This window comes from Polyodon spathula, chromosome 4 (genome assembly GCF_017654505.1).
Source record: "Polyodon spathula isolate WHYD16114869_AA chromosome 4, ASM1765450v1, whole genome shotgun sequence".
NCBI classification, from domain to species: domain Eukaryota; kingdom Metazoa; phylum Chordata; class Actinopteri; order Acipenseriformes; family Polyodontidae; genus Polyodon; species Polyodon spathula.
In genome coordinates this window covers 43,864,728-44,367,490 of record NC_054537.1, presented here as the reverse complement: position 1 = coordinate 44,367,490, position 502,763 = coordinate 43,864,728, and the positions used below count along the sequence as shown (strand labels likewise).

The 502,763-nt window shown below is 38.3% G+C and overlaps 6 protein-coding genes and 1 long non-coding RNA gene across 14 annotated transcripts; 3 read left to right on the top strand and 4 right to left on the bottom strand.

The window, feature by feature from the left end:
- Positions 1 to 15,752: 15,752 nt before the first annotated feature.
- LOC121314568 (lanC-like protein 2) lies at positions 15,753 to 67,818 on the top strand. Its single transcript, XM_041247982.1, has 10 exons — positions 15,753 to 15,865; positions 17,082 to 17,297; positions 34,890 to 35,007; positions 39,300 to 39,507; positions 39,861 to 40,008; positions 50,236 to 50,382; positions 51,767 to 51,949; positions 53,537 to 53,713; positions 56,670 to 56,742; positions 66,290 to 67,818. Exons 2-10 carry the CDS (start codon positions 17,133 to 17,135, stop codon positions 66,364 to 66,366), a joined length of 1,296 nt encoding a protein of 431 aa, XP_041103916.1. The 5' UTR covers positions 15,753 to 15,865; positions 17,082 to 17,132; the 3' UTR covers positions 66,367 to 67,818.
- A 10,850-nt stretch (positions 67,819 to 78,668) lies between these two features.
- On the bottom strand, positions 78,669 to 177,599 carry vopp1 (VOPP1 WW domain binding protein). Of its 2 annotated transcripts, none has more exons than XM_041247979.1 (5): positions 177,115 to 177,599; positions 145,562 to 145,620; positions 104,471 to 104,548; positions 92,508 to 92,644; positions 78,669 to 79,159 (listed from the first exon to the last, which is right to left on the bottom strand). In XM_041247979.1, the coding sequence occupies exons 1-5, from the start codon at positions 177,163 to 177,165 to the stop codon at positions 78,972 to 78,974; spliced, it is 513 nt and encodes a 170-aa protein (XP_041103913.1). In that variant the 5' UTR covers positions 177,166 to 177,599; the 3' UTR covers positions 78,669 to 78,971. The 2 variants fall into 2 exon arrangements, with proteins under 2 accessions (XP_041103913.1, XP_041103915.1); XM_041247981.1 differs by having other exon boundaries at positions 78,669 to 79,156.
- Positions 101,461 to 106,481, top strand: LOC121314567. Its single transcript, XR_005950120.1, has 3 exons — positions 101,461 to 102,478; positions 105,743 to 105,832; positions 106,286 to 106,481. It is a non-coding gene; the product is annotated as an uncharacterized LOC121314567 (long non-coding RNA).
- A 13,257-nt stretch (positions 177,600 to 190,856) lies between the features above and the next one.
- On the bottom strand, positions 190,857 to 235,109 carry blvra (biliverdin reductase A). 4 transcript variants are annotated; one of them, XM_041247975.1, is made up of 7 exons: positions 235,008 to 235,109; positions 218,166 to 218,293; positions 211,512 to 211,631; positions 211,007 to 211,104; positions 209,880 to 209,987; positions 195,272 to 195,440; positions 190,857 to 191,318 (listed from the first exon to the last, which is right to left on the bottom strand). In XM_041247975.1, exons 2-7 carry the CDS (start codon positions 218,282 to 218,284, stop codon positions 191,045 to 191,047), a joined length of 888 nt encoding a protein of 295 aa, XP_041103909.1. In that variant the 5' UTR covers positions 218,285 to 218,293; positions 235,008 to 235,109; the 3' UTR covers positions 190,857 to 191,044. The 4 variants fall into 4 exon arrangements, with proteins under 4 accessions (XP_041103909.1, XP_041103912.1, XP_041103910.1 ...); XM_041247978.1 differs by having other exon boundaries at positions 218,166 to 218,290; positions 235,008 to 235,101; XM_041247976.1 differs by lacking the exon at positions 235,008 to 235,109 and adding an exon at positions 219,209 to 219,329.
- Positions 235,110 to 239,553: 4,444 nt separating this feature from the next.
- On the top strand, positions 239,554 to 259,784 carry LOC121314564 (cytochrome c oxidase assembly factor 1 homolog). 4 transcript variants are annotated; one of them, XM_041247974.1, is made up of 5 exons: positions 239,554 to 239,797; positions 254,740 to 254,847; positions 255,400 to 255,551; positions 256,153 to 256,229; positions 258,032 to 259,784. In XM_041247974.1, exons 2-5 carry the CDS (start codon positions 254,754 to 254,756, stop codon positions 258,156 to 258,158), a joined length of 450 nt encoding a protein of 149 aa, XP_041103908.1. In that variant the 5' UTR covers positions 239,554 to 239,797; positions 254,740 to 254,753; the 3' UTR covers positions 258,159 to 259,784. The 4 variants fall into 4 exon arrangements, with proteins under 4 accessions (XP_041103908.1, XP_041103905.1, XP_041103907.1 ...); XM_041247971.1 differs by having other exon boundaries at positions 254,737 to 254,847; XM_041247973.1 differs by lacking the exon at positions 239,554 to 239,797 and adding an exon at positions 245,443 to 245,492 and having other exon boundaries at positions 258,032 to 259,783.
- A 4,823-nt stretch (positions 259,785 to 264,607) lies between these two features.
- LOC121314563 (serine/threonine-protein kinase 17A-like) lies at positions 264,608 to 299,344 on the bottom strand. The gene is made up of 7 exons (XM_041247969.1): positions 298,870 to 299,344; positions 277,188 to 277,400; positions 267,254 to 267,398; positions 266,394 to 266,520; positions 265,742 to 265,790; positions 265,474 to 265,653; positions 264,608 to 265,068 (listed from the first exon to the last, which is right to left on the bottom strand). The coding sequence occupies exons 1-7, from the start codon at positions 299,043 to 299,045 to the stop codon at positions 264,759 to 264,761; spliced, it is 1,200 nt and encodes a 399-aa protein (XP_041103903.1). The 5' UTR covers positions 299,046 to 299,344; the 3' UTR covers positions 264,608 to 264,758.
- A 4,094-nt stretch (positions 299,345 to 303,438) lies between these two features.
- Positions 303,439 to 448,863, bottom strand: hecw1b (HECT, C2 and WW domain containing E3 ubiquitin protein ligase 1b). Its single transcript, XM_041247968.1, has 28 exons — positions 448,803 to 448,863; positions 442,914 to 443,238; positions 433,670 to 433,777; positions 428,954 to 429,048; positions 398,849 to 398,924; positions 385,119 to 385,288; positions 368,250 to 368,392; positions 366,870 to 366,970; positions 364,521 to 365,867; positions 363,506 to 363,607; positions 360,826 to 360,976; positions 356,182 to 356,300; positions 355,851 to 355,972; positions 354,773 to 354,958; positions 351,472 to 351,606; positions 346,009 to 346,114; positions 339,163 to 339,259; positions 338,108 to 338,191; positions 336,346 to 336,455; positions 334,847 to 334,967; positions 333,200 to 333,313; positions 332,371 to 332,523; positions 330,500 to 330,598; positions 329,864 to 329,993; positions 325,938 to 326,084; positions 325,254 to 325,368; positions 324,388 to 324,586; positions 303,439 to 306,614 (listed from the first exon to the last, which is right to left on the bottom strand). Exons 1-28 carry the CDS (start codon positions 448,827 to 448,829, stop codon positions 306,503 to 306,505), a joined length of 4,794 nt encoding a protein of 1,597 aa, XP_041103902.1. The 5' UTR covers positions 448,830 to 448,863; the 3' UTR covers positions 303,439 to 306,502.
- Positions 448,864 to 502,763: the final 53,900 nt, after the last annotated feature.

Below are 502,763 nucleotides of genomic sequence, written 5' to 3'. Positions count from 1 at the left end.
ACAAGCAATTAGTGAGGTTCAGAACAAATATAGTATTATACATCCCCATGTGTTGCTACAACTGTTTAAATAATGTAACTAATTTCTCTTTTCATTGTTAACATCCTGCAACTTTTTACACTTGTAACTTTAAAGACTGTTTGAAAGCTTTTTTCAAAATGGCCACTCTAGAGCACTTGGGTTTGAGATCGGTCATTGCAGGAAGAGCGATAAAAAAATACAAACATAACAAGTGCTCTGGCTTTTCTCTTCAGTACCACATCAAGGGACAATAATCCTTACGCTATCAGTGCACTAGCTTGGACATTTTGAAAAGAGCTTGAAACAGAGTTTAAAAGTTATAAGTGTAAAAAGTTGTCAGGATGTGTGACCAAATGACTGTAGTGGTGACGTCAGACCCGGAAGAACAACACACAAGACAGAGGTGTACAGTTTTGGTAAAGCTGAGCGCTTGCTTGCGCTCAGCATTTAATAAATGAACAAACAGAAAACAAAGATGCTGAACAAAACAGAACACGACACTTGAGCCAAAATAAACAGACAAACAAAAAGTACTAACACTAAACAGGCAGACAAATGAGTGGACGAACACTAAACAAGTACCGTGCTGGCACTTCCAGCATGCTGTAGCAATTGTTATTATTTTAAATAAACTCCTCTCACTCTCTTACCCATTCTCCACTCCTGAACAAACAACCCTGAGTGAGTAAAAACATGCTGCTTTTATGCAGCTGTACCAAGACTTAATTGCTAATCAATCATTCAATTGGAGTCTCGGTACAGCTGTGCATGAATTAATGAAGTGCAATTCCCCGTGCTCACATAGTATTACATTTTACCTGCATGTGAAGTGATGGGCAATCCTTGTGCCTAAATACAAATTACACTATATAACACTTGTGCTCAAAACCTATATTTATATCCTGTGTATTTTTTACATAAACACCAACATTAACACACTACATACAGCATAAAACATTAATAAACATAAAGGGGCGGGAAACTCCGCCACACATGCCCCCCCCTTATGCGAATGGCCTTAAAAGGCCACCTCCCCCCTCAGTCCCCAAACTCCTGGTTTATAGTCCTGGAACAGGAGCAGTAACGGGCCAAAGGTGGCGGCCATGGTGGGAGGTCCTCCTCCCATTCTAACAGCTGTAGCGGCCAAGGCAATCCTGGCAACCGCATGGCTGTCTGTGGGGGCGGTCTTCGGACCCCCCCCCCCCCCCCCTCCCTTCTCTGTAGCCGGCAGCTCCCTCTTATGGCGCTCTGGCCACCAAATTCCCTGCTTCAAAAGTGCTGTGGAGGAAAATGGTCTCCTGACCAATCCCCCCTTCTTCATAGCCAGCAGCTCCCCCTTGTTGGACTCCGGCCACAGTATTTCCTTTGGAAAAGCAGAGCTGACAGCAACCCCAGGCGACAGCGTAGCAGCAGCGGACCCCCGGGAGGCGACGGCAGCAGCTGCAGACCCTCGGGAGGCGATGGCAGCAGCAGCGGATCCTCGGGAGGGGAGCCCTTGGCCATAGAGGCGACAGAGGGAGCTCCACTTCTCCCACGTACCCTGTAACCGGTAGCTCTCTGGGCAATGCGGAGCAGCAGGCAACCCCGAGCGATGCGGAGCGAGGCGGGCATCCTGGGGCAGTAGAGACAGAACCAGCAGGTACTCACCCTCTGCTGGTGGAGGAGGGAGCTGCAAGCAGTCCTCCCATGGCGGTAGAGGCGGAACCAACAGGAATTTACCCTCTGCTGGTGAAGGTGCTGGAGGCAGAGGCAGCTCCTGCTGCTCTGCTTCTAGTGGTGGAAGCGGTGGAGGTGGGAGCGGTGTGTAGTCTCCTGGCGACGAAGGTGGGAGCAGCGTGTAGTCTCCCCCGTTGCAGGGGACTGGTGCGGCTCTCCCTTTAATCCCAGGAAAGTGGTGCTTGTGTCTGTGCTGTGTTGTGCAAGGAAGATAGTGCTCAGGGTGTAGTGCTGGCTCTGTGGCGGCAGCTCCTGGTTCTCTTCCCCGCGTGGTAGGGACGGAGGCAGAGGCAGCTCCTGCTCCTCTCCTCGTGAGGGTGGTGGTGCAACCAGCAGGTATTTTGCCTCTGCTGGTGGTGGAGGAACCAGCAGGCATTCTCCCTCTGCTGGTGGTGGTGGGAGCGACAGGTAGTCCTCCAGCAGGCCCTTTTCCCCCTCTGTTCTCATCTGGGCTGTGGACATTCGTTCTCCTGTTCCTCAGGCTGTGGAGGGGAAACCAGCAGGCATTTGGGCTCCTCTGTCTCTGGCAAAGCACCATTCCTCACCTTTCAGACAGGTGAGGCAGACATCCAGTGTTAAATAAAGATGCTGAACAAAACAGAACACGACACTTGAGCCAAAATAAACAGACACTAAACAGACAGACAAACAAGTGGACGAACACTAAACAAGTACTGTGCTGGCACTTCCAGCACGCTGTAACAATTATTATTAGTTTAACTAAACTTCTCTCTCTCTCTCTCTCTCTCTCTCTCTCTCTCTCTCTCTCTCTCTCTCTCTCTCTCTCCCTCTCTCTCTTTCTCTCTCACCCATTCTCCACTCCCGAACACACAACCCCGAGTCAGTAAAAACACGTTGCTTTTATGCAGCTGTACCAAGACTTGATTGCTAATCAATCATTCAATTGGAGTCTCGGTACAACTGCACGTGAATTAATGATGTGCAATTCTCCATGCTCACATATTATTACATTTGACCTGCATATGAAGTGCTGTGCAATCCTTGTGTCTAAATACAAATTACACTTTATAACACTCGTGCTCATAACCCATATTTATATCCAGGATATTTTATACATGAACACCAACACTAACACACTACATACAACATAAAACACTAATAAACACAAAGGTGAAGGACACTCTGCCACAGGATGTTAACAATGAAAAGAAAATTTACAGGTACATTATTTAAACAGTTGTAGAAAGTAATGCTATTTTTTTCTGAACCCCCTACTTACTCTTTAAGAGCGATGTCAGTCATCACTATAATATTACTTCCTTACAGAAGGGTAAAAAACAAAAACAGGGGAACCCATTATTCCAGACACTCATTTATAGTTGTAACTATTTCTGTCTGGCTACATTCTAGTCTGCCTCTATAATTACTACTGTTATACTGTCAGATTTGTATGTCTCTATATTTTTTGTAAACATGTTTGTTTTTTGGTATTCTGTTACACTTCAACAATTTAAATCGCAATTAAGAACACTATTCTTGAACAAACACAATTATAAACATAGAAATTGAATCCACAAAAAGCTGCATACATATTGTCAAATGCACAGAGCCATTAAAATGAATAGATGGAGCCATTAAGTTGATGTCTGGCACTATTTCAGTCTTTCATAGTTAAACCATCAAACCAAACAAGCTGGGAATAGCAGTTATATTGTTTTGTGTTTCATTCTTTATGCTGATTTATTTATATTCATGTATTTTGGAAAACATTTCATCATATGACTTAACTTCCTGATCAATGACACTGTACTGCTCCTTACTCTAATATCTGTTCTGAACAGCAGGTCATTTTCAACAACAAAATGTCTGCCTGACATTAGAGAAATGCAAATAAGGCCAATTAGCCCCAGTTACAATAACAGATGACTTTCTTTTATCCAAGCTCCACAAATGCTAATCTTTTGTACTTAGCTAATTTCAGACAGAATGAAAACCTGCTCATTTTGGTCCCGGGGGGACTGGTGTAATATGTGCTTTTTTTTTGTTATTATTATTCACAGAACGAAGGCTGGTGTGAAGCTGCTTTCAAATGCTGCGGGGGAATTGACAGGAATGGTAGTTCCTCGCGCCAAGTTATCAGCAAGAACTGCCTTCATGGTCCTGGCACAGCAAAACTTTTTAATTTGTAGTTCATAGTTGGGCAGTATCGAAAATACATGCAATTAAAATATGTATTTTGTAATTTAAAAATAATCCAAAATACATTGTCCACACCACCTGCAGACACCAAAAGATTCCATCAACTAATGCTTCAGGTTGCTGAAGAGCTGTGTATTGTATCAGAATCTTCTAGGGAGAACCCCTTGAAGAGGAAGAATATGACTTCTTTGTTTTTATGGATAGCAAAGATGTTTCCCAGATAAGTACTCCCTCAACAGCAAGCAAAACGCTGAGCTAAATATCTTTCATTTTCTTGAAGGCCCAAGGAAGGATGTGGCATCTTTAGAGCAATACACTTTCATAAAGAAGCTGTTTATATGCTTTAATACCATTCTTCCTTCCTCTGCTCCTGTTGAGCGTCTGTTCTCTTTTGCTGGCTTGATTTTCAGCCCCCAAAGAAATTGACTGTTGGGTGACCTCTTCCAGAAGCTTGTTTTGCTGAAGGAGAACTGATAGAGAACAATACAGTGCCACATATCAGTCTAGTACATCAATGTGTACTGAAAACTATACTAATGTTAGACATTAAATAAATACTGTTTGAATATTCAAAGATTATTGCTTGCTATAGAATTACTCCCTCTACCTCGCCACAAAAAAAAGTCTTTCTGGTGTTGAAAATTGTTATTTATTTTAAAACTGAATAAAAATAAAGGTACTTGGAACAGTAATTGTCTCTGAAGAGTCCTTTATGAAAATGCTAAAAATCCCACATATTTCCTAAGAGCAACTTTGAAGGGTTACACTTATAACAGCCATCCAAAAGCATTCCAAAATGTTCAGGTACAGGCCTTATTATCTAAAATATCGATTCTTGGGGGGATGAACTATATATTTAAAAAACAATCTGTTTTGTTTATTAAATATATTTTGTAATTTCAAATTGAATTTTCCAAATGCAATTGTAGTATTCTGCCCAACCCTCGTGTAGTTCCTACCACACTCAGGTGAAATGTAGAAAAAAAAAAGTCAATACCTGTCATACAGTAAGAGAAATAAGTTGTCAAAGTAAGGTAAAAATATTTTGCTCCTCTTTCTCCTGTTTTTTTTGCAGATTTGTGCAGACCCCAGGCGCATTTACCCATGCCTATGTATATTACAGGACATTCGAGTTTAATGACAATTAACATGTTTTGTCAACATGGAAATATACTAAGAAACGCATGTATTTTTCGACGTCTGTATGATTTATATTAAACGATTTATTGATATTTTAAAAGGGACTCGTCGTACGCAAACAGAAAATAACACTTTTCTGAAGACCTACAGGACATCCAAGTTTAATGACAATTAACTTATTTTGTCAACATGGAAATATACTAGGAAACACACTTATTGTGACGTCTATATCACTTATATTAAATTATTTATTTCTGTTTTAAAATTGAACATTTGCATGCAAAAAATATATTTTTTATACAAATATTTAAGAAAGGTCTGGCATGTGTGGGATTTGATGAAACTGTGGCCTTTAGTTTGCAAGCGTGTTGTATTACTATCAGTGCTACACGATTAGTTGAGAAAACAAGCGGTATTTTGAAAGATAAAGTCAGTGAGCTGAGAATTCTCAGGACTTTGGAGATTTTTCAAGTCATCGCCATCGCCATCATCATCACCATCATTCTAGAATTCTGATCTTGAGCTCTGAAAAGTGTTGCTTTCCTGTCAGTATAAAGCTGACTGTGGTCCCTATTGGCTCAAGGAAGTACGATTCCTCTCGATACTGGTTGATGAGAGTAACCCTATTTGTGGTCCCCACTGAACAAACAGGAACATTAATTTCTAAGAATAAGCTATGATGAAGGATAGCCTACGTATGTGTTAAAAGTAAAACATAACTAAATAAATACATTAATAAATATTGAAATAAAATGCATACATAAATCAATACATATACATATATTTATTTCTAAATCTATCTTGATATTTATTTATTTATTTTTCAACTAACTTGTGGTCAAGGTTGCCCCAATTGTTTTTACTAACTTGACTTGTGTTTTTGATGCAAGTTTGATCCGCTTTTATTGTGCCTGAAAAACACAAGCCAAGTTAGTAGAAACAATTGGGGCAACCTTGGCCCCCACTGGTTTTACAGTTGTGCCTGTTTGCTTTGTGCTGGGCAAGGCTGCCCCAATGGTTTCTGGAAACTTGGCTTGTGTTTTTGATATCTCCACTTTAAATGGCTGGGCACGTGTGATAACTTGCCATTTTTTCACATTTCCAATGTGTTTTTGTTTCAGATTTAGACACGAGGTAGATAATGTGTCATTATGAGTTAGAACTTTCAAATTATTTGCATATTTAACTGTACTCATGGCTACCCAAAGTGCTTGTGCAACTGAGTAAGAGTCTGCTCTTCAGTTCAAGTTGCCAGTCATAAATATATGTAACATAGGCTGGATCAGATAACATGTTTTTTTTTTTTTTAATATAGAAGTAAGACCTAGCATCGTGTAGTGATTTATCACTTTGGACTAAGTTTTTTGCTAGGAATGCACTTCTGTGCACTAGATGGCATGTGACTTTACTAATATAAAGACAATTTGCCTAATCTAGCCTACATTACAGATGTCTATGACAAGCAACTAGAACAGCGTTCCTGAACTCGTATTACAAAGGACCTTAACAGACTATTTTAGTAATTGCAATACTTACAATCACTCAGAATGATTTTACAAGTCATACAAATGTAAGGGGACAAGAAGTTATTACCTCTTAAAGTGGCAATATGTCACTGTGGCAGGGTAGAAAAGCCCTACACATAAAGAGGGGGCGGGGCAAAGCCCTGCTTGTAAATACATGCATTGTTTGGTGTTTATTGGTGATGGGAGAATGTATTTAAAGAATGCATTGCTTGGGAACGGGTGAATTTGTGTGTATTTTAAAAATGTATGGTGTTGTGTTTATTTAAGACGAGTATGTTTTGATATGATTTGAAAGCATTTTGTATTTATTTAAAATGCGATCTTTTGTTATTGTGTGACAGCATCGATGGGGTTGAAGCCCCTTCCCACAGAACTCGTGTAGAATGTGACCATCTTGGAAATGGATTAACTGAGTGGAGCTTTTGTTGCTCTGGGTGGGTGTTCAGAGGAGAGAACGAGAGCGAGCGGAAGCACCAGCAAGGTATGTGTTTGTGTTCGAGATTTGTTTTGTTTAAATCTTTTATTTTTGCTCTGTGAGCGGTGTTTTTTTTTTGTTTGTTAAAATATTTTATTTATTTTTTGTTTAATAAAAATGTCGCCGCTGAGCGCCTTTCACCCGAGTACCTGCCTGAGTTGTCTCTGTCAACTGTCTGGTCTGGGAACCTCACACTCAGCTACCCTGTCACAGTTACCATAAAGAAATGGTGTATATACAAAATAATTGCTCTGTTTTGGGTTGACAGCTGCACGTGCCAATCAGATTCCAAAAGGTAATTGAGCTTTAATGGTTTTATTCTGAAATATTGATGGCCTAGCTAGATGATTGATTTTACATTTTACAGTTGCTCTAAAAGGTGTTTAGAATTGCTAAAGGTGCAAGACTACGAAATTCCTAAGAAATTGTATGCGCATTTTATCTGTATTTTACACATTGATGTTGGATTGTTTCATTATATATGTAGGTCAGTGCATAGCTAAACCAGTATGGATACTCTACATTTTCAATCATACATAATCCCTGTGTGGCACAATAATGCATCTGTCCTGGACAGAGGGCCCTCTTCACAACATTTTAAGGACTGTTTTTAGGAAAGTGTTTTTTTAAGATAGTTTATTAATTTGCTCAAATTAAACAGTGCTTTCAAAAATGAAAATAACTTCATAAACTGAAAATGCAATTATTTGAATAAAAATGAGCTTTAACAAAATAGGCCTTAACAATTGATTCCTTGAAACAGTCCTTAAGGTTATATAGAACAGAAGCCAGACAGTCCCCTTTAGAGGTAATATTCAACTCTGCGTCATTTTCCTTTCCCACAGTTAAAGCAGTTGGCACAACATGTGTCTAATATCCTAAGTGGACTAAGTGGCACTCTGTCAATACATATTCTAAAAAGTTGCACTTCAGAGACTTTTATAAAATGAATTAAATGCAAAACAAATAAAGCATTGAACTGCACAGTGATGCATCTTGCAGTGAAAATTGTACTGAATCTTATAAATGGAAGGGCGAATTCATTTGTAATACCTTTGGGACTACACCATTAACATTTGTATTTGATCAAGCGACATTAAAGACAGCTGGTACTGCAATCCACAGACAGTGAGTTGGACGTGAGGATACATAGTGGTAAAGGTCAGAGATTTTAAATGGCTCTGGTCCAAGACGTGAAAGGCATTATAATTACAATCCCTTGCCAACCTTTTAAATGAGATTTATCATGATTTATAAAACGTGAAATATAGTCTCACCAATCTGGACATTTATTCAATTTCATTATGATCTACACTTGCTTAACTATGCAGGTATCTGATATTGCAAACATGCTTCAAAAGAAAACAGGGCACATTTCAACTAACCTTTAGCCTTTATTAGATTTTTTTTAAAAAGGATTACAAGGTTTATTCAGTTATATAAAGATATCAACAACAGGGAGAGCAGACCAACCAAGAACCCTTCAACCAGTTATCTTGTTTGAAAGGAGTGTGAAAGAAAAAAAAATATGCTGGTACTGTAGATTAGATAGCATATCTAAATGTATATTAAAGGATTGTGCTAAATAAAGCAAGTTTAAGGTGTGTATAGAGCAATGACCAACACAGCATAGTATAATACAGAATACTTCAGTAAGAGAGCAAGGGGACTACAACTGAACTGTAATACATGTGTGTATAAAAATGCCCTTATAAAAATGTACCATTTGTACAGTATTTCTTCAGTTTATTTAGCCAATGTTTTTTTTTTTTTCCCAATGTATTTTTAAATTTGCCTTACCTTTGCTTTACAATGCTTATCTATGCTTTATTACATGTTGCTATGTATATAGTCTTGGAGACTTTTATAAAGGCACAGATATTAAAAGTATTTGTCTGTTTATTTGTTATGAAGATCTATTAACAGCCATTAACAGATTACTTTAATTAATCACCCTTACAATATTGGCTTTTGACTATTGAAGTAATTTGTTGTTCCTTCTCTAGACTCTTAATTCATTATAATGTAACATATCTTATACAAACCTCAGTTTAACAACATACAGAAGAAATACAAATGAAAATTATTTTTGTAAAAGGTTTTTCATTTTACAGACCTCAACCCAGCTTATTTGAGCAGAGTGTTAGTATTTATCTTTATTGATTTTCTTAAAATCACATGGTCTTTTTCTATATGTAGCAACTCGTTTTTAATTTTTCTGAAGAGATGTATCTGCAAAAGTATAATACATGATGCAGTTAAACTGAAGACTGTTCTTATGAAGCTGTATGGAGTTATTGTTACTGAAAATATTGCTGTACAACAATGGAAGGATTATCCTTACGTTTAACTGCCATCGATGTAAGTAAATAAAACGTATTATTTCTGAAGTTTGAAAAGTCTATATGCCTGGAATTATTCTATATGAAATAAGAAGTTGAACTGGATGATACATCGTAAAGCCTACCACTCCCTCCTCTTCAATTTTCACTCTGCTCTGGAACTAGCCAAACAGAATAATTCCTAGCAATCATTACTGCTCTGGCCCCCATCTCCCAGCTCTTCTCACCCCTCAATAAGTTACTCCATCCCTCTTCCTCATCCCAATCTCTTTCCCTCCCAACTCTCACTGCTACTGATCTCTCTGAATACATTACTGCCAAAATCAATACTATTTGTCTACACCTCCTGACACTTCCCCAGACAAGCCCCACCTCCAGCTCCCCATCCCACCTCCTCCTGCTCCTAATGTCCTCTAGTGCTTTCCTCCCTACATCCTTACCTGAACTCTCCTCCATTACTGCCAAGGCCCCCCCCAGCCTCATCCCCCCTGGGCCCTCTCCCTCTCTCCCGCATCCCCCCACTGCTCCCTCTTATCCTCCTTACCTAGTCTCCCTCTTTAACGCCTCTCTCTCCACTACCCACACTGCACAGTTTCCACTCTTCCCTCAAAACGCATCTCCTCCCTGCCCTTTCTACTGATACTTCTGGCCCCTGACCTCCTGTTTTGACCCTGCTTGCCTGACCCTGACCCAGCCTCTGGCCCTCTGCTTTCATTTAAACAACTAATCTGTCTCCCACCCTGGCCAAATAAACTGACATTCTTTTTTTCATCCATTTTTCTTGATTGTACCGTTTTGATTAAACTTGTAAAGTGCCTTGGCTAAAGCCGCTATAAAAATGTAAATAAATAAATGAATAAAATAAGTGCAAAAGAAACGTATTACAAACTCTGAAGGGGTACATTGTTAATTAAGAAGCCACCACACATTCCAGATTTTATTCATTTGTCCTGGTGATATATTTCGAGCTTTTAACACATCTTCATGTAAATTTCAGTTTTCGCTTTCGAGCATCCTCATCACCATGGTAAGTACCAGGCTGAGGTCTTTGTGTGCCATTCATTTTCTTTTAGAATGTGTAACCTACACACGCTGACTCAAACACGCTATTTATTGTGAGAGGTGTGTAATTCTCCACCGCTAATTGTGGTGAGTGGCATTTAAATTGTTTGATTGCGGAATCGCCTGCTTTACCTAATTAGTCTTATAAGATTTTTTTTTTTTTAATTTTTTTAATTTTTATTTTGATGATGAGTGCCGCCATACTGAACACAAACATTACGTGGCTTTTTGCAGTCAGTTTTTCCCCCTTTATAAATTTGGGCCTGAGTGTTGTACATATCTTCCCTGTGGAACTAGCACCAGATGTTTTTCTAAGGTCTACACCTTGCCTCTGTGGGTACACATTGCCCTTGTGTTTATTTTGTATTTGTGGTGTCTTATTATTATTTAAATATACTGTTTTGTGGTTGTTTTAAACCAGGTTTTATTATTATTGTTTGACAGCATGGCTGTGGTTAAAATTCCCCATCCAGCTAAAACTTGTGAGAATGTGTGGTCAGCAGCTAATGATTTATTGACAAATTGGCTGTCGACCACGATATAAAAACCAGCAGCTTTTGCTGACCAGGGTTGGGTGTTCAGAGGAGGAATGAAGCAAAAGAACTGAAAATATAGAAAACAATTGCTACTCGTGCTGGATTTACACCAGCATGATAGTTGTTGGATTATTGTAAGTATTGTTTTGGCCATTGTGTCGCTTTTGTTTTGTTTTGTCTAATTATCTACTTGACCTATTAAATACGCGCTTAGCGCTTCGACCTGCAGTACTTGTCTGTCTCTTCTTGATGTGACTTCACCACCAAGCCATCCTGTCACAATCTGTCATATTTTTTACAATCACATACTGTGGCTGTAATGTGATTTGTACTTGTAGCCATGCCAGGTACATATGTTACTGATATACTTTGTTGCCACCTTTTTTTCTCCACTCCACTTCACATGTTTTTTTTTTAATGAATTTTGGAGCTCATGAAGTCCATTGCTCATAAGGTTTGTTCTGGAGGGGGTACTGGAGCTGATCAATATCCATCGAATTTTTTAATCATTCTTTTTAGACTGTCTGCAAATATGCCTAGTGGTACTAACAAATTGTGTAGTTTGGGTCTAGGCATAGCAGACTCCTAAATAAATGACATCACCTAGCCCCCTTTTTACATTTCACCTAACTATCACTTATTTTATCACTTATTTTATCATTTCACCTAACACACTTATTTTATTCATGTTTTAAAACTTGAACCAGTAAATATGTAACAACAGTTGAGATTGACTGTCTCATTTAGGTCACCTTGGAAACAACAGAAATGATACTGTTATGGTATACAATATCTCCTTTTCACCTCATTTAACATTGCCATTAGTTTGGCATGGTTCTTAGTCTGGATGAATTACCACCTGCAAAGTGCTATTTGTTGTGTTGCCAGGCAATCATACACACCAGTACAATGCCTTTAAAATTCATAATTGAATTGAATGATAACATTTTGCAAGGCAATGCCTTTGTTGCCTTATTATTTGTCTTTACATGTACATCAGAGTAAACAGACAGATGAACCACAGAGCTGAATGTTATTTCAAGGTCAGTAACAGAGCTTCATGCCAAAGCACCTGAATCCCATCCTTCCTGGATATTGTCAATATTCTGTGAACAAAATACTGAGATAGTTTGTCTAAAAATGACAGATTCAAAAAATGGACTGAAGATTTGCAACATGAAGATATTATTGAACAAGTTATTGTCATTTAATTAAACTTGCTGTAACTTTTAAATACAAAATCTAATGTCTTAGCACTGGACTGTCCAGTTGGATACTGGACAATTTGCATATAAATTATTTTTATATTTATGTATGTCCTTTTATGACCAAGTACATGGGAAGTACATGGGAAATTAGTTCATTAGCAAAAAAACCCTTACAATTTGCATTAATTGTCTTTGAATAACTTTAAATGCATGCACCGTAGTTACATGGTAATTAAGTTGTACAAAATACCTTAGCAACACCCAAATGTAATTTCTTATTACCACACACTCATTTGTGTAATTACCTTGTTATTTTAATAAACTGGGTGATATATTGCAATATATAAATTAATATAATAACTAAAACAAATAATCAATTAATTTGAACTTTAACAGTTGTATACAATATATTACAGTTCAGTTTCTGTGTATATTAAAATAAAATCTCCTCTCTCAAGCTATAACATATAACATTAATATAAATATCGACAATAGTCATTTTTATGTGTATTTTAAATGGTGTATTAAAAAAAAAAAAAACAGTTATTACAGAATCATGTTCAAAATTAATAAATTAATGAATGTCTGTACTGCCCTTATGTTTGGAATAGCCTCCAAAGAAGGTTCAGGTGCTTAGTAAAAAATTCTCCACAGCATCATCTGAAAATTGCCAATTTTATGGCAATGTACATGTTTCAGTTGAAAATGTTATGAATGGTGTGACAAGGTAGCTGAGTGGATATAGGTGCAGAGGTGATGCAGTGCAGGAATGACCCCTTGGTAAACGAGTGCAACTGTCTCTTCCATCTGCGGCTGCTACGTCGTTTCCCTTCCGGGTCAATACGTTCTTGCAACTGAGTCTTGCCTTCTTCTAGACTGACCGACTTCCCAACCCTGGGAAAGAACTGCCAGGCCAGCCTGTCCAAAGAACTCTGTTCTCGCTGCTTAGCACCCTCACAGGTAGGGAGGGAGATTTACAACTAAGGTTCATTGTATTTCTGTCACAATGGGCAATAATTGTTCTCTTATCTGCCTATTTCAGAGACTGCAGGCAAGCATGATTTAAATCGTCCAGTCTGCTATCTTTTATTGATCTCAAGAAAGTCAATGTGGAACTAGCGCCAAGTGTTTTTCAAAGATCTTTCCATGCAATGACCAGGCCTAACCCCCTGAAATCTCTGTTAGAAGACTTTTTGTGTGGAAAGACACACCTAGAAATTTAACATTTCAGTAATAACAATCCCTTTTAATTCAGCTTTTCAACAGCAACAAGAGTATTCAAATATAAAAATGAATACTCTGAGTAATGAAATAATCGAATGGCATGATATTCTTTTACATTGTTATTTTTTTATTTGGAAACTGTTACGTTTCTGAACGGTGGACCCACCCCTAATCACATACGCAACCAGAATGTTCCTAAAAAGAGCCCTTTGCCCGTGCCTCCCTGTTGTTTTTTTTTTTTTTTGGTCCCCCACCCCCTGCCTCCACCTTGCAGTGTGCCTTGTCCATGGTGCCTCCTGCTGCCCACTGACTATAGCTGTCATAAATCATCATGTCACAGTTCAGCCAGGTAACGGGGAGGGGGTTACACTGTCAATAACTGTTAATAATCATCACATAAATAACACTTCATCACCACATGGGGAAGGTGGCCCAGAGTGCCACTGGCACGAATGTCATTAATCAATAATCATTACATCATAATCAGCCAGTACACGGGGTCAAACGCAATCAAGATTTGGTCAAATCAATATTTGGTGGATGTCTCCTTTCTGAATGGAGAAATTTAATCTTGATTTGCCCCAGCTTTAGACTTCACCAATGAAGCCCATTTTATGTTAATTTATAGTGTACCCTCCTCTCTTCTTGGGACGCTCTTATGATAGAAACTGATGTAAAGCTCCCAGCTATATTAAATAACATCAATATTTCATTATGGTATTAACCTTCTCAACACACTAAAAGTCTGCTTCAGAAGGACAGTACTTATTCAGATGAAGTGAACAACGTAATGTACATACTTTAGAAAAAACAAAATCAAACAGAACATCTATTGTTAATATGCCACAGCATTCACGATAGCTATTTGTATTTACAGAAAAGTGCAGGTCCCATGCATTTTTATGGTTTGGTATTTTACAGATTAAACATAAGCATCCCTTGAAAAAAAATCAAGAGAACCATAATTGCACTGCTGAAGGATCTAGCCAAAATATTGCCTATAAATTGATTTGTTAGAGAAGTTTTACCTCCTAATCTATAATGGTGTTTTGAAACAATGGTATATGTCTATTTGAGTGTATCTCTGTCACATTTTTTTTTTTTAATTTAGCAGTCGACAATTATTTTTTTTTGTATTTTCTTCCAATTTAGAATCTCCAGTTACTTTTAGGCTCACCACTACCACCCCCGCGCTGACTCGAGAGCAGCGAAGACGAACACACGCTGTCCTCCGAAGCGTGTGCAGTCAGCCAATGGCTTCTTTTCCACACACTGCAGGCCCATCATACAGCTACCTCAGAGCTACAGCTTCGGAGGACAACGCAGTGCTGGGTTGCTGGTGCGTGGTGAGCTGAGGACACTGGCCAGCCTAAACCCCCATCCCCGGGCGGCATCTGTCACATTTTTTATAAGCAAATACTGTGGCTGTAATGTGATTTGTATTTGTACTTGTAGCCATGCCAGGTATTTATTTTACTGATATACTTGTTTGCTGTTGCCACCCTTTCTTCTCTACTCCACTTATTACTGTATGTACTGCAATATTAAGAATTTTATTACTACTTTGATGCAGGATATATTCACTAATGTTCAATTATTTCCTGTCCGTTTAAAGGGGTTGGGTAATTAATGCTTTGATTTAGCCAGCTCAGCTCTACCTTCAGTGCATGTTGCAATAGATTGCTTTTTCCATTTTAGATGTGTGTAGGATGTGTTGCACAGTGACTTTAAAACTACTAGTGTCTGCTCATTTTACAATATTTAGCAATCCTGGTTTTAAAGGAAACGTCATAAATTCAGAATCAAGCTCCATTTAATGATGTTTAATTTATTAAATTAAAAAAAGAGCAATGCACACTAGGTGCTGTTCACATATTCACTTCAAAGTCATAAATTACATTTAGTCAAATATGTATAAAAAAAATAAGCAAAACACAGTCTTAGCACAATGCCAGCCCAGACAGTGGCACTGAAACAAATTTTAAAATGGGGGTACTGAAAGCCATTTAACAAAACTGTAACCCCTGTATATAATGGAAGCCATGCAATGCCAGGGGGTGCGGTAGCAGCACCCCTATTTCCAGCGCCCTTGAGCCCAGAAGGAACTTTTTGCACTTGCTTTTACTCTTAAACATCACGGTAACAATATAGTAAAGTTATTTTTAATCCATTAGTGTTCATTTAATCAGTAGAGCAGAAGCACCACCATCTGCTCTCTGTAGCTGTGACTGGAATTTTGACAAGATCGGTGGAAGTCAGCGGTGCTAGTGCGGGTAGTGTAGTGGCTGCAGCCCTCTTCCGGTAGGTTTGTCAATAGCTAGGATTTACGAATTTCAGGACTAATATCGTACTGTTAGAGGAAAACCCGGGACCTGGAAAAAAGAGGCTATTTTTGTTTGTTTGTTTTTCTTAGAAAACATATAATTTGATACTGAAGAGGGATTCTTAGTTGAAGGTATGACTTGTTTCAATCAGACTGGACGTGAATGAGAAATTAATTTAAGCGAATGGGTTTTGTTGGAAAGCTGTGAGCTACAAATTCTGGTCTCCACAGAGCTTTTGTTTCTACGTTGATTCTGTCGGTACGTTTGGAAACCAAGACACATTTTTGTTTTTGAAGAGGCTTGTTTATCCTGCAGTGGGGAGGCAGCTGTGGTTGTATTTTGTAGATTTCTTGCTAAGAGAATTATAAAAGGAAGCTGCTCTTTGCATTTGGCTATACTGCAATATGTGCAATAACATTTAAATAAATTGCAAATTTGTTAAACGTTTTTTTTTTTTTAGTTTTTTTTTTTTTTAGTGTGGTATGAGAACGTGCTTGTATCCTTAGAACAGTAGATGAATTATAGCCTATCTGTGTGTACACGATATATGTATTATTGTAACCAGAATTTGATTATCTATCGCAACCGAGTTGTTGCGGTGTTAGCTTGTTGCAGTCATTCATAATGTATGTATGTATCTGAATTGGCCTGTGTGCATTTCTGCTAAGTCCTTGATTTGTCTGTGAAATTAGTTAAGGAAAAGGTTTAAGGGATACGAATACGGTACTTGTCACACTTCGTTAACTTAAAAGCCAGTGCAGATGTTGGAATTGTATACTGTGTGGTTTTTAATGAATTTGTTTCCCTTTGTGTAAATACTGAAAGTCGTCTAATTTTTTAGTGAAAATGCTGCAGTTGATATAATGTTATTAGAGTAGACCTACGGGTGGTGTGAAAATGCATTAATTCATTAATTCCCACCAGTGAATGAGTTATTGTACAAAGTATAGGCAATTCCTATGCATAAAAAAACAAAAAAAGAAAAAGAAAAACAAAACAAAACTAACAAAAAAATAAACTCTCAGCATGTTCTTCCATAGCAAATACTACCACTACTACTACTACTACTAATAATAATAATAATAATAATAATGTGAGGATAGTTGAAGAGTGCGCTTATTTTTTTCTCGCCATTACATAGCCCTAAAATAATAATAATTTTTAAAAAATTAATCTGTTTGTATTTATTTATTTTTAATCTTGGAGGTATTGTCTGTGCAGCTTCATTTTTGTCTTCTATCCAAATATTAACTTCCACGGCGTTGCACTCAAAACCATAGACTTGACTTGTATGTGTCGAGCTAGATTTGTTAATTTGCAAACGCTTTTGTTTCTGCGCCTCAATAGTCTCCTGTAAAGTGATCCTTATAGTTTTGTCCGTGGCGCGTTTCCGTGGCGATGGGAGACAGCATGTCGAAGCGGATGAAGCTGGTGACAGGTCCTGAATCGGAGATGGAGGAACGGTCTTTTTTGAATCCACATCCAGACTGGGACCAGGGCGCTTTCACAGCTGGTACTGCTGGTTCCGAAAGCGACAGTGAACACTTTGATTCAAACGGCAAGGTAAGTGTAAATGATGTTTATGTTTCAATTTATTGTGACGCACTAGTATACAACGAAAGCAATGGGTTATGGAAATACTAGGGCTTGTTTTGTAAACACAGTCCATCAGCTGGCCCTTATAGACTTGACGTTTTTCAAATATGACTGCTATAATTCTATAGTAAGGTACAAACTTGGGTGTATTAAAGTTCTTTAGAAGAGTGCAAAGTCACTTTAAGTAGGGCATTTAAATGCACCCAAAATACAACCTTAGAAGTTAGATAAGCAAACATCTTCATGCTAAAGTCAGTTCTGATATATTTTTGTCACATACATATTATATACCGTATTACTTCAATCGGGCGCCGCGGCGTTTATTTTAAATTGATCAAAATGACTGCGGCTCTTAAACGAGGGAGGCGATTATACGAGTGCGGTCTTTATTAATAATACTATGCTTTACAAACGCTGCAATGTTTTATTACATGATTTAAGGCATTTTAGAAGCGGCGCCGTGAGAGACTCTGATCAGCAGCACTATACTCTTGTGTGTTTTTGGTGCTGAACACAGTACATTTACTGACAGTTAATAAGAGCCTATTAGGTGGGAGTTGGGAGGGCAGGGGCGTACTGTACCCGCGAATCAGGAGTGTGTATTCGTTGTTAAGGGGCGGGACAATGATGGTGTGGCAGTTAAGTCCAACAATGTGCGTAGATGTTTTTCTGTACAAAAAAAAAAAAAAAAAAAAAACCTCAGAATATCAGTTTGATTTCTGTAAAAACTCAATAAATCCTACTTGGTTATTTTTTTCTGACTGCAACATGTTTGTTTGTAACTTCTGTGCAAGAGAAACTGAAACTAAATCTTCTCATAGGTAGTAAGCACATTGTTTTTGAGTGAGTATGGGAAATACAATTGAACTGAAAACAAAACAACAAAACCACCGATAACTTCAGAAGGACTGCTGTTCTGTACGTAGTTTATCTTGGATTTCCTTTCAAAACTACCATAACATAAAACGTGCTTACTATGTGTGCGTACATTCGTTTGTAATTTACGTGCTAGATTGAGGCTCCGTCAATTCGGGGGCGTTACATGTACATAGTCAGTGTTGGGGGTTTATTTGTTTATTGTGTGTTTTTTTAGTAGGGGGAGAAAAAAATACCTCCATGTTTCTTTATTGATTTCGACGTTTATTTGAGGGCGGACTCTATGATAAAGCTGATATACGACTGCGGCGTCAATACGAAGGCGTCATTAATACGAGGGAGGCGCCAAATTGAAGTAATACGGTATATGTACAATAACAATTGATGCACATTTCCGTAACTGTAGGCATGGTTGATGTTCATAACCAATGCTTCTCGTTGGTTGGTCAATGTCTGTGGCCTGTGTTGACCTTTTTTTTTTTTTTTTTTTTTTTTTTTTTTTTTTAAATAACAGTTGTTATTACAACACACACTGAAACTGAAAATTTAACTATTAAGTAACCCTGTAAGTGGAGCTCGTAAGAGTTCGTCAACCCGCTGTTGCACCCATTACTGCTACTGTAAGCTGGCAACTTCAGATGGTCAGTGTTGTGGAAACGCGATGTAGATTTAAATTCATTCACTGTGATCTGTGACGTGAAGTCCTGTGTGTTGCAAATAGGTATGGCCACTTTTTCATAGGACTATGGGGCATTCTGATAAAGGAACTCTTACTTTTCTACAGCAGTAACAGGTCGTTAGCTTTTTTGCTGATATATACACAAAAGAAAGTTTACAAACGAGAGGAGGCCATTCGGCCCATCTTGCTGGTTTGGTTGTTAGTAGCTTATTGATCCCAGAATCTCATCAAGCAGCTTCTTGAAGGATCCCAGGGTGTCAGCTTCAACAACATTACTGGGGAGTTGATTCCAGACCCTCACGATTCTCTGTGTAAAAAAGTGTCTCCTATTTTCTGTTCTGAATGCCCCTTTGTCTAATTTCCATTTGTGACCCCTGGTCCTTGTTTCTTTTTTCAGGCTGAAAAAGTCCCTTGGGTCGACACTGTCAATACCTTTTCGAATTTTGAATGCTTGAATTAGGTCGCCACGTAGTCTTCTTTGTTCAAGACTGAACAGATTCAATTCTTTTAGCCTGTCTGCATATGACATGCCTTTTAAGCCCGGAATAATTCTGGTCGCTCTTCTTTGCACTCTTTCTAGAGCAGCAATATCTTTTTTATAGCGAGGTGACCAGAACTGCACACAATATTCAAGATGAGGTCTTACTAGTGCATTGTACAGTCTTTTTCTAGGTCTTTTTCATAGATTCCTTCTCCAATTTCAGTATCTCCCATATGATATTTATAATGTACATTTTTATTTCCTGCGTGCAGTACCTTACACTTTTCTCTATTAAATGTCATTTGCCATGTGTCTGCCCAGTTCTGAATCTTGTCTAGATCATTTTGAATGACCTTTGCTGCTGCAACAGTGTTTGCCACTCCTCCTACTTTTGTGTCGTCTGCAAATTTAACAAGTTTGCTTACTATACCAGAATCTAAATCATTAATGTAGATTAGGAATAGCAGAGGACCTAATACTGATCCCTGTGGTACACCACTGGTTACCACACTCCATTCTGAGGTTTTTCCTCTAATCAGTACTTTCTGTTTTCTACATGTTAACCACTCCCTAATCCATGTACATGTGTTTCCTTGAATCCCAACTGCGTTCAGTTTGAGAATTAATCTTTTGTGCGGGACTTTGTCAAAAGCTTTCTGGAAATCTAAATAAACCATGTCATATGCTTTGCAGTTATCCATTATCGATGTTGCATCCTCAAAAAAATCAAGCAAGTTAGTTAGACACGATCTCCCTTTCCTAAAACCATGTTGACTGTCTCCCAGGACCCTGTTACCATATAGGTAATTTTCCATTTTGGATCTTATTATGGTTTCCATAAGTTTGCACATAATAGAAGTCAGGCTTACTGGTCTGTAGTTACCTGGTTCAGTTTTGTTTCCCTTTTTGTGGATCGGTATTACGTTTGCAATTTTCCAGTCTGTCGGTACCACCCCTGTGTCAAGAGACTGCTGCATGATCTTGGTTAGCGGTTTGTAAATTACTTCTTTCATTTCTTTGAGTACTACTGGGAGGATCTCATCCGGCCCAGGGGATTTGTTTATTTTAAGAGCTCCTAGTCCCTTTAACACTTCTGCCTCAGTTATGCTAAAGTTATTTAAAACTGGATAGGAACTGGATGACATGTGGGGCATGTTGTCAGTATCTTCCTTTGTAAAAACTTGTGAAAAGTAATCATTTAATATATTTGCTATTTTTTTTTCTTCATCTACGATTTTGCCATTTGTATCTCTTAAACATTTAATCTCCTCTTTGAATGTTCGCTTGCTGTTGTAATATTGGAAAAACATTTTGGAATTGGTTTTAGCTCCCTTAGCAATGTTCATTTCTAGTTCTCTCTTGGCCTTTCTAACTTCCTTTTTGACTTGCGTTTGCAGTTCTGTGTACTCTCTGCGTACTTTCTTTTTGGTCCTTTTTTAATGCTCTGTAAAGTGCCTTTTTTCACTGAATATTTTTTTTAATTGATCTATTAAACCATTTTGGCAATTTAGTTTTACATTTAGATTTGTCTACTTTAGGGATATAATTGTTTTGCACCTCTAGTACTACATTTTTGAAGAACAACCATCCTTCTTCTGTGGGTGTTTTCTCTATTTTACTCCAATCTACTTCTGTTAGTCTCTGTTTCATACCTTCATAGTTTGCTTTTCTAAAATTGTAAACCTTAGCTTTAGTCATTACTTTTGGGGATTTAAAAAACTCTTCAAATGAGACCAGGTTGTGGTCTGAGTTTGCCAGTGGTTCTCTGACCTCTATTTTAGTTATTCTATCTTCGTTATTTGAAAAGACTAAATCAAGTCTACTAGACTACTTCTCCACTCGCTGCCGCTTCCACTCACTGTCGCTGGGAAGACTGCCTCGTTTAACTGCGTTGTTCTGCTGTGCTGTTGGCTCCTACCCTCGCCCGTGTCTCAGAACGGCGCTGAATTTGAATCAGCTGCTCCGAGTTTCAGCTTGTTTGTTATCAGAAAAACATACGCGGCTGTTTGACTTTGAGCTGCTGCTGTGTTTCCCCAATGTCCTCTGTTTTCTGATTAAAGCAATTCAAGATACAATTTCTCCTTGCTGCTTCTAAACTGCTCTGTACTTTTCCACGCCTGTACTTCTTCCATTCACTGCCGCTTCCACTCGCTGTCGCTGGGAAGACTGTTTAAACAATACAGGGTAGAGCAGAAGACATGATACCATTGTACCTGTACACATTTAAAAGGTATGGCAGGAACTGTTGAGATGAATTTATAAATGTTCAGCATCAGATCACACAGATGCGCAGGGGGTGGGTCCAGTGGCAGCAGACAGGCAGACTGAAGAACAGACAGCGAGTGCAACGGCAACTAAACATCTTTTAACCCCATACTCTTTTAAGAGATACCAAAATCTTTGTGAAAAGCTCAAAGTTTAATATATTTTTTAAACTATTTTCAAAATGGGATAGGAAAACTCCGTAGTTCAGGGAGAAGGAACAGAGCGATCAGAATGGCGAAATTTTGAAATTATTTGAATACTTACTTTTGCTTTTGCCGAGCCATGGTGATATGCTGTAATATCAACACCCCCATGTGACCTGTTTTGACCAATCAGGATAGAGTATTTAAAATACCCATTTTATAAAGACGATATATTTAACATTTTGATCAGGGTTTATTTATTTTTTGGTACTTGTACATACTATTGTAACACGTGCAATTTTCTTGTGTGCTGTACTTCTTCACTAACAAAACAAATATATATTTTTAAAAATGAAATAATATCCTGGCCCCTTCTCCAATTATGTCTGGCTCAGGTAATTAAGTGATTACTGTACTTTAAAAAAAAAAAAAAAAAAAAAAACGGGTTATACAGCCCATGCCTGCCAGGAGGTAAAGGTCTCATTCCCTCAGCTATCCCAACTGTAGTTATGCTCCCCTGATACAACTTTGTTACACTTTTTTTTTACCAAAAACACTGCGTCAGGTTTTAGTTTTGTACATTTGCAAGTAACAATTACTACAGGTACTGAAAACTGTGATGAAGAGCTTTCCACCAGATCAATGGATCTGCTTCACTGTCAGCCAAAGGAGTATGCACCTTTGGGGTGGGGGGGAGCGTGATCGAGTCGTGGTCCCAGTGTGCTTGTGAATGTTGTCCAATAACATATCTTGTTATGTCTAAATGTTACATGTTTTCACAGGGTTTTGTGATATAAAAGGGCAGCTTGTACGCTGCTGTGGGCTTTGTTGTGGTGTGCTGACCTTTCAGTAAAACCTGAATGAGATCTTGCTGCGGTCGTCTGCCTCTCTTTTGTTTACCCTGGAATGCTACAAGATTTTACACATCATGGTAATTTGCTCAGTATCAGTTGATTTGAATCTGAAAAAAACCCATACCACAGAAGATGAGCATTTCTTAGGTATAATCTTATTTGAATGAAATTAAGTTAAAACTTTGCCACTTTGCTCTCTTTCACTTTTGCCTCTCGCAGCCATTGTGAAGTGACTATAACTGGCAACGACGACGTGAAGATCTGGACTCCCTAAGTTTATACATAATGGGGAGAGTTCATCGAATGTAGTTTAAACTGATTCTTTTAAAAGTTTAAAGTGATCTGATTGAATGAAGGGGTGCGTGTTGTATAAAGTAATAGTTTTGTAATTCAAAATTGAAATAACAAAATGTAATAAAAATAATACAATTCTGTACTTTTAGACCTCCCTATGAAGTTCAAACTAATCAGTCCAATGTGCACGGGGACACAAACTGAGAAGGGAAAAAAATTGAAACACATCTTCAGAATAGACATTTTAGGTTTAATTTTTCTTTTAGACACATCATAATGTTTAGTTTGTTTTTTTTCGCTCAGTTTGCGCCAATGTTGGCGATTAAAAAAAAAAAAAAAAAAAAAAAAAAGTATTTTTTTAAATTAAGAAAAATTCTAATTTATTTGATTTAAATCATTTTTTTTTTAAAAATGTAATTAATTTTTTAATTTTATTTAGGTACCACAAAATGTTCGTGTCAACTGACAACTGAGGAAGTCAGCACCTCGGGTCACTTTTTTAACAAAGACTCTTATTCACTGCCAAACATTAACTACTTTAGATGTGTAATGGCTGCAGTATAGGGCACTGACCTTAAGTTTAGGGTTTTGGTGTTGGGAGAGGATTATTCAGATGGTGAGTTTCTACTGGACCACCTGTAATTAGGGATGCAATGGTTATTATTTTCCCAAATCAAAGCTGAACCGAAACCGATATGCATAAAATTCCAAACCAAACCAATACCGAAACAAAATGATGCAGTGCTTTAATTGCTTTACATTTTCAAGGACAAGACTTTCAACAACAATGTATGTTGGCTTACAGTTAGGAGATCTGATGTTGATATCAGCTTGATATCAGAAAGCGGTGGGAATTGTGACAGAGATTGAATGACGCTTAGTGTTAGATATCCCTCCCAACCTGAGAGCGTGCTAGATAAAGGGAGCAGAGTACCCTGTTCTAAAAGGCATTACACTTGGGTAGGTGGAAGTCAGCCGGCTGGAAAAGGGACTGAGCTATATTCCCAAAGTCAATGACCCGAATGGGAAACGGCATGGCATCCGTGGATTGGAGAAGCGGATGTGCTGGTTAACCAAGGGGTCATGAGCAGGGGTATAAAATAGGGGTGTAGGAAAGTAATCTGTTCCTTTGTAAATGGTTAGCATACAACCTAAAAGAAGACCCTGCATCTGTAAAGAAATGTGAGTGTTTTGTTAGTCTGTCTTGCAACACTCTGTTTGTGTTGTCTATTCAAGAATACTAACACGATCTGGAGCTGCAGCAACAGCCCAGCATCAAACCCGGACACCAGCACTTCACTTTTCACGGAGAACAGTCTTTTCATCACAAGCACTTAATTCACGAACTGTAGGAACTGTGTCTGTGTCTTTGTGTTTTGTGTGGGTGATAAAAACTAGACTTTTGGTTGCGGGTCAAGCCCGTGGGATTTTACAAACTGAAGTGATACATGCCGCTGTATTTCGCTTCCATCATTTATTATTTACAGGTGTTTGCCTTAGGGCTCTGGACATTGTTATTATTATCAATAAACACCCCTGCACCTGAAAGTAATTGTCTGTGTGTTTTGCACCTGCACGGCACTGCACTCACTTGTATCCACTCACCAGTTTGTCACAGAATGCATACTGAGGACATTCTGTGCAGTAGTTTGTTACATTGCTAATACCCTAAAAGCAGATCTATTCTTCTAGATTTTTAAACGAACACATTTTCAAGCAAAGACAGTTAAAGAAGTACTTCCTTGAATTGGGTCTGTGTTGTCCTGCTACAGTAGAAAACATGCAAACCAAACACGATGCAGTTGAGAACCCGAAAGAGACGAACCCGATAGATGATGGTATCTGCCATCAAAATGTAATGTGCGTTGTTTTGTTAATTGTATAGTGTGTGTGTGTGTGTGTATATATATATATATATATATATATATATATATATATATATATATATATATATATATATATATATATATACACACACACACACACACTATACAATTAACAAAACATATATATATATAGGGAGTACCAATATGTAAAATGTAGCTGATTCAAAAAGAGACAAATACTTTATTACTGTAGTTATTTGTGAGGCTCCTGTCCAAGTAGTGGTTTATTTTTTAAAGATTCTGAATTCTTCTAAAGTGCTTACGTAGCATTACAGTTGGCTGCTACAGTACACGGTTGATGAATGTTTTGAGTTAGTACAAATGACCGCCGATTATAAAACATTTTTAAAACAATGCTAAAAGTGTCTGGAAATTGAATTCTGTTTGAAATATGCAGGTCTTAAGAGGCCACTGGCTGAAGGACCTAACTTATCACAGAACTGTTATTTGCATTAATCTCTAGATGGGCAATTACCGTGGACTTCATATACAGTTATTCACTGTCTACTGTCTTAACTTTGCTTTTGATAGACAAAAGAAAAGTGTGTGCCAGTCATCCCCTGATGACTGATGCAGTTGAGGGGGGCATGTGTATGTCACACTTTAAAGTTTGGCATGACAGCTTGTATTTTTGTGATGAAACTGGCTAAGGGCCTTCTTTTATATTGAGGATATTTGTATGTCACACATTTTAACATAGTTAACATAACTGCTTATTTAATTGTAAAAAAATAAATAAAAATTGATGCCATTACTAATAAGAAAAAAATCAGCGGTAGTCTTCATTTTAGTGTGCCGAATTAATGTTTTTAGTTTGGCTTTAAATTAAAGGCTTTAACATAAATGGTAAAAGAAAATACAAGTCATAAAAGTGATAGCATAATTGTTGAATTGTACTGTAAATCACTGTATTTAAATACTGTGAAAATCTGTATAACATCTTAAGGGTCTATTCACACTAGCATTTATTCGTTGTGTTTTCTAGGGCAAAAATTAGAATTGAATACAGTGCTCCTTGCTATAACGCGGGTCTCGGGCGACACACAATATGAGCATTATAACCAAAGAGCGTTATAAACTGGGGAGTTGGGGTGTGCCGCGAGACACACAACAACACACATCTGACTAAAATACAAAATCAAATAACTCTCTATAATGATTTCCATTACATGAGAGTAGATGTTGAACTTCATGCTGATCTGAACTCTGCTTTCGCCAAGATAAGCACCAACTAAGACGTAGCTTTGCAGTAAACTAATGTGATCCATCTGCATCTCCATCCATTTGCGTTGTTTTCCATCTGATGATGTAGATATCCATCTGTCTGGTGTTGATTGCTGAAGTGTAATGCTGGCTCCAGGGATCAGCTCATTTTGCCTCCCCAGCGCATCAGCACACACAACGGCTGCGATGCTGGCTCCAGGGATCAAACCAGTGCGGTCTCCCCAGCGCATCAGCATGACAACTGTCTGGTTTGAGCTAAGTAGGGTACATCTCTAGGGACCTCAAGAGAGCTCAACAGTGATTCTGGCGTCCCAGCATCACCCCCCCTTCATCCCCCACTCAGCTCAGCCCAGCCCAGCTTACTTACCTGTACATCAGCGTTGCTTTCTTTCTATTGTTCTTGAGATCCCCATCCAGAATATTTCCGTCTCAACCACAGCCAGTTGCTGCTCCTTTCTGTTGCTTCAGATAAATTCTTCACCGACGCAACGCTTGGCCACTGAGCCTGACGTCTCTGAGAAACCGGGTTGTAGAGTGTGCCACAAATCCTCAACAACCCACCTCCACTGGGTAAACTCGGACTCTTCATCCTCGATGTTCCGCTTCAGCAGCTAGTTGAGCATACCAAAGTTTCTTCCTCCCATACGCTTCTTCCACAGCATCCTCCCATGGCACTGTTAACTCTACCAGATGAACAACGCGTGCTGATCCAGACCACAAGACAATGTCTGGTTGAAGGTTAGTAGTGGCAATCTCAGGTGGAAAAATAAGCTGTTGCCCAACATCTGCCAGCATATTCCAGTTTCTAGCAGCTTTCAGTTGTCCTGGACGAGGCTTACTTTTAACACCTTTTCTTGGTGGTTGCTCTCCTGGACGGAGGAATATTGTCTTATGTGTGTAATGCTTTGACGGAACTGGTGGCAACTTATTGGTCAGGTTACGCTTGTCCTCCAATGCTAAGGCCAGACATCACAGCACCTGGTCATGGCGCCAAGTAAACCGCCCTTGGCTAAGACCCACCTTACATCCTGTCAAAATGTGCCTTAATGTTCCAGGTGATGAACACAGAGGATCAGAGGGATCCTCACCCACCCAGAGGGTTAGGTTCTGTGTTTAGGTTCTGAGAACATCATATGCTGATCTGATGAGGAAACTGATCCTGCTCTGTTCCATTGTCCACAGGTCTTGCCAGCCGATCTTGCGTTGTTCCACGCTCTTCCATTTCATCCATTCTCCCTGCTTGACCTGGGAAATGGCCTTTACACACCTGATCCTCTCCTCCTGCTTTTGCACCTCATTGACTACCAGCTTCCTCCGTTGAGCTGGGGTTGCCTTGTGCCATGTAGTATGAGCTGAACTGAGGCCAAAAGCTCATTTTCCATGCTGAACTTGCCCCATAATATCTCCGATTCAAAGGGCAGCCTTACCATCTTCCACAGCTTTCTTTGCTATTTTCTTCCAGTTTTCAACACAAGTGCTGCCCCCTTACGCATTTGTCGCGTGAATCTACCAATCTGTATGTGTTTCCTCCAAATTTCTCTCCAACTCAAACTTAGATGATTTTAGTGTGCCATTTTTTCACTGGTGAGTATCTTCTTTAGTTCTCTCACGCTCTTTCTTTTTGTAGCGTTTCCATAGGCGCTCAGCTCTGCTCAATGTTGCAAGCTTATCTTTTATGACCCTGTGGAAGGGGTGTGGGTAATTCACTGACCAGGAGACAGACAGGTGTACTTGGAAACACCACACAGGTGCCCAGTTTTATTTTAGACCGGTTCTTATTTTTCTCCGGCAGAGGGCACTGTTGACCGTGGGCTGCCTATCAACGATGATAGACAGCACCACGGAAATACCACAGCTGGTACACAAACAGCAAATGCACTTGCAGGTGCTCAAAGAAATAATAATGAAAACAGAAGGCGAAAAGAACAAGGGAAAACAAAACAGTAACAAAACTACAAATAAAAGGTGCTGCACTCGGCAGCGTTATCCCGGTCGCCGCTACCCGCACGACCCGGATCACCGTCCTACTCTATCGGCTATCTAGCCTGCTCTTTCACAATACGCCGGGGTCTGCCCAAGGATTCCCCGCTCTCTCTCTCTGTCTGTGAATCTTTATTTCTCTCCCGGCTGATTCCCGGTCCCGAATCAAAGCTTCTGCACTCTTAGCGCGTCTAAGTGGGCAGACCTGAGGAAACAGCAGAGCGTTATTTTATAGGACCAACAATCACCCAAGACCCACCTCCCAGCCATTCAGAGAGGGGGAAAGTCCACACACCCACTTTCCCACCTCCCCGTGTCACTGCCATGACTCACAGGCGGTTGTTGGGCGACTGCCGCCCTCTTCCTGCAGCCCGTGAACACGCCAGCAGAGTCAGTACAGATCTCTCCCTGTTACAGACCCTTTGTAACAGATGGAGTACCTCCTTCTGACTTTGTTCTGCTTTTCTCCATTGCTTTCTTAACTGCCTCCGTTCTCTAACTAAGCATTCAATTTCCTGCTACCAGCTATACTTTCCTGGAATAGTTTGTACTTTTTCCTTCCTTTTTTCAATTCCAAACCTCTTGCTTCCATATGCGTAGATGATGTACCCAAATTTATCTAGCTTCTATTCAACTGTTCCATTTAACCTTTCCAAAGTAAAACAGAGATCCGTGTTTACTGTGTCCCATGCAGTTTTCTCACAAGCTCTTGGCCATTTAACTCCAGGCTTGTGCCCATTGAGGTTCTTTTCTCTCTTACGCTGGTTCGTCTGACTGGGTTTGCAAGGATCATTAGGTTCATCACTAGTTGTATCCACGCAAGTCCTCCTCACGTCTATGACAGGGGTGCTGATATCCTGAGAACTGTGGCTTGCTTCCTGTCGCTGGATTTCATTCGACTGACTTGACTGACTTTGTAAGAAGTACTGATCAGTGCGAGGCCCTTGTCCCTTCTCCCTCAAGCTTTTCATTCTCCCTTGATGAATCTTCAAACCCCTGACCATTGTCGCCTTGCTTCAGCCGCAGACTCAAACCTGGAGTTCCATGCCTTTGCTAACTGCAGATCTTGAGCTAGTACTTGTGAAGTACTCTCCATTCTCATATCTGTTTCTGTTCCTAAGTCCTTAACCGTATTATCCAATGTTGAGTCATCTTCCTCCCCCGCTCTCTCAGACTCTAGGGGTATTTTTCTCTTTAATTAACTAGAAGCCTTGGGCGGGTGTCACCAGCATCCTGTTTACCTTTGAAAACAAAGAGCTGGATACTGCCGACCAGGGTAGCTAACCCTTGCCAGCCCCAATGGGGTCTCTTTTTTTCCTCCTGTCAGCTGTCTCTCCATGCTGTCACGAGGTCTTTCCCTTGTTGCCAGCTGCGCTATTCACAGCAGTCACTGGATGTGACCAGATCTTCGTGATTTCCATTACATGAGAGTAGATGTTGAACTTCATGCTGATTTGAACTCTGCTCTCTCCAGGATAAGCGCCAACTAAGATGTAGCTTTGCAGTAAACTAATGTATATCGTGAAGCAAAAATGTAACCTTCCGTGAATTAACCATGTATCATGTTAATGCACCATGTAATCAATGCTATGTTTTTTACAAATAAAAAAAGCGACAGTAGGGATGCTAAATTCCGTGTTAAGTTAATAAATGTTTTAGCTTAAATATATAGTTTAATCGTTAAAGTAGAAACATTCTGAAAAAAACGCTGTGTAAGGGTGATAGTATGCGTCCCCCTCTGTGCATTCTCGACAGTAGGAGAAAACTGGAAGACTGCCGTCTTGGGGGAAGTGCATAGCTGCAAGAGCGCTGAGCATTTTAAAATAACAGCCTTCTATAAATTTCCGCATATATGTTTACACATAGGTCTTTTACATCAGGTTTTCTACTGTCCTTAAACGCACACCAGTACCTGTTAATCCATTTGTGTATCTCAAGCACAACAGAGAAACGCATTAATAGTAAAATTGGTTTAATTTATGTTTTTTTTTTCTTCTGTGAAACCACTAAATGGGCTTGTGGCAGGGCAAAAGCCCTGCACGTGTAACTACTGTATTGTTTTATAGGTATAGTTTAAATAAAATATTAAATGCCAGTGTGTACTAGATATGGCGGGTTTTTGCAATTGTAAATAAAGTTGAAAAGTTTTGAATTTCAACTGATGATCATTAAGCCCAGCCACATGGTATAAAAAAGGAGCTGGAAAGCCAGCTCCTTTGGTCTAGTTTCAGCAGTCTAGACCAAAAGAACTGGCTAGGGATTAATTTAGGGGATTTTGATGTGTCAGAGAAGGTTCCAGAGCAGGACCTCCCTTTTAGTGGGAGCAGCGCTAAGCCAGTGTTTGGCAAACTTTTGTTTTTGGCTGTTTTCTCCCTGTGTTTTGTTTTAGAGTTACTATTTTGATTACACTCTGTATGTCCTCCTGCACTAGGGCTATCATTGCTGGTACCCTAGTGGCAGCCACCTGTCACTGCAACTGTGTGTATTTGAAATAAAACCTGGACACCCGAGAGGCATTGTCAACTGCATCCCCCTGTGTCTGCCGAAGCGACTCATCTTTATTAATTTAAATACAGTTACTCCTCATAATGATTATAATAGTGTGTCCAGCAAAACCCTTTATTTTTACCTTTAATAAAGATTATTTGCTTATTAACATGTTGCTATCTCGTTTGCATGTGAAAAATGAAGGCTTGGCCTATTTAAAAGCCCATTAAGTTATTTGACAGAAAATAATAAGAACTAAATTAAGCCCTATATGTAAATAAATGTATAAAAACAGTGAAGCAATGTGAAACAATAATAGCATTGGCGGTAGGATAATGGCCTGTTTTGATTAGTGGGCGAGCAATAATTGCATTATTACAGAAATGATATGCAGTCTAATTATTCAAACAGTGCTAAAATCCAAATAATCAATATATAAATTACTAATAGCAATAGTTTGTACTTATCTGACTGGCAGCAACAGAAAACAAAGAAGACCAAAAAATAAACATAAAATGGAAGTATTTCTGTTTAAAAAAAATAAATTAATAAAAAAAAAAAACACAGCCTTCTGTAATCTGGCTCAACAAAAGACAGTAAAGTTGAATCCGGTATCCTCCACAATTGAAATTGGTGGCATGCCGTTTGCGATCATCTCCACCTCCTCCACGCTAGATCCAGCTTCAGTAGAAGCAGACTAGCCATGTGACCAAAAGAATGCTGGACATTGGGAGGTGAATATCCAATGACAATGATGCCAAATGAGATGTCTGTGTTAAGTGCCAGTGCAGTTTTTCTTCAGTTCAGATACTGTATCAAAAGGGAGAGACAGAAATGGAAGTTAGAGTGAGAAGTTGTTTATAGTTTGAACAACACCGGTACTGTATTTACTGTAGTACTATTGCATGAATCAATAGTATAGGGAATTGACATGCTGTAGGAGTGTTCTATCCGAGGTGCGTTATAACCGGGAGCCTTATAGCGAGGGAGCACTGTACTACTTTTCACTTGAGCATAATTGCTGTGGAAAAATATGCGAAATAAGCTGCGAAAAAAAATCGAAACAGGTTAGATTTTTAGACGAGAAACACAGCAATCAACACCCTGTCTTGCTAAATTTGGATATAATATAGGCAATATGGGGTGCACTCTGCCGTATGGTTATTGCTCCAAAGAAGAGAAAGATTGATCTACAAAAATGTGTATGTACGTGTATAGCATATCCTGGGTGCTAATAAAAAGGGAGCATGAGAGAGCAACTGGGAGACTGTGAGTGTCAGGTCAGCCGCTGTATTGTTTAAACAAATTAGAAGTACAGATAGGACTACCAAACGCAGTCATTTCGATGCATTGTGATTTTTTTGTATGTGTATTTTTTTTATTTCTCACAGATACCTTGTTACCGACGACTCCTTCACAACCGTAGCATACAGCTATAGGATGGGTATCTCAACTGTGTGTGGAACCAAAAACTTGTAGTCAAAACAGTGTGTTTATTTTAACATGTCAATATAGTGCTTACCTGGAATTCTGATTTTCTCATAATTCCTCATTTCTGTTTGTATTCTTTATCAAAATATTTCTTGTACTGCTTATCATAAAGAACAGGATATTCTGCACTGCTGGAATCAGACTTTCCGCCATCTTGCCTGTGATATTTGACATGCAAGTCGGAATACAACAATAGCAGAGAAATGCCAGGCGTGAAAAACGCAGCGAATAAACACTGTAAGCCCTTAAAGCCTATATTCGGGTCTTTGCGGGTTCAAAATAACCAGAGCTACCCTGTAACTATATGAATAAATTTAGAAATAGTTAGGAATCTAAAGATGTGTCATGGTTGCTATTGTAAAGGGTCATGGGTACTAATATTGTTTCAGATGTTTCTTAATGTGTCAAGCTAGAGAGCCAGTGAGACCACAACAACTCCATGTTAGGACAAGTTACAAGATTAGAGACAACAGAACTGTATTCTGGTCTGCCACCTTTTGGTCATTAAATTAGACCACCCCTACCTGGACTTGCTTCATGTTAGCAAAGATGTGTGCAATGGGTGCAATTAAAAATAGTTTAGTTAAACACTGAGCAAGATTATATTTGAGAATCATCAGGTGTGCACAAATGAAATTGTGGCTATATATAAAAATAAAAAACAACTAAATATTGGATTCATAGTATTCACTAGCAGCACTACTTATCCTAGTTTTCTCCTGTAAAAGCTGACAGCAGCCTACCCAGTTCCTCTGTGTTCAGCATTGTACAGTCATGCTTCATTTCCTTAGACCCAGGTGCAATGGGGTTTAACACTAGAACTGCCTGATTTTCAAACTACGTAGAACCGCCACGTGGGTCACTTTGACCCATACAATTTTAAAATGAAAGACATACCGTCGGATACAACTGAAAAGTTATATTCATGAACATCATATCTAACATTTGCATTGCAGAAACACCGTATTTAAATGGAAAATTAAACATAAAAGGCTTTATTTTTAAAATGAGCACATATATAGCATGACTACAAACAGTGAAAAAATATAATAAAATACACATTTCAAAAGAAACGGGTATGTACATATGCCAATATACAGGTGTAAATGGGTATATGTACACACAAAACTATAGAACGGAAATCATTGTTTCTAATACTACATAAAAATAAAATATAACACTACTTAAGGTATGATGGCTGCATTGAACTCTATGGATGAGCGTACGCGTCTGCCAGCTGACTGTGCCTGCATCCAGGAGCTGTGTTGTAAACACAGACGTAGTTCCATTGAACACTATTGTGTAAACACATGTAAACTGGTACATACAAACCTGCTATATATATATATATATATATATATATATATATATATATATATATATATATATATATATATAACATACGTTTCCTATTATGCACATAAGTTGTTATCCTACCTGTCATTTCAGTTTGCTCTATGCATCTGAGTGCAGCTTGCCGTATTCCAGTCAAAATGACTACTTTCAAGATTAAATATTTCCTTCTGATATATTCCTAGTTGCATTTCTGGAACAAAACAAAGGATGGTTGTCTCCCAGGTACATTGAAAAATAAGCAACTATGCTTTCACTGAGTTGGCATCTTGACAAATCCACAGTCATAGCAATCTCTGTCTACAAACAAAGAAAGGCTTGAAATAAAAAAAAAAAAATGTGTGCTAGGAGGAGGGGGCGTGTCTTGTTTGCTGCATTTACCAAAAAAATATATAATGTTACGTTATATTAAAAAAAGACATATATTGTAATGCCTGGGTCACATTGACCCTTGTGGCGGATCTAGATAGAACTGTTTATAACTTTATCATTTTTGCAATTCTGGCTATCAAACGGCATCAAGATATTTAATTCATATATTTAGGAAAAGTCAAAAACGGGCATACACGTATGATTTACAACGGAAAAGTAATTAACAGTTTAATTGCAAAATGGGTCAAACTGACCCACATGGTGGTTCTAGTGTTAAAAAGGACATGCTGCAGCTGTTTAGTCTGCCTCTGAATCACGTGACAGACAATAAGATGGGCTGTCAATCCCAGGCTCAGAAAGTCAGACATTTTAAACTGCTGGTTTCTGGAACAGATACACATTTAAACCAATTTTGTCCAATGCATGTATAATGTTAGGTACTTTATCTTGTGTCACTGTGTATTGTGTCACAGTTTATCACCCGAGTCTTATTTCCGTCCTGCTGTCTGCTCTGTATAGCAATACAAATACAAAAAATGACAATACTATTCATATTCTAATACATCAGATTTAACTTAATATGTTACTGAACAAGCTGAAGGGTTTAATACACAACACATGACTTTACTAGCTTTTTGTATTATTGTATTTATTCTTGCAATATCTTTTTCAACATATTCGCGATTGTTTTGATATTTTTATTAAAGTATCCCTGGTCGTAAATCCAGTTATTTTCATTTCACATCAGGTCTTCCCGTTAAAGTGTCTTCAGAATTCATAGCATCAGTAATTTCATTCCAACCTTGTCAATCACAAACATTTCACTGGTTTCCGACTCCTCTCCCAAATGTCACTGGAGAGCCAAATTACGTGTGCACTGTGTAGCTGCAGGAAGTACTAGTTACTGCAGTACTGTATGAAGTGTTATTGAGCACTCTTTGCAGTACTGTGTGAAGTGCTATTGAGCTCTCTTATTGCAGTTCTGTATGAAGTGCTATTGAGCACCCTTATTTTATTGTGATCGCCATAAGGTTGCTGATTTGTGTTGCAGTCAATGCATACTCTACAAGCAGGGTAGAACATACTAGATTCTTACTGAATTTTTGAGTAGTGGGGCAGGTGCTCAGTAAACCCTCAGTGATGGCTAGCAGTTGAAAATGCTTTCTCTTTTTAGATCAGCGATGGCTTCAGGAATAAGGTTAACAAGAAGATCAATGACCTGCTACAGCAAATGGAGGAGGGCCTGAAGATGGCCGACCCACACGACTTCTCTGCTTACACAGGATGGACAGGTGAGTGAGTGTTCGCTGGATCTGGTACATTTTTTGTTAACTAGATAATATATCTAATTTCCCCACTGCTGTGGCTGGAAATATTTCCTTGTGCTGCCTTTTGAAGCCTCCCTGTTCTTGTAATTCTGCTGTCACTTCTGGCCACGTCATATCTACAATGTATAATAATCTCACTTGACCTGTGACCTGTCATGGCTTCTATGTAGTGGTGATGTGCCTTTTTGGTTTTACCCTGTCAAAACATCATGGTGCTGATGTAAGGATAGATGCAGTGCAAGTAATTGTAGCTGCAAAATCCAAATTGCCTAGTGGCCAGGCAATTATTTTGCACTGCGGCCTATATAAGCTTAAGAGCAATGCAAATTACTCAACACAGACAAATAATGAGCAGCAATCATGATAACGAGGGTCGCAATGAATGGCTGCACTTTAAGTCCAGAACACACTGCCCAATGCGATCGTCGCATCTCAATGGAGGAGGTCGCGTCACAAAAAAATGTTTGTGAGGGGGCATCACATACTGCCTGATAGAATCCAGAGATGCACAATTTGTGAGGTTTTCCTGATGTTTCACCTGCCCTGGATGAATAAAATACAGCGACAATGGGGCAAATCAATTGGCTGTGGCAGTACTAATATCTCTAATTTTGACTAGAAGGCAACAGGATGGTGAAAACACACTCTCTTATACACACACACACACACACACACACACACACACACACACATATATAGTAACACAGCAAGGAGGTGGTTAATATCCTCCCTGCCAAAAATCTAATTGTTTAATTATTTTATTAGTTAATTATCACCTGTACCTGGCTATTGTAAATTATAGCCAGGTGCAGGGTATTTTAAGAAAACAGCCAGTCCCTTCAGGGCTGCTGCTGTGTGAAGGAGACCAACTGAAATGGTGCTCAATCCTACCAAAAAAAAGGTAACTGTGTTTCTTTTTTGTTTTGTGAAACACTGTTTTCCAGCTGGGAAACAGCTTAGCTGTCTGGCTTACTAGAACTAGGTTCCTGACGTGTGCAGTCAGCGCTCTAAAAGCGGAGTTAGGTTTTTGGTTTGTTTTGATTTATTTTGTAAACATTAAAATGTGCGTAAGTACTTTTCTTGCAATTCCTGTGTTAGGGTCGTGTTTTGAAGGGAAAAGAGCCCGAGAGAGCCTGTGTGGTAAGCGTCTCCTTCACATATGGTGTCAGAAGCACCCTTCTGACTCAAAACACGGAAAATGGATTTGAAGGACTTAATTGAACAAATAAATAAAAACACTGCTGCTCAAATAGAGTAGAACAAGAAATGGAGACTGGAGAGGGGGCTGCCGGAACGAGAGATGAACAGACTGAAGCAGCTGTGAAGCCTGTGAAAGAAGCCCCATGGTCTCCTGAGAGGAGGAGTGCTTCCTGGAGCCAGAGGAAGTGGAGCCAGTGCATTCTCTGGAACCAGGGGCTTCAAACAAGGGAGGAGGTGAGATCTCTACTGCCAACACAGCCTCAACCTAAATCCCTGAGAATAAGTCCGTTGCAAAGCAGTGCAGTCCAGTAATCTGTGCTCCTGAACACCTGGTAAGAGTGCCTGGACCTCCAGCCATTGGACCTGAAGATCAGTCCGGAGCACCACAAAGCACAGTCTCTTACCTGGTCCCCTTCTTCGCTCACCCTGAAGCCCCAGATGTCGTGGCGCAATCGGAAACTAGATTTTTGCCATAGTGTTCTTGTTTCTGTCCGACTGAGTAACCTGTTTTTACCTTTCAAAACATTAAAGTGGCCTACGATTATGTGGCTATAATGTGCAGTTTTTATTCTTCTTTCAAAAATAGCATAAATATTTTTCATGTATCATTTAAACTTTTTTTTTTTTTTTAAATTCACAACTTTTTTTTATTTTTCAATCGTAGTCTACTGCATAGTAGTAGTTACAGCATGTGAGCTGTATTGTATTACTTGTAGTTAAAATAATATAGGCTACTTTCTGATTACTAGAAAAAGCTATAATATTAACGTGCATCATCTCACATTTTAAATATTATAATAAATTTTACTGTGATTATGTGATTGTGGAGTTTTGTGTTTGTTGTTGTTGTTTCGATATATATATATATATATATATATATATATATATGGTTGTTGTACCATTAAAAGAACTTACACTTGATCACACGTGTCACTGCTGTTCCATAGTCAAGGAATATACAACATAAACGTTTTTTTCCACTCATCGCAAGTAAAACTGGACATGTACTGTGTCCCACATTTTATATTTGAAAACCTACATACTATATGAAAATCTACCTATGGGAAACTGAAGCCATAAAAAAGGATTATTGTAAAATTGTGGAACTTTGGATTTTTTTCTAAGACCTTGAAATAAAAAAGATTGAATATCTCAAAACTGTTTGGAATACGCATTACTGTTCTTCGTCTGAACGATTTATTTATTTAACCCAACTTGTTATGCTACGTTCCTGCTCGCCATGTCATCACAAGCGAATCTTTTTCCTTTGTGGCTCAACTATTTTTCCCAAAAGGCTTTGAAAAATGTGCTTGTGTAAGACTGTCCATCATTCACCGTGTGCTGGTAGATGAGTCAATACAGACTGTTTAGTTTAATTTCATTTTGCCCAAATGAAAGCTCTTTAGCATGATCACGTAATATATGCATGCCACAAACGGGGACATCAGCGGACGGCGCTGCTTGTGAAAAACAAACAAACAAACAAACAAAAACAAAAAAAAACCCACGTGGCATCCAAACGAAAAATATTTTATAAAGAAATTGTACAGACCAATTACCAGAATCATGTTCCGAAAGATGCAGCCCAAGGAATACCAGTCACCCTAGTCACAGGGAGATGAAGCAGTTGTGGTTTCAAACATAACCCCTGGTCCCAAAAGAACATTTTCACAGACTGCAAGCCAGAAACACACAGCTTCAAAATCACAGCTAAGTTGTTTTCCCCGTTGTTTGCTATTTCTTTAAAATGTGTTGAAATATATTTTGGAAACTAATAAAAACTGGATTCGAAGAAATAAAATCCTAAACACATTTATTATTTTAAAATGAAGGATTTGTCTCACTATGATTTATTGAATTTTAATGTCAGAATTGCTGCAATATTTTACTGTCAGTAGTTACAGATGAAAACATGGTAAAAAAAAAACATGTTTTTTTAAACACAGTAGTGGCTGTACAATCCTACTAATATTATTAATCATATCAGTACAATCTTGCGTACAAGCTGTCCCTTTATACCTCAAAACCCTGTGAAAACATGTAACATTTAGACATAACAAGACACGTTATTGGACAACATTCACAAGCACACTGGGACCACGACTCATTCACGTTGCGAATATAACGCTTTTTACCATCGTTTTTTTGCGGGAAAATGGTAGCAAAAAAACACCCTCCTACCGCACCAGTGTTCAAACGGCCTCCCTGCAAGCTCTTCCTACAACCCTGAGAGAGAGAGAGAGAGAGAGAGAGAGAGAGAGAGAGAGAGAGAGAGAGAGTTTTCCAGTTTGTATATCTGCCTTTACAACATTATGACATTAGCATACGGAAATGAATAAAGAAAAAAACGTGACAGAAACTTTTATGGAAATAGGAAGCATACAGTAGTTTTTCAGATTCTGCGTTGAAATTACAGTTGCTTTTGCAGATTGTACAATGTTTTCCAGAAACTCTTGCTGTCTTCACATTTGGTACAGATCTGCATTTTTGATTTTCTTAGTATAGCACTTTATATTACTGGTGGCTTTATTTACTTGATGTTGGAGAGGCTATTGGACTTAAAATCCTGCTAAACCAACAGTTGCTGCAGTGCAAGGAGAAAGCAGTGAAAGACAGTGCCTGTTTACTGATCACGCAGCCCTGTAATTTCTGCCACACTAACCACAAATGTCACCACCAGGCACTGATGAGAAAGGAGTTGTATAGGTCATATTCATTTAACTTTGGGACTTCTTGAAGAAATGTAACTTCCATATAATGTATTTAAAAGTTATGTCAAACCATTGTGCCACATGTTAGTTTTACAAATTATATATATATATATAATATATATATATATATATATATATATATATATATATATATATATATATATATTGTATATATATATGTGTGTGTGTGTGTGTGTGTGTATATATATATATATATATATATATATATATATATATATATATATATATATATATATATATATATATATAATGTCACTGCAAGCCATTAAACCTGTTTGTTACATTGTTGCATGTTTTGGCTTATTTCTCCTGTTCTGATCCCAGGTATAGCCCTGCTGTACCTGCAGCTTTACCAGGTGAACAACGAGCCGGCCCATTTGCAGAGAGCCCTTGACTACGTGAAGAGGACCTTGCGCAACCTGAACGGCAGGAGAGTCACCTTCCTGTGTGGCGATGCGGGTCCGCTGGCTGTGGGGGCTGTGGTCCACCATAAACTGAAGAATGAAACTGAGAAAAAAGAATGCATTACAAAGTAGGCACAACAGCACAACTTGGGTAATGTTATATCTTTCAAGTGCTAAGATTCAATTCCTAGCCCAGACTGACCATGTATTGCAAAACCAAGTGTGTAGACTTGCATTTCTGCTTGAGAATGAAGTTCTGGGACTTCATTTTACCCAGAAATTCCTTTTTACAGACTACCACCCATGAGCTCACAGCATACATGTTATTATGTCTGAGAATAAATTAAGTTATTCTCAAATACTATATCTTTGTGAACTTTTTATTGCAATTAACTTAAATGAATGATATAGAAGTGACTGTTTAGAATTATCCAAACACTCCTTCTGTCATTGTTTAACTCATGTTCTTTCTGCCTCTAAGGCTTCTACAGCTGCACAGAACAGTGGTGGGCTCTAACTCCGATCTCCCCGATGAGCTGCTTTATGGCCGGGCTGGTTACCTTTACGCACTGCTGTATGTGAACAAAGAGATCGGGCCTGAAACCGTACCCGAGTCCAACATCAAAGAGGTGGGAGAGCGCAGCTGCAAGCTCTGAGGTTAACATTTCAGCACTGTGGGCTTTTTAATACCTGGACAAACACGGGAGATTTTGTAACATAGATGGATACATTGTAAACCATTTTTCTTTGTGTTCTCCAGTTAGCATCTTTAAGACCTAGGATGTCTTTATTATCACAGGTACCTGTGATGTTTCAAAAATAGTGTGCTCTGTTATAAATTGGGTTAGTTTTGCTAGAACTATAAGTCAGTTCCCTCCACAAGGGCTCAGTCGGATTTAGGTCCTAAGATTAATCAGTACAGTGCTAATTGGCAGCCCTACCTAAATGCTTTTTTTTTCTATTGCTATATAAAATAAAAGGTAAGTGTTAAAAAAGAAATTTAAACAAATAAATAATGAATTAATAACATTTACACATGACTTTGAGAAAAATAAATGTGTAAGCAACACCTAAACCGATGTTAAAGGACACACTGATAATTAAAATGGTATAATCTGTCAAGCTATTTATATTCCAGGTTTCATGGGTTGTATTAGCTAATGTATGGCCAATAAAAATGAGGTATACTTCAGCAACACTGAATGCAGTGGATTTAAACTTCGTTTTTACACACCTGAACTTGTATATTATACCTTACTACCAGAATAAGTTATACAACGATTTAGTACAATAATGGGGTGGAGTGTTTTTTTATTGCAAAGATTCACATTCTCGATTCAAAATTGTGTGGAAATAAAATATGGCACAGTTATAGGCCTGCAACATAGAGCAAATGAAGTCGGTTAAACAAAATGATGAACCCATTTATAAGGATGTGAAAAGCTAAGAATAATTTGAATGAACAGTATTTTCCAGGGCAGTAGTTCAGTGTTTTGGGATTGCTGGTATATATAGAGTACTGCATGGGGTAGTGTGTGGCATGAGCATTTTTATTACTGCCAGTTCTAAGGTTCTGTGCTGCTTGTTGTGGGGGGGTTTACTCCACACAGTTTATGTCAGTGAGTTATATAGACAAGAGTGCACTGCATAACTAATTGTATTAAAAATGATAACTTGAACAAAATGGAAAATAAGGTTTGCATTATGTGAGACAGTACAGAGAAAACCAAAATTGCAGTGGTCTGTACTAGGAGTTACAACATGACTGTGAACAAAGTGAACTGTTTAAACGTGAAACTTTAAAACAGCAAGTTTCCTGTGGTTTTTCAGTGTCGTGGAGCTCAATTTTGTGTGCCAGTTCTGTGTTGTGTTTTTTTTTTTTTTTTTTTTTTTTTGCAGTCAGGTTTCCGTGGCAATTTTGTTTTTTTCAAGTAGGCTGAAAAAAGGTTAGTGGGCGTGCTAATTACACGGTTTAACATTTTTTATATACAACTGTTTTGTAGCTTGTTCCAAAGGTGTTTGAGCTTGGTAGTATTTCTGTGTACCTTTTTTGTGAGAAGTGGCTTACCTTTAGTCAAAATCATGGTGTATTAAAAAGCATCTTTGTAAGTGGATGGGAGATTTTTGGGGTGGCTGATTTATAGATACTTATGTAGACTCCCTCATGGAAAATGTAGTTCAGCCTGAGGATTGAATACACAGCCTGTTGCTGAGGTGGTTTTGATGTGGAAACATGGGTTTCTCTTGAATTTACCGGATGATTCACTGGACATGAAGGGCTCTGGAGGGTTTTCTCTATCAAGTACACACTAGAGAATTGTGGCGATATGTTGCGGTTTAACAGCTTGCGCTGAGATAGCGATTTTGAAGCCTGGTGTCTGAACACAGCTGGTCAATAGTAGTACAGTTGAACTGATATTTTCAGCAAAATAATTTTATTATTATTACATTCTTGTTGTTGTTGTTGTTAAGCATACATAATCACTATATTATTATTATTATTATTATTATTATTATTTATTATTATTATTATTATTATTACCTTGTATTACTACCGATGTTCTGCAAATCTATTTTTCTACTTTATAGTAAACGCTGTTAAAGACTGTGACACATCAGATAATGGGTGAGTGTTTGAACCTTCTCTGACCTAATTTACTTATGGATAGTTATACACAGAACAAGGTCGTGTGCCATGGCAAGACGCAAGACTTTTATTTATTTTTTCTTTTAAAAACAGTCCGGTAAACAGATATGGCTCATAATCTTCAAAACTATGAGCTTGGTAATATTGGCATGTGTCACATAGAATACAAACTTGTAGCTGGCTTTGTTGTACAGATTTGTGCCACAGAACAATTTAGTGAAAAAATTTATTTATCATAAAAGCAAACAAACAAACCAGAAAAAGCTATAGCTTAAATGATGTCACATGATCAAGTGTGAATGCGGGACCTTTTTTGTGTCATTTTTAAAAGCCAGCAAAAGTGCACATTTTTCATTGAAATGCTGGATATGTAGGCTGCATGTATGCTCCGGTTTATTTTTGCTTATTAATAAACCTATTTTTATGCAACTTGCATAATCGGAAAGAAAATATCTTGGTGCTGCTAAATGCACCACCTGCAAGACTACTGGGAATACATGAACTTGTTTTTAGGCGTGACGTGATTTGAGGCGTGGGTTTGACGTGTTTTCAAGGGTATAACCTTGCTTCTGATTGGTCAGTCGCGAGACAAAAAAACAAAAAAAATAGAAACAGGTTCTATTTTAGCAACGCAGAATTTTCTCAAAGTACCGTCACTCGCTGCTGGTGTGGATTCTTCCATTTGACTGCAGTGACTTCTAAATTATTTGCTCGCATCCAAAGTGGGTGCAGCTTAAATCTCATGGCAATGTGTTTATGTATTAATTCATGTATTTATTTATTTTTTAGTGAGAATGTTATGGGTAAAGAATGTTGCCCTCCCAAAAAAAAATAAAAAACCCTCACGATATGAAACCAGGCTCACCCTGCTGCAGCAGTGTTCCAGTTACCCATCATGGGACAAGATGTTAGATGAGGAAAAATAGCTGTAAAATGTTATACAGTGTTTAAGAAAATAAGTATATAGTAGAAATAAAAAAATAAAAATAAAAATGGTTTATCTTTTCAGAATTAGATGCAGAATAGCCACCCAAATGACTTCAGACTATATTGTAAGAACACATACTTTTTGTCAGATGCATGATTTCCATGAGTAGATGTTAAAACTTCATGCTGATTTGAACTCGGCTCTCGCCAAGATAAGCACCAACTAAGACGTAGTTTTACAGTAAACTAATGTGATCCATATGTGTCTCCATCCATTTGCATTTCCTTCCAAATAATGATGTAGATATCCTTCTGTCTGGTGTTAATGGCTGAAGTGTAATGCTGGCTCCAGGGATCAGCTTATTTGCCTCCCTGGCGTATCAGCACACACAACGGCTGTGATGCTGGCTCCGGGGATCAACCACAGTGCGGTCTCCCCAGCGCATCAGCATGACAACCGTCTGGATTGAGCTAAGTAGGGTACATCTCTGGGGTCTTCAAGTGGGCACCTTCCATCCTCAGTGTTTCGTCGACTAGCCCACGACACCTCAAGAGGGCTCAACGGTGATTCTGGCGTCCCAGAATCGCCCCCCTCCGTCCCCCACTCAACTCAGCCCAGCTTACTTACCTGTACATCAGCGTTTCTTTCTTTCTATTGTGCTTGAGATCCCCAGCCAGAATCTTTCCGTCTCAACCACAGCCAGTTGCTGCTCCTCTCTGCTGCTTCACATAAGTTCTTCACTGTGCGACGCAACTCTTGGCCACTGACTCTGACGTCTCTGAGAAACCGGGTTGTAGAGTGTGCCACAAATCCTCGACAACCCACTTCCACTGGGTAAACCCGGACTCTCCATCATCGCTGTTCCACTTCAGTGGCTAGTTGAGCATACCGCAGTTTCTTCCTCTCGTACGCCTCATCTACAGCATCTAAAGCACTGTGAGCTTTTCATGCAGCCATTGCAGCCTCATGAGAAATAGGAATTCCCAAAGCAGAAGACATCAAACAGCAAAGCTGGGTCATTTAGGGGGGAATGGCTTTCATAGTTTTCTTGGTTGTTTTAGTCATCAGTTGATGATGGAGCCTAGTGTAAATATCACATGTAATTTAGTAGAAACACAGTAAAAACAAATGCAGAGAAATTAAACAGGTTATACACAAATCCTGTTTAAATCTGGGGTCCAGCAGTTACGAAACTGAAAGAACCTCAAGAAAAATCAGAATTCCACAAAGCAGCAGTAACAGTTGGCAATGATTTTGTATCTGTGATGCAACAAACTAAAACACCTGTATATCAGCAGTTTCATTCAGGTTGTAGAGAAAGAGTGGGGGGGGGGGGGGGGGGGGGGGGGGGGGGGACAACAGGCAGAAGCTATTTTTATATTTTAATAACTCCCAAGTATTGCTTATTGTAGTTGTACGCTTAGTATGTTACTTAAGTATACTTGCAAATGTGTGCTAAACTGCACTGAAAGTAAATTTTCCTTAAAGTATGTTACCAAATAGTAAAGTCCAAAACATGTTGCCTGTATGGCACACCCACTGTTTATATAATTACCAGTATTTCCATTCCTGGGGGCTACCTCCAGATCAGTCTACCAAATATCTCAATATAGTTCACGATTAATGCAAGTAGAGGTGCAACACCACAATGATAGACTGTAGATCAAACTTCCATTCTTTTATTATTGTTTCAAAAGAACAAAGCTAAAAACAGAGCAACGTTTTGGCCAGATGGCTTTCTTCAACAACAGAAACAGCACACACCATTAAAATACATTAGCACATGACGTCAGTTAGTTAGTTGGTGATTCAGTCATTCCAGATAAACAATTCAAGTAGTCATCATGATGTTTGTACAGTACTATTGAATTACAATACAGATATTTGAAAACTTATATTTATCATACATTTCAATAATACATTATTTTCCAAACATACTCAAAAATATTTGTGGCTGCACATACCACAAAAAATATTGTGATCAACAATTAAGTCATTTTATTACCAAGCACAAGTATCTAATAGTTTATCTATCAAGGAGAAAGCAGCTTAAGTCATATTCTTCATTGAGTCCCATAGGACTCATGCTATCCAGTGTAAAAATCCAGAAAGCTTCTCAGCATAACAACAATTGTTGTCTGTTACCCCCTCTAGTGGGCATCCTGTGTTTTTTCTGTAACCTTGAATCTTAACATAGATGCTGTATGTTTAGCTTCCTTTAAAATGTTTTGCTACCTGGGAATCCTGTCTAATTGCACTCTTATGCTCAAATGCAGGTTTTAACAGGTCTTGTAGTTTCACCAACATATGCAAGTCTGCATGGACATTTTATCAAGTAAACCACATAATCAGAGACACAGGAAATGTAGTCCTTAATATAGTATATTCCATCCAGAATATGGATAGTGGAAGGTCTTGGATCTGGCCAAAACGTTGCTCTATTTTTAACTTTTTTTTTTCCCCACTGGGGTGGTGCTCGGCCAGTTGTGCACCACCCCTGGTCACGGTTGGTAATGACATAGCCTGGATTCGAACCTGCAATCTCCATGCTAAAGTGCCTTTACTGGATACGCCACTTGGGAGCCCCCTACTTTGTTCTTTTTAAACACTAAATAATAAAGAATGTTATTATGGTGTTGCACCTCCTACTTTCATCAATCTTAAAGTATGTTATACATTTGTTGAGGTGGGGTGGGCTCACGGGGAACCTTTTGTGTATCGAACAATTGTGTATTGAAGAATTTAGTGAACCAGTCAAGCTACAAGGCTTGATCCACCCCTGCTAATTACTAATTGATTGTGTCCAGTGTTAAATAAATGCAAAGTCCTACAAGTTATATTTTACTTTTGTGTGTGTCTTTTGTGTGATGGGGAGGGGGCAAGTAGAATTTTTCTGGCATTTTTTCAAAAATTCCACCCCCTTGATGCATTAATTTACCAGCTTTCAATGCAGTTATACCTGCAGACATTTGTATGATTACATACACTTGACATCTGCTGTATGTGCTCTCAGCTGTAGTTTAAATGCATCCCCTGCTTGATGTTGGTAAAATAGGGCTTACATAAATACTTATGTTTTGTGGACCTGATACTTTCAGCTTTTGTTAGCAGCTCTTTTGTAGGAAATCTTGGTAGGAAATTTGTATGTCACTGTAACAAAGTGCCCGCCCCTGTGTATATTATCTGTTATGTGTTGCGTGTGGTATGTTTAAATGTTGGTGTATAGACATTGGTACATGGGATATAAACGGGTCTGTGTAACACGAGTGTTTAAAAATGTATATGTGTATTTAGGCACGAGGATTGCACAGCACTTCACGTGCAAGTAAAATGTAGTAATATGTGAGCACGGGGAATTGCACTTTATTAATTCACATGCTGGGATTCAAGTGAATAATTAATTGGTAATTGAATCCCAGCACAATAGTATATATAGATGCACGTTGTCACATACTGGGGTGGGGTGTTCGGTGAGCGGAGAACGGGATTGGAGACGGAGGAAATAAGTAAAGTAATAATAATAACAAAAAGTATCCGCTCACCGTGTTTGTCAGTGTCTGTCCGTGCACCGTTTTGTTAAGTTTAGTCTGTTTTCGTTTGTCTATTTATTTTGGCGTAGAGTGCCGTGTCCTGTGTTTTTCGTGTTTGTTAAACCTTTTATTTTGTATTAAACCGGCGCCAACAGGCGTCTTCATCACTTCATTTCATCCGTCCTGTGTTTTGTGTATTGCATTACTTTCCTGGTTCTGACGCCGCCCACTTCGGCCGTCTCTGTGACACGTGGTGTCCTGCGTGGGATTTAACAGCGCCTCCAAGCGTCAGACCAGGAGAGGTTTTTTTTTGTGTGGGAGAAAAAAAAAAAAAAAAAAAAAAAAAAAAAAAAGGGGGCGTCTTTGGATTACAAAAAAAAAAAAAAAGAAAGAAATGGGGAGAAGCAGGAAAGACGATAAAGAGGTGAGGGACAGGGAGGAGGAGTGCCGCCTAAGGGCCAGACATCCCCGGCGATGTAACCAGTCCTTGCCGGGGTGCCTCCTCTGCAACCAGGACCATCTCTTTGCCAATTGTCCCTTCCGCTGCCCCTACCAGGAGGGAGAGGAGGAACTGCCGCAGGAGAGGAAGGTGAGGAGGTGGCAGAGAAGGGGAAAGGGGAAGAGGAAGGCAGAGGTCCCACCGCTGTCTCCACAGCCGCACCAGTCCCCTGCAAGGGAGGAAGAGCCGCACCAGTCCCCTGCAAGTGAGGGAGAGCCGCACCAGTCCCCTGTATCAAGGGGAGACTACACACCGCTCCCACCTCCACCACCAGGAGACTACACGCCGCTCCTACCTCCATGGGCAGGAGCAGAGCAGCAGGAGCTGCCTCTGCCTGCCGCCACCTCCACCGGCAGGCGCAGAGCAGCAGGAGCTGCCTCTGCCTCCGCCACCTCCACCGGCAGGGGGAGAGCAGCAGGAGCTGCCTCTGCCTCCGCCACCTCCACCGGCAGGGGGAGAGCAGCAGGAGCTGCCTCTGCCTCCGCCACCTCCACCGGCAGGGGGAGAGCAGCAGGAGCTGCCTCTGCCTCCGCCACCTCCACCGGCAGGGGGAGAGCAGCAGGAGCTGCCTCTGCCTCCGCCACCTCCACCGGCAGGAGCAGAGCAGCAGGAGCTGCCTCTGCCTCCGCCACCTCCACCGGCAGGAGCAGAGCAGCAGGAGCTGCCTCTGCCTCCGCCACCTCCACCGGCAGGGGGAGAGCAGCAGGAGCTGCCTCTGCCTCCGCCACCTCCACCGGCAGGGGGAGAGCAGCAGGAGCTGCCTCTGCCTCCGCCACCTCCACCGGCAGGGGGAGAGCAGCAGGAGCTGCCTCTGCCTCCGCCACCTCCACCGGCAGGGGCAGAGCAGCAGGAGCTGCCTCTGCCTCCGCCACCAGCAGAGGGTGAATGCCTGCTGGGTCCCTGTCCACCAGCAGAGGGTGAATGCCTGCTGGGTCCCTGTCCACCAGCAGAGGGTGAATGCCTGCTGGTATCACTTCCCCCACCAGCAGAGGGTGAATGCCTGCTGGTATCACTTCCCCCACCAGCAGAGGGTGAATGCCTGCTGGGTCCCTGTCCACCAGCAGAGGGTGAATGCCTGCTGGGTCCCTGTCCACCAGCAGAGGGTGAATGCCTGCTGGTATCACTTCCCCCACCAGCAGAGGGTGAATGCCTGCTGGGTCCTTCCCCCACCAGCAGAGGGTGAATGCCTGCTGGGTCCCTGTCCACCAGCAGAGGGTGAATGCCTGCTGGGTCCCTGTCCACCAGCAGAGGGTGAATGCCTGCTGGTATCACTTCCCCCACCAGCAGAGGGTGAATGCCTGCTGGTATCACTTCCCCCACCATCACGAGGAGAGGAGCTGGAGCTTCCTCTGCCTCCACCTCCATCAGGGGGAGAGGAGCAGGAGCTGCCTCTCCCTGCACCAGAAGGACCAGGACTAGATGCTGGCGGTCCTCAGCAGCCCTTGCATAGGCTGCTGAGGGAAGCACGGGGAAGAACCTCCCGGCTGCAGTGGCCGAAAAGAGGGCCAACACCCGCACCCCAGCTTGTCCTGACTGCCAGCCTCGCTTCGCCCAAGGATGCCAGCCTCGCTTCGCCCAAGGATGCCAGCCTCGCTTCGCCCAAGGATGCCAGCCTCGCTTCGCCCAAGGATGCCAGCCTCGCTTCGCCCAAGGATGCCAGCCTCGCTTCGCCCAAGGATGCCAGCCTCGCTTCGCCCAAGGATGCCTCTGCATCGCCTGGGGTTGCCCGCCGCTCTGCATCGCCTGGGGTTGCCCGCCGCTCTGCATCGCCTGGGGTTGCCCGCCGCTCTGCATCGCCTGGGGTTGCCCGCCGCTCTGCATCGCCTGGGGTTGCCCGCCGCTCTGCATCGCCTGGGGTTGCCCGCCGCTCTGCATCGCCTGGGGTTGCCCGCCGCTCTGCATCGCCTGGGGTTGCCCGCCTGGCCTGGGGTTGCCCGCCGCTCTGCATCGCCTGGGGTTGCCCGCCGCTCCGCATCACAGCCGGAAGTACTGTGGCCGGAACCCCACGAAGGGGAGCTGCCGGCCACGAAGAAGGGGGAGGAGGTCTGGAGACCGCCAACCCCAGCAGCAGTTTCGCTGCCGGAGGAGGGGGCAGCAGGAGGTCTGGAGACCGCCAACCCCAGCAGCAGTTTCTCCGCCGGAGATCGTGGGGGAGGTCCGGAGACCTGCTCCCTCTGCAGTTTCTTCCCTGCAGGAAGAACGGTGGTTGAAGCCCCACCAAGGGGAGCTGCCGGCGCCGAAGGAGGGGGAAGGTCAGGAGACCACACCCCAAGCAGCCTTTCCGCTGCTAGGACTACCCTGGCAGGAGAATGCTACCCTGCTGACAGCATTACGACCTGTGGGCCCCTGGAAGCCTCTGGTCCTGGCCAAGGACTTTGGGCGGGACTTTTGGGCTTTTAAGGGGGGAGGTGGCCATTGAGGCCATGTGTGCTTTGCACAGGAGGGGGTATATGTAACAAAGTGCCCGCCCCTGTGTATATTATCTGTTATGTGTTGCGTGTGGTGTGTTTAAATGTTGGTGTATAGACATTGGTACACGGGATATAAACGGGTCTGTGTAACACGAGTGTTTAAAAATGTATATGTGTATTTAGGCACGAGGATTGCACAGCACTTCACGTGCAAGTAAAATGTAGTAATATGTGAGCACGGGGAATTGCACTTTATTAATTCACGTGCTGGGATTCAAGTGAATAATTAATTGGTAATTGAATCCCAGCACAATAGTATATATAGATGCACGTTGTCACATACTGGGGTTGGGTGTTCGGTGAGCGGAGAACGGGATTGGAGACGGAGGAAATAAGTAAAGTAATAATAATAACAAAGTATCCGCTCACCGTGTTTGTCAGTGTCTGTCCGTGCACCGTTTTGTTAAGTTCAGTCTGTTTTTGTTTGTCTATTTATTTTGGCGTAGAGTGCCGTGTCCTGTGTTTTTCGTGTTTGTTAAACCTTTTATTTTGTATTAAACCGGCGCCAACAGGCGTCTTCATCACTTCATTTCATCCGTCCTGTGTTTTGTGTATTGCCTTACCTTTCCTGGTTCTGACGCCGCCCACTTCGGCCGTCTCTGTGACAGTCACAAACGTAGCTTGTTTTTCTTCTTTTTCAAAGTCATCAGTCCCCATCTGAATTAAGTAATGAGCAATACAGTACATTGTCCTATTTGAGGATTTCTGAGAAACCCTGCGTTTTATCGCCTAAGATTTTATTGTATGTGAATTTAAAATGCATATAAATACTTTTTTTTAGGTTGTTGATGCTATCCTTGAATCGGGGAAGAAGCTGTCCAAAGAAGAACGAAAAACAGAACGGTGCCCCCTTTTGTATGAGTGGCATCGGAAGCAGTATGTGGGAGCAGCCCATGGCCTGGCAGGGATCTACTGCATGCTCATGCAGGTAAAGAAAGATTTCAGGGTGCTGACAATCAGGCAGCGCGCACATAGTTTTATACAACCTGTGTAGAGAATAAATGTGTGTGATGATAAATAATATTATTTTCAGACATGGGTCGGTAATGTTTTTATACTCAAACCAATTGCTTTGGTGGCCTTAGAGTGTAGCCTGAACAGGAATCGCAACTAGTCTCCGGATTGAATGACATGTAGAATTCAAACAACTAGATGCAGATGGCATGGGGCTCTCTTCTCTAACAAAGCCAGGAGGCTTTGAATACATTTAATGAACACACTGCAAACAAGTTAATGAACAAACAGCACAATCAGCATTAAGACTGGTAGGCCACTCTGCACTTCATAATTAATACAACTTTTTTTTTTTTTTTTTTTTAAACTTTCATTAATACATTTTTGGACGTAACTGAAACGTACTGAAATCTTAATTAAAAAATAAAAAGTTACCAGTCCTTTTTATTCTTTTACATATTTAAAATATATAATGCACACATTTCACAAAACATGTTTGCTTTTGAGTATGAAGAACCTGAATTGAACAACAGCTCCATGTGAGTAGAAGATTCTTTGGTCAAAATGTAAATATTTTGTTGCTTGGGACTTGGATTTGAAATGAGCTCAGGAATGTTATGTAACTTTGGTCACAGACACTTTCATGTTTGAGAGGTTTTTGTTGGGTTTGCTGATAATATGTTAATGTTTGGGGGGGGGGGGGGACTTTACATGTAGAAGTGACTAAAGCAAGGATGAAATAAACATGACAAGAAAAAAATGTTGAACAACTGAAAACTGCAAACTTATCTCCTTTATTATGTTTGAAAAATAAAATAAATTAATATGTATATATGTATAAATATGCCCAAAGGATTTCCATCACCTAGAATTTTAACATAATTAATTAAAAAAAAAAAAAAAAAAAAAAAAAAAAAAATATATAAATATATATAAATATATATATATATATATATATATATATATATATATATATATATATATATATGTATAATTTAGAAACTACAAAATGATATTGCAAAAGTCTGCAGGAAGCCATGAACTAGTACAATATTTCATATTAGATTCTTCTGTTTTTTCTATCAGTTTTTCGTAAACTATATAGAAAACAATAAAGCAGTATGTAATTCAATATGTTAGTGTAACATTATTCAGCAGGTTTTAAACTTTATGAAGCAGAATTAGTTCATTCTGTAGGATGATGCTGGCCTTTTGGCCGTAGCTGTATTTTCAATTATCCATGCCAACAACACCCTTTTAAAAAAAAAGAAAGGTTTACTTACAATGAAACTTAACATTGTAAAAAGAAATTGAGATTCACCTTTTGTATCTTACAGTGTTTATTTTGATCTTTTCAGCCAAGTGCAAAGTTGAATCAAGAAGTCCTGACAGAGCTGGTTAAACCAAGTATTGACTATGTACGCCACAAAAAGTTCAGATCTGGAAACTACCCATCATCCCTCAGCAACGAGATGGACCGATTAGTGCACTGGTGTCACGGGGCTCCTGGAGTTATACACATGCTTATACAAGCTTACAAGGTTAGTGGAGAGCTCTCTGGAGCCCTAGGCTCTACATGTAACCCTTTAAGGACCGGGATCGTATTAACGTGATCTTAGGTGGGCTTGTAGGACCGTGTGACAGGATGACAGAGGGCTGAGGCTCAGAGACAGAGTAAAGGCAAAAATAAAGTTCTTTATTAAAAATAATCAAAATGAACTTACAAAGTAAACGGTCAGGTTCCAGGTCTTTTAAAACAAGGCACTCCTTTAATCCAAACACAAAACTCTCCAACACAAAAGCAAACTCCCCAAACCTCTCCCCTGGCTTTTATCCCCTGTGGCTGGAGCCCAATTAATCAATAATTACTAATTATTCAATTAGAGCTCCAGCCACATTCTCACATGTTTTCCTGGGAGGGAGAAATTTAACCCCCTCCCTGCCAGTTCCAAACATATTCATAGAGACGAGGAGTTCCCCGTCACAGACCGCGATCATGTAAACACAGTAAAAAAATGAAAAAAAATAAAAACTTTGTTTTGATGACTTACCGGGCCACAGTACTTTGCAGTACAGGCCTCAAACACACATCAATGGATAGGGGAGGGACTGACGTTCACTTACTGATAGTTTTTTTTCATGTGATGTCACTGAGAGGGACATTTACTGGGTAAAGGGTGGAGACAGTTTACAGCAGCCCAGCATAGACTTTGTCTTTCCTTATTACTGATGATAATGATACGAGTAACTATTATTTTGGGAAAATAAATCGAGAGTAGTATCCATTATTGCTCATAAAGACCCTGAGAATAAACGTGTATTATGTCATGGCAATCACTCAGGTGAAACAGTGTCTTGTAATTTGCTCAAACATCAATATTTTTCAACAAAACTGAAATTGAACTTGCTTACTGACATTCATGAACATGAATTTACTGTTATTTTTTAGTGTTAGCAGAACATTTTGACATGTTAATAAACTTTTAGCAAGCTACATTTATTACATTAAAATATCCTTTAAAAGACATTATTTATGTACATCACAAGTTCAGTTCCAGTCAGCTCTCTTAATTATACTTAAGGTGTAATGCTTTTCACAGTGCTTTTATCAGCCCGGGTAGCATTTTCGGTCCACCCTTTTGTGATTGAAAAACAAATATTAAAAACTAAGTCTCTTACATCCTAATATTCAGTTGGTAATTAAACAAAGAAACAAAATCCTTTATAAAAGAAACAGGGAATTCACAGTGACATCTAGTGGCATCATATTACATAAATGTTACTCGAAAGATGACATTTGTGCTTGAAATATCATTGGTGATATCAATAATAGTAATATTGGGGCTTAGGCGATGGTGTTTGAGTAAAATGTCAATATAGCTTAAGCTTACATTCTATTTTGAATTAAATTAGATAAATGCACAATTTCTCAGAATTTTTACAAAAAAATATAAATTTTCTTAAAATGTGACTTAAAATGAATACAAAATTACATGCATGTAAACAACCTAACTTCATTAAAAAAAACAAAAAAAAAACAACATTTTAATTAAGCTAAATTATTAAGATTAATAACTGACTGTTAGGAATAGGTAGTCATACCACTGCACATGTGATGACATTCCCAGGTGTTTAAAGAGGAGAAGTACCTGAAGGATGCAGTGGAATGCAGTGAGGTGATCTGGCAGAGGGGATTGCTGAGAAAAGGCTATGGAATCTGTCACGGGACAGCAGGAAACGGCTACTCCTTCCTGTCGATGTACAGCCTAACTCAGGATAAGAAGTACCTGTACAGAGCCTGCAAGGTAGGCTGTTTTGCTGTCGTGGTTTATGAACCACCAGAAACTCTTGAAGGATTTACAGACTTCAGTCCAGTTGGGTGTACATGATTCCTTATGTAATACATAGTAAATGATAATTTCCTATAAGCTTTTGTGTTTTACGGCCTTATTATACATGGTGACATGAGGTCTGTGTATAAGATTGCCCCTGTGTTAATGACAAAATTGTACCACCAGCACATGAATACAACAGAACAAACAACAATAGCCTGTGGATTTCAAATTTTATCCGCAAAAGATGAGAAATGTGTGGAAGAGCAGAATAATGTGTCTTGTCTCTTCAGTGAAATCATCCAACCCTCCAAACAAATTTTCTACTCCAGTTCCTAGTAATAATGTATGTAATAATTAATTGTTAAAAAATAAAGCATCTTTTTTGTATTCTGTTCTACAATGTTATTCTCAACACTAGATCAAAGTACTACAGCCTCACTGTGCACAGTTGGGTGTACATCAGGCCTATCATCATCAGAGCTATTGTCTTCAAAGACATGTTATTACAGTGGTTTGCAGAAGTATTCACCCCCCTGTAAAGTTTTCACATTTTGTTGGCACCTGAGCATACTCCACGACACTTTCAAATTAGACTTTACATGTAGAATCTACACAAACTACTCCACATTGATAAAGTAAAAAAAATGCATATAGAATATAAATTAGTAAGCTTTACAGAGAAAAACAGATTAATCTCAGTTGCATTCAACCCCTTTGCTACTGCAGCCCTAAATCAGCTCAGGTGCAAATGATTTGTTTGAAAGGTCATAATTTGTGAAATGTTTTCAGCCTGTGTGTTCTCAAAGTGGTTTAACTTATAGATAATTTCCCTCAGGTATATAAAGACTTTTAAGCTGCAACTCACATAGTGATCCAACAAAGCAACCATGAAAACCAAGGAGCTTTCTAAACAAGCCAGGTATAAAGAGGTAGAGTGGCAGTCCATCATTAAGAAGTGGAAGATGCATCATACCACCCAGACACTACCCAGATCAGGTCGCCATCCCAAACTGAGCAGCCGGGCAAGCAGCAACAATGACCTTGAGAGATCTGCAAAGTTCTGTGTCTGAGATGGGAGTCAGTGTTCACACATCAACAATAAGCCGGTCCCTACACAAAGCTGGCCTGTATGAACAGGTGGCAAGAAAGAAGCCATTACTCAAAAAGCCTAATCTTAAAGCACGTATGGAGTGCGAAAAAGCATGCAGACGATCCTGCAGACATGTGGAACAAGGTTTTGTGGTCAGACAAGACAAAAATTTAACTTTTCGGTCTAAATTCCAAGCGTTACATCTGGCGCAAGCCCAACACTGCACATCACCCAGTCAACACCATCCCAACTGTCAAGCATGGTGGTGGCAGCATCATGTTATGTGGATTCTTCTCTTCAGCAGAGACTGGGAAGCTTGTCAGGATAGAGGGGAGAATGGATGGTGAAAACAGGAAAAACAGGAAAACCTGTTTGAGTCAGGCAAGACTGAAACTGGGGAGAAAATTCACATTTCAGCAGGACAATGACCCGAAGCACAAAGCCAAAGCCACACTGGAGTGGTTGAACAAGAAGAGAGTTAATGTTCTTGAGTGGCCCAGTCAAAGACTTGACTTGAATCCAATCGAAAATTTATGGCAAGACTTGAAGATTGCAGTCCATCGACAATCTCCACCAAACTTATCAGAACTGGAGCAATTTTCCTGTGAAGAATGAGCAAAAACTTCACCATCCTACTGTGCAAAGCTAATAGAGACCTATCCAAAAAGACTCATAGCAGTAATTGCTGCAAAAGGTGCTTCTACCAAGTACTGATTTAAGGGGCTGAACACTTATGCAACCAGTAAATTTCATTTTGTACATTTTCTTTGCATGTTTTGCTGACATTTAACCTCCTCCTCATATAACAGTGTTCAATTTAACCACTACAGCTTTGAATAAAAAAAAAGTTTGTTTGAAAAACTGCATAAGTTTTATTTGTAATTCAACAAAATATGAACTTTGCAGGGTCGGTGAATACTTTTGCAAACCACTGAAGCTTTTTTCATATTTGTTAATGATACAACAAAATACTACATTATAAATGCATAAAAGGAAAAAACAACAATATCTCAACTGACAACTGATTTAGTCCTACTTGCTACTTCCAACAGCTATTGTTGTCAGACAGGGCTGATTTACAAAGATCAAATAAGCCTTAACTAAATCTGTTGGTCTTTAGCTCCTACTGTATGTATAACGTACAGTGTGTTAAGGCTGTACAAGCTAGTGTCATGTATGAACGTCTTGGACTTCCACAATAGTTACTAAAGCTAATCAGTGTTTAAGTGCAAACTAAGACCAGGTTTGTGTGAGAAAATAAGTAAATTGTTGAGTTCACTGTGTGCCTAAATCTGCTGTTTGACCTTTTATCAGTCTATTTTAAAAACACTGAGTCAGAACATGATGATTGGCAGAGCAGCCACTTCAAACAATCACAGCAGCAATCCTATTACTGCCTTTGCAGTGCACCAGGACTGCTGACTTTCATTAATCCCAACGTGCAGTCTCTCCAAAGAAAACCAACAAGAAGCCAGGGAGAACAATCAGATAGGTTTCAGCCATCATGCGTCACCATTGTATGCCCTAATTGCTCTGGCAGATTACCTTGGAGGTATTACAATTAAAAAACTAAGAAAGAGCATATCTGATAGAAGAGGAATACACATGCATATCCTAAGCTCAGTTTCAATACCACACCACAAAGAAATTATTATTTATAAGGGTAAATTCTACCATCAAAGTATTTCGAAAAATGTAGTCATATGTATGCATCAGTTTTAATGTATAAAATATGTTATTTGAATTGTAGAAAAGAATAGAGCTTCATTCAAACACATAGAACACCCAGTGTCTAGTGGTACATCCTTAGACTTCATGCTTGTTTTTGTTTTCTAGTTTGCGGAGTGGTGTTTAGATTATGGGACCCATGGGTGCCGTATTCCAGATAGACCGTATTCTCTCTTTGAAGGTAAGATTTCATCATGTATGAATAGCTTGTGAAAGGTTATTATCTCAAATGTTCAAAATAGTTCTCCCTGGTCTAATTTGGTTTTAAAAAAACAGCAGTCTAACTGGCAACAAACTGATTATTTGCAAAGGTTTTAATCTGTTTTTGTGTTTTGAAGGAATACAAAATCATCTCAATTTAAAACTATTTTATCAAAGTTGATGTTGTTCATTTTTTCTTTAATAGGAAATTATAACCAGTGGTGTTTACCAGGGTTTAGGTTAACTGTACCCACTGGTGCTTATGGATGTAATGTAACCACTTAGAATGCCTAGTAATGTAATTTAATATAAGATTGCTAGCAGAAACTAGTTAGAAATCATAAAAAAAAAAAAATTAAAAAAAAGATATCCGGTAAGTTTAACAATTTTTTGGGTATAGTTACAAATTTTGCAAACGACAACTTCTGAATGTTTTATTAAAACAGAAATTCATTGTTTTTAACCACATGAACAATCTTAGTGATCTTTCTCTAGACTGTTTTGAATAAAAACACATTCCAGGATAGTTGTTATGGTTAAAAAAATAAATAAATGCAGGAACACATTGCCTTTTAAACTTTTTATGATGTCACTGCTTGTGTCTGTGATATCATGACAGAATCTGGGATTCTTAGCATTGGTATACTTTAGGATACAAAGCAGACGGGTTTAAGGAATTAGTGCCAAAAGTGAACTCTAGCCTTTCCTGTCCAGCAACTTGCACCTCTCCTCTATCAGCAGCCCCACTGATGAGATGGATGCCCTGTGTGGTCGGTACAAAGTGCGTTCCTATTTGCCAGCTAGCTTCATGGGCTACAGAAACGGCCTGGCTAGATGTAAGTTTGCTGAATTTGATGAGGCCGGGCAGCTTAGGTTCCTGTGGGACTCAGCCCCATACCTTCCACTTCCTACTGGCCTATTCGAGGACCCACCAGAAATTAACTGAAGATGTTAGTCGTTGGAGTACCTTTCCAGCATAAACACAGAGGAGAACACCTGCGATTCAAGATCAGAGTCCCTCAATAGCACCGTGGAAGCGGTGGTGGAAGATACTGAATTTGATTATCGGGATGTCAGATTCATCTGGTCCCACTCCAGCAAAGAATAGGTAGGCAATGAGAGCCATTATAAGTGTACTGGCTGTCTTCAATACTACTAGAGCCTGGTGTCTCTGCAAGTACACTTGGAGCAGAGCTGGAGACGGGTTCAGCTGCAGCGTTTTCTACTGGAAGTTGGAGGACCTGTAATGAAAGTCAGGAGAGTGTTCATGTAGAAACTCCAAAGATACAGGTCAGCTCAGAGTCCCTCGTCAACAGTCTGGAGGTGGTGCTGGAAGATCCTGAATCTGGGGTCGGTTTTTCAAAACTTTGGTAATCTGATTTCCTTGCTTTGATCTGGATTATGATGTGAAATTGGGTTTTTAAATGTTGCAATTGGATTTTTCAGAATTTAAAGAGGATTACTTTGATCCAAAATACTAGGATTATTGTGTTCAGAAAGGAGACATCCACTTGGTAGTAACAAAATAACAATTGTAAATTGATTGCGAAAGATATGCCTAATGGGTACAAGAACAATTGGCAAATAGTTATACCGACATGAACGTGATAGCCGACAGATATACAATTTGTCAAGGCACCGACAAAAGGGGAGGCATGCCTTGATTTAGTCTTTTCAGATACCGAAGATAGAATAACTAAAACAGAGGTCAGAGAACCACTGGCAAACTCAGACCACAACATGGTCTCATTTGAAGTGTTTTTTAAAACCCCAAAAGTAATGACTAAAGCTAAGGTTTACAATTTTAGAAAAGCAAACTATGAAGGTATGAAACAGAGACTAACAGAAGTAGATTGGAGTAAAATAGAGAAAACACCCACAGAAGAAGGATGGTTGTTCTTCAAAAATGTAGTACTAGAGGTGCAAAACAATTATATCCCTAAAGTAGACAAATCTAACTGTAAAACTAAATTGCCAAAATGGTTTAATAGATCAATTAAAAAAAATATTCAGTGAAAAAAGGCAGTTTACAGAGCATTAAAAAAAGGACCAAAAAGAAAGTACGCAGAAAGAGTACATAGAACTACAAACGCAAGTCAAAAAGGAAGTTAGAAAGGCCAAGAGAGAACTAGAAATGAACATTGCTAAGGGAGCTAAAACCAATTCCAAAATGTTTTTCCAATATTACAACAGCAAGCGAACATTCAAAGAGGAGATTAAATGTTTAAGAGATACAAATGGCAAAATCGTAGATGAAGAAAAAAAAATAGCAAATATATTAAATGATTACTTTTCACAAGTTTGTACAAAGGAAGATACTGACAACATGCCCCACATGTCATCCAGTTCCTATCCAGTTTTAAATAACTTTAGCATAACTGAGGCAGAAGTGTTAAAGGGACTAGGAGCTCTTAAAATAAACAAATCCCCTGGGCCGGATGAGATCCTCCCAGTAGTACTCAAAGAAATGAAAGAAGTAATTTACAAACCGCTAACCAAGATCATGCAGCAGTCTCTTGACACAGGGGTGGTACCGACAGACTGGAAAATTGCAAACGTAATACCGATCCACAAAAAGGGAAACAAAACTGAACCAGGTAACTACAGACCAGTAAGCCTGACTTCTATTATATGCAAACTTATGGAAACTATAATAAGATCCAAAATGGAAAATTACCTATATGGTAACAGGGTCCTGGGAGACAGTCAACATGGTTTTAGGAAAGGGAGATCGTGTCTAACTAACTTGCTTGATTTTTTTTGAGGATGCAACATCATTAATGGATAATTGCAAAGCATATGACATGGTTTATTTAGATTTCCAGGAAGCTTTTGACAAAGTCCCGCACAAAAGATTAATTCTCAAACTGAACGCAGTTGGGATTCAAGGAAACACATGTACATGGATTAGGGAGTGGTTAACATGTAGAAAACAGAAAGTACTTATTAGAGGAAAAACCTCAGAATGGAGTGTGGTAACCAGTGGTGTACCACAGGGATCAGTATTTAGGTCCTCTGCTATTCCTAATCTACATTAATGATTTAGATTCTGGTATAGTAAGCAAACTTGTTAAATTTGCAAACGACACAAAAGTAGGAGGAGTGGCAAATATTGTTGCAGCAGCAAAGGTCATTCAAAATGATCTAGACAAGATTCAGAACTGGGCAGACACATGGCAAATGACATTTAATAGAGAAAAGTGTAAGGTACTGCACGCAGGAAATAAAAATGTACATTATAAATATCATATGGGAGATACTGAAATTGGAGAAGGAATCTATGAAAAAGACCTAGGAGTTTTTGTTGACTCAGAAATGTCTTCATCTAGACAATGTGGGGAAGCTATAAAAAAGGCTAACAAGATGCTCGGATACATTGTGAAAAGTGTTGAATTTAAATCAAGGGAAGTAATGTTAAAACTGTACAATGCACTAGTAAGACCTCGTCTTGAATATTGTGTGCAGTTCTGGTCACCTCGCTATAAGAAAGATATTGCTGCTCTAGAAAGAGTGCAAAGAAGAGCGACCAGAATTATTCCGGGCTTGAAAGGCATGTCATATGCAGACAGGCTAAAAGAATTGAATCTGTTCAGTCTTGAACAAAGAAGACTACGTGGCGACCTAATTCAAGCATTCAAAATTCTAAAAGGTATTGACAGTGTCGACCCAAGGGACTTTTTCAGCCTGAAAAAAGAAACAAGGACCAGGGGTCACAAATGGAGATTAGACAAAGGGGCATTCAGAACAGAAAATAGGAGGCACTTTTTTACACAGAGAATTGTGAGGGTCTGGAATCAACTCCCCAGTAATGTTGTTGAAGCTGACACCCTGGGATCCTTCAAGAAGCTGCTTGATGAGATTTTGGCCGAATGGGCCGAATGGCCTCCTCTTGTTTGTAAACTTTCTTATGTTCTTATAATGCAATCATATTTATACTTTGGCCCATGGCCTTATCCATCGGAGCTCGATAACTGCCCCTATGCTGGTCGAGCTAAGATGAATGCAATATAGTGATTAAGAATGTCTCGTCCGGTGGGCAGGACAAGTGGCACTTGGGCCACCTTCCTCCTAGTCAAGGCACACTGCAAGGTGGAGGCAGGGGAGGAGGAGGACCAAACAAAAAAACAACATGGGTTTGTGGGCCGAGTCACCTATTTAACTAGTTAAACTGTTATGTGATTGATAGCTGGAGCCTCCTACTGGAGGTGGATTTAGCTTTTAAATGATCATAGAGCATTGATATTTTTTTTTGAATTGTCATAGCAAACACACACTATATAGAGTGTTATAATATTTACATATTTATTTAAGTTTTGTATTTGTGCAAGTAAAAAGTAAAACACATATTTAGTGGTATAGCTTTAATAAGAAAAAAATATATATATTTTTTTATGCAGATGATGTTCAACAGTTTGTTTATTTTTAAATGCATGTTTGTGTGCTATGTAGAAATAAAGATGTGGGGGAAATTACATATTTATTTCATATTACATATATTAATGTGTACATCAAAATAAATGGTCAAATATTTAATGGAGGATCCTTCTAGAAGTAGTTCTTTACAATGGCATCCCTCACTGCCAATCTACCAAGACGGTCCTCCACCCCCCATAGCAGAAGATTCATTAGCCTTTCCGTCTAGATCTGGTACCCATGACAGTTCACAGGAAAATGTACATTCAGGTGTAAGAAAGAGGCGCATGTATTGCACTACATCAACAAGAGAAGGCGACAGTCAGTATGACTTCTGGCAGAGGAGAACAGTCGACAAAACTGAGACAAGTTGAGTGAAAACTTCACTTGTGCCTTCTTAACCCTTACATTACATTTATTTTCACACACACTGTTTATTTTACACACGCTGTTTAAAATATGTATTTTTTCCAAATAAAACCGGTTTAAAGGGCATTGCAATGCTAAGCGACATCAGTACTGTATCTCTTGCCAAGCTCGACCCCGTGTTTACTGTATTTTTCACATACCTCTTTATAGATGTGCATACTGATAAATCCTCTCCTGATCACTCGTTTTATCACCAAAATCCTCAATAATGCGATCCAAGTCAATATTTTATTACTATAACATCTCCAAAAGCTCTGCAAATGTTTCTGATATTCTTTGAGCGCTGGATGCAGAAGCAGCTACCTCCTTTGTTTATGTCTGCTTATCTCTGTATGATGCAGCTGCTAGGGTTATTGCTCACACGCCCCTTTTTGTTTTTTGTTTTTTTTTCTGGTTTCACTCGGCCTTTGAATGGTTTTCTCAGCTTTTTCCCGGAGAAAAAACGACTTGAGACCTGTGCTTTACGTCTTTTCGATGATGTCGGACAGGGTCCGACATTAGACTGAAAAGGGAAAATCGGAATGTCGGACCTGGTCAGACATTGGACCGCAAAGGGTTAAAAGTGATTTGTGTTAAAATAATGTAAAACAAAATAAATAAGTATATTTATAAATAAGTATATTACTCATTCTCACCATGATCTTATTAGTTAAATTAGGTTATATCATAAATAATGGCATCTTAAAAAACATAAAACTATAAACTATTAAGAACCAGCATACTTCAAAAAACAGGATTTCATAATCATGATTATTTGTTACCTGGATAAATGTAATGCAGCGGTAAAATATTCTAAAAAAGTGATTACAATGATCCAGATAAAAGTAATCTCAATCACAAAATATAGGATTACAAAATACGGATCACTTCGATCCAGATTAAAAGTTTTGAAAAACCAGCCCAAGATGCCAGATTCATCTGGTCCCAGTCCAACAAATAATGGGTAGGCAATGAGAGCCATTATAAGTGTGCTGGCTGTCTTCGGCCCTGTCCACACTACATAACCGATCTCGAGAATCATTCCTTATTTTCATTAATCCAGCTCAAAACGTCCAAACTAAAGTGCCGTTTCATATTTAGTCGGGCATTATGCGTACAAACACTATTAAAATAGTTTGGTTACAGTTCCTAGCAGCGCAATGGATTGTGGGACTGTGAAACTTAATACGATAGTATCCCACCATGCACTGTGTTTACAACCTTGCTAATATGGAGCCTGTGCCCACGGAAGATGTAGTGCTTCTTAGGATGAACATTATGGCTTTGTTTCTTAAAAACGCTTTTTACATTTTATCATTCGTCTTGAACTCTGAAGTTCATCGTTCTAGATATCAGTGTGCCTTGATTTTGGCTTCTGATCACGTTGCTCCATGATTTACCATTTTACAACAAGCCTCAGCAGTATTGATATTCGTTTTCAGCTCTTTCAGGCACCTGTTCTGAGTACTGTATTTGTAATGTCTAAATGCAAAAACATATCAGAAAGCATTTTGGGATATTGGAAGATGCTCAGAAATGTAGTTAGGTATTACAGTGTCCACACTTCTGACAAACCACACTACCTGATACAATCTTTTAGAACCGGACTCAAGACTACCCCTGAGGTGGTCTGCAGTCCTGTTCTCGAGTATGGTAGTAAACACAGCGTAGTGTAGATGCTAACCGCACTTTTAAGACAGTTTAAAGGCAACTTAACACGGTTTAAAGGCATAGTGTGGACCGGACCTGGCATCTCTGCAAGTACACTTGAAGCAGGGCTGGAGACAGTTTCAGCTGCAGGGTTTTGTACTGGAAGTTGAAGGCCATGTAGGAAAATAATCTCTGTAATGAAAACCAGGAGATTGTCCGAGTAGAAACGCCAAAGGTACGGGTCAGCTGCCAGACTGAGGAAACTTACCACTTAAACAAGAGGGCTGCCAGGAAACGCAGTCGTGGTGGAGGTGCAGGCAAAACCAGAGAGAAGAACACAGAGGACACATATGAATAGTCATTTTCTATTATGTTGTGGGACTTTAAATTTCAACTTTAAAACTGAGAGTACGATATATGACAAGACTTCCAAAATATGTCTTAATTTTAAGTTATTTATTAGTTTGACTTGTAATAAAACATATATACAGTACTGTGCAAAAGTTTTAGGCAGGTGTGAAAAAATGCTGTAAAGTAAGAATGCTTTCAAATAGACATGATAATAGTTTATATTTATCAATTAACAAAATACAAAGTGAGTGAACAGAAGAAAAGTCTACATCAAATCAATATTTGGTGTGACCACCCTTTGCCATTAAAACAGCATCAATTCTTCTAGGTACACTTGCACACAGTTTTTGAAGGAACTTGGCAGGTAGGTTGGCCCAGACATCTCGGAGAACTAACCACAGTTCTTCTGTGGATTTAGGCAGCCTCAGTTGCTTCTCTCTCTTCATGTAATCCTAGACAGACTCGGTGATGTTGAGATCAGGGCTTTGTGGGGGCCATACCATCACTTCCAGGACTCCGTGTTTTTCTTTACGCTGAAGATGGTTCTTAATGACTTTCGCTGTATGTTTGGGGTCGTTGTCATGCTGCAGAATAAATTTGGGGCCAATCAGATGCCTCCCTGATGGTATTGCATGATGGATAAGTATCTGCCTGTACTTCTCAGCATTGAGGAGACCATTAATTCTGACCAAATCCCCAACTCCATTTGCAGAAATGCAGCCCCAAACTTGCAAGGAGCCTCCACCATGCTTCACTGTTGCCTGCAGACACTCACGTGTACCGCTGTCCAGCCCTTCGGCGAATAAACTGCCTTCTGCTACAGCCAAATATTTCAAATTTTGACTCATCAGTCCAGAGCACCTGCTGCCATTTTTCTGCACCGCAATTCCTGTGTTTTCGTGCATAGTTGAGTCGCTTGGCCTTGTTTCCACGTCGGAGGTATGGGTTTTTGGCCGCAAGTCTTCCATGAAGGCCACTTCAGACCAGACTTCTCCGGACAGTAGATGGGTGTACCGGGGTCCCACTGTTTTCTACCAATTCTGAACTGATGGCACTGCTGGACATCTTCTGATTGTGACCACTGCGTCTAAGGCCCTCAGCATTGCCCGTTTCTTTGTGCTTCTTCAAAAGAGCTTGAACAGCACATCTGGAAACCCCTGTCTGCCTTGAAATTTCTGCCTGGGAGAGACCTTGCTGATGCAGGATGACTACCTTGTGTCTTGTTGCTGTGCTTAGTCTTGCCATGGTGTATGACTTTTGACAGTAAACTGTCTTCAGCAACCTCACCTTGTTAGCTGAGTTTGGCTGTTCCTCACCCAGTTTTATTCCTCCTACACAGCTGTTTCTGTTTCAGTTAATTTTCAACATACATATTGAATTGATGATCATTAGCACCTGTTTGGTATAATTGTTTAATCATACACCTGACTATATGCCTACAAAATCCCTGACTTTGTGCAAGTGTACCTAGAAGAATTGATGCTGTTTTGAAGGCAAAGGGTGGTCACACCAAATATGGATTTGATGTAGATTTTTCTTCTGTTCACTCACTTAGCATTTTGTTAATTGATAAATATAAACTATTAACTTGTCTATTTTTGAAAGCATTCTTACTTTACAGCATTTTTTCACACCTGCGTAAAACTTTTGCACAGTAGTGTGTGTGTGTGTATGTGTGTGTATGTGTATATATATATATATATATATATATATATATATATATATATATATATATATATATATATATAAATTCGAGATTCTAAAAAAATTCGAGATTCGACATTGGTGCATTGGTGAATTGTATAATATATACAATTCAAGAGCACCAAGTATGCACTGTGTGAAATTATTGCTACTTTTATTTTATCTTGGATAATGTGGATTACTCCATTCTAGCAGGATCCCCCTAATTTAACATGTTGAGAATATTAATATATTATACCTTCCTGTGAAAACAACAAGAACATTTTTTTTGGAATCTTACATAAACTATTTATTTCCTGCATAAAGTTACTCATCTGTAATAATGGGGGAGTTTCCATGTGGGTTCTAATTTTCCTCGAGACTTTGTGCTTGAGCCAAATGAAAAATAGCCCTATACATTTCGGTTTTCCATTGGCTCAGTTTATTTTGCTCAAAGACCCTCTTTTCACCCGACATACAAATGAAGGCGGTCAATATGCAAATTAGGCAATGTGTAGTGTTCAGAATTTAAAGAGGAGAACAAAATTCCAGGATTATTGTGATCCTGCCACGGAGGTGGATTTAGGTGGACAGCTCGGGAAAATGTGGTTTCTATGCACAGAGAACAGATACATGAGAGAATCTCACCTGGAAATCCATGGTTGTCAGGTGACATCTTGTGCCTGTTTAAAGCACAGTGTTAAGCTCATGTAATAAATCTGTGATTTGTAAATGCCTCTTGCCTGGATGTTTAATAATATATTTTACTGCTCTTGCCCAGAAATAATTAACCCGGAGGTATATATAATGACTGCGTCCAACTCAGCTATTGCAGATCACCATGACTGAAAACCAGCGGAGACATAGGATTATAGAGATCTGTGCCAGACACCTTCCATGTATGCTCCAAGGCTGTCTGGATAAACCAATGGCTGGTTTACTAAGGAGGATGCTAAGAAATGGTTGCCTTCAATATAATTTTTTTTTTTTTTTTTTTTATGATAATACTTATTATTTTGCAGGTATGGCTGGAGCTGTTCATTATCTTTCTGACCTGTTAAACCCAGAAAGATCTCGCTTCCCAGCATTTGAACTTTGACCAGTGGAAGAACAAATGTTTTACCCAAAGGGCGGTTAGACAGCTTAGTGCCTCAGATGCCAACTACTAGAACAAAACTATGAGCTCATCCCAAGGACCACAAGCATGGACATGGACGTACGACGAAGCCTTCTAGCTATAAATCTTAGCAGTAATAAGCCCATGTAACTCGGAAATAAAAACTAAGTATCTGCATGCTTCTAATGCTGTTGTCAGTGGATGTAGTGTCTGTGTTCCTGTTTGTAGCAAATGTCTTAATTTGTGAGATCCACTCTTTTCATTGTTGTCTTTTGTGCATGGAGAAAGCAGAACTTAATTGTTGGGATGTGCCATTGTGAAGATGCAATACAAATTTCAGTCTATATGTTAAGAAAATATGTAGTATGTTAGTCTGTATTAGTACAGACAGTTTTGTTTTCAGTTTAATTGAGTATCAAGATTGTGAAAATAAACAGGTGTGTTTATAGAAATAATGGGTAGGGGGTCAGCATATATCTATTTTTTATTATTGTTTTATGTTTTTATTTAAAGTAGATAGAATCTAAGTGACTGTAGTTGATCATTTGATCTTTAAAACACATTATATCCCACCCCCGAGATTGATGAATAGCAGAAATGGCATCTTTCACCATCAGTCAAAGATGACAAGATATTCAGGTACAGTATTATTGCAACACAACCTTGGTGGAAGTCAAGATAACCCCATTCAAAAAAGCTACTCACAGTATTAAGTACTGGTAAGTGGTCACTATTAAAGATGCTGTGTGCAAGCTACTATAGCTGCTGCAGGCCTTGCTGTTAATTGGGATGACCAGTGGAAAATGTTTTCTGTAGGACAGTTGATATCTGATTTCTTAAACATTGCTTTAAAAAGTCTATTTGTCCTTCCTGATTTAAGCTATATTTTCCAGGATTCTTAACATACTGGAACAGTTCTGGATTTCTGATACTGTTACTTTATATGTTTGAATTCATTCTGTTCCAAAGTTTGTTATCAAAGGTTTGAACAGCCACACTGTACAGTGGTTGCATGGTATTACTTATGCAAGTTGTTAGCAGAGGTGAAGATCAGTAGGTTAGTTTTTGGGTCTTCTAAATGTAATGTGGCTGTTGTTTTGAGATGTGTTTGGGTGCATTGAATGTGTGCACGTTTTGAAAGGGCTAACATAATTTGACCATATTTTAGACTACAAATCTGGAAAGATTTAGGCTAATTGGAGAATGGATCAGAGCTACAGTAATTTATTGTGTACTTTTTAAATCTTCTATCTGAAAACAGTGAATTAAAACATATTAGACAGGGTTAAAACGTTCTTCCAGGCACCATCTAACCTAATCAAAAAAATAAATCTTAATTGTATTGTCTTCGTGTTGAATAGGGGTGGGTATTGGGACTGAGGATCTGTATTGCAATATATTGCAATACTGAAGGCAATGTTGTGATATGTTGTGATATATTGCGATACATAATGGAATTCAATGCCGAATGATGCTGATGTTGAATTTTGCTACCAAAATAAATCTACATATATAAACTGGCTTTTTTGTAATTTTTATGGAATTGAAACTATTACAATGTAATGTGATAAATTGATCTCTCATGAAATACCCAGTTACTAATTTTGGTTGGATTCTGTGAAGTACGTGCATGTGCTTCCAATTTGAAAAATAGAAAAACGGTGCTAGTTTAAAAACTAGTTAAAATTCTCTTAACACATTGATTTTAAATGGTATTTTAAAATTTTTATTATAAATAATATATTTATTTTCATTTTATTTTAAACATGTTTTTCAAAAATGAATCCTATGACTATGACCATAAACATGGGTGGAAAGCAGCTTTATATATCAGTCAGTGCAAAAACCCAGGGTTTGGAATAAAATGTCTGACCTTTCGTTTTACATTTTACAAGATTTTACATGTATTACAAAAGCATAAGTAAGTGCTAGACATTTATTATTTTTTTAAGAAAATACTGTAATTTTATAAACCTATTTATATATCTGCTTTGCATGTTTTTTTTTTTTTTTTTTTTTTCACAACTTACAGAACCAAAACCACTGTGTTTTTATCTGATAAGATCAAATGCGGTAGGTCCAGGGGTAAAACAAAGATATTCAGAATATAGTGTAACATTTAATTGTCCAGAACTGTCAGCATATAGCATTTAAAAATAAATGTAAAAACTATTTAAAATTGGCACTTAAATTGGTGACAAATAAAAAGTAACTGAGTGTTTGTGAAATTCATAATTTTATTGGCTGCAGAGCTCCAGAAAAAAGAACGGGGGCAGGGGGGAGGATGTGATATACTATACAGGGCATTGTGGCGATCAAAGTTCTGTGCTGGAGATGACCTCATAATTGAAAGGAATAGAAAAAAACATGCATAATGAAAATAGTCTAAAAATAACCAAACCACCAAAGACAACATTCACCTGCTAGATGTTTTCAAAACTAGCCAAATTTGGCTTGAAAACTGGCAGCACTGATCAAAGGAGAAAACCTAAAAGTCAGATGCGACACACATGCATTGCCTATTAAATATTACTTCAAGTTCAATGTACAAATAAAACATGAATTTGTGTCATTTGTTTTACAAAAATCAATATTGTAATTGGCGATCCGGTACTTTATGATGTAGAACTACACCACTGCATATAAGGTTGGTGGTACCACCAGCATATTTTACTACAGCCTTGCATAAACAACATACTGCATTGTTTGATGCTCTGCAGCCATCCTTTTTAGATTATTTTTATTAGGAAATGGTTCCATACATATGACTTTGCTTTGAAGAATTTAAACAACTCAAAATCTCTTGTGCTTCTGCCATATTTGTGTTAGCACTGCTCGCATTACGAATTCTCTCAGGAAGGGATTATCTTGCAAGATAATAGTCGACATTTTCCAGTAGACGTTTCCCTGATCCAGCTGAACCACAAATAGCAGTTATTGTATTCCCTGATGAATATCACATACTCTTGAGTAGCATTAATCAAAGCAGTTGTACAGAACTTCATTTTCTGAAGTGATCAAAGTTTCTCGGGTTAGCATTTTAATATGCCAGGCTGTAAGTTTAGCTTACTCCTTATAATTTTTTTTTAGGTAAACTGAATTTTGATTTCTCCTAACATTGGTCTGTTAACATTTATATGGCTATCCTATTTATTTATTTATTTTTAAATTATTATTTTTTTTTTTTTTTTTTTTTTACATCTTACACTGGTAAAACTTTGAATAGTCCTAGATTTATGTCATCATCCAAATGTGTTCTTGGAGTGCTTGAGCGTAGCCATTTGTCATTTTACTTTCCATTTCCTAGTGCTTGCACTTTAGAATAGGGTGCTGAATCAGGAATCCTTAGGTTTAGACAAAAAAGCAATTGCATTTTGAAATTGCAATGAAAAAAAAAAAGCTGTAACTTTTTCTAAGGCACTGTAGCAGGGCAATTGCCCTGTACAGGGGAAATTAGTGTTGTTGTAATTTATATGTGGAAATGGTTGTTTTTTGTGCTTTTTGGAGTTGTTGTGTTTGATTAAATTACTAAATTATTATAGCAGGTGGGCGGGTCTCGACTGAGTATCTGTCAACATAACAGCATCCGGTGGAGTTCGTTGTGGGCGACTACATTGCCATGCTACAAAGAGGGCCGCTGCGTACACTCAAGAGGAGAGTGTCCACTCTGCAGGAACTACAGCCATGCAACCCTTAAACTGCAACGCGGTGCTTGTGAAGGCAGTGCCCAGCTAAGGCCATAGGAAGCAGCAGGAGTCATAAGAATACTGGCTCATAAGTAGGTTAGTTTAGCGGCTATTGACCCAAGTAAGCTGTCAGGACATTAAAAAATAAATAAATAAACTCCTATTTATTTTCGTGAAGTAGCTGGAATCACTTGATTTTCTAGGTATGGTATCTGAAGCATAATTAAGAAGTACAGAGAAACATCATTTGTAATTGACAAACCCAGGACTGGAAGACCCAAAAAGCTGTCTAACAGGGATGAGCAATACTAGAAGGTAATATCCTTAAGGAATAGAAAGAAGACAAGCATTGAATTGACAACAGAACTTGAAATCATCAGTATGAAGGTCACTCTTGAAATCAGGACTTAAAGGATGTGTTGCAGTAAGAACACCTCTGTTGAAAGAGGAACAAGACTAAAAGGCTAAAATATGCACAAGAACACAGACTTTGGACTATGGAACAATGGTGAAAGGTGCTTTGGACTGTTGATGGATGGACAATGACACTTGTGGAATGTTTAATAAAAACTTCTTTAATGGAATCTTCTGGTGTGCTGCCCTGGTGTGTTCTCCCAGGTACAAGTTGAGAAATTAATTCCTGTATGATTTAAAGCGAATAATATGTTAATACAAATATTAAAACAATTATGATCATGTTTAAATGAACATTCATTGAAGAAATTTCAAAGGTAAGAAATAAAACAATGAAATGATATAAAACCAACAAGAAACAACTTGCATGAAGGAGCAGTTCAGTCAATGTTCTCAGTACTTTCTTGCTTGTTTTATATTGTGGAAATAAGCTGTAACACAGTCCAGGGTGAAAGCAGTGGTGGCTAATATACCAAACAATACGATCCATTTTGGTGGATCTCAACTGGTTCCGCGATCCACCAGTAAGCTTTACTGCAAGCAATCATATCTGGATTCCAGAAACGATTCTGCAGTTTTCTGGAACTGAAGACTGATGCTAATGAGTCAATTTTGGCAACAATTACACATCCGTTTTTTAAGATGTGCTGGCTACCACACTTTTTCTGGAGACCAGATAATTCCACCAACTAATGCTTCAGGCTGCTGAAGAACTGGGTCTTGTATCAGAATCTTCTAGTGGGAGAAGATTACTTCTTTGTTTTTATGGATAGCAAAAGATGTTTCCCAGATAAGTACTCCCTCAATCCTTCATTTATTTTGAAGACCCAAGGAAGGATGTTGCATCTTTAGAGCAATACCCTTTCAAAAAGAAGCTGTTTACATGCTTTAATACCATTCTTCCTTCCTCTGCTCCTGTTGAGCGTCTCTTCTCTTGCTGGCTTGATTTTCAGCCCCCAAAGAAATTGACTGTTGGGTGACCTCTTCCAGAAACTTGTTTTGCTGAAGGAGAACTATACAGTGTCACACATCAGTCTAGTACATCAATGTGTACTGAAAACTACACTAATGTTAGACATTAGATAAATATGGTTTGAATATTCTAAGATTTTTGCTTGCTATAGAATTACTCCCCCTTTATCCTTTATCAAAATGCTAAAACCCCACATATTTCCTAAAGAGCAACTTTGAACAGCCATCCAAAAGCATTCCAAAATGTTCAGGTTCAGGCCTTATCTAAAATATCGATTTTGTTTGGGGTGATGAACGTACATGTTTTGTTTATTAAATGCATTTTGTAATTTCAGATTGTATTTTGCATTGAAAAATACAGTGATTCCAAAGTAATTTGTATTTTGTATTTTGATATATTGTTTTCTGAGTATTTTGTATTTTTCCTGAGTATTTCCTGAGACATGTTTTTGGTCAAACACATTTTAATACTAAGCAGCAAAAATGTTGGTTCTCAATAATTTAAACAACATGGAATCGTCCTTTTGACTGTGTTACAATAAGCTATTACTGAGGTTTCTTTCATACTTATTAAATATTAAATTTTTCATTCTTTTTGAAAATGTATGATTGTGTATTTCATAGCTCGTTTTATTCTAGTGCCGCTCTAAATCCCTCGGTGTGAAGAATTTCACTGCTTGAAACAGGGAAACTATCAGTACAAATTAAGCGTTTGATATCGAGATAAATGTCTGATATACTTGACTGGCATTTCAAAACTGGCTGATAGCTTTCAACACTGTCTTATGACCGCAGTATAAAATTGCACATCAAAATAAATCGCAAGACAAATGATAAATTATTTCTGTTTATGTCATAACCGATATACAAAATAATGCATGTATTGTATTTCTCTTTCACTAATACTTGCAAATATATTGCAAGTACATGTACGAAGAAAACCTATAATATAAAGTAGCCAGTGATTAAATGTAAACTTTGCAAACTAGGTAGCCTAAAGTTAACCTATTATTAAATAATAATATGAAAATGAAAAACATGTTAAACATGTTATTAATATTACAACAACGTGTTTCTGATGTTTACCACATATACTGTAGCTTTTAATAAAGATCTTGACAACATTAAGTGTAAAACAATTTACTGAACACATTGGAAACATCTGAATAAAAGTAGAGACAGAAAGTCGACGGCTTAACCTTGCCTTTAAGCTCCAAGATTTGCGCATGCGTAGAAAGGCTCAAAAAGGCAAATGCTAACTTATTTCCTGTGACAACGGTATTTAGGTCACTTAAAATAGACCATGTAATGTAGAGTGTCCAGATCTGAGGCTTGGTGGTCCAGTGTGGTTCGAGAAAGGGGCCCGTTACCAGGAAGTTCCAAGTTCAATCCCAGCTCAGCCACTGATTCACTGTGTGTGACCCTTTGCAAGTCATTTAACCTTCTTGTGCTCCGTCCTTTGGAGAAAAGTGTGTACTGAGTAACAGCATTAATGAAAGACATCTGAAAAGACAATTATGTTATTCCTGATTAAGAAGACACCCACACGCGTTTGCATTTTAAGGGATTTTGTTTATTTAATCTCAAAATAAGAAAGTGTATTTAAACTGGGTTTCTTACTGCAACATGATACTGTACCACACCACTGAATTAACATCGAATGAATTCTCAACTAATGCATCAGAATCTTAAACCCTTTCCAGTTGCATTTACAATTGCATAGATCATACAGATAGAATAAAGGATAGCAACCTGTTCCATGTACAATAAATTAAAGAAAAACAGCAATAATCATGGGTGAAAGTGGCACTGATCATTTTGACTGAAACTCCTGTGGCAAAACCAATCTTGCCTGCCTAGGCCCCCCTGAAGCTGTGCACATGCTCTCCGGTGCATTCTGAGCCACTTTGGACCACTTTATGAAGCAAATTTGAACTTGACTTTCACACAAAAAGAAGTTCAGAAATCAACCTGATAAATCACACATGAAGCTAGTTAACAAACGTAGTTTTCTAAATGTTAGTGATCAAACCTTTTACATGTATACCCAATTCACAAATTCATTTTATAAAACCTCAATCAGATGTCATAAATACAGAGTTCATACATACATTTCAAGGACCAGTTAATTTAACTATAATAGCAACAATCTAATTTATACTCACTTATATGTCTAGATAAGCTCTGGACCAGTAAACTTTCTCATTCAATAACACTTAGTCAGTTTTGGTACTATAGGCAAGTGTTTCATTCCAAAAGCAGTACAACAATTCAGTGTTTTAATCAATGTCAGAACCAATAGTCTAAGAATGTTGTGTCTCAATCAAGCATAGGCACCTGACTTTGTTAAAAAGTAGCTGGCAAACTGAAGTCCTAACTGCTGAGCATAGAAAGGCAAATGTATTTTTTTTTTTTTTTTAATTTACAATTAAGAAGCTCTAAGAAACTAAGCAAAATTGTGCAAGTGTTTCAGCATAAAATGTACAGTATGTACTCACTGAGCACGCATTAATTACAAATACATGCAAGTACAGTACAACCTCAGAGTTACGAACCCCTTGGGAATGGAGTTTGTTCGTAATTTTGAAATGCTTGTAACTCTGAAAATTAGTTTTTAATGGTTTTAATAAATGTGTACACCTACTATCTACACCCTCATTCTGAATAATAACACAAGGATACAGCACAGTAATGCAATACTCATATTGCTATGGTTATAAAGTCTTTAATACAGTACTATAAATGGAAAAAGCCTAAATTGAATTTACCAATGAAATAGTAACTGTAGTAAAAACACAGATTTAAACATCCAGGAAAACCCGGGTTAATGTTGTGCTTGTTTTTAAACAAAATGCATTCGCGCAGCTTGCTCAGTCATTCAGCCTCTGGCTTGAAAAAAAAAAAAAAACAGTGCTTTGTTTAAAACTACAATGTTCCCAGTAAAGTTGCCCATACTTTCATTGAAATCTGCCTCACCTTTCTGAATGCATTTATTGAGACAGTAATTTTGCCTTCTCCATGACCAGCACACCGCTTATGTAGCCAGCCTATCTGGTTGCATTGCACGCGTGATTGAGTGATTGCATACTTCCGGTTGAAAGTGGGGGTTCAGTAGACCAGTCAGTTTGTAAATCTGGGGTTTTACTGTAGAACCAAATGGCATCTCTGCACAGTGTTACACTTAGAATTCCCACCTGTAGTTTTTTAAAGAAAGGTGTTTGCGGCAGAGCACAGCTCTGCCCTTTAGAAATTGGCAGGGATGGGGTTAAATTCCCCTACCTGCCTGGGTTTATTATGTTCAGGTGGCTGGGGTTGATTAGATGATGATTAAAAGCTGAGGAAGCACCACAAACACTAAACACTTGTGGTCACTCCAGTGAAGGGGTCCCACCTTGGAAACCTTAATTTTGTAAGTTTTTTTTTTTTTTTTTTTTTTATTGCTTTATTTGTGTTTAAATCCCTTTATTTTTGCCCTTGTGCACTTTTATTTTGTGTTATTTATAATAAAATTAGTATTTTCCTTGAACTGCAGTCTGTCTCTGGGCCTCTATCCACTCGCCAGCCTGCCACATTTGGTGTCAAAAATAAAGGGATTTAAACACAAATAAAGCAGTACAAAAAAACAAAACTTACAAAATTAAGGTTTCCAGGTTGGGCAATGCCTTCACTGGATTCACAAATCACAAAAACCCACAAACACCAACCTGCTTCCTCAGCTCCCTCCTCCTAATAGGAAGCAGAGGCCTCCTTTTATGTCAGGTGGCTGGGCGCTGATTGATCGTTAATTAAGTTAATCATTTAATCAACCCCAGCCACCTGATCATAATAAAGCCAGGCAGGTAGGGGAATTTAACCCCATCCCTGCCAATTTCTAAAGGGCAGAGCTGTGCTCTGCCACAGTGTTTAACAGAGAAAAGCAAGTACTGTTCTTTTAGTAAGGCAGTTCAAAATACTTTCATGCCAGAAGCACTGGTTTACTATTTAAAAAAAAAAAAAAAAGACTTCATTCTAAAGCAAATGTAAATACTTTGTTTTATTCAGCAAAAAAAAAAAAAAGTTTCAACACTATAAGCTTAGCTGCAGGAAGGATCAGTCAAGAGTTTGCCTTTGTTCTTTGCCTTTATTCTTACGGTGCATATAGTAAGTATTCACCCCCTTGGACGGTTTCAGTTTGTTGTGTTACAACCTGAAATCTTGATGCATTTAAATTTGATTTTTTTTCCTTTGATTTACACAACCTACTTTGAAGAGGCAATATAATTTTTATTGTGAAACAACAGGTAATGAAAAATAAAGAAATAAAATAACTGAAATGTCTTGGTTAGATAAGTATTCACCCCCCTGAGTCAATACTTGGTAGAACCACCTTTGGCAGCAATTACAGCTGTGAGTCTTTTGGGGTAAGTCTCTACCAGGTATGCACATTTGGATCATACAATATTCGCCCATTTTTCTTGGCAAAATTTTTCAAGCTCTGTCAAGTTGGATGGGGATCGTTGGTGGAAAGCAATCTTCAAGTCTTGCCACAGATTCTTAATCGGATTCAAGTCAGGGCTTTGACTGGGCCACTCTAGGACATTCACGTTCTTGTTTTTAAGCCACTGCAGTGTCACTTTGGCTATGTGCTTGGGGTCATTGTCCTGCTGAAAGGTGAATCTCTGTCCCAGTCTTAAGTGTTTTGCAGACTGAAGCAGGTTTTCCTCAAGGATTTGCCTGCATTTAGCGTCATCCATTTTGCCCTCTACCCTGACAAGCTTCCCAGTCCCTGCCGCTGAAAAGCATCCCCATAGCATGAAGCTGCCACCACCATGCTTCACAGTAGGGATGGTGTTACCTGTGTGATGTGCTGTGTTGGGTTTGCGCCAGACACAATGCTTTATAATTAGGCCAAATAGTTCAATTTTTGTTTCATCGGACCACATAATCTTTTGCCACATCTTTTCATTCTCCCACATGCCTTTTTGCAAATTCCAAGTTGGATTTTACATGAAATGCCTTCCTTCTTGTCACTCTTCCATACAGGCCAGATTTGTGGAGTATCTGAGCTGTTGTTGACACATGGACAGTTTCTCCCATCTCAGCCATGGAACGCTGTAGGTTTTTCACAGTTGTAATTGGTCTCTTGGTGGCTTATCTGACCTTCCCTTCTTACCCAGCTGCTCAGTTTGGGAGGACGACCTGCTCTAAGCAGATTCTGGGTGGTGCAGTATACCTTCAACTTCTTAATGATCGACTTGACTGGGCTCCAAGGGATATTAAATGTCTTTCAAATCTTTTTATATCCCTCCCCTGATCTGTGCTTTTCCATAACTTTATCCCAGAGTTGTTTTGAAATGCTCCTTCATGTTAGTATCTTTGCTTTGAATGCACTACCCAACTGTGGGACCTTACAGAGACAGGTATATTTAATCTGAAATCATGTTAACCACAGATGGACTCCATTTAATTTATTGTGTGAATTCTGAAGGCAATTGGTTGCACCTGAGCTTATTTAGGAATGCCATAGCAAAGGGGGTGAATACTTATCTAATGAAGATTTTTCACATTTTTATTTTTAATTGATTTGTTTTTTCACTCCCCCTATTTTTCCACACATTGAAAGTGTTCAGTAGATTGTGTAAATCAAAGGAAAAAAAATCCCATTCAAATGCATCAAGATTTCAGGTTGTAACACAACATCTAAGGGGGGGGGGAATACTTCCTATAAGCACTGTACTTGAAAAATATGGTCCATTGAGTTAGACGGCAAAGTTTGCCCATAATAAAATAATTTTAAACATTACTGTAACTGCTGCTTGAGTAACCAAGTAATTTCTTGTGACCTGGCAGGCAACCGACCAGACCACAGGGGTCGCTTGTGCGCGATGAGCCGAGGTCACCTTGGCCGACCTACATTCAGGCTATAGGGCACACCCTTCACTCCATGTGGAGTACCTTTACCGATTTTAAAATACTTATATTTTTCTACTTTAATGAAATATTCTGGCAAGTTTTGCACTTGCTTTGGATCTGGTACATTATTTTATGTCTTTAACAAGGTCTGACAGTGATCAATACTACAAGGAGAGTAGTATAAGCAACAATATTTTAATTACCTTAGGATTTCAAGTATATGCCTTAAAAGTAAGATGACACTGGCTGCGACAAAATACATGTACTTTTCAAGGATGTTGACTAAATGTATGTGTGTTTCGACTATATAATATATCCATTCATTACTGGAATCAACTACAAGAAATAGGAAAACTACTTGGTCCCAAGTTGTAAAATAAAACACAAAAATACAGCTGTAAAATAATTATTATTCAACCTTCTCAGTCCTCTTTAAACTGTGTGTTTAAAAGATACTTCTCATATTTTAGCACCACAGCAGCGGTATCCCTAAATATAACAGAACAAAGTTAGTTTTACCCTAGTTAAGTGATACTCTGTTAAGTTCATCAACAGTAGTCTATAAAAATAAATCATAACTATCAGGACAGCACTATTTTCCTTTTTTGTTTGACCTTATCAGCTGTTGCTGAAATTTTCAGCAGGCAAGCAGAAGAAGGATGTTTTCATTTTAACAAAATCAAACCATAATCACACATTGTGCTTCCTGGTCTTACTTCCCTCTGTGATGCAGGTAAACAAGTGTAGGTATTCTGTTTTTTGCTTGAGTATTCAAATAATTTGAGTAAAAGCTGCAGCACTATAACAATGTATGGTGTCAGCTGCCAATGGCAAATCACTCTCTATATTATTATGTTATTCCTGTTGATAGATATGTTCTCCCTGCATGAAGTCTCATGTTATGCTATCTTTCCTAGGTTCCTATGTTTTTTTTTATATATATATATTTGTATTCTTGCCAAGAGATACAGTAATGTCCCTACACAATATTTATCCAGTCAACCAGTGTATTATATTAGACAAATCATTACCAGTGTGAATCCAAAAGTTGCCATTGGGCTACTACTGAGGCAGGTATTATCCTATTTACATGGATTCAGTTTCCCACATATAAACCATTACCAAAAATACAAGCAGGATAAATAAGAAAGCTGAAGGTGAATAGCAGCTTTCAATTACAGAAAGGCAGTTTCAATAAGTTATATATATATATATATATTTCGTCTGTGACATATATATATATATATATATATATATTATATATATATATATATATATATATATATATATATATATATATATATATATAGGGAATTAAAACAAAAAATTCGGAAAACAATACAGCTTCCATGGTAGGGAGGTTCAAACTTTGGAAACATGAGAAGTTCAACAGCAAATTGAACCTTGCTGTGTGATGTCATTCCGTCATTATTCCACCAAGGATATTCAGCAGCCTCACATCAATCCATACATATGATTCAGATTCAACTGTGGATGTATTTTCTTCTCAGACACTAACTTGATCATTTCACCCTCCCAGAATAAAAACAGACTGCATCTTAGAAGTATATTACCATTGAAAACAAAAGAAGGTAGAGTAAGTGTATAAGAGTTATTGGCTCCTTATTTCGCTGAAGATTTGACCACTTGCTCGTATGGAGGAGGCGGCTGGTTGCAGTAGGATGGAGGGGGTGGGTAGGACGCGTTGAGATGTGGGGAACGGGGCTGCACCTGGAAGGGCGGAGCAATGGGATTCACCACAGGTCCTCCAAGGTTACCATAGTGCTGCATGTCTGGCTGCTGGGAACCTGCTAGAGACAGGAACGGAATACTTATGTCATTGAGAATTAGGACTCTAAACTTAGGACAATTTATTATTAGTATATATTCTAGTTAGTACATTTTAAAAATACGTTTTACTAACAATGTCAAGAATTAGAAAATATAATACTCCCATTTTGTTTTCCAGCTGAAAGATGTATCAAATATTATTTTTATGCTATTGCAGGTAATCTCAATGTAACTGGCTATGGATAGCACTCAAATTGCATTATGCTCATCATTTTTAATGAACACCATAATTAAGTAGTAAAGGGTATCAAGTGTTAGCTTATAGCATAGTTGAGTTTATTGGACAGCAAGTTGCATGGTTTGATGGTAATGCAACTGCATGCTGGATAATTCCTCCTTGTCATTGCACATTCACTTCTATTTGCTGTATTTGTACTAAATTATCTTGACTTATAATTTGCCCTTCGTTGCCTGGCTCTGCCTGCTCTGGGGTTATTCTAGTTAATTTCATGCAGGCGTTTACTGGTTTGCAGAATTAGCTGTTAGAAACCTATAGTTTCAATTTAATTTAACTTTTTAGTTAAAGAAACACATTGAAAATATGTATATAAACCTATATTATATTGTATTATAAACTGAGTACCAATCTTGCAGTTTTTCATACAGCATGCATGCAGTAGTAGTTCACATTTAGAATATCATTACAGAAACTATTTTGTCTACATCTATGTTTCATGGCAGCAATACCTCTGACGAATGACCTTGTACATTACTCATATTACATTACTAAAAAAAATAGGTTAAAAAGGCAAAAAGCCACTGTAATAGGGAGTGCTACATTTTTACAGGGTTATGCTAAAATGTATACATGGCCACTGTTGAATCAAACACATGAAGTATTGTATAGCTATTTTAATGGAACCACCTTTTTAACAAATCTATTTTCTTTAGTAGCAGGCTGTTTTGCTGGTGACTTGCCCACGGTTTGCTTAATTACAGTATTTTGTGCGTGAATTAATCAGAAACAGGTAATGGTAGTTAATCGTAATTGCAGTTTACTGAGGTATAAATAATTAGCCATTCACTGAGGTTGCATACAAACTGACAAAACACATATTATTACTGTAACTACTAGGGAATTGGGTGGCATCAGTACAAACTACACAGAAAACAACAAAGTGAACTAAATTGTTGCCGATCTTCATAAACTGAAATGCCTATATTTAAATGCAAGAAGCATTGCTAAAATTAGTAGCCATAGTCAACGTAGTTAACTATGACATTATAGTGATAACAGAATCCTGGTACACTCCAAACAATGGAGACAAGTTTAACATGGAAGGATACAGGTTAGGAAAGATAGACATGACTTAGAATGGGAAGTAAAGGTAACACCAATGAATCAATCTGGATTAAATTAAATGAAAACAACTCTAAAGTTTTAATAGCGGGATTCTGTTATAGGCCCCCAAGTTCTGATGAATTATTAAACAAAAAACTTATATGCAAGCATCAAAAAAATAAGTAAGGAAGGGGACACTCTAATTGTGGGAGACTTCAACTTCCCAAACATAAACTGGGATCACATGACCTCAGACAACAATTCAGACATGGGAATGATAGAGCTAGTGCAAGATTGTTTCTTATCACAAATGGTGAATGCCCCGACTAGCTACAATTCATGTCTAGACTTGGTATTAACATACAATGAAGCAAGGATACACAACTTACAGGTAATATAACCACTAGAAATAAGTAACCATAATATGATAGAGTTTGTGGCAAATAAATCAAGGGCAGTACATAAATCAAAAACAATGGTTTTTAATTTCAGGAGAGCAGATTACAAAAGAATGCAACAAGAGCTTCTAAACACAGACTGGGATAGAATACTAACAGATAATGAAGCTGAAAACAATTGGATTACATTTAGGGATATAATGTTAGAAATGCAGGAAATTTATCCCAAAAATGACAAAAAGTAAACTTAAGAAAAAGAGCACGATGGGTCAATCGATTTATTAAGGTGGGTATTAAAAATAAAATAAAATGATATCTTTCTATTAAATCAAAGGGAACAGCCTCACAAATACAATAAAGAGGCCTGTAGAGACCTAAAAAAACAGACCAGGAGAGCAAAAAGGGAATTAGTGAGACAAGTAGCAATAGATAGTAAACTTAATCCAAAAGGGTTTTTTCAATGTTAATGCTAATAGGAAATTAAAAGAGGAAATCAGTAGTGACTAAAAAAATACAAAATCACAGATGTACTTCATCAATACTTTGTATAAGTATTTACAAAGAAGGATTTATACAATATACCAAAGTTAACAGAATGTACACAAACATCATTACCAGAGGTTGTTATAAAAGAGTATGAAGTACTAAAGGAGCTAGCAGCCCTTAAAATAACCAAATCCTCAGGGCCCGATGGAATCTGTCCAGGAGTCCTCAGGGAAACTAGAGAACAGATTTTTAAACCAAAATGTTATATATTCAACAAATCTATAACTAAAGGAGCCACCCCACTGGAATGGAAAATTGGCAATGTTGTTCCTGTATTTAAGAAAAGAGATTAATTTGACCCTGGGAACTATAGACCAATACGTTTAACATCAATCCTATGTAAAATGATGGAAACTACAATAAGTACCAAAATGGAGGAATAATTATATAGTAACAACATTATAGGAGACAGCCAACATGGCTTTAGGAAGGAAGTAATTTACTAGATTTCTTTCAGAAGGTGACTACTAGAGTGGACAAGGATAGTACGTAAGACATAATCTACTAAGATTTTCGAAAAGCATTTGACAAAGAACCACATGAAAGACTATAAGTAAAGTTTAAATCAGTAGGAATAAACGGTAGCAGCATGGATTCATAACTGGTTACAAGATAGAAAGCAGAGACTTATGGAGGCCAAGCATCAAACTGGAGTAACGTAACAAGTGGGCTACCACAGGGATCACTATTGGGACCATGGCTATTCTTAATCTATATAAATGAGCTGGACCAAAACATAATCAGTAAACTATGCATATTTGCAGAAGACACAAAACTGGGAGGGGTAGCCAACTCCCAATAAGCAATTTTAATAACACAAAGAGACTTAGACAAGACTCAAGCTTGGGCTGACACATGGCAGATTAAATTTAATGTGAATAATTGTAAAAACATGAGAGGCAAGTATAACATGAACAGTAACGAAAAAGAGGAGGCTATGTATGAAAAGGACTTGAGGTAGTAGTGGATGAATCTCATTAGTCAAATAGAGAAACTATAAAAAAAGGCAAATAGAATGTTAGGTTGACAGTTGAATTCAAATCTAGAGAAGTTATATTAAAATGATACAGTGCACTGTGTAGGAACAATTCAATAATTGGTCATTTAATGTTTATCTGGGTTGATTAGTTCTCATTAATAATATTTAATTGATGTGTTACAACGATCGAGGATTTACTATGAACACACATACACGCGCAGACACAAGGAAAGTTTAACACTAGTATTTTATTAAGTACACAAATATTAAACAGAAATGAAATAAGTAAACCTCTTAGTTTCTAAGCACAAAACACAAATCAAACTCTCACTGCACTCATGCTGGCTAGCAGGCAATTGAAATATAACACTGCCTGTCTCCTCACATACAAAGCAGCAACTCAGCAGCTCAAGCAAGCTGTGACATAGCTGGTAGTAGCTGGTTGCTCACATACACACCCGCCCACATACGAGCACAGCCTCAACTGAGATGATGCAGACAATTTTACAATATATCACTGCTGCAGGGTGGTAGAGAGCCCTGCACATTATTAAAAAGGGGGCAGGGCAAAGCCCTGATATAAAATGTTTTTATATGTGGAGGACGAGATAGGTGCCGTCTGCCACATTATTGTTTTGATGTAGTATTTATTTAAGAACAAGGTACTCGCCGCCCCTGTGCATATTTTGTATTTACTTTTTGTTTTATGATTTATTGTATTTATAGATGACGGCGAAGCGCCGTGTGTTTTTGTTTATTTAAATGTGTTCTGGTAGAGGCGAGGCTGGCAGATTGTGTTCTGGCAGTAATTAAAAACCTTGTGCAGAAGATGGCCATCTCCCGAATTAATTGGTTGATTAATTTGTCGCGAATTGGGAGATGGTCACCTGCATAAAACCCTGTAGTTTTCCCTGCTCGGGGTTGAAGTTTGGAGGAGTGAACGAGGGAGCAAGGAGAAAACAAAACAAAACTAAAAACTTAAAGGATCCGTGAAGGCTACTTCCCAGCCGGACCTTAAGGGTTGTTTTGTGTTTCAGATTAGTTTTATTTAAAACCTTTATTTGCACTCTGTGAGCAGTGTTTCTGTTTAAATATTTTATTTTTGGTCTTCAATCGTTTTTTGCCCTGCAGTACTGCCTCTGTTTTGCTTCCTGCATTCTGGCCTGATGTCACCACACAAGCCATCCTGTCACAATCACATTAAGCTTATTAATGGTATATACAGTAGAACAATGATATGGCAAGTTTACTTTTAATGAAATTCTTCATATAACAATATGAGGTAGATTACTTATAGTTACTTCATCAAGTTTCACTAAAAGTTATTTCACTAAACAATTAATCGTACAATTCTATGTAAATGTGTTACAGTTAATTTATTTAGTTCCATGAAAGGAAAATGCAACTGGAATTATACTGAACGGTTCCTGAAGCTTAGACTTTTGGTCCTCTGGTTTCAATAGGTGAAGTGTCCAGGACAAAAGGCTCTCCTCTCAGCAACGAAGTCTTCAATTCTACATTGGTTCAAACTCTGCAACAAAGCATTTTCTTTTCAGGGCTTCTGCGTTGGCGTGAATGCAGCAAATTTGAAGGGCAATGCTTACCAGGGTTATGATAATAACCTAACGTTCCTTTTCAAGTAAGAAATGTAACCATTACCTAATGGGATAGAATACTCAAGCCCTTGCAAGTTTGGCAGATGTGATAAAAAGGAAGATAACTGCCTTTAGCATTCTGGCCAAGGACCAATGAAGATCCATGGCACATAGTCCATAGTATGGGAGGACCCTCATTCAGTGTATATGCTGCAAGGTTACCAGAAGTCCGAGAGGCAAGGCCTCTTATAGAGTGGCCAGTGACCTTTTCTGGTGGGGGCAGGTTGACTAAATCATATGCAATCCTGACCATGTCTGCAATCCACCTTGACAGCCAATGTTTAGGCAGGGCATGTCTGTGGAACAGACATGTAGCAAATAAACAATTGCTCTGATTGCCGCCAACTTTGGCTGCAGTGAGAATAGTATGCCAGTGCCCTAACCGGACACGGCGTATGGAACTTCCTCTCCCTGTCAGACTGGATAAGAGGTGGATGGAAGGCCTCCAATTCCACTGACTGGTTTATCTGAAAAGCAGGATTAGTGCAGAGAGTAACCTCAGTTCTAGCCTTTGCAAAAAACAAACAGGTATTCACTGTTGAGAATGCTTGCGTTTCACCTACCTGTTTAGCAGAGGTAATAGCAAGCAGAAAAGCTAATGACATGAATTTCAGCTTTGCTGAATGTAGGGGCTCAAATAGCGGTTTTGTAAGCGCATTCAACACTACATTAAGTCACCAGTGAGGGACAAGGTACTTTCTAGGAGGTCTTAACCTCCGAGCACCCTTCAAAAAATGTGCTCCTGGGAAGACTGAGTCAATTTTAATATGGCAAGATGACATTGCTGCCAGGTAGAACTTAAGCGTGGATGGAATTTCCCTTAATCAAAAAAGTCTTGCATTACCATACTGGGAAGCATCTCTTTGGCTTTGTCAGATAACCCGAGGTGGCTCCAATGTCTTTGTTCAGGGGCCAGACCCACAGATGCAGAGCTGTTGGATCTGGATGTCAGAGTCACCTGTGCCTTGCTCAGTAGGTCACAGCGCTTTGTGATGGTGGTCCAATATGAAAGGCACTATATAAAAATTATTATTATTATTATTATTATTTATTATTATTATTATTATTATTATTATTATTATATTATTATTATTATCTCATCGGAAAAATTGCTGCAGGGCCAGATGAACTGCCCGGAGCTCCAAAACATTTATGTGGAGATCCTTCCATGGGGGTTCCCGCACTCCCTGTACCCCCAAGCCTTTCCAGTGCCCCAACCTAGGTTGGAAGCATCTGTAGTCACCATCTCTCTCCTCGTGATACAACCCAGGGCTGTGCCCAAGCGCAGATGACCTGGTTCTTTCCACCACGAGAGAGCCTCCATACAGTCAAGAGACACTGTGAGTAAGTGGTGGCATTCTAAGACAGGGTACCGGACCTTGTGCTTGAACCAGGCTTGGTGAGGGCACATGCATTAGAGCCCTAAGGGGAGGATCTGTGATGTTGCTGCCATCAGGCCCAGAAGTCTCTGTAAGGTCAGTATCCTCACCACTACGTTGGGCTGAAACAGCTCCAAGCAGACACTTAGCCTCTGGATTCTGTCTTCCGACAGATTGGCGATCATGTTTCCAGAATTGAGGCTTACGCTGAGATAGACAACCCTTTTGAGAGCATGTTAGCTGGCTTTTCAACTGGTTCACCGTGATGGCTAATTGTTGGAGGTGGTTGTGACCAGTACCGTGTGTAACACGGCCTGTCCTGGTGACTTGGCACATATCAGCTAGTCGTCCAGTTATTTCATCACTATGATGCCTTTTAGTTTCAGAGCGGTCAATATAGTTTCCATGCACTTTGAAAAAGTGCGAGGGGTTAGCGAGAGGGTGAACGGCAATACACAAAACTCGTACATGGTGCCTTGAAAGGCGAACCACAAGTACTTTCCGTGGCCGAGTCTTATAGGAGTGTGAAAGTATGCATCCTTGAGGTCCACTGTAGTGAACCAGTCGCCTGACCTTATTGGCTGCAACAGCTGCTGCATTGTCAGCATCTTGATCCTTTGTACCTTCAAGTACAGATTGAGCTGACTGAGGTCAAGGCAAATATTTTGAATTGCAGTGGCTTATAATATTACAAATGTAAAGATTAGAGGACTAAAAATCACTGGATAACACTAAGCTTAAGCGTTAACTGGCGATTCACCTATAAATGTGGGTCTCAACAACAAATGGGAGGTAGCCCCTTTGTCAGGAATTATAGGTTATTAAACCAGGTTGTTAAAGTGAAGGTTGAACAGACACATTCTGAGCTGAATAATCAAACCCAAGCATAGAGGCCATAACCATTATGCGCCCACCTGCTATCTGATACTTGAATCTCACTGAACCATTCAGTGAATGCCAGCAAGCATCAACTGTAGGAATAACAATGCTTTTAGGGCATATTGCCATTAAACATATACCCCATTGGGACTATTAGTCTAAAATTGACAATTCAGAACACAAACTCTAAACCAGCCCATCAAGCCTGTTCACTGAACCTTGGTTATTTGGTCTGTTTACAATGCTAACAAAACAACTACATGGCAAAGACAAATCCTCTCTGAGGGAGTCGGACATAAATCAAAACCGAAAGAAAGAAAAGAGTTAGTAAACGTGCCCAAGCTGGCCATAGTCAATTACTGGCTGCTGTAGGGCCTTGAGAGGCAAGTTAACTGGTAAATGACCGTGTGTCTTTAGTTGGACACAGTGTAAAAATTAAGTAAACCATAACCTACAACTACATACACTGTATTTAAAATTGCATAGTATAACACATGCTCATGCATCATTTAATCAAATTCAGACAAATATACAGGTCAGAACAAAGGACTGCCATACAAGTAGTTCCAACACAATTAGTCAAGCTAAAAATTGAATCATGACTTATATACAGTATGTGCAGATGAGTGTTATCACAATATCTCTGTAGGAAGTAATTGTTCATTTGATGAGTTGTTTGCTAATGCCCTCAACTACTCAAATGATGAAACACACAGGGTCAGTATAGATATGACAAGAAAAGGTGATATGCTCCCAAAGAAGGTAATCCAGCCAGCATAATTGTGTACACATACCCCTCCTCTTTTAGGTGAGGTGAAACTACAAACTACAGTGCTCCCCCTTTATAAAGCTGTTGTGGGGAGTCATAGTATGAGACTGCACTATTTGTGTTCCGCCTTATAACGAGAATACTAGTGTTAGTGTAATGGCATTATGGGGCAAACGGGAGCCATGACTGTACCGCCTTATAACTTGTTCCACAGAATAAAGGGCTGTCTTATAAAGGGGGAACAATGTACTTCATCAATGTTTCTAACTCATGTTGCTAATTCTGATTCATTTCTTTCTTTTAATACAGTGCTACAAAATTTTGTTTTAATCAAGTAGTAAATTAAAGCTATCACAGAATGGGCTTATGTTTTTAAGATGGTTTAACTGATACACAGTGGCTTGCGAAAGTATTGACCCCCCCCCCCCCCCCCCCCCCTTGGCATTTTTCCTATTTTGTTGCCTTACAACCTGGAATTAAAATGGATTTTTGGGGGGTTTGCATCGTTTGATTTACACAACATGCCTAAGGAAATAAGACAAAAAAACAGAAAACTTGAGCGTGGATAAGTATTCAACCCCCCCCCCCCAAAGTCAATACTTTGTAGAGCCACCTTTTGCAGCAATTACAGCTTCAAGTCTCTTGGGGTATGTATCTATAAGCTTGGCACATGTAGCCACTGGGATTTTTGCCCATTCTTCAAGGCAAAACTGCTCCAGCTCCTTCAAGTTGGATGGGTTCCCCTGGTGTACAGCAGTCTTTAAGTCATACCACAGATTCTCAATTGGATTGAGGTCTGGGCTTTGACTAGGCCATTCCAAGACATTTAAATGTTTCCCCTTAAACCACTCGAGTGTTGCTTTAGCAGTATGCTTAGGGTCATTGTCCTGCTGGAAGGTGAACCTCCGTCCCAGTCTCAAATCTCTGGAAGACTGAAACAGGTTTCCCTCAAGAATTTCCCTGTATTTAGAGCTATCCATCATTCCTTCAATTCTGACCAGTTTCTCAGTCCCTGCCGATGAAAAACATCCCCACAGCATGATGCTGCCACCACCATGCTTTACTGTGGGGATGGTGTTCTCGGGGTGATGAGAGGTGTTGGGTTTGCGCCAGACATAGCGTTTTCCTTGATGGCCAAAAAGCTCAATTTTAGTCTCATCTGACCAGAGTACCTTCTTCCATATGTTTGGGGAGTCTCCCACATGCCTTTTGGCGAACACCAAACGTGTTTGCTTATTTTTTTCTTTAAGCAATGGCTTTCTGGCCACTCTTCCGTAAAGCCCAGCTCTGTGGAGTGTACGGCTTAAAGTGGTCCTATGGAAGATACTCCAATCTCCGCTGTGGAGCTTTGCAGCTCCTTCAGGGTTATCTTTGGTCTCTTTGTTGCCTCTCTGATTAATGCCCTCCTTGCCTGGTCCGTGAATTTTGGTAGGCGGCCCTCTCTTGCCAGGTTTGTTGTGGTGCCATATTCTTTCCATTTTTTAATAATCTGTACTATCTGTACTTCTCCACAACTTTGTCCCTGACCTGTTTGGAGAGCTCCTTGGTCTTAATGGTGCCGCTTGCTTGGTGGTTCCCCTTGCTTAGTGGTGCTGCAGACTCTGGGGCCTTTCAGAACAGGTGTATATATACTGAGATCACGTGACAGATCATGTGACACTTAGATTGCACACAAGTGGACTTTATTTAACTAATTATGTGACTTCTGAAGGTAATTGGTTGCACCTTATTTAGAGGCTTAATAGCAAAGGGGGTGAATACATATGCACGCACCACTTTTCCGTTATTTATTTTTTTTAATTTTTTGAAACAAGTTATTTTTTTCATTTCACTTCACCAATTTGGACTATTTTGTGTATGTCCATTATATGAAATCCAAATAAAAATCAATTTTCAACAAAATAAGAAAAATGCCAAGGGGGGTCAATACTTTCGCAAGCCACTATAGTCCCATTCTGTCACTGCAGTGTGTACGATTTTAAAGCTTGTACAATTTTACAATTCTCTTTAGATATCACTGGGTAGCTTTCAACCTCTGTGGTCTCACACACCAGCAAATGGCCCTGTCTGTTAAGAAACAGGATAAGATCTGGCTCCTTTGTAGCTCAAAAGACCCTTTTGGGGTTGGTGCCTGCTTCTACCTCATAGACAAGATAACAAACTGGTTTATTTTATGATATAGAGAGCGGTTGTTACCTTGGGCTGAATGCCCTTGATTATGTATGTAGCTAATTAAAATACTGATTACAATCACAGTCTCACGCCTGGGCCGGCTTGATCTTCAAAGACTTCATCTGGGCGAACACAAGGAGGGGGGCTGGTTTTGTACTGTATTTATACCACTGTATTTCTGAATTAAGGCTCTCTCTCTCTCTCTCTCTCTCTCTGTCTCTCTCATTATCCAAATGGATATTAGAAAGTTTTTCGGTCGATACAGAGTCCTGCAGGGCTAAACCTACAGTATTGTATTGTTTTGTTTTGAAGATTTGTCCTTGCTGTTCATATGTGGTTACGTTCTGTACTGTGTATCACTGCATTTCCTTTTGTGTCAGAATTAAATTGTTTTTGTTGAAAATCACATCAAGAGGACTGGAATTATTATTTGTGAGAAATAAATCTAATCTTTTCAATCTTACATGTGCTTTTATCACTGTAATTTACTTTTCGCTACATTGTTTTGCATTATTATGAATGTAATATATTTTGTAATATATCTTTTAAAATGGGTTATTCAATATCGATAACTGTTCAAAAATGAACATAGATTTTAAAAGATTGGTACACTTTTTAAAATGTTGAAATATTGGTATATTGGACTTTCTGTTATATTTAAAATGGCTGCATTAGCGTCCAATTGTAATTTTTTAACAGTTATGAAATCAGGAAACCCTTACCCCTTACATTTCAAAAATGATCTGTGTTGAAAAAAAAAGAAAATGAACAAATTCACTTATTTCAAGTGGAATGACTCAAAAAGGACTGATCATGTTGGACTTTAAAGTAATGTATCCTTCAAATTTAAGACACCCTCAATTTGAGGGAAAAATCAATCTGCATCTACAATTATACAACCTCAATTATACATATGTAGGCAGTTTGAGGCCGTCTGCTATCACACAGAGCATTAGAGTTATGTGCTACTTCTCATTTCAAGTCGTGATTATTCACACCTGTTTTTCTCCCAATTTGTGAAATGTGGTGGTCTGATCAGCATTTCTGATTTCACGGATGATTCGACACTGGGCAGTAACATTTTGGTACATCTTTTCATATAGCCTGCAACCAAAATGTTTGGGTTTCAAAAATGTTTGGTATGATTTGGAAAATGGCTTTTTGAGACCTCAGATTATATTTATCTTATATTAAGTTTGTCCATGTTTGACTGAGGAAAAATACATTTCACAATATATTTTGGAGCCTGGTCTTGTAATAATGTGAACCTTTCTTTGACTAGTTCAGGCTTTCTGCTCCTCAGATAGTCTCAACTGGAAAAAAACCTTTAGAGTTCCCACTGTTGAGGTCAGAAACAAACCCACACAAACTCTCCTGATCTGCTCTTGTTATTGACTGGCTCTTTGGAAATTAATAATAAGAAGCATTCCTTTCCATCATCTTAATCTATTCTCCATTAGTAATGTAGCTGATTTGTAGCTGTTTTTATGTTTCCATTATCACCCATCTTACAAAATGCCCCTGCAATCATTAGAGACAGGATTATACGACTTAGGGCTGCTTTATGAATGAAGACATGTGGCATTAAGTGACAGCCTTTTTGACAGAACATATTTTCCCAGTTGGTGGGCTCTCGTCAAAAGAAGCTGCAGGTTTTTTTTTTTTTTTTTTTTTTTTTTTTTTGTCATTGTAGCTGTCTGCATTTATTTTTCCCTGTCTGTTGAAATTGTGGATTACGTTTATTTGCTTCATTTCCTTTTAATTAATGAAGTGCTACTTGCTTATTAAAATCTGAAATAAGTTTTTTTTGACAGACAGAGATAAAATGTGGTGGTCTATCAAGCCAATTTTTTAATTCCTCACTCAAACTACTATAGGCTAAAGAGGATATTGTATTCTCACAAGGTCATTATGTCAAAAGTAGTTTAATTTCGAAATGGTTAATTTACTCCTGACTTGGTATACTCAGTAGGCTGTTATAGGTATTTATAAGGTATTTATTACCAATGAATAGGCCAAATGCATCTAATTAAATCATAATTTGCATAATTATACAACAATTCTCAGAAACCCACTGCGATAGTTCATGAAAAAAACAAAAAAAAAAACTCTTGTTAAGTAACACGAGGAAAAGGCATCTTTTAATTAACAATTGCCTGTATAAAAGTTGATAAAAGTTGATTTGCTAAATGTACTTACATCTCAAATAGTTTGGCTAGAAAGACATATGCTTTGGACTGTGTGATCGACTGCATTGTCCTTTTATGCTAGTTGTTTAGTGTTTTTAAGAGGCTATGAGGTATTAGGAAGCGAGTCTCTTCACTGTAAAGAGTAGACCACTGTGCCGCAACCTGTCAAACATGTCGGGGGGCATTGTCCAGTAATACTTAGGTATAGGGGCCGATTAATATAATCAGAGATACTGCTTTATAATTACAGTAAATACTATAATCTGTTTTTTTAATAAGAAATTTGTTTTGCATTCAGTAAAGATCCAAACAAAATTTGTAGTCTATGTTTTGTAACAGTAACAAAATTGCATTTTATAGTGCATTCGGTAATAGATAAATGTCCCTGTTACAGCCACTCTTTATCTGACATTTTTTCTAGGGAACACTGAGATCCCACTGAGATTATATACTTTTCTATTTAGAGTTTCCAATTATTTTACTGCAGTTTTACTCCCTAATTTACAATGTCCAGTTATGTTCCCTTACCAAAGCAACTCCCCACAACCCTGGGAAACTGAAGGTCAGTGGGCGTCCTCCTCCGATCAAATCGCCTCTTCACACCAAGGAGTCCAACAGCAGATGTTGGTGAGATACTGCTCCAGTTCACCTGGTCCCAGTCCCCAGAAGTGCCTCCCCAACCCACTGGAGTGCCAGGGCTAATGCTCCTCTCAGATCCCTATCCAAGATTGGCAATTGGGCACATCCAGGATGAGTGCCTGTTCCCTCTGACACACCAAGTGGTTGTGCCTTTATCAGGTGAGCCATTCAGGGATCGCTGTCAGTGGGAATTCTAATATCTTACACAATTTAATTAGTATGGCATTTACTGAATCCACTGAAATACTCTTACTTTAAAAGTGAAATTTCTCAGTGTGTAGATTCATAAAAACAGCACTGTGAAATTGTTTCTGTGACCAGGGCTAGCACAGCCTATCGACGTGTTATGCCAGACACTTTTATCTCTGCATGTTGTGAGAGACTTGATATTATAACTCTGAAAGAGCAATGTCTCACTTACCCGACATGGTGTTCATAGGCTGTCTGGTGAAAGACACATTTAATGAAGGCTCATCTGTTAGATGGGAAGGGTATATTCGCCTCCGAATGAAGAAACCAGCACCACAACAGAACATCACCCCGATCATGAGCAGCAACCTGAGCAATGCAAATTTAGAAAACCATGTTACTGTTACTTTTACACATTTCTAATTAGTCTTCAGAACTGCTTCCATTATTCCATCTAACTGCATTGTCATCTCTTCTGTAGGGTCTGAAAGTAAAACACAAGCAACACAATGTTTGTGGTCACTTTTCCAGCTGCAACATTATTGTGATCCATGATTAAACAGAGTATGTTGCCTGTCTAGTACCAAAGGTACATGTACATCACTATTACAGTTATCAGCTACGTTTTAATAAGAATTAGATTGTTAAGACATCCAATGGAATTCTTTAAATTAGTTTTTGATGGTGCAGATCCAAGAACAAGTGGTAAAGTAGTTCCAAATAACTGGAATAGCTAAATTAGCTATTATATTAAACAAAAAAAAAAAGGTACCGTAATACGGAAAGGGTCTCAGCGGATGCAATGCATGAGACTATGGGAAGGATTTTAAAAAGGTTGTAAATGATAACTCCAGTGTTAGTCAAGAAATCGTATGTAGCCTTGATTTTGGCATGTTCAAGCAGTCGTTATGCCTATTTCATTATTAAATAATCATCCGAATGTGATTTCTGAAATGATGTTGATTTCCAAAATAATGTTAATATCTTAACGAGCAGTGCTTTTTGCGACTATTTCTTTTATTTGCATTGGAAGTAAATAAAATCTGTGTTAATTGTCATCATTTATCAGATGTTAATTTACACTTGTAAAATGAGGGTTTTAATTAATGAAACAGTATATAATTCACCGTGAAATAGACTGCGGCTGACGATACAGAGAGAGAGTGTGTACAGGACCAGAGTTAATTTCTTACAGCCAACCTAAATAATTCAACATTTGTAGTTTTGAAAATATTTTAGCCTTTTCTATACCTGTGGTTATGAATGAGATTTATTCACTTGTTTTAAACATTTGTAACCTTACGGAATGTTTGTTGTATTGCTAAAATGATATACCGTTATTTGCATCCAGTGAAATGTTACTACCAAGAAATTATCAATGCAACTGTAGCCTATTTTAGTTCTGCATATGCACATTATATGCCAGCTGACCTCTACTGTAGATTTTATTTAAATTATATAACTGAAATATTGGTATAGAAAATTGCATATTAGATATTGCAATAGTTTCTTTAGGTGATTGTGGATTTGCAATGCGTCCTTGGCTTTTAACACCTGTGTCTAATCCACACAAGAATGAAGAACAGGCATACAAAGGCACACAGACCCACTAGGAACGGGATCGAGATCATTGACAAGGAATTTGCCTAAATGTATTTAATGTTGTCAGACTCTCCCCACACTTTATGTACAAGGTACACTTTCACCTTCACATATTTGTATGCATATAACGTGTTCTGTGGCTACTTCTAATCACGTTGAGTTTATTTACCATGGAGGTAAGCAAAGAGTACCAGAACAAATGCATGATTAGAGGAATTCACCAAACAATTAACTGTAAACAAACAGTGTATTGGGTAGGGAGTTATCGTAATTTTCAAAGCTTAATAAATTTATAATGAAGAGTTACATACATGGTATACATGTATAATATAGCTGACAACTATAAACACAAATGGTACTTAAAATGTATTTATTTATAGCCTACAATCGTACATACTATAAAATAGACTAAAGTATTACATTCCAACCAATATATATAGATGGTTTATAGTAGTCCTTTTCTTTTTAACCAAAAAAAGACTGCAAAATGCATATTATAGTAAGTTGTGGCAAAATATCCCCCCAAAAGAGGGTAAATCAGAAGAGTTTAATTTGTATTTATTTATTTATTTATTTATTTTTAATCTGTGCTGTCCGATTTCAGCATTTTGTATGTGATGTGTTCTAAATAAATATCCATTCTGCATGACAAAATGACTTTTTACAAATTATACACATAATACATATTCTCATTATTTTTTATTTCCATTTGGCTGCTGCTCGCACGTGGGAGAGCTGCCTCCCTAGCCGTTGAGACAGGAAGCTATGTAGGTGACCTGCGACAATTAAACTTTTTAACAAGAAATGCATTCATTAACAACCTCATCAACTCAATATCAAAGCATTAACAGATTGATTTAATTAACACATTTCATTTGAAAATCACTTGCTACTAAAGCTCTCTTTACAAAAAGCACGAGTTCGATACAATAAGACTGGTCTATGAAAATACTGCCCTACATGTAAGTGGATTCCCAAAGCTTTTACTGCTGGTACTCACTGGTACTCTGTACCAGGACTTATTTTTATGCTGGTGTCCTGGGGGAAAAGTGGATCGCAGTCTAAAATTTAAAGGAGAGGTTCCATTGTTTCTAAGGTTTACGCATAGATCGCTATACTAGTGCTACGCCTGGGGAATTAGTAGATCCGATATATTAACAAAAAATAAATTTTTAATGGATTTTGTAACTATAAATTTACATAAATCAGTAGATCGGATGTATTTGACAGTATAATGATAGATAAGAGAATGCTGTAATATACATCCTAATAATAAAGATAACATGATTAAACAAATGACACAAAAACATGATACTTTTTCAACATTTATTTATCCACAAATGAGTTAGCAATCAATATCCATGTGTGAAAAAATATGTAAACCTCTAGATTCAGTAACTGGTGGCACCCCCTTGAAAGCAATTACTTCAACTAAGCATTTCCTGTAACTGTTGGTCAGTCTCTTACATCGGTTTTGAGGAATTTTGGCCCATTCCTCCTTACAGAACTGCTTCAACTGGGTGACATTTGAGGGCTTCCTTGCATGGACAGCTCGCTTCAGGTCCTCGTCCAACATTTCAATGGCGTTTAGGTCCGAACTTTGACTTGGCCATTCTAAAATGCGGAATTTCTTCTTCTGCAGCCATTCTTTTGTAGATCTGCTTGTATGTTTAGGATCATTGTCTTGCTGCATGACCCACTTTTGGTTGAGCTTCAGCTCACGGACAGATGTCCTGACATTCTCCTCTAGAATCTTCTGATACAATGCAGAATTCATGGTTGCGTCAATGATGGCAAGCCTTCCAGGTCCTGAGGCAGCAAAGCAGCCCCAAATCATCACACTCCCACCACCATGCTTGACGGTTGGGATGAGGGTCTTCTGTTCGAATGTAATGTTTGGTTTTTGCCAAACATAACGTTTCTCATTGAGGCCAAAAAGTTCTACCTTTGACTCATCTGTCCAGAGAACATTGTTCCAGAAGTCTTGTGGATCATCTATGTGCTTTTTGACGAACGTCAGACAGGCAGCAATGTTCTTTTTTCCTGGCTATCCTTCCATGAACACTATTCTTGAACTTTCTCTGTCTGACAGTGGATTGGTGGAGCTCCAGATCCTTAGAAACGGTTTTATAACCCTTTCTAGACTGATGAGCATCAATAACTGTTTTTCTGTGGTCCTCAGAGAATTCTTTTGATCGTGGCATGACGTGTTTCCACACACCTGTATGGTGAAGACCAAAGTTTCTGATCTTTATATAGGATGGGGCCTCCCAAACTCACCCCTGAAGATCTACCTAATTATTTAAACACCTGATTCTAATTATCCCCTTAATTGAGCTGATAAAACTAGGGGTTCACTTACTTTTTCACATATCCTGAATCTTAATTACTCATTATTTGTCTAAGTCATACATCATTTTGTTTCAAAAGACATGGAATTGGTTACTATAAACCCTAGTGAATATTTAAGGAATGACTGGTTTTGATTCAAGAAGACTAAAATGGTAAAACTGTGGAATTAGCATAATTATCATTGGGGTTCACAAACTTTTGCTTGGAACTGTATATTAATTGTTCCAATTCAGGTTTTAGAAATCACTCTGCACCCTTCTTATTTTGCCCCTTTTGAAAATCATGATGTATAACTTAAACAGTTGCCTATTCATAATACTCCAACATGAGTAATTTTAGCGATTCCGTGGATTTCCGCTTTTTCTGACCGTCTAGGCCATTTTCTAGAATCGTGTAAATCTGGAGACAAATTGCAGATTGTGCTTTTTAAAAATTTTATTTATTTATTTATTTTCAATCGACCATGCTACGGTTTACCACTTACACAGAGCGTATTATGTACCCATTTGTTACGTGATGGTTGATTGGCTGCTGCAAAATTATTCAGCCTACCACAAGGCTTCTTTGTGTATCCTTCTCTTTGCGCTCGCAATTTCATGATTTGACAATGCTGAGGCTGTTTGTAGAGCTTGACCAAGAAAACTGGTTGAACTGGAAGTGGCTAGACACAGAAACAGATGAGTTTTTGTTGGGAAGTATGTTCGGAAGCTGCACAGTGCGGGCAAGGTGTACTGCCTTCTTTGTTAAAGCACGGCAGTTGAGTAAAACAAGCTTTAGATCACCTCAAAACACCGAAACACAAAAACAAAAAGGCCGAAAAGCTGTAAATCAACACAACCAATTACAAACTCCCATTATTAAGTTATACTTTTATTTAATTTTATCTACTTAATTATTCATATTAAATGATGTGTACCGGTAACCTGTTTTTTTTTTTTGTCTGTTTTTACAACAATGTACTGAAATTACTGGGTGTCTAATTTTCGACTATATGCAAACAGTTACAGTAGATATTTAACACATTTTTATGCAAATATGCTCCATTTCTTCTATTATTAACCACTCAGATCATAATACACCCATATTAACTTTAAAAATTGCCCACTCTCATGCCTGAATACTGCAGGCGCACAATATTTATGCAGAGTGTTCATCATTCTAACTATTCATTTTTTAGTTCTCTACTGTACCTTTATTTTTGCGATGTTTTCAGTAAACTACTTTACTTATGAATTGTTGAATGTTTTTACTATACAAGAGCCCAAGCCTAAACACTACTTATTTTCACTACTTTTTTTCAGTGCCCTTAAGAACGTAGTCAACACGGATAGGACCAGCTGGGATTCAGGTCACATAATTCTTAGTATTTTGTCTGGCTACAGGATGTCAAGGCACTGATCAACTGGTTGCTCTCCCTTCTGTTTAATGTTTTTAAGAGAACCGAGGATCATCTTACAGCAGCCAAGCCCAGATGACCAGACTGATGCTATTGAAGTTTCTTCGCCTGCGAGTATTCTTGTGGAAATGGAAACAAAAAAATAGTTTTTGGTATGGCAAGAAGTGAAAAAAAAAACTCCCAAAGAAACATTCAAAGAAACATTCAAAGTGACTTCTGGGACTTAAATTAACATTCTGAAAGATTTTTTTGACTCCTTCTAACTTAATTGTGCCATTTTCTTGTTATGAAACTTATCATGGTGGTAAATATTTTTTTTTGTGAATATGGCCCAAAGTACCCCACCAAACAGCAAAAGAAACAGTTTTATTTCACTTTGTCTTCGCTATTTTTTTGGTTACTTGAAAAACAAAAATCTTACACTAAACTACCACATATAAAAAAGCTGTGTTTTAAAATAAATTACACTTACTGAATTTCAATTATTTTCAAATATTTTAGGTCTAGCTGCAGAACAATTAGAAAAGGCCAGGAGCAAACAGAAAAGAGACCACGACAGGAGAAGAAATGTTGAGCAGTTTAGTTTTAGTGCTGATGATGTGGTCATGTAGCAGAACATGATCCGAAAGGTATAATATATCACAAAACTTCAGATTTTTAAAGGACTGTGGCAAAGTGGTATGCAGTGCAGGTGTGATGCGGTGATCAATGAAAGACAGACAACGAGAATTCAGGTGCAATGGTATTTATTTATAATCTAAAGTCACTTGATAACTGCAAATAATAATGAATGGTAGTACACAACAAAGTGTACTACACAATAGAAACACAGTATAAACACACACAAAACACAACATGGTCACAAGTCCAGCTAACGTACAAGTGGTGAAATATAATTTATTAGGTGAACAACAGTGCAGTGTTGTCCAGGTTTGTGCTGGACTTTAGTGACAGCTCCTGGTACGTGTTTAGCCATCTAACAATAACAAACAAGCATTAATTAGGCACGACAAAAACAAACAAACACTCGGTATAATTCACGGTCCTTTGGGTACATCCGTAACCATAGCAAAGGAACGCTTTGATACGTCCCCTTAAGTACCGTCAATCACACTCCCTTGGTTAGCGAGTGCAATTGCTTTAGCCAATCAGCGATCACCACATCACTTCCCATGTGGGTCGATGATTTAGTCTACCGTGGCTCTGCCCCCTTTCCAGACGGCCGACTTTCCCTGGAATGAACTGTCAGACCTTCAAGTCTGGGGCATGCTGTTCTTTTCCACAGTGCCCTCACAGGTCAGGAGGGAGACTTATAACCAATGTCATTTTCTCTCTGTCACAAGGACCTGTAAGGATAATGATTTGATTTTTGTCCCCAGCTGTAGAACAAATAGCATCTGATGAAGGTTCTCTAGCAATTTCTTAATACCGTTAATGCAGCCATTGCGTTTCATTCTTAAAGGGCACATTGTGAGGTAATCAAAGATAAAACAAATAACAGATCCACTTCAGTAAATTCCTGCTTAGTTGGTATTATTTACATTCACAACTATGTTTGACAATGTCCTTCCTGACTCTCTTCCTTTCAAAAAAAGAATTTGATCTATTGCTGAAAGTGACTGCTTTCTAGTGCCTTCTGTTTCAGTGGTGCAGGATTCCATTCTGGCTCGGCACATACCACCTAAGTACAGGGAAGACTGGGACATGGTCCAAGATAAATTTTAACACAGCAGGTGGCTTGCTACTCCTGCTATTGACAGTGCACTGTATTTAATAAGTATATAATTTCCTGAGGTGTCATTCTAAAAGTCATCATTACTGTAAACCAATGTGATTTGGGAGGCATGATGTGGGCCCCCCCCCCCCCCCCCTTAATTCCTTCTTACCAATACCACCTGTTAACCCCTTGCAGTCCTATGTCAGAGCAGGTCCAACATTACAATTTTCCCTTTCCAGTCCGATGTTGGACCCTGTCTGATATCATCAAAAAGACGTAAAGTAGAGGTCTCTAGTCATTTTTTTTCCCCGAAAAAAGCCAAGAAAACCTTTCAATGGCCGAATGAAACCGAAAAAAAATTTAAAAAATTGGCCCCATGCACTACAGAGATAACACGGACATAACAGAGGAAATAGCTGCTTCTGCACCGACTCAAAGAATATCACAGACATTTACAGAGGTTTTATTTGATGTTATAGTAATAAAATAATGACTTGGATGGAGGAGTTAGGAGAGTACTTATCAGTATGCACGTCTATAAAGAGGTATGTGAAAAATACAGTGACAAGGGGTGTCCTTTTGAGATTAAATGCCTTTTAAACCAGTTTTACTCTGAACAAATATATAAAATAAACAGCATGCGTGAAAATAAATTGGACCTGACCCGTCTGAATAAATGGACTACACAGTCCTGCAAGAATACGGATTAATCATGTAAATCTAATTCAATTTATATTTGAAAATGCTATTTTTCTTTCTCTGCAGAATCAGATTTTCAAATGGTGACTGCATTCTCTTCCTGGACAATCTCCGATAAATACGCTACCGCCACAGCATGCTCCATGTACTGTGCCACAGCACGCTCCCGTCGACCAGCCATACAGGCTTCTGAAGATATTATTCCCTCTGTATGTACTACCCTTACACCCATTTAGTTACAAAAGCTACTGAGAAAAGCTTCTTGCCGAGGGTAAACATCCGCCATGACAGCAGCATCTGTTGCTCCCACCGAACCCTGCAGTCTAGCAAAAAGACAAGGTTCTTGCCGAACTGTCAAGGAAAGGGTTGAAGTCAGACCTGGAAGAGACACACACAATACTGGCATATGGAAGCGCTGATGCACACGTTTAATAATTAAATAAAGAGTGAACAAAACACTTCAAAACAAAACAGCACAGTGGCCAAAATAGCCATAGAACAAAACAAACAAGTATCGTGCTGGTGTATGACCTGCACACGTAGCAATTGTTATTTCTCTTTACTCATGAACCAACCTTGTTCAGCCAAAGCTGCAGGTTATTTATACATGTGACTGTCTCCAGATAAGTAATAAATTGATCAATCTGGAGAGTTTAGCATGGATGGGGAATGTCAACCCCATCCATGCTGTAAAATAATTATCAATAAAACATTGTGTTTTAACACACTAAACCATAAATTTTAAATAATGATAATAGAAAATACACACAGAGGTGTATGCCGTTACTGCAGTCAATGGAAATACTGGCAGAAGAAGTCTGGCTCCCCCGGACATATAGCCAGCCAGAAATGCTGACAGCAAGGCGGCACACTCCAGCCCTGGCAACACAACCAGTTGCCCCAGCACTAATCGAGTGGTGACGAACAGGCATCCCCGGGCGCTGCGGGCTTTGTGTCCCCGGGCAGTACAGGCTGGGTAACCCCGGGCGATGTGGGCATGGCGTCCCGGGTCAGTACAGACTTGCGGGAAGCTAGAGCAGTGGGTAGTCTCCCTCTCATGGGCGCTGGACACTCGGGCTTCCGAGTGTAATTTATTCTGGAGCTCGCACTGGCTTTTTAACACTGTATAGTGTCTGGCTCTGCATCAGCGAGGTACCAACCTTGGTCCTAGAGGCAGGTGAGGAATTGTCCCGGTCCGTCTGCAGGCGAATCCATTCCCCGTCGACTCCACCTCACCCCAATTAAAGGTCTCCATGATTATTATTATTTGTTTATTTAGCAGACGGCTTTATCCAAGACGCCTTACAGAGACTAGAGTGTGTGAACTATGCATCAGCTGCAGAGTCACTTACAATAACATCTGACTCGAACGACGCAGCACATGGAGGTTAAGTGACTTGCTCAGGGTCACACAGTGAGCCAGGATTTGAACCGGGGACCTCCTGGTTACAAGCTCTTTTCTTTAACCAGCAGACCACACAGCCTCCTAGAAATTAACTGAAAGGTATGACCAAAATAGCGTGAGAAAAAGGTGAGACTTATTTTTATTTTTCCAAACCCAGCCCATATTTTAACTAAACATTCCAGCTTCCCGCTAATATCCTGTTGCAGCTAATTCCGGAAATGGTGAAATTAAATTTGTGAATTTAAAAAGTGCAGTTTGTGATTTATCATTGAGTAGAAAGACAATGTGGACAGTCCACACTAATTTACATTGATAATCCTGTTTTATAGCATGATCCTCATTTTACAGTAAATTGGACCTCTGCACTGCGATAATGAGATGCACAGGAGCAAAGGTGCCAACGAAGGAAGTGATTGCTCGAGTTAAAAAAAGGCTTTTGAAAATAGTATTTTGGTGCAAAGCTATGAAAAGTGGGGCAGTGCAAAATTAGCTTACAAGCAATTACAATTCAAATTGTTTATGTTCAGAACACAATATGAACTAACTTTTAAAGCCCTTCATGCTCTTGCCCTAAATTACATATTAATATTCAATATAAACTATCCATATTCAGTATAAACCCTCTATACTACACTTATATAGTTTAAAATTACCCAGATCTTCACATTCAAATGACAATATTTGAGTCCCAATGTAATTTTTCCTATTGAAAACCACCTTTGGATATATCTTTCACTCAGTATTCTACACAGTTGTCTCCTTCTGACAGCTTTAATCAACTGCAAAGATTCATGTCTTAAAATTAGCCTCCATCAAGTATTGAGTTACCAGATCTTTTATTACCAGTAATACATTTTAATTGTGTTTCATTAATTGAAAAAATAAATATTAACTATTTTGTATGCATTGCCCTGCACTTATCTATTTATATATTGAGCTTTTGTGTATTATTAGTTCTTTTCAGCATCGCAAGACACTTCTTCCGGGACCCTCACCAGCTGCTTTCCCCCCCCCCACAACCAAACAAATCAGGTAGGATGCTCCAGACAGAGCGTCTGGCCAAACAAGTACTGCCACTGGCTTGTGGGGCGCATGCAGAAGTCAGTAACTGGCATTTCTTGACTAAACTCGGAAATCGGAGTCCAGTTCAAAACAACAACAAAAATCAGAAATTATTTTCAGACATTTTAAAGTTATTAAAAAACACATTTCGGCGGCACTATTGTTTGAACTACCAAAGCACAGCTCTGTTCTGAATTTCAACAGCACACCACTAGATTGAATGTAAACAAAGACACGTTTGAAACTAGTCCCGTATGCATGTTATTCCACTCATGGCACTTTGCTTATTTTATTCCATTTATTTGAAAAAATGAAAATGTATGTCAGTCTAAATATACCCACACTTGTGGTATAAGTACACCATAAGCAGAGGGGGATAGAGAGTCTGATTACTTAAAACAATGGATGAGGGATGTAAAGAACTGAAAATAAAAGGGCAGTAACACATAACCTACTCATTTTTAGAGTTTCAGAAATTTGAATTTTTACAGTTGGGATTTTACAGACTTCCAGCTATGGCCAAAAGTTTTTGTAATCATGTTATCAAATAAACTACAAAATAGCCATAATAGTAGTACAATATTTCATGTTAGATTTCAAAATATCACATTTAAATTTGACAGTTTTTTTTGTTAAGTATATGGAAAACTATAAAGCAGCATGTTATTCATGTTAACTCAACATTATTCGACTTTATGAAGCAAAATGTGTTAATGCAAAACGTTTGGCCATAGTCGTATATGTCCCTAGAAGTTAGAATCTCCACTCAAGGGGACCCAAAAAGTTGGCAAGTAAAGCTGGCTGAAGAAGCTTCAAACTGTAGACTATAGTCATTACAGTATCTACAAATTCCACTGTTGTTTAAATACCAATGTTATGAGTCTTTGCTGCCTGTAAACTGTAAAATATGGCTCTATTTTTTATGGTTTTAAAACCCAACTGTTAAGATCAATTGAATAGATCATGAAATCATTTTATCATTTAAAAAAAGTGGTCATGTAGAAAATGCAGGGTGTCTCGAGAAAACAAAGAAAACATGCTCACGTGTCTCCACAGACACAAGTGCCCTGCATATCGAAGCTTTTATGACTGCCAGGGAGGGGTTTTGTGGCAGGGTTTTCTAATTTTTTCATGTTCATGTTCATGTCTGTCTAATTATACTCATTTGTTGTTATTAAACGTATAACACGTACCGGGAGCTGTCGTGTAAGGCCAGCACCAACCCGGACAACACTTCACCACTGTGCACTAATAAATTGTATTTCACCACTTGCATGTTAGCACTCACTCTGGACTTGTGATCGTGTGTGTGTGTGTGTGTGTGTGTGACTTTGTGTGTTAGTTTTTTTAGTTTTTAGTTATTCTGCCATTAATGTAATTTGCACCCCTTCCACCTGTTAGAAAACAGCAGAAAAGTGTTTCATTTTATGACGGAAACAATGTTCGGGCTAAGAGTCAGGTTGAAACACACACAGATCTAGACAGCAAGTTTTGGAAGGCACTTTTGATATTGAGGGTCAAGAAAGGTGAATGATTTGATGGATTAATTAAGTGGCAGCTGCCCAGACACCCAGATAGAAAAACAAAAGGAAGATATTGACCTTTCTTTAATCTGTGAGGGATTTCTAAAAGCCTGCAAAAAAACACAGTTTTTACAGTCATTTTATTTAATGCGCGTCGATTGTCTGTTCAACTGCTCGATCTAACAAATAAAAGAGCCTGTCACAAAACTGCCAATAGAGAGTTGGCTGTAATTGCCAGCCAGGGCGGCACTTCTTTGATGTGGCTGCAAGTTTGCCAAATGTTTTTGTATGTGATCGTTCTTAAAAGATTATTCTTCATCACAGTAGACCAACTGTCTTCTTCACTGTGGCTAAAACTGACTTCAAACAGAAAAAATGCAGCTTTTATAGAGAACACAACAAACAAATAAGTCATCACTCACAGCATTCCACAACTTACCAGAAGTACCATAATCTCTGGATGGAGAGGGCCCTTACACAGCACCGTGTACCACAACAGTCCTCAAAGGAACGGCATCTGAAACAATAATTATATCATTCATAGGTTATACAAACCTGTCAACATTTTACAAATAAAGACATTGAAAAAAGAACCTCCTTTTATTGTAGCTTTTTTTTTTTTTTTTAACCTTTTTACCTTTTAACATAAACAGATGCACAGTAAAAGGAGTGTTTTATAAAAGCCAACATGTAAAAATCTACTGTTGAAACCATGTATAAAACACATGCCTGTCAAACACCCTTCTTAATTATGTGTTGGCAAATAGAGAATAACAAATTGTATTAATTTGAATGCAAACGAAATAAATTTAATCACATTTTCTAAGTAGTAAGTAGTGGCATTCTGAAAAAATATAGCGTTACATGTCCCTACAACAGCTACAACTCTTTAAATTACATGCCTGTCATTTTTCTTTTCATTGTTAACATCCTGACAACTTTTTATACATAAAACTTTAAGGTCTTTCTCAAAGGTTTTTGTGTTTTGTTTTTTGCTTTTTTTTTTTTAACGCTCTTCTTGCAGTGATTGAGAGGGCAGCTCTCAAACCCCAGTAAACCAGAGTGGACATTTTAAAAAGCGCTTTGAAACAGTGTTGAAAGCGTAAAAAGCTGTAGCAACACGTGCACTGTAACAAAAAACAGTTAAAAATACAGTAAAAGTACACTAAATAAAGAAGGGTTTTTTCCGTTTTTTGATTTCACAGTTTTTTTTTTTTTTTTTTTTTTTACCGTAATTTATAGTTACGTACAACAATACGTTAAACTGAAGCCACACCCTTTGTAACTTGGAGAAAAAAAAGCAGGTGCCGTTTTTTCTTCTTGCATAAACCGTTTCAGCAACAGGTAAATTAATTCATTGTATTATGTATTTTATTTTTTAAGAATCATTTTTATTTATTTTTACTTCACAATACTTTAACCTTTTTTTTTTTCTTCTTCTCTCTCGCGGATTATAGCCAATAGGCATGTATCTGGTGATGTTAGCAAACTTAAAATATCGACAATACTTTTTTAACCTTTTTTTTTTTTTTTTTTGGTTCGTGGATTATCCGATGACATTATAATAAGAATATTTTAAGAAGGATAATTATAATGGATATCTTTGTAGTTTATATTTAAAAAAAAAATCAGTATTCGTATGCTTAACAAGATTAGATACGTTTGCTGGAACTTTTTTTTCAATCAAATATTAACATATTTTTTGTTATAGAGTCCTGACAGTGCTGCTAAGGGAAATACATAGGGTGCCAAAAATTAAACACGTCTGAAGACTCAAGCTACACAGAATTCCTACAGGATGGTAAGTAGGACTCGTATATTACAACAATCAGGGATAGTGATATGATTCCCACTAAATATCAGTTTAACTTGTATTAATTGTGCAGATGAAGTAGAAAACAAAAGGTTGCAGCTCGGAGTATTTTCCATGTGCAAACTGCCCACTCCATAGGAAATTAATTAGATGGGCAGTTTGCCCACCGTTTGCACACATGGAAAATACTATAGCTCGTGGATTTAAAAAAAAAAAAAAAAAAAATTAAAACGTTGTATATTTTCATGATTGATAAAGTTTTTGAAATACACTCTGCCTACGCATCCCCTTGTTCATAAACAGTTAAACATTTCCACAATAAAGGCTTAATGTTTCAGGTGCTCAGCACCCATTTACAAAATAAACAAATCACATGACTTCTACATACAAAAAAACAGAATTTTTAAAAAGTAATTATTATAAATAATTATTTATTTACAGATTCTGAAGGTGACAGCCCCGTTCCCACCACAAAATGAAAAACCAAAGTACAAAAAGAAGACATTTTTATTGAAGTGCTGGAATTGCAAAAGGGAAATCTTTTGTTGGAAAGGGAAAAACTCGATTTGGAAATGAAAATGCCAAAATTAAAAATAGACCAATTAGGGCAGAGTCAATAAAAGGGAAGGGCTTGATACAGGGGTCCTATTATTATTATTATTATTATTATTATTATTATTATTATTATTATTATAAAGTAATATATAATCACTTCAACATGATATATAATTACTAAATTGATGTATTTTGAAAAACATATTTACAGTATAATCGTAAAATCTTAACTTCTGAAGCTTAGACTAGTCATTTTTGTATTACTTTAGTATAAATACATGTTAATTTGGATTCATATGTTGTTTTTTTCTGACTTTATGTGAACGAAAAGACACACATTTGCCCGTTTTCCCATTGGAAATAGTGATATTTGGAAATAGCACTGTCCTGGTCACAAAAGCAAAGTTTGTGGGGAATAATAGCCATTTTCTATACTTTTGAGGCATAAGCAATTAGGAAATAACACTTACTACCCAGGAACAAAAATTGTGTTACATAGTGTATATTATTATTATTATTATTATTATTATTATTATTATTATTATTATTATTATTATTATTATTATTATTATTATTATTATTTATTTTTTTTCTTAGCAGACACCCTTATCTAGGGCGACTTACAGTTGTTACAAAATATCACGTTACACAATATCACATTATGAAACATCACTTTACAGATAAGAGCAGATGTAAAGTACAGTAAAATCAGTATAAAGTCAGAGCAGTAAAAGTATAGTAAAAATATTTGCTTATAAGAGTACATTCCATTAAGAGTATGTAATAAGTACAGTAAATGGATAATAACAATTTCAAATAAGAGCAATTACAAAAAAAAAAACATGAATACAGATACCTTTAGGAGGTTCCCTCACCAGAGTAACATGGGGGAGAATAATATTTCACTGAAATAAGAATCACATCCAATACCTTTTTATCTGTTGTTATATTGGACTATTGCACTTTATTTAATAAATCTGCTTTTTTTTAATTTTAATGCAGATATCCTAATAATGTATCACCAGCAAGAAAAGTGAGATGTGAGATAATGTTGCTTGTGCTGGTAAGAGTTAAAAAAATAAAAACCTTTATTAGCACTCCTTTAAGAGGGCATTAGAAATGCTGATATACTGGCGAGAGGTAAGAAAATGGAATGTAAAACCTTGCTAACACTCCTCTAAAGGGCAGTGATGATGATGCTAGTCTTGTTTATAACTTTTTTAATCTTGGAGACAGAGGGGATAATTAGGTTTTATTTATTCATGAGCCGAAACCATCTGTAATACTGGCAATTCTTCAGTGACCATTCAGAGGTTTTAATGATATGTCATTATTATCTCAGCTGCCAAGTGCTCAATCCTGCATTATTTTGGCTCTTTTGAACAAAATGGTAGCTGTCCCCTCCCGAGCTGGTATTGAGATCAGTTGTTCTAGCCAAACAGATCTAATTATATGTTCTATAGTAATTTTCCTAAAAAAAATCTTTACACAATGTACATTAAAGGCAGTTGTTTTTGTTTTCTTGCTCTCAGTTAATTATTCATTAGCTTTTAGTGTGGGCTGCAACAGCCCCAGCCTGCAATACAGTCTAAAAGAAGCACTAAAAATGAATGACTTGTTTCGTATGGGTTAGGTTTCAGTTATAGGGCTTATCCATGTATTATAACACAAATACAACAGAAACTCAAACATTCAACTTGACGATTAGTATTGGCTCTACACATCTGCAGGAATGTTTTTATTAAAATAAAACCCAAAACATCAAAACTCCTGTAGCAGGATAGCATCACAGCCCAAGCTGTTACCGGCAAGAAAGAGACTCAGAAGCTGAAATCCTGCAGTTCAGGCACTAAAGAGCACGTTTATTACTCCCCCAGGGGACAAAACAAGAATAAACAAACACATATGGCACGAGGGCCAAAATAAAAAGTCAAACCCAAAACTTACAAGCGCCAGGCTGAGCTACCCTTCACTGGCTTTCCTTCTCCAAACACCCCTCTCAAACAAAGCATCTCTCCTTGCTTTTAAACATGTGGCCAATCCCCAATCAGCATCAATTGGTAACACTTATTTCAAGGTACAGTGGTTATGTTGCATTGTTTTACTTCATATAATTTAAATAACTTTTCAGCAATAGTAAGAGTTCAGATTTTACAAACACCTCCCATCCCAATTAGAGCTGATAATAGTGGTTTTACTGTGCTGGAAACTGATTCATATTGAAAACAATATCTTTATTTTTCTGAAATATTCTAAATTCAATAGTATTCCATTAAATGGTGGACATTATTCTTTGTCCCTCTTCATGTTTATTGTCTTTTTTCACTTTAATAACAACCACTGCTTAGACTAATGTTCTGTTCTGATGAAGAGAAAGGCAAACAGCTATTCATAATAATATCATTGTTTCACACAAAGTCAAAATGCCATGCAAGCTGAATAGATTCTGGTCCAGCCCAATACAGGATGGGTTTTCTTCCCTAAAGTATTATGCAGTGTCTTCTCCTCAGATTCTGACAAACACAGTTGATTGCTCCAGCTCTTCACAATGAATTCAAGCCTACTACTTATTCATTACACCCCAAAACATGTCTTTTAATTTGCATTGAGTTTGTTCATGTGACCCATAACATCAACAGGGAAGGTGAAATCAGCGATCCAGTCCACATCGTTCAGTTGAGAGAAATCTGCATCCTTTCCTTTAATTTTCAAGAACTGATCAATCTCTGTACTCAGATCCCACACTCTTTTTAAAACTTTACCCAAACTAAGCCATCTAACATTCATGTGGTACACAACATCTTTGAGCTCTGACTTGGACTTCTCCAGCAGAGAGATAAATAGCCTGTGGTTTAGTGCTCTCGCTTTAATAAAGTTAACCAGTTTTATAACTGTATCCACGACATTTCCTAGTTTCAGAACATTTTTACAGAGGACCTCTTGGTGAAGAATGCAATGCAGAAAAATTAATTTCTGGTCTGGGTTTGTTTCTGTCACTTGGTCTGATAATCATTTCAACAACCCAACAACTCCCGTCAGTGGTCACACTCACCTGTTTCATCCACCCCAATTCTAATTTAGAAATGCACTGATTTACTGCTTCCAGCAGGTCCTTTCCAGTTGTAGTATCTTTCAGTGACTGCATCAATGCAAATTCTTCTGTAAGCTCAAAATTGTCAGTAATGACTGAATAAAAATCAACAACTGGGCTTTGTCTTTCACATCACAACTCTCGTAAAGTGCCAGTGCGAAGTAAGAAAAATCATTTACCTTGCTTTTCAGCTGTTCCAGGTTATCCAAGATGTCTTTGTCACACCTCCCCTCACCACACTTCGCCTTGACAATGAAATGTTCTTGAACTGCTTTTTCTTATCTGGTCACAATATTGCAGCAGACTCAACTAAATACTGCTTGATAATCTCCCTTAGAGAATGGTTTTGAGCAATTTTGATTACGTAGCTCATTCTCGTAATTCCATCTTGCGCTGCGTATAGCTTTGTGAAACAACTTTGTTCTTTTTGCATTCGAGCAACCTTGCTCGCTGTCTTTTCTTTCTCATTAGAATAGAAGTTTGAATATTTGGACGCATGCTTGCCCTTGAAATGTCGTTTTAGGTTGTATTCTTTAAATACGGCCACACTCTCTTTGCAGTGTAAGCAAACAACTTTCAATGCCACCGTAAAGAAGTATTTTGAGGTCCATTGTTTGTTAAATATGCAGCATTCTGCATCATCTTTCCTCCTCTTTGATAAACTAATTTTGAATTATTCTGACCTGGGGACAGGCTTGCTCTTGATACTAAGAACCACCTCAAATGTCTTGTGAAACCACCTCAAATGTCTTGTGAAACTCTACAACAGAGTAAGAGATGCTGAAATCACAGGTGCTGATAAGGATCCCGAAGCACATTTCCACGGCATTGCATTTGCAGAGCTGGTGACCTACATGGAACACTTCCGCAAGGAAGAATGTGTTTCCCCAGTCTTCCAGCTAGCTGATCTGGCACAAATGTACAAGGCCCATCTTGAACAGCTGTTGAGGGCCGGATTCACACAACAAGACTGAAAATCAGATTACTATCTGTGTTTCCGATCTAAGACACATTCACAGGGGAGAGGTGTACTTCTCTCATTTGATGATGACATTGGAGGTGCTCTTAGGAAGACCTGTGACCATGATAGCGATGCAATGCATTTGATATGAGCAGCACAAGTCGTGTGCATAGAAATGTTTAACAGAAAATTCATATTTGATGGGCCATTCAAGCAAGGATCCCAGCAAGATGCCGTACCACCATCCCTGTTTGCACTGGATCACACTCACTCCTCCAGATGGCTACCAGTACACACTCGTGACATGATGGTACTTTCTGAGAAGCATCCAGAGGTCCTGGCAGAAATCAATGCAGGGAAGTTTGTCGTTCACAAAACAAGTAAGTTTTCATCAATGGCAATTGAACAGTTTCATAAACAGAATAATACGACAGTGAAAGGAGGAGCGGTTGGACTGACTGACAGACAATCCTGGGGCACGAGACGTTGGATGGTGGCTTGTCCAGAAGTTGCAAGAATGATCACAGAATTTGAGGACTGGACATTGTGATCACACAGTTGTTACATTGAACATCCCCATCATGAACAGCATTGCAGGGTACAAGCTGCATTCCTGAAAAATGTCAGATCATTAACTGCGGTGGTTGAAGAGACAGGAAATCCATTTCTTGAAGAAACCCAGAAGAGCTCATGGTCCTTGACACCAGGGATATTATTGACATATCTGTGACTGAAGCCCTTGGTGAGGAACAGTACAACAAATTTATTGAGGAAAAGCTTATTCAGTCTACAAAGCCTATCACAGATGTATTGCCCAAGAACAAGTTATCACTGTTCAGTCGTCCATCTGTGAAGTCACCTTTAAAGCAAAAGATGCAAATTAACCCTTAGAGGTCCATTTATTCAGTGCTTGTCAGCCACGTCAGGTCCAATTTATTTTCACATGCGCTGTTTAAAATATTTCTTTCAGAGTAAAACAGGTTTAAAAGGCACTGCATGGCAAAAGGACATCAGTACTGCATCTCCAGCCAAGCCACACCCCTTGTTTGCATTTTTCACAAACCTCTTTATAGACATACTGATAAATCCTCTCCTGATCTCTCTTTTTGTCACCAAATTCCTCAATAATGCGATCCAAGTCATTATTTTATTACTATAACATCTCAAAAAGCTCTGCAAATGTCCGTGATATTCTTTTAGCGCTGGATGCGGAAGCAGCTATCTTCTTTGTTTATGTTCATGTTATCTCTGTAGTGCAGGGGCCATGTGTACTGCTCAGATCAGCACCCCCCCTTTTTTTTTTGCTTTATTAAAGGTTTTCTCGGCTTTTTCAAGAGAAAAAATGACTAGAGACCTGTGCTTTACGTCTTTTTGATGATGTTGAACAGCATCCAACATCGGACTGGAAATAGACAATCGTAACATTGGACCTGATCCGACATAGGACCGCAAAGGGTTAAAGAATAACTGCAATCTCTTCTCGCATCTGTATATCTTCTGTCAAACAAGAGATGGAGATCTGGATCAGTTCTTTGCCAACGAAAACCAGGCCGCTCCACCCAAACTTTGGCTTGGTACAAAGGCAGACCTCTTTCGCTGCCTTGAATCAGAAGAAAGTCAATCAACAAACACCCCTGTTGTCAATGGAAAATTCTTGGATGGTGCTGCTCTGGTCCAGATGCTCAATCCTGGAACAGCAAGGACTTTTCAAGACTATGCAGATATGGTGTTTACACCGTATGTATCATCTCAGCTACAGACAGCTGGGTACATCCCAGAGAGCTTGAAAAGCACAATCAGGCAGAAAAGAGGCAAGAGTGTTCGATGGCAAGTGGTCCCCACTACAGTAATCCCCAAAAACTGGAAAGACTTCCTACGTGTTGATGACAACAAAACTGAACTCTTCAGCTTCCTGTCCAAACAAGTGACAATACTTCCAACTGAGGGAGACAAAGCCGTCTCTGCAACTGTTGCAAGGGATGTCACAAACCTGGCCCCCTGCCCCCACGAGGAAGCAGACACCCGCCTCCTGCTACATGTGTTAGATGCTGTACAGAAAGGGTGCAGGAAAGCATATGTGTGGTGTTGGTAATCGCCACGTTCAAACAGATCAAGCCTGATGAGCTGTTGGTGGCACTTGACACTAGATCAAATTTCCGGTATATACCTGCCCATGAACTGGCTTCTGCGATGGATTCCAGGATTTCTGCCACTCCATGCATTCACAGGGTGTGACACTGTCTCTGTGTTCGGCGGAAGAGGCAAGAAGACTGCCTGGGACACATGAAAAGGTTTTCCAGAGCCTACCGAGGCATTTGAAGACCTCCTACTAATGCAAACTGACATCAGTAAATCTACGATGTCAGTACTGGAGTGGTTTGTGGTGTTGCTCTGTGACTGCACGAGTGACACCATGGAGGTCAATGATGTCAGGAAGCAGCTATTAACACAGAAGTCACGGAACCTGGAGAACAAGTCAAAGCCAGCTACCAAGCCAACTGCTGGAAACAGGCCCTAACTCCCGACCCTAAGAATCCAAGGCCGTCAGACTGGGGCTGGAGGAAGGATACCGCCGGGTGGCAACCACCGTGGACCACCCTTCCAGAAGCATCACAATCGTGCTATGAACTCATTCACTGTGGGTGTAGGAAGGGATGCACTGGCAATGCAAATGTGTCAAGGCTGCCCTCAAGTGCACTGCCCTCTGCTCCTGTTCTGGAGAATGTAGCACTAACCTAATTCTCAGATCATTACTCAGACCTCCCAATTCCTTAGATCTAATAGGTATCAATGTGACATCTACTGTACACGTAGACACCAAATTTCTAATAAACTGTTTTATTTGTGGCATTCATTACAAGTTCTCAATCGGACAGCACATTTGAGCCCTGACTGAGGTCACTGACCTCTCAGTGAATTCGCATGTGAAATATTGTTCCAGGACACAGAAGTACACATAAAACTATGTAATTTAGGAAGTTATGATGTTTTATGACACACAGTGCGAAAATAGCAAATAACTGTTGTCTGAGGTGATTGACCTCTCAAGGTCATCAGAAGTCAAATCTGAGATGTCTCTACATTTGAAAATAAACCTTAGGGTATGTAGAAACACTGTAGAAAATGTCATGCTTTTATCATAAAGTGCACAATACTTTTTATATATGATCAGCTGTACTATAAGGCTTACAATTATATATTTTCTTTGTTTGTTTAATTTGTAATTGTTTTACTTTGTTTTGTTTTTTATTTTTTTTATTCATTTTCCAATTTTGTCCCAATCTGGAATGTCCAATTATTATTCATCCTGGCTCGCCGCTGCAACCCCTGAACTAACTAATAAGAGATGAAGATGAGCACTCGCGTCCTCCGAAACAAGTGTCGTCAGCCATCTGTTTTTTTTTGCTCTGCAAGCCCGCCGTGCAGCCATCCCAAAACTTACAGCGTCGGAGGACCACACAGTCCTGAATTGCATACAGGCAGGCCTGCAGGTGGTCGCTGGTGTGCAGTGAGCAAAGGACTCTCCAGCCAACCTAAACCCTCCCCGCACGTGCAGCGATTGGCCAGTTTTGTGCCACCCCCTGGGAACTCCCGTTCACGGTCATCAGTGGCATAGGTTGGATTCAAACCGGCGATAGGTTTGAATCCATATATAGGGCTGTGACAAAGAGAGAATGGATTCTTGTTTCAGATCTCCCTCCCGACCAGTGAGGATGCTAGGGAGGAGGAGCTGTCACCCCCAGGGGAGGTGGAAGCCGCAGTGCGCAACGTCATGAACCAGTCGGGAAGTGCAGTGGCAATCAGGTATTGGTTGATGGTGGTTACCCTCGCTGACCAATCAAGACTAGACGGAGCATACAAATGGGGGCATGGCCCAGGGTTCTGTTCCTTCTGGCAAGGTACTGTGTCTGTGAGAGAGAGAGAGAGAGAGAGAGAGAGAGAGAGAGAGAGAGAGAAACCGAGAAAGAGAGAAACGAGCAGGGAGTTGAAAGACGGGACATCTTTGTTGTGGGCTCACCTGCTAACCCATCTCCTTTTTGTATTTTAGAGCACTAACGGGATGCTCCGGGAATACTTCGGAGGAGCGACAACCCGGACGTGCCAGACAGGTCCTTGTTATTGGTACTAGGTAATTCAGATACATTAGCCTCATCACACAATGACAAGGGTGGAGCTGTGTGTCATTTGATAGATGGGCTGTCATGTCACTGTAGAGACAATCTTTGAGGCAGGACAGCAATACTTCCTATTGATCTTGGTGCCTGGGTAGTGGGGTAGTTACAGTGGCTCTCAAAAGTATTCACCCCCCCTTGGACTTTTCCACATTTTATTGTGTTACAATATGGAATCAATATGGATTTAATTAGGAGTTTTTGTCATTGATCAACACAAAAAAAGTCCATAAAGTGAAAAATAAAATCTACAAATTGTTCTAAATGAATTACAAATACAAAACAGAGAATAACTGATTGCATAAGTATTCACCCCCTTGAGTTAATATTTGGTAGAGGCACCTTTGGCAGCAATTACAGCCACGAGCTTTGCACATCTAGAAGCTGCAATTTTTGCCCATTCTTCTTTGCAAAATTGCTCAAGCTCTGTCAAGTTGGATGGGGACCTTTGGTGACCAGCAATTTTCAACTCTTTCCACAGATTTTCAATTGGATTGAGGTCCAGCTTTGACTGGGTCACTCCAGGACATTGACTTTTTTGTTTTTAAGCCACCCCAGTGTGGCTTTGGCTGTATGGTTGCGGTCATTGTCCTGCTGGAAGATGAATCTTCTCCCAAGTCCCATGTCTCTTGCAGACTTCAGCAGGTTTTCCTCGAGGATTTCTCTGTACTTTGCTGCATCCATTTTGCCCTCTATCTTCACAAGCTTTCCAGGCCCTGACGCAGAGAAGCATCCCCATAGCATGATGCTGCCACCACCATGCTTCACGGTAGGGATGCTGTTCTGAGGATGATGTGAGGTGTTAGGGTTGCACCAAACATAGCACTTAGCGTTGAGGCCAAAAAGCTCTATTTTGGTCTCATCAGACCATATAATCTTCATCCACTTGGTCTCAGAGTCTCCCATATTCCTTCTGGCAAAATCTAGCCAAGATTTGATGCGTTTTTTTCAACAATGGTTTTCTTTTTGCCACTCTCCCATAAAGGCCAGTTTTGTGAAGCACCCAGGCTGTTGTTGCCATATGCACAGTGTCTCCCAGCTCAGCCGTGGAAGACTAACTCCTTTAGAGTTGCCATAGGCCTCTTCGTGGCCTCCCTGACTAGTGCCCTTCTCGCCTATACTCAGTTTTTGAGGACGGCCTGTTCTAGACAGATTTACAGTTGTTCCATATACAATCTGTTTCTTAATAATGGAATTTACTGTGCTCAAGGGATATTCAATGCCTTAGAAATGTTCTAATATCCTACACCTGATTGGTGCTTTTGAAGAACCTTATTCCAGATTTGCTTTGAATGTTCCTTCATCTTCATGATGTAGTTTTTGTTAGGAAGAGTACTAACCAACTGTGGGACCTCCTAGAGACAGGTGTATTTAACCTGAAATCATGTGAAACACCTTAATTACACACAGGTGGACTCACAATTGGTTGCACCAGAGCTTATTTAGGTGTGTCATAGCAAAGGGGGTGAATACTTATGTAATCAATTATTTTCTGTTTTATATTTGTAATTAATTTAGAACAATTTGTAGATTTTATTTTTCACTTTGACACTTTGAGGTTGAAGCTTCTCTTCGTGCACTCGTACTCTTTGTAAATCACGGCCACTATTTGTGAGAGGCTCTGATTCTGTAGATTTCTTTTTTTTTTTTTACCTACACTTAAAACACACAAATTAAATTGATTGATTGATAGTTGGATTTCAATTCAACTTGTAGGACTTGAGAGGTAAATAAGATTTAGGTGCATTCACTCAAAAAACATTTATTTTTTATTATTCTGGTGAAATTCTGGACAGATCGAGCTCTGGTAGTAACTGAGCGTGATAACAAGATTACCAATGTGTTTCATTAATTTTCCTCTCATCGCCAGCATTCCTATCTTTTATCACAACCAGGAATGTTTTTTCTAGTAGTCCATCAAATAAAAAAGTAATTGCAATAGTTATAGCACCTATCTCCTCTCCTTTGACATTTTTACAGAAGAGCAACAGTAGATTCCTGGTGAAATGTAGAGTTTTCAGATAAATATGTTTCAAAATGATGTTCGAAATAAGGTCCTCCCAGAAGTGAAATACAGGAGTGGTTCTCAAACTTCTTAATATAAGGTTAATATATATTGCGCCTTGGGACACTTCTTTTTAAATTGAAGTTATTATTATTATTATTATTATTATTATTATTATTATTATTATTATTATTGGTTAAGATGTGCACATTCGTTTAAAAAAAAAAAAAACTTCTCATGCCCCCCAGGATACATTCTGCACCCCTTGTGAGGAGTGCGCCCCCCAGTTTGAGAACCACTGAAATATGGTACCAGCTGTAAAGTGACCTACGCAAATACAGGAGCTTTGAGTGCAAGGCTGTGCTGTGTATTACCTGGGATTTGTTGTTTGGTCACCAAACCTGGATTACAAAATTAAATCACTTTCTGATTAGATTATCACTGTCTGTCTTTTCAGTGCGCAGCGCATCACTCCTACACCTGTACCCTGCGAACCACTTTGCCACACACTCCTGCTTTAGTATTTTTGGTGTCCTCCTTTTTTGTGCAGGTTTTTCATTCCCCTCAAATAAGCAATTTGGACAGTTTTCAAAACATTTTTTGCCTTATTTTTTAAAATGCACACTTTTATTGTTATTATAAAAAACAAATATTATTTTAAAAGAACTTAAATAACAAAATAACAATGTGTTTACAATTGTAGTATTATAATAATATCAATCACAAAATAAAATACTGTTTTTTTCCAATTGCAGCACTATATAAGTATCAGACTTGTAGGACTCGAGTCCGGGACTCGGACTCGAGTCACATTTTTCATGACTCGGACTTGAATCACGGCTGCAAAAGACCTGAAGTCGAGAAGGGGTCAACCTTGTGTGACTCAGACTCGAACATTCTGACTTCATGACTCTGAGATATTAACGACAAGAAGATGCTGGTTAGAGGCGCTAATCCTGTTTGGTTTTAAGCAGGGGATTTTTCTCCCTGATTACACGCTTTAAAAGCATCAAATCCTTTGTCTGTTATCTTCATGTTGACTTAATTATCCATTAATTATCCAAATATCATTATGTATGAAAATGCAATTACATGCCAGCTGGGACATGCACAAGAAATGGCTCTCAGTAATCTCCCTGCAAGCTGCCAGGATGAAGAGAGTTCTTGAGGACTGCAATCAGATACATGTACTAGGAGCAGCTTGCTAAAGGGTATTTCACACATGGCAATTCTGCTGTTTCTGCCAAATGCCTACATGTTTTCCAATATTACTGGAGAGACCAACCCCTTCTAAACGTTTGTCAACATGCACTTACTGAACTCAAGCTCAGCCCTTACCATCTGTTTGTTGTGATGCTGTGATGATTTTGCAATAGCCTACAGCCATGCAACATTTTGTATACATTTTTTTAATGGACCATCCTTCTTACCTGTCACATGGTAAAAGTGGTGGTACAATCTACAAATAGAATCTTCAACCCTCTTCCAAAAAGAAATCAGTATAGGGTATAGCTCTATAGTACTACTATAATTCGGTTAATGTGACCTAGTGCTACACCAATTTAAACAATGTCCATAGTTAAGCTAGTGCATGCTTATGCCAGCTCTGTATAAGCACAACTTGTTTTCACCTTGTGGCAGATGATGGCTTTGTGGTGACGTCAGACCAGGAAATAAATTCACAACAGCCAACTGGGGTATGAAAAGCGATGCGGCGTGTTTATTAAAAAATAAAAGGTTTAAACAAAACAAAAGGCTTTCACAAAGCAAAAGGCATGAGGGCCAAAACAAATAGACAAACAAATAATAATTAGAACAAGTATCGTGCTAGTTGTTCCTGCATGAGTAGAAATTGTTTTATTGTGTCGGTTCTTACTTGTCGCTTTCCTCCTCTGGACACCCCTCCTCCCGTGCAGCCAAAGCTGCAGCTCTTTATATTATGGCCGAGGGATTAAAGGCTATTAATTATCTTATTACCCCTCAGCCATAGTCTGCACGAGTTTAATAAATATGCATGACTGTCAGCGAATTCAATAACTACTAGCCGCCAGTCACACAATCTTGTGAGGTATTTAAAAACAACAACAAATAATGGCAAATGAGTTCTTGCCCGTCCTTTAAAACATATAAAATACAAAATAATACATAATATGCACAGGAGTGGGGAGTACCATGTTACAGACCTGCACAGCTTTCCAATGGGTAATGTATTTAATAGGCAAGAAGGAAAATGCCACAGTGAGCACTGTCAGGTTTAATGAAAATAGCCAACATCTTTATTACATTTTCTTTTTTTTTATCTATTGATAGCTGGAAATATCCAGGTTATGATCTTATTTTAACTTTTGGATGAAAAACACCGCGATCACCACCCTGTCCTGCTAAATTTGGATATAATCTGAAGGCAATATGGATTGAGTGCAAACTGCCATATGGTTATTGCTCCGAAGAAGAAGAGAAAAATCTACACAAATGCGTATGCATGTGTATAGCATATCCTACAAATTCTGTTGTACTTATTTAAGTAGTTATGATATTCAAGAGGTTATCATATATATATATTTATATATATATATATATACCCCAATAGGGGGTGGGGTGGTGTGCATGGGGCACCCTGATCCCAGGGTACCAATAAAAAAAAGCATTTGAGAGCGACTGGGAGACTGTGAGTGTCAGACTGGCCGCTGTACTGGTAACAAATAATCTCAAATGATGTTATTGGCAACAAAAACATGGTTTAAACAAGATCAGAAGTACAGCTGGACTACCTAACGCAATCATTTTGATACATTCTGATGGTTTATTTTATTTATTTTTCTCTCACAGATACCTTGTTACCGGTCAGTACTTCACAACCATAGCATACAGCTATAGGATGGGGTATCTCAACTGTGCGTGGAATATATTGAATAATGGGCAGTGGTATCTCACGGCATGCACTTCCTAGAAGCTACATCCAGACATTTTAAGAAAAGTAGTCAAAACAGTTTATTTTAACATACCAATAGTGCTTACTTTCCAATTTCCTCATATTTCCCCATATTTTCTTTGTATTCTTTAATCGAGAGATTTATTGTGGTGCTTATCATAAAGAACAGGATATTCTGCACTGCTAGTATCAGACTTTCCCCCATCTTGCCTGCAGCGTGCCCTCTAAACTTTTTAGATACTGAGAAACTTGTCGTATTGACTGAGAAAGGGTAAATTATCAGTGAGAAACCTTAGGCCAGGCATTAACCCTTTTAATATATTTTTGTTGCATTATACAATTTTGAAACTATTCACAAGTATCTCAACAATTTACTTTAAATTTAAACAAGACATTTATTGTGGCTATGCCAATATCTGATCCTATGCAGCACTGTCGGTTTTTATCATAGATATAGACTGCATGCTTAACTAGTGGCCTGCATAAAATTGCTTTATACTACTGCATAAAACACTGGCGTCTGCACTGCCTTCAATTGTAACCATCTTTAGGGCTACTGATTGTTCCAACCTTGGAAATACCAAATTCTGTTTTTCAAAAATGGCCAATTCCATTTGTTCCCACTTTTTATCAACGTATTAATAATTAAATATGGCATTTGAACATAAATATAATGTTACTAGTTAAAATAAGTACGTTCAATAAATATTAGCACTTTTTTTTTTCAATCAGACTCTTGTTGCTGTAATAGTAAGTAAAGCTCTTGAAGACACTTCATACCTGTCAAATTGTTTATAGACATCATTTGACTCATTGCTGGCATTAAAATAAGCAGGAAAATATAAGAATTATATAACAACAATTCAGAAAACCAAATGTCAGGCACAGTTGTGAGAATCATATTTAATCTTCCACTAACACAGGTGATAAAGGTGTTTTAAAAAGACCTGTTCAGCTTGTTGTTGGCATTTACAATAAAAATAAAACAATAAAAAAATATGAAACAGTTTAGTAACAGTCCAGCAATGTCATGTGAGAGTAAGCCTATGTATAGTACTCCAATTAAGTTTAGTGTTTTACTGGCATTATAATAACCAGGTTAAAAAATGTATCACTGATAAAGGCATGTTGACTGAGTCCTTGCTCTAAAACAGGTTCACTGCTATGTATTATTACCTGTAATTTAAATAGCATATCTTTTAATGTAAACACATCATTCATCCTCTCAATTGTTTCTTTCCTAATTCTGCAGTGTTATTTGAAAGATTTAAAAAGAAGCGTGTCTCCAGAAAGAAAGTCTTTATGAAACCAGCGGTGTGTAGTGTAGTGACTACATCCTTTACATAGTAAAGTGACCAATTTCCTTTAAGGATTGTATAGCTAGAAAAATAGTTTTAGGTTGAATCGAAAAATAGGTTTAAAATTGCTAATAATACCTTGACTAAAGGCAGGTAGCGGGAAAGAAATAAACTAAACAATAATGAAATACGCAATTAATTTACCTTACTGCGGGAAAGCTCCGCCTTGAGCGCAGTACCTTAGATCTTTTTCATGATAGAAGCATGCAGCGAAACATTGCTTTTTTTTCTTCGTTGGTGCAGCCGTCATGTTGAATTTCAGCAGAGACATGGAGTGATGTCACATGATGAATAAACTCGCAAAATAAAGAAAATTGAAAAACATTTTTACCAGTTTCAAAACTCTTGAGATGGGTTCTGAAATGGTCGTTTTTTAAAAGGGAAATAAAACAAAAACGTCAAAGTGTGAGTACTGTGATTTTTATTTATGTTTACAATGTTTATTTAAAAAAAACTGTAAAGTTCATGAGCAGCACTCTCTACAGAGGCAGAATCGCCAGACGCCAGCTTTGCCCCCCCTATACTAGATTCGCATGTGCCCTAGAGCTCTGCACTAATGTGACGTGCATTTTTACAGAGGGAAATCAGAGAATCAGCTGCAAGACAGACACAAATACGCTTATGTTAATGCTTTCGAAGAATGGTCTCAAAATAATATACTTACCTCAAGAGGCTTGATTGAGGTTGATATTTATGATAACAACTTCCGAAAGTTAATAAACTGAGTGCGAAGGGTGTTGTCAGTTACTGCGAAAACTGCACGCATTTTAGCCTTAGAGGGAACGCTGCTTGCCTGTGATATTTCACGTGCAAGCCTAAATACAAAAATAGCAGCGAAACACCTGGCGTAAAAAACGCAGCAATAAACGCTATAGTGTGATTAGCCCTTAAGAGATTCCCCTTTGGAGAGTTGTTGACAGTTAAATGACAACTAAATTATTAAAAATAACATTTTGGCTGTATGCAGATGCAACTGCAGTTATATGTGATAACACTAATGTTTACTGTCACATAATATATGAATATGTCTACTGTTTAAGACACAGGGGTATTGATTCCCAGCACTTGTGTAAATATAATTTCTTCACTTCGAAATTATTGGTGCATGTAACACAACTGCTCTTGAATTGGGGTTCCTTACCCATGTACTGTACTGTACACTGAGCAACCTGGCCCTTCAGGGCAGTAATCTAGGAAGCACTACTCCAGGTGGATCGTAAATAACTTAAATTGGATTCATTTTGTTTAAAGGAAATATTAAAGATGATGCTGTTTTTATGTTTAGCAAATGAAAGCAGGTTTTATTTTATTAAAGTAAATAGATTAATATTTTAAATATTAAAAACCTGACACATATATTGTGAAAGGGTAGCATCACATCCAAGCTGCAGTTTAAAGAGCTGTTGCACACTTTTATTTAAATAATAAGGGAACAAAATAAAGGTTTAAACAAAACAATACAACTCAAACACTCAACCTTCAGCTATGACAATGTATTCACTTAGCTTTCTCCTACTGTTCCAGCTGGGCATTTGCATTCGCATTCGCATTCGCCTTTATCTGACTCTGACTCTGACTCTGACTCTGAATCTGACTCTGACTCTGAATCTGGAACAAATGATTTGGTTCCTTTTTTTATACCATGTGGCTGGGGCTTGATTGACCATCAATTAGTTAATCAAGACCCAGTCACACAGTAATAAACTGTATTTAAACAATACACAACCAAAACACACTATGTATATACTGAGCGTCAAACGAAATGTATCACTTTTTTTTTTTTTTTAAAAGGTATATAAAATGATGGACATTGACAAAATGTTTTTGGTTTCTTTTTAATCACTCTGTCATTCATCCTTGACCACGACACACTTGAGTGACTACGATTGAAGCATATGCACTTAATCACCTAATTAGTGAAACAGTTGATTGAGCACTGGATATGGAATTGATTTCAGCTGTTGAATTGCAAGCTTGAATGAAAGCAATAAAGGAAATCACAGAAAAAAAAAAAAACAATATGCCACGTCTGTCAAGAGAGCAGCGCCTTCGTGCAATCGACATGTGGAGGCTGGATTAGGGCAACTTACTGTGGCTCACAGGGTGCAATTTCAAATCTGGTGAGACGGTATAACCAGACACACTCTGTCAATGACAGACCATGAACTAGGAGACCATGACCCTAACCCAAGATCGACAGATCATTATGCAGTTATGTCAATTGTTATTCAGCACAATAAAAAGTCACTGCACCTGCTCTAAAACATAGTTTGCCATTTTTTTATCACAATTTGTGAATTTTATCCAAATATAACTGATACGTTTCTTTTGATGCTCAAATATAAGTGATCCATTTATTTTGTTGCCAGTATATGTAGGGCTTCTGTCCTGCCACACATACGTTACTGTGTTGGTACGCTAAACAGTTCATAAACAAAAAGAATGTTATCACTAACCACTGAGCTGACACACACAGAATTGTGAGGAACAAATAAAATCCAGCAAATTTTTCAATTTAGGGGCATTTAACCTCAGAAAGAGGTTAGGCCTCATGAGCGTCATTGATAATGCTCCCTAGTGCAACAAAGTAAAGGTGATCCTTGCCCTCCACGGAGAGATAATTTTACTGTAAAAGAACAGAGAGGTTCATTCATGCCCTAGATACATGGTGTGGATTTGTGTCAACATTTTCTTCTGTTCACATATTTTCCAAAATGTCAAAATGTGCATTCCAAATAACTGCAGCATTTAATGTCAACACAAACGCTGCAGTTATGGTCCTGCACAACATATAAACTATAGAAAGGCTGAGTAACAAATCCATCTATAAACAGTTAAAAAGGTAATCCTTTTATGTTTTTATTTCTTTACAGATGGGCAAGCTTGCATTTACTGTAAAAATATATTTTTCTGTATTATATAAAGGATAGTCAAGGAGTGGTGCTAGGTTACCATGGAGATATTTACCAGTACATGTGGCAACAATATACACATGGCCAAAAATTAATCTAAAGTATTTAAACTTATTATAAACTCATGATTTGAGGTAATATGCTTGAAAAATAATGTGTATAGGATGGTTGATTCCAGCTGAGTAGTATGCCAGCAATGACAGAATAAACTAGATAAAATATCATAGCCAATTGCCTGCAATCAGCTATCCTATTTTATGTAAATTAATGTGGTTTATTTTGTAGAAATCTGTTTTGATTAACTGTAACCTAGCAACCTCATAGGGTTCGCATACCCCTTTCATACACAAATGCTGCTAATGAGCCGCCTCAGAGAAGCTGAAGATTATTTAAAATATCCATTCACACAGCATGAAATTGTGCAATCTATACCAGTATAATACCCTCATAATCCTTGCACACAGCCAAAGTGATCATGCGAGTACAACTTTCAAACTTGTTAGTCAACAGATTGTTATCATGGCAGCGCTTGTATCCATGTTTACACATCAATAGGCAATTCGCCAATAAATTACAGCATCATGCACCATCCCTTCTATTTATGAATTCACCTCCTCGTCAGCCTGTAAAGTTAACAATTCCTTTACTTGTTCCTTATAAAATATGACGGCTCTGTGACGGTTTAGGCAATTCACACAGACCAAAATGCCACATCAGTGCTGGTTCATAGCCGTTCAGCCGTCATAACTTGTCTGTGTGAAAGGGACTATTGATTGGTAGTGGTTGGGGAAAAAAAGTTTATATGAAAATAAATAATGTTAAAAGAATGTTATAGTAATTATGATTTTTAGCCAATAAGTTTATCAGTTACTTCTAATTTCTCCTCTAAACCAACCATTTCACACAATATGAAACCTTAAAGTTAACATTGTTTGTAATGTTTAGTTTTCTTGCTTGTGTAAATGTATAATATATATTTTTTAAATGACTGGTGCAACATTCAGCAGCATTGGAAACAATCAGCTGGTTGCTCGCAACATGACCTATTGTAAAATGTGCAGCAGTAAACCTGCACATATTCCCTATTCAGCATGTGGATGCTCAATGTAGCGTAACAGGTATTTTAATTTTGCATTGCAAATCACCATGCTAAATGACTTGCTAAAGCAATAGAATGATTTTGCATTCAGTAATGAGATGCGCTTAATGTCTGTTACTTGTAATTGTAGAATATATTCTTTTGTATTTCTTAGACCAATGCAAAAGCAGCCTTGATAGTGCTGAGTTTGTGACGATGCAATCTCCTCACTCATCTTCTTTTTTTTTTTTTTTTAAACAGGAAGATAACGTTTAAAACATGCTTTTACAGAACCAAATTAGTGATCCACACCAAGATTGTCAGAAATGGTTCAGGATTCAGTGCTGTAACAAAGGAATACTTTAATATGTAAACACTAGATGTAAAGTCCATACTTGAATCAACATTGCTTTTAGTGATTGATGTTACTACATAAATGCTGCAAAGATGCTATGGAAATAAATTTTTTAAATGTCCTTAGCATCTTTGCAGCATTTATGTTTATATATCTTTTAAAGCAAAGTTTTCAAAATATAAAAAAAAAGTTATTGATTAAATTTACCGTTTTCTCGTTGTTTCAGTCTAAAAGGACCACCACCAGCACGCAAAGTATTTATTCAGCAATAATACATTTTAAAATCAACAAGAACCAACTCCAAACAATAATGTATTACTCTTATTCCTGTTTCTTGACAGTTTTATAATATTGTTGGGGACATCATTTGTACCAGCTTCAGGTGTTCTGTGTAATGTTAAAAAGCCTTAGCTGGATTTTAATATGTATGGTCTCCTCAATACTGAATCACAGTTACTGGATTTTCAATGCCATGAAAATGGTACCTCACTATATTGTCTAAAATCTCAAATGCTGCCAGATGCATGTAATTTAAAGGTCACTTACTGTCAGGGAAACATGTTCACATCTTTGATAAGCTGCTGTTCCCTTGACTTTTGACTGCAGGGAATAAAACTGGCTGAGCATTGCTCTTCAAAAGAGGCTGCACCAAGCTGACAATGGATGAAGATAACCAAAGCTTCATTTTCAACAGTTAACACTAAAGCTGAGGTGATGCATCGATTTATCAATGCATTTTATCATTTGACAACTATCGATAATCAAGCTTGTCCATCATTTTTGTGTAAAGGGTTTAAGCAAAGGAAGGTTTACATTTTTTATTAAATTTGGAATCGGCAATTATTTTTTGCATTAAGCGCAGGTCAGGTCCTAATCTCCTAATCTGCATGTGATTGAGCTTACCTTCTCCCCCCTGCCCTGCCCTCTGTGAGTGTTTACTGAGGGGACTGGAGCTGTGCAGGAGTCTTCAAAGTAACAGTTAAGAGCGTTGTGCTATAATTACAAATGCTGTATCGACCGAGCTACAATACCTTACGATGTTTGGCAATTATTTTCTAAAGTAAGAGGACAAGAAAGTAAAAGTAATGTTTGTTATACCCCAGTAACACAACTAATCTGTGCGAACATTTAAAGAGGTGGCACCCTACAAAACTTCAAACAAAAACTACATTTATTCATCTGAACTACCCTGGAGTAAAAATGAAGAAAAACAACGTCAAGATCAACCAACGTCAGTCCCTAATGAGCAGGTATTCAGTAATGCTGGGCAGATTGTAAGTAAATGCCAGTCATCACTTAAATTAAAACAAAATGTGGACACTATCATGTTCCTTAACACAATTCAAACATAAGCCATAGACAACAGTCTTATTACTAAACTGCTGTGGACAGTGATAACTTTTTTAAAACATATTTTCTTTCTGTTGATTGGTTTTTACTCTCACTTGTTATGGATTTAAACAACTTTGTTTTCTTGTGGATACTGTTTTGACTCCCAAATGGTACAAATCAATTTAAGAATGTAATATATATTTTTAATTACTATGTGCATAAACAGATGTAATCAATTTAATATGCATAACAGTCTTTAAAGCGTTACTAGCAATGTTTCACAGTAATCCACCACTTAACATGTATTACTGCGTTGTGTTTTTTTTTTTGGGGGGGGGGGATACCCTTTCATTGCATCGATAAATTGATGCATCTGCTTTTTTGGAGAATTATATATTGATAGTGAAAGATTAGGCATCGCCCTAGCCTTTTTTAACACCTTTCCCACCTGTTTCTAAGAATGACCAATTGAAAAGCATCACAGTTTGCACCCATGTCTTGTTAAATGGGTTCAGCTCCGAGTTTAGATCCACATTTCGTGCTGCAATGGAAGCTGCTTGAATGATGTAATAGAGATCTTAGATACAATGCTAATGATAAGCGGAATTGGTTTCCCTAACTGTACTCTCTTGTTTAAATACATAGTTCTAATTCATACTTGGACAGTGTATCTTTGTTCTTTTATCTTAGCAAGCGTGTTACAATTATGGAGTTTTTGGAGTCCTGTATTTTTAGGTAAGGTATGGAAATTTCATTTGCATTTTAGCTTCAGATTAGCAGAGACGATAGCAGATTACATCTTAAATTTGACTACAGTTCTCAGAGCTGACTAAGTGGCAAATACTGTACTTCCACAATAGATACTGTACCTTGGTCACCTACCATATACTGTAACTGTGTCAGAAAAAACAAGCCCATAAGGTCAGAATTCTTTAAGATAAATATTTACTAAAATGGCAAGTGGAGAATACAACTATTTTCATGCAGGCTCAGTCCAGGATTGTAACAGCAAAAAACAAAAGGATGAACCTTGATATCCTACTTTAATTTATTTATTGGATAATCAAATAAAACACAAAGGCTAAAAATAATGACGGCAACAATGGCAAGAATTTAAAACATCCTTGGTCCTAAATTCTGCAGATTTCTCACCAAAATACACTAAGCTTGTCATGTTCAGCATTGATGCTTTTCAGGGCTACCTTTCCTAAAGCATTCCAGCTCTCATACTGACAGCACACTCCTTGCACAGGACTTCAGACTATCAGAATCATCTCCCTTGGGACCGCATGCAGAGACTGGCAACTGTCTCAGCTATCTTAGCAAGCTCCATGTTTCGTCACATAAGCAGTTTCTTGATCATGCTTTAATCTCATGCTTGTTTACTTTAACTTAATCTATCCCTGGAGATCATGCATAGACATTGTCATTGCAGCAAGATATTTGAGCCGGCAAACATTATAATGCCAAAAGGTAATCGGATGAATTGCTGCCTTTACGGTTTGCTTTCCTGTCCTGACTTACAAGAAAATGAGTTCCCACAAAATGTATGGACAAGAAGTTCTGTTAATTGCTAATGGGATATGAAGCTCATTGCTGGTAGGTCGCTGGTCCTGTTTCAGCCAAGACCAATTCTGGTCTTCTGATGGCTTTTTGATGAAATATAAATTCCAACTTAGTTCATTGTAATATCACAATTAAGATTGAAGTAAATTGGCACCAACTGACAACCTAGTTGCCAAGGACACGCAGAGGGCTAGATAGGCATGAGGGCTAGATAGGCGTGAAGACTGAACATTTAGCTTTGACTTTGACCTATAATCTGCAGTGTTCTACAATCTGTTCACTTTTATAATAAAACATGAGTCCTGGGTGGCAGTTCATTGCATTCTTCCAATATCCGTGCCCTGTTGCTGACTGTTCAGATTCCCTACAGGTAGTTTTAGCTGCAGGCACACCAGCTTCCTCCCCTCTTGAGGGCTTTCTTCCCTCTGTAAACTACTCAGACATGCTCTGACTCCCGCTACCTCCGGCAACAGCAAACGATACCTTAACTCAGGAAAGGGGATTTTGCTGCACAGCTTGTCTGCCTCCCCTCCCACCTCCCCTAAACCTTCAACTAACAAATACATCTCCCAGAACACAATGCCATCAGTTACTAGGAAACTGTGTCATAGAGTGGACTTGCGACCAAGGGAGGTAATAGGAATGATGCAGATGACCAAGATGTAACAACGAACAGTGAAGTTTACTGATGACACACAAAAGTTCCAGAGACTGGACAGTGTAAACAGTTCAGTTTCAGTGCACCACAAAAAAAAAAAGAAAGAAAAAAATCCAAAACAAAAATAGCAATTTCCAAAACAAATGAAACAGGGTGTATAGCAAAACAGCACTCGCAAATATAATGACAAGCTCAGTCCACTTCCACGTTCTTTAACTGAAGCACTTTATCTACTCACAACAGCAAAAATAAATAAATAAATAAATAAAAATAAATAAATAAGCAGCTCACAATTCTTAACAAGAGCTCTTTGGTACAGAGAACAGCAATAAGTAACCAAAAGGCTTAAACTCTCCCCCCAGACTAAACATAGGATGGACTTCACCCACATTAAACTCCACCTTTCAGGAGAAATCACCACTACTTATAACAGGTAGACATGACTAACATTGGGCGTGCTTTCATATAGAAAGCTGCTAGCGTCCCTACTATCAACGCTTCCATGCAACAGGCCACCAGCATGAACACACGATGGCGAGTCATAAGTGACTCTGTATATAAGTCACAGTTCACAGCCTACCTCTGTAAAGAGCTTTGTGATGGTGGTCCACTGTGAAAGGTACTATATAAAAATAAAAATATTATTGTATCACCATCAAAACTACAATCATATCCAAATGCAATCAAAAGTTAGACTTAAACATATGAATATATATTATAGTAATCATATAATTCTGGCTATACATATGATTGATTTATTTGGCATATGATTTAAGGTTTAGACAATGTTCAACTTTGATTCAATTCAGTGTTATCATATATCGGTGCAAATTTTGTTGAAAGTAAATACCTTTTTTTATTAAAGTTACAAAAATAAGATTAAGAAAATAAGATAGGACTAGGTCCAACATTACAATTTTCCCTTTCCTGTCCAATGTTGACCCTGTCCGACATCATCAAAAAGACGTAAAGCACAGGTCTCTAGTCGTTTCTTCTCCGGAAAAAGCTTTTCCTTATTCTGTATACTTCTTCATTTATTTTATGATTTGATGATGTTGGAAGTTACTCTCAGACCCAAAACTCTGCTAATTATAATTATATCATCATTAATTCCAACATTTCCCCTTTTCAGTAACACTGCATTTTATGTCCCTTAAAGAAATACAATCTACAAAGTGTTTGAAGTGGGAGTGTGAAATAAAATTATTTTAAACCTTGAACTCTTCAGCCCAGACATTAAGCCAGTAAAACTATATTCTAGTTAAAAAGATACTCTCAATGCTTACCTTCACATCTTCCACAATGGCAGCATTGACATTTCAGTGCCATACGCGTCACAACCAGTCTGCAGACTGGCATCAAACTAAATGCCTTTTACACTGCTCCCTTAACTCTGAATACAAAATTATGAAAGTTCCCAAACTTAAAAAAATCATAGCCATTTAAAACTTATGATATTGCTCTTTGTAATGCAGTTACAAATGAATCTTAGCAATAAGTCTGTATTCTAATGTTGTCAAGAGCACATATTGGGGCATGGTTTTATGAAAGGCTTTATTTTCTACTGGACACTGTGCTCCCATTGATCTTTATTTCAGCTGTTCTATTATTACTCATTAAATGGGCAGAAACAATTGGATTCTGATTGGGTGAGACCTTCTGTCTAGCTGTTAAATAATTGGTGATAACACAACAGTGCAGAACTTTCTCTGAAGAAGCCTCATCACAGTAAACAAAATCAGTACACCAACTATAACTGTACGCCTGGGTTAACAAAATCACTTCAGCCAGTCAGTATGACAGCTATCCCTGAGATTAACTACAAAAGTTCTGTAGTTGAAAACACTAAAAAAGAAAAGAAAATGTCAACATCTCACCATACTGAGGTAAAGGAAGCAGATTTAGACAAGAATACAACTGAGGGAAACACCACACGCCAGACAAAATGGGCTATGAAAGTTTTCTGTGACTGGCTTACTGAAAAAAACATTGACATTGATTTACAAACAAAACATTGCAGCAGCAGCAGCTCCTCCGTCTGCTAGACAAAACCCAGACATACATGTTGAAACGATGAATGGCAACACCCAGTTCAATATCTTCAAAGCCTAAACAAGAAACTGTTATCAAAGCTCCAAAAAAGAAAATATTATACAAAATGGTTTTATAACACTCCTAGACCCATTGATTGAAGACACTCGACTTCGCCTCGTGCTTCACAATGCACCAGGGGCGTGGTGATGTCTTTGCTAACACACACACTGGGCCCTATTCTGATGAAATGAGGGCAATCGCAAACACAGTGGTTAAAGTCAATCGTGTCTGCCCTACATTTAGTGTTTAGTGGCACACTGACAGCGGCTGCCAATCAATCCTGAGTAGGTTGGGGAATCTGATATCCAATCAGGGCCAGGCTGCAATCCCTTTAAGAGACAGAATGCGCTTGCATCACTGCAAGGCTCCAATTTTGAATATAGAAGTGGTTGTCATGTCAAGTGGCAGTAGAACTGAGCAAGAAAAAACAGCGCAAGTCAGAATAGCAAGTGGTAGGTAGTGTACAAGGTACATTATTTCATGGCATTGACATTACTACATGTAAAGTGTAAAATACTTTCTACCCTCTGGTGTCAGAGATGGCTGCATGGGTGCTGTCTCAGCTAAAATTTGCCAGAAGGCATGTGGGAGACTCTGAGACCAAGTGAAAGAAGATTCTATGGTCTGATGAGACCAAAATAGAGCTTTTTGGCTTCAATGCTAACCGCTACGTAAGTCTAACACCGCACATCATGGTGGCAATATCATGCTATGGGGGTGCTTCTCTGCGTCAGGGCCTGGAAAGCTTGTGAAGATAGAGGGCAAAATGGATGCAGCAAAATACAGAGAAATCCTGGAGGAAAACCTGCTGAAGTCTGTAAGAGACATGGGACTTGGGAGAAGATTCATCTTCCAGCAGGACAATGACCCCAAACATACAGCCAAAGCAGCACTGGAGTGGCTTCAAAACAAAAAGGTCAATGTCCTGTAGAGGCCCAGTCAAAGCCCAGACCTCAATCCAACTGAGGATCTGTGGAAAGAGTTGAAAATTGCTGTTCCTCAAAGGTGCCTATCCAACTTGACGGACCTTGAGCAATTTTGCAAAGAAGAATGGGCAAAAATTGCAGTGTCCAGATGTGCAAAGCTGGTAGAGAGATATTTAAATAGACTCATGGCTGTAATTGCTGCCAAAGGTGCCTCTACCAAATATTGACTCAAGGGGGTGAATACTTATGCAATCAATTATTTTCTGTTTTGTATTTGTAATTAATTTAGAACAATTTGTAGATTTTATTTTTCACTTTGACACTATGGACTTTCTTTGTGTTGATCAGTGGCAAAAACTCCTCATTAAATCCATTTTGATTCCATGTTGTAACACAATAAAATGCGGAAAAGTCCAAGGGGGGGGGGAATACTTTTGAGAGCCACTATATAGCATTTGTTTTGTTTCTATTTATTTGCTTTTACCTCCTTACTCTCCTGTTCTTTACTCTTCTAAACTCTCTCTTCTAAATGTCAACACTGGTGACCAATGGACTAACTGGCTAACAATTAACTTATTATTATTTTGCATGAGTTAACCAAGGATGCGTGACTGTCAGCTAATTATATACTTAGTAACTGATCAGTCACGATTTCCCACGAGGTAATTACAATATAAATAATACACATTTTAAATCATACATAATACAATAAAATAGGCTTCTCGCAGGTCATACATAATAACTAATAATAATAATACAAAAAATACATATTATGCACATCCCTGACCTGTCTACCAGTAGCAGCAACTGATTCATGACATAATAAATGGCACACCAAGGCTTAGCAATGCCATTATCCCTTAATTAACACACAGCACATGGGTCTAAAATAGCCACTCCAGTATTGAAAAATGAAAGTATTAAACTGTAAGGGGTCATTGATGGGTCCTGCTTTCACATTCTTTTTCTAACTAGGATTTAATTGTTTGGCATAACAAATGCTAGGCCTAAAATTATGTACCCCAAAATGGCAAGCTACAAGATGATGTAACTGTGCAGCTGTTCCCTGTTAAAGGGGAATTAACCTGTATAATCATCAGTCTTGTTAGCTAAAAGTACACTAATTGCCTCAGACCTAAAAAAAAACCACTCTGTTATTCTCCCAAATAATACCTTACACAATAATAGTTAAATATGAACTAGCACAGTAAACTGCAAAATATGCTACAGTTGTCACTATAAAAAAAGTGTATTGCTAAACTTTTGATGTTGCTATGGTTATTCCACACACAACTGCCTAATGACTGCCACATATAAAAGAACCAAGTCATGGACACCTTATTAATATACTATTTGAAAAACATACATTGAAAAAAGTATCCCATTGTGTTGTGTACCTGAAAAAATGCATTTTTCTGTAACGGCCTTGTGACAGGATAGCGTCACGGCCCAAGCTGTTATCGGTAGGAAGAGATACTCAGAGACAAGGACGCTGCAGTTTAAGTGCTAGAGTGCACATTTAATAAACAAAACAACAAACAAACAGGAACAAAATAAACAATGGCACGAGGGCCAAAAGCAAAAGTTCAAACAAAAAAAGAATGAACACTCTACGAAGAGGCTGGCTGGTGGTGACGTCAGGCCAGGAAGAGACTAGCACACACAGAGACAATACTGCAGTTGACAGCTACCAGCATGCACAAATAGAACAGTTATACATGGTTCCTGAGTTATAGCCATTACAGTTTTTGGGGGTCACAGCCGGAGGTCAAAGTTCAAAATAAAGGTTTTACATCAAGCACACACAATGTTTCACTTATTCATTATATAAAGGCAGTTGAGCACAAACACAACAGTTATGCACAAAAATAACAGTTCTATGTGACATCTTTCCAAAGTTATATATTAGTAATAAAAACAATAGCATAAATATACAGATATAATGCACTAGCTGTGCCGTATATAAAGTTGATCAGTTGAAAGCTGTAGGAGATGCATTTAGAAAAACATGTCAGAAATGATAATAATAATAATAATAATAATAATAATAATAATGACAACACAGACAATGAGCTTTTTAGTTTCTCTTTTACTCACGTCTCATTTCGCCTCTGAACACACGAACCCCTTTTTCACCAAAGATCACCCTATTTATACATCTGTGGCTGGCTACCTCCCCCCTTAAAATCCCAAAAGTTTCTGGGGTCCTACTGGACCAAGAAGGGAGCCACCAAGGGGCCCATGGGCAGCAATGTGCGGCAATGTGCCAGTAGCAATGCTGTCAGCAGAAATGCTGACAGCTCCAACACAGGTTCCTCCAGCCTAGATGATTCTGCAAGTGGATATGCTGCAAAAGTGACAGCGGCTACAAAAGACGTTCACCGGTATACGGATAATGCTGTGTCGCGTTACGACAGTCTCCTTCACGACTGCGGGCTCCCCTCAGCGCTGGACACTCCGGCAGCAGCGGCAGTGCTACATTCTCCGGCAGATCAACTATTGCTGGTGGAGGTGGTCTCCTCACCCTCCCCCCTTCTCTGTAGCCGGCGGCTCCATTCTCAGGTTTATATTAATAGAACAGTTATCAAACATTGGTGGCTTCATAAATAGCTGTCTAGAAAAATATCATCCTAGAGGGCTAATAACAGCGTTTATTCGCTGTTTTTTATGCCCAACGTTTTTGTATTCTGACTTAAATGTCAAACGCAACGTTTTTCACAACCATTTGCACACCAAATATCACAGGCAAAATGGGGGAAAGTCTGATTCTAGCAGTGCAGAATATCCTGTTCTTTATGATAAGCAGCACAGGAAATATCTTGATAAAGAATACAAACAGAAATGATGGGAAAATATAAATGAGAAAATCAGAATTCCAGGTAAGCACTATGTTTGGTATGTTAAATAAATGTACTGTTTTGACTGCAGGTTTTCATCAAATGTCCAGGTAGTTTCTAGAAAGTGCATGTCATGAGATAGCGTGTCCCATTATTAAATATAGACTGAACTACAAAACAAATCACATATCACGTATTTAAAGGAAGGGTTTGTTGGTGAAGACTAAAAGTGAAGAGAATTCAGTGAAGAGTAAAAGACATCGTATCTATCTAGGTATAAAGTAAATTCATGTTTAATTTATTTTTATCTCCAGGAGATCGATCGCACCTTTCAAAGTTTTTTTTTTTTTTTTTTTCCCCATTCTTTAACAAATGGCTGTATTTAATTAAATGAGTTTTTAGCAAAAAATAAATATATATATAATTTCAAAAAATGCAATTTTCATTATAATTTGTGCGGTTGAAATTCACAAACACTTACTTTTTGCTTCAAAAATGTAGTTCCTATCATATTGTAAACAAGTAAGTGTTTATGTAGGCACCCTTAAACTAAAAGTTACCCTAGTAAATTAGTAGTGATTTTTGCAGTTTTCCAATAGTAATCATGTGCATTTGCCATGTTTTTAATATGCTGTATCTTAACTCACTGCCTCGCAGTAAGTAAGTAATGCATTTGTATGCTGTGACGGGGAAGTCCCTCCCACCGCCTATTGAAGAGGGACATCCTCACAGTAACATATCACCATTTTCTCTCTCACTCCATGGAGACAGGTCACAGATTGCATTTGCTTTCTTGTACCAAATTTGGCTGATTTGTTTGTTTTTTGTTTGTTCAAATTTATTTAATTCCATGGTAAAATCACACTCTCAAGCGTTATTAAGAGTGCTCTAGCCAATTCTCGTGGGGAGCTGCTGTGGTGCTCCTGCGAGTGTGATACTCCTTCAACAGGAGATCGACAATCTTCAACAGAAGAACGCTATACGCTTGGTAAGTCCAAGCGATGCCCTCAGCAGCTTTTATTCCAGGTACTTCCTGGTGCCCAAAAGGGACGACGGTTTCAGACCAATTCTGGACCTCAGTGTCCTCAACTTGTTCCTCAAACAGAGGAAGTTCAACATGTTGACAGCACAGCGAATCATCCAGTCCGTCCAACCGGGCGACTGGTTCACATCGATTGACCTGCAAGATGCCAATTTCACTTCCCTATCTGTCCTGTGCACAGAAAATATCTTGGCTTCACCTTTCAAGGCAACGCATATGAATTCTGCGTGCTGCCATTTGGCCTCTTGCTGGTGCCCCGCACATTTTCAAAGTGCATGGATGCAGCACTGACTCCACTCAGGCTGCAGGGTGTTCGGATCCTAAACTATCTGGACGATTGGTTAATTTGCACGCATTCCAAAGCATGCGCAGAGGCACACACGAAACATGTCATAAATCATGTGACGAAGTAAGGGCTCTCGATACATCAAAAGAAGAGGAACTTCGTAGCGTCTCAGTCCATAGTGTTCCTGGGGATCAAACTGAACTCTGTGAGCATGCATGCCTCACTGTCCGAAGACAGGATTCGGTCATTGGAGGTCACACTCTCCCTACTCAGAGAGGACGCTCTCCTACGGTCGTTGGGGCTGATGGCAGCCTCCTCGAGAATCCTTCCACTAGGGCTGTTGAGAATGCGCTCGCTTCAATCCTGGGTAAACATGCTCAAGGTTCACCCGGTCCGAGATCGGTACAGACAATGCCGGAAGACACTGAAGTGGTGGCTCCGCCCCGGCAATCTGCGTTTCGGATCTCCCCTCGGATCCCCCCACAGAAGGGAAGTGATCACTACAGACACCTCCAGTATGGGCTGGGAGAGGTCTGGAATGGGAGAGGAATAACAGGCCAGTGGAAGGAACGTAGGCAGCAAGTGCACATAAATGCCCAAGAGCTGCAAGCAGTGAGCCTGGTGTTATCCTATTTTAGCCAGCAGTTAGCATACAAACATGTGCTGGTCCGGACGGACAACACCACAGTGGTAGCCTGTGCTAACCGGGCCTTCACCACGCAGTACATAGACTCCTGGCCTGGACGCACAGAAACTTGCGTTCCTTCAGGGCAGTTCACCTTCCCGGTATGGACAACAAGGCAGCAGACCTCCTGTTCAGAAGAGCTCCAGACAGCTCGGAGTGTAGGCTGCATCCTCAAGTGGTGAAACACATTTGGGAGAAGTTTTGATCAGCACGAGTCGACCTCTTTGCCACAGCCAAGTCCACACATTGCCCCCTATGGTTCTCCATGGAGAGACACAGGGGCGACCTAGGAGCAGACGCTCTAGCTCACCCCTGGCTAAAGGGGCTATTGTATGTATTCCCTCCACTACCATTATTACCCCTGACACTAGAGAGGATCAGGGTGGAGAGAGCACAGGTTCTGCTGGTTGCACCCAGATGGCTGAGACACCCCTGGTTTGCTCTCCTCTCCAACATGTTGTCGGATCAGCTGTGTCAGCTCCCGCTGCGCAAAGACCTCCTGAGCCAAGCGGAGGGGCTATTATGGCAACCGAACCCAGCTAGTTCCAACTCTGGGTCTGGCTGTTGAACGGAGCCGTCTATTCAGACGAGGATTGCCAGATGCAGTGTAGAAACACTAGAGCCTGCTAGGGCGCTGAGCAATAGAGCCCAGTACTCATATAAATGGAAAGTTTTCCAAGATTGGTGCCTTGCCGAAGGTGACCTGTGACCTGCCCTATTGAGATAACATTACCCTTCTTACAACACTTGTTTGACGCAGGAAAATCAGCGTCCACTTTGAAGGTATACCTGGCAGCAATATCAGTGTAACACGACTAAAGTGTCCAATGGGACACATTTCCTGGCAGTGCAATTTCTTAAAGGGGCTCGGAGGCTTCATCCTTCCATGAAGAGTATGGTCTCCAAATGTGATCTAGAACTGGTACTGCGGACCCTTATGGGTCCCCTATTCAAGCCCATGGCGTCAGCAGAACTGAGCCCTGTTTCATTGAAGGTGGCATTTTTAATAGCCATTACATCTGCCAGATGAGTAATTGAGCTTCATGCGCTGTCCATTGATGACACATGCATGGCTATTACCAGAAATGACTCGTGGGTAACATTAAGAACAAATCCATCCTTTTTGCCAAAGGTGGTATCCTCATTCCATATTAACCAACTAGTGGTTTTGGAAACTTTCAGATCTCCCCCACAATTGAAAGAGAATGTTTGGTTATTACCACAACCCTGATTCCCTGAAAGAGAATGACAACCATTACGCTTTGAGGTCGTGTCCCCAGCTGACCTCTGATTTCGAAAAAAATGGCGATATGTTATTGCAAGGACATCCCTCTTCAGCAGGAGGTGGGAGGGACTTCCTCCTCACAGCAGGGCCCGGATAGGGCAGCTTTTTTATATATGCTCAGTGATTAGCGGTCAGAGAGGGCTCTTTCCCTAACGTTAGGGTTCAGTAAACAACTCAGCGTGAGCAGGTGAAACGTGATTTTATTTATTTTGCATGCATGTTTGTTTTAAATCCACGATAACAGTAAGCTAATTTGATTGTCATGCAATATATGTAATACATATATTAATGAATTAATTTAAGTTAATACTGTTTTAATATATATATATATATATATATATATATATATATATATATATATATATATATATATATACACACACACACACACACAGTACTGTGCAAAAGTTTTAGTCAGGTGTGAAAAAATGCCGTAAAGTAAGAATGCTTTCAAAAATAGACATGTTAATAGATTATATTTATCATTTAACTAAATGCAAAGTGAATGAAAAACAATAAAATCTGAATCAAATCAATATTTGGTGTGACCACCTTTGCCTTCAAAACAGCATCAGTTCTTCTAGGTACACTTGCACAAAGTCAGGGATTTTGTAGGCATATAGTCAGGTGTATGATTAAACAATTATACCAAACAGGTGCTAATGATCATCAATTCAATATGTAGGTTGAAACACAATCATTAACTGAAACAGAAACAGCTGTGTAGGAGGAATAAAACTGGGTGAGGAACAGCCAAACTCAGCTAACAAGGTGAGGTTGCTGAAGACAGTTTACTGTCAAAAGTCATACACCATGGCAAGACTGAGCACAGCAACAAGACACAAGGTAGTTATACTGCATCAGTAAGGTCTCTCCCAGGCAGAAATTTCAAGGCAGACAGGGGTTTCCAGATGTGCTGTCCAAGCTCTTTTGAAGAAGCACAAAGAAACGGGCAACGTTGAGGACGGTAGACGCAGTGGTCGGCCAAGGAAACTTACTGCAGCAGATGAAAGACACATCATGCTTACTTCCCTTCGCAATCGGAAGATGTCCAGCAATGCCATCAGCTCAGAATTGGCAGAAAACAGTGGGACCCTGGTACACCCATCTATTGTCCGGAGAAGTCTGATCAGAAGTGGCCTTCGGAAGCCAAAAAGCCACATCTCCGACGTGGAAATAAGGCCAAGTGACTCAACTATGCACGAAAACACAGAAACTGGGGTGCAGAGGAATGGCAGCAGGTGCTCTGGACTGATGAGTCAAAATTTGAAATATTTGGCTGTAGCAGAAGGCAGTTTGTTTGCCGAAGGGCTGGAGAGCGGTACACGAATGAGTGTCTGCAGGCAACAGTGAAGCATGGTGGAGGTTCCTTGCAAGTTTGGGGCTGCATTTCTGCAAATGGAGTTGGGGATTTGGTCAGAATTAATGGTCTCCTCAATGCTGAGAAGTACAGACAGATACTTATCCATCATGCAATACCATCAGGGAGGCATCTGATTGGCCCCAAATTTATTCTGCAGCATGACAACGACCCCAAACATACAGCAAAAGTCATTAAGAACTATCTTCAGCGTAATGAAGAACAAGGAGTCCTGGAAGTGATGGTATGGCCCCCACAGAGCCCTGACCTCACCATCATCGAGTCTGTCTGGGATTATATGAAGAGAGAGAAGCAACTGAGGCTGCCTAAATCCACAGAAGAACTGTGGTTAGTTCTCCAAGATGTTTGGGCCAACCTACCTGCCGAGTTCCTTCAAAAACTGTGTGCAAGTGTACCTAGAAGAACTGATGCTGTTTTGAAGGCAAAGTGTGGTCACACCAAATATTGACTTGATGTAGATTTTTCTTCTGTTCACTCACTTTTCATTTTGTTAATTGATAAATATAAACTATTAACATGTCTATTAACAGATCTATAACATGTATATATATATATAATATATATATATATATCTATAAATATATATATATATGATATATATATATATATATATATATATAGATATTGAAACTTTAAGAAAAAAAATAATTTTCACTCATGTATCCCCAGGTATCATTGAGGGACAATTAAAAACTATTTTACTAATGGTAAAATATAAATTTATCATTATGCGTGTAGTTAAATTAGCGTGCTATTTTACGTACTAATAGTGTAAATCGTGCATTTATCACGTAAAAATTAAATTAAACCACCCAACAAATTTTAATATGTGTTAAGCATTTTTAATATAGTGCTCTAAGCATTTAGAAATTTAACTTTGCCTTACTACCCTTTGTAAACAGGGTAGTAAGGTAAAGATAACAACTATGATTACATGATAAAAAATAGATAACAAAAAATAATCTATTATATTAATAAATGTAACAGTATGTCATATTAAAAGGATGTGATTTATGTCTGTCATACATTAGCAATTTTCTCATAAAATGTAGCTTTTAATAAAGATTGAGCCAACATTTTTAAAGTTTAAAACAGTTTACTATATTTTGCAATTTTATGATAAGTAATTTAAAACAAAAATGCCGATATACAGGGTGTTCATTGATTAAAGTTCACAGACAGAAAATGCCAGCTGGTGTCGTGAACCCTCCCTTTAATTTCAGAAACTCACTCATGCGTTGTAAAGGTGGTGTCACTTTTTTCACAGTCTACCAATTTCCTGTGACTTCGGTATTAAAATGTGACACCTTTCAGTTCATTAAAACAGACCCGAAGTTGGCTGTCCAAGAATGTTACAGTTTTATCATTCAACCTGCTTAGTTTCATTTCTGTGCCATGAGTGTATACCCTACTTTTCAAACTGCCATTAGGCCTTCCTTTTGCCCTAATTAAAATAAATCAAGTTACATCCAGTAGATGTTTTCAAGTGTGAAGGACTCAAGTCAACATGACATCATAAGTCAGCTGTTCACCACTGATGTATCCAGCTCTTCTTTATCATCATTGTCATTTGACTCATAACATTATAGTGCTTTACAGTTTAGTTGTTTTATAAGAAAGGTTATAAAACATACTGAAGCTACTACAAATAAAAATGCAGCCCTTTGCAATAAATAAATAAATACATAAACAAATCAACAAAGCCCTTCGCAAAGCACAGAAAGATATTTTTTTCATGCTTTATACTTTTATTATCTTCGTGTTTGGTCATTGGATAGCCGATTACTTTAAGCCTAGACTTTTATGTCCCTTAGTAATAAGATGTACATTAGCCTTCAGTAACCTCTGTCATGGTTACCTAGGTGCCCAGGTGTTAAATCTATAAGAAAATAACAATGCAGAATCAATATAGGTCAATACGGACAAAAATTAAAAAGGCATAGGGGCATGCGATATACTGCCAAATTCAGACACCGAGCTAAATAATCTGTTATACAATGACATTAGAAATGCATGTAAAAAAGGAACCATATTAATGGGGGAGTTCAACTTCCCCGGTATAAAATGGGAAAACCTGGTGGGGAGCATGACAGACAAAACTGAAATGGTAGAAATGACAAATGATTGCTTCCTAACACAATTTGTCAAGGCACCGACTAGAGGGGAGGCATGCCTTGATTCAGTCTTTACAAATAACGAAGACAGAATAACTACAACAGAGGTCAGAGAACCATTGGCAAACTCATATCACAACATGGTCTCATTTGAAGTAATGACTAAAGCTAAAGTTTACAATTTTAAAAAGGCAAACTATGAATGAAGCAGAGACTAACAGAAGTAAACTGGAGCAAAACAGAGAACACATCCACAAAAAAGGATGGCTATTTAAAAAAAAAAAAAAATCTTGTATTAGAGGCTCAAAACAATTATATCCCTAAAGTAGACAAATCTAAATGTAAAACTAAATTGCCAAAATGGTTTAATAGATCAATTAAAAAAAATATTCAGCGAAAAAAGGCACTTTACAGAGAATTATAAAAGGACCAAAAAGAAAGTACACAGAAAGAGTACACAGAACTGCAAACGCAAGTCAAAAAGGAAGTTAGAAAGGCCAAGAGAGAGATAGAAATGAGCATTGCTAAGGGGGCTAAAACCAATTCCAAAACATTACAACAGCAAGAGAACATTCAAAGAGGAGATAAAATGTCTAAGAGATACAAATGGCAAAATCATAGACAAAGAGAAAAAATAGCTAATATATTAAATTATTACTTTTCACAAGTTTTTACAAAGGAGGCTGTCGACCTGTTTCTATCCAGTTATAAATAACTTTAGCATAACAGAGGCAAAAGTGTTAAAGAACTAGGAGCTCTTAAAATAAATACATACTCTGGGCCGGATAAGATACTCCCAGTAAAATGAAAGAAGTTATTTACAAGCCGCTTACCAAGATCATGCAACAGTCTCTTGCCACAGGGGCTGTAGCGACAGACTGGAGAATTGCAAATATAATACTGATCCACAAAAAGGGAGACAAAACCAAACCAAGTAACTACAGACCATTAAGCCTGACTTCTATTATATGTAAACTTATGGAAACCATAATAAGCTCCAAAATTGAACATTACCTATATGGTAACAGTATCCTGGCAGACAGTCAACATGGTTTTAGATTGTGTCTAACTAACCTGCTTGATTTTTTTAAGGATGCAACATCGACAATGAATAATTGCAAAGCATATGACATGGTCTATTTAGATTTCCAGAAAGCTTTTGACAAAGTTCCCCATAAAAGATGATCAAACTGAACACAGTAGGGATTCAAAGAAATTCATGCACATGGATTAGGGAGTGGTTAACATGTAGAAAACAGAAAGTACTGATTAGAGGGGAAACCTCAAAATGGAGCATGGTAACCACAGGGATCAGTACTAGATTCTTTGCTATTCCTAGTCTACATTAATGACTTAGATTCTGGTATAGTAAGCAGACTTGTTAAATTTGCAGATGACACAAAAATAGGAGGAGTGGCAAAAGCCATTGCAGCAGCAAAGATCATTCAAAATGATCTAGACAGCATTCAGAACTGGGCAGACACATGGCAAATGACATTTAACCCTTTGCAGTCCATTTATTTAGCGCTTATCAGGTGCACCAGGTCCAATTTATTTTCACATGCGCTGTTTATTTTACATGCGCTCTTAAAAAAAAAAAAAAAAAAAAAAAATCAGCGTAAAACATCTCCAGCCAAGCCCCACCCCTTGTTCGCTGTATTTTTCACATACCCCTTTATAGATGCAAATGTCTGTGATATTTTGTGAATGCTGGATGCTGAAGCAGCTATCTCCTTTGATAATGTGTCTATGTGTTATCTCTGTGGTGCAGGGGCTATCTGTATAGCTCAGATATGCCCCCTTTTTAAGCCCCTATCAGTCTCACTCGGCCATTGAAAGTTTTTCTGCTTTTTCCGAAGAAAAAACGACTAGAGACCTGTGCTTGATGTCTTTTTGATGATGTCGGACAGGAAAGGGTTAATAGAGAAAAGTGTAAGGTACTGCACGCAGGCAAAAAAAAATGTACGCCATAAATACCATATGGGAGATACTGAAATTGAAGAAGGAATTCGTGCCCGCTAAGCCAGGCCATCGTGCCCGCGGCAGCTGTTCATAAATTATGGGTCGTGAACACATTTCTGGTGGGTCGTAGCGTGGGGAAAATAAATAAAGCTTTAAATATGTTTTCCAGCAAAAGCGTCACAGCAGTCTGTTGACAGTGCTGCTCGCTTATACTGTGCTTGTATGTACTCTGCGATACGATCAACCAATTGAATATCTGCATTTTCTCTGCATTAGCCCAATCATAAGTTAGCTGGGTGGGACATAAACTGTGTCTGTTTCAGTTGCAGGTACTGAAAACAGGAGAGTCAAATATCTGCCAAGTGTTATACAGCTGTCTAATCATAAGGAAGCAGAGGCCGTTCATAGTATTCTGCATGAAAATTGAAGGCGAGTGAGTAGCCAATGGGAAAGTGAAAGATCCGACAGCTGTCCAATCGTTCGTGAGCAGAGACGGGTGTTAATATGTTAGTACACTGAATTTTGCAGAATTATTGAGAAATATAATACATTTCAGTATTTATAATTTAACTTTCTCTCTATATATTTCTTAATTTCACCAGACAAGGGAAAACGTAGTCAGTTTAGTTACAAATCCACTTTCTCTGAATAATTGTACTGGAATTGAGCAATCTTTAAAACAGAGCAGTGTTGACAAATTTGCCAAATTGAAACAAAGCGAGACACTATATATCCTCTTTTATTTTATATATATATATATATATATATATATATATATATATATATATATATATATATATATATATATATATATATAAATGTACTGTACTAAACATTTTGACTGGATAATTTTGACATCATTACCCTAAATGCTGGTATTTTAGCTCCGTTGATAGACTACCATAAGGATCAGAATTGTTGAAGCTACGGTTCTGTAGGAAAGCTGTACGGTCTGGAAAAGATGTAGCTGAACATTTCCAAAGCTCTTCAGCAGTGGCAGGTGGGCAAAAAAAAAAAGGGGAGGCAGAAAAAAGACAGAGGGCTTGGGGTCCCCTTAAGCCTCCTGCAACAGAAGAGTCTTATTATTGTGGTCTGACTGACAATTCACAGTTTTACCACAATTCAAGGCAGTTAAACACATTTTCTCCACAAGCCAGCAGAGAAAAGAAAACAGTAGCCCTTCACAGTTTATTCTAATAAACTTAACTGTTACACACTGCCGGTGTAAGTTTAATATAACATTTAGATTTCAAGACCACATCACTTTAACATACTTTGTATAAAATATTTTCTAAACAAAGGTGTTAGGGCAAGAGAAAAAGAAGAGAAAAATCCTACTGGCTTAATGACCAACAAAATAATTCTATCTGTTCTGTACATATGATTGAAACGTATCTATATAATAAAAAGGAAGCAATTCAGCCAAACTTTCTATTCTGGAGCAATGTGTATTAGAATTTGAAGAAACAGTACTTTTTAAATTTACAATTTTAAAAAAGCATTATATTTAAATGAATGAATCTATCTGCATTTGCTACGTCCTTCCATTCACTCTCATCAGTATTAGCATCCAACATATTTGGTGATTGGCTAAAACAGGCAAAAGGGGAGGGGAGACAATGCACCTTTCAGCTATTTTTAAGAAACGGAAATACATGATTAGCTAGTAGACATGCTAATCATAACTACAGAGGACACAAGAGCACACCTGCCTGCTCCGAACGCACAATGGACTAAGTGGAAAATCTGGATCGGATGGCTGCCTCCATGGAAAAGCTATATATTTATTGTTCAATATTGCATTTAAATAAATAATTAATACATAAATATCTGCTCCTCAGCAACACCTAAGCCTAGTCATGACCAAGGTTTGGAACAATATGTCATCATACAGCCTGAGAAAATGTGTACCACTTCCAATAGCCACTAGCTAACATCTGCATTGTGACATTTCGCTGCTATAATATATTACAAGTACATGCATGATATTTATTTTTTAAAGACATGTCTTGAATTGTAATGCTAATTAGCCTTTTTATTCTTGATAAAACTACATCAAAAGTGATTACTTCTTTCTAGTCATTTTAAAGGGAGACTGGGTTTATTTTACAAGGAATCAGTCATACTTACATAAAATATGTAGGATAGCCCCCCTCAAAATACCAGCAGTACTTCTTGGCTTCTATGCCCTGCAAGGGAAAGAGAATAAAGAAATCATTCTCTGTATGTTAATTATGCAGATCGTGTTTAAGTAACAGTGCAGAGTATTGACCTCTTTTCTGTACAGCCAATACCACCCAAGAGCCAAAACCTTGCCATCTCTCCAGAGTCTCATTTTCCAGACTTTTGTTAGAATAGATCTCAAGATTACTGAAACCATGGATACTGGGTATTAAAACAATCTTTGACAAGGACAATTAAAAACACCTGTCACCTGCAGCGCACCCTTTTGTGTAAATGGGTTGACCTTTAGTTGACTGATCCTTTCTTTATGCAAATTCAGTCCCGCATGTGTTCTGTATTATATTAAAAACTAAAGGGTTGTAATCAGCCTATACTCTGCTGGGAATCCACATCTAGATTTTGTAGTCCACCTGGAATTTTTTTATGTAAACTCGACTAACCATGGAGAGGTAACTCAGGCAATCCAGGTTTTATTCCATAATGCTGTAAAATGCTCTAAAAAGATAATCAGTGGGGTCTATTAGCAGGATATAGGTTAAATATCTACCCCTAAATCTAAATCTAGGATAAATCTACCCCCAAGATTCCATGTCTAAAGAACAGATGCCATTAAGGTCTAAGAAGCGATTATACCACTTATAAAACATCCGTTTCAAAGTTAATTATCATTTGGGGACTAAAATACTTTGTAAATTAAAAAAAAACAAAAACAAGAAACTTGTATTGTGTATATATCCGCAGTGTTATATAGTCCCAAAGAACATAACCTTTAATTTGTATTCAATAATTTGTTTCACGTATTTAAAATAAACTGCACATTTCCATTTATTGTGCAGTTCTGTCTTAAAAAAGTAGCTTCTGAAAAATGGAGGGTGGAGCACATGATGATGTGGATGGTCTAGGCAGAGTTTCAAATGAAACTGAGGAAGGTGGTGGAGCAGCACCAGGGGTTGCCAGACCATGTGTCCTTGTTATATGCAAGGCACACATCCATTCGAATTTCAAAAGATGTTTCTGTCAGTTGGCGGACACCCTTGCACCCATGTCGTGCAGGTTAAGCTGAAGATCAAAACAGACCTTGTGTACCAATCTGACCGCAGTGTCTGGTGATTCAGATTCCCTCAGGTGCTTTAAATCCAGGTCAGTAATGTATGGATGGTGATTGGCCTTGTCTTTCCTGGCTTTTCTGAAAATTTTCATGGCTCTCAGGAAGACATTTTTCTAAACTCACTGCCAACAGAGATGTTAAAACTTCTGCTGTTAAAAAAGTTCATTTAGTCCAGCTCTCAGCGTTATGAAACTGGAAACTGAATTATACTGGCTGCCAGCTGAACTTGCACTGCTACAAAATTCTGGACTTGTTTCCTTAAAACTAGTGTTCTTTTTTTTTGAGCCAGTCTTTAAATACATTAATAATCCATGTCGTTTTTTTTTTTTATTTTTTATTTAATTTAGCTGTGCCTCATTTACCCTTTTGTGTCGACTATTGACTGTTACTGTAGAACTTGCTTTTTTTTCAGGTGGACTACTGCCACCACTGAGAATGTTTGTGCTGTATCAGGTCTCTGGAGTTTCATCTCCAAATATATTGAAGAAAATCGGTGGGAAGTCACTCATTTTGTGGCAGTGGTATTACAACAAATAAATAAAATGTCAGTTTGTCTTAGAATTTTGTGATGGAATTTATAATATGGCAGCTCATTAGTATGCAAGCTGTGCGTATACACTTTTTTCCCAGCACGGTCATGTAATGCTGGTAAACCAACAAGAGGTTGTTATTTTTCCAGGCTGTCAACAATATATAAGGTATATATATATATATATACAGTGACTTGCAAAAAGTATTCAGACCCCCCTGACCAAACGTTTTCATAGTCTGGGGACGGTTTCTTTCATATTACTAATGTGTACCATGTGCCTGACCGTTAAGAAAGAGTATAATGAAGTAATACAAATGGTACATTGAAATTTCGTTCTGTTTGATATTTTATTTTTAAACACTGAAACTCAGAATCAATTATTGTAAGGTGACATTGGTTTTATGTTGGGAAATATTTTTAAGAAAAATAAAAAACTGAAATATCTTGCTTGCATAAGTATTCAACCCCTGTGCTGTGGAAGCTCCCAGTTTGCACCGATGAAAGAAATTGCCCTCATGAGGACACAATTACCTTACATTGGCCTCCACCTGTGAACCATTAAAGTTTCTGTCACATTTTCTGTATAAAAACCCCACTGTTGAAGGATCATTGGTAAGGCTGTGAATCTGAAGGAAAATGAAAACCAAAGAGCATTCTACAGAAGTTAGAGATAAAGTAATACAAATGCATAGATTAGGGAAAGGGTACAAAATAATATCCAAGTGTTTGGATATCCCAGTGAGCACAGTTGGATCAATAATCAAGAAATGGAAGCTGCATCACACCACCCAGGCACTTCCAAGAAAAGGCTGTCCCTCAAAACTCAGCGCTCAAACAAGGAGGAGACTTGTGAGAAGCCACAGAGAGGCCAAAAATCACTTTGAAGGAGCTACAGAGTTCAGTGACTGGGAGTGGAGTAATGGTGCACCAGTCAACCATATCAAGAGCTCTGCATAACACTGGCCTGTATGGGAGGGTGGCAAGAAAGAAGCAGTTACTCAAAAAGTACCATCTGAAAGCATGTCTGGAGTTTGCCAGAAAGCATGAGAGTGACCCAGCTGCGATGTGGGAAAAGGTTTTGTGGTCAGATGAGACCAAGATAGAGCTTTTTGGCCAAAACTCAAAGCACTATGTGTGGCGCAAACCTAACACTGCCCATGCCTCAAGACACACCATCCCTACAGTGAAGTACGGTGGTGGCAGCATCATACTTTGGGGATGCTTCTCATCAGCAGGGACTGGGTATCTTGTTACAATTGAAGGAAGAATGGATGGAGCAAAATACAGGAAAATACTGCAAGAGATTCAGTCTGCTAAAAAAATTAAGCTTGGGAGGAAATTCACTTTTCAGCAGGACAATGATCCCAAGCACAAGGCCAAAGCAACATTGGAGTGGCTCAAGAACAAAAAGGTGAATGTCCTACAGTGGCCCAGTCAAAGTCCTGATCTCAATCCCATTGAGAATCTGTGGCACTATTTGAAAATTGAGGTCCACAAGCGTCGTCCAACCAACCTGAACAACCTGGAGCAAATCTGTCAAGAAGAATGGGCCGAAATCACTCTGACACTGTGTGCAAAGCTGGTACATACTTACCCCAAAAAACTTAAAGCTGTTATTGCTGCGAAAGGTGGCTCTACCAAATATTTATGTGTGGGGGTTGAATACTTATGCAAGCAAGCTATTTCAGTTTTTTATTTTTCTTAAAAATATTTCCCAACATAAAACCAATGTCACCTTACAATAATTGATTTTGAGTTTAAGTGTTTTAAAATAAAATATCAAACAGAACGAAATTTCAATGTATCATTTGTAATTCAGTAATATGAGAGAATTGGTCAGGGGTTTGAATACTTTTGCAAGGCACTATATATATATATATATATATATATATATATATATATATATATATTTTTAAATTACATGTCATTTAGGCTGCTTGCCTCCAATGGCGGTGCATTAGTAGCGATGTGAGAATGAGGAGTAAGCGGTGTGTGAGGAGCGGCGTGTGTAGAGCAAGCTGCTGCGTTCGGACTGTTCTAAGTAAATAAGTCTGCCTAATTAGAACCAGGCCTGTTAACAAAGTATAGAGTGTTTCAGGACTGTGTTGCTTTGTGAAGCGGTCTGTGTTACTGCTGGGTGGCGATGCAGATCTCAAGATTAAATATTTTCTCGAAATGCACTGCAGCACAGATGTTATTTTTTTTATATTACATGGATTTAAAAACTATGATTAAATACCGTATTTACTCAAATTGAAGTCACCCCAAATTCAAGTCGCACCCCCAAATACAAAGACCAAAAAAAAAAAAAAAAACGTTGAATGCAAGTCGCATTTAACCCTTAATGAAAAAAACAAAACAATAATTAACGCTTACTTTTTAATTTCTAGGTGCCAGCAGGGACCACTGTATTAACGTAGATTAAAGTATCAGAGTATGTCCCTGTGGCAGAGCGGGGCTCTGCCCTTTTTGAATTGGCAGGGATGGACTTGGTTTCCCCTACCTGCCTGGGTTTGTTGTGTTCGGGTGGCTGGGGTTGATTGGTTGATTGGGTTGATTGGCGGTCGGTCGGCGCCCAGCCACCTGGCGTGGGGGAGGGGGGGGCCTCTGCTTCTCATTTGGAGGAGGGAGTTGAGGAAGCAGGTTGGTGGTTTGTTGTGGTATTTTTTAAAGTTTGAAAGTTTTGAATCCAGTGAAGGCATTGCCCAGCCTGGAAACCTTTATTTTTGTGAATTTTGTTTTTTGTTTTATTTGTGTTTAAAGATTTTTTGTTTTGCCCTTGTGCACCTGTATTTTTGTTTATTTATAATAAAATTAGTTTTTTTTTTTAACTGCAGACTGTTTCTGGGCCTCTATCCACTCGCCAGCCTGCCACATTTGGTGTGAGAAGCGGGATAGCGCCACCTAGAGACTCAGAGCAGTATTTTTTTTTGAATTTTTGAGATAATTTTTTATTTTTTTTTTAAATGGGAAAGAATAGCAGACAGCAGCAAAGGCAGGAAAAGCAGCAGCAGCTGAAGAAATGTAAGCTGCTGCAGCCACCGCTGGAGGATCCGGCCAGCCTCTTCCCCTGGTGTTCCTGGTGCGGGAAGGAGGACCATCATTGGCGGTCCTGCCCAGATGTGCCACCGGTAAACTGGTGTGGCCGGTGTGAGGAGGACGGCCACAATTGGGCAGGATGCCCCTACAACCATGCCCAGGAAGAGGTGCAGTATTCACCCTGGGCATCAGGGGCCACCCCACCACCTCCAGCACCACCACCTTCACCACCGTCCCAGGAGATCTGGGACTGGTTGATGCACCCTGAGGCAGACGTCGTCCACGATCTCCCCATAGTTATCAACACGCTGTGGCGTCGAGATGGGGAGAGGTGGGAACAGTGGGAGGAACAACACCACCCGACGTCCTTCCCAGAGGTTGCCCTCATGGTGGTTAATTACCTGGCGGTAGACATGGGAGATGCCCCAGTCACTCCAATAAAGAGGGTGGAGCCGCCTTCCCGAGAGCCAGAGAGGGGTGAGCTGCCTTTCCCAGAGCCAGAGAGGTAGAAGGAGCCACCACCGTCCCCAGAGCCAGAGAGGGAGGAGGTGCCGTCGTCCCCAGAGCCAGATAGGGGTGAGCCGCTTTCCCGAGAGCCAGAGAGGGGTGAGGAGCTGCCGTCACTCCCAGAGCCAGAGAGGGGTGAGGAGCTGCCGTCGCTCCCAGAGCCAGAGAGGGAGGAGGAGCTGCCGTTGTCCCCAGAACCCGAGAGGGAGGAGGAGCTGCCGTCGTCCCCAGAGCCCGAGAGGGAGGAGGAGCTGCCGTCGTCCCCAGAGTCTGAGAGGGAGGAGGAGCTGCCATTGTCCCCAGAGCCCGAGAGGGAGGAGCCGCCGATCCCAGAGCCCGAGAGGGAGGAGCCGCCGCTCCCAGAACCCGAGAGGGAGGAGCCGCCGCTCCCAGAGCCCAGAGGGGAGGAGCCGCCACTCTCAGAGCCCAGAGGGGAGGAGCCACCGCTGCCAGAGCCAGAGAGGGAGGAGCCGCCGCTCTCAGAGCCCAGAGGGGAGGAGCCGACACTCTTAGAGCCCAGAGGGGAGAAGCTATGGCCCAAGGATGCCTGCCTTGCACCGCCCAAGGATGCCTGCCTTACACTGCCCAGGGATGACACGCCCTCTCCGCTCAGGGATGACTCATTTGGATCGCCTGGGGTTGCCTGCTGCTCCGCATCGCCTGGGGTTGCCTGCTGCTCCGCATCACCTGGGGTTGCCTGCTGCTCCGCATCGCTTGGGACTGCTGGTGTCTCCTTTTTGTTTTCTAGGGTTGCCGAGGATCCGCCACCATCGCCGCCTCCGCCACCAGAGGGAGCCGGGCCGCCGTCGCCGCCTCCGCCACCAGAGGGAGCCGGACCGCCATCGCCGTACTACCTTGGAGATCCGGGGCCCCCTCAACCAAAGAAGGCTTGGGGGCTCCGACATCAACCCCGCCCACCACCACCCACCATAACAACCCACCCAAGGGACATAATTGGACTCTTGGGGGGAGGGGGGTGGGGGGGAAGGGGGGAGTTGGCCGATTGCAGCCGGTGTACGTTGTACATGGGGGGAGGTGTGTGGCAGAGTGGGGCTCTGCCCTTTTTGAATTGGCGGGGATGGGGTTGGTTTCCCCTACCTGCCTGGGTTTGTTGTGTTCGGGTGGCTGGGGTTGATTGGTTGTTTGGGTTGATTGGCGGTTGGTCGGCACCCAGCCACCTGGCGTGGGGGGGGGCCTCTGCTTCTCATTTGGAGGAGGGAGTTGAGGAAGCAGGTTGGTGGTTTGTTGTGGTATTTTTTAAAGTTTGAAAGTTTTGAATCCATTGAAGGCATTGCCCAGCCTGGAAACCTTTATTTTTGTGAATTTTGTTTTTTTGTTTTATTTGTGTTTAAAGATTTTTTTTGTTTTGCACCTTGTGCACCTGTATTTTTGTTTATTTATAATAAAATTAGTTTTTATTATAGACAGAGAGTAGGCTTCCACAACACTACAGAGTCCCAGGTTCATACTCAATGAAATATTTTTTTTGTTATACAGAAAATTGTATTTGCCAGGTGTGTGGATTACACTGATCATAGCTAGATTCACACTTTGGCCCATACTATGACCTTCTCTGTCAATTCAGATGAGTTTGAGCAAAAAAGTCCATATGTCACCTATTTCACATTACAATCTGATTTATATTTTATTAAACTACACTATATATATATTCTATATATATATATGTGCTGTAACTGTAAGAAATTTACAATCATAAAGCTTGTTTTGATTTTGAATCTTGACATCTGTGACATCACTAGGGGAAAACAGGAACCATAAACCATACACACGCATGCATATGTCTATGGCATAAACAAAACGCTCATACATACAGGCCTATTTCGTGATGGTCCAACAATGTCAAAAATACATTTCACCTCAGACAGGCGCAAGGGAAGGCATTGCATGAAAACAAAGTACTGTATTCTGTGAAAGTAAAATCAACGAGCTTGTCAGTGCACAATGCAATGATCACTTCATACAACACGGAACATGCAGACTAAAGCTTTTGTTTGTTGGTTTCTGGCAGGTACAAATTACATTTTTTCTCTTTTGTAAGACACTGGTACACAAGTTCACAATCTCACGCAGCCCTTTACAAAGACAGCTGTTCACAAAGACAATCATCAAGTAAGTGGCCATTGATTAATTTCCTCTGACAACAGCGGAACCATTTAGAAACTTTTTTTTTTTTTTTTTTTTTTTTAGCCTTAATTAAACAATTCTGTATTTTTATATACAAAATACTGTTTTAAATAGCTGTATCTATAAGACACTTCATACAAAAAATGATTACCAGAGGTTTTTTTTTTTACCCTGTGCACTAGTGTTCAATACTGCTAGGCTATCCACTGCGCATAATCAGTTTTCTGCGTGCTGCATTTGCTTTTTCAGACGTCAGATATTGTTATTATTATCATTATTATTATTATTACTATTATTAGTCGTAGTAGTGATCATAGTCATAGTATAGAATATGCCGTTATCAAATAAAATCTGTGGCCCAAAACTACCCAAAGAAAATAAGCACAGCCTTCATATTGCTGACTTAATAAAAAACAGTAACGTCAGAGTGCTATAAACCAGTATTGCATGTTCAAGATTTCTGATGCAGAAAACAAAAGAATTAATCCGCTCATCCAGATTTTTTAGGTAAGCTTTCAATATTCAATTTTATCTTTAAGGTAATGTTCATATGCACATTACTGGGTAAGGGCGTCTGCCAAGAAATAATAATAATAATAATAATAATAATAATAATAATAATAATAATAATAATAATAATAATAATAATTAGGTGCAGTTCACAAGGAGGTTTGCCCTATTTAATTTCACTAAATCGGGGAAAGCATAAGTGTGTATTTCACGAATTAAGTTGAAGAGCTATACGTGACCATGCAAGTCATCTCGGCCCTGTAATATAAACAATGCTTTATTATTTGAGTGGATGGGAAACAGTAAACATAATTTGCAAGATATAAATGATACAACAAACCAACACTTTTATTTTTTTTATTTTTATTTTGCCATAAATGAACAGCTAGCCAGGGTTAAATGTATACAAGAATTCAGACCTGAAGACAAGGGGGCGTGTTGCTCGCATTCCTCATGCCAGTGTGGTTATTTTCTCCTGCTGGAGGTTCAAAACAGTTTGGAATCGGGCCTCAAACCGCTTATTCTTCCTCCTCACAGTTTCTTTCATTGCACACCACACTCCCGCTGTCCTTATTGTAATACAGACTACTGAAAACATCTGAGAAATTCGTAATGATCACTTTCACAGTCTGAAGCCATGTATATATATATCTCTTATCTGTTCCGGTATGTGTTCCCCTAGTGACATCATGCCAACTTCGTTCATCATCAGTACTTGTCGGTATTTTCCTAAATTATTGATAGTTTTACGTCTTTCAGTGCTCTAAAATTTATCATGGAGATTAAATTTCTTGCTTATTATGAAAGTAAGTACGACCCCAAAGCCAAAAAATTATTTTCTATATAAGATATGGACTTTAACACCTAGCTAACACTGATGCTCGAAAAACTTTTATTAGCCTACAAAAAAAATGTAAACATACAAGAAAACCAAATTTTGACTTTGTCTTATCTCGATCTTACCTCTAACCGGTAAAAAACCCGCTGCTGTGGAAACTACTCTTTCTCCTTGCGTTGATGTCTCCTAGCAACATTGCTGTTGGGGTGAGGACTTTCTTCAGAAGCTCTGATCACTGTCCAGCTGGGGATCAGGATTGTTGTTTAATAAAGAGCTACATTTCTTTGAGCAACTTGCCTTGGCTTTTCTTTACAGACTCGGTAGGTGGTGTCTTTTTAAACAATACAATACTATTCTGTTTACATGCATTACAAAAACATGGCAGTAAGCAGCCTATGGCAAGGTACGTTCTATTCTGAGTAGTACTGATAGAGATCTTGAACAACATATTTCATCATATTTTTTTAAATCTCGCAGTTTATGATGTCACTGAAACCCTCGATTAAATGTTTGCTCGTAATGCACAGCAACCCATATATTATTCAATATATCTAAGAAAAATAGGTAAAATGAAGATAGAACAGAATGCATTGTACAGAAGACGTTTACATTTAACAAAAGCAATGTTATTTTGATTCATGTACCTTTGCATGTATAGACGTTATCCTTGGGTACTCTCTGCTGCAGCAAACCACAATTCAACTCCTGCTACTTATTTTTTTGTTTCATATTGGGGAGTACAATAAAGTATTACAGTAGTGTAATCCATACAATATTCCCCAAGTTTTTCAATTTTTTATCCTCCCTCCCTATCCGCCCTCTCCTTCCCTCCCCACCCACCCTCTCTCCTCCCTCCCACGGAGCATCACCTCTCCCTCCCTCCCAAGTGGCTATACTTCCCCTGTCTCAGGTCTCAGCTAGTGTGAATTCAGGGAGATAATTCAGACCGAGTCTAACAAAGATTTAATGAGGATAGCAGCATCCTGCCAAGCCTGCACCGTCCCCTCCCGGGCACCATGGATTCGAGCAGTAGAGAGCTGCAGGTAAATAATATCCAAGTGCAAGGTTCCATTGGTGCTGAGAAAGGGAGTGGGGAAGCCATCAGCACAACACTATCAACTTTTTTGCTGTGTACCAGTTTACACAATAGTGTTCAATGGAACTGCGTCTGTGTTTACAACACAGCTCCTGGATGCAGGCACAGTCCCGTACGCTCCTCCATAGAGCACAATGCAGCCATCATACCAGAAGTAGTGTTATATTTTCATTTTAGGTAGTATTAGAAACAATGATTTAGGTTGTATAGTTTTGTGTGTATATATACCCATTTACACCTGTACAAAGTTATATGTGCATACCTGTTTCTTTTGAAATGTGTATTTTATTTTATTTTTTCACTGGTTGTAGTTGTGCTGTATATGTGCTCGTTTTAAAAATAAAGCCTTTAATGTTTAATTTTGCATTTAAATATGGTGTTTCTGCGATGCAAATGTTAGACATGATGTTCATGAATAAACTTTTTCAGTTGTATCCTTTCATTTTCATAAAGAAGCAGTTTAAAAATGTATGGGTCAAAGTGACCCACGTGGAGGTTCTAGGTAGTTTGAAAATCCAGCAGTTCTAGTGTTAATGAAACCAGTTTGGTCATGATGTATTAACGTCAAGTGGATCTCAAGGCGACATGATAGCTCCTTGAAGTATAATTTGGCGTCTGAATAAATAAGAGATAGGGGACAATTTCTCAAGTAGAGCGTAGGGTTTTTATCTTTTTTTTCAGTAATAGGGAAATGACAGCTGTGTTTACACCTCTATGGAAAGAGCCTCTCTCGATACGGTCTGCATCATGTCTAATAAAAAAGGGACCCAACTGGTCCCAAAAAGTCAAGAAAAACTCAGTTGGGATGCCATCGATACCGGGGCACTTGCCTTTATTCATGTCCCAGAGTGTCTCTTCTAATCCTATCAGTGACAGCGGGGCTGCAAGGTGTCGGATAGACGTGGAAGCTGGAGATTCTGAAGGAAACGCAAACAATTGTCTCTGTCATATAAAGCTGGGAGCAGAAGGAGCAAAGCTCAACGTTTAATTGGGAGGGGTCAGATAGCATATCCCCATATGGACTTAATAGTAATGTTAGCAAAATGCTAATTTGTGCGTAGTCTCAGCGTGAGTAAATGAGAGGGTCTACTACCATTAAAATAATAGTTTTAATATAATAGTGTCCTATGCCCTATGTCTTAATAGTAGGTTAAGTTATTTTCTGAACAAATTAATTTTGAACGATGTGGAATCAGTGAGAGCATTTTGATGGGCATGTTCCAGAAAAGCCATTTTGGTCTCCAGCTTTGAGATTTCTCTAGTCATGACTTATTAAGCTTGGATCCCACAATATGCGAGGACCGTCAACAGAGCAGCGGTTAAAAGTAAGGAATTCCCCTAGTTTAGACTGAAAAGACATGCGGAAGGAGTTACTCTGCAATAGTGAGATATTAAAGCATCCACTAGGGGCACGAGTCAGGGTGTCAGTCAGAATTACTCTACAAAGGTTTGCACGGTGGTCAGAGAGGCTCATGGGTAGAAGCTTGGCAGTCTTTACTTCAGAGAAGAGAGACTGCGTTGCAAGGATATAATCAATCCTGGAGAATGATTTATGTCAGTTAAAAAAAAGAGTACTCCCTAGCCAAGGGATTAATCACACGCCAAATGTCAACAACACCTGTATCTGAGACGAGTTTTAACTCCCGCTATTTATTTGAACAATGTCCCATGACTCTCGCAATACTAGAGATCTTGTTAAGAAGATGCAACAAATATTTAAATTAGTATATTGCGTCTCTTTTCATATTTTCTCTTCGTACATACCACAAAATGTATACTTTGCAAATTGCTGTATGTTTGCACTGCGATTGGCCCATCTTAGTACCACCTTAGGGTTTGATATGACTGTATTGAAAAAGTGGAATACCAGCGCTGTATAATGAATATGAATTTAAAGACAAACATCTTTAGGTATCGGATATGCAGTTGTGAATGTGAGTGCCAATACAGTACTGTGCATTCCACTGTTCGGTCTATGGTAAAATTTTGACAAAACTTGATATGGAACTATTTTAAAAGAAGGTCTGCTTGGGACGTTTCCAGTAATGTAAGCACTGCTATGACTGGCTATAGGTGGGCACACAGGGCAGACTCAAGTATTGTGATTGGATGCATCCAGCCAGGGGAGTGATCAAGTACAGTAGAGGTTCTGAATCACATATTCGTACAATAGGTGTTATGTAGTGATGGAAACACTAATTAAACAGTTAAGTCAAGTTGAAAAATTCTCATTGCATTTTTAGTGCCTACACTGGGTGAGCTGGTAAAACCTGACATTTTTAGCCTAATGCTAAATGAAGCGTGCAGAAAATGATTTGATAATTACTTATTTAAACCATGACTGAAAGTGCAGTTGTTTAGAAATGCATGCAGGAATAAAGAACAAAATGCTCTTAATAGCATCCGAGTGGAGCAGTGCAATTCTTTCCCTTCACTTCAATTTAACTTAACACTGATTGCATTGAGCTTTTCTCTATACCAGTAAATGCCTCTGCCAAGTTTGTTTGGAGAATCCTTGTTTTTTATCCATAATCTGTGCTTCCTGTTTTCAGGACAATCATATGACTGTGACACTGTTGGAGCTACCTGCTTCTGTAATATAACAATACAACTCAGTACACCTCAAAACAGTTGTAAACATTTCTAAAATAAATAAAAAAAAACACAAATCTGTTATCTTTAATTAATAACCCAGCGTGTTTTCTTTTACCATGTTCACAAATGTTTGCTATAATTATTGCTATAATTATATCCGTAGACCCTCAGCTCAGAATAACCCTAACCAAGCTGTGTTTCCTAGTACAACATGCTTCAATGAAACTCACTCCCCTTTGTTCTCAATAGTATATCCTTAGTTCTCAGGAGTATGTGCCTGCCAACAGGTATTCATGGATCATGTCACAACCCCTAACAGCGAAACTGAGGGCAAAACAAAATATTCTAATGCCATATTGCAAAAAATATAGACTTGCACTAAAAAAAACAACATCCTTGTCTTTTTTTGCAAGTCACGCTACTCTATACAAAAGTACAATCAATACTACAGTACACACATGTACTGTACACAGTACCGCTGAATTATGATACTCTCAATAACTGGTACTAAAGAAAATTTTGCAAGTTTAATCACTATTGGCAACTCTCACTATACATGTACAAGTGACACAGGGAGGGATAAAAAATGTTTTATAAACATTTTTTTGTTATACATAGAATAAACAGGAAATACAAATACTGCCATTTCCTGCATATGCCTATAAATAGTGGTTCTGGATTTAGGGTTCAAAATGCAGTACTGGTATAAATTGCTCAACATTTAGAAGACTGGTTGTGAGGCAAATTTTAACAAGTACCTATTTTCCATATACCACTCTGCTTTTCAACAGCTTTCCTATTTCTGCAACACATTTTTAAAAGTGACATAACATTTAGAATGCTGAAACAGCATAAAAAAAACACAACAGAAAGTAACACATACTTCGACTGTGAATACAAAATTGACATGCCTACTGTATTCATGTCCCCAGATTCTGATGCTCTCATTAACATCATATATAACAAATGGATAAGGGTTTCTGAAAATATAAGTAAACATGTAGGTCAGCTTACAGTAAGTACGTATGGGTGCCTCAGTGACATGCTGTATAGACAAACAGACAGACAGGCGCCTCCAGAACTGTATATACCTGTCAGCAAGAACAGACATCTCATAAATATTTAGTACAATTAATCAGTATTTACTTCTCTTTCTATAGCTAGAAGCCCTGATTCTGATTCCATCTGTCCCATTGACTAGAGTTTATAATAGTAATGATTATTCCTATTAAATACAACACATACTGTTTTCTAATGACAATAACTGACAATAATGAAACAAACCAAGATAAATAGCATATTCTTTTCGGATTGTATTTGTTATATGACTTCTACAGTAAAGCTAATGATAGATAGTATTACTATGTTTCTAGTAATCATAAAAATGAATCATATTTATATAATTTATGCATTAAATATTAGTCTTCATAAAGATTTTATAAAGCACTGCCTGAAGCTGTGGTACATTTAGAAGCTTAGGCTGAAACTCGGGAGACGGATTACAGAATGATTGTTCTGTCATTAGGATTATTGAATAATTGTTCTCTCATCAGATCACTTCCTCGTATGTTGTTTAAATCTCAAGTAAACTCACACATGCGTTGCCGTCGCAATCCCAGTTGTAATCCTGAAACTGGGCTACATGCTAGAGGTTGTGTCTTGTACAATAAGTAACACTATACACTATACACAGGGTCACTTTCATTTTTCACGTTTTCTTTAAAAGCACAGAGAAGTTAACAGTTTTAATATCTACAGCAACATAGATTTGTTTATGTCTGGGTCATTACCTGAGTTTCGACTGTAATACCCTCGACAGTGGTCATTGCCTGAGTTTGGTTTATAACAGCAGTAATACCTGAGTTTCACCATGTAAACATGAACCAGTACCTTATTAGGTATCAGTCATTCTGATATCTATTCAACCAAACAGCAGAATATTGCTAGTATACTCAGAGGTTTCTTCCCACAAGGGGGAGGGGTTCGTCTCTGTTGAGCGGTGAGATTAGTCCATAATTATAGATATATATATATATATATATATATATATATATATATATATATATACACACACACACACACACACTGTATATATATATATATATATATATATATATATATATATATATATATATATATATATATATATATATATACACTGTATATATATATATATATATATATATATATATATAGTGAGCAGGGAGAGAGTTAAATTCGTCTCTCCCAAAAAAACATGTGCGTATGCACGTTTTGTTTAATTGTGTAATTATTATTTTATTGTTAATTATCCGCTGCACCTGGTAGTTATTGTAAATTAGAACCAGGTGCAGGGTTTTTAAAGGGTGCAGTCAGTCCGCACTGAGTGGCTGAGTAGAAGGAAGCAGGAGGTGTAGCCAGCTGCTGAGCCTGTGTGTTCCTTTTGTTTTGGTAAACTGTGTGTTTTTAGCCGGTAAACAGCTTAGCTGTACAGTTTATTTAGACAAGGTTTCTGAAAAGTGTATAGTCAGTGCTTTATTTTGTTTGTTTATTTTTGTTTATTAAAAAATAGCACATCTGCTCTTTAAACTCCATTTTCTGTGTGCTGGGTCTCATTTTAAAGGGGCAACTCAGTGAGTGATGTCCTGTTTACATTATACCTTTGGAGGGTTTGGGTCTACTTTTTTTATTCCTCCACTTAAGTAGAGTTGGTGGATCCGCTCAGTCTTCGGCTTTTGGGGGGAAGGACGTGGCCTTGTCATGGTTCACCCTGCTGACCTGGCATCGCCAGACCCATTCCTCTTTCAGAGGGTGGGGGCTGCTTCTTCTCCCCTCAACAGGCAGGACCAGCAGCAAATAGCCCATAATCACTTCTCACCATACACATACACAGTCATGATCCTGACATTGAATAAATGTGGATGTTTCTTCTGAACATATTTTTTTTACTTTTATATGTGTATGTCATAAGTGTTGTAAGTGTGTATGAGCACACATACCGAAGATAGTAGGCCTTTACTTTTTGAGTGGACCGGTTCAAAATGATATTGTCAATTTATCGAAGACTCTAGGCTCCACAATTTTTACTACGGGACCTATAATATATTTTTTCATGATATGTTAGGATATATGTTGTTCTTAGTAAAGTAACGTTAAACATTAGACATAAGACACAAACTGTCTTCTATGAATTGACCTTAAATTAATTAGTTTTTATTTTACCTTAAAATTATATTTCTATTTGACTGGACAGCTACATTTTCAGTCGAGATTTGTTTCAGTCTTTCTGAGGGGTTCCTGAACATATTGAACTTATTTTATTATACCAAAAAAATAAGGGTATAAATATTAGTATTGGGTTACTTTGCTGAGTTATCTTTCCTCAACCTGTATGCAGGTCTACAATGTTGAAAGATTTGATTGGTGAAATGGGTAACATAAAGTTGTACTGATAACCATCACAGAGGGCTTCTTTTTTCTAACTACCTTTGTCTTTCAATTGTATATCATTCCCTAGGATAGTACCCCCAGGGTTAGTTTACTGAACACCTTATTTGCATCACAAAAACACAATACAAATACAGTCGAAAGAGGTCTGCTAAATATCAGGTTTCTATCCTATTACAACTACTGTAACCAGAAATTGCTCACAGTGGATGCATAGAACAAGCAAATGCAGGGACATAGTTTTAAAATGAACACATGTCCTAATCCTTGTTGGAGGCTTGTGCATATTTTACTACTTAGATTTGGGATCTTTATAAACGTAACAGTGGCACAATCCCTACTTTAGAGCTAATAACGTTTTCAAAAAACAAGTCTCCTTCTTTGTTACTGTAACTTGCATCCCTAATGTGGCCCTTTGTTTATACAGGAGAGAGTTAATTATCCAAACTAATTGGGACCATTACTGGTTGTCTAATCGATTTGTATGGATAATCGAACAGGTATTAATAACAATTACTGTACCTTTTAATAATGTATAGAATAAAGTTAACACACACAAGTACCTATTGATGATGTCTAGCTAGTAACATGTTCTACCCCATTAAGCATGCACAATTACAAAATTTGAAAATCATCAAAGAATACATGTTTTAATTTGCTTAACTGCAACAATTTAAGCACACAATGCTCCATCTAAGGTTTTGGTGGTAACTGAATAATTCTGTAACTTTCATTTGCTTCCGTCTGCTCGTCTTTTTTTTGGCAGCAAATCTCATAGCTGTTTTAGCAACAGAAGCTGTGTGCTCAATACACCACACGTAATTCATCACCTGATTGCAGGTGTGTTCAGTTCATTAGACAGTACGGTTGATCAAAGATCAGATAATTGACTCTCTACTGTACAACTAATTTGGTCTTTCTATCTCCAGCAGTTATACTGGCCCATCAGTCTATCAACTGGAATTTGGAAACGTATCATTCAAGCAAACTGTTGCTCAGGCATGTTAAAGTTCATAAAGAAATACAGGCTATTGGAAGCAGAATCTATATATATATATATATATATATATATATATATATATATATATATATATATATATATATATACATACCGTAGTACTTCAAGGTGGCGCCGCCCTTGTATTAAAGATGCCCTCGTATTGACACCGCAGTCATATATCAGCTTTATAATAGAGGCCACCCTCGAATAAACGCTGCTATCAATAAAGAAACATGAAGGTATTTTTTTTCTTCCCCTACTAAAAAAAAAACACACACAGTAAACAAATAAAAGCGCAACACTGACTATGTACATGTAACGCCCCCGAAGAGACGGGAGCCTCAATCTAGCATATAATTTACAAACTAATGTACACATACATAGTAAGCAAGTTTAATTTTATGGTACAGTTCTGAAAGAAAATTCAAGACAAACTACGTACAGAACAACTGTCCTTCTGAAGTTATCTGTGGTTTTGTTTTGTTTTCAGTTCAATTGTAATTCCCATACTCAATCTCAATAAAGAGCCATTTTGTTTAATGCATGGTGCATAACAGCCACAATTTGTTTTAAAGTGTAACTCTGAGACATTCAAATTTTTGAAATAATAATACAAATATATGCTCTATTATTAGAATGCTAATTTAAGGGCCTATCTGTGCATGTACGTAATACTACAAAATGACCACGTTTTGTAGGAAAAACTTAGTAATAGACTGTGTCATTACAGTTTTCTCTGTTAAAGTGTGCATTGTTTCAATTGACAGCCGTAAGAAAACGGGGAAGAAAAAATATCACTGACCTAAAGAAATATTCCTTTTGGTATGCTCCAGGGCATTCCTCATATAAAGGACCATTACTGAGTGTGACACAGATGCTGGTTCCATGGCCCAACAGTGTGCCTGTGGAAATGCAATGTTATTGACTCAGCCCCCTGCCCTCAAGTTCAAGTGAAGAGAAAGCAGTGAGCTCTTGAATGGAGAGTACTTTCAATACTGATGACTATGGCATGTTGGCCCTTAGGAAGAAAGGGACAGTATCTGTTCCATACATTTACAGGTTTTTCATTTTGATTGCACTTACACACATATTATAAATTAGTCACACCAACCTTATCCATGCATCATGGAAAGCTTACACAGGTAGCACCTCCATTTGTGCTACAGCTACAGGAAGCCTTGTTTGCAAATTAGACTGTTATAAAACAGTGCCTTGGTATGCTACTTAAAAACTATAATAAACCAAGTCAAGCAGACAAACGTTTCAGCTGGTGCCGTCATCGGTGTACTAAAACACAAGCCTATTTTTAAAAGGAAGCGCCATTCCTATTCCCTTGGGAACGATCCCCAGCATCATACACTGGTTATGTGAAACGCCAAGCTGACAAAGCTTCTACTGAGCTGTCTGTACTGCAAGCAATGGCCAACCAGAGATAAGACAGTACGAGTTAAGTGAGTTAAGTAGTACTGCTGAGACTGCTTCTCAAAAGCCTAAAACTACTTCATTAGAAAACGCTTCAGACAATTCAAACGTTATCTGAATCTGACTAAAATTGCACATTTTCTGCAACAATATAAAGAAAATAATTGACTGTTTTTGTATGCATTCTAATCAAATCCCTGATATAAAATACAGTGGTGACCTACAGGGAAGATTCCACCATTGATTGTTGAAACTGTATCTATTAGCATATTTCCCATGAGGAGCTATGAGAGACACATGTTTTTCTCTGAAGTTGCTCTACCCTTGCTTAGTGGAATTGTGCATCATTAGGAATTGCACTTAAACTACAGACATACAAAAAGGGATTACCTACATGCATCTCTTCATTGCAAGCACACCTGCTGCTTCATTGGCCACACTTCTTTAACATAAGAATATATATTTCCTGAAAACCGCTATCTCATCGAAACCCACCCATTGCATTAACATCATCTCTTAAGTTTAAGCAACTTAAAATGTACTTTCAATTTAAAAAACCCAATACAATAACCATACAAATAGTTAGGAGTGAATAATACTGTCAATTAACAAAGCATAACATGTCCCTCTGATGTTTACACATTTTAGTCACTGATGATGAATCACCTGGCTTCAATACATAACTGTGTTCATAATTTTTGCAAGCAAAAATCCACAACATGTACACATTCTTCCACTAAGGCCGCTAATTTGTAATGTATTTATGCATGTGTTTTTAGTTTAATGACTCACAGTCCACTGGGAAGAATAGCTTCAGCTACAGGTCCTACACAAATGCACCTGGCTAATATGTACTGTACTAACATATTACAATTCTTATACACCTTTTTAGCAAGAAAAACTAGTTCAGTATGCCTCTTTCATACTCATACGCGTTTAAATGCTGTTTTCAGAAGGGGAATTTTAATAGAGAAAATAGAGGTCGCAATGCATTTTCACTGCTAGTTTTTTTGCCACCTAATTATACATCTTTATTTTCAACACGGGCAGGTTCATTTCTTCTACTCGCAAAGCCTTTTGTGACTTCTGCTTATTTGAAACCGCAATTGATTTTTCCAGTTCCTTAACAAGCCAATTAGTAACATTTCAATAGTCTAGACTTTCATTTAAGTGGAAAACAACGAGGCACTGCACATGTCATCGTAACAATAGGAAAAAACGGAATGAAAAATACACTCTTAGCCACTCAAGTTGAGCTTTTGCTCAATGATATTTTAGCACTTCAAACTGTTCTTTTCTGAAAAAGGTCTGGAGCCGCTTCTAAATATAATATACGGAAGGATATAACCGAAAAAATAAATGCAACCCCTTCCATAAAAAGGTCAAATAAAGAAGCTAAAAACAGATTCTGGGACCTAAAGTGCAGAATAGCAGTTGTGATGTATAGTTTACCCTCTAGTCTCTGTAAATCACTTTGGATAAAAGCATCAAGCATAAAATAATAATAATAATAATAATAATAATAATAATAATAATAATAATAATAATAATAATACAGTGTGCTTATAGAAAAAAATGCTTAATTTATTTCAATATCACAATGTATTCTCTGCTGCAATATTAATTTTCATATTCTTTCTATGCAATATCTGAATGTTTGTATGTTTATGAAAAATCACAACGAAAATGTTATATATTAACATGCGTTTGTTACATATGTTTTCTAATGGTCATGTGTTAATTATGTATTTAATATAGGCCTATTGTATAATTAGCCAGCCTCCACTTATAAGTGCCTGTTCAAATTTTCTGAACAAGATACTGTTCTCGACGATACATGAGTCGTAGCATGAGCCTGGGTACTTAGCAACTACTGTATATCCGTGATAATACATTGAGCATCACATATAACTTGCATGGTGAAAGAAGGATGATGTTTTCTGTTTCGGGAAGCAATTTCATTCCTTGAATCTGGGGATATTGCAAGATGTGTGCAACCTTTTACACCTAGCGTGTTTGGGAAGCCAGAGAACTGATAACAATTGTGTTTTGTTCTATTTTGTTACACATCCCAAACTGGAAATATTATATACTCCCTTGCCCTACGGAAAAGTGCATCTGTGACATCAGTCAGTATCTTTGACATAGAAGTCTGGCAGGTGCCTGATCTGTCCCCAGCTGTTGTCTGGATGGCACCTGTAGCATACAGGTATAGCCTGACGGCGGGCTGTTTGTGATTCTAAATCCAGCTCACACAGCTGTGTTATAATGCTTATAGTCAATCTGTATCTACGCATAACTTGTTTAGGAGTTAGATCTAGAAAAGTCTGACGGGGATGAAATATTCTGGATTTAGTGTAGGGTCATTTTTTTTCCTTCTCCCTTCCCTCTCATGCTGCAGTCGGAGAATTGGAAGGGCTTCGGTGTCCTTCATTGTCGATTACAGTTCAGTAGCCCTGTCGCAGTTTAAATAAGACACGAGAGGGGTGTGGCAGAGTGGTGAGTGGATACAGGTGAGTGCAGTACAGAGCGGTTTAATCACACAGACAACTGCTTTCAGGTGCAAGTGTGTTTTATTAATAAATGACAATGTCCAGCACCCGAAGGCAAACACCTGTAAATAATAAATGTTGGAGTGATACAGCGGCGTGTATCACTCGTATTTGTAATCCCTGGGTTTGACCCGCAACCAAAAGTCCAGGTTTTACACACACCCACACTAAACACAAAACACAAACACAAACACAAGACAGCGAGTGAAATTAGGTGTTAGTGGTGATTACAGTACTCTGTAAAATGCTGGGGTGAAAAGTTATGTCCGGGTTAATGCTGGCTTGCGCTACAGCTCCGGATCGTGTTGGTAGTCTACAAAGACAAACAAGAGTTACAGCCGACACTTAACACAAAACACTCACGGTTTCTAGTGCAGCATGGTTTTCTTTCAAGGTCAAATCCAACCATTTACAAAGGAACAGGTAACTTTGCTACGCCCCTATTTTATACCCTCGATCATGACCCCTTGGTTAACGAATGCATCCACTCCTTCAATCCGTGGATGCCACGCCATTTCCCATTCGGGTCTTTGAGTTTGGGTACCATAGCTCAGTCCCTTTTGTAGCTATCTACCCACAGGAATAAAGTGTCATGCCTTTTAGTTCAGGGTATTCTGTTCCCTTTATCTAGTACCCTTTCAGGTCAGGATGGAGATTTAACACCAAGCGTCATCCGATCTCTGTCACAAGGGGTCGTTTCTTAATTAGTGAGTGTATTTTGGTGTATAAAGTGGGCACATCAGTGTTTTGCCCCTTTTGAAAGTAAGATGTTAATTACAAAATAGAACTAATTAAGGACTTCAATTGCTTAACAGGCTGTAATGTGAATGCATTTTCATAAAGCACACACCCCGAAATGCCATAGCGCGACTGACTTATAGGACTTTTGAAAATACTGTTTGCCACCTATCTGGTGTCGCAAATGTGTTTTGCGATCTGTTTTTCACTTTGCCCCTTCTGAAAATCAGGCTGTATGTTTCATTGCATCCAGCACATATTTCTGGTGCAGTTAGTCTGGACTCCATAGTGATTTGTAGGATCCTTATCTTATCCTTTATTTGGAGTGATTTCACCCTTGCAAGGGAAGTATAGAAGCTGGTCATGTGCTGAAAGCAGTTTGTCACAATGAAATAAACAGGTTTCTGTAGATATTACTGTTATAGCTTGTAACTGCGATTGCACAATGTGACAAAGTGCTCGCCCCTGTGTATATTATCTGTTATGTTGCGTGTGGTTTGTTAAATGTTGGTGTATAGTCATTGGTACACGGGATATAAACGGGTCTGTGTAACACGAGTGTTTGAAATGTATATTTGTATTTAGGCATGGGATTGTACATCACTTCACGTACATTTAAAGTAGTTAATATGTGAGCACGAGGTTGCACATAATTAATTCACGTGCTGGGATTCAAGTGAATAATTAATTAGTAATTGAATCCCAGCGCAACAGTATATATAGATGCACATTTTACTCACTCGCGGTTGGGTGTTCGGTGAGTGGAGAATGGAAGAGAGAGTAGGAGAGTGGTAATAACAATTGCTATTGCATGCTAGTGGGACCAGCACGATACTTGTTTATTTAAAAACTCACCGTGATTTGTCTGTGTAGTTCGTTTTGTTTGTCTTTTTATTTTGGCATAGAGTGCCATGTCCTGTTTTCGTGTTTGTTAAACCTTTATTTACAATAAACCGGCGCAAGCAAGCGCCATCATCATTTCAATTCATCTGTTCTGTCTTTGTGTATTTCATTTCTTTCCTGGTTCTGACGCCGCCCACTTCAGCCGTCTCTGTGACAACAATTATTTTACGAAATAAGTAATACTGTTCACAGCTCTCACTGCATCACCCTTTGGTACCCAACTGTTGTCTACTCCCTTCACTTTTTTTTAAAACTTAAAGTACAACTGTATAGTATTAGGGTGTTATATGCAGCATTCTCTCTAAGGCTATAATGTGCACATTTTTTGCAGTAATTGGCAACAACCTTCGCACTCAGTTTACTGACTATCGCAAGTTATTATCATAAATATCAACCTCAATCGAGACTCCAGCCTCTTGAGGTAAACGTATTATTTTGAGACCATTCTTACAAAGCATTAACATAACCATATTTGTGTCTGTGTTGCAGCTGATTCTCTGATTTCCCTCTGTGAAAATGCACGTCACATTAGTACAGAGCTCGCTCGGGCACCAGCGAATCTACTGGTACAGGGCAGGCGAAGCAGGCGTGAGGCGATTCTGCCTCTAGAGAGTGCTGCTCAGTGCTGCTCATGAACTTTACAGTTTTTAATTTGTTGTATAATTAAATGCTAAAATCAGTGAAGCATAATTTTTCTGCATTATTTAGTATACAGTGCCTATAGAAATTCTACACCTCCTTTCAAAACCTTCACCTGACAATGTCCCAAAGCATACGGCTAGTCCTCTGGAATTCTTGAAGAAACCAGAAAAGCCTTTACAACCACCAGATCTCAATCCAATAGAAATGCTTTGGACTAATCTGATTGCTTATCCAATCTGTCTGAGCTGAAGGAAATACACAAGATAGAATGGGCAAAGATTTCCCTAACAAGATGTAAATATTGGTTAAAGTATCCTATCATAAATGTCTGAAATCCATAACAAAAGCAAATGGAGGACATGTGATATACAGGGCCTACAGAAAGTCTACATCCCATTTCAAAATGTTCACCTTTTGTTGCCTTATAGCCTGGAATTAAAATGCAGATGTTTTTTTTTTTTCATTTATCTGCACATCCTACCCCACAACTTAAAAAAATATTCTAGATATTTGTAGAAAAGTAATTAAAAATAAAAACAGAAATAGCTTGGTTGGATAAGTGGCCACCCCCCTTGTAATAGCAATCCTAAATTAGTTTAGGTGTAACCAATCGCCTGCAAAATCACATACAAAGTTAAGTGGCCTCCACCTGTGTTAAATTGTAGTGATTCACATGATTTCAGGATAAATTCAGCTGTTCCTGTAGGTTACCTCTGCTGGGTAGTGCATTTCAAAGCAAAGACTCAACCATGAGCACCAAGGTGCTTTCAAAAGAACTCTGGGTGTAAAAAATATCAAAGGACTTGAATATCCCTTGGAGCACGGTCAAGACGATTATTAAGGAAGGTGTATGGCACCACCAAGACCCTGCCCAGATCAGGCCGTCCCTCCAAACTGGATGAACAAGCAAGAAGGAGACTGATAAGAGAGGCTACCAAGAGTCCAATGGCAACTTTGCAAGAGCTACAGGCTTTTATGGCCAAGACTGGTCAAAGTGTGCATGTGACAACAATATTCCAAGCACTCCACAAATCTGGCCTGTATCGTAGGGTGGCAAGAAGGAAGCCATTATTCAAGAAAGCCCACCTTGAATCATGTTTGAAGTATGCAAAAAAACACTCTATAGACATGTGGCAAAAAGTTTTGTGGTGTGACGAAACTAAAATGGAACTTTTTGGCCTAACGTTATGCTTGGCGCAAAACCAACACAACACATCACCCAAAGAACACCATCCCTACTGTGAAGCATTGTGGTGGCAGTGTCATGTTATGGGGATGTTCTTCATCGGCAGGGATGGGGGCACTTGTTAGGATAGAAGGGAAAATGAATGGAGCAAAGTACAGAGAAGTCCTTGAGGAAAACCTGCTGCCCTCTGCAAGAAAGCTGAAACTGGGACGAAAGTTCACCTTTCAGCATGACAACAACCCAAAGCACACAGTCGAAGCTACACTGGAGTGGCTAAGGGACAAAAAGGTAAATGTCCTTGAGTGGCCCAGTCAGAGCCCCGACCTAAATCCAATTAAAATTTGTGGCATGACTTGAAGATTGCTGTCCATCAACGCTCCCCAAGGAACTCGACAGAGCTTGAACAGTTTTGTAAAGAAGAATGGTCAAATATTGCCAAATCTATGTGTGCAAAGTTGGTAGAGACCTATCCCAACAGACTAACAGCTGTAATTGCTGCCAAAGGTGATTCCACTAAGTATTAACTCAGGGGGGATGGAGACTTATCCAATTATGACCTTTCAGTTTTGGATTTTTAATATATATAATTTTTTTTTCTCAATAAAAACTTTGTTCCCCTTAACAGTGTGGAGTCTGGTGTGTAGATAAGTGGAAAAAATCCTCATTTAAGTCCATGAAACTCTGGGGCACTGACACAACAAAATGAGAAACACGTTCAAAGGTGTGTAAACTTTCTATAGGCACTGTAAATACTCCGGTAAACATAAGTAAAAATCACAATAATCACACTTTGACGATTTTTGTTTTATTTCCCTTTTAAAAAACAACTTTTCAGAACTCATCTCAAGCATTTTGAAACTGGTAAAAATGTAATCAGCACATTAGTCGAAAATACACATTTAAGTGTATAGTAATTGAAGAAGACGTACCATGTCCGTTATTTATTTTTTGCAAGTTTTTTCATCATGTGACTTCACTCCCTGTCTCTGCTGAAACTCAACATGGCGGCTGCACCAACGAAGAAATGTTTCAGTAAGACAGAGCTAAAAGAAATCTGATTATCTATATGAGGATGGTGCAATAGTATTCTTAAAGTTTTTCTTTAATTTGCGTGATCGTGCACAAATCAATACCATTAAATCTCACAATGCCAGCCGTAAACACGTAGAGAATAAGAAAGCAAATAAGACGGCAACAATGGCAAAGCACTGCATTCTAAGACCTAAGGTACTGCGCTCAAGACAGAGTTTTCCTGAAGTAAGCTAAATGAATTGCATATTCCATTATTGTTTAGTTTATTTCTTTCCCGCTACCTGCCTTTAATGAAGCTATAATTGGCAATTTTAAACCATGGCCATTTCTTAATTGAATTATATTTTCAGCACAGAGAATCTGCTTAAGTGAATGGCAGTGAATGAATGATGATGATAGCGATTGCAATTGCAGATGATTTTTGACTGTGAAGGGCGCTCAGGGCCCAAGTGAAATATATATTTGGCTGGAGGTTTCATCCACGGGTGCCCAACGGCTACCTGCGCGAGGCCGGCTGGAAATACATAAACAGATACATGCATCCCAGTGCCGCAGAGAGGATGTGGCTATGAGCCACCTCCCCCCAGGACGAGGCATGCTGCGAGGTGGTTGCTGGGGAGGATGGAGGCCGAAACAAAAAGAAGCGACAAGAATGAATAGTACACAGAGATTTTATGCGCTTGCTGATGATGTATTGGTTCTGGGTGGTTTCTCCTTCCAGAAAAGCAACCAAGTTTACAATTCTGACGACAAAGAATTGAACTCAACTATTTTCTAGCTATACAATCCTTAAAGGCACAGGGTTCTCACCAGCGCTGTTGAGCGTTATGGTTATGGTACATTGTTACCTGGAAAAATGACGCTGTAGTCAGGCCGCTGCGCTGTGTTTTCAGTTTGCGTAACGGCCAAAAAATAATAATAATCCTGTCAATGGGTGCTTGTGACAGCATGTTCTTTAGTTTGGTGCATGTAATGTATGCGACACGGAGATGAGATTGAACTTCACTGAACTTTATTAGCACATTCCCCCCTGTTGACGGATGAGACTAGATCCTGGGTGTGCCCCTGATACACCGTTGCAGATCTTTATTATTATACCATAACTATGTTCCCTCTAAGACTTTCATTTAGTTAGCAACTGTGGCTAAATAACTTAACATTTTTTAGCCACACTGGAAAAACTATAGCCACTTAACAATACTATAAACAAGTTATAAACATACTGTTTCAGCAAGGCAAAAAGGCTGTATTTTATTTGAAAACACATAGATATTTAAATGCCAGACCTTACCATTTATAATACACATAAATATTATATTTAATTTGCACTATAACTCTGATTCATATTTAATAAATGACAAACTTAGTCCCACGTGAAACAACATCATTACATATTTCCTAAATACTGAATAGGTTTGCAGAGATATATATGTACTGCATAATCCTTTACATTATTTTGACTGTAATGTGGCTTTCTTTCGACTACAGAACGGTAAAGCAAAATTGTGCCAGTAGACAGTGCTATTAGTGGATGTTAATGTTAGTGCCTTCCTGACCAACCGCATCTCAAGTTACACAAGACTGTACTAATGTGATTAATAATCTTAGTAGGATTGTACAGCCACTACTGTTTAAAAAAACATGTTCTTTCACCTGTAACTACTGACAGTAATACTGTACCGATTCTGACATTAAAACTCAATAAATCATGGTGAGACGAATCCTTCTTTTTAAAAAAATAAATGTATTTATTATTTTATTAAATTATTCCTCTTTCGAATCCACTCTGTTACTATTTCCAAAATATATTTTAACACATTTTAAAGAGATAGCTAAGAACAGAAGAAAAAAAACCTAGCTGTGATCTTCAAGCGGCGTGTTTTTGGTTGCCGTCTGTGAAAATGTTCTTTTGGGACCAGAGGGTATGTTTGAAACCATGACTGCTTCACCTCCCTGTGACTAGTATCACAGTCATATATTAGTTGTGTGCATGGGTGACTGGTATTCCTTGGGATGCATCTTTCGGAACATGATTCTGGTCATTTTTTCCCGTTTGTATGCCATGTGTTTTTGGTTTTTTTTGTTTCACAAGTAATCAAACTAAACAGTCTGTATTGTTTCATCTACCAGCACACGGTGAATGTGCTGGCAGTCTTACACAAGTACATTTTTCAAAACCTTTGCCATTGTGACGAACTTCAGGAAAAATTGTTGAGCCACAAACAAAAATGTTTCGCTTGTAGCGAAGTGGCGAGTGGCTAGTGGGAACGTAGCATAACAAGCTGGGTTAAATAAATAAATCCTTCAGACGAAGAATAGCAATGTGTATTCCAAATAGTTTTGCAATCTTTTTTATTTCAAGGTCTTTAGAAAAAAAGGCAAAGTTCCACAATTTTACAATAATCCTTTTGTATGGCTTCAGTTTCCCATAGATAGATTTTCATATAGTATGTAAGTTTTAAAATATAAAATGTGGAACACAGTACATGTCTAGTTTTGCTTGCAATGAGTGGAAAAACATTTGTTGTATATTCCTTAACAATGGAACAACAGTGACAAATGGGTTTTTCACTTATTCTTGCAAGCACACGTGTGATCAAGTGTAGTTCTTTTAATGGTGCAACAGCCTATATATCGAAACAACGACAACAAAAGCAAAACTCCACAATCACATGATCACAGTAAATTTATTAGAATAACTAAAATGTGAAATGATGCACATTATTAGTATAGCTTTCTCAGGTTAGCAGGTTTCTCAGTTGGACAGAAACGATAACACTATGGCAAAAATCTAGTTTCCACTCCGTGGAATGGCGTCCATGCGTTGCTAGGGAGTACGTCATCCTATGACACAGACTCTGCATCTACCTACTGACAACCATAGACACAGAATATTATCCTGACAACTACTTCCACAAAGCGTAAGTATGTGCCGCCCCTGCACCCCACTCCTCCCACCACCATGCTGTGAAAAATTCCTAGTGAGAACCCCAAGGAAATTGATCACGTTACTGTGTACAGGATATAGTCACTACACTACACACCACTGTTTTCATAAAGACATTCTGTCTGGAGACACGCCTCTTAAAATCTTGCAAATAACACTGCAAAATTAGGAAATAAACAACTGATAGGATAGCGCTTACATTAAAAGGGGCGCTATTTAAATTACAATCGGATGATACACAGCAGTGATCCTGTTTTAGTGCAACGAGTCAGTCAGTTATTATTATAATGCCAGCAAAATGCTAAACTTAATGTGTCATGTACTGTACGTAGGGTTACTCTCACATGGCATTGCTGACTGTTACTAAGCTGTTTCATATTTTTTTATTGTTATTGTAAATGCCAGCAATAAGCTAAACCGGTCTTTTCAAAACACCTTTATTTGTAGACTGAACTACAGTGTTAGTGGAAGACTAAATATAAATATGATTCTCACAACTGTGCTGGACATTTGGTTTGCTGAACTGTTGTTATATAATTCTTAGGTGTTCCTGCTTATTTTAATGCCAGCAGTGAATCAAGTGATGTCTATAAACATTATGACAGGTTTGAAGTGTCTTCGGGTGCTTTAGCAACATTATATTTATGTTCAAATGCCATATTTAATTATTAATATGTTGATTAAAAAAGTGTGAACAAACGGAATTGGCCATTTTTGAAAAACGGAATGTGGTATTCCCAACAATGGAACAGTTAGTAGCCCTAAAGATGGTTACAGGCATGCAGACTCCAGTGTTTTATGCAGTGGTATAAAGCAATTTTATGCAGGCCACCAGTAAGCATGCAGTCTATATCTATGGTAGCAACCGACAGGGCTGCATAGGATCAGAGGATGTTTCAAAATCAGAGGCAGAGTCACAATAAATGTCTTGTTAAAATTTAAAGTAAATTGTAAAATTGTTGAGCTACTTGTGCTAGAATATTGTTTCAAAATTGTACAATGTAACAAAAATATATTAAAAGGGTTAATGCATAGTCAAAGGTTTCTCACTGATAATTTACCCTTTCTCAGTCACAATGACAAGTTTATCAGTATCTAAAAAGCTTAGAGAGAACGCTGGTGGTATGTAACAAGGTAGGCGTGAACCAGCAACGTCACACACCACAAGTGTCTTAACCACTATGCAAAAGTGCCAGGCTCGTCTGCATTCATGGTAATGGAGCTTTGAACCTCATCTCAACGACGGGGCAGAATCCGCAATGGCAATGCATCACGCAACACTGCTCATTACATGCACTTCATTTTTTGCCAGCAATACAACTTTTAAACAGCCTTAATATTTTAATGTTGAAAAAGGAACCCTTTTTACATTGCTCACAATCAGAACGAATGCTTTTTTAAAACTGCCATTAAATAATTCCAGATAATCAGAAAATGATATAAACTTTGCCTCTATATATATATATATATATATATATATATATATATATATATATATATATATATATATATATATATCGTATATAGCAAGAACTCTTTTGAAAATTTTCAGGAAATTAGATGTTAATCCTTGTGGATTAGTGTAACGCAGGTGTTAATATACTGATACGGGCAGACTCTTCACATTAAATCACTCATAGCCCCGACTGTCCACAATGATCCTACACCCAAATGGCAGGGCTACGGGAGGCGTTTTTAGCATATGCATAAAACATGCATGAACAGGAAGCCACAAAGTATCCACTTGCGTATATACAGTAGTATCGATCCACACTTAGTATAACTCTAATCATACAGCTAGACAATGCACAGCTCACATGTGTGACAACAGAAGACTTAAGACAATGGAACATTTGAGGAATGTGCACATTGGGGTGGTGTTGACACCAATGGCTACATTTACAATGAAAATAGAGGTAGAACGTTATGAATGTAGCGCTATTATTCCTGAAAAAAAATAATAATAATTTGACACCATCCTTTTTAACTGTAACATGGGTTTACAACTAACGTCTAACTACCGCTGCACTGTGTGTCATTTTATGGTAATTAATGGTGTGCTGTGCTAATATTTTGGAAGACAATGATAAAATGAACCCTGCTGTAAATTAAACGTGGATTGTATTAAAAAAAAAAAAAATGGTGTTTACAACATATTTGTAATATGTTAGAATGATATTTAAATAAATAAATAAATTCTAAATGTACTTTACTAATCCTGTCCATCCGGGTCAACAACGGGTATAGCTGGGTTGTTCTTTTTTTTTTTTTTCCAGGAATAATTAAATGTTCCGCTACTATTAATTGCACTGAAGTTTACTTTTTGCACTATGCACTTTCAATATGTGTTTGACGCGGTTATTCCTCACGATCAATGTTACCAGCAGTGTCAGTAGATTCAGCATGCTTGCAGTTAAGTTTTCTAGGTAACGCAGAACCCTATAAAGTTATATGACCTCAATATGTCAGCCAGGTTACGAAAGTATATTGATTTTAAATTATATTTCAGCTCAACACCAATCTACAGAAATCTCTGTAGTGAATAACATATTTTACACATAACAATTAACAAAATTCCACTTATGTAAATATGATCATTCCTTTTTTTCCAGGCTGTTGTTAAACAGCTGCTAACCGGCTGGTGTAGCCATATGTACATGCTTACCTCGACAAAAGGAAAAGTGCATTCTGCAGTTAATATAGTTTATAATGTTTATTTATTTATTTATTTATATTAATTTTTTAAAGAAATAAATATGTTTTGATGGATTGGACTGCATTAAATGACCTGTGCTAGTTTAGCTTAGGGCCGTTTTATGAATATCAAATTTGATTTAAAAATATAAAAATATTCTTTAAATAACTCCTGAGTTAGAGCTTTGTGAACACATCACTGCATATTTTAGTATCGACTGCATTACCGGTCGAAAAAAAAGAAAAAAAAGTACGCGTTTATTTCCGTTCATTATAACTCACTGTTGACTATATATTAAAGCAATGTTAATGTATCTCTCTGTCTAGGATATGGTTACATACATACAATTGTAACAACTGATTGTTACGAAAGGTTATCAGTAGGTCGGCGACTGTAATCGTCCTTAACAGACCATCAAGTGAAACATCTGTCAGACGAGAGCATTTCTGTTATCCCTGCTTAACGATTGTGAATATAAAAATGCACTAGTTTACATATTGTATCATAACTGCTCGCTGTTTCATTTCTAGTATATCTACTATTTTAGTTTTTGTTTTATACAAAATAAGAATCCATTTTTACTCACCTCTAAAAATATACAAATAATGAAGATTAAGACAGGCTGACGATTCTTCATTTTCTCCTCTTCAAGTGAACAACTCCGGTTACAAAGAAGAAATAATAAATGCAACAATCTTAAAATAGTCTCACTTTCATTTCGTAAAAAAATACAATGTATAGTATTTAAAAAATAAGTGGTTCCTTTAGCTATACTAGCAAGTCATATTTCACGCTGGGGATTCTGTGAGAGACTCTTTCTTGATTCCCGTCAATGTTCCGTTTACTTTCGGTAATTATTGGAAGCACATAATATTTTAAGGTGGCGATCAGACCATTTCCTCCTTATTTTGAAAATAAAACCCCTTTTGTCCAAAAAACAAAGAAATTAAGCTGTGCTGTTTACTAATCCACGCCCCTTGTCTATAAATAATCTCCAAAAATGGAAAACAGCCTTCAGATCTGATGTAGGTAACGACAGTGTTTGGGAGCAAGTCTGAGTTAAACCCAGCTCTTCAGGCACCTCCTCCCGCTATCTTTCCAATGTGGCCAAATTCTACTGGAGCATCATATCTCATATCTATGTGGCAGGAGTTTTAAAACCGCACAATTTGCCATTTAACAAAGCCAGCCAAGCGTCAGAAATGTCATACAGAAATCATTGATTAAAAAGTGATAATAACGATCGAGTTTACAATGTACTGTTCCATTTCTTCAAAGGATGGGTACTTTGTATGTTTTTTGTTTGTTTGTTTGTTTTTTTTTTAACATAAGTCCATATTTTAAAAATATAAATTCTGTAGATATTTACTGTTTTAGTATAACAAAATAAGTAATTAAAAAGGCAACCATCCTTTTATTTAATTTTTATTTTAGCCATACCTACAAGAACATGCCTATTTAACTCTGGGTGGCCAAGCAATTGTAAATAAAAGTAATTTCACAGTTACACCACTGCAAATAATTTTGTAATTATCTTTATTTTGCTAGATTATTATTTTTGTAATAATAAAAGGTTAAGGTTAGAGTATTAAACAAGTATTACTATATATGATAACCATTTTCAGATTGGTTACACAGTAGGATGTAAAAGGACACAACCTGCTAAGTACTTACTCCAGTGCAGAATTTCGTTTCTAAAGTTAAAAGCTTTGCAACATCACCAATTTGTTTTTCCATTCAGATGGTGCAAAAACAGTTTTATGACTTTGGCACATGGAGTGACAACGTGGCAAGTAGCTTGCAAGGGGAGAAGGAAGTCTGTCCTTAAAGATAAGACTACCTTTGGGAAAGTTTTATTACACCAGAGTAGCTGTTATTTATAGCGTGCTAATATAATGTGGATATCGTATTGGCTCTGTGTTGAGGGCTGAAGTGTAATGCTGGCTCCAGGGGCCAGACAATTCCTGCCTCCCTGCCACATCAGCAGAAACAATTGAGGCAATGCTGGCTCCAGGGGTCAACCAAAGTGAGGCCTCCCTAGCACCTCAACATGGCAACCATCTGGAATGGGCTGGGTGGAGCACTACACAGGGATGTCATCTGGGCAACTCCCATATTCTGTGTTTTGTTCTTTAACCCACACCTCAGGAAGGCTCGACAGTGATGCTGGCATCTCAGCACCACCCCCCTCCACCCCCCACCCCCCCACCCAACACAATCCAGGTTAGTCACCTTAGTCAGTAGATCCACTTCTTTTCATTTAACTTTCTCCATCACCCCTTTTGAGGTCCTCACTCAGCCTCTTTCCATCTCAATCAGAGCTAGTTGCTACTTCTCGCTGCCTCCTCGGATAGAGACTTCATTATATGCTGCAACGCCTGTCAACTAGATGTGATATTTCTGAGATGCCAGGTCATGGTGTGCATGACAAATCCCTGAGACCCCCTCTACTGGATAAACCTGGACTCTCCACCCCCGCTGCTCCACCTGTAGAACATATTTACAGCAAAGTATAGGCTGTCTGGATTGGAAATTACAAATGCATGTGATTTGTTTGAGAAAAAATTAAGGCACGAAACAAGAGTATGTCACTGACTACATCATTACAAGCGCTAACTACATTAAGGTTTTATACTAGTGGCAGTTTTCAGGAAGTGCTTTGTGATTGTCATGACATAAGTAAAGGCATCGTGTCACAATGCATGTGGAAAGTGTCTAGTGCTTTCTGTGACCACATTGCACAATACATAACATTTCCTACAGAATGTGAAAGGAAGGTTATAAACTACTTTTATGAATTATGTGGCCTACTGTAAGTACTAAGGGCAGTAGATGTCTGTCAAATAACCATCCAATCTCCTTCCATGGATGAACACTTGTATGTCTGCAGGAAATGGTTTCATTCTTTAAATGTGCAGGTCATCTCAGATGCCAACATGTATGTGCTGGACGCTGTTATTCGGTTCCCTGGCAGCACACACGACCGCTTCATCTGGGTGAACTCCACCATTTCAGAACGATTTGCCAGTGGTTAAATAAGCAGTTGTTGGGTCTTGGGAGGCAGTTGGTAAGTTGCTTTTATTTCATCTCAACCGCTAGGCATGATTTTATGCTGTTATCTTGTTACAGTACTGCATTTAGGATTTATTTATGTGCCTGTTTTTCTTTATTCACAATTATGTACATCTTTTTAACCATGTAAGTGAATATAGAATGTGTATGTTATAGAAATCAAACTGTTTACTAACATAATGAAAGATGAAGTTGTTTTTGATTAATAAACCACTGTAATCTCATTTACAATATACATAGAAAGCAACGGTACATATCATGCCCACAGCCCACAAGAATAAATAGTTTTTCTTTGATTTCACTGGTATTTTAAAAAAAAAAAAAAAATTTAACATAACATTGTGTGGTGAAGCTAGGTTTCGTCACTTTTAGAAATGGCTGCCTGAGAGTAAAAACTACATGTCCCAGCAGCCTCCGCGGCAGAGACAGGATGGGCAGGGACTCCTGGGTATATAAGGAAGCAATCTGAGAGAGTTAGGGCAGATCGTGGGAGGTTGCCGCAAGGAACAGACTCTAGATCACTTGTGTTAATACTGGAAATACTTGACTATAGACTCAAGCTGTGTTTGTTTGTTTGTTTCTCTGTGTAGTGAGTAATAAAGAAGAAAGTCAGGTCCAAAAAAGGGCTAGGCATGTTATTTAGATTTGTTTGTTTATTTTTGTGTAACTAATAAACTTACCTGGACCATACCGCCCTCCCTTCCAGAAACTCCTGTCTGGACCTCCGGTTTTTGGACACACCCACTTACCTGTCTGTCACAATTGCTATTTGCACTAATTAGTCAAATCACCGACAAATATACCAACATGATTTGGTTGTGTTTTTATGTATCCCCTACAGCCTTGGCTGTTCACACCAGTGTTCGCCCTTCCAGCAGAGCTGAGGAACTCTACAATTCAGCTCACAAGAAAGTAAGATGTGTCGTCGAAAGATACTTTGGCATCTTAAAGATCAGATTTCAATGCCTTCACAAATCAGGAGGGTGTCTACTTTATAGGCATGAAAGAGCAATCAGAATAATAGGTGTGTGTCTAATTCTGCACATTGTCTGTATGTCAAAGAACATCCCCTTACCTGAGATAGAAAAGATGCCAGACAGCAATGATGATGATGATGAAGACAATGAAAATTACACTTTGCTGGGCATAAACATTGGACCCATTAGATTTTTGTCTGTTTGCTTTATTATTATTATTATTATTATTATTATTATTATTATTATTATTATTATTATTATATAGTTCTAGCCGTAGTCATGTTGTTGCTTTTGTCTTTCAATTCGAAAATAGCCATCAACTAATGGGTATCGCTGTCAGGTGATAGGATTATGCTGAGCTTAATATAAAAGCTGCCTTTAGGCCTCCGTAGCTCTGATGTCAGCGACCCGCCCCTCGGGTGACGATTGACTATGCAGAGCGTAGGAAGCTCAGCCTCTTTTGCTTTCAGCCTTTGATCCAGATTGAACGTAACTATATCGTTGTTCTTCCAACACTCTTAATTTATTTAATTTAGTGTTTGTACCCTCCGTTGCCTTAACTGTGCATGGGAAGCTGGCAGCTGCCCCTTCCCCGGGTTTATTTCACTGAATCTGTAGTTTTACATTCGCTGAGCGAAGGCCGCAAAATCACCGGTCTTGGTTGGTTTAGGCGCCAGCTTTTAGCTCTCGTATTCGACGTGCCGGCTGGCACTGCCCCTTAAGCACTCAGCTGGTTGCTTACTATCGAGCTACTAGCTCTTTTCAGCTTGCTGACTCTTCAAGCCTGTCTCTTTATTATTATTACAGCCTTTATTGTTAATTAGTGTGATATTTACTTGTAATTAACTTTTTGTTTTCTTTCTTTCAGGAAAGAAACACAAGGTGTGTGTGTGTTGGCCCTGGGCCTACCTAGCAGCGGTCTTTATTAGACCTTAGCCTGCTCCAGACACCAGCTGCACACTGCACTCTAAATTTTAGTCAGGTTTTCTGAGGGATTATTTCCCAAGTGTATCTCACCAAATACTCGCAGCGACACGTGCACCCCGTGCATACCCGTGCCCCATGCACATCCGTGCCTGTGCACTTATCTGCGCACCCCTATGCTTGTGCACTCACCCGTGCACATCTGTGCCCCGTGCACTACTGTGCATACTGTGCACATCCGTGCCCGTGCACTTATCGTGCACCCTGTGCGCATATGTGCTCCACCTGTGCCCCATGCATACCTGTGCCCATGCACTCCACCGTGCAACCTAAGCACGTGCACTGCCATGCACACTATGCCAGGCTTCCACGAATGCGGCTCTTGCAGCCGGAACTGCCCCCAGAGGACCCGCATGAGTTTTGTGTCTCATGCCTCGGACCAGAACATGATGCCTCGGCCTTCTGCACGATCTGTGGGAAGTTCCAGAGGCGGGTCCTCAAGGCTAGAGCCAACAGGGCAGTGGGAGTGGGATTTCCTTCCAGCAGGGGATCCCACTCTGAGTCTGTCCCCCCTTCAGGGGAAACAACAGCTCTCTGGGTCACCCTCCCCGTCTCTCGGACGACGCTCTCGCAGGCCTGCTAGGACGATGGGGCAGCGTCGGCGCTCTCCCCATCAGAGGTAGGCTCACCTCCCAAGAAGCGAGTGTGCTCCAGGTCCCCTAGGGACCAGCCAAGCGGGATCTCAGCCCTCACGGACCAGATTGGCCTCCCCTCGTGGCGCCTTGATATGGTGCTGGAAGCCCTTACAAAAGCCACTCCACACTGTGGATCTGAAGCTCATGTCTCTAAAGACTGCATTTTTGCTGGCTATTGCTTCAGCAAAATGTGTGGGCGAGCTGCACGTACTTTTAGTGCACCCTTCTTGCACTTGCTTCGCTGGAGACTGGTCTAGAGACTACATGCGACCAAACTTGGCATTTTTGCATAAGTTAATATCCCCGTTCCACGTGAATCAATCTGTAGAGTTGATGTAAAGTAAGAATGCTTTCAAAAATAGACATGTTAATAGTTTCTATTTATCAACTAACAAAATGCAAAGTGAGTGAACAGAAGAAAAATCTACATCAAATCAATTTTTGGTGTGAGAGACCTTGCTGATGCAGTATAACTACCTTGTGTCTTGTTGCTGTGCTCAGTCTTGCCATGGTGTATGACTTTTGACAGTAAACTGTCTTCAGCAACCTCACCTTGTTAGCTGAGTTTGGCTGTTCCTCACCCAGTTTTATTCCTCCTACACAGCTGTTTCTGTTTCAGTTAATGATTGTGTTTCAACCAACATATTGAATTGATGATCATTAGCACCTGTTTGGTATAATTGTTTAATCATACACCTGACTATATGCCTACAAAATCCCTGACTGTGCAAGTGTACCTAGAAGAATTGATGCTGTTTTGAAGGCAAAGAGTGGTCACACCAAATATGGATTTGATGTAGATTTTTCTTCTGTTCATTCACTTTGCATTTAGTTAATTGATAAATATAATCTATTAACATGTCTATTTTTGAAAGCATTCTTACTTTACAGCATTTTTTCACACCTGCCTAAAACTTTTGCACAGTACTGTAAGTGCAGTCCGTCTCTCCTATATAGATAGTCCTTGTTGTAGAATGTGGTCCAATATTCAAGGAAGGTGAAGCCTTCCTGTGTGCACCACGATTTCAGCCGTGCATTTAGATTATTTATTTTCAGCTGTCCGTATGGTCCCATGCAAGGTGACGGCAGTATCCCGGAGAATTCCACAGTTTTGGTCTTGTCTTTTAATTTCCTTCCTAGCTCTCTGAATTTGTTTTGCAGGGATCTTGGTCTGTCTCTTCCACTGTTGTTTGTACCGATGTGGACAACTACTACTGGGTTGTCTCCAGCCTGTCCACATTCTCAGTGATGTGCGTGACAAAAACTCCTGGAAGGCAGCACACTGCTGTTGTAAGGGGGTCCAGACTGCGCACTGAACTTGCTGTGTTTCTGAATATATGTTTATGTTCTCAAAACAATACTGTTCAACAGGGAAGCAAGAGTTAATCTACTGTATGAAAAAAAGTTCCAAAAGATTATATCTTTCCATTTAACTTGACTGGCATGTACAATTGGCATATGCCTTGTGGTATTCCTGAGAAGGTCACTACGCAAAGTTTCACAGTTAATAGCCAGTGCTACTTTGCATAGCAGCATAGCACAAGTTTAAAATAGGTGAAACATGTTTTAATGGCATAACTACAGTATTCTCCTACAGAAAAAAAGGAAAATAAAATAAATAGAGGAGATTCACGAGTGCGTCATCTATTGTCTGATTAAAACTCATACCCTACATTTGTTTTCCCTTTGTGCTAAAAGTAATACTTAAGCATACGCCGATATGGCTATTCATACTGTATTTATATCAAATGCTATGGTGTATTTCTAAAGACGTCTGAATACATTTTAATACAGTTAGCTAGTTATTTACATAGCCTACTACTGTATTTATTTGAATATACATCAATCAGTAGCCTAGTATCTCTGGTCATTTATATTGCAGGCTTTCATTTCAGTACTGTAATGCACAGTCAGTAGCAATTAAGGGGATTCTCAAATATTTTGTAAAGAAATTGACACAGGGATTTCAAGTCACTGATTTGACACAACATAGGATAACTGAAGAACAGTTAAACGCAGTACATTGTGTGTAAGTAGTATGAAACGTTTTTATGTTATACATGATGGTGTGACAGGTGAAATAAGGGGGGTTATGGTTGGGGGATAAAATAAGAATTGGTTCTCCAACACCCCACCCCAAAACACTGGGGAATCCTCCTCTCACAGCTGCTGAACAGGATAGCTTGCCTGGCTCACCTCCTTCATATGGAATAGGGGATCTTTCTGACTAGAGCTAAGAGGGAATCCCCTTTGAGAGGGGCAAATGACAGCAGTTTGATTTGTGCGTCTGCTGTGAATGTGGATGTCTTCATCTGATAACACCTCATACCGTGATGACATTCGTCAAAGCCGCAACGTTAGTGCCAAATGTATAACATGTAGCCTCTAGGTAAAATACTTACATTCGGTGTATGGCTAGTATATACTAGTTAGTGTAGATGTCTGCCTGACTGCAGACAATGCCCCCCCGCCCCTCCCCAGCTTATGTTGATATTAGGTAACTTACTTAAAGCTGTTATTGCAGCGAAAGGTGGCTCTACCAAATATTAATGTGTGGGGGTTGAATACTTATGCAAGCAAGATATTTCAGTTTTTTATTTTTCTTAAAAATATTTCCCAACATAAAACCAATGTCACCTTAGAATAACTGATTTCGAGTTTCAGTGTTTTAAAATAAAATATCGAACAGAACGAAATTTAAATGTACCATTTGTAATTAAGTAATATGAGAGAATTGGTCAGGGGTCTGAATACTTTAGCAAGGCACTGATTCATTATGAAGTGGGCTTTTATGGAGGAAGTGACTCAGGCTTTGCACCGGAAAGGATTACATCAATGATCTCTGGGAAAGAGATCAGTTTGTTTCTCCTGACCAAGCAGCAGTTCATCATACAAGGTAAGAAAGTAAGCATTTCTGATTGATTTGCGACCATTCTATATTAACTTTTAATGCTAGTTTACTGACTTAGTTATTTGACTGGTTAACCTCTCTTGATATTACAACTGGAAAGCATATTTTGTTTTATAATTTAATATTTATTTTCTATTTTGTTCATAGTTATTTTGATATATTTGAAAAATTGAATAATGGAATTATACAGTATAATTTCATAAGAAATATGAAACTTGTGAAGAACTAAACCCGTACTTTTATATTCAAATATGAATCGCATAATGGAGGCATCGTCCTGTATATTAAGAAATCAATATTAACTATTATGTTTGTATATCACCAACGTAGTGGGGGCTGGCCTAGGATATTGAAGTGTTAATGTTAAATATTATATCTTCATAAATATGCACCACAATCTGTGGATAGGTTAGCAAATTGTTTTTTGTATTTAAATATCCCTAATCGGGAGAACACTGACACAGAAGAGAGGAAGTTGGAAAAGAAAGTAAACTGAGACAAAGGCAGCCAATTATTTTTTGAAAACTGACAAAAACCATGCCAGTGCAACAAGCAAACACAATACTGCAAATTGTGTAGCCAATACCTCTCACTACTGCAAAACAAATAACTTTCCATGTGGCTTTCTATTCCCACAATCATAATGAATACTAACTAGTCATTTTTCATACAGAACATTTGAAGATAAACATTTCAAAGTACAATAAACAGGTTTACATTTAAACAAAAGCATAACAAAATCTTTATCTGCACAGTCATTTGCATGAGCACACTTCCTTGTCGCTTTACTCTTGCTCGAAATTCTATTACTCTTTATCTTCACATGAAGAAAAGTGCATTTTAAGTACATTGATTAATGATTATATATATCACACCCACACTGAGGGTAATTGAAGAATAGGCTTGTAGCAGCAGTTTTACTGCTCTGTAATTACATTTCTCTTCCATTTTCTACATTTATCTTCTTTCTGCTTTCCATAGGACATGTGACTGCAGCTACAGTGCTATAATCTGCATCTACTGCACATTTATAAATTGCAGTTGAACTACACTACAGTTCCTTGCCCCAGCTGAATGGACTTTCACAGCAGTTAAATAGATTGAAGATGTTCCTGTTACGGGTCTTTTTTCATCACTCCACAAGGACTGGCTCTGCTAGGTCATGTTATATCAGTACATACCTAATCAGTGGTATGTTCGAGTGTTGTAGTACAATATTGTGTATCTAACTGCTGTAGATTAGTTTAATGGTCCATAACAATTTAGAAAATAGGTAGTTTTATATTTTTACCTACAGCCTTTTGAAATATTTACAACATATTTTAGCAGTTTACAATATACTGTACATCTTATATGAAACCTTAATACCCTCTAATACAGGGTCTATTGTAACTAACATGTAAATAGTTAAATGTGGCCTCTTTAGTGCATTCCTATACTCTACATTATACTCCTTAAGAAATGACCTTCATCCCAGTGGTATGAAACAATATACACTGGTTATTGTTATGAGTCAACTATTTTACCATATTGGGCCACTATTCAATATTGGTACAGCTAATTTTGCTGCTTTGCTGTTACTGTTGCTAATGGCCTTGTTAAGTTTTCTTAAGGTACATGGTGGAAGCATAGACAATTGTAGTACAGCATAGTAGTTGGTAAAGAAAATACTAAGCCATGGTATAGCACAGCAACTGGTATACATAATTACTCTTTGTAGTCATTTGAGTGTTGGTACTGTACTGTATGTCCACTCTATATCAACTTCCACTGTGGATAATGATAATGTAATCACAGATGACTTGTCCTCATCATGCTTCTAGACAATTTTTGGAGCCACTGTAGGTAGTTTTACTAAACTGATTTTCTGTCATAGTCATGGAAAGCTCCCTTGACCTAAATTTCTAATTTTCATCACTCATTGAAAACCGGTCTGGATCCTGTGTTGATTGGGTGACCAGCTGTTAATACATAAGTGCTTACGTCGCTCCTGGGCCTGACAAAGATAAGAATGAGTGAGAAATACCGGCTCAACTTGATTAGAGGTAGTCACCGAACACTAAACATGCATGACAGCTCTGTATATTGCATTACTAAAATCCAAACATGTCTGAAGTTACTACAAGATTATCTTCATGAACAAATGCAATCATATTAATTCTGTACATTTTAAGCAACGAAAAAAAATAGATTACCAAGGCTTTGTTTGTCCATTCATGTATAAATAAAAGCAATACTGGTAGCTGTTCCCACAAAATTTTGAAAGTGGAGGGAAATGTTTTCACTGATCATGGCTTTAGCACTGGAACGATAGGCTGGGCTAGTTCACTCTTGGAGAATTCCTAAAAGACAGAGGGGCCCTTGCTGGCAAATGTAATTCAGAATAATACCCTGGTTGTCATAGCAATAACATCAGAGAATAAAACAACATTCTGGGCCAGACGTATCATTTTATTGCAGCCATAATGAGGATGGGAAAGATATCTGAATTAAATATTTTCAAAGTGAATAAAAGCATAATACTATGCTTAATAAGAAACACATATAATTGCACTGTAAACCTGTTTTAATAGATGCCTGTTTGGAAGATTGTTGTTGAAAATATTATCGAATTGAATTTTCTTTTTCCTCTGTCTAACTTCACTTGCACCAAATACATTTCACCCTCTATATGCTGAACTAGCCCACATGAGCTAACTGGCCATTCTTACTTTGCAAATACGCGAGAGAAAGTGTTAGCCATGCACTCATCCTCTTGTGCATTTTGAAAGGGTTAACTGTTTATTTCCCAAAGATTCCCCAAAAGTTAGCACAACACAGTGGAATATAAATCAGAAAATAAAAATATCGGTAAAGAAGGGAAAACTGGAGACGAAAACTTTTTTTTTTCTTCACCACAACTCCGGGTAAGTGTTAACTACATTATTGAATGAACAGTTGTGTTATATGTGTTTTGGGAACCATAACACTATAACTATAAATTAATATGGAACAGGCAACCTTTCAAGTAATGACATCAAACTCACAAAATGATCTAAAATGCTTGAAATTTCTTATCTGAAGCCATTTTTTAAATATTTACTTATGTTGTCATATAATATGTAGTTTAAGGGCTTCTTCCAGCGTTTTTTCATAAATACAGAAGTTGATTAGACTTGCTGTCCTATGGAGTTTCCACTGGAGACAGGGATGGACAAGACTGGAGGGATCTGAGAGGCTCTGCAACACTCATGTGAATTCACATCCTACACAAAGCCAGTTATTCAACCTAGGAACACCAAGAGCATGTTCTTGATAGCAGCATCCCAGGAAACACGCTCTACTGAATACTTACTTGAATAATGTTTGATTGAAAGCAAAACAATGGGTATAGACAAACAATCCACTTTAAAGAATGATCGATTTGATCGGGATAAGTGCAGATTGATTTTACAGCAATAACAAGGATTTTTCAAACAGCCCATATCCATTCTAGTTACATAATTAGTTAATTATCTTAAAATAAGGAAATCTGAGGGAAAACTTTGCATAAAAAGACTCCTATTGTAAAACAAATGTTTGTTATAGTTGCTTTTAATATCAGGTTGCTGAAGGTATGCTTTTTAGGAGCTTTTCAAACACAGACTAGAATGTAATTGTTAGAAAAAGGACAGCACAGTTCCTCCTCTGGAAAAGGTTTGACTCCCTTAAGTAAGTACTCTCTGCAACTGGTCCATCATGTGTTTACTCGAATGCCAGCCTTTTAGTTTCAGCTTGATCAGAGTAACACAGCAAGAGATATGAAGACACTGTTTAGAAGGCTTTACAGTACAAAGCATGACAGATCACTGCAAAATTCAAGGTGGCAAGTTATGGTCAGCAATTTTAACAATAACACTGGAGTGGTGCACTTGATCTATTTTAAGTGAGTGGCAATGTAAAGATAAATTACTGTCCCTTGACCCAGTCTGACAGCCCAATATTTAATTAGGTTGGTTGCTTATCATTGTAACATGTGTTCCCTTTTATGCTTAAAAAAACCCAACAACAACAACAAAAAAAAAAAACACTTTTACCTAAGATCAGAGCAACGAGCTGTATGCAGTTCCTGAGACACCATGCACAATATTATATTAGTGCAAAAGATAAATATACTACAGTACTGATTTTTGCCAGGAAGAACAATTAAAAAGGGTCCATTATTCTATAATTTGTACAATTTCCTTATTGTCCTTTTTGGATCTATTTCAACTAACAATATAGTGCATCACTCCACTGTCATTGTGAAATGACATGTACACTATTAATATCATGCTGTACCCTTTGTCCCAATACTTTTTGGCAATGTATATTAAATACATACTGTATTCAAAATAGAAGATCCCACAGACTTGCCAGGGGGAAAACAAATAAATCAACTTTTTGCATGAACAAACATGGATAATCCATTTATTCAAAACAGCAAAAACCAAATGGCCTACAGCAAAATATGATTTGTGAGAATATTGTGCTAATAAATCACCCAAAATGAGACACTAGCCTAGATCAAACATCTTTATTGGAATGATTTGGCATCTTTAGGTTTCAATCGGAATATTTTCCCAACTGGAACATGATGCAAATGTGTAGTATATAAAACCTAGTCTTCATTTGTGGTCACTTTACAAGTTTGATCACACATTACTTCTCACCCACAAAGAGAATGCATCCTTAAACAAGCTATGAAGCTGCAGTCTTTTTTTTAGCACATCAAGCATGTGAGTTTTATGTATATACTAGGCCATAAGAAGGTGTGGCACTGTTGTTTGTAGAGTCATTAAAACCAGACCAAATTAAAGCAAGTCTGTGTGTGATTATATAATGTGTGTCTACTAATATTTATTTTATAAGCAAAGTCAAATTCAGATCTTCTGCACATACTTTTGACCTGCAATGGGTCAAACATTGGGTCAACATTGCCTCATGTGATGGAAGTTTTATAATTCAAACTCCATAAGACAGAGACTCAGTAGGACAAGCAAATTTGACCAAATAAGTTTAATGGTTTGCAAACCCGAGAACACTCTCAACACACGCAGGTGTTAGGAAACCGAGCAATGTTCTGCCTACGTAGAGCCAATAAGCATAATATTTACCTTGTAACCTACAGTTATTGCTAGCCAATCAAAGAAGCTTAACTCAATATTAGTGGATCGTGACAGCTTGGAAGATTAAGATGAGACCAATCATAACAACTTATTTAAATTGCTAGCACCCTAAAATAAATGTAAGTCGGTGACATTTCTGTGAAGTCCCACGGAAACAACTTGTGGTTGCTAAAGAAATAGAACTTCCTCTTTCTAGCTAGTAGTCAGTACCTTTCCATCCCTTATAAGGGCCACCTATCTTTCAGAAAGAAATAGGAAGTATCTTCACAAACAACTACCAATAATAACACATTATTATTATATTATACCTAAATCTTATAACCCGTAATAGCATTTAAACCTGAGCACGGAAACCCTAAACAATCATAGCAGTAGCAACATTAAAGTGGCCCATCAAATTATCATATAACTAATATCATAACTACTTATAATTAACTTATTATGGCTTAAGCGAGCATGTCTTGTTCCTCCTGGCACCATGACAATCTTTGTCTTGTCACATAGGCTTTCTTGCAGTTACTTTAAAGCATGACTATATATGGGCATTTTTGGTTTACCTTAAACCCTCTTCACTTAGCAATAACAAAATGTGTGGTGAAGGCTGAAAGAGGAAGAGAAACGTCTAGACTATAGCAGTTTATTTACTAAATAAACTTCAAACTTCTTATTACATTGGTATAATCCCTTTTTAAGTCACACAGGCTAAACAAACACATGAACAAACAGCTCAGAGGTTAGTACAGAAATTGCATGAGATGTAATTTTCCCACCACACTCACTCGTGTCTTCTGTAAGATAGACTTTCTGCTCTCTAGAAGTTGTTCTGGGCAGGCTTCTGGCACAGCTCCTTGATCCTGTCAGCCAATTCCAGACAGTGGAGGATGCGCCTACGTTCCACCTGAAGCTGTTCTGAGTTGACCTGTCCCAGAAGTTTCTCACCAAACCAATTGAGGTCCTGCATGAAGAGACCCACCGGTTCCTGTGGACCATTGGGAATGTGGTCAAGGGTTCCAGAATCAAATCGGAAGTTAATGTTTTTCACACGGCCTAATCCCGGGGCTCTTTCCTCAATCCAGGTCAGCGGCCTACGAGAAACCATTAAGACAATTTGGTAAAAACAAAGAAAAGAACCACACTGCATACTGTAAGGTTTTCAATATTGTTAAAGGGGGGGGGGGGGGGGGGGGGGGGGGATAAACACATAGGATAAACCACATAGGATAAACAGATTGTACACAATCTGTTTATCCTATGTGATCACCCCAACAGAAGGCCTACAGAAGGCCTTCAGAAGGCATGAAATACCTTGAAGCAATTTCACAGGGGTGTAGCTAGCCAGTGGAGATGCCATTAGACAGTTAACTGCCCAGATTGGCAGCTCCTTAGCATTCAGCTGTAAAGGCTGCCAAATGATCTGTAGGTCTTGGCCTATTGCTAATAGCTGATACTTTTTTGTCCATAACTAAGAGAGAGCCAGGTTTGGCTTAGCATTATAAAGTCTGCTGTGTGCCTTCCATGCATGGCAGGTTTTGGTGGTGAATTTTGCACGGTTTACATATGGTGAGGCTTCTAAAATATTATGAGACTTGGGGGCTCATTCACCAAAAGGCTTCTATACTTTAAGGCATGCCTTCTCGTAGGATAATGTGCGCGCTATTGAAAGCCTTGTTTATCAACCTAGATAAGCTGCACCTTAAAGTATAAGGCACACGTTAACACACACACCTTAAAATAAGTTGTAAGATTGATTAGCATCTGCTGAATATGCCTAATGCATTGTAATGCATTGAAATGCTGTGGAAACATAGCACCTACAAAAAGCTGCCTTTCAGCAAGAAGTTTATCTTTCTGATCATGGAGGCATTCCTTGCTAACAGAGAAAGGCAGAATTTTGAAAAGGAGAGAAGAAGAAAGGGGTTTGGTCAGATACAATATAGGAAACAACGAAGGCGAGTGTCAATTAAGTTTATATATTTTAAAAGTACAATTTTACAAAACTATTAACTGGTGTTTTACATAAATACAAATATAGAATGTCACTGCAATTTAGGGCACGTGCCGATCACGGTTATTCATTTAGTATGCTTCTAATGTTAGTAGTCTAGCTGTCCTAAGCTTCACTAAAGTTTACAAGTTTAATAGCTCATAAAGCATACTATCCTTCGTCATTGGAAACAAAATTTCCTTTAAATTATTGCCATTTTAAGTGATTCACGTTATTTATATGTTTTTTTCTCCTCTCTCTCTGTGTGTGTGTGTGTGTGTGTGTGTGTGTGTGTGTGTGTGTGTGTGTGTGTGTGTGTGTGTGTGTGTGTGTGTGTGTGTGTGTGTGTGTGTGTGTGTGTGGTCTTAAATGTTGTGAACCAAGCTGTGGTAGTGACAGCTAGGTGCTACAGGTCCCAGAGGAAGAATGAGTTCAGTTCATGTTACTGTTCAAGTTCATTGCTTTCCTTCTTGGCCTATTTTATTATCTACTGTGGTTGCAGATTTTCTAACTAACCCGATTTAATAACGTACATTTTCTTTTAATTTTATCAGCTTGTGTTAACTTTTTTTTTCTTTTATTTTAACCACGATATTAATAAATAATAATTCTGTTCACTGGCCTGGGATATTTCTGCTTGTGAATCACATGTTAAATTGTTGTACCTCTAGATGACCTTGCAGACAGATAAGAAGCCCTCCATTCTAAAGAACTTCATCTGTTCTTGTGCTGCTGGCAATGCTTCATGTAACCATCTGGCTCCTCTGCTTTTTCAATTTGGGGGAGGGGGAGGGTTTAGGTCGGCCAATGTGTCCTCGGCTCCCCGCACCCCAGCGACCCCTGTAGTCGGGCCGGGCGCCTGCGGGCTTGCCTGTAAGCTGCCCAGAGCTGTGCTGTCCTCCGACGCTGTAGCTCTGAGGTAGCTCCATGGTGGATTTGCAGTGTGAAAAAAAGTGGTCGGCTGACGGCACACGCTTTGGAGGACAGTGTGTATCTGTCTTCACCGCTCCCACAGGGTTGGTAGTGGTGAGCTGAGCCTAAAAATAAAATTGGCTATTCTAAATTGGGAGAAAATGATAAAAAAAAAAATTGGTGACTACTAAATAAAAAAAAAAAAAAAAACCTGTTCAGATGAGAAGTGTGTGTAGTAGCGGAAGTCTTCATCTGATGCACAGAAACGATTCATTTATGGCTGAACGAAGGATTATTCGGGGTTCCAACTCCTTTATCCTCTCCAGTGTATCCTCTTGAAGTGCTGAGTGCAGACACGTGCTTCCGCGTCTTATTTGAAAATCTGCGTCTTTTAATTGCCTGCAGCCACTTGTTCCGCAGCTCAAAGTCACTTGGGAAGTCGTGGAATCCAATGGCTGCCTGTCTAGTGTTTGAACACTGCAAGAGCTTTTACTTTTCATTTCCGCCAGAGCGAGTCACATAAACAGACAGCAGAAGTAAAGATACCCTGCAACTCAAACTCCCGGTTTCATGAACCCGGAAACATGAAACGTGTCAATTACAACTATGGCAAAAAGTTTTGCATCACCCTGTAGATTTAGCTAATTTTGCTTCATAAAGTCAAATGAAACCTGCTGAATAATGTTATGTTAACATATTGGATTACATACCACTTTGTAGTTTCCCCCATATCCTGGATTCTGCCAAATCAATGCCCTGGTTTGAACAGATTACAGGATATTTTAGACACTGAAGAGCTTGAAACTGGGGCATTTTTTTGTAGTGAACATTTGAATGCTATAGTGCTACTTTGGATGCCACGTTAATTTATTATTTCGTGTTGTATTTTCACACTGGACACTGCAATTTCTTACTTAAAGAATATGTAAAGGCTTATATTTTAGTGGGCCGAAAATTTCACGTGTTTATATATTTTTTTAAATGTAGCAATGTTTATTCTAGCGTTTAACCTACAAATGTGGTTTTTCATGATGTGCTTTTGCACTACACACTGTAGCTTTAAAGTTTCATGTTTGTTTTGTGAAAATATTTAAAATGACAAAATGGTGGACATACTGCAGCAACTCTGAATTTTATATCAGCAGCCAATAAATATGGTTCTTGATTCTTTAGTGTGACACTGCTGTGCTCTACCTTTGAATTTTAACTATGTCTAATTGTAATCTACCTACCTAATGTTAATAATACCTGTAATTTCAACCCTAACCTTACTCTCCACACATCTGCCTTAAACATCTTTACATTCTCTGGACATTGACTCGGCAGAACCTGTTACATAACGAAAAACTGACTAATTGAAATTTCAAAATCCAAAATGAAATACTTTACTACTAATATGGCTTCTGGTACACGTTTGCAATATAATTGTGTTGTTTCTTTGATTACAATATGTCAAATAAAATACCTACATTACATTCGGTTTTTTATATGTCTCAATCCTAAAACTCTAGGTGATGCACAACCTTTGGCCATAGCTGTAGAGTATTTGATTGACATACGATATGTGTCATTAAATTTGAATTAAGTGCCCCGTCCAGGTAGAAATGTGCTGCGTTGATTGAGAGAGAGAGAATAAATAAATAAAACTTCTTTGGACAGCTTGTGTCTATCAGCCCTGGCAGTCCCTCCACTTGTTCTGTGCGCAGGATAGAGAATATGTTCTCCTCTACACTTCCTCTATCCCAGCTCCTTGATTAATAGGTTGTGGCTTCATTTCCTTAAGGCGCACCTTATCAGATAAGGCGTGCGCTATGGTATGCTAATGAATTCCATAATGCATGCCTTAGTGAATACCACCCTGCTAGCAGAAATAATACAAGCATTAAGGGACGGTGTAAATGCATGCCTTACTTTTACTTTTAAGAAGGTTTAAGGTATATATAATTTGCATCTCATTGATCTAAGATATGTACGCCATTCTGTTATACACTGTTAGATGTTCATATCAAATCATTTGTTCTTAACAGTATTTTTTTATTGAACCAAAATTGACAGGATATTGAATGTTCAGTTAAAAAAAAAAAGCATAATTCCCCATAAAAATGACATTTTAAAGTATTGTAATTACTGCACAACACCCACCTCTTTTCCTTGGTTAGAAACTGTGCTGTTAATTTCATATATTTGTTCTCTTTCTGTTCCTCCATTTCAGCTGCTGTGAGAGTCAGCTCTCCAAAAAGGTCTACCAGCCAGGTCAGACGTGCTATCCCACCGAAGGAGGCAAAACCAAACCCTGGCTGAAAGGGGCCCCCTGCAGAACAAGAAACAGAAGAGACAACCAGCTCTTTGTTAAACAACTAATGAGCAGTTGATACTCGGCCACATTGTTAGATATTAAAAATATTAAACATTACTTGCTAGCCAAGGTACAGTAAAATGAAAATGTGTCTTTCAAACGGTATTATAATTCAATGGCTGTCATCAGAACTGAACAAAAAGAAATACAATCTGAAAACTATAATGGGATTATTGACAATGGTAGTGAAATTTATTTTAAAAGGGCTAGCGTGTATACAGTACCTTTAACATAAAACTATACAATGAATTATGACTATAAGCTGATCTGTCACACCCCTCCAAAAAAAAAAGTTTCAATGTTCTGTAGCAAGCAATGGGTTCAGTGGAAAACTTTCCCTGCGTCAGGCAAATCTGCAGTACTGGGAAGCACAGCAAAGTATATCACAGTTACCATGTAGTGCAGCTTGAAGTGCAAAACCAATACAATACTTTCTTTTAAAATCAGTTACAAAAAGTCTCCTGTCAATGTATAATGGCGCAGACAGCAATTAATAATGGGTGAGAGGCTAAAAAATATTCACAATTTATTTTTTAAAAGTTTACTAGAACCCATTAAAGGTGGTCAATGTATCTGTTACAGTCTTCAAGAACTCATGGCAAAAGGGTTTAATGGCAGCCACTGATTAAGCTTTTGTTTTTGATTTAGTAAGATATAATTTAATAATTTAAAATTGCTATAGGTGTTATAAAATGTATAAACAAAAAAAGCATTTCCGCCTGTATTAAATCTTATTTAAAAATACATGTAATTAAGTTGAGAGCGGTGAGCCGAGGATACAGATAATAATTGGGTACACTAAATTGGGGAGAAAACTGGGGTAAAAAAATTGGAGACGACTACATATATAAAAATAAATAAATAAAAAACATATTCTGTAACTAGTACTTATTTTGCTAGGCAGTTGTGGATTCTTTGGCATCCCAGGAGCAGGCAGTGGTCCTGTTGGTCCCATCAATAATTTATCTATAAATATGTTTCCATTTAATTAGGAAAGCTCAAAGTCAGCAGACTTAAAAATATAATCCAAGATGGCCACTGGATGAAAGATAAAGCGAGGTTTAGGGCATGAAAAAATATTTTTCACATTTAAAATATTTTGTGTTTTTTTTTATTTTTTTTATTTCAGATATGTTTAAGTTACATGAAAACTGTTTGCAAAAGTCCATTTGATTTTTTGATAGTTAAAAACATAGATTACGTTTCCCCACCCAGGACTGTATCTTAGCTCAGTTGACGCCATCTCGTCACACTCGCACTCTTCCCAACCCACCCACGTCACGTGATCTCCGCATCCCAGATGACCACCTACAGGAAAAATACAATACTATGCATTTTGCCGGCACGCCGTACCTGCAGACACTACATTAATTAATCTATTTTCTTTTTCTAATAGATTATCACTACCTTGCGTACTTCTCCTGCTTAACTAGTGAAACGTGCGCTTGAACTTTACAGTCAGCACTCACCTATCCGACCCTATAAGGCCACTTCTGACCAGACTTCTCTGGACAGTAAATGGGTGTACCAGGGTCCCACTGTTTTCTGCCAATTCTAAGCTGATGGCATTGCTGGACATCTTCCGATTGCGAAGGGAAGTAAGCATAATGTGTTTTTCATCTGCTGCAGTAAGTTTCCTTGGCCGACCACTGCGTCTACGGTCCTCAACGTTGCCCGTTTCTTTGTGCTTCTTCAAAAGAGCTTGGACAGCACATCTGGAAACCCCTGTCTGCCTTGAAATTTCTGCCTGGGAGAGAACTTGCTGATGCAGTATAACTACCTTGTCTCTTGTTGCTGTGCTCAGTCTTGCCATGGTGTATGACTTTTGTAAACTGTCTTCAGCAAACTCACCTTGTTAGCTGAGTTTGGCTGTTCCTCACCCAGTTTTATTCCTCCTACACAGCTGTTTGTGTTTCAGTTAATGATTGTGTTTCAACCTACATATTGAATTGATGATCATTAGCAACTGTTTGGTATAATTGTTTAATCATACACCTGACTGTATGCCTACAAAATCCCTGACTTTGTGCAAGTGTATCTAGAAGAATTGATGCTGTTTTGAAGGTAAAGGGTGATCACACCAAATATGGATTTGATGTAGATTTTTCTTCTGTTCACTCACTTTGCATTTAGTTAATTGATAAATATAATCTATTAACATGTCAATTTTTGAAAGCATTCTTACTTTACAGCATTTTTTCACACCTGCCTAAAACTTTTGCACAGTACTGTATATATATTGTAGCGGTTTCAGGGGTTGTGTTGTGGATGGACGTTATGTGCCTGCGAGGTTTCTTTGTTTTTTGGCTGCCAGGACCACGGACAGCAATATGAAGTATTCCACAGAGGCAGGCCCACGGACAGCTCAGTGGAAACTTCTAGACTGCAGCAGAACAGCCACACCTGTCTCCAGTTGTAATCAGAGCCAAACTGCAGACAGGTGATACTAATCAGTTGCTCTATTTAACCGCGCCTCTGGATTTCTTTCTTTGTCTTTTTTTGACCCTGGCAGGTAATGGAGTAGGAGGTATTTGGAGAGAGAACGTGTACTGTGGAGAAGGAGGTTTTACAGAGATAATTACAACAAGGATTTGAACACTCAACGACAAACTAGGACTGGACTGGAGAACTCGAACAGCACTTGGACCCACCTTCTGTATGAAAACGACCCTCGGTAATAAACCCTGGCTTGAAAAGACAATGCTTGAAGGACCTCCCACTGGTGGTGGACTATTTACTTTGTTTGCTTTGATTTTTATTTATCAAGAATGCTGTCAAAGCCTGAAAATAATAAACAGGTTTTAACCTTTACTTGGGCTTGTGTTGTGTGGCTTTGTGTAAACCCTGCCTTACAAAGAACCCGCTCCAGAAAACGCTACTATATATATATATATATATATATATATATATATATATATATATATATATATATGTGTATATTTAATTCCAATTAATTAAAACAGTATCCAAAGTCAGTATTCAAAATTGCAGAATATAGTGCTCGATAAGGCCCTAATGTCACAGTTCACTTGAAAATGAAAATGCACAAAAACAACTAAAATCACAGGTAAAAAAAAAAAAAATTATATATATATACACACACACACAAAGTATGTAAAACTGTTTAATGAATAACTGTTACATTACCATTGCTTGTCTCATTCGCTTTGTTTTGGCTGCATTTTCATCAAGTGAAACTGTAACTGCACAACCAAGACAGACTGATTTGACATTTTTTAAACCCCCTTTTTTAAACAGGGGCTGTGACGGATATTCAGATCAACTGTAACACTGAAGAGATGGGCTTTGTATCAGAAAACTGGTGATGGAGTTGGAAATCACGTGTGACGGGTAAGTGCATTAATCATTAAGTGATCAGCCAATCGGTGATCAGCCAATCGGCTTCCAGATCTAGCAGGCTTCTATTTTGCATAGATGCCTGCTGGCCTGGAACGTTGAAGTGTTTAACTGTGAATTACATTTTAAATCAATCCGTGCATAAATACTGGCTTTTTCCCTTAACATTCTAATCTACAACTAATCTGATAACATAAAAAGCTACATAAACATTGATACTTTCTGACACTGGTCTAGAGACAAGGAAAATCAAGTCTGTGGCAGGACATGGTAATGAAGGCTCAATTCGCAGCTACTGCACAACAGACCAACAGGAAAGACACGATTGGTCCACAATTCTGTCATAAGCTGGATCCAAACAATACCCTGCCTCAACCAGCCAGTCAAACTGCCAACCCTGTTTCAGTTCTTTCCGCACTAGCCAATCTACTCCCTTCCAGCTTGAATGACTACCTGCCTCCAAAACAAGTTCTGAGTCCGACTCTATACTACACAGACTATTCAACAATCCTACAGTTAATTTATCTGGCAATATCATAATAATAATAAAAACTGTTTTCTTTACATATATGCCATTTTACTATTCTAATTATGTTAGGGACTATTTTCCTCAGTGAAAGGTTATCCGGCAAAATATCAGAAGTTCAAGGTAAATATAGGTTTTAAAGTTTTTTTTAAAAGCACAAAAATAAAGAAATAAATTGTTTTCTAATAGCAACAGAGCTCTCTCGATGCTTGCTATACCATGTGGTAGATGACCTTGACTTTCATTAGCGCCCTCGCCTACGGCTCGGGACGTATAACTCCAGTCGCGGTCATCTACCACATGGCAGAGCCCGCATCGACGGGCTCTATCGCTTAAATAATACATGGATTACATTAGTTTATCTCAAATGTAATCAAAAATTAAATATAGACTGACCCTGTTTTCATTTATGTCCCAAATTCTGGGCCGCTTTGGTTTTTAGATTTACGTCCCAAATTGTGGGCCACTATAATTTTCAGATAACGTCCCAAAATCTGGGCTGCTCTGGTTTTTACCTTTCAATTAAAATATAATGTGGTAATTTGCTTTACTAATATAACAAACTATGGGTTACTACTTTATATAAATTATCATGTTATGCACAAACGTAAGAATTATTTTTCTGTAGTGGTGTGCTTTTTTTCTTTCAAACAGCATATATAATATATAATTTAATGTCACAACAGTTTGGGTGACAAACTGCTGGTTTGGGACAGAATAACAAACAGTAGCCTTAATTCTTGAAACGTTTAATGACAAGTATTTGGATGCACAGAATTAAAAAGACAAGTATTTGTCCTCCTGTCATACCCCAGGAATTATTTTCCTGTAACTCACTGAAGCGCATATATATATATATATAACATACACATAAATACATACACACACACAGAGAGTGTACAAAACATTAGTAACTTCCCAATATTGAGTTGCACCCCCTTTTGCCCTCAGAACGGCCTCAATTCATCGGGGCATCAACTCTACAAGGTGTCGAAAGCATTCTACAGGGATTCTGGCCCATGTTGACTCCAATGCTTCCCACAGTTGTGTCAAGTTGGCTGGTAGTGGATCTCTACTCCAAATAGCTTGTTCCATCTCATTCCACAGATGCTCATTTGGATTGAGATCTGGTGACTGGGCAGGCGACTGCAGTAAGCTGAATTCACTGTCATGTTTGTGGAACCATTCATGGACAATCCTAGCCTTGTGGCATGGGGTATAGTTGTACTGGACTGTTAGTTGACTAACTGTAGCCCGTCCTTTGGCCTCTTTCATCAATGAGCCATTTTCAACCACTGACCTGCCATTGGCTGGATGTCCTTTGTGTGGTGGACCATCCTTGATACACACGGGAAACCGTTGAGAACGGGGAACTTAAATCTCTTGTCTTGCTCATTTACCCTCTGAATGCCACACATACACAATCCATGTCTCAATTGTGTTAAGGCTTAAAAATCCTTCTTTAACCTGTTTCCCCTTCATCTACACTGATTGAAGTGGATTTAACAGACTACATCAATAAGGGATCATAGCTTTCACTTGGATTCACCTAGTCAGTCTATTTCATGGAAAGTGCAGGTGTTCCTAATGTTTTGTACATTCAGTGTGTGTGTATATATATATATATATATATATATATATATATATATAATATATATATATATATATATATATATATATACAAACCAAAGGACTAGTACCTTTTGAAATGTAATAGTCCTGATGTAACTTATTAGTCCTTATGTGAATTGCCAAAGTTGAAACCAACAACAGTTGTGGGCCCTTAATATTAGGCTTCAATTGTATTTTCCTAAAAAATAAACACTGTTATAAATGTACATTTTATTTATTTATTCATTTTAACAAAGGCACCTTAGCAAACGCTCCTACAGATTGATCAATCACCTGTTTGCACCTCGTTACTCGATGACACAAATATTATTTTTATTTTATTGTTCACTACATGCGTTGTATTTTGTTAGTTGGCAGCATTTAAAAAAAAAAATAGCAGTGGGGAAAAACTCTACAGCAATTACAGTGAACTAGGTTGGATACTAAATGACAGCATAAAATATACAAAAGAAAAATGAGAGAAACGCAGACCTTTAACAAAGCTGGGCGACTTTGTATAAATGAATTTAAATATGTGGAGGATCACCTTCCGGTTTGTCAGAACCGCCAGTAAATGTTTTACTTTAAGAGCTGCAGTAACAGTTCTGATTGTCATAGTTCCGATTGTGTCCTTTCGTAAATGAGGCCCTTTATCTCTGAATGCTAGTGCGAGTGTGGCATAATAAAGGAATAATGCATGACTTGGCACATGTTGATAACATCACGCCTCGGGTGGTTTATTTATTTCATTTATATAGCGCATCTCGTACACAAATATCAGAAAGCGCTGTACAATGTATTAAAAAAAATAAAAAGCATTTACACAACACATTTGTGTAAAAGGTCCCCAGGCATGTCACACACATTCAACTGCTACATAATAAATAGCATATTTAAAAAAAAAAAAAACTGTATATACAAAAATAATATTAAAAAGCAGAAATTTTAAAGTTACATTAAAACCCACTAAGATAAGAAAGCTGTTTTATAAAAGTATGGTTTTCAGTCTTGACTTAAAAACTGTAACAGCCCCAGCTTCCCCGACAAAAGAAGGGATCGTCCAGGAGCTAACATTGCCTAAGTACTCTAAAAATGGACTTATCAGTCCCTTAAAGTACTACAATTTTAATGTCCGTCTTTGTAAACTACAAGTCCCAGAGAGAAATAAATGATAGGTCTGGTCAAAAATATTGTTTGCAAAAATGGACAAACAAATAAAAATGTGCTTTTTGAACAAAAGAACACATTTGTACATAGTTTGCAGTTCTTCCAGGTTTAATGTGTATTTACAAATTCATACTACCACTTAAAACTTGTGTAATGATTCAATGAAAGACTATCTGGGCTCTTTTGGGGGCGTTTATTATATAAATATAAATTATATCATGTCAATGCAGGCCAGCGGTTTAGGGTTACCCCAGTGATGACCTACTTCAGTGTTGAGTTTTTTTTTTTTTTTTTTTTTAACTAGGATACTCTTGGCTTCTTTATCAGAATCAGCTAAATTAAGTTATTGAATACATATTGAATTTTTTTGTAAAGTCTGTATAAAAAACAGCAGAAATATTTTCTTTCCCAGATTTAACGTACATTTTCTCCAGATTTCTAAACCTTGTGAAAAATGTTTATATAAATGTTTACATGTGTACTTTGAGATATAATTTAAAAATCTGAAAATATTTAACAACTTTTAAACTGCTAAATAAATATTTAAGTTAAATCCAAAATCTGGGATTTGAAAAATTAATATTTAACTTTGAAATAAATATTTAAGTTAAATCTGCTATTTATTATTCATCAAGAGTACTTTCAAACAAACTAAATGTAACATTTCTGAATCCTGACAAACAGACCTTCTGCTTAGTTCTTACATTTTTACCTTTGACACAGTTATCCTTTCAGGAAAGGGAAAAAAGAAGTTGCAAAACTTGTTTTGGCCTCCTGCAATGACTTCACTGCCTTTGCAAGCTTTGGTGAGATACCATATCATGCAGATGAAAGTGTTTGACACTAATATCAGAGGGAAAGGAACTCTTTGTAAGGCTCTGTGGCAGAGAGAAGTTTGACAGTCTAGACAAACTGACAGCCCATCTTTTTGGAACACTTCTTTCACTTGCATGCACTGCATGCTTTTCACCAAATATATGTGAGCAAAGGAGCAAATCCATCTATTCCAGACCCAATGGATTTTGGTCGAAAAGTAACCCATAGAATCCTTACCCCAGTACCAATGACAGTCACCTGAGCCACTGTCACTGGAACAAAATCCATTTTGTGGCTGTAAAAAAGGACGATGCCTTCACAATTGTAGATGTGCAAAAAACAACATGCCACGTGTCTCCTGCATGTGTACTGCATGCAGAACATGGAAAACGTGCCCCAATAACAGAGCTAGAAGAAGATCAGGAGTTCATCACAGATGATCTGTAGAGTAGTTAGTTTAACAGTTTTAAGGATATTTCCTTTTCTTTTACTTGGGATAAGTATACATGTACACTCTAAGTTTTAAGATAACATAAACAAGTTCCTTTCCTTATGTTTAGTGAAACAAAGACTTAAGAATTTAGCAGATTTAGATTCATGTTAAAAATAAGACACACACACACACCCCCCCCCCCCCTCAAAAAAACAAAAAGAAAAGCTAAATAATAACACCCATGGAGGTGGCCAACTGCAGTGTTACGCATATTTTTACACAATCACAGATAAATAAGTCAGTGATGGTCTCAACTCTAACAAGAGCTGTCTCGGTGTTATGTGCAGCATGAAATCAGACAAACTTCTTAGATACACCATTAAGAATTAGACATTTTTTGTAATTGATTTGCAACAACTATTTCTATAACATTATCTAAGCATGGTAAATTGGAGATTGGCCTATAGTTATTCAGGACTTTAAGAAACACAATTTGGACCCTAAGCATAGGCTTTACCACAGTGACCTTAAGTGCTGAGGGAACAATACCACAGGAACCATTTATAATTTTTTAAATGTGGGTATTAATAGCACGTGAACCATCTTTTAAATGTTTGTAGGAATAGGAAAAAGAGAGCATGTGGTAGCTCTCATATGCTGAACTAGCGCTGTCAGTTCTTGTAAATTAATCAAAGAAAAAGCTTCAACAGTAGCCTTAACAGCTCTAATTGGTAATACTGCACTAGAATCATCCTAACTAGAAGGTGTCTGTGTAATCTGATGTCCATATTTTATTTTTTTTAAAGTTTAAAAAGTCATTGCAGCTAAGAGAGGAGCCAATGTCAAGGGCGGAGCTATTAAGGGGAGGGTGGGGTGGGGGGGGCCATTTCAGAGAAATCTAGGATCATTTTTATTTGTTTCAATTAAAATTAGAATAATATGATGATCTAGCCAATGCCAAAGCCTTCCTTCCACGCAATTTAATGAACATGCAGTTTAGATTCCCTCCATTCTAATTTACGTCTCTCATATTTTAGTTTACAAATTTACCATTCTAGTTTACCACAGTGAGTTTTAAATGGTGCTATAGTATCTAAGATACCAGTCGAATAGATGTTGTAGGTATTAATCAACTGATAAGGAGTCAGGGGGTGACAATGAGCTCCATACATCAGAAAACTTTACTGAAGTTGAAGAATGAATTACTCAAGTTTTAATTGTATGATTCAGTAGATACTGACAGATTAACCTAAAACAACGACAAGATGATCAGAAATAGTGAGATCTATCGTTATGAGATTGCAAACAGCTAAACCACGAGAAATGACTGATCTAAATTTGGCCCACGATTATGCGCAGGATCTTTTACATGCAAGATATAATCTAAGGAATCCATTATCTTCAGAAATTCCAAGGAGTTAGAATCAGAATCAATGTCCACATGAAGGTTACAATCGCCCAATAAAAGAATCCGATCATACTTGACTGTCAGTATAGATAGCAGATCACCAAATTTGGACAAAAATAATGGGTTTGACTTAGGTGGGCGACAAATAATTATAATATGAACAGGCAATGGGCTATTTAATGTTAAGGTTAAAACTTCAAAAGATGAATAACCTTCAACAATTTCCTGTTTGTTTCTATATTCACTAGGGAAGACAGTAGCAAGTCCACTCCCTGCCCAGTAGCAAGAACTTTCTGGAAAAAAAATAGTTAGGTGGAGATGTCTCAATCAGAGAAACATTGTTATCCAGTCCAAGCCATGTTTCGGTTAGAGAGACTGTCAATGTTGTACTCCTGAATAAAATCACTAATTAACGGAGCCTTATTAGACAAAGATCTGACATTAAATAAATCTAGATGTAGATTGGTCCAATCCAGAGCATGTGACTGAGTAGAGATACCAGTAAATTGACTAAGATTACTGCAGCACACACCTCTATGACAACTCAGCATGTAGTGGGGACGGCAGAATACTTTAACCTCAATTGTAAATACTCTTTAGATTCCCTCTCCTTAATTACATAAAACATGTTTCAAATCACTATGTAATCAAAGTGATACTTTGTGGAAAGAATTATACCAGTTTTTTTCAACCAAAAACACGGTTTTATTTATTTATTTATTTTACTATTTATGAGGGGAACATTGCAAAAATAAAACTGTAAAAAAAAAAGAAAACCGACTAAATTATTGGTTTTGCTGAGTTAAGAGTGACTGTAGAGCAGTCACTCAGGTTCCAAACTTATTGTAAATCAATAAGATAACAAAGAAAACAAGTGGCAAAAAATAACCAAAAACAACAACTATTTATTTCAGAACTGCAAAATACAAAAGTGCTCAAATTTGAACCAACAAGTACAGAACAATGTACATACTATTCACAGATGTATCTGTAAGTATCCAGTGTGTGATACTTTTCAAAGCAGACACCTATCTAACACAAAACTATCTGCGCTTACAGGTGTGCTTCTCCACCCCCCTCCACGTCGGGCTCGTCGTGATCTCTCTCCATTTTCCTCCTCTGACTCGTCACTTTGAAAAAAATGAATTTCTTCTTCACTGGATTCTTTGAAATCTTCATCTAAAACTACTTTCATAGTCACTGACTTCTTCATCCATCATCTCTGCAAGTTCTTCAGGCTGCCGTGTCTTTCTCTGCCATGATACTCTCTCCAAGTCCTGTCTCTGTTCAAATTGTTTTTCTCTGTCTTTTGAAGATACTTGGCTGGTTCTGCCTTCTTTCTGATCAGAGACGATTGGGGAACACCCTCTGTCAGCTTTCTCTGCTCCGAGCAGACACATGACCTGTCAAAATAGGGTTTTTTGCAATGTTGGACTGTCCAACATCAGACTGGAACAGGATTTTTTGCAATGTCGGACCCACAAAGGGTTAAACGATGACTTGCCCCATTTATATCCCCTCCCACCCTCCTTGCTCGTTTAAATGGCTGGATAGGTTGCTTTCAACGTTGGCTGCTAGAATGCCTGCTCCATGATGGTTCAAATGCAACTCATCTTTCCTGTAAAAGTTTGGCCGATTCAAAAAGCTACTCCAGTTTTCCTGAGCACACCATAATGAAATTGCCAAAATCCTACTTATAATTAGGTGACCTCCTAATTCCTGGTAGTATACCTGAGAAAATTACCATGCATTGTTTTTCCTTTAGTTTCCAATACAACTGTTAATCCCTACATGTACTAGTACAACTTAAGTTCTTTTAGTGCCTCCCAATGGTAAATCAACTCTTTCCGCCATATTGAGAACTTTTGCTCCTGGAAGACAGACAATGGACCTGTTTATCTGGTCTTTCCTACAAAAAGATCCATCAACAAAGCGCAATACAGAATCCCCCACAACTGTAACTTGCTTCACAGTATTATCAGACTGACCAAAGCCTTTTCACAACACTGTTCATTGTAGTCTAAATCATTTCTGGTATTGCTCAACGCTATAAATCTGTTACATAAAGTCATTTGTTCCGATGATCCATTTTCAGCTGTACTCTCCTTCCAGCTTGCAGTAAAACCCGGTTCTCTTTAAACTCCTGTTTCTTCTCTGATACATATTTGGTGTATATATTTGCATCCTTTTCTGAATCCAAGACCAACCATGAATTGTTCAAACACTAATTTTATCAATTAATTTCTCATCTACACTTAAGTCTCTAAGTGTAACAACCTAATGTTCATGTTCAACAATCTGAGTTTTCAGGACAATAACGAACTGGCATTGTTCACAGCTGTAGTTATCATCATGGGCGGCACTTATAAGAGGCTTAGGGAGGCTAAGCCCCCCCCAAAATAAATTGCCCAAAGCCTCACAACAAATTGTCCTGACCAACACAAAAAATATTTGTGAGAGAAGATCGATTTTTTTTTTCCCTGCAAGCGCGCAAAGCAGGTCTAACAAACTTCTCATTTTTCTACTGCGCAACCGCCAGAGGGCTAGGGCAGCTGGGATATCAAAATCAACACTGTAATGTCGATACAGGATTTAGGTGCATTTCAATGTCACTGGAGGAGACAATGCTTGGCTGGTTTAACATCAATTCTTCCCGCCGATCTGAGCCCCCCATACCGTTGCAGGCGGCAGCCGACGAAAACTCTAACTCCTTTTTGCTCATTCCCTTGCCTGGAACATTATCTTTACAACTTCCTCATTTATTATAATTGCTGCTATCTATACAAACTGCTTGATCTGAATCTGATTTTACAGTTTGAACAAATGCCACCTTTCAGAACACTGTTTGTGGTGCCAGATTATGAATGTTTCTGAAGTTTTTTCTTTAGATTTTTCCAGGCCTTCACTCCATTTTCAGTGAAAGTGGGGTCTTTTGAACGTCTGAAGACTGGAGACAATGCTTGGCTGGTTTAACATCCATTCTTCCCGCCAATCTGACCCCCACATAGATATTCAAAAGTTTACGGTAAGACTGCAGTTATTATTTTTTTTTGCAAATATACCTTATGAAATACGTTGAATGCCCCTTGATTATAAGTACGATACTAAGTGTGTGTTTAGAAGCTTAATAGACCGTATTAATAATTGATTTAAATTGGTGTGAAGTGATGGAAATGGTGTTCGAAATTGGTGTAGGTCCTGTAGGACTGCAGAACAGGTTAAGGGATTTAAAGGTTTTTAAAAAACAGTGCAGCTTGTTATCTGTTTTTCTAAATTTCCTTAAAATGGGCATACCATGTTTTAAAGTACAAGCTAGTGCAATGTCAAACTTATCTTCAGCGATCTTCTTTGCTTTAACAAGCATTTTTTCTAAAACCATACTGAAACAGTGCTGCTTGCATCCATTAAAAAAGCAAAAAAACAATAAACTAAACAGCGTACCATCTAATAACCAGTAATCAACACATTAATGCATTCAATTTCCAGCTGTACAAATACATTCATTTTGTTACGTTAATCAGAACCATAACTATACACATACTTTACAAGTGTACCACTGCGTTGCACTGACATGTGGAACAAGTTACAGTATGTATTAGTCATTCAAACTACTCCATTCAAACAAAATGTTTTCTACATCGGGCCATAAACACGTTCCTCCTCTATCAGCTTGTTTTTCTTTCGCCATTTTAAGTTTACCTTTGTTTCGTCTCCAGTCACGTACTGTTTTTTTCAGCATTGTGATCGCCAGGCTTCAACAACACGCAATTTCAAACCTGTTGTGTAGCATTTTCATTTTTTATCTGACTGTCCTACTTTATCCAGTCTCAAAGACACCTGCATTACAACATTGCATTGCAGTTACAACAAATAGAAGACTTGATAGGTTTCCTCTTTTTAATAAACAATAGCTGTTTGCTATGGATCCCAGGTGCGGGTTAAGACTGAATGTTGACAAATCAATGACTCGTGAGGGTGGGAATAAGGAAATTCATATGGCTTGATAGCTACTGTGTTAACAGTGAAGCAGTATAGCTGTGACTTTCATATTCTGAAGACTGGTAACTTTAACCTTTTTCTTTTCCTCCACGTACACACATCTGGGTTGAGAAGAGGCCAGTCAAGAGTCTGAAAGCTTGTGTTTAACATTCAAAATGATTGAACCGAGACCGAGAAACGTGACTTGAATGCCATAGATCCTGAAAAAATAAATCCGGTTGTTGACAGTTCAGATTCAGCGAGCCATAATAACTGTGGCTGTAGTAATCCCATTTGGCACAAGTACAGTAGTTTAATATTAGACACACCAGCACATAAGCCGCACTGGTGTATAAGTTCTTCCCCCCTTTTAAGGGCCCCGCAAAAATGACTAGAAAATCGACTTATACAGTGTTTTTTACGGTACCTCTGAACTCTCCTGCTGTGTTTATAATAAACAAAGACATCCTCTCCTGCATGAATGATGAGCAGTTGCTTTCTAGACAAAACTATTAAAATAAGCAACGATCTCTCCTACAGTACATAACAAATCTTTGATATCACCCTCTTCAAGTGTTCTCCAGTTTCTTATTGAACTGTACACTGAAACATGTTTATCTCCAATAACTGATTTACAGTGTGAAAGATAACCAATCACTGTTTGCACTGGCTAACAGCATCAAAAAGAAAATTACCTCTGACAGTAGCTTTATGAAATTAAGATCACTAACATAAACAGTCCAAGGCAAAGGTCATTATGTGAGAAAGACCTTAATTAAACTGCCAACCTCAATATTATCCTGTCAGACCATACAGCGTATGCATAGGGTTGTTATTGTCTCAAATTTGTGCACTTGTGCTTTATACCAGCCAAATAATAATTTTTTTCTATCACTTTACTATTAATGTGTTTTCAATCATCATTTACTACTCTTATTTGTCATTTATCTAAGCAAGCCTGAAGAAAACACAATTTCAGTATAAAAATAGCCAATAAGTGTGCACTACGACACTGCACCATTAATTTCTTCCACTCTTTTTAAAGATTTACTGAAAAGGGACCAGCATGTCTTGTCTTATGTTTGAAGAAAAACTTACCTGTAAAGTGTAAAGTCCCCTCGAGAAGCTCCTTCCCACTCACTTCCTTCTTCAGCTGCTTGTAATCGGCTGTCAGGATCTCAATGTGCTCTTCATGCAGGACCTTTCCTGCATGAAACAAGACAGGCTAGAGGGGTGTCCTGGAGGGCTGGTGTCCCTCTTGGTTTTTGTTCCAACTGTACCCTAAATTACTTAATTGGACCAATTAAGCTTCTAATAAGCACTTAATTGGTCCAACTAAGTAATTTAGGGTACAGTTGGAACAAAAACCAGGAGGGACACTAGCCCTCCAGGACCCTCTGGTAAAGCAATGGGACAGTGGCTGTGCTCACAGGTGCAGATGCACCCCTAAAGTTCTTAAACATTAACAACATTCTTCAATTTATTTGAACAGTTTAAAACTGGTAAACTACCTGCAAGCAATAGCACATTCTAACAAGCACTTGGAAATCCTGTAAGCAAACAAAAATATGCCCATCATAATGTTCAGAACTAAAGTATTGGTATCTAGCAGAAACCTAATTTATGTCAATATCAAGGTCTTAGTCTGCGGGATCAGCGGGTAAAGGTTTCGTACCCCATAAGGCTTTAGGCAACATTTAAAGCCAGGCCTCTGGAGGTGAAATGCTTGTATATTAACCCCTTGTGGTCCTATGTTGGACCAGGTCCGACATTACAATTTCCCCTTTCCAGTCCAATGTCGGACCGTGTCATTACAGCCCAATACACTACAGAGATAACACAGACATAACAAAGGAGGTAGCTGCTTTTGCATCCAGCGCTCAAAGAATATCACAGAAATTTGCAGAGCTTTTTGAGATGTTATAGTAATAAAATAATGACTCGGATCACATTATTGAGGAGTTTGGTGGTAAAACAAGTGATCAGGAGAGGATTTATCAGTATGCACGTCTATAAAGAGGTATGTGAAAAATACAGCGAACAAGGGGTGGGGCTTGGCTATAGGTACAGTACTGAGTGTTCTTTTGCGATTCAATGCCTTTTAAACCAGTATTACTCAGCGAGTGTAAAATAAACAGCGCGTGTGAAAATAAATTACCTGACACACCTGACAAGTGCTGAATAAATGGACTGCAAAGAGTTAACCTATCCCCAAACTAGCTTACCCTTCCTATCAGCAAGATCCCAGAGTTCTCGAGCAACTGCCACTGACAAGCTCATTGGATATTCTACACAGACATGTTTTCCAGCATCAAGGAATTTTCTGTGCAGTAAAAGAAAGAACAAAAAAATAGATAAAAACTGCTCTGCAACAACCATATCAGTTTTATGTACAAGGTCTGGAGTAACTAGCCAAATCACAGAGATATGGCTTCCAAATAAAAAGCCAAATAAAATGTTTGATATTGTAAACAACTCTTTCTGGGAAAATTAGTGGAACTAGACGATTACCACCATCTAGTTGTGAGTTTGGAAAATAATATTCTATGTCCATTATTTAAATATTGGTACTTTAAATATTTACACACACAAAAGTAGCACTTAGGCTGAGGCTGGATACAGGCACAGACTTGCATTTGTTTGTTGTAGACACAAATATAAATGGGACAGACAACAAGAACCGGTCCCCCAAACTCTTCACGTAAACGCTGCATACAGCAGAGTCATTACCTGATGTATTCCTCATGGGTTATGTTTTCTGTACAGATGATAGCTGCTTGAATATCCTCCCTGTCAAGGGCCTCTTCTAGGGTGATCTGTTTCACACCCTGCTGGTTGTCCAGTGTCCTCCTGGAGTTAAAACAACAGTGGGAATTTCAAAGAGCCAACATTTAAAAAAATGGCAATGTGTCGCCACATCATTTAATTATGACTTCTTGATGTATGAGCAGCAATATGATTACATTACTTTGCCATATAATATAGTACGATATAGGTTTTGTTTATGGATATATTTTATGGCTGCTCACATAAACAATGCAGATTCATTTTTTCAGATTGAGCAAAATTGTCAGGAAGTAAAACTTTATGGGCATAACTACGTATAAGGTCTTTACAACACATGTAGCCAAGTGGATTAACTGCTAGGAGTCCAGAAGATGATACTGACGAGACTCTCCCCTGATAGTCTGTAAAATTCAGAACTATACTGCAATACATCACCATGACCTACAGCCACCTTATATACATATAAACATGTGGGTGTGTATATATTAATAGAAAAGCAAAATCACTGTGTCTCATGATGGGTTCATTTGTGAAATTTAAACACTTAGGAAATGAAACAGAATTAACATTGCTGAGCAATAATGCTTTAATTACTTTTTCACCAAAAAGTAACATTTAACAATCATAACAAATAACACTCATAAATCCCAAGCATTCTCTTACACATTTAAAACCTTGCTAAAATCCAAACCATCAACAGAAAAATAAACATTTGCAAAACAGAAGAAAACCTTACTGTCTACAGCCCAGAAAAAGTATAAACATCGTCCCCAAACCATTATTTAATGATACTCCTACTGGTACTTTCTCATTTTGGGCTTACATTTGAGTTCTATGAAATAAGTGTTACTGTCAAAGACCTACTGGTCATACTAATTTAACAAAAAAAAAAAAAAACTACTGCAGGATCCAGTGATGCATTTTACCCCCAGGGATGTAAACAGTAATATCTATTATAAGAACAATTTATATTTAATAATTGAGGGTTGCCCTGGAAAAACTAAATTTTGCTTCATAGTAATAGCAATGCATTGTGTATTTTGGAAAATTAAAAAACATGTGATGGATAAATTCAACCCACAAACAACATTTCATTTTTGTAAAAAATGTATTTGGTTGTCAAAATGAAGCAAGTATAGCAGTGTGTAACAGGGGAGCTCTGTGTTGACTGTCTGGTGTATGCATGGTCCTGCAGGTAGGGGTCAGCAGCCTATAAAATAACGCTCAGCTCTGCCCCTCTAGACCAACAGAGAGCTAGCGGAAGCACTGCTGGAAACAACGGTGGACGGACGGAGAAAGAGAAATAAACAAACGAAATGAAAGAGATTATAGGAGATCGAGGAATCCTTGGGCAGACCCCGCACGTGTATAGTTGGAGGGAACCGAGACTCGGGCCGTAGGGCTAGCGACGGTTGGGGAAACGCTGCAAAGTGCAGCAACTTTATTTTCTTGTTTCTTATTTTTAGCACTTGCACATGCACTTGACTGTTTACCTGAATTGGTAAACCCGTGATCCTGTTTACTGTTGGCAGTATTCAGGCCATGGACAACAGTGCCCTCTGCGGGATGAAAATAATTAAAAGAAGGAATATTAATAAAACTGGGCACCAGTGCGGTGCTTTCAAATAAACTGTCTGTCTCCCGTGTGTGTCATTGAATTGCCTACCACCCTTCCACACAGTGGTATTCAATTACATTCTCTGGCAGGCCAGATAAGGCAATGTCAAAACATGGGGAGTCCACAGGACGTTCATAATGTGTGTAGTGGTGGTGGGGTGTTTAAACAGTATGAAAATCTTTGCATAACAGAACGTTGAAACATTACCCTTGCACCAATCAACTAATAACCAATCTCAGAAACAACCACTTACAATGACACAATGTGTGATCGCCATTTAATAACAAAAATAGAAAGTAAATATATTTTTCCTGAAAACATTCAATTACATCTTACAAACAAGTAATTATACAAAGCCCACTAATGCTATTAAAACAGCTTGCTATTAATCTTCATTTTATTTAAATAATGAAACTAAAATAAGTTAAATTCATGAAAAAATAATTAATGGACATCTAATTTCCCTTTCTTTTATTATTGCCTGAAATTAACACTCACTTCCACTTTTTTCAGAAAATTACTGCGCAGCAAGTTAACTAATGAAAGCACATCAATTATTAAATCGCTTTACTTAGGTTGCTTTACATGTTCCAATGTGTTTAAATGCAAATTAAAAGTTTCCAACTTAATTACACTGCATGACAGTAAACACTGGGAGAATAAACTGATGTGCGTATTTAACGTACCATCTTTACAGGCATGCCATAGGTGCATTTCTTATTGTGATTAAATGAGACGTTTATCAGTGGCATAAAAAGTGCATATATATATATATATATATATATATATATATATATTATTTTTTTAAGCATTTAAAGGTCCATTTAACCCATGCTCTGCTTCAATTGAAAAATAAAGATCGAAAAAAAAAACCAGTAAATTCTTTAAAAAAATAAATGTCGATATTAATCATCGATTTGACAAAAAAATTAAAATTGAATAGTAGCAAGCCTATATACTGCAAACTTTAAGCGATTGTCCTTGTAACATTTTCTTAAGAGTGGCTTGTTCCTTGGCCTGTGACCATTGAGACTTTCACCATGCAATACTCGACCTGTGGTTGAAATGCAAACCCCAGTTCCACTTGCATCCAATTCACTTTGAATATCTTTGGCAGTCAATCTCAGATTGTTATTAACCTTCCTCACAATTCTTCTACTTGTTCTTGGTGAAAGAACCTTCTTTCTTCCAGACCGCGGGAGTGTTGTGACAGTACCATGAGTCTTGTACTTCTTGATAATAGAAACAATAGTTTAAATCGTCATACTCAAATGCTTGGAAATCTTCTTGTATCCTTCTTCAGCTTTATGACAATAAATCATTTTAAAAGGTCTTCAGATAGCTCTTTACTTTTACCATATTGACTTACTGGTAATAACAGTAATTGTCCTATGCCTAACCCTTTTATATGCTCTAATAATGTTATCCAACAATCCAGCATTTTCTAGACTTTTCTAGAACTAGGTTCTGCATTATAAAATTGACATTTCTAGCACCTTGTAGACAATACTATCATAGTATCAAAGGGTATGAATACTTTTGAATTTGCATTAGAGTTTTGCAAAATAATTGCTAAAATAAATAATTGTAGGCATCTATTTATTGTAACTTTTTACCTCATCCACAAAAGCAAAACTTTGCTACAAAAGATTTTTCCTAAAATTATTTGTTTTTGAGAAATTTCTAGAAATTATAAATTTCCATTCATTCTGATTTCTCTGTCATCCAACAGTGGCCAACATTGCCTCCGAGTTTAGATGCACTCCCAGGTAGGAGGCTCTTCGAATTGTTCACCGCCTGAGGAGCCAGTCGTCCAGGTAGTTGAGAACTCTGATGCCTTTGAGTCTCAACATGGTGAATATGGCTTCCATGCACTTCGTGAAGACACGAGGAGCCAGAGGGAGGCTCAACGGTAGGACACAAAATTAATATGTGGTCCCCTGAAAGGCGAATCGTAGGTACTTCTGGTGTGCCAGTCTTATTGGGATGTGAAAGTAGGCATCCTTTAGATCTACCGTAGTGAACCAATCTCTTGGCCTGATGGACCGAACGAGCCATTGCATAGTCAGCATCTTGAACCGCCTCTGACTCAGATACAGGTTTAATTGCCTGAGGTCGAGGATCGGTCTTAGGCCTCCATCCCACTTAGTCACCAGAAAGTACTTCAAGTAGAACCCATTGTTGGTGTCCGACGGGTCAACAATGCAAATCGCGACAGATGTTTTTGTCACAGTCTGGAAGGGGGGAGGGGCATAGCCTTGTTTGACATTGTTGAGCACCCAGGTGTCTGTGGTTCGTGTATCCCAGTGTTCAAGGTGGTCCCTTGAAAGAGGGCCCTGGGCCTGAGGCAGCAAACCCCTAGAGCTGATTCTTCTGTGGCGCAGTCTGCACCTGTCGTTTTGGCATGATATGCCTGGGTTTACGTCGGCCTCCTCTAAAGCCCTGGTTAGAGGGGCCTGGTGCTCCAATGGATGGGCTTGACCCTTTGGAGCCTGCAATCTGCAGCGCCATTGGTGCCCAGCTTCCTAATGCTGCTGATGTCCCTGCTTGCACACTGGAGGTGTTGGACTCTCTTGTACAATGGGAGCACTGCAGCATGTCATCTACTGCAGGACCAAAGCTGTGCCCAGGGGTGACAGGAGCATCTAGCAGCATGGCGTTATCTCCTTCAGACAGACGGGCCTGAGAAAGCCACAACTGCCTCCGTGCATCTACCAGTGGCACCAGGTTTCTGCCTACTACCTGCCCACTGAGCTTGGAAAGCTGCAGGAGAGTTCTGGATATGAGGCGGAGCTCATCCAGTTGTTGGACAGAGTGACCTAGGTCTGTAAAGGACCTGACTAGGTGCACCTGATATGCCACGAGGACGCTGTTGTAGTTACCCAGTCGGGCTGAAAAGGCACTAGCAGCATGTCTCTTCTTTAGAAATCATCTCAGTGATCCGGCATTGCTTGTTGGGGTATATAGCTTCCTTGGACAGCAGAGACCGGTTGGCAGTCTGTACCAATCCTGCAATAGAGGCTTCCACTGGTAGAAAGTGGTTCAGCCCCAGCTTGTCTGCATCAAAAACCTGATAAGAGCGCGCCCGCTACACATGGGACAGCTGCGGATGTCACTGGGTGGACCCGGAAGGACTACAGCTCAAACAGGAAGTCTGGATGAGCTGGAGGAGCCGGATAAGGAGCGGGAGGCTGCACATCATATATAGAGTGCCTCTCAGTCAGAGCCGCCAGCCATGAGACCTGCAGAGCTGTCATTGCTCACTGCATCAGGGGTATGAGCTCGGCTGACAGCGATGGTTGCTGCAGAGGGGCTATATCAGATTCCCTTTCCTCCAGGTATGAGGCTCGATCTCCTACCCATTCGGAGGCAACAATGTAGAGAGCACCCTCTAACTCCTCTAACCTCTGGTGGTAGGACAGGGGGGACTTGGAGCAGGGGGACTTACTAGCTTGGGATGGCAAAGCCAACCACCCTTGTATCAGCTCTGTCAGGATCCCCTGTTGATGCAAGACTGTGTCCCAGATCTTGATCTGATCAGGGCTGTGACAGCGATGTTTTCGCACCCCTAGGTGATGAATAAGAGGAGGAAGAGGAGGTGGAAGAAGGAGAACTGGGTCTTTCATGTCTTTTAGTGCGCTGCTTGCCGTGAGGCGAAGCAGGTTCCCTTGAACAGCAAGCTCAACTCTCTAGTGCGTTTTGTGAACTTCGCACAAAATTAGCAGTCTGCCCCATCCTCCAGAGCTGCCTTGGTGTGGTGACAATGATCGGTGCAGAGGTGGAACGTCACAGCACAAGCACAGGACCAAACCAAGTGGTGAGCACCTCTGAAAACAGGAGATTGAACAACTAGTGGCAATATCTGAGAAATGAATGGAACGCTTAGTGCAAACCTGAGGCTGAACCAGGGCTGGATTAACCCATCACTGGGCCCTAGACAAGAATACACTTGTGGGAACCCTGCCCTGAACAAACAGCCACACACACATATACACGCAAACATACATATACACACCTCTATATACATTATCGCCTTGATAACTAGCCACTCTTTTACAACAGGTATAATTCTGTTGTAAGTTATTTTGAATGAATCTGACATAAAATTAACTATAGGGAATGTGCTAAATACATTTCAAAATAAAACCAGAAAGAAAATGAAGCCTACGTTAAATCCTGTAGCACAGCTCGACAAGGACTGTTCCTGATTTACTGAATAAAAAGGTAACAGTTCAAACAAACAAGGAACACCACATGAAGATGAAAAATGGTAATATATAGAAGGGGCTCAAACTTGTTCACTTACGATAGATCCACAACAGTCCATGAAAATATATATAGTAAACATTTGTTTTTTGTTGATCGGGTGGGTTTTGACGCGCTTCATGAAGAAAATGCCCTTTTCTCCAGAGCAGAGAAATCGCCAATGTTTTGGCATATAAGTACGTTCAACTGTTACCTATGGTAGATTTCTGTACCCTATAGAATTCTGTACCCTTGATGACTCATCCCACTCTGTGCTATGCTCCTCGATGAGATCGGTGCCCCCTACTACCTTGTAAGTGCCACATACATTAAAATGAATAAAAAACCCAAAGCATGCTCTTTCTTTCATGTTTCACTTTATCCACAACTTTAAACTCTCATAAGTAGGGCTTCAGTTTTCAGTATTTATTTTTTTTCCATTTTTGTTGTTCAAAAATAGGTTTATCATGAGTTACGATGTGTTGATGAATCCTGTCAAACTTATAAAGTCAAATAATAGCACAGGAATGGAAAGAAGACTCCTGTTACATATCAGTTTCACCTATTCCAGGTTTTACCACAATCTTGATTAGCCAAGAGGTAACATGCTCAGTTGTGACAGGTATTTACTCATAGTAAAACTAGAAATGATCAAACTGTTATGCAATGGGTCTTATTTCCATCCCTGTCACACACACTGCCAAGTAATTTTTAACAGGCAAAAAGTTTCCTACCTGGATACAAAACCCTTGATGCTCATCTTCTCAGAGGCACTGGATGGCAGTGGACTGAGGAGGTCCCGGATCCTCACTCTTCCTGTGATTCCAATCCCAACAACAACGGTACCAAACATGTTGCTCTGCTGGAATGTAAGGAAGGGACTTAGATGGTCAAAAATAATAATAATTTATATAATTACTGGGCAATAGGACCAAATATCACATAAATTTACAGAACCATTTATAATCACAAGACCCCCCACACAGGGATTTACCAGGAAGTAGTATAAGATATATGGGATATCACCATGTTAATCATTTTAAAGATTGTAGTTTCAAGGCAATGATTGATCTTCAGAAAACGAATTGTTACAGTAAAAGGGTAAATAAAACAAAAAGCTATAGAGTTTTTGTTGTATTTTTTTATTTAATTTTTAATTTCAGTAAAAAACATGGGTACAAAATTGTTTTTGTTCATTAATTCAGAAAAAAGTCAAACAAGTTTTTTTATATAGTTTTTTGTTACATTCATTATTTTAGAAAAATAAAATAAACTTTGGGTGGGGGCAACTTTACTACAATGCATTTACTTAAAAATGTATAAAAATAAAACTAAGCGTTACAGCAAAATGGTAAAAACAAGGTTACAATGCATTTACTTAAAAATGAAAAAACAGTTTTAAAAAGGGCTGTAAAGCGTTAACAAGTGCAGAGGCTGGATGTACAGAGCTATTATAACCGATACAGAAGGAAGCGACGCAGGCTGGCTTTAGTGTGTATGTTAAAAAAGACTAACAGTGTTTAAAAATAAGGACCCATCTGTTTAAGAAATGCAAGTACTTCTTAACAAGACAAACCCAACAAATAAATATACATTTAAACAAAAAAAAAATGTATTTTACGCAGCAGTAGGCCTAACCACTTGTAAAGGCAACATGCACCGTGTCAAATGTCCATGCAAAGTTTCTTTAGTTTAAATGTAGACAATGTCCAACTTTGTTACAATGCATTTACTTAAATTGAAAAAAAAAAAAGTTTTAAAGTAAAATGCTACATACCTTAGATGTGTATATGCTTGTCTGTGCATGGGCAAAATGAGAGGCAATTGTGCCTGCGACACAGTCACTGACAGGCCCACCTCATGGGATAAGGGCGTTGGGTGCAATGGCAGGGGGTGGTCTTAAAGATAAGAAAAAATAACTGCCTGGTTGTGCTTTATTTTGATACGCTGTTCAAGAGCCTGCTGTAATTCATTTAGTTAGGATGAGAACAATTTCAAAGCTGGAAATGGTAAACAATGTATAAATCAATTAAAACAAAAATTGGCTGTGTGAGTGCATTTGTTAAATAAATAAAACCTGTTGGTATAAATAGCCCCTCTCAATAATGCATAGAACTCTTCTCGTTACACAGTATGTCACTCCTCGTTTAAAAGTATTTTCATACATAGGGTTATGTATTTACAGAAAACTGCATAAAAAACTATTGTGGATAGCCTCAAGTGCTCATAATAGCATGGTGTCTTTATATAGAAAACTTGTCAAACTGGTTAACAGACCAGTCAGCTTACACAATGCATGAACCAGTTACAATGAATTTTTAAGAGAAACAGAATGGTGGTTGATGACATTCATTCACAAGTTCAAGCCACACTAGTAGAGATGTGCCAGTATGCAAACTGTAACTGTGTTTTTAGGCTACATTTCAGAGTGTACAGCTGCGCTGTCTAAATATGCAGGGGCTCATTGCCCTTTGACAAGCAAGACAGCAAAAGAAGTGAACAACACATCTGAAAGCCTCCAACCTTGGCATGATACCCATGATATCTCAGGGTTTTCCAGTGAGTTTCACAAGAGAACCACTAATACAATTGTAATAAACATTTGTTGGGAAGTTCTTTAGTATATATAGAATGTCATTTATCTGTCACACAGAGGCTGCTGGCTAAGACAGACTACGTTTAGTACTGACAGTTTGGAATATGGATGGTGGTGCACACATGCATTTAGTAGTATTGTGTACAGCAAAATCATTGAAAAAATAGCATGCTTATCGATTTAAACAACTAGGCTAACAATCTTTGTTTTGCAGGCAGTGTTTTCAGGTTGTTACAAGACTGTGGTTCTCATGACTGAATTGTTAGAGGGGGCTAAGACATTACATAGGGATCTAGGCTTTTCTGAACTGAAAACGATATGTTTAGCCGATGTCAAAGCATTTGAATGTTACCATTAAAATGCTTTATAATAACCAGGGCGAATGGAAGTATTTTGCAACAGGTCCAGCTGCTCATTCGAAAATGGCGTTTCAGCTCCTACATAACGACGATTACAGCTTTTTAAACATGAAATCATTTATGAGAGTTGGCTATTTTTTGTGAATATTGCCAAGTGCAGTATACTTGCAAACTGATCATTGATGTAAAGAATTGTGTAAAACTTGTTGTGTAAAGATTATGGGTAATATGCAGAGTGACCCTGTCTGAGATGTTTTGTAGATCTGCTGCTTGTCTCGAAAGACGCACAGAAAGCCATGGCTGGCAATATTAGCGGACTACTATATATATATATAATATATATATATATATATATATATATATATATATATATATATATATATATATATATATATATATATATATATATCGTGAATATATATATATTTAAAGCACTTTTATACTGACATCTAGTGCTTACACTTCTGGATCACACATGAATGCCAGTAATGTCACACAACTGTAAGTTTGTGACGTTATCTGTTACACTGCAATAGACAATATCAATTCATCACACAACTAGTTTTAGTTTTTATTTTGAATGTATGCAAGCAGGGATGCACATACCAAACTAAGTTTATGCATTACATATTAATCAATCAAATTTATTTAGTATAGTGCCTTTCATGCCAAGGCATTCCAAAGCGCTTCACATTACAAATGAATATACTATATAATAATATAACATAATATAATATAATATAATATAATAAACAATAACAAACAAAACACAAACAAATAAATAAATAAATACATATAACAAAATTCTAAAATAGGCCATCCCAATCTACATAAAGGCCTGTGCATAAAGATGTGTTTTAAGCTTTGATTTAAATGCATTTATTGAGTCAGCTTTATGGATTTCAATTGGAAGATTGTTCCATAATACAGGTGCATAATGACCAAAGGCTCTTCCACAACAACAGCTGTGTTTTATCATTTCAGTCACCAGAAGCCCTACATCAGCCAATCTCAACTAGCATCCAGGGACATAAGGTAAATGCACATCATTCATGTAAGCAGGGCCATTTCCAGAGACAGCTTTAAATGTCATTAATAACATTTAAAAAATAACTCTGTACTTCACCGGAAGCCAATGCAAGAGGGCAAGAACAGGTGTAATATATTCAAATCTTTTTGTACCTGTCAGAATTTGTGCAGCTGTATTCTGAACCTGCTGTAAACGATTGATTAGTTTACAAAGTAGACCAGCCAATAGGGTGTTACAATAGTCTAGATGGGATGAAACAAACACATGAATTAAAATTTCTACATCAGATTCTGCTAGATATAAATGGACTTGAGATATATGATAATAAGCAGACTTCACTATAGTTGAAATGTGATGCTGAAAACTAAGAGTAGAATCAAATAAGCTTGTGAAGAGCTGATGAGGGGGTTGCCAAAGGTTATTGGTGGTGGGATTTTATTTAATGCCAATTAAAAGAAATTCAGTTTTATTTGCAAAATAAACGTTTTAACCGCAAAAAAAAAAAAAAAAAAAAAAAAAGTTGACATCCAAGTCCCTATTTTTTCAAGGCAAGTTGATAATCTGAGTTTTCATTCACATTATCAGACCTAATTTTAAAATAAGTCTGAGTGTTGTTGGCATAAGAGTGGAAATTAAAACCATGTTGTCTGATCACATTACCCAGCGGTAGTATATACAAATTAAAAAATAAAGGACCAATAACAGGAAAGGTAAATTAGAAACTGGGCGATAATTAAACAAGACATCAGGATCCAATATAGATTTTTTAAGTACTGGCTTTACAATTGCTGGATGGAACAGTTTCAGTTTTTAGGGAGAGAGTCACAATATTACAGATCACAAGAGCAAGTGTATATGCACAATGGTGGACAGTATTAGTCAGCCAAGGATCAAAAGAAAACCAGATGGAACAAGTTTTATTGATAATATCTAAGACATCAGTAATATCAGTTGTAGCAAAATACGCAAGTCTACGTGGAGCTACTATGGTCTTGTTCAATCGGTCAGTTCAATCTTCACTGGAGAGGGTAAGAGAATTCCTTATTGTAACAATCTTGTCAGTGAAGAAATTAGCAAAGTTATCACAATCCAATACTGATGTACCTGCATCACATTTTGTTGTTATAAGCTGATTAAAAGTTTGAAATAGTACTCTGGGGTTTCCCTGCCCCTCGATTATAATACAAGAAGAATTAGACCTGGCAGAATGTAGGACTAATCTGTAATCAAGAAGGTGTTTTTTCCCACATTTCTTTGTGAACAACAAAACCCGATCGCTTCCACTGGCGCTCCAGTTTTCTACCAGTTGTTTTTAGACCCCTAAGCTCATCACTGAACCAAGGAGTAGAAGGTCTTATTTTAATAATTCGAGTATTAAGTGGGGTAATATGGTTAATTGTGTTTGTAAAATCAAATTGTAAAAAGTGCCACGGCATCATGAACATTTACTCCGTACTACATTTACTAATGGTGAAGAGGCAAGACATTAATTAAAGAGCACTATATCAAAGACTCTGTACGGCAAGTCATTTATTTAGTTTGTTTAGGTGGGTCGAAAGAAGGAATATTCATTATTGCAGCAATTACGAAATTATCAGCTATTGTTACATCTTGTAACACTAGATCATACAGTTCTCTACCTTTACAGATATAAAGATCTAAGATATGTCCATGAACATGTGTGGGGGGACTGAATCACTTGGGAAACCTCAAAAGAATCAATAACAGAATTTAATTCTACAGCCATAGTGGAAGGAGAGTCCAAATGTATACTGAAATCACCACAAATGAGCAGTTTCTTAGAATCAATAAACAACATAGAGAATAATTCATTTATCTCAGAAATGAACGAAGAATTGTACTTAGGTGTCCGATAGACAGTACACAGAGTTAACAACAATGCTTCAGGAAATCTAACTGTAAGGTGTTCAAATGAAGAGAAGTCTTTCAGGGGCAGAACCTTAACATTAAAGTGAGATTTATAGATAATAGTTATACATCCTCCTTTACCAGCCATACGTGATTTCTCATGAAACGTACACCCTGCAGGTGTAGACTGACGCAGTTAACCTAAATTGGTGGATTTGTGCCATGTTTCAGTGAGTCACATGAAGTCAATTATATTATGACAACTAATTAATTTAAAAACAGTGCCTTATTTAACAGGGACCTAACATTAAGCTGTGCCACTGTATGTTCTGATAAATTAGTTGGAATCTTTATATTTCAGTTATGAAGTGGAATGTTTACCAGATACCTATTAGATACAGATTTTTTACATTTTGGGACTAAAACGCATTGTGAACAGTAACACAAAAACAAACGACAAACAACAAAAGTCCTTTTCCTCATTGTACTTAACTGCTGCATTTGCTACTGCTTGCACCAACAAAAATGATGAAAAAGCACCAAGATAGAATAAATTACAAAATTACTAAAACCTATGTTACAAATCTTCGATCTACTGATGTTAAGGTTTTAAAGTTTTAAACTGAGATGAGGCAAAACATACATGATGATAATTGACCAGTTAAAAGCTGACAATTCCCTTTGAATCAAAAGCACTCGGCAGAACCTAATTCAAATTAAATGTCGGTTCCGTTTATTTTTTTAAACCCTACATGAAGACGTTACACACTATTCTTATGCTTATGTGTTTATAAATGGATCTGCATTGGCCACGCAAAACTCACCTGTCTACAAATATGTTTTGAATTGAAAGCACTTTGGAGATTATACACACACACCACAATCTAACTGTGTGATTAAAAAGTTTAACCGGCTTTCAACCCATGCAGTGAGACCTTAAAGGAAAATTATTTGGAACGTGTGGATATTAGAATATATCCCACACCCTGAAGTGCCTTATTGTGCTTATAAAATTAATAAATAAATAAATGAAAAGTAAAAAAATGTTTTAACAAAAAAGATTTAATATCCTTCCACCTCTGACCTAAAACATAGTCCCTTAAAACTTATAAAAATAAAACCCAAAATGTATTAAATTAAAATTATATATAGTCTGTTCCGGGCTGCTGAGTGATGAGCCCGACTGTGTGTGTGTGTGTGTGTGTGTGTGTGTGTCTGTCTGTGTGTCTGTGTGTCTGTCTGTCTGTCTGTCTGTCGAAGGTGAAGTACGAAGTGAAGCCCATGTGAGTTTGTATTTGGTGTTGGTGTCAGGTAAACGGCTTAGCCGTCCTGAATGTTTAGTTAGGTTCCCGTTAATGTTAGTTAGAGCTCCAAGAGAGAGCTAGGTGTTTGTTTTTGTTTTGTTTGTATTCATTTGTGTTTATTAAAAATAGCGCGTAAGCGTTTCAAAATCCATTTCCGTGTCCTGGGTCTGGTCTTAAAGGGGCAACGAACTCCGTGAGTGTGAGGATCGTTCACAAAATATATATATATATATATATATATATATATATAGACACACACACTCTACCGGTCAAAAGTTTTAGAACACCTCCATTTTTCCAGTTTTTATTGAAATTTAAGCAGTTCAAGTCCACTGCCAGGAGGTTAAAAAAAAAAGTTTAGGTTACCAAAAACTGAAAAATAATGTACATTATATATACGTTATACAAAAAGGCCTTTTTCAGGGAACAAGTAATGGGTTAACAACTTACAGCTGTTCTGCAGCAATGGAAGTAAACTAAGCCTTGAAAGTTGATGCTAACAATTCCTACAGATGTCCCAACTTTTGTTGATTACTTACAAAGCCTCTGTCTGTATAAAAGCAGTGTTGGAACAGACTGTGTTACTACACCCTCTTAAGCATTATTTGGACAGTATTGTACTGCAGGAAGTAGTATATTGCTATCATAATGGTGAGAAAAAGGCAATTAACAAAGGAAGACAGACAGACCATTATAACCATTAAAAGTGTAGGTATTTCCTTTAGAGAAATTGCAAAGAAAGCCAAGGTGTCAGTGAGTGCAGTTTCCTACACCATCAAAAGGCACTTGGAAACTGGAGGAAACTCTGACAGCAAGAGGTCTGGCAGACCCAAAGCCACAACAGAATCAGAAGACAAGTTTCTGAGAGTCAACTGCTTGCGTGATAGGCGGCTCACAGGACAACAGCTTCAAGCACAGCTTAACACTAATTGAAGTAAGTAAGTCTCAGTTTCAACTGTGAAGAGAAGACTTCGAGCTGCAGGTTTGACAGGTTGAGTGGCAGTAAGAAAGTCATTGCTAAGATGGCAAAATAAGAAAAAGAGGCTTGCCTGGGCCATGAAGCACCGCCAGTGGACTACTGAAGACTGGAATAAGGTCTTACGGACCGATGAATCAAAATTTGAAATCTTCGGTTCATCACGCAGGGTTTTTGTACACCGTCGAGTAGGCTAAAGGATGGTTCCTCGGTGTGTGACACCAACTGTCAAACATGGAGGAGGAAGCGTGATGGTCTGGGGCTCTTTTGCTGGATCCAGAGTCGGCGACTTGCACAGAGTGAGTGGCACCCTGAACCAAAACGGCTACCACAGCATTTTGCAGCGCCATGCAATACCCTCTGGCATATGCCTAGTTGGTCAGGGGTTCATCCTACAGCAAGATAATGACCCAAAAACATACCTCCAGGCTATGTCGGAACTACCTTAGAAGAAAAGAACAAGACGGTAGGCTTCAAATCATGGAATGGCCAGCACAGTCTCCAGACTTAAACCCCACTGAGCTGGTTTAGGATGAACTGGACAGATGGGTGAAAGCAAAGTGCAACACATTTGTGGGAACTTCTGCAACAGTGTTGGGAAGAACTTTCCGAACAATATTTGATTTCCATTGTAGAAAGAATACCACAAGTGTGTTCGGCTGTTATATCTGCAAAAGGTGGCTACTTTGAGTGAAAAATTTAGATTAAATTTAGTTAAACAAAACGATTCCATGATTTCTTTTTTTATCTCCAATTGTTTATTTGTTCTATGCTTTAATTTCAGAGTACATTGAGACATTAAACTGCATAAATTTGGTTCTAAAACTTTTGACCGGTAGTGTGTGTGTGTGTGTGTGTGTGTGTGTGTATATATATATATATATATATATATATATATATATATATATATATATATATATATATATAATATATATACCAACTCGACTAATTTGTAGGTGGCGCGCGACAAGTTCTTTAAAGCTCGTTGTAGTGTGTCTGGTGGAAACCTTACAGACCGGTATATATTTAACGACACTGTGCTCTAGCTTACTGCGCACCACAATCTAGAAGGAAGACTGTGGACCTCCCGGGTATATACATATATACTGATGCACACAAAAAAAAAAAAAAAAAAAAAAAAAAAGCAACACTCAGGTCTAATGCACTTAATCAAATATTTTAAACATAGATTTCAAACTAAATGTGAACAAAAATACAGATCAAAGAATAATGATACGTTTTCAGTATGAAACGTGACACACTGTCAAAATGAAAACATTACAAAGTTAATATCAGGTATGACCTCCCTGAGCATTAACACAATCCTAGCAGCGTTGACACATAGACCTGATCAGCCTCTGAACAGATTGCTGTGGGATGTTCCTCCACTCTTCCTGTGCAGCTGCAGTCAGCTGGCGAAGGTTGGCTGGTCGCAGTTGTCTCCTGTGGATGGCACTAGCGATTTGGTCCCACAGATGCTCTATTGCAAACTTCCCAAACTTTCCATTGTCACGTACACCCTTTCAGACCTATCACCTGTCTGTGTACCCCTGCATACAGGTTTATATTTTAATGTTATTTTTAATATATGGTTTCATAATACACAAACCATATTTATACACATACACAATAATATATACAATATAAATGACTATAATAATATAATTAGAGCTTCTGATTACTGGTTTTAACCGGTAAATACAGATAAAACACCACCACAAAAAAGGAAATTGACCTGAAATTGTCTCTGTGTATCTTTGTTCTCATTGGTGCCTCTTGGAGGTTTGCAAAAAATGTGCACGCAGTGATTCCAAGTGTCCTGCAGCTGTGTGATTGTCTTGCATGGCACAGCTTCTCTTTTTGTTTCTGAAACTAATTTGCAAAAGTAAAAGGTATTTCCAGTGTGGTTTAAAGCTTTGAGTCTGACAAGTCTTATGAGTACACAACCAAAAATAAATAAATAAATAAATAAAAATTCGCCATTACACAATTTGTCTCGTGTACCTCCTGGACACGTCTCACAGTACCAGAGTTTGGGAACCTCTACTCTATTGGACTCAGGTCAAGAGAAAAAGCTGGCCACAGCATGACCTCAACATTGTTTTCTTGAAGTTGAGCAATTATAATCCTAGCACTGTCTAGTCTTGCATTGTCCTGCTGGAAAAATCAGCATTTCCGGATTGGCTTGCAGGAACAGAAAACCTGTTGCCTCACGGACTTCACAGTATATCGCTGAGTAGAAAGGCTGCCCCCAATCTGCACCAAAGGCGTTCTTATGTTAAAGGAGATTCCTCCTCACATCACACTTCTACCACCCCACCGGTTGGCTTGAACAATGCAACAGTCAGCATAACGGTCTTGGGCCGGGGTGATGACCCTCTGCCTTCCAGGTCATGGCTTATCCCTCACAGAGCTGGCTTCCTGGTTTCTCTGGACTAGTCTGCTGATTGTTGAAGCAGAACATCTCATTCTCCGGGCAAATTCTCTCACAGGCAGGCCATCTTCAATCATGTCGATAGCAACCAGGCGATCTTCATTACTCAAGTGGGGCATGGCTGTATCTTTCGCTGTTCTTGAGTTAATTAAAATCATGTCTTTTTGAATGGCTATTTATATAGATTCTTAACTCATTTTGGTAATTTTAACTCAACTCAAATAACAAACACTGAACACCTGCCGTTTTTATGAAATCACATGACTTGAGCTCAATATTTTGGTATCCCAAGTGTCAAGAAATGTTCGCAACATATATATATATATATATATATATATATATATATATATATATATATAATACACACACACACACACACAGAGTACCAGTCAAAAGTTTGAGTACACCTGCTTGAAACCAGATTTTTCATGATTATGCTTTTAACTGTATAAACTTGTCTATAAACACTTAATATTTCATTATATGATATGTGCATTTATATAAGCTGATAATCATAAGTGAACTGCATTCAATAATGTAATTTTTAAATGAAAATGTAAATCTTGTCAATTTCAATGAAATGGCCACCCGAAGCAAGGGGATTTCAGTCTGAAGCCCGAAGTCAGTTAAAAGTCTGAAATGTGTATAACACGGAGTTAGAACACTGGCCTAAGTATAAAAGTGTCTTTGTTAGATGTTCTCTGAGTTAACTAGCATGTTACCTAATTAACCTTTTATCACCAATTATTGTTAACAGGTTAGGGTCCATGATTACTATAAATATAGGTAGCATAGGCAGAAGTTTGTCATTCCTGAATGTAAGGGAGCAGAAAATGGCAAAATATGCTCAGTTAAGCAAAGAAAAAAGACAGTCTGTAATTACCTTAAGAAGTGAAGGTCAATGTTTAAGACAAATCACAAGAACTTTGCAAGTGTCTGTAACTGCTGTGGCCAAGACCAAACGACTTGAAGAAAATGGCACTCATGAGGACCAAACAAGGTCAGGCAGGCCAATGGTGACCTCAGAATCAGAGAAAAAGTTCATTCGAGTCGCAAGTCTGCAAAACCGACGATTAAATTCCCCTGAAATACAAGCTCAGCTAAATGATACTAGAAGTACAGATGTTTCAACATCAACTGTTCAGAGGAGATTGCGTAAAGCTGGCCTAACTGGAAGAATTGCTGCAAAGAATGGCTATTTATATAGATTCTTAACTCATTTTTTTTTAATTTTAACTCAACTCAAATAACAAACACTGCAGAAAAAGAGGAAGAGACTTGCCTGAGTCAAAAAAACACAGAAACTGGACATTTGAGGAGTGGAAGTCGGTTTTATGGACCAATGAGTCAAAATTTGAAATATCTGGGTCCAACCGCCGAGTATTTGTAAGATGCAGAGAGGGTGAGCGCATGAGTTCTGCATGTGTGATTCCCACTGTCAAGCATGGAGGAGGCAGCGTAATGGTCTAGGGTTGCTTTGCGGGTGACAGAGTTGATGATCTTTACCAAGTCCATGGCAAGCTCAACCAGTATGGCTATCATAGCATAATTCAGAGGTATGCCATTCCATCAGGATTATGGCTAGTTGGGCAGTCCTTCATTCTTCAGCAAGATAATGACCTGAAACACACCTCAAAGTTGTGTAAGAACTAACTGGCGAAGAAGGAAAGTGAAGGACAACTCAATCTAATGACCTGGCCTGCCCAGTCTCTAGACCTCAATCCGATAGAACTTGTATGGGACGAACTGGACAGAAGAGTCAAAGCAAAGCTACCCACAAGTGCCCTACATCTCTGGGAACTGCTGCAGAAAAGCTGGGAAGACATGTCGGGTGATTTCCTGCTGAAACTTGTTAACCAAATGCCTCGTGTTTGTGAGGCTGTTATTAAGGCAAAGGGTGGCTATTTTGAGGAATCCAAGATTTAGAGACAATTTCAAATTGTCACAATGGTTTTATGTTGGGAAATATTTTTAAGAAAAATAAAAAACTGAAATATCTTGCTTGCATAAGCATTCAACCCCCACACATTAATATTTGGTAGAGCCACCTTTCGCTGCAATAACAGCTTTAAGTCTTTTGGGGTAAGTATGTACCAGCTTTGCACATAGTGTCGGAGTGATTTTGGCCCATTCTTCTTGGCAGATTTGCTCCAGGTTGTTCAGGTTGGTTGGACGACGCTTGTGGACCGCATTTTTCAAATAGTGCCACAGATTCTCAATGGGATTGAGATCAGGACTTTCACCTTTTTGTTCTTGAGCCATTCCAATGTTGCTTTGGCCTTGTGCTTGGGATCATTGTCCTGCTGAAAGGTGAATTTCCTCCATGCATTCTTCCTTCAATTGTAACAAAAAATGCCCAGTCCCTGCTGATGAGAAGCATCCCCACAGCAAGATACATACTTCACTGTAGGGATGGTGTGTCTTTAGGCGTGGGCAGTGTTAGGTTTGCGCCACACATAGCGCTTTGAGTTTTGGCCAAAAAGCTCTATCTTGGTCTCATCTGACCACAAAAAACCTTTTCCCACATCGCAGATGGGTCACTCTCATGCTTTCTGGCAAACTCCAGACATGCTTTCAGATGGTACTTTTTGAGTAACTACTTCTTTCTTGCCACCCTCCCATAGAGGCCAGTATTATGTAGAGGTCTTGATATGGTTGACTGGTGCACCATTACTCCACTCCCAGCCACTGAACTCTGTAGCTCCTTCAAAGTGATTGTTGGCCTCTCTGTGGCTTCTCTCACAAGTCTCCTTGTTTGAGCGTTAAGTTTTGAGGGACAGCCTTTTCTTGGCAGTGCCTGGGTGGTGTGATGCAGCTTCCATTTCCTGATTATTGATCCAACTGTGTTCAATGGGATATACAAACACTTGGATATTATTTTGTACCCTTTCCCTAATCTATGCATTTGTATTACTTTATCTCTAACTTCTATAGAATGCGCTTTGGTCTTCATTTTCCTTCAGATTCACAGCCTTACCAGTGATCCTTCAACAGTGGGGTTTTTATCCAGAAAATGTGACAGCAACTTTAATGGTTCACAGGTGGAGGCCAATGGTAAGGTAATTGTGTCCTCGTTAGGGCAATTTCTTTCATTGGTGCAAACTGGGAGCTTCCACATCACAGGGGTTGAATACTTATGCAAGCAAGATATTTCAGTTTTTTATTTTTCTTAAAAATATTTTCCAACATAAAACCAATGTCACCTTACAATAATTGATTCTGAGTTTCAGTGTTTAAAAATAAAATATCAAACAGAACGAAATTTCAATGTACCATTTGTAATTCGGTAATATGAGAGAATTGGTCAGGGGTCTGAATACTTTTGCAAGGCACTGTATATATATATATATATACACACACAGTGGCTCTCAAAAGTATTCACTCCCCTTGGACTTTTCCACATTTTATTATGTTGCAACATGGAATCAAAATGAATTTAATTAGGAGTTACGACAGAATTTATTTTTGCCGAAGCACAGTTGAATTATTAAATTATCAATACACAACATATGAAACTCACAATAAATATACACATTGTTGAGAGGTCTTTTTACAGTTTTAAAAAATGAGTGTTATTCCTTTCGTCACATTTGATCTGTTCAGAGGCAAGACAGTGGACAAGTGGCTAGAAATACAAGAACCAAACCTCTGTTAAAAAAAAACAAAACAAAAAAAAAAAAAAAACACAAAAAGCAAGGATTTAACAAGTCAACAACTTAACGGAATTGAAGAAAAAAAAATCTATTGATTTGATGAAACAAAGAAATGGTAAATCAACTAAAAACAGTTTGTCTTGAAAATGAATACAGTCTGTAACAATAATTCTATGCTTCAGTGTGTAATTCCGCCGATCAAAACTACTCCATTTTGTTATGTTAGCCTCCCTGGCAGTCTCAGTTGCTCCATAAAGAGTGCTACCATAAACTACAATGATAGCCTGAGTGTTAGTGACCAAGTTTTTAAAAATGCCAGTAATTAAGTATTTCTGTATTTATCCCGAGCCAGAAATGTCCTGTAACATTATTTTTGTACTGTTTAGATTTTAATGCTCAAATGGCAGTGCTGAACAATTGTAATTTTTGTAAATTGACAATTATCTATTCCATATTTTAAAATAATCCAGATTAGAATGATTAATCTGTTTGCAATAGTGTTACAAAAAAAGGAACTATTAAAATTAAAAAACAACTTTGTAATCTTCTTCAATTAAAAGTCTAAGACAATATTTAAACTCCAGGGATATCACTACACTAGGTTACTATTTCAAGCAACAGGGTTTGGATGTGAGCAATCTCACTGTATGTATGTGTGCATATATATAAATTGAAGTTCTAACACCCATGAGGGGCACTTTCAGGGTGGATCAGCAAGACAGAGTACCATAAAGGAAATGTGCTTGAGAGCACAGTTATGTAGGGCAATGAACATTGTTTTATTAAATACAGGTGGTAACTACACTTAAACAGGCCAGACCTAGCATACACAGTCATGGCACAGGGTTTGCATTACCCGTTAATTAAAACAATAACTACAATACAAGATTTCAATTAAACTAAGGGCAGTGCAGCTCAGTACGATTCCGGAGATGGGGCTCACTAAAAACAACAATAAAACCAATACACCCCCATCTCCAGCACTCCTCTAAAACACAATGCCTTTTAAAATACTAAAATTGTTTCGAAAGACGCACGACACAATGAAGACCAAAAGCGCAGGAGGAATGCGCCCTTAAATTCGGTGACTCTTTTTTGTTTCATTTTTCTTCTACAACCACCCCCTGAATCAGAGTCCAGTTGCTACTCCTGGCAGCGCGTCAGCCTCCACTCCAAAAAAATCCCAGCTTCACATCACACCGGACAAGTCAATCTCTGGAACCAAGAAATCAGGAACATTTATACCAGGTGCTCAGCTTCTCCAAATCAATCAATTGGCACACATGGGAGCTGCAAACAGGAGAGCATTAACTAGAAGAAAATAATGTACTAAAATAAACGTGCTTAAGTGATTAAAAAAAAAAAAAAAAAAAAAAAAAAAAAAAAAAAAAAAAAAAAAAAAAAACATTCAATAAAAAGTGAACATAGTGACGTGAGCAACCCCGCTACATTACTATCATACAAGAATATATTCAATGTTATTAAATATAAAACACATTGCAAAACACCGTAATGTAAATATTTTCGTTGTAAAAAAAATACACGCACATTGTATATTTTCTGCTGATAAAGTCGATCTTCTTACTCTGAGCAGGTCAGTGTTTTGAGCATTTAATATGCAGCCCTATAAGGGCAGTCGGGATTGGCTGCGGCTGAAATTCCACAACGCATTGTAGGCAGGTTACAAAATACCACGTAGTTTAGAAACTACACACTAATTGGGTATGCGCCAACACGTTGAATCAGAGCGTTATGACCCTCATCGCATAAAATGTAAAATAGGTTACTCGTTACTAAGAAATCCACTACGCGTTGCATTTTAAAATACGCGTTGTGAAACTGTCACGTGATGAGATTGCTACCCTTTCATTGGTATTTTCACAACGCGTTGATAAAATTCCTTACGCGTTGTGTCAATATGTTTTTGGCCCTGATGCCTTGCCATAAGCGGGGTGTTGAATGCTTCCTTATTAGCTGTCAACCGTCTGGACAGGTAGGGTTTCTAAGCCACGGTAGTATACGCAGCATCACCTGATCAACTATATGCTGTATTGACTGCATGAAAGGGAGATATATATATATATATATATATATATATATATATATATATATATATATATATATATATATAATATAGGGACTTGTGTGTGTACGAGGCTCCACACAGCAGGATGGAGTGTCCCTAAACCTCGGGCGTTCTTGCTGCCTGGAGCATCGATAGAACGAGACGTATTACAAAAGAGCCGGCTCCTTTGCAAGGAGCGTATATCAGGGCTTATGTCTTTGTATGTGATTACATCACCTACCAGCCCTGCTGCTGCCTTCCCCCGCAGCACGCTACAATATATATATATAATATATATATATATATATATATATATATATTATATATATATATATATATATTTCACCGCCGGTTTTCAGTCATAGTGATCTGCAATACCTGTTGGTCAGTTTCATTTTATACTTCCGAGTTTATTTTTAATTAATGAGTTGTAAGATACATTAGTTGAAACAGTATTCACTACTAATGACATTTAAAAAACAATTTGGGCAAGAGTAGTGAAACACATTATTAACCAACCAGGCACGAGGTATTGTCCTTTATTACAGCGGCTTACATTCACTCGTGTACTAGTTCTGTGCAGATGGAAACCACATTTTCAGAAAAGTTCATTAGTAATCTACAAAAACAGTCCTTTACGCATAGCTAATTTTCATATCAACCCCCACCTTTCCCATTCATTTGCATGATGTCGGGTGATGAACCTGGTATATACACACTGTGTGTGTGTGTGTGTGTGTATATATATATATATATATATATATATATATATATATATATATATATATATATATATATATATATATATATATATATAAACACACACACACTTTTTTATGCGCACACTTTGACACTGCACTACTCTTACGATGCGAAAGTAACCGTGAAAATGTTGCGTAACGGTTTTAAGGAATGCGTAACACAGTTATGTAAATACCGGGACTAACGAACGGTATTCGCTCCACAACTTACGATATATATTATATATATATATATATATCTATATATATATATATGAAATAACCTTTTATATTCCCGTCGACTGTTTAGTAATAATCATTATCTTACTCCTTGGTTACTTAATCATGGAGATAAACTTGTTTGCAGTTCCAATGATAACGTAGTAGAAAATGGCCATTGTCCAACATAAGTTAGAAACCAGCCGTTGGCAATTTAAAGTATGTTTATTAATCAAAGTTAAGGAAAAAACGTTATTTATTCATCCTGTATTGTCGGCCCTTTTACCGTTGTACTAAATCATACTAAATAGATTAAATTGACCCCACTCACCAGTCAATGTCCTTGTTGCAATCACCCGTGCTAATTCAAACGAACTCCCACATGATATTAGGTAGCGCTGATATGACGTCAAACCCTTGTGCACAGCAACAAGAAACATCCGCGTCACGTGACATGGGTTTCCTTATACAGTACACATTCAGACTTTTTTTTTTTTTTTAGAGTCGCGGGTTGTAATTTGCCTAAACACCTACTTTAACATGGGTTGCGCTTGTTTTGAAAGGCGGTGCCGCTTTTTTTCTCTCGTGAGACTTGCAACATTGGTCTAACAGAAACTGCACGGCCATATAAGCCACTGGACTCGGCATCTGATGGTGATGTCACATCGCTATGGTACTGCCTGCGAGTTGCTAGACAGCAAAGATGTTCTTAGAAACTCCAGTTGTGTTATGATATAATTTGTTTGGTTCATTTCTGAGCAGGAGCAGTCAGTGGCACTGGAACAATTTTTAAAGTGGGGGTGCTGAAAGCCATTGAACAAAACTGTAACCCCTGTATATGATGGAAGCCATGCAAAGCCAGATGTGCTACCGCACCCCCAGCACCCCTAGTTCCAGCGCCCTTGGGAGCAGTCAGAGCTACGTTCATGGCTCGTTCCTTGCTCGGAAGAATGAATATGTAAGGTAAAAATTCTTAACATAACAAGCGGGGTTGGGTGCTGGAAATTAAAAACTGAACAGATTAAAAAAAAAAAAAAAATGTTTTAGGGTGTTTTTGTGAGGCTGAAACTCTTGCTGGCGCCAGGCACTGAAACTTGTAGATTTCGTAATCTTAACGCATCTTATTGATCCCTTCTCTCAAAGGGAAAACATGATTGCATTAATACTAATGTAATGTAAATGTATGTATTTTAAGGCAGTTAAGCCGGTCATTGTCTTCCTCACTCATTTAGGTCCATAATTATCCCCTGAGCTATTTATTTTTAAAGTAATGACATTTAATTTGTGCATCCTAGGACTGGACAGCCAGGAAAACTCTGCATTCATGTTTTTGTAAGCCCATGGATTTTCAATTATGGAATGCTTAATGATTTATAACAGGGTTCTTAAACTCTTTTTTTTTTTTTTTCGGGATGGTCTTGACGAACCACATAACGTTTTTTTCCCTTACAAATCAAAGCACATAACTCATATTTTAATAACCATAGTCTTAGTTCACAGCAAAGTTCTGTGAAGTCGGGTGTAATGTTTGTCAGCTTTAGCCTCAAGGTCAGGTTCAGCATTCATCCTGCTTCTGTATTTGGACGAGGGCAGCATGTGATGAAGGTCTCGCTCAGGTAGTACTCTCCATTTCTCTGAATCTAGAACTCCAACAAGGAATGTCTTTTAAATGCTGACCTGAATGGGTTATGAATCCAGTTGTTGGGTTCGGCTTCAACTGGAAAGTAATCTTCAAACTGTTTCTTGAGAGCAACAACATGTTCTTCGATGTCATTTTTTATTTTGTTGTCAAGAACCAGTTCATTTTCAGACAGAAAACCTTCCAATGTTGGAAATGCGCTGAAGTCATAAGTCTTTACACAACTTGCAGTCAAGTCAAGTTTCTTGATCATTGCATTGATTTTGTCTCGCACTAGACACTGAAACTTCCTGCAGCCCCACGCTCAGCTCATTTAGGCGTGTGAATATATCGGAGAGGTATGCCAATCGCGAGAGCCAGGATGAATCTTCAAAACAGCTTGTGAATTGGAATGGATGATCTGTAGAAATAGCTGTATTTCTGAACGTAGCTCAAACAAACGAGCAAGTACTTTGCCTTGACAGCCACGTGCTTCTGTATGAAGAAGTTGTTGGACATGGGCACTACCCATTTCGTTGCACAGTACACAAAAAATTCAAGAATTCATAGGTTGTGCTTTTATGAAATTATCAGTCTTCACAGCAGAGTCCAAAACAGCCTTCATTTCCACTGGCATTTTCTTGACAGCTAGAGCTTGATGAATCCTACTGTGCACCCATTTCACATTAGGTACCACTTTGTGGATACGAGCCATTATCCCACTATGTCTTCCCATCATTGCTCATGCACCGTCAGTACATACTCCGACACAATGTTGCCAGTCAATACCATGTTCCTTCACAAACTCATAACTGAAAAATATGTTCTGTGGTTGTTCTTCCCACTCATACATGATATACAAGAAGATTTGAAAGGTTAACGACATCAGTGGTCTCATCCAGTTGCAAATGCAAAATACCTACTGCTGCTCACACATTTCACAATAATGTTTTTAACATTAGCTGCCATATCATGAATTCTGCGTGACAGTGTCATTTAAAAGAGGCACACAATGTAACTGCTTTGAGAACCGCTGATTTAGAATATGTTTCAAAAGTTGTTAAAAAAAATCTGTATACCAATACATACATTTACATTTACTGTGTGTGTGTGTGTGTGTGTGTGTGTGTGTGTGTGTATATATATATATATATATATATATATATATATATATATATATATATATATATATATATATACTGAGTGTACAAAACATTAGGAACACCTTCCTAATATTGAGTTTCATCCCCCTTTCGTCCTCGGAACAGCCTCAGTTCGTCGGGGCATGGACTCTACAAGGTGTTGAAAGCGTTCCACAGGGATGCTGCCCATGTTGACTTCAGTGCTTCCCACAGTTGTGTCAAGTTGGCTTGTAGTGGATTTCTACTCCGAATAGCTTGTTCCATCTCATCCTACAGATGCTCAGTTGGATTAAGATCTTGTGACTGGGCAGGCTACTGCAGTAAGCTGAGTTCACTGTCATGTTAGTGGAACCATTCCTGGACAATCTTAGCCTTGTGGCATGGGGCATTATCCTGCTGAAAAAATCCATTAGCAGATGGATACACTGCTGCCATGAAGGGATGCACCTCATTGGCAATAATGTTCAGATATCCCGTGACATTCAAAAGTTGCTCCACTTTTATAAAGGGGCCCAATGTGTGCCATGAAAATACACCCCATACCATCACACCACCACCACCAGCCTGCAATGTTGACACGCGGCATGATGGATGCATGTACTCGTGGTTTTCTCCATACCCTAGTCCTCCCATTGGCGTGAAACAGCAGAAACCGGGATTCATCAGACCAGGCAATATTTTTCCAATCCTCCAGTGTCCAGTGTTTTTGTTCCTTAGCCCACTGCAACCGCAGTTTCTTGTGTTTTGCTGAAAGACGTGGAAATCTGTTAGGTCGTCGGCTGCCATACCCCATTCGTGTCAAGGTACGACGAGTTGTGCATTCTTTTATGGGTCTTTCGGCACCAATGTTGTACTGGACTGTCAGTTGACTAACTGTAGCCCGTCTGTTGCTCTGCACAATTCGTGTCAGCCTCCTTTGGCATCTTTCATCAATGAGCCGTTTTCGACAACTGGCCTGCCATTGGCTGGATGTCCTTTGGACCATCCTTGATACACACAGGAAACTGCTGAGCGTGAAAAACCCAGCAGCATTGCAGTTCTTGACACACTCAAACTGCTGTGCCTGGCACCTACTACCATACCCTGTTCAAAGGCACTTAAATATTTTGTCTTGCCCATGTACCCTCTGAATGGCACACATACACAATCTACACTGATTTAAATGGATTTAACAGGTTACATCAATAAGGGATCATAGCTTTCACCTGGATTCACTCGTCAGCCTATTTCATGGAAAGAGCAGGTGTTCCTAATGTTTTGTACACTCAGTGTGTGTGTGTGTATATATATATATATATATATATATATATATATATATATATATATATATATATATATATATATATATATGAAAGAAAAGGTTTTTAAAAAATGTACACAAAAAGTTTAAAAGATTAAAAAAAATATTATATTACACTTTCTTTTGTGAAAAAAAAGCTTTTTTTTTTTTCAAAATGTTTTAATTTTTACAAAATTAACAAATCCTTTATGTTTGTTTCAGGCAAAAGCCCTTCTTCAGCTGTTTAAAAAGAAAAGTAAACACAGTTCAGTAAACTTGTTATTATATATATATATATATATATGTAGAGATCTCGCTTAATGCAGATAGGTGCATCACACAGGGCAAGGCAATCCACACACAGGCAGAGAGTGGGCGTGAACCCGGGATCTTTCACATTGAAGCATAGTGCCGATACTGCTGTACCAAAGAGCCAGCACCTTTGTAAGTTCTTCTTATTTGTGATTACGTCACCTACCAGCCCTGCTGCTGCCTTCCCCCGTGCATATAATATATATATATATATATATATAAATCGGTGTATAATTGCTAATGTTACGAATATAGAACAGTGGGGAGTATTATATTGTAACATAGAGGATTATCATACTTAGTTTATCCATGTTTTAACCTGGAATAGATGCAACTGATAAAAAATATGGTTTGTTTTAATGACAATGGAGTGACCACTTTTAGGGGTGGCGCTGTTTCAGACAGAGCTATGGGAAATGGGTAGACTTATCTAGGAAAAGGAAAAGAACTCTGTGATTGACCTGTGACCTGGATCTGAAGGGTGGCCATCTTTAAAAGGGGCAAGGGGAGTTTGCATGGGGAAGTGGTTGGAGTTAATGGAGAGTGAGAGGGGTGTTTGCAGTCAAGTGTTTCAACAAAAGGAAATTCGTGTTTGGTCATAAAGTGCCTTTTTGAAGAAAAAGAAAAGCCTAGATCTTTGAGAGTGGAGTCTATCCTCTAAGTCCAGTTAAACCAAAGTCTGTTGGAGAAGCTGACTGGCCATCTGCTCAGCGCAGAAGAAACCAGACCAAGTGAACCAAAATTGAATGACGGTTTTCATTGGAAGTGAAGTAAGTGAAGCAAAGATTTACTTACTAACGCCTACGGTTTAAACAAAGCAACTGAGTAGTTGCAGAGAGACTGCAAAAACCCCACTCAAGAGCAAACCAACCAAGTGCATGTCAGGTATACCCTGTTGAATGGATATAGTGTAAATAGTAGTCTGTGTGAACTGTATAATCAAGGGTATGGTACACCAGAGCCTTACACCACTACCATTGTAGGTAAGGGTACTCTGGTGGAGGTAATGGTGTCAAACTGGCGGTACTAAATTGCATACAGACAGTTTAAAGACTACCACTAGTTGGTAGTGAAGATTTGAGTTGTTTTCTTTCTGTTACTTTCACCTTCTAACAAAAATAAATATTGCCAGCAGCTGATGTTAAGCAATTACAGTTGTGGACATTGTAATCATTTACACCACCTCGTCCATCCTGTCACTATATCTATCTATCTATCTATCTATATAATGAGTCGTAAGATACATTAGTTGAAACAGTATTCACTACTAATGACATTTGAAAAACAATTTGGGCAAGAGTAGTAAAACACATTAACCAGTCAGGTACGAGTTATTTTGCTTTATTGCAGTAGTTTAGATTCACTCGTGTACCAGTTCTCTGCACATGGAAACCACATTTTCACAACAGTTAACTAGTGATCTACAAAAACAGCACCAGTCCTTTACGCATAGCTAATTTACATATCAACCCCCACCTTTCCCATTAATTTGCATGGTGTCAGGTGATGAGCCTGGTTTAATGGAGTAAAATAAATTGAGCAAATGGAAACCCAAAAAAGTATTTTACACAAGACATTTTTCTCTTGTAAATGTCTCTATTTTTTAAAAAAAAAAAACTTGAATGGAAACTCCGTGAATGACACACAATATCATTTCCCCCCTATATAGAATGTTTCAAAAGTTGTAAAAAAATCTGTATACCAATACATACATTTACATGGTAAAGTTCTGTTATTTTAACTATAGCCAAATGGCTGTCTGTTTATTATATATATATATATATATATATATATATATATATATATATATATATATATATATATATATATATATATATATATATATGACACACACACACTACTGTGCAAAAGTTTTAGGCAGGTGTGAAAAAATGCTGTAAAGTAAGAATGCTTTCAAATATAGACATGTTAATAGTTTATATTTATCAATTAACAAAATGCAAAGTGAATGAACAGAAGAAAAATCTACATCAAATCAATATTTGGTGTGACCACCCTTTGCCTTCAAAACAGCATCAGTTCTTCTAGGTACACTTGCACAAAGTCAGGGATTTTGTAGGCATATAGTCAGGTGTATGATTAAACAATTATACCAAACAGGTGCTAATGATCATCAATTCAATATGTAGGTTGAAACACAATCATTAACTGAAACAGAAACAGCTGTGTAGGAGGAATAAAACTGGGTGAGGAACAGCCAAACTCAGCTAACAAGGTGAGGTTGCTGAAGACAGTTTACTGTTAAGTCATACACGATGGCAAGACTGAGCACAGCAACAAGATACAAGGTAGTTATACTGCATCAGCAAGTTCTCTCCCAGGCAGAAATTTCAAGGCAGACAGGGGTTTCCAGATGTGCTGTCCAAGCTCTTTTGAAGAAGCACAAAGAAACGGGCAACGTTGAGGACCGTAGACGCAGTGGTCGGCCAAGTAAACTTACTGCAGGAGATGAAAGACACATCATGCTTACTTCCCTTCACAATCGGAAGATGTCCAGCAATGCCATCAGCTCAGAATTGGCAGAAAACAGTGGGACCCTGGTACACCCATCTACTGTCCGGAGAAGTCTGGTCAGAAGTGGCCTTCATTGAAGACTTGCGGCCAAAAAGCCATACCTCAAACGTGGAAACAAGGCCAAGCGACTCAACTATGCATGAAAACACAGTAACTGGGGTGCAGAAAAATGGCAGCAGGTGCTCTGGACTGATGAGTCAAAATTTGAAATATTGACTGTAGCAGAAGGCAGTTTATTCGCTGAAGGGCTGGAGAGCGGTACACGAATGAGTGTCTGCAGGCAACAGTGAAGTATGGTGGAGGTTTCTTGCAAGTTTGGGGCTGCATTTCTGCAAATGGAGTTGGGGATTTGGTCAGAATGAATGATCTCCTCAATGCTGAGAAGTACAGGCAGATACTTATCCATCATACGTTACCATCATGGAGGCATCTGATTGGCCCCAAATTTATTCTGCAGCATGACAACGACCCCAAACATACAGCAAAAGTCATTAAAAACTATCTTCAACGTAAAGAAAAACAAGGAGTCCTGGAAGTGATGGTATGGCCCCCACGGAGCCCTAATCTCAACATCATGTAATCCCAGACAGACTCGATGAAGAGAGAGAAGCAACTGAGGCTGCCTAAATCCACAGAAGAACTGTGGTTAGTTCTCCAAGATGTTTGGGCCAACCTACTTGCCGAGTTCCTTCAAAAACTGTGTGCAAGTGTACCTAGAAGAATTGATGCTGTTTTGAAGGCAAAGGATGGTTACACCAAATATTGATTTGATGTAGATTTTTCTTCTGTTCACTCACTTTGCATTTTGTTAATTGATAAACATAAACTATTAACATGTCTATTTTTGAAAGCATTCTTACTTTACAACATTTTTTCACACCTGCCTAAAACTTTTGCACAGTACTATATATATATATATATATATATATATATATATATATATATATATATATATATATATATATATATATATATATATATATATATACACACACACACACACTAATTTTATACGCATACACACTTTGACTTGTGCACTACTGACACGATGTGAAAGTAACCGTGAAACTGTTGTGTAACGGTTTTAAAATTCCGTAACAAAAGTTTCATGTAAATTTATGGGCTACCGAACGGTATTGCCATAAGCACAGGTGTTGAATGTATGGTATATATGCTATATATATATATATATATATATATATATATATATATATATATATAGCTTATTGGAAAATGTTATTGGAAAATGTAATGGCAGCAGGCAAATCATTATTGGTAATAAAGAGGATGCAATGAACCAACATTAAAGCAAAGTTTACCTATTTTCTGGTTAGAAGAGTGAAATTCTTATTAAATGCCAACTCTACACATTAAGGAGCTATGGTACAAATAGGTAACCTACTCAGTAGGCTACCCATTTTCAGTTCTGTAGTCCTACCACAATTTGCTTCTAATACTGTGTATCCCAACAAAAAAATGCTAATGGTTGCTGTCATTTCTTCTGTCTATTTAATATGTATTTTGATAAGAATACACGTAAATGTGTGTACAGTATATCATGCAAGCACAGAAATGTGTATTCTGTAGTATTTGTATTAGTAGTAAGAAATATATGTTCTTAAAATTAAAAAGGATATTTTTCGTTTTGGATATTTCAGTTTATACCACCTGCTTTAAAAACAAATCAAGTGTGGCTCAGGACAGGGCACCGAGCACAGGGTTAAGAAGAGGGAAGGCCCTTCAGCATGATGGAGTCACAATGAAACATTTACAGGTTATTGTTGTATCTAAATGTAAAAATGTACATTCTAGGTTGCAGGAAATTGCATATTTTAAAGTTAACAGCATTTAAATTCTCTGAGACGGGCATGTCTCAGACCCCGTGGAAGCGGGTCGCTCACTATAACACATGAGCCCCTTGCCCCATTAATGCCACACACGTGTATCTATTTTCATCTGTCAAATGCTGGAGGGAATGACAATGTGCACAGTATTTCCCTATGTGTTTATAACTTTAGAAATTGGAGCAATGTAGTTTTAAACATCTATGGTTACTGAATTATTATTATTATTATCAGGGCCATAGCCAGCCGTGAAAAATCACAGAGGCACTTGCCCATGTCAGGCAGACCCCCCATAACACTCTGCAACAACAGCACATTTTTCATCAGTTCACTGCTTTTCTATGTCCACGTTTGCAGTGATTCCAGTATTGCTGTTTATATAGAAATCTAAAATAGACATCTCTGATTTCTTTCTCACAGATTATTGTAATCTCATTCTGCATCTGTGGTGATTGGTATTTTACATTTTTACTAGCAGGGTCAAGAAATTCCTTGAACAATAGGTCTGATTTACTTCTGTGGTCAAAAAAAAAAAAAAAAAATGTCACCCTTTGTGGTGTTCTTTCAGTCAGTTGCCTTTTAAAGCAAAATTGCACTGATTACCCATCACAATAATGTCTACAATCTGCAACAAACCATGTGTGTTCCTCTTGACTCTAGTTCTGACAGTGTGTGATGCTAGATGCTTCCTTATTGCAGATAGCTAAAAATGCTGTAGCTTTGCCATAGCATTGCTATGTTGATCTGGCTGCCTGTGATGCTGTAGAATGCCTCTCATGTCTTGCAGCATTTTTCTAATCTCGGAAGGCACATGTAGCAGGCATCACAGAATACCTCAACCAAGAGTATTTGTCTTCCCATGCCGGGCAATGTCTCCTGCTCTTCTTGCCATCAGTTATCAAACAATTTCAGATCATAGCCTCACAGCCTGATGAGCTCTGATTTATCTGTAGACTGGAACTTGCTTCGGCAATGGATACTTGTACCCGTACTTGTACCTCCTCAACGCTGGAGCCAGTACACTTGTAGGAAGACCTAGCACACAAAGAACCATAAATGGAAATGTACCCAAGCAATCCGTTTTTCATTCAAAGGTTTTTTTTTTTTTTTTTTTTTTTTTTTCAGAAATTTGGTCAGGTGAACAAACTAAAAAAATCCAGTTGTAATATTCTTTTCTATTTCCACCTGAATAATTGTTTGAACACATCTGGTATAAAATATTTATATAAAAAATGTATTTATAGGAGAAAGTTTTTAGTTTTTGTTTTACAAGATGCTAATTAGCCTATATTAAATACAAACAAGTAGCTTTTTCTATGCAATATTCACATTGAATATCATTTAAACATACAGTTTGTCATGCTGCACACTGCTTGACTCATCATGAAACGACCATTTATGTACCCAATTACAACAGTGCATTGGCCTATTCACAGAGCACAATGTTTGTGTCTCGGGACCCCAAGTGTCTCTCGGGGGCAAGTAACCAAACCCCTACTTAAAAAAAATGTAATGTTCACAACATTTAAAAATTGGAGCAGGGTAGTTTTAAACATCTATGGTTACTGTATTATTTTATTATTATTATTATTATTATTATTATTATTATTATTATTGTTGTTATTATCAGGACCATAGCCAGTCGTGAAAAATCACAGAGGCACTTGCCCATGTCAATTATGAATAAAAGTAAGCATTCATCAACATTCTATGTTTGTCTTTCTATAATAATATCAAGGTTGTTAAATCAGTAATCAAATACCATGAATGAATAAAGTATGTAAATATGATAACCGTTTGAGTGTGTGTGTGTGTACGGGATAACAAACCACATATAATCAGGATCTAAGGTGACTGAAGCCTTGATACATTTTGTTCCAGAATCTGTTTATGTTACAAATAAGATATATATGACGAAAAATTCCTGTCGCACAGCTACAAATGGTAACAGTACTAATTAGATGTGTTAAAAAGTTTCACGGCACAAATAAAGCATGTGAGATATAGATTTGTTACTGTCAATAAAGATTGTTGTTGAAAAACAAGATGGCGCCCCCCTTGGACGAGAAATCCAATGTACATTTTTGTAAGTCAAGCGTAATTTAACTATTTAGAAGCCGACAGTTTGTAACACAATGCTTAGATTGTACACTCTGTACACCGTAACTTCCTGAATTATTTTAGTTTAAATAAGATACAGTTTTTTATTTGCTGTTCGCTACGTTGGTGTAAAAAAAGTCCATCCTTGCCCTTGGGTTCGTGCAGCTAGTGATGGCGAGATTTATCTGAATCTTACCAACCTGTTGTTGTTATTATTATTATTATTATTATTATTATTATTATTATTATTAGTAGTAGTAATGCAATCCGTTTTACGGTGAATTTTTTTCGGAATATTTGAAGACAGTCGGGTAAATATCGATCCATTGACACTGAATTTTTAAGCAGAAATTGAAAGAAAAAAAAATTCTAACCCACTTAAACCACAAGCATTGCTATAGTTACATACACTGACGTTTCAAGTCTGGATACACCTGCATGTTCGATTATTTTATTTTATTTTTTCCGTCTAATACTAGTCAGATTAGTACATTTAAATAAAGGCAGAGTAGTACATGGTTGTGTTACCAGAAGATTGGCACCAGGGGGCAGTGAAAGCATACTACTTGTAATGCTGTATGGATGCTCTTGGGTTCCTCTACTTTTGAATTACAGTTTGACAAACAGAACTACTGTACACTATAAAACGGTTTGTTCTTCAGACATTAGCAGTGTATAGTTTTACATTTGAGTGAGCACAAAATAATGGGAAGGGTGTAAACTAATTCACTTCAGCTTCAGCTATGCACATACATTTGTTCCCCCTTTATTCTACTCAGAGCCCTTACTTAATGAATAGCACATTGTTTTTTTTATTTAAAAATGTGCAGTCAATCTGTATTGGTAGTAATTTTATGTTTGGAATACCACTGGGATGGATTTTAATAATAATAATAATAATAATAATAATAATAAACTTGCATATATATTTTTCATATGCTTGTGGGGAAAATAGTCAATGACAGCCCTACCTCTAGTCATTCTAAATTACAAAAATGGATAACATAGTGAGTACATTATTACATACAGTATATTTAAAGAGGAGTTTAGGAAGGTTTCAGGGATAGGAAAGTTTTTAGCAAGTAAGGGTTAGTGGGGATAATAAATGCCCCATCTCCAGTCATTCTGTTTCAAGGCTAGTGACACCATCATTATGACCACCACATTTTGTATATATGTATACATACCTAGCTAGAAGGTGGAATATTGTAGCTGATTATTAATATAGTATATTTTCAGTTTATCAGTTACTTCTCATATTCATATACATATATATTAGATTGAGTTGTCCTTCACTTTCCTTCTTCGTCAGATAGTTCTTGCACAACTTTGAGGTTTGTTTAGGGTCATTATCTTGCTGAAGAATGAAGGACTGCCCAACTAGCCGTAATCCTGATGGAATGGTTTGCCTGTGAAGTATGCTATGATAGCCATGCTGGTTGAGCTTGAAATGGACTTGGTAAAGATCACCAACTCTGTCACCAGCAAAGCAACCCCAGACTATGACACTGCCTCCTCCATGCTTGACAGTGGGAACCACGCATGCAGAACTCACGCGCTCACCCGCTCTGCATCTTACAAATACTCGACGGTTGGACCCAGATATTTCAAATTTTGACTCATCAGTCCATAAGACTGACTTCCACTCCTTTCTGTGTCTTTTGGCCCAGGCAAGTCTCTTCCTCTTATTCTGCACTCTTAACAATGGTTTCTTTGCAGCAATTCTTCCAGTTAGGCCAGCTTCACGCAATCTCCTCTGAACAGTTGATGTTGAAACATCTGTACTTCTAGTAGCATTTAGCTGAGCTTGTATTTCAGGGGCAGTTAATCGTCGGTTTTGCAGACCTGTGACTCGAATGAACTTGTTCTCTGATTCTGAGGTCACCCTTGGCCTGCCTGACCTTGTTCGGTCCTCATGAGTGCAGGTTTCTTCATATCTTTTGATGGTCTTGGCCACAACAGTTACAGACACTTGCAAAGTTCTTGCGATTTGTCTAAAAGATTGACCTTCATTTCTTAAAGTAATTACAGACTGTCTTTTTTCTTTGCTTAACTGAGCGTATTTTGCCATTTTCTGCACCCTTACATTCAGGAATGACAAACTTCTGCCAATGCTACCTATATTTATAGTAATCATGGACCATCACCTGTTAACAGTAATTGGTGACAAAATGTTAATTAGATAACATACTAGTTAACTCAGAGAGCATCTAAGAAAGACACTTTTATACTTAGGCAAGTGTTCTAACACCGTGTTATACACATTTCAGTCTTTTAACTGACTTGGGCTTCAGACTGAAATCCCCTTGCTTTGGGTGGCTATTTCATTGAAATTGACAAGATTTACATTTTCATTTAAAAATGAAATTTTTGAATGTGATTCACTTATGATTATCAGCTTATATAAGTACACGGATCATATAATGAAATATTAAGTGTTTATAGACAAGTTTATACAGTTAAAAGCATAGATAATCATGAAAAACCTGGTTTCAAGCAGGTGTACTCAACTTTTGACTGGTACTGTGTGTGTGTATATATATAATATATACACACATACACATACATACATACACACTCTGTGTATCCATAAACTGAGAAATCCACAAAAAAAAGAATTCCTATTTCTCTCTCTCACACATACACACACACACACACACACACACACACATTATTCAAACACATTCTGCAATGGCCTCCTCTTACTTTCTAATAGCTAGAAATGGTCATGTTTTGCCACCTGCACGTTAACAGGTCAGCCCTAATGAGGAACTGAAAAGCAGCACATGTTAGAAGTACCCCAAACCTTTAAAGTGAGAGAACAAAGAAAGAGACACATTTTTTGCCTTTTACCAAACATATAAAGGTTCTCCCGGTTTACTGCTATGTTACCATTATTGTACACTTTGCTCATAAACATGAGAACTATTTTATTGAGTGTTACAAAGTGTGGGTAATCAAGAAGAAAAATATTGAGCTGTTTTTACACTTTTTCATGTTATTTTTAGCGCCTGGGAAATTTGATCAATTGAAGCAGTATTGACTGGCCGGTAGAACACGCAGATCAGGAAAATGTTTGTTTGGGTTATTTAAGATACATACAGTATCCTAATGATTAATTTTAATTATTTGTTCAGGTAAAATTAGACATTCATAATAATAATATTAATAACAGTGATTTATCTCTGACAATACATATTCTGTCTTTGTTTAGTTAATTTAAAAAAAGCTTCGTAAAAATGGTTGACAGGAGTGTTACATGGTTTATATAGGTTAACTCAGAGCATCATACATTGCAAAAATGGTTTCTCTTTGCTTAATTGTAGAAGGAATCACTGAAACCTCTTTGTATAACATGACAAATTAGTAATGAGATTACAGAAGCAGACAGTCATATGCATTTAACCCTTTACCACCAAGTATTTTAACCTAAGCCATGCCGGAACCCAGCATTTTGGGCTTTTTAAATCAAACATGGACATTGGCAGGGGAGTCAGAGCAAGGTTCTCTCAGAAGCCATTGAACAACCTTGTAATATGAAGGTTTCTCCTATGTGTTGCATGGCTGTGTGATTTCAACATGATTCCAGCAACCTGGAGACCATGTGGACAAAGCATGAATGAAAGAGATCCTTGAACACACCCGTCTGATGACTGTCTGAGTTGGTTTTGAAGTAGCTGTAGGTTCACACACTGTACAGCAGGTCTTGACAGCTAGGTTCAGCATTATGAGGATGATGAGTTCCTGAGCAGAATTAAATGCATTTTCATTATGAGATTTGCATAAAGTCTCCAGGTGTTGCTACACCCAAGACTTTAGGTGATTGATTGCAGAGAGTGCAATGTCCTATACTTAAGCTTGGAGGACACCTTATGAAAGAGCAACTAATTAATCCACCCCTGTTGAGTTTGCTCTATATTGCGTTACCACCAGCAGAGTATGACATAGCAACCTGCTGCCAGGTGCTGGAAGTCTGGCCCAGGTAACTTTTACAGACATGCTTTCCACTTGTCCTGCATTGTCAAACATATTCATAAAAGTAAAGGTTGTTTAAAAAGTAAAATGAAGGCTTTTTTCTATCAGGTTTACAGCACCAGTATTAATTTCCTGTATCTGTGTGTGTTTTTTTCAGTGGAAAATTAAAATTATTCACATTACAGTTTTTATGGTTTGTTGAAATTAACTTTAGATTGAAAATAAAGATTGTTTGCTTGTGAATAACTATTTTTATGTTGGTACATAACTGTTGGGACTAGATCCTGTTCAGATTAGTGTTTTTTTTTTCAAAAGTAGCCTGTACCACACTAAATGCCTTTTGTAGTATTTTGTTTTTATATATATAGAAATAACCATGTCAGTACAACATAGAGACATCTGTAAATGTTGTACACAGAATGATTAAGTTTAAAAACTGATACAGGAAAATAATACTGGTACTGTAACTGATTTGAAAAAAACATTTCATTTTACTTGAAGGTTGTACAGTGGCTTGCGAAAGTACTGACCCCCCTTGGTATTTTTCCTATTTTGTTGCCTTACAACCAGGAATTAAAATAGATTTTTTGGGGGTTTGTATCATTTGATTTACACAACATGCCTACCACTTTGAAGATGCAAAATATTTTTTATTGTGAAACAAACAAGAAATAAGACAAAAAAACAGAAAACTTGAGCGTGCATAAGTATTCACCCCCCCAAAGTCAATACTTTGTAGAGCCACCTTTTGCAGCAATTACAGCTGCAAGTCTCTTTGGGTATGTATCTATAAGCTTGGCACATCTAGCCACTGGGATTTTTGCCCATTCTTCAAGGCAAAACTGCTCCAGCTCCTTCAAGGAGATGGGTTCCGCTGGTGTACAGCAATCTTTAAGTCATACCACAGATTCTCAATTGGATTGAGGTCTGGGCTTTGACTAGGCCATTCCAAGACATTTAAATGTTTCCCCTTAAACCACTCGAGTGTTGCTTTAACAGTATGCTTAGGGTCATTGTCCTTCTGGAAGGTGAACCTCCGTCCCAGTCTCAAATCTCTGGAAGACTGAAACAGGTTTCCCTCAAGAATTTCCCTGTATTTAGCGCCATCCATCATTCCTTCAATTCTGACCAGGTTCCCAGTCCCTGCCGATGAAAAACATCCCCACAGCATGATGCTGCCACCACCATGCTTCACTGTGGGGATGGTGTTCTCGGGGTGATGAGAGGTGTTGGGTTTGCGCCAGACATAGCGTTTTCCTTGATGGCCAAAAAGCTCAATTTTAGTCTCATCTGACCAGAGTACCTTCTCCCATATGTTTGGGGAGTCTCCCACATGCCTTTTGGCGAACACCAAACGTGTTTGCTTATTTTTTTCTTTAAGCAATGGCTTTTTTCTGGCCACTCTTCCGTAAAGCCCAGCTCTGTGGAGTGTACGGCTTAAAGTGGTCCTATGGACAGATACTCCAATCTCCGTTGTGGAGCTTTGCAGCTCCTTCAGCGTTATCTTTGGTCTCTTTGTTGCCTCTCTGATTAATGCCCTCCTTGCCTGGTCCGTGAGTTTTGGTGGGTGGCCCTCTCTTGCCAGGTTTGTTGTGGTGCCATATTCTTTCCATTTTTTAATAATGGCTTTAATGGTACTCCGTGGGATGTTCAAAGTTTCGGATATTTTTTTATAACCCAACCCTGATCTGTACTTCTCCACAACTTTGTCCCTGACCTGTTTGGAGAGCTCCTTGGTCTTCATGGTGCTGCTTGCTTAGTGGTGGTCCATTCATGACAGGTGTATATATACTGAGATCATGTGAAACTTAGATTGCACATAGGTGGACTTTATTTAACTAATTGTGACTTCTGAAGGTAATTGGTTGCACCAGATCTTATTTAGAGGCTTAATAGCAAAGGGGGTGAATACATATGCACGCACCACTTTTCCGTTATTTATTTTTTAGAATTTTTTTAAACAAGTTATTTTTTTCATTTCACTTCACCAATTTGGACTATTTTGTGTATGTCCATTACATGAAATCCAAATAAAAATCAATTTTAATTCCAGGTTGTAAGGCAACAAAATAGGACAAATGCCAAGGGGGGGTCAATACTTTCGCAAGCCACTGTAAATCAGTTCTGAATACTAGGGTTCATCTTAGGGAGAGTGAACTTCATTGTTAGAAGTATTTGGGAGGACGGGGGATTTCAGTTTTCTATAAGATGTATAATTACTTGAATCCACCAGTGCAAGTACATTATAGATTATAGAGAGAGCCTTTTCTAAATCAAAAAAAAAGAAATAGAGTTTTTGCCAGGCTGTGGTTATAATCAACAGGTCCTTGCTCTGACTAGGTAGCATAAATACTGCACAGAGGGGTTTGATCATGCCCACCATATTATACAAACACAAATCTAATTTTCCAGATACTATCAACAGGTACTATATAACAGGAATCTTTACACAGTACGGCTTTGTTGCTTATTTTATTTAGTTCCAGATAAAAGGACTACCTTATGCTATGTTTGGACAATAAACAAGCAAACTATAATTCTAAAATATGCTATTGCATGCAAACCCTAAATGAGCATGCCTTTCTCATTTCTTGTATCATGACAGTGCTTGTATTGTTGTGTAGCTTCCATTGTCCTTGTAAAATGGAAGGTAATGCTTCCAGTAAGTAACTTGCCGGTAATAATTCAAGAGCCCTTGGGTTCCTAACAGCAAAAATAAATAAAAATAAATAAATGTCTGCTTTCTGACAAGAAATGAAATTTCAGTTTTGCCATTATATTTTCCAATGGACCACTTCCTGCATGGGATCAAAATGTCCATAGTTCTATTTATAAAGTTACGTTCCATTTTAAAAAGTTCCCAGTAAAGATAAGAAAATAATTTTAACTTTAAATAAAAAATAAATAAGTAAATAAAACAAATTTGACCAGACTGAAATAAAATTGATAATTACAAACAATTTACGCATGAAACTAAATATGATTCCAGGACTTTACTGAATAATCAGATCTATCTGAATATGTTTTTAGTTTATTTAGTGTGCTTGGATTTATACTGAAATCCACAAATTAGATACAAAATGATGTGCTAGATTAATAAAATATTTGATATTTCAGGTACATTGTAATTGCATATATCAATAGAATGAGTATTTTCTAGAAGTAAAGCGATAAATAGCAACTAGGAAGCACAATGCTTGCTTGTTGATGCATTTTATGTTATATGTAACATAAAAGATCATCAGTTTAATGTGACAGCTATCCAGATGGCAGTTCTGACTGGCTAGGGGTGCAATACGTCAATGTATCTTTAGGCTTTGGAAGTGTCACTATAGTCAACCTTACAAAAGTAACAACAGCTTGCTGTTTATGGACTTTTACAAACATCAGAACAGTCAGTGTTTTCTGTATTGAGACAATTAAATACAATAAATAGTAGGACTGTTTTTATTCAATTATAAGCAATTAAGAAGGGAAAAAATACACTATATAGAAACATTGAAAATAGAAATTCAAAAAAAGTTATATTGATATTGTATTTAATTTCTGAGAGTTATGTCAGTGGTGGTGTCCGTGTCCTCATAAAACCAGCCTTGGGAGGGTGGCACATTGTCAGATACCCAGCTGAGCAATTAGTCTGTAGGGTGCTTTAGTGTCTGTGGTGTTCTGTGTTAAGTGATGGAAATACAGCATGAGAGAAGATTTCCCCCCTCCCAAAACAGTAATGCACAAAGTAGTGTTCTAGCATTCATTCAACCCATCCCTTTTTTTTTTCAAAGGGATAAAGACCATTTTAGTTCAATTTAACATGGACATCAACATCAAGAAATACGATCACATTCTTCGTGAAGAAATGTATCTGTTCTGTATCAGTTGCAGTAACTATGTATGCCCTTTTCAAATGCTTTTACAGAATATACTGTTGTAGAACACCTTTTTTTTTTTTTTTTTTTTTTTTTAGCTGGCATCAGTGAGTTCTTAGTTTAGTTGTGAGAGATGCTAACTCTCATTTTCCATGTGCACAGGCTCTGACTAATGCTGAAATAAACTGTACTAAAACTCACATTTACAATTGCAAAACATGTAAATGAACTGATCTGATTTATACACAGAGGACTTGCTTAGCAGTGACTTGTTCTTGAATCACCAAAATAACCATTCACAGAATGTTCATTTGCTAGACTATCTTCAAGAACAGTCACTGACTGCACCCTATTTGAGTTATATCCTGGTGTCTTCAATTACAAGCTCAGCTTGTTTTCCATCTTAAAATCGTGTGAGTTCATATTATGTATTTATCCTGTACATGCATGAAATAAAAAGCAATGCTGAAAAAAATAAACATTTTATAAAGGGAAGATATCATATCACATCTGTATAAGCTCTTTATTCAGATCACCGGGGTTGGGTTGGAAGGTGATACATCATTATCTTATAGAAAACCCCTTATGGTCAGCACCATAAAGACATTAACCTCAAATGAAGAATCCAAGTTTTCAGACACTGGAGCCTGGATCCTGTCATGGTCATAGGCAAGTTATTTTAAAGTGAAAGAGCCCGAACAATAAAAGTTGCTAGCCAATTATGGTTTTCAAATCAGAAAAATGAAGAGCTATGTTATTGTTTATGACAGAATGGTCTGATTTACAGAGAAAGGTCATTTTTTTTAAATGTAGCTAAAAATAGCTCTAGTAGAGGCCAACTTGGAACAGGTGGATTGTCAAGAACTCTCCTCTGTGGAACATATGTTCCCTACTTAACCACGAGGAAGTGGAAGAGCACTGTAATTACTACCTCTTTTCTCTTAATTGGTTATTAAAATGAATTATGTGAAGCCCTGTCATACTCGGCATACAACTTCCAGTCCAGTTGAATCACAATGCATTAATCTTTCAACTCTGCTTGCCCAAGAGTAATGTATGAAAAAGGTGGCTCCAGCAGAAGGGAAGAGTGGTGGCATCAATTTTTATTTGGAATCAGAAATTAGTACAGGCACAGATAATGCAAGGTAGATTCTGGTACACAAATATATTGGATGTTTATAAAGTACATCTAGTTTGTATTATCCACAATCACACAACACACAGCTTTTTACTCCCAGATGTTTTTTATAGCAGTTCACTTCAAGCGTGGTGACTTATTTATTCATTTTAAAGTTTGACATACAGTATTCTTGTCGGCACTGAAGCTTACTACTGAGCTACTTAGAAGTGCACAAGCTGTCATTTATTTGTCCTGTTTTTTGTTTTTGAAAGAAGCAAAATAAAAGAAGATGCCAGCTTCAATAAACAGCCTGCAAAAGATGGCCATCTACATGGGGGTAGTGTCTGGAGGAGGATGTGCAATGATGTATTATCTGATGCAAAGTAAGTGCATTGTACTCGTGTTGCTTTTACTAAACCTGTGAGCTAGGAGAGTAAACAACTCTTCCCCCTTTCCAGTGAGCTTCTCCGCTTGCTCCTGTCTGCATCAAGTGTAGAAACGAAGCCCATTCTAATTGAAGGGGTGATGTGAGGAGAGTTTAAGGGACTGATTGAAAATCACTAGCATTTTGTTTGAGGATACAAGCCCAGCCAATCCAACATACCAGGTTCCATGCAGTGTTGACAAGAGGTAGCGTGCAACAAATTTCTTTTTCATTGTGGATTTCCTGTAAATTGTAGTTTTAAATAAAACCTGATGCTCCCATTATTATTATTATTATTATTATAATATTTTCCTAATGAAAAGTGCCACTATGTAGTCATAAAGGTAGGTTTCTAATTATGACACCTTCTAAGGTGGCACTAGACCCTGAACAAACCAAGCTACTGGGGAGCATACCAGGACTTCCTGTGGTCTTTTATAACCTGTTTAATAACTGCCGTATAATTTAGCAGTTTCTTTATTTCTTTCTTTTTTTTAAATCTCCCACTCAGAAAACTTTGCTAGGTCAGAATACTATCACCGTGCACTGGAGCAGCTCAGAGATCACCACACAGCAATGGAATCTCTTGGGGCTCCACCACTACAAGTACACAACGTCAGGCTGACAGACAGACATAACAGAGTGGACAAAACAACTGCAAAGGTGAGTAAGTATCACAGCCTTAGCCTGCCAGAAAAGGGTGGGAGATCTAAATACATCAGCAGGGGCCTTTCTGTACTCATGTTCAGAGAAGGCAGACATGCTGCCAGGGTTTCTTAATCACTCTGGCTCCACTGCACTATGCTAGCCCAAACAGGACGAGATATTAATCCACTGCATTCTTTAATTCATAAGCCTTTTTATCTAAGAGCCTGCCAGCAATCCATCACTGTAGCAGATACCTGTAGGTTTGTCATAACTAGTCACCAGTTTCAGTTCTAATTAATTTTACTGGAGCCCTGGATTTCATTGCAACTATTTTCACTCAGCAACTCCTTAATATATCTGAAAGGGAATTCATATTCTGCGATGGACTGGCGTCCCGTCCAGGGTGTAGTCCTGTCTTGCGCCCCTATATCTGCTGGGTTAGGCTCCGGCTTACCACGAGCCTCTATAGGATTAAGCGGGTACAGATAATGGATGGAATGGATGGAATTCATATTATAATGCTAGCAAGAAACATCTAGGAGCTGTTCATTTATTTTTCATTTAAATACTGGATGCATTTGTGGTATGCTTTTACCACCCTGTTCTCTTTTACCAGATCAAAATCCCAGTGTCTGGGTCTAAATCTGCTGGATATCTCTATATCTACTCTATCAGGGACACTATAATGAACAGGTACAGTAGGTGTTGCCAGATTTCAGTTGAATTTATATTTGTGCAAATCACATAATACCAAATAATTTTCTTTAGAATTGTTTTTCTCTTGATGTGCGATCTTGAATTGCTGTGAATATGTTTTAATTACAGATGATTTCTAAATTCTATTTTTGCTTTACTAGTTTCAATGTTACAGATAGGTAATATTTACTTTTTCTTTCAGTATTGTCACAGAAATGTCACATTGAACTATAAAATAGTTTTCTGATGGCCCTCATTTTAATGGTCAAGTAAACTGTGTTTTTGTAAGCATAGACTCTACAATTTTACATTAAAAATAGTCATGCTACATGTGGCATCATGCCCATAGAGTTTAGACCTGCCTGCATTTCCATCCACATTCTTAGTGAGTTTTGTATGGTAAAATGTTCCAGAATGCACTGTTTTGCATTTTTTCATGTGCTTCCAAAACATGTTTGCATTAGCCATAAAACAGCTGCACTAAGCAAATGTGCCTGAATAGAAGAAGCACTTGTGGTACTGTTAGTTTACATGGAATGTTTTTTTGACCATTAAAATGAATTACTGTCCTTTAGGTCTGACAATAAAAGTGCTCTCAGGATGAAGCTGTCCCTGACCACTCTTTTCCTGTACTTAAGCCAGTGTCCAAGGCCGAACCCATTTCCTCCTGAAGAAGTGCCCCCCCCCCCCCCCCCCTCCCCAATATCAAATTTTATTAGCCAGGCCTGTACTGCTTCATTTGGCTCTGGGAGATCCTAGTACAGAGACCAGTGGAGATTAAGTTAAACTATGATTGTCCTACATAGTTTGAGTACCTTTGCAGATTAGTTTCAAACAATACGTAAAACAAATCTTTACATTCCTCACTCTATCCCTTTTTAAACAGGCTAGTAAAACAAAGTTCAGGTGTGAACTGGAAATAGACGTAAACTTGTATGTGAATCAGTACGGCCTATTCTCTAAACACAGTCTAGAAGGTTTTTCAGTCCTAGTACTTTGTTAGAAATGTGCCACTGGGGTGGTCTGGCACACACATTGTGGTAGAAAGCCTTCAGAGTCTCAGCTGCAGACAAACATTTTGTGTAGGCAGATTTGGAATTGTGAAAGGCCTAGCTATAAACTGTATTTAAGCTGGGTTAGACAGTGCTGGCAGCAATCACATGGACATCTGGCAGCCAGCATCCAGCAGCACATTGCACGGAATGCTGCACACATCCGCTATCAGAAAGCCTTGATGGATTATGCCATATTTTACCAGATGGCTGTAGGGTGTTGCAGGTCGACAAAGCACCACTGGGCAGATTTTGATAAACACAACTGAGGTCTAATGTAGATCACAAACAGATGCCTTCCTAATTAACATTTGTATCAGGCATTACCAGCTACACTAGACAAAACCAGTTGACACTTGCTGAGGACATTCTTTAGCTCAGATTATTGAGCCTATGAGCTTGGGGCTGTATGGAGACTATGTTACATTTATATTTGTACATACTTTTCAATTTTTAACATTTGGTCAGGGCATTCTTTAGTTCCATACAGTTATTAAAACAATCTGATGTTGGAGGCATCTGTATGGCAAACTTGCTTCTTTACATGTGCAAACAGTGAATGCAAGCCATGGTGATCTACTTTTTTCATGATTATTGATAGCTCTGCTTTTGTATCTACAGATATGGAGAGAGTATATACTGTATCACTGACGTAATGGTTGCTATTATGAACTAAATGTGTTTGTGACTTGTCATATTATTCAAATTTCAAACAATGAACATTGCCAGTCTTGCTTTTTATTTTAGGTGGTGTTTACAGGAGGTTGTGCTGCAGCTCAGGGATGGACAGAGGATCGAAGTTTATGACCCCAGTGTAGAAGATGATGAGGTGAAGCAGGAGTGTTTTGGGCAGTCGGCCATGGCAACTTCCTAGTGAATTGTGAAATGATCTCCACCCATCGCATTGCATCTGTCCAGCTTTGCTTGCAGAAAAATACAAAAGCTGCTATTTGTGAACAAGAGACGCTTTAAAACTTAGCAATAGTCCCATCATACTTTTAACATTGCAAAATAAACATCCTGTGATGTCTTCTAATTACTGTACATTTGCTCAACAGATCTTTTGAATGTGGTAGTCTTCCAAAACATCTTTCTGATGTTTTTTGTACTCTTGTAAAATCGTGTGGTAAACAAAGACAGCTTGAGAAATGAAACACATTGGTTGAAATGACAATGCAATAAAAAAAAAAAGAAAGTTGGAACCACCACAATGCACATATCTGATAAACTTGTGATGTGATTTTTTTTATACTGTTTTTGCTTTCTGTACTGCTACAAAAAGTACCCAAGGATTCTATGTTTTGGAAGTTACAATTACAGTACACTGAAACTATGAAAAAGGGTCTCTGAAATGTTATGATAATGTGATTATAATTACAACAGAGCTAACAAAATAATTCCAGTTACTCTTGCCAAATATGTGTTGCCATCATTTCATAGGTCTGAAGTGTTCCTATGTAAAACATGCTCATGTAATGGTAAAGGTGAATTTACTTTTAATGATCTTTTTTAATGGTAGTGGATAAAAATGTATCGATAGCTCTCTGCAGATACCTTAAGATGTTTGTATAAAATCAGGAGTTAATTGCATTATAGCCAAATGCAATCTGAAACTTCTAGGATGCCAGGAGTGTATAATACATGTTTGTTGAAGATTGTTGCAAAATCCAGGCAGGTAATATGTTCACTTACACAGTGTGACTGACAGACAGGCAAGATCAGCTTCATAAGCGTCCCCTATTTTTTACAAGGCCCCAAAAAACAAAACATTCTAAATTGATTTTCTTTCCACAAGAACTTAAAATTCCCAGAACCATTCTCCATCTTTTGTTCACTAATAGCTATGAAAATAAGGAAATACTATTGAAATAATGTGTGCATCTTTAATACAGGAACATGCGAGACCTATGAAGTAATGGTAATGATTCACTGGAATTAATTTCTTAGCTTTTTTATTTAAAAAAAAATAAAATTATAATAATTCTTGTTCAGCAATTTAAAATCTCTTAACCAGATGACAGCAATGAGTCTACCTTATATGTAGGGCTTCTGGTTTTCCATTTTAACTGATAAAAAAAAAAAAAAAGATAAAACAGCCCTGATACAAAAAAAAAAAGAAATCTGTATATATTTCTATCTGTGCAAAAAAAAGACTAGAAACAGATAAACCTCTCATTTATCTAGTTTGCAGGAAATAAAAAAAGATGTTCAGCAGCAGTCTGAAGTATTTTGTTCAGCGATGTTTAGTTTTGGAGAAAGTGAGTATTTATTTTCAACAGACAACTTGGGTACAGTGCATTGTAAAATAAAAAGTAAGTGGATGCAAGCAAGCACTATATGTATAGGAAGATCACACCCAGGAGTTCGCAGTATATGAGCTGTGTTCAGAATTTCACAGCTGATTGCAGGCAAAAAGCAAGTGTTCAAACAATTTTATAAGTAATTCATGGGGTGTGAGCTGGGTATGTAAGGATAGGGCAGAGGAACTAGAAAGAGAAGTTAGCAGGACAGAGTGCCGCTGAAGGAACGGACTTAGGACAGAGGAGCATGCCGATGTCCCCAGCTGGAAATTAGGAAAGGTGGTTGCTGACTGAGAGTGGCATAGTCAACGCATCCCAGGGGCAAAGCCCAGCTACAGAAAAACATATACGAGTGTTAATACTCGGAAGAGCTGAACTTCAGGAGAGGAAATCGGTCCTGGGTGCAGGACACGAATGGAAGTACAAGGGAGTCGCCCGTCGGGATAGTAGGGTACCCCGCATCTATGGCTTCTGTAAAGGGGCACTTGTTAAAACCTGTGATTGACCGGCCGAGACTCTGCACTGCCTGCGTCCTCAAGTAAAGAGAAAGCATGCAGGTTAGTATGGGGCTTGAGCACTGGATGCGTAAAACGGCCACATCCTGATGAGAGGAATGGATAGAACAGAGCCTCACTAGGTGAGGTAAGATAAGCGCATGAGCTGCAATAGGATAACGTGTGACCAGGTGTCCTCTCTGACTCACAGCGGTGAGAACCCCCCCCCCCTTATTAAAAGGAAGGTAGGTGGATGCCTGAACCTGAAGTCAGTGAAGTGAGTTTCACTTACCCCCCAAAGGATGGACCCCGGCTCTCTGCGAAACACCTGCACCATGAGACAATAGCAAACAACACATGGTGACTCATTTTAATATATATAAAAGACTAGGAGGAAAGAAAGGGGATAGGGGACTTTCAACGTGATGATTGATCAGTTACTTGGCTGTATCAATCAACGACTGGATGCATACAGGCCTCTGAATGATTGTTTTGGAGTTCTGTTTGATGACAAGGAGTCTGACACCAGTGATATTCGTAAGTGGGCCAATACACTTTCCTCTGCTTACCCAACTGATTTGTATCAGAGCTTTACAGACAAGCTCATTCAATTTAAATTCTTTGTAAAGGCTAAGCAGGATAAATCACCCTCAAAACTGCTGCAGATTGTGTTGAGAAATGGCCTACAATCAACCTTTCCAAACGTGTTTCTTGCCCTGAGACCTTTTTTGACGTTACCTGTAACTGAGGGTGAACGATCGTTTTCGCAAATGGTAAAAATAAAAAATGAACTCGGAACAAGTATGTGTCAGAATCACCTTACTGCGCTTTCATTGAAGGCTATTGAGTCCGAACTTGTCAGAGAGCTGGACTTTGATGACATGGTGACTGAATTCTCAAGGAAGAAATCAAGAAAAGAGGCCGATCTTCTAAGGTAAGAGGCACATTTATTTATTATTACATGCTGTTATGCTCACTGCTGGTACGTATGATTTAATTACATTATTAGATGGTGTGCTGCTCATTGTTCATTGGCTACTGTAGCCTACCAAACAATCAACTGAAATTTGTAACTGACATAGTTTTACATATAACTAGCTGAGGTTGAGTTGATAAGAGGAGAGGTGGGAGGGGCCCAGAATTTGTTAATCCGGCCCTGTTCGCAGCGATAGCAAACAAGCTTAAACTATGTAGAGCTTGTGGTGTTATGCTGCTGTCTACAGTTTGTGACTGGAATTGAAACTTGGCTTTAGTGAAGCAGGGTAGAATATATTTGGTTATTGTGATTACCTTGTCTATGTATAAAACATTTGATTATTCTTTTTAGTTTTGAATAATAAATATTTTAAGACATGTTTTAGAACAGTTACTGATGTATATAAATAAGTTAACATAGGTAACATAGTTAACAAAAGGAGTCTGGAATATTTAGATGTCACAATTCAGTGAGTTGAACTCGCTCTCATGTTGCAAAAGCACAGCAGCAAGAGTCAGAAGATTGCAGTACTGAGGCACAGGCTCACATTGCCTGAAGAAGCTGCCTGGTCACCATGGCAACTTACCACTCCCCGTATCAGTGTTGCCAGATCTAGAGGTTTCACGTTTCTGCTCACGACAGTCTGGAGGTAAGAAATGGACAGAGGTTTTTTTAAAGGTACATTTTTTATTTTAGAGGATTTTTTAAAGGTAATTGTAAGATGTATTCATAATGTATAAGTCCTTCTTTTACTAAGATGACAAATCCACTGTGACATCATGCCAGTTGGCAGCTGCGACCACTGATTTTTATAGAATTTCTCCAGATATTAGATTTACTTTGACTGCCCAGTATAAGATCACTTCATGTGCAGTACAGCCACTAGACACACATATAGCAAGTGCTGCACAGAATTTGACTGAAAGGCACTGGTGGTTGCAGAGGAAATTAATTTAGTTGTAAGAGCTGTGTTTAAGTGTTGTGCCAGTCAGTGAATATATATTCTGGAAAATTAAGAACAAACTACATTTATAGATTTGTTTTATTACAATATAGCCATTTTATGCCAATATAATATTGCTGTAGGCTTAAGGTTTTAGAATCATAGGACTACAGTGCATTCCAATGAATTGCATACATGATAATGGCATGTTCCTGTTAACTTAAAAAAAAAAAAAAAAAAGTGAAGCACGTCTATGAAAATGCACATGTAGTAGATTTGTATGCAATGCATACCCCGTGTGCCTCTCAGTTTTATGCATTTAACCAGAGTAAGAAACATACACTTTCAAAAGAAATGTACGTCACAATTGAATGCAATTATCAGGTAAACAATTAAAAGTATTACACTGTATGTTACTGATAATTGCATAAAATTGTTACAGTAGGCACCTGGGCTATGCAATTAACAGGAATCCTTTCAAACCTCAATTCAAACCTTATTATACACCATCCTTTAATTTAATAAAGAGATTCAGCATATCAGGGATATTACTATTTTCTACTGAAATGATACATGTCAAGTAAAAATACAGCTTTTGTCCTTTGTAAAGAAAATTCCATGAATATTTGTTGATTTGTTTGATTTATAGAAGCACATATGTCCAAAAAAGTTTCAATGTACTTTTTATACAAATAAAAAAGGTACAACAGAGGTACATTTGGAAAGGAGCATCATCAGTTATAGCAAATATAGTAGTACAAATATGTGTTCTTTAGTCTAGGTCTTAAATTAACCTTGTATAGGAAATATACATGTTATAAACTATTTTATATATATATATATATATATATATATATATATATATAATATATATATTATATATATATGTGCATGTGTGTGTGCACTGCCTGTTCAGTAAGGTTTTTATTGCTCATTTGGCATAACGGAATGATACTTCTTCCAGTGCATCTGTACATTTCATCATAGCAGGGCTTCTATTCTACAATATTGCGTCCTCAATTTGTTTTCTTTCTGGTCTCATTATTGACAGTACTTTTACAGAACCCTAAACTCAAGATAAACAAACTTAATGTGTACAGTAGCTAGAATGTTTCAGTCATATTCTTTGTCTCACTAACAGATAATTCATTTTAACATGGCCTTCAGAGTAAATATTACATGTTATTTAGGCATCTTTGAACAAGAAAAACCTATTCTCGTTTGGACTTATTTTGTTGCTTGTGTTTAAATATATGACAGCGGTTAAATTACACACCTTAGGAAGGTACATTTCCCCTCACTATTAAGACATAATTAAATTATATATAAAATAAACACAAATTAACTATAGTGGGAAGGGAATAGGGAACATCAAAATATGCTGTATATGCCAGGATAGATCTAAGTAGAGATCATCAACAGAGAACCACAAAAGCAATCTGTAGCATATTTTAATACATGCTGTTGTCATGAGGAATACCTATGTGTTTGGGTATTTTTTGTAAATATTAATTGCAACATTTCATCTGTTCCACAATGTGTGTCACTTCACTGGTACTACTAGATCTGAATGATGTCTGATGAACATAGGTAACACTGAAATGTTGGATTTTAAAAGGGAGAGCATTAATTGGATTAATAGTTGTCTTCCTAGTTTTCCCTTCACCGTTATTTGTCTCATTACACTGTTGGGACTTGCCTTCTCCAATGAACCTTCCCTACTGTTTCTTAAGATTTAGTTTATACATATTTTTAGTTCTAACATTTGCATTAAACTGGCTTGCAATTCACTGTAAATAAGACTTTATTACATACAATTTTTTGTAATTAACAGAATGTCAAAAATACATTTTCATAAGTTACAAGCTATCAAAATTGAACACCACTTAATACAAAATGTCCCCCCCAAAAAATATTATACAAAATAGTAACCTGTGATAGGCAAAGAAGAGTTACACAAAGTTAATTGTAAGAAATGTAAGAGCATTTTGAGCAAGAGGCAGCCAATTCAGACTTACAAAAATCAACTTTTTACCAGCAAATACAATAGTTATAATAACATTCAAAATATAGTATTCATTTTTTAATGATAAGCTTACAAAACACATTACTGTACAAAACGAACATAAACTTAAGGAATGTTATAAATTCTAAATTTAACACTAGTAACAAATGACTGGGCACTTGGGTTTGGAACTTTATATTTATTTACAGTGCCATTGTTTCTTTTCTAAATCACTACTATTGTAAAATGTCTGGGTAGATCTATAAGCAGTTGTGCCTTGTTTCTTTTTTCTTCCTTTACCAAACATATTTTGTGGAAAATGTGAATATGAATGCAAACCCAAGAGTGCCAGTAATAATGGACCTATTATTAAAGGAATATTAGTAAAGGAATATTTTTACAATGGCTTTTAGAAGTTTTTAAATGATCAAAACACAAAATGAGTTTGTAATTTTGCTTTTAGCTAAACGAAAATATATATATATATTATATATATATATATATATATATATATATATATATATATATATATATATATTGTTTGTTTGAATATAAAAATGTAATAAGAAGCCACAGAATTTGACATCATTACTGGACCATAACATTTAAATTTAAAGCATGGCACAAAAACAAATTTTGTTTCTGTCAACCACTTCAAACGAACCTGCACAAACATACAGAAGTTTGGTTTAAAAGTCTCTAATCAAACTTGAATTTAAAAAAAAAAAAAGTAGTGTCCTTGGTTTTAAATATAGCTTAGTATATGAACTCTCCCGGAATCTCCTGCAGCGAGCTGAAAGGTTCTTCAAATTTGAAGCGTTTAGAGATGGCCTTTTTATCAGAGGTAGTGTTTTCCTTTTCTGACTGCCTGCACTGTCCAAGTGTGTATGCCGCCATGACAATTAACTCCTCTGTCACTGAAGTCTGTGCCTCTGGCTCCTCAGGGGGTGAGACTGGACTTGCTTCCTCAGGGATGCTTTCACAGGGACTTACTGCTTCTGAATCCTCTGTTTGTTCTTGCTGTAACCATTGATGCTGCAGGCAGTCCTCAGCTGTGGCTCTGTCTCTGTTAAAAAAAGCAATGGTAAATAATAGATTATTTCTACATAATAGCTTCCTTTTAGCAGTTTCTAAGAAATAATGTCTTGCAATAGAGGCAGTCAATTCAGTCTTATAAAACAGACTAACAGCAAAAAACTTTAACTTAAGCCCTATGCCTTTGTATAGGCCACATGATTTGATCTGTGTTTAGGGTACACAAGACTTGTACTATATCTGAGTTTATTCTGAAAGCACAGCATAAAGCATATCAAAGGAATAACAATACCACTGTTGGGAAACAATAACAGTTTCACCTCAAAAAATGTTTATAATAAAAAAAAAAATGTGCCATGTGATAATTTAGATAAAGGAAATAAGTTTAATTACAGCACTAATAAGCTATACGAAGGTAATAAGAAAGGGTTCTTACACTGGTTCTTTAATTAGAAGTGCCTTCATGAAGTCAATTGCTGATCTGGAGATTCCTTCAAACTCCTCTTCAGAGTAGCTGACATTTATCTGGGAAATATTCAAAAAGGTTTCCTGTTTGTCTTCTCCCAGGAAAGGGGATGTCCCTGTAAGCATCACATAGGCCAGCACACCTATACTCCTGAAAAGAAAAACTCAGATTAAATGCTATGTGTAAATTCATGCAAGTACAACTAGAATCAACATAGAACGGTAAACTGGTTACTTACCACATGTCTGTTGCTGTGCTGATTGGCTCGTAATTCAGAATTTCTGGAGCTGCAAACAAATTATTGTGTAAATGTAACATTTTTACAGATAATATTCTTTAAAACGTGCATTACCTTTTTGGAATTGATACCAATGTCATTGTATGCTTTATTATACAACAAATCAGACATTACTACTGAATGGAAATTATGACATTAATTAAATGACACCTGTTCTAAAACTACTCTACACTGATGAAATGCTTCATGTGATACTTGAGCCCTGCACTCAACATGAACAAATTCTCTTTCAGTGGACTACAATGATTTTTTATTTTTTCAGACAAACAGTAAAACAGGCTTTAATGACACAGTAGTTCCATTATTACCTTATAACACACCAGAGCAATACCATTACCACTAAAATCAATCCTTGTTAATGATTATGAGGCTATTTTTTTAAAGGTAGTTTTATGCAACATTTGGAATCCCAAGCCTAAAACACAACCCCACCACAAAAATCATTGAATGAAATGGACTAGTCCTGTAAATGCATATTTTATGCATTAAAAAAAACAAAACACTAAGTGTTAAATCACTAGTTGCCATGCTACCCCCTCATTTCAAACTAGATAAGAAATATACCACTCCATTATTTCATGGAGTTACTTACCCACATACTCAGGTGTTCCCATGATTTCTCTCAGCTCCTCATTGCTGCTCATTATTCTAGAAAGCCCAAAGTCAACTATTTTGATATCTCCCAAAGGTGACTCGCTGGTCAGCAGAATGTTCTGAGGCTGAAATACCATTATGATAAATTAGAAAATACCCATGCCTGTCAGTTTTTAAAGGAAACCTCCCTTTTATTCAATAACAGTTTCCATTTGTGCATATAACGTGCAATTTCACCGTTAACATTAAACATTGTCTGTTGCTTTAGGATATTTTCAACATTTTAAAAATCACAAAAGTTTGTTAACTGTATTATTACTAGATTCATAACAATGTTAGAAGAATAAATCCAACCTGAAACAACTGCAATTCAAAAGTAACAGTCTATGGATTTAAATGTTTGCATGTGCATTACAATTAAAGATAAGTCTATGTAAACCAAGAGTTTTGATGGGATTTGCCTTTTTCTAGAGTACACAGGAGGAGTCACATTGAAAAAGCCGTGGTCCACCTGTCCTACACAGACAAGTGGCATGCCAAAAATCCCATGACCTCATATAAATAAATCTCCAAGTGGATCACTGTCAAAACCAATTAGATTGGAATCTTTAAAAAAAGAGTTTGAGATTGTGCAGCGTATTTTAAAGCCTCCCTGCTAGCTCACATGGTCCATTGCCTTTTGGTAATATGCCAGACAGAGTCTGCAACTCTTAACTTAATGGTGAGCTATTTTTTAAATTAATTACAATATATAGACAGAGAAGTTAATTTAATACACACTACATAGAGCTTCACTACAGCTTTCATTGCCATAGAAAAAGCATACGGTATAAATAAAAATATAGATTAGACTCATACCTTCAAATCAAGGTGGACCACATTATTTTTGTGTAGGAATGCTACACCTTCCAAGATTTGCTTCATTAGTCGTTTAACATCTTTCTCCTTGAACGCCTCGTCTCGGTCAGCGACACACTGGTTAAATATTTCACCACCAGCAGCACTGTGAACAAAATGAATACAGAGTAAAATCAACTATACCCTGTGCTAAAGTGAACACAACAACAATGGCGGTCACAAACCTTGAACCCAACCTTCAGCCCATAGCTAAAATTGCTTCTGATTTGTTTTAATAATGTCTGCCGTTTATATAAACATGTTAAAGTGGGATGTTTACATGCTTTTGTCTCTGTCTACAGTTTTGATGGAAAAGCCACAGTACTAAAAAGAAACACATTTTTGTGTAAAATTTATTATATATATATATATATATATATATAGATTATATCATATATATATATATATATATATATATATATATATATATATATACTACAACATTTCTAACAGTGTGTAAAAATTTTATATTCAGTAAATGGAAGCTTTTTTTTTTTTTTTAAACTTTCCCTTTTTGTGCACAAAGGTATGTACCGAACAAAGGTTAAAAAAAAAAAAAAGAAAAGGCTTTTGGAGAACCACGGTCAAGGGTTCAATCGATTTCTCAACTCAACTGTAAATCCAGAGTATTTTTTCTATTAATTAAAACATGCCAGTGTTAGGCATCGATGAGAACAGCAATGTAACCTAGCAACATTTTCTTGTTCAGCATAGGAACTACAGTATGTCCTTATGCTACAGATTCCACAAGGTAGCCGAGGGGTACCTTGGCCTGGTTACATTTTTCTTAATATCCGTATTCAGTATTTGGGATGCTCCTTTTGTATATGACAATGGGATGTTGATTAATGCTTTATGAAGCAATCATTACTGTGCTTTCCTGGGTAGTCTGACATGCAGCAGCGACTGTAGTTTATTTACTGGGTAATGAATCTGCTGATTAATCAATAAACCAAAACTCATTTTCATGCTACAGCAAGCAACACTCCACAGATCACATCCTGAAGTCAAAATAGAGTAATAAATGCCTGTTCTCACTCACATGAGTTGCACTGTAAAAAAAAAAAAAGAATCAAAGTAAAACTAAGTTTACTGTGTGTTATTTATTTTAAAAGACGGAACATTAGCGTATGTCTTTTGGTAGAGCCAAACGGAAAACAAGCTATTGGAGCAGACTGTGATATACCCCCAATAATCATTACTAAAAAAAAAACGTGCTCACATTTCAAAATTTCTGCTCAAGGAAAAAGTTACTCCAAACTACATAACTGCATTTCTCCAAAAGACTATTTGAAATCATGCTCCAGGAAAAAAAAAAAAAAAGTTTCAGATTTTTGTTTTATTTTTATTGCCAAAACGTTTTACTAATGAGACCTGCTCATTTTATTAACTGTCATTCTACGCAATTTTCAAAACATTCTTTAAGACCATTTTTAAGACCCTGTATCCTAGAACAATTTGCTAAATTGTATTTGCTCCAACCTCAATGTGAGAGAAACAAAAAACAAAAAAAAAACCCTGTGATTTACAAAAAAGGTGACGTTGAGCTCATATCTCAGTTCAGCTCAAACATATATGCAATACTAGCATGTTGGAACTCACTCTTCTCTATTTTTAATTTCAAGCCGCAATATAAAATGAAAGAGTTAACTCAATACCCTTCTAGAACAGATGCATTTAGTAATTAACAGACACTTCTCCACTCACTGTGCACTTGGTTACAGAGAAGCAGCATCAGCAGTCATTGATTAACAGGGAAGCTTAAGTTAAAGCTGCTCTGCTTATGTTGCAACAGGGGTCACCGAGGAGCAAAGGCAGATTTCCTTAGATGGGACAAGGGCTTAAATCAACAGCTTCAATCAAAATTTATGAAAATCATCCTTAGATATTAGTACTTAAACAGTTTTTAAATTGCATTTATTCTTTATGGTCATTATACCAGCTGCTTCTTTTTTTTGGCCCCGGATAGTTCCCAGTACACTGCTGACCAGAACAGATTAGTAAGCAATTCAAATTGATATTTATCGTAAAGGTTTCATCATGAAAGTATGACATGAATATTCTGGTATTTAACACTTTCTACTGAGTATAATACTATGTATTATCTTCTTACACTCAATAACTGATTTTAATAAAATAATAATAGCAAAACCTTCAACTGGATTCATAAACTAGGATATGTCCTACTGTAGATCACTCATTCAGTCTAGACTGAATTAAACCTGCAATTTCAGCAGAGAGCAGCAAGCACAGATTCTTTGGAAGAGGCAGACCACACTTGGATCAGAGCTGTGTAATTTTAAACTTCAATAGAACAGCAGCTCAAGTGCAGTGGTTGCTAGGGTTTTTGTCACTATTTCCAGAACTGCTTTATGCTGTGTTCCCTATGACAGTCAAATACCCAGAGGTTTCTATTTTAATGGAAGTCTGTAATTACAATCTACTCATAGCATCTTAGACATCACAAATCTTGAAATCAGCAACTTGAGGCTTTGTAACTAGGGCACTCTTTAGAAAAATACCAGCAAGGGTCAATAATATTAAACTACATGAAATGAACCTGCATTGACAATGCAACAATTAATCAGAATACTTTTACAAATTTTGAATTCCCCGATTAATATGTTCATGCAACATGCCAAGCATTATTCCTGTACATATATATATATATATATATATATTTTTTTTTGTTTAATCTAAAATGTGTTTATTGTTTGGAATTTTGTTGTTGAAATGGTTCTGCCATCCTTCATGTTTATCTAAGTTCTTTTGAAGGTTCTTTTGAATATCTGGTGGAAATAAAAGATTATTCAACCCTGTTGTACAGAAACATGAAGTATTTTACACACATATTGTCATACATCTCTGGTTTTGTTAGTGTGTATTTTACAGGATAGTGACCTTCAACATCCAGAGACAACATTGTGTGTAAATTCCCAGACATAAAGTAAGTATTACTGATGATATTATTATTATTAATATTATTATTACTGCGCAATTGAAACAAGAAAATATACCAAGTTGAAATAATGTCAATACCTGTATTTTTTCAAGACAAATCAAAAACATCCAACAAACTAAATAGTACCAGAAACTGTCAAAAATAAAAACACATATATAGGAGTGCAACAAGTTGACAATCATATAGCACCTGCTATTGACTATATTCCTGTAACACTGCTGGCACATACAGGACAGGACTGGTTGTGTGGAGTTATCTGTACTATTGCATACTCCAAAAGCAGTCTGCTGTTATGAGTTGTGTATCTTTGTATCAAGCTCTGCAGTGCTGAGAGTTAGGAAAATCAGTAATTCAGAAACATTTTCATTACGCTCAAAAAAGCCACAGGTCTTGAAATATTAAAAGGAACAGATATTTTCAAGTCTTGAATTCCTGCTTCGTTCCAAGGCAGCATCTACTGACAGAACCACAGCACCCATCACATGAAGCAGATTTTCTTTTTTTTCCTGTTCAGAATTTTTTTTTTTTTTTTTAAAGCTGTAACAGCAAATTTAACTTCACACAATAAAAAAAAGTATGGATTTATTATGGTTTTGCACTGGTTAACTTTTCAAAGATTTTAATCATTTACAGTATATTGAAACATTATAAGACATTGTTTTCTTACTGTATATTAGGCCTATGTTACATGTATGAAATACACAAAAGTGAAATACACAAATATACTATAAATACCAAAAATGAAGTATACTTATTTATGTATATCAGAGTTTACATTAAACAAACATTTACACAAAAATGCACATGTTTAATCTAATAAGCTATACAACCCTAGATTTGTAGTAATAATGTAATTTACTTCCACTACATTTGGACAATTCCAAATTGCAATTGAAGTCAAGCTGTGCAGTAAACTGGGGGCCTCTCAAATTTCCATCCTGCTCATGCATCTTTCATTTACCAATCATTTAAAATATTATACACGCCAGGTTTGTTCTATGCAAATAGTACAGATGTTAACAGCACTATTCACTTTCAAGAAACACGGTCATATTTTACAGGTTATACAGCATGTAACAAAAAAACTGTTTAGTTGAATCTAGTAGAAATAATTTATGTGATGGAACAGCACTTCTCCCCTTTAGGCCAAACAGGCTACAAGCCACAAATTGGGGCCATCACGTGCCCGTGAAAAGCACAGTGACATAATGAACTCCCAGCTGGAAACCAGAGAGCAACGAGGCCATGTTTTTCTGCTGGCTGGAGAAATGCCTCAACTTGACTGCAAGTCTATACAACAATCTTTTTTTTTTCCCCTTAATTTCACGTGCTAGTTTTTCATAAAGGCAAAATGCATTCCGCTCTACTTCCCACCATCACAAAAGAGCTCCATTCTCTTTTTGAATACTGCTGACAAAGCCATTTGTATGGATCATTTCAATCCACCACTAAGCCCCTTTTTATTAAATTTCAGTTTTTGTTTTATATTGCACCCACGCTGGCAGTGGTGTTAAGTTTATTGTAGGATGTTATGTACACTTTCATTCTAATTTTAATGCAGGTTTCATCTTCAATCCAAGCTCTCAAAAAATGATACAGGAAACCAGACAGCACAGAACCTTCAAGTACATGATGTCATAAAACTAGTGACAAATATGGCCTGGATGATATGGTAACAACTACTGCAACTAGAACAACACAGTGTACCTTTCATTTCAAATGTATGTTTAGCTGCCTTCATTGCAGTAGTGACCTTAAAAAAAAATTAAAAAAAGCCTAGGGTGCTTAAAATTGCAGGACTTCATTTCGGTTTCAGATTTACTGCATGCCAGCAATCAAAGCAAGTACAGCTATGGCCAAAAGTTTGCATCACCTAGAATTTTAGGATTGAGACAAAAAACAAAACAAACAAAAAAAAAAACTATATGAACATAATTTAGATATTTTATTTAACATCATGTAATCAAATAAACTACATTTTATTGATTTTACTGATATTGCAAGTATCTACCAGAAGCCTTAATTGCACAGTGTTTCATGTTAGGTTTTGTAAATTTGCAATATGTTAACGTAACATTATTAAGCAGGTTTCATTCGACTTTATGAAGCAAAATTTGTTCATAAAGTCATTAATTAGTTAATTAATTCTATAGGATGAAGCAAAGCGTTTGGCAATAGCTGAGGCTTTATATATTTCCCCAGTGATTATTAAATACTTCTCTGACGATGCATGTATACTGCATCCTTTGAATCCAAAAACATAGCCATACATGCCATAGTTCACTGGTTTGGTACAAAACTACAGTCTCATGCTACAGACAAATATCTGACTGTCTTGCATACTTACAGTATTCGCTCAAGTGAAAGTCGACCTTGTGTAAAATTTGAGCCCCCCCCCATTGTGAGCGCAAGATTGGGGTATAACTTTCTTTTTTTTTTTTTTTTTTTTTTTAACATTTTATTTGTTATTGAAACAGATGGTAAGTTTATTGAAAATAGAAAACAAAAATTCTCCTGAAATCAAAACTGTTTTTAGAGTGCACTTCAGGTGTTAGTTTTCCTAAATATATGTATTTAGATATGCCGACGGCAATTAAGCAGCAGATTTGCAAAAATAACAACTTTATAAGCACTTGTACTTCACTGTGATGTGTATTACAATGAAGTATGTTTTTGATTTGTTTTTTTGTATGTATTTCAATACAATGTGGGAGGTCTTTCTTTTCAAGTGCCAATACAAACTATTGATAAAGAAAAATAAGAACACAAGTGGCAGTGAGCACGCCTCAAAGCTAGGCAGTCCCTCCCAGCAGACCTGCAGGTGTGTTGCTTTGTAGTTACCACACACCAGCATTAAAGGTTTGCTGACAAGGTTTTTTTTTTTCTTTAAATCGTGTATTAGTCGACCCCCCAACTTGAGGATTGTGTTTTAGGGTTAAATTTCTTGACTTTTACTCGATCAAATATGGTAAAAATGTAAATGTTCTCTTTCAAGGTTACAGAATGGTAAAATGTTTATGTTAAGAGAGAGATAAGTTATCACAAATTATACAGTATTGCGGTACCCTGTCAATTCTACTACCACAAACATAGCAAAACACAAGGCGTGGCAATATCTTATAGTAACACCACACTGCTTGTCATGCACTTCTTCAAAAGATAATAAAATTCATGCATTGTACTGTAGCTTAGAAGGAATATGGAAAGCTGCAAACCTTAGTGAATCTGAGGTGCTCCATATCAGACAAACCCAGTGCTATGGTAACGTTCAGTTCAACTTGCTGTAGAGCCACTGCTTATCAGCTTACTGTACGGTATGTGTGTAGAAGGATTATTTGAACTACTGAGTACACGAAAGGTCTTTTCACACCAAGTGTGTTGCATCAAAGCACCAGTCTAGCGTATTTTGACACAATCAGGTTGCTTCCACAGTAAAGGCGTCAATGACTGTGAAACACTGTCATTGAACGAAACATTTCCTTATAAGTACAAAATTATATTTGCATTTCTTGCAGCACTAAGTACTGTAACATAAATGATATCTCATGACAACTAATTAAAGTTGTTTGTGTTTTGCAGAAAAAAAAGTATACATTATTTATACATTTGATTAGTCTGCAGTTTCCAGTGGTGGTATCTTTGCCACACTGTTGTCTTTCTTTACAGTACATCTTCACTGCTGAAAATTAAGTGACTAGAGTTATAAGGATGGTCATCATTATGACTACACTGACTGCTACCCTGATAATATTTATGATATTGTTTGAACACTTCTATTTGTTGCTAATCAGCTGTCGAAGTACACTGGCTATTGCTCTCCAGTAATTCAGTATACATGAAAGCCTACAGTACACTATGGAAAACAGGAATGTTATGCCGGATGCTGACACTGACTTGATGTGATGGAGTGATTTTTTTTTAAATGAAATGCTACAAAATTGTCTGTTAGGAACATTGGTAAAGCATACAGTATTATACATTGGTAAATTAATATGCCTGCCTGTAACAACACATCTCTCCTAGTCATCATCCTCCGAGTTGGAAGAATCCCCTTTATTAGTTGACATCTCCCGCTTCTTTGAAAATGGCTGCCTGTATGTCATGGCTGATTCGAGATTGGGCAGTGGTGTTTTTGTTTGTCTTTTCTCGACAGTCAGTCAAGATGCTGTTTGTGTACTCGGCAGTCACGGCTTTTGTTGCCGATTTTTATACACTCATCAGTATAATCTGATTTAAGATGCATGTTTGAGAAGAAAAAAAAATGTTTAAAAAGTGTGTCTTAAATTGGAAGGAATACAGTACTTGTAGCCAACCCAGATTTGTATTATGTGACCATGACTGGGATGTCAAAGATTTCCCACAATCCTTGTATATGATCCTTGTAGGTTTATCACATGACAACTACAGTACTAATTGTGCAGACATAAGAGACAAGTGAAACAACAGAAGTTCACGGCAAACACGGTACAGCACCTCAGCATGTTGTATGTTACATGCAGGAACAATATTTCTGAGTTTTGTTTATGTGAAATTGTGCAGAATATATGCTATGCTAGGCAAGAAAATGGTCCCATGGCGTAGCGGTAAAAACCAATGCCTTCAGCGCAGGGTGCTACGTCCTCGCAGGCTTGAATCAAATCTAGGCTGTTGATTGCCTGCCTGGCAGGCTGGCAATGCAATTGGCCGGATTGCCGGTGGGGAGGTTTAATTTCCAGGTCAGGGATCTCGGTGCCTCTCTGTGCATGTCTACCCCGTCTGCCAAGCGCTGAATTGCTCTCTGTACGGTCTCGGTTATGACAGCTGTGTTCCTCTGAACAGTAAACCTGTTCACCAAAAAACATCTTTCTGACCCTGTGGGCACAAAAGTCACCCTCACGCCAGCAAGCCAGTAGCCAACAGGTCAATTCATACAATTAGAAATGTACATAGGCAGCTATTGCCAAAAAAAAAAAAAAAAAAAAAAAAACAAACTAACAAAAAAAATCAAAAACACTCTCAACAAATAGTTATTAAAGTTAAACATTGTTGTTTCTTTCTGTGGCTATAATTCGCTTTATATAAGAATCCTTTGTAAAATTACACAACATCCTACATTTTAGCCTTGACAAGTTTATTGCCATTGGTGCCCTCTACAAATGTATTGAACTGAAGGCCATTTTAACACACACATTGAAAAACATTAGATTTTTTAATCTGCATTTCACATGAAAAACTTAAAACTTATTTGATATGCCCTTTGGTTTTAATAGATTGAGCATCAAAATAAACTTATCACTATTATAACACATTTATTTATCAATAATGGACATTGACGACATTTTTTGGGTTTCTTTTTAAATCACTCGATCATTCATCCTTGACCATGACACGCTTGAGTGACTATGACTGGAGTATATGCACTTAATCGCATAATTAGTGTGACAGTTGATTGGACACTGAGTGACTTCAGCTGTTGAATTGCAATTTTGAATAAAAGCAACAAAGAAAATCACAGAAAAAAAACCATATGCCATGTTTGTCAAGACAGCAACACCATTGTACAATCGACATGTTGGAAGTCAAACCTGGAGAGACTGTATAACCAGACACACTCGATCAATGACAGGCCACGAACTGGGAGACCAAGAGTCTCAACACCTGCCCAAGATCGACAGATCATTTTGCAGCATCTTTGTGATATCAATTGTTAATCAGCACAATAAAAAGTCAGTGCACCTGCTCTAAAACAGAGTTTGTTATTTTTCGATCACATCTGGTGAATTTTATCCAAATATAAGTGATAAGTTTCTTTTGATGCTCAGATATAAGTGATATGTTTCTTTTGATGCTCCATATAGTAGTGGTCTGTAAGGCATTGGAGTTGGGGGGGGGGGGGGGGGGGGGGGGTTGTGCTGCAGTACATCATCAGGTCTTTAAAAATAAACTAAGATCATTAACCCTTTGCAGTCCTATGTCGGACCAGGTCCAGAATTAAAATTTTCCCTTTCCAGTCCATTGTCAGAAGATGAGAAGCAATTACCCACTGCTGTAGGAATTCAAACGGTGTGCTGCTTTTTATATGAAAAATGAGAAAAAGCAGGTTACGTAAAGGATTTACACTGGACCCAGACGCACCCGATAAAATGAAGGAGTCATTGTACTGTATTTATTTGTTAGACTATTTGTTTTTCTATGGGTCTCCCTCTATATCGCGGCCCTTGATATAGCGAATTTATTTTTGTCAGCAACATCTGTGATATATCGAGTGGGTGATGCATCTTCATCAAGTCTAATCACGATAAGTAAATATTTCTCCAGTTGAACTTAAAATTATTGATGTCTCGTCACACTATCGGCACTTTCCCCACAAAAAGTTAATAAAAAACATTACAAATATTACTCTCTTACCTTAAGATGTCTTGACAGCAACTGGATTGGAGAAGAAAAAAAAAACTCTAACACAAGAATAACTATTTACAAGTCCAGTGTAACAAAGTCTGCTCTCTCCAGAGCTTATTTTCTGTTTTTATTCAGAAATATGGCATCCACATTCTCCCATTTCAAAGAAGAATGGAGTTTGTTCACAAGCATCCCTGCTTTGCTAAACACACGCTCGCTCGGTTGCAGGTATACTTAACATGTTCTTTGCCAAGGCTGCTAGGTTGGGAAAGCGTGTCTGGTTATTTTTCTACCAAATCAATAACTGGCCATTTTAATTCAAGAAGGCGTTCAAAGTTATAATAAACTTTGTTTCACCTTGTTTGTACATCCTGTAATAACTTGAGTGGTGCTTTTTCTGTGTTCAGCAATTTCCTATTTAAAGCACTTGTTGCCATCACAAGGATTCCAGTGCATAACTTAATACTTACTATTAGTGTCAGAAACAAGAATAACCTAGAATGAATCTTTTAGGTATTTAGACATCTCTTAAATATCAGATTGTAAAACACTTACTATTCCAGCACCAAGATCATTTCTGAGGACGTCTCGTAGACTTCATGTAGGTCAATGACCCAGCAGTTAGATTTGGCCAGCTCTAGGACGGCAATCTCGTGGATAATCTCCAAGCGACAGTCTTGTCCCTTTCTCCTCTTTCTCATGCATTTAGCAGCATAGGCCTTCCCTGTGCTCTTCTTCACATACTTCTTCACCACAGCAAATTTACCCCTGTGAATTACAATTTAAACATGTTTAAAAAAGATATTTACTTAAGGGTGTGCAACAGCTGGTGCTCTTACTAATGGAGTGAAATGTCTACTTAAATACTAATACTAAGCAATTATGGAATGGGCTCTTGTCAATTTGTGTAATGCTATCCTTTATTGCTGTTTAAACCAGTTATCTTTTCCAATATAAAAGCGAATAAAAGCTTGAGGAGTTAGTAGTTTGTGTTTTCTATTATCTTTTGTTTCCTCTGTTTTTGGTTCTCTTTCCTTTAGTTAATATAATTAATCCAATTTATTTTTCCCTGGATATATAGGGTGTAGTGGAATTTTCCAGTATGTCCTAATAGCAAGTTGGTGATAAACAAAAATGGTAAAATTGTAGGTTTACCTGGCACCCCGGATTGCCAAGTGTTACAAGTCTACATCTGAATGGTTGAAGAACAAGAAATTTAAAGTTTTGGAATGGCCTAATCAAAGTCCAGCCCTAAACCCCATTGCGGTGTTGTGGCAGGACCTGAAACTATCAGTTTATGCTCAAAAGCCCACAAATGTCACTGAGTTGAAGCAGTTCTGCATGAAGTTGTGAGCCAAAATTCTTCAACGGCGCTATGAGAGACTGATAATAAAGGAAGCGTTTGGCTGTAGTTATTGCTGCTAAATGTGGCGTAACCAGTTATTGAGTCTAAGGGGGGAATTACTTTTTCACATGGGGGCATTGGGTGTTGCACAACTTTAATAAATAAATGAAATAAGTATCAAAATGTTGTGTTATTTGTTCAACAGGGTCCCTTTTATCTAATATTAGATTATGGTTGAAGATCTGATAACATTCAGTGTCAAAAGTATGCAAAAATGCAGAAAATCAGACAGGGGGCAAATACCTTTTCACGGTACTGTAGTTGAGTAGTGTAAACCCCACGACAATATAGCAAATTTGTTACATGAATCATTTTACTTTACCAATGCCCTTGGGTATGAAACTGAAACTAGATAAAGATCACATGTACTGTACAGTGTTGCTGAAAAACACATTCCCCTATTTGCAGTGTCAATACAGACAATTCAGTATCTTTTCATCAACAGTAAAGGGAAGGCTTGCTCTTCAGTCCAGTGTCTATGGGTACTGACACACTGCTGTTATCTTGGGAGCTGAACATCCCTTTGTCTCCCTGCATTTCTAGAGGATGAAGTCACCTTCAGAACTACATAGCTCTTTCTATTCATACAACCATATGCTTGGTATGGTGACCCAGTTCTGCAGTGAGAAGGTACACAATCCAGACTAGTGTGAAAAGCAAATTTTGCAGGGATTGATGTGAGGCTTTCAGAAATAAAGCAAACGATTTGTCTGTATAAATGCAAAAACACCTAATTTATAAACATTGCATGAAACGGATTTACAGAACTAACCAGACTGACACAGTTTCACAGTAATCTGATTTGCTCAGCAAAAAACAAAAAACAAAAATCCAGCTTATGGTTTAATAAAGTGATTTTTGTATATTACCACTTATAGACAGTCCATTGAAAACTGTATTCCAGTAGTAAGAACAGTTTATCCTCCACCACGGCTATAAACTAAAACTAGCTATCATTACTGTATCATGAAGAAGAGCAACATAAAACTAGTCAGGCACATATCTCCAGTAATGGAGTAATGGAGGAGGCTCAGGGTCAACTACCGTATTTGAGAAGAGGGATGACAACCATGCACAGACAACCAATTTGCTAAAAAACACAATTATAACCATTACAAAAGCAGATGCTCCAGTAGACTGACCACACTTGCAAAAAGTATCTGGGGCCACAGTAAAATTGTTTTATATACAGTATATTAAAAACAAAACAAAACAAAAAAAAAACATGCAAATCTTCAGGTACATTTGGCACCGTTTGAAAGAAAATTTGTTTTGGAAACAACACAGTACTTGGATATAGTACAGAGCCCCAAAAGGGGTACACAATACAGAACTACAGAGAAGGAAATAGGAGTTTGTTCCTCTATATGGAGGTCAGTGACACAGGTAATGGAATCTTATTAGGCTGAGTACCCATCTCCAACATACTGTACTGTATGCTAACCCCTACTGATACAAAACCAATGTCATTAAATACTGTACAGTACTGTATGTGTGCAACAATGTCAGGTGTACTGAATGTGTATGATACAATACAATAAAGTGTAGTACAATATGAAGTTGGTAGGATGCCCCTTTGGATGCCCTAAAGGTTGTACAGGAAAGAAGTTATTTATACCTAAACTTTAGTGATACGGTGAAAGGTTCATCCAATCGAATAATGTATTAGATTAATAAATAACTGAATTTACAGCTATGCAGGACACAAAGTCACATATTTGCTGCCCCCCTGATCTGTCATACAGACAGCATTGTATGCAGTTGGCAAATCCTGGTTAGATGTTACTGGCATTTTGTAAAACTATCATAAAGTTACAGAAAGTTACATAACTTTATTCATTTCCTCTGATCATGGAGCAGTTGATCAACTATTTTATGACCTAACTTACATTCCAGCATGCTACTGTATGTCAAAAACAATGTTACAAGTACCTCCAAATTAGTGCAAATGATTGACTGGACTCATTCTCAACAGAATATACAGCAGACGCAGCTCTGCTGTATGACACAGGCTAACGGGGCTGTAGTGAACCGGGTCATTTTTTTGGGAGGTGGGACAGCACTCTTCTAACCCTAACCCTAATTTATTACCTAAAGACAAATACCAAAATAAAATGCTGACTTTTAGTAATACAGACTTTTCTTAGATCCTAGTCGCAACTCAAATTTGTCAGAGGTAAATTGTACTAGTCACTCACTTTCATACAGCTCACTGTGTCTATCCCTTAGTAACACACCACTAGCTAGCAGGCAAGGTTTTTATTTATTTTTTTATATATCGTAAATAGAAAAGCCCAGGCTGTGAAGAACAACCTAATTCATATCACATCTTTGTTTTTATCCAGCGATATGAAGAGTTAGTATACAGTAGGTTTAATACTTCAGGTGCTAGTAAACATTAGTTAGTATGCATATTTTGACTCGACTGGAATTTAATTTAATTAAAACATAACATTTTGTAAAGGTTAACTGTTTATAAAGTACCACTATTGATTTTTAGTACAGCTCCGGGTTTGCCATGACACCCTGACTTCATAAAATTTAATGTCGATCTAAAATACAGCAGTAAAGGGTACATCAGCACTACATGAATGATAAAACATAAACTATCCCAGCTTGTCCTTCCGAATGTATTTGGTCATTATATAATAATCCTTATGCGCCCAAACATCTGCATAATGCCACACAGCTAATGTCCAGAATCACTGTTCTCAAGCATCTCTTCTGAGCCAAAAAACATGACTTCCGCATGTACCCAGAGCATGCCCAATGAAGAGTTGGATAAGCTGTATTACCTCCGTGTGGAAACGCACTAGTCTGTGTAACAAACACAGTCCGTCTAATTTTTCATAAGGAAGGAACTTGTACCTGCTTTCGGTTTGTGTTTCCTTTGCATGTTGTATTTTGATGCATTATTATGATTAATGCTGCATTCAATAAAAAAACAACAAAAAAAGTCTACTGTATAAGTGGTTGCGGGGAAAAGAAAACCCAAGATGGAGTCATTCTCATTTCCAACTCATGGGACCTACCTACAATTATAGCAGCGCTGTGTTATTTCAATATACGTCCCCAAAGCCTCCAGCTGATTCGGAATGTTTGTAGAATAGGCACGTATCAGATAAACTAGCAAATGCGATTTGGAAACTATGTATTTCCTTTAGAGATGAGGTCTTTCAGGATCTGAGCTAAAAAAAAATAATATTGCATTTTTCCATTCTTTGTATTTGCTTTTCATTTGCATTTTCTGACACAACACATGCACAATCATCTACCTGAAATATTGTCTGGCATTATTTTGGACGTTCCCTGTGTATAGTCACACTGTTGCTGAGTAAGTATACAAATTGTGTTTATGAATACTGTATAATAAACCCTTGCAGTCACATATGCCAAAACTGTTAAATCAATGTAAACAATTCTAAATACTGCATTAACACATGGTGCTATGGCAATAAAGCAGCTTTTTGCTAATCAAAATCACAACAAAGGCAAACGCTTGGGCTCATTGTGTGTTTCTGATGCTTTATATCTCTAGAAAGTTAGATTGAATGTCCCAAATCTGGGATTGATGTAGGGTGACTCAACTTTAAGTGGTGGTGACAACAGCAGTACTTGTATGCCTACTGTAAGTAATATACATATTAAGTTGAAAACATTAAAAACTTAGGCCACCCACGTCAAATACTGATGTTAGCCTTAATGTACTGATTCAAAGCAGAATGTGTTGGGTTATTTATTTTATTATATTCACACAGTATGGTATTAACTATAGGTAGGTGTTTGCAATAAACCTGTTAAGGGCTTCGAGGTATTATGGGACATCATAGGTCAAGTGGCCTCAGATGACTTAGAACCCCGAGAAGCCTGTAAAAGGCTTATTACACACACTTACCTATAGTTAATTCTTTATTATATATGGAGAGTTGTAATCGACCAAACATACAAACACAAATATTGGCAGATCTGCAGAGAGCTGCATGTTGTGCATCATCTGCCATATTTTGTTAATGCGCACTCTCATATTTTTGACCTACAGTGAACTCGTTAATCATTCTAACAGGATCTTCAGTTAGTTAAGACTGCTTATTCTGAGACTACTGTACAATGACTGGTTTACTTTATGAGCATCTTCCACTCCTGCATGTTCTCAAATACTGTACAGTAATTCATGTTCATGAGGAATTTAAACACATTAGCACTCCAATGAAAAGCTCTACCATGAAAGCATCATTTATTAAATGTAAAACAAAAGCAAGATCTGACCTACATCTTTAACAGCACGTGCTTCAAGCAGCTGCAGTATAAAATACATGCATGTATCTAGATCTATCTATGCATGTAGTTCATAATTTGCAATCAAAGCAATGATCAGCCTACTTATTTTATAATTTAGAAATGCTGACGATAAAATACAGTGAAATACTATAGTTGGGTCATTCCATGAAAATTATACACTATGTAATCATTATCAGACTAATGGCAAGCATATATCTCTATCAGGGTTCTCACCAGGAACTTTTCACAGGGTGGTGGTGGGAGGAGCGGGGGGTGGGAGCAGTGAAAGAAATGGAGATCCTCGCAAACCCCTGCAGGCGAGGCAGGAAAATGGCTGCAGATTTAAGCTAAGGTGGAAGATTTTCTTAAGGCCAGACATCCGAGAAGCATGGATTAAGAAAAATTCCACCAAAACCGAGAGAACATCTGTATGGAGTGAGAGGTCATGAGGGGCAGAAATGAAATCATCGTAAAACAGAGAGAGAGACTGTTCCAATGCTAGGAGAGAGGACCACCTCCTAAAATCTTTCCTGGATTCAGCTGTAATATTAATGTGAGAGTTCAGATTTTTAGCTGTTGTAGAGCGAGCGAGAAGAGGAGAAATAAATGTCCTACCTTGAAAAATTATGCAAATTGAAAAATTGAAAATGTTCCAGGAGTGAAAGGTGGTTCCATTTACAAATTAAGTGGTTGATCTCAAATCACTGACTGAGAGAGCAAATGCATTCCAGTTTATCGGGAGGCAGTCAGGCTTCAAATCGAACAGTATCCAAAGTTATTCCTAGAAATTCAAGAGCGTGAACTGGATCGATGGTTTTCTCCTCTGAGAGGGGAACGCCGGCTGAGAAGAGAGACCTGAGTTCTAAGAGTGCTTCAGCTGGAGGGGCTGATGGAGGAGATAGAAGGAGAAAGTCATCCAATAAGTGCAGCAGAAAGTAAATGCGATTAATATTGAAGGCTTCGAAGTGAATCAAAGATCTGCAAGGTAATGCAAGTCTGCAAAGTAACCGCAAACTGAAAAGCAAGACAAGAATTAGAAAGCTGGCTACAGTTTAAATAGGGTGACTGACAGGTATTTTAGCGGGATGACACAAGGGAGGAGCCCCAGCTCCAGCCCCCAAAATACACAAAGGTTCTACTTAAAGCCAGGAGTACAGCAAACGCTTTGAAAACATGGCCCCAACTTTGATCACTTGATACTGATGATTTGTTAAAGAGTTGCACAACAGTCTTTAATAGAAGCGTATTTGAAGCGTATCCTACAGTACCATGTTATCAAATACTGTAGTTTATAACTGGATGAAAAGTTGGTGATCAGAAACACACATTTTAAAGATACTTTTACTTGTAAAAGATTGTTAAGTATTAAAAATATACTATGACACAACCAACCTGCTCATATACTATGAAGTACATTCTTTGAGATGGAGGACATTAGAAATATGAGAGTGGTTTGGCAGGAGTATTTCTGTTTCCAGTAAACTGTCAATACTGGAATATAATGTGATGGATGAGTGTTTTGGCAGTGGGGATTTAAATTCTAAATCTTACTATATAAACGACACTGGCTTTTATGTACTCAATAGCTACTGTATAGTTGTACTTTTCTTTATTATCTGTTGTATGACTTCAGACAGACCAGGCTTACTCTTTTTTATTTTGGACTCTGGGTTAACAGAAGCTGTGCATTTTCTAACACCTGTTTCACTGACATTGAAAGCTTGTTTACCCTGCATGCCCATGACATTGGTGAATAATAAGCTTTAACATGTGACTCAAAAAAGGCAAATGCCATCTGTGAAGGGTATAAAAACACTCCTTAAATTCTCTCTTTTTTAATGTTCCAATTTAAATGGAAATCCTCTCCATTAATCTGAATTAGTAGTGCACTATTATTATTATTATTATTATTATTATTATTATTATTATTATTATTAATAATAATAATAATAATAATAATATATTTATTTATTTATGGCATGTGACACTGGTTATATACAGAATAATTGGCAAGCTGGTTTTAAATACCTTCTTCAAACACCTTCATAAAACAAATAGGAACCACAGTTAAAGCAGGTCATATTGTATTGATCTGTATAATTTTAATATTTAGCAGCAAGCTACGCTAAATAGCAAAAGCAAGTAAACCACCTATAAAAATGTATCGGTTTGTATTTGGTATTCAAATAAAAATTGAATCAATACAAAATATTCACTGCAATAAAAATAATTTGCACAGAAGAAACATGCTACAGAACATGAAATAACATTGTACAATCAGAGATGATTTATCTTTGGTTTAGAAAAAGTTATTTTATTAAAAGTGATTTAGTATTATTACTACTATAAAACATATAAAGTCTGATTTCCACAACATTTTTAGGTTGTATTGAACCACTGCAACTTCAGCTTGCTGCATTTGGCCTCCAAAAAACATCACAAAAACATCACAAAAATAAAATAAAAGAGTCAGCATTACATAAATAATAAAAAACAACATTCCATAAGGAAGTGCTGTGTACAATCATTGTATTATTTGCTAAACATTATGGGCCCGATATTCAAAAGGTTTGCGCACCGCGCAGAGGGGTATGCTCTTTGCGAAATTTTGTCAAGCTGCCACATTTGAAACGTCCTTTTGCACGTCACAATCCATTCTACGCTGTGCAGAAATAAAATGTATGCACTGCACAATATGGGGGGAATGGCTGACAACATGCGTGATCCTAGCATATTCGAAGGTATGCGCCAAGCACAAAACCAGGTTTGTGACGCGCAGAATAAGGATTGTGAAAGGACTGCGTTAACTCCGTGCACACTACCATTCCAGCACTGACTACAAACAGGCAACAATGGGAAACGTGGGCAGCATGCAGTGTGTCCGTCGACATGTGGATGTGAATGACCCAGCAACAGCAACCCCAACATAGGCGAAGATATGCTAAAAGGGTGCACCGGCCTCGGCACACATATGAGGAGCTCAGCAATGAGCAAATCGTGTCCAGGTATCGTCTCGACTCGTCTATGGCACATGCTGCATGACCTGGCTAGAACAAACCTGCGCAGTCATGCCTTGTCTGAGCAATTGGTAGTGTCTGTCTGTATGTGTATCCTGGCTACCGGGACCTTCCAGAAGGTAGCAGGTGATACAGTGGGTATCACCCAGTCAGCCGTGTCCGCCACCTCGACCGGTTCATAACTGCGTTGCTGCGACGTGCTGAGGAACATATTAAATTCCCCAGCACCAGAGCAAACAGTGAGGAGATATATAACATTTATTTATTATCCTTGTAGTCACATTGAGATTAAAACCTCTTTTACGAGTGAGACCTAGCCAAGCAGGTAGCAGCAAATCAATTGGACAATAATAACAAATACACAATAAAATACAATTAAAGACACAGGCAAATCACATTTAAAACAATAATCAAAATACACAAAAGTAGTCAACTATTTAAAACAATTACAACTCTGTCACAAAATCATGCAGTTTACTCTTAAATTGCAATAAAGCTATCTGGGTCTGCAGCTTTAGTTTGGACTGGAATGTATTCCAGGACCATGGGGCATAATAAGCAAAGGATCCTTTACCAGCCTCAGTATGCACATGATGGGCAGATCAGTTATGTGTTTTATCACTGTATTGATATGCTGGACAGGGTAGTCTGTACACATATACAGTTATATGTGTTCTTCACTGCTCCACAGGCATATCGGCATCCAACGTGTACCATCAAAGTATGGAAATGTAGACTGAGAGAAGAATGAAGAGGGGAGGGGGGTCCTGCCTGTTATCTTTGCTCTGTGTTGCCACATATCTGTAAATTAATTGTATAAATACGTCATTCACCCATCTTGTGGCCCATTGCTTTATTTGGCTATTCCATAGGTTGCTGTGCATTACGGATGAGGGGTGGGCAGCTGCAGTTAACGTTTTCCTAAAATCAGACCAGTGATACGATCAACCAATCAAAGACCTGTAACGTACAATTGATAAGTGACTAAACTTCTTTATGCTAATTCCTGGCTATTCAGCATTGCTAATTGTACAGAGACTGTTCATTTATTGAGAAATCATAGAAGGCTACAAGTAACATTTTAGGAGTATATTTTTTACAAATTGATTCTTACAAAAAGTGGCATAACGAAAAAAAATCCATTCCTGCGACAAATTGGGCATAATCATGATCTTCAAATGGGCGAGTAGAATGAATAACATAATGCATTTCTGTGTATTTTGTATATAAAAATGCTTGATTGATGTTTACTTTGCAGGTGAATGACCTTGTTACATTTACAAATCAGAGAGTGTGCTACCACAGTTAAACTTCGTCACGGCATGATTTATATATTAAAAAAACATTCAGAAAAAAAAAAGACAGTATCCAAAGCCTTTTTTTTTATTTTACTTCAAAAAAATATAACTATGTCAGATCAGCTGGCCTTTAAAGAAACACAGATAGTATTTCCTCGTGATACAATACTGTCCGTATTCAATAAAACAGAGGTGTTATCAGTTCATTAATTTGAAAACTCAGCGCCTAGCTATGGAGCCAACCGTGTATTTTGAATGGTCCGTATGTATGTGTGCACGATATATTGTGTGGTCTCGTCTGCTGTCATGTCGGTACATATACTGTGGCAACACCAATGATAGCGGCTTGTCGCATTACTAATGCTGACTGTCCATCATTCTGCATTCTCGCTTGGCTGTTGTGTGCAGTTGCTATATTGGTAGTGAATGCGCAGACGGTTTTGCGAGGCACAAACAGATTTACGAATTGCTCAAAAAACTGCTATATTCCAATGTCTCGTAACTGCTTTGTGCCGTTTTGGAATATCTCTCATTTTGTGCCAAAGCACTATTTTTTGTGAGACATACTGCGTGAAGATCAAAGATCGGGCCCTGTATTTAGTATAAACTAGGGGTGCAACAATTAATGGATGCATCATCTGTCCTTAAATTTCACCGAGCTTTGATTACATTTTGGCGAATCGATGCATCAAATTAGTAACCAGTTTTAAGTCTCCTGTTTCCGGTTTGCATTAAAACCTTGAGTGTGAGTGCGCTGCTTCTAGTGCTAGTGCGGTAGATTTGCGCGTTGTCAAGCCTACATTACGTGTTTGAAAAGACAAATCAGAAGTACACCAAGTATTCATTTTTTTTTTTTTTTTTAATTAAAAAATTGGGCAACACGGTTTTGTTTTGTTTTTTATCTATTAAATCTACCAATTACCTTTTGTTTCAAAGCATGTTGTGTTTGGATTATATGGCAATATTATAGAAAAAAAAGAAGAATTTAATACAATAGTTCCATTAGTCAGGGTTTGTGAGATTAATTCAAATGCTTTGCTTTTGGACGTAAAATGGATACAGTATTGAACAACCATAGTTCAGAAATGACTTCTATTAAAAGAGACTATTGTTTTATCATTATTACAATCTTAATCTGATGTGGACGCACACATTTTCTTTTCAGATGTAAACGTGAGTCCTTTGTACGTACTTTTTTTTTTTTTTTTTTTTAATAATCGGAAGTGTTCTAATTTGAATGCAAGTCGTTCCTTTTTGTTTAACTATTAGGCAAAACTGTGTTTTTAGTTATTAGATCTTCTGTTAAAAAACAAACAAACTAACGTTTGTTTATTTTGAAAAATAAGACATCAATGCTTGTTGTTGATAAATGTCTATGCACTAACTGAATATGAAATTAGGGTGCCGATTGCACCTCTATTATAAACCTATTAAACACTTACAATACAAGTTTTCCTAAAGAACCGTAGTCAGTCATCAGCAAATCTGATCCTCATAGGTTTACGAACAGAAATAAAATACCAGCACTTTAGGCTAATCGGTCCAACATGACAATTTTTCCTTTCCAGTCCGGTGTAGGACCCTGTCCGTCATCATCAAAAAGACATCAAGCACAGGTCTCTAATCGTTTTTTTTTTTTTTTTTTTTTTTTCAGGAAAAAGCAGAGAAAACCTTTCAATGGTTGAATGAGACCGAAAGGAGCTGAAAAGAAAAGGGGAGCGTATCTGAGCAATACACATAGCCCCTTTTAAACCTGTTTTACTGTGAACATTATTTTAAATAGGGTGTGTAAAATAAACAGCGCATGTGAAAATAAATTGGACCTTACACGTCTGACAAGTGCTGAATAAATGGACCGCTAAGGGTTAATGATATCCAGTCTAAACGTTTAGTACAGCAGTGCTCCAGATAAGGGGCGTATTGTTGTAATTCCCGACTAAAAAACAGCCATTTACAACCTCCCAAAAATATTGAGGATTTGTTTTACAGCCGTGGAAAAGCAAACACGGCCCCTGCTGCTTTAACGGCAGTACAGAAATTAAGGAATGCGTTCTTCTAGAGCAGATTTTCAAAGTTCTGCACAGATCTGTGCAGTTCACACAACAGAACTACAGAAATATGCGCTTTTCAACCGCCAGAAGTTTCTATTGGTTCTGCGGTGCACACACTTAACGGTTACAATTCATTCTCTCCGTCTCTCTCTCACGGTAAACACACGTGTCACGCAGAAGCCAAAATAAGATGAAGCAGGAAGATTGCACTTTCTAAAAAACGTCAAAGAAAATTTCGACTTGTATTTTAAGCGTGCCAATTGTAATGTTGAAGAACCTGAAAATGTTAACCTGGAATTATACAAACTGAAGTTAAAAAAAAAAAAAAAGTTTAAAACATGTCATACAAAACAACATGGTTTTCTTGTTGCAGTGATAAATAGTGAAGGGTATGATTGACTGTATGGCAGTGTTTTTGGAAAGTTGAAACAAATTATTGTGCCATATATTGCATGTGTATTGTTCACAGTATAATGGTATACAGGTATAATTAGAAACTTTAATTTTATCTGTGGAAGAGTCTAAAGAAATGCAGATTTGATAAGAAAGTAATAGGATTGTTACACTGCTAGTCTATATCACATGCCATTAAAAAAAAAAAACACACAAAAAAAGTTCCTCTCTTGTAACAACTGTAATGGGCTATACCTTTCATTTGAGAAGGCAAACCTGAAAATGTATAATTTTTTTTTTTTTTTTTTTCATGAAAATCACTATAGGGCTAAACAAAATATACTGATATTTTCTTTTTTAGTGCAATTTTTTTACATTGCAAAACCACAACAAAAGTTGCTAAATACATTTTGTTATGATGTATGATTAGTATATAACAGTGTGCAATATATCTGTTTAAACAGTAATTTAAGCTACAGAATAAAAACAGGTTATAAAGCCTCTTGAGGATTCTATACCAGTAGTGACTAAAGTTTATACAAAGGATTGGTCAACTAGAGACTACACAAATATAAAAGCCAGGGTAAACCCTGTCATATTTTATTATCACAAAACTGTACTGTAAGCAAAGGGTATGGCTTCCAGACATGTTTAAATGCAACACAAAATTAGTTTTTGGTCAATTGCATGGCTTTTTAGCGTGAAAAGGCAATTTACCCACCGTTTAAAGTCGTACACTGTTTTAAACACACACTTCTAATAGCGTGCAGAATGTGTGTGGTAAGTGTGCGTTACGCCAAAAAAATCATGACGGTGGACAGAGTTGACTTTCTAAACTGCATGTAAACACGGCCAATGTCGGATTAAGTATTAAAACAAACGTACATTTACTATATTTGAAATATGGGGAACCAAACGTACCTAAAGTAACTCATCACAATAATCTTTGTTTACAAAAACAACTCTGTACCTACAGTACTTACATGTAAACTGCTATACAGACCAACTAAATATAGAGCTTTGTACACTAATACGAGTACCAGTATGTAGTGAATTAGGTACACAATTTATTTAAATATAAATTAGTCTCTAATCGCCCACTCAGGGACATCAAAATTTAAGACATGAGATATACCACACTTAAGTTTAGGATCATGTAGAACTCTGATTGCCTTGTCAATAATCGACATTCATATAACGTGTCAGAAATATAAAAACAAGATTTTATTTAAGAATAAAAAGGGTTGCACAACTAATCTAGTATTACAGAAAGGAAAGGCGATTGGTTAGAAATATGCGTGAATAGTATACAGTTCATTGATTTCATAGTCAATTACAACAACCATAACATTATTAGCATACATGGTTAATAAACTAATATTAATTATGGCAGATCACACAAAGTGTATACTTTGCATTAGGATTTTCAATACTCGTTTCTCATTGTAATCGATGTTTAATATCAAAATGCACAAGATTTAATTCAACTTCCCATTCAGAACAGAATCCAACATTCCAGTAGCTAATTTAGCAAATTAGTTTTAACATGTTAATTTAGTTTAGATGTGATGTAACAAATTAATATGTTATCAACCTCAATTAATTATATACAGTGTCTATAGAAAGTCTACACCCCCTTTCAAAATGTCCACCTTTTGCTGTCTTATAGCCTCGAATTAAAATGCATGCAAATGTTTTTTTTTCTTCATTTATCTGACCTATCCCACAACTTAAGTGAAAAAAATATTCTAGAAATTTGTAGAAAATTAATTTAAAAAATAAAAACTGAAATAGTAATCCTAAATTAGCTCAGGTGTAACCAATCGCCTTCAAAATCACACACCAAGTTAAGTGGCCTCCAGCTGTGTTAAATTCAGTAGTTCCTGTAGGTTCCCTCTGCTGGGTAGTGCATTTCAAAGCAAAGACTCAACCATGAGTACCAAGGCGCTTTCAAAAGTTGATGAACACTGTAGCTTCTTCTTTTTCTGGATCTGAAGTTCCAATGAAAGAAGACGGCGGTACTTTGCTTAAAGTACGCATTGTATTGCATCGGCTCACAATAAACAAATAGTTTTCAAATGGAGATAAGATTTCCATTTGTCTCGCAACATTATCTTCGAGTAGTTTTCCAACTGGAAACAGTGGCGTTTACCAGACGTAACTCGGTTCACAGAATGCATTTGAAATTCAATGCAATTGAAAAGTTATGCAAGTTTGTAGAAATGTTCTCATTGCAATTATTCTGTACAGCCAGGCCATGACCCGTTTACTGGTTCAGTTTCTTGTAAAGCAAAGAGCAAGGACCTTCTTCAAAGCTGATTTCAGCTTTCTGAAAACATGATTTTAGCCAGTCTTCAGACAACAGATTCTCGCATGATTCCAACATACTTTCCAATTGCTTTCTCCAAGCTTAAGAAATTTTCTTCAGTGGAGTTCTGAGCAATGAAATAGAAGCTGAACTACCTCCTCAGCACTTCTCCTGATTGTCAAAGCGCAGAGACTTTGTGTGTGGAGCTTTGGGTTTCATGTCAGGGGCGCTGTTTCTCCTGTGGGGAGTTGTTTCTAGTGTGGGGAGCGCTGTTTGAAAGTCGCGCTGGATTTTTTTTGTTATCCTCTCTTCACCCCTGTGATTGGATAGTTTGTTTATTTTGGGCTGTGCCCGAGTCCATGTGGGGTGTTTCCCACTGGTTGTTCTCATTCCGAGAGTCCCAGTGTTTTCAATTGGTCTGGCGTTTCACGCCATCGGCTATATTTAGGGGTCCTGTTCTCTCTCAAGTGTCAAGGCATTCCAAAACTGTCTGGTTTCACGTTTTCAAAGACAATGCCAGTGCCACAGAATTTATTTAGCTCTGGTGAAGATAAACCACTTGTCCAGTATTTAGTTTATGACTCTTTTTAAAAGCAATCTTTGTTAGTGGGGGAGTTTGTGAAAAAAAAAAAAACAAGTAGACAAGGGAGAATGGCTTAGGACCCCCATGTATATTCCATTTCTGTTAATTTCATACACAGAATGATATTATGACCCAGTGTGACACTACAAGAATATCTGCCAAGAAAAGGCTTATCGAAATATTCAAGTGATTACTGAATTACAGTACATTAACTTGCAGGGCTTATCCAGATGGATCAATTTAATCAGAGTAATCCATCCAAGTTTATCCCGATTTATGTTTTTTAAACAAAAGCTGTATTATGAACAATACCACAATTTAGGTACAGACTGTATACTGGGCATAGCCTAAGCACTACTTTATACTGTATCACTTACATTATTCAGCAAAATAGGTTTACTACTTAAGACTTCTATCTAGGATGCCTTCTAATGCACACATAAGTGTTTACAGTATCACTGTGACTGGGCTGAGGCCTGCCCCTGTAAAATATAGTTTTGTTTAATTATGATTTTGGTTTGTCACCAATATTTTTCATTTATTAAATTTTCGATGGCTTCCCTAAATTAAAGTTAATATGCAGCACATGGCCAGGTGGGAATTGAACAGACAATCAATTAACTGTAATTTAGGTGATTTTAATCCCACACCAGTGTTCATTTAGTTTGTGGCAGTGTAGCGCTCCAGGTGCGAGACCTCCCTGTATAGCGGGAGTAGAGCACGGCCACCTTTTTTTGCCTTTTATTGCCTCCCACACTTAGGCTACCATTGCTTGTACCCTAGTGGCAGCCACCACCACTGCAACTGCCTGTGTGTAAGCGGCGTTTCAACTTCCCTCTGCGTCTCGCTCGTTCTCTCCGCAGATAACCACACTGTAACAGTACACCCCTGGTACACTTGGTAACAGTAGTGGGATCCATGGAGACACCCGAGGTGCTGCAGAAGGAAACAGAAAAGGAGGGACTGCTGTCCCGAGAGTCAGAGAAGGGGGCTGCCTGCCCAAGTGCCATGGAAGGAGGAGTTTCGTCCCGACAGTCAGTCCTTTGTTCTGTGCTGTTCCCCGCTGTGTGCTGTGAGAGAACCAAACCTGAAGAATGTCTGCGTGTTTAACGAGGGTTCTTTTTAATCATTAACACTGTCAGTTTTGCTACCCATAGGCGAGTGTTTCATTCTAAAAGCAGTATGTCAGTGTTTTAACCAATGTCAGAAGCAATAGTCCAATAATTGTGTCTCAATCACAGGCACTTAACTTTGTTAAAAAGTAGGGGGCAAACTGAAGGACAAACTGCACAGCGTAGAGAGGCAAATTATTATTTTATATTTTCTTACCAATGGTGTCTCTGCACCATGCTAAAGAGAGAGCCAGGTAGCGTTGGGTAATTTACCCGGGTGTTCAGGTACCTGGTACAGGTACTGTATATATATGGATTTCTCGTTTGTGGCACCGATCCCTGAACAGTACCGTTAATATAATAATGTATTGGAATCTGTGAATTTCATATATTATGCAACACATGTAATCAGTGTATTTTTATTTTTTTTATTAATATTTTTTTTTTGTTTTGATCTTTGATATAATATAATGTTTAAAAAAAATGTTTAGTTTAGTTTGTATTCACTCTGTGCCCAAAGGGCCAGCACAGGCACATCTTAATAGTGCAGTACAAATACACAGACATTTACCAAGATACAAATAATAAAAAAAAACTAATTCCCACGGAGCAGTCACGGTCAATGCGTTCTAAACCACGGACAAAATGACAGAGGGAGAATAAAGTCACGGGGATTTAAAAAAAAACCCTGTAATAAAAGCATGTTGCGGCATTGGTGCGCACAGGTTCAGCAAAGAAGGACGAGACAAGCAAATGAAATTTCAATTTGTTGCTTTTTTATTTGCTCTGCAATGGTGACTACTAACTAATAGTAGCATTTATAAGCGCTGAACTAAGCAGAGAGTAAAGACGCAAACAGAGAAAAGGTAAGAGACGTCAAGTGTAACACACTGGGGGTGAGAAATACACATGAGGATCACACAAAGAGGGTGTGGAGCTGACAAGAGACATGTACATTAAATTAAGTGCAACCGTACAACACTTAAACAACAAGTGGAACAATCATTTCAATTAAAAAGAGGAAATTGTTCAACTTATGTCCCGCAGTGAATGCTGGCAGTTAGTATAGTACACACACACGCGCGAGCATGAACGCACACATACAGACAAACTGCATTTATGAACTGTTAACATAACTTTCACGAAGTATTTAATTTGGAATTTAGTTTTCTTCTCCAAAAAAAAAAAAAAAAAGACAGGAAGTACGGTGTTGGAGCTAGTTCAAAATATGTAATTGTTTATTAGAATTAATAAACGATAAATGCATTTTTTTTTTTTTTTAAACGTAAAATTTAATGTTAAGGAGAAACACTTTCCAATAAAATCACATAGAGATTGAACACAATTTACTAACATCCCCGCAAGTCATGCACATTAGCAAAAATTGTGGACACTAGCAAAAGTCACACAATCCGTGACACCCACAACCACCGTGACTAAATCCCAGCCCTAGTTATAGTAGTAAAATAATGACTTGTATCACACTATTGAGGAGTTTGGTGACAAAATAAGTGATCAGGAGAAGATTTATTAGTATGCAAGTCTATAAAGAGGTATGCGAAAAATACAGCGAACAAGGGGTGGGGCTTGGCTGGAGATGCAGTACTGTGTGTCATTTTACTATGCAGTGCCTTTTAAACCTGTTTTTCTCTGAAAAAGTCTTTTAAACAGCGCGTGTAAAATAAACATCGTGTGTGAACCAATCAAAAATTTGAATTGAATGACAGCCCTAATTTCACTATACTGTGGTGTGTGTGTGGTTTTTAAAAAAAAAAAAAAAAACTTTGTATTTAAGTCTTTGGATTTTGCTAAAACGTTATTTGCTTGTTCAGAGGCTGTTTCCGGAACACACTAACCAGGTCTGTCGGTATACATCAGAATGTAATATAAAGAGTGTTATGTCTGTAGATAAATGGTTTAAATGCTGACACCTGCATAGCATTTAAAAGGTTCATAAAAATGTATCAAAAGCACATCCATAGCAAAGGCATTTTTTGTATTTGAATAAAACCATTTGAACAATATATATTTAACAACATAAATTTAGTTGCAGGAAGGACCAGTCGAGTTTCTTGTTTTATATAGAAATTGTGTGTTTTCCCCAAAATGTATTTGCCATTTCTACACAAATCATAGGAATGGACCTGGGAGAAGCCATTTTGACTGAATTCTTTCAACCAAGATAACCTATCACAAACTCCAGAATGATGCTGAGCAAAAACCAGTGGGTATGCTCCACTTACGGTACTGCAGACCTTTTTGGCAGAAGAAAAAATATCCCCACAGGTAACAGGGACTGGGCAGAGTGCCAGACCTTTACTACCGTAGGGCAGTGCTGTACTAGTTTTTTTTTGACATAGTTTTTTTTCCTGCTAGAGGAAACCATTATGGAAAACCAAACGCAAGCTATAGAAAGACAACATGAACGATTTTCCACTCGCGTGAGGGAAAAGAGCAGAATGGCACTGGGAGTATTTTTCTTGGTAGACTATCAATACCTTCATAGCATACATACTCAATATCCTCAATAGTTCTAAATATGAACCACTAATACCCCGTACAGAAAAAAATACTGTACACTGATCACAATGCAGTGATGGGAAATAAAGAATACACAGCAGTTTAAGTCTTTTTCCGTTTTACTTTATCTTAAATTATCCACCCCTGAGGTTAATTAGACAAATGACAGCAAGGAAAAACTTTATGTGGCTATAGTAATTTAAAGTCCCAACTACTATGCAACAATGGGAGTCTTCAGTCCCTGCAAGGATTCAGAGGCACACTATTATTATTATTTTTTTTTTTTAATTATTATTAACAACAACAACAACAACAACAACAATAAATCCAGATTCCACAGGGACAGTGCAAAGTTTTCACCAGTAGTTGTCTTTTTTAACAAATTTGCAGAACTAACAGTTGTTTATTCTTTCATGTTTTCGTACTTTTAAAACAAATCTTGCTCAATGAATTAGGCTCAAGCTTGGTGTTGTTGGCAGCACACAGCAATAACACAGCTCTGGTAATTTAATACATTTTTTTTTCCTTGACAGATGCTGCAAGGCTAGTACAATGTATTGCATCTTATTGCCAAGGGACAGAAAATTCTAGGCTTAAAGCAATCAGTTATCCGATGACCAATCAGCTTTGTTATTTATTTATTTATTTATTTATTGCAAAGGGTTTTTTTTTTTTTTTTTTATTATTATTTGTAGTAGCTTAAATATTTTTTAGAATCTTGCTTATAAAACAACTTAACTATAACACACTTTTTATTTAGTCAAATGGCAATAATTTGAAATGTTGAATAAATTGTTACATTAAACAAATACAAATAAAAAAAAAAAACACAATGAAGGTCTCTAAACCCCTACTAATGTATGCTTATTTTTTCCTATTTGGTCAAAGAAGCTTGCCATGGCTACTTCTAGCAGAACTCAGACTACTAAAGGATTTCTTGGTAAATAGTAGAAAGTTGCGCGAGGTTACGTCACAAACAGGATTTTCACTGTTGGAATCTCGTAAGCATAAAGCAGGGCATGAAGTTAAGGTAATGAAGGGCAAGGCAATGTTGCCTTCATGAAGATTAAGGGCCACCAAGGCAGTTCTTGGGGGCAAAAAGGCAAAACATAAACCCAAACCAGGGGCACCAAGGCGATTTCACACTAATTTATAAAACACCAAAAAATAAATACTGAGAACTTATTATGATGATGAAATTTTCAATCAATGATTCCCGAGTGATTCACACACTAATTGTTGCAAAAATAAAATATAGATCACTTTTCCATTGTAAAAATAGAATGGTCTAAAAAGTGTTACTTAAAAACAACAAACTTTCATAATGAAAAAATACAAGGGTATTTTGGCAAAAAATTAATATTCAGGGTATTTTTATTAAACTCAGCCACAATCACTGACTAACACATAGATTAGACAAGAGGCTTAGATACAGCCTAACAACACAAATAAGCGATGTCGGTGAAGGGAAAGTTTTTAAAAAAAAAAAAAAAGATAGATTTTCAGGTAAACTGGCTGAAGTGTTACCCATGGCTGGAGTTAACAATAGTGGTCAAATGAGTTGTTCAGTCTGCAGTGTCTGCGCAACTGTAGTTTGCTAACTGCTGTTACAAAAACTGTACAAACAACATGGCTTTGAAAAAACAAATAAATTCGGAATTAAACTTCGTCAGACAATGGAGAGTGCTATGATGCACATCTCAAGATTGTATTTTGTTCACTATCTCCTAAGCCCCTTTCGCACTGGCATGCTCTACCTGGGTTGGAACATACCCGGGTCAGGACCCAGTGTCATGCGGGTCGGCTATGCAATTTCACACTGCTTTTAATACAGCTGGGTTAATCTGGGTGACAGACGCAAGTAAACAATACATGTATCAATGCCCCGGAAGCAGCTTGTTACAGATGCTTCCATCTAAATTGGATTGAACCGTCGGCCCAAATGTTGATTTGAGCAAACGTTTCTTCACCCCAGTTGCAAACTGGTTCATTGTGTACAATATGGCTAAACAGAACAAACAAAAGCGTTCCTTGCGGAAGTGAAACCTTCACGTAAGCATAACTGTTTATTATTTCGTCCGCAGTTATGCATTTTGTCACGCTCAACCCGAGTCAATGCGGGTAGACCCACATCCTGAGGTGGGTCGCTGGAACCTGGGTATGTGGTTTCACACTATGCGGGATTGTGACCCAGGTAGCCAGAACCTGGGTAGGAGTGACAGTGTGAATGGCGGTCTAATGAAGGGAGCTGCTACCTGAACCACGTCATAGCTATTTGTTCTTTTTTTTTTTAATGGATTGTAGACGAGATGTGCTGGCGTACTGTTTTTGGGCAGTTGTACGGCTTTTTAACGTTAGAAGGCGATTTACTGTAACCACCTGTTGAAGATGTACAATATTTTGTGCAGAATGTGCCTGCTATGTCAAAAAATCATGACGGTGGACATGGAGTTTGTTTGACTTCCTAAACTGCATGGAAACCTGGCAAATGTCAGATTAAATATTATAATAAATGTACACATACTATCTTTGAAACAAGGGGAACCAAATGTACATAATGTATGTGCTACCTCACATAAATAATGACTATGAAGAGAGTGTGAAGACTTTCTAAGCTGCATGGAAACCCGAACACTGTTCATTACTTTTGCAGTTGCAGCAAATCTGTAATACACCTTAAACAAGCTACAGAACCTGTTTGGTTTAGTTCTGTCCTGTGTTTTTTGTAATACTGAAGGAAGTCTACATCAATCCCAGATTTGGAGCAAATTACCAATATTCAACTTTTAAAAAATAATAATTATAATAATCATCAAATAGTAACACACAGGCATCTCTAGGTCTTCGTACAGATTTGTATTTCAAAATGGGTCTTCCTGTACGTCTTGATCCAAATAAAATCATTTAACAGTTGGCTCAATTGTTTTTTCATGTATTGTTAATAAATTAATACATTTAAAAAATAGTGCATGCATAGTTGTACAGTCAGAACCAATTACCCTGTGTTGACAGCAAATAGAAAGTAGTGCAAACTAACTGCAGGTTTCCTTATTAACCTTACTTTTAAATTACAACGCACAATGTGACAGTTTAGAACTGACGCAGATAAAACAATAATCACCAAAGTATAAACAACACAAGATGCCATTTGGGGATTTTACAGCAGCAGTTGGCTTTTAAGAAAACGTAAGACTTAAACCCAGAGTATCCCAGTAGTTAGTCACCAGCGCCAGGCAATTCTTATTCAAAATGCAATTCTTGTGTACACTTACCTGCCCAGTTCTTTCCCTGGGATGAGGCTGTAGCTGTTGCTAAACGGCTCGGTCCGGATGGGAGTTTGGATCTCAGACAGCAAACCAGAGCGACTCGGCTGGTTCTGTTCTCCATTCTGGCTGTGATACCGGGAGCGGCCCCGGGTATCGGTGCTCTGAGGACATTCTGGGATCATCACACCGGGTCGATACACACACTGGAAACCCCTTGTGCAAGGCACAAACACACGCGCTAACAAAAACAAAAAAATAAATAAAACTTCTTTAGAAACTCGAGGAAACCCCCCACTCTGACGTAACAAATAATACTCCGGCTTCCCCCCAGCTAGTGAATAACATCTGTCTTTAGTGGCACATATAATAGTTTATATTTAATTAAACGAATCCTCTATATATTCTGACCTACTTCAACACTCAATAGAGATATACACTACCAAACTGAATGTCTCTCTCTCTTTCTCTCACCGCTCGTCACCGTGGAAACGCCGCTGATTGACAATCTCATTTTCCTAAAGTAGGAGGAGCCATCACACGAGCCAGTTATAAAGTGCTGTATTACATTACACCGTGCAGCAGTTAGCTCTGTGTTTTGGATTATGGCCTTTTCATCCTCCAGCCCTCAACTGCAAAATTATATATGTGTTTTTAAAATGTCCTATTTAATGCACTGTGTTGTTGTTGTTAAAATAGTTTCTCTTTTTAATGTAATGTGATACACAAAATAAACAATAATTTTATTATTATTATTATTATTATTATTATTAATTATTAACAACAACAACAACAACAACAACAACAACAACAACAACAACAACAACAATAATAATAATAATAATAATAATAATAATAATAATAATAATAAAATATAAGTGCATATGTTTATGCTGCTACATTTATTGACAAAAGACTCCAAAAACTTGGGAGCAGTACCCAGCAGTTCATTTTTATTTTCACTGTGTGTTCCACATTAGGGTGTGCATCAGATTACAGAGGAAAACATAATTTGATATTTTTAGCATGTGGTACATTTCAGTCATGTTTTCATTTTGCATTGCCTAAAATGTTATTAACAAATTGTAGAAGCCAGATACATTTTCTTGAATATTTTCAGACTGAAGTTTGCCACATTTTCCCTACAAAGGAGCTTACAGTATACAGGATGTAAAGACCAAAGCCTCTTTTTATGGAGGATGGTTGGGGCGGGGGAGTTGATGTGGCTGACTTAATTTTAGGACAGCATTTCCATGTTTTTTTTTTTTGGGGGGGGGGGGGGGGGGGGGGGGGGGTTCGAAGGTCGGTCGGGGGTGACCTCTGCTCTGCTGTTAAAAAAGGATATTACAGGCCTACTGTCACACATAGTCCTGATTCTGACTGTAATTCACTATTGTGTTTTTGCTGATGAAGTGTGTTGCATAGGGTTCATAGACACGTTATCAGAGTGATCAGCCAAAATACACTATAATCTTGACCTTAGTAGTTTTCTGGTTTTTAAACGAACATGTTGGTTTAAGAAAATGTAAATGTGCTGATACAATAACAAAAACAAAATCAGGCATTTTAAATTCATTTTACTGTGAAATTGTAGTCAATTCTTGTCTATATGCTTAAACAAACATAGTTGCTGTAAAATTAAACTTAACAACTAAATGTATCACTTCCCAAATTTTGCTGGTTACCAACTGCCCAGTAGTTTCCGGAATGTTCTGCAAATGAGCATTTTGACAGACATTTATTTGTGTATTATTACTAATGCTGAAGGTCTTGTAATTACAGTAAATTACAGTACGATAAATGCCAGGGATAGAGTTAACGCATGCATGACAATAGAGCAGAGGAGTTTCACACAAAAAACATGACTGGCTACCAGAGGGGCATTCGGATAACAGTGTTGTTCATAAAACCAAGGTTGTTAAGGGACAGGGACTGTTTGACTTACATTTTACCTCCTTGTAAGGGTACTACAGCTTTAGTTTTGCAATACAGGTTACAGTGGAAAAAAATGTTGTGGGTCATTTAGCTTCCTGTTTTGTTCCACCCAGTTTGTAATATAATTAACAGTATTAGTTAAGACACTGCATAAGTTTACAACCTGCTTGAGTTTCTGGAAATAAAGAAAAAAAAAATGAAGTGCAACATTGCAGGTTTATTAAAGCTGCAATTGCTATTGCTGGTTTCAGTGAAAAAAAAAAAAAAGCAACCATAGAGCCATGTTAAAAACCCTTTTGGGTTTTTAAAAAGGTTTGTGTTTGTATTGTGTTGTTCTGCACTACAAGGATGGGTCAATTAGTTACAGTGTACCTGCAATCCCTTTCTCATGATTGGTGGAGAAGTGGAAAGAAACACAGCTCACAATATATGTACATTTAATAATGGACAAGGCCTGTGTGCATTCTATTGAGTACCAAACCAAAGGAAATAAACACTCAGGTTTCTGTCAGCACAAGATGACAAGAAGAGGCGGTATCTGAAAATCAATATTCTTTAAGTGAAAAGGCTGTTGCAGTGAAATAAACTGTTGACCTGAATAATGAATAAATATTGATTCACAATATTGTCAAATATGGCGTTCATTAAGAATTAATCAAATGCATGGGTGCTTTCCGAGGAGACAAGTCAATAGACAGATATCTCAATGGGGCAAGACCTATGGAGGAGCTTTACAGGGCACCACAATTGTAAGCATCCTTTCCTATGTATGCAAGAGCTGTAGAAGGAGGAAAATAGGAGATTCTGGATAAAGATATGAAAATAAAACATCTTTTGAGTTCCTTGCCCACAACATTTCTAAGATTTCCAAGGAAATGTGTGTTCTAACAAGGATCAATTTTGAAATGTAAAAGACATGACAGAAAACTGAGTAAAACTGATCTAAGGCTAGACAGATTATTGGTACTAAAAAGCACAGGTACAATGTGATACAGCATTTGGCATTCATAGGTGAGAAATGAGTTCAACTGTACACTGGGTTCACATAGTTAGTGAGATCAATGTTTATGGGAGTAGAACAGGGCTAGAACCCTGGGACAGTAGAATAGTCTAGCGGTATAATCAGCCAAATACCAAATCTGACACAAATAATTCACATTTTATAAAAGAGAGAAAAGTAAATATCTGATTAAGACATTATAGGCTATATAGATGTCTGACTAAAGGCAGTATAGATTTTGTCATCAGAGGGTCAGGTGCTTAACAGTGCTGCTTATCTATAAGGATAATGAGATGGTACTGAAAATCATGAATGTATTTATTATCTGTCTTAGTACTGGGATCACAAACGGTTTTGTGCTCTGCTATGAGATCCAGATTGAATTGATTACTTTCAGTGGCATCAATGACTTTGTGATTAAACACATGCATTATGGCAGCCATTGTTTATTTTTAATGTAATTGAATGGGTATCACAATGCTGCCATTCTTTTATTGTTATCTGTGTATAGCATTTAATTGACTTAAACAATATAAAAACTTGTGTAAAATGGGGCTTATGTTAAGTTCTTTGATCAATGTTGAAACTTTATTCATAAGAAGACATAAATAAAGACTTCTTGTTAAAACATTTGGTTTCTTATTAGTATTTCTACATCTCTTCTCACTTAGTACTTCGTAGCTTTGGATGAAAACCTGGGTTTAACCTTATCATTTGCTTGCATTAGAGCTGTGATTACATTGTGGTCAGAATATGTAATTGTGATGTTTCTACTTAATAACATGGCAAAAAGTGATTTGTTATAGCTAAAAGGTTTTATACTGACATGAATGAAGAATTCTGTCAATTTTATCACACAAAAAAAAGTTTTAATTCTGTTAATTCAGAACCGATATCCAACCACGTTTTTACTGGATCGTGCAATTCCATTTGTGAATTCGAGGGTAGGTACATAGATAATTTTAAAATACATTAACCTATTGTACTTATAAGCTAGACCATTTTCACTTTTTTTTTTGCTTATGAGGATCAGTAATGTTTTATGAGCTCCAGCCTCAGTGTGCACTGAAGAAAGACACACACATGTTATCTGAAAACTACCTTTCAAGAAGCTAAATTTGCCATTTTAGAGGCATCCCACATCACACATGCAGTTTGAATTAAAACCATCAGAAGTACTTCATAAATCCCTATTTTTTTTTTTTTTTAGAAACTTGGAAGTGTGTATATTTGAATACATCCTTTGCTTATTGGTACCACTTACAAGAGAACTTAAGACAATATGTACTTATATTTATGTCTTCAGTACATTGTCGGGTTCATGGTGTGCACTACAATCAACAATGTAAAGACAATGTAATGTAAAACAATGTAATGTCAACAGTGTAAAGAGGAGAGAAATGAGTTGTGAAAGGTCTGCTGTACATTGAATATATATTATAGCAGTAGCCAAGAAAGTTGGGAAAGTACATTGTAAGGTTCATTGTGCATATTGTGTGGTAAACGCCTAACTTTAAACAGTGTGCAGGTGGTACATGTTTTCAGTTACAAGAATTTCAGGAGACTTTACAACCTATGTTTTGTAATAAATACTAACAACACACCAGTGCATAACAAAGTGATAGTTTATTGACATTCCTCTACAGTAATATGATTCAATAGAAAGCACAGCCTGAGAATTAAGTGACCTGTTATTAAAACAAAGCATTACATCAGTCATTACATGAGTTCACCCTTGTTAAGAGACCGGTGTGAGTAATCTCAGAAGCAAATCAAATGTGGACAAGTCAATTTAAATCTGCCGTTTAACACTGAACCTGAAGCTCATTTTGGAAAATGTACCCAGTTCTTCTGAAAACAGTACCTTATCTAGACATGGCTTACACACTATGCAGGTGAAAAGGGGATGGATGAAAAAAATGAATTCTCCTGTTAGGACATCTTTTAAACACAACTTCAATAAAAAATACTTGTAACATTACATTCTACAACAACTCTGCAGGAGCTTGATTGAAATGTTATTAATTTTCTTATTGTTATTTACATGTATGAAATGTGGATGAAATAATAATATCAGTGGCAAAACAGTCACATGAACAGAACAGATAAATGAATTAATCAATAAACAAACAAACAAATACATAAATAAATAAAGATAACAAAAACTCTACTGCAAGGAGTTTGGGTGGATATTTTATATTCAGTTTCTCTAATGCTTAGCTGTTTGACACTGGGATTATTTTTTGTCTAGAAAACATTTTTCACATTATACTGGAACTATTCTGAGGCCTTCATGTCATTGTTTGACGTGGCTAATATTTTTGTATTTTGTCAGCGAGGCTCCAAGATCCAACCTTTTTTTACGTTCCCATATGTCCTCATTTGCAATGCCACAAACAAGCAGATATGGTGATGGATTTATTAAATATCTTTGTGTAATCTATATCATCAGTTTATAAATGTATGTTTATAGATTTATAAACTGTCAAATAACCAAATAAATGTAGCTAGTGTATAATTTTTCTTACTTGTGTAATTTTCCTCTGATTTTTCTTGAATTTCACCTGATAGTGCAGATGAAAGCTTTTATTGCCAAACACCATAATTTGCAAGGTAAACCAACATAGAATTAACGATAACCCCAACATGAAATTATTCAGGTTATTTTTTTTTGGCTAAAGAGTATCAATTTCTTTGTTACAGAATTAGCATAATTTACAAAACAATTATTCCGTTTACAGTTTTCACCTGGGTACAGACACCAGCCGGCCTCTAGTCTGTCTGGCACCACCACATGGAATACAGCAATGGCCTGCTGAGAGCACTATGGTTAAATAAAACTTAACAGACTGAAATCGAAAAATAGCTGCTGTACACTAAAGGGAGATGATTGTTTCAAAACAAAATAATCAGAACCCAATTTGTTTTAAAAATACCTTCCATTAAAAGGATATTAATAGTTGGGTTTATTAAGGGCAGGACAGCTTGTGACCTACTATTGTTGTTTGTGTCGCTTATTTAGCACTCAAATTTGCACATTATAGGGGGGTTGTATATACCGGTACTGAAATGTTGTGTTCATTCAATTTAAACGTTGTTATATACACCATTTTGTTTATTAAGGCTCTACTAACATTTGGCCATTTTTTAACTGAAAAGGTTGCACATCACAAATCAAACTTGACACTTCCTACTGTAAGTTAAGTACAGCTGACTTAATCCCAAGTGACCAAGAGCATTTCTTTCTTTCTTTTTTTTGTTGTTCCCTGGTTGGTATAGGCATAAGAGGTCATTTGGCCAACTTTATAAGAACTGATGGCACTGTATGAAAGACATGCTCCTGCTTTCTCCCCAGATGTATTAAATTATTCTGAAGAAACACATCAATCTCTCTCTTTAACCCGTTTATCTTTCAGTAGACTTAAGGCTTAGCATTATTCAATTTGAGATTCCCTTACAACAAACTTGTCTTCTTTAAGCAAACTTTAGCCAAGTCAAGCTCACAGAAAAGAAGCTGCATTCTGTAGTGACTAGGCCTCCTTTCTGCCGTAGTGTCGGTACATTAGGCTGATGTAAATGGTGGCAGAGCACAGTACAAGGTGTCCTTCTTGTCTGTTGACATAGATACAATAAACTACAATACTTGCTTTTAGATCTGCCACTGTTTCAATTGAATACAACTGATTTGGGATATGTTACTAAAAAGAAAATTAGGTTTGCTCACCCGTCTTTTTATTCCTTTAGTTGTTAAACTCTGCAGCCACTATGAACACATGAACTCAGAACCCATCAGTAAAAATACAAATAAAAATCTACAGCCCTGGCAATAATAAATAATAAAAAATGGATTCTGATATTTAATAAGAAGTTTTCGGTCATTTGCAGGAAAAGGAAGGAAACACACAAGTAAATAAATACATAAATTCAAATAACCAAATTGTAACATTATTATCATATATAAGCATTTGTCCATAATGTTTGACAATGAGACCTCTTCCTGGATTTGCAGATCTTATGCTTCTACTGCAGCAAAGATGTCTTCTGGACTGCCGAAGCACAAGCTACACTTACTTGCATGGTAGAAAGGGTACATACTGCATACTCTAATGAGTAACTTGACCTCTTTGTGTTTTACTTCAACAGAAAATTTTGGCTGACGGACTGACAGGTGTGTAAAGCAATAGTTTATAAAAAAAAAAATCATTGCAAAAGATTTTAAATGTAATGTACAAAATAATTCCACAGTCAAAGATCAATTTTTCTAAAGTCAATCTGCAAAAGTCTTCAGAAGTAAGAGTTATGCAACAATGGGTTGGTCAGAGATGAGCAATGGTGGATAGCGTTACCTGGCAGAAGACAATGGTTTTCATGTCAATTCTTGCACTGTTCTGGTGTAATGAAGGGGATGGTGAAGGACAGCTATGCTTGCTTTGCAGTAACACCTGTGTGATTATGCCAAGGCTTTGAGAAGCCTGGAGACAGTTATTTGCTATTGCATATACAACTTATGTTGGTTTTTGCAAGCCCCCAGGGCGAATACATTATATCAGGTGATTAATACATGCAGAGGTTCTTTTCAGTCCTGATTTATATTTCCATATTTATTTAGAAAAAAAAGAAGAAAAAGACATCATTGTCTTCTTAAAATCAATTAATATGAAAAGGGTAATGTCAGCAACCATTGAATTGGACATCAGTCTGTGGTCTTCACTCCAGCCCAAACGTGCTGGTTTCCTCCACGGCTATCAGCAGCTTCTCATACAGCATTGTGTAGGATGGATAGGGAGGAAGATCAAGGCGGTTGAAACATGTGTGTGCCCTGGAACAGACAAATAAAAGAGCACAATGCTATAATTTAAATGTATGTGCTGACTCTTAGGAATTCTTCTTCTTCTTCTTCTTATTATTATTAATAATAATAATAATAATAATAATAATAATATATAATAATAATAATAATAATAATAATAATAATATATCTTTGTGTCGCTGGGCTGTCTCATAATGTTAAGAGAGCATTGTGCTTGTGCATTCTTTGTATGTAAGGCATGCTAAGTCAACCAGACAGTACTTTCAAAACAATAAGAGTTACTTTGTGACTTTTATAAAGACATTAAGTCATGTTGCAACAAAATAACACAGTATCTAAAGAAAAGTTTTACAAAGCCAATAAATATGTTTGAAATTGAATCAAATACTTGTCTTCTAACTGGAAATTATCTACAGCTTTCTTTTTGATTTAAAATATTTAAGATTCAAACTACCACAAATGTCCTTAACTAAGCAGGCTAGTATTTTTAACTCAACGTTTTCTGTTTACATTTATGTTACCAGTACAATAGGGAGTGTTTTAATTTTGTTTTAAAAACAAGATTAGATCAACAACAATTAGATCAGTGGTCGCTACTGACAGGATCAAATCGGTGTCTGGATGAATCTCATCAGTCTCAAAACTTGTTTGCCACCAAGTGTGTCATGCCAAAAAACATAGCATTGAACTGACGAGAAGTGTGTTGTTGCTGCAGAAAAATGCCGTCACATGTTGCCCAGCTTATGCTTTCTCGTTATCCCTAGTAATTGCCAAATTTTAAATCAGCCATGGTCAAAACAATAAGCAGAGAAGCATAGAGTCCAAGCTTTAAAATAGGTGCACTTTCGTTATAGTGTCGAGTTTACTAGTTGGTCTACTAAAAGCTGTTTTTCTTCCATGCTAATTTGAAGCAGATCTTTCTATCGCCCATTAATGAATTGACTTGTAAACGATGACTCATAAAATTCTACCAGATTACATTGGGTAGGACCTTTTTTCTTTTTTTAAATCTTTTTTGTTTTCCATTCAATGCATTTCCATTTAAAAAAATAAAATAATTTTCCTTTTCAGCATGCTACACTCCCAGTGCAGGGTAATCCACTGTAAGGTTTTGGAAGTTATGAGGCAACAACAGCAACAGTGACATCTGCTGGGGGAGGTGGGCCTGGAGCAGGTGTAAATTCCTCCCACAGTTATTGCTTTTGATTGTCTGCTAATGCCTGTTCTGGTGTAACTGGTGCTCTAGATTTCTCTTCTAGCTAGGGAAGAAGCTAAACGACACAACTTACATAAACTTCAATATTGTGCTGTATTTAAATTCTAATCTCCCTGGCCTGTAAACTGTTTTTTGTAAGATAAGCATACATATGCCACCTGATAATCGGGATTGCTGCTTAAATGGGATATAACTCTGGGAAACAGTTCTTTCCAATGCTAATTATGTCGTTTAATTGGGATGTGACTTCGTTTAATTAGAATAAAGTATTTTCAAATGACGAATGGAGATCACTTTTCAGAGCAAGACAGGTCGCGTAGCATAGTGCACTGAGTACGTGATTACGCTGTGACTTGTGTAAACTGTGTAAACCACATTGCATTTTTGAAGAAGATGGAGTCTCTTGTGGTTCCTCAGGCTGCTGTTGCAAACAAAGTTGGCATGTCAACATCGCAGGTGTGATTTAATTTTGTTTAGGAATTAAAGTGAAACATTGACTCGTATTTTAAATTATGTATTTAACATTTAATCATGATCTGATGTGATTTTATTATTTTTCTTTTCATTAAGAATTTATGAAAATTATTTTTCCCTTTCTACAAATTAATAAACACTGTGCACTGCCATAGAGACAGAACAGCAGCTACAGTACAGTAAACCAAACAGTAGTTAAACAACAACAACAATAAAAGGTACAAATAAATTAAGTGCTGTGATTAGCTGAACAAGATCACATGACCGTGCGGTAATAATTGTCTTATCGCGCGGCTATGACATCATAGACCAACTTATTTACCTCATCTATTAATATTACTACGCCTTAATAATAACAATTATCTAAACAGTGTCTCTGTAGGTAAAAATGTAAACATACAACTGAAACAGCATATAAATCACTCAACAATCTGTTTTTTTTCCATCTCTGTCACTAAGAATTACAGAAAAATTGACAAATATACTGTGGTATTTATTTAGTCAGAGAACAGAACAAAGAAAACTTTGAGGCAAGCAGTAGCAGTCCTATTTAAATGCCCAAAAAAGGACGTCAACTCCAGCCGTCAATGCTTTTCCACTGGCGAAAAAAATTCAACTTAGCACCCTCGTAAGAGAGGTGCTAAATAAATGGGCATTTAACTAATTAAAACAAAACAAACCAGTGAAAAGACTGTAAATTATATATTAACAGTAAAAGGGGGGGTGGTACAGAGCACGCCACCCAGAGCCCACTGGTCGACAAATGTCGACATGTCGCCAGCAGACTCCGCGTGGGCGTGCTCTAATTTAACCCGGGAAAGCAGTAGCAGTAACACTTTATTCAATAGCCATCTCAGAAATCACCACACAAGTCTCACTCAGCATGTAATATGCTGTATATGCAGCAGCTGCATCTACTTATTAAACTAAATAGCGCCTTATAAAACTGACTAGCGAGTATGCACTATTTAAACTCGACACAACAGATACATCTCGCCACTATACTCCGATTTCAGAAACATATTTAAAACAAAATTGAAATCTCTCCGGCTCTCTGCTGACACAACCGTTGGGCTTTTAAACAAAGTCGGGTTCAGCATAGAATTCTATTGTGCTCGCCGCGGACGGGAAGGACTGCGGCACTGTACAAACTGACAAGGAGTCGTTTAGTCCACATATCATCTAATGCTCGTTTACAATCTAGAAATTATGCCGGCCACCTGCATCGGTGTGAAATCATCCTTAGAAATTATTGGTCAGCTTCTCTTGAAGACCGCAAAACCTGAGTAGGCTCATTTCCTACAAAAAAATAAATAAATAAACACTCGGTGTTTATGCAGTTATGCAATGCAGTGTTTGGCTGTTCCGTAAATCCTCCCTCAGATGTGGGAAATCAGTCTGCTTTCAATTCACAAATGCCATTTCATCTAAAAAAATGTTACTATAAATGGCAATGTTCAATGTAATGTTTATGGCAAATCAAAAAAGTACAACATATATGTTACAATCAAACAAACAGTCTTCAGGGACTATTTTTTCTAGGTGGAAGGATACATAATATATTTCTTTTTTTTTTCCTTAAAAAAGCTAGTTTGTGTAATTACTTTAAAAGAAAAAAAAATGTAGCCATTTTATAAGCAAAATAAGCGTGCTGTAAGAATTGTGTTACTGCACACCCTGTCATTGATTATTTCTTACTTAAACTAGGGGAAAAACTACCTCACAAATCTTGTATGCTGGTTCCATTTCTAATCATTACTTACAATCATTACAACTGATGTAACATTATCTGGGCTGTATTCTTAATGGTCAAATTGATTATGTCTTCAAGAAATTTCATGATTAATATTTTTATAGCAGAAAGATATAGCGTTTAAATACTTACTTAAAAAACAGTAAATGCTAAATTATAGAAACATTGACATTTTTATGTCCACCTTTTAAATACTTTCTATTTTCACCATCAGTGAAATAACAAACATAATAAAAACATAAATGAAAGTAAAAACAACAGACATGTGAAATTTTCCCTTCTTGTACTGGGCAGAGTGATCTTAAAACAAACATTTTCAAACTTTGATGCAGCTGGTGTCTTGTTAAAGAAATTTTAAAGAAATCGTGCAGCTCTATGCAATGTATTATGCAACTTTAAATATGTACTTACTGTGCTCAATCCTGAAAGAACAGTACGATTCTCAGGGTTCCTGTTGCATCAAAGTCTGCACTTACAACGAGGCCAATATCCTGCATCACTTCAGGTAATGCAGTACTGTACTAACATTCAATGCCACCAACTCCTTTACAGTGCTTAAAACTCCACCATCACCACTCTAGCATTTTGGATCTTATCTGCTTCCATTTGCTCATTACTATCACTAAATAAACAGTGCAAATAAATAAGCTTAATAATACAAATAATTAAGAAGTCTGTTTCGCTTCAACCGGTTGCGCAAGATCACATATGAATCCACACCTGAAACTTTGCAAACCAATGGTATGCAGAGTGTGTAACGTGGGCGCCAATGGCTCTTACAGCCTGCCATTTTTCTAAAAGGTCAATAAGGTTTTTATGTAAATAAAAACAACATTTGTATCCCTCTTTTTAAAGATTTTACATTTTTAGACGTTCAGTAATGTAAAAAAAAAAAAAAAATGACGGTAAATTCCTATTGTTTACCTTTCACTGCTATACTGTGCTTAAAGTTCTGATAACTAAAAACATTGCTAGTGCGTTATCTGACCATGGAGAAAAGGCGGCAAGAACACATTTGTTTCCCTCTCAAACAAATGTTATTCAAAGTATAGAAATTGCTCAAGAGCAATAAAATGGAAAACAGTGGCTACCCACCACTCATTTTGTTTTCTGTTTACACCATTAAAACAAGAGCAATTATTAGGAAGTCCAACATTAACTTAGTCAGTGCTGTTTAAAATGTGTGTATAAAGCAGAGAAAACAAAACAAACATTGCCTTGGGTCATTGGATTGGGCCAAGCCTTGCTATGGGTTAGCAATGCTTTAATGACAGTTTCTTCTGCTCAACCCTTCAATTTGCCAGTTCTCTATAGAAAACAACACATGGAGGCAATTAAACCTACTGCATTCCTTTTGGCTTTGCAATGTTATTATTTCTGGAGTGTACAGAGTTATCATGCACCAGGAATAACTTATAAAGTGTATTTGAATGGTTTGAGACTTCTTGGCAAGGGTTTAAATGTGACTGTGTAATCTGCCATCTACATGAAAACAATATTGACCACTGAAGGATATGGCTGAAACTTTGTAACATTTCAGAGACTGACATAATAATTTGTGTATGATAAACAGATATGCCCAAAATAGGGCATTATAATGATAACACTGTAGTGTTGGTTAGTCTGTTTTAAGAAAACTGTTATTATATGTAGCATACCTACTCCACATTAATCTATACACAGGTTTCATAAAATAACAGGCCTGTCAATTAATCGCAATAATACAATTAACTTCTGTGATTAATGTGTTCATTTCATTGGAATATATTTTAACAAGCGTTTGCATTCCTCTTTTTTCTGACCCTCTTAGCATACCATAATTCATTCCCTGTGGAAGCATTTGAATATACAGTAGTACTCGAACACATGCAACGCAATGAGAAGGGTGACCAGAAGTTGAAAACCCAGTCGTAAAATGTGAATATTTTTATTTTCTTGTTAGCAAATTTTGTATATGTGGCTGCTGTACTGTCTCGCGGTGCAACAACATACTCTACTGGTTTAGGGCATGTTGTTCAAGTGAGTTGTTTGCATTGCATCTATGCAGCTATCCAATCACGTTAACCTGCACTCATATGATGCGGCATGCGTCTGTTTTACTAGTGAAGTGTCATGGTGGCTGGTGTTGTTGATGAGCCTGTTACTAAAAAGCAAAAAAGACAGAGCAAGGCCAAGTCATCCAATTGTGGTACTTGACTCCTTACTAAAACAGACTACTGTCATTTGTTAAAAGGCATGCGACATCTCCCAACAGTTGCTGCTGACATTCTCTGTCTGGTGTGGACTTGCCCATACATTGAGACTGCACATCTGCATCCACTGAATTGGTTGGAAGTAATAAGGAAAAGCTTTGCCAAGTTATACAGATGTGGAAATCAATTAGAAAAAGACCCCCAAAAAAACCCCAAATACCCAAAGGCATCTGGTATTCTTTAATGAAGTCCATGTATGCAGCACGTTCGTTGTCATGTTATTTGTCCCTTCCAGGAATTTATTTTAATAGTACCGAGTCAAAACAAAGAAAACGTGGCCATCTGGGTCTAAAGTTCTAACTGCGTTTAAAAACTAAACAGCAGGTTGTTTGAACTGAGGTAGCTGTGCTTAAATTGTACCTGTGGCTGTAGTGCTGATTTAACTTGGCTACAACCGACAGGAATACTTTCTTTGTCTGTGCTGACTCCAGTTTGGTTTCTGAAAGCTGTTTGTTTTACCTTCTGTTCAGCAGCCTCTGTAGTAGCCTTTTGTTTAATGTGTGATTCTGAAGGAAATAGCGACAATCATATTTTCTTTAAATCACATTACAAGATGTGCAATACAATTACCTCCATCAGCATGTAAAGTTTCTTTGAGAAATGCCTTGACACGATCATCACTTGAAATATACTTTGCTTGTTTTGCTTTGTTGTCCATTTTTGGTATTGTACGTCCAATGCTGAAACCTAAATCAAAACAATACAGCACTGACTGTGTCCCACCTGCTATGGACAGTATATCAGATCACAGAAAAAAACAGTGCAGACCCTCTGATAGGCTGATTAAAACATTGTTGTCATCTGAACAGTAAACAAAAAAAAGTTAACAGCTTTTTTTTATCATATTTTTCTACATTTTTGTTTTTGCCTAAGTGCAATGCACAAAGAAAGGAATAAAAAAAGCCTATACACAGAAGAACTATACAAAGTTTGTGTCACTTGCGTTGTGCAGTAGTTCATTTAAACAAGGTTTCTTTCTTCCCCGCACCAACTGAAAGTGTCCCAATTTTTCACTCTTACTATCGGGTCACCCTAGCAATGAGTGCAGTCAGTGTTTGTATAGAAAGATAGTCATGTAACTGCACTATGGAGCAAAGTACTAAAAGTATAATACTATAATAGTATTACAGAATATAACCATCTCCCAATATGAACTCCAGAAGCACTCTTGTGCACTCTGTATGGAACTCCATTAGGCCCTGGAGATGATGATGTCCTTGCTTTTTTCACAGCTTGCTCTACTTCTTTCCACTTAGGTGCACAGTCCTTCATTTGGTATTCAGGTGGATTGATAGGTGGGATGTCTGAAGGGATTGACATAGGCTCCTGCCTTTTTTAATCTGTATGTGTTTCCTCCAAATATCTCTCCAGATCAACCTTAGATGATTTTAGTGTGCCATTTTTCTCACTGGTGAATATCTTCTTTACAAATTGGAATGGATCTTTATAAAAGTTAGTTCTCACACGCTCTTTCTTTTTATAGCGTTTCCATAGGCGCTCAGCTCTGCGCAATGTTGCAAGCTTATCTTTTATGACCTTTTGTAACAGATGGAGTCCCTCCTGACTTTGTTCTGCTTTTCTCCATTGCTTCCTCAACTGCCTCTGTTCTCTAACTAAGCACTCAATCTCCTGCTGCCATCTAGACTTTCCAGGAATAGTTTGTACTTTTTCCTTCCTTTTTTTAATTCCAAACCTCTCGCTTCCATATGTGTAGATGATGTCCCCAAATTTATCTAGCTTCTTTTCAGCTGTTCCATTTAACCTTTCCAAAGTAAAACAGAGATCCGTGTTTACTGTGTTCCACGCAGTTTTCTCACAAGCTCTTGGCCATTTAACTCCAGGCTTGTGCCCATTGAGGTTCTTTTGTCTCTTAGGCTGGTTCATCTGACCGGGTTGGCAAGGATCATTAGGTTCATCACTAGTTGTATACACGCAAGTCCTCCTCACATCTATGACAGGGGTGCTGATATCCTGCAAACTGTGACTTGCTTCTTGTCGCTGGATTTCATTCGACTGACTTGACTGACTTTGTAAGAAGTACTGATCAATGCGAGGCCCTTGTCCTTTCACCCTCAAGCATTTCATTCTCCCTTGTTGAATCTTCAAACCCCTGACCATTGTTGCCTTGCTCCAGCCACAGACACAAACCTAGAGTTCCATGTCTTTGCTAACTGCTGATCTTGAACTAGTCTTTTGAGAAGTACTCTCCATTCTCATATCTGTTTCCGTTCCTAAATCGTTAACCGTGTTATCCAACGTTGAGTCATCTTCTGCCCCCGCTCTCGCAGACTCTATGGGTATTTTTCTCTTTAATTTCTTAGAAGCCTTGGGCGGGTGTCTCCAGCATCCTGTTTACCTTTGAAATCAAAGAGCTGGATCCTGCCGACCAGGGTAGCTAACCCTTGCCAGCCCCAATGGGGTCTCTTTCCTCCTGTCAGCTGTCTCTCCATGCTGTCACAAGGTCTTTCCCTTGTTGCCAGCTGCACTATTCACAGCAGTCACTGGATGTGACCAGATCTTCATGATTTCCATTATAAGCACCAACTAATCTTCATGATTTCCAAGATAAGCACCAACTAAGACGTAGCTTTGCAGTAAATTAATGTGATCCATCTGCATCTCCATCCATTTGCATTGTTTTCCATCTGATGATGTCGATATCTTTCTGTCTGGTGTTGATTGCTGAAGTGTAATGCTGGCTCCAGGGATCAGCTCATTTTGCCTCCCCAGCGCATCAGCACACACAACAGCTGTGATGCTGGCTCCGGGGATCAACCCAGTTCGGTCTCCCCAGCGCATCAGCATGACAACCGTCTGGATTGAGCTAAGTAGGGTACATCTCTGGGGTCTTCAAGTGGGCACCTTCCATCCTCGGTGTTTCGTTGACTAGCCCACGACCACTCAAGAGGGATCAACAGTTATCTTGGCGTCACAGCATCACCCCCCTCCATCCCCCACTCAGCTCAGCCCAGCTTACTTACCTGTACATCAGCGTTGCTTTCTTGCTATTGTGCTTGAGATCCCCATCCAGAATCTTTCTGTCTCAACCACAGCCAGTTGCTGCTCCTTTCTTCTGCTTCAGATAAGTTCCTCGCTTTGCTATGCAACTCTTGGCCAATGAACCCGACGTCTCTGAGAAACTGGGTTGTAGAGTGTGCCACCAATCCTCGACAACCCACCTCCACTGGGTAAACTCGGACAATCCATCCTCGCTGTTCCGCTTCAGCAGCTAGTTGAGCATACCAAAGTTTCTTCCTCTCAAACGCCTCATCCACAGCATCTTCCCATGGCACTGTTAACATTACCAAATGAACAAGGCGTGCTGATCCAGACCGCAAGGCAATGTCTGGTCGAAGGTTAGTGGTGGCAATCTCAGGTGGAAAAATAAGCCGTTGACCAACATCTGCCAGCATCTTCCAGTCTCTAGCAGCTTCCAGTTGTCCTTGGCGAGGCTTGGTTTTAACACCTTTTCTTGGTGGTTGCTCTCCTGGATGGAGGAGTATTGTCTTTTGTGTGTAATGCTTTGATGGAACTGGTGGCAACTTATTGGTCAGGTTACGCTTGTCTTCCAATGCTAAGGCCAAACATTGCAGCACCTAGTCATGGCGCCAAGTAAACCATCCTTGGCTAAGACCCACCTTACACCCTGTCAAAATGTGCCTTTATGTTGCAGGTGATGAACAAAAAGGACATGAGGGATCCTCACCCACCCAGAGGTTTAGGTTCTGTGATGACGGGAGAACATCATATGCTGATCTGATGAGGAAACCGATCCTGCTCTGTTCCATTGTCCACAGGTCTTGCCAGCCGATCTTGCATTGTTCCACTCTCCCATCTCATTCATTCTCCCTGCTTGGCCTGGGAAATGGCCTTTACACAACTGAGCCTTTCCTCCTGCTTTTGCACCTCATTGACTACCAGCTTCCTCCGTTGAGCTGGGGTTGCCTTGTGCATGTAGGAGGAGCTGAACAGAGACCAAAACCTTTTCCATGCTGAACTTGCCCCATAATATCTTTGATTCGAAGGGCAGCCTTAGCATCTTCCATAGCTTTCTTTGCCATCCATTTTCTTCCAGTTTTCAACACAGGTGCTGCCTCCCTTACGCATTTGTCGCGTGAATTTACTAATGTAATTTCCATCTGGACTTTGGCGCATAAACTCCTCGGTTAGAGCAGAGATTGGTAGCTGCAGTAACCCTTTACCATAAACTCCCAACCATTTCCTGACATATGAACTGATTAAAGCTTCCAGCTTCTCAACTGTTGTCAAAGCAACCTCGTACACAGTCAGTAGCCACAGCAGTCTTGACAGTAGACCAAACTGAAAGCACCAGAGTTTCAGTTTCCCTGGTAAAGTGCTGCTGTTTATGCTCTTCAACCCTTCCACTGCTTGCTGTCTAACTTCTCCCATACGAACTGTGTCCTTTAGACCCCCATCGTACAATCTCCCTCACCATTAATGTAGAACCTTTTATCTACTAATTTGCCTTGAATTATAGATATGCTCCTTGATTTAGTGGGCTTGAATTGCATTCGTGCCCATTCAATGTTATTGGTTAATTTGCCCAATAGGCTACGGTTGTAGTCATTGTTGTCATGTCAACCATGTATGCTCGAATTGGTGGTAGTCGCATTCCAGAAGCCAAGCGCTCTCCTCCCACTACTCATTTTGACACCTTAATAATTACTTCCATTGCCATGGTAAAAGCAAGTGGAGAAATGGTACATCCTGCCACTATTCCAACTTCTAGGCATTGCCGTGTAGTGCTGAGTGACAAATTCAGAGAAATGTTAGCCTAATATGAAATTAATTGTTGCTTTTTAAATTGTATTAATGCCACTAAAGCTATGTTTGCTGTAGTGTTAAATATATGAAATAAACACTATTGTTTTTGTTGAGAACTCTATGTGGATATGGACTTAATTTTAACGGAAGTTGCTGTCTTTTTTCACCTTCACTGTGGTTTTCCCCTAGAGGAAATTTTTGTATGCAGTCATCCCAAGACGAAGCACCCATATATATATATATATAAATATATATATATATATATATATATATATATATATATATATATATATAAATGACCAATACATTCCATTTTTGATCAATGAAACGTTTAGAGCAGCAATTCTAATAGTTCTTTTCAAGCAGAATGTATACAATACTGTAATCTAGTTATATCAGCGTCTTCTGCTAATTCACTGTGAAAAATATTAAGTAAACACAATTCTTCAGTCTATGCATAATAGTATATCATGCTTATATAATAGTACTGTAATAATAATAATAATAATAATAATAATAATAATAATAATAATAATAATATTTTTAAAAGTGAATGCACTGTATTGCTTTATTATTTCTAAAAGTCTGATTTGAAGGATTGAGTAATTTTTGAAGCACAATCCTACTTGTATGTGAAAACCTGAGAATTGAATTATTGAAGCCTATGAGCCATTGAATATTACTTTCTATGTAGTACACATATACTGTGAACTGGTCTTGGTCTCGGTCTTGGTCTTGGTCTCAAAATTTTGGTCTTGACTACATCACTGATGTGCAAGGGAAGCAGAATATTACAGCTGCTCAAACGGTGCAAAATTATTTTTGTTATAATTGCACCCAACACATGACATATTTTATTATAAATCACAAAAATGTACTGAAATTAACAAATGCTTAATGGTGATCAGTTAGTTTTACACATGATTTATAATTATAACTTTGCAGAAAGTTTCTTGGGAAATCAATATTTTGTACATTATTTGATATCATAAAGCTTCTATCAAATACTGTCAGATGTACTGCTAGGCTGAAAGGGTGTAATTTTATGTCCACCAAATCCCACAGATATGCAAAGTGAGTAGGGCCACTGACTGACTTTCACACTAAACTAGAATTGTTGGTGCTTTAAGGACAATGTATATTGTTTTTTTTTTTTTTTTTTTTTTTTTTTTTGGTGTAAAGCTTTAAATCAACTTTTATGTTACCAAAACGAATGTTAACCTTTTGTTTTGGTTTACCATAATGACGATATTGTTGAATAGTTTTGGTTTCATAATGCAGTCTCTATTTTCAGTTATACATTTCTATCCAGTATTCTAGATGTTCTTTCTTTAGCCTCAAACACACCACGTGTCATCAAAAACAAGAAAAACAAAGTTCCTATTTAAATTCTAAAAGTATGAAGTCTCCACACATGTTTATATACAAACCGCAGAATCACACAGCCCTGCTCCAAGCATTTTTTGTAGCCATGTGACGGCACAGTGTAATGAGGCATATGATGTTTTCACACTAGGACAAAAAAAGAATTCCCTTGTAGAAAACTTCAACCACATGTAAAAAAAGAAAAAAATCCTATTACATTCTAGTGTTTTCTACTACTTGTAGATATTAATATGTTTCAATATTATTAAATAAATTGAGCTATTGATATTAAAATGTTTGGATATACAGTACAACGTTGCATATCCGACCCCCTGTGGACTGGGGTATAGGCGGATATGTGAAAAAGACAGCTTTGCAAACATCTATAAAATAAGTATTTACACATCCATAAATAGGTTAGTGTACAAAAACAACACGTAAACTGCTTTAAACATGGGGAAATGTTTTGCTTCAAAAGTAAGAAAACATAAACAAGATTAATTAGGCTACAATACACAGTGTTGCTATGCAGTTTACTATAAGCCATCTTCACGCAAAGCAAAACAAATGGTAAAAAAAAACAAATGGTAAATGTACAGTAACCTGCAACTGATGGCTTCTAACTCTAGAAGTCCCTGCTTCCCTGGTTCTGCTTTCTTAATATCTCTGTCACGGTACTTTGCGCTCTTTCTTGATATTGCCAACAGCCAATAAGCAGCTCGGTTTGAATAATGCTTCGGATATTTTAAACAAGTGGCTGGTAAGCATTGAGTTTATGAAGCTTGCTTTATTTAATTCAAATGCATTTAAAAGCTACAACAACATGCTGCCAATATATACAACGTGCACACCATCATATAAACACATTGCACAAAAAAAGCTTTCTAGACTGATGTGTTGAAACGTCACTGCTACACACAGCTGACTGACACACATACACAACCCTTCTGTCTTAAAGGGGAATGCACCAAAAGGCTGATTTGCTATAATGCTTTTTTTCGGTTTCCATCGTGGAAGCTGCATTTGCTGCCAATGCCATTACTCTCATAGCCTAATTTTTATATTTATTTATTTATTTATTTATTTACGAGGCGGTTAATTGAACAGGTGGGATATGCGATGTTCCATTGTACTGTTACTTGATTGATTACTGTCTTGTTAGAATATGTTTTTGACTGGTTCAGATTTTGCTGCTGATGTATTTATTTCCAAAAGGTTTTCTTTAGGTTGGGCTATAGCAGTGCTCTGCGGTTTTTATTTATTTATTTATTTATTTATTTTTTGAGGGTGGGTTTACTTCACAGTAAATCCTAATGCTGGCACTGGTCTCAGTGAATTTATTTTGTTAGTGATTTCTTTCCATGTTTCGTTTCTTAATGTTTTTTGGCCCTGCGAAGTGTTCAATAATATTTCCTGATTTTTATTTTTCCATTTCACTAAATAACAGGTTAATGTCATCTTTGAGGAAATTTGTTTTGCTTTTCTTTTTGGCCGGTGCTATAGTTGCATCAAGGTTGGAGTCTGCAGAAGCCATAGCTCGATCCTATTATATATGCTACTTCTTTCTGTTCACTATAACACTGTGGCAGAGCAGAGCTATGCCCTTTATAAATTGGCAGTTATGGGGTTAAAATCCCCTACCTGCCTGGGTTTATTGTGTTCAGGTGGCTGGGGTTGATTAGAGTAATTAACGATCACTCAGCACCCGGCCATCTGACATAAAAGGAGGCCTCGGCTTCCCATTAGGGAGAGGAGGGAGCTGAGGAAGCAAGCTGGTGTTTGTGCTTGCTGTTTTTTTTTTTTTGTTTTTTTGTTTTTTTTTCTCATCCAGTGAAGGCAGGTGGGATATGCGATGTTCCAGCCTGGAAACCTTTATTTTTGTAAGTCTTGTTCTGTATCTTTCTATTTATGCTTAAATACCTTTGTTTTGGCCCTTGTGCCCTTTTATTTTGTGTTTATTTGTAATAAGTATTATTTTTTTGAATTGCAGTCTGTCTCTGGGCCTCTATCTGCTCACCAGCCTGTCACGCTTGGTGTTAGCAGTGGGATATAGTGCCTCCAGGAGGCTCAGAGCAGGGTTGCAGGGTTTTTTTTTTTTTTTGGGACAATTTTTTTTTTAAAGATAAATAAATTAGAAAAAATGGGAAAGAAGAGCAGACAACGGCAAAGGCAGAAGGAGATCCAGCAGCTGAAAAAATGTAAGCTGCTGCAACAACAACCACTGCTGGAGGACCCGGCCAGCCTCTTTCCCTGATGTTCCTGGTGTGGGAAGGAGGACCACCGCTGGAGGTCCTGCCCAGAAGTGCCCCTGGCAGACTGGTTTGGACATTGTGAGGAGGACAGCCACAACTGGGCAGGATGCCCCTACAATCAGGCCCAGGAAGAGGAGCAGTTTTCACCCCAGGCATCAGGGGACACCCCACTACCTCCAGCGCCACAACCTTCACCACCATCCCAGGAGAGGGAGGAGCCGCCGTCCCGAGAGCCAGAGAGGGAGGAGCCACCGCTCCCAGAGCCCAGAGGGGAGGAGCCACCACTCCCAGAGCCCAGAGGGGAGGAGCCATGGGCCAAGGACGCCTGCCTTGCACCGCCTTCAAGGACGCCTGCCTTGCACCGCTCAGGGATGCCATGCCCGCTCCGCTCAGGGATGCCACATTTAGGTTGCCTGCTGCTCCACATCGCCTGGGGTTGCCTGCTGCTCCGCATAGCATGGGGCTGCTGGTGTCTCCTTTTTGTCTCCTAGGGTTCCCGAGGGTCCGCTGCCGCCGTCGCCTCCCGAGGGAGCCGGGCTGCCATCCCCGCCTCCGCCACCAGAGGGAGCCGGGCCACCTTCTCCGCCACCAAAGGGAGCCGGGCCGCCGTCCCCGGAGGGTCCAGCGCCACTAAAAGGTCAGACGCCACCGGAGGGTCTGACACTGCTAGGGGGACCCACACCGTCTGAGGATGCCATGCCCACACTGTCCAGGGGTGCTGCCTGCCCGCCAACGCTGCATCTGCTGGAGGGTACATGTCCCATGACGGCATTACCCTCAACCGAAGAAGGCTTAGGGGCTCCGACATCAACCCCGCCCACCACCGCCCATCAAAACAGCCCACCCAAGGGACATAATTGGACTCTTTGGGGGGGGGGGGGGGGGGGGGGGGGGGGGGGGGAGTTGGCCGATTGCGGCCTGTGTACTTTGTACATGGGGGGGAGGTATGTGGCAGTTATGGGGTTAAATTCCCCTACCTGCCTGGGTTTATTGTGCTCAGGTGGCTGGGGTTGATTAGAGTAATTAACAATCAATCAGCACCCAGCCACCTCACATAAAAGGAGGCCTCGGCTTCCCATTAGGGAGAGGAGGGAGCTAAGGAAGCAAGCTGGTGTTTGTGCTTGCTGTTTTTAGTTTTGTGGTATTTTTTTATTTTCTCATCCAGTGAAGGCATCGCCCAGCCTGGAAACCTTTATTTTTGTGAGTCTTGTTCTGTGTCTTTCTATTTGTGCTTAAATACCTTTGTTTTGGCCCTTGTGCCCTTTTATTTTGTGTTTATTTGTAATAAAAGTATAATTTTTTTGAACTGCAGTCTGTTTCTGGGCCTCTTCTGCTCGCAAAACACTCATTTATCTTTGCCAGAAGGAAGTTCTAAATCTTGACTTTCGCTGTTGCAAATCTAATTATAATGAGATGCAAATTCTGATCTCTCCTGTGTAAGGAGTAGTAATTTATGCTGCTTATATTAACCAAAATAACAGAAAATGTGAACAATAACACAGATCAAAGAATCATAAGTTTTCAGTATGAAATGTGACACACTGTTAAAATGAAAACATTACAAAGTTAGAATCACGTATGACCTCCCTGAGCATTAACACAATCCTGGCAGCGTTGACAGACTAGATCAGCCACTGGATAGACTGCTTTGGGAATGTTCCACTGCTTTTGCTGTGCAGCTGCAGCCAGCTGGTGAAGGCTGGCTGATTACGGTTGCCCCACCGGTTGCCTTGAACAATGCAACAGTCAGCATAATGGTCTTGGGCCGGTGTGGTGACCCTCTGCCTTCCAGGACGTGGCCTGTCCCTCACAGAGCTGGTTTCCTGGTTTCTCTGGACTAGTCTGCTGATTGCTGAAGCAGAACATCTCATTCTCCAGGCAAGTTCTCTCACAGACAGGCCGCCTTCAATCATGCCCATAACAACCAGGCGATCTTGATTACTCAAGTGGGGTGTGGTCATATCTTTCACTGTTCTTGCGTTAATTAAAATCTTATATTTTCAAATGGCTATTTATACAGATTCTTAAATCAACTCATTTGGGCAATTTGAATACAACTCAAATATAACAAAACACTGAGCATCTGGTATTTTTATGAAATCACATGATTTGAGCTCAGTATTTTACTATCCCAAGGAACCAATCAACAAACCTATCTGCTCACTATTAAAAATGCAAATAACATTATGTATGTGCCCAATGAGCTGTTGATGTAACACTTAAGACTGTTATGTTTTCATTGTGCATCTGTGTGTGTGTGTGTGTGTGTGTGTGTGTGTGTGTGTGTGTGTGTGTGTGTGTGTGTGTGTGTGTGTGTGTGTGTGTGTGTGTGTATATATATATATATATATATATATATATATATATATATATATATATATATATATATATATATACACACACACACACACACACACACACACACACACACACACACACACACACACACACACACACACTTATTACTGCAGCCCTAAATCAGCTCAGGTGCAAATTATTTGTTTGAAAGGTCACAAAATTAGTGAAATAGTTTCAGCCTGTGTGTGCTGATAGTGGTTTATCTTGTAGATAATTTCCCTCAGGTATATAAAGACTTTCAAGCTGCAACTCACATAGTGAGCCAACAAAGCAACCATGAAGACCTAGGAGCTTTCAAAACAAGTCAGGGATAAAGTGGCAGAGAGGCAAAGAGCAGGAGATGGGTACAAGAATATTTAAAAAGGCGCTGATTATCCCTCTCAGCATAGCGAAGTCCTTTATTAAAAAGTGAAAGATGCATCATAGCACGCAGACACTACCCAAATCAGGTCGCCCTCCCAAACTAAGCAGCCGGGCAAGCAGGAAACTGATCTGGGATGTCACTCTGAAGCCAACAATGACCTTGAGAGATCTGCAAAGTTCTGTGTCTGAGATGAGAGTCAGTGTTCACACAGCAACAATAAGCCGGTCCCTACACAAAGCTGGCCTGTATGGACAGGTAGCAAGAAAGAAGCAATTACTCAAAAAGTCTCATTTTAAAGCACATATGGAGTTTGGAAAAATCAGGTAGATGATGCTGCAGACATGTAGAAAAAGGTTTTGTGGTCATACGAGACAAAAATTTAACTTGAAGATTGCAGTCCATCGACGATCCCCAACAAACTTATAAGAACTGGAGCAATTTTACCATGAAGAATGGGCAAACATTTCACCATCCTACTGTGCAAAGCTAGTAGAGACCTATCCAAAAAGACTCATAGCAGTAACTGCTTAAAAATGTGCTTCTACCAAGTACTGACTTAAGGGGCTGAATAGTTATGCAATCAGTTAATTTCATTTTGTACATTTTATTTGCAAGTGTTGCTAACATTTAACCTCCTCCTCCTCATATAACAGTGTTCAGTTTAACCAGTACAGCTTTGAATAAAAAAAAGTTTGTTGGTCTAAAATGATTTTAAGGATATAATTGAGCTATCCTGAGTATGCTACCCATGCAGTCTCTCTGAACAACAAACAAGTGGACTATGATTGGTCTTCTACTCAACATTGCTGATGACTAAACAGAGACTACGTCTTCATATTTTATGCCGTTTAGGGTCAGCACCTACATGAAAAATTTATGAACTTGAGCTGTGCATGAATTACTTTTTTTTTTTTTTTTCAACTTTATGCAGGGCTTTCTCTGTTGAGATTAATGACAGAGTACCTTGGAAGAGAGGTGATTTTGCCCCACTTCTCTATGCAGAATCTCCTGAGTCCATTACTTCCTCTGAGGGCGGCGAACCCCTCATAGGGAACACTGGAGGTGCCGGTGACGAACTGCAGCAGCCGCAGCCTCTGCTCATTGTTAAAACGCTCCACCGTTCCCCAAAACCAACGGATTACAATGTGACCATCATGGTAACCTAAAAAAAGGGTACACGATAGTCAAGACTACAATTCTCACTCTAAGGGGGATGCAATAAATAAGTAGCTATTCCAAAAATGTTTAAAACATATATCAGACACAAGCGGTTAAATTCCTTAAATTGGGTTCTTTTTGTTGCTTCATTATTACTCAAACTGTTCATTTTAGCATACTACCTTTTCAGTAATGTATATTTGATCAAAGGAAAGGCATAAAAAGTCTCTAGTTTTTATTTATTTGCAGTTTTGACATAATGCATTATTTTCTGAGTATAAACAGAAAGTACGTAAGAGTTTAGTTGATTACAGTGTACACATCTACAAAAAGGTAACCTTTTCTATAATACCTAATCTATGAATATTTTTTAAATATAAAACTTTGTGTTTCTAGAATAAGGATTCCAAGATTCTACTCACAATGTGACTACATCTATGAATCCTTATACTCACAGTTAATGCTAAGACACACACAATGAAAGAATAGAAAAGGGGGTGTTAATGTTTAACAAAATGCAAATACAAAATCATTACATTATACCATAGATGTTTACCTTTGTTAACACTGATATGGGAAGGAGCAATTCAATAGATTCTTCTCCATGTAATATTTAGTGTGCCAAACCACTCTGTTAGAGATACGTGTCAGGCAATTTTTTTAATACTCACCTCCCCGATACTCTGTGTTATTTCGCCAGTCATTCAAATCAATCTCAGCAGTGCCAGCTATAACGAGCTCAAGTTCCCGGGCGTCAAAAACTGACACTAGCCTTGAATCCACAACCTGCAGCAAAACCAAGCTATGATTTGTCACCCATACCTCAGCATATGTCTTAAAAGCTGTTTATTTATTGGAAGGCAATAATTAAGAGTCGGCCTGTGTTATTGCTGGAATGAGTGAATTAAACAAATTTGTATTTAGCGGAAAGCAAAGTAAATAATGTCTCCCCTAACTAAAAACATTGTGTTATGTGTCACTGCGATGGTGGAGGTGATAAACTAGGGTTGCCTTTACTTTGTTGATACATAATCTAACATCCATATAACCAGACCAAGGAAGATATGGTAAATTTTGATATTCCCTCCATTTGCAAGGATGTATTTGTCTGGTTATTTCACTGTTATGTAGATATGGCTGGACATACCTGAAGTTTATATTCTATACTCATACTTCTACATTGGTAAAGCATTGGTAAAGCAACTGGAGGTTGAAGTCCTGAGTTGGAAAGTCCTGAGGTTTTTTTTCACAAACTGATTATTTTTGTCTTACCTTTGCAGAGCCATCACATTTCCAGTAAAACGAAATCAGAATAAAGGTAATGTGTGTATGTACAGATCTTTTACATTGCCTACCTCGTAGAAGCCTCTAACCAAAGCCTCTGTCTGCTGAACCACTCCTCGTTCCACTCTCCATTTCCCCATTCGCTCTATGTACTCTTTTTTGTTTTTCTCCGACACTTGCAGATTGGCGCCACCAGATTTTAACTCCCTTTCTGTAACCTATCCAAAACAAATTGCATTACAGCAAAAGTCAGAAGCCCCATGTTATCTTAATGATAATTGCAACTCTTACTCTGTGGGATCAGTTTTTTGTATTTAAAGTTGTTTGTATTTAAACTGACAAAGTCAACCCATATTTAATATATTTTTTTTTCATATATACACACACACACACACACACACACACACACACACACACACACACAGTATATATATATATATATATATATATATATATATATATATATATATATATATATATATATATATATATATATATATATATATGTCGAACTACAGAGGAGAATTTACAATGTTTAATTTATATTTGGTAGATAGTTATAGTGCTAGGCAAACAGTAAAAAAAAAAAAAGTTTGAAATGTGTTGATATTATTAATATAATTTTTATTATTTAGTAATTTAGCAGACGCTTTTATCCAAAGTGACTTACAGAGACTTGGGGGTAAACTATGCATCACAACTGCTGCTGCAGATTCACTTACTTCTCATCTGAAGGATGGAGCACCAGCAGGTTAAGTGACCTGCTCAAGGTCACACACACTGAGTCAACGGCTGAGCTGGGATTGCACCCGGAACCTCCTGGTAACAAGCCCCTTTCTTTAACCACTAGACCACCAAGCCTGATATATTCAGTCAGTTTGGATAAGGGTCATTCCAAGCCAACTCAACCAGAAAAGGGGCATTTTGTTGCCTGACAGTCTCAGATTTTGCTAGAAAAATGAACGTGGGGGTTTGCGGGCCCGCTGAGTTCAGAAATGGCAATTTTTTTATTTTTTTTTCAATTTCCCCTTTGAGCGGTAACCTGGCAAAGGTCAACCTAAAGTGACCCTGATCAGAAAAATCACCCAGTGCTCAACTTAGAAGCTACCATCATGTGTAGCACCTCTTTCGACTTATAATGAATAGAACTTTTGAGAAAAAAATACCAGCAGCACCTAACTCACTTTAGGCAAGTTGCCAGGTGAGCGGTAAGTGACGAGTTTTATTTGAACTTCAGCCCAATCCGTTACCCTGTAGGAGATGCAGGACCTAAAATATTAGTATTGCTGTAAGAAACTTAAGGACCACTCTTCCAAATTTTGTGAAACATTTTTGGTTTCAAGATCCCCCCACTGGTCATTAACCCCCTCTGAAATTCGAATTTTTGGTATTTCTACCAAGTTTAAGCTGAAATAACTCACGGGGGGTCTCCAAAAAATCACCCAAAGATATTTTTAGATGGAAGTTGATGAGATCTACAAGTACCAAGCAAAACATTTTGGTATCCGTGGATTTTGGGCAGAATTTTGAAGTTGCATTTGTCATGCATTCTAGCATTGCTTATGGCCACTTTGGTGAGGCTAAAGTACCACATAGTCCTAACAGAACTGGCGTCATTCTTAAATTTTGCATTGTATGGGGTTAGATCTAGAGTAAAAAGTGACAGGGAGTGCTTCCAGTGTCACTAGCTTGGAGTTGAGGGGTTATGAACTTGCGTGTGGCACTTAGATTTCTTTGTTACAGTGACACATTTGAAACTACCAAAATCTCAATTAGTTGTACTTTAAAAACTAAAAACTGACAGAAAACACAAAAAATAGCTTACCATGGTAAACTTAAGGAACTTGAGGGGTTAACAACTTCCGGCATTACTAGAGTTTCACATCTACTCCTACTGGTAAAAATCTCCGTTCTTATGACAAGTATATAACAACGCAAATAGGAAAGAGTCTTAAACATTTTAAAAGTTGCATGCAGAATGTGGTTGGTAAAAAACTGCTACAGAAACCACACATCACAAAGTTCAGTAATCATTACATTTAAAATGATTGTGGGCATGAACTGAAATGGGGAGTGAGATTTTCTTCACAATGTTCTTCCATTCATAGAACAGTCTGTCCTCGGGGAAGGGCCACTTGAAGGTGTTCGGTCCGGCAGGATGAATAACCTCCACTTGTGCTCAATCATAAGAGACGTTCTCAACTTCTCCAGAGAACATTTTATTGTCATACAACACCTTCACCCAGTCACCAACTTGTAGACGCAGCTGAGCTGAATACTCTTGGACAACTGTGCCTTTCAACACTATCACCACACGGAATTCCATACTTTAACTGGTAAATGAGACCTTTACCCTGCCTGGGGTATCGGGTACAAAGTGGTGCCTAGCAGCTCCATCACTGAAGTAATGTATATGTTTAAAGTCAGGGACCTTCCTCTTGATCAAAGGAATGACCTCTTTCTGAAATGCATACACTGTTGACGTTGAGTGATGCATTTCATTACTCATCACTGCAACACTCATGTCATTCAGTTCACTGTCCCAACGGAAGTAGAACACAAACAGGTGGAGTGCTGCCTGAGAATTGTCCCAATGAAATGAAAGCTGTCTTGGATCACAAAACTATAATTTTCTGCAAAATCGAGCAGACAGATGGCTGACTACCTATCAGGTTTGTAGTTTTTAAAATGCAGCTAATTGAGGTTTTGGTAGTTTCAAATGTGTCACTGTAACAAAGAAAGTTCCACATGCAAGTTCATAACCCCTCAACTCCAAGCTAGTGCCACTGGAAGAACATCCTGTCACGTGTTACTCTACATCTAACCCCAGACAATGCAAAATTAAATAATAACGCCAGTTCGGTTAGGACTGTGTGGTACTTTAGCCTCACCAAAGTGGCCATAAGCAATGTTCTAATGCATGACAAATGCAACTTCAAAAATCTGCTAAAAATAAAAAATCTGCGGATACCAAAATTATTATTGTAGATATCATCAACATCAATCCAGAAATATCTTTGGATGATTTTTTGGAGCCCCCCCCCCCCACGTGTGTTATTTCAGCCTAAACTTGGTAGAAATACCAAGGGGGTTAATGACCAGTGGGGGTAGTCCCTAAGGTTCGTACAGCAATACTAACATTTTAGAACCTTCATCCCCTACAGGGTAATAGGTTGGGCTGAAGTTTGAATAAAACTCATCACTTACCCCTCGTCTGGCAACTTGCCAAAAGTCAGTTAGGTGCTCCTGGTATTTTCTCAAAAGCCCTATTCATTACGAGTCAAATGAGATCCTGCACATGATGGTAACGTCTAAGTTGAGCCCAGGGTGATTTTTCTGGTCAGGGTCACTTTTTCACTTTAGGTTGACCTTTGACCACAGCTCGAAGGGGAAATTAAAAAAAATAAATAAAACGATTAGCATTTCTGAACTCAGTGGGCCCGAAAACTCCCAGGTGAATTTTTCTAGCAAAGTCTGACACGGCTCTGGTTGAGTTGGTATGGAATAACACATAAGGCCTACAGTTTTTTCACAGTACACTTCTGGGCTTTTTACACTCTCAATGCAGACTTTTTTAAGCATTGTCAACTTAAAATAATTATGTCTGTAACATACATTCCATACCATAGATGTTAATTCAAAATAAGAGCTATCAGCATGATGGACAGTATGTACAAAATAGTAAAGTCTTGGCAATTAAATATTGAAACACAATTTGAAAGAATACTCCAGATATAGGCAAGTGTGACATACAGATGACTGAACAGACAGACTCCCTAGATCCCCAGAATCTTATCAACTCAGTAAATTATGCTAAATAATGTTAATACCAAGTTTCATAATAACTGGATAAGTGGTTCTTCATATATATAGAAAAACTTGAAGCGTGACATACATACAACAGCCGGCACTATCTCAGGGCTGAGACTAAATCTTTGGCTTGATATACAGTACTATGTCAGTCAAGTATATATAGTATATAGTAGCTGCAACATACCTGTCCAAACACCTCCTCATTTACAGTAAAGGTTAAGTCCAGGATGTCAGTGATGTCATTGTCCTTCATCCACTGTAAACTCTGATGGAACTCCTCATCAAGGAACTCTAGATCACTCAGGTCACACGGGCTGCAATACAGAAGACAGAGAGCTCTGTGAAACATAATGGCATCATGGCTCTGTTATGCAAGTTTTTTTTGGGGGGGGGGGGTTTAACATCAGATGAATGGTGTTAACAAAATCACCACCTTTTGTTGCCTGCTATTTTCCAAAAAAACACACAACCATGTTTATTATATACAGTTCATCTCTTCAAATCCTGCCAGCAGATACCACATTACACTGTGATCTTATCGGATCTCTGAATCTTAGTGAAGGTAGGCCTAGTCAGTGATGTTAGTTGCTCTGAAGAGGTTAGTATCCCCATAAAACAACTAAGGCCCGACAAAGTTTTAATGAGAATATGTCCTTGCCCTGGGGTATTAGCCCCAGTTAGCTAGAGAAAGGATTCCATTACAAGTAATGTATTTTTGGTCTAGCTTATTTCTTCAAAGATAGTTTTTCTTCAAAGATAGATTTTCATCAATCCCTGTTTCCCAATCAGTTAGTTCAGAGCATCCCAAACAAATACTTACAGTCTCAGCAGAGCCTTGTAGAAAGGTCTTGTAAAAAAAGCATCCAGTAGGTACTGGTGAATCAATGCCAGGCCAAGGATACGGCCACTGAACCTGAACCTTTGGATCAGAGCACAGGAAAAGAGTTGGCTTTAGACAGTCATCTCACACTAAACAAAACAAACAGCGTGGCATCATTTTCCCTGGCCAATTTGAGGTAGATCCTCCCTGTTCTTCATAGCAATGCCAGTAGAAAAAGGCAGGGCTTGAATAATCCCTGCCTGATGGAAAGAGTTGGGCTTTACACTCATAACCCTTCTTTTATTTAAACAGCCAAACAAAAAAAAAAAATCTTTACAAAAAATTGTAGAAAAAAAACAACAGCTATCATCCTTAAAACGGCAAATCATTGGCAAATCATATTTTTAAAACCTTCTTTTTTCCCCTTCAGTAGAACTAACTGAACTTTATTAAGTCGATATAAATCAGTAAAATTTGAGGATTATAAAGAAATTCCTAAATATATTTACAAAATATAGTGATACAAGATACAGCTGTACCACTGGTCTATTCATTTTTTAACACAATTTGTTTGCACATCTTTTGGCAAACTGAGTTAATTAACAACAATAATTAATAATAACTGTCTTTCGTTGTGTATGACGTCAGTAGCACGGCTCGGCCCTGCAGTGGAAAAACAAACCAGGCCCCCCTTAACTGCACCGTGAAGGCTCGGCTCAATGTACAGTGGAAAAGAGGCATGAGTGACTAAAGTGCTATAAACTTTGATAGCCCCTCAATTACTTCATGTGTTGCCAACACTGACTCAACCTGCTTATGAGCAAGGCACTGGAATATAGGTGAGGGACATGCCAGATGTCAGTGAAATATTATGCAACTATCAACTTTAGAGAGGGAGTTCCTTCTTTTTTAGAATTCTAAGGAAGCCCCCTATAAACCGGAGGGTGAGGTTTTAGTTCAGCTTTTACGTCAGTGTTATGGGAACCTGTTCAAGCAGATTGTGCAAAAGGTACAAGTTAAGATCCTGTAATACAAATTAAACCTATAGAACACAGATGTTAGCACACTCCATTATATGCACACTAATGCATCCTGGACATGGCAAAGGAAAGGTATATACATTACAGTCATGTTAACTACAGAGTGATTATTAAGGCAGTTGGCCACTAGGCTTGCCACAGAGACATTTAAAAAGACTACAACCTATGCCCTAGATCAGTGGTCTCCAATCCTGGTCCCAGAGGGCCAGTGTCCTTCCTGGGTTTTGTTCCAGCTGTACCCTAAATTAATTAACTGGACCAATTAAGCTTTTAATAAGCACTTAATTGGTCCAATTAAATAATTTAGTGTACAGTTGGAACAAAAACCTCTAGGATCAGGACTGGAGACCCCTGCCTTAGATAGTTATGTAGCCAATACTGCAGCATTAAATGCTTGACAAGGCTGCCATTCGTCTTGACTAAGGGTTCCAACATTAGAGTGGTTGTAAAATCAGGGTTATGACTCTATCCATAGTTCTGACTGATTCTTTCATTAATGTTGAACTAGAGAAAAAAATCATAAAGCACTAACAAAAAATATGCTTGAACTATGTAAAAATGCTGCTTGCTCAAACTCCAACCAAATACGCAGGTGTATCCAAGACTAAAAGGTTTAATAACTGGACAAAAGAATGGTAAGACTACCCAGATGATTATTGATTGAATCAGGCTGTAGGTAATTAGGAACTGACCTTGAAAGGCAATAACCACAAAGCTACCTACAGCTCACCCTAGCCCAAAAAATTATTGATTTGTGAGCCTTGTGTTGTTTTATCAGGGAAAGAAAAAGAAAGGAGAGACAACTACAGATTAAAACAAAGAGTAGTTTACCATTCCAGATGATTTTCAACGAATGCTGACATGGGGCTGATCTGCACTGTGTACGTGTCATTAGCAGAGTACTCGAACAAGCCGTAGTAGGGGTTGAACAGTTCTTGGGAAAGCAGGAAGAAGAATTCTCTTGAGGGTCCACTGTAGTCCAAGCTGTTTAAAAATAAGGTGGAAAGATCAGTTCCCTGTACACAAGACAAGGAGGTCTATTCAACTGAAATAAACAATCCTGGATCTAACAACCACTGCCGTTTAAATCACTAAAATAGGATCCTCCCAGGTGATTTACATGTTTTTATTTACAAAAACAAACAAGCATTGTTGTACACTGGATTTTGACAACCATGGTAAACTAAATTACCTACAATATTTCAATGAAATACGTGTATTGAGAATGCACCACTGTTCAGATATATACATAAAATCAATTTTTTTCTACCAACCTGATCACAAGGCCCCCCTACTTTTACTCGGGGGGATAAAGCTGCCTTCATTTTTTTTAATGAGTTCTGTGTGGCACTGTTGTGTAGTAACATGCTTTTTTCATAAATTAGCAAATATTTTCTAATGGTCATATTACACACTCTCAACCCTCCCACACTTCCGGCCTAGCTTGGAGCCCCCCCCCCCCCCCCCCCCCCCCCCCCCCGTATGTGTTTGACAGTATCTACTTATGATAACTTACAGCTAATGTTAATGTGCATATTTATCACAATTGGCTCACTGTGTGAACCTGAGGCATAACACTTCACCTCACTCCAATCTATGCTATGTAGTGGAACAGTGAGTAAGCTTAGAATTGCCTGTCAGCAGCAACATGGAGCCTTACCCTTCCTCACCCACGAAGGAAACATAGAGCTTGTTTCGCTGGAGTTCCTTGCGTGAGTAGGCCATCACCTGATTAAAAGTGCCCTCCAGTAGGTGATCTCGACGGACAATCAATCTGTAAAAGACCAAGAGCAATGGAGACTGCAAGTAAGTCCAGATTCATTCACAAAATCTGTGTTTGATACACTGAACCCTTAAACCTTTATATGGACATTTTTAATAACAAAACCAAAAATGTGACAACTGCAAATCAGGACATACAGTTGTATACTGTGTGAATGTCTTACATTGAGTTAAGCATGTGGGTTCTCAGTGCCACATGTCAGACTTGGAGTTCATCGCCAGCAAAGACTGCTAGAAATGTCTGTATTAGTGGGTAGAAGCTTTTAGCACAGGAAATGCAAAATAATCAGTACGGGTCTATTCAGATGACTTTAACGGTGAGGGAGTTATACTGCTTAAATATTAAAAATAGAAACAGTGCTGACATTTTACATACTTTTATAGACAAACTTATGGATGTTGGTTTTCACAAGAGATTCTTTTACAGATTTAAACAGTGATCTGAATATAGTCCATATTATAAGAAAGTGGCTGATATTTGAATGTATTTTTCAAATCACTATATGCTCTTCCAGACCAGTTGTTAAACAATGAATGTTACTTCTACGTCTATTACATGCCCTGTGTGCCAGAAATATTAATGTATTTTTAGTTATGAAGGTTATTTTAACTGCAATAAGGTATTGTAATACATACGTTAGATAGTATTGCATTCTCCATGACTTTAACCCCCAACATGGACTTAATTTGAGGGCACAGATGGCCAAGGGTCAATGCATTTAGGCATAACAATGCTTGTGTTTTAGAGTTCTAATACTTGGTTATTCTGTTACAGGACATAGAGGCAGGGGGTTCTGGATCCCACTGAAGCTAATTAGGTGTCAAAGTGACTGATGTGGACAATCTCATACTAAAATAAAGTTTCTTAAATGAAGGTGAAATTAAAAAAAAAAAAAAACAGCAGGATAGATAAGCAGGTAAAACTGAGCTGGAAATTCAGTAAATTTCCTCAAAGATGTATTTGCTGACCCAGAAGATTCTAATTTGTGAAACTTTAAGAAGCTGACACTAATTAAAAAATAATTAAAAAGATGAATTTTATTTTAACATGCACATATTCAGATGACCCTGTTAAACAGTATAATTAAAGAAAAAAAAAAAAAAAAACATTTGTTGCGGATTACTGTAATATCCACAGCATTATATATCGATGTTGTGAATTTTGCAACCTTCAGCCAACAGTTACCATTCCTCAAAAATGGTTACTGTAAGCATAATGTATATTATAATTTATGTACAACTACATAAATCTGCAGCATCATGACATCTGCAGCAGGAGGCCTCTAAAACACATACCGTATAGTGTACTGACAAAGTATGATGACACAAACGAAAACAATTCAAGCACGTCTTATTATAAACATTAAAGCGGGTTTTGATGAATAAACCAATAATACTGGTTCAACCACCAAATTCATTGTCCATTATTCTGGACCCAATGCTACAATCTCATTTTAATAATGAGATCTCAGTTGGTTTGTGCAAACCGTTTCAAGGCTGCTGTTTTAAAACTAAGGCAACTTACTTGATTTTACCTGGCCCTTGTCCATAACCCTTTGCCTCCAGCTTTCTATAAAAGTTGCGGAGCTTTGCTTCAAAATCTCTGCGGTATGGTGCAGGGGCCCTGGCACTAGCTCTCTGCAATCCTGCCAAGACAAAAAAAAAAATTCTTAGCACTCGGTGCATCCACAAAGTATCAGACAAACTACCAACTCATCAATGGTTTGGAAGGTCAGTTTTAAATGGCACCTATGGCTTGAACGACAGTGGACTTGTTTTTAAATCTTCTGCAGAGAACACAAAAAACCAAGATATTTTATAACTTCTAATCCTGTTGCATTTATCGTCATTACACACTCATTAAACACATTCATTTTGAACATTAATTTAAGAAAATATATTTCCTATGTGCATTGTGAAATTCTTTATATTCCATTTTTTATATTTGAATTCTGAAATCCACTTCTAAAAAGAACAGGAGACTCCTTTCTTTAAATATGACTGCACCGCAACATAAGAATTGTGGATAAATGCTTTACTTTAAATTAGTGAATGTTTGCTTCTCAATGGCCAGGCTATTTCCTAGTTTAAATCTTATTGTCATTAGTATCAATGACAATCTGCAAGGCAAATCTCTTAACAGATTGAAATGTTTATTAAAAAGTATTTTAGTCTTAAAATCTGTGAGGACTGTTACACTAGATTATATTTTGTTATGCTTTCTATACTATTTTTAAGCACTTCTGCTGTGATTATAACAATAAGTAAAAAAAACATAATTACTGCTTAAAATGATGCATCATAGTTCTGATTTACAGTCATGTATTTTTAACATTAAAAAGTTTTTGTGCAAGTCAGACTATTTAAAAGCACCAGTTAGTTAATTATTTTGAAGATACACTGCATCTCAGTAAACTTGTCCAGACCTGTTGCTTGTTAGAAAAGTCTCCCTTTCCAGGACAACAATACTATTAGCAAGTGTCCTTTTTCATACAGGATTATCATAATGTGGGGTATCTGCAATATGATTTGGTAGCCATTCAGAAATAAGTAAAATGTTAATACTTTGAAAGTTTTGGGTATGCTCAGAGCTTTTTACAGGAACAAGGGCGACAGTTTAGCATTCCCTATGTTGTGCATCTTTTGGCCCACCCTGTATATTTAGATGTTCATATTTGACAGCCCCAGTGACAGAAGTTTATTGTCGTTCTAACATATATTATTCCTTGGAGAGATATATCATGAATTTACATAGAAAACAGCATTCATTTCCTAAATGGCAAATCGTCGGAAATGCAGAGATAAATCTTTTCCATTCGGTTTAGCTAAGTATGCGATACATTCCTAGAGAACAAAGGCATTCACAAAAGCTCAGATATGCATACTGCTTGACCAAATGGCATTCACAAATTTGTTTAGTCTATTGACCTTGGCTATTAACTCCCTGCAAGAGGAATTCTTGAATATATACTCTCTGTGTTAAGCAGGCAACTTTAAGATTAACCTTCCTCCAAAGACAGTCACCTGGGGAGTTCTGAGGTGAGGACCCAGGAGAGCAACGGGGAGAGAAGCTGAAGCCGAGATGAAATGAGGAATGTGGCGGGACGTATGACATGATCTCTTCTTCGAAGAGGCTGTAAGAGAACAAAGTATAACAGGTTAGTGGGGGCAGAAACAAATCACACGTCAGGCTAGTGGGAACATGAGCCCTTACAGGAGATTTACCTGTTATATTCTGGACTTAGAGACTTTCAGTAAACCTACGGTACACCTCAAGGTCACACGGCTGAGAAAACTGAGACAGATGGAGATGAAAGTTTACAGTTTCGATTTTGTTAGAAAAGCCATTTACTACAAAGCAGGTAATCTATCACTTAATAAATTGTCTGCCCCTACAATTGTTAACATTTACATGTTTCACTAAAACTACACCCAAGTGCTTATTAAGGACCTTTACTTATTGCTGTATATGTCACACAAATACATCAAGCAAATTCTTGGAAAAAACACATTTACTGTTCTTAGTCATTGTTTTTTGATTGAGAAAGACCCATATAACTATACTGTATACATACATGACACACTGAGCATATAGTCTAACTTTCTTTGAATGTACACATTTATTAAGATAAACATACTGTATTATTTGACTATTTGTAGAAATATAACATGATGATGATGCAAACGGATCATTCATGTGACAATACCAGGATATTTATACACAGTAAAGTATAAATATTTAAAAACACATTTAACACACTCATTCAGACTTGTTTAGTAAATTTGGCTGGTAGCTCCAATGCAAAAATACATTTTTAAATGTTTCTACATTAGAACAGTACAAGCTATAGACTTGCTTTTTGTTTTGCCATTGTAATAATTTGTAATATGATCCTGAAGTGTACACTTACATGACAGTTCTGTTCTATGGCCACAGTTGTGTAGTGACAAAGAGTAAGAAACAAACATTAACAAAGATGCATATTTTCCTTGGCTGGGCCAGTATGATTTTATTTAAGTGATGACACGAAATTTGATTATACAGGCTTTGGGAACAGTTGTTCTTAAAACCGCAATTTCCCAGTGCGCAGAATGGTTAATCTCTGCTTTGAAGACTGTTTTGCAGAGAGAGAATGAAATACTCCCCCCCCAGGGAGATCAATGGGTTAAGCAGGATTGTAATCCAGTAAGGGTTTTCAATGGCAGGTTGTGATCCTTGTCATAAGCTGACATTGCACACAGTACTCAAATAGTTTTGTAAAACACTGACTAGATTTTTCCCTGTTTTAAATATTTAAAACAAAAGGAGTCATGAATACAGGTAGGTTAAGCTTTTATATCTTCACACATTAATCTATTTCTGGTTTGGATTTTCAAAAGAATGACAAACTTGTCCAAAAACCAATGTTCCTTCTGCATACTACATCCAAATGTAAGTGGAACATTCCCAATAACTTGTGGAAGATGGAGTCAAGAATTATCACAATCTTCTCTTTCGACATATGTAACAATTTTGGGATGTATCTGTAGACAATTCTCCAGATGTTGAGGTAAAAACTTGATCAAGACAACAAAAGTTTCAACAAGTACCATCATTGGTATCTTTTCTTTACAGATAGATGATATGTGTAACATTAAAAAAATGTATATCAGAAAAAAATCTGGTAACAATTCCAGTTAAAATATTAATTGAATGGTAGTGTTAGTGATAGAGTGTAGAGTGTTAATGATTTAAACATACTACATTCAAACTTCACCAGACAGACACCTACTGTAAACGTCTTACCTTAACAAAATGACTAGGTCTGCATTACACGATAACTTTTCTACTCCGTGAGTCCCTTCTGTTCTTATGTAATGAATCTTCTCCCTTGAAACAAAGTATCCGAGACAAGAGGACAACAAGTATGTTAGTAACCTAACCCCTCTGCCATGGCTGTAAAGACAACATTTTTAGATGTAAAGAGCCATATCAGTATCATGGAAAAGTAGATCAGTGTGACGTGCCTCAATCCATTACTTGCAAAAATATGCCGCCTCCACTTGTATACACTGTATTAAAAATGCAATGGTGCACACAACTTTCTTCAGTGCCAATACCACACTTCCATTCATGCCGACTGCTGCTCTGACAGAGCTTGGAAGACATTTATACTGAAGAAATGAGTATGAAATATGAAATTGCATGAAATATACAAGATGTGATTGGATAATGACAGCAACACATATCCCATTTTGACCTCTGCAGGTTCGTGTTTGTCTCACTTTGGGAATCCTTAATTAACATTCTCTCTTATGTTGAAATAAACAGACTTCCAGAAGGGAGGGAGTCTACAATTAGAAAAGCAATCTCAATAAGCATGGCTTCCTGAATGATCTTTTACAGTGGAAATAGTACAGAACTTCAGGTATAGAAATTCAAATGTAATAAACCTTTGCTCTGTGGCTAAAATAATGTTTAGAAACAACACACACAGATTATTTAATATGATGTAACAAAGCTATAACAGATAGAGAGGTCAGGTAAGTAGTTAAATATGACAATTACAAATCTATATCTTTTCAATTCTGAAGTAGAAAACCATTGTAAAACTAGTATACATCTACCTACCTAGCTATACAAGGGCCCTTCACAAACTCACAGATTTCGATGTCTAATGTGCAAGTCAGGTAGCAAAATAATAATTACTTCTCAAAACAACAACAAAATAGTACCGGAAGATATTAAACAGAGGCCTCCTTTAAAACCCTTTAGGCGTTCCTGTTAGGTATAACACTGTCATGTTGACAACAAAACACTGTTGCGAGAGGAGGACCTGTGCAGTTCAGTGGAGTACATACCTCAGTGCATGGTTTCTGGACAGGCTTGGCTGTCTCTCCTGAAGTATCTCAAAAATGTTGGGTTGGCGAAGGAAAGCTACTATCTTGTCATTATAGCCTGTAATTACAAAATAATTAAAAATTATAATTCCACATATACATTTTACATGAAGCAATTATGCTATTTTAACACTGATGTGTTTAACCAGTACTCCTATAATTTGTCTTTGAAAAACTGATACTGTAGTTATCTATATTGGGCTTTGTAAATATATTTTGATGACGCTGATCCTTGTAAATAGTGTCCCAGGTGTCAGCTCTCACCAGTCTCGTTTTCTTGTTACAAATCAAGCACTCACACAATTGTTTTTCTGTTGAAACAGGATGGTGCCAGTGTGTTTATTTCTGATTACATCCAAACAAAATAAATAAACAAAACAAAACAAAACCAAAACCTAACTCCTCTCCAGAGCTCTAACTAAACTTTTCCCCAAGTCTTTACCGGATGGTTAAGCCGTTTACCGGTCTCCAAGCCAAACAATTCTCTTCTTGTTTTATTTCACCTCTTTTCCTTTGTTCACACTCCACACACAAACTCTTTCTCCAACCCCCAACCACAAGAACACACAACTGTCGCCTGTTTTATTCATTACGGAGAGGGTCCAGGTTTCACATCCATAAGTTAGCACTGGCAGCACGCATTGGTCAACGACTTTCCTCTAGAGACATAAAGGTAGTTTCCCTTTCAGAACCATGCTTAATCTTTCAAAGGCACTCCAACCCATCTTTGCTCTTCTGTTGATTTCACACATTTCGTTTTCCATTGCTGAAATTAACTGTCCTAAGTACACGTAGTTATTGACTTCTTCAAGCTTGATTCCACTGACGTCAATTGCCTGTGGAGTGGTATATTTATTGAACATGACTTGAGTCTTCTTCATGTTCATTTTCAAACCCGCTTTGATGCTAGCCTTGTGTAGTTCTTGTATTCTTGTTTATAATTCTTCTGGGAACATTGTAAATATGAGGATGTTGTCAGCAAATCGTAGGTGATTCAGGTAGGCTCCATTTGATCTTCAGTCCTTTATTTCCCCAATATATTGTTTTGAAAATGCCTTCTAGGGTGGCTGTGAACAGCTTTGGGGAAATTGTATCTCCTTGATGAACTCCATTTTCAATCTTGGATGTTGCATTCTTGTATATTGTGCTGATTAAATCTCTATGTTTTCTCAATTCCTTGGTAAAAATTTTGTAGATTATAGGAAGTAAGCTAATAGGTCTGTAGTTCTTGAGGCCTTCTTTATCTCCTTGTTTATGTAAAGTATCACTGATTTATTGTTCCAGTTGTTTGGCACTTTCTTTTGCTTATTACAATCTGTAAAAATACATGACAGTATTTCTGTCATTTCTTCACCTCCTTCTTTCTCGACGTCAATCGTTATGACGTCTTCTCTGGGTGCCTTTCCTGTCTTCACATGTTTAACAGCATGTTTTACTTTTTCCGGTAGAACGCCTGAACTTCTTCTTCAGGTTACATTTTTTTCCATCTCATTTTCATCATCTGCTACGCTGCTCTTTTCATCTTGATATAATTTTCTGCAAAAGTCTCTCTTCAAAATCAATTTGTGGTTCTTGATGACAATCCCATCCTCTTGTTTGATTGCTAAAATCTGTTTTTTCCCCGAAGATTAGTCTTTGTTTTGCTTTCTTAATACGGTTGTTTTCAATAGTTTTCTCTACCAACCTACAGTTGAATGACCATATATCCTCAGGAACTGCTTTCTTACTGTCTTGCAGTGCTCAATCTTTTTAGTCTTTGACTTCAGAGCTGCTGTTTGTTTCATTTCCCTTCTTTTCTTCATGAGGTCATTTGTCTCTTGCATGATCTTCTGGTCGCATTTTGTACTCTGCATTCCAGCAATGTTTTGCTGTTTCTACAATTCCTTCCTCATAGATTTTGTTTACCTCGATTGCATCATCTTTTTGCAGATCTTGAAGAGCACTGAAGCTATTCTTCAGTTCCAGTTGAAACACCAGACTTTGTTTATGGAGCATTTCTACATTCATTGTTTTGGATTTCATCATTTTCGTTCTCTCCAGTGCTGTGTTTGGGTGTACTTTGCATTTTACAATTCTGTTGTCACGTCCTGTGTTGAAATTGTTTCATACTGAGGCATCTTGTACGGTGTGCTTCTTCTTGGTGAGTACCTAGTCAGTTTCTTTATTCACACTGTTGGGTCCTCTCCATGTCCATTTCCTGATGGGTTTCTTCTGCAAGAAGGTGTTGATGATGAATAAGTTCTTGTTCTCTGCAAATTCGACTAATCTGTCGCCCTTTTTATTCCTGTTGCCATGTCCAAATTTGCAGATAGAATTTTTGTCTTCTTGCTGGGCACCTATTTTGGTGTTGAAGTCACCAATAATGAACTTATAGTGGTTCTTCCCATTTTCATGTAGTTCTTGTACTTCATAAAAATCTTTGACTTCTTTATCCGAATAGCTAGTTATTGATGCATATACTTGTATAATTTGAAATTCATACTTCCTTGACACTTTCACCATCAGTCTTGCAGACCTCCGACGCGTCAGTCTCTACTACGTTATTCTTGATTCTCTTGTGGACAATGAATCCAACGCCTCCTGTTCGTCCATCTGTAGTGCCTCAGTAGAAGAGAAGATAGCCACTCTTGAGTTGTAGAGTAGTCCTTTGTCTTTGCCGTACTTCGTTTAGTCATACAATGTCCCACTCGATCCTTCCAAGTTCTTCTTCCAACTCTTGAAGTCTTGCTTCACCTGAAAGAGATCTGCAGTTGTACATGGCCAGGGTCAGTGTTCTGTAGCAGCCTAAAACCATAACCTGGTGATTCTTAGCACCCTCTGCCTTGGTCGCTGCCTTGGCAGGTGGCAATCCAGCCTCCGGGGAATAAAGGCCATGTTTTTGTCTGTGTTTCATCATGGGGAGGTTGGCCATAACTCACCACGCTGGCCAGACGGGTTGGTGAGTGCCCCTTCCACTTTGGCCTAGTATGTTACTCAAGCTTTCACAGAATGGTTGAACCTGCCAGAGTCAGGGGACCCCGCTGTACTTCATCTTGAGAAGCTGTTGTCACCCTCCTGCCACTTTGAGGCAGTGGAAGTTGGACTGTTGGTGTGTATATATATATATATATTTTAAATACAGGAATGCATTATTGTAAGAGCAGATGCTTTTCGATTTGGCCAATAAAACTGTCTGTCTAAGGGTTTGAATTTGCTGTCCTGTCCATCTTGTTTAATAGATAGTAAATATCCTATCAGGAGACTTTTAATATAGTAGTGACAGACAAGGTCCTATGGGTGTTACTCAGTTGGAATTCATGCAGTTAATGGCTCGCACATTAGTAAGACATACAACTCAATATGCCGGTTTCATTATGGAAACTACAGTAACTGCTGCTCATTAGATGTAATACATTTAGCATTGAAGTGGTGCAAGTTTATTAGTGATGTGTACAATGCTTTTTGAAATTAAACCGCTTATTTTACATTTGCATTTAATGTACACATGTACAGTTTACTAGGCACAAATTTTGAAATAAATAAAGGTAGTCATATCCAGATGCTATTCTATACAAGTGAGCTGAAACAAATGAGGTGTAAGGGGACTGAAGAGTAAGCACTATAGGCCGAGAGCAGTTAGTGAGCTGGTCAAAAGCAAATATTTTTCAGAGCTTGAAAGGGGATTTGGAGGCTGGTGGCATTGGGTAGGTGTAATTCAATAAGCACATTAACCCAAACACTGCAGGCAAGTAGTTAGCAAGCTTTATCAATCAGAGCTGCATGGACTGTCACCAAGCTGCAAACATTTTGTATAAAAGGCCTTTAAACATAATTTTACTTCCATTTAAGCACAGAAAATACACACTGTATAAAAATATGCATGCAATCACTAATTTTGTCATCCAGTACCACCTGTTCTGTAAAAATAAAAAAATTACTAGCACAAAACAGCAGAGGCACTTCACAGAGGTTATTTTAGAAACATTCAGCATTCAGAGTTCTGTGTGTAATATAAACAACTAGAAAATGCATACCTTGTCCTAACTTTGTGTGGGGGATAACATGCTGTATAAAACAGATTTAACCAGTTATCTTTTTCTGACTGGAGCTCAGTTTCTTTGTATTAAAATACCCAATGCATTACCATTTGGCATCGCATGGCTCTTTACATAGTAGTCAACCTAATTATAAGGTCTGGGAAGCAGAAATTACTTGAGTTTTTATTGTAAATTTAGAAAAGGCGTCAGAGTCAGGACTGCCGCTGGGATGTGAATTCCATAACCCGTGGGCATGGGTACTAAAATCTTTGTGCTCTGCCCATGTAATGCAGCCACAATGATTTACAGTGGCTTGCGAAAGTATTGACCCCCCTGGGCATTTTTCCTATTTTGTTGCCTTACAACCTGGAATTAAAATGGATTTTTATTTGGATTTCATGTAATGGACATACACAAAATAGTCCAAATTGGTGAAGTGAAATGAAAAAAATAACTTCTTTCAAAAAATTCTAAAAAATAAATAATGGAAAATTGGTGCGTGCATATGTATTCACCCCCTTTGCTATTAAGCCTCTAAATAAGATCTGGTGCAATCAATTACCTTCAGAAGTCACATAATTAGTTAAATAAGGTCCACCTGTGTGTAATCTAAGTGTCACATGATCTCAGTATATATACACCTGTTCTGAAAGGCCCCAATCTGCAACACCACTAAGCAAGGGGCACCACCAAGCAAGCAGCACCATGAAGACCAAGGAGCTCTCCAAACAGGTCAGGGACAAAGTTGTGGAGAAGTACAGATCAGGGTTGGGTTATAAAAAAATATCCGAAACTTTGAACATCCCACGGAGCACCATTAAAGCCATTATTTAAAAATGGAAAGAATATGGCACCACAACAAACCTGGCAAGAGAGGGCCGCCCACCAAAACTCACGGACCAGGCAAGGAGGGCATTAATCAGAGAGGCAACAAAGAGACCAAAGATAACCCTGAAGGAGCTGCAAAGCTCCACAGCGGAGATTGGAGTATCTGTCCATAGGACCACTTTAAGCCGTACACTCCACAGAGCTGGGCTTTACGGAAGAGTGGCCAGAAAAAAAAGCCATTGCTTAAAGAAAAAAATAAGCAAACACGTTTGGTGTTCGCCAAAAGGCATGTGGGAAACTCCCCAAACATATGGAAGAAGGTACTCTGGTCAGATGAGACTAAAATTGAGCTTTTTGGCCATCAAGGAAAACGCTATGTCTGGCGCAAACCCAACACCTCTCATCACCCCGAGAACACCATCCCCACAGTGAAGCATGGTGGTGGCAGCATCATGCTGTGGGGATGTTTTTCATCGGCAGGGACTGGGAAACTGGTCAGAATTGAAGGAATGATGGATGGCGCTAAATACAGGGAAATTCTTGAGGGAAACCTGTTTCAGTCTTCCAGAGATTTGAGACTGGGACGGAGGTTCACCTTCCAGCAGGACAATGACCCTAAGCATACTGCTAAAGCAACACTTGAGTGGTTTAAGGGGAAACATTTAAATGTCTTGGAATGGCCTAGTAAAGGCCAGACCTCAATCCAATTGAGAATCTGTGGTATGACTTAAAGATTGCTGTACACCAGCGGAACCCATCCAACTTGAAGGAGCTGGAGCAGTTTTACCTTGAAGAATGGGCAAAAATCCCAGTGGCTAGATGTGCCAAGCTTATAGATACATACCTCAAGAGACTTGCAGCTGTAATTGCTGCAAAAGGTGTCTCTACAAAGTATTGACTTTGGGGGGTGAATACTTATGCACGCTCAAGTTTTCTGTTTTTTTGTCTTATTTCTTGTTTGTTTCACAATAAAAAATATTTTGCATCTTCAAAGTGGTAGGCATGTTATGTAAATCAAATGATACAAACCCCCAAAAAATCCATTTTAATTCCAGGTTGTAAGGCAACAAAATAGGAAAAATACCAAGGGGGGTCAATACTTTCGCAAGCCACTGTATGACGACGAAGCGCCATGTGTTTTGTTTTTATTTTTATTTTAAATGTGTTCTGACAGAGGCGAGGTTGGCAGCTCGTCCTCTGCCAGGAGTTAATAAACTTGTGCGGATTGTGGCCAAGGGGTAATAGAATAATTACTAGCTAGTTAAACCCCTCGGCCACGGTATAAAAACCCTGCAGTTTTCCCTGCTCGAGGTGGGTGTGTACAGAGGAGAGTACGGGAGAGCGAGAGGAGAGAAATGAAAAGGGATTTAAAAATAATATATAGGAACAGTGAAGACGATCGCCCAGCCTGACCTATATTTGTATTATTTGTGCTTTGTGATTTTTTTTGTTTAATTATTTATTTTTGCTCTGCGAGAAAGTGTTGTTTTGTTTAAACCTTTTATTTTATTTTTGTGTATTTAAATAAATGACGCCGCAAATGTTTTTTTGCCCTGCAGTACCTTATGTGTGTTTAGCTTCCTGCATCTGGCCTGACGTCACCACTCACATCCATCCTGTCACAACCAATTAAATTGTTAAAACTAACACTAACGACACTTGTCCTGTCCTTCCCAAAATCATGCCCTGTCCTTACCAATTATTATTATTATTATTATTATTATTATTATTATTATTATTATTATTATAGCATTACTGAATGCTGATATCAAATGAGTGTTGGAGTAATGATGTGTTTTTGATGTGACAGGTGAAAGATGGGTGTGGTAGGTGAAAATGAAAATTATAACAATTTCAAATAGAGAGCGCAGAAACAACACTAGTACTACTACGCCTGCTACAACTCCCCTTACTGCTTTTACTAAGACTATGACTACTAAGAACAATGTATTTGGTTACATACCTAATGGTACTGCATCATGGTGATTTTGGTTCCTGATTGCCGCTACCAGGCTATTGCCAGGTCTTCCTAACAAAGACAACCCTCGACTTCTGGATACATCGGATGCCTACAAAGCACATGGTAACAAACACAATAGACAAAAGAGCAAAGTTAGCTAATAAAAGACACAGGACTAATTCCAAGGGATTGTGGTTTTTAATGACACTAGTTTAGACCTGCATTTGTATGTCTGCGAGAACAAGTAACTATGACCCCATTCATACTTGTGATTTAAGGTAGCCCAGGGCTGCCTCAAGGCCACCTTTTGTCATATGTAGACACTCCAAAAAAAGAAAAGCCTGCAATTACATATATATGAATGCAAAGCAGACTTAGGGCCACCTTGTCGTTTCACATGACCAGTTTTGGTTACGTAGCTCAGTACTCCGATACTCCCACGAGTGTGAAAGGTGAATGGTCAGCTAGCCAAAACAAAAATATTGAATGGTAATTATTTGTACATCATGCAACTTTAATTATTAAAATATTTAATGAAAAAAATCTAGTGGGTTAACATTCAGGTGGTTTCTTTCACATAATATAATGAGCTGCAGTGCATTCATAAATAAGCTTAATTTGTCACAATTACCTTTACTTCCTCTCTATAATGATCAATAATGCTAGCAACTTGGCATATTCAACCACCATTTATTTTCTTTTGCATGCAACGGTATATATAGCTACAGAAGTGTGCGTCTTTACATTAAAATGCAGATTATTTCTTTTAGCTGCTTGCTTTTACACACACATAAAATACTGCTCTTATCCACAAATATTAAGATTGTTGATGCATCATAACACTAAGTCAAAATAGTCAGTAATATATATAGTTTTTTTTTTTTAATATACATCAAAAAATTGCTACTGCGCTGCATTGAAAAAAATATATTAATAAGAAATATCTGCTACAAATCAAGGACTACTGTATATCCCGGCAGCTCTTCCATTCTGAGTGCAGGCTATTGTTACATTAAGTGTACCGGTTTAAGTGGTAAAAAAGAGTGGACCGATCATAGCTGGAAGTTGTTGTAGATTTTACATTTGCTCACCTCCTTGTCAAATTATCCCAGAATTTCTCTGTCTATTATTATTACTTCCTTATTTCAGACTGTTTATGTTAATTTATTGTTGTGTAGTATGGTAGACCTATTGTATGATTGTTAGATAACATTTGTCATATGGAATAATTACATTTTTTAAAAAATATTTGTGTTGAAAAGATCTACCTCTTTATTGTTTAATTATGTATTTTTTAACAATGTGTATAAACCCTACAACATATAAGGAAGCAAAGATTATTCTAGAATTATTTCCAGATACCTTGCTTCCTTTTCACAAAGCGTTTTAAGCGCCTGTTTTTTAAAGAATATATTTTCAAAGTTTATTTTTATGACTTAAATATGGTTTGATATTCATGGAACTATTGCACAAAGTTGTTGGCTTTTTAAAGAATATTCTAGCACAGGTATCAGGCCATCAAGATTCATTTTATTGATAAAACAGACTTTGCAAAATACTCTTTTTTTAAAATTAAATAGCAATTACATTAAACGAGAAAGATTAAAATATCTATAGTTTCAATACCAGGTTGGTTCGATTTATATGAACGACATATTCTACAAACATTTTATACAAATGGGGTTTCCCTCACAACTGAGCTACCCAACAACTGAAAGAAACTCTTGTTCAATCAACCACATTAAACCACAATGACTAAGATAATGAGGCCCTTCCATTTGTAAAGGGGTTAATTGTTCTTAGTTCAAGTACAACAGGAAATGTTGGAAGTGTACTCTTAGAAACAATAATCATGAAGAGCACTAGGGATTAGATTGAGCCGGAACACATCACAATGGCATCCCTCCTCCTGGAAGAAATGTTCCCATTTGTTTCCTGTCACTTGAATAAGACAATGTCTGGTTGATAAAACAAAAGCAGTCGTTTGCGTTTTATTAAATCAGAAATCTACTCTGTCTGGTAGTCTATTTGAGCAGCTGATGGTCAGGCCAAAATATATTTACACAAGTATACTCCAGTATTCTTTAAATATATTATTTTAGAAAAGACATTTGGACAGCTATTGGACAACACCTGTCATAATCCTGTTAATAAGATGTAGGACAGTGTTAAACTAAGGGGTGGGCATGAGTGAATATCATCCACTCGCTTTTTTGTAAGGGTGGACTCAAGTCACCCATTATTTTTGGTGAAACGCCATTTTTCACACTCCATCTTCATTGTTATTTATTTTGAATAGTAGCCAATTTTATTTCTCCCAAATATTTCATCGTTTAATGTTTCTGACGCAAATTTTCCTTTTAGTGCGTCTGTATGTGCTCTCTGGCTAAACAGCCACTCAAGTCTTATACTGAAATTGATAAGCCTGCATCGAGAATTGAAATTGACGTTACAACTGGTTTTTAGGGCAATTGGATTTTATTTTTTTAAAGAATGTTATCGCATAATAAGACATTTGTAAAATAAACTTAGTGAAAACTAGTATAATAGCTGAGGTTTTTCCTTCCTAAACTGACAAACAAAACACTATCCGATAACTCGATGAAAAACAGCACATAACAGGCACTGCCTCCCTCATCGATCCTGCCTTTCTATCAAGATCTCTCAATTTGCTCAAAACAATTGTGAAAGCTTATAATACACAGCAAAAGTAATTTAATATCAAAGACACTGCACACCTGTTTATTAGGCTATAATATAAAGTCTTCAGTTCTTTATTTTTTTAAATGTTATGCATTCTGTTTGCTTGTTTATTATTCTGTGATCTTTGTATGGTCTTTATAGTTTGATTGTAAAAGCGCTTTGGAATACTATATTGCAGATAAAAAGGGCACAAGAGTTGGACTAACATTCACATATTTTTTATGCTTCAGTTTTTATTTGCGACCTGCAGTTGCATGGTCTTTTTTTACGGTTTAGCATGCAGCAATAATATTTCTTCGACTGCATGCATTCTATTAGTGTATTGGTCATTTTGAGGACTTGTCTTATTTGAAAGAACTGAAAGAGTTCCTTTGCTATATTGTATTGTGACTGACTGTGCTGTGTCAAAGGATAACAGTGTGCCATTTTGAGAGATGTCCTGCAGTCCTCCAGTTTTAAATAATTATTGTCTAATCCTAACATTTGTTATAAGTTACACCAGAAATTTAGTGTATGTAACATAACTGTTTTGTTATTTTCATGTGGGTACATCTGACAGAAACATTTTTTTATCAGCCAAATAACACTTCACAAGAGCAGGCAGGAATTCTACCCAACCTTGAGATTGGCAGCATTTTCTAGTTCAGCATTTTTTACTATTAATTATACTGACTTTGATAGCCTAAAACTTAGTTCCAAATTTCACTACATACGATTATTAAGTATGCAATATATATATATATATATTATATATATATAACTATACTATATTATATATATATATATTATATATATATACACAGTGCCTTGCAAAAGTATTCAGACCCCTGACCAATTCTCTCATATTACTGAATTACAAATGGTACAGTGAAATTTCATTCTGTTCAATATTTTATTTTAAAACACAAACTCAAAATAAATTATTGTAAGGTGACATTGGTTTTATGTTGGGAAATATTTCTAAGAAAAATAAAAAACTGAAATATCTTGCTTGCATAAGTATTAAACAGCCATACATAAATAATTGGTAGAACCACCTTTCGCTGCAATAACAGTGTTGGAGTGATTTTGGCCCATTCTTCTTGGCAGATTTGCTCCAGGTTGTTCAGGTTGGTTGGATGACGCTTGTGGACCGCATTTTTCAAATAGTGCCACAGATTCTCAATGGGATTGAGATCAGGACTTTGACTGGGCCACTGTAGGACATTCACCTTTTTGTTCTTGAGCCACTCCAATGTTGCTTTGGCCTTGTGCTTGGGATCATTGTCCTGCTGAAAGGTGAATTTCTTCCCAAGCTTCAGTTTTTTAGCGAACTGAAGCAGATTCTCTTGCAGTATTTTCCTGTATTTTGCTCCACCCATTTTTCCTTCAATTGTAACAAGATACCCAGTCCCTGCTGATGAGAAGCATCCCCACAGCATGATGCTGCCACCACCATACTTCACTGTAGTGATGGTGTGTCTTGAGGCATGGGCAGTGTTAGGTTTGACCACACATAGCGCTTTGAGTTTTGGCCAAAAAGCTCTAACTTGGTCTCATCTGACCACAAAACCTTTTCCCACATCACAGCTGGGTCACTCTCATGCTTTCTGGAAAACTCCAGACATGCTTTCAGATGGTACTTTTTGAGTAACGGCTTCTTTCTTGCCACCCTCCCATACAGGCCAGTGTTATGCAGAGATCTTGATATGGTTAACTGGTGCACCGTTACTCCACTCCCAGCCATTGAACTCTGTAGCTCCTTCAAAGTGATTGTTGGCCTCTCTGTGGCTTCTCTCACAAGTCTCCTTCTTGTTTGAGCGTTAAGTTTTGAGGGACGGCCTTTTCTTGGCAGTGCCTGAGTGGTGTGATGCAGCTTCCACTTCCTGATTATTGATCTAACTGTGCTCACTGGGATATCCAAACACTTGGATATTATTTTGTACCCTTTCCCTAATCTATGCATTTGTATTATTTTATCTCTAACTTCTGTAGAATGCTCTTTGGTCTTCATTTTCCTTCAGATTCACAGCCTTATCAATGATCCTTCAACAGTGGGGTTTTTATCCAGAAAATGTGACAGCAACTTTAATGGTTCACAGGTGGAGGCCAATGGTAAGGTAATTGTGTCCTCGTTAGGGCAATTTCTTTCTTCGGTGCAAACTGGGACCTTCAACAGCACAGGGGTTGAATATTTATGCAAGCAAGATATTTCAGTTTTTTTATTTTTCTTAAAAATATTTCCCAACATAAAACCAATGTCACCTTACAATAATTGATTTTGAGTTTAAGTGTTTTAAAATAAAATATCAAACAGAACAAAATTTCAATGTACCATTTGTAATTCGGTAATATGAGAGAATTGGTCAGGAGTCTGAATACTTTTGCAAGGCACTGTGTATATATATATATATATATATATAAAATTCCAACTAACAGTATGATTTTTCATAAATCAATTTCTTAATCTTCTTAGGGGTAAAATTGACTTCACTGGCACTGTAAATGTGAAAAATTCCTTAGGGCCTCTGCACCCTCATCGGGGGCCTGAAATCCCACAATCCCTTGCCCCTAGTGCATAAGAGGACGCACATCGTTGTTCCACATTGGGTAACCCTAAAGTCCATCCACTATTTTCTGTAGGAGTCTAACCCTGATGTAGGGCCACCATGGTCAGCGAGGATAGTTATGTATATCTGCCAATGTTATTTTATGAGCTATATTGCAATTTTAAGAATGCAATTGTATAAGTGGGGTGTGTGACTGTGTGTGGCTCATCCTTACCTCTCCAGCACTGTAACTGCGAAGTCTCTGCAGATGCTGCCTGTGTGTCAAATGGTTCGGCAAGCAGCCATTTTGAAGAGGAATTCTGGGATCAATGAAGGTTGTGGCCCGACTGTTGTGGTCAACAAAAAAGGACTGCAATGAGAAAAGAGCACAATATGAGTCATATGTAATAAAAGAGAAACAGTAGTATGGTCCTCTGGATTTCTAAAATGTATTCATCCTATTCAGCCTAACAGCCCCCCCCCCCCCCAAAGTGTTACTTGTGTATGGCAGTGTATGGCAGTGAAATTTACATATGCTTGGTTTAAAATAATTCTTATAGTATAATTAAAGACTTCTAGTTGAAACATTTGTCATTGAATGCTTCTTTTAGTATTTCTAAATTCAGCACTATTGAGCGTTTAATAGTTATGGATGATATAGCATAATTACGATAGCATAATTGTCCACAATAATGTACATTTTCATTTAAATGAACTTGAATAACACAGATTTCCACTAAATACAAATTTGAACAAGGTGCTTTTCTGTTTATTTTAAAATACAGTACTGCTAATGTAATCTGATATGTATTCTTAGTCCAGTAGTTTATGTGTTTTATGTAAAATATACAATTCATTTGGAGTCCAGTGGATACTGTATCTGCAGTGATATCATTTTACATGCCAGCATGACTACTTGTAATAGATTCCCTAAAAGAATAAGAATAATTCTTGATAAGACTTTTTTTTGTCCCTTGAATCAAATTTACCTGCAATAACAGGTGATAGCATATTTGAAGGGTCTTACTGTTTGAATTCGTTTTTCAAATTTCTTTAGCAGCATTGTGACATCATTAATTTTTTTCTGTTTCAAAAAAGCTGAAGATGATGCTGATGCTGTCACAGGACATTTTTTGAATGTAGAACATTTAGAACTCTTGTCTCCAAGGAAACAAGCATACTTTGTAATTAAATTAAACCCTAACCTTACCTTACCATGTACACTTTTTTCTCAAGTACAATGTTGCAGCACTTTTAACTTCTTTATTGAAACAAAAATGGATTTGGTTTGACAAGAAGATGGCTGCTACAGGAATATTTTACTTATGATGAACCTGTAAATGATGAATATTCTCTAGGAATGTTATTTTTATTGTTTCGAAATTAAAGAAAATTTGAATATTCTTAAAAAAAGATTATTTTATTAATTTATCTGAATTTAGTTACTGTGCTAACCTAATCCTGGGCTATGTTCAGCTGTATCAGTGTTGAATGCTCCTGAATATTGGTAAACTTTTCAAAAATGTGTTGGCTACATTATAATTACTGGAGAGATATTTTGAAGCGAACACATTCGGTAAATGTCCAATCAGTTGAACATAGCACTACTCATTTTCTTTTACTAGGGGGAATGGTGAAAAACAATTGTATGTCCAAATCTAATAATTACTGTGAGTGACACATTTGGCTTTTGTGCCAATAACCAGACATTATACCCACTATAGGCTCCCTGAAGCCTTACATTTTATCATGGGCAGCTCTAAGAATGGGGGTTTGACGAGAGCAGATCCTCACTCTATGAGCACTTCTGTGCTCCATGGGTGGCTGTGCGGGTCTGAGGGCAACTCTGAACACTCTAGCCAGGCCTCTTAACAGGCTTGCCCCTCCCCTCCAGGATTAAACCCTGTCAACTCACTTAGGACCATGTTCTACCTCCCAACCCCTCCTACTTACCTATAGATCCCTCCTGTATTACAAAACCCTCCTCTTCAATCCCCTCCCCAGCACCTGGAGGAAATGATGGAAACTCAAGACACCACTGATTCCTTTCACTCCTCTGCAGAAAATCTGACCTCAGGGAAATGGGTTACTGACATTCTACTTGAAGAGACAGTAGAGGATAGCTCTGCCAGCTTCACACCTGACGAGATGGATGTAATATTTGGCATTCGACCCGCTAGTGACATTGGATACGCAAATGCTCTGGCAAGTTCCTACCTCAGTGACTCAGATGAGGATGAGCCAATAAAATTCCCCCAACACTCCATGCCATACACCTCAATTAAGACTTTGATTTTATTCTTTGCACTCCTTCCCTAGCATAGCCGCAGAGACCAGAGATTCTCTCTGACAGTCTCGTCAGCAGCATGGAGATGGTTGTGGAAGATAAGGAATCAGGTGATCTAGGTGGAAGATTCATCTGGTCCCGCTCCAACAAGGAATGGGTAGATAACGAAAGCCAGTATTAACTGTGCTGGCTGCCTTCAACACTACAGGAGCCTGGCGTCTCTGCAAGTACACGTGGAGCCTGGCTGGAGATAAGCGTTCAGCTGCAGGGTTTCTTACCAGAAGCTGAAGGACATGTAGGAAAGAGCATCCAAAATGAAAGCCAGAAGAGTTTCCATGAGCAAACCCCAGAGTCCATGAGCAGCTACCAGGGAAAGACATCTAGGAAGTGCAAAGCAGCTGAAGAGGAGGAACCAGACCCAAAGAGGAGAAGGCTGGTCTGATAAAAGTCTGTATTTAAAATACTGTTTTACTTACTAAAAATTCTTAAAATATAAAGCTTGGTAGTTTCATTATTTCAATAAACTTTTACTCCAGCTTTAACATACTCAAAATGGATGAATGAATGTTTGTACTGAGTTTGAGCTTTCATTCCTTTAACCATGTATGTTGCAATATAATGTGATGTTATTTAAATATGCAATTAAGACAAACGGTCTCCATGGACACTTATGGGTGAGCTGGTAGGCCTCCTGCACAGTTTATTATACCATTCTTGTTATGCAGCAAACTTGACTATCATTTTTAGTGCTCTTTTCTATGTATGTGTGTGTGTGTGTGTGTGTGTGTGCTTGACACCTTACCTACCAGACTCGCATAAAGAATCCTGAAACCAATTCAGTTTGGGAATAGTATATCAAAGCACAAGACACTGTAACTTCTATAGCCCATTTCAACAAGAAAACAGATTGGATAAAATGAACTGTTAAAATATGCAAAACTCAATAATGTTCACAACCCAGAACAAAAGAATGGTTACTTTGTAACATAACATTATTTTGAATATGTGCCTAACATGCAAAACCATTTTTTTTTTTTTATCAATGTTATGGGATAGAAACAAATTATATTTCCCTTAGTAAATGGGAAAAAAGAGCTGTTAGAAACCTATTTGCAGTCTACTCTGCAAAGGTATCATCTTTTTTTGTATGATGACTGAGTAGCATGGTACCTGACCACTATACCTGGGCAACAGCCATTTTTTGTCATTAGAGGAAAAAAAAGCATGTGCCATCAGCAACGTTTTCTACCTTGCTTTGTTGGTCAGTTTTGATCTCCCAGCCCCGTGGCAGCTCCAGCTGAGTGTCAGCAAACTTGTTGAGAAATGTCACCAGGTCTCTGTTGTGCTGATAGCGCTCAAAGTTGCGAGCATCCCTGCGGATCTTCAGAATCATGTGCTTCAGGCAAGTGCTGTTCGTAAACATTCGATAGGCAGCCTAGGGAGGAGGTGAACAAAAATAAATAAAAAGCAGCTACAATTCTACTGGAAAACATGGCAAGACTTGTTTTTGGTGGGTGGTGGTCTGTTTGTTAAAGGAGTTTTTTTAAATCAATTTCCTACCTATTACTGCATTATCACTGGTCTCTCATTTCTTGTTACATATATTTATGCTCTTTGATGTGTTTCATACTGTAATTTGGAATTTGCATGCATTTAAAATACAGTACTGTATCACCTCACTCCAATCAGATAATGTTGTTTTTTTAACAATAGCATTGCATTTGAAATATTTGCAAGATAGTATAAGATCTTATATAGTATTTGCCAAATGAATATATCCCAAAATATAGTTTAATTCAACACAATGAAACAGGGACCACTGATGATGTAGCCTTGGTTATCACTCTTTTACACCATGTATGTTATAACTGTTATATTAGGAACATGGGGATGGAGTTGGCAGACATTTGACAGATGGTGGAAGATCTCCTAGGTATTATGCTGCATACAAATCTGTGCAGTCATAATGAGGAAAGGAGAGATTATCAACACTCTAGAAACCTTGGCTCAACTATGTGGCTTTTTTGGGAGACAACATGGCTTGGAGCCAAAGAAAACTGTGCATCTGGTGACAGAGCAAACTGTAATTCATCAGTAACAGGCAGACAGCAACAACACTGGCCATAGTATACATCACCAAACCCTGCCAACAAGAACACAGACACTGTACATGAAATGCACAAAATGCTGATGATATTAGTTTTGATGCACCACTTTCTAATAGGTCTTTAGGGCAGCTTATGTGGGGTTGGCTAAGGATTTCGGCAATTACACCAAGTAAGAAACAGCAACATGCATACTGTACTCATAAGTTTGGTCCTACTTACATAGTTTGCATGGAGCACTGTGAAGAACTCGGGGTGTGTGATAAACTTGACAGCTGGGGATTGCAGTAACAGGGTGATCTTCTGACTGTTGACAGGAGATGAGGGCCCTTCTCTTCTTGTTTCTAAAACAAAAATAAGACATAAAAAAGTAACAAATCTTTTGATGCTGACTTTGTTAAAGATGTCTCATATCATTTTAAAGCCTGGGGCATACACCTTAATGACACACATGTCAAGGTACAATTTCTGCTAGGCATGTAGGCTATAGAAAAGTAAACATCCTAACCCTGAACAGCTATCAGATATCTTCCATATGTTTGGACTAGCATACCTGTGGTTTGCACTGAGCAATCTGAATCGGTTTCAGTTGTCCCTGGTCCTTCGCTGCTCTGACTGCTTGCCTCATCCTCCGTTCTCTCTGTTGCAATGGTCCTCTGAATGTTCTGGTACCTATTATGAATGAAACAGATCCCCCCTTATTATAGGCTGCTAAATAAAATCTATATTTTCTGGGCATGATAAACATAAAAAGACGACATTATAACAATCGATTTGCTTAAGTGGACACATTTTACAGAGAATATTTTATTTCAAATACTTGTACTGAATTGCATCTGAGACTGAAAAAGAGGCTACAACTTTCACAAATCCGATCTGGAATTGCATCTCAGCTCCTTTCCTCTGTCAGTTTATGACAAGTGTGATAACTATACGTCCTAGAAGCCCAGGTAGTGGTTGCCAGGTAGATTGCTGTTGAGGTGGTCAGCCTGTGTTGCCCAAGCTTCAGATGATGTACATCCAAGCTTGCTCTATAATAGCTATTTCTGGCATCATGCTACCACCCAGTCAGAAAGTTTTTGCAACTGATTGTCTGAATAGTGATTTGGTCATGGTTATGTTGGTTCTGGCTTGTGGAATAATGGAATAAGTCTCCAATATAATCAAGAGTTTGCATTGTGTTTATAGGGCACCATCACAATTATTATTATTATTTTTTCTATAGAGTTGATTCACAGAAGTATCTGTGGTTGCAATGGGATACCTTTAACTGTTAGTATGTTTCCAATTAACAACCAAGACTGGTTACTTACATTTCAAGTAATTGTGCTGAAGCCATGGTCTAATCCCCTATCACAGTTAAGAGAGGTGAGCAATCTAATCCTCTGTGGAATTCAGGGCAATATTGAAAACTCAAAAGACATTAAATATTAAAGTTTGACCGACCACTCAGAGCTGGAGCCCCAGGACGAACCTACATTCCTTTCAACAGCCTTAATGATGTCTCTATGCCAGAGATTAAAGAATTAACTGGTTTTCATTTTTTTTTTTTTTTTTTTACTGAGACAAGAGAAAGATTCCACAAATACCACCTAATGTGCTTGTCCTCCATCAGGAATTCCAATGAGAGATGCAAAATCCCTTCACTTCCTCCCAAGTCTAATATTGATTTTTAAGAAGAGTCCCTGAACAATTTAGCTAAACAATTAGCTTTTACTTTAAGGCATGTGCCCTGAAGCTGCTACTTTGTGAGAAATGTTAACAAAATGCGGTCGTTCTGACACAGTACAAAAGAACACCAGCTCTGGAATCCAGGCTCTGGCTTACACGCTTATTTCTTGCCACACACTACTTAATAACACTGGTTACCACTGCAACATTCAGATTTGGGGCATCAGATCCCCTGTCAGCCACTCAGTCTATTAGCTTGAGTTAAGACAACAAAATCATACCTAGCTAAACACAGTATGACAAAGGCCTGTAAACTGCAGGGCCTCTAAAGTGATGAGCGGCACGGGAATAGGCAAACATATGTATAGTGGCAAAGATATTCAGGAATAACCAGGTAACATTCTGCTTTTAGCCTCTGGGTGGCAGTATAGTCCAAGTTTGTAGTGAAGGTCCACTTTTAAAGCATGGAGTTTGTTGTTGTTCCTGACCGTTTATCCTAAAGAGGATCGCTTATACGTCTGCACTTAATTATGGATTTACGGGGTTTACAAAATTAACACATTCTGTTACCCTAAACATATGGTAATGATAGATGTCAACAAGAAGGTTATGAAAGATCTCATCTCTAGTGTTTTATAGTTACATGTAGTTTTGCCTGAAGACTTTCTTGGCGTTTAGGCTGAGTGCTACAGATATGTACATGCACTGTTAGCTTGCACTGCTAGCTTTTCATTCAGCTAACAAGGTAGCAATAGCAACTTCAAATATGAATAATTAATACCACGGTTATGATGAGCCATAATCTAGTGATGTTATTTACAGTATCACATGTAAACCTGGCTGTTGCAAAGTTTTCATGTTATTTAAATGGAACCAGTGATCAATATCCGTTAATATTTGTCTGGACTGCCTGGCCCTCTCTACAGATCCAAGGTTTAAAATGAACCAGCCCTCTGCTTGCAACTCATGAGTTAATTCAATTAGCGATCCAACGATTATGATTTTCCCAACTCTGCTTGCAACTCATGAGTTAATTCAATTAGCGATCCAATGATTATGATTTTCCCAACCTGAAACCGAACTAAAACCATCATTTTCATAAACATCCAATCTGAACAATACCAACAAAAGATAAAACAGAACTGAAAACAAAATGTTGGGCAATTAAAAAGTGTCAGCAGTCTCAGCACTAAGTCCATGGCGTTTATGGGAGCTCACCGCACACTTGTGTGCATGTAAACGGTTTGTATTAACAACCCTGTGGCAGAGCAGAGCTCTGCCCTGTATAGATTGGCAGGGATAGGGTTAAATTCCCCTACCTGCCTGGGTTTATTGTGCTCAGGTGGCTGGAAGGTTGATTGGAGTAATTAACGATCAATCAGCACCCAGCCAGCTGACATAAAAGGAGGCCTCTCCCATTAGGGAGAGGAGGGAGCTCAGGAAGCAAATGGATGTTTGCCTGTGCTGGGGGTTTGGTTTGCTGTTTTGTGGTCCAGTGATGGCATTGCTGAGCCTGGAAACCTTTATTTTGTAAGTTTTGCTGTATTTGTGTTTAAATACTTTTGTTTTGGCCCTTGTGCCCTTTTATTTTGTGTTTATTTGTTAATAAAAGTATTATTTGAACTGCAGTCTATCTCTGGGCCTCTATGCACAGACCCTTAGTAACTTAAACATGGTAACATAAATCATTTGTTATGACCAGACTTCCCTGATTATCATTAGCAGGGGTAATCACAGCTTCATACTTAATCTATTTTCTTTGTAGGTTTCTAAAACAGTTTGCTGATGAAAGGTACTGGTGCTGGTAATAGCAGGCACACACAGGCCTCAGCCTGCAAATCTTAGCTTAAACATTAAAAAAAAAAAAAAAAGCATCCTAAGAAGTGAAAAGCTGAAGTTGTAAGTTTTTGTTGTGCCTGTTAAATGACTCTGTGTATACCTAATACAAATTAAATACTGACAAAACTATTGTGAAACTGTAAGAAGTGTACTGGGCGAATCTGCAAAACAAATAAAAAGGATGCTTGATAGTTATTTCAAGGGGTGTTGTAGCCTACTGCATGGAGTCTGGGTGCAAATATGAGATAAGATGCTTTAATGTAGATGCTTCTGTGAGCAGGTCAGTCTGTTTTGTTAAGGTAGCTTAATTTACTGTGCATGTGTTGAAAACAGTATTGAGTATGTTGTTGCTGCATTCTATTGGCGTACTGATTGAAATCAAGTGTAAGGGCTTTATCCAGTCATGCAACATATCAAATACTTACAACATTTATCTTTGGTATTAAATCGGGGTTTGGTTGGTCCAGCCATCCATTATCAATAACCGCTAAATCCTTTCACAAGGTCACGGTGAGCCGGAGCCTAACCTGGCAGACACAGGGCGCAAGGCAGGACTACACCCTGGATTGGACGCCAGTCCATCGCAGGGAACCACACACTCGCTCACACTGAGGGCAATTTAGAATGACCAATCAACCTGAACAGCATGTCTTTGGACTGTGGGAGGAAACCGGAGTACCCGGGGAGAACATGCAAACTCCACAAAGACAGACCCCCTAGGCCCGATTCAAACCTAGGACCCTGGCACTGTTAGGCAGTAGTGCTAATCATTATGCCACTGTGTCACCCAGGTTTGGTTCAACTCCAGTTAAACCATTAAATTGGTTTAAATTAAACCCTATTCCAGCATATCAAACACTTAAACCGATTACAGGTAATTGGTTTAACAAGACCCATTTTGTGGTTTATTTTAGACCTGTTATAAACCAATTTGATTAAAGATACATTTTTGTTGTCTCACCTAAGTGGAATAACAAGTAAAATAACATGCATACAGTGACTAGTTCTGAATGCTTTGCTTACATTCCAATTCAGTGGTGTACTGCTGAAATTCATCACTGAGCTGCGCTTCGGTAGTGTTTTATACAACTGAAAGTCTGAATTTCAGATTTCTATTGATTTGATTTTGAGTTGAGTCAAGAAATGACAGTTACCAATCTGCTTGTGTGTGACTTATATTTGCCTCTGCAGGATGTCCTTACAGTTGGCCAGCCTTGACTGCCAGTCACATTACCACAATACATATAGAGGATATTGAATGGTCATTCCAGGTATACACATTTTATTCACCGCAGAAGGATGTCCCAGTTTATGTAAGGACATCCTGCAGAGGCAAATATAAGTCACACACAAGCAGATTGGTAACTGTCATTTCAGGACTTTTATTAACACAAAATAAACAAAACATAATAACAAAATACAGGTTTTAACAAAATACTGCAAACTCTTTAATTCACAAAACAAAGGCCTCTCTTCACTTGAGGATACTAACTTCACTGTTCACATGGTCCCTAAATCACAAAGGACAGCTAAGCCGTTTACAAAACCTGTTTTAATCATGCCTTACTTACAAACCACACCATTCACACTCCCACTACCCCAAACCCAATTTCCATCACTAGATACCCAAACAAAACACATATTGCAAATAGATATATAAACAGTTGTATGCCAGTGTGTCACTCACCTCCTGTTCAGTTGCTCCATTTGTTGTACAGAACTTGAGCGTCGGATCCCATCTTGAGTGTCTGCTGTTGTGGGCTGTTTCCAGGTTGTTGTTCGGTTTATATGATCCACATAAAACACTCTTCCATGGCTGTCAATTCTCGCTTCCCAATCTGAAAACAGAAAAACAAATAAGTGGCAAGAAAATTTTAATAGGCTCAGAAACCTTGCATATCATTTCTCCAACATTCCTGGACATTTTTGCTAGCACTCGAAGACATATAAATTTGCATCACAACATATTGATGGCTGGGTTCAACAATAATGCAGGTTAAAAATACATTAGAAATCCTGGATTGCTCTGTTGTTTTAAATTTAGACTGCAGTCCCTTTTCTGCCTCTCAACAGCTAGTAACCATGGAAACTAGGTCTCAGGTGTGAGAGAAGAAAACTTCAAATTAACAGAACATGAGAATTCTCATTATTTACAAATTCAGAGGACTGTATGCAAATCTTCAAAGACAACAAACTTCATAGAAGGCAATGTCGAGAAGAAGCAATATGTATCTGTTTTAAATTGTAAATTGTATACCTGATTATACAGAATGCAAATCAGGGCAGGCAACAAGCAAGAACGTCTAAAAGCATCTTACTGATCTCCTATCAAATTGGGGAACAGCTGAGTGGCTGACGTCACAAACCAGGAAGTTGACACACACGAATACTACGGTTGAGTCGCCAATGCGCTCTTATTGTAAATTCAAGTGTTTAAACAAAACATAACACTTTATAAAAGAAAACAGCATGGTGGCCAAATTAAAAAGACACACTGCTTCAAAGAAAAACTAGTATTGTGCTGGTCGAAATCCAGCATGAGTAACAATTGTATTTCGTTCCTCCTTTCTGTATACCTCCAACCAGTTTTATGCAGAGTGGTTGAACAAAGCATGACTAATTGGCAAGCTTGTTTGAATATGACACCTATTAATATTGCTTTTTCTAACAAGATTTGTAATGAGATTGTATATACACTTATTGGATGCTATATTGTAAAGTACCCCAAAGGAAAGAACTCACACCTGGTTTACCCCCAGTGAAGCAAACTGTAAAATAGGTACTTGTTTTAAATTTAGGAAAGAGCAAAGTAGTTACTGACAACAGCCTTGTTCCTGTTCAGAGACTGGAAAAGCTACAGCTGTGACCAAATATTTAGCATCACCTAGAATTTTAGGATTGAGACATAAAAAACAAAACAAACAAAAACTATATGAACATAATTTAGATATTTTATTTGACACCATGTGAACAAAAACACTACAAAATGATATTGCTAAAGTCTACCAGAAGCCACAATAGTACAGTAGTCTCTGGCTAACAGAACACACCTCAGGAAGCAAGTGAAGTGTTCTTTAAAATGGAGTTGACCACCACTACTTGTCATTACACATGTGCATCAACATATGAAATGAATAGAATAAGAGAAAAGATGCAAGTGTATGTTAATACACTATAATAATAAAGTAACAGACAAACTAACATTAATAAACGGTTAACCTAAATTAACACAGCACCCCTAAGTGTGTTAAAAAATGCAGCAGGAGCTCTAGATTAATGATCAATACCAGTACAGGAGCAATATTCAAGACATGCTCAACATTATTTAACAGAACGAAAAACGCCAAATTGCTTGGCAAGTTGTGTCTGATTTTGGTTTTTTTCAGGAGCGCCAACAATTTCCAGCTTTTTGTACCTAGAGAAACAGCATATAGAATCAGAATACAAAATGAGGTAATGATACAATGGCTTTGTGGCTCAAGATACTCTCGCGATGACAAGTCACATTTGAAAAGATTGAATAAACCATTTGAATTTAAGTTTGATGATGAGTTATTTTAAGCAAAGTTACTTTTCCTGTGGAGCATTTACAATGAGAAAAATCAATTATACCACAAGGGTATTTGCTCTCTTAGATGAAGTGTTCTCTTTGAAGGTGTTCCTACACATGGAGACTACTGTTATATGGTATTTCATGTTAGATTTCGAAATGTTCCATTTTTCAATTTATCAGTTTTTTGTTAAGTACATGGGAAACTATAAAGCGGTATGTAATTCAATATGCTAGTGTAACATTATTCAACAAGTTTCATTTGACTTTATGAAGCTAAATTATTAAACTGGGTGATGCAAAACTTTTAGCCATATCTGTACCTGTAATTGTCTTACATAATGTTATATAGTACTATTTTAGACTTAATATTTTTTACAAGAAAAACATATATATTGAGAGGTGTGCTTTGTGTAGAAGCTTTGTAAATAGCAGCCCTATAAGACTTGTACTTTGTGAATAATAAAAGCAGGCTCTATCCAAAGAAGGTAATAAAAACAGAAGATTTTTTATCTGTTCTACAAGTCTGATGCGATTTTAATATTTTACATACAGTAAAGATCCCTAGAAGAGATAGGCCAAACGGTCTCTACTCAATCTTATAATATTGAACACTTGTAAAAGTATATAAAGCCATCTCATACTTGTAATGCCTTTGGGTTGTACTGCATGCTAATGCTTAGGTGGGTGTATGTGCTTTAGAAAAACAGGATATGTGACAATCTGAGAAACTAGCAAACTCTTTTTCTTTGTGTGCCTGTTGACAAGGAAATTATAATAGTTCCCAATTGTAAAGTGGGCACAAAGGACAGCTTACTTGGTGGCAACGGTTCATCAATAGTTGGGTAATGGTGGGGATCAGATCGCAAAGCAGGCAGTTGGCTGACTGGTGGATGACTGGATGGCAAGGGAAAATCGCCTACAAAGATGAAGGGAAAAAACAATGTCATGACTAAAACAGGAACTAACAGAATTTAATTATTTAACTTTTAAACTGAGATGGGTGAAACCACATATTTGGTATCTTGGCTTTGTTCATAAAAGAGGACTGAATATGATTACTGCTACTGTGTGAAGCTGAAAGCAAAGAAGCAAGTGCATCTGTTTATAGAATGTTCCTGCAAATGCAAGCTAAAATTGTATATTAATCATACACGCTGATGTTACATATTGTCTAGTTTTACAACATACTTTCCAATTTTGTTATTTGCTGTTGACTTCAGCATTTACTAGTGAAAGTTTTTTGAGAAGCAGTTTGATATTTTGCCCTTTGTTGAAATAAATATCTTTATATGTTGTACATTTTAGCCAACAATGCCAGTAACAACTATCCATTTTATTAATTCATATTTATCATCATTCTATAGTGTATGTACATTGGATCAATACCAGAAAGGGTATTATTATTGTGCACCATTTTCTTAAGTGGGCTGAGAAAGATTTTATTAGTTTCCTTAACAAAATTGTGCATGCAGTCTAAAACACTGAACAGATGTAAAAAAAAAATACTTGAGAGTGGGACTGAACAAATCAAACATTGTACAGAACATATAAGAAGATGGTTTCATACCTCACTGAGAACTCAAGATTTAAGTAAACATTTTCTGATGTTTCTGACATCAGTGAGGAAATCTTACGGCACAATAATGTCATCTACAGTTTAGGTTTTAACCCTTTGCCATTATCCAGAGCTTGGCTACCATAACCCTTTCTGAAAATATTCTTTCTGGTTTTTCATTAGAATGGTAAATGTAAATGTCTGTTAAACACATCCAAATGACCACTAATTAAATAACAACTAAACTAATAATATTAATTTAAGTTCCACTAACCTTCCGTTCTATTGCTTGTTCCTGCCACTGGAGATTCGCCACTTTCAGTGTTACTCTGTGGACTCCCATCTTGCGCAATCTGGTCTTCTGGCCACTGGGTGGTGCTGTAACCTGTCTCTTGATCATTGGGGTCCAGGCTCTGTGCTGAATCAGGAACCGATTCAAAGGCACTGTTCTCTTCTTCTTCGTCGTCTTGCGAGGAAAAGACTGTGCTCTCTGACATGCGAGCACTGTCCACTGAAGAGAAACGGGTATGGCTTGAGAAGCGATTCGCACCCTCGTAGCCTGAGTTGCTGTAGCAGGAGGTGCTGTAACAAGACGTGCTGTAGCAGGACTTGTCACACGTGTCACAGCCATTCTCCCCTGTCGGCCTCTGACTCGAATCGCTCTCGCTCACCATCCTCGGCTGCTCACTTTCCAGCAGCTGGTTCAAGTCTGAAAGGCGCTCAATGGACAAGCTGCGGGGTAAAGTCCTTCGTCCACAATTGTCTGAGTCCAAGGTGATGTTGTGGGACTGAGCCTCAGAGAAACTATCTTCTGTTAGATCTGTTAGGTCCTTCTCTTCTGTTGGCTTTAGTGTCACATCTTCTGAGTCAGCGTTGGCAGGGTCCTCCTCAGTATCGTCACTCATTTGGGCCGAGGGCAAGCTGTGAAGCAAATGGTGAATGCGGATGTAGTGAGAGCGCGGTGTTTCAGGTTCCCCACAGGCAGAGGCTATAACTGTCTCCAGTTCGGAGACGGGCAGCGAGCAAGGCCTGTTTTTCCGTTTTAGGGCTGTCCTCATCCGAGGTGAACAGCCCTCGTCCTCTTCCTCTTCCTGCCCTAAAGTGTCTCCCATTGGTTCAACCGACGCCCCTTTGTCCTCTCCTTCCTCTTTGCTTACTGTGCTGTCTGAATTGTCCACATCAGCTGGAGGTTCGGAAGGGGCTTCCCCCAATTCCTCTCTCTGAGTATTACTTTCATCTGTTTCATTTTCCACCTGTAAGCTGACACATACATCTTGGTCTTCTGATGCTGTTTGAGGGTCTGACGGTGGTTGCTCTTCATTTGGTGTAGGATCTCTAAGAATACCTGTCTCTTCTGCTTTTGGTTCACTTTCTTCACTCTGGACTTCACTAACAGCCAGATGGCTGATTTCCCTCATTGAAGTTGCTGCCTCAGGACTGCTGGAACCTGTATTCAGAGAGGCTCCATCACATCCATTTATCTGCTCTGGCGCTGCAGGCTCCATGATGTTGCTATGAGTCGCTTGGGGTTCGCAGCAAGGATCTGCATCCAAGTCCTCTACATGATCCTCCTGGGCAGCTACTGTTTCAGGTTCAGTGCTGATTGAGACCTCTTCATCATCTATCAAGAGAAACAAAGTACATTATTGACTGCTTGTTATAACTGGGTAAAGAGAAAAAAACTCTAGTGAGTCATTTCAGGCATTTGACACATCTCAAAGTACTGCTGCATAATGCAGAGGAGTAGATCATCTTTCATTACTTGCCCGTCAGCTTATTACTCTGAAAAATCAATGACTAATGTTTATTTTTGTTTCCTCTCTCCATCCTTTTTGTCCTTCAAATACATTTTCTAGTGTTCTATCTAAACTATGCTGCATAAATATAACTCCACCTGAACCATGCATTTGACTTTTAACTTTCAAACTTGCAATTCTGGGGTTCATTGTCTCATTATGATTCTGGTGCTTACTTCACAAGATTCCTTTAGACTCATTGTTAAGGTACTTGCTTCACATTTCTTTTAATCACTATTTTGTGTCGCTGCAGTGTTAGCTAAGATACTACTCATACATCTCAACTGCATCAACACTATTCATCTGTGCTCTGGAATGTATTCATGGAAAGCAGCATCTTGATCTATATAGTATTAAATCAAACCCCTTTGCAAATTATTCAGATCATAAATATCACTGTTTCCATCTGCCATCCCTTTTGTTCCAGAACAAATGTCCAAAATGCATTACAGTACATGAATCTAGAAGCAATGGATATGTTAGACAAACAGTTCATCCACAAGTAATATTTCTCTCTTGGTAGGGCAATGGAAGCTTGACTAAAAAGGTGAGACGAACACTGAAACCTAGTCATGTGGAATAGAAACACAATTCTGGAATAATAGGGTGCCCTTGCTTTGATCGTTCCCACCTTTTCTTATGAATCCTATAGTACACCTTTTGCATTTTCAGTCAAAAACATTATTTCAGATGAGTTTATATAATCCTAAAGAAGCAAAGTCACTCTATCTTAAACATCATATTTTTGAAAATAAAGTAAATCCAGCAACTGAAATCTAGCATGGCCTGATCTTACATAGTTGAGTGAACACTGAAATAAGAATCACCTTGATGAATGAAAGATGTTATCTCAAATCTGAACTGCAGCTGCCCGCTGACATGATCTGTTGGCAGCCTCCTGCCCAGGGTGTAGCTCAAGACTCTGTCCCTGTAAAAGAGAACAACAATGTGATATCACTCAGGAATTGCTGTTTATGAAATCAGCACTAAGGAAAGGTATAGTAAAGGGATTATAGCACGGACACAGCCAGACATGTTAATAGCTGCTTCTTCCAACTTCAAAAAGAATCCCCATTGCAAGTCTGACAACAGTATGTTATTAATTCACATTTACAGAATATACAGAAATCATGGAAAGGTAGCTCACCATGACTAACATCCACACATACAAAAACTTACATTTGTTCACCACCACAGGCCTTGTTGCCTCTAAGGTCACATTTACAATTAGTTTCGGAATCTCAATTTACTAATCCACCACATAGACTTGCAGTTAATGCAGCATAATTGGCATTACTATTTGGGAAGAACCTAGCTGCAGTTTTGTTTCTTCAGATCATGTTTGATGTGCATATATTCTTAAACATGACTACGTTCTAAAACCGCGTACTCCCACTATACTGGTTACATAATTCACTTATCTATACTTTATTTGTACCATTACTGTGTGTGTCCTATTTGTTCTATAAAAGGTTACATTTGGAGAATGTTATATAAGCCATTACTGCAAGGTAGGAATTTGAAATATAATTTAATTTTTAAAAAATAAATGCTAACAAAGAAATACTACAGTAATTATAATAGGATTTGATTGTGGAATTATTGTAGACATCATGTCAAATTGTGGCTGCTACCAAAAATAAAATATTTAGACACCGGTTCAACAAATCCTCTGCACACTTCACCCAGGGAAGTCATGGCTTTCTGTTCTGGCTATATCTTCTTATCACACACTCAGTTCAGCTGTGATCTGGAACCTTGATGCACCCTTATTATGCTATAGGTTGAAGAGGGCTTGCATACTAAGACCAGGGGTGTATCAAGTGTGGGGTCCACAGAAACTGTATTTGGGAATTGGGTCACATGCAACCCAAGAAAGTACAAATATTCATACTTATAGTTGTAGACTGTGTTACCTTAGATTACAAATACTATACATATACATATACTATACTATACATGTTACATCATCTAATCATCTATAATGTCTTTATAATATAACTACACTTGTAATCCACACCTTCTTTGTATATGTGGCAAATTATTTACTGTGTACTGCTAGACTACTTGAAAAGAAGAAGCTGACATCAAGGTGATAAATTATGGCATAAATGATTGAATCACTAGACTAATCAAAAAATAAATAAATTTTACATATTAAAGACACACACCCCTCTTTATTATAGTAAACACTTAGCAGCACATACCCTATAGCATGTCTCTCCAGGAGCCTCTGCACTGGCATAGAGAGCTTTCCCAGGAATCGCTTTATGATCGGCCGGCTTTTGGCAAACTTGTCCTTCACTTCAATCTCCAACACATCCGTTGGCACGGAGACAAAACTGAACTGCTGTTATTAGTGGAGAACAAAAAGAAAACTTGTAAACAAAGCATATCTGGTGGGATCAAGAAAGGGGACCCTTATATGTGTAGATGCATAGGAGAGTGTAACAAGCATGGTAAAGCATGGGTAAATGTTGAAAAGCCCAGCGATGAGGTTTTAAAAGTGAATTTAAAAAAACATGGAAAACTATGGTAAATTATGATGAAGGCCTACTACAAGCATGGGAAAACTGCAAAAATACCATGGAAAAATAATGTTTTAAACATGATGTACGAAAGATAGGCACCATAAATATAGCCACTGGTTAAAACTAGGGTTGCCACGATTACAGTAAATTACAGTTTTCGATTACCAAACCATTTTTATTCTACAATTATTGATATTTCAATATCTACAATATGATATTTGAATTAGTTTACATCATTTTTTCATTTACAAGTTAACAGGTACAACTCACTTAGTTTTAAAGTGTTTTAAATTATCTTATGTATTTAGATAGAATAACTGACAATCCTGATTGAAAAACATTTCCCTTTACTGTACACTTTTAACAGCACCAACCACATTTCTACAACCAAGCTAACAACTTCCCATCCTATTTAATTGTTTTCACTCATAATTGGATTTCATACTGTAATACCAAACCAGTAGACAGTTAGTGATATAGGCCTAAAGCAAGGGTTTTCAACCTTTTTTTGAAACGGTACTCCTTCTATCTGGAGGTTTCAGCTAAAGTACCCTTTGCAATTTCTGCTCACTGATTGATACCACACTTGCAATAAACTCCAGAATAATCTGATTAACACATTTTTTTTTTCTGTTTTACTTAATGTATAATTTTTCACAGCTGGTTTAAGACAGAACACCAAACAATAGGCTTCACTCTTAAAAGCTAATTACATGTTTTTGGATGCACAGAATTAAAAGACAGTATTTAAGAATCTCTTTGGTAACACCCGTATTCACTTTCTATTTGGCAAAGGCATTATGAATAATACAAAATAGTCTGCACTGTAAATGTTTATCATGTTACCATTTACTTCCCACCTCAGTATAACTATGTGTGTTATTTCAAATGTTTACAATATCAAAAGCATTAACCTCAAGATTAAACTATAATAACAACGATAAACTATTATTTTTTATTTAAGCCAGCTTAAACATTATCCAAAGGGACTCTGTATAACTTTCTGTCGCTTTGCACTTTCTGTAGACTCGTGTTTTCTTCCTTCGTTTTTGTAAGAAATGTATCCATTTCAAACAATGAAAACATACAGTCAGCCGCTATAATAAATACAACTAAAAACGTCAAAGTATGAGTATTGTGATTATTATTTATGTTTACCAGAGCATTTAGACTTCACTGATACGACAAGTTGAAAACAACAAAGATCATGAGCAGCACAGAGCGCTCTCTATAGGCACAATTGCCAGCTTCACCTATCAGAGTGGAAATCCACACAGTTCAAATCACGCATGTCTAGAGGTGAAAAATGTGATTATGATAGATTCTGTGTTTTGTATTTTTTTCCCCCATCTGCGGTTCACTTTGCTATTGGCAATTTGACGAGCTAATTTCCCCTTATCGTGATTATCAAATGCTTCGATTTTTATCGTTTCTACAGTATTTTAAAATTAATACGATTAATAGTTTCGTAGCAATACAATATTGAAAATACCATAGTAAATGATAATCGCGGCAACCCTAATTAAAACAATGTGGCAGTGAAATTATCATTTTTACTGGACAACAATGGTAAAGGAACTTGACTGAAAGAATGATAGAAAACAACTGTTTACCAACTGTATAAACCAGATTATCAAAGTGTGTGCTCTGTTTCACTGATATGAGGTTCAAACTATGTGAATAAAACCATGCTGATAATGGAACTTCAATGAAAACCATTGATTTACTAAATCAATGTCTTAGTTCAAGTTTACTGTTCACAAAACCTTTTCTTAATGGTTTAAGAGAAGGTTAGTCATTGATTGTCAGTTTTTGTTTACTCAAATACTTCAGTATACCAAATAAGTATTCTGGACAATCTATTCACATGGAAGTGGAATGTAATAGCCCACTATTGTTTCACATTTACACGCAGACAGGAATATCCAGAATACTACACACTGGGAATGAGCAATGGCTGAATTACAAAGCAAGACTGGTTTAACAGGAGCAATCTGAATGTTGTGTTCCAAATGTATTCATTATAATTGGTAATCACTACACAGATGATTCCAGTGTGGTTGCTTCCAATAAAGTACTTCGGAAGTATCTGTAATGCAGTAGATCAAAATACAAAGCAAGGAAACTTCGACTCAACACTATGACTATAATATTATTCAAACCAGTTTGGAGGGAGTTACATTTTTGCCTCCATTAATCTTTGTAAACGTGCTGTTTTTCTATTTTGTACTGCAGCATCAACCTGTCATCTCATGAAACAAATATTGTTTATACTGAGTCCCTGTGACAGAAATACAGTCATTCTTGCTTGTAAATCTCTCTCCCTCCCGACCTGTGAGGGCGCTAAACATCGAAAACAGAGTTCTTTGGAAGGGCTGGTCTGACAGTTCTTTCCCTGGGTCGGGAAATCGGCCAGTCTGGAAGAAGGCGAGACTCCACTGCAAGAACGCATTGACATGGAAGAGAAACAATGTAGCAGCCGCAGATTGGAGATGCAGTTGCACTTGTTTACCAAAGAGTCATGTGTGACAGCATAAAAGGGGACAGAGAATCGTAATCTGTTCCTTCGCTTTGGTTTGTTGTGGATAGAATCGAGAAGGACTAAAAGAGAAAATAACCAGAAACTGTATCGTGAGTGTTGTGTTTTGTTTGTTTGTAGTTGTCTCATCTTGTTTTGTATGCTACTAGACAACTAACACAGTTCTGGAGCTGTTGCCAAGGGCCAGCACAACAGCACTTCACCACTGTCACAAATATAAACTTGCACTACTGCACGCACCCAGGACTGGTGACTGTGTCTGTATTATTGTGGGGTGGATACTGTTTATTATTTGGGAATGCATTTCCCCTGTTATTTACCCCGTGCTCTACACATTGGTGTGTATTGCCGGGGAATTATTGTTTGGTCGCCAGACCTGAAATCTCCAATAAAACATTTCCAAACCGGATTACAATTATCTCCGTCTGCTTCTTTCACGCACCGCATCACTTCTGCACCTGATCACACTAGTCACAGTCCCTAACAGTACGGAGCCAGGTTAAAAAATGCCAAAATACACCAAAATACACTGGTTAATACAGGGGTTTTCAAAATCCTTGACTACAGACTCACATACAGTATCTGCATGGATAGAGAAAGGAAAGTATTTGGAATACGGTATTGACATGAACTATTATTTTTCAATATTCCACATATCTTATCCTGAATACTAATGACAGTAAACATACTGATTCACTGACTGTTATTGGATTACACTGCAGTCTCGAACAGCATGCTTGCATATTTTATTCATTAAAACAAACTTTTTCAAATAGTCTTTAAAAGCTCATAAGTTAAAGCCTTGTTATTAGGGCCTATTAGCTCTGTCTGTATACCCCAGAAACTTAAAGTTTGCAGCCTGGTGAGCAAGTCCGAGGGCATGCTTGAGGCTGGCAGGGGAGAGTGTAGCATGCATGGGGGTAGGGGGTCACGGCTGGTAGGTGACACAATCTAAACATGAAGACATAAGCCCGATACCAGCTCCTGCAAGGGAGCCCGGCACTTTTGTACAATGGCATCAGCACTATGCTTCAAAGCAGGAGGTCCCAGGTTCATGTACTGCTTGTGGGAATTGAGGTTCACCACAATATGATTAGAGCCAATATCTGAAAGCATTAGATCTTCATAACCTGGAAACCAAGAAGTCACATGGCCACAATATGTCAGCCATCTTAGGTCACAGGTCATGGTTGCATTTTGTCATTTGTTTACATGCCATTTTGTAGTGGTGAGGTGCACTCATGGGAATCAGAATAAAAAACATGAGTCAATGACATGTTTCTGTTTCTGGAAAGATTTAATAAACCAAGCAATGTGCTTCAAGACGCTCGCTTTTGAAAAGAAAATAATTTTAATTTAAGTTTGATGATGATGTGTTATCAGGTTATAAAACAATACTGCAAATCCATTGTGAACAAATAACTGTCTCTGCCAAGGTGTTCTTTTAAGCGAAATTCCTGTTCCTTTAGCTGGAGCATTTACAATGAGAAAAATCTGTTTCACCACAAGGATGTTCCCTTTGGCAAAGGTGTTGTTAGGTGGTTATTTAAATGGGTGATGTTAATGGTGTCATGTTTAAATGTATTTTGTGTTTATTTAAAACACAATGGTTTGTTTGATATTGTTTGGCAGCATGAAGGGGAGGGGAGTTTCAAGAGGATGAACATTTGTGTGAGAGATGGGAGAAAGAAACAAGTAAAAATAACAATTGCTGATTGTGCTAGAAGGAGCAGCACAGTGCTTGTGTGGTGGAGGTATTTTTGCCTTGGAATTTTTTTTTTCAAGATTGTTTTTTGTATGCACTTTTATTTTGCTCTGTGAGCATTGGTTTTGTTTAATTGTTTTCTTTTTTTTAATAAAACATACACCAGTGCATCAACCTGTAGTACCTGTCTGTCTCTGTCAGCTTCCTGGTGGTACCCAAGATCACCACAAAGCCGTCCTGCTACATAAGCCCTCATGCTTACTGATAGAATAATTCTCGGCACACATTGAAGATTCACTATGTAACCTCTGAGTATTTATTTAAATACATTGTAACAGGATGCGCACCAAAATAAGGATGTGAAGAAAGCTGTCTGAGGAAAACAACAAGGCACTTTCTCATGCAAATTATAATAAATTTTGCATGACTTTATGAGGTAATAAACCCATTAGAATAAATACTGCTTCACATTTGTTGTATGAATATTTATTTTCCCAAAGCATATTATTATCTAAACAGTTATTTAAAAAGAGTCAAATTAAGCACTAAAACAAGAAACATGGCAGTATCTACAGGGATAAAAATCATTGCCTTGTAAATGTCATAAACCCCATGACTAACATTAATAAAGTAGGTGATGCAGAGATGGAAATCATTAATGGATTTAATGAAATGGAGACGGCCTCAGGGTCTACCTATGTAATTATAATATTAATATAATATCTTTCAGTTTAGGCAGATTAGTTAGGTATGTGGCACCAATGGGATTAAAATAATAATACAAAAGTTCCTCAAAACTCTATCATGGGATGGACCTGGCTGACATAACTTAATGAGCAACTTGGTATATCTATTTTGTTATCTACAGGTAGTGGATATTGCTAGATTAAAATTATGATTAAAAAAACAAACAACTGTCACACAGTTGGTAATTAGTGCTCATAAAACTGTTGATAGACATAGCATTTGTTTTATTTCATTTCGTTTTTGTAAATATTAAGATTTTGTAATATAAATGTTGTAAATAATAACATTTATTACATGAGTGACACAAAAAGATTTTAAAAAATATCTGCTAACAATAAAACTGTGAACCATACATTAAGGATTAATTGTGCATATTACCTTATACAAGAAGGGATAGGATATTAAATAATGTACAGTGAGTGTTGGTACACGAGTGAATCTAAAAAAAAAATGTGTTTTACTGCTCTTGCCCAAACTGACCCACCTTACATCCTGTCAAAATGTGGCTTAATGTTGCAGGTGATGAACACAAAGGACATGAGGGATCCTCACCCACTCAGAGGTTTAGGTTCTGTGGTGATGGGAGAACATCATCTGATGAGGAAACTGATCCTGCTCTGTTCCATTGTCCATAGGTCTTTCCAGCCGATCTTGCGTTGTTCTGCACTCTCCCAACTCATCCATTCTCCCTGCTTGGCCTGCGAAACGGCCTTTACCCACTTCATCCTCTCCTTCTGCTTTTTCACCTCATTGACTACCAGCTTCCTCCGCTGAGGTGGAGTTGCCTTGTGCCATGTAGGAGGAGCTGAACTGAGATTAAGACCCTCTCTTGCATGCTGAACTTGCCTCATAATATCACTGATTCGAAGGGCAGCCTTAGCATCTTCCATAGCTTTCTTTGCCGCCCACTTTCTTCCAGTATTCAGCACAGGTGCTGTCTCCCTTATGCATTTGTCGCGTGGATCTACTAATGTCATTTCTAGTCGGACCTTGGCGCACTTAAACTTCTCGTTTAGAGCAGAGACTGGTAGCTGCAGTATTCCTTTACCATAAAGTCAGCGTGGAGCTCCCAACCATTTCCTGACATATGAACTGATTAAAGCTTCCAACTCCTCAACTGTTGTCAAGGAAACCTTGTATACAGTCAGTGGCCACAGCAGTCTTGGCAGTAGACCAAACTGAAAACACCAGAGTTTCAGTTTGCCAGGTAAAGCACTGCTCTCTATGCTCTTCAACCCTTCCACTGATTGTTGTTGATTAATGTAGAATCTTTTATCTACTACTTTACCTTTAATTGATGCTCCTTGATTTAGTGGGCTTGAATTGCATTCATGCCCATTCAGTGTTATTGGTTAATTTGCCAAATAACCGATTAGTGCAGACTACTGTTGTAGTCATGGTTGTATGTCATCCATGTATGCTCAAATTGGTAGTAGTCGCACTCTTAAAGCCAAGCGCTCTCCTCCCACTACCCATTTTGACGCCCTAATAATTACTTCCATTACCATAGTAAAAACTTGGACAAATGGCACATCCTGACATTATTCCATCTTCTAAGCATTGTCATGTAGTGCTGAATTCTGAAGTTGAAAAACTAAATTGCAAATCTCCAAAGTAGGCTTTCACTTAATTCGTTATTGTCATCGGTACACTGAAAAAATCAAATGCTGCCCAAAGAAGTCACATGGAGCTCCTTCCTCTCCTTCTTAGCTGATTAAATTTGTTGCCAGATTACACTGATGTGTTCTAAGCATCCTGGGAAACCTGCCAACTTTTGTACTGAAGTGTCAATGAAGCAGTTCTTTAATAGGTAGGTTGACAACCTCTGAGCAATAATGCTGAAGAATTCTTGCCTTCTATGTTTAATAGGGAAACAGGGCGAAACTGACTGATTGTAGAATCCTTTTCTTTTGGTATAAATATTCCATTCCATATTCAATCTCCTGCTTCCATCTAGACTTTCCAGGAATAGCTTGTAATTTTACCTTCCTTTTTTGAACTCCAAGCCTCTCTCTTCCATGTGCGTAGATGATGTCCCCAAATTTATCCAGCTTCTATTCAACTGTTCCACTTAACCTTGCCAAAGTAAAACAGAGATCCGTGTTTATTGTGTCCCACGCAGTTTTCTCACAAGCTCTTGGCCATTTAACTCCAGGCTTGTGACCGCTGAGGTTCTTTTCTCTCTTACGCTGGTTCGTCTGACTGGGTTTGCAAGGATCATTAGGTTCATCACTAGTTGTAACCGCGCAAGTCCTCCTCACGTCTATGACAGGGGTGCTGATATCCTGCGAACTGTGGTTTGCTTCCTGTCTCTGGATTACATTTGACTGACTTGACTGACTTTGTAAGAAGTACTGATCAATGTGAGGCCCTTGTCCCTTCTCCCTCAAGCATTTAATTCTCCCTTGATGAATCTTCAAACACCTGAACATTATCACCTTGCTCCAGCCGTAGACACAAACCTGGAGTTCCATATCTTTTCTAATACAGGCAATACAGCATATAGGGGATCAGGTGATGCAGCATATACTACCCTGGCTTAGAAACCCTACCCGTCCGGGCATCTGATAGCTACTGAGGAAGCATTCAGCATTATGCTTGGGCAAGTACGGGTAGTGAGCACTTCAAAGAGAGGTGGCAGATACTGATGAAATGGACTAAAGTGCATGAATTAGTTCCCAAAATTGCCGCTGTCTGCTGTATCCAAACTCTTGTCAACAACAAAATTAGGTGTTCAGGAACCAGTGGCTTCCTGTGAGATAGAACAGGAAGTTGACAGTCACACGAGAAAAAAAAAGCAGCACTGACTTTCACAAGCCCAAAACAAGTGCAACCCATGTTAGAGTGGATGTTTATACAAATTACAACCCACAACTCTCAAAATCAAGTTCAATTCTGCTTATTACCTCAGCCACCACTTTCAATTGGACAGCAGCGATCTGAGGAGGCTCATGCTGTCAGAGATGCTCTCTTTTCTTTAAAGTTGTGTTGGATTTACTGTTGTGTTAAATATTAATGATGCAAACAAATAAAACACAATCAATATGTTCATTTGCAATTTTATTTGGTCACTTCTGAGAGGGCACCAACAACTTGTTGGATGTTTATTGCGCTGTTTTGGGTGTTTGAGTTGGTTCATGACATCCAGTTCACCAACTATATTCACTAACGTGGAGGGCAGACACGCGTTGTCTTTGGACTATAGCTGGGATCAAAAAAAGGACGGGAATTAATTGAGTTACATTTAAGCAGCTCACTTGCTCTTCATGTTTAACTTTAGCGTAGTTTCTACAGCAAGGGTATTCTCAAACAGCTGCTTTAATACTAGAACAAGGGCATAACAGAGTTCATGGTAAGTGGTTTTATGCAGAACTGTAAACCCACAAGAGATACAACATGACAGTCCAGACATAGCAAAAATCAATAATAAAAAAAGCTGCCCTGTAGCAGGGTGGTAGGAAAACCCTGCTGTTTAATCGTATTGTTTGTTTATTTTTAGAACAGGGTCTCCCCCTCCACCCCTGTGTTATTTTGTATTTGTTTGTTTTATATTTGTGTTTATAGATGATGGAGAACTGCCATGTGTTTTGTTTGTTTATTATTTTGTATGACAGCGTAGCTGTGATTTAGTTTTGTTACTGTTTTGCAGCGTGGATGGGAAGCCCCATCCACATTATAAAACTCATGCAGAAGGTGGCCATCTCCCGAATTAGTTAAGTGGCTAATTTGTTGCTAATCGGGAGATGGTCACCTGTACAAATACCTGCAGCTCTCTGCACTCTGCGTGTGGGTGTTCAGAGGAGGAACGAGAGCGAGCGAGGAGTGAGAGAGGAGAAACTGAATTTAAAAGAATATAAGGATCTGTGAAGGCTACTGCCCAGCCGGACCTTAATTCATTATTTGTGTTCGAGATTTATTTAGTTTAATTGTTTTATTTTTGCTCTGCGAGCAAGTGTTTATTTTTGTTTAAATATTTTACTTATTTTTTGTTTGCTTTAAATAAAACGGTGCACACGCCACCGCACTACCTTTTGTTTTTGGTTGTGCTTTCTTCTGGTCTGAGTCATCGCAACGCCATTTCCTGCCACATGCCCACATTATCATTAAGGTGAACTACACCACTGCTAACCATAAAATCACCCTTCAGCCACTATTTTCTGCCCTCTTGGAATCCAGTAACAACTGAACTGCTCCCTTGCCATATTTATATTAAGGATAAACACGCTCATTAACATTTACAATGCGGGTTTCCATGTGAAACTGGGCATGGATTATCCCATGTGTTTTGTCATTTACACAAGTAAATGAGATTTACCCTATCCCTCTCTGGCCATTTTTTTCTGCCACAAACCTGATTCACACGAGTAATTCCCTAACATGAACGCACATTTCACATGTAAATTGACCTACATGGAAACCCCATGATTGACACTCCTTGTAAATAAGTGGACATGGAGGTTATCATCTAGAAATGAGAAGCTATCTGAGTTTAGCTACATACTGGGCAGATAATTTCTGAATGATTTTTTTTTGTAGGTTCCCTTTAAATTAAAAATATAGACCTTCAGATTTAAAGCTGTCAAAACTAAGAATTACACACACCAGCCAGCTTCAGGATGTCAAACTCAAATTAAATTAAATATTACACTTTCATATGCTGAAGGCAGTAGCAGCTGTAAAATCCCTAATGTATTCCAGTCAGAATTCAGAAATCACAGGGTTTTCTGTTTTTCTCCTGGGGTAAGTCTATAAGTCAACTTTGCTGCAACTTCTGTTTCTTCCTTCTACACCAAGTGCTCATTTGTAGCCAGCAACTGTGATCTAAAATGTGTTCTTCAAGACCTTCTCCCTTTTCCTCTGGTTGTATAACTAAATGTGCAGTTGTATTCCCCAGCAATACTGATGCACCCTGATTGAATATTACCTGTGCCCAATGCCTGTTTTACATTGGGTAAACTGCAGGTGCTTTTGGCAGCAGGATTTGCAATTAATGACAACATATACCAACTCAATCAATATGGTGTTATTAAATGTTAAAGTGTTGATGAAACTGTTTAAAGTATTTAAGCTAGTATGGGATATATATGGCCTAAAATTATGTATATGAATACATTACTGACCCCTAGTTTCACCAGACCACACTAAATTATTCAATTTCGACTGTTGAAAAAAACAAAACATGTTTTTTTTCTTTTGAAATAAAACATGTGATAATGTTAACCTTAACAAATACAATGCAATGTTGCTTCTGATGCTATAATTGCCCATTAAACTCATGAGCACACCTATTTAATCTTCTGTAATGCAACTGTGTATCTAGACACAGAAGATTAGCACAAAAGGCACATTCTTTTACCACATTTCAGCACAGATGACAATTGCTATACAGAGCTGCAGCAGCAAGAAAGTATGATTATCCACACATGGCCTCCTGTGTTCTCACCTTATCTGCTAATACATTACTCATGGCAGCAATGCTTATGAAAAAAAACTAATCTGTTTGTAGTGCAGATATTAGTGAAGTGTTGCACTGGAGGTTTGCTTCCAGAATATTTCATTGCTGAACTACTCAGATATTCTGTATGGCCTTGTTGTTATATTTTTTTGGAAATTTCAGATCAGTCAATGCAAGTCCCTGCTTTTTTTTGTTTTTGTTTAATGTAAACGCTAAATTGTATAACACTTTACAACAAGGTATGTCATTTTTGCATATGCTTCATGTAAAATAAATGATATTATGGAAGGCAGTTTGAAAAGGAAAAACGTCTCCCTAGCTCTTTGAAGTACGATGCCTGTCCATATGCACAATCTAATCAGTTTCAAGCTCTACCTATTTGAAGAACCAATTCCAAAACCTTCTATGTGTCCTGCATGTAAACCAGATTCTTCGAATTCAAGCACGAGTTCAGAAGCATTGATTCTTCAGAACCCTACTGAGTTTGTCATGTATCTTCTACATATTTGTTTTCCGATGCAATCAATAAAAAAATAAAAAAAGTTTTGATTCCTTGTGCATGTAAACATAGTAATTATGAACAGAAAAGGGAAAATGTCTCTTATTCATTGTCTGTTTTATTCTAATAATTTAGTTTTAGCTTTTGCCCTGTCCTTGCTTTCTGTTGGCTCAGCTTCCCTATTTTCAGAACACAGCATTGTTTCGTGGGTTATAGTTTAGTTCAGCTCTCTGTTTCTCAGTTGTTGATGACTGTTGATGCTAACACAGTATAAGATCCAATGAAAGGCCCCCTTTTTTAGTTGACTAATTTAGTTGACAAAAATTGCCCTACTAATATGGGTATTGGTAATTTTTTAATTTATTTTTTTAATAGTCTTAGGTCACACTTGCACACACAGCAGAACTATTATCAGAGGGGACCACCACAGAGCGTGTCCGGAGTTCTGGCCTGTACTGTGCAGAGATGTCCTGTTTGACTAAAATCAGCTTTTCTATATATATATATATATATATATATATATATATATATATATATATATATATATATATATATAATATTATGGACCACAAAACTAATATCCGCTTTGCAGAATGATGTGTCGTGTCAACACCTCACCCAACGTTTTGTCAATCGGGGCAGTTCCGACCTGTCTCCAGATGTAGTGTGGTCCGTACTGGTTAGTTAGGAAGTCGATTGACATTGATAAAGACCGTTGGACGTCGGGTGTACATCGGTGATATCCGGTTAACCCTCTCACCTCCAACATACGACAACGTCGTGTACCAGTCGATCTCGACATTATTTTCCCTATGTCATTTTCAGTCGGGAGGTTGTATGTTGGTGTTCGTAAAGACCGTGTTACATTAATCGGTCGTAATTTCGAAATTTAGAATCTCTGGTCAAAGTGTCCTCCTGAAAGGGTAATTCCAGTGAGTCACTTAATATATCTCGTAGCATATCATGTCCCCTGTGTCCTGATGATACACGTACAATATTAAGTCGTTGTTTTGTAAATGTTGTTGTTGCTGTATAGTACATTCCACATGTGTTGTTTTAAAAGGTATGGCAGAAAATTTAAAAAATATAAGAACTACAGCAATAGAGCATTTTACAAAATAAGATAATACTGTACTTTAGCATGATAGCACACCCCTGCCAGGTGTTGCTTGGAACCTATTCCCAATTAAAAAAGCTTTGGATACATATTACTCTGATAAATGTACAGTTCAAGTGGAATTTTCCTGTATCAGTAATGTTTATCATCTAAAGTGTGAGCTCTTACCTAGCAAAAACTGCATTTCCCCCAACCCTGTTTGGCTGCAGACATGGCTGTGTTACTATGGCAACAGTGCAAATCCTGAAATGTATCTCTCAAGGGGGGGACTGCATTGCGAACATAGCATTCCTATAAACAAGAATTATTAAACAAATTCACATTTTACAACAGGTACTGTACTTATTTCATTTTGACAAGTAATTTCGACGAAGAAGCAGTTCGTAATAGAAGTAGTTCTTAATGCTCTTTTTGTTGCATCAAGAGGACTACTGACTAATTCAGACAGTTGTACGGGAGATGTGAGTCATGTGACTTAGCTTGCCTATTATGCAAGTTCTGGCTTGACTACACAGCTGTCTATAGAACAATTGTGTGTTTAGTTTTAATCTAGGCTCAATAACAGTGTAGTTCTAGTTTGCTCTGGGTGGGTTTGATTAGGATACCTGCTCAAGAAGAACTCAGAGTTTGTATGTAGGGTCTTCCTTACAGGAGAGTTCTCAATGCTGTTAATACTGCAGCAAAGCAAAGTATGACCATTTATTGTTATGCTACATTAAACCTTGCCAGAGCAGTTTTGTTGCTAGATTTAGAAAGTACATCACAACAATCAGTTATATCAAATATTTTTTTTAACTGAAGTTGTCTGACTGCTTCCTATATTTAGTAATAGGGATTGTTTATGATCAGTTTTGTATTTTATTAAAATATATGTTCTATCTACTTGAGAAAAGGTTTATATTGAAAAAGGGTATTTTATATTTATTGGGGAAGCAAATGGCAGTAGTTTTAATGATCGTTATGCTACTGAGAGAAAAATACTCTAGAAATCCAGTGATTGTGGGAGCCACAGAAGTTTTTGTCCTGTTCCAAAAACCCCTTGCACACAATTATGGCACAATGGATAGGAACATTATTTTCTTGAAAGTAGACATCACCATAATGGGTTGGCCTTCCAGATCAAGGGATCCAATGTCTTGCAGGAGGACATGCCCCACACTAGGGCAACCCTCAGTGGTAGAATGACCTACACATGGATATCAGGACTGCTCAGTCCCTGACCACCTTCCAGTGCGTCCTCAAAACACACCTGTTCAGAAAACATCTGCAAACCTCACAACTCCCCACTATACTGGACTATATGGCACCCAATTCTACCAGAACTTGCATCAGCTTGTACTTGCATCGAACTGTTCCATACCATGCCGTATTCTACTTCTCTTAATTATAAATATTTCCTGTATCTATTGATTTTATTCTTAGGTATCCGTATCCACGTTTTTTGGTTTAAATTGTTCTTATCCATGTATCATACTTACTGCATGCTCTTAATGAACTTTACTCATATAAGCAAAGATTTTTTTTTAGAACCTTAACAAGTCAAATTCACTCTTAAATGTAATTATTTACTGTATTCTTTATTTTGCTCTTATTTTAATTTGATCTTATTTTCTACAAATTTTACTGCACTGTATAATTGCTCTTAAATAAATAAATAAATAAATAAATAAATAAATAAATAATAATAATAATAATAATAATAATAATTGGGTAGACAGAGTGGCCAGTTAGTGTATGACTTCTATATCACAAATAATAATCAATGACTTGTTTCAGTAAAGAGAATAATAATAATAATAAAAAATTGTGTGAAAAACTAATATAACTTTTGCCTTTGGAACACTCAAAACTCGAATCTCAGAATCTCGAAAAAATACTCACTTCTAAATCTTTTGTAGTCATTTTTGTATTACTTTAGTATAAATACATGTTAATTTGGATTCATATGTTGTTTTTTTCTGACTTTATGTGAACGAAAAGACGCACATTTGCCCGTTTTCCCATTGGTCACAAAAGCAAAGTTTGTGGGGAATAATAGCCATTTTCTATACTTTGGAGGCATAAGCAATTAGGAAATAACACTTACTACCCAGGAACAAAAAAAAATAATAAAAAACTGTTACACGGTGTAATTCCTAAAAACTACTTAAACTGGAAGCAAACTATATTGAATGGAATCAGCAATGGAATCAAACACACCTGAGTACACACAATCACCAGCAGAACTTGTTTCACATTTTTCATTGTAGCTTTTTGATCAAGTTTCTCAGTTGCATTAGGAACTCTATAATCCAGATTCATAAATAACATCATATGAGTTCCTACAAAACTGTTAGCATGTGATTCTGGCAAACCCTTGGTAAGAAGCTACTTTAAGCCAGGACTTGGCATCTGCAGAATTCTATCTTGTATACTGCAACAGAACAAACTTAAAATAGTGGGCTTATTTCGAACCACTATATTTGCACATTCTGTAGAATTGTGATTAAAGCCCCTAATGTTGATTCAAAGTGCTCTGATAAAATAAAACATATATCACATTTCTATAACATGAATCTTGTGGTTATATTTAAAATACATTTGTAAAATACACTATATTGTACTAACATGCCTTTATATGTATAATAATTTCCCCTGCTTCTGGGGTGTGACTTGAAGTAACTAAAACTGACATACTCTTTATGGAGCTGTATCTCGGCAGACTTTGCATACAGCTGAAGACTTCAAGTGCCATATAACCTAGCTGCTCCCTTGCTGGGAGTTCTGAGACCTCAGGCAATAAAATGATAAAGAGGATGATGGAATTAGCTTGGAAAAAAAAGCCTTGATACACTGTCTAAAAGATTTTTCAGTCCACCATTTATTGTACATGCACAAACCAGTTCTGTGTTTAATGTTATGTAAAATCATCTACTATGTCTCAAAACGCCTATGCCATCAGAACTGTGCTGATTATGCACAGTGTTGTAAGTATTGTATCTGTACTACTTCTCGTATTCAACTAAAAAGGGCACTTATGTGGTCTTGAAAGTTTTTAATGTACATTTCCAAATTTCAAATACAAATTTATCAACATTTTCTTGATCACAAATTCACCATTTAATTAATCTGAGGTTGTAAACACTCAATTAAATAAAATGAGTGATTGTGACAGAAATACAATAATTTCTGGTTGTAAATCTCCCTCTTGACCTCTGAGGGTGCTAAATAGCGAAAGGAGAAGTCTCTGGACTGGCTGGCCTGACAGTTCGTTTCCGAGGTCGGGAAGTCAGTCAGCCTGGATGGAAGCGAGACTCTGTTGCAGGAACGTATTGACCCGGAATGTAAACGAGGTAGCAGCTGCAAGCAATAGATGCAGCTGGAATTGTTTACCAAGGGCCATGGGTCATGCGGGATAGCATAAGAGGGGCCAGAGAAACGGTAATCTTTTCCTTCGCTTAGTTTTTGGACAGCTAAACACAAATCCGGAGCTGTCGCCAAGGGTCAGCACAAACCGGATCAACACTGCACTTCAGCCACAATTAACATTGTTATCACTGTCGTTCACAGATAAAGCACGGATTATATTGTACTTCACCACAAGCACTGAGAGCACTCACTTTAGACTGGTGATCGTGTGTGTCTAATTGTGTGTGTTTCAGTACTGTGCGTATTATTTACTACCCTTGGATTATAAACAAATAATAAACAAACCATTTCACCCGTACTTTGTTGTCTGTTGGTTTCTTTGGATTATTGGACCAGCACTGCACCTGCTGTACACGTGTTCACTATCAGCAGCCACTTTGCCACAGTGATACAACCTTGTTATTGTTGTAACTTTGTTGTTGCAACTTTTGTGAGTGTGGCAAAATATCTTCAGGTCTTGATCTTTTTCACATGAACAACCCACTTCAAGCCACATTGAAACAGCATGTAATGTAACAGTTTTAGCCAACATCAAATTAATTTAATGCTGTTAACCTAGCTAAACATCTAGACACACCATAACTTTCATCAACAGGTTATTTAAATTGAGTATAACTTACATATATCATACCACCCTAGCCCAATAAACTTACCCTCTTCACCCACTTTTCTTGATTGTACCATTTTTGTTATACATTTGTAAAGTGCCTTGGCTAAAGGCTGTTTAAAAAATGTAAATAAGTAAAAATATATAAATACATTATTCTTAGTGAGGGGTACATTACTATTGGGTAGCCCACAGCTAGGTGGATGCACTGCATTCATTACTACCACTGATTCCAAAAATATATAGACGAAGACAATACGTTTGCTTCGGCACACTGATCAACCCGGACCCAGGGCCTCTCAGTAACTGATGACAGAGGTAAGCGTAAACAGACCTTTCGAATTTGCAGACCAAAATCACAAAACAAGAGTTCCTGTTAATGGCAGTATATCCTGTATACACAGTATAACACTTTGAAATATTTTTTTTCTAAAACTGTGAATTGGACTGCCTTGCAGTGCAATGTACCTGTCTTTCCCAGACAGGGTTGATGGTATTGTAGACTATCCCAGATCTCTTCTCTTGTCCGTGGTGAGGCAAAGCCGGGAAGATGCTATGTTTCCCAGGCTGGATGGCAATCTTCAGGTAAGGGTCTGGATTGAAGAACATTCCCTTTTTCAGTCCCACAGCTTGAAAATCTGTAAACAACATGCAACAGAGCTGAGTAACAGAACTTTCCATTTTAGTTAGCTGAAGATAGCAGAATTAAATTCATGCTGTGATGCTATTTTTTTTTTTTTATTGGTATAGAACTAAAGTTAATAAACTCATTACACACTGATTCTTTTTTTAAAAACGTGCAATGAAAAAAGTTATTACTGCAATAACTCCACCCATTTCTATCTATATGAATTAGGTTGAGTTATTATTGCCTTGTGGGCCATATGGACTAACTTTTATTGTTCTTCTGTACAAGAGGTATGTATACATCAGGAAGTTGACAGCTTTTTCTTTCATTCAGTTTGAAGAAATCCTCTAGGCACTGACTCCTCAAAAGTAAAAAAAGAAAATGTTTTAATTTTATCTAAAGATTGCACTGGGGAAATACTTTAGGCCATGGCTCCCAACCTGTGGCCCATTAATAAATTCCAGGTGGTCCGCAAACATTTCCCAAAATTCGGTTACACAGTTCTTCCAAAAAACAATTTCTACACAATCGCATGTTGTGCTACTATTACTAAGCAACACAACAAACAGCTTCAACCACATGATATATAATTATAAGATATGTATGAGGTCTGCATTTTTCCCCTTTATCTGTTTTCTTGTAGCTTGGCTTGTGAACTGTACAGTAGTGTGAATGATCGATTTCAGCCCATGTATATTATATTGGTTTATTCAGCCAGGTTTAATATCTCACAAGACTATATGCCAAATGGAAATTTTATTTACACTACTTCTGGAAATAGCAGTCTGTTCTTGACGCAGTCATATTTAACCAAAATGCTATAAATCCTATCGACTGTGTGCCACCAATCCTGTTTAATTTACACACCACAGCCCACCAGAAGTGAAAAGCAACCTCATGTACACTCTCCAATATATATTTTTTGGATTTTCTAATTGTTTCCCTAACTGTGTTTTCTCATTAACTGTCCTGATTCCAAAAACCTTTAAAAAAAATTCTGGTTTGCAACTGCACCAGACTGTACTCCTTAAATAATTTATGCAAACAAAATCTACAATGGAATTGAAAGACGGGTGTCAGGCCAGTTGCTAATGAGGTGGAGTAGCAGGGAGGTTGCAGGCACTCAAAATTTGATGTGGATCTAATAAAAAATAACTGGATCTGTATTACAGTGAGTATACATTTGTCAATCAATATCAATCAATATTTATTTTATATAGCGCCTTTCATAGTGGACCACCATCACAAAGCGCTTTATAATTATGTTTAAGGTTACGTGGTTAAACATGTTAAACAGCAGCAGTCAGAGGTTGTTGTTTTTTGTTAGATGTATGTAAAAACAATAATACTGATAAAAACACTATATTAAAATAAGAAGCCTTCTTAAAGAGACTATATTAAATATGTATCCCGGTTCTGAGCTTTGGAAATCTGGTCACCCTAAAATATCAAATAAACTTGGACTTTTGTGTTTGCAAAAAAAAAAAAAAAAAAAAAAAAAAAACCCAAATAAACCAAAAACAAACCTTGGGAATTAGATTTAATATACTATTAAGTAGAACTTAAGGAATACAAATATGGAAAACAATGAAATGATCTGTCCTAGAACTGTCCGAAATGTTGATGCATCAAGTGGAAGGCTGTTTAAAATGAAGCTAATGCAACAAACCAGAGGTTTATTACTGTTTTTTTTTGATGTCCTCCTTTTTTGGAGAAATTGATAAGCATGTGATAAGCAGAGAAAACATGTAAGCAAATAATACATTCAACTGATCCTACGGCATGGTAAGTAGAAAGAAAATCCCTTGAGAGCTTATTATCTTTAGATATCCCCCACAAAACAAAACTAGGTGCGTTACTCATAAAAAATGTAGGGCCACAGATACCACGGATGCACATTTTGTGATGCATTTTATTTCAATACAGTGGGTGAGAGATCACTTTGTTGACAATAGCAGCAGGGACATGCTGGGCAAGAGCTGTGGCTTGCAGTTTACAGGATAAGCTGCGTTTTTAACTCATTGATCAGGAAAACTAAGATCACATAAAGTGAGCCATTTTCATACACAAATGACGGTACTGAGTCACCTTGGAAAAGTCTCAAAAATTCTGACAAAGACCCACTCACACAACACAAAACTGAGTAACACGTGTCAAGATCTTTTTGGAAATTGTGTGTTTTCATGTTAGATTTAGAAATGTCACATTTTTCAAACTTTTTCAGTTTTTATATGGAAATTTATATTTTTATATGGAAAACTACAAAGCACTATGTAATTTAATATGTCAATGTGCAATGGTTCAGCAGGTTTCATTCAACTTTATGAAGCAAAATTAAATAATTCTAGGGTAATGCAAAACACTTGGTCATAGCTTTCCCTAAAGAAGGTGTGTGGCAAAGTGGTGAGTAAATACAGGTGAGTGCAGTGCAGGTACAATTACGAACAGGTGCAAGGGTGTTTACTGAAATAGTTACAATGTCCAGAGCCTTATGGAAAACATCTATAAATAATAGATGATAGAAATGATACAGCAGCGTGTATCACTTCAGTTTGTAAAATCCCACAGGTTTGACCCGCAACCAAAAGATTCAGTCTTTTATCACCCACGCAAAACACAAAACACAAAACACAAACACAGTTCCTACGGTGTGTGAATTACGTGCTCGTGGTGCAAAGACAGTTCCTAGTGAAAAGTGATGTGCTGGTGTCCGGGTTTGATGTTGGCCTGTGGCTGCAACTCCGGATCATGTTTAGTAATCTTGACAGACAATACAGACAAACAACGTTACAAGACAGACTTAACAAACACTCATGTTTCTTTTACTTGTTGCAGGGTATCCTTTTAGGTTGTATTCTAACCATTTACATAGGAACAGATTACTTTGCTACACCTCTATTTTATACAGCTCATGATCCCTTGGTTAACAAGCACATTGCTTCTCCAATCCGCGGATGCCACGCAGTTTCCTGTCTGGGTCATTGAGTTCGAGTGTCGTAGCTCCACCCCTTTTCTAGCCGTCCAACTTCCACCTACCCACGGGAATAAAGTGTCATGCCTTTTAGATCAGTGTACTCTGTTCCCTTTATCTAGCACCCTCTCAGGTTGGGAGGGAGACCTAACACCAAGCATCATTCGATCTCTGTCACAAGGTGATACAGTATCATTTAAACAAGAGACATTCCAGCTGTTCAGGCAACAGCAGAGAGAGAAAATATTGTGGCAATTTGCTTTACATAAAGTATGCTCAACTTGGCTAAGGGATTGAATGCCAATAGGGTAATGTATTTTTATTTATACCACTGATGTGGGTTTTATGATATCTTATGAAAAGTTAATGACCAGATCTTTTTTCCTTTGTTTATTTTTTTCATTGTAATAAAGCACCGCAAATATACTCTATTGCTAAGCATTATGCAGATAATTTAAAAACAACACTGTTTACAAAACACTAATAACCACAAAATACAAAATATTTTAAGGAAAAGGTACTCGATTTTTTTACTTACACAAAGTTATTCTAAAGAGGAATTTAAAAAAAAAAGAAAACAACAGGTCTTCTCTACACTCAGCCCACCAGTCGGAAGGAAGGAATTCCATACTAAAGCATTAAGGTACAACAGGGTATGGGTTACCATGGATATTGTCACTGCTTGGTGTGTTGTTAGGCACGAGGTGTAGCCGAGTACCTGCAACCAACCAAGCAGTGACAATATACACAGTAATCCACACCCTCAAGTACCTTAATGCTTTTATAAAACTGATTTACTAATGTAAATATAAATAAATTCAAGAGAAATAGATGCTATGGAGTTTTCCTCTGTCAAGATGTTGCTCCAGGGCTTTCGATTTTCTAATGACGGTTCCCGATAAGTAGCTCTCCGATCTGTGAGCGCTGACGGATATAATTTATCTCGCTTGTAATCCAGTGCTGGACAGTTTCGGTATTAAGGTACTGCGGATGCAATGATTGGTGTATATTTGTGTGGTACCTGCCTTTCTGCATATTCTAGGCAACATTGTTGCTAGGTAATTCACTCCCATTGGCTCTAGCCTATGCCTTACACCACGATAATTAAACGTGTTTTGTTCTCCTTTGTTAGGGTGACGATAAAAGGCAGGTGGATTTGCTAGAAGTTTTGATAAGTACTTCTCTAGTGATGCTCTGGACACAAGCAATTTCCAGGCTCTTCAAACATGAATCCGCTGCGACATTCTTTGTTCCATTCTAGGGATTTTTGTGATTTTTCGTTAAAGGTCATGGTGGTATACTTAACTCCGTTTTCATCTGTTTTTATAGCAAAAGAATCTGCCAGTAGTTGTCTGTTTCCTTCTTTTCCCCTGCATCCAAAATGTAACTGGTCGTCAAACCAAACTTTACTCACAAGACCAACACCTGTGTCAGGGTTCAGGGCTTCAGAATGTTTGATTATTTGAAAATCTCTTTTAGTTATTGCATGACGATGTTGTGTTTTATCCCGGGCTTCTCCTTTTTTTAACTGTACCCACAAACACGTTGTTTAAACTTGTCAATTTTGTGTCACTCATTAGACACCAGGATAAACTTAACAGGGGATCATTTAAATGTTTGTTCAATCCAGCACAGAGGCAAACACAGCTGCTGATTCCATATTGCTCGCCTTTACAATTTTGGACTGTGCCATAAAAATCTCTAAGGATATTATTTAGCTCTTTTGTTAGTTGTATGAATTCAATATGTAATTTTTTTTCAGACAGCCCAACTGGTTTGTTTGGTGGTAATTTCATTTCTAGTTTTTTCTAGCACATCAATGTTAGTGTTCTGTACCTCAGTGTGACGGTTTAACTTTTTTAATCTTTGCTATCGGGAGACTTGCAAATATAAGCCGATGCAGCTTCTGTTTCTGCCCATTTATTGATGCGTGCAAACAGCTCAAAAGTGACGCTTTCAGTGGTATATTTCTTTATTACCGTTATTTCAATAAGCTCAGTGATACAATAGTGCCACGGGTCTAGTGATTTACCCAACAGTTACTATTAAAGGAATTATATCACGGTTTAGAACCACTAATTGGCCAATCAGCATGCCATATTATAACAATCTGTCTTATAATGCTTACTATGTACTATTGCCTTGTGTAATAAGTGAGAGATTACTGTTTAGTACCTTCAGTTGTGTTCAGGGAGTGACAGTATTGTTACTGATATTTATAGAAAATGCAAACATTTGTGGCGTAAACAATACACCAATAAGTCATGATTAAGGATAAGTAATTAGAGAAAGTAACCAATTTGTTTAAAATGTATTTATTAATTAGTGACAAGTAAGCTTACACAATCACTAGTAATTAAAAACATTGGTAGGCTACCATACTGACAGAATGACGGTCTTCAGTGCAATGTTGTCCAAAGTTGTAATTGTTGCTGGGGAAAATCCTTTGCAATACATTTCTGTGCACCCATTACTAAAAGCACACACCAAGTGCCCAAATACATTAATTGTTTGGGCAATATTCCTGCACATCATATTGTCTTTTTCTAACAACACCGACAGATACTGTAAGTAATCAGGTAATCAGGATCTAAACAAAAATAACACCAGGGTAAGCAGTAAGCCTGAACAACTTTGCTGCAAAGGAAGACCTCTTTGCAAATCTGACAATGATCCAGATTCCCTGGCCCCTCATATGTCCTGGAAGTGCTAATATAACCATTGTAAATGACAAACTAGTGCAAAGGCATGTGTTTAAAACAAAATTAAATGTGTATATTCAGAATGCTTTTACTGATGTCAGCATTTGTGGTTTACACAAGATATGTCATGATGTCATACTGTATCCTCTGAACGCCTGGGATGTTGCCTTTTAAGCCAATAAGACAGGTCTGTCCCGTTTCTGAACTGCCATGCAAGGTGATTCGGAGCTGTCATTAAATATGTCGGCTCTGTGCCATTGTAGGCAATTTACATAGCCCAACATGTCGCTTCAGTGCCAGGTTTGAGCTGTAATAACTCATCTGTGTGAAATGGGCTGCTGTGCGATAACTGCACTTGCATTTTCTGCCCAGGACAATTTAATTGCAATAGTCCTGCTGACAGTAGTTTTTATTTTTCTCAACATAAGAATAGCAGGGTTATATTTGCAAGTTGAAGCTGTGATATATTTACTTAAACATATCTACTGCTTTTACATGTTGTAAAATAAGAAGTCATAGGTAATATACTTTGTGACATTGTGTGGTTTTTTTTTCATACAGTGGGGGGAAAAGCAGGTTGTAAAAAATTCTCAAAAAAAACCCCAATAAAATACCTTGAAATAAATTATTTGTGGATAGGCTATTTATTTTTTTTTTCAACGTAGTTTAACATTTGCATTTCCCCCATAGTGTCAAGATTACCGTACATTAAAAAAAAAAACTGCATTGTCTGAGATACAGGTACTGTATGTGACAGTGAATATGTTTTTGCTCGGATTATGTCATTCAGGGTTTTTTAGGCTCCCTGACTCCGACAATTTTAAATTGTGTCAGAGTGTGAAGTACGAATTGTACAGGAGATAACGGTAAGCAAAATTCTTCCTCCTCAGACCCCGCGAGTCCCGCTGACACATCCATAGCTGACCACAATTACATATGGACAGACTTACTGTTTTTGTCTGCTTCCTTTTGACTCCAGAGTGCAGCACAATAGCATAAAACAGCTGAACAGAGCATTCAAATAATAACGGCTACAGTTAGCACTGCTCAATTACTTGGGGGCGGGGCCGTCCTTGCAAATCAAACTGACTGGCTTCTTAACTGTATCGTGACTGAAAGAATTCACAAACGTTCGAACGAGAAAACTTGGTGAAGCAGCAACACGCTGCTGTTCTTGGTGTTTGTCGACACTGTATACTCTTGCCACACATGCCACACATGTAGGCTCATGTCCCCGTACTATGTCAACAAAGCGAGCTGACACTTTGCACATGTGGCTCGACTTTACCCAATCAGAATCCTGGCCAGCGCAAGAGTCAGTATGCTGAAAGAACGAGTAACGCGATGCTTCTGGGCAATGTAGTGGAGTAAAAAGTACAATATTTTCTAAACAAATGTACTTGAGTAAAAGTATCCCAAAAATAAAGTACTTAAGTACAGATCCCAAAAACAAATACTTAAGTCGTGTAACAAAGTATTTCTACTGCGTTACTTTCCACCCTCGTTTAATACATATTTCTAGCTCTTTGGCTATGTCAGATATTTCTGTATAACCCCTTGTCAATAAAACAACTGCACTTCAAGAGCTTTATCCTTAAGAAAAAAGATTATCAGTATAAGACTATACAGAACACTAGGAAACTATGTTTTCTTTTTTTTACAAAGCACACACATTACACAGCTATAATGAAATAAATCTACTCTTAAAAGATGCAATATACAAACATAAAAAAAAGTCTTCATTATTTATAGTAGCAGTAAATCATTTTGTTTTCCAAATGTTATTTTAACATGTTGTGCAGCTTTGTGACAGCATCAGTATCTCAATCTAAATTTAAGGCTGTATAAGAGGTATCATTTTGGATTTGGTTATTACACTTTTAAATACCCAAAGCACAAAATCTGAAGCTCAGACCTCAATGATTTCAGTTAATTAACAGTAAGTAGTAAAAAATGCAGCAAACTCAGGAGAGCCATACTTGGAGTGAAGTGGCACATTGTCACAAGGCATAAAAGGTACAGTCAGTCACATGAGATACAAACGGTTTAGGAAGGAACAGCACGGCTTACTAACAAAGAAGTGATGCGATGCACAATTAATTTAAATAAGTCTGTAACCTTTATTTTTTGAGTCATATATATATATATATATATATATATATATATATATATATATATATATATATATATATATATATATATATATATCACTCGGTGAGTAACGATAAGGTTGTCCCCCGCGCGTACCAACGACCGTAGGTCGGACTTCCCTGGTAACGTCTAGTGAACCCCTTAAGGACCGCCTTGACTCTGTTTACTTCCTTATCTTTCCGAGACAAGAATCCTATCAACAGTAACTCGAGGCTCTTTTAAATGATTAGGATATTTGTCATTGAGCTTTTGGTATGACTGTTTATTGATTTTTGACCATTCTTCAATGCAAAATTGTTCCAGTTCATTCAAACTCTGAGGACTTCTCCTGTGCTTTCTTTGACTCATACCAAATATTTAGATCAGGACTTTGACTAGGCCATTCCAGAACCTTGATTTTATTCTTCTTTAACCATTCTGAGGTAAATTTTGATGTGTGCTTTGGATTATTGTTGTATTGGAACGTCCAATTGCGATTTAAACCAAGTTTTGTCGAGGGTTTCAGATGATTGGCCAGTATCTTTTGGTATGCTATATAATCCATTTTACCATGTATTGGAACTAAATTTCCTGTGCAGCCCCATAGAAGGATATTACCACCTCCATGCTTGACAGTAGGAAAAACAGCCTTTCTAGAAACATAACAACTATCAGTGTGGCCAAATTCCTCGATTTTTGTTTCATCAATCCACAAAACCTTTGACCAGAACTCATATCCATCATTCAAATGCCGCTTTGCAATCTTTAAATGATTGTCCTTGTGACGTTTTCCTAAGAGTGGCTTTTTTCTTGGCCTGCGACCATTGAGACCTTCACCATGCAATACCTGACCTGTGGTTGAAACGGAAACCCCAGTTCCACTTGCATCCAATTCACTTTGAATATCTTTGGCAGTCAATCTCAGATTGTTATTAACCTTCCTCACAATTCTTTTTCTTCTTCTTGGTGAAAGAACCTTCTTTCTTTCCGACCAAGGGAGCGTTGAGACAGTACCATGAGTCTTGTACTTCTTGATAATAGAAACAATAGTTGAAAAAAAAAATAACACTAAGAGTGCAAAGATAGTTATTTAAAATAACCATTAAAATAGCCTATATGTAAATGGCTTAATTAGTCTTATCAATTATTTAACAATGTGTCCCGGTTTTGAGCTTTGAAAATCTGGTCACCCTAATGATCTTTGTAACCCAGTTTGTTTGAGGAAAATAAAATACCATGCAACTCACAGCAAACAAACAATCTTTTTCAATAAAAAAACAAGAAAAATGACATTAAAACTATGATATTTAAAACAACGATCATTAATAATTTCCCCCCAAAAACAGCACACACAGCTTCATTTTATGTATTTAAGTTTAGGAAAAAACACTACTTTCTGCATATTATGTTTATTAACTATTAATTATTCTAGTGAGCTCTAATAGACGGTACATGCCCACTGGAATGTCTCAGCACCAACTGTGAATCAAATTTAACATCAATCCTTGTGTATACCAGCTTTTTTAAAATTACATTCCTGCTTACAGTTAAATTGACAACATGACAAATTACCCAAACTCTGAGTCTATTTGTATAAATTTTTATAGAATTGGGCACGTCCTCACCCATTGTCACCTAAAACACCCGATCCAACTACTAGTGTTGAAAACCTGCTACAATAATATTAATAATCTTTATTTTCATATAGCGCCTTTCATAGTGGACCACCATTACAAAGCACTTTACAAGACACAAGACTAGTACTATACAATTAACTAAACCCTAGTACTACAAGTAATAATAGAGAAATGAGCTTGAAAACCTAGAACTGCAAAGAAATGAACTAAGAACAAGACAACAAACCAAATGGTCAGTATCATTTTTTAAGAGTCGGTTTGCTGAAAAGCATTTTGAAACTGCTAGTGCGACCGTACTGAAGGATCAACTTAGACAGTTGTATGTCTCTGTAAGGAATGCAAAAGTAAACAAGTACAATGTGCAAAGTTACATCTCTATCGGAGCTGGCATAAATAGGTTTCATAATCATCGTCCTAACAGTAGAAACATAAATATCTTGCACAATACTGATTTTACTTCAGCAAACATTTTATCGTTTTTATCGGATTGATTTAAAAAAATGCACAGGGAAGGGAATGACAAATCTGAAAAGCATGATCTAAATCTGATCTAGAGAAATTTAAATCATCTTGCATCTTGAATATCAGTGAACCAAGGGAACTGTTTAATATACAGTTACACTTTGCCCATTGTGGCAGAGAAGGTCTGCGATCGTCAGATTGGCCTCAGAAAGTTGCTATTTTAAAGCAAAAGTCGCCAAACAATCATAGTACATAGACACACCAACAACTACACATACTAATGCAGTGGTATAGTCCTAAATCTAAAAGAGCCGGAACACTAGGGGGGAGAGCGAGTGTGCCGGTTCATGTGAAATGTGGTCTCCCCAGACTAAATTTGATAGATCAGCTTATGAAAAATTGCTCTCTCGACCTGGACTAAATTTCATATATTGAAAAGAAATATTTAGCTTTCAAGAATTACATTTTAAGCATTATTATTTATAGGATTTACAGTTAGGGAAAGGTTAAACACTCAGTTGGTTTGAAACGTCTAGTGATATGGTTGCAAATATCAAATGAATATCAAACTTCAAAGCAACTTTAACACAGGCGACACCATGTTGTTGGTTTGTTTAGAACCAGGTTCATGGTTGTTAAGCCTGTTGCTAAGCAAATGAAGCATTGACTTTCCTTGCATATTCAAATGGGGCGGGGCAATATTGGATTTCATTTTAATTACCCTGACAATGATTCTAAAAAGGACTGACAATGATACTAATAGGACTATATTTAGCGACAAATTCACTACTGTACAGTACTGGAGACAATACTGGAGACAAGAGAAATCATGTAACAGGACACCGTAATTCACAGCTACTGGACAGCAAATGTTCAGCAAAAACACAATTGGTGTACAATACTATACTCGGCTGGATTCTCTAAACCAACCAGTCAAATCAATACAAGTTCAAGGTGAACCTAGGCTTTAAGGTGTTTTTTTTTTAAAGAAAACAATGGTAAAAAAATTAATTTTCTAATAGCAATAGTGCCTTGACTTTCGTTAGCGCACTTGCCTTTGGCTCGGGACGCATAACTCCTATCGTGGTCAGCTATCACACGGTACAGCCATCAGCGACGGGCACGATTGTTTAATTTGATGAAGTTTGTAACCCGATAACTTTACATTTTGAAGTGCATAAGCATGTTATTTCTCAAATATATATATATATATATATATATATATATATATATATATATATATATATATATATATATATAATGTTATGTTCATATATATAAGTCATATAATCTTTATAGGACATTTTCAAGGGTTTCCCAATTTCACTTTCTGAAAGACGGTAACAAATTCGTTTTTAGTTAAAAAGTCAATTGATAACACTCTAAGTCAAAGTCCAAATAAATAAATAATAAAAAAAAAAAAAAAAAAATTTGGGGCAAACAGTATAACCACATAGTCAAAACAAAAAATTAATATAGTCAACGTATGCAAAACTCTTGAGTTAAAAAATAATATATATATATATATATATATATATATATATATATATATATATATATATATATATATATATATATATATATATATATATAGTTTAAATAAAAAAAAAAAAAACTTTCACACTTTTTAAATTTTATTTTATAGGAAAACTACTTAAAATGTATTACCATGTATCAGGTGTATTTTTATACTCACATTTTTGTAAATGTTTTTTACACATATAATATAATAATAAAGCAGTGGCGCTGTTTACATTTCTGATTGTCTTAGACTGTAGTGGCCCCAGGAATATGAAAACCCGTTGCCTATAGGGAGGTAATTTTACTTATATATTATTGGTGAATCATTATTTTATTTTGCTTAGTCATAAAATGACAACATATTGCATACTATTCACCACTTAAAACCAAATATTAAAACAGGAGATAAGTTACATGTGACAATGCAGAATAAAGTGGTGAATTTCCAGAATAATTCTCATCATTCTCATGTTTTATTAAAGTTGTATGACCCCACACTTTCAGAACTTGTCTGAAACAACCAAGAGGTGATACTTATCATTGTTGTTTTAGACTGAAAAATTACATATGAAAGAAAAACAAGTATTATTTCACACAGTTAATAACTTGTGCTGTATTTTGAAGAGGGACATTTACACAGGTTTTGGTTACAGTGGGTGGTAAAAAAACAAACAAACCAAAAAACAATTAAGTATTAACAAAGTCCTAGCTAAATCTAGCTTTGACATGCTCACTGAAAGGCACTATAGGAAAATGTATTTGAATGAAAAATTTAGTGCCAAAGAGCCACACACCTGTAACAAATGCAGTTTATTAAATAGGACCGCCAGCACAAGAACAATTGCCCCACTGGTCTACTAAAACACAATGTCAGTATAGGACTTTAAATCACTGACAGCTTAGACAACTGGAGCGTTGATGTGAAGGATACAGATTAGTACAATAAGACCAGTGATGTATGGTGCACCTTTATTGCAGCACTTTAAAAAAAAAACCTTTTGCATGAGCAAGTTTTCACTACCACACAACATACAATAGGTCAACATCTTATTAGGAGGCATATTCAGAAATATGCCTCCAAATTATCTTAAGTGATTGGTGTAATTATCTTAAGTGACCAAAATAAATGTTTCAGTCCTTTAAATCGAAAAAGTCAGAGCAATGCATCATTCTAGAAATATATTTAAAAACAGAAAAGGGTGAACAATAGCATCAGTCTCTCCTAAGATGCCTCCTTTCTTCAGGGACGAACCTAGTACTTGAAAGCAGGTTATGGTACATAGAACCCTGCTATTGATCCATAATTTAAAAAAACTAAATAAAAACAAACCTAATTGCTAGTTGGAAAGCATGCCATTTTCCTTGAGTTCAATAAATACTTGTTGACATGACTGATAAAACAAACAGTAGGTGTCTATTGAGCTAGCTGAAAACACATTAAATACACCACTGCTGGCAGAATTTTTTTTTCCTCATTTAGTAATTCATAATTTGTACTGTTTTGGTTTTTGGGTGCAGTTTATTTTATTTAGGGCAGAATGAAAATAAACTGTCCCTCCTCTGAAAGCAAATATTATTATACCGCAAGAAATAATCTCTGACATTAGTCAAGGGGAGGGAGTTTAGGATTTATACTGGAGCAAGACAGGGGAGAGAGTTTTAGAGTCGACAACGGCAAATATGCATTATCAGGGTGTGGCTTGGGATTGCATTAGCTCTGGTCGGGGTGCTCTTCAGTTGTGATTTCTGCCGTGCCCTGCAATGAAGGTGCCCCTGTTGAGATGCTCCACGGCTGATCCAGGACAAAGTGGATACAACAGATACTACTGTTTTTCCATAATGTGCTACATTTACTGCCTAAATTGCAAGGATGTTAAAACACAAACGCATTTAAATGAAAAGACTAAAATAAAAAAAAGCTGCTAAATATTAGACTAATTGCTAAAAAAAATGATAAAAATAGTTTTTGAGGTTAATTAACCACTAAACACACATTGCATAGCCAAATGAAGGGTCTAGCTTCTGCCTCATCATTAAACACATCAGCACACAGACAGTGTGACAAATTACAATAAACCATACCAATGTCAGCCATAATAAGATACATGCAGTTATCTGTTTAATTAAACATCCTTCAGTGTGCTTACCTGACAGAGAAAAACTGATCAGTCTTCGACTCCCTTGACTCTGTGCCACTTCTTCACTGGTGATGGGTTTAAAGATCTGCATAGAAAAGGGAAAATATCAGTTTGGCTTATGAGATGTCTCCCTCTCCAAACAAATACATACAAATCCATTACGGCCATAAAGGAAATGTCTGAATCAATAGCATGCGTCCATTAGAGCACTATTGATCAAAACATACAGGAAATGGCCTTGCCGAAGAACTGGATCCTCCCCCAGGAGCACCTTTTGGTAGCAGATTTCATCGTTCAGTCCTTTTTTTTTTTCAAAAGAAGAGAATATTTTAATGACGGCTCAAATTGCTATTCATGAAATAATCAATAGAAACAAGTAAGCAGCATGTGCCATTTTTACAGTGCAGTTAAGTGATCAGGATTGTTCAAATTAGCTGCAAAAAAATTGGATGCAAATCACTTGTTTTTCAAAAATAACAGAAACCCAGCCATGCAGATCTCCTTTATTTTTGATTAATGTATACATAAATCAAATTCCATGTTTGGATTGGTTATAAAAATGCTACATAACTACAGATTATTTTACAAAGGATCTTGTAATCTTTATCTTGTGTGAGGTGAATAAATGACCATATTGTAAAGAGAACTATCAGCGGGTAGACAGATGTACCACAAAACAACACAGTGTTGAAATGAGATGCCCTCTTAATGGAGAACATATTTATGCTTATGATCTATTCAATTAACAAAGTTGAATGCATGTATTTCTGCCTCTATTTACTGTATGCACCAGTGGATCTTGGTAATTGGAAGTCCCTTCTATAAAAAGTATTAATGCATCATCCACTTTAGAGGGCAATTAGAAAAGATAATGCTCAAAAGCTCTCATACAGAACGAAGGTGATTGTTTAAATAATTGATCAAATGTCTTGTGAGATATGAGTTGTATGTTTTAATATATATTCTTAAAGAAGTCTGTTTGTATAAATGTGAAAGATTTAAGATGCCCTTGCATTTAAGACACAACCCAAATTTCCCACCCTCAATTTGAGGAAAAATAAATCATCAAATAAATATGCATTTACAACCTCAATTAAGTATATGGAGGCAGTTTGCGGCCGTTTGCTATCACACAGAGCATTAAAGTTATGTGATGCTTCACATTTCCAGTTGTGATTACTAACAATTGTTTTTCTCCCAATTTGTGTACTGTGGTATTGCTTGCAATGTCGAAAAATACAGAGGTTTGATCAGCATTTCCAATCTGTCCAAGCTGGTGCTGTTTGTTAGAAACACTGAAATTGTAAAACCTTCTCTTTCAATTCCTCAGGAAGCTAATGACTCTTCATTGAAAATGGCTGCCTGTATATCATGGATGATTCGAGACCAGGCAATAACGTTTTGGTTCGTCTTTTCTCGGCAGTCAGTCACGTTGCTGTTTGTGTACTCAGGTAGTCACATCTTTTGTTAATGATTTTAATACACACATCACTATAATGTACTCAAATTTAAGGCTATTTTTAGATGAAAACAATGGTTTAAAAAGTGTGTCTTAAATTCGAAGGAATACAGTAATTGTTCAAATATGTTCACGTTAATTCTTATGTAGCAGGGGGAGATCTGTGCTGTCTCTGCTGGCGTGTTCATAGTGCTGCAGGAAGAGGGCAACAGTTGTCCAATAATCGCCTGTGAGTCATGGCAGTGACACAGGGAGGTGGGAAAGGGGGTGTGTGGACGTTCCCTCTCTCTGAATGGCTGGGAGGCGGGTTGGGGAGATTGTTAGCCCTATAAGATAATGCTCTACTGTTTCCTCAGGTCTGCCCTTTCAGACGCACTGTATGTGTGGAAGCGCTGGTCGAGGACCAAGAACCAGCTGGGAGAAAGACACCAACCCACAAGCCAGACAGTGACAGTGGGGAACACTTGAGCAGACCCCCGAAATATTGTTTAGAGCAGGCAGGAAGCCACTAGAGTAGGTCGGTGATCCGGGTCGTACGCGTAGCGGCGACCGGGATAACACTGCCATGTGCAGCACCTTTTATTTGTAGTTTTATTACTGTTTTATTTTCCTTTTTCCTTTCGCCTTCTGTTTTCATTATTATTTTGAGCACCTGCAAGTGCGCCCACAGTTAATTTATTTACCAGCTTTGGTATTTCCCGTGGTGCTATCTATCATCGTTGATAGATAGCCCACGGGCAACAGTGCCCTCTGCAGGTAAAAAGTGCCGAAAATAAAACTGGGCACTGGTGTGGTCTTTCAAGTACTTCTATTCTGTCTCCCGTGTCAGGGAATTACCCACCACCCTCCCACACCTTACTACACAGCTTGACAATATAAAGTTGAAAGTCTTGTATTTTGATAATATATTTGCTATTTTCATTTTTTTTTTTTTAAACAAAAACAGAAAGTAAATAATCTTATCTTCCCTGTTTGCCCAATATGGCATCTCTGTAGGATGGGTTCATATATAGGGACCACAGGTTGACCATTGGGGGGGTAGGCAGCATGTGTGCATACCTGTTATAGATGGTTCAAAGATTCTAATATTGGTAAAGGTGTCTTGTCCCATACAGATTTAACATCAGTTGTCACATAATTCTGTTACTACCCATATTGAAAATATCAGTATGGTTTTTTTTTTTTTTTGTTAATCTTATCAAACATTATTTGGAAAAGGCTTTTACCAGCTTAATTTTCCCCAGAGCCATCTTAGCAGTTTGCTTACAGAGCTTTCAGAATGTTTTAAGTGCACATAAATGTGCTGCTTTCTCCCTGTTTATATACACATCATTTTGGAATGGTTATGAAATTATAAATGATGAATGACACAGAATTTTTAAGAGGACATCTTGCACATTTTTTTTTTTATTTACACTTCCACTTACTAGGCTTACACTGTAAGATCGACATGAGGACATTATTATCCGGTTCAGTGAGGAAGCAATTAAACACTTATGTGATGCATTGAAAACATACTTGCAGATTGCAACATATTGTATTCATGATACAACCTTGCAATGAAAGACAAGCCAGACAGATGTGCTGGTGATTTTCAGCACTATCAATATGAGTGTTCTTGAAATTAGCAACAGCAGCAATGCATTTGCTTCAGTAGCTGTACCACAAGATGAAACCCAGTTATTCTGTATCTTATTTTATACCACTACTGAAACAGTACAGCATGAAAAACAAACACTAGTCCACATTTGCAAAAAAAATAAAATAAATAAATAACTACTTCCATCTGTTTCATCATAACATTCCAATTTTCAACTTCTACAACTGCCCATAGGGAAAGATCTACCACTCATGATCCAGAGGTCTTAAACAACCCCTTCAGTGCTAAGGGAGGTTATTAATGCTCTGTACACAACGAAGATTCAGCAAATAACCTCCATTTGTTACCTGGATACTATGACCGTGTTAATGTATTTTAAAAAAGTATATGAGGCTACTACAATATTAGAAGAATCACTTGCAGGAATTGTATTTAACAGAAAAATGTTACCATCTAGAGTGTAAACAATGCTTTTTGCAACACCTGGGATATATAGTTTCAGTAGATCTAAATTGTGGCAGATCTGAATACCATAGTCCTTTAAATCACTAAAAAAAGACCCTCTCTGACACTTGATATATAATAATAGACAGAAATGCAGTAATCGATTGGTAGATGTTGAATTTTAATAACCGTGGGGTATTTCAATCATTTTGCTATGATCACATTTGAAACAATGTACAAATTGTATTAATGGTTCTAAAGTAAAAGTGAAACTTGTCATCCACTTTCAGATTGAGAGTGGATTTTCAATGTTGTGTGACAGTGTGACTGGCTTGCGGTGAAGTAACAGGCAGGAGACTCTGGTTGCAGTTGCAAATGAAGCTGTTCCTTTTATTTTCCCCACACGGGAGTAAAGAAACAAATACCAAAATATATTAAAAAACAAACAAAATAAACCTAGCTCTTGTTTGAGCGCTAATTGTGTCTTTTCTTGTTCCTGCCTACAGTCAGGACGGCTAAGCCATTTACCTGACAAGATAAAAAATCCCAACAGATGGTACTACACATTATATGTGTTAGAACACTGGTCTTACTCGTTCGTAGTTTTCAACTCTCTGTTCAGAATTATAGTATCCTACGATACCTAAACAAGCCCAAACCTGTTTTTTGATAACAGGTCGGTGCCAGTTCCTAATGGCCTCGACTTTTTAAATTTGGGGTTTGACTAAACCATTACCCATCAAATAGCGAGTCTCAGCTAAGCCGACATAACATTTTTCAGGATTTGTTGCGAGTCCTTACTGCTTTACCCAAAATAAGAAAGAAACTTCCTGCAAGTATTGCATACTATTAATGCTTATTAAGGCTATATAAAAAGTTAAGCCATGATATTGAGTTGAAATATAGATGTGCATGTGATTAGACAACAAATATCTTTCTGTATAACTGTTAGTTAAAAACTGTTCAAGAAATAATGTCTTCTATGTAATACTATAGGAGTTACTTTGTCACATGTAAGAGTACTGAAAAATACATTAGATACGAAATCACATGTTTCAGAAATGAAGCATTGCTTTTTTAAGAACCACAACTTAATGTTTGTTTCTTGTTTGTTTGTTTATGGGGAACCACGGAACAGATCACATTGTATTGTATATATATATATATGTAAACGATCCTCGCCACTCACGCTGTTCGTTGCCCCTTTAAAACAGACCCAGGACACAAAAATTGAGTTTTCACGGTGCTGACGCGCACTTTTTAATAAATACAGACAAAATTAAACAAACAGAAATAAACACCTAGCTCTCTTTTAGAGCACTAACTAAACACAGACTGGATCCTAGCTAACCACAGGACGGCTAAGCCGTTTACCTGTCACACAAAAACTCAAACTCACGTTCCACACAATACCTTCCTTTGATACGACTGCTCTCTCACACACGCACACACACACTCGGGCTCTTTCCTCAGCAGCTCTGAGCAAATTGGCTGCCTCTCGAATACCCTGCACCTGGCTTCAATTTACAATTGGCACCAGGTGCAGGGGATTAACTAAACAATGAAAACAATTAACACAATTAAAACCCTTAGCCCAAACACCCAACAGTGCATTTTCACATGGATTTAGCAGGGAGGAATTTTAACCCCCTCCCTGCTATCTTACTATATATATATATATATATATATATATATATATATATATATATATATATATATATATATATATATATGTATATATATATATATATATATATATATATATATATATATATATATATATATATATATATATATATATATATATATATATATATATATATATATATATATAGTAACACAGCAGGGAGGGGGTTAATAACTTCCCTGCATAAAACATGTGTGTATGCACATTTTGATTAATTGTGTAATTATTATTTTATTGTTAATTATCCCCTACACCTGGAAGCAATTGTTTTTTCTGAACAGGGAAACAGCCTAGCTGTGTCAGGGGGTTAGTTAGCAGTCCTTTGTTGGAGTAGTTTTTTTTGTTTGTTTATTTTTTTGTTTTGGCACTGGACGCAATAAACACATGCTACGGTGTTTCGCTGCAACTCCTGTGTTTCGCGTATTTCCTGCTGTTGGTTGCCTTGGCCATCGGTCACTCTACCACATATGGTGACAGTGGTGGGATTGCGCACCCTGTAGTTTGGGAGGAGTATTGCAGTTGGAAAATACTTATGAGTTTGGAAGAACTGGTAAAAGCCACAGTGGCTTTGCAGCAACAGATGGTGGTACAGGTTGCAGCCCAACAGGAGGCAACCCAAGCAATCCAACAGCGACACCAACAGCAATTTGCAGCCCAGCAAGAAGTCATACAGAAGCTGCTGGCTCACCTGATAAAGGGTCAGAGTGAACAACAAGCACTGGTCAGCGTCTCACTACGGCAGAAGCAATCCGACCCAATGAGACCCAGCCATGTACTACAGAAGATGATGCCTGGAGTTGACGTCGAGGCCTACTTGCTGGCCTTTGAGAGAGTGGCTACCCGAGAGTCATGGCCAAAACCGCAGTGGGCAGGTACGGTTGCACCATTCCTTATTGGAGATGCTCAGAAAGCCTATTATGATCTCGAGTCAGATGCTGCCTAGGCTTATGATCGACTGAAGGCTGAAATTCTGGCAAGGGCAGGAGTAACCTTGTGGTGAGAGCTCAGAGGCTCAATGCCTGGAGGTACAATGAAAAGCGAGAACCATGTTGCAAATGTTCGACCTTATTCATCAGTGCAGTGCATTCTAAGTACGGCTTTTGCTTGGAATTATTCCTATATTCTACATCACACAACGTCATTAACCTGGTAGACGGCAGCAAATTCGTCACTATATATATATATATATATATATATATATATATATATATATATATATATATACACACACACACACACACACACACACACACACACACACACACACCTCTGGTAGAAATTAAGAGACCACTGCAAAATTATCAGTTTCTCTGGTTTTACTATTTATAGGTATGTGTATGGGTAAAATGAACATTTTTGTTTTATTCTATAACTACTGACAACATTTCTCCCAAATTCCAAATAAAAATATTGTCATTTAGAGCATTTATTTGCAGAAAATGACAACTGGTCAAAATAACAAAAAAGATGCAGTGTTGTCAGACCTCGAATAATGCAAAGAAAATAAGTTCATATTCATTTTTAAACAACACAATACTAATGTTTTAACTTAGAAGAGTTCAGAAATCAATATTTGGTGGAATAACCCTGATTTTCAAGCACAGCTTTCATGCGTCTTGGCATGCTCTCCACCAGTCTTTCACATTGATGTTGGGTGACTTTATGCCACTCCTGGTGCAAAAATTCAAGCAGCTCGGCTTTGTTTGATGGCTTGTGACCATCCATCTTCCTCTTGATCACATTCCAGAGGTTTTCAATGGGGTTCAGGTCTGGAGATTGGGCTGGCCATGACAGGGTCTTGATCTGGTGGTCCTCCATCCACACCTTGATTGACCTGGCTGTGTGGCATGGAGCATTGTCCTGCTGGAAAAACCAATCCTCAGAGTTGGGGAACATTGTCAGAGCAGAAGGAAGCAAGTTTTCTTCCAGGACAACCTTGTATTTGGCTTGATTCATGCGTCCTTCACAAAGACAAATCTGCCCAATTCCAGCCTTTCTGAAGCACCCCTAGATCATCACCGATCCTCCACTACATTTCACAGTGGGTGCGAGACACTGTGGTTTGTAGGCCTCTCCAGGTCTCCGTCTAACCATTAGACGACCAGGTGTTGGGCAAAGCTGAAAATTGGACTCATCAGAAAAGAAGACCTTACTCCAGTCCTCTACGGTCCAATTCTTATGGTCTTTTGCAAACCTCAGCCTGGCTCTTCTTTGCTTCTCATTGATGAAGGGCTTTTTTCTAGCTTTGCACGACTTCAGCCCTGCCCCTAGGAGCCTGTTTCGAACCGTCCTCGCCATGCACTTCACCCCAGCTGCCGTTTGCCATTCTTTTTGTAGGTCACTTGATGTCATCCTACAGTTGCTGAGTGACATTCGAATGAGTTGGCGGTCATCCCGGTCAGTGGAGAGTTGTTTTCGCCCTCTGCCGGCCTGTAGCTTTGTTGTCCCCAATGTGTGCTGCTTGACCTTGTTCTTATGAACTGCCATTTTTGAAATTTTAAGGATGGAAGCAACCTGACGCTCACTGTATCCCTCTGCCAGTAAAGCCAGAATAGAACCCTTCTTTTCCTCACTCAAAACTTTCCTTTTCAACTCTTTGTGCATGGCCAATAGTTATTTTTTTATTCCAATTACTTTTGAGGTACTACTAGCACTGTTTTGCCATCCAGCTGGTCCTATTGCAAGAGGATAGTGATGACCACAGGAGTGGTTTTTATACTTTTCCTCGTTAAATAAGATTTGGTTCAGGTGATCCCCTAATCAGTATCTAATTCAGTAGAATGAGGTGTGCCTGTGTTGGAATTCAACAGACACTGGAATGGAATGGCTGCCATACATGTAGAGATGCTGATTTAAGAAAAATTTGCAGTGGTCTCTTAATTGTTTCCAGAGCTGTATATGTGTGTGTGTGTGTGTGTGTATATATATCTAACATTTTATATATATATATATATATATATATATCAAACTTTGTGAACCAATTCACATCCTTGAACTATTTCATATAGTCACAAACACAATTTCTATTCACCTCCAAACTGCTACTGCCCTGAACCAGGTTGCAAAACCATTTTGCATAACAGTTCTTATTTTCCACATTTGGTTAATCATGCTATATTCCATTACACAGCTATGTCCTTTTACATAGTTGGTATGTCAGCAATTTGTATACACTTGAGAATTTTTCCAGGCCTGTGCCGCTTATTGATATTAAGCATGCAGACTAGGCATTTTGCAATTTCGGAAATGATGACTTGTGAAACAAAACTGTAGAAAATATTTTATATTTTTTAAAAAACAGAGGTTATCACATGTAAAAAGGGCTGCTTTTCCTTAAAGTTGTGACACTGGCTAGAATATAGATTTTTCTGCAACCCAATGACATCTGTCAGAATGACAAATTTATGTTTTGTGCTTAAAGCAAAAATATAAATGATAAATTAGATTAACGTTACAGTTAATTTTAGTGCCTCTTGCATCTCGCTGCAGTGCAGATAATGCCTGTGCTGGCATCTACACTCCAGAGCCCAACAGATTTAGAGCTTAGGCAGCAGAGCTGTAAATCACATCTGGCACAGGAATGTCTTACACATCACTAGAGACTGAAATCATTATTGTTATTCACAACTCATTGCTCTGTGGGATCAGTTTACAAATGCAGTGTCTTCTTGCTTTTTTAAAAGGCTTTTATTTATGTTTTTTGATTAATTGAAAAAAAGGTATGCTTTAGTGTTCAACTACTTATTTATTGATTTCAAAATTCCCTATTGGGGAACCTGCTCAATTACATCTACGTTATGTTGATTGCCTGTCTCCCAGTGAATTTAAAAATTGTATTAGTACTGCACCTTTCAACCACATGATCTCACAGCACTTTACATAAACTATACAACAGAATCACTGACGAAGCAGTAAAGAGCAGTAAACTCTGGCACATAAACAACACGACCGGTTTGAACTTGCACACCACTCAACAATTATATTTTGCATATATTTCTGGGAATCCATCAAACTGTAGGCTCATTGTGACTGCTTGCATAGTGTGCCTGCACTCATGAATGCATTTACCTCATGGACAAGTGGAGACGCTTCCTTATCTTTGTAAGTAAGCTCATGTTCACATAAACATGTGTGAAGGAAAACTAAAGCTCATGCTTTAATCTTTAATATATAATTAGTTAAGTCTGTCCAATATATTGACATATATTGAACAAAACACATATATTATTTGTTTATTTAGCAGACTTACAAAGCCTGGATCTAAAAACTCTAACATTTATAGATGTTTTACATTCTGTCAACATGCAAAATTACACAGCTATATTTATCATGGTATTTCACTGGGCGTGAGCTGGGGGGTAGGGATAGGGCAGAAGAAGCAGAAGGGAGCGGTAAGTAGGACAGAGTGCCGGCTAGAAAGGACCGGACCTAGGATAGAAGAGCAGGCGAGGCCCACTCTAGTAGCAGACCAACGAAGCTGGATATGGAAGCTAGGATAGAAGGTGGTCACTGACTGAGGGCAGCGATGCCGACACAACCCAGGGGCGAAGGACCCAGCAACAGAAACCGGATAGAAGGATGGTCACTGACTGAGGGCCACGTCCCGAACTGAGACAGACAGAACGAGCCTTGAGTGAGGCAAGATAAGCGCAGCAACCGAAAGAACAGGACAGGGGGAAGGACAAACAGCCGACAAAGGTCAGGAGGATGGTTAGTAATTTAGTTGGATATGACTATGTGTATACCTGCTGCTCAGTGGAGAGAAAAAAACCCTTGAGGCTGATTAGGAGGGAAAACCTCTAGTGGCCCCGGCAGTACAGGGGCTGCTCGTGGAGAGGAAAAAAAACCCTAGGGGAAAACCACTCCAGGCATGCTAGCATTTTTAGAAGGAGCAGCAACTACATCACGGAAGCATGAATGAATGTAGAAATCCACTGCAGAGGTGGACCAGTTCCCCCACATTCATAATCAGGCTGGGTGGAAGAGGAGAGTCAAGGAGGGAGGCCTGCTCTGGAGGCGAGGGTGGAGAGGAGGGAGGCCTGCTCGGAGGAGAGGGTAGAGTCGAGGATTGAGGCCTGCTCGGAGGTGAGGGTGGAGAGGAGGGAGGGCTGCTTTGGGGGTGAGGTTGGAGAGGAGGGAGCCATGCGAGGAGGCGAGGAGGGAGGCCTGCTCTGGAGGCGAGGGTGGAGTTGAGGAGGGAGGCCTGCTCGGAGGTGAGGCTGGATTCTAGAAGGAGCAGCAAGTATATCAGATAAGGATGAATGAATGTAGGAATCCGCTGCGGAGGAGGACCAGCTCCCCCACATTCGTGATCAAGCTGGGGGGAAGGGGAGGGGGGGTTTGAGAGTCGAGCAGGGAGACCTGCTCTGGAGGCGAGGGTGGAGAGGGGTGAGGCAACTTCGGGGATCAAGCTGGGGGCAGAACCTCTGGGAGGGGGGGTCCGGAGAGTCCCACACCCCAAACTCTCGCGCGTGGAGGAGGGAGGTCTGCGCGGAGGCGAGGGTGGAGTCGAGGAGGGAGGTCTGCTCAGAGGCGAAGGTGGAGGAGATGAGGGAGGCCTGCTCTGGAGGAGAGGGAGGGGTCGAGGCGGGAGGCTTGCTCGGAGGTGAGGGTGGAGTCGAGGAGGGAGGCCTACTCACAAGGCGAGGGTGGAGGAATGAAGGGAAGTCTGCTCGAAGGCGAGGCAAGTGATGATAGGAGTGAGAGGAATCAATGAACAGATGGTCTGAGGAGGAGGTACGGGGGGGGGGTTCGAGAGGCAGCTGATCTCCATGGGTAAATCATTGTAGGGGGAGAAGCGGCTTTTCTGAAGAGTGGAAATTAGCAAATGGAGAATATATGTTATAGACAGACAGGAAGGTGAGGCAGGGGGAAAGCTCTTAAGGATCCCACAGAGGGTCAGGCGGAATGCTGATATGGAGAAACTGGAGGGAGTTGGAGAGAATCCCTAGCACGGACCATGAGAGACAGGTTTTGATTGAAGGGCTATGATTATTCAAATCTGGGTGCAGAGGATTGAAAACGCTGAGCAGGCTGTAGAATAGGAGCTCTTGAACAAGGTGGAGGGCTGCAGACATGTAATGCTGAACAGATTGAAGGAAGTTAGAGAGTAGGAGTCAGTCAAATAGCATCTGGAGAAGCTGAGGATTCTGGACGGGTGTTGTGGAAGCAAATGGGACCAACTGACTGAACTTGGATACCGAAAGTAGAGGCAGAAGGAGAGCTGGAACTGAGGGCTGAGGTGGCAGCTGGACTGAACGAACATGAATCGGCTACTGGGGAAGCACGGCGCCTTTGCGTCCCATATTCTAGAAATATTCTAGTGTTAGTTAATACAGGATCGATCAGCGGTTTGCTACTATCATGTCTGCTTGAAATGGAAAAGGTAAACTCACATTCAGAGATCTGGGTTTCGCAACGCCAGTTATTCTCTTAATAGTGGAAATCCTTAGCTCATAATCAAGACAGATTTCCAGTCTCGTACCACGTCTCAAACCAAGTATTAATGCTGTAACATTTGAGAGGATGAGCGGAGATATGAATAGGATTGCTGAGGAAGTGCCCCGTATTTTGATTAGATGGGTCATTAGCGTTAGCCTTGATTGTGGGAATGCTGCCACGATCTGCATATTGGAGGAATGCCGGAGCATTGTAGGCTCTGGAGAAGTGCAGCTGCAGATTTAAACAGTAAACTAGAGCGACTTTTGAAGCTGCAGTAGTGAGCTGATCTGAAGAGGGAGTGGAGATCTGCTGGAGTGAGGAGCGATTAACAGTAGCGGGCAGGATCTGCTGAACAGAGCAGAGGTCTGAGGAAGAAAACAATGGAGTGCTGTCAGTAGTGTGCAGAGTGGGCTGAAGCAGAGATCTGCAATACAGAACGGAGGAGTACGATCAGTAGAGTGCGGTGGTCTACTGCAGAGGGTAGGGATCTGCTGAATGCAGTAGATATTGGTCTTTCAGAGTTAAGGCAGATTTAGATGGAGTCAGAGATGGGGCTGCTTTTGGACAGAGATGAAGATTGCAGAGATCTGAGACCGCTGCAGAACCAGAGAGGATGAAGAATGTGTTGCTCCAAGGTGTCTGCAAAACCTATTGATTGGTTGAGAGCAGTTTATTGTCTATTTGGGATAGGAGGACATTGACTGGAACGTTGATAAATTGTAGGACATGGTTCCATGACTGACTAGCGGCTCGCGTTGATGAAGTGATGACTTTGATGAAGCTGGTCGGATTGGAGGAGCAGCGCCAGATGAGGAAACACGAATCTGGGAACAGGAGTAAGTCGCAGGAATGGATGAGTGATGCAGGGAAGCAGGATGTTACTATGATGGTAGATACTGTGCATCTCAAAAACAGCTGAGTAAGGTTGCTTCATGACCAGGTCTTTGAAAAGGGGAAGAGTTGAAATTGGAGAATGTTAGTTGCTACAAAAATTTGAGGAGGAGGGGGACTCCTGCGAATCCCTCAGTGTGACAACAAACTGCAGGAATGTATAGAAAAGCTGGAGCGTGCGAGCTTGTGATAGCAAACCAGCTAGAGACTGTATAAAATTTGTGGTGTTATACTGCCATCTAGTGGTTATGATTAGAATTAACCACTGGTTTGAGTGAAGCCAGGTAGAATATATTTGGTTATTGTGATTAAAATCCTTGTCGGTGTAGAACAACAATTGCGTATTCTTTTAGATTTGAATATCTTCGTTACGTGTTTTAGGACAGTTAGTCATAAACATAAATACATTAACACAGTATTTAGATGTCACAATTCGGAGAGTTAAACGAGCCCTCACAGATTGTGAAAGCGCAGCTGCAGCAATCCAGAAGATTGCAGTACTGAGACACGGAGCTCGCAGTACCGGATGAAGCTGCCTGGCCACCATGGCGACTTACCACTCCCCGCGATCGCTCAATGAGGGCATTCCCATGGTAGCCCTGGACTGAGAGGCGCAGGTGGAAAAGTTGCAGAACAGCAGTGTTGTTGAAGCTTGTTGTGACCAGTCGAAAGCACAAGCCGCCACACATTGAAATGGAGTATGAAATTGACTGGATAGGTCTTTAAAACGTTGAACGTAGGTAATAGAAATCCAGGGCAGGATCTTCTGAAGGAACGGTAATTTGTGCTGGCTCTGGGAGCGGAGGAGGGGCGCTTGATTCCAGCGAAGAGTAAAGGAATGTTCAGCTGACAGATCTTTGTGGAGGATTAAAAAGAGGAATTATGGCAAGGCAAACGCTGACGACGGGAATGTCGATGTCTTGCTGAAGGAGCTTTAGAGGTTTTAGTGGAGGGCCAGTCTGTCTAATATAGATGCGGACAAGTTGAGAAATGAAGCTGCGGTTTGGACGATGCTGTTGCTGGGCTGGAGGCTAGAAACAGCAGGAAAGACTAACGCTGGAGCTCCTGCAGCCGAATGGAGAAGCTGAATGACGAGAAGCAGCACCGGAGAAGGTAGGAAAACATTTGATAATATCTTGGGAGCGCTTCGCAGAGAATTGACCTCTAGTGAAAGGCAACGAAGTGTAGATTAGCGTTGAAGCACGAAAAGACGGCGTCTGAGCGTTTGCTACAAAAACGAAACACTAGACAGCGAAGGTGCAAGTGATCAGGGCTTAAATAGAAAATAGGTACTAATTGACAGGAAATTGGAAGCCCCCTGCTGCACACCACCTGAACTACGCTGGGCTAACAATGCACTTTGCTAATTTTGGGTTAAATGAAAATCAAATTGTTAATTTTATAAAACAGCTCAGAAATACTTGTTTTTTTTGTCTGGTTTTCTTTTTTTTTTTTTTTTTTAGCACTGATATATTTAATTGCCATTGACCAGATTTTCTTACAAACATAAATATTTCCATGCAAGTTTCTTTTTTAGTTCAATACATTTGCTCCAATAACATGTCTTGTGTAAAATACTTTTTTGGGTTTCCATTCGCTCAGTTTATTTTACTTGAATAAAGCGGGCTTTTCACCCGACGTCACGCAAATGAAGGGGAAAGGTGGGGGTTGATATGTAAATTAGCTCTGCTCTGTCTTGGGAACAGTGGATGTTTTCCCTTTGTTTCGGGTGCTTGAACCTCCAAACATCCTCTACCAGCAAATTCTTATACCTTGTTATCTAATGCCAATGGCTAGCGAAAGGACGGTTTGGACACATACTCGTCCATCTTGCTGGTGGGAAAAGGTTGTGCTGCATCACTCTTTCACAGATCTGCAGTGGATAGTGTCCTTTCGTGTCACCAGGGCAATGTTCAGAATTACAATGGAATTGGTAAAGGAAGATATGCAGCCATAAAGGAATTACGTATGGTTTCCTGTGCCAGTGGGAAAAAAAGAATGGCGATTGCTCTGTACAGGGTAGTTGACAGGGTGCATGAAACTACAATTCATCGCTGTATTTACAAGTTTGTCAACTCCCTTGTTCAGAGGCACTGCAACACGTATATAGCTATGCCAGATGTAACTGAAGCAAAAAGCATTGCTCTGTGGGACCGTCCTGCTTCTCCTGAACGGCACCTCCTTGTTCATTCCTGCAGGTAGAACTTTTTCGATTTTTTTTAAATTTGTCCCTAGCTTGTTGGACTGTGTGCTCTATTCCTCTTTCGGAGAAGGCATCAACCACTTGTTGTTTTGGGAGATTGAGCTGGCTCAACACATCCAAGTTGCCCGGGTTTCCTTGCTCCAGCAATTTTGAGTGGAGGGCGGACACACGTTGTCTTTGGACACAGCTGGGATCAAAAGCTAGCGAATTCAATTATAGACATTTAGTAATCAGATCACTTGCTCTCGTGTTTAACTTTAGCATAGTTTTTACAGCAAGGGTATTCTCAAACAGCTGCTTTAATATTATAATAAGAGCATAACAGAGTTCATAGTAAGTGATTTTATACAGAACTGTAAACCCACAAGAGATATACAACTAACAGGCCAGTCACAGCAAAAAACAATAATTAAAGAAAAAAAAAAAAGCCGCCCACATTATCATTAAGGTGAACTACACCACTGCTAACCATAAAACTGCCCATCAGCCACTTACTTTCTGCCATCTTGAAATCCATAGTAACAACTGACTTGCTCCCTTGCAATATTTATAGTGGTGTCACTTAAGGATAAACACGCTTATTAACATTTACATGTGAAATGCAGGTTTCCATTTGAAACTGAGCGTGAATTTTCCTGTGTTTTTTGTCATTTACACAAGTAAATGAGATTTACCCTATCCCTCTCTTTGGCCCTCTCTTTGGCCATCGCCATTTCACATGTAAATTGCCCTGCATGGAAACCCCATGATTGTCAATACCTTTTAGAATTTTGAATACTTGAATCAGATCGCCGCATAGTCTTCTTTGTTCAAGACTGAATAGATTCAATTCTTTTAGCCTGTCTGCATATGACATGCCTTTTAAACCCAGAATAATTCTGGTCGTTCTTCTTTGCACTCACTCTATAGCAGAAATATCCTTTTTTAGTGAGGTGACTAGAACTGAAAACAGTATTCAAGGTGAGGTTTTACTACTGCATTGTAAAGTTTTAACATTAATTCCCTTTAAATTCAACACTTTTCACTATATAGCCAAGCATTTTGTTGGTCTTTTTATAACTTCCTTACGTTGTCTAGATGAAAACATTTCTGAGTCAACATAAACTCCTAGATCTTTTTCATAGCTATCTGCCATATGATATTTATAGTGGACATTTTTATTGCCTTGGTGCAGTACCTTACAATTCTCTATATTAAATGTAATTTGCCATGAGTCTGCCCAGTTCTGAATACTGTCTAGATCATACTGAATGACCTTTGCTGCTGCAACGGTGTTTGCTACTCCTCCTATTTTTGTGTTGTCTGCAAATATAACAAGTTTGCTTACTATACCAGAATCTAAGTCATTAATGTAGATTCGGAAAAGCAGAGGACATAATACTAATCCCTGTGGTACTCCACTGGTTACCTCGCTCAATTTTGAGGTTTCTTCCCTTATCAGTACTTTGTTTTCTACATGTTAACCACTCCATAATCCATCTGAATCCCTACTGCGTTCAGTTTGAGAAGTAATTTATTATTATTATTATTTTTTAATTTAGTAGTCGCCAATTGATTTTCACCGTTTTTCTTCTATTCTGAAATATCCAATTATTTTAGGCTCAGCTCACCGCTATCACCCCTGCGCTAACTTGGGAGTGGTGAAGATGAACACACGCTGTCCTCTGAAATGTTTGCCATCAGCCAACCACTTTTTTTCACTAGATGATGATAGTTTCTGATTGGGTCTGGACTGCTTACATGACCCACACACAGTCTGCATACAGAGAAGGTTCGTGTCATGAGGGAAAGTGGTAGCAAATGTGTCACAGCACACGCTTTACACAGTTATCAATTACATCTATATTGAACAAGTCAAAAAGATATGTGGGCAATAGCAGACTTAATAGGTAATAATACATTGTAAAATAATGTTCTGCGTTTGTAAGCCTCTTCATTTACTGCAAAAGTAAACACATTTTGTTGATTAAAATATGCTGTTTTGGTTAGATGTATAAAATCACGGATTTAATGTTACTACCAAATCAGTTGTTGCAGCTAATGTAAACCAAATCCACTAATACAACTCAATGTATGTCGAACGTTGTTGGTGTCAATGTTGGTGTTAAGAGATTATCAGCATGATTTCAAAAGGGGCAAAATAAGAACCAGGTCACAAAATGATTGTTAAAGCATGATTAATGTAACCATGTCACTTGATTTATATTTTTATAGCGTCAAAAAGTGAATACACGACTCGTTTCATCTAAACCCTTTGAAAGCTATATACTTAGTGACCCAAATAAGGTTTAGAAATTACTTTGCGACCTAGTTCTTATTTTTCCCCATTTGAAAATCATGCTGAATATATCAAAATATGCAGCACAGTAGTTTTATTGTTTCATCATTTTGGGAATTATTATTTATTTATTTATTTTACCCAGTAAAATGCTATTTCTGAAAGGAATAATAATAATAATAATAATAATAATAATAATAATAATAATAATAATAATAATAATAATAATAATAAACTACCCTCTTTTTAAGTACATGTTTGACTGACTCTAGCTGCAGCTCATCATGTCGGCACCTTGCAGTATGAGTCCTGTGAAAATGCTTCAGTACATGCATGGAAACAAATTATCCAACAGATCAATCCAGTGACGGTTGCTTCTGATGAGCACAGCTTTTCCAGGCTGAAATTGATTAAGACATATTTGCGCTCAGTGATGACTCAAAAAATATTGTAAAATTTGTCAATACTCACTAGATTTAAGGATAAGGATTCATTGCGCTTCTAGCAGACTAGATCACTTGCACATTGCTGGGTGAAAAAAATAATCTTGGAACCACATGACAACTCTGTTACGTCTTGACACAACATTCAATCAATCAGAGAATCGAAGGGCGGGTTTTCTGTGTTAAGCACTTCAAGTGGCTAAAACGTTAGACTGCTAAAAAAAATAACTGATTATTTTCAAAGCAAAAAGAGTGACAACGAATGCAGGCTTTTCAAAATATTGCCTAATACTACATTTGCGCTGGCTGCTTTATTAAATATTAAGATTTTCAGGTATTGTCATTCAATCCATTTTTTGTCATATTATTGTTCTGTAAGGTGATATATAGTACATAATAGCTATACATATGCATCAAAAAAAAAAAAAAAAAAGCGATCTAAGGGAAAACAATGTATCAGGTATTTTATATATGGGGGTCCACGAGACCTCTCTATAACCCCCAAAATCTCCGACATGGGGAATTCCTTCTTTCTCGCACTACCCTATAGTCACCTTGTGAACAGTGACTATATGTTTTATGTTTAGTTAACTCATTATACACAACTGGTAATAATGTGAGACCAAAGTACGATGTCATGGTACCATGGTGTGTCAACACACTCCACAGTATGATGTGTAACACATTTTTTTGTGTGAAAAATTAGTATTGGCATTGTGTTTAAAAAAATAATGAACAGTTGCATTAACAAATGTAGTAAAAGAAAAATAAACATGCATTAACAAGTGAAAATGTTACCTTTTTTTTAAACTCTAGTCAAATCGTAGTGTGTCAAAATAAGCATGGTAATTTACCATAATAAAAAAAACAGTAATAAAAACGAAAATGTAGAACATAAAAAACACAACCAATTATATCAATCAATCTTTATTTTATATTGCACCTTTCATAGTGGACCACCATCACAAAGAGTTTTACAAGATGCAGTAACACAAGAAAATCCATAACACATTAAATACAGAGAAATGCATAATACATGATATAAAATAAAAATAAAGAAATAAATAATGCATATCGGTAATACATTAAATACAGTGGAAAGTGCATAATACATGATAGTAGCATAATATATGAAATGGTACATTAAATACAGTGGAAAGAGCACAATACATGATAGTAACATAACACGTGAAATAGTAGCAGCAACACAGCAGCTAACAGCAAATTTCAGGCTTAAAGAGCATGGAAAGCAAAAGAGAACAGGTGGGTCTTGGGGGTTGATTTAAAGCGAGCGACAGTGAAAGCATCACGCACCAAAGCTGGGAGAGTTCCGAAGAGTCGGAGCCATGAAGCTAAACGAGCGTTCTCCAAGTGTGGTGCACTTATGCTTGGGGATAACAAGCAGGCCGGAGTCGGAGGACCACAGCTTGCGGGCAGGCACATAGAGGGTCAGCAGGTTGAGGAGGTAATCGGGACCTGCAGGAGAGTTTTGAAGATAATCTTTGCAGCTGGGAAGGACATGGGGTGATGTGATCAAGTTTTTTACATCTGGTAAGGATCCTGGCAGTGGAATTCTGGACCAGCTGCAGTCGGTTTATGGTACGTGTTGGGAGACCACCATTTAAAGTTGCAGTAGTCAAGTCGAGAGGAGACAAATGCATGACAAAGTATCTCTGCATCTGGGAGGGAAAGATAGAGATGGACTTTGGAGATGTGTCGAAGATGGTAGAAGGAAGATTTGACCATGAAGGAGATCAAAGGAAAGGTTGCTGTCAAGAAGTACACCAAGGTTTTGTACTGTGGGAGAAGGCAGCAGCAGACAGTTTCTGAGGTTCAGGGCAGCTATATTTAGATTCTTAAGTTGAGTTTTAGATCCTACTATAAGGAGTTCAGATTTGTTGGTGTTCAGTTGAAGAAAGTTGGCAGACACCCAGGTCTCAATGTCATGAATGCAGGCAGAGAGCCAGATCATGGCAGAGGGGCTACCAGGGTCGAGTTTTAAGTAGAGCTGGGTGTCATCAGCATAGGAGTGAAACATGAGACTGTGTTGGCAGATGAGATGACCCAAGGGAAGCATGCAGATATTGAAGAAAAAGGGCACAAGAACAGATACTTGGAGGACACCATAAGTGACTGGGTTTGCAACACCACTGCGTCCAGCATAGAAAATAGACTACATGCATCCAGATAGGTAAGAGGACATTAACTAAGTTAAATTGTAAAATTTGAAAGGTTGTAAACTTAAAAACCACCTGATAACCCATGCATTCTTTTCCCTATTCTGGTGCATCTAGGTGAGGGAAGCATGGTCAGTGATCAGTATAAACCACCTTCCCAATAAATAATATTTGAGTGACTCTAAAACACACTTAATGACCAAACATTCCTTCTCAACCATGGCATATTTTTTTCCTGAGGGTTGAGTTACGACTAATATATAAAATAAGATGCTCTTCACCTCTGACCTCTTGGGATAGTATGGAGGCCACAACTACCTCGGATGAGTCGGTCTGTAAAATACATTCCTTTGTAAAATCAGGGTCACTAACACTGGCTGTGCAGTTTTTAGGGTCTGGAACACCACCTCTGTCTCTTCGTCCACTTTATCATTACTGGCCCTCTGGCCCTGGTCAAATCAGTCACAGGTGCAGCGACTGATGCAAAGTCATGCATGGATAAACCTTCTATAATAACCTGTCAGACCTAGAAAAGCCCTCACCTGTATTTTGTTAACTAGTCATGGACAGTTTTGAATGGCTCCCAGTTTAGTAACCTGGGGTTTGACTAAACCCCACCCAATATTATACCTAAAGCCCTGTGAAAATTGCGGAAATTTTCTTTAAAATTCACAGCAGTGTCACAGGTAAAGTATCGGATTTCACGGAATGTGCACGTGAATATGTTATAAATTATGTGTAAAGATTATTATTATTTTTTTAAACAGTAAATATACAGGTAGTGCCGCGAAAGTTTGTGAACCCCAATGATAATTATGGAAATTCCATAATTTTACCATGATAGCCTTCTTGAATCAAAAAAGTATTTTCTTAAAATATCCAATAGGGTTTATGTTAACCAATTCCATGTCTTTTGAAACAAAATGATGTATGAATTAGACAAACAATGAGTAATTAAGATCTGGGGTATGTAAAAACGTTAGTGAAACCCTGGTTTCATCAGCTCAATTAAGGGGGTAATTAGAATCAGGTGTTTAAATAATTAGGTAGATCTTCAGGGGTGAGTTTGGGAGGCCCTACCCTATATAAAGATCAGAAACATTGTGAGTTTGGTCTTCACCATACAGGTGTGTGTGTGTGGAAACACGTCATGCCACGATCAAAAGAAATCTCTGAGGACCTCAGAAAAACAGTTATTGATGCTCATCAGTCTAGAAAGGGTTACAAAACCATTTCTAAGGATTTGGGGTTCCACCAATCCACTGTCAGACAGATAGTCTACAAATGGAGAAACTTCAAGACCTCAGTCACTCTACCCAGGAGCGGTCATCCTACCAAAATCTCTTCAAGAACAAACCAGAAAATCATCAAGGAAGCCACAAAGAACCCTAGAGTAACATCCAAGGATCTGCAGGCCACTCTCGCCTTGACTGATGTGAGTGTTCAACTATCAGAAAAAGACTGAACAAGAATGGTGTTCATGGAAGGATAGCCAGGAGGAAGCCACTGCTCTCTAAAAAGAACATTGCTGCCAGTCTGAAGTTTGCCAAAGAGCTCATAGATGATCCGCAAGACTTCTGGAACAATGTTCTCTGGACAGACAAGTCAAACATAGAACTTTTTGGCCTCAATGAGAAATGTTATGTCTAGCGAAAATCAAACACTGCGTTCGAACAGAAGAACCTCATCCCAACCATCAAGCATGATGGTGGGAGTGTGATGGTTTGGGGCTGCTTTGCTGCCTCAGGACCTGGAAGGCTTGCCATCATTGACGCAACCATGAATTCTGCATTGTATCAGAAGATTCTAGAGGCGAACGTCAGGCCATCCGTCTGTGAGCTGAAGCTGAACCGAAAGTGGGTCATGCAGCAAGACAATGATCCTAAACATACATGCCAATCTCAAAAGAATGGCTGCTGAAGAAGAAATTCTGCATTTTAGAATGGCCTAGTCAAAGTCCTGACCTAAACGCCATTGAAATGTTGGACGAGGACCTGAAGCGAGTTGAAGCAGTTCTGTAAGGAATAATGGGCCAAAATTCCTCAAAACCAATGTGAGAGACTGACCAACAGTTACAGGAAACGCTTAGTTGAAGTCACTGCTGCTCAAGGGGGTGCCACCAGTTACTGAATCTAAAGGTTCACATACTTTTTTTCACACATGGATATTAAATGTTGAATCATTTGTGGGTAAATAAATGTTGAAAAAGTATCATGTTTTTGTGTCATTTGTTTAATCAGGTTATCTTTAGCAATTATTTGTTTAACTTCCAACAGTCATTACAAAACCATATTGTGAGACTCCTCTAGAACTCCAAGCTTAATTATTTTTTTTTTAATTTCTGGGCTAATGGCTTCTCTCCTAGGTTCCGGCAACCGGTAAGGTTTTAAAATGTACTTTTTTTTTCTGTGTTATAGTTGCAATATCATGTAATTAGTTTTTCCTGGTATAACTGGGTGCTAGTTGGTTCATATTAGGGAAATAATACTTTTGTAAGACTGCTAACGCCTCATTCATTTTGAAAAAAACTGACCACCAACTGCCCCTCCCCACTCCAGCTTGTGTTATCCAGAGGCAAACTTTCAATTACTTCATTCGCCATCTCGACAGCAAAGCGTTGTATAGCTTAAGCTGTATTGAAAGAAATGTCTCGAAACCCCTCTGCTGTTTGGGATTGGTTTTTGTTAAATGCCCTTAAGACCAAAAAAAAGGTTGAATGCAAACTGTGCAAGCGACTCATATCATGGAGGCATAACCAATCTCTGGGGTCACTTGACAAGCGCAAGTTCATATTAATAGTAAAATGTGACTGATAATCTTCTTGGAAGGGTGACTGTTAAATAAAGCTTTGTCTGCTGGTGTTAGTGCAATGCAAGCTTACTGTATAGATCGCAAGCAGGCTCAATTACGTGTAAATAAACAATGTGTATTTTTATTTAAATTAATAAATACAGGATTACTGTTCTATATAAAGTATTTTAAAAACTACATGTGAATGTTTTATTCCATTTATATGGATTACCCGTAAAATAGGATTTTCAATCAAATATAAACAAGTAGCTATGGTGATGTCACTAGTAAATTATGCAAATGAGTACCTGTGGCAAAGTGGCTAGTGGAGGGGAACAGGTGTAGCAGTGATGCGATGCAGGAGTGACAGGCAGACAACAGTTTCCAGTGGAAAAGGTGCTTTTATTTATAATCCAGGTCTGGTGACCGTAAAATAATAAATCCCTGGCTATACATAACAATGTGTAAAGCGTGGGGATAACAAAGCAGGGCACAGTCACAAACAAAAACAAATACACGGTCACCAATCCTGGGTGAGTGCAGACGTGCTTGTGGTGGGTGAAGACACGGGAATTTTATGACTGGTGATCCAGATCGCGCTGACCCTGGTCAACAGCTCCGGATAGGTGAGTTAACTGTCTGGTGGTGCAACACGCAGACAATTACAAACAAACACAACAAAACACAACACTTAATTCTCTGTAACAACGAGAGCTCCTCTCTCGTTCCTTCTCCGAACGTTTACCCAAATGAAGGAAAAGATCAGCGTTACCCTGGCCCCTAAATGTAATCCCGCATGATATCAAGCTAAACGGTTGCAGCTGACTCTCGTTTACCTTTCAAATCAATACGGTCTTACAACAGAGTCTCGCTTCTTTCCAGGCTGACCCACTTCCCTGACCCGGAAACGAACTGCCAGGCCAGCCCTTCCAGATACTTCTCCTCTCGTTCTTTAGCGCCCTCACAGGTCGGGAGGAAGATTCATCACCAGAACTCATCTTTCCGTCACAGTACCACTGAAGGTTCAAACCTTCCTTTGGTAATATGTTCCGAACCTTCGAAGGTCAAAATGCACCCTTTGTTATAGCGCTATGCTAGACTGAAAAACCGCTCATAGACTAGAATGGGAAACTTGACGTATGCTCATACAGCATGGTATTGTAAGTGGGTTTTCTTTTGACGTACATGCGTACGTTATGGTGTTGAAGTGGTTAATATATATATATATATATATATATATATATATATATATATAATATATATATATATATATATATATATAAGCATGTATGGATAAAGAAAATCAAACAACCCTCTGGTGGCCAAGATGCGTCACAAAGATATTCCTCCTTTGCATATGATTCTCCACGTACCTTCCAGGTTTTGTGATTCTCTGACAATGTTGTACAAATTATGAATCACATTGTGTATGAGACACCATATGGTAATCAAGGGTAGCATTGTACCCTGGTCTCTCTTGTTCATTTTACATCATGAAAATATTTCCAATGGCTCCTCCATAACCGGTAAAAACTAAAATAGCTTTGTCTGCTCACAGCTAAAACATAAGCATAATACAACTTGCCAGACACAGCAAACAAAAATAGCTGGATATCCTACTTATTGATTTTGTTTAGACATTTTAAAAGATTTTAAAAATGTGAAAAAATACACAGTGCCATGAAAAAGTATTTGCCCCATCAGATTTTCTGCATTTTTGTACATTTTTCACATTGAATTTGGTCAGATCTTTTTGTGGGTTGTAGCAGTATATAGAGGGAGCCTGAGAAAAAAAAAATTGCACCAAAGTTTGGTGCTTCTTTCATTTGTTTGGTGTGCAAGGTAATCAAACATGCAATCTTCAGGTGTGAAAAAGTTACTGCCCCCCCCCCCCCCCCCCCCCCCCCCCCCCAGTTAACACAACCAAATTAAAGGGATAATTAGGATCTGCTGTTTGAATACTTTGGTTGATATTCAGGCCTGATTTGGGCCAGCCCTGCCCAATATAAATCTGACTAACTTTGGCCCTTGCCATCAGAGTGAAAGTGTCAGCACTTAGGTTGTAGAGGCACATCATGCCACGATCAAAAGAAATTCCTGAAGACCTCCGGGAAAAAAGTTGTTGATGCCTACCAGAATGGAAAGGGTTTCAAAGCCATTTCTAAGGCTCTGGGGCTCCACCAAACCACAGTCAGAGCCATATTGTCCAAATGCAGAAAGTTTGGCACAGTAGTGAATATTCCCAGTATTGGCCATCCTGCCAAAATCTCTCCAAGAACACAGCGTAAAATTGTCCAGGAAGTCACAAAGAACCCTAGAACAACATCCAGGGATCTGCAGGCCTCCCTCCCTACTTGGCTAAGGTCAGTGTTCATGACTCCACCATCAGAAACACACTGGGTAAAAATGGGATTCATGGCAGAAAAGCAAAGGCAGAAACCACTGCTCACTAAGAAGAACATGAATGCTCGTCAAAAGTTTACCAAAAAGCACCTGGATGATCCACAAGAGTTAAGGAACAATGTTCTATTAACAGATGAGTCAAAAGTGGAACTTTTTGGCCAACATGAGCCCTGTTATGTCTGGCGTAAACCAAACACTGCATTCCACAGTAAAAACCTCATACCAATGGTCAAGCATGGTGTTGGTAGTGTCATGATTTGGGGATGCTTTGCTGCATCAGGACCTGGACGACTTGCCATCATCCCTGGTTACCCTGGCCCCTATATGTAATCCCACATGATATCAAGACAAATGGTTGCCATCATTGAAGGAACCATGAATTCTGCTCTGGATCAGAGAATTCTGCAGGAGAATGTCAGGCCATCCGTCCGTGAGCTGAAGCTGAGGTGCAGCTAGGTCATGCTTCAAGACAATGATCCAAAACACACAAGCAAGTCTACATCAGAATGGTTGAAGAACAAGAAATTTATAGTTTTGAAATGGCCTAGTCAAAGTCCAGACCTAAACCCCATTGAGATGTTGTGGCAGGACCTGAAATGAGCAGTTTATGCTTGAAAACCCACAAATGTCACGGAGTTCAGTTCTGCATAAAGGAGTGGGCCAAAATTCCTCCAGGGCGCTGTAAGAGACTGATCAATAACTACAGCAAGTGTTTGGTTGCAGTTATTGCTGCTAAAGGTGACGTAACCAGTTATTGAGACTAAGGGGGCCATTACTTTTTCCCACGGGGCATTGGGTGTTGTGTAACTTTCTTTAATAAATAAATGAAATAAGTATCTAAATGTTTTGATTTGTTCACTCAGGATTCCTTTTATCTAATATTAGATTTTGGTTGAAGATCTGATAACATTCAGTGTCAAAAATATGCAAAAATGCAGCAAATCAGACAGGGGGAAAATACTTTTTCATGGTACTGTATATATGTATTTTTTTTATACAAATTCTAGTTCTAATAACCATATGTAAAAACAATGGAAGCTTACTTGTGTGATGTCATGTGAAGAGTAGACATAAATCTTAAAATAGCTCATGCCTTCTATTAACACAGTGGGGCACTTAAGCACTTAACTGAGAACTGGAACACCCTGTAACTAAACTAATTACTGGAAGTGTTCAGTGCTGGAAGAGATACAGTTATTGATGAAGCCCAGGATAAGGAAGGTAATTGATTGTTTCTTGATTACTAGAGATTAAAAGGTTGCATGTGCTACTAAAGCTTAACCACAGAGATAAAATCATTTTCCACCCTGACTTGATACAAAGAATTAAGTTATCCTGCATCCTACATCAAGAAATAAGCTTCTGTTTAGTCAAGGGACATGGAAAGAGGCATGGAATCAGAATTACCTGCTGATCCCAGAGAGCCATAACTCTTAAAGTATTTTGTTGCTGGGTTTCTCTTTCACTAGATCTGTAGCACAGCAACAAGGACATTTTTGTTTGCAAACCAGTATGCAATTCCTGAAAAAATAACATTTACATTTCCCTGATAAACACTTATCAGAGTGCATTTGCAAAGTGTTTTTTCAGTCTACCATTCTTCACCAATACTGTGCGTTGTGGTTACCTGTTTTTTTTTAATGCTTCTGCTCCTACACTTTGCTATGCATAGTGCCATGGCATACCACAGAAAACATTTATAAGGGTAAAAGCTACACCTCTTATTTTTCAAACTTTTTGTGAGCTCTATGTCTATGCTGTCAGCTTCCCAGAAAGGTCACTTTTGGCTACAGTGCATCTGGAAGTTATATATATATATATATATATTTTTACAAGTTTGTTTCCCCAGGAGTGCCAATCCAAAAAGCCAAAAATATATTTCCCAGAACATAGCATTTTAAGTTATTTATAATCCAGGTCTTCTTAAAATAACTAGGTCACCCTCTACCAGTCAATACTCATCATCCATGAATAATCATATCATACATCTTTTCTTGCTGTGTCTTATCATAGAATAAACTTTTCATAATTTTATATCAGATCGAAAGGATTATAAAAACAAGTAGTAATTTGTTTTGTGAAAAATACTGTATTGTCGATGTCCTGAGGTTAAAATAATGTAGCAGTGAAACAGTTAAATTTCCTCGACAACACCTGTAATAGAACTAACTGATAGAATTATACAAAACAGCTCCATGCCAACTTTAAAGACAGTAGAAAGTGTGAGGTTTATATCACTGATATGACCAGAGGAGTCAGCGAAATGGTTAGTTTTTAGTAGACAACATTGACAATGGAACTTAACAAAGAAAATACAGTTACGTACCAAACAATAGGACAATGGGCTTTCTAAAAGTTTTTTCATGGTACTTATGTGTTTACAGTCTTGCATTGTGTATGCACAGTGAACGGAAATCATACTTTCACCGTCTTTTCGCTTAATATTCATGGTTCGTAAATGTCATTTTAAATACACCCCTTGCTAAATCTGAACTGTTTGCACTGTTTGCAGTACCTTCGAGAGGTCCAAAGTTTGGGATCTCTATCTGTATTAGGAATGAACTCACTTGCCACATACATGCTGCTACAGCAGGTTTACTGTATTAACACACTGTGGCAGCATCTGCAAGGACATAGCCTACTTAAAATGAACTATCACAATATTGAAAGAAAATGACATCTGCTGGTTACATAACATTAGATACAGTTTGTGATTTAAAAATATATACATATATTTTATCAACACTAATAGAATAACCCTAAAGGAAACCACTCAGAACCATTACCTGGTCTAAGCTACAAACATGTTGTTTCTTGCTAGCTTAATACCATTCAATTGCTTGTTGCTGCATTTGTTACTAAATAAGGCCAAAAAGATAAACAGTAAAAGTATGCATGTGCGTGTGACTCTAGATAAAGAAATATGTGGTCCTTATACTGTACATTGCCTTATGTTGTACTATCCTATGTCACAATAATGCCACTATACTTCTTGAACAGCATTATATTTAAATAAGAGATTGAAATGTGTTTACTGAGCTTCCTGTTTTATCTCAACACCTGATAACCCTGTAGTTACAGCAATCCATTGATTAAGTACAGTGTGTCATTTCTCTCTACTGTATTACAGCGTCACCTATTGACTATAATTTACTATGCCGCTGTACAACAAAACCCTCAACCCATATACAAAGGTGGATTACATTTTATCAATCCATTCATGCCAACACTACTGTGCTGAATTCAATAAATTGCAAGAAATCTAATTTGCTAATGTTTACCTAAACAACCCTGGCCCAACACACTTAGTCTTCCAATGTTCCAGAAGTTATCCTTCTGTGAACATTACTTGTGAGAGGGTGCTCGTCTCACATTGGGGGTAGCCACTGCTTGGGCAGTACAGAGATATGGGAGGTGGAGTTGAAATGCCAGCATAGGCGCGCAGGATTTATTAATATAAAACACAAAGTAAATAAACAAAGGGGTCATGTGACATTACCAGCGATAGTAACGCACAGAGGACACATACAGCAAACTGTACAAAAGGCATAATAAAACACGTACAAAAACTACAAATAAAAGGTGCCACACAGGGCGAGCGCTAGACTTATAAACGAGGCGTCCCGCTCCAGGAACCGGCTACACTACATAACCCTCGCTGTACATTACATGGGATCACTATCCCCTAAACTAACCTACTGATGAGCCGGTATTCGTATGGACTTAGCTGGGCATTGTCTTCACAAGCACCGCTTGCAGTTTAAGGATTGCATAGCTGTCGTTCCTGCAGAGTGGACTCTCTCCTCCTGAGTATAAGCAGCTCCCCTCTGTAGCATGGCGTTACAATCGCCCACAGCGATCCCCACCGGATGTTTTTATGCTGACGGACACTCAGTCGAGACCCGCCCACCTACTTATTGAGGACCAGAACAGCCAATCACTCGCTGCCCTTCCCCTCCAAGCAGCAAGTCTCAATCGAGTGCCTATCTGTAAACAATAATTTAATCACACACAACAACTCCAAAAAGCACACAGGTAGATATATTTTTTGTTTGAGTTTGTATGTATCAACTCATATACTGCATCCTTAAAATAAGCACTAGGTTTCCTGAAACTAGACCTCAAGTGACCTAAGATTGAAATTCATAGCAAACAACTCTGAAATGAAACATTACTCATTTGGTCTCAGTTTCAAGACTTGGGTAAAAGGACACGATTCACATACACTTTTAGTGAACAATTTTAATTACACCCCATTTAAATCTTTATCTTACAAAATAAAGTTTAGCAACCCCTTAACTTCACAGTAAAACTAATGAGATGAGATGTAGATTATTAAAAATAGAACAAGGATGGTGAAAGTATTGTGTTATGGGTGGTGGTGTCTCAGTGGAACACCACAAGCTATTTCCTTGTGGATCATTCCCATCCAGGCTGTGTATGTATGTGTTTCAACTAGGAATGCACCGAATCCAAGTTTTTGGGAATCGGCTGAATACCAAACTGATCTAAGATTCAGCCTAATACCAAACCGAATACCGAATCCTACAAAAACTGTCAAGAAAACTGAAGGAAACAATCTGTAGTTTTGAGCCTTTCAGTTAATAGTATTTTTATTACTGAATGGAAACATATCCCTGAATAAGATTTCAGTTTGAAACTTACCCAATTTACCCCTAGCCCCCTCTCCCCACAACAGAAACTTCAAAATACAGAACCATTTACTTTACTTTTACAAGAAAAGAGAGCTGCACCTTTGCCATAACCTTTCTTTAATGACGTTTCAACCTGTGTCACCTGATCTGAGAGCGCTATGAGGAAAGACTTAGCTATTCTTAACCATAGAATACAACACACAACTTGAAATTACATATATACTGTTACCTTCAAGAGTGGCAGACCATCATGTTCTTAACTACTGGAAACATTTTGTACAGCTTATTACATATTTATAACAAAGGTACTTTTGTAGCCATTTTAACACTCCTTGCATATCCATAATTCCTCTCAATTTCTCTGAACATGTCATTCTATAGCAAAATATAGGCATGTATGAGTGTAATCTAATCTATAGCTAGACCACTATAACTCTAAACTTTTCAACTGAATTGTGTGCTGCTCTTTTATGTACAGAAGTCAAAAAAACAGCCATGAATGTATGGCTCATCAGATGAGCTATCCAACTATTTACGTACCTTACTAAACTGTATCTTTATATCAGCACCTCTTGTATATTAGGCGAGGTCGACCCAGAAAAGTACTGAATACAAGAAGTCTTAAGAAAATCAAGTAACTCACAGCAGCAGAGGGGTTCTTCACAGTCACGCTGGGAGTTGTGGCCCGTAGAGCTCCACTCACTCCGTGATAATACTTAAAGCAGACTTTTGTTTCAGCTACAAAAAGAAGACAGAAAAAGAAAAAAAAAGATTAAGGTCAAGTTAGAGTTTCATAAGTAAATTACAACAGTTATGACCCACTGCCATCAATTTCAACATTGCTTAATTACATTTCTGGTCAAAGAATTGGCTGTTTACAAAAAAATGCATTCCATGAATCTTAAATGTCAGAAAAACAAATGTTTGTAGTTTTTCATTTAAGGTAATCACGCTATGGAACCAGTTCAATTAAGGATAACCTTTTTAGTAAAAAGAGATGACTAACTGCTCTTACCTGTATTATGATATTTTATAATGTGATACAATTGTTACAAAATATCACAGTACAAAGTAAGTTGTAATAATGGCGTCTGCTAAGAAATAAACAACAACGTGAATTTACTGACATTGGGGGGGGGTGGGGGGGGGGCGGAATTATATATATATATATATATATATATATATATATATATATATATATATATATATATATATATAATGTAAGCAATAAGGCACAACAGGGTGTGGGATATACTCTAATATCCACACGCCCCGGGTGCGTTATAAGGCATGAGGCGAAGCCAAGTGGCTTTAACCGCCCGGGGCGTGTGGATATTAGAGTATATCCGACACCTTGAAGTGCCTTATTGCACTTATAAAATGGATCAAACATTAAAAAAAAAAAAAAAACGTAAAAACATGTTTTAATTAACAAAAAAGTAATTTTTATTAAATATCCTGCCACCTCTACCTGAACTTAGAAAAAATAGTCCCTTAAAACATAAAAAAAAAAAAAAAAAAAAAAATGCATAAATTAAATAATAATTTCAAATGTTGCATTGAACATTACCATTGAAAGTGCAGTTTTGATTTGTTACACTTCTTGTAATTCTTGGTTTCATTACATTTTAAAGTAAAATATTACTGCCTATTTTTACATAGACACAGCACAAATGAGTCTGCCTTTAAATCACGCAGCAAAAAAATGACAGCCTTTAAATCACGCAGACCCTTCCTCACAAGACCTGCAATAGTATCAGGTGAGAGTCCATTTTTCTTTTTTTCTTAATCCTTTTTTATCCAGGGTAGTAACAGGATGTATCCCTAAAGGATTTGTGCTACAGCTTCACAGTGGCGAGAAAGACTTTATTTGCATGGAATACCAGGTTACTTATTAAACTGACTGCAATTTACAGCTTGGTAACGTGGAGAACTACTGGACCAGTGTTAAGAAACAATTTTAAACAATGAAGGGCACAACAGAAAACATGATACCACCGTACCTGGACACATTTAAAAGGTATGGCAGGACCTGTTGAGATGAATTTATAAATGTTCAGCATCAGATCACACAGCTGCGAAGGGGTGGGTCCAGTGGCGGCAGGCAGACCGAAGAACAGACAGCGGGAGCAACGGCAACAAACCACCTTTTAACCCCAAAATCTCTTTAAAGAGGGACCCAAATATTTTGTGAAAAGCTGAAAGTTAAACAGATATTTTTTTAACTATTTATTTTCAAAATGGGATAGGGATACGCCGTAGTTCAGGGAGAAGGAACAGAGGATCAGAATGGCAAGTTTTAAATTTATTTGAATACTTACTTTTGCTTTTTTTTTATCACTACTTTAATTAATCATTGGTGTCCGATTCAGATTCATTTAATATCTCATGTAGGGTTTCCCAAAAGTTCAACATTTACATAAATCTTGTCTGTCATGTTTATTGCGATAAATATTCCAATATGTCTACCATTTTTGTTTTTAAATTCTAGTGTATGGATATCTGCCAGTGATTTGCCCGTTTTTGAAAAAAGTGCTGACCCATGGTGATATGCTGTAATATCAACACCCCCATGTGACCTGTTTTGACCAATCAGGATAGACTATTTAAAATGCCCATTATATATATATATATATATATATATATATATATATATATATATATATATATATATATATATATATATATATATATATATATTATGTGTGTGTGTGTGTGTGTGTGTGTGTGTGTGTGTGTGTGCATGTAACATGGCAGGGAGGGGGTTAATATCCTCCCTGCCAAAAACATGTGAGAATGCACATGTCTCTTAATTGATTTATTGTTAATTATTCCCTCCACCTGGTAATTATGGTAAATTAGAGCCAGGTGCAGGGTATTTAAAGAAAGCAGCCAGTCTGTTCAGGGCTGCTGTGGTGTAAAGGAGCCCAATTGAAGGTGTGCTCAGTTGTAGAAAAAAAAAAAAAAAAAAAAACTGTTTGGGTTACAGGCAAACAGCTTAGCTGTCCTGTTTTAGTTAGGTTCCTGTGTTTGTGTAGTTAGTGCTCAAAAGAGCTGGGTGTTTATTCTGTGTTTATTAAAGTGTGCGTAAGCGCTTTTAAAAACTTCTATCTGTGTGTCTGGGTCTACGTTGGAAGGGGCAAACGAATGACTGCAAGTGCTGGTCGATTTACAATATATATATATATATATATATATATATATATATATATATATGTTGCCATGTTGCAGGGCTATACACAGAACAATTTGCTATAAAACATAAATAAATTCTACTAATCTCTTTCACACTGGTTTTGGCTACCCAGGTCACAATCCCTCCTAGTTTGAAACTATGTACCTAGTTGACCCAAGCAATTCAGAGACATTCGCATTCTCTTAATTAAATTTGGTGAGTGTATGCATGATTCACGGTTCAAACTCTTTAAGGGCTTCTAATTCTGCAATCAATGAACACACATGACTAAGGCCTCAGTGATGTTGGATTCACTCTCCTCTGTGGAAAATGAAATGTAGCCCCCAATATGTTCAATGTGAGAAAGAGCTACCTGGAACCAGCTATTCCATCTGGTTATCAGGAGTTGGTGGGATACAGGTTTTTTCCCTCTTTCTTGTAAAAACATGTGGAACCATGCTTTTATGGTGGGGCATGCAGTGAAAGTCTGTTTTACAGCCACAAACACTTTGTTTACTTAATCATTTCCTCCATGTCACCAGCAAGGTTAAGCAGATGTGCCATTGTAGCAGGGCGGTAGGAAAGCCCTGCTTAAATGTTCAGTTTGTTTATTTTTAGAACGGGGGTTTCCCCCTCCGCCCCTGTACTGTGTTATTTTGTGTTTGTATTATGATTTATTTATTGTGTTTATTTATATATGACGGCAGGGCGCTATGTATTTGTTTTTTAAAAACCTTGTGTTAAAGTGTGGTTGTCGGCTAGTGCGTTGTTAAACTAGCCAGCAGTCACATAAATTAATGAACTTGTGCAGATTGTGGCCGAGGGGTAATAGAATAATTACAAAGTAGTTAAATCCCTCGGCCACGGTATTTAAGCCCACAGCTCTCCCTGCTCTGTGTGGGTGTTCAGAAGTGGAGAACGGGGGAGCAAGAGCGAGAGATTAATTTAAAACAGCAAGATATAGGAACAGTGAAGGCAATGGCCCACCTGACCTCTATTTGTATTTTGTGTTTGTGATTTATTTTATTTAAAACCTTTTATTTCGTTCTGTGAGCAAGTGCTTATTTTTGTTTAAATATTTTATTTATTTTTGTGTTCTTTTAATAAACAGCGCCACAGTGTGTCTTTTTGAATTTCAGTACCTACCCCTGTGTTTTTGTTCCGCCTTCTGACCTGAAGTCCCCGCAACGCCATTTCCTGCCACAGCCATGCATGTCAGATAGACAACATTTTAAAAATAAAGTTTCAAATTGGTACTGGATGGTTCAGTGACTTTAGCACCGGGTTGTTACGGTATGGTATGGACATGGTACCAGGTCAGCACTGGTGTGGTAACCTTGGTTCTGGTTCGCAGTCTCCGCAGGTAGTAATGTACAGGGATACCCACCTGTGCAAGCCACTCAGTCAGTACACACACAAGAAGCCTGCTTGTTAGATCGTATTAACAGTCTTCGTAATGGTGATGCTAAAAGCAGTTACCAAGATGGCATCAAGATACTGTGGATGAGACTGCAAGCAATCAACACCCGAAGCGCGTATCTTGTTCCTTTGCAGCGCTGCTGATCCCTGCAGCTGCTCTCACTGTACGTGTACAAAGCACCACATAGCAGACCGGCCTGCGAGCGGTCTTTGTAAAAAGAAACAGCAAACATCGAACAAACATCAAGAGAAGTGTCTGTTAAAACAGTGTGTTATGTGTGTGTGTGTGTTTTTTTTTTTCCTCTGCCAAACTGCTCAAGCCAGTTGACATTTTAAAATCACTACCAATAAAGTTCACAATTTTGATTTGATCTGACTATGTCCACACCGCAACATATGCTCCAAGGGAATCACAATTTCTTTAGCCTGATAACATCAATCCAATCAGAAGTATTGAAATGACATTTCATTATACAGTTCAGATGCTAGAGATGCCATATGATGTCTAAAATGATTTTGGGCACCACATGGACAGGGTTTGGTGGACTCGAAGGTTAATATTTTCTCTCATACCAATGAGACATTGCTGCAAATTAAAAAATTCAGACATGTTTGCTTCCAACTGTACAAAGCTAGGGAATTTTACTACTGCAAAATGCGTCACAAGTAATAAAATAGATTTGTTTTTGTTTGCTCTTGTTGTTCAAAGCACAACAGTTCTCTCAATATCTGAATAACTATCGATATTTAAACAGGAGTACTTACGTTCCACAAAGTACGAGCTGGCAACAATTTTCCAGACAATCTGACCTTTGTGGGACCCATTGACCCCTCGGTTCTTATAGTCCAGAAAGTTTTCAGAAAGCACCTCATCTGCAAAAACAAGATAATGATTTTTATTGTTGTTATTGGGTTCTGTGCAAGAGTTTAGTACAAAGGATTAGCTCATTGGTATCTTACCAGATAACACTCTTTGTAGATCTTGTCAATAGCCATGCATGTTTATTGTCTTTTGGGAATGAAAATACAAATAGCAGTCCTAGTAAATCTTCATACAGTGTATAAGCTGTTAAAAGCTTCAGTGCTTGTTGTCGTACCCACCATGAATTCAGAAATCCATATGCTTCTATTTTTTGTCTTCCTTAATTCAATTAATCTTTTCCCCAAATGATTTATTACACAAACAATATGTTGCCTATAAAATCAGTTGAATGTGCTTTTCACCCCTTCCATTAAAGAATGCATTTAATATTTTATACCACAGTGATTTAAATTGCATTACTAAAAAACAAACATTAATCTTATCATGGTTTACAACTGCTTTCAATAAAAGAGTGGCTAACAAGTTTGTTGAATGCAATTGGCAAAAGATTCATGATGCAAGATTCGCAAGCTCTCGTTAACCTTTATGAAAGACCAACCTGACAGCTTGGATTAATACAGATGCCGTTAGATAACTGCTATGTCAGAGCTCCTCTTGCAGCCATGTTGCACCTATCCATAGATACAGATCTTATTGTGTTTGTTAATGTGTGGCAGTATTCAATGATACAGCAAAGCACGGAGCATTGATCATACTGAGAACAGCAAGCTTTAAGATTATACAGTACCCTCCAAACATCTTCAGATGCCCAGTCCTAATGTGGTACATTCTAGTAATGTAAATCAGTGATTCCCAACTATGGCCCTTGAAGTCTGTTGCAGTCCAGGACTTTCTTCCAATCATGACCTAAAGTAACCCTTAGCCATTCCATTATTTACCACTGTTCTAATCTTGGGAAGGTGAAATACCAGTACAGTTTAAGTCATTAATCCTCTGGCACGCTACAGGTTTTCCAGACAGTAATAGACTTAATAAGCTCACATGTATTGTTCTGTTTGGTTTTACACAGGTGGCGTTCAGGCCCAGTGCAGAAATCGAAAACTTTCCAAAATCTGGATTTACACTTCCGAAATGCCAATACAGTTCCATTAGGCATGTCAATATAGTTTAAGTATGAATTTGTTTATACTTTTTGTGATCGTTTAAATGACAAAATGATAGTTCCCTTTCAATTCGAATGACAACCATTACCGAATGGGAAGAGCCTCTCTGACCGTCAATCTCTGAGCAAATATACAAAAGCTGCCCTATCAGGCTCCTGCTGTGAGGGGGAGGTCCCGCCTACTTCCTGCTGAAGAGGGATGTCCTCACAGTAGCACATCGCCATTTTCTCTCTCGTCTCTCTGAGACAGGTCGTAAATTGTTTCTGCGTTTGCGTTCCGAATATTCTGATTTATTTGGCTTTCCAAATAAATTATAAAATCCATGGTAAACACACTTTTGAGCGTTAGTAACACTGCTCTCGCTATAATTCCCACATCAGTTTTCTGGCTAGAGCTGGTTTTGACCCCTCTTCAGGGATTAGCGAGTGGCCAGGTTTTGTGTAGTTGATACACCGTGTGAGAGCTGTTGTGGTGTTGTAAGGAGACCCCGCAGGCTTGTGCCGTCATCCTCTACATCGATTTAATCGGTCACAGCAACCAACAAAAAAAAAACAAGAACAAAAAAAACAGCTTGAGCCTAGCGCCCCCTTCAATCCTCGGGCTTACCTAGCATGGCTGCGCTTGCCCTAGGCGACCATGCCGATTGAATCGGCTGCACACCCCGGCATCGAACGCAGTTTTTCCCGCCGATTGCAAGGTTGAAAAAACAGCGCTTACCCGGTCCCGACTGACTCAGCCCCGATATAAACATCTTTGGCGCCGCCTACAGCTCGGCCCTGACCATGCCTACCATCGACACCGACCTTGGAACAGGTGCACTCGGCATCAACTGTCTCGGCATCGACAGCGCATTTCTTGGCGCCGTTTCCGGCACCGATAGATTCGGCACCGGTGAACCTCTTTGAGGCCATCTACAGCCTGGTTCCGACCGTGCAACATGTCGGCATCAAAATTGTGAATGTTATTGGTAGTGATTTTAAAATGTCAACTGGCTTGAGCAGTTTGGCAGAGGAAAAAAAAAGCACACATACACACTGTTTTAACAGACGTTTCTCAAGGAGAACAAAGCGACGGAGAGCAGCCCTATCCCCAGCAGAGTCTCTCTCCTCAAGCCATGGAAGAATGAGATCAGTGGTCCAAGAGCCTCCGCAGAGGTCGTCCAGGACCCCCCCTGTTACAGTGACCAGGTAACTCTCCCGCAGAACCGGGTCACCCTCCCCTTCTCCAGCCCCCAGTCTCATTCCCCATCCCCTCTGCCTAAACCACCTAGCCCAGACAAGCTGTCCTTCACGGCATCCAGGTTGGATGTGTCAGACCCAGCCACCTCCGTGGGCAGGCCACAGTGGGGAGCACCCTGCCGCCCTTGCCACACGTGTCACAGAGGGAGGAGTTCCGGGCATTAATGCAGCGGGCAGCTGCAGCCACGGACGTCCCATGGCTGGCAGAACAGGAGGGAAAGGGGAACCGCTTCCTCTAGCAGAGAGGGCCCTCCTGGGGCAACCCAGTGTCTGCACCCTCAGCCTCCAGAACAGTCTGTGCTGCACACTGAAGGATCCCAAGAAGCGGGCCTAGGTGCATTCCCCACCATTGATGACATGGTCGCGGTGCTGGTGCAAGGTTCCACCTTCACAAAGAGGGACAAGGACCCAACATGCCCATCAAAGTCTTGAAGAACAATGGACGCAATGCTAAAGAAGGCATACGCGTCGGCAGCGCTGTTCGTGCAAGCAGAAAAAGCCATGGCCATTCTGGTACTCTACCAGAGCCAGTTGGCGGAGAGGCTGCAGGACAGAGCCACGGAGGCAGACACAGGGGAGCTCCTGGCCTTAAGGTGATGACTGACCTAATGGGAGAGTTAGGTCAGGCAACAGGGAGGTTGCTGGCGGCGATGGTGGCCACTCGCCGGCATTTGTGGCTGACGCAAGCCAAGATCGTAGAGACCGAGAAGGTGGAGCTGCTGGATGCCCCCATTACATCGGGGCAGACTTTTGGGGCAACCATTGATGTGAGCCTTGAGAGGTCCCACAAGGCCACGGAGGTCCCCTCAAACTCTTGCGCATTCCAGCTTACAGTCAGCGCCCAAGGTGGCATGCACAGCCTGATGGGGTAAAAGGATCTGAACATCGCCCTCCACCCCAGAGTAGACAATCAGGCAGAGGCAGGACCAGCGGCAGGAGACCACCGCAGGCCATAGGTAACCAATTCTCTGGCTGGAGACCGAGGCCGGGGCCTAAGAAAGACCCACCCCCTTCCAAACCCCCCCACAACTGGACTGACCAACGGCAACGACCCATGGCAAGGCTGCACCCAGGACTCCTGGGTGCTATCGACTATGAGACATGGATATGCTCTACAACTCCACATGGGATCAGAACACTGTATGCTTGGTAAGTCCAAACGATGCTCTCAGTGGCTTTTACTCCAGGTACTTCCTGGTGCCCAAAAGGGACAGCGGTTAGAGACCAATTATGGACTTCAGGGTCCTCAATTTGTTCTTCAAACAGAGGAAGTTCAACATGTTGACAGCACAGCGTATCCTCCAGTCCGTCCAACTGGTTCACATCGATCGACCTGTAAGACCCCTATTTTCACGTCCCGATCCGTCCTGCACACAGAAAATATCTGCGCTTCGCCTTTCAAGGCAACGCGTACAAATTTGGCCACATGCTGGTGCCCCACACATTTTCAAAGTGCATGGATGCAGCACTGGCTCCACCCAGGCTGCGGGGTCTTCAGATCCTAAACTATCTGGACAATTGGTTGGTTTGTGTGCACTCAAAAGCACGGGCAGAGACGCAAACAAAACAAGTCATAGATCATGTGGAAAAGTTAGGGCTCTCAATATATGAACAGAAGAGCAACTTCGTACTGTCTCAGTCCACAGTGTTCCTGGGGATCAAACTGAACTCTGTGAGCATGCTTGCCTCACTGTCGGAAGACAGGATTTGGTCATTGGAGAAAACACATCTCCCTATTCAGAGAGGACGTTCTCCTACAGGTCAAACTATATGAAAGGGTGTTGGGGCTGATGGCAGCCGCCTCGAGAATCCTTCCACTAGGGCTGCTGAGAATGCGCCCGCTTCAAGCCTGGGTGAATACACTCAAGGTTCACCCGGTCCGAGATCGGTACCGGCTGGTGCGAGTGTCCAGACAATGCCGGAAGACACTGGAGTGGTGGCTCCGTCCCGGCAATCTGCACCTTGGATCTTCCCTCGGATCCCCCCACAGAAGGGAAGTGGTCACTACAGATGCATCCAGCCTGGATTGGGGAGCGGTCTGGAATGGGAGAGGAATAAGAGGTCAGTGGAAGGAACTTTGGCAGCAAGCGCACACAAATGTCCAAGAGCTGCAAGCAATGAGCCTGGCGTAATCACATTTTCGCCAGCAACTAGCGCACAAACATGTGCTGGTCCAGACGGACAACGCCACAGTGGTAGCCTACATATATCACCAAGGCGGCCTGCGCTCACCAGGCCTTCATCACGCAACGCACAGACTCCTGTCCTGGATGCACAGAAATTTGTGTTCCATCAGGGCAATTCACCTCCCCAGTGTGGACAACAACGCAGCAGACCTCCTGTCCAGAGGAGCTCCAGACAGCTTGGAGTGGAGGCTGCATCCTCAAGTGGTGAAACAGATTTGGGAGAGGTTTCGTACTGCACAAGTCGACCTCTTTGCCACAGCCGAATCCACTCATTGCCCCCTATGGTTCTCCATGGAGAGAGACGGGGGGCTCCTGGGAGTAGACGCGCTAGCTCACTCCTGGCCACAGGGGCTCTTGTATGCGTTCCCTCCGCTACCATTAATACCCCTGACACTAGAGAGGATCAGGGTGGAGAAAGTACAGGTTCTGCTGGTTGCACCCAGATGGCCGAGACGCCCCTGGTTTTCTCTCCTCTCCGACATGTTGTCGGATCAGCCGTGGCAGCTCTCGCTGCGCATGGATCTCCTCAGCCAAGCAGAAGGGCTATTATGGCACCCGAACCCAGCCCAGCTCTAACTCAGTGTCTGGTCATTGAACAGAGCCGTCTATTTAGACGAGGTTTGCCAGATGCAGTAGTAGAAACACCTACTCTTTCAAGTTGGATGGGGACTTCAAGTTTGCTGTTGAACAGCAATTTTCCACTATTTGCACATATTCTCAATTGGAATGCAGTCCGGGCTTTGACTGGGCCACTCCAGGACATTGACCTTTTTGTTTTTAAGCCACTCCTGTGTGGCTCTGGCTGTACGTTTGGGGTCATTGTCCTGCTGGAAGATTAATCTTCTCCAAAGTCCCAAGTCTCTTGCAGACTTTAGCAGGTTTTCCTCCAGGATTTCTCTGTACTTTGCTGCATTCACTTTGCCCTCTATCTTCACAAGCTTTCCAGTCCCTGAGGCAGAGAAGCATCCCAATAGCATGATGCTGCCTCTACCATGCTTCACGGTAGGGAAGGTGTTCTCAGGATGATGTGCGGTGTTAGGCTTGCGACAAACATAGTGATTAGCGTTGAGGCCAAATAGCTCTATTTTGGTCTCATCAGATCATAGAATCTTCTTCCACTTGGTCTCAGAGTCTCTGCCATGCCTTCTGGCAAACTCTAGCTGGGATTTGATGTGAGATTTTTTCAACAATGGCTTTCTTTTTGCCACTCTCCCATAAAGGCTAGTTTTGTGAAGCACCCGGCCTATTGTTGCTCAGCCGTGGAAGACTGTAAATCCTTTAGATTTGCCATAGGCCTCTTGGTGGCCTCCCTGACTAGTGCCCGTCTCGATACTCAGTTTTTGAGGACGGCCTGTTCTAGACAGATTCACAGTTGTGCCATATTCTCTCCATTTCTTAATAATGGACTTTACTGTGCTCCAGGGGATATTCAATGTCTTGGAAATGTTCTTATATCCTACCCCTGATTGGTGCTTTTGAAGAACCTTATTCCGGATTTGCTTTGAATGTTCCTTCGTCTTCATGATGTAGTTTTTGTTAGGAAATATACTAACCAACTGTGGGACCTCCCAGAGACAGGTGTATTTAACCTGAAACCATGTGAAACACCTTAATTGCACACATGTGGATGCCATTCAACTAATTATGTAAGTTCTAAAGACAATTGGTTGCACCAGAGCTTACTTAGGCGTGTCATAGCAAAGGGGGTGAATACTTTTGAGAGCCACTGTGTATGTGTGTGTGTGTGTGTGTATATATATATATATATATACACACACACTTTGCAAAAAACTTAGTTAGTGCATCAGTTACGGTTGATATTAAAACGACAAAAGTAGGGAAATGCGATGTTAGGGTTTTTAACCCTAACTCTGCATTCCCTCCCACACCCTTACAAGCAGTAGAAGGGGCAAGGCAACACAAGCAACCAGAGACAGCCATCATCAATTAATACGAACAACATACAACTCTCTGCAGATAACACAAGAAAAAACCATCTGCACTGCATAAGGATGGATCTTTACTGTGTGCTATCTGCCAACATAGTCCTAAAACACTGGAGAATACAGCACAACACATACATCACAACTATGACAGTGAGGCCACCTCTCCGATTAAACTCTATTCTTTTGGTCATCGGTATAACACTGAAAAACTCTTGGTTGATCTGTGTTGTTGGTGCTGCCCTCTCAAACTGACATGACACAGTACATTCCACTCGCCCATGTAAACACAGTTTCATAAGTGTGCCTCATACACTTCCATTTTTGCAGGTGATAATATCATTGTGTCATACATCTGTCGCATGGGTGTCCTGTTCTTAAAGTGATCCCATTCCCCCTGTGAATGCCAATGACGGCCCATCACCCCTTCCTCCCTTGCAAAAAACTGTATTACGCCTTTGATCATCTGCAATTCTGCACAACAGACTGCAATGCTAAGAAATCTCATAGATCTCTCTTACAGCACTGTTGGTAGTCCTCCTGATGCTGTGTCATGGAATTATAAAGTATAACATGGTGTGGCCTTCATCACTGTGCTATATAAACCAGGAGCCAGTATAAGATCTGCTGGAAACAATTTAACAACTGCAGTGCATTAATTAAAGCAATCTACTTAACTGAGTAACTGGTGCCAGAATAAACATAGAATGAGTAAGAACAAATGCAATTAAGGGGATAATTAAGGGCTAGATATTTAAACAACACACTGCTAATTATCTAATTACTGCATTATATTTTTATATTTTCCTGACTCATGTATACTCAAACAGTTACCCTACTGATACACTATATTTTTATAATTTGCTTATTGATTTAATAGCATTGCTATTATTAAAGAAAGGTAAATATAGACGATTGATGAATGCTTGCTTTTGCTTATAATTGACATGTTACATATAAGCTGAACTATTAATTGAATATTAGCCATTGTTAAACCTAACATACTGATTATTTTGACACTAATTGTCTTTCTTACTTTTGTATGGTATTACTTAACTCACTTTGATATAATGTATATGTAGCCGAAAGCCTATATACGTGAAGCAGAAAGCTGACTGGGAATGAACTTGTGCAGTACATAAATAATGTCTTTTAAAGGATATTTTAATGTAATAAATGTAGTTTGTTACATTTCTCAGTTGTTAAAGATAATTCAAAGTTTATTAACATGTCAATGTTCTGCTAACACTATAGAAAAAGTAACAGTGAGTTATTAAAAGTTTCATGAATGTCAGTAAGCAAGTTACGTTTTAGTTTCGTTTAACCCTTTCAGGACCAGGCATTTTTTGGGCTGTAGTTTACTCTCTTCCCATCTTCTCAATTCACAACAAATCTATTTCTTACAATAGCATCTTGGAAATTGTGTCCTTTTTTTCAAAACACTCTGGGGAACAGTATAAAGTACTTCAAAAACCATACAAACTTTTCGCTTTTCTCTCTCTCTCTCTCTCTATATATATATATATATATACACACACACACACACACACACACACACACACAGTATATGTAGTGTTGAAAAAAACATGCACAGATACACTAAAAGGCAACCCTGTTAATATCAGAAAACAAGTTTATATTTAGCTTACTTTCAGCACACTCAAAAAAGCTTCACAACTGGTTTTGAAATGAATAACGTCATTAGAAAAACTGTATGCATTATGTGTATGCATTAAACAAATTGGTAAGCTTGCTGTACAACCATGTGTGTGTACTGGCTGGAACACTCAGTATGACACTCATTATATTATTATTCATAACCCAGCGTTTAAAAGAGACCCGGCATCTATTTACCATATTTCCCTACAGCCCCGTCGCCTATTAGAGACCGACAAGTATTGGAGACCGGCAATTATTTTAAGTTTTATGGTAGGTGAGTGTACCAAAGCTATCACAAAGGCAAGATTGCAGAATGGTTAGAATGCTACAAGACTAAAGGCGAGTGGCTAAGTTGTGCGCTACCATATGGAACCCCAATAACAAGTAGCTAGGGTGAAAAAATTGAGGGAGAAACTCACCTCTATGTCTGTGTTGTAAAGGTCAACTGAGAACCCGCCCTTAGCGCTCTAGTTCCAAAACCAGGGTTTTGAGGATCCACGACATTAAGTCTGTAGAACCTAGTAAAGGTATGGGGAGTTGTCTACACTGCTGCATTGCATCCTCCACAGGCTTGCATTTAAAAAATGCAGGTAAAATCAATTTTCTAATGGGGTGTAGCATATGTATCTGGGAATGAGCATTAATGTTTATTGTATCTGTTTTGTTTTTTTAATACAGTAAAAAAAAAATTTTTAAATTTAAGCATTTTATAGGAAAATAAAATGTAAGCCTAATATTTTAAGGACCCCAACAGCTGTTTTTGATTCCGACTCAGGAACTTCACGAGGACTTTAAAGTTTCTAACCCTGGAGAACATTTTCAATCTGCTATCTGAACAAAAGACATTTTATTGATGAACAATACATGTAACAGACAACTACAAATCACTGAACATGAGCATACTATTCTGTATTGTAAAGAACTTAACAAAATTAACTAAAAAAAGCTCTTGTAGAATTAAATACCAAGAAATGGCAACATTCACAGCAACACTCACCTACGAGATACATTCCAATCCAGTCTCCGGCATCTACCTCTTCTTTAATGTCCCAGCAAATTACAATGTTCTGAGACTGCCCAATGGCATAGTAAGAATTGCTGACCATCAGCGTTGAGCGGCTATCTGAGGTAACCAGGTCTGTGTCACTATTAGATCTTGGCATGGTGATGGCTTCATGGGTTTGATTCCGGACATCAACATTATGAAACTGCTCAGGGTTGTAGCTATATCGCATTGGCTCTTTACATCGACGTCTGTTCTGAGAAGTCCTGGATGGTGATGCCATTGCTGCCAGGCCTAGAAACCTGTTTTGGTACAAGTTCTGAAACAAAAAAGGGAAAATTACTGTTAATTTTTAAAAACAGGATGGAGTTTGAAAGTGATCATAGCAGAATGTTGAATAATGAGTGTGAAGAGATAAGATGTAAAACTCACACTTTAACTGGGGTTTGTTTGGAATAGGGATGCCACAGTATTTCACCTCAAAACTGACTCAATAACATTTGTTTAGAGCATGTAGCTACAGTGGCTTGCGAAAGTATTGACCCCCCCTTGGCATTTTTCCTATTTTGTTGCCTTACAACCTGGAATTAAAATGGATTTTTATTTGGATTTCATGTAATGGACATACACAAAATAGTCCAAATTGTTGAAGTGAAATGAAGCCTCTAAATAAGATCTGGTGCAACCAATTGCCTTCAGAAGTCACATAATTAGTTAAATAAAGTCCACCTGTGTGCAATCTAAGTGTCACATGATCTCAGTATATATACACCTGTCATGAATGGACCCAGAGTCTGCAACACCACTAAGCAAGCAGCACCATGAAGACCAAGGAGCTCTCCAAACAGGTCAGGGACAAAGTTATGGAGAAGTACAGATCAGGGTTGGGTTATAAAAAAAATATCCGAAACTTTGAACATCCCACGGAGCACCATTAAAGCCATTATTAAAAAATGGAAAGAATATGGCACCACAACAAACCTGGCAAGAGAGGGCCACCCACCAAAACTCACGGACCAGGCAAGGAGGGCATTAATCAGAGAGGCAACAAAGAGACCAAAGATAACGCTGAAGGAGCTGCAAAGCTCCACAACGGAGATTGGAGTATCTGTCCATAGGACCACTTTAAGCCGCACACTCCACAGAGCTGGGCTTTACGGAAGAGTGGCCAGAAAAAAGCCATTGCTTAAAGAAAAAAATAAGCAAACACGTTTGGTGTTCGCCAAAAGGCATGTGGGAGACTCCCCAAACATATGGAAGAACGTACTCTGGTCAGATGAGACTAAAATTGAGCTTTTTGGCCATCAAGGAAAACGCTATGTCTGGCGCAAACCCAACACCTGTCATCACTCCGAGAACACCATCCCCACAGTGAAGCATGGTGGTGGCAGCATCATGCTGTGGGGATGTTTTTCATCGGCAGGGACTGGGAAACTGGTCAGAATTGAAGGAATGATGGATGGCGCTAAATACAGGGAAATTCTTGAGGGAAACCTGTTTCAGTCTTCCAGAGATTTGAGACTGGGACGGAGGTTCACCTTCCAGAAGGACAATGACCCTAAGCATACTGTTAAAGCAACACTCGAGTGGTTTAAGGGGAAACATTTAAATGTCTTGGAATGGCCTAGTCAAAGCCCAGACCTCAATCCAATTGAGAATCTGTGGTATGACTTAAAGATTGCTGTACACCAGCAGAACCCATCTCCTTGAAGGAGCTGGAGCAGTTTTGCCTTGAAGAATGGGCAAAAATCCCAGTGGCTAGATGTGCCAAGCTTATAGATACATACCCCAAGAGACTTGCAGCTGTAATTGCTGCAAAAGGTGGCTCTACAAAGTATTGACTTTGGGGGGGGGGGTGAATACTTATGCACGCTCAAGTTTTCTGTTTTTTTGTCTTATTTCTTGTTTGTTTCACAATAAAAAATATTTTGCATCTTCAAAGTGGTAGGCATGTTGTGTAAATCAAATGATACAAACCCCCTAAAAATCTATTTTAATTCCAGGTTGTAAGGCAACAAAATAGGAAAAATGCCAAGGGGGGTCAATACTTTCGCAAGCCACTGTATACCAGACTGTTAGCCTCGAATTTTGCAGCTCAGCTCTGCTATTTCGGGTTGCCTGTTAACAAATTAGTTGTGGCCAGTAGCGTAACCTTGGTTTCAAAATTTCAGAGAACAGGTACTGTAGCTGGAGATAGTAATAATATTAAAAACAAATGTTCATTGCATTCAGATTGGCACCTTTTCTGTCATGAACTCCTTCGGAGGAGGAGAGTATTTCTCTATGACAAAAAGAAAATATTTGTATAGTATTGAGAACATGGACATTGGAAATCGTAATGCATTGTGCGCAAATGCTGCCTCAGTTGATTGCCATTGCCATGAGTAAGCATATGTACTGGTACGAAGAATTGAAAGCAGACATAAAAATATTATATATAAGGTCAATTTATGGCTAATCACCCATGGGGGGTGCGGAGAGCCAGTAAGGGGGGCATGACTATGACTAAAGGGGCAGTTCTGGAAAATTTTTTTTTTTAAAGGATAGAACATTTTAAATAAATACATAAAAATGACAGCTAATTAGTCCAAGTTCTTACCTTTTCAAAGATTCATTGACAATCACTCTAGGACTTAGAAATTATGTGTGAAACTGCAGTGAACAGAGCCGAAATGGCGGCTTCCATGATAGGTCACTGTGTCAGCGACAGCCCTGTCACTAGTTTGTGGATTGAATGTGTGCCTTTGGGAAAACAGCTGCAACGCACAATAGGAGACGCGTTGCTAAGTGACCAGTTGAGCAGTGGGCTTGTCCGGTGCTGAGCTGTTTGTGAGGTTCTGATTGGCTGGGGACGTGCCCGGGAAAGCTGCGCAGAGCTCAAAAACGTCTCCGCCACAGCTCAGGGTTACGGCAAGGCTATTGTTAAACAGACAAGTGCTGAGGGAAAGCTTGCTTGTTTATATCAAGGAGGAGAGCGTCCGCTGCGCAGGACAACTACTACAGAACCCTTCAACTGCAAGATGGTGCCTGTGAAGGCTGCTCAGCCAGGACCGCCACAACCACCTGGAGTTGCTGGGAGGTCAGGACTTTGGGAGCAACAGTAATAGGTTAGGTTATGGGATGTTGATCTCAAACAAATATAGAGAGGGTTACCGTAGTGTAGTAGGTTCTTGGAGCGGGACGTCTCGTTTAGTGAGACTAGCGCTCGCCTTGTGTGGCAAACTTTTGTTTTTAGCTTTGTTTTCTTTTCTGTATTAAATCAGACACTAGGGCTACCGTTGGTGACACTACTTGTGTGTTATTAAATCTGTGCATCTGTGCGGCATGTCAACACCCAATGCTCTGTTTGCCCCATTATTATCCAGTGATAGCCCACACACAACAAAACCCCATGTTACAGATGCCAAGTGTAAAAAAAAAAAAAAAAAAAAAAAAAAAAAAAAAAAAAAGCAACAGTATTTTAGTGTTTTTTTTTTTTCCTGGATTTAACGTAAATCGCTTATTTCTTTTCCTAGATTTAACCAAAAAATAAAATAAAATGTTAACAAACACATTCTTAAAAGTTTTGAAATGCGTACATTATTTTTTTGGTATTGTATGCAGAGCTGGCGGGGAAGCGGAGAGATTGGCTCTCAGAGTGTGCTCTGCAGCATACAATGCCAAATCCAATGAGTCAACGGGCGGGGTTCATTTGCATGTTAAGCTTCAGATTTAGCTGGCTATAATTTTTTTTGTGAAAAAACAGATTTATTTTTTCAGATTTAATTGCTGATGTTTTTCAATTTTATCTGTTGGGTAAATGCTGAATGTTAAAAAAAAAAAAAAAAAAAAAAAAAAAAAAGATTTATAGACTCAACATTTAATAATTATATCTGTAAGTCTGTAATCTAACTTAACTTTTTGTTAACATTATGTATTTAGCTAAATCTGGACTAAAAATATGCAATTTACATTTAAAATTTTATTAAATCCGAGATGGTCGCACTACATTAGGCTCCTGTCTGTTACCCCCTACTTTAGTTAATTTTATAAGTGATTTGCTTAACTGCATTTACTACATTGTCTAATCCCTTTATACTGATGGCAGCACACAAAAAGAATTCAGCGTCCCCTTTAAAAACTCCAAAGGGCGAACGTTTCAAATCCTGCGCTATGCCTGATGATCTGTCTCCGATGATAGATCAAGAAATCGCTACTCAAAGAGATTTGATGCGCAGTATGGTTTCTGACATGTTATCAGAGGCTTTGGAAACAGTGCTAGGCCCCTTCAAGGATTACATCGCTGAAAATGGAACCATGTTTCGATCACATAAGGAGGATCTCAAAGCCCATGTTAAAACTATAGAGAAGGTGACTGCTAAAGTGAATACTTTGCAAGGCAACGTGCTCCAAATTAAAAAAAAATAAAAATGACAATAACCACTGTCTTATTCAGATTGATAAATTCCAATCTAAAATTAACTGACCTGGAAGACAGATCCCATTGTAACAATATTAGACTGGTAAAATTACCATCAGGCCTTGAAGATGATGACCCCATCGGATATCCTAATAACAATGCTACCTCGCTGGATCCCAGCTCTCGCTTCGATTTCCACAGCTAATATTAAAGTTGACAGAGCCCATCAAGTCTATGTGAGTCCCTCAAACAGCTCATATAGGCTCTGCACCATGTTGTTCAGGGTTCTACGATATGGTGATCACCAGACTATACTTCAGGGGACCTGGAAAGTGCAACCAATCCTTGCAGGGGGCAGTTGCTTGGGCTTCTACACTGACTACAGTCCAGTAACCCAGAGCAGGAAGGACTTTATGGAGGTTAGAGCCAAACTTCAGCAGATGGGCATGGAATCCTTCTTAATTTACCTGGCAGTCTTGAAGGTCTCTTATATGGGTGAGAAGTCTTCTTTTGATTCCCCTGGAGAAGTGGAGAACTTTCTGTCTGGATTGCTTTCCTTGGCACTGGTGACATCTGCTAGAAGGTCTATCCGATTTCAACCTACTGTCTCTGAGAAAGACTATGCAGGGCATGTAACTTTCCTTCAGATTCTCTCACTGTGCTCAGGGTGTTTTGATAATGGCGAATATTAAGGTATTGTCCCTTAATGTTAGAGGGTTGAATTCGCCACATAAATGTGCACAGGTCCTGGATCTCCTGCGCAGGAAAAATGTTGATGTAGTGCGACTACAGGAGACCCATTTAATATCCAAGGATACACTCTGACTTCAAAATAATCGTTATAAATGAATTGTTGCTTCTGGGGATGGCTCATGAACAAAGGGACTGTTAATACTGATGAAACAAAATATAAAGTTAACAATTGAGAGAGTCAGCTCTGATCAAACTAGAAGACTGACTTTCTGCTGTGCCACAATTCAAGGTAAAAATGTGGCGTTTCTTAGTATATATGCGCCCACCATATTCAACCCTGTATTCCAATTACGGTCCCTCTCTGTAATATTTACCCACAACAGTTTCAGAGAATTGAAGGTCAGTGGGTGTCCCAGAAATTCGGTAGTGGATGTCAGTGTCAGCCCAACCCTACAAGTGTGCTTCAGCTCACCAGATGCATGTCTATTAGGGTGCCCTGTTGCGCAATGAGGCGAAACATCCCTAAACAGAGAGATTGCCAGAGCTAATGCCTTGCTTCCTGTGATCACCAGGAAAGATCACCAATATTGTGCAAAGCCAGGACATGAACTCAGGGACCCATTATTTCTGTAATATTAATAGCATGATAACAACTTTCAGAAAAACTGTATGTAGCATAATGACCTTAAAAAACACTGTAGTCTGCTTACAAAGCTACATTCCATCACAAACAGCTATGATTTTTGAATGGAATGGGATGGATGATTTTATAATTTAGAAGAAAGACTGACCTTAACACTGCACAGGTGCAGCAGCATAATGGCACGTCAATTGAAAGCACATCAATTCCTGAGAAAGAGTTAATCAAATTACTCCAACACAGCTTAGAGACAGTCTGACACAGTATTAACAAATACAGCTCACATTGGCGCACATAGTGGGACATCATAAAACAGAATATCATAAAAATGATGTCTTGTAAAAAAGGGATAATCTTCATTAAAGGGATTGTAAGAAATAATAAAATTCCATAACCCTGATTTGTTGTGCACTACTATTAGCTAAACAGGATCTAAAGAAACAAATGTTATACCACACTATTGTCATTTTGAAACATGGTATCTGGTACTAATTTAAGGAAAATATGTTTCTATTTCCTCAATTTCTATGCCTGATTCTCAGGAAATCTGTTAAATTTGCACTTCCTGGGTCATTTCACCCGAGTCTCTTCTTGATCAAAACATCTAACAGAGTGAAAGCATGTCAGCAGGTCTATTTTAGTTAGTGTAGTACCAGATATCATGTTTTAAAATAGTAACACATATTTACCATAACACATTATTACATTTGCATATTGGAGACAAACAAAATGATTGGAAATACAAAAGGCAAGATCTATGGATTTATTTATCACTGTGACATGATTAGTATTATATTATTCCCAATATAGGCTAGCAGAGTATTTGTGCGTAACAGAAATTACATAGTTAAAATAAACTAATCAGTAAATAAACTAATATATTTTATATTAGAGGTTTTAAGCAGACAAAACAGCAGAACACTTATGTGGCATTGAGAACCAGAATAAATCTCACAGGCTAATCATCCACATTACTTTAAAATATATCTTTAATTAAAAAGTAGTGTTTGTAACAAACTTGTCAACTTATTGACATAAACTAACTAAATAAGAAATAGTTTTGAAGCCCAGGTGTTAAATCTGGACGAAGAAAACAACGGTGAATCAATATGGGTCAAAATAATGGACAAAAGTTCAAAGGGCATAATAACAGGAGCATGGTGTAGACCTCCATATTCAGACGCCAAGCAAAATAATCTGTTATACAATGACATTACAAATGCATGTAGCAAAGGAGAAGCCATACTAATGGGGGATTTCAACTTCCCCCATATAAAATGGGAAAACCCGGTGGGGAGCACGAAAGACGAAATAGAAATGGTGGAAATGACAAATGACTGCTTCCTAATGCAATTTGTCAAGGCACCGACTAGTGGGGAGGCATACCTTGATTTAGTCTTTTCAAATAACAAAGACAGAATAACTAAAATAGAGGTCACAGAACCATTGGCAAACTCAGACCACATGGTCTCATTTGAAGTGCTTTTTAAAGCCCCAAAAGTAACGACTAAAGCTAAGGTTTACAATTCTACAAAGGCAAACTATGAAGGTATGAAACATTGACTAACAGAAGTAGATTGGACTAAAATAAAGAAAGCATTCACAGAAAAAAGGGATGGCTGTTTTTTTTTTTAAATGTAGTACTAGAGGCGCAAAGCAATTACATCCCCAAAAATGGTATAATAGATCAATTAAAAAAATATTCAGAGAAAAAAGACACTTCATAAAGCGTATAAAGGGAACCAAAAACAAAGTACACAGAAAGAGTACTTGGAACTGCAAATGCAAGTCAAAAAGGAAGTTAGAAAGGCCAAGAGAGAGATAGAAATGAACACTGCTAAGGGGGCTAAAACCAATTCCAAAATGTTTTTCCAACATTATAACAACAAGAGGACATTCAAAGAGGAGGTTAAATGTCTAAAAGATACAAATGGCAAAATCATAGACGAAGAGTTAAAAGTAGCAAATATATTAAACGATTACTGCAACAGTTTCTTGACACAGGGCTTGTACCGACAGACTGGAGAATTGCAAACGTAATACAAGAACACAAAACAAACCAAACCAGGTAACTAGAGACCAATAAGCCTATCTTGTATTATATGAAAACTTACGGAAACTATAATAAGATCCAAAATAGAAAATTACCCATATGGTAACAATATCCTGGGACACAGTCAACATGGTTTTAGGAAAGTGCGATTGTGTCTAACTAACCTGCTAGATTTTTTTTTTGAGGATGCAACATCAACAAACAACAATTGCAAAGCATATGACATGGTTTATTTAGATTTCCAGAAAACTTTTGACAAAGTCCCACATAAAAGATTAATTCTCAAACTGAACGCGAGTGTGTGTGTGTGTGTGTGTGTGTGTGTGTGTGTGTGTGTGTGTGTGTGTGTGTACATATATATATATATATATATATATATATATATATATATATATATATATATATATATATATATATTAGTCACGGATATTAGTGATTTTAAAATAATTTAAAAATTTTTTTTTCATTTATCTATAAATCCTACCCCACAACTTCCAAGTGAAACAAATATTCTAGAAATTTGCAGAAAATTAAATTTAAAAAATAAAAACTAAAATAGCTTGGTTGGATAAGTGCCCACCCCCTTGTAATAGCAATCCTAAATTAGCTCAGGTGTAACCAATCGCCTTCAAAATCACACACCAAGTTAAGTGGTCTTCAACGGTGTTAAATTGCAGTGATTCACATAATTTAAGGATAAATTCATCAGTTCCTGTAGGTTCCCTCTGCCGGGTAGTGCATTTGAAAGCAAAGGCTCAACCATGAGCACCAAGGACCTTTCAAAAGAACTCTGGGACAAAGTTGTTGAAAGGTACAGATCAGGGGATAGGTATAACAAATATACCAAAGGCCTTGAATATCCCTTGGAGCATGGTCAAGACAATTATTAACCCCTTGCGGTCCGCAGGTTACAGACTGGTCCAGGCTGACATGATAAAAAGGGAAAGGTCAGCTTGTTGGGACCTCTTCAAGAAGTTGTAGTAACTTTTCTGTATTTCGGTCCTTAGAGCAGATTCCAACAAGAAAACAGAGGAGAGTATTTCACCTCTTTTTGGTAACTTGGAATGGCTCGCTTTCTGACCCATAGGAGGCGAATGAAAAACCAAAAATTCCCCCGGGCAAGTGCGTGCGAGCAATATCGGGTCGTCGACGTGGTGCGTCACTATTCGTCTGTATTTGTTTCCTCCATCAACGAAGGTGTAGGTCGCGCGTTTCTATAGTTGTAAACGTCTCGAAAATAGTCTCTCCATTTTTTCTATCAGTATGCACGTCTATAAAGAGGTATGTGAAAAATACAGCTCACCGGATGGGGCTTGGCTGGAGATGAAGTACTGATGTCGCTTAGCATTGCAATGCCAAGAAGGAAGAAGGAAGCCATTATCCAATTAAAAATTTGTGGCATTACTTGAAGATTGCTGTCCATCAACGCTCCCCAAGGAACTTGACAGAGCTTGAACAGCTTTGTAAAGAAGAATGGTCAAATATTGTCAAATGTAGGTGTGCAAAGTTGGTGGAGACCTATCCCAACAGACTCAGAGCTGTAATTGCTGTCAAAGGTACTTCCACCAAGTATTACCTCAGGGGGGTGGAGACTTATAAAATTATGATCTTTCCATTTTGTATTTTTAATATATAATCTTTTTCTCAATAAAAACTTTTTCCCTTTATGGTGTCGAGATAAGTGGAAAAAATCCTCATTTAAATGTATGAAACTCTGAGGCACTGACACTACAGAATGTGAAAAAAAGTTCAAGGGGGTGTAGACTTCCTACATCCCATATCCGTATAGGCACTATCTATAATATATATATATAATATAATATATATATATATATATATATATATATATATATATATACTCCTGTAGTGTAGTACAGTGTAGGTGCATTATTAAACAACGTTGGCCTTCCTTGGCTGCAAACATTTGTGATACCTGTAAACATGCGTAGCAGTCTATGGCAGGGATAGGGTTCAATCCTGTTACACTGTAATTAAATTTGTGCTTTAGACTGCAGCTCTGAGTCTCTAATTCCTGCCGGTAACATCTTGGGCCACAGCGCTATCCTGTCACATGTGACCTAGATACTAAGAACAGGACTGCAGTTTGAAAAAAATAATGGAAGACTGGTATGACCAGCAGTGGCGGTTGGAGGAGGAAGGGGCTCCATGGTGCAGAGCTTGAGGAGTCGGACGAGGAATGGCTCAGACGGAAGGTCTAGTCCTAGCAGCCCACCGATCCAAGAGGAAGAGGAGGAGCTGCCTGTGCGAAGGCTGCAGAAGACGGAACTGTCTGCCCCAAAACGAAGGGAAGGAATGGCCATTACCGGAGGTGAGAGAAAAGCTGGTGTCATCTCTAGGAGGGAGGTGCTGCCTGCCCAAGAGCCAAAGGGGGAGGAGCTGCTGTTGTCTCCAGAGCTGGAAGGGAAGGAGCTTCTGCCATCTCCAGAGCAAAAGGGTGAGGGTTGCAAAAGGAGGAGGGGAAGAGGAGTGGCCTCTGTCATTTTCAGTGCAAAAGAGGGAGGAGACGTTGTCGTCACCAGAGGCAGACGGGGAGGAGCTTCCACCAGCTCCAGAGTCACAGGGCTGTGGTTGCTGGGCCTAACTTCCGGCTCGCTGCATCACCAGGCAAAGTCAGTCGCCTCCACTCCCCCTGGTGGCCCAGACGTTGCTCCATGGTCGTCGGCGCTCGCACCTCCACCAGCTGCTGCATTCGCCTGGTCACCAGCCTGCTCTCCCGACACCCCGTCCATGTCACCTGGGTCCCCTGTTGCCAGTCCTCGGCCTCCGGGGGGAAGCACCAGAGTCGGGACCAATATGGGAGGGGGTTGGTGTTTTAAGGGGGGAGGTATCTGGTTGCAGCCATGTGTGCTGCGCACATGAGATGAGATATGTGGCAGGGATGGGGTTAAGTCCTATCCCTGCCAACAATCACAGGTGGCCATACTGTTGTTAGACTAAACCTTTTGGTTTGGCCCTTGTGTCTTTCTTTGTTTTGTGTTAACGTGCGATTTGCACTTTAGACTGAAGCTTCTGTCTGTGAGTCTCTAATTCTTGTCCTTAACATCTTGGGCCACACAGTATTTAAAATTATCATATTCAAAATGGGCTTAAAAAAGATAAGAAGTGTGGCTTGACCAGAATAACCAGAAATAGTACCAACACATTTTGTATTATGTATCACTTGGCTGAGAAGAAAACCTGCAGCCTAAAACCAATGCAGAAAAAAAAGAAAGAATAAGTATCCTTTAAAAAATTTAAAATGTGTATATTAATTTGAAAGTTAACTACCAGTATGTTTTTCTTACTGGATATTTCCTATAGATATAACATGTTTACAGAAGCTCCATTTTATATGTTTGTGACCGACAGCAAAAACTGCACAAACTGCAACAAATATTCGGTAGACGTTAAAAGTCCCCATGTGAAACTAGGGCCTAACTGGCCAATCAATTTAAGTGAGACCAATTGCGACAGGGTTAAAAAGAATCTTGTCCCTGGAGGTTAGGTGGTTCCCCAGTTCTCCTCCAGTGATAAGAACTGAAGAACCTTGTCCCTTCCAACTATATACATTTACATGTAGATTCCATATGGCTTCTGCCCTGCCAGTTCCCTAAAAGTAGGTATCCATTCATCGTTTTTTCAACTGTTTTTAATATCATCATTGTCTTTGACTTTTCTAAATTTGTCACAGCTTTATTCATTCTTTGCGTAGGAACATTTTTATTAAAACCAAAGTAATATGTGTCCAAATCAAGTAAAACACCATGATGTTACAAATTACATATGTTATGCCACAAACTCATGAATAAATAATTTTACACTCTTTTTATTCTTATAATGTGAGCATATTACAGAAAACAGTGAGTGGTTGACCACACCTTTAAGCTGTTGTTTTGTTAGTTTTTATTTTATCTGAATTTTTTTTTTTTATTAATGTGCACTGTTTTATTGCAATGCACATCATGATTTAAAAGAAATGTACAGGACTAAAAACGGCTTTTTTTCAGCACTTTTGTTTAGCAGACAAATCACTCCAAGGATAGACTATTCAGAAATAAATCCACAGACTGGAGACCAATGTTCTAAGCAAATACCATCTCTAGAACCAATTCAATCACTCAAAAAGCTTTTAGACATGGTCATGCATAGAATGCACCAATGTATTGCATATTGCAGATAAACTGTGTCATTATATCAAACTACAATGTAGGGCAGTGTGGCAAAGTGGCTGTTAATAGTTAACAGGTGCAGAGGTGATGCAGTGCAGGAATAATCACAAGCAGACAATTATAATCCAGTTTAGAAAATCGTGCTTAATTTTCTATTCAGCGACCAAACAAGAAAGCCCCCTGCGATACACACCAATGTGTAAAGCACGGGGGTAAATAATGTTATGTAATAACAATTTTAAACAGTGAGTGAAGTGCAGTGTTGATCCGGTTTAGTGCTGGCCCAAGGCGACAGCTCCGGACACATGCTTAGTCATCTAGTGATATACAAACACAGACAGACAGTTACTTAAACAGACACGAACAAACAAACAAAACACTCACAAATATTTCAAGTATGCTTTTTTCTGCATCTCACACAGTCCTTCCAGTTTATAACCACAAACCACGGCCCCTTTATGCTGTCATGCATGACCCCTTGGCAAACGATTGCAGCTGCTACTTCATTTACCCTCCAGGTCAATACGTTCCTGCAACAGAGTCTAGCCTTCATCCAGGCTGGCCGACTTCCCGACCCAGGAAATGAACTGTCCGGCCAGCCTGCCCATACTTTCCCTTTCGCTTCTTTGTGCCCTCACAGGGCGGGAGGGAGATTTCCAACCAGAACTCATTATATTTCCATCACAGGCAGCCACAGGGAAGTTGAATGTCTATGCTCTGTTTAAGTTTCCATGCTCTATTTTCAGTTGTGCAAAATTGGCCACCCATGTATGACACATAGTTTGACAGTTTATATTTAGTATTGTAAGGTCAAATCAAAAAAAAAAAGTATGTTTCTGGTTACAGTACATGGCATCAAAAATTAGGGTAGGTAGATGTATTGTACTGCAAGTTGTAAAACACTTATTTAGTTCCTGGTCAAGAAAGACTTGTACTGCCTCAGCTATATCACATTTGAAGCAGTACAGCATCACATAAAACCCATAATCTATTTTTTATAATTCCAAATTATTATAGGGCGTGTTTAGGGAAAAGAAAGGCAGGAGATTATGGTGAGAATTCTCCCATCCAGTTCAGCAATATTATTAAAATAAATAATATTTTAAGAGGCAGCAAAGACAGATCAAATACAGTGACTAAGCAACTATTCATATTTATAATGGGATTTTACAACTGATTCTGAATGTTGCAGTTTGTGTGCACTTCATTCTGTCATACTAGAATTATTCTTGCATCCTCATACTTTTCCAATCTAAGTACTTGCCTGTTAATATAGCAACATTTGAGTGCAAAACAATAGGGCACACAGAGTGCATTCAGATGCATCGCATTGCAACAGTTCATGAGATGGTTTACTGTTAGCCATTCTAGTCAACGAACCTGGTTGTTATTGCAGCGCAGTGGTGACAAAGCATATCAATAACCCAGCAATGGGCTCCTCAAGAGCTCATCTTTCAACTACAAATGAAGAGGCACTCCACTGAACGACATGGTTTATACCTTCATTACTTTAGTTTTTACACCTTGCTGGAATTTCAAGGTAATGAAATGTCATAAGACTTGACTCTACTGTATACTGTTTACAATGGCACCACCAACAACATGCTTTTACTGTTTGTTCTATTACATATTAGTATTTTTTATTCTACTAGTCTCAAATTTAATGGGGTCACAGACACAGCCCCTTGCAGCAACAGGTCCTAAAATAAACCGATCTGTGCCCTTGTGACTGACCTAAAGCAACCCAATAACAAAACAAAATCTTCAGATTCAGTTTAGCAGTGGCTCAACTTCTAGCCAACCCAGTCCCCTGCAGACATGTTCAGTCACTTTTACATCCATTGTATGCATAGAAAAGTTTGACAGACACTCTGATATGCAGAATAACTTGTGCTGAAAAGTTTCCTAACAAAGTCTGACTTGCTTCACCCTTTATGTGAGTTTTTCAAGAAAAGTTTAAAAAATGTAATTATGTTAGAAATACAGAGCTATCCAATTCATGTTGTTGGAAAATCTCAAAATAAATTCAGTTGGAAAAGAAAGAAATCCAAGTGAACTTGAGTACAATGAGAACTGAAATGTTTGCAGTCGTAGTAGGTATTGTTATAGGTATCAGTGGCTATTGTTATAGGTATCAGTGGCTATTGTTATAGGTATCAGTGGCTATTGTTATAGGTATCAGTGGCTATTGTTATAGGTATCAGTGGCTATTGTTATAGGTATATAGTCTTGGAACTAGTAGCAGAAAGCCTTTGACAAGCATGAAACAGAAACAACGAATGAAAAAGAAAATCCCTTCACAAAATGTATTATTACCTTGTGCAACTGAACATTTTTCATTCTGGGGGTCAGCTATAAAAAAATGGCTGAGTTAACATATGTCGTTTTTGACACGTGAAGTACTGATGCCCCTGCACTATTCCAGTCAACAGTGACAGCAAGATTGCCCAGTTCTCTATTCCAAATAGCGGTCACTGGAAGGGAATCATTATTATGAAAAGTGAAGAGATTCTAAACAGAGGAAACAATACCTTTTCAGGGGTGTTTCAAACAAAAAAAACAAACTACTGGGTGAGTGGGCAGGGCAGTATCCCATGGGACACCATAAGCACAAAGAGCTGAAAGGAGTGAACAAGCCTCTATGAGGTCCTGGAATGTGTGTAGGCCCTTATCCTAAATATCAAGAATATGAATATTTTTTGAGGACCAGGGTGGGTATGTAAGTGGTTGAGAATCTGACAGCAGGAGCGAATTGTTCCAAACAGGGGAGAGTTTGTGGAAGTCAAGAGATATACTTAGGAATGTCCATGCTTTCCTCCATATATCTATTGTATTTACAATGATGGGACCCATACAAAGAGAGATGGCACGTTGTTTGTGGCCACAGAACTGGAGGTCTTGAAGTCAGATTGGTTTAACTCAGGATTCTTCGATGGGACACCTAGAGACCAAAGTCTCTGGGTTCAGCCAGGTCTTAAGTGTTCTTAATTGGAAGGCCCAATAATATAACTTAAAGTTAGGCAATGCTAAGTCAGCAGGCTTTTTGGGACATTGCAATTAAGTCCTTCCAAGTATTTTGGGGGAAGAGATATAGGGAGCGTGGAGAACAAAAAACTGAGACGAGGGAGAGCATTCATTTTTATTACTATCATGTACTATATTCTACCATGGAGTGTGAGTTGTAGGGGAGACCATCTAGTCCAATCAGATTTAATCTTGGTTAAAACACCTAAAAAATTGTCTTTGCAAATCTGTTGGATATCAGGATATATCTTAATTCCTAGATATGTGAAGCCAGCAGTCTGAGGTTAGAGAGGGATAAGAGTTTTTATGAACAGTTGATGAACAGTTTTCAATGGAGAGTTCACAGGCAATAAAACGGATTTAGACTTGTTTATTTTATAACCGGAGATTGAACAGCTTGAGTGCTTGAGGAAGCGATTTTGAGATGAACATCAGTATATCGTCAGCACAAAGGGAAACATGGTGTTTACATGTTTGTGGATGGGACTTATGTCAGTACTTTGTCTGATGGCCTGAGCAAGAGGCTCCAATGAGATGGCAAACAATAAATGGTAGAGAGGGCACCCTTGCCATGTTCCTCTTTCAAGTGGAAACTGAGAGGATATAACAGAACCCAGTTTGAACACATGCCGTAGGATTACTGTACAGAGTACAATTTATATTGATATATGAATGGCCAAAACCAAAACGCTCTAAAACTGCCCACAGTTCCATTCCAGGTGGTCAAAGATCTTCTCTGCATCCAGAGAAAGCACAGCACAATGTGGCCTGGTGTGGGGCTGATTCAGTGATATGAATAAGGCGGTGTATATTATTGGATGCCAGGCGCCCCTTTATGAAACCAGTCTGACCAGGATGTACTAATTTACCTATGTGGGATTCAAGCCTTCTGGTCAGAAATTTAGCGAATAATTTAATAGAGGTCTGTACCTGGAGCTTTTGGAGTGGGTCTTTTATTTTGATAAGGAGTGAAATCAGAGCTGACTTCTGATCTCTATGAAAAGAGCCAATTTGTAACAAATAATTGATGGAATCTAGTAATAAGGGTCCGATTTGATCTCATACTGTCAATAATTCAGGGAGTGTAGTGTGCAAGGTATATTTGTATTTGGACTAGTTTAAATTGTAATAATAAAATACTGTGTTTTGAACTCAAGTCGTGTAGAACCCGACCTTCTAAGCCATTGGATTTATGTTTTTGCATGGCAGGTCCTGTAAAGTGAGAGGTAATTCTGCTTGTTCTACCATAAGAGTGGGCAGCTCTAGTGTATAGTAGCCTCAGAGTGATAAAGTTGAGAATAGAAGCTTTTTAAAACTATATTGATCTGGTTGGGGTGGGAAAAAATGATGCCACTAGAGTCATTAATTGCATTTACAGAGGCCATGCTTTCAGACTGTGAGTCTTAGAGCCAATAGTCTACTGGGCCTTTCTGCATGTTTGTAGAACTGCCTAGATCTAAGCAGTTCTAGACACATTTTTATGAACAGCTTTTAAAGCAGCATGCTGTCTGGCCCTGGTTTCCAAGCAATCGTTTTTGTGCTCCATCTCCAACCACAGTACGTTAGTCTATAATTGAGAGATATGTTTGTTATGTTTTCTATTTATATTGGAAGCAAAGGAAGTGCGCTCTCGCTAATGAATCACTTAGTAACTTCCCATAAGGAATTTGGATTTACATCCGATTTGGAATTATGAAATCTTTTAGCCCTGTAGACAAATGTTTTAAAAAATCGTCATTCTGTAATAAATAGGTTTTGAAGCGCCACCTTGTGGCCCAGGTTGCATTCAGGGTAAAATTTAATGAATACATAATGGTTGCATGGTCTGAGATCAGTATTGGTAAAACATCGGTAGAATAAATTTAAATATATTTGGAGAAATAAACACGTAGTCAATGTGGGAGTATGTTTTGTGTCTGCGAGAGAAAATCTTTGACTCTGAGTTACTGATTCGCCACGGATCCCATAGATTCAATTCTTGTGAGAATTTCTGAAGAGATCTGGATGCAGAAGATAAAGAGGTGGCTGTACTATGAGGCAAGCCCAATAGGGGATCAAACGGTGCATTAAAGTCTCCCCCTATCAGGAGTGAGCTATGCAGTGCGACAGAGAGCTTGAGTCTAACTTGTTCAAGGAATTCCAGGTCAGAAACATTAGGCGCGTACACCAAGGCCAGAGATAATTTGATACTATTTAAAACAATAGTGACAAAACAGAATCTACCCTCGGAGTCATCCCTGTGTCCTTCAATGGTAATATTTCGTTTCCTTTCAGCTAAAATAATAACCTGTTTCATCTTAGTTGAGGCACATGAGTGGGAAATAATTTAAAAAATGTTAATTTTTAAATCAATGTAGATCACCAGATCTTGGGTGAGTTTCCTGTATGAGAGCAATAGCTAAAGGTTTGCAGTTTCTTGACAGGAGTATTAAGGGTAGAAATTTTGTCATCTGTCTCCTGAAGTCTAGACTTAACGAGTTGCCTTAACTTTGTTAGTAAGCTCAGATAATGCATTCTTAAACTCTTGTACAGCTTTGGCAAAAAAAACTTTGAGTGTTAGTAACTGAGAGTCAGACAATACCAAAGCAGTATCTGCACGTGGTTAAGGGTCCAGGATGAGTTGCTTTTTGATTTTTTTCCACTTGGTCTTGCTCGTGGGAGAAGGGGTCTGTGAGCCCAAATCCAACGCCAGTCTTTTCTCTGGTGTTTCTATGTATATATAAAAGCAATGTATATATATATATAAAAGTTTTTCCATCTTAGAAGAGCTCAACCAGAAGTTTAGGGACCTCCCTCTTGATCAAAGGAATGACCTCCTTCTGAAAAGTATACACTGTCGACGTGGAGTGCTGCATTTCATTACTGATCACTGCAACACTCATGTCCTTCAGTTCACTATCCCAACAGAAGTAGAACACAAATGTGTGGAGTGTTGCCTGAGAATTGTCCCAATTAAATCTCTAGATCTAACCCCAAACAATGCAAAATTGAAGAATAACTCCAGTTCGGTTAGGACTATGTGATACCTTAGCATCACCAAAGTGGTCCTAAGCAATGCTCTAATGCATGACAAATGCAACTTCAAAAATCTGCCAAAAATAAATGGACACCAAAATGTTTTGCTTGATTCTTGTAGATCTCATCAACATCCATCTAAAAATATCTTTGTGCGATTTTTTGGAGCCTCTCCACGCAAGTTATTTTGGCCTAAACTTGTTAGAAAGCCAAAAATTCTAATTTCAGTTAATGACCAGTGGGGGGGAGGGGGGCTTGAAACCAAAAATGTTTCACAAAATTTGGAAGAGTGGTCCCTGAGGTTCTAGAGCAATACTAATATTTTAGGAGCCGCAACCCCTACATGGTAAAGGGTTGGGCTGAAGTTTGACTAAAACTCCTCATGTAACCCTCGTCTGGCAACTTGCCAAAAGTGAGTTAGGTGCTCCTGATATTTTGTTCTTGAAAGTCCTATTCATTCAACAAGGTGCTACACAAGATGGTAGCGTCTAAGTTGAGCCCAGGGTGATTTTTGTAGTCAGGGTCACTGTGGCAGGGAGATTGCCCTGCTCAATAGGGAATTAGTGTTGGTGTAATTTGTATGTGGGAATGGGTTTATTGTGTTTCTTTTCAGAGTTGATTTGTTTGATTAAATTATTGTTTACAGACAGGCATTCAGTTGAGACTTGCTGCCTGCTAGGTTTGGTTGAGAGTTGGGATGCACCGAATCCAGGTTTTTGGGATTCGGCCAAATACCGAATCTATCTCAAAAGATTCGGCCGAATACTGAATCTACAAAATCTGTCAAGAAAACTGACAGAAACTGTTGAATGAAAAACAGACTGGCAGCTACTTACAAGGGACAAGCACAATCGATAGTTTTGAGCCTTTTAATTCATAGTATTTTTTATTACTGAATGGAAATATATCCCTGTATAAGATTTCCGTTTGAAACTTACACAGTTTACCGCTAGCCCCCTCCCCCCACAACAGAAACGTCAAAATACAGAATAGTTTACTTTACCTTTACAAGAAAGGAAAGCTGCATCTTTGCCACAAACCCACTAGCAGGATCAGCAGCTGTGTGACTTTTTAGTGCATGCGCCACCAGTATTAGGGAGTTGACAGCTGCGACAGAGTTCATTAAACGTGTTCTTGCTATTAAATATAACAGTTACATTCAATACCAGATTTGTGTATTTTATTTAAATAAGAACTGCACACATTGGAGGGATGTATTAAAATGAATGTGTGTCTGGGCGGATATAGGATTCGGTTCACTGAATCCTAAGTATTCAGCCGAATCCGAACCCTACTCAAAAAGTTGGTATTGGGGTTGAATCCGAATCCTGGATTCGGTGCATCCCTAGTTGAGAGGAAGTGTAGCAAGTGACTGGCTGTGCTGGTCCTCAATCAGCAGGTGGGCGGGTCTTGACCAAATGTCCGTCGGCATATAAACATCCATTGGAGATCGCTCTGGGCAAATGCAACGCCATGCTATAGAGGGGAGCTGCATGTATTCGGGAGGAGGTCCCCTCTGCAGAAATGACAGCTACACAACCCTGAAGCTGCAAGCGGTGCTTGTGAAGGCATTGCCCAGCCAAGGCTGTATGAAGCAGCAGGAGTCATCGTATGAGTACTGGCTCATCAGCAGGTTAGTTTAGGGGATAGTGATCCCATGTAATGTATAGCAAGGGTTACGTAGTGTAGCCGGTTCCTGGAGCGGGATGCCTCGTTTATAAGTCTAGCGCTCGCCTTCTGTGCACCTTTATTTGTAGTTTTTGTACTGTTTTTTATTTTGCCTTTTGTACTGCTTGCTGTATGTGTCCTCTGTGCGTTACCATGGCTGGTAACGTCACATGACCACCTTTATTTACTTTTTCGTGTTAATAAATCCTGTGTGCCTGTGCTGGTGTTTTCAACACCACCTCCACTGTGTCTGTCATGCATAATCAGCGGCTACCCACACATGTGCCCCGAGCACTCTGTCACAGTCCCTTTTTCACTTTAGGTTGACCTTTACTAGGTCACAGTTCAAAGGGGAAATACAAATAAAAAAAATGATTAGCCTTTCTGAACTCAGCGGGCAAGAAAACCGCCAGGTGAATGTTTCTAGCAAAATCTGAGACGGTCGTGAAACGCTCTGGTTGAGCTGGTATAAAATGACCCTATAAACTTGAATCAACTGCTGCAGTTGTGCTCACCGGTGTGCAATATAAAGGACATGTTTTCTCTCTTTGAGGAATTCAGTCACCACCAACAAAGGTGCACAAACTTCAGACTTTTCAGACTTGACAGAAATTAGATTACACTAAATATATTACTGCACTTCTTTATTGAAGTACAGGATATTACACACATATTTATTGGAAACAACCAGCAGTTCTATTTAAATGCTTCAAAAGAAATCACTGAAAAACTTTTCCTTACTTATCAAAAGTTGCCACTTGGATTTCTATTAGGTGAAATTATAAAAGGAATTGATTAATACTCAATTATAATTAATGTGTAGTGACAAAACATTTTGCACCCTTCAGGCTAGGGATATTATCTTCTAATATCTGTAAAAGTCAATGACAAATTCTTTTCTTTTTTTTTTTTTTTTTTTTTTTTTACTATATACTAGTTGCATTTTCTGTTGTGTTTGCTTTAAAAAGCAGTAAACAATGGTCAGTTGCCTGATAGTTGATGTCAATGAAATTCAGATTAGGAGTCAGAGGTTTTTGAGATGAAACAGTAAGAAAAGTATTAGAGAAAAAAGTTTGCACGCACATTTCACCAGTCATGGAATAAATGGTAATATCTTACCGTATTTGCTTTTTATGTAACTTTGGTTGGTATTTACTATAAAGTCTGTACTTGATCTGGTAACTCGCTTCCCAAACCTGAAGAAGCACCAGCAACTTCACATATATGTACAGATAATTTTTTAGCAGCTAGGGTTGCATTTTTGATAAGCAGAAGTAAATAGGGAACCCAGAACGTCTGTGTTGATCTCCTGTTTATTTAATCGCAAACAGACTGAACTATTTTACTTCTTGCCAGTCCTGCGTGGGTCTGACTTTTACAACTTGCTTCTGACCCGATCCGTCTTCTTACCAGCGACCCGACATGCTTTAATGAGACCTGCAACCCGACCTGAACCCGCAAGTGTTTGCTCTTTACTTACTACCTGCGTCGACTGACTCTCTCACGATCCACCATTCTCCACAGATTGAGTTTATACAATAGGCTATACAGCGTGGTAGGTCTAGTGGTCTGGGTATATTTCAACATAATACATATTAACTATCTCTACTTACTATACTATAAAATACATGTCTATTCCTTTCGTGTCACCAGTTGAAAGGGAGATACACTTGTGCTTTCGCAGAGATGATGTACCAGTTTTGTGCCTGTTGTACACAAAAACATGACAGGTTTTACAAGCAACAAATCCAGTCGCTTGTTCATTACTTTCATTCACTATGATGCCAAAAGAATTCCACACTTCTGATTTACCTCTCAAATTATTATCCAATACATGATATAAACCCTGCACTATCTTTTGTTTCACCTCGTCCACAGACATTTTTTATATCACCAAGAAGATGTGATAAAAGGATCTTGCGACCCGTAAAACAAGAGGCAAAACAAACCGAGAACACTGCTTAGTTAGCTGAGTCCTACCTAATCGCCTCCTGTTTTGGTGCAAGAAATACATTTACCTTCTAATACATTATTGGGGAAAGGGTTACAGACGAGTACATTGAAAGGACAGAAAATGTTTCAAATTCGGACCAGAGCCTGACCCAAAAATGAAATTTTTTAACCTCACACACGGACCACAAACCGCGAAAAAGTTCACATTCCGACCCGAACCTGACCGGCTTTGTGGGTCACTCGTGGGTACCCGACCCGATGGAGGACTCTACCTCTTGCTACTGTAATTTCAAAACTAGTAAATCGGTGAAAAGCCAAACATGTTGTGATGCATATTTCTCACTTCTATTAACTGTACAATTTCTGGAAGACACAGACGTGGTTTTCTGCCTTGTATACATGCAAATAAAACTTAATTCAGATATTCAGATATTTGTCCCAGAACTAAAAATGATTTTATAAACATGCCAAAGCCGTACTTTAGTTTATTGATAGGAGCAGAAAATAACACTATTTTACCAGGGCAGTTCCTTAAGTAGGGCACATATATTGAGAGAGGTTACAAAGCCGGTTTCAGATGGACAGAATCTCAGGAGACAATGCAAAGCACTTATCCTTCCATGGCTGTCATGTATAATTATTCACAATCCTTTGGGGAAAAAGGGAAACCCTATTCATATTGTTCTGCACATAATTTCTACTGAGCCTTTTTAGCTGTAAATTAACGTTATAGTGTCATGCAGTACAATCATTGGGTTTCAGTGTTTATGTTGTTTTAGCAGTTCCCATCTATAATTTAAACATACATGAAAAACGACATTGCATTTTATCTACTACAAATTAAACAACTTGCAATCACAATAGCCATATACACATACAGGTAGCTCCCAGATAAAATGCAGGTGTTATTTTAATGGGCATCAACCTGATATAGTGGATGCACCTGTACACACACATAACACGCTTAATTTGTAACATTTACTGAATGGATTAATTCATTCAACCCAAAATACCATTTATTTACTTACTATGCTAAACTGTACTTGGGCATATTATACTGTACATTAACAAAACTATGAATATCACAGGTAGCCCAAGAATTTAATACATACTTAACAGAGCAAAGGTCATCATGGACACTACTGAAGAAACAAACCTAAACCATATGTAAGACCACTAGATATATGAAGAGGGTAGAACAGCAGAAACGGCAACACAATTATTTACTAAATATTTAGGCCAGCAAAGCCAGCTTCAGAAAGCTCATTCTGGTATTTCATTACATTTTTAAACTGTAACCACAGCATGACAGGAACTTTACTCATTTACAAGTGACTCACTGTAAATGCTCAGCATTGACATTTAGTGTCAATGTCCTCACCTTATGTTTGTGTCATCAAAATTAAAATGTCCCCAGAGCTAACGTTGAACCGACAGAGCTGGCAGTTCACAGAATTTACATGACACTCATCCTGTTTATTTCTTCCATAGATGTCATTAAATAGGCTGTATGGTTAAAAACACAGCACATTACTTTCCCTTGCTTTCTGTTTTGTTGTATGTATTCCTGCAATATCGTTTTCTTCAATCCATCAGAAAAAATTCACACCGCCTCTCACAATGTTCAGCATTTCGATTGCTTGCTCCAGCACAGGTTCAGAGGAGCGGGAAAAGGTTTATGAATATGCATAACAAGCCCCATATAATGGCAACAACTAAATACATCTTTTATTCTAGTGGATTAGGGTGGAATAAGAACCAGTAATATACCTTAATTGAGAACTCCATATGCTAAGCAACACAACAGCGTTTAGACAGGCAGCAGATTTCACTGCCAACATCTTATGCGCATTTTCAGTACAAACATAAACATTATATGGCTGATGTTGCATCTTTGCTGTAACCGGACTTGGGTCTAAAGCAGTTGCTGTGATTATATGCAGCTTGTCCTGCATATTTATAAACCTGTTTCCACCCCTCTGAACCTGTGCCAAAGTGAGCATGTGTGTTGACAAGAGAGCAGATACAGCTGAAGGAAATGTACAGCATTCCATTTCCTGGATGCATGCTCTTAAAATGTATAGGTCAAACAAGCACACGACGATCTCTCAAGAGGTTAATGCATTGTCTTGCTCCCTATTGATCATTCAGACAGTTCCAGTTTCCTCAACCAAATCCCCTGAAATGCAAGAATGAGTGTGCACTAGCTTCAGCAGATCTTAGCAGGAAAAATCTAGTTACTCATAAAGAACCTGTATAAAATAAAGGATGCAGGAACAGTTCGATGTACATCAATAATACAACCTTGGACTTGCTTTTTGCAATAAAGTGCGAGACACAGAGACAGTTATATTGAAATAATTCAGCCACATTACAGTACATGGAAAATCTGGGATAGTGAAAGGGGGTTCCTGACTGTGGAAGAGCTTGACATGGAATACATTTCTCTGTTCACTGAGGTGAAAAGTACTGTAAAAGAGACTGCCGTTTGCTTCATACAGTATATATTTTCTCCCATGGTACTGGTGTTTTCCATAGTTCACTTTGGTGCACCATGTTTTTTAACATCCATTACCTACCTTTCTGGGCTTTACAGTGTTTACTTATGGTTTTCCAGTTTCACTATGCTTTATTACACTTTGCTTTTACTATGGGAAAGTTATATGTTTTAACTGCAATACACACAGAAAGAAAATAATGTATTAACTGTTTTCTTTACTGACCTTGTTGTCTACTCAAAAACATACAAAGCCGCAACTGTAATTGTATTATAAAAAATCACAGATGATCCTTGCATTCTCACACAGCTTGTTTACATGGGCTCTGACAGAGCGCTGCAGTTGATTTAAATGTGCCTGACAGTCAGCCTCAGCCCTCCCCTCTCACACCTTCCCTTAAAAGAAGTTTGTAAAAAAGGTGACACTATTAAAATGTGCAAATACAATGATACAAACTGGTACAAACTGTACCCAGTTATTTTATCTGTGATTGTCGCTCCACTTTAGAAAGTCTAATTACATTCCCTTACTGCAGCAATTCCCCACAACAGCCCAGGAGAACTGAAGGCTGGTCCTCTTATCCCACAATCAGCCAAATGCCTTGAGAGGAACTTATCAGCAAGTTATCAGAGAGGACAAAGGCCAATCCTGCAGGTGTCCACTTGAGCTAACCAGGTGTCTGGCCAGCAGGGTCAGCTGTTTCAGGAAGAGAAGAACCTGCTGGTTTTGTCACCCTAGCTTATGGGAGCGCCAGGGATATACTCCCTCTGGAATTCCCAGTCAAAAAACAATGACATCACTCAGTCAAGATGCAAATCTCCCCTCGCTGTATAACTCATGCTGCACGCTACCGACTGTGCTTTTACCAGATGAGCCATTTGGGTCCCAATCTGTTACTTTTCTAGGGCTGTGTTTGATGGTTCAAATGTTCGTTCGTTAGCTAGGAATTCAAAAATAGTTTTAAACCTTCGAAGGTTTGTCAGGTGACATTCACACACTTTATGTATTTTTTTCTTGTTGTTTTTTGTTTTTTTATTTCTGTTAACAGAAACCATCTGACAATGTGTGAATACTATAAATCACACATTAAATGTCACTAACATGCACAGAGAATTCAATCTTATGATTTCTATAATACATATTACTTAAACAGAAGTTGTTGTATTGCAATCCACTACCAAATCGTTATACGTAGCAACTCTATATGGCACCGCTGCCACGTGGAGCAAGATATATGCCAAATCACTGGGGGGTACCTATAGTGGTTGTAGTGCTTCAGTAAAATATGTACTGAATACCTAGTATATAAGACAGTATAAGAGAAGTGCTATGGTAGAATATGTTTGAAACATTCAAAATACACAATAATACTAATACTTTTAATTTCTAAAACTGAGCATCGTTTATCTCTCCCCCCTCCAGCTCATGTTATCCAGAGGCAAATCTTTAATTTTTTTAATTCGCCATCTCAACAGCAAAGTGCTGTATAACGTAAGCTGTATTGAAAGAAATGTCTCAAACCCTCTCTGCTGTTTGGGTATTTTTTTGTTAAATGTCCAGAAGACCAAAAAAAAAGGTGAATGCAAACTGTGCAAGCGACTGTTGATGTATCATGGAGGCACATTCAGTCTCCAGGGTTACTTGACAAGTGTAAGTTCATATTATTTTTATTTTTACTTTTACTAATAGTAAAATGTGACTGTGTTTGATAACCTGCTTAGAACAGTGACTGTTAAATAAAGCTCTGCTGCAGCTGGTGCTTCTGCAATGCAAGCTTACTGTATATATTGCTAACAGCATGAATTACGTGTAAATAAATCATGTTTGTTTTTATTTAAATTATAAAACATGATTACTGTTCTACGTATTTTTGAGCTAAATGTGAATGTTTTATTTCATTTATATGGAATACCCATAAGATAACAGAATTTTCAATCAAATATAAACAAGTAGCTATGGTGAAGCTATGGTAAATTATGCAAACGATTACCATCAAAGGTTCAAACCTTCCTTTGGTAATGTGTTCCGAACCTTCGAAAGTCAAAAGGTGTCCTTTGTTGCAGCCCTATACTTTTCTTTTTTTTAATTTTAATTGTTTTATTTAGTGTGCTCAATTATTTTACCCCTATTTTAATCCTCCAATCCCACAGCCGAGCCAGCTTACTCTTTTACACCTAGGAATACAACGGCAGATGTCAGCATGCTACCGACCTCTCGCGGATGAAGGTCAGTCCTGCAAGTGTCCACATTTGAGCTCACCGGGCTGAAAACAGTCCCTGACGGTTATGCCTCCCTAACCCACGGGAGCACCACAGCCAATGTGACACTCCCTTCAGAATCCTCAGCGATGACTTTTGTTATCCTTTGTAGAGCTGTTTATTATCCTTGGGGTGGGACCTGGAACCAACATTGTTTTTTTTGAGAATAAGTCTCCAATAACTTTGTCAAATAAAGACCTGGTTCGTGATGTGTGACACAACTGACTCCAAAAAAAATGTCACCCCCTACCTACTATATACACTTTAAGTTTCAATAAAAAAAATAAAATAAAAAAAAAAACTGATTGAACAGACAAACACAATCTGATTCCTTTTGGTGCCAACACTAATCTATAAAGAGCTATGTACACACAGGCCTACGAGACTAGAAAGTTACCTTGGCTATTAAGGCTGACATTTTGTCAGCATTTGACACCATCAGTGATAGATCTGTTTTTAAATCATAACTAGATATGCTCTTAGAAGCATGTGAAGTACATTATGCACTGTAGTCTAAATACAGTCCCCACATTAATATTAATATGAATATTGCCAAGGATATTCTCCTAATACATTTGATCTTATTCTCATCATGGTTGCCCGTGTGTTTTCTGAGAAGTTAAAAGCCTGAGGCACTACAGTATGCATGCAAGTGAGTTGTGCCTCTTCTGCCACAAATCCAGAAAAGGAATAGAATGCAGCAAGCTTCCAGATCACAAAATAATGCATCCACCACTTTGAATAAAATCTTCTAAAGTGTAACAAACTTGGCAGACATTCAAAATATTTGTTTACCTGACTGATTAAATACATTGCATTTACATTTTGCAACTTTGCAAATATTTCAACATTAATTCATTGCAGTTTTGTTTTAGATATTATATGCTTGAATAGGATTGCAAAAAAAAAAAAAAAAAAAAAAAAAAAAGATATTATAAAATAGGAAGCATTGTGTGAATTGTGAAACACCTGAAGAACCTGGTTTATTTGGATGAATTACCAGGTCAGCTGAATGTTTTATAGCCTACTACAATTACCTTGTGTGAAATAATTTTATTAGTGTTGTTTATTTCACATTAGGTCTTTGCATTATACAACTCTCAAATACATAATGTATACACAACTTTGAGAAAAGTCATAAAATTTAAAGAAAGAATATTTGTGTTATCTAATCTATAGCTCAGCAGTGCTAGCCTATGGAAAAAAAAAACAATTGTGATGTACATGTACAAAAATGGGGAACAAATCAAAATTCAGTACTTTAAAATTGCATTATATTGGGCAGATGGAAACATAGCTAGTGAGTTACTGAACAATAACATTACATATTGAGATCTTTGTTAATGCATGGGGGTGTTCAAACATGTCCTTCTATGTCTGGGAGCCAAGGGAAATGACAGCAACCATATGGTTTGAATTTCTCCTAAGAAGTTTAATGTGTTCACTGAGTAATTCCTTTCAAATTAATTATTTATTATTTAACCAGGAGGATAACCACTGAGATATACATATCAATCAATCGCAAACAAATGACAATCGAATAAAAAAGTACAAACACAGCACCAGTGTTATATATAGTTACAATTGATTTTAACAGATCATGGACTCTTTGCTTAAAACTGGTCCATCTAGGTAAAGATACAAGTCTCAGGACAGTGAGTTCTGAAAATTGGGACACTTGCTGTACTTTGTTTCTACTTTAAAGTATGATCAATGTACTACATATTATCTAAAACTGTTTTGAAAAAAATGAAATTCTCATTTGTAGAAATTGGCACCAAAGTCAGCAACATGGCTAAACTGATATGCTTACATTTAAAAATCTTATAAAAATGCAATTCTAGAGGTTGTTATGCAATTAAACCAACCTGGTGATAAACTTCTGTATAAGCTTTAAATTACCAATAATCCAAAATTAAAAATAAACTTTAAATTAGATATAAATGCATTTGAATTTGAAAAACATCATGTGCCACAAAATTGTCAACGGTTTACGATTTTCACCAATTTAAGTAAGGCATTTAAGAAGACGGGTATAATCTTGGGGTCCTGCCTTCCTGCAGACAGTATGAAGGTGAAACACGAACACTTTCCGAACCATTTTTAAGTTCAAAACTCTATATATATTATATATATATTATATATATATATATATATATATATATATATATATATATGGCAGGGATTCATATAGATATCTATGTAAACCATGTTTTAGAACTTCTAAACCCACATACCAAATGTGGAAAATGTGTTTACCCTTATATGGTGTGTATTGTAAATTAGAGCCAGGTGCAGGGTATTTAAAGAAAGCAGCCAGTCTGTTCGGCGCTGCTGGTGTGTGAGGAGCCCAGTTGATGGTGATTTCAATCAATTAAAAAAAAAAAAAAAAAAAAAGGTAGTGTGAGAAAGCCTTTTTGTGTGTTCTGTTTTGTCAGTGTGTGTTACAGGTAAATAGCTTAGCTGTCCTGTGTTAGTTAGGTTCCTGCGTGTGGTAGTTAGTGTGCAAGTGAGAGCTTGGTGTTTATTTTGTGTTTTTGTTTATTTTGTTTGTGTATTAAACATAGCACGCAAGTGCTGGAAAAATCAATTTCTGAGTCCTGGGTCCTACTTTTAAAGGGGCAACGAACCTTGAGAGTTGCAGGATCTATTACTATATATATATATATATATATATATATATATATATATATATATATATATATATATATATATATATATATATATATATATATGTGTGTGTGTGTGTGTGTGTAATGTAGGTGGTATTAATAACCATAACTTGGCACATGACCTGAATTTATTTAATATTCAGTGTACAGAAAAAATGAAAGGTTATCTGGATATTTTGACCTGGAATTACAGCAATGTGGAATCTTTCCTGCAATCAGCATTTTTTGGCAGAAAACTTAAAAAATGTCAACTTGATCACAGTTCATTATGCAAATCTGTGTGAACAAGTTGACCTATTCCAACTTCTCTTAATTAAGCCATATAAGTTATTAAGGAATTAATCTTGCAGGTGGATTTACATTTATTTATGCAATTAGGACTAGTACATGAAATATTAGTAAGTGTAACGCAACAGTGGGGTGAAGGGAGGTGAGGGAAGTATGTTTTGGGGAGCTTCAAGAGAGGTGAAGAAACAGTTTACTGTTCCTGAGGCCTTAAATATTTCTGGAGGGGAAGCAGAAGGGTAGCCTAAGAGTTTAAGGAGCACTCAATTAACTCCTCAAATCTTGTGTTGTGGATATACAATGCAATTGTGTAGGTATGCCAACTGGTAGACATCCCCACATCCCCAAAAAAGTTTAAATTATGTTTTTTTTTTTTTTTTTTTTTTTTTATAATTATATTGTTTTTGAAGGAAGTACAACAAATAATAAATACATCAATTCAGTAAAAAAGAAGACACAGAACGATAAAGATGGGCAAAAATCAAAGCTTATCCTATCAGAAAAGCAGCACAAGAAAGCAAGAACGATGGAGAAATGATATGTTAGAAGGAAAGATAAAGAAGCCTGTCCCACCTAGGAAAGTCAGAACTAAGCGTCAATATTGAAAACTAAAACAACAAGAATCAAGCAACACCTCGGGTATCAACACCAGATGCTTTGGATGTGCACCATCAAAACAAAAAACTCCAGGAAAAAAAATAACTAAACATAAAAATAAACATAAAATGGAAAACTTGAGATAAGAAACAAATGTGACCATCTCATCAACATCAACTAAGACAGCATCTCAACTCTCCAACATCATAAACTAAGACAGTATCTCAACTCCCCAACATCATAAACTAAGAGAACATCTCAACTCTCCAACATCAACTAAGAGACCATCTCAACTCTCCATCATCAACTAAAAGACCATCTCAAGTCTCCAACATCATCAACTAAGACAGCATCTCAACTCTCCAACATCACCAACTAAGACAGCATCTCAACTCTCCAACATCATAAACTAAGAGAGAACATCTCAACTCTCCAACATCAGAAACTAAGAGAGCATCTCAACTCTCCAACATCAGAAACTAAGAGAGAATCTCAACTCTCCAAAATCAACTAAGAGAGCATCTCGACTCTTCACCATAACCTAAAAGATCAACTCAGCTCTCCAACATCAACTAACTTGATGGCGGTATTGTCAACTTGGTCATATGATTAAATTGTAAAATAAAACCAAAAATACTAAAAAATGTAACTGTTCATTATGATGTTTTTTTCCACTATACTAAAGATCATAAGAAGTACAGTTAATATATTTTCATCTTTGAAAAATATTAATAGTTTTGTAAAATCTAACACCAGAAATAACAATGTATTGTACTCATATCAATTCAATTCTAAACATTTTTAGACAGAATTGAGAAATTTACTATTTTTGCAATCATTAATAAGATCAACATTTATTTAAAGTCACTATGAAATTGGTTTGCACTTAAAAACAATTATGATATTTTTGAATAAATTTATGTGTGATCAAGTTGACATTTCTCAATGGTTTATAATGTTAAATCATGTTGCCATAGCAACACAAATTTTGTAGGAGCGCTACAAATTTGGTTACATTCTGGTAGTAGAATGTTTTAGTGCCAAAAACTAGACATTACATTGAAATTGAAAATAAAAAGTCCTAGTGCCTAATAGGCCGTTTCTGAAATCACTGAAGAAACACACAAATAGGGGGCTTGAACAACAAAATCTCTCTGCCAAGATTAGTTTACTGCACAACTTGTTCCAGCTATATAGTGTGAATGCAGGTAGGGTTCACAATATAGTTTCCGGGCCACGTCAAATAAACCTATGTAGCAATAACTGTGCATTGTTTTCAGGCTTCTGTTGTTCCTGTTGCAGTGCCATTGAGCGATACATGATTAATTAAACATGACAGAAACTTACAAAAACATAGAACACAATTTTCTAGATGCTATGTTGCCTCAGCTTGCAAACTGCTGCCTCATAGTTATGTTTCAAACTCCATACAAAGACATGCCATAGACCAAATTATACAATACAGCGATACTGAAGAACTAGGAGATTAAAGACAACACTTTTAAGTTTCAATTCAATTTTTTACACATTTAAACTTGATTGTAGTGTATTTAACAGAACACACATTACATTACAGAGCAGACACATAAGCTAGTTACCGAGACACAATTAAACAACTGGACATCTGGTATACTACAGTAGGCTATCCTACTACTATTGTGTTTTGGCTAATGGTATATTATATTATATTACATTATATTATATTACATTAAGCAACACAAATATATAAGGAACAAATCCAGAAACACTGTCTACAGTATGTAGGAATTAGTCTTATTCATTAGGCATTTACATTTGGAAATGCTTAAGATTTTTCTAGAAAGAAATACATGTATTGCTATTTACTGCAAGCCTGCTGTGGTTTATTTTTAGGTAGGATGTCTTAGCAAAACAAAACATAATAGCAGATCAAGCTGCAGTACGATTTCACTGGATTTGTGAAGTGCATGTCTGGTTCATAGTCAATCACTTTTGGTTGTTTGAAACTTAAGTTTTAATCAGTTTTATGGAAGAAAAAAAAACAGATTTACATACCAGATTTAGCAGACACATTTTCCTATTCTTTAACAGTATCACTTTTGAAAAATATATACACTTACTGTATTTAAGCAAGTGGGGATTTAGCAAATCTAGAATAAAATATATGTGTACTGCACATATTGAAATGGTAGATAAATTATGGGAAAAAAAATGGTTTAGCTCAACAGTAAGTTCTATAAAAACATCTGAATGCATGGAATATACATTTACAGAGTACTGATAAACACTGACATCATCTGTTTGTTTTAGAATGTGCTTTAATGAAAAGAAAACCATGTTTGTTTTTTGTCATCATGAGGTTGCCGGTATTAATGAGCACCTTAAATACAAGAATTCTGTTCTATCCCTATTCTACAACTTACATTTCCAACAGGTACAGTATTCCTGAAATCTCTTCTTCATCACATTTAAATGAGGCAAGTGGAAATAAGCAAGACTTAAAGCAGGGTATATAGGTATAGCGTCAGTTTAACTAGTATAGGAGGTTGCGATGGTGTCTGAACAAATTACAATATGAAAAAATAAACATAATATTCCTATAGCAGGGAGTAGGACTCCCATATTACCAAACTATTAAGACAGGGTCTACACATAAATATGGTACATATTTATTCTCCAAATCTAAGCTTCAATTAGCTTTTATTTTTTCATAATTTCAAGAAACATAAAACAGCAACAGAAGCCCACATGGGAGGATTCCATATTGAATTTCAGAAGATCAAAAACAATCCTATAAGGGAGAAAGAGATGTAATACAAAGTTCAGGGGAATGATGATAGTCCCTTCTTGCTGAAAAAAAATTAATATAAAAAGCAATTTCCCAGCTAAGACCAGGAGCTACGATAACTCAAATCCTGATATGAACGAATCAACTGGTCACCTGCTATGTGACATCAAAAGGGCTTCGCTTTAGATTTGTGTGATTTCTGTCTCTTTCAGAATGGTTCTCTGTCTTACTGAATTATCAGCAACACCATTAATGCGCTGATGAACAATGCAGTCCCTTCTGTATTGGATGTAGCTGGGGAATAGGAGTAAGGGCAGGGTGGGGTTGTGCTGTGGGGGCTCCAGCCTCCATTTATTCCATCAGTGGACAGTGCAGTCCACAAAAGCTGCACTTGCTGAAGGCAGCAGAAAAGCACTACTGCAGTTCCCAGCATTACTTTATATTATACTGCTGTTTCACGTATAGTACTTAAGATGGGAATTGTATTTTATTATTCTACAATGGTTCTAACATTAACATACATTAAATACATGTTATCTATGACGTTTATATATATATATATATATATATATATATATATATATATATATATATATATATATATATATGTGTGTGTGTGTGTGTGTGTGTGTGTGTGTGTTGTGTGCGCTGTGTGCGCGCGCGCTGTGTGCGAGTGAACATATCTGTAAATATTATAGCCCGACTCATCATTGCATTTTTGTATGAACCATTTAAAGATACCAAGATGGGCAATTTCTGCAACAGGATTAGAGGTATCAAAAGCATAGTACAAAGACAAAAATATAGGATAACCGAGTCATAAAAATTATGTAGTTTATGGCTGACGGACGTATGAATACCTGTATTATAAAATCCAACTTCCACATAAACACACAAAGAACTGAATATTGCGCTTGCCGCAGCTGTAGCTGGTGCCATCGCTACACTGCACTACGGATGTATTCCCATTCACATTTAGTATTAATATAAATATATATCCATAGGTAAAGCACATTACCTGGAACAATATCACCTGTGTGTGAATCATACTCCACTGGCCATCTTATATCCCAAACGTGACTCTCATGGCTAGGTGTAGTAACTCCGCACAAAGCCCATAGTCACTGACGCACCATATTCCTGCACAAACAACAGATCCTAATATAGTATTGCGCTGCACACAACATTCCCCTTTTTCATCCTTCTGCCTCTTTCTGGGTACAAGACAGCTACAGCCAATCGCAATCAATTTCTTTGCATAATTTGTTTCTCTGGTTCCTCCTCTTTAGTGCTGCCAATCATGCCGTTTTCACTGTCACACACAGAAGTGCAGAGAGATGGGTCATGTTTGCAGCGATGTACCTTTGTCTCTCCAAGGAGAGCTGGTGTTTAATTCCCATCGATGTACGACAATTATTTATTCAACTACTGGTCACATTTAACTGTTTTGCCAAAACAGAATTAATGTAAAAACGTTTTTATTAATTGTCTGCTAAAACAAAGTGCACATTAGTTGTCCCCAATGACTGCATTCTTGTTTGTTTTTTTCATTAAAAAATATCCAACAGCAAAAACAAAAACTGAAGTGATCATTACAATAATATTATGCAAAGAGATAAAAACAAACAAACAAAAATACTGCCTGAGTCAATACATGTGCAATTAAATGAGTGAAAGATGTGTCATTATGTTACAAATTAGATACTTAAAAAAAAAATGCTCAGACATGTACAGTGTGCAGGATAATACTGCAACATGGAGGTAAATGAAGCAATCCAGGCAGGTGTTCTGGTCTCAAATGCACATTTGATTTACAAGAATGAGCAGTTCAATAAAATAAATGCAATAAACAATAGCGAACACTTGATAAATTAAAGGGTTTAACAAACAGGTAGTTAACACACACAAACTAACAGTCTCTGCGTGTCTGACTCGGTAACTCAGAACAACAGGTTCTCTCCCACAGCTGTAACACTCTCTACCCAGCCCCTCCCTCTACCAGGCTTAAATAGGCTTAATATACCGGACATGTGGTACTCAAGCGCGGACATAGTGTGGGGCCAACACAATGACAGGTCACTAGTGCACGCTTGGGGGCAGGTCCGGTCTATTGAAGGTAAGGATGTTGATGGTGCTGGGGAGCTAGTATATCCACATTTCAGTCTCAAGGGGCAATTACTGTATAGAGTAAATCTAGCAGCAGGCACAGGACAGCCTGTAACACAATTATTGGTTCCCCTGTCTTGTCAGACCGAAGTCATGAGGCTGGAGCATGATATACCTTTTGCTGGGCACCTCGGACCTGACAAGACAAGGGAGCGGATATTGGCTCGATTCTATTGGATAGGTCTTCATACTGATGTGTCGAGATATGCAGCCACATGCCCAGACTGCCAACGAAGTAGCGCCGGGTCAAGTGTGCCCCGCCCCTTTGGTTCCACTGACGATTATTTCCACCCCTTTTGAACGCATTGCAATGGACATAGCGGGCCCTTTGCTACCTTCTGACTCGGGGTACACGCATATATTAGTAGTGGTAGACTATGCAACGTGATACCCCGAGGCAGTTCCATTGGGATCCACTAGTGCCGCTGCAATAGCCAACGAGTTAGTACAGATTATGGCCAAAGTAGGGATCCCCAAAGAGATTTTGTCTCTAACACGTTACAGCAGGTGTATAAAATATAAAAAATACGTTCCATCAGGACGTCTGTTTATCATCCACAGACGGAAGGTTTGGAGGAACGCTTTAATCAGACCTTGAAGTCAATGCTGAGACGATTTGTAACACTAGAGCAAAAACATTGGGCATCACTTCTTCCCTACCTCCTTTTTGCAGTAAGAGAGGTACCACAGAGTTCGACAGTGTTCTCCCCTTCGAGCTCTTGTACGGCCCACAGTCTCGCGGCATCCTCAATCTGTTGAGAGAGGGGTAGGAGGAGTAATGGCAAAGGTAGATTCAGCTGAGTGTTCCTTTGGCTCCACTCTGAATGGTGGGATATGTAACAGAAATACAATGAGTTCTGGTTGTAAATCTCCCTCTTGACCTGTGAGAGTGCTAAATAGCGAAAGGAGAAGTATCTGGACGGGCTGGCCTGAAAATTAGTTTCCGAGGCCGGGAAGTCGGTCAGCCTTGATGGAAGTGAGGAACGAATTGACCTGGAAGGTAAACGAGGTAGCAGCTGCAAGCAATAGACGCAGCTGGAATTGTTTACCAAGGGATCATGCTGGGTAGAAAAAAAGGGGCCAGAGAAACGCTAATCTTTTCCTTCGCTTGGGTTGTGTGCATAGACATGGAAGGACTGAGAGCCACAGTAGTAACTGCCTGATAAGAATATTTGTGAGTGTTTGTTTGTTGTATATGTTGTAATTGTCTTGTTTGTTGAATAACCAGATGGCTAAACACGTTCCGGAGCTGTCGCTTTTCGGCCAGCACAAACCGGAACTGCACTTCACGAGCTGTCACAAAATAGCCTGTTATCACCCACAACGAGCACTAATACACACACTCTGGACTGGTGACCATTTTGGTGATTTTAGTATTGTGGGGCAGATAATGATTATTGTTTGGAACTGTAAACCTGTTTGTTTGGCTCCACGCATTACACATTGTTGTGTATTGCGGGAGTGTTTTCTTTTTGGTCACCAGACCCAGATTATAATTAAAACCCTTTTCCTACCGGATTACAACTGTTTGTGATTTCTCCTGCATTGCATCACCTCTACACCTGTTCACAATCACAGGGGTGTGGTGCTCTCATCCCAGCATCACGCATGCTGGGATGTAGTTGTTGGACTCCTGCACAGCAGACCAGCAGACCAGGAGAACCAAGGGCAGCTCTGTGTACCAGTCATACTGGTTGGCGGTGGCGGTGGTCTTGTGGATCCCCAACTGACAAAAGAACCTCTCCAGCAGAGCTTCGGTCATGGTCTCGGCCTCTTGATCTGGTAGTACATAAGCCTCTAGCCATTTTGTGAAATCCCAGGGCAACCAGGACAAAGCGTTTTCCCCTCTTTACAGGGAAAGGGGCCCAGGATATCGACTGCAACTCTCTCCATGGGGCCGTTGACTGGAAACTGCCAAGAGTTTGGCGGGAACCCACTGACCACTCAAGAAACTTCTACTTCTGCATGGTGGACCCTTCCAAACGTCGGACTGGCAAGAATGCACCTGCTATCACATATCCGGACCTTCCTTCATCTATCGCCCCGGTGCCACACTGCCATGAGTTCCCCGTACCCACTCCTCCAGAGAGAGAGCAGCCGTCTTTAGAAGAGAGCAACAAGTCAGAGAGCGAGGAAGATGTTGTAGATCCAGATGTCAATTTCAGAGGTGGAGCTGAGGAGAGAAACCCATACTACCCCAACCAAAAAGACCTCAACGACTTGATTAGAGATCTTGGTCTCACCAAGTCCAATGCCGAGCTTTTGACGTCTAGGCTCAAGCAATGGAACTTGTTGGATGAAAGTGTGCAAGTCGCAGATCAGAGGAAGCATCACCAACCTTTTTCCAGCTTCTTCACCTGTCAAGATTGGGTCTGCTTCTGCCACAATGTGACCAGTTTGTTCGAGGCAATCGGAATCGCCTGTAACCAGAATGGGTGGCGCCTCTTCATTGACAGCTCATCCAGGAGCCTCAAAGCCGTGCTGCTCCATAATGGTAACAAGTACCCGTCTCTTCCCCTGGCTCACTCGGTGCACCTCAAAGAGGATTACAACAGCATCAAGACCTTGCTGGACGCCTTGAAGTATGTATGATGAGTACGGCTGGGAGGTCATAGGAGACTTCAAAATGGTGGCATTCCTGATGGGTCTCCAAGGCGGTTTTACCAAGTTTCCCTGCTATCTTTGCCTTTGGGACAGCAGGGACACCAAGGCGCACTACCACAGGTGGGACTGGCCATAGCGGATCGAGTTCTCTATGGGGAGGAACAACGTCAAGTGGGAGCCACTGGTGGACCCCCGGAAGGTGCTGATGCCACCACTGCACATCAAATTGGGCCTTATGAAACAATTTGTCAGAGCTCTAGATAAGGAGTCGGCAGCCTTCAAGTACCTTCAAGACTTCTTCCCTAAGCTGTCTGAGGCAAAGGTCAAAGCCGGTGTCTTCGTCGGACCACAGATAAAGAAGATCCTGGAGTGCAATGAATTCCCCAAAAAGCTCACTAGTAAGGAGAAAGCAGCTTGGAACAGCTTTGTCACAGTGGTTCGGGGCTTCCTGGGCAATCACAAGGCCGAAAACTATGTGGAGCTGGTTGAGACTCTGGTGAAGAACTACGGCACAATGGGCTGTAGGATGTCCCTCAAAGTCCATATCCTTGATGCTCATCTTGATAAATTCAAGGAGAACATGGGAGCGTACTCGGAGGAGCAAGGCGAGCGCTTCCACCAGGATATACTGGACTTTGAACACCGTTACCAAGGACAGTATAATGAGAACATGATGGGAGACTACATTTGGGGGCTGATTTGTGAAAGTGATTTACAGTATAATCGTAAATTTCAAAAAATTACTCACTTCTAAATCTTTTGTAGTCATTTTTGTATTACTTTAGACATCTTAATTTGGACTCATATGTTGTTTTTTTCTGACTTTATGTGAACGAAAAGACACAAATTTGCCCGTTTTCTCATTGGAAATAGTGATATTTCAAAATATCACTGTCCTGGTCACAAAAGCAAAGTTTGTGGGGAATAATAGCCATTTTCTATACTTTTGAGGCATAAGCAATTAGGAAAATAACACTTACTACCCAGGAATAAAAATTGTGTTACATAGTTTGTAGGGATGGAAAATAACTTTCCGGATTATTCGGTCGGATAAACTTTTTGGAGGTCTTTACTCCGTATGCGCACTTGTAAGACTTCGAATAGGTGAGGTCTAGTTTCCCGTCGGGGCAGAAATGCCCAGTTTAGTTCAGTGTTACATACTATCTTAAGGACAGTTAAAAAAAGTCAAGATCTCCACCTAGACTCCATCTCTATGGGTTTCGAACACAGATTCTTAGCGGACTTGGGTTTTTTTTTACCCTTTGGCCTGATGGCTGTAAACTAATCTTGAACAGAGTAGGCTGATCTGATTCCTTTGGTTTTGAAAACTGTCTGATCTCACGTCCCCGGGAAGGGGACACGAGCGAGGTCACATAGGGTTCTCTCCTAGTGATTGTTGAAAAAGTTCTGAAGACACGATAGTAGTAACTTGGTTGCACTCCAGACAGTGTTAATACTGGTACGAGACAACCCCGGTACGTAAGGCAAGGAAGACTACCACTTCAAAGGACTACTGCTCCGTAGTTTACCCAAAAAATTGGTTCAAAGTGTAGGAGAAACGGAAACCTTTGGCTACGATGAGGTATTACCAACTTGATGTGTCTACCCTGACAGAGTGTCGCTACGTGAAGAGTATTCACCTAATGTTGGGTAGTCTGAACGTCCTCGGGCGACTTTATACTGGGGGCCATTATACATGCCTACCCCTGTGCATCTCTGAGGTTTTTTCTGGAATATGAAAGTGATCTACGGTTATTCGGGCAAACAGCGGAATAGATTATGAAGGTTTAAGTGATCGACAGGCTAATGATTTTATAGTTTCGGTACAGCCATGACCGTTATTGGGTCTAGTTCTTGTATATGTAATGAGACTTGTACGGATGAAATAGCCACTGGTGGACCCCCGGAAGGTGCTGATGCCACCACTGCACATCAAAATTGGCTTATGAAACACTCAGTTTGTCAGCTCCCGATCTGGTTTGGGAGTCCTGGGCCTTCACATACATTCAAAATCTATGTTCCCTAAGCTGGTTGAGGCAGAGGTGAAGAACTACAGTACATTCATCTGTAGATGTCTAACAAAGTCCTGCATTCCAATGAATTCCCCCCCAAGCCATTCAGATAGGGGGAAAGTCCCTTGGACCCACTTTGTGTCATGGACTCATCTTACTGTGCACAAGGCCTAGAACTCGGCTGATTACTACACCGGAGCATGGGGGTTTCTCTTTTCGGATGCTGATCTGCTTGCTACAACGTGGATCACCTGGAGTCCTATTCAGTAAGTAACAGATTTACGGTTCACTCTAGGTACCTGTACTTCCTCCCTCAGGACGACCGCTGGTTCAGAGGAAAACTCCATACATGACGCACCCAGAGAAAAAAAGTGCCCTATTGGTTGTGTCATTAAACAGCTAGGGAAATATAACACCAAAATAAAGGGTGCAAAAAAGACAATTGTTTGATTCTGGCGTTTAAAGGGGAGTAAAGAGTAGGGACGACCAAATATAGTTGACCAGGTTTTCGTTTCAAACACCCTATCATCGGTGAAAGATATTGTCAGCTTATAGTTAATCTAGTATGGACTGAAATGATTGGGTCTTCATTTTTAATGCGAGGAAACCATTACAGGGTGCATAAATTGGTCTATTGTGTTAGGAAATGATTTCAATAAGATGAGGATCACTTATTTGTAGATACCAATGTAATGGACCTAGAGCTCGAGACAAGGAATCAGAGACGCGAACCCCAAAGAGTTGACGACTGTACCCTGCATGGGTAATAAAGGCCTTACAAAAAACCGTTACCACTTTATAAATTTTATTTTTCTAATTTTTTTTCTGATATTTTTGTTGCATTTTTCCCTGTATGTTTGTGGAAGGGTGGTGGGTAATTCACTGACTCAGGAGACAGACAGGTGAACTTGACAACACCGCACAGGTGCCCAGTTTTATTTCAGGGGTGCTTTGGGTTTCTTTAGCCCGCAGAGGGCGCTGTTGGTCCGTGGTCTGCTTACCAACTATGGTAAACAGAACCATGGGAATACCAAGCAATGGTAAACAGTCCAGGCGCACTCGCAGGTGCTTCAAAACAATAATGCAAAAATCAAAGGCACAAAGAAACAGGGAAAATAAAACGGTAACAAAACTACAAAGAAAAGGTGCTGCACTTTGCAATGATATCCCGGTCGTCGCTGCCCGTGCGACCCTGATCACCGACCTACGCTGCTGGCTAACTAGCCTGCTCGGCTACAATATTCCGGGGTCTGCCCAAGGGTTCCCCGCCCTCACTGTCTTGCTCTGAAACACTCAGTTTCGTTCTCTCCCGACTGGTTCTTGGTCCTGGACCAGCTCTTCCGCACTCTCGGCGCGTTTAAAAGGGCAGACCTGAGGAAACAGCAGAGCATTATCTTATAGGGCTAACAATCTCCCAAGACTCACCTCTGAGCCATTCAGAGAGGGGGAAAGTCCACACACCCACTTTTGTCATGCCCCATGTCACTGCCATGACTCACAGGCAGTTGTTGGAAGACTGCTGCCCTCTTCCTGCAGCACTGTGAACACGCCAGCAGAGTCAACACAGATCTCCCCCTGTTACATATCCTTCCCCTCAGAATGACACCACTGGTTCATTCGAAAATCCTACACCCCCATGCCTTCCCGAGAGAAAAAGTCTGCGTTTTGATGCAGCTTTCCTGCTCGGTGGACTACCCTGAAGGCATAGGGCTGCAAGGCCAAGTACCACCGTGTGATTCTGGCGTTGCTATCTTTCATCTGGTGAAGCCATACTAAGGGGGCATGATCTGTAACCAGGGTGAAGTGTCGCCCCAGGAGATAGTACTGGAGTGACTCGACTGCCCATTTTACTGCGAGACACTCCTTCTCGATGGTGCTATAATTTTTCTCGCAGGGAAGGAGCTTCCTGCTAATGTACAGGACTGGGTGCTCGCTCCCCCAAACCTCCTGAGACAACACTGCCCTGAGACCTGTCTCTGACTCATCCTTCTGCAGGGTGAACCTCTTACCAAAATCCGGGCTTCATAGCACTGGCTTACTACACAACCTCCGCTTCAAGGCAAAAAAGGCCCTCTGGCACGACTCTGTCCACTGAACCGTATTTGGGGCAGTCTTCCGGGTGAGGTCTGTCAAGGGAGCAGAGAGTGTAGCGAAGCTCGGGATGAACTTTCTATAACAACCCGTTAGTCCCGAGAAGGGAGTCGAATACGCCATCCTCTCTCTAGATTCCGGAGTCAGGGGTACCCCCCTTCGTTAAATCCAGTGTCGTCATAAAATGAGCTGTGCCTAGACGCTCCAGCAAATCATCTACCCAGGGCATCGGATAAGCATCAAATTTCGATTTCTCATTGATTCGTTTAAAATCAATGCAAAATCGAGTTGACCCGTCTGGCTTATCGACTAAAACGATCAGACTGTTCCAGTCACTTTGGGACTCTTCTATTACCCCCAGTCTCAGCATTTCGTCAATTTTCGCTTTTATTACTTTTATGCTCAGGTATACTGTATGGCCTCTGGCGAACTAACGCCCCCGGCTCAATATCAATGTGATGATGGGCTACTCGAGTCTGCCCAGGGATGGAAGAGAACACATCAGGAAACTCCGCCACCAGACTGTGAGCCTGACATTTCTGCGTTAGTGTAAGATTCTCAGCAATCTGTACCGATCCTTTTCTTGCCAACACAGAAAGATCAGGTCCCAGGTCCGTGACGTCATCTGCATGCACCTCTAACAACGCCTCTGGTTACAACCAAGGCTTTAAGAGGTTGATATGATAAATATGTTTCTCTCTCCATCGCTCTGGGTGGCAGATCTCATAGTCCACCTTCCCAACCTGGTGTGTAACCTCAAAGGGTCCTTGCCAATTAGCCAAGAGTTTCGACTCAGAACTGGGTAATAACAGAAGTGCCTTATCCCCTGGCTGAAATGTGCGAAACCGGGCTTCTCGGTTATACTAGGTCTCCTGTCTGTGCTGTGCCTGCTGCAAATTGTCATTCACCCATTTCCCAACAGACTCAAGACGCTTGCGCAGGTCCAACACATACCGGACTGTATTGGTCGAATTGTCCTGCTGCTCCTCCCACATCTCTCTGACCAGATCGAGCACGCCCCGGGGTCTCTGCCCATACAGCAGCTCGAATGGTGAAAACCCTGTGGAAGCCTGGGGAACCTCTCTGATCGCAAAGAGAAGGGGAGGAATCAGCTGGTCCCAGTAACGCACATCACTATGAATAAACCTGCGCAACATGCTCTTAAGGGTCTTATTAAAGTGTTCCACCAGACCATCGGTCTGAGGATGCGTAATCCAGAATGACAAGTAGGTGGATGTATCCTGCCGCACTCCTCTCTAATGGCCCAACTATGTCCATTCCAATACACTCAAATGAAGCTTCCACTAGAGGCAAAGGCACCAGTGGGGCTCGTGGAACGGCTCTAGGGCTGGCCTTTTGACATTCCCCACAATGCTTACAAAACCGCTTGACATTACCATCCAGCCCTAGCCAGAAGAACCGTGACACAAGCCTTGCTTTAGTTTTATCCCTTCCCAAATGACCAGACAGGGGAATAGCGTGAGCCAGCTGCAACAAATCCTCCTTAAGGGGCTGAGGAATGAACAACTGATGACGCACTTCACCGGTCTGGGGTAAATTATCAACACGGTACAGTAGGTCTCGATCAATTTCAAAGTGGGGGTACGTGGCGGCGCGTCTGGGCTCGACCACCCGACCATTAACCACTGCTGCTTGGTCAAAGAGCCTGCCCAGCACATCGTCACGCCCTTGCTCGAGTCGGAAGTCACGGGAGCGAGCTAAGAAATCAGCTCCCATGGCTTCCAACTCGGGGTCAGGTCGGTCCCGAGCAGAGGCAGCTGAGCCAGACCCCTGCGCTGGCTCCGCGACCTCCCCCCCCGGACTCTTCACCAACCGTCCCCACCTGAAACTTCTCCAACTCCCTCCATTGCCAGCCCTCATTCTTAGCGATTCGGCGCTCCTGTTTTGTTTTACAGGGTTTAAATTTATGGCAAAACCATTCTGGATCGCGAAAGGGAAAAATCTCTCCAATTACTTCCTCTTTCTTATCCAATAAAGAGGACGGGGCTGTCAGGGAGGCCAACCAATCTTTAAACTGCTCACAGTCCCATCCCAGAACTACTGGTACCGGCAATCGAGGACATAATTCTACCTGCACCTGCATCACCTGCTGGCCAATAGTCATAGTCACATTGATCTTGAGATAGGAGCGTACATCCCCATGAATACATTTAATATGCACCCGTCCCAATATACGTTTATGCCCCGGTGAGATTAGGCTCTCCTGTACTAGAGACTGACCACACCCTGAATCCAGGAGAGCCTGGGTTTTTGTACCATCCACTGTCACAGGAATAACAAAACCCGTGTGTTGAAGTGACTGAGGTAATTGAACATGCCTACCTGGTTGGCTGAGGTCACACTCCATCACGGGGCAGTCCCGGGCAAGGTGGCCCACCTCCCTGCACGTCCAACACCTCGGTGGGCTGGTTTCTCTCCCCGAAGTTTTGGCAACAGGGGGAAACACTGGAGCCATAAAAGGTGCTCGCCGATAAGGCGTCCGCGCAAGACCCCAGTAGCAGGAGCCCGTGGGTATCCCTACTCTGCCCCAGTTCCTGGGCCGGGAGCTACCGTCGACACCCCCTGACCAAATCCTGGACTACCCCTTCCCCCCAGTGCCCTCGCCCTCTCCGCAGCCAGTTGAGGGGTTGATCAGGTAGCAGCGCTCCTCCCAGACGGTCTCGCAGGCGTTGGCTCTACTGCCTGGTACTGTTCTGCCAGTTCGACTGCCCGATCCAGAGTATCTGGTGCCTGTCGCTGGACCCATAGCCAAGGTCCCGGGGCCAGACACTCCAGAAACCGCTCCACCACGATTAGCTCCACCAACCTGGCTTTGGTGACCGCGTCCGGGTTCAGCCAGCCCGTGGCATTATCCTTTAACCGTTGGGCAATAGCTCGGGGCTGCTCCCCCGACGCAAACTGCTCCTCCTGGAATTTCTTCCGGTAGCCCTCCAGTGTTGCCCCCACACGATTTAGGATGGCTGCCTTCAGCAGGGGGTAATCCAGCATGTGCTCCGGGGACAGTGTCCTCGTAGCTGCTTGAGCCTCCCCGGTGAGTTGTGGCAACAAACAGCTAGCCCACTGGGCTTGGGACCACCTGGCCGAGATCGCCATAGCCTCGAACACCTCCAAGTAGGAGTCAGGTCGATCCTCGGCCGTCGTTTTGGTAGGTCTCTGTACGGAGTGGTCTGGAGCTGCGGGTCTAGCCGCCCCCTGCACCGCGGCAGTGAGAGTCTGGCGCAGGAGGTCCATCAGGGCTGCAAATTGGGTGGCATCCATAGCTTCTGTGTCCTGGTTCTGTGGGTGCACTGCTTTTACGGGCAATGCCAGTGAATCCCTATCTGACACCACGTGTGGAAGGGTGGTGGGTAATTCACTGACTCAGGAGACAGACAGGTGAACTTGACCACACCGCACAGGTGCCCAGTTTTATTTCAGGGGTGCTTTGGGTTTCTTTAGCCCGCAGAGGGCACTGTCTGCTTTCCAACTATGGTAAACAGAACCACGGGAATACCAAGCAATGGTAAACAGTCCAGGTGCACTTGCAGGTGCTTCAAAACAATAATGCAAAAATCAAAGGCACAAAGAAACAGGGAAAATAAAACGATAACAAAACTACAAAGAAAAGGTGCTGCACTTTGCAGCGATATCCCGGTCGCTGCTGCAAGTGCGACCCGGATCACCGACCTACGCTGCCGGCTAACTAGCCTGCTCGGCTACAATATTCCGGGGTCTGCTCAAGGGTTCCCCGCCCTCACTGTCTTGCTCTGAAACACTCAGTTTTGTTCTCTCCCGACTGGTTCTTTATCCTGGACCAGCTCTTCTGCACTCTCGGCACGTTTAAAAGGGCAGATCTGAGGAAACAGCAGAGCATTATCTTATAGGGCTAACAATCTCCCAAGACTTGCCTCTCAGCCATTCAGAGAGGGGGAAAGTCCACACACCCACTTTCCCACCTCCTCGTGTCACTGCCATGACTCACAGGTGGTTGTTGGATGACTGCCGCCCTCTTCCTGCAGCACTGTGAACATGCCAGCAGAGTCAGCACAGATCTCCCCCTGCTACAATGTTATATCATCATACAGTGCCGGGAAAAAGTTTGTGAACCCCTTAGGATTTTCACATATTTCAAACCTAAAATGTTATTAGATCTTAATCAAAGTCCTAATAATAAAGATAACATGATTAAACAAATGACACAAAAACATGATTCATTAACTGGTGGCACCCCCTTGAGTATCAATGACTTCAACTAAGCATTGCCCGTAACTGTTGGTCATTCTCTCACATTGGTTTTGAAGAAATTTGGCCTATTCCTCATTACAGAACTGCTTCAACTCGATGACATTTGAGGGCTTCCTTGCATGTACAGCTCGCTTTAGATCCTGCTACAACATTTCAATGGTGTTTAGGTCCGGACTTTGTCTAAGCCATTCTAAAATGCGGAATTTCTTCTTCTGCAGTCATTCCATTGTAGATTTGATTGCATGTTTAGGCGCATTGTCTTGCTGCATGACCCACTTTCAGTTCAGCTTCAGCTCACAGACGGATGGCCTGACATTCTCCTCTAGAATTTTCTGATACAATGCAGAATTCATGGTTGTGTCAATGATGGCAAGCCGTCCAAGTCCTGAGGCAGCAAAGCAGCCCCAAACCATCACACTCCCACCAACATGCTTGACAGTTGGGATGAGATTCTTCTGTTTGAACGCAGTGTTTGGTTTTTGCCAAACATAATGTTTCTCATTGAGGCCAAAAACTTCTACCTTTGACTTGTCTGTCCAAAGAACATTGTTCCAGAAGTCTTGTGGATCATCTATGTGCTCTTTGGCGAAATTCAGATGGGCAGCAATGTTTTTTTAGAGAGCAGTGGTTTCCTCCTGGCTATCCTTCCATGAACACCATTCTTGTTCAGTCTTTTTCTGATTGTTGAGTGATGACCACTCACATCAGTCAAGGCGAGAGTGGCCTGCAGATCCTTGGATGTTACTCTGGGGTTCTTTGTGACTTCTTTGATCATTTTCCGGTATGTTCTTGGAGAGATTTTGGTAGGATGACCGCTCCTGGGTAGAGTGACTATGGTCTTGAACTTTGTAGATTGTCTGATAGTGGATTGTTGGAGGCCCAAATCCTTAGAAATTGTTTTGTAACCCTTTCTAGACTGAGGTCCTCAGAGATTTCTTTTGATCGTGGAATTACGTGTTTCCACACACCTGTATAGTGAAGACCAAACTCACAAAGTTTCTGATCTTTATATAAGGTGGGGCCTCCCAAACTCACCCCTGAAGATCTACCTAATAATTTAAACACCTGAATCTAATTATCCCCATAATTAAGCTGATAAAACCATGAGTCCACTTACTTTTTCACATACCCTGAATCATAATTACTCATTGTTTGTCTAATTCATACGTCATTTTGTTTCAAAAGACATGGACTTGTTTAATATAAACCCTATTGGATATTTAAGAAAATGATTTTGATTCAGAAATGCTATCATGTTAAAACTATGGAATTTCCATAATTATCGTCTTTATTTTCCTTTGACCCGTATATTTATTGTTTACTATCTTGCATATTGATCTCTGATCTTTGAATTTGTTTTTGATGCTCATGAATGATATAAAGGTGTTATCCTGGAATGTGGGGGGGGGGGCTTAATTCTTCCAACAAACAGATTAGAAAAAAAAAAAAGATGTTTCCATGGTGCAGGAGTCTCACCTTAAACAACAAGACGTTCCCAGATTTGCTAACAGACACTTTTGTGTGGCCACATCCTCTTCTGCAGACAATAAAATAAAGGGCTTGCAGATTTTATTGCTCCATAGTTTTCAAATCTCTATCATGGGTACAAGGGTGATGGGGAGGGACGAATAACTTATTTAAAAACCTGCATTTCGGGTAAAAAAAAAAAAACAACAACTTTTGTTTCAGTTTACACTCCAATGCCCCAATCCAGACTTTTTTAAATTCATTGACCAAATTACTATTAGAGCTGTCTGACTTTAGTTTAATTGTTGGTGCTGACATGAATGCTGTGATGAACTTGGCTCTTAATAGATTGAGTATGCAACAGGGAAGTATGCAGACTTTGGCATCCTCCACACTGCAGAGTTTTACATATAAGTTCAGTCTAGTTTTCAATACATCAGTTTTCTTTCGGAGATGCTTCCTTCTCTAGGAGGCACCATACTACTGTCCTTACCCAGCGCCCTTTCTTGTTGGGAGGGAGATTTACAACATTGATCCTTTCTCTCTCTATCACAGAACCCCTCTCTATAGCCGCCTGCACCATCTGCAGCAGCAAGGGTCCCAGTTGATTCCAGAAAGTATGCCATCGAAACTGGAAGAATTGCGCTTTTTCATATCTTGCACCACCTATCTCATCTCCTCCGGAGATACTGGAGCTCTCAATGCCGCTGACTCGTCATCCGAGAGGCACGGCAACTGAAGGGTCTAAAGAAACTGCTCACATTTGTCACTATCATATGGAATATTGGAACCATATAATTTAGAATAAAAGGAGCGGAACTCACTATTTATCAATGGTGGATCAGACACTATATTACTTTGCCTGGTCTTAACTGAAATGGATAACTGAAATGTCTGCGAAACATTCGTTCGTAAAGCTAGGAGGTGACTCGCTCTGCTACCATGAAAATAATAATTCTGCCAAGCCCTATGAATGAGAAACTCAGCACGCCATCTCGATTGCACAACTGCTTGCAAAAGCAGTCCACCAAACTGCTACTGTTACTCCTATCAGTATCAAGAATATGCAGCATCGTATATCACTTTATGCTCACGATGTGTTATTCATTTTTAAAAACATCTCCCAATCGCTCCCTTACTTACTTGCTCTATTTAATGATTTCAGTGTTCTCTTGGGAAATAAAATCAATTGGTCCAGTTGGTGCAATGACTGATATAGTCTTGTCTGCAAACATACAGGTAGTCAAGCATTTTAAAAATCTTGGTGTGGAAATCCACCCATCTTTACACTCGACTATACTCACTAACTTTAATACGATTTTCAGGCAGGTTGAGAGGGACTTAAACAGATGGGTGTAGCTGCCTAACTCGTTCCAAGTCCGTATATCCATGTTAAAAATGAATGTACTCCTACGTATCAATTTTGTCAGCTTGATGCTTCTTCTCCCTCCTCCTGTCGGATACTGGGATAAATTGAAATCAATAGTCTCTAAGTTTGCATGGAGAGGAAAGCATCCACGTCTCAAATTTTACACAGTGCATCATGAGGAATCTTCAGGAGGATTGTCCCTACCAAATTTCAAATTTGGTAATTTATTGGTGATGCTCCTGTTAGTATCTCTACACGGACTTCAAGATTTAGTTTTTTCTGGTCTTTCCCTTAAACAATGCAAATTACGTTTAGGTCCTCTAATCCCTTATTTGATTACAGTATGGCAATAGGTAGAAAAACACAGTAAACTTCGAACAAAATGGTATTATCATTCGCCTATTTTTCACAATATTGCGCTCTTGTCAGGCGGCCGCCCTTTTGTTTTCCCTCAGTGGAGTGATAGTGGTGTTCACACTATGGCAGATGTTACTAAAAACAACCTTTGCACATTACAAGACTTGCAGTTGCAATATAATTTACCAGTTTTTTTTTTTTTTTTCTTTACATCTTTGCTCTGCAATGGGCATCTATGGTGTTCCCTGTAGGGCAGAGTTACCATCTCATTCAGGATATACTGAATACAGGGGGTAAAACGAAAGGGTTGGTCTCCACACTTTATATTCACCTACTAAGAGCCTCTTATAAATCATTTGCGATTGATGCTATTTGGAATAGGGACATAACTTCTACAAATGTAAAGATTTGCTGGGATAATGTTTGAGATAATCTGTGCCGTGCTTCCAAAAACCTTAATCACCAGCTGATCCATTACAAACTTATTCACAGAATATATCTAACTCCTCGAGACGATTCCAAGTGAAACTCACTGATACCCCATTGTGTGTGCTTTGTCCTCAGGGTGCCAGGGACACTTTTTTTTTCATATGATTTGGGAATGTTTGGATGTGGCTATATCCTGGGATAGAGTTCGTTCAACTTTATCCACTATACTCAGGAAATCTATTCCTTGTTCTCCTTTAGTCCTTTTGCTGAATGATGATTCATCACTTGATCTGTCTCTATGGCAAAAACGGATTTGGCTTGCTGGCCTTACTGCTGCTAAGAAAATGATAGCCCTGCGCTGGCAGCCTCCGCATTCCCTGCCCGGGTATCAATGGACCCTTGCATTCCTTGACATTATTTATACAGGGCTTTCTAATATTTTGTTGTTTTGAAGTACTGTATTGTACTTCTCACTTTCAAAAAAAAAATGTGATCACGAAAAAGAAATGTACTGTTTGTACTGATGTGTACATTCTACTTTGTCCCCAGCATTTGAACAATACTGGGGACAATGAACATATCCATGTGATGTAAACAATCCAATCGAGGGGTTGCAGTCACGTGACCCAAGCAGGCAAGCTGTCATACTGGCAGTCAACACAACCATGTTGGCTAATGGAAAAACTTTATTTATTTGCAACCACACAGCACACTTCTTAGCTCTTGTCACAGGAATTAGAAATATATAATGATGTGCCAGATACTTGGAATTTGTGACCCCTAATGTGCACCCCCAGTGAGCGAGCACACTTTGACATGATTTGACTAAGTTTCTTTTTTCCTTTTACGAAAACTTACTTACATTAATACCAATTAATAAAACATTTTCAATAGTTTGCTTCAAAATACAGTACTAATATGAATTATATACAGTATTTCTATGTTTGTATAAATGTTTAACATCTATCGTTAAACAAACTCGCAATTAATGCAATGCATATGACATTGTGGCAAAGAAGTTGATAGTGTGCAGGTGCAGGTGATTAAAGAACAGACAGACAATTGTAATCCAGGTGAAAAGGTTTATTTTATTTATTTTTAAGTCCAGTGCCTAACAGCAAAACAAAGAGTAAATAATAATGGAGGTGAGTAATACAGCAGCATGTATTACTTAATTTATAATCCCTGTGTTGCCAGGTAAATGATACTGTTTTTATTATACACCAGCACAAAACACAAAACACATACACAAGTCTATTAGTGCATGAATTAGTGCTAGTGGTAATACAGTTTTATTTATGACAAAGGTGCAGTGTTATCCGGTTTCGTGCTGGCCCCAGGCGACAGCTCTGGAACTGTGTTAACTGTCTAGTAATGTGCAAGACAAGACGAGACAGTTACAAACAAACAAAAACACAACACTTACGGTTTACAATAACAACACACTTTTACTGTTCTTCTGGCTTTTATCTCACTACAAACCAATGTGAAGGAAGAGATCATTATTCTCCATCCCCCTTATATGCTGTCACGCATGACCCTTTGGTAAATGAATGCAGATGCCTTTACAATCTGCGGCTGTTACATTGTTACCCTTCCAGGTCAATACGTTCTTGCAACGGAGTCTCGCCTTTTTCCAGACTGACCGAGCCATAAAAAGTCTGTCCTCACTTAATACCCTCATGGGTCGGGAGGGAGATTTACAACCAAGGTTCATTGCATTTCTGTCATATTTTGTATAAAAGAGTATCATAACTTTGTATGGGAATAAAAAAAAAAAAAACCCTATGTTCTATGAAGCGTCATTAATTGGAATCTGTAGATGTTTTGTTGCTGTAAAATCAACTTCAGCGAGTGACAGCTAAACGGTTAAGCTAAGTAGACTCTACTAAAGGACTATGCTGTGCCAAAATAAGCATAGCATTAACAATATGTAAGGTACGGGCATAACGATTCCTGTTCCATTTTCAAGTAGCCTAAACTTACTGGTAGATGAATGCAGTTTGCACTATTGTTCATGTAAAGATTGTATAAATGATGATGGTTCCATGATTTCGTATTGAAGTTCAGTGAAATAATTAATGTTGCATAATGCATTCTGTTAACGGTAAAGTAATATTTTATGTAAGGACTGGGAGTCACCAACCCTCTTATGTGTAATCTCTGTTTAAATGTATAAATATTTCTGAAAAATCTACTGTTATTATTATTATTATTATTATTATTATTATTATTATTATTATTATTATTAATATTACGTGTGACACTCAATTGTACATCTGATTTTTCAGAAATATTTATAAGAAATCACAGAACTTTCAGTTTATAATATTTTATATAATTTTAGGCTACTTGAAAACTGAACAGAAAAAGTCTAACTGCTAGAAATATCAAGTGCACAACATTGTATATTGCATGATTGTTGTTTTGTACTGAGATCTGGTGGTATTGTGTTAAACTGTATTACAGTATTTGCGATAGGCTGACTGAGAAATATGTTAGGGTTTTTCTGTGGAAAAGGTAGCAACCCTAGTCCATATGTTGCAAAATGCCGTTATTTGCGTTTGCTCGTTTTATATTTAAAATACTTGACACATGAGCTTTTTTATCAAAAGGCAGAACAACTTTTAAATCAGGCCTAAACATATATTTAATAGCAAGGCATCCCACAATATTCAAGTCTAAATATAATTAATATTTTCTGATAGAATTTGCCAATTTCCTGTCATCGCTTTCTGCTAAACACAGGGGTCTATCTACTTGGAGATTTTAATATACATGTTGATATTGAATCTGATCCTAAATCTGTGAAACTTCTAAGGCTTTTAGATTCTCTTGATTACATTCAGCAAGTTACAGAGTGGTCACAATTGTGACCATTAACTAGATTTAATAATTTCTCATGGTGTTCAAAAATTGTCAACACTATATCCTACTATATGTGATCATTTAGCTATTCTTTTTAACCACTTCAACTCCAGATGTAAAAATGAAGTCCCTTCCCATGTACCAGATTTTGAAAATAATAAGAATGTTTTCAAACCTGTAATTGCCATAAAATGTTAACATATGGTGAATAAAACACAAATAAATGACCTAAACTGTGTTTTTCATTAACCGTTTATGCTCCAGTGTATTCTTGTGTTCAGAGAGATAAAAGATAAAATAGATAAAAATAACCTTTTCACAACGAAAACAAACCCACAGTCCACATTATCAACAAAGGACACTATTCCTCCCCCCCTCATCATGAAACTACTTCAAAGGCTAATTTGGATCTCAGACTCTTGCAATTTCATAATTCAAACCCGTCACCTTCCTGGTACCCATAATAACGCTGCTGATGTTCTTTCTCGCCTACAGATACCCCGTTTCCACCAACTGGTCCCTTCAACACTTCCATCCCCCCCTGCAAACCCTACCTTTGCAACTGCTCCTGCTCAACTAAACTCAACGCCCTCCAACCTCCTGCAATCTGCCCAAGATCAATTAACCCCAGCCACAAGAGCATCCTACACTACCGGCTGGTCAACATTCTTAACTTTGTGCACAAAACCACGTTCAACCAAGACTGCATCTTAGCCTTCATCGTCCACGCAAGAGAAACAAAAAAAGACAAACAAACTGAGGAAAGTAACTTGAAACAAAGGAAAACGAAAGGAAACAAAAGTATAAAATACAGGGAATTTATCACACATATAAATCAATTAATCTTTATTTTATATAGCGCCTTTCATAGTGGACCACCATCACAAAGCGCTTTACAAGATGCAGCAACAATAAAATCCATAATACTTTAAATACAGAGAAATACATAATACATGATATAAAGTAAAAAAAAAAAAAAAAAAAAAATGTAAAAAACAATTGCATAATACCTTAACAGTGGAAAGTGCATAATACATGACAGTAGCATAATAAATGAAATAGTACATTAAATACAGTGTAAAGTGCATAATACATGATAGTAACAATACAGCGGCTAATAGCAGATATCAGGATTAACATTAGAAGGACTGAAGATATACTCATACCTAGAAGCCCTGCAGCAATCTTTCTGATGGCTGTATTCAAAACACTGTAAATAGTATAACGAAAGGAGAAACATACGGATGTAATTCGTTTTTTTAATCAAGTACGCCACAAACATCTGAACAACCAAACCATGCAAATCAAAACAAGAAAATATAACTAAATCAACATCTGAACAAACATCAGTTCACAACATACGGTAAATATTTATAAACATTAAATGCTAGCAATACATTTTTTCTTTTCAACAGCAATCAGTTTATTAACAGATGATCAAAAGCAATTGAACAACGTAGATAAATAAACTTAGAAAAAAACATTTTACAGAAGCGCACAGTACACGAAGTTATAAAAAAAAGTCTAATTTATTCTTTTTTTCAACAAAAGGGTATTCCTTTACTTTGAAGTCTGTTCACAATCAATACAGATAATGTGCTTCTCCAGGCCTCCTTTCTGCACAGGGCACAGCTGTCTGAAATTTTATTTTTATTGAACTTGCCAACCTGGCATTGGCGTCTCTTGCGGCTCACAACGGGGTTGCCAGCTTCAGCTGATTACACATTTGGCAGTCTTCCTCTGTTCCAAATGCTTCTTGCGATATTCCTGTGCTAACTGTAAAATATATTCTCTCCTTGGTAAATTCTTCTCCATGCATTATTTGTAAAGTACCCAGGAGTTGATGGCTGCTAGGTTCAATACGCTGTAAACCACCTGAACAGACCACCGTCAGGAAGCAGCTTTCACAGAATACTTCGGTGCTGTCTGATCCAAAACATCAATGCCATATTCTGCTGCTTAGTAAAACTCCATGGTCTATGGAATTTATTTTCTATTTATTTTAGTCGCGATGCTAATCGACTGACCAAAGCAGTGCACCTGGCAAGCAAGCGCCAGCCTTCAAAAGGCTAATTGAAAACAATAGACTGACATTCACTCAGGCATAGAGTAGAGACTAATCTGAGTACAGCTAAACAAATTGTGGACTGGTAAATAAAAAATAATAAGTAGAATACAGTTCTGTATAATCAAAATACAATTGTTTTCTGTGTGACCATCAATGTGACTGCTCCCGGGGCTTTTAGGTATAATGTAATATATCTCCTTGAGGCAAAGTGGTTGATAGTGTGCAGGTGCAGGTGATTAAAGAACAGACAGACAATTGTAATCCAGGTGAAAAGGTTTATTTTATTTATTTTTAAGTCCAGTGCTTAACAGCAAAACAAACAGTAAATAATAATGGAGGTGAGTAATACAGCGGTGTGTATTACTTAATTTATAATCCCTGTGTTGCCCCGCAAATAATAATCAGGTTATTGTTATACACCCACACAAAACATAAAACACATACACAAGCCTGTCAGTGCGTGAATTAGTGCTAGTTGTGAAAATCCAGTTTTATTTGTGACAAAGGTGCAGGGACAAAGGAACCTGTGTGATAAAGGACATTGTAGGTGAGCAGGAGAGTTTTGAAAATAATCCCGAACTTTACAGGTAGCCATTGCAGCTGGCAAGACGAGGTCTAATATGATCACAGATTTTTTTACATATGGTAAGGATCCTGGCAGCAGCATTCTGAACTAGCTGCAGTCGGCTTATGTTGTGTGCTGGGAGACCTCCATATAGAGAGTTGCAGTAGTTGAGTTGCATGACAAAGTATCCTGTGTCGGAAGAAGTGGCAGAGCTCGATCTTGGCTGTGAAGACATTCCCTGGTGCTGATTTCGGATCAGATCACCAACTGCTGGTAGCCACAGTCAATCTCAGATTCTGCAACACCACACAAACGGTAGCCGCAAAGAAATTCGACACAGACAAGATCAGCCCCAGCTACACAGTCGAGGTAAAGAACAGATTCGAGTATATTCTGTATATATATATATATATACAGCTGTGGAAAAAATTAAGAGACCACTGCAGAAATATTAGTTTCTCTGGTTTTACTATTTATAGGTATGTGTTTGGGTAAAATTAACATTTTTGTTTTATTCTATAAACCACTGACAACATTTCTCCCAAATTCCAAATAAAAATATTGTCATTCAGAGCATTTATTTACAGAAAATTACAACTAGTCAAAATAACTAAAAAGATGCAGTGTTGTCAGACCTCGAATAATGCAAAGAAAAAAGTTCATATTCATTTTTAAACAACACAATACTAATGTAGGAAGAGTTCAGAAATCAATATTTGGTGGAATAACCCTGATTTTCAAGCACAGCTTTCATGCGTCTTGGCATGCTCTCCACCAGTCTTTCACATTGATGTTGGGTGACTTTATGCCACTCCTGGTGCAAAAATTCAAGCAGCTCGGCTTTGTTTGATGGCTTGTGACCATCCATCTTCCTCTTGATCACATTCCAGAGGTTTTCAATGGGGTTCAGGTCTGGAGATTGGGCTGGCCATGACAGGGTCTTGATCTGGTGGTCCTCCATTCACACCTTGATTGACCTGGCTGTGTGGCATGGAGCATTGTCCTGCTGGAAAAACCAATCCTCAGAGTTGGGGAACATTGTCAGAGCAGAAGGAAGCAAGTTTTCTTCCAGGACAACCTTGTACTTGGCTTGATTCATGCGTCCTTCACAAAGACAAATCTGCCCGATTCCAGCTTTGCTGAAGCACCCACAGATCATCACCGATCCTCCACCACATTTCACAGTGGGTGCGAGACATTGTGGCTGGTAGGCCTCTCCAGGTCTCCGTCTAACATTAGATGACCAGGTGTTGGGCAAAGCTGAAAATTTGACTCATCTGGGGGTGCTTCAGCAAGGCTGGAATCGGGCAGATTTGTCTTTGTGAAGGACACATGAATCAAGCCAAGTACAAGGTTGTCCTGGAAGAAAACTTGCTTCCTTCTGCTCTGACAATGTTCCCCAACTCTGAGGATTGGTTTTTCCAGCAGGACACAATTAACTTACCATTGGCCTCCACCTGTGAACCATTAAAGTTGCTGTCACATTTTCTGGATAAAAACTACACTGTTGAAGGATCATTGGTAAGGCTGTGAATCTGAAGGAAAATGAAGACCAAAGAGCATTCTACAGAAGTTAGAGATAAAGTAATACAAATGTATAGATTAGGGAAAGGGTTCAAAATAATATCCAAGTGTTTGGATATCCCAGTGAGTACATTTGGATCAATAATCAGGAAGTGGAAGCTGCATCACACCACCCAGGCACTGCCAAGAAAAGGCTGTCCCTCAAAACTCAGCGCTCTGACAAGAAGGAGACTTGTGAGAGAAGCCACAGAGAGGCCAACAATCACTTTGAAGGAGCTACAGAGTTCAGTGGCTGGGAGTGGAGTAATGGTGCACCAGTCAACCATATCAAGAGCTCTGCATAACACTGGCCTGTATGGGAGGGTGGCAAGAAAGAAGCCGTTACTCAAGAAGAAGCACATCTGGAGTTTGCCAGAAAGCACGAGTGACCCAGCTGAGATGTTGGAAAAGGTTTTGTGGTCAGATGAGATCAAGATTGAGCTTTTTGGCCAAAACTCAAAGCGCTATGTGTGGCGCAAACCTAACACTGCCCATGCCTCAAGACACACCATCCCTACAGTAAAGTATGGTGGTGGCAGCATCACGCTGTGGGGATGCTTCTCATCAGCAGGGACTGGGCATCTTGTTACAATTGAAGAAGAATGGATGGAGCAAAATACAGGAAAATACTGCAAGAGAATCTGCTTCAGTCTGCTAAAAAAAACTGAAGCTTGGGAGGAAATTCACCTTTCAGCAGGACAATGATCCCAAGCACAAGGCCAAAGAAACATTGGAGTGGCTCAAGAACAAAAAGGTGAATGTCCTACAGTAGCCCAGTCAAAGTCCTGATCTCAATCCCATTGAGAATCTGTGACACTATTTGAAAATTGCGGTCCACAAGCGTCGTCCAACCAACCTGAAGCAAATCTGCCAAGAAGAATGGGCCAAAATCACTGCAAAGCTAATACATACTTATCCAAAAAGACTTAAAGCTGTTATTGCAGCGATATTTGGTAGGTGGCTCTACCAAATATTCATGTGTGGGGGTTGAATACTTATGCAAGCAAGATATTTCAGTTTTTTTATTTTTCTTAAAAATATTTCCCAACATAAAACCAATGTCACCTTAACAATAACAATAATTGACAATAATTGATTCTGAGTTTCAGTGTTTAAAAATAAAATATCAAACAGAACGAAATTTCAATGTACCATTTGTAATTCGGTAATATGAGAGAATTGGTCAGGGTTCTGAATACTTTTTCAAGGCACTGTATATATATATATATATATATATATATATATATATATATATATATATATATATATATATATATATATATATATATATATATATTCTATAGTATTCTAAGGTTATCGCCTCGGAAAATTAAGTTGATGTTCCTATTGTAGACACAATAAGAAGACTAGAGTGAGCAGATTACTATACACACAATCCACTGTTCAAAAACAAAATGTAACTTAATAACTATTCAGGTAGATTGCTACTGACACTCTTCTGAATTCACTGTCAAAATATTTTAAGATTAGATGACATTGTGGCCAAAAATGTGTTGGATTAACTGATGTGAACCCAAGTGCTGAATGTGGATGTGTTGATGAGCATTAAAAGACACAGGCAATCTGCTCTCTGCAACAGTAAATATAGTAAGTTAGACATTATGTTTTAGTTTAGTTTGTTTTTTTATAACAATGCACAATGCATTTATGCTATAAAGGTTGTAATAAACAATACTCAATTGTTATCAATAATAATAATAATAATAATAATAATAATAATATAATAATAATAATAATAATAATTCTTCTTCTTCTTCTTCTTCTTCTTCTTCTTATTATTATTATTATTAATAATAATAGTTTTATTAATATTATAATAATAAAAGAAAGGATCTCCTACAATCCAAACCTAGGTCGGAACTGTAATAATTATTATAATTATTATATATGGTATCTTTATCACAGTATTTTTGTATATTGAGGGTATCGGTAATTATTAAATAAGGTTCTAATGAAATTTTTGTACTCTAACATGAGATGTAGCTAATTGTCAAGATTACATATATATATATATATATATATATAATATCATAATATATATATATATATATATATATATATATATATATATATATTTTTTTTTTTTTTTTTTTAATAAGAAACACTTAAAACCTTACTTTTCTAGGTTTATGTATAATTCAGTCATACTAAGATACCTGATTTACATGGTATCTTTTTTGTAGCAGCTAGATTTAATCTATAGTATTTAATCTTAATAGCAAGCACTATTGCCACCATCTGGATTTTTAATGATACTGCATCTTTAAAAAAACGTTATTTTTTTTTTCCCTTTTCAAAAAGTTAAATATCTAATTCTCAGGGTTAAGCTTGAAATTAAAATTACATATGGGAACCAATATTTGGAATTATAAGTGATGCAGAGGTTTGTATTATTAAATCTGTACTAATTCTGTAAAGGTTTTATACATCATATCATCATTAGCCAATCAGAATATTGGATTTAATTCAAAATGTTATAAAGTATATTACATGTTCTTTATCCTAACACTGTATATATTAATAGTAATATACTGTAGATTTTTGGAGGGACTAGCTTTGATATCAAATAAAAAATTAATAACTTAGGTGTTAGTGTTAGGCAGGTGTGGGCAATGTGGTCATGCAAGCAAGTGTGTGGAAACAAGGCTTTCTGACTGTATATGACACTGAGCTAAAGAAAATTCCGATATGGAAATCAATTTGAATCTACTCAGGAACAACAAAGTAACTTTCAGAAAAGGAGCAACTTCATTGAGTAATAAAAACTTTATTCTGCATATTTGGTTTACAGTTTTCATTTGCGAACAGAACACCTCACTAGACCACACTATATACCCAAATATAAGTACAGAGCAGGCAAGCAATGTATAAACCTCTTGTAGTGCCTGTAACGGGGTTGTGATTAGAATTACTAACAGAAAGTTCACTGTGCAATCTTTCTTTGTTTAGCATTGGATATGCGTGCACTTTGTCAGTTAATTATTGCATTGGAAAGCATTGGTTGTGTATTTCAAACAAGTCACTTTCCAATTAACTTTGCACCAACTAGATGTTTTGTGAATGCAAAGCGTTCCTTTGCATTGACCATTCTTATGTCGCACGCTTCTTGTGCCACTTGTCTGGGAAACCAAACTTTCGATTGTATTAAAGCATTCAAGGAGAGTGTCTCGGTGCTCGGAGACGATATTAACTGTCCGAATATTGAAGTTCCAGTGCATTGCTGGCCCTCTCAGAAGTCTTCTGCCTACTATGGTATTCAGAATATCAGTCTTTTGTGGAGAGTGTGAAAATAATGGAAGAAAGCCAGACAAATCACAAAATAACAGTG

Bases quoted from the DNA above. Each gene is read 5' to 3' on its own strand.
- vopp1 (XM_041247979.1), bottom strand. From the start codon at position 177,165: ATGAAGAATCGTCAGCCTGTCTTAATCTTCATTATTTGTATATTTTTA. The intron at 145,621-177,114 runs GTGAGTAAAAAT...TTTCCCTTGCAG, and splicing joins TTATTTGTATATTTTTAGAG to GGCATAGAAGCCAAGAAGTA. The intron at 104,549-145,561 runs GTAAGTATGACT...TTATTGTTTCAG, and splicing joins GGCTATCCTACATATTTTAT to ATGCCGTTCCTTTGAGGACT.
- LOC121314563 (XM_041247969.1), bottom strand. From the start codon at position 299,045: ATGATCCCAGAATGTCCTCAGAGCACCGATACCCGGGGCCGCTCCCGG. The intron at 277,401-298,869 runs GTAAGTGTACAC...TGTAATTCACAG, and splicing joins CCAGGGAAAGAACTGGGCAG to GGGTAAATTTGCTGTGGTGA. The intron at 267,399-277,187 runs GTAAGTGTTTTA...TTTTGTTCACAG, and splicing joins ATGATCTTGGTGCTGGAATA to TGCTGCTGGTGGTGAAATAT.
- LOC121314564 (XM_041247974.1), top strand. From the start codon at position 254,754: ATGCCAGCTTCAATAAACAGCCTGCAAAAGATGGCCATCTACATGGGG. The intron at 255,552-256,152 runs GTGAGTAAGTAT...CTCTTTTACCAG, and splicing joins TGGACAAAACAACTGCAAAG to ATCAAAATCCCAGTGTCTGG. The intron at 256,230-258,031 runs GTACAGTAGGTG...TTTTTATTTTAG, and splicing joins AGGGACACTATAATGAACAG to GTGGTGTTTACAGGAGGTTG.
- LOC121314568 (XM_041247982.1), top strand. From the start codon at position 17,133: ATGGGAGACAGCATGTCGAAGCGGATGAAGCTGGTGACAGGTCCTGAA. The intron at 35,008-39,299 runs GTGAGTGAGTGT...TTCTGATCCCAG, and splicing joins TGCTTACACAGGATGGACAG to GTATAGCCCTGCTGTACCTG. The intron at 56,743-66,289 runs GTAAGATTTCAT...ATTATTTTGCAG, and splicing joins ACCGTATTCTCTCTTTGAAG to GTATGGCTGGAGCTGTTCAT.
- blvra (XM_041247975.1), bottom strand. From the start codon at position 218,284: ATGTTTGGTACCGTTGTTGTTGGGATTGGAATCACAGGAAGAGTGAGG. The intron at 209,988-211,006 runs GTAAGCTAGTTT...TGTTTCATGCAG, and splicing joins GGATCTTGCTGATAGGAAGG to GAAAGGTCCTGCATGAAGAG. The intron at 191,319-195,271 runs GTGGGTGTTGTG...GGTTTCTCGTAG, and splicing joins TTTCTAACCAAGGAAAAGAG to GCCGCTGACCTGGATTGAGG.
- hecw1b (XM_041247968.1), bottom strand. From the start codon at position 448,829: ATGCTGCTGCACCTGTGCAGTGTTAAG. The intron at 346,115-351,471 runs GTAAGGATGAGC...TGTGCTTTGTAG, and splicing joins GCAGTTACAGTGCTGGAGAG to GCATCCGATGTATCCAGAAG. The intron at 330,599-332,370 runs GTAAACTACTCT...TCTGATCCAAAG, and splicing joins GTTGAAAATCATCTGGAATG to GTTCAGGTTCAGTGGCCGTA.